At 31.7% G+C, this 576,716-nt stretch overlaps 6 protein-coding genes across 7 annotated transcripts; 4 read left to right on the forward strand and 2 right to left on the reverse strand.

Annotated features, from left to right (window-relative positions):
• The first annotated feature begins 52,209 nt into the window (after nt 1-52,209).
• On the forward strand, nt 52,210-470,099 carry LOC115877843 (octopamine receptor beta-2R). Of its 2 annotated transcripts, XM_030894166.1 has the most exons (10): nt 52,210-52,234; nt 140,403-140,499; nt 250,502-250,525; nt 336,824-336,880; nt 392,967-392,990; nt 462,554-462,737; nt 465,073-465,433; nt 467,257-467,544; nt 467,602-467,816; nt 469,256-470,099. In XM_030894166.1, exons 6-10 carry the CDS (start codon nt 462,716-462,718, stop codon nt 469,606-469,608), a joined length of 1,239 nt encoding a protein of 412 aa, XP_030750026.1. In that variant the 5' UTR covers nt 52,210-52,234; nt 140,403-140,499; nt 250,502-250,525; nt 336,824-336,880; nt 392,967-392,990; nt 462,554-462,715; the 3' UTR covers nt 469,609-470,099. The 2 variants fall into 2 exon arrangements, with proteins under 2 accessions (XP_030750026.1, XP_030750027.1); XM_030894167.1 differs by lacking the exons at nt 52,210-52,234; nt 140,403-140,499; nt 250,502-250,525; nt 336,824-336,880; nt 392,967-392,990 and adding an exon at nt 420,381-420,458.
• On the reverse strand, nt 108,359-109,507 carry LOC115877950. Its single transcript, XM_030894300.1, has one exon. It carries the CDS (start codon nt 109,505-109,507, stop codon nt 108,359-108,361), a length of 1,149 nt encoding a protein of 382 aa, XP_030750160.1.
• Nucleotides 281,165-282,388, forward strand: LOC115877951. The gene has a single exon (XM_030894302.1). It carries the CDS (start codon nt 281,165-281,167, stop codon nt 282,386-282,388), a length of 1,224 nt encoding a protein of 407 aa, XP_030750162.1.
• Nucleotides 383,399-383,725, reverse strand: LOC115877952. The gene has a single exon (XM_030894303.1). The coding sequence runs from the start codon at nt 383,723-383,725 to the stop codon at nt 383,399-383,401; it is 327 nt and encodes a 108-aa protein (XP_030750163.1).
• Nucleotides 470,100-540,387: 70,288 nt separating the features above from the next.
• Nucleotides 540,388-541,128, forward strand: LOC115877953. The gene has a single exon (XM_030894304.1). The coding sequence runs from the start codon at nt 540,388-540,390 to the stop codon at nt 541,126-541,128; it is 741 nt and encodes a 246-aa protein (XP_030750164.1).
• Nucleotides 541,129-570,314: 29,186 nt separating this feature from the next.
• On the forward strand, nt 570,315-571,196 carry LOC115877954 (zinc finger MYM-type protein 1-like). Its single transcript, XM_030894305.1, has one exon. It carries the CDS (start codon nt 570,315-570,317, stop codon nt 571,194-571,196), a length of 882 nt encoding a protein of 293 aa, XP_030750165.1.
• Nucleotides 571,197-576,716: the final 5,520 nt, after the last annotated feature.

The following is a 576,716-nucleotide window of genomic DNA, read 5'->3' on the forward strand; positions in this document are numbered from 1 at the left end:
CAGGTCCCACCTGCAGGATCTGAAGTCCCTGGATTTAAGAGGCTACTCAGCTATAGTTCGTATTTGGTACCAATATCTTTAGACTATGAGTTATACCATTCTTTTGTTTTGACTGTTCATTTGTGTGCTAAGATATACGTCCAGGCACGGTTGGAAAATATTAGAACACTCAACCAGACCCATTATTGTCACACTAAGTCATACTGAACCAAAACATCGGCACGAATGGACAGTAAACGGTTGTCTTTATATTTATTTTTAAACTAGATATTATTCACAACATAAATCGAATCCATTAAACACATACACATGTTATACAATGTCTTTGTCAGATTAAATAAATAAGGAAAAGCTTGAGCACATAATATTTCAACAGGAAAATAAAATAGATGCTTTAGTTAACACTAGTTTAATGAGGAAACATTTCCTTTACCTTTAATAACATTCTTTGCCACAATAACCGAAATAACATCAATGCGTCTCGAATGGTAGTCTAAAAGTTATTACCTAACACTTATCATCTCTGTTCGTTGCCTGATTTCCCTCTCCCTAGTTTACGAATAATATTTTAAAAATCAATAATTTTATTTATTAATAAGACACTCTTATTAATGAATACTTTAAATTTAAAGAAATATGTTTATTTTTGTATAGGCGGTTCCTCTCAACTTTATTAAAATAAACTGTGTGTTTATGTTCGTTCCTGTCTATTTGGTAATGCTACGCACAGTGTATTACTAGTAATAAATCTGCAAAGAAAAAAATACAGATCACTCACTTTCAGTTCTACAAATTTCGAAACAAGGTAATAACTACTACTACGTTGATTGTATTGTATGATCCAAGCATCCTTAACCTCGTGTTTGATGTGATGTCTTTGGGTATGTGAGACCACTTATAAATTTAACTTGATCGTATTTGATCTAACAACCTTATTGGAGACCTGCTAAATATTTGTCACATTTTGCCATTCCATTATGCAACTTCTTCCCCTAGAGAAACATATTTCTATGCTCATCTCTTATAAATTATACAAATAAATTTGGGTACATAAATATTAAAAAAAGATAAAAATAATTTATTTCAAATATTTGAAGCAAAGTGGGTGAACTAATAATAAATCTAATAAATAAGAAATGTATGTGGAATAATAAATTATGGATATGATCTGCGTCAAGTCTTCGTTCTTTATTTATTAAGTTGATAAAATATTAAAATATTTATCTAGTCGATACTATCGTATATAAATCGAAAAATTGATCTGTTTCCTTATCCATGTAATTATTTGTGCAAATCGAATGTAATGTTTTCGTAGTAAATTATTCTAATCGCCATTTGATATTGATATATGCCATAAAATATAAATAACTGGTATTATTAGAGAGGTTGTATTTCCAGACAAAGGCAGTATACTTTATGAAGACAGAAAAAATTGTATTAGAAAATTAATTTGTTTTTTAAATAACTTTTGAACTAACTAGCTAAATCAGGTCTGAATATAAAATTTTTGATCGTACTATATATGCATAACATATACAATCTTAGGGATTAAATCTGAAATTAATAGTAACACAAACTGGATATTGCAAAACTGGTCCATATTAATACAAATATACACTCAATGACCTGAGTGGCTATATCTTCCATGCCATGCTGCAAGATCATGCAAATATTATAATTAAACCGCAGACTAACTCTGGCAAGTCTTAGTATGAACGCCTACATTTGTGGCTATAGCTTTAACCTACTACAACTTTATCCGGCATCCGGCAACCTGTAGCTCAATTCATCCATCCGGCTGCATACGTAAATGAGAGAAAATCATTCTCTATATATGTGTAATAGCCGTGTTATAGTGGGGTTATTTTACAGAATCTTTGATTCACAGTAAGAGACTATAATATTATAACAAATAATTACAGTACGTCTGCTGGATCTGTGTCTATGAAAGGAATGCGGACAAAAAATATTTAAATAAACAGCAATATATTTTATACGTCGACTTGACGAGTACGTTACCGCAAATCGCTCCGCCCACTCATTTTATTGGCTACATGCAAATTTGTCGAATTTTTATTGATGGGACGCGTCGTCTAATTTTTTACGAAAAACATCGAGAGAATATCGTTTCCCCTCTCACGGATACCCCGTAGTTACAAAACGGACAGACGTAGTGTACATTAGTTACATAAATTTAGTTACATAAATGTTTTTAAATAAATGTTAGGGTTAGGTTAGGTTAGGTTAGCTACGGCCCGGCACACAGCGGCATCCAAGGCAACCAAAAAGCCGATGAGTTAGCTAGGCAAGGATCGTCGGCATCCTATCTTGGTCCAGAGCCAGTACTGGAAATACTCAAATGTATGGCCCATAGTGCACTAAAACTCTGGATCAGGAAAAAGCAGAATGTCCACTGGAGAAACAGACAGGGGAACAGGCACAGCAAGGGCTTTATCCAAGGACCTATAGCTCTAAAACCGCTAAAAAGAACTGCTAATGCTTAGCAGGACTAAAGTGCGGATTATAACAGGCCTCTTGACAGGATACATGGCTGTCAAGTGTTACCTGAACAAACTCAACCTGTGTCAAGGAAGTCTTTGCTGCAGACTCTGCGATAAAGATATGTTACTGCGAGGATCTGGATCGCAAGCGACACTTTTTATTTGGGAAAACTAGGCTAGGCTAGGAGGGACTATGGTCCCATCCTATCAAGGACCTGCATAAGTTAGTGCAGGGCACAGGGATAGGAGAAAAGGTGCAGATATAGAAAGGGGACAAACACAATAGACCTCACAGGTTGCAATGATTCCGGCAGAGGACGGCCCCTTGTTATTAAAAAAAAATGTTTGGTGGCGTCCATTGAGGAAATTAAGAGAGTGGGGGTAAAGTTGAATCTCACTAAATCCTACGTGGAGAGATGACTTACTGGAGAAACCTGAAGGTTTAGGTATAGGAACATGACATATCGCTGAAAAGCAATATAATTTGTGTTTCGATGTTTTAAATAATATACATAGGCTTGAATTTAAAATAAGAATGATTTTATAACAAACAAATAAATGTTTTTTTTTTGGTCTCCCTGTTTTATATCCAATCGGTTGATTTAGGCAGATCGAACATGTCGACTTTCCTTAACCGCAAAATCAAACACTAAATTACCACAGTACACCAAAACACTTTTACTTAAACTACATTTTACGTAAACTTATACTTTTGTTTTGATAAAATTTTATCATCTGTTGATGATTAGTAAACATGGTTAGCGAAACGTATAGAAAAAAGTAAAAGTGTTTTGATGTATTGTGGTAATTTAGTGTTTTATTTTGCTGTTGTAACACCAAAGGTTCCAACTCCTGTAATTTCCTTAAACTAGAAACTTTGCGACTAGAAATTTTATGCTTTATTGCAATTTTTATAATCACTGTAATTTTGACTTTAATATATTGATATGATTTCTATTATTATAGTTTATATATCAATAAATACATTAATGAGACTACAATTGGCAATAGTTTAATAATATTCTCTTTTATATATTTCAGGTGTCTACATTTTACAATAACAATGTGGGTTTATTTTAATTACAACAATCATTTGAGCTATATTTTAATCAATAATTAATTATGAAATTTAACGCCGTGTCTAAACTTAATTCAGCGTCTATTATTTGCAATTAAAAGTAAATATTGCATAAAATTCATAAATATCTTTTCATATATTTTGATAATTAAAACAAAATAAATTATCAGTTTTTGAAATAGAGAGCGGAAGAAACTAATACAATAAAAAATAACTATTAAAATATTTAGTGAATATAATAATATGAGAGATAAAGAATACCTGAAAACATTATAATAGATTTAAAGAAAAATTCTTTATTTGTAACTTTAAAATTGTAACGCATTAGTTATTCTTCTGTTTCGCTTATTCCTCCATCTTTGGTCCATATATTTATAGTTTGATCTTTACTTTGAAGTTTTCTTACCGACCAAGTGCTGTCTACATCTACTGTTATGACCTCGGTGTCATCGGAATTGTGAAGATAGTGCTGTATTCCAGTTTTGGGAGATCGCTAATGTACAGAACGTAAACCTGTCCGAGATGTAACTGGCGATACCGCCGTCGCTAGTCATATCAACCCACAGAACACACTAAAGAAGAACGCTAACTCCCATGCATTTTTTAGTTTCAAAACGGTTTCAAATTTGTAAAGAAATCTGTAATCTGTATATTGAAGTGGCGCCATCTAGCCACCCAGGAAAGTAACAAATGTGGCGGCAAATTTAAATAGATGCAATTTATTTTTAAGCAAGACGTATTTACTTGTTCGCCAGTTAGAGCCAATCAGATTTCTACAAAATAATGTGTAGTCATCTGATTGGTCCCAAGTTGGCAAACAAGTCAAATGGTAAAAAACAAGGATTTATATATAAAGGTTAAACCAGGTTAAACTATTGTAAAGTGTTAAATGGTTTGCTTATATCATTTTATGTGCATAAAAACCTACAATAAATAATTTATTTTAATTTACAGAAAATTATACCATGAAACATTTTACAAACAAATAAAACAAGAGATTAAAAAGTATAATATTTATTATAGTACCAGATTTAAGAACACATAACAAATATCGTTGGAATACAAGAGAAAGTGACGTCCATTAGAAACAATGTTTTATTTACATGTATTTTTTACATATGGACTTGAACAATTGTGTAATATCACATTGTGGAGTTTGTGTACAAAAATATGGAGTTGATCATTTTTTTTTGTAAAAATATATGGCGTTGTAAATATTACATTGTTAAAAAATAAAATTCATGAACATTTGGACTTGGTTAGGTTACCTCACTTTCTCGGATTATTAAATAAAATTGTTAGATAAATCAAAGACCTTTAACTTAAACCTTACCTTTAATAAAGATCTTAAAAATCAGTTCAAAAAAATTAAAAAATACAAAATCACGATTGTAAAATGAAGATTGCAAAAAACACAGCCAAACAACCAGAACATAGCGAAAAGCACATCTCCGTTCAATTGCAAAACACAACTGAAGAGGAAGGAGGAAGCCGGAAACGGAAAACAGATTTGACATACAGAACAATGACAGAACATAATTAATAGGCCTATTTAGGCAACTATAAAAACAATTTTGAAGGCAATTGTTAGGCAACTAGAAAAATTAAAATAAAAATACGCCATCTAGCGCCCCAGGAAATTACTACCCCAAAAACAGATCGTTCAAGGTCGTATATCTCAGTTGACTGGCCCTCTATCAACCTGTTCGTATTGTATTGTATTGACTAAAGGTGTACGTACACTGAATCGGTACCAGTCCGGCGAGAAACGGCGAAGGCGGTGACTCGACTATCGTTGATAGGTAGAGGTAGGAATCTGGCCTCTACAGGCCGAAATGTTTTAGTGGACGCCGGCGCCGTCTATATGTACGATGGTCGCAGTCGCTTTTGCTGGTCGGTCCGATCCGATGCAGTGCGCGCCCTCCTTAAGAGTGGATCCTATGGGACCCTCCACTGCGGCCGCGAGGGCCTATTGTGGCTCTGTTTCTACAAGCATGAACAAATTTCGAGTGGTTTTTATCCTAAATATTACTTGTATCGAATTAATTAAATTAAATTAGTTAATTAATAATTTTATTTTATTTTATTAAATTAATTATTAATTTAATTTAATTTAATAATTAGTTAATTAATAATTTTATTTTATTTTATTAAATTAATTTAATTTAATTTAATTAATTCGATACAAGTAATTGATTCGATACATTCTTTTTAATTGACACACATGTTTACGAACACTGAAAGGCAATGAAACAATAACCTTAAATTATAGTTTTGATCAATTGATCATAGATGGCGCAATATTAGTTTTCCATATTTAAGTTGGTAAAGAAATATTATTTTATTGAAAAAAGTATGGCTCTAGATCCTTTTTTAGTCCAAATCAAAAGGCGCAATTAAAATTTCCTGTGAATGATAGAAAAATTTGATTATAAACTATGTGCGTAACTTTGACCACGAATAACTTTTAAAGGAATGTTTTTATGGAAAAAACCTAAGAGACCTTTTAAAGTAGAGCGTAAAATTTTGTATTAGAATGTGTCTTTTGTCGAAGCTGTAGGTTCATTTGCTTTGGAGATAAAAAAATTAAATGCAAAAGGTCAGAAAATCCCATGTTATTTAAATGGGAAAAGTATCATGATTTCGGCACGGTTTAAATTAAAAATTTAGAGGTTGTTTACATTGGATAATTTTTTTTAGACCAAAAACTAAAACTTAAGAGGGCGGCACCAAAAAAATATCAACTTGGGAAATAACGGACACTCTACTAAACACTGGAGGTTAAAAATGTTAAAATTGGCACATGTCGTGTGCAAAATGACACATGTCGTGCGCTAAATCCTTAGCACACAACAGTTTGCAAAACGCCAATTTCAGATCGAGTTTTCCGTGTGTCAAACTGCATTTTCTAGGCTAGTCGTAGAAAAAATACTTAAAAAGTCATCAAAACCGTTCAACTAGAACACAATTTATAAAAATTTAAAATACATCAAAATTTTAAGGTGCCCTTTTTTCGTACCGGTGCCGGTGCCGATGCCGGTGAGTGTATTAAGTATTTCAGGTAAGGCGGTAAGTCACTTTTAACAAAGGTAAGTCACATTTAAAAAATAAAATAAAAATGTAAAAGAACCAACTAAAATAAAACACATTTTAGAGTAAAAATTTAAAATTCCATTTGAAATTCTCAAAAAAAGTTTGCATTTTATTAAATGCGTTTTCTTGTATAAAACGAATTTCAAGTAGACTCAAATTTCTTTTGAATGTAGAGAATGAGAATTCCGTATAAAACGATAACAAAAGTGAAAATTAGAAGAAATTGTTTGTCACGTCCGACAGTGGATTTTCTCGAGTGCATCGTTCGAAATAGGGCGCTCACCAGAGACTACTAGTCTCTAGAAACAGTTGATATAATCAGCTTTAACTGAGTATTGTGTATTTACATTCAGAATCAGTGTACGTATTTTGTAATTTTTAAAGATACAATTTTTAGTATTGAAAATACTTCTAGCCGCGTTTATATGGGAGTTCAATAACCTGCCTAATCAGCTTGTCAACACGTAAGTCGATAGTTGAATAGAGCAAGGACGTTCGAGGGCCGAAATTAGGTCTTATTAGTGTGTGTGGGCCAACTATTTTATGGATACGGATGTTTAGTCTGGGAAAGCCGATATTATTATAAAAAAGAAACGCATGGGTTGTTAGGTACAGTTGGGCTATTTTAATCTAACTCTTTCCGTATGAGAAGCAAAGGGTAAATTATACGTGAAAGAGCGGAATAACATAAATAATAAATTTAGATTAATGCAATATCTTGGCGCGTAGGATAATGCGCACAATCGATGCATTAAAGGGAATAATTAATTAAATCATTAAGTTCCAAAACATATAATAATTCGGGTCTCATCGGATCTGATACATTTTGATTTTTTTTTACAAGTTTTTATCGTTTGAATATTGTTGTAAATAATTATTATTTAATTAGTGCTAACTTATCAAAGTTCACAACACGGCGAAATTTCAACAAAATCGGCCAACGGATCTCTGAGATATTAATAAAAAAGGTCTATTAAAAAACACATTGATACCCCTGTATCTTTAAAATTATACATTTACGGACACATGTTTATATGAACTTTTTATCTTAAAAACACCCAAAAAATCACCTCCTGCAGTTTGGCAAGATACTTAATTAACACCCTGTATTTAAAAATGGCTAGATAGTGATTTAGTAAGCTATGTATATTTTAATAGGAAAAAAATACATTTCATAAAAAATAAACAAACCCATAATACAAATACTATACACCAATTAATTAATTTTAAATGTATCTAAATATAGGCACTTTAATAATTGAAAAATGAACAGGAGCACTTCTTAAAATCACTTCATAGAGTATACAAAATATGCTAAAAATAATAATTCCAATAAAAAAACACAAATGGCACATTAAAATCTGCATTATCTGAAATCAAACTATAGAACGACTAATAAAATAATAGAGACAAGACGCCGGCATCTATAACGCGATGAGCAGTTTTTAATAATTATTCCGAGTTATTATTACTATTACATACTTGTTTTACAATTTATTCTAATGATGGTTATGGCATTCCTTCAAATAAATTTTGATTTAAGTATTGTTAATATAGCCATATTAATGATTTTAGCCCCTATGATTTCTAAAATAAATAATCAAGCGTGTTTTTATCAGAATTATTAAATGATTAAGTCAGTGGCGTAACTTCAAATAATGAGCTAAAACTTCAAATGTGAGCCCCCCCGCAAGATTTTTTTGGGGCCCTTATATTAAAAAAACATAACATAGCTTTATGTACAGCTGGTACCAAAAAAAATGAATACGACTCGATTTTTTTAGAATATTTGAGCAGTGTATATAATTAGGTGTCAAGTATTTTGACATGTTAAGGTTATTGTGACATTGTATAAAACAACTTTGCTTTTGACAAAGTAGCAAATAAATTTTTCAGAACGTCAGCATGACATGAGTAGAGAAATGGGGGACTGGTAGATATCATAGAATATACTGCCCGAAATAATAAAAATATGTTTTAAATCGTACTCAATTTTATTGGCACTAGCTGTACGTATATCAAGTCATTTAAAATATAAAAACAAAAAAAAACTTATTCCACATAAGAAAAAAAAAATAATAAAGGAACATAAAAAATAAATCAACACAACATTTTTGGAAATTGTAGGGGACGCTGTTCACATATACATATATGTATTTAGTAAATAAAATTGGGGGCCCCTCTACGTAGTACATCTTATTTTACGTTTCGTACACACGAAAATCGGTACCCAAGACCAGTAATGTCGGCCCTAGTATTTGCGAATGGCGATTAGCGATACGTTAGACTGCCAGAATGCTGACGTCACGAATGTCAAATTGCTTTCCAAACAAGGTTTAGTTCTTTTATATTTCTATTGAGGTCTTCCAAATGACGTCACAAGTTAATATAAAATGTAAAAAACAGTTGATTGCCGACCATCGTCGACTTTTGTGTCTGGTATTTTCAATACGCCTATGATGGTTGCGCATGTTGCAAAATCTGTGAATTTTTTGAAATAATCTACTTGAACGTCGTTTGATAATATTTGTACATAGTATGTATAAAATAATTCTTGATATACCTAGGAATTTTAGGTAAAAATATTTGTTATATTGATGAGCGAGACCGATCTTAGTTTTGCGCTCCTGGTCTTGGGTTTGCACAAAAAGCACGCGACCAAGACCAAGACCAAGCATGCAAGACATTTGCGGTCTTGCATTTTTTACACGTTTATAAAGAAATTACTAATTTGTTCAAAATGATTGCTTTAATTTATTACAAATAGTGACTTCCCGACTGCAAGAACGCCTTTTGCTCATCACTACTGTGATGTATCAACAGAGAATTGCAAAATCTACCTAATTCACTTATTTAACCTCTATAGAAGGGCGTTCTAATAATAATTCATCATTATCATTATGAAATGATTGAAACTAAATTCCTGTAAAAACTGAGCATTTAAATAGGCACTCGCATGTCATTGTTATCGAGGATGACAAAATCAAACTTCCGCAAAACTTCAAAGAAATAGTTATTAATGATAGAAGTTCGATACCAACATAATAATGAAACGCGTGTAACGTTACACAAGGCTTAGTTACACAAGTTTCATTAAAAAGTTCGTATCGAACGTTTATCATTCAAAATTTAATCTACGATGCGACACGAGGGACGATCCAAAGAGATTTGATTTAATTTAAAATATCAGAGATATCCTCATAAAAATTAAAATTCAAAATTATCAGGTGCACATATTAGTCGACGCCGCGCCGTGGTAACCGTGCTTGTTGATTGTTTCCATTTTGACTTTGACAACTCAATTATTGATGTTCAATTTTGTGTTAAACGTTCAGTTTTAGCAAAAAGCAAAAAATAATATTAATATGGGTGATTCTGATTCTGAAAGTGTCCCTTCGGATATTCAAGGCATTGCGCAAAACGTTGTCGATCACCTACTTTCTGAAAAATAGACAAACGTACGAGCAAGCCTATGTAAAACTTGAAGATTGGTGTAAAGGGTTGCTTGTTTCTTATTTTAAAATTTGCGTGTTATTATGACATCCAAATGACAATGTTAAATGTGTCATAATGACATTGTCGTAGATTAATATATAAAATTCTCCTGTCACAGTTTTAGTGGCCATACTCCTCCGGAACGGCTTAACCGATTTTGATGAAATTTTAAATGTATAATATTCAGCAGGCCTGAGAATAGGTTGTTATCTAACAAACCACATTCCATTTTTTTTGGAATTTTTTATGATGTGGCATTAAAAAACGTACAATCATAAATTTTCATCCTTCTACAACCCCTATTTTTTAATAGCGATATTAACAATTCAATCATTTTAAATTCCGTAAATAAAAATGACTGTTGTCCCATAAACATATTTTTATGGCAAAACAACGTTGCCCGTGTCAGCTAGTAGACTATATACAGGGTCGCTGTTATGTATGGAAGCTTGGAAACGGCCGATTATTAGGTAAAATCCTTGTTTATATATTCTTAAAGTTGTTCAACCGACTAGACAAAATGTGCTGCCAACTGGAGGACAAATCGTGAACCTTTCGGGGCGGAGTCAAAAATATCGATTATTTTCGTTATTTTCCTCAGAGTAATGTAATAATATAGCCTCGGGTTTCTGCGAACTTTAATAATGATCAGCTGATTAAGAAATTTAAACGAAAATTTTATTTTATTGTAAATTGTGGATTATTTTTGCCTGTTATTTTAAGAATTCTAAACCGTATTAACAAAGAAATTATTATTTGGATATGTTGGTACATTATTTATAATTTATGATAATGCTAATTGCTGTTAATTAATATTTACAAAAAAAGTTACATACCTATTTTAATTTGATTTAATGCAGGTTTATAAACGAATCATTTCATTCTTAGATTATTTTATTCTAAATTGAGTGCTTTACGAATTTTACGATACTTTTTTTGAAAACATAAAACTTTTTACATTTTTGATGCCAACTAATTGGTATGGTATTATTGGTATGGGAATTAGCCAAGAAAGAAAAGAATTGGCTATAACTTGTAATTTTTCGAAAAAAAAAAACATATTATACCTATATCGCTGAAAAGCTTAAAGAATGGCGCTTTTTATGAAGTCATGGCCAACTAGGATTCCATTAAAAAAAAAAAACATAATGTTTGTGTCATATGTCAAAATGACAGGCTTTAGAAAAAAAAACAGAAAACACAAACTCATTAGGTATGTGATTATCTACAACTTTTATCTGAAAACTTTTTGTCTAAAATACCGTATGATCGAATAAAAACGGCGTCAGCGATGGCTATGAAATGACGATCGATGATATTTCCCATATAATTTTACATATGAAATGACAACGATCTTCATTTCCTAGCCATTGTTGACGTCGTTTTTAATCGATCATACGGTAGATTATAATGGAATTAGACAAGTTTTAAAATAGCCAAAATTTGTTTTTTCGAAATATCTAGTAAGCCTTGAACTTCTCCGAAAAATCCGAAAGGCGCATATTTATGACCCCACAAAACTGCAATTCTTTCCCCATTTACAGCGTTTTCAGATGGAGCGGAGCGTCCGCGACGGACCGTCCGCGACTTCGAGCAAGTACCATGAGTTTATATGAACGATTTCACATGGGTCGCGTATGCTCCGTCCGGATGAGCTATATTGAAAAAACATACGCGCGGACGATCCGCGCGTACGGTCCGCTCCATGTGAAAGCGCTGTTAACCGACTCTCTATCTCCAGTAGTTTCCGAGATACCCATAGAGAACATCGTAGGAAACTCATCCTGTATAGTATTTAGAAACTAACTATTATTTTTATTTGACTAGATTAATTTGATTAATAAGACTGGATTAATTTAATTTAAAATAAATTTGATCAGATTTTTTTTTCGTATATTCTACTACCAGAAAACCAAAATTATATGATAACGCACTTTTCAACGAAGTTGAAGGAATATATAGCGTATCTATCACAATACTTAATAAAATTACTACAATTAGAAGAAAAACAAAAAGAAAAAATACCCAAATACCTTCACCTACTACTCATCTACAAAATAAACGAATATAATCTCTTATAAAAACACTACACAACTACTTCTTGTATTTTACACTGAAAAAATTATAAACTGACTAATTAATCAAACAAAAAGAAAAAATAACCAAATTATCCCTTCACGTACTACTTAACTACAAAATAAATAAACTATAAAAACACTACTAAACTATTGCTGGTATTCTACACTAAACATTTTAATTAAACTTAATAAAATTAATCTAATTTTACACTACAACCCCTACAACTATAAAGAAATAAGAACATTTTTTAAAACTAGAAGAAACAGAACTTCGATACGTGCAACCAGTATAATAGATCAAGCGGACAAAGAATATAAAATACTTTAAAAATGTGCATTCAGAAAAAAAAATATCTCGAAAATTATCTAAACAAACATTTTTTTTCTTATCAGTGAAAAGCATCGGCCTCGTCGGCCTTGCGGAATTTGTCGGGTATTTACAATGGTCGAATTGTATAATTACCAGCTTTTATAGCATATCTAATAGACAAAAAGTATCTGGTCGATTAGTAACCAATTGGCACGGTCCGAAAATTATCGATTTTTATTTTCTCTGTTTTTATTGGTCGCTTCAAAATTCAGAGTAACAAAAAATATTTTTCTGTAGTAAAAGACTGTGAAATACGCCCCGCCATCTGGTGCTTTACATCCATAAACGTCTTAGGTTGAGCTACTTTAAAAATTCATATACAAGGGTAAAATATAGGAGGTACCCCAAAAAGTTAAATACCAAAGTTTTTTAAATATCTATTATCGATATTTCGCCACTGCACTGCAAGAAAATCTACAAAATAAAATAATTATTTTTAATGACACAGGGCACAGATTAAATTTTAATAACGCCAAAATTATAATGGAAGAAGCGATAGCCTCTGAAAGAAAATTAAAAGAGGCTTTTTTAATTCAATCTAATAAAAATAAATGTATTGCTCATGCATCTGTAGATGTTAGTAATGTATGGCAATCGCTTCTTTGATTTTAAAGAACAATAGATACAACAAGATAAATAAACATAACATATGTAAAATTTAAAAATAATCATACAGAAAGTTTGGGGCTTTTTGGTTGTACCTTATTAAGTAATTCTTATCAGGTAGTAATTGTTAATTTTGAAGTTTAAATATCAAGTTAAAAATGTCATTTTAACAGAACGTCAACGATTTCTTGTAGACGTATCTGTTTTAAAAAAGTAAAGTGTTCTCGAATAGTTGAATTTAAATATTTTAAATAGTTTTTTTCTTTATTCTTTGTATTTTTTTGCTTCCGACGACGGAAAGAGATAACTCTCCGAAACGGTAAGCATTTTTTTTCTTTGTTAGACAAATTTGTATTACTGTAAAAATAACTTCTGACAAGCAGCGTCCGTTTAGGTTTAACGCAGAAGTGTTTACAAAAAATTATTATTTTATTTTGTAGATTTTCTTGCAGTGTAGTGGCGAAATATCCATAAAGGATTTTTTTGGAAAGATGAATCCGCCACATAGATATAGACATTTTTTATCTATTAGCGAGTAATAAATTTAAATATATATAATTAAAACTACTGTATGACCAATCCTGTATACTTAAGTTTATTACTCGCTAATATATATTTAAAAATCCTATAACTTTTATATTTAACTTTTTTTTTATTAAATATTTTACCTAACAATTCACCATTTCCATACATAACAGCGATCCTGTATATATGTATTTTTAGTAAAACTATTGCGATAAATTTCACAAGTGTTTATTGACTAATAGTAATGTTAACTATACTTTTATAATTATTAACTAATTATATATTAACAATACAAAACTAGAATCATTTACAATTGACTCTAAATTTATTTGTCATTATATCGAAAATGTTTTATTCTCATATTTCCTGTTGATTACTAATACCGAAAGCGGAAATTACTTGTTTGATATATTTTGGGTGTAAACTGCAAAATACAAATCAGAACTGTATAAAGTACATATGAAATGTCAATAAAAACAGTCATTGCTTCTAATATTAAAATGTAATATCCCTACATTAATACTCATCATATTTATTAGTTATTTCGAATAACAGATTTTTCCATATAATTTCCAGATTGATAATAAACAAATAAAACACATGATAAATGAATACTATGAATGAAAAAAGACGAAATATATTTTTATAGTTAAAACAGTTGTTTTAAGTTTAAAATGATATATGCTAATTTTTATTAAATTTGTTTTTGTTTTCTCTATTTTTAATTTTTATTAAATATTTATATGACTTAAATTATTTTCGTTAGTTATTGTAGTGAGTACATCAACAAAATAAAATATTAATTCACGACAATACACCAAAAGACTTTATTTTTAAATATTGGACGCGCGTTTCGCTTTTTAATTATGTGTTGATTATGCTAACATAGTTAGCGAAAGGTGGATCCAGTGTATTTACTGAAATTAGTATTTTATTTTGCTGTTGTAACACCAAAATTTCCAACCCCCAACTGTAAAACGAGCACATATTTTTTATCTTTTTTTTTGAAATACCTACTTCTTAAATAAAGATATATTTGAAAATGTTCGCTATGTATTCTAATTTGAATTGTTACTTAATATTATAAACGATTAGAACTACTATTTCTATTTGATAGATAGAAACAATACGCTGAAAAAGGTTAAAAAATAAAAACTGAAACTTTCTATTTTCATATACTGAAATCTCGTAGTTTCAACCTCCTGTACCAGGAACAAAAACTATTTCTTATTTAGTTTTGATTATAAACAAGGGAAAGAACAGACATGCATCTGATTTTGCTGGCATAACATGTAAATTGAATGCCGCTCTGCGCAACATCTTGTCATAATTTTATTGTGTTATAGAATTGGAGTAATGTTGCAAGTTTATTCAAGTTTTCCTGCGTACTAGGAGGTATAATGTAATTTCAAGATCTTATATGTGGCAAGCAAAACGGGATTTTTGCAATCCCAATGCTGTCTTGTCTGTTCAACAACCTCTAGAGGTTTTGTACAGAAACTGGTATTTTACGTAAAAACTTAAAATTACATTACATTGCTGGTTATTTGTTGGTTTATTAATGGATTATAATGTTTATTATTTATTCAATATTGACTTTACAGAGTAAATTCTATTTAAATATCTTAATCCTAATCTCAGGTATACGAGAAATTGCCTGATCATCTTTTAACTTTTTAAAGCTGAAATTGAGTTAATTAATTAAATTTTAGTTAATGTCGGGTTAAGTGAAATAGGGATAATGAGACTTGGTTATTAAAATCTAGATACATTCGTTTTAATAAAATTTGTCTTATGTTATTACCGTATTAATATTTATTTCTGTAGGTCTAGCCTATGTAAGTATTATTATATAATTTATTTATTTTCAGGTCAGTTCATCTCTATCAACACATTTATAATAAGCGTAAGCATAATATTTTTTCGATTTGGATGCAGGACGCCTTGGGGGAAATGTGGAGAGACAGAATTATTTTTATTTCAGGTACCTATTTATTTATTCATTATTTTTATTTTTATTCAAACATCTTTATTTATCATTTGACCTGTCACATTATCAGTATTTGATAATCCACGTATATTCAAAAAATGTTTCTTTTTATATCAGTTATACTTAAAATTCTGAACCACATTGTGAAAGTTAATTGTATAGGCAGAACACAAATAAAAATATGAGAAAAATGTATAAAATGAAGAAAGTATTTTTCGAGGCTTAGATCTAAAATGAACTGCTTAGTCTGCAGAATAATCTCATTAAACGAACAAATTCTAAAGCTTCAATAAACAGATTTGTGAATTAGTTCAATAAGCTTATTTTCTTATTCATTTTTAGCTAAAATGTACTATGTAGTTACAAGTCAAGATATTTGTATATGTTATCACTTTTAAATTATTTTACTTTTTACGATTAAAAGAATACATACCTACATAATGTATATGTGATGTGTAAATTAAAAGTCCAAATTTTCTTTGTTAAACCGGAGTCGCTATGAAAATGTTACAGTAAAGAGATATTAGTTATATGTACAATTGAGTTATAACAGGGAAATTACACGAATCATATACCGGGTGTTTCTCAAAAGTGGCTCACTCCTATAACTATTTTTATTTTTCAGATAAAAGAACGAGATTTGGTACGTTATTGATTGACGTATTCAACTGTTTTCGGTCACTTCCTGTTTCACCGGAAATGACTAATATACCTTTAGGTTTTTAAATGACACCCTCCGGTATTTTTATTTTTTTTACTTTGTTCGATACAAAATTACACTCCGTATAGAACGACATATCATATATCAACTTTTGTCATTTTCGCACATCGTTTATATGGAATTGTAACTTAGGTTCATAACAACAATTTAATTCGAAATATCAAGTGTATGGTACAAAATTATTTGTAAAAACTGTTTTTTCCAAATAAACTTTTGAGCCACCCTAATATGAATCACCCGACTCTGTGTTAAAGAAAACATGAGATATGATAAATAAAACGATTTGGACAACTTTTAACTAGCCAGGCCAAACACAAAATACATTAGATGAAATAAAATAAATACAAATCTATTTTTCGAAGGCCCCTTGATTAAAAATTTTAATTAGTTTTAAACACAGTCATGGCACTCTGGTTGAAATTTAAAATACGATTTTTTAAAGCGAAAATACAAAATGTTGACATGTAATTTTTTATTGAATAAAGTAAAAAAAATACCAAAGGTGCCATTTAACAAAGTCTTCTCGGTATTTCGCCACTTGCAATATAGCATTGTTAATAATAATATAATAATTATATGTTAATAATAATAATAATTGCAATATCCCACCGTACAGAGCGGCCGCTTCAGAAAATACGTTGAGGTAATTTTTCGAGCCGAACGCTTTGGAGGAACACACACCGATTTGTAAGTACATACACGTCTTATAGTGGCGTACCTCGCCATTAAATTAGGCCGCCCTTTAGCGCTACCACTTTGTAGGAAACCAACGCTGAACTGGTAAGTACGTAGCATCGCGCTTTGATTGGTCGCTGTTGGCGTAATTAACTCCCAATAAATCAAGCATCAATAACTTAATACGTACTTCTCTTAATTATTAATTTATTAGATCGAATAAAATTAAACCACTTCTAACTAATCACCCTTATCAATATGTGACACGATTGCTATGAAACCTTTTCGAATTAATAAATTAGGTTAAAGTGTCTCCGATGTCACATGTAGGCGTAATAGAGTGTTTTGTTTACTCTATAATTGTATGTATAAAAGGAGTCATGGAAGTTTTCCACTTTTAGACACTGACACTAGTCACTGTGTTTAGGAAACAATACCGTGGAAATGTGAATAAAATCAAACTAAAATTCTACATTAATAAGCTGTAAGTACTTTTTCATAAAACAGAAAAACATAAATCAGCATATAAATAAGTGTACAAAAATGTATGTCAAAGGTTTTTAGTTACAATTTGTATAAGAGTGAAATTTTATAAAAAAAAATAATACAATCATAATAATTATATAATCTAATATTTATTATACAATCATATCCATATATTCATATATCGCCCTTCATTATATGTAATTTTCGTGACTTCTATTAAACGCGAGTAATAGTGTCTCTATCTTTAGAATGAAATATAAATTGAGGTCATGTCCGAAAATAAATCACCTGTTTATTAATTTATATTTACCTTTATATATTTAAAAATACTTTGTATTTTTATTACCATCTTACACAGTTATCCCATAATAAAATAGATTTTATTCAACTATTTATACAAAAGTTCAAATCTAAGCCGTAGGGGAACTGTAGTTTATCTTATAATAATTATATACTTTCGGTTATAAAGGGTGAATCTTAAATAAGTGCATATATTTTCACGGCTGGTAGATCTCGATAAAGTGTCAACGATATTGTTTATTAATTATTTTAAAGCAAAATATGGAAGTACTCTAAAAAGAATGTCTGCAAAATGTGATGCTAGTAACTGCTGTTCTTAAAAATGCATTATCCGAGTATTTAATACGATTTATACAGTTTTCTATACTGCATACATATAAGGTGTTCAAATAAATAAACTAAATAATGAATGTTTTGCATATGGCAACCAATAATGCACACACTATCATGACAAGGACTACAATGACGTCACAAAGCGAGGAGTTTTCGCATGCACATGGCAGAAACTTTCGGCTGAATGAGCAGTCCTATTAAGTTAACTATTCTTGATCTGAGCGTACATGAATGAGCTTTTCATGGATGAGCGTATATGGAGTAAGCAACATTTTTGAAAACAAATAATTCGTTTTTCTCACAACCAAAAAATGTTATAATAATCCCCAAATAGACACATCCCCATTATTTTTCCTAAAATTAAGAAATAATTTCAAATAAACAATATTCATAATCAAATACACAATAATGAAACCATGACAATACCAAAGTTTACAGAATTTAAATAATATTGCGTAAGTTTATTTATAACTAATTGTGTAATATCAATGATTATATATTTGATAATTTAAACGGTAATTCAAACATTATCTACCAAGAAAGTATCGTCAAAACATATAAATCATATTCACGTCCCATCCGATAGCATCATTTGAGGCCTAAACGAATATTAATAACTTCATTAATAAATTAACAATAACTCGCCTGTAATGAAACGTTTATTTAAATTGTAATAGAGAATTCGTATTGCATATGCAAATTACGGTTCGAGAATATTTGAGAGATAATTTAGATTTTATTTTTTCTGCTGGAATAAAAATCTGATTTAAATGAATATACCGTGCGATCGAAAAAAAGACGTCAAAGACAACTGAGGAATGACAATCGATGATCATGTTGTAACTTTTTTTTGTAAAACTTGTCAACATTAACACATAATTGTAGAAAGATTACAAAAGCCTAGAATCTAGAACGTTTCCAGACACACAAATCAAATGTCCAAAAAAGAAATTATGCAATTTGCACCATTTAAAAATAATTTTTAATTTTTTTAAATTACAACCTCCTTAAAGCCAAATGGCAGTAATGGCAGATGAGCAACAAATCGCAAACTGCGATTCAATCGCAACGATTTTAAAATTGTAATCGCAACCTGCGATTGGCTCTCATAGTAAACCGCGACTGAGATTTATTTATATACAGGGTGTCCCAGAAATAAGTGCAAGTATTTTAACTAGTAGTATAGTTCAACCCCAAAAACACGCCTATTAAGCTTTTTTCGCGAAAAAAAATTTGAAAGTTCGAAATTTTTTAAAACATTTTTTGAATTTTTTTTTTAGTTTTTAGTTATATATATTTGGGATTAATCTTATGAAAATACAGTTACTGTACTATACAGATTATACAACTAAATGTTGCCTTCCCAGTCTCAATCGCCAGCCCCATCTCTATCGTACACGAGATCTTCTTCGATATTCCGATCTCTTATCGCCTGTTGTATACCATCGTTCCAGGACCGACGCGGGCGTCCCCTTTTGTTTCTTCCAGTGGGTGACCATTTGAATACACGTTTTGGCCATCTTGTGTCCTCCATCCTCGTTAGATGAAATACAACCATCTCAAACCTCTTTTCTCTATTCGTTGAATTACTGTTTCTTGTGCTGATGTTCTGTTTCTAATTTCCTCGTTTCTCACTCTTTGTAATCTGGACACTCTAGCGCTTCTACGTAAGTAATCCATCTCTACAGCCGATACTCTCCGTTTATCTTCTTCTCTTAGGGCCCATATCTCACTCCAATACCATAAGACCGATTCTACCATTGTTTGGCCAATATGTTTTTTATTCTTTATATTAATATGTTTGTCCCACCAGATTGAGTTGAATGCCACTACCACTCTTCTCGCGTTCTGAATTCTCTGTCGTAACTCTGTCCCACCGATTCCATTTTTATCAACTATAGCTCCTACATATTAGTTTTTAGTTAAAAACCATAATTTTTTGATAATATGGCAACATAGATATTATATTAAATTTACAAGAAAGAAAATCCAGAAAAGATCCAGTGGTTCTCAAAATTTTATCAAAAAATTTTTTTTTTGGAAATTTTCAAAGTAAAATAACTCCGTTATTTTGGACTTATTTGAAAAACGATAAAGAGAAAATATGTTTCTTTTATCGAGATCTACCACCCCTTAAAATACTTGCACTTATTTCTGGGACACTCTGTATATTAGATTTGCGATTTTGTTGCGATTTACGATTTCTTCTATTTGCGCGCGTTTCAATTTAGGCAACCAATATTACTATACTTAGTTGCGATTTTTACCGTGATAAGCTTCTATCTGCGAGTTTGAATTTTTAGGAGTTGCGATTTGCGATTTTGTTGCGAATGTAATTTTGTGGTCTATTGAAGCATTTTATAGTAAATTGCGATTGAATGTTTTCTCATGGTTTTCTCTGATTTTATTTATTTATAGAGGTGTTATTTTCTAGGGCCAAGATCATAATATACCGGGTGTTTCTCAAGAGTGGTTTGCCCCCTATAACTTTTTTATATTTTCTGATAAAAAAAACGAGATTTGGTATGTTAGCATATGACATAAATTAGGATTGATTGAAACATTCAATTCATTTCGATCACTTCCTGTTTCACCGGAAATTACTACAACTTTTGATTTGCACATCAGTTTTGTTGATTCCACAACGTTTTGTGACACACTATTGTCTGGGTAATAATTATATACCTAATACAATGTTTAAATATTAAAATCGCAATCGTAGGTGAAAGTCGCAGTGATTTAAAATAGCAATCGCAGTTTCAATTGCAATTGGAGAATCACAGTTTTACTCATTTTTAGTAAGCACCATTAAAAAAATACAAAAAAATACGGACCACGCAATGACGTCTAGGGCTTGACCTCGCCAAAATTATTATCGGTCTTTGACGCCGTTTTTTTTTTGGTCGTATTGTATTTTGCTCAATGCTGTACTAATATTTTTTGTTTATTTCACTCAGCATTAAAACATTAATAAATGTTCTAACTGAAAGAAATAAAAGCAAGTTTCAGAAAGACCCAATAAATATGACCTAAAAATATTTTTTTTCTTTGGAAAAAAGCCATTCTATTTTTAAAGTGATAAAAGATTGATGGTAATTAAATATTAATTTAAAATTTAATATCAAATTAGTAAAGCGGAAGTAAATTAAGCTCCCGAGAGTATTCAAAGGATTGTTCCGGAATTAAATTTGGTGTTTTCCTACCACTAACTAGTTCAGCTACATGTACTGAGTTGAAAATGTATGAATTTGGAGAGCATCCGAACTTCCTTAACTAGATGACACAATTTTAGCGCGATATCCGTGTCTCTAATAAATTGAACGAATATGTTCTTCGTTAATTTCAGCCGTATTTAATAGGCGATGTTTTTAGAGACTATCCGGTTTATATTTTTGTTATTTTTCGATATTTAAATAATTGGAAAGACATGGACTTTTTTCATTATTACTGGAAACAAAACAAATTAATATTTATTTCAATAGGTATTTTATTTTGTATTGTAGCCATACATATCAATATGTCATGTAGAGGAAAATTGATTTTAAAAAATGGTTACCTACATTGTAGGTTTATTTTAAAATATCCAATCTAATTCATTTTATAGTTTTTGATAACATTTTGGCCTACCGCTAAGCAGTTAGTGATGTAAACTTACACCGTGACAACTGAGATATTCTACCTTAATATTAATAATGTGTTGATGGTCCCCTATTTTCTATACACTCGTTAAATCGTCGCAGCGTCAATTGGATAATGTCTTCTTAGGGTATGGTATCCCAAGCCAAATAAATGTTGTTGGGTGTATTCTCCAGTGTTTGTGCGGGGTGCAGTAGATTATGTAGCCTTCTTCCCATCATTACATTAAACAATTACATTATATTACATTGTTGTATATTGAACATTATATTATATTTGACATAGGTATTCTATTGGAGAAAGATCTGAGATCGAGAGGGCCACTAAAGAAATTGGTATACTGGAAGGTTAAAAAGTCTAAACTTACGTGGGCTACATATGGTCGTGAATTATCCTATTAAAAAACTGGATTAACAAGTGTTTGCAGAAAGACACATTGATGTATCGCTGGGCGGTCTGCCATTTTGGATAAATACTAAACGTGATCTGCTACCGTAAGTGAACAGGCCATTCAATTGAAAAGTGAACAATCCGTCTTTCACCACGTCTCCTCCTTACTCAGGAACGGCCATCATACATTCCAAGGCAAAATCTAAATTCATAGCTGAACACCATAGTTTCATTCCGTATTCCAATCCCGTCTTCACTGCTCACTTAAATCGTATTAACCGATTTTAAATCAGTTGGTACAATCCAAACAAGATCCAAATGCATTTCATCCAAGTACACTTTTACCGGTCAACTAGGCTTTAAGTGGTGTGAAAATATCCAGATTAGCATAAATGAAGAAGAAATAAAACACTTTGAAAAAACTTATGTAGAAAAGTTTTTCATATAACTTTGTTTCTTTTTCTATTTGCATTGTTAAAAATTGTCATCATCATAATTTTCAGCTTATGCAACCATTTCCAATCATACCTAACGTATCCTACAACTAAACAAACCCTCGCATATTTAGAGACTCTCTTTGTAGTTGGACCTATTGTTGTCTATTGTTGGCTATGCGCGCCCAAGTTATCTCTGCTAATTTCCTAGTAGCATGGTCCCATGTATTATCCCCACTCCTTTTCAACATCTACTCCGAGGCGGTATTCCGTGAGGCACTAGAGAGCATTGAGGATAGTATCAAAATCAATGGTACCCTGGTCAACAATATTCGCTTCGCAGATGATACGGTCGTACTGGCTGGCAACATTCTACACCTTCAGAACATGATGGACTGCATGCAGTACGGACTACACATCGATGTTAACAAAACTAAACTTCTTGTATTTTCCAAAACACCGGGAAAGACTTTCCTCAGAATTAACAACAAGGTGGTAGAACAAGTATCGTCTATAAAGTATCTAGGAGCCCTCGTTAACGACGCTTGCGACCTCAAAACTTAAATTTTAGCGAAGATCGAACAGGCCAGACGTACTTTTGCTTCCATGAAAACCCTCTTCCCCAGCCGAGATCTAAACCTCGAACTGCGCATACGTATGCTTCGTTGCTACATCTTTCCAGTATTTCTCTACGGCTCTAAGAGTTGGATAAGATATTGGAAAACCGCATTAACGCTTTTAAGATGTACTTGTATCGTCGTATGCTGCGTATATCCTGGTTGGATAGAGTAACAAATGAGGAGGTGCTCAGGCGGATGGGCAAAGATAAAGAGCTCCTATCAACAGTGAAGGAAAGGAAGATACAGTCAGATCATCAGTCGGTCAGATCATGAGGGGTGGTCGATACGAGGTGCTCAGACTGGTCATCGAAGGCAAAATTGAGGGCAGGAGATCAGTGGGAAGAAGGCAAAACTCGTGGCTTAAGGATCTGCGTCGTTGGTTCGGAAGAACATCGATTGAAATTTTCATAGATGCAGCGGTTTCACGTACCATCATAGCCAGTTGGATCGCCGACCTCCGAGAGATGGCGGCCTAAGAAGAAGAAGAAGAATGGGCCCATTCCAGGTTCGGTCTGCTTCTAGGTCTCTTAATTCCTCGTGGGTACTATGCTGTAATTTTTGTGCTCCATCTGTTCCGTCTTGCCATATTTCTTTTGTCGTATCCACTCTATTATTTTATTGTCTCTCTTTGTTATTCCCAGCATATTTCGCTCCATTGAAAATGTGTGCGACCTGCAGTTTCCGTATAATCTCCATTTTAAGTGTCCAGGTTTCGCATGCTTAGGAAACTGGAAAACATACTGGTCAAATGTTTTTTTCTTTAGATCAAGTGGCATTCTAGATTTGAATATGGTTCAGTTTCTTCCATAAGTACTCCAAACTAACTTAATTCTTCGGTTGACTTCTGGTAGCAGAGGGCCCGAACTGTGTATTAGTTGTCCCAAATATGTATATCCTTATACTATTTCCATTGTTGTGTTATTTATTAGTAAAATTGTACTATTTCTTATTTAAAAAATATCTTTGAAAATAAATATACTGTATATTTCTCATGCAATATTAGCCTAATTATGCATGCTTAATAAATCACTCGATCTGTGTGCAACATCTTATTTTTAGAAACCGTTAGTTTCATCCAGCAAATTATACATCTTGGCCAGAACGAGATAATTCCATAAGCTTGCAATTCATCACCTGACTAGCGTGTGTTTCATAAAGGTGTATTATTATCTACAGCTACCCCCATTCTTGTGTCAGACGTTACGCTTTGCAAGGATTTTAGAAACAAATCCCTTTAACAAGGTAGATAACACATACATACATACAGCAATACTCAATTACGACAATTACGACGCGGATTTTTCATCCAAAAATATTTTCGTCAAACGTATTACAGATATTACACATTTTAATATGGCAACCCTGTCGCTTTCAGTCCCACACCGTCTGCGATATGCCTTCGCTGGCCGATTTAGAGAAAATAAATGTTTTATGCGTTGGCCTCAGAACGATTAGTGTCTCCACCGTACAGCACTTGGGACGTAAGGGGAAATCAAATCAGCCTTGTCACGAGTCCGAACGGTTGCGTATCTTCCCAATTCTTTCAATAAACGGTAGTATACACCATAATAATCACCAAAGCCACCTCGTCATAATGAAATAGAAAATAAAAATAGGATAATTAAAAAAATTGCAAATTGTTGGTATCAAGTTCGTTACGCCCTTAAAAATTAATCAAGGCAGGTATTGACATGATACAAAAGACAGAATCCTCAGGAGACATGGTTCTGACCGAAAAATAATGTTTTAAGACAATTTGCTTACGAATTTATTGGGAATTATCGGGTGTTTTAAAGTTAGAATAAAAAGCAACCCTTCGATTAACCCTATACAGGGTGAGTCTTAAATAAGTGAAAATATTTTAGGGGTAGTATATTTCGACCTAAAAAAACATGACTATGAGGTTTTCTTCGCAAAAATAGTAGGTAGACACTCACACGGTAAACATCGCGGTCAGAGTGTTTACCGTCGTTAAAATTTTTAATAAAGCAAGTTTTTATACGAAACCAATACTAAGTCAAAATGAATAAACAATGCAAGATTTGCAAGGAAACCGTTAATCGAAAGAAACCCGGAATGCAGTGTAGTGGTTTTTGTGAGCGTTTTTTTCATGGCCAGTGTCTTGGAATTGCCGGTAAACAGCTCGATAGCCTACGTGTGGACGGAATTATGTGGAAGTGTTCAGACTGCAGAGATGGGGCGCGCTCTCGATATTCTCTCACTCCACCCGTCGATAGTTCTCCGCCCGTCGATAAACGTTCAACTGCAGACACCAGCACTAAGCGGAATTACCCTGAGCGCTCTATAAGCAACAACGATCTCATGGCGGCTATGGAAACCATCACTGCGGAGCTTCGTGCTATCCGGGAGCAGCAGGTTGTTTTGTCTAATTCGGTCACCTTCTGTTCTGATAAGGTGTCCGATTTCGAGGAAAAATTAATAAAAATTAACGAGTGGATGCGGGCTACCGACAAAATACTCAAAGAAAATGCAAAACTGAAGACGGATGTTGCTAATCTCGAACTAAAGCTGAGTGACTTGGAGCAATCTAGTCGTTTAAATAATATTGAAATACAGGGAATCCCCGAAAAACAAAACGAAAATCTTAAAACTGTAATCCATGAAATAGGAAACTACATTAACTACAGCATTGCATCTGAGAAAATTGAGTATGTGCACAGAGTCCAACTAAACAAAAATTCTAATAATAAAATTAAAAATATAATTGTTCGTTTCAATAACCGCAATGAAAAAGAAAATTTTCTTGCAGCAGCTAAACAAAAGCGAATGCGTAAGGAAAATGGCTCACCAAGAATGGAGATAAAGGGAATATCAGATAATTTTTACATAAACGAACACCTAACTTTAGAGAATAAAATTTTATTTAAACAAACTAGATCGGTTGCGAAGGAGAAACATTACAAATACACCTGGACGAAAAATGGAATGGTTTTTATTCGTAAAGACGATACCTCCCGCATAGTTCTTGTACGCAATACGAATATTTTGGAAAACCTGTAACTTTTAAGTTTCCTTAAACCTTTACCAATAAAACATTTAACTGCATCACCATGATAAATGAACTTCATGTTTATTATCAGAATACACAGGGTCTACGAACTAAAACAAACAGATTTTATAATAATTTGGTTTCAAATGATTATGATATCATATGTCTGACTGAAACATGGTTAAACAGTACTGTACTAACCAGTGAGCTGTTTAGCAGTAAATATAATGTATATCGGAGAGATCGGGAAACAGCGACTTCAACAAAAAAAGAAGGCGGAGGATCCCTTATTGCCGTGAAGAGTATTTACCAGTCAAGTAGATGTGTAGAGCTTGAGTCGGAGGCCGAGGATGTCTGGATCTGTGTGGGAACTGGAGACAGCCGCGTTTTTGTGTGTTGTGTCTATATACCACCAAATTGTGACTATTCTGTGAGTGCTTTTGTGAACAATCTATACTCGAATGAAATTGTTATTCAGGAGAATGTTGCTCTGTTGGTGGGGGATTTCAACCTGAATACCGTAAGTTGGCAAATTTCTAGCGAATTGTTTTTGGAACCGTTTCAAACTGGAAATAAATTTTCAGAAATTCTAGATGCTATTTCCTATTTCGGGTTGATGCAATTTAACAATGTATACAATAGTAATAACAAAATTCTTGATTTAATTTTAAGCAATAAAAATAACTCTATTTTAAATGTAAATCAATCATTGCATTACTTGGTTCAGGAGAATCATCACCACAGGGCATTGGATTTCTTGTGGAATATTTCGCTTACTAAATGCCTTTCACATTCTAATATGCAAATATACAATTTTAATAAAGCTAATTATGACAATGTTAATCACCAGTTGTCCCAAGTCAATTGGGAGGAGAGTCTTTTGAATAATGAAATGAATGCAATGGTGGAAATATTTTATAATATAATTAATACAACAATACAGCAGTTTGTCCCTGTTCGTAAAATAAAAGGTCGATTTCCGGTTTTCTTTGGGTTTGAGACCATAAAAATTATAAAACAGAAAAACAAATTTCATAAAAGATACAAAAGGTATAAAGATCAAAGTTCCTACATCAGATTTTGTGAACTGCGGACTCTTTCTAAGCGAATGATAAAAAGTGACTATTTAAATTTTATTAACAATACGGAAAGTGAGATTCTGCGCAATTCAAAACAGTTTTGGAAGTTTATTGCTAGTAAGAAGAGAGGTCATGATGCTATACCCCACTCAATAAAATATAATAATAAAACGGCAAACGGGGGTAAAGAAGTTTCTGACTTGTTTGCCGAATTTTTCAGTAGTGTTTATATAAAAGATCATAGCACACGTCACGGCCATTTCAGTGTTAACAAATGCACAAAAACTATTGAGCCTATTGTAAACAATACCATTCTCCAAATTATTAATGAACTAGATCTGAAAAAATGCCCTGGGCCGGACGGTATCCCTCCTGTCTTTATAAAAAAGTGTAGAGATTGTCTGGTTCAACCCTTAAATATAATTTATAATGCATCTTTATATCAAGGAATTTTTCCTAATAGATGGAAAGTGGCTGAGATAAGTCCAATATTTAAGGGTGGTCAAAACAATGATGTCAATAATTACAGACCAATAAGTAAGCTGTGCATATTTGGTAAAATTTTAGAAAAGGTTGTTTTTGATCGCGTATTATCCACTGTAAAGAGTTCCATAATGGAAGAGCAGCATGGCTTTTTTCCTAATCGTTCGCTGGAGACAAATCTGATGTGTTTTTCAAATTATGTATCAGGTCATATGGACGCCCGTTTTCAGGTCGACACTGTCTACACTGATTTCAGCAAGGCCTTTGACAAAATTAACCATAATAGGATGTTGGAGAGACTTGCTGAGGTGGGCGTGGACAGTGCGATTTTGGGTTGGTCGGAGTCATACATATCAGATAGAGAGAACGTGGTTTCTGTGTTGGGTTATAAGTCGCGCGCGTTTAAAGTAACTTCAGGTGTCCCTCAAGGCAGTCATCTGGGACCACTATTTTTCATTATATATATAAACAACATAAAATCTTGCTTTAAACATTGTAACGTACTACTTTATGCTGATGACTTGAAAATATATCGAGGAGTGAAATCTGCAGATGACTGCATAAAAATACAACAAGATATCGCCAGGCTTGAGAAATTCTGTATGGATAACCAGATGTTTCTAAATCCTTCTAAGTGTTTCCACATGTCATTTACAAAAAACTCAAATAAAATTAATCACACTTATAAAATAAACAATATAAATATAAAAAGTGTTACACATATGAAAGACCTGGGGGTGACATTTGATGAGAAATTATCGTTTAAAATCCACGTAGAACGAACAATAAATACCGCCAATAGAATGGTTGGTTTTGTAAACAGGTATTCAAGAGATTTCAGGGATCCTAGAACACTTATAGCTTTATATTATGCGTTTATTCATAGCAGAATATCATTCGCTTCAATTATCTGGAATCCTCAATATGCTATATATGTAAATAGAATAGAAAGTGTTCAAAATAAGTTCCTGAGGTTTCTGGCTTTCAAGATGCGTGCGGCTGAGACTGAGCAGAGAGACTACAACCAAATTCGCTCTAGATTTAAAATTATCCGTTTGGAGGATAGACGAACAGTATCGGATTTGTGTATGTTGTATAAAATATTGCATTCGACAATTGACTCTCCTTACTTACTGTCACAACTCAACTTAAGAATCCCTAGCCGAACCATTCGAAATACAAATTTATTTGATATCCCGTATCGCAGAACCAACACAGGGCAGCATTCTCCATTGATTAGAATGCAGAATTCATTTAATGAGTTAAGTTCTAGAGTAGACATAGACATTTTTTCGCTGTCTTTTTTGAAATTTAAAAAAATTATGAGGGCTTTCTTCCTCTAAAAATACATAAAATATATTACGTTTACATTTATAATATATTGCATTCAATTGCATTTTTTTTTGTCACAAATAATTTTTTGTTATGTTCCATTTTGTATATGTATATCTTTATGTTTTATTGTATATTACTTGCTGATTTAAGTATATTGTGGATGCTATTTTGGTACTACGTACTGTTTGTACCCCTAACACTCAATAAATAAATAAATAAATAAATAAATAAATAAAAAGAAATTGAAAATTTGGAGATTTTTTTTTAATTTTTGGTTAAAAACATACCAGTGGTTGTCAAAATTTAAGCAAAAAATCATTTTTTTGGGAAATTTTAAAGTAAAATAACTTGGGTTATTTTGGACTTATTTGAAAAATGGTAAAGAGAAAATATGTTTGTTTTATGGAGATCTCAGCCCTTAAAATATTGAATTTATTTAAGATAAAAACTCTGAAAAAAAACTAAAATTTATAAAAAAATAAATATTAAATAATAAAAAATATGAAATATAATATTTAATAAATATCTCATAATAAAATTTATAAAAAAACTGAGTTTATGAATTAAATTTAGTATATATATGACATATTTGACAGTTTGCTAAAATGTTCATGAAAATAGGCCTAAAAATATAACCCCCTTTAAATTTGATGAAAAAATTTCCATTACTTTTTTGCATCTGAGTTTAGATTTGTATATGAATGAAATATGATAAAAGTTTAAGATACAAAATATACAAACGAATAAATTTGAATATTTTTCCATTATTTTATAATTTTCAATTCCATTATTTTTATATTGTCTAATATTCTAATTTGGAATTAAAAAAAATTTGGAGATTTTTTTAAAATTTTTAGTTAAAAAACATACCAGTGATTTTCAAAATTTAAGCAAAACTCATTTTTTCAGAATTTTTCACAGTAAAATCGGTTATTTTGGACTTATTTGAAAAATGGTAAAGAAAATATGTTTGTTTATGGAGATCTATCAGACCTGAAAATATTGAATTTATTTAAAACACTCTGAAAAAAACTAAAATTTATAAAAAATAAAAATAAATATTAAATAATAAAAAATAAGAAATTATTTATTAAATATTTAATAAATATTTGATAATACAAAATTTATAAAAAATCAGTTTATAATTAAATTTGGTATATGTATTTATAAAAGATTGATGGTAATTAAATATTAATTTAAAATTTAATATCAAATTAGTAAAGCGGAAGTAAATTAAGCTCCCGAGAGTATTCAAAGGATTGTTCCGGAATTAAATTTGGTGTTTTCCTACCACTAACTAGTTCAGCTACATGTACTGAGTTGAAAATGTATGAATTTGGAGAGCATCCGAACTTCCTTAACTAGATGACACAATTTTAGCGCGATATCCGTGTCTCTAATAAATTGAACGAATATGTTCTTCGTTAATTTCAGCCGTATTTAATAGGCGATGTTTTTAGAGACTATCCGGTTTATATTTTTTGTTATTTTTCGATATTTAAATAATTGGAAAGACATGGACTTTTTCATTATTACTGGAAACAAAACAAATTAATATTTATTTCAATAGGTATTTTATTTTGTATTGTAGCCATACATATCAATATGTCATGTAGAGGAAAATTGATTTTAAAAAATGGTTACCTACATTGTAGGTTTATTTTAAAATATCCAATCTAATTCATTTTATAGTTTTTGATAACATTTTGGCCTACCACTAAGCAGTTAGTGATGTACACTTACACCGTGACAACTGAGATATTCTACCTTAATATTAATAATGATGGTCCCCTATTTTCTATACACTCGTCAAATCGTCGCAGCGTCAATTGGATAATGTCTTCTTAGGGTATGGTATCCCAAGCCAAATAAATGTTGTTGGGTGTATTCTCCAGTGTTTGTGCGGGGTGCAGTAGATTATGTAGCCTTCTTCCCATCATTACATTAAACAATTACATTATATTACATTGTTGTATATTGAACATTATATTATATTTGACATAGGTATTCTATTGGAGAAAGATCTGGAGATCGAGAGGGCCACTAAAGAAATTGGTATACTGGAAGGTTAAAAAAAGTCTAAACTTACGTGGGCTACATATGGTCGTGAATTATCCTATTAAAAAACTGGATTAACAAGTGTTTGCAGAAAGACACATTGATGTATCGCTGGGCGGTCTGCCATTTTGGATAAATACTAAACGTGATCTGCTACCGTAAGTGAACAGGCCATTCAATTGAAAAGTGAACAATCCGTCTTTCACCACGTCTCCTCCTTACTCAGGAACGGCCATCATACATTCCAAGGCAAAATCTAAATTCATAGCTGAACACCATAGTTTCATTCCGTATTCCAATCCCGTCTTCACTGCTCACTTAAATCGTATTAACCGATTTTAAATCAGTTGGTACAATCCAAACAAGATCCAAATGCATTTCATCCAAGTACACTTTTACCGGTCAACTAGGCTTTAAGTGGTGTGAAAATATCCAGATTAGCATAAATGAAGAAGAAATAAAATACTTTGAAAAAACTAATGTAGAAAAGTTTTTCATATAACTTTGTTTCTTTTCCTATTTGCATTGTTAAAAATTGTCATCATCATAATTTTCAGCTTATCCAACCATTTCCAATCATACCTAACGTATCCTACAACTAAACAAACCCTCACATTTAGAGACTCTCTTTCTAGTTGGACCTATTGTTGTCTATTGTTGGCTATGCGCGCCCAAGTTATCTCTGCTAATTTCCTAGTAGCATGGTCCCATGTATTATCCCCACTCCTTTTCAACATCTACTCCGAGGCGGTATTCCGTGATGCACTAGAGTGCGTTGAGGATGGTATCAAAATCAATGGTACCCTGGTCAACAATATTCGCTTCGCAGATGATACGGTTGTACTGGCTGCCGTTCTACACCTTCAGAACATTCTACACCTTCAGAACATGATGGACTGCATGCAGTACACATCAATGTTAACAAAACTAAACTTGTTGTATTTTCCAAAACACCGGGAAAGACTGTCCTCAGAATTAACAACAAGGTGGTAGAACAAGTATCGTCTATAAAGCATCTAGGAGCCCTCGTTAACGACGCTTGCGACCCCAAAACTGAAATTTTAGCGAAGATCGAACAGGCCAGACGTACTTTTGCTTCCATGAAAACCCTCTTCCCCAGCCGAGATCTAAGCCTCGAACTGCGCATACGTATGCTTCGTTGCTACATCTTTTCAGTATTTCTCTACGGCTCTGAGAGTTGGACACTCAATCAGATATTGGAAAACCGCATTAACGCTTTTGAGATGTACTTGTATCGTCGTATCCTGGATGGATAGAGTAACAAATGAGGAGGTGCTAAGGCGGATGGGCAAAGATAAAGAGCTCCTATCAATAGTGAAGGAAAGGAAGATACAGTCAGATCATCAGTCGGTCAGATCATGAGGGGTGATCGATACGAGGTGCTCAGACTGGTCATCGAAGGCAAAATTGAGGGCAGGAGATCAGTGGGAAGAAGGCAAAACTCCTGGCTTAAGGATCTGCGTCGTTGGTTCGGAAGAACATCGATTGAAATTTTCAGAGATGCAGCGGTTTCACGTACCATCATAGCCAGTTGGATCGCCGACCTAAGAAGAAGAATGGTCCCATTCCAGGTTCGGTCTGCTTCTAGGTCTCTTAATTCCTCGTGGGTACCATGCTGTAATTTTTGTGCTCAATCTGTTCCTTCTTGCCATATTTCTTTTGTCGTATCCACTCTATTATTTTATTGTCTCTCTTTGTTATTCCCAGCATATTTCGCTCCATTGAAAATGTGTGCGACCTGCAGTACAATCTCCATTTTAAGTGTCCAGGTTTCGCATGCTTAGGAAACTGGAAAACATACTGGTCAAATGTTTTTTTCTTTAGATCAAGTGGCATTCTAGATTTGAATATGGTTCAGTTTCTTCCATAAGTACTCCATACTAACTTAATTCTTCTGTTGACTTCTGGTAGCAGAGGTCCCGAGCTGTGTATTAGTTGTCCCAAATATGTATATTCTTATACTATTTCCATTGTTGTGTTATTTATTAGTAAAATTGTACTATTTCTTATTTAAAAAATATCTTTGAAAATAAATATACTGTATATTTCTCATGCAATATTAGCCTAATTATGCATGCTTAATAAATCACTCGATCTGTGTGCAACTTCTTATTTTTAGAAACCGTTATTTTCATCCAGCAAATGATACATCTTGGCCAGAACGAGATAATTCCATAAGCTTGCAATTCATCACCTGACTAGCGTGTGTTTCATAAAGGTGTATTATTGTCTACAGCTACCCCCATTCTTGTGTCAGACGTTACGCTTATGCAAGGGTTTTAGAAACAAATCCCTTTAACAAGGTAGATAACACATACATACATACAGCAATACTCAATTACGACAATAATATTATACGAACCTTAGACTAAAATTAGAAAATATATACCGGTATAAGAACGGCGTCAGAGTTGGCTTGAAAATGAAGATCGCTGTTATTTCATATTATGTAAAATATTATGGTAAATGTCTAATCGTCATTTCCAAGACAACTAAACGACTTTTTTCGATCATACGACATATTCAGTACCTATAAAAGAATTTTTATTTTTGTTGTGTGTTCTATGTTTAACACGAATAAATTTTCAATACATAAACGCGGATTTTTCATCCAAAAATATTTTCGTCAAACATATTACAGATATTACACATTTTAATATGGCAACCCTGTCGCTTTCAGTTCCATACCGTCTGCGATATGCCTTCGCTGGCCGATTTAGAGAAAATAAATGTTTTATGCGTTGGCCTCAGAACGATTAGTGTCTCCACCGTACAGCACTTGGGACGTAAGGGGAAATCAGATCATAATAATCACGAAAGCCACCTCGTCATAATGAATTGAATGAAAAATTGCAAATTGTTGGTGGCAAGTTCGTTACGCCCTGAAAAATTAATCAAGGCATGTATTGACATGATCCAAAAGACAGAATCCTCAGGAGACATGGTTCTGACCGAAAAACAATGTTTTAACACAATTTGCTTACGAAATTATTGTACAGGGTGTTTTAAAGTTAGGATAAAAAGCAACCCTTCGATTAACCCTATACAGGCTGAGTCTTAAATAAGTGAAAATATTTTAGGGGTAGTATATTTCGACCAGAAAAAACATGACTATGAGTTTTTTTTCGCAAAAAAAAATTGAAAATTTGGAGATTTTTTTTTAATTTTTGGTTAAAAACATACCAGTGGTTCTCAAAATTTAAGCAAAAAATCATTTTTTTGGGAATTTTTAAAGTAAAATAACTTGGGTTATTTTGGACTTATTTGAAAAATGGTAAAGAGAAAATATGTTTGTTTTATGGAGATCTCAGCCCTTAAAATATTGAATTTATTTAAGATAAAAACTCTGAAAAAAAACTAAAATTTATAAAAAATAAATATTAAATAATAAAAAATATGAAATATATTAAATATTTAATAAATATCTCATAATAAAATTTATAAAAAAACTGAGTTTATGAATTAAATTTAGTATATATATGACATATTTGACAGTTTGCTAAAATGTTCATGAAAATAGGCCTAAAAATATAACCCTTTAAATTTGATGAAAAAAATTTCCATTGCTTTTTTTGCATCTGAGTTTAGATTTGTATATGAATGAAATATGATAAAAGTTTAAGATACAAAATATACAAACGAATAAATTTGAATATTTTTCCATTATTTTATAATTTTCAATTCCATTATTTTATATTGTCTAATATTCTAATTTGGAATTAAAAAAAAATTTGGAGATTTTTTTAAAATTTTTAGTTAAAAAACATACCAGTGATTTTCAAAATTTAAGCAAAAACTCATTTTTTTCAGAATTTTCACAGTAAAATAACTCGGTTATTTTGGACTTATTTGAAAAATGGTAAAGAGAAAATATGTTTGTTTTATGGAGATCTATCAGACCTGAAAATATTGAATTTATTTAAAACGCACTCTGAAAAAAACTAAAATTTATAAAAAATAAAAATAAATATTAAATAATAAAAAATAAGAATTATTTATTAAATATTTAATAAATATTTGATAATAAAATTTATAAAAAAAAATCAGTTTATAATTAAATTTGGTATATGTATTTATATAGTTTGCTAAAAAGTTAATGAAAATAGGCCTGAAATATAAAAGAATATAACACTTTAAATTTCATTAAAATTTTTTCCATTGATTTTTCTTTGCATCTGAGTTTAGATTTATATATGAATGAAATATTATAAATACAAAATTAATAAATTTAAGATATAAAATTTACAAACGAATAAATTTCAATATTTTTCCATTATTTTATAATTTTCAATTCCATTATTTTATAATTATGTTATATCGTCTAATTAGCAGAGAATGTAAAATTTAATAATATCATTAGTGTTCAGGATTATAATACATATTATATAAGTTCTACGACTAAATTTCCAAATGTCGACATATTTTTGTTTAAATTGAAAATTAATTAATATAAGTTTTTATCGATGCATGATTGAATATGAAAAACCTCTGGAAATAAACTTTTTTTGTGTGCTTTTTAGTTCACGTAAAACAAGTAACTTTTTCAGCTAAATGCTTTATTAATTTTAAAGGTAATTCATATTTTAGCAGAAATTTAATTTTACCCAATACGTTTAATTTAATTATAATATTATTTCGACGACAATTTATGTTAAAGAGATAATCTAATTAAATCGAAAAGTACATTAAAACGAACATTTTATTTGCTTTTGTTACATGAGATAACAATAGCAAATTGTTTGCAACTGAAGAATGGAAATATTAGTGAAAAATTATTGGAGGATAATTTTGTAAATTTAAAAACGACGTAAAGTATTTTAAAAACATGAAGCACTCAACGGGAGTTCGATTTGGTTTGGTTTGGTTTTGTTTCGTTTAATTTTTAAAAATGTTAAAAATTACTCGTTTCACTATTTAATAATCGATTTTATTTGAAAATATTTAATCAGATTTTACGGATAGTACGTAAGATATATAAGAGTTTAGCGTAATAAATAATTACACAAGGATCTCATAAAATTCGCTCTCTAAAACAGCCTCTAGACTACCTGCCAAATAGACCGTAGTATGTCAAGATCGAATAGTGAAGAGGTTTATTTCGTATTTTCTCGCCTAAATTTGCCTCGACTCGGCTTATTTTCATTACGAGGAAACAGAAAATAACCCCTTCACTATTAGACACTACTGACATACTTCGACCTATTTCGCGAGTAGTGTAGAGGGGCTGTTTTAAACGTTAAAAACTGTTTTATAACAGTAGCACTTCCACATAAAATGCAAAGAGTGTAGTTAGAATACTATAGTTCCAAGAGTCTATACTATGCAAGTATTCCCAAGGTGGATGCAGGATTGCTATTGCCTTCTTTCAGGTGATACGACTGTCGTTATATTTACATAAATATATTTATAACAATATGATACAGTTTTCTTATTTTTCAATAAAAGGCAAAAGAAAAAGTCCTTAATTTTGAATTTTATAAATTCTAAGTTTTTTTTTTCACCGATATTAAAATAAAAATCATTATTATATTGTTAAAATTGAGGTGACTAAAAGAAAATACACTAAAATAAATCGATAGTACCCGCTACTGTCGACTGTACCCGCTAATTAATACAAATTGGCCACTACGCCAATTTTTTTTATACTGACAGTTGTATATGTACAGTCTTGCTATCACTAGTCTTCATTTTGTAGATCAGAAATGTAATTATAAAAAAAATATTGAACTTTCAAGGACTTTAAAATTGTATCTGAATCGTGTTATTAATTTTATTTTTTAGAAGATATTCCCCATCATGACGAAAAAAAAACGGCGACATAAAAGAAACGTCAATTGTGTCGAGATTTTCTTCTAATGATTTTTCAGTTGTAATTTGAGATTTCCCAATGAAAATTCGAGGGCTTGATTTAGGGAAATATCGAATAAAAACCAAATTCGAATCTCTAACTAAACTAATCACGAATCAAACCACAAAGGGCTGCGGCTAGTTAATTGAGGCATCGGTAATATCCTCAATCTGGTTTCCCTGGTTAAGATAATAATGAGGATAATGGCATTTTTACTTTTATTTTAGAATTCATTATTTCTGCTGCTCAAGCTGGCTTAATATTACGGATTTCCTTTATGAATAAAAAATATCGATTAGACTAATATTAATCTCCTATTGTAGATTAAAAATTTTAATTGTAACGGTCATTAGTTTTTCGCTAATTACAAAAAGTTGCCTATCATATACGCATTCATTATGCCATATTAGATTTTTTAAGAAAATATTTTCTCTAATTTTGTGTTTTTTAGTGTGTTGTTAACTAACCCATTATTAATTTTCAAAGTATCTATAATAAAATATTATATTAAAATTAAAGAGAAAAAAATATTCACTGTAATATTTAACGTGTTCCAATATTCTAGGTGCGTCTCAAAAGTGGCTCACCTTTACAACTTTTTTATTTTTTTCAGATAGAAAAACGATATTTGGTATGTTAATATATAACATAAATTAGTGTGTGTCACGTCCTATTTCACCGGAAATTACTACAACTTTTGACTCTTAAATGGCACCCTCGCTAAATTTCTACTTGATTCGATACAAAATGACACTCTGAATAGAATGTCATATCATATGTCAACTTTTGACATTTTCGCATATGGTTTATCTAAAATTATAACATGCGGTTCATAACGAAAATTTGACTCGAAATACCAAGTGTGTGGTATCGAATTATTCGTAAAAAATGCTTTTTTCAAATATGCTAATAAGCCACCCTCGTTCCATTTGAAAAAATTGAGATATGGTTAAAAATACGATTTGGGCATCTTTTAACCGGCCAGGACAAGACACTAAAAACATTAGATGATCAAATCTATTTTTTCAAAGCTCCTTGATTAACAATTAGTGTTTTTAACATAACCATGGCACTCTAAATTTAAAATACGATTTTTTATTAAGCGAGAATGTCAAAATGTTCACATATGATATGTCATTCTATTCAGAATGTCATTTTCTAGCGTATAAAGTAAAAAAATACCGAGAAAACCATTTCAATGCCATTTCAAAATCAAAAGTTGTAGTCATTTCCGGTGAAACAGGAAGTGAACAAAAACAATTGAATAAGTCAATCAATAATTTCCTAATTTAGGTCATATACTATCATACCAAATCTCGATTTTATCTCAAAAAATAAAAAAGTTATAGGGGTGAGCCACTTTTGAGACGCACCCGGTATTTTAAAGATATTATAAAAAGATCAGAATAAAAATTAAACCTACAATGAAGGAAGATTTCACCTTCATAGGAGGTGTAGATGAGCATTTTGTAGGTACTATCACTTCTGTACAACGAAGAAAATGCTGGTCTTTGGGACGAAAGTTGTACCTTAGGATATAAATGGCAATCAAGTACCGTACTAAATAAAGGTAGACATGTTTTTATTTATTATTGTTTATAGTTAAAATAAATATTTTCACCTCTTCAAATTATATTTATATCCATAAAATTTGTATTATCAAAAAGTGATAAAAACGGAGAACCTCCCCTAAAATGGTGCATGGTAGAAGAGAACAGGAGCTATTTTTGGATTTAGGACGTCATTTTACATAAGAATCAGAAGAAATGGTGCCAGGGCTTAAGCATTTGGAGTAAATGAGTAACACAATTAAATACGAACCACAAAAAAAAATTCACAAACACGATGGAGGAATTTTCAAACGAACTAACGAATCGCATCGACGCATCACATCGATGAACTACATCATACTCACTACCTACGCATAGACGAACCAAATCGGCGAATCGGCGCATAGTGAGTATGGGGCTTAGGCGATACGATAAATAAATAAATAACGCAATAGGTGATTCGAAAATATAACGCTCCTGTTGTTTTTTACATTCCAACCTAAATTGAATATTTTCATTTGTTGAGTTAAATACCAATAGGGCATCCTTGACACGGACCTCTGGCACCAGGCAAATCTAGTCGTCAACAAATTAATAAATGAATGCCAGTTCAAATTACACGCTATCTATATAAGCATTCACACACACACACATACATACTGTGCGATCAAAAAGTTTTATGATGAAGCAGGCTATAACTTTGACACCTTCAAATTACATAATATTAATATCCATAAGTATCATACAAAATGCGCGTGGTCGTAGAATTTTTTGACCAACTGATTAAAAATATAACAACTAAATTTGTTTAAAGATTTAACCAATTTGCATTTTATGACGAATTTAAGATTTAAAAAAAATTCCAAATAATTGACAGTATTTATGAACTAAATATATCGGATTGTAATTTATATAAAATTAATTATAATAGTTAAAAACACGTAAATACAGCAAGAAGCGTCAATTTTTAGTCCGGTGCTCGCAACAAATGTCTTTACACTTTTAAAGTACTTATCTAAAATACCTTCGTTCTGTTAAAAATCAAAAAAATCTTAGATATAATCTAAATTTAATGGCTTGAGAACGTGTCACACAGTTGCAGCTGACGACAATATATTCTGCTAAGATATATTTTGATCACAAAAAAGAACATAATTCTATAATCCGGTTATAATTATGTTTCTTCGCTTTATACAAATAACTTAATATTATATTTATTATGTCTTCATTGACATTTAGTTATTAATTCCTAAACGGATTTAGATAATGACAAAACGTAAACGACTTAATAAAACAATAAAAAAACAGTGTATGCACTATGTGCGCATATTGAAGTGAAACTTCTTACTAACAGCTATTAAATTGATGGATTTGAAGAATATATATTTTTTATGAATACTTTTTCTAAACTTCAAAAAATTGATTCGAGGCACCATCAAAGAAAGCAATATACGCATGGTCCCAGAGATGCTACAACTTAGTTATTTTGCCATAGAAGGGAAAAAGAGAGTAGCCCACGCGTAATTGCATTTTTCTCTGTTATAAAAATATGTTATCGATATATTAAAAGAAAACCCCTTACTAGTTCGGTTGTCACCGTCTATCGAATGACCCCTGGCCCGTGGCTAACGTCATGTAATGAATGGTCTAACCTCAAATCAAGAATCGTTTTTTTTTAATCCTGGATATTAAAGATTTATTGAAATCCTTGGAAACTGGGTATATTTTTTTGTTTTGTTGTGAATGCTTTGTCGATGAAGCTGTTTTGACTTTTTGTACAATAAAGCGTTTTTTTTTACCCATTACTATTCTTGATATAAAAAGTGCATGTTTGATTATTTACTTGGCCTAGTATATTAAAATATTGGTTAAAATATGGTTGTGGTTATTTGTATAGATATTTATAAAGCTTACTATCTGTTTTGCATTTTCAGTTTTTGATGAGACAATTGATTTTATTTGTGAAATGCCCACAAAAAACCTACCAATGATTCAACGATAGTGTCTATACTGCATAATGTTTAGATCATTTGAAGACTACATGGGATAAACCAGATGTAACATTTTCATAGAAATTAAGATAGCGACATTACTTAATAGGCAAATGTTAGCGTTATTCGAATCAATTTAGTGTTCTTACCTATTATCGTTCAAATCCATGTTAATAGTTAATAAAAATAAATATTTTGGATTTTTATCTTTTATTTTTAAATATATTTTTGGAACTGCTGATTTTAGTAATTATTAAATTAAACGAACTATAAAAAAATTCTCAACCATAACCTGTGCCATAACCCTATAAAATAATCAAAATAAGGCATATCTCCTGTTGCAATGTTCTTATTTAACGATTATCTCGTATAACCTTCGCGTTATGACAAGGTCATGTCCCGCAGCCGTCAATCAAGGCCGACTCGCGGCCTTCAGATTTTACTCCAATCGCGCGTAAAGAAGTTTCACTTCAAAAATCAGAAGAACAAGTAAGAAGCATTATGTTGTATCTAATTAAAAAAATGGATTAAATAATAAATAATTCAGATCTAATATAATATCGCGGATTAATGAATGGATATAATTTTTTGTGACAAAATATACCAAATATAGTCTTACAAAAATCCGTACAACGGTGCTTTTAAGTAAGGCGTTGTTAAGAGATGGATAACGACCAGTAAAAGCGTAAGAAATCACAAGTAGAATGAAATCACCCAAATAAATTATCCAAAAAAAAAAGAATTTAAAAATTTCTTTTACTTAAAATACCATACAATCGAAAAAAACCACGTCGAACACAGCTGGGAAATGACAATCAATGCAAAATTTGGCGAGGTCAAGCCCTAAACTTAATTTTGTTGGCGCGTACTCTTCCTTATTTTTTAATTACCAGTTGAACTTTATAGAAATATAAGAAAGTTGTAAGTCCTTATAAAAATATAAAAAAGTTGTAATTTATTTTTATATAGAGTAAAAATGATTTTTAAATTGTGCAGTTTAAAATTCGAGAAAAAATATGTTTTTGAAAATAAAAATGGAAAGTTTTATCCATTTTTAATATTCCCATAATTATGGTTAAATTTGGATAAGTTTTATATCAATTTTTAGGAAATAATTATTGTTTTACTTACCGAAATAGCTCTATGAGGACTCTAAATAGTCATCATTAAAAATATTCATACTTTACCCGCCATAATATCAAAATATAATGCAAGGAAAAATGTCAATGATATACATATAATGGGACATTTTTCTTTGACCTTTCTACCAAAGAGTATTCGGTCAAGCGGAATAAAGCTGTTCGGATGTTCTTCGCTTTCTTCATGAATAGAGTTGCCAAAGCAAACCAGCAACGGCGTTTTGAATTTTCATAACGATTTTCTAGTGGCTGTCCAGCGCAGAATACTAACAAAAGCATGAATAACGTGACGCTGCAACAACAGCAGCCTGTTGATGACAGGATTTCGAGCCCGCTGCATTATATCAACCTACGTCAAGAGCTGGCAATTACAAGTTTCTTCCCCTTTATCAAACAAGACACTTTGCTTAGAATATATAACTTAGTGGGCTTGTATTTGATATAATTTATTTAATAATTAAAATTATATGTTTACTAGTGTTTCTAAAACCAGTTATTTGCAGTTGTTACCCATTTTTTGTTGAATCATTAGTTATACTTTGAAAAGATACATCTAAGCAATATTTAGTATTAAACAAATAATAATAATTAAATTGATTCTTTTTAGAACTAAATTATATGTGATAGAATAAGTTACATTTAAGAAAAAAAGGTTATGCGTATCATTCTCCTGCAAATTATGATAAACATAAGCGAATAATAAAGATATTTCTTCATTTCTATACTTATGTTATTTATCGAGGTATTATCATGGTATATCGTGGTTATCATGGTATACATACAACAACAAAATAAGAGAAAACAACATATGAATACATAATAATATTATAATAATTTAATAATAATTTTATAATAATACCGTATGATCGAGAAAAAACGGCGTCAGCGTTGGCTATGAAATGAAGATCGCTGTCATTTTATATGTAAATTTATATGGGAACTGTCATCGATCGTCATTTCCCAGCCAACTGGACGCCGTTTTTTTTCGATCATACGGTACTTAATTTGATAATTATTTTATGTTAGGCGTTTTTTACAGTGCAATCACGTTTTTTGACGGTGGACAATATTTGATTTGAACCATAGAGAAATTAAAGTAAATATTATATAATAAATAATATTACAAAATTGTAACATTATTTATTTAATTTATATTTCTCTATGATTTGAACCGATTCAAAGCGAACAGCGGCAATATTTTAACGCACCGTCTTTAATGTTACTTTACAACAATATTTACCGTCACAGCGACCGTATACTGTTCGTTGACAAAAAGGGCCGCCAAATTACGGCTACTCTTTTACGGCACCGTTTTGTAGGAAACCAAGGCTTTCCAGTTACTACTGCTTGCGACCGACGAAAACTCGACCCTACGTTACAGCAGTCGCGCGACCACTGGCCTGGAGACTCGAGCGAGGTACGTCGCGGTATAGGTTGTTACCATTTACATCTCTTCGCAACAGATAAAGCGGTCGAGATCGGGCGACGCTATGTACCAGTTCCAGTTACTACTGTTTGTGACCGGCAAAATCGCGACCCCAGGAGCGCGACGGCTGGAACGAAACACGGCGCTATGCGGTACTGCGGTTCGAGCTAACTTCAAGAGCGATTATAAATAATTTATTTGTAAATTATAAATAATTTATAGTTTTATCGTTATTATGATCGTCGTTCTCCAGTAACAGGTTCACGATTCGTTGTGGTGCGCAACACGACGTTACAATAAAATACCGCTCCAAAATCGCGTTACTGAAATACCGATACATCACTAAATTAATAAATGTTTTATTTAGTTTTATCTATATGTTACGGTTAAGGTGCGATATTCGGTTAATAGCGACATTACCCGGTTAATCTCGAAAATAATACAAAACAAAACAACCAAAAATAAAACCAAACTCAAACATTAACCTGTTAATGTCGACATTAACCGTAACATATATAATTTATATGTTAGATTCTGGTTATGAAAAGGCTATAATAATACATTTTTTAGTTACCAATTCAGTCAAATAAATAATTTCAGTAATATAGCGAATAATGTGATTTCGTGAATTCCAACCTTGTTCTAAAGACGAGAATATATATAATAAAGATTATAATTTATTGTGAACTTAAGAAAAAAATCTCTGCTTTTATATTTTTTATATAATGATTTATGTACATATGTTATGTATATATTTATATGATTTATTATCATTGACATAATTGCACGCACAATTTATTTAATATGCAGTATACACTGAAAATTGTTACCCTGACTGCCAGAAAATTAAATAAAAATTAACAAAAGGCGATTAGAAAGTTCAGAGAAATTTATATTCAGAAATATTTTTTTAATGGACCCTGTATACCTATTTTTTTCAGTTTTTATCAGATTTCAAGTATATACAGGGGGTCTTACATAAGTGCAAATATGTTCGCGGCTAGTAGATCTCGATAAAAGAAACATATTATTTTCTCTTTACCGTTTTTGAATTAAGTTCAAAATAAGCAAATTATTCAAGTTTGAAAATTAAAAATAATATATTTATTTTTTAAAAAAAATGGAGACATCAGATTTTTTCTGTATTTGCATCCCTTTTAGAGCCATAGCCATGGTAATATCAGAGAGTATGAAATTATAACGTGGGAAAATTTGAGGTAAACAGGCCGTTCTAAAAGTTTTCTAAAATATACAGGGACATTTAAAAGAGAATAAACGATTTTCAACAATTTTTTTTGCGAAAAATCCTGGGGTCGAAATATGCCACCCCTAAAAATATTTGCACTTTTTTAACACTCACCCTGTATAGTTTGTCTATTTGTCTATATTTGCCTATTTCTAGTTTTGTCAGAGGTTTACTGTTTTGAGTAAAATCTCAAATGCATTGGATAACCTAAAGTTCATATCAGCTGATATGTTTAATAATAGGTGAAACGTTGACTATTTATCATATACATTAATATGTCATTTATGTATAGTTATTAGTCATATATGTATAATAGAGGGCGCCGATTAAAAAAATTCGAAAAGAAGGTAAAAAATATTTGATTTATTCAGTTTCCGTAGGGAAACAACTGAAAATATTTTGTAATATGGGGAAAAAAACTATAATTGTACATAATTTAAAGTTTTATTATTTCAGTTTACTAAACTGTAAAAGATAATGATGGAAAAAAAAAGAAAATTGTAGACGGTTGCACTATACCTTATAGTAATCTACAGTGATTAAAAAATCTGCAGTGGATAAAATTAATTTAAGTATTTTTTTGTAGAAATTTAAAAATGTAGTTTTATAACTTATATGTGGATAACGTAGTAGGTGACAACATTGCATTCTCTCGAAGCACTATAAGCAAATTTCCGGAAACCGAACAAGCTGCACTCAAAAGTATTTTATTATTTTCCGGAAAACATCAAGAAAAATATAATTTTTTCAACATCTTTATTCCTAAAAAAACCTCATGGACGTGTTTGTGGGGTCGAAGTATACTCCAAGTTAAAATACTTGCAGTTATTTCTGATACACCCTGTATTTCGGTATAATAATAACAGTTGCCATATATAGCGTTTGACGCCTTGGGAATAGCAAAGCAAAGCGTTCCATACTGGAGTCATTTGACATACAAGGAAGGTAATGTAGCTAGCACTATGCTTCAACCGCCTATATTATTACCTTAGGATTGTCCCCGAAGTACTCATTTAAGGCCTATTTTTATTTCATTAGAAAGGATCAAACCCATAACATATTGGTAGACAACAGCTGTACCTCTAGGTCACTAGGCACCACTGAAAAAAAAAATTATATAAAAATATATATGCTACGGCTAAAATGGATACTTTGCTAGTTTTAAAACTATCCATTTTAGCCGTAACATTATAAAATAAAAATAAAATATATATATTATAATGAATAATCGAAATTATAATTCGTTTAAAATGAATTTCAATTATTATTTATAATATGTCAAGATGTTTATTTATACCATAAATTAAGACTTTATCACACTTTGCTTCCATAATCTTTTACATGTTTTTTATAAAAAAATGTGTATTCCCTTGAGAAGCACAATTTAATTTTAACAACGTTCCTCTTTAAAATACGATTACTTCAACTTGGCAATTGTGAATTTCCGACCCTGCGATTCCAGAGATTTACAATGCGTTCCATTATTATAACTTTTAATCTCATAATATCTTCGTCTCATCTCTAGAGCGATATTTAAAAGAAACCATTTTGTTCGAGTGGAACAAAATAATTGCAATCGACATTTCTTCTAAAGCGGATTCTTGTCTTTGTTCGACTTGTCTTTGTTAGAAGAGCTAAAGCCTTGATAACTTTATCTATGCATTATCTATTTTTCTGGTCCAAAGAGAAAAATAGACAACAAAATAAATCCCTCTAAAGAGAAAAATAGAGATTTCTTTAATGTTTAAGATGTTTTAAATAAATAGCAATGATCTAGAAGACAATATAAAATCTGCTCGTTTGTCAGGTTTTTTTGGAATATTACAAAAGAAATTGATGCAATTATTTTTTTTAGTAAACAGAAGTTTTTGTAAATAAAGTTACCAAACCGCTGGAGCTAAATAATATTTTCAATAGTCTTCGTTACAGGTCATTTACCAAATACAGATTTTTAACACATCGTGTGCGTTTTAATAGTGGCTTAACATAACCTTTTTTATTTTTTCAGATAAAAAACGAAATTTGGTATGTTTTGTTTTTTGTTGTTTTCGATCACTTCCTGAGTCATCGGAAACGACTACAACTTTTGATTTTTAAATGGCATTCTCTGTATATTTCTACTTTATTGGATAGAAAATGACTCTCTGAATATCATATGTCAATTTCTGACCTTTCGCTTAAAAAATATTATTTAAATTTCAAGCTAGAGTGCCATAGCTGTATTAAAAACACTAATTTTTAGTCAAGAAGCCTTGGAAAAATAGATTTGATCGTCTAATGTTTTTCGTGTCTTACAATTTCAAATAAACCATGTGCGAAAATGTCAAATGTTGATGAGTTGATATTAATAGGTAAAAAGGCCAATGAAAATGGCTTTAAATTATTTTAAAAGTTAGCCGCTAGTGGCCGTGACAGCAACAAAAACTGAAAATATTGTTTTTCTCTTTAAATTTTTTCTCTTTAAAAAATGTTGAAAATATGGTATTTGTCAATTATGCACATTTTTACTCTAGATCATTATTAACAATTGTCAGAAATAAAGTGACAGGGAAGTTTAATCATTTTGAAATTCAAACGTTGATATTTGACGAACAAAAAAATTCTAACGTTTCGGAAAGTTTATCTCTTTACATCATCGGAAGCAAAAAAAAATACAAAGAATAAAGAAAAGACTATTTAAAATATTTAAATTCAACTATTCGAGAACACTTTAGTTTTTTAAAACAGATACGTCTACAAAAACCGTTGACGTTCTGTTAAAATGACATTACTATATCAAGTAAAACTTCAAAATTAACAATTACTACCTGATAACAATTACTTAATAAGGTAAAAACAAATATACCAATACATTTATTTTTATTAGATTGTATTAAAAAAACCTATTTTATTTTTCTTTTAGAGGCTATCGCTTCTTTCATTACAATTTTGGCGTTATTAAATGGCGTGCCCTGTGTCCCATGAATGCTGCCAAATCTTAGATTTGTGAAAATCCCCCTTCCTTAAATAATCTTTATGTTCTTTAATTCGAACATTTAAGGATCTAGATCTCTTTTTTTGCTTCCGACGACGGAAAGAGATAAACTTTCCGAAACGTTAAGCATTTTTTTGTTCGTTAGGCAAATTTGTATATAAGTTTGGATTAACGCAGAAGTGTTTACAAAAAATAACTATTTTATTTTGTAGATTTTCTTGCAGTGGCTAAATACCCATATAGGAATTTTTAGAGATATTGCAATATATTTTGTAGTTATGAAAGGCAAGGCATTTTTACTATTCAGTGCTTTACATTTTTTGTATTTTTTATCTTTTCTAGCTAAGTCCTGAGTCCATTTTCTTGACTAAATGTAATCCACAAATCTGTTAGTATCAATTTTCATGAGGCAAAAAACATATGCTGAGATTGGCATATCATAGACTCAAAAGGTGTCAGGACTGCCCGGGATATCTTTGTATAAAATTTTACAATGCCCTTCCTAAACGAATCAAATGTCTGAAGCAGAATATTTTTGGAAGATCAGTAAGGCAACTGCTGATAGATAAGTGTTTTTATTTATTTCATATTTTTTTAAATATAATTTGCGAAACATGTATTCCTGTAATATTCTAAAGTATTTGTTAGATCGTTAAGATATCTGATTTAAAAATTACCCACCCTGCAAGGTTGGATACGGCATTTCGTTTACATCTTCATCAAGGTCGAACTAAGCATTTGATATATTGAAGAAAAATGTGGGTCGATTTCCATAATTGGTGACGGGCTACAAGATGACGCCCTCGACGCACAGTGTTTCAGAATCCCAATTCAGGTGGAAAATAATGCTACATTTCAAGATACAAAAAGCATTTATATTTTTTTGTCAGAAAAGCCTTTTTGCATCAAATGTAATAATATTTGGCAGTAAACTAATAATAATATACACAAGGTGTCCCATTTTTCTTGTTTAATTTAGATCAAAAAAATATAAGTTCTGTTACTAAAAAATCATAAATGTAATACTTACTTATATAAGTAAATAGAAAAAATAATGTTATGGTTAGGTTAGGATTTGATTTTAAAAATTTAGATAAATGAAATCCACTTTTCTTCCATTTTCGGTAAAGAACTATACCAAAATTTCGAACACAGGCTTCAATTAATATTAATTCGCCATCCGTAAGGGATTCTTCGTGAACAAATTTAATGACTTCTTTGAATAAAATATTTGTGACTCTTTACTGGATGGTGTCATTGTTCTAATGCTTTTTAAAACATCAAAAAATTGATGTCTTGTAAACTAAGATTAAGAAATAATTTCAAGGTAAAAAATATGTAATGTCAAAACGCAAAATAATTTAACGTATCAAAGTAACCACTTTTCAAATCTTTTCAGTGTAAGATTTTAAAGACGAATGACCAATTTTACTAAAAATTGTTTATTTTTATATTGTACTGTATCTTTTCTTAACATATGAATAAATTATTTTGTTTGTGCGTAGTCAGAACATTTATTAAATTCCAGCTGCTTTAAGATTCTGAAACACTGTGCGACGTTTCGAACCGATGTCTCTAAATGGACGAAATCATCAGGATATTTTTTTAAGGCTGTACTTAAACTGCCGTTAAACGGTAGCTTACTAAAATGCCGTTAATAGGTATGACGTCGTTGATGTGACGCACTTGACGGCTTTATGAAATATAGGAATTTTATAAGGACTAACCAACGCTATCCATCCCACCAAATAACCAACTTAACCAACGCAACTAACCTCGACACTGATAAAATTTTTTTAAAAACAAATATAAATTAGTAAAAACCAACCAACCCCACCAAATAACCAAATAACCAATGAATTAACACCCTCCAAATAATCACGCTAACCAACCCGCCAAATAACAAAACCAATCCAACCAAAAAGAGTGAAACCAATGCAATAAGATCACGCTATAAGCAAAAAAAATATAAAAAAAGTCTTGGTCAGCGTGAGATTTGAACCCCGGACCATTCGCTCACGAACCGATAGCCTCAACCACGGAGCCACAGATGCTCTTGCAATATGCTTATGGCTAGGCATTACTTTACGCCGACATGAACGACGTCACAATATCTATTAACGGCATTTTAGTAGGCTACCGTTTAACGGCTGTTTAAGTACATCGTTTTTTTAATTACTGGTCGATTGGAACCAAACTCGGCACATGGATAGAGGTACCCGAATAGAGTCGGACAGACGGTCATTTTAATACACATTTTGTGAAAGTGAATCAAATTATTTATTACTTTTTCAACATTTCAAACTACATGTTTTTTCAAATCCTTCAATTTAATAGCTGTGAGTAAGTATTTTCACTTCAAATATGCGCACATAGTGCACACACAATTTGTTTTTGTTTTCTATTATATTTATAAAAATGTTGTGTTATAGGACATTATAAAATGAAATTATTTGATTCAATATTAGGAAAAAACTGCCTTTTACCAACTCTTTTTTCATTTTCGTCTATTTTCATTATTAAACCTTGCACATATGAAATCAATGTAATGGTAAAAACTTGGCAAAAATTGCTAAACTGCCAGCAAAAACTATTTCTTTTTTTTCCTTAAGTAATTTTTTGAACAAAGTAATTCTTCTCGCGGTTAGAAAACTTGGAAACCTTTAAAAAACTCCGTGACAACCCGATGGAAGTTTCCGGCAAATTTTGCAACAAAACGGCATTACCAGACAATCGTTTGTATTCCTTACTTCCCCGTTTCCTTTTTGGAAAGTTTAAAAAGTTTGCGCCAACACCGTTTTTCAAAACAAAAAGGTAATTAAACAGAAACTCCTTTTCTCTAAACTTTGCCATCGTCCCAGTACCCTTATAAGTACTTTATTAGTTGGAAATGTTTGGTGTTACTTTGAAATTATATAATTTGCCTCGTGTCCTCAACAAGTTATTGTAATGTTTTCGTGTACTTTTTTTTAAGTCTTTTTTTATGAAACAAAAAAATAATAGAGTTTCCGGAACCGGAAATTTCGGCATGATGCCTCTAAGAAAACGGGATTTCCCGGTTTTGTTGGTACTTTCTGTACCAGCAAATTTTTGACTAATGATTGTGCGGTTTGTCAATCAGCAAACAAGGGATGTTTTACAAAATTAAAACTGATAAAAAATTGAGTTTTAAATGAAAATAATATGAAATTAATACGTAAACAGTAATGAGAAAATTAACATGAACACAAATGAATATAATCGAAGAATAAAAAACGAAAAAAACATAGACATCTTAAGCCGGGACTCCATTAGGCCACACGCCACGCGCCTTTGGAAGAATGTACACATGAGATCTGGGACAGACGACACACATGTGATGGCGTGGGATTGCGTAGGATGGCGTGTGACACGTGTGACTGCGTAACGTGGGGTGGCGTGTTGTCTAGTGTGTACGCAATACATATAATTAAATGGAAAAACATACGCACAGATCTTCATGACGTGAGGTTGCGTGGCGTTGCGTGGCGTGGCGTGTTGCCTAATGGGGTTCCGGCATTAAAATTTTCATCAAACATCATAAACAAACGTAACTAAATTTGAAAAAAAATCCTGCATATACTTATAAAAAATGCAAATGCTTATAAAAACATAATATAAAAATATAACTAATACATTTAGCAACATTAAACTAATACATTTAGCAACTACTTTAGCAAATATAATAACATATTTAAACTCCAAAAATTGCTAATAAACATTATAGGAACTCGAAAAGAACTTCAGATGTAAGAAGAGTAAGGGATAGCAGCACTATTTATTTAAAAGAGTTTGATTTCGACCGCTAGAAAATATCAATGGACGACCCAACATATTTTTTTATATATTGTAACCGAGTCCCGACAGTACCGAAAGAACAGGGAATTCCCGGTACTTTTAGTATTGGGGTGTCCCTGTTCTGAACCCCATCTACGAGCATAGGATTATTTTATATTCCCGTTTAATCTTGTTCAGATATTTGTTAACGTTCATACATATGTATATATTTTTAGCAAGTAATGCAAGATTAACCGATATCCTATAACATAGAATAATTTAATTAAAATCTGAATAAAAGCTCTTTTTCGTGTTTTCAGTAAACTGAAATTTTTGCAGAAGTATTTAATTCCACAGTAGATAAAATAATAAAAATAAAATATTAGAATAAACAATATATTGGGATTATTCGATTATAAACAATAATACTCCTTTTTAATTAAATTAGACAAAACGGTCTGTGTAATATTTGAAAATATCAAAATCATTTTATGGAATTTTTTATAATATTTCAATTATTATCTTTTATATATTTACTAGTTGAAGCCTGGCGCATCCGCCACGATATCAGGAAAAAAATACTGCTTATTTTTTGTTTAATTAAATGAAAAACAAAAAATCCGGCGACGACAGTTTTTAGAAGAGCCAATTAGCTATCTTTTAGTAAAAAGAACAACTTTCTAGAGCAAGTCGTTGCTTCGGTAGAGACGACACAGATAAACATTAGCATTTTATAGGTATATGTAGATACTGATATATTAAATAACATATTTGTAAGCTATATTATATTATATTATATTATTACTATTATATTATTAAACAGAGTCAATTCTGAGCCGGAGCCCTGTTAAATGCTATATTCTAAAACATTTTTTCACATACCTTATGTTTTTTCTTTTGTTTTCAGGTAAGGCAGAAAGCAGACAAATTTATTAGCCCATGACATATGTATGTAAATAATATAAAATGGTAAGCATTGTAATTAATGTATTTTTGGACGCTGTTATTATAACAACTGTTATTATAACAACTAAATATTGAATAAATATGTTAAAAAAGATAGTTATTTCAAATGAGAACAAAAAAGCGCATATACAGGGTGTACGATTAGTGCGAGGAAGTCCATTAGTATCGTCGTTGTTGTCGAAGATATGAAAATAAGGAGCATATATATAAGATAAGGGGCATATCCTAAAAATATTTTATTGTATACAGGGTGCCACAAAAAAGTTTTGATAATGCGTCAGATATTTTATCTATTTCATTCTATATTTTTATATTTGTTTTTATTATTAAGGAGGTATATTTCGTTGTTCAAATATTTAATATGTGCACTGTATAAATATTGCTAATAATTAATATAATGATATAGATATTCTTTTAAAAATATTTTTTTTAAGAATAATAACATTTTTAATTTGGCTGTGTATTTACTGTAATAAACATACGAATTATCAATAATTAAATTTACACGAATAACATAGAGGAAAGTAGCTTAATATGAGACGGGATCCTAATTTGAGATATTTTTTTGGAGAAATATCCAATATTTTCCAATAAGCCTCATTTGATTGTAACTCATATTACACAAATATAAGTTACACAAGAATGAGCATAATATTTTAAAAATAGATTCATAAAATATTAAAAGATGTTTATTAACTCTCAAAACATGAACAAATTATTCAAAGCATTAATTCCTATTTTACTTGAATGAATATAATCAAGTGTAACAGGAAATATGAAAATCGTATATTTATTGAACATATTTCCTTGTTTATAGTAAGCTTTTTTAGAAGTTTTAATTCATTTTTCAAGGTTTTCAAGAAATATATTAGTAGAACTAAGATGGTCGAAAAATACCACATATTTTATTATCCCTAACAACTAAACTCACTTTAAGAAACTTCGAAAAATGAAAACTGTAATTGAAATTTATTGTTTGCTGGTTAGTTTTAGTAAGTCGAAACAGAAATAAAAGAGAAAACAGCTACAATTTTATTCAATTTTTAAACTTTCAGAATGTTTTAAGAAACTTTGCCGTCAAAAACGAATTAATTATTGATTTTCTAATTAATTAAGTATTAGATAGCGTAGAAAATCAAACAACGCTACATTAAGTCGCTTTATAAATTTTGTATTATGTGTGTGTATTATGAGCCCGATTGTAAGTGATTTTTTTGACGAGAGTTTTTTTATCATATGAAATATTCAGTACCTATAAAAGAATTTGTATTTTTGTTATTTATTCTATGTTTAACGCGAATAAATGATCAATACATAAACGCGGATTTTTCATCCAAAGATATGTTCGTCAAAAGGTATTACAAATATTACACATTTTAATATGGCAACACTCTCGCTTTCGGTTCCACACCGTCTTCTATATGCCTTCGCTGGCCAAACTAGAGAAAATGAGTGCGTAAGCCGCAGAACGAGTGGTGGCTCCACCGTACAACACTTCAAGGAAATCAAGTCAGCATTGTCACGAATTCGCCCATTATGTTGCGTATTTTCCCACTTCTTTCAATCAACGATTATGCTATTTAACTGAAAAAACATAAACAGGAGATAATAACAAAGTTTTTAAAAGTTCGTTTTTAAAAGAACAGTCCAAAACCAATGTGGAATAGATCGTTATGGCCATGTGCATTTTTTATGTACAAAGGGTAGATGTTTTCTTTTGATTTTAACTATTTTTAAAAGATATAATATTGTCAAAAAAACTGTATAAAACTGAAAAAATGCTTCTTAATACAGAACAAACAAGAACAAAACACCACATACCAAAAAAACATAAAAAAGGACTATTTATTACTTTCAAGCTTCAAGAAATTTCCCGCAATTATTATTATATTTATCAATATAACTTATGTACAAATACAACTTTGTAATATTCCACAGGAATAAATAAAACAACATAAATAAAACAAACTATTTAATTAATAAGAACACTTATCAAATTTTATGCCTTAAAGATTGATTAATTAACTTTAATCTTAATTTTTTTAAACCAGTACCTTTTGAAATTATTTTTCTGCAGTACTAAAATCTATTATTTACCGATCGTGTGATGTCGATATTTTACAGCTCTCCAGTAGTATATATTTTTAGTAGTATATATTTTAGTACGATCCTTGTAGCTCATACGAGATGCACTTATCTACGACGAGATGGTATACAAACTTTATCGATGGTAACTTTATTGGTGTATAAGACTTTCTGCCTGGGCAGCGAGTATTAACTATAAACTGTGCTTTGGGTCTACAGTTAATTTTCCCTCGATTTTTCCTCCACTTGACTTCAAAAGACTCAAAACCCACGTAATAACATGAATCAAAATGCATCATCTTCCAAAACGCAGGTATTTGACGTAAGTTGACACAATATTATAACCTATAATTTAGCAAGACTTTGAAAAGCCTCAAAAATCTAAAGGCGAGTTCATACGTATCGGCGCGGCGTCTGTCGTTTATCGTTCCGTCAAACCAATAAAATTGAAATATGATCTGTCATTTTTGAAATAAACCAATAAAACTGGTTAAAAATAACAAGAGACGAGGTATGACGGATTTATATTTTAACCCATCCATAGTTAACTTAAAAAATATTAATAGAAACAAAAGACAATCTGGAGTATCTACTGTATAAATTAATTTTAATGGTTAATAATTGAACTAGACCTGTTGGATAATAAATCCTTAATTTATTTATTTATTAATTTTGTATTCTCACATAATAGTTATACTACTATTCTTTGAAAGTGTCACAGCTAGAAAGATAAAACCGCCCTATTTTATTATCCCCTTTAAGATTAGTCTAAGCAGAAGATAAGCAACATTTGAGGTTTAGAGATTCCGAGCACACTTGGCTTTTTGAAAATTTTCAACCGGCATCAGATCGGTCTTTAAAATACCTTTCGCGAGTAAAAGCGCTAAAGTGTTTCAAAAGGGTAGGAAGCGAAGCAGCTGCCGGTTATAGTGCCTTTTATGGTTTTATGATAAAAAGATTTTGTAATTTACAAGTTAAATATTGCATTTGAAATAAACCGAATTGAGGGAATGAATATTTAATGAGATAAATATTGCGTTTCCTCAATAAATATATAAAATTATTTTATCTTATTCTATTTTAGGATATCTAATATAAAAATTTCAATAATTGGGATAATAGCATTTAACTATAATTTATTCGAAAATGATACAAGTGATATAAAGTTCATTATATCATTTCAACATCATTACTCTCCGTACTCTTCATTGAGTGAGAATATTGTATCTTAAACTTCTAATAGTTTTCCTCTCAGATTAAAGAAATTGATGGAGAATTTATTAAGGCTGTACTCTGCCGTTAAACGGTAGCTTACTAAAATGCCGTTAATAGGTATGACGTTGATGTGACGCACTTGACGGCTTTATGAAATATAGGAATTTTATAAGGACTAACCAACGCTATCCACCCCACCAAATAACCAACTTAACCAACGCAACTAACCTAGACACTGATAAAAAAATTTAAAAAACAAATATAAATTAGTAAAAACCAACCAACCCCACCAAATAACCAACTAACCAATGAATTAACACCCTCCAAATAACCACACTAACCAACCCGCCAAATAACTAAACCAATCCAACCAAAAAGAGTGAAACCAATGCAATAAGATCACGCTATAAGCAAAAAATATATAAAAAAGTCTTGGTCAGCGTGAGATTTGAACCTCGGACCATGCAATAAATGTGCTCTTGCAATATGCTTATGGCTAGGGATTACTTTCCGCCGACATGAACGACTTCACAATATCTATTAACGGCATTTTAGTAGGCTACCGTTTAACGGCTGTTTAAGTACATCGATTTATTAATGGGAAAATAAACAATATATTCAGTTACTGTAGAGACCAAACACACACTCAGCAACGTTTCATGGAGAAATTTTAAATGCTAAAGCTCTGATAATAACGAATCTTTTATAGTCAAGTGCAAAAAAGTAAAGTAAAATTATCGTCCCATTCTACGTTGTGCTCAGCTCAAAACTTTTTTCCATTATACCTTCAATTTTCTTAATTGACTTTCGGAGCTTAATTCGCCCAACTTTGAGACCTGATTTTAGCATAATTAAAACGAACGATGCCATACTCAATTATTGGAACGTAACAAAGTTTTTGACGAAGGAAAACTAGCATCTCAAAGATATTTACAAACGAAATGACTGCAATTTACACACAGAAAACTCCTGGATACGTTTCAAACTAAAACATCTGTATAAATAGTTTTTGTTTGAAGATTAAATTAATCTGAAATGTTCTAGATTGGAGATTTAAGATACTCTCGCAATAACCACCAAGGAAGGAAAATAAGTTTAGTTGTTTACTTACTATTATAATATTAACCAACGCATTTAAAATTTTACTTTATGAGGTAATAAATCTGGAAGCATCGGAGATATTTAGTAGCGATGGGAACTATCGAATGAATTACAACTATCGAATGGTTACTGAATGAATGATTTCAACTATCGAATGGTTTTATTCGAATAAAATCATTCATTCATTTGTATACTAAAGCATATGTGACAACCTCACCATGTGACTAAATAGTTATCGTTGAGCCACGACTAGCGAATGCTTTTGATAAATGAAATTTAGTATTCGTTTGATTTTTATGTGCGTCAGTGCATTATTAGTTCTTCCAAATTTTTATAACTTCGCCTTGTAAATACTGTGCTATTTTTGCGTTTATTAAAATATCTAAAATAGGTACTAAAATAGTTTTTTTTGAATTGACGATTGTGTGCGTGTGCAGGTGGTCAAAATTTTTCCGAAAATTTGTGTGATTTTCTCTAGCCCGATCTTTCAATTGTTTAATTTTATATGGTATATGGTCTATTTTTTTAATAGGAAATTTTGAGAAGTAGCAATTTTTAAGAAAGATCAGATGAACTTACAATTAATTTTTTAAAAATACATATTTGTATTTTAGATGTTTTAATAATATGAATTAGTTGAACTTAATAATCATATTTAAGTAATGTGGTTAAGTAAATGGAGGGGGGTATCGAACTCGAAGTTTGGGGTGAGAAAATTAAATTGAAAGTTTTACAGGTGCCAATTTAAAAAAAAAGTTAACGATGTTTCTATTTTGTTTATGCTAATTCTCTTACATGTAGTTTTTTGCGAAGAAATATTTCATTTATTTTTTAAAATAAATGCCAGTAAAAGTAAATATTATTTTTAAATAGTAATATAAAATAATATAAATAATTTTGATTACTAATTTTTTATTTATATTTTCCTTCCATTACACTACATGCTTAGAAAATTAATAAATGTTTATATTTCATGATTTTAAAATTTGTTGTTAATATAACAAATTAGTTCTGTATAATTATTATTATTTAATAAACCAACGTTGCCATTTAGAGACTATATTATTTTTAAATAGGATCTAATATAAATAATTTTGACATCAATTTGTTGTTTATATTTTGCTACTACTTAAAAAAAAATGTTTATATTAAATGATTTTAAATTTTGTTGTTAATAGGTATAACAAATTATTACTGTTATTATTATTTATTAAACCAGTCTTTGCTTAAAAACATTAAAAATCATTTTCCTACTTCCAAAATAAAAAGTATTATTACAGTGTAACAACAGAATATTAATAGAAAAAATGCAAAATATATAGACATACTATCCCTAACTAACTAATGCCAAAGAATAATATTCTTTGCTAATATCAACTAATACCAATATATGGCAACAGCGCCCTTCATAATGTATTTTCTGTGTAAATACTAGCACCTCAATAAAAAAAATAAAGTGTCCTTATCTTTATTTAACTCCGCAAAAAATCAAAGATGCCAGCTTCTTTCATAGCATTGCCACCAACCATTGCCACCGAATTACGTCGCCGCGGCGACAACTAAAATCCAGTTTATATTTTATTATAATGGATCCTGACGAATAAATGAATTTGATAAATGAATGAATTTTATAAATGAATGGTTTTTGCTGCCGAATTACTAGAATACAATATTTCAAGGCAGATGACGCATCTATTCGATAATTTTTATTCGAATAGTTTTCGACGAATGTTTTCTTACTAGCTATCTAATTATTCGAATGAATTGCAACCATCGAATGTTTCGATAGTATTCATTCGATAGTTCGCACTACTAATATTTAGTGAAAACTAAAGAAAACTGCGGAATATGTTAAATTACAATTGAAAAAACTTTTATGATTTCAGTCTAATAACTATTTAGTCAACCTGTTTAATTTATGTTAATGATGACAGGTATTGTTAATATCGATTCCAAATATCTTGAGAACCATTACTCGTAGCGAATTTTCCCAAGAGACCTTTTTAACGTAAAAAATGTCGCAAATGTACATTTTTTACTCAATAGTTTTATACACGTTGTAACGTGCCAAAATTTCACTAAACTATTTTATTTCTTTTCTTTAATAATTTAACGCTAATTGATATTATTATTAGTCTGAAATATCGATCAGTTCAATTCAGTAAACCGAGAATAAATAAATCGTACTTACATGTTAACAAAAATAATTATTCCATCCTTATTTTTAACTAAACATATTTCACGCTTAATAACATTTTTTTTTGCAGCACAAAACTAGTTTGATTTAATACAATTTAATATTTATTTTAGCCGAAATAGATAAAATAATTCTTTCCGCCGTTAATTCTGTTTATATACTAAATACGTAGGTTAGAAATTTTTGAATTGAACTGTCAAATATTTATTTATATTTTTATTAACATTAACTATTAGGCAACCCAAAATATACTTTAATAAATTGATTATATATTTTTGTATTTTATTTAATCAACAGTAATTATTGAGCCTATTGTCACTTAGTTAAACTCATTAAATTTATGTTGCTCTATTTTAATTTTTAGGTAGAATTTTCTAAGCATAATTGTCTTAAAAATATCGTATCGATCCGGCAAGTGAGTCATGCGCAATATCTCTAGATTGTTGTTATTTATTAATTTTTGAATGTTTTGATAAGCAAATTTCTATATAACTTTCATTAATCTCGTTAACTTTATTTATTCTATTAATTATATAAATTATTGATATTAACTTTATTTTCCTTTAATATATAACTTTTTCTTCATGTCTTTATTCAGCTCATGGTTGGCAATCCATATTTTATCAAGGGCTCGTGTTTTTATCTGGCTATTTCTTTGTTGCAAAAAAGGTTTTCGTTTTTCTTGGAACTACCTTGGTTTGGTCACTTTATGTTCAGCTAGTGTGAGGTACAGAGGCCTCTCGGTCATTTTTGTCAAGTTTTTGATTTTTACCCTTGTGGGGATTTTCGAGTGTGCCTCAAAAATTACTGCAGCATCCTATCTTACCTTTTGTTTTTTGGACGGTGCTACGGTTTACCGGTGACGGGATTTTCACCTCAAAAAGCTGACGTGGGTCAACCAAGCAGCCCGCCTTTTTTTTATTGAGCACCCCATTCCATCCAGGGGAAGAAATAATATTAATCACCTGAGGATTCGTAGAAAACCCTGAGTTAGCAGGTAAAGCCTATTTTTTTTTAAATTAATACATTTCTTTCCACTTTTTTTCTTCTTTAAAAAAAAACTATCTTTTTTTATGGTATCTCGTACTATGGAGAAACTATAATATTATTTCTCCGTAGGGTTTTTTTTTTGTCGGAGCCGAAGAGTTTTTTGTCTGGACCGAAGAAGTTTTTTGTCTGGGCCGAAGAAGTTTTTCTTCTGTGTTGAAGACTTCTCTCTGAGCCAGTTTTTTTGTTGGAGCAGTTTTTTTTTTGCTGTATCCATTTTACTTTTCTGGAGGAGTTGACAGTCGACGGTTGACAGTTGACAGCCGACGGTGTCTGCCCAAGATTGATTTGATCTAGAAGATTTTCAACTATTTGGTATCGTACAATTCAATTTTTATTTTTTCCCTATCTTACGATTTGAATTTCATTGGTGCGTACGAATACTGAACGTAGATAATTTGTTTAACATTATAATTTAATTAGAATAAATTTTCACATACTTAATTCTGTTGATAAAATAATATTTCATTTTTTTTTCTTTAATTTTTTTTTGTAAATTTAATACAGCTGACACAGTTTCTTTTTGTCTCTATTTAAAATTTAAATCTATTCATTTTTTTTTATCGATATCTAAATTTCTTGAACTGATGAATTCATAATTATTAGTTGATTATTTTGATTTATTTATTTAATAATTATATTATTAATTATTATTATTAGTGAATTGGTTTAGTATTATTTATTTGATTTATTAATTTGTTGATTAATTTGATATCTTAGCTGAATTTAGTTGCGCTGATATATACATATATATTTTATTTTGTAAATCTTACGTGATCACGAAAGGTACCTAGGTATTTACGTAATTTTGTTACTTGCGTATTGTGAGATATATTTTTCTTGGTGCACAATTTTTTTTATTGATTTATTTAATTTACTATTTGCTATTTGGTATTTTCTATTTACTGTTTCCTATATTTTCCTTTTATATTTCAATAGAGGGTACTGAAACTAATCAGTTTCATTATTATTTTTTTGTTCCTTTGGCCCTATGTCTACATAATTCTCTAAGATCTTGACTTTTTTTGTTTATTTATTTACTTTTTTTATTTATGTATTTGTGGAACTTGTAAGGCCCTAAATACACCTTGGGGGATTTCTGACTTTTTTTTCCGTCTAAAGTCAGTGGCGCTCTTAACCCGCCCCTACTCTCCGAATTTTCTGAGCTAGGGCATAAATTTGTTCGCGACTAGACCCCTGCAAATTCCATAAATATTTATTTTTCTTAATCGCTAACCTAATAATATTTTTTTTTCTTCTTCGTATTTTTTTTTACTTCTTTTCCAAATTTTTTTTTCTTTCTTTTTTTTTTAATTTAAAAGAGCCGAGCTAAGGCCAAAACGCGTGACAACGTACGGACTAAACGTCATTACTCTTCAAACCAGTTAAAAATATGTAAGTGGTGCCCTCTACAAGTAGGAGTTATAATTGTTATAATCAAAATCAAATTTCTCATGTCAAAAAACTCTCAGACACCAATTTTCATCCAAATATTTACATCACAGAAAATATCGAAATAAAAATGAAATTTCTACACCCTGTATCTCCGAAACTAAGCATTTTAGGACATAGGTACCTATTTTATATGAACTTTCTTACTTATTTTTATCTGCAGAATATGCCGCCAAAGTTTCCGGAATACGATTCGGACTATCCTGTATACATACACGGAATATACAGGGTGAGTCTTAAATAAGTCCAAATATTTTCAGGGCTGGTATATTTCGACCACAGGAACACGTCTATGAGGTTTTTTTGGAAAAAAAGATGTTGAAAATCGTGCATTTTGTTTTAAATTTCCCTGTATATTTTTCGAAAACTTTTTAGAACTGCCTGTTCACCGCAAATTTTCCCACGGTTTAATTTCTTAATCTGTGATATTACCATAGTTATGGCTTTACTCTATAGTTACGGCACTAAAAGGTATGCAATTACAGAAAAAATCCGGCGGCTCTCAATTTTTTTTTAATTTTCAAACTTTAATAACTCGATTATTTTGGACTTATCTGAAAAATGGTAAAGAGAAAATATGTTCCTTTTATCGAGATCTACCAGCCCTGAAAATATTTGCACTTATTTAAGACTCACCCTGTATGTGCGTCGGCGGACTCCAAGAGAATCTCCCTCTTGAAAACGGTAAAATATTAACGGCTACAGAAAAAAATATATTTTTTTTTCATTATTTATAATATATAAATCCTTAGGAGCCAAAATTTCAAGGGATAGCACTCTGGATAAACCCATTAGGACATAAACGCTCAGGGAAGAAAGTCAATCTCTATGTTAAACGGCGTCTGGTGGGATAGTAACATCTCTAAATCCAGCAAACTACAAATGTACAGCACAATAGTTAAAAGCATCGTTTGCTATGGCAGCGAGGATGGCAGCTAAAAGATAAAGCCGTGCGCACCCTGGAAGCGACAGAAATGGAGTTCTTGAGACGGGCAGCAGGTACATAAAGAAGAGAAAGATGTGCGAACAACATAATTCGAGAAATTATGGAAATTAATCGAACAATAGCTGACGAAATAACTAATATGAGGAGAGGCTTCCAAAAACCAGAGGAGAGGCTTCCAAAATACGTAGATCCTCAACTGGACACCAGCGGGACGACGAAAAAGGGTAGACCATGCAAAAGCTGGAGAGAAGAAATAAACAAGGAGCTAAAATAACGAGAGCTTGAAGACGACCTCTGGCTAGATAGCGACAATGGCGACTGAATGATAAGGGCTTGATATATACATAATTCAGAAAAATCCAGGCTTTTCTGTTTTTAAGCCTGTAATTGCCGTAATTTTGATATTTATTTGCATATATTCGCATGATATATCAAAATATTAATAAACAGAATTGTTTTAATTTTAATAAATAGATAATGTTTGTATATTAGCTATTATACGATCGAAAAAGAACGGCGTCAAAGACAGCTGAAAATTTCTGTTTTCTTCTTTAATTTCTAATGGCGGTTACGGCCAATTGGCTTTAAGAAGGTTGTAATTTATTTTTTCTATTGAGTAAAAATAATTTTTAACGGTGGAATTTAAAATTCGTGAAAAATTTGCCAAAATTATCATCGATTGTCATTTCCCAGCCGTCTTTGACGCCGTTTTTTTTTATCATAAGGACTTGTATTGGCATTTTTCATTTCCAGGTACTTGACTTTGTTTTGTTGTAAAATATTCCACCTTTACTAAATCGCATTCTACTAAACTAAAATTTATCTCAAGTCCTAAAGAATCCAATTAATCGCAAAATATGAAATAAAAAGTAAAGCACAGCCAGAAAAGAATTCCAATTACTTCGTATTTCTGATTGGTTTCGGTACTTGACCAAATTAAAACTCAATCTCAAGATAAATCCATTTCGAATTCGAAATATTTTTAAGCAGCTAAATTACGCCCGGGGCATTAGAATATTGTTTAATTCTTTTTCTAGCCGTTCAATTTCAAATTGGAAATTTTTAAGTCGGAGCTAAATCTTCTATACCTTAAAATCCGCTTATAGAAGAAAAATTACTAATTTAAATTTAATTAAAATTCTATTGATTTTAAAAATACCGTATGATCGAAAAAGAAATCTGGGGAATGACAATCGATAATAGTTTTGGCGAGATCAATCTGTAAACAAAAAAACTTCTACTTACTACTTTTAAAAGGGTAGAACGTTTCCAGACCCACAAATCTGGATATTTCCAAAAAAAAGATAGCAAGAAGAACGGACAACAGATGAACCACAAATATTATAGCATGGTACCCACGAGGAATTAAGAGACCTAGAAGAAGACCGAGCCTGAGATGGGACCATGCTATTAGGAAATTAGCAAGGATAACTTGGGCCCGCATAGCCAACAATAGACAACAATGGGCCCAACTACCAAAAAAAAAGTATGTGAGGGAGGCTACACCATAATTGGTTGAATAAGCTGAAAATGATGATGTTGATGATGATGATGATACAGAGAAGTTAATGGGTCAGTTAACAGGTCTACATGTATTCGAATTTCTGCATTAAGTTCATCAGAGCGCGAGCGTAAGAAACCGTTATTCGACCACCGACTGGTTTCGAGAATTTTCATCATCAGGCCAACTTTGTCGGATCCTTCGTTCTGCTCAAATACAGAAATCACACCAAAAACATTGCATCACTATTTACTACTTATATACTCTATTTTATATAGAACTCTCATTTTGTTTTCGGCTCCATATGCAGTGTATTTATTATTATTTTTATTCGGTAATTTTTATAATCTTTGAACTGACGAAAAGGTAGATGAACTGGCCAAACAAGGCTCAGTGCCATTCATAGGCCCAGAACCCTTCTGCGGCGCTGCAGAAGCAGTCACGAGAATGGTTATAAAACGATGGGTGGTATTGTAAGCTGAATATGGTTTCTAAGCTAATGGGATTAACTGACGCAGGCATACAGTAAAGATACAGGTAAATCCGAAGAAGAAACCACAGAACACATTATATATATAGGATAGGACTGGAGAATGTAACCTAAAGGTTGAGCGAAGACCACACACAATAGATCTGAAAAGTTTGCAGTTGATCAGGCCCATAGCAACCTCGAAGAATCTAATCTAACCCTTGTTAATAATTACTAATAATACTAATTTACTATTACTAGATGATACAAAATTAATTCAGCTGCATTGTGAATATTTTGCATAAATTAACGAAAATTTTAGTAAAACATCAAATATGCCATCAACTCGTAATTTTACTTTAAATATTAACTTATTCCACTGATAAAAATTTATGCTGGAAATTTTAAATCGTATCATTTTTATGTCGTCTTCTTATACATGTTTGCGTTCCACAATCTTAAATAGCATTTTCGGAGCCCATAGTGTCGTAAAAAATAATTTGGACCGTTCCGGACCGAGATTAAGGGATGGAAAAAGGTTCGGTAAGAATACAGTAGGGTGCTTTAGGCTGAAACTATAATATTTCGTAACTCGCATCACATTTTTCTTTGTTTTCCCATTCTAAATGGTTTCATCTTTTAGTCTGGAATATACTGAAGGATTCTCTTTAAGTAGCTACGATGAGTAAGGCGATGAGGTGTCCCAATGACGAAGTAAAACGGAAATTGACACAGACATTATTTTGAGGAATATTATACATGTATGTATTATTTAATATAATATTCTATATGGTGGTACCAATTTTTGATGCGCACTATTAGTATCTTTAAAACTATGAAATAGGAAATCGACTTATCGGAATGAAAGTTGCTTTATTATTTAACCTACTTCTACTACTACCACTACTACGGCTATTACTCGCTGACGAGTATTTGACACGCATCAGAGGGTTACGCACGGCGTTTCATTTCATGAGATTTTCTGTGACTGAAAAGCCTGATACGTGATATTTTCTCTCTTCCGCATTCCGGACATTCTAAAAATCTCATTACTTTGTTGCCTCTTTACTTTTTGGTTGTCGCTGTTAACTGAGTTTAAAATTTTTCTCCATTGCGTTCTGTTGTGCGCTGCTTTTTTCCACTAATTCTCTATGCTTATCCCTTTTAAGTTTTCGTGGAGAATATCTTTGTACCTTTTGAGTTGACCACCCGGTTTCCTCTAAACCGTTTCCAAGCTCACCGTAAAGAAGAAATTTTGGTAGGCTGTTTTCTGGCACCCTGCAAACATGATTAGGTACATGAATATATACGTGCTTTATTATTGAACCATGAATATATTTAGTTACTTTAAAAGATAAAATTGTACTGCAAACTATGGTATTGCAACAAAATTTCGTAGTTTAAAGTTCTGAAACTCGTCTAAAGCTGTTAAAATTCGGACGGAACTCAAGTTTAGAATTTTTTATGGTCTCTACATTTAATTGTTATTTCATTTTTGTTCTCGTAATAAATTGACAAATTAAAATAGAAAAATTTAATAAAATTTAGGGAATTATTGATCATGAAATGAAAAGGAAAATTAGTGTGTTCAAAAATTGCTATAAACTGATGTGAAGCAAATACGCTTAAAATAAAAAAAAAGGTCCTGATAAATCAGCTGAAGTGAGGAAAAGAATCCTGAAAGATGAAGATAAATCCTGAAGGAGCCTAGGGACGTTTTTTTTTAATAAAGAATTATAATAAATAAATACATTTTATGACACATTACATTATTTAAAATATAATGAATCTTTTGATTAAAGGTATTTAAAATATTATGCTGTTTATTCAACCGGAGTTATACATTTATCAATTGCGGAACTTGTTTATTTTTCCACATGAGTCAATACAATTATTATATTATATAATTATTCCATTATATAATCCGCTAGTCCCAATATCATAACTCAATATTTCCATTGGGTGGCCCAGCCCGACTTCTGTCGCCCAATGTATGGGGCACATGCTTATCGTACAATACTCAACTTGTAAAGTTACTAACTTTGAACAATATTTATTCAAGCGTATGGATGATTCAAGTGTACAACGTGACGTGTAGAAGTGTACAACGATATCGTTGCGCGGTATCGTTAAGATGTTTTTTAAGTAAAAAAAGAAATAAATATGTTATTGATATTAAGATCTTTCTTTAAAACGGGCCACAGATTATACGATTTATCGTACTACAAGTTGTACAACATCAAATCGTTTCGACCGTTGGATCAATGGTTGGATAGTTAGTGGCTTTGTAGTACTACTTTAGTATGACAAAGTCGTATCGTACGGAAGTATGGCATGCAGAAAATGGATGCACATGGAAAATATGCACATGCACATGGAAAATAAAACTACTACCTTTGCTACTACTTGTTGGTGATTAACATCAAATGGTAGTTTTAGTAAGTGAATAAACGCGGATCCGATCTATCGTTCCAGCGGTTGTATCAACTTGTCGTACGACATGTAGTACGACGAATCGTATTAATGTGTGGCCCGTTGTAGTTTAAGTTTGTGGACAACAGCGCGTCCGATATGTCGTTCAAACGGTCGAATCAAATTTGTGTTGTACAACCTGCAGTACGATAAATCGTATAATGTGTGGGCCGTTTAACCCCTACAGGATTATTCCTTCTTCCTGTAAATACAACTACTATGTTTCTCTTGAGAAATTAAGGAAAAAAGTAAAGTTCCAAGTATGTAGCGAATATTTTAAAAACTTTATTATTACATAAGTTTTTATCCTTTTTCGTACAGATATATAACAAAACCTAATAAATATCCATGTTTTGCATTAAGACGAAAAATGTTTGAAATAAAAAATATTGAAATATTTCAATGAAAGGATGTTCCTTTCCCTTACGATTCTAACAAAAAATGAAATAAAAAAGAAGTATATTTCCATGGAGAAATTAAGAAAAAATGTTTATTTCTCAGAATTTTATTTTTACATATATTGTATTATTACGAGCGATTTTTTTTAATAGATATACAAGGTGATTAGACGAAAATAACTTTTTATTTTTTTAAATTGATCATAAATTTTTCTTCGAAAAAATGATGATAAAACAGTTTCTGTTGAACTCTTGTCACAAAAACATTTCAAATTTATGATTTCAGACTAATAACTATTTAGTCAACATTTTTAATTTATACCAATGATGACCGGTATTGATAATTTCGATTCCAAATTTCCCGAGAACCATTACTCGTAGCGATTTTTACCAAGAGATGTTTTTTGCGAAGAAAACGTCGTAAATGTATGTTTTTTTTACTGGGTAGTTTAATACAGGTACGGACAAAAAGTTATTACTCTTCAAACAAGTTAAAAAATATGTAGGTGGCGCCCTCTACAAGTAAGAGTCATATTGACATCATAGTGAAGTTTTTTATGTCAAAAATCTCCCAGACACCAATTTTCATCCAAATATTAATGTTAGTTCAGAAATTATTTGGAAAAAATTATTTCTGAACTAAAAACCAATAAAAACAAACCAACTGAAACTTCTACACCCTGTATATCCGCAACTAAGCATTTTAGGACATAGATTTATACGAACTTTTTTACAGTTCGGACCACCCTGTATGTCGTCATCGTTGACGAAGATATGAAAAAAAGTATTATACAAATGTTGCATTGTTTATAAAGGGGCAAATTTTAAAAATATTTTCTTGTATATAGGGTGTCCCAAGAAAAAGTTATGATAAAGTTTTATTTTTTTTTAATTGCACTAACCATTTATTCATTATTTTTCATTTTTTAGCATAAAATTCTGCAATTAGTACGCCATTTTTATTTCCAGCACTGTTTCATATTTACTGAAACTTTGGTTCAAAACACTATATAGGTATAGGGGGGGGGGGGGAGCCAGTTTAAAAAAAATTGATCTTTATCATAACTTTTTCTTAGACGCCTTTTATAGAACAAAATATTTTTATGATATACACCATTATAAATCATGTAATAACGACGATATTGGACTTTCTCGCACTAATGCTTCTCGAGGTTAATGCTTTTTTTCTTACAACGCAATAAAATATGTTTGTATTAATATGTAATCAGGGGCTACTTGAAGAGAAAAGTTCAAGTTCATTTAGTTGAAAAACTATTCAAAACTTTCTGTTCAAAACTGCATAAAAACTACACGACTCATTAAAATGTATGACATTTCCTTGTAACCTCTTTTATACAGTAAAATTCTCAAAGCCTCTATAATATTAAAATACAACACAAGCAGCTTTATATTTTCATAACTAAATAATGTTTTACTTTATAAATTTTAGTTTCTTAGACTTGAATAAAATATTAAGTAAAAAAAAGGATATTTTAGACATACAAAAGGAGAAGAGAAAAAGTAGTAAGTAATCAGATGAATAATGGTTAAAAATGGTAGTTTACTATATGAAATATTCTCTTTTATCATCGCTTTTCTTAAGGAGAATATTTTTAATGCAGTCTAATTTGGGTGCCCATTATATTGGTAAATGCAAAATAAAAATAATAATTTATTACTAATTATGATTATGCACCAAATCACTTTCCTATGAAATGTTTGAACGAGTTTAGGTTTATTGTGGGGAATTAGTGTTTTTTTTTATTTTGCAGTTGTAACACTAAAGGTTCCAATCCCCAACTCTAATAATTGTTACATAAATACCATTTGTATTTTTTTATAATAGACTTGTAGAGATGTAAATCTAGTTTTAATCACGAATTCGACAAAAATACAACAATGGGCTGCTTACTCCATTATTCAAATTAGTAAGCGTATTTTACACACGGTTTATTTTAAAAGCTTAACTAAAAGTTTTAGGGTTCACTGATGAATGGAAATAAAACAAATCTAATTTGCTACAGCTGAGCGCTCCACTTATAATCTGCTGCTGTTTAATTTACGATGTATGTTTTTGGAATAAGTATATATAATTCACGAAGGCTTAGCAATATACATGAGAATCGTTTAAAAGTATTAAAGTAATTTCACTGGAAATAAATATCTCGGAGTTTTCCAAGGTTTTTTTGTAGTTCATTCATACAACTTCAAATAAAAATAAACAGAATGAGAAAACAAAATACAATATAAATGTCTGGGTACAATTAAGACCACTGTTTCAAAGAAATATCAGAAATCTCTTTGACAGTTTTTGAGATAAAACCACAACTTTTGTTGTCATAAATATGAGATTTATTTCGTAAGAAGATTAGATATCTTAGAGAAAAAAAAATTACCCTTCGAGATAAAAATGAAACTTTTATAGCATATTTATAAGATTCAGAGGCATTCGCAGTAAAATTAAAAATTAGTCTCGGATTTCCAGTAATTTGGTATGAATAACTAAATATAATATATACAAAAAATAATTGCGATATACAGAGTGCTACAAATTCGAGGTACGAGCATTGGTATCTCGGTAACCGTAATAGATAAGAACATGGTTAAATTGGGGCAAAGTTGCGCTATGGGATGTTCACCAAGATGCCATCAAAAAAGTTTCAAAAATTTCAAAGATTACTGAGTTTTTTGAAAAAAAAAACTGATTTTATTGAAAATCAATTTTTATTTTTACCTGTCGTTACTTTTTAGAAAATCAAAAAACTAATTGCACATTCTCATAGCCACTTTATTAGGGATATCTGATAGTATTTTTAGATTTTCAAATTATCTTATAATTTTTGAGATACAGAAGCGAACTTAATTTTTCTAAATACGGACCTGCATTTTTTATTTGAGATTTTGAAAGAACTCGGTTTCCTGAGTACAATGCTGTGCCACACTTAATTTTTTTTTGTTTAGACATTTGAACACAATTTATTTAAACTAATTGCAAGTCCGGCTCTGTTTTTTTGTAATATTTAATCGATTCATCGTTACAATATTGATAAGCTTTCAAACTTAACAATGACGTGGGGTAAAACATTGGATACGGAAAATCAAATGCAATAAAATAATATAAAATAATTAATATAAATCAGCGCATAAACAATCAAATAATTTTACCGGAAGATGAATTGGAAATGGTAGAGCAGTATAATGTCCAGCGAGGTTCCTGGACCTATCGCCAAGGGGCTACATTATTTGACGTCATTTGTAAAAGTGAAATCAATTCATCTCAACATTTACAATAAAGAGTACAAAATGGATTCGAAAGATAAATTTGTGCAATAGAGAGGGTGGTAACCCTTTCGAACATGTAGAACATGACAAACTAGTTTGTAGAAGTTGATTTATTTATAATAACTACGATTAATACTATGTATATTATTAGATCGCACACTGAGATTTCAAATTCACAATAAAAAAAGTTAAAAATAGTAGTATCTTAGTAGACTTATAGTAGAGTCTTTAAATTTCTGACGTGGATATTATTTATTTGAATTTTCCAATTGACTCGATTTTCCTTATTCAATGTTAATTAGCGCTGATCAATATTGCGATTAATATAATCAGATTAAATAATTTAAGAAACCAGAGTCGGACTCGAAATTATTTTAAATAATAATTAAATAGTTTTGTTGCTGTTAAGATACAAAAAAAGTACTAAGTGTGGCATATCATTGTATTCAGGAGACCGAGTTCTTTCCAAATCTCAAATAAAAAATGCAGGTCCGTATTTAAAAAAATTAAGTTAGCCTCTGTATCTCACAAATTATCAGCTAATTTGAAAATCTAAAAATACTATCAGATAGCCCTAATAAAGTAGCTATGAGAATGTGCAATTAGTTTTTTGATTTTCGCAAAAGTAACGACAGGAAAAAATAAAATTTATTTTCCAAAAAATCAGTTTTTTAAAAAAACTCAGCAATCCTTGAAACTTTTAAAACATTTTAGATGGCATCTTGGTGAACATCCCAATACAACAACTTTGTCCCAATTTAACCATGTTCGTATCTATTACGATTACCGAGATACCAATGCTCGTTCCTCGAATTTGTAGCACCCTGTACACGAAAAGGGTAATTGAATTTATTATGTTTTATACATTCTACCATTATGGACCAAATTTAAAAATAAAGAGATACTTTTATAACTAGAGTTATGGGAAATTGTACTATTATGTAATATAGTAATGAAAAGTAGGTGATGGGAATACCGGTTCCACATGAGTCGGGTTACAATAGCGACCGTTCGCGTTCCAGAGAAATACCGCGACAAAATACCGCGATTTTGTAACTGAGGTTCCGACCTCCAAAGGGTCGCAGTTCTCGCCTGTGCGGTATTTCTGGTCACTGTACCTACCTACTCCCATTCCTGTCATTATATCTGTGTCCATACAAATTCATAAACAATAACAATTCTTAAACAAATTTGTAAACAATAAACAACATGCAGGTAGCTAGAAGAATTTAGTTATTTTCAATTTTGAAAATAATACTATTAAATAAATAATATATAATAACATAATTTATTGGTATTCAATACTTTTTATTCGCCATCTTTTCTTTAGACTGAAGAATAGCTTTTTATAAGTTTTATATTTATAGTTAGCAATATTTAGATTTGCGTTTCTCGGATACACGTTATAACCGTTAGAATTTAAACTAAAATACATACTTTAATAATAATTCTTACAGTGCCATACTCTATACAGAGCGTCGGCTACCTCTCGCATGTACAGGGTGGGTCAAATTCGACGCTTTTAAATGGAAACACCCTTTTCTATAGGAGATAGACGAAAACTAATATCAGTGTCTGGAGCTCAATTTTCATCAAAAACACGATGGTGAAAACCGCACATCAATATCTATTACCGTTTCGGAGTTACGGGGTGTTTTTCAAAAATGTGCATTTTTAACAAATCGCTGTAACTTTTTTACTATGGAAAATTTTGTATTTCTATGAAAACATTTCCAAAGCACCTTTTTACGTAGAATTTAATGGTTTAAGTATATTTTTTTTAAATTAATAATTTAAGAGTTATCAACAGAAAAATTAATTTTTTATTTGGGACACCCTCTATATTTTTAATTAACTGAAAAGAATTTAAAATTGCCTTTCCAAAAATATAGCACACTTGATATTTTGTTATAATCCCCTTCGAAATACAGATTTTTTAAAAGTTCGCCACTTTTAACTAGTAGGCTTTGGACCCCTCATTGATGATATGCCCTTAATGGAACTCGAAAACATATTTTTCCAGCAAGACGACGCACCGCCTCTGAACGCTGAAGTTATCAGCAAATTTCTGCAGCCAATTTCAAGAATAATTGAATAGATGACCAAGAACCCAGCCGTTGGCCGTCGAGGCCGCCTGACTTAGTGCCCATGGATCTAATCCTATGGATATATTTGCGGAAGAATAAAAGTACCTTATTCTTCTGTATAATCTAGACAAGAATTAGAAATACTTAGCAGTTATGAGAGGGTACCTTTCACCCCTACTGAGTTAATGAATTCCGCAAGAAATGTTCAAAAACTGCCCCGTCTGTCCATAACAGAAGACGGTCGATATGTCGAACACCTGTAGCAAAATCTCATGTCCTGGTTTGCTATTTATTTTTATTGTTATGAGATATAATTTAAATGTGTTGATGTTGGTTAAATATATTTTAATTGTTATAAAATTCTGCATCTCTCATAGCAAATATTATTTTCGTTTTAATTGATGCTCACAGCTAGAATTTTTTTGCATTACAGCCGGTGCCGTTCAAAGCCTACTTATTTAAAGAGGGCAAATTTTTATATACTCTATATCTCGAAGAGGAATCGAGCAAAATATCAAGTGTGTTATATTTTTGGAAAGGCAATTTTAAATTATTTTCAATAAACTAAAAATATACAGGGTGTCCCATATAAAAAATCAATTTTTCTGTTGATACCTCTTAAATTATTAATTTTAAAAAAATTATACTAAAACAATTAAATTCTACGTAAAAAAGGTGCTTTGGAAATGTTTTCATAGAAATACAAAATTTTCCATAGCAAAAAAGTTACAGCGATTTGTTCAAAATTCACATTTTTGAAAAACACCCCGTAACTCCGAAACGGTAACAGATATCGATATGCGGTTTTCACCAACATATTTTTGACAAAAATTGAGCTACAGACACCGATATTAGTTTTTGTCTATCTCCTATAGAGAGAAAATGGTGTTTCCATTTAAAAGCGTCGAATTTGACCCACCCTGTACCTGTGATGTGTGTCATCAGTGTTTCACAAGTACAGGGGACTTACAGTTTATCGCCGAATCCGAACGGCACTATTTGAGAGGCTGTACAAGGCAAATATACCCAAGGTGGTTTGCCATTGCCTTCCTTGAGGAGGCGGCTCGCTGGTCGCTCTATTTAGATAAATTAATAAAGCGACTGTACTGGCTGAGGATCGAACCCAGTACCATTCTAACTCTGGCACCGCAGATTGACACACTACTGCTTGCGCCAGCCACACATTAATAATACGTAAAATAATTATATTTTTTATCTTAACTTCTACTTTAAAAATATTTTAGCTTAAACAATAAAAAGTAACATAATTTGAATCATTATTCGAAATACCTACACCATATGCTAATTTTTTTTTGTTTGCGTGTATGTTTTTATCTACGTGTATTCCTTATTGATCGAAAAGTTAAGTAAAGTAAGTAGTATGTTCATGTCAAATAATGGAAATAAAATCAGTCTTACTTTATTCCTCTTTGCTTGCTTATTTCTCTTTCTTTGCAGGCTATATAACTCTAACTGGGATTATATTATTTTTAATTAAAATTTGTACAGGTTTCCGGTCATATTTGTTTGTTTTTTCTTATTTTTTTGGTAATTTTTTTTCACGACCACTGGGGGTATAGGTCGTTACCAGTCACATCTGTTCTCGACCGATGAACGCGCGACACTAGGAGCGCGACAGCTGGAACGAAACACGTCGCGGTTGCGGTCGTGGTCGCGCGTCGCTGTGTAGCTACTGCAGTTTGAGCCAACTTTAAGGGCGATTATGAATAATTTATTTGCAAATTATAAATAATTTATAATTTCGTCGTTTTTCAGTAACAGGTTTCTTATTCGTTGTGGAGCGCGACACGAGGCGACGTTACAAAAAAATACCGCTCCAAAATCGCGTTACTCATATACTGACACATCACTAATAGAAAGTCCATTTGTAAAAATATCATCAGAAGTTTATTATTTTTTATCAATCCAATTTTTATATATAACATAGAGTTTAAGTTTAAAAATCCTATATAAATATTCTAACTTATAATTATAAGAACAAACGACTTACCTGTAGGAAGTTCGTTCTGAATTATATGAGTATCCTCGTCCAAATAGATATACACCTGTAGTATCATTATCATACTTTATCGAGCACATTTTATTCCCAATTACGTAAAGAATGCATTTTTTGTTAGCCATAGGCCTTAGTCATCCGTACCCGATCGTCAGCCTTCTCATAACATTATTTTGCTTTTAAATCAAAAAAGAATTTCTTGGGAGGGCTAGTATCGGTAGGGTCGGGACCTATCTATTTGGACGAGGATACTCATATAATTCAGAACGAACTTCCTACAGGTAAGTCGTTTGTTCTTATAATTATATTTCGTATCCTCGTCCAAATAGATATACACCCGTAGATGTTGAAAGAAAAGAAATTCTTTTGTGGCAGTTTATATTTTGCTATTTTTTCCAACAGGTGATGTAAAATATACATAATCGTATAACATAACTATAAACGTATACCTATTTAAATATAATATGTCAAACCCACAAAACAAAAATATATATATAATCTACTCCTACATACATATTATTATAATATATAACAAAATAGCAACAAAAAATTAATGTAATATAATATGCATCACATAATTATGATTCTAAATTAGTATAACACATAGTAGTAGTATAACACATACATATTATACTAATTATACTAAGGGTCGGCATTTTTGGTCTTGGGTGCCGGTTTTCATGTGTACGAAGAGTACGGTCAACACGCTTAGTAAAATAAGATGTACTGAATAAAGACAGAAGGCGAGTATTTTCCCAAGCACATGGAATCTAGCGTCAGATTAAGTAGTTATGTAATAAAATCGTATTTTTTCTTCGTATTTCGAATTTCTTCTTCTTCGTATTTTTGCTCACTCCGATTTAGTAGATTGCCATAGCGACTCACTCCTATACATGTAAACGCCGACCCAAAGGTTCGCTTGCCAGCGGGGTATTAGTATAACACAAAAACATTTAATGTTTTTGTGTATCGGTTTTTATTTTTTATAAAAGCGCCACACAGTTCCTTTTGCCTAATTTTTTGCTTTTTTTTAATTTGTATATTAATATTTAAAAAAAAAGTAAATACACTATTTGAATTTGAATTTGAATTTGAATATAAGTAATTGGAAAAATATAAAACATACTTATTAACATAAAGACAATAAAGAGCAACTTACTAGAGCAGTTTATAATGACTGCCTGTTTCTAAAGTTATTTTTTTTCCTTTATTCAGTGGACGATTATAAATTGTTTGAAATACTTTTGATTTTGAGGTCCACCCTATGGTATTCTTTATTTGATCAATATTAAATCCCTTTCTGTAGGCCGCTGAAGACGTCGCGTATGTAATACTATGAGTACTAAACAATTTTGTGTTGATCCAGTGACTTATAGACTGGGAACTTGCCACTTTGTGTTTTTTTTTTTTTTTTTTTTTTGAGTAAGAAAAAAGATAATTCTCTTCTCCTCTTAATGATTCAGTTCTTTCTAGGTAAGCTTCTAAAGTGCTGGCAAACATAAATCTTAATAGAAGAGTCGTCTACTTCAGCTATATTTTTTAGTGTCTGAACTCTCTGTCCAGTTGCAAGAATTAGGAGAGTAGCAAGCTATTTTCTGAGCAATTCTAACGAAAAATTTTCGAGTGGACACCATTTTTTTATAAATTCAAGGACAAGTCAAGGACAATCGACCATTTCCAGATTTTAGTAGTGATAAAATTAAGGTGCAAATATTTTACACCTCCCATTCTATTAGTATATGGTATTCTTGGTCTCAAAAACCTCTAGCGTTTAAATAATTACAATAGGTACCCTAACCCGATTTTGATGCATCAATAAGTAAGAGTATATTTAGGAGGCATGAAATTTTGACCTGCACATTCTGTGTTTCTGAGCCACCAGCCGTAAACTTCAGAAAAAAAAACTTGTTGGCACAAAGAACGCGATATAATTTTCATTATTTTCCTCAAGGGCTTTGTATTTAGCTCATTAAAATCTCTTAGTATCTATAAAACCAGCTGTATTTATCTGCGGGACAAAAAGAAATTAAAGTGCTTGTAAGTTGCGAACAAACCATCTTATAGTTAGTATGGATAAATACCATCTATATTTTCTGGAAAATTTCAGCACTAACTTTTTAATCTTACATATCTTTGTGTCTGTAGGATACATTTCCATTAATTTTGTATTTAGGATAAAATCTAAGTCTGAAATTTCATAAGTAGGCGTGAAAATACTTTTCTTTTTTTTTTTTTTTTTAATTTATTTATTTATTTATTATTATTATTTTTTTTTAATTTAATTTATATTTCCAGTACATTCCGCTAAATGTTTGTCTAATAAAAGAACATCGTCAAGATAGTTTATTCACAAACAAAAAATGTTTTCCCTTAAACAGTTGTTAATTACCGGTGTTCAGGGTGTTGAAAAACATATGCATAGTGCAAATTCCAAGAAAAAGAGCTTAATTTTTTTTTTACTATTATTATTATTATTATTTATAATTTAAAAGTATAATTTAAATTCCAGTTTTCTGCAATGAGAGTTTCTGGATAACTATATTGTTTAGGTTAGTCTAAAATTTTAGGTTTAGGTCTACTAGTTTAGGACCTAAAAGGTATCGTAATCGCAACCATATTTATTATAACCTTTTAAATAACTTTTTAAACAAGTTTGTTATGTGTTATTTTCAACCATTGGCTGTAAATAGTCAATTATACCAGCATATTTGTTTTGAGTTCTAACCTGAATTATTGTCTCCTCCAATATATTCTGGCTTCTTTGGAATTCTTATTCCCCCCTCGTTCTTTTTAAAATGACTCTTCTAAGAATTTTCCCCTTCTTATCTTCTCATTATTCTGTCTGTGGACTTTCACCTGGATCTCAAAGCACTCATTTTTAAGTGTTTTGATTTCTGAGATGAGCCTGCTAGTATTTTCAAGATTCTTGGCTTCTTTGCATTTTTCACTAAAACTTTACTAAAAAGCATATCATCGCTTATTTGGCCAATCGCCACGCTTTTAATTTTGCTATTCAAGTGTGAATTTAATAAAAGAAAACCTTACAATGGTTCGTACAGTAGGATGCTCCTAACATAACGATTTCTCTAAATCTATCAGATTTTAGGGGCACTGCAACCTTGGTTATTTTCTTTGGAAAGTTCCACGAACCTTGTAATTGTTTGATCTAGTGGTGACATTGTTTTTCCTAAAAACGTGCTTTAGGTCTATCAAAAAATATATTTCTTACTTTCTGTTGAAGAAAACATGATTTGGACCTCCGGATTTAACTTCGGTCCTTAAAATATACTGCAATTGCTGGGGATGGGAAAAATATTTTAGACTGTCTTTCGTTTCTGTTTCTAATTATAAGAAAGATAAACATCCACCTAATTTCAAGTGTGTCATGTATTTTAGGTCCTATACTTCTACACAGATCTTTCTCTCTCTCGAATTTGAATTAATTGATTTTTTTCTAGATTTGATTCCGGGGACGATTGGAATTAAATAAATATAAGTTTATTGTAAGCCATAATAATGTAAATACTATTTTTTAACCAATTTATGCTATATTGCAACCAAAAGAACTCTTAATTTGTAATGTAATTATATAACATGTAATTCTAAGACAAATCCTAATATAAACTCACTATCTGAATCTGTACCTTTAATAAAAGGCAAAAAAAAACATTTTTGGAAAGCGTTTAAAATATTTTATAAACTCAGCCTAAGCCTTGTATATAAGAATATATAAACAAGGGCCTAAAGTACATTTCTGTAACTTCAGCAGTTCTCCGTCCCCATAGCAAGATGTTTAGTTTAAGGCTTGGTTTAAGAATCGATAGCGGTCACCTAAGTACTCATTTTTGTAAACAAATAGCTTTGGGGTTTTTATTATTAAACAGATTCAGATTCGTTTTGACCTGTTTAAAAAAATAAAGTTTATTATTTTATCAAAAGTGAGCAAAAAACACTCTAGAAAAAGGTAAACAAACAACAATGTTGCGTCACCTTGCCCTGTAGAAAAGCACTCCGTTCGGCGTTTTGTGGCCGGGTATAACATAATATATAGTTACCTGTTTGAGTACAAGCTTATTTAATCAAAAGCTTATTTAATCAAAACTGCAAAGCAGATTTTTCAAATACAGTCACAGAATAAAGGATCTGATATCTAGATCATTTTAATAGTTTTCTGAGACATACTAGCGTGCATAAGTCAAGGACTATGCTGGGTTACAATGTGTAGGTATATGAGTATATGTTTACATCCACCAAGGTGGATTAACCCAAGATAGTAAATATTAGACAGAATAATAATACTTGTCTTACCATTTTCCAATTCCAGCCGGAAAATACAGATCATGTTAATGTAACCCACGTGTATATAATTATATCCACAGGGTGGATTAACCCAAGCTAGTAAATTGACTAAAGTAAATCTACTTCTACTCTTCTATCTCTAAAATAATTACTTACTTATTACGCCCCCTGTTGGCAAAAAATAGCTTTAACAGTTATAGCTATTACCTGCAATTTGAGACTTAACAGTTATGTCTCTTTTTATATTTGGCTTTAACATTTATAGCCAGTAACTACGAAAGTGTTTAGAATTCACTTTCGTTCTCATCACTAGTACTACTGTACACACTTATACGCCGTTTTCGATCCAAAAAATCCAATTTTCTCAAGAGATGTCTTCTTTCCTGTTCCAGCCTTTCACTTTCATCCCCACTAGCACTTAAGGTACGTTTCCTTTTACTATATTTCGGCATTTTTATTTTCACTTCTAACTATACTGTTTACTCGACAAAGCACAATAATGTTATGAGAAGGCTGACGATCGGGTACGGATGACTAAGGCCTATGGCTAACAAAAAATGCATTCTTTACGTAATTGGGAATAAAATGTGCTCGATAAAGTATGATAATGATACTACGGGTGTATATCTATTTGGACGAGGATACGAAATATAATTCATATTTTATAGGTTTGTTGCTAATAATCCAGTTTTATTTGAATATTGACTTATACTTATAAATATATTAAAAATTAATAAAATTTGTTATATTGGCACTAAATGATTTGTAAATATTTGGTAAAAATTAAATATTTACGAAAAGCTGGCCAACAAAAATTATTATTCAAGTGGTTTGTTTTAAGTGAATTATATTATATGTATTTGTTAAAATATGGTATTTACACGATGCCTATAAATTTTAAATAATATCGCATTTTAGTTTCCGTTTATACATATGAAAAAAGCTAAATATTCTATTCGAAAATCTGTACAATAAAACTTTTGTAGTATAAATTCGAGCATAAATTCGTTTTATAATAATTTCTTTGTAAGTATTGTTAATTTTAGAGATTATTAAATAATATTTTTGGTCAATATTACAAAAAACATTCTGACCAAAATAGTTAATTAATTGTACAACGAACGTGACCCATTATTTGGATTAAAGCTCCATATCAGATTTTCCGATTTAAAATTTCCGTTAAATTTTCTATTTTGGGTCATACCTGTCATTTATGGCAAATTATTTTTAATCATAATTTATAAATGGTAAATTATTGACACTTTTAAACTGGAAGTATTTCATATTTTCTGATTCTGTTTTTTTTTAAATTTTAATACATATATGATGATCATTTAATTCTTTTGAATGTCTTATTTTAAAACTGAATGTCAAAGTCAGTGTTCAGTGGAAAAGACTAATAGCGTTGATTGAAAGAATTGGAAAGATTCGTGACAAGGCTAATTTGATTTCCTCTTACGTCTCAAGTGCTGTACGGTAGAGACACCAATCGCTCTGCCGTCAATGCATAAAACACTTATTTTCTCTGATTCGGCCAGCGAAGGCACATCGAAGACGGTGTTGAAGTGAAAGCGACAGTGTTGCGATATTAAAATGTGTGATATCTGAAATACGTTTGACGAAAATATCTTTGGATAAAAAATCCGCGTTTATGTATTAAAAATTTATTCGTATTAAACATAGAATAAACAACAAAAATTAAAATTCTTTTGTAGGTAGTGAATATGTCGTATGATCGAAAAAAGTCGTTTAGTTGGCTTGAAAACGACAATTATTGATATTTACCGTTTTTTTTGTTTTATTTCTTTGTTTAATCGTATAATATTATATTAAATTGTTTAATGATAGAAAATCCGTATTATTAACGTACTGTCCCCAAAATCTCTAAATATACTGATTAATCAGTAGTTCTCGCAACACTGTCTACGGCAACCACATACTCTGTCGACTGACAGCAGAACTGCGCTGCAGTATTCTTTATACGCTGCGCTGTAAACGTCTATCAGTGCGCAGCGCTGCAGAGTTAAACTAAACATTGGAATTATCGGACAGACTAACGGTAACGCCAGCTGTAGCGGCGTAGATGTATCTCGGACAGGTTTTGTGCCACGGAATCGCCCATAAGGTTGCACATCTTTTTATTTCTTCAATCAACGCTAATAGAAACATTTATAAAATGTTAATTGTTATATTGTTGCTGCTGATAGTTGTTGTATTTTAAAAATTCCAATATTATGCGATCAATAACGTTATTGCCCTGATAATGACTGACAAAAAAAGAGAAACATTTTCGACTATGATCTTAATTCATGGCCATTTTTGTAAATGGCCATGATGATGATATAATCCGAGGAAATTGGGTACTTACGTTATTGGTCTGATATTATCGTAAATGCTCCATATACATCATTCTCCATAACATGTGTAGAATATTGTATTTTTGATACTTTAGTATGATTATAATTGACTGGTTTAAAGCAAATATCATGCTTCTGTTCTTAAGATTAGTTAATTCCTCGGTTAATTCTAAGACTAGAAGAAATGTGAAAAAAGTAATTTTATCTTAAGTAATACGTTGTAGAAAATTGAAAGAAACCAATCAACTCTCTAACAAATGGAGGGACGTAAGTGGTTTTCAAACTTCAAAAGAATACAATAATGACATCATTTAGAATTACGTACTTTTCTCAGACGAATAGTCAGTTTCATCCTATATAGAAGATGTTTTATATAAAGCATTCTTTGTAATGTATTTTGATTTTCATATCAAAATTCTATGTGGATAATATGATTATTTATTACATACGAAAGGAATTGTTACAAGCATATTTTTGTAGATCTATAAAGATTTTTTCGAGAGCATAAAGTAGAAAAAATTAGAACATTCAATTCTCTTTATAAGTCTAATGACATCTGCTTTTATCAAATCGTTTCTGATATTTTTAGGGCAGAGCAATATTTAAAATAAATGAGGTGGTTAGAAAAGAAACAGTTGTAATACATTAAGAACTTATTTGTATCCCTAATCTAAATAAAATATCGTAAGATTGAAAATATGGCATCCAGTTGGTTTGGAACTGATGATCGATGACATTTCCCGTATAATTTTAGATACAAAATGACAGCGACCTTCATTTTTAAACCATTTGTAATAATTTACTTTATATTTTTTTCAGCTATGCGCTTTTTGCAAATTTTAAATTTAAGCATTTTAATAATATATCAACTAAAAGTAATTGTTAAGATTGAGGTGTTTAGTGAAGTTTTAGTATTTTTTAATAGAAAATTAGCAGACAGTGAAGCAAAGTGACGGTTTCCTTGTCAATCTTGCGCTATGGATGACTGATTTTGCGGAATGATCTGAAATGATAGATTTTGTCCAATAGATTTTACAGTTATTGTCATTTGTTTTCGATATTTTTGTTTATATTTTGATTTATACAGGGTGGTCCGAAACTTCGGCAGCATATTCTGCAGATAAAAATGAGTAAAAAAAGTTCTTATAATATTTGCTTTGTTTCGGAGATCAGGGTGTAGAAATGTCATTTTTATTTCGGATTTTTCCAAATAATTTCTGAACTATAGTCGATATTTTGATAAAATTTGGTGTCTGGATTTTTTTTGACATGAGAAATTTGATTTCGATGTCAATATGACTCCTACTTGTAGGGGGCGCCACCTAAATATGTTTTAAATGTTTTGAAGAGTAATAACTTTTCGTCCGTACCTGTATAAAACTAGCGAGAAAAAATATACATTTCCATCATTCGTTACGTAAAAAATATCTCTTTGTAAAAATTGCTACGAGTAACCGTTCTTAAGATATTTAGAATTGAAACAGTCAATACATGTCATTATTGGCAAAATTGGCAAAAAATAAACATGTTGAGTATATAGTTATTTGACTGAATTGATAAATTTGGGAACTTGTTATTTTTTAAATTAATCTTAATTTTTTTTAAAATAAAACAGTTTCTGTTGAATTTTGACACAAAAATATTACAAATTTATTATTTCAGTAAGTACCTACTAACTATTTAGTTATAATGTTTAATGTATGTCAATGATGACAGGTATTGATAATTTCAATTCCAAATATCACGAGAACCATTACTCGTAGCGATTTTTACCAAGAGACCTTTCTTACTTAAAAAACGTCGAAATGTATATTTTTTAAATTAGGAGGTTATACAGGTACGGACGAAAAGTTATTACTCTTCAAACCAGTTAAAAAATATGTACGTGGTATAAGTTTGAGTCATATTGACATCAAAATCAAATTTATCATATCAAAAAACTTCCAGACACCAATTTTCATCCAAATATCGACGTTCATTGAGAAATTATTCGGACAAAATCGAAATAAAAATGAAAATTCTACACCCTGTAACTCCGAAGCTAGGCACTTTAGTGCATACATTTATACGAACTTTTTTAGTTATTTTTATCTGCAGAATATGCTGCCGAAGTTTCCGGAATGCAGTTCGGACACCGTATATATTTCAATATGTTTCTATATTTGAATAATATGTTACTCTCTTCCCACTATTTTCCTTTCAATTCCGATTCTATAATGACGTATGTTATTGATTTGCAGTGGACATCAATTATTATAAATAAGCTATAAGCATGTATGACGTGAAATGTCAATTGCGGAAAATGACGGAGTTCTAATTTATTTAAAAATGAATTTTTGATATAATTTCTTTTTCGTAGTTTTTTGCTAATTTTTAATATTTGTTAATCTGATATTAGAGCAGCAAACGAATCCAAGAAATTATGGATCACTAAAGTCTGTCCAGCCATTTTTGAGTTATTATAATGCTGTAACAAACCCGTCTTGTGTAGATTTAATGTGTATGGTAGGATTGGTAGGCTATTAGGATCGGCAAAAAATAAGTTTTTTTAATTTCACTCAAAATGAGTTATTTGGGTCATAAATGACCTAAATACAAAATATTTTCGTGGTGTCTGTCTGTCTGTCTATCTTTCTGTCTGCCGTCTGTAACACGATAACTCAAAAACCGCTGAACCGATTTTAACCAAATTTGGAACAAAAATACTGTGGCACTCGAGAATCTGGCTATTAGTTTTTGGTGGGGGTGGGGGGTTGGTAAGGGGGTATGGGAGGGGGTTAAAAATTTAAAAAAATTGTAACTCCAAAATTACAGTAGCTAGGGAAACGCGTTTTTTTTTAAATGAAAGGTATATATGTCTAGATTTGTTATGAAGTATTTTTAAATTGTTGAATGGCTATTTCTTTGTGTAAATCGACTAAATATTAAAACATACCTGAAAAACACCTACACACAATACCTCCAGAAATAAATTATTTGTCATTGTCAGTGGTTTGTCATTTAGATACTCTCTTTGTAGTTTGGCCCATTGTTGTCTATTGTTGGCTATGCGGGCCCAAGTTATCCCTGCTAATTTCCTAATATCATGGTACCATCTCAGGTTGGGTTCCAGGTCTCTTAATTCTTCGTGGGTACCATGCTGTAAAGTTTTGTGGTCCATCTGTTGTGAGTTCTTGCCAGGGATCTTGCCTACTGCCACTTGAGAGATTCTGTGACATCTATTACCTGGGTCTTTTATCGTGTCCACTCTATTTTTTAGGACTATGTCATCAGCGACTCAGGTTCGATCTTCTTCCAGGTCTCTTAATTCCTCGTGGGTACCATGCTGTAATTTTTGTGGTCCATCTGTTGTCTCTCCTTCTTGCCAAATGTCCTGCCCATTGACACTTGAGATAAATTGAATATTTACAATTAAATCTAAAATCTGCAATTTTATATTTCAACTTTATTTAGTGGTGTTTATCGAAAATTTACAAAATATTCCTGCTCAAAAATATACGTGCTTAACTAGTATTTGTTTTAATTTTATATGAAATATTAAATAGTTAAATTAATATAAATAGAAATGTAAATTGTACATTTTAATACGGATCTTTAAACAAATATAAATTAATGAATTGGAATTATAATATGTTTCGGAATTATATAGTGTTATTTTTAGTATATTTTTATTTATTAAAATGTAAATTAGTTACAAATAATTATACATAAATTTTCGGTAGATAATACTCCCTGATCATAATGTGATATGCTATAGCGACAAAATCAGCTGTTTGTACTACTTCTAAGTAAAATCTCTGAATATTTTTCTATAATAATAAAGCCTAAAAAGATAAATATAACTTTTAAATATGTTCTTTCTATTAAAAAATTATTCCATTACATATATTTTCAATAAAGTTTTTAACGTTGAATATTAAAAATTATGTTATAAATACATTGCGAAAAATGTTAATTTTATGTCTAAAAACTTGACTTGAAATTAGCCAAGGCATATATACCATTCCCGAAAATAATTCCATTATTGTCATTTATCCTCAGTATGTCTTTTCTACGTATTAAACTGCTTAGAGAGGGTGCCTTTTTTACACAACCTTTAATGAAAGGTCCGTAAGTAATTAAAGCTGAATAGGTAATAAAGTTTGTCAATTTAAATTCGGAGTGGAGACTGGAGACCCCAAAAATTTAATTAGGGATTTCGACAAACTTTTTTTTGAATTGGATTATACGAAAGCTGTCAATATTTCATTTCTTTATTTTCTATTTCATTATATTGGAAATATGAACTCTATAAAAAACTAACTAAACTCTAACCTGAAATATTCAACTATTCCTAAACTATGCTTAGATATCGTACTACGAATAAAAACAAAATGTGTTGATATTTTGGTAAAAGTTTAAAACTCCCAGTGGAATATGTATAGGGGATCCGCCATCTTGAATTTTGCCAATCCGACGTCAGATTTGCGATCAATTATCCATTTGTCGTGGAAAATTGTTGACATTTTTCTCGTGGCTAAAATGCCGGCAGACAACACGAAAGAGGCATGATTTTTTTTCCGGAGGCCATAATTTAAAAAAAAATTATGGCATACATGCATGCCGATTGGTGGAATGTCATATTTATTTATTTTAAAAGCCGTACACAAAAGGGCAGACAAAAAGATCGCGGCTAAAGCAGCGAAAGACAGTTATCGAAAGCGCGATATTACTCTCTATAGGGTGAAGAGTCTAAGTTAGAGCAATATCGCGCTTTTGATAACTGTCTGTCGCTTATTTAGCCACGGTCTTTTCGTCTTGTCTTTTGTATACCGCTTTTAAAATAAATAAATATGACATTCCATCAATCGGCATGCATGTATGCCTTAATTTGTTTTAAAAAATATGGCCTTTGGAAAAAATTTCATGCCTCTTTCGTGTTGTCTACCGACATTTTAGCCACGAGAAAAATGTCTGCCAACAATTTTTCACGTTTCTTAATAATAACTAAAAGCTATTTGGTAATTATAACTCGTGTACCTTATAATATTTTTCGTATCAAAATTTCACCCTTTTGATTGGCCGCTCCCGCTTTAAGCCCCGGGATCGCGCTGGCAGACATGACTATTTCATAATGGCTACACAAAAGGATAATTCAAAAAAAAAAATTAGCCATGTAACGATGATAAGGTTTTTTATGTAGCCAGCGTCTATAATATGACTTACTGACATCCAAAAAATGACGGGAAAAGTAATTTTCTTTTGAAATAAAATATCGCACTTCTGAAATATGTATTTTAGTCTATGCAAATTGAGATTAGATTTAGATGTTAAACAAAAAAAGCATTTTACCATATTGTACACATACATTTTTAAGTATGAACATATCAATCAACAAATAATTAACAAAGAATGAACATAGAAACTGGAAAATTGGAATTATTACCATTAAACTATAAATTTAGTCAAATTAGCCTCATCAGCAATTCCCAGAGATATTGTAAATGTTTCATTACGCTACTGCAGAATAATTAATTTAAACAAAGCAATTTACAGACATGCTGTAAAAACAATGCTACGTAATTAAAATTTTATTAAAAATGTCTAATTTTAGCCAGTTTTTTACGTAATATATTAACAATCCTTGAAAATATTATTTTTTCAAATAGTATTACATTTTTAATTGTACTTCTCGGTTGAATAACATTTTTACAATGAATTATCGCCATTCACAAATTGGATAAAATATGTACAAGCGTATATATTTTCAGCGAAACACAAATCTGTCGCAGTAGTATTGATTGCATTGAAAATTATTTTTACTTTGTTTTTGTTATTTCACCATAGCAGTAGAGTTTTTGATATAAAGTAAAAACATTTTTAGTAAATAAAACGAACGTGTCAGTTTAGAAATGGGCTTTTTCACTTTTAAAAACAGTTTTTGGAAGTTAAAAAAATTATGGAGCAGCAAACTTTCAAAAAAAAATAATTAATTTATTATTATATTTCATCGCCTAATCTTTTTATTGTCTTGTCCTGGCCGGTTAAAAGATGCCCAAATCGTGTTTTTAATCATATCTCAATTTTTTTTTCAAATGGAACGAGGGTGGCTCATTAGCATATTTGGAAAAAAGCATTTTTTTACGAATAATTTGATACTACACACTTGGTATTTCGACTCAAATTTTCGTTATGAACCACATGTTATAATTTCAAATTAACCATATGCTAAAATGTCAAAAGTTGACATATGATATGTCATTATATACAGAATGTCATTTTCTATCGAATAAAGTAAAAAAATACCCAGGTTGCTGTTTAAAATATCAAAAGTTGAAGGTATTTCCAATGAAACAGGAAGAGACCGAAAACAACTGAATACGTCAATCAATCCTAATTTATGTCATATACTAATATACCAAATCTCGTTTTTTTTAACTGAAAAAATAAAAAAAGTTATAGGGGTGAGCCAGTTTTGAGACGTATCCGGTATAGAATAGATAGTATTATAAGGAAAAAAAAAACGAAATGACAGAAAGACAGCATAATGGGCTAACATTCTGTATATGTTTCTTCTAAATTGGGTCACATTGTTGTAACTATAATACCCGTAAAACTGAATTGTCAGAAAGAACTTTCGTTAAATAAGTTCGAAACATTTATGTTGTTGTTTTAAATTCGCTTAGAGGTATGGAGAGCGAACGAAATTCAATTTTAACTTTTCCGATTAGATTTAGGTGTATCAAAGGGCAGACATTTATGCCGATTTTAGCCGTCTCGTAATCATTAGCCCTTCTCGATGCTGATTTTGTTTTGTTGTGTTTCGTTAAATTAAGACGGCATCAGAATTTGAAATAATAAAAAACAATTATGAATTTTATTCTGTTGACATAAACGTTCTTTTTCTAAAGATGTGGATTTTATGAGGACTGAAAATTAAATTTCTTAAAGCCGTCAGTTTATTTTATCGAGTTTTTGTGTTAATAATATTAAGTAATTTGCTTTATGTAGAGAATTTTTTAAGAAATTAAATACAGAGGCGTTTTTAAGTACAGATCGAACACAGTGGAAGGGGGGAATGTTGGAAGTTAGATTAACAGTTATTACAAAAAAGGGATTTACAGCGTTTTCAGATGGAGCAGAGCGTCCGCGCCTTCGAGCAAGTATCATGAGTTTATATGAACGATTTCACATGGGTCGCGTATGCTCCGTCCGGATGAGCTATATTGAAAAAACATCCGCGCGGACGCTCCGCGCGTCCTGTCCGCTCCATCTGGAAGCGCTGTTAGTATCATACGTATTTTAGAATAATAGTTATTTTTTATACAAGACGATAAAATGGCATTTTATCGTCGACCGAAAAGAATTAATTTCGGGAGACGATAATGCAATTTCTCATCGTGCATAAAACAATATTTTTTTTTCCATAGCGAGTTACCTACGTTTTAAAAAATATTCAGAAATTATTATTTCAAGGAATTTATTACGAGTAGAAAAAATATTGTGCTGGGTTGACGTTGTTTTCTATGTAATTTGACAAATAAATAAAGCTGTCTCTTTGGTTGTCAGTTTTCAGTCAATATTTTTTAATTCTCTTTCGTGTCGATTGCTGATTGAATTTGAGCCAGAAATGGCTTAAAACCGAATAAGTAAATTACCAACAGATATTCAGGGTGAGGCGACAAACGCCATATCCAAACTACTTCCATTTAAATCCCGAATAACTTATGAAAAGGAATACAAAAAATTTCAAAAATGGAAGCAATTAAAAAACGTGCGAGAAGAAATAAAGTTTTTAACCTATCCTCGCTGTTAAAGTATCATTTAATCTACCCTTGCGGTTAAAGTACTATTTTATCTACTATTTTTGATTGATATAAGGCAATTTTAACAGTTGCAATGGAAAAAAAATTTTTTTTACTTTGCTATGACTACAGTTGGGGATATAACCTTTGGTGTTAATATATTATATTAATATAATAGCAAAATAAAATACTAATTCACCACAATACACCAAAACATATTTTTTTTTGTTTGTGGGAAAGAAAATCTTGCATAAGACACCCAGCACTAATAACAGTAAACTATGATCGTTAGTGCCGGATTCTTACCGGCTAAAAAAAAACCACACTTCCTTAACACTGATCATGGTGGAAACCGCTTCCGTATTACTTCGCCATGATAGCTGTCTGTTTACTCTCTTCTTATATCATTTTTCTGTTTCTCCAATATTTGTTTTATTATCGCTGCAGTTAATTTCCACATTTCTTCTGTCCCAGTTAATTATTTTATCATATTTTACGCATTGAAAACTGAGCCGGTATGAGTTTTATAATCCAAACCACACCAAAACATATGACAATGTTATGCCGTGTCCAGAAAAAGCAGACAAAACAGCGACAAGACAGAAACATTCATGTTTTACGACAAAATTGCGACAAATCCAATATATTTCTGCGACATTTTTATCTCATTTTTGTTTTGTTTCAATATTATTCCTTTAGTAAAGCTTGATTTTCATGCATCCGTTGTTCGACGATACGTTGATACGATATTAATTTTATTGGTAGAATTTAAAGACTTTGGTTAGAAAATAACGCAGTTTTTAAATTTATTGCATTTTCATGCCTCCGTTTATCGGATATACGTTGGTGTTATTTTATATTTTCGTTTGCGTAACAATTTTGCTATTTTACTTATATTTTTATTATTGTTAGATTAAATTTGTCAAAAAAGTGTCAAAACGTCCGTTATCGTATGAACGGGTCCGTTGACGGGCTGAAGTAAAATATTTACGGATGAAAAGTGGCGCGAAAACGCTATGACCAATCAGAGCACCGTCGGACCAACGTACCAACGTATAACGGATGCATGAAAATCAAGCTTAATTCTTAACTTATCAATTAATTAACTTTTCAATGTCCCGTCTCGAGTCGGTAAAGATCAAAGTGTCTATGTTTTGTTCGTATATTTAAGTAAAGTTGTCGGCGCAGTGTGGATGGCGTGTTCTTCCAACAGTAGTAGGGGACCAGTGAAATCACACATGGTTAATAAAACTCATTCGCAACAACTAAACTTTTGACTTTGTTGTACTTTTGTCCTTGCAGGGTGGACAATAATTTGTCTCAAGTTTGTCTTGTCAGAATTCCACATTTTTTGTCGCAAGTTTGTCTTCTTTTTGTTTCAAATCGTATTTACTTTTTGTCTCCTTGGTGCGGACCCGGCATTATTTTAGTTAGTGTCATATGACATGGTTAGCGAAACGCGCGTCTAAAAATTAAGGTGTTTTGGAGTATTGTGGTGAATTAGTGATGCATTTTATTTTGTTGATAAGGTTTTTTTAATTGTAAATGAAATACATAAACTTCAATAATATGAAAAAAGATATATTTCAATTAAGTATTCTTTATTTTCCAAAATTAATAATAATTAATAGATGTTATAATCTTGGTTGCTGTAATAAAACCTTCCTAATTAGTTTTCTATTGTTGTGGAACAAGCTAAACTGTTTTTAAATCAAACTTATTCTGGTCATCGATGGGTTCAAAAGTTTTTTGTGTCATTTATTAAACAAAGCTTCTCCATTTCTCCTTATAGCATTAATATACAGTAAAAAATCAATTGTTAAAAATATATTTAAATTGCATCCTAGTATGTGATTTACTTTATCTTAGATTTTATTTGACAATAGTACTGATCAGACCTATATTCTTCGATAATTTTGGTTTCACGATATATTTTGAGCAAAAAATGCAAATTCCATATACTAGTCAGTCGACTTATAATGAATGAACGTAAATTCTAAAATATTGTAGGAATGTCTTTGTATATAAGGTCAAGCTACTGTTTGTCTGATTTTTTAAAGCTTTCTTTGACGAGCACTTTTAAAGAAAGAGCATTTTGTTTCTTTAGCACTTTTTAATTATATGTCAACTTTCTTCTCAATTGGCGTTTTAAAATATTTTGCAGTCTTCTTACTTAATAAAATTCTCATATATAAGCGATACCAAATAAACTTTTAGTTGGGCCATCGAGGGCGCGATTGTTAAATTCATTGCTGCCAACCACGGACATATTCGGCGCCGGGCTAACTAACTGGGATTTGAATTTTCTGCTGGCAATTCAAATGGTAGAACTGCTGTAAAAAGTGTCAAGTTGCCACATTTATTTATTTATCTCCTGACATTTTGATTCGTTTTGACACTTTATTTTTGTATTACGAGTTTTTGGTTTAAGTAAAGCTTGATTTTCATGCGTCCGTTATCCGTTGATACGATGGTCCGATATTAATTTTATTGGTTAAATTGAAAGACTTTGATTGGTTAGAAACGGTTAATCAATCGAAGTCTTTAAAATCAACCAATAAAATTAATATCGTACCATCGTATCGTCGGATAACGGATGCATGAAAATCAACCTTAAATCGTGTTGTGATATTTTAAGCTTAAATTTTATTATTAGCAGACCTTACAGTCGAAAATTGTTCTTTTTAGAACCGCTTATAGTGCGAGGTGTACAAGATGCCGAAGCAGCCTTAATAAAAAACTCATTGCAGCTTTATTAGAATATTTTGAACGGGAAAGCGGTAATAATGACCTTTTTTGTCCCTTAAGGGCCGTTAAGGAGGTGAGTTTTGTTGATGTAAATAATAACTGTTATATTTATAATTAATTCATTTTTGTTTTCTAAAACATTTCGATTAAAAAATAATATGTTAAAGTGGGCAACGCTGTGCCGGTCAAGCTTAAGCATGTGATTAAAAGTTTTTTTGGTATGCATCTATAGCTACACTATTATAAAAAATTGGCGCCGGGAGGCACGTATAGCCGCCCATACTAAAATATGTTAATAAAAAGTTGGTAGGCAGTTCTTTTAGTCTCAAAGTAAAGGAATTTTTCCAATTTTTTTATCTCAAAAACTCCGACTTTGACTGATTCTGATGTTATTACAAATTTTGCTGCAAATATTATTCCTAATCTTAAATTGAAAACCGTGTTTCGCTAGCTACTGTAATTTTGGAGTTACGATTTTTAAAAATTTTTAACTCCCTCTTTACAAAACCCCCACGCCCACTAAAAACTAATGGCCAGATTCTCGGGTGCCACAGTATTTTTGTGCCAAATTTGGTTAAAATTGGTTTAGCGTTTTTTGAGTTATCGTGTTACGATAGTTTTTTTTGCCGATCTTAATAGCCTACCATACCTGTTGGTATGGTCCGCTAAAAATAATTGTGATATCTCCAATAATAATATTTTTTTAATCCTAAAAAAATTCAAACTAATGAAAATGTAGTAAACTTTTATTTTATATATAGTAACAATAATGCAATAAAGCTTATGAAAAGAATGTTAAATTTCATATTCTAAATTTAATGTTATTTTAAAACACTATTTTATTCGCGCGAAAAGATCCTTGAAGCTATAAATTAGCGAATATTCTCAACGACAGTCGCTCGCGAATACACAGAGAAAAGCAAATTGCTTTCGCTCGGAGAGAGTTAATCAAATAGCGGTCGGCGTTGAAAAGAGAAGGAGGAGATGAAAATAAGTGAGTGAGGATTCTTCCCAAGATGAAATTCCGCAGTATTCCGCTATTGATAAAATTTGAACTGATTTGATATGGATTTTCGATTGAAATAAATAAAGGTATCATTCCTCTTATTAAGTTTTTTTTATATTCATAACTTAAAAGGAAATTAAAAATATTTATATATTTGCGACAAGGACTAATCTGGACAGATATTTTGTTTACAAGGATTGCGAACCGCCATATAATTACCTACAGACTTAGTGCAGGTTCATATTGGCACCGATTTGCCTGTCGGGAATAGAATGATGCCGTCTCATGCGTTGTGCAGTGTTGTGGTGTGAAGACATATTGAACGAGCAGTGCTTTGCTTTGTTTCAGTTGTTTGTAAGCCATTAAATAATTTTAAATGTTATAATTTTTTTCCGAGCAACTATAACGGTGCAAGCGCTACCGAAAGTTGATAGAGTTCGCGTTTCTGGGGAGAGCGTTAGCCTTGCACAAACGTGGAACGCAAAAGAGTGTCATTTATACCCAGCACAGCCATTTGAAAATTAATTATCGTTATGGACAATATAGCTACAGACATGTAGTACAGTTAAATAACATCAATATAATAAATTTGAACTAGTTTGAATGCAGATAAAATATATTTTAAACACACTATTTTGTATTAATTTTTTTATAATTTTGTTTTCATAATGAGTAATGAGTTCCATGAAGTTCCGCTTTTAATTTATCAAAATTAAAATTTCTAATGTATGTTGATTCAGGTATAAAAAAATCAGCTTTCCCAAATTTGCCTTTTTTTAAATAGTCCTTTATTTGCAGAGTCGCACTGATTTCTATACCAGTCCTGTAATATCAAGAAAGGATTTTTTAGCTTTAAGAAGACAGATATTCTAAATTATGAATTTCTAAGTTTATTACAAGCGTTTTTTCATATATTATTGACAGTAGAAAAAAAATCAAATGGCTGTGCTGTGTGTAAATGACACTCTTTTGCGCTCCGCGAAAGATGCGAACTAGGTACGTCAATTTTCGGTAACGCTTGCACTATTCTAGTTGAATGAAACATTTTATAATATTTAAAATTAGCCCTACAAATGTATCATGTATATAATATGTATATATAAATGGGTATGTAATAAGAAAAACAATGCGTGAATAAACATACGAAAAAAAAAATTAATTTAGATTTTTGTGTAATACGTGTGCTTGTGAAACACTGACGACACACATCACAGGTACATGCGAGAGGTACCTGACGCTCTGTATAGAGTATAGCACTGTAAGAAAAAGATTTTTGTCAAGCTAAACATAGCATTTTGCCGTGTGTGCGCCGCTCCAAATTCAAACAAGTCCAAAGCTTGAGCGGTGCCAATATGAACACGTACTTAGGAGTTCATGAGATACTTCCTCATTCGACCTTTATGTGGTACCAAATTTTTTACTCTGTGCTATAAACATCAACACGACGAAATTTTCAGACGTTCGCCTGTCCACCCACTTTGTCAGTAGAGGGAGAAGGGGGTTTCTACCTCCAAATCAGGGGGGTGGAGATGTAAGAAGTGACGTCAATAAAACATTAAAAAACAAATTAAAAAGCCGGTAATAAACAAGAAAAGAACTGTTAAAAACGATAAAAAGCTGTTTATTATGCTAAACAGCCGTTTAGCATTAAAGATGTATTTTAGCAGTTTTTGCTTGCTTATTAACGGTTCTTATTTGTCTTTTAATATTTTATCGCCGTCACTTTCTGCTTCCCCACTGAGGTAGATGCAGAAACCTCTTCTCCCTCTACTATCGTCTAACGTTATTTAATTATCGTCGATGATTTTTTCAGAACAGATATTTTGACAAGGCTGAGCTCTTCAGAAGATTTACTAAGAGGAAAATACACTCAGATGCAAAAAAAACGCAACGGAGGAATTTTTGGCCAAATTTGTGTGTTTTATTTTGTTATTTTTAGATTGCGAACCGCCATATAATTACCTACAGACTTAGTGCAGGTTCATATTGGCACCGATTTGCCTGTCGGGAATAGAATGATGCCGTCTCATGCGTTGTGCAGTGTTGTGGTGTGAAGACATATTGAACGAGCAGTGCTTTGCTTTGTTTCAGTTGTTTGTAAGCCATTACAAGACAATTACTTTGGTAAAGATGCATTTGTTCATAGACAATTTACGCCTAAAAAGGCTTATTCTTAGAAATACCAAAAAAACGAGACAAGATATTCATGAAATGAATAAAAGTATTTTTTTTCTATGGGGAATTTTAACAACTATACCTGAACTTGTAATCTTCATTATTTCTCATAGGAGATGTTATTATTCGCGGCAGGTATGACACGTCTACAACCATTAAAATAGAATAAAGGCTCAACAGTAGCAGCGACGCCGCACACGCGGCAAAAGGCAATGTTTAGCTTGACAAAAATCAAAATTACAAATATTTTTTTTCGTATGTTCATCCACTCACTGTTGTTCCTATTAAATCTGTGGACCTAATTTTAAATGTTATAATTTTTTTCCGAGCAACTATAACGGTGCAAGCGCTACCGAAAGTTGATAGAGTTCGCGTTTCTGGGGAGAGCGTTAGCCTTGCACAAACGTGGAACGCAAAAGAGTGTCATTTATACCCAGCACAGCCATTTGAAAATTAATTATCGTTATGGACAATATAGCTACAGACATGTAGTACAGTTAAATAACATCAATATAATAAATTTGAACTAGTTTGAATGCAGATAAAATATATTTTAAACACACTATTTTGTATTAATTTTTTATAATTTTGTTTTCATAATGAGTAATGAGTTCCATGAAGTTCCGCTTTTAATTTATCAAAATTAAAATTTCTAATGTATGTTGATTCAGGTATAAAAAATCAGCTTTCCCAAATTTGCCTTTTTTAAATAGTCCTTTATTTGCAGAGTCGCACTGATTTCTATACCAGTCCTGTAATATCAAGAAAGGATTTTTTAGCTTTAAGAAGACAGATATTCTAAATTATGAATTTCTAAGTTTATTACAAGCGTTTTTTTTCATATATTATTGACAGTAGAAAAAAATCAAATGGCTGTGCTGTGTGTAAATGACACTCTTTATAGCTCCGCGAAAGATGCGAACTAGGTACGTCAATTTTCGGTAACGCTTGCACTATTCTAGTTGAATGAAACATTTTATAATATTTAAAATTAGCCCTACAAATGTATCATGTATATAATATGTATATATAAATGGGTATGTAATAAGAAAACAATGCGTGAATAAACATACGAAAAAAAAATTAATTTAGATTTTTGTGTAATACGTGTGCTTGTGAAACACTGACGACACATCACAGGTACATGCGAGAGGTACCTGACGCTCTGTATAGAGTATAGCACTGTAAGAAAAAGATTTTTGTCAAGCTAAACATAGCATTTTGCCGTGTGTGCGCTGCTCCAAATTCAAACAAGTCCAAAGCTTGAGCGGTGCCAATATGAACACGTACTTAGGAGTTCATGAGATACTTCCTCATTCGACCTTTATGTGGTACCAAATTTTTACTCTGTGCTATAAACATCAACACGACGAAATTTTCAGACGTTCGCCTGTCCACCCACTTTGTCAGTAGAGGAGAAGGGTTTCTACCTCCAAATCAGGGGGTGGAGATGTAAGAAGTGACGTCAATAAAACATTAAAAAACAAATTAAAAGCCGGTAATAAACAAGAAAAGAACTGTTAAAAACGATAAAAAGTTGTTTATTATGCTAAACAGCCGTTTAGCATTAAAGATGTATTTTAGCAGTTTTTGCTTGCTTATTAACGGTTCTTATTTGTCTTTTAATATTTTATCGCCGTCACTTTCTGCTTCCCCACTGAGGTAGATGCAGAAACCTCTTCTCCCTCTACTATCGTCTAACGTTATTTAATTATCGTCGATGATTTTTTCAGAACAGATATTTTGACAAGGCTGAGCTCTTCAGAAGATTTACTAAGAGGAAAATACACTCAGATGCAAAAAAAACGCAACGGAGGAATTTTTGGCCAAATTTGTGTGTTTTATTTTGTTATTTTTAGATCTATTTTCATTAATTTTTAGCAAGCTGTTTTTTTATAAACTTTAGTATTTGACATATTATACGATACGAGGGGTTGTTTTTTGCCTTAATTTTAGAACACTCTGTGCAATAATTTCGTATGTAAATTTTCCTAAAATATAGTTTTGCGGTCAGAACCATGTTTCCTGAAGATTTTGTTTTTAGGATCAGGTTTTTAAGAGTGGAATGAACTTGCCACCAACAATTTTCAATTTTTTCAATTATGATTTTGATAAGTTATTTTTCAATATGACGAGGCGGCTTTCATGATTATTGTGCTGAACTATATACTACTATGAACTACCCATCATGTTCGATGTTTGGGAAATGCTTGGCAGGAGGGTTAGAGGTCGCGAAGCGGTACCAGTTTCATTAAATGAATTTCGCTTAGTCCTTAAAGTAGAATAGGAAAACATAACTTAATATGATATATGCAGCCTCAATGACAGTATGAACGGACGTATACAGGTTGTTATAGCAGCCATGGGAGGCAATACAAGATATTAGGGTATTTTTTAGAATTGTTTTTTCTGTTTGTATTCTTGAGTATTACAGATGTTTAAACCCGTTAGTTCTGTTATCGTTATTAATGTTTGTTAAAACCAGAACTGTATCGTTAATCTTTAACGTTTTTTTTTAAATTTAGTATAGAGTATTCAATGCAGCGCAATATGGCGTAACGACAATAGTCACCAAAACCATCTCGTCATATTAAAAAATTACATCAAAAAGTAATGATAATTGAGAAAGTGCAAATTGATCGTGATCAGTTCATTTCGCTCTTAAAAATTAACCAAAGCATGTATTAACATGAATTTAACAACAAATGTTCAGGAGTCATGGTTCTGACTGTAAAATTATATTTTAGAAAAATTTACATACGAAATTATTGCACAGGGTGTTTAAAAGTTAGGGTAAAAAGATTAATTATGATTCGATTAACCCTGTATAATATGCCAAATACTAAAGTTTATAAAAAACTGAGTTTATGAATTAAAGTTGATATAATTATATAGAGTTTGCTAAAAAATTCATGAGAATAGGGCTAAAAATAACAAAAATATAACACTTTAAATTTGACTAAAAATTCCATTGCGTTTTTTTTTCGCATCTGAGTGTATATGCTACTATGTAATGTGTAATGTCCGAAATGCGGTAAAACCTAGGATAAGCGCGCTAAACCTAGGATTTACCAGAAGCATTAACTAATTAGGTTAGCCTGGTTATTTGGAGGGTGTTAATGCATTGGTTAGCCTGGTTATTTGGAGGATGTTAATGCATTGGTTAGCCTGGTTATTTGGGGGGTATTAATGCATTGGTGAGGTGGTTATTTGGTTGGTTGGTTTTTACTACCACTTGCTTTTGGTAAATCTTAGGTTTTACCGCATTTCGGATATTAACAGTAACATATTTACTATTTTGTATTCAACGAATCAAATAGTTACACTATGATGGATATGTAATTTTATTTTGATATGTGGTTTCAAAATTTTATTTTAGGTTTAGATTGACTGATACTGAATATAAGAAGATAACGATACTGAATATAAGATATTTTATCTGGATAATAACAATAGTAAGCAAATCACGTCATATCACACAAGTTTTTTTTTTTAAATTTTCAGTAAAATTTAAATCGTAATGTTTCTATCAAATTAAAAATATATATTTAGGTAAAACTGTTCTTCCTTGAATTTCATGATCTAAAAAATAAAATGTTAATAAAATAATCTATAGAACATAGTTGCATTGAATATACAAACTGTCTAGAAATACGCTTATTTAAAATAACGCCTACGAAATCGAATTAAGTTTTATGTTCTAAATTTGTTATTTATTAAAATTCTATTTTGTTCCCGCGAAGAGATCCTTAAAGCTATAAATTATGGAATATACTGAACGATAACCGCTCGCGAATACACAGAGAAACGCAAATTGCTTTCGCTGCGAGAGAGTTAATCCAATAGCAGTGGCATTGGAAAAAGAAAAAGAGCAAACGAATAAGGAAGTGAAGTTTTCCCGTAAAATAGAAGATTCCTTATTACTTCGCAACTGTTTCAATCTAAATTTATTTGGTAAGAATGAATTTTATGCAATTAAATAAACGCATAATTCTTCTATTCACGCTTAATTTATTAATGAATAGAAAATATAAATAATAACCAGACAGAGATCATGTAAATACGACCCTATAAAATAGTTCTGGATTGCTTTCTTTTTTTAAAAATGTGTGCCTCTTTTTCTTTTGTTTTGAAGTATCTTAGGGATAAAAAAATAGCACAAAAGTTTCTTTAAATGACACTGGATTATTAAGTAATTAGACCGAGGGATTTTAAGAAATTTCTCTGCTTAGATAAAAAAAAATTGTACGAGTGTTAATTTTTATCACTAATTAATAACCACACAATATTTTTTCGAAAAATTATCCATTTCGGGCCAAAATAGAGGGGAGGCGGTAAAAAATATACTATCCTGGACACATCATCTACGTAGTCTGTATTTTAATGCATGGCGACAGAGTGCGATAATTCAATGACGCGTAACGCCTATATACGGGCTGGAGCAGGATTTGTGCTGACGCCATCATTTTGGGGACTACAGATGAGTCACCAGCTCGTCAACAGCAACAATTTTAGAGATTTTTAATAATTTGTTGTGTGTAGTGAACTTTGTATAAACTTTATTACAATGGTGATGTGTTCAGCTTTCAAGTGCAAAAGCCGCAACGATGAGAAAGAGCCAGAAGTTACGTCACAGCCTAAGTTACGTTTCATAATAAAAAAAATAAATTGTTCAAATATTAATTTTACTTACACGCTGAACACATATATATATACCTGGGCATAATAGGCTTTGGGCCTTAAGCAGAACATCCATAAGGCTCATGATTTTAGCATATGCACTCCCCCGAAAAATTATAACAGTGCTATAAAAATCGGAGATAAACTATTGGAATATGTAGCGGAATTTAATTACCTCGGCAGTTTAATTTCGGAAAAGGCCAATATCGACTCTGAAATTCAGCACAGAATTAGCAGCGCCAAAAGGGCATTCTGAGCACAAAAACGAAACTTGCAGTGCACCGAGCAATAGTAATCCCCACCATGTTATATGAAAGTGAAACATGGGTGCCGTACCGCCGCGCCGCACCAGAACACTAACGCATTAAACAAGTTGCAACAGGGACACCTTGGACAACTGTTAAGAGTCAAATGGTACCACCACGCCTCAAACGTATCAGTCCCTGAAAAAGCTAGCTGCGAGAGCGCTGAAGTCATGATTACTAAATCCATCTTAAGATGCAGGATGCAAGACATCCGCCTACCGAAATATCTTCTTTACGATGAACTTGTAGACGGTAAGAGGAAACCGGGTGGATAACTCAAAAGATACAAGGATATTTTCCATGAAACCTTAAAGGGAATAAGTATGTAGGATCAGTGGGAGGTAGGAGGTAGCGGCGCACAATAGAACGCAATGGAGAAGAATTATAAACTCAATTAAGAACGGCAACCAAAAAATAAAGAGGCAACAAAGTACCTAATGAGATTTTTGAATGTCCGGAGTGCGGAAGAGAGATAACATTACGTATCGGGCTTTTCAGTCAGAGAAAAGCCCATGAAAGAAAACGCCTTGCATCTTTTGATGCGTGTGAAATACTCGTCAGCGAGTAATGGCAGTAAGTAAGTAAGTTCGATATCAGTCGTACCAAACTCTATGTCAAGTCATCATGAGGTATTCTGGTGTTTCCCCATTTTCCACACAGAATCTGCATTCGCCGTTGTTGCTTAGCTTCAAAATTATGAATGAATACAAAATATCTAGAATTGTATTTATTTGGAATAGCACTTGTGAAAAGCATGTTAAATTGTTAAATTTCATACTTTTATTATTACTGAATTATTTTCTTTTCGCGAATATATCCTTTAAGCTATAAATTAGCGAATATCCTGAACGACAGCCTCTGGTGAATACACAGAGACATGCAAATTGCTTTCGCTCGGAGAGAGATAATCAGATAGCGGTCGGCGTCGGAAAGAGGAGAAGCGGAGAATAAGTAGTGATGGGTTGTTATTTAACTATCTGTTATTTTATAACAATTATTTAGAAATAACATAACGCAACCGTTACTGCTTTTAAAAAATAACAGATATAAAATAACGACACGCAGAGATCGAGTGTTCGTGAAACGAAGTCGGCGCTCTGCACCGCCACGAAATTCGATGCTGCCCCAAGCAATTCCAAAAAACAACTAGTATGGATGGAAAACCTATTATTTCGACAACCATCGATACAGGCGGCGAGATACAACGGACAACGGAGTGGGGTATGCGCTACGGCGCGGCGCGTCGTGTTGGACTGACAACAGCTTAAAAATAATAGGATATAAAAGAAGCAGCTTTTTTGAAACAGTTGCGGGCATAACGCCTGGCTGTCGAGATAACAGGAGTGGGAAAGGAGCGCTGCTGCATCGGTCGATTGTCGATGGAGGCTCGCAACGGGTTGGAGAATAACGCATCAGTTGTTTTAGCTATGTTGTTTTTTTACCTGTTACGAGCATAACAGAACGGCGTTCGAGATAATCGGAGGTTTGAAACAGGTTGGAGAATAACGCATCAGTTGTTTTAGATACATATTGTTTTTCAACCTGTTACGAGCATAACGGGCGGAGGTCGAGATATTATGGCGCTGTATGTTTCAATACTTTGTTATTAAGTTTCAATATTTAAGTATTTATTTATTCTGAAAAATTTTCAGAATAATATTTTAAGATTTTTTAAAAATGTATACAGGGTGTTTTGAAAAATCTGGTCATTGATTAATCACGATCCTGCTTAAAGCCCTTGACGTAAAAAGCTGATTTTTGGAAAACGGATTGACTTTAGGGTGTAGAGGTGCGATAAGAAGGGATTTTTCGAAACTCAAATTCTAAGGGGGTGAAACCACCCTCAAATATTAGAATATTTTTTATTTAAAAACTGGTGAGTTTTTCGAAAAAACTCTTAAACACGTATATTTTATTTTGTTGTTTTACATATTTTGAGATTTTTACAAAATATATACAGGGTGTTTCATAAAATATGACCACTGAGTAATCACTATTCTGCTTAAACTGCTTGACGTTTAAAGCTGATTTTTGGTAAACGGATTGACTGTGGGGTGTAGAGGTGCGATAAGGAGGGGTTTCTCGAATCTCAAATTCCAAGAGGGTGAAAACGCCCCTCAAATATTACAATATTTATTATTTAAAAAACGGTTAGTCTTTCGGGAAAACGATTGGACACGCATAATTTATTTTGTTTTTTTACATATTTTGAAATTTTTTAAAAAATAATACAGGGTGTTCCAAAAAGTTGAGTAATTGATTAACCACGATTCTGCTTAAACTGCTCGACGTTTAAAGCATATTTTTGGCAAATGTGAGAAAATTTTATCCAGTTTGTATGTTAATGGAAATTCTTGCTTTGCTTTATCATCACCATTACAAATTAATAATTCGATGCGAACGAAGTCGCGGGTACAACTTAACAAGTATAGCTAGAGACGTGAGAAATATAAAATAAGAGACGCCCCCCGATGCGCAGTGGACATCCCACAAATTTGCTTCAATCAGATTTTTCGTAGCGTAACTGCATCTCTCTTCCGCCGAATGCGTTCTCTCTCTATCGTGTGCGCGACCGGTGCTATCCCCAAGTCTCTTCCTATATTTGTCAAACTGTACATGCTAGTTTAAGTGTAAAATTAATTCGAACTCTAGTGTGTAGTTGGTTTACTTATGAAGAATATACTACACATTTTCTTATATTGCTATTTTTTGACCGCAAATGGTAAAATCATAACGAAGAGCTTCTCGCCCGTCGAGTGAGATGCACCCTGTACACTGCTACGCAATTCAGAATCTACGCGGATCGAGGGGTAGGGCGTAGGTAGATCGGAATTTATAGATATAGACGAGTGGCGGCATTTTGGCTTTTTTATATCGCAATTTGTAAACAGCGCTTATTTGTAAACAACCCCCGTTTTTAGAGAGGTATTTTAGATAACAATCGATATTTAGAAATGTTATGACACCCTGGAAATACTACCACCGAGCACGTCATTGTTGCAACTGCGTTATACGCCTGGCGGTGACCGCCTCATATTCTTTCAGATATTTAGCAATAAAATAAAGAAACCTGTTATTTTTAAGCTGTTATTTTAAGCTGTTTTTTATAAATAACTATAACAGTTTCAACTGTTATCTAAAAATAACAGTTTTGCCCATCACTAAGAATAAGTGAGTGATAAGATGAGATCCTGCAGTATTTCGCTGTATATAGGTAGATATAATATAGACTGATTGGATATGGAATTTCGATATATATTTATAGATAAGGATTCGATTTATATACTCACGTTTCAAATTTATGAAATTAAAAGTAATCTTAAAAATATAATGAAATTAGACAGATTCACTAGCGACGTGCATTTTAGAGTCATCAGTGGAATATATTTCAATAAAGGAACGTGTGCGCCACTTACGTCATTTTAATTGTATAGGCCGTCTAATGCCGATTCAAAGTTAGATCTTGATATTTTGTCTAGTGATTTCGATCTCCTTGATGAGATAAATGCAATTTTATTAATTGCAATTAATAAAATTAGAATAAAAGAGAAATAATAAACTGTTTACTTAATCAATTCTATTATTAAATTATATTTAAATTTATAACACTGCTCTTTAATGCTACCTACAGCAATTTCAAGAAAAAAATGGTTTTTAAGATAATTACAAAAGAAAGATTTTTTTAAGTTTTAACTTCCTGTAATTTTAAGAGTATGCATTTCCGCACCCATACTTATTTAACACTTTAGCCCCAGTTAATGACATTATTTTTTTTAAAGATTGCTATTGGTTTTAAATAAAGACATTAATAAAATTGTGTTTATATTATCATATTATCAAGGAGACTGAAGTCGAAAAAATATTAAAAGGAAACTTTTAATCAGCATTAAAAGGCATACACAACTGTGCTAACAAAAGAAAAAAAAATTATGTGGCACACATGAATCTGTCGACACTTTTTAGCATTCAAATATGTTGCACTTCTACAAAATTTCATTCAAATCTCTTAATGCACTTGGAAGTAAATTAAAAATTAAGACTTTAAACTTCTAGAGCAACTAAACAAAGCAGAATCGAACCTATGTCTATACGAAAAATAAATGATATTGTTACATGAAGAATCTCCTCACGAGAGATAGCGCATGTTTTTTGAGACACCCTTATATTATTTGCTAATATTCGTATGCGTAAGTTTGTTGCAAATACACCCAGAATCGCAAATTTATCTCGGTAGGAAATAGAGTATGTTATTAAAATAGCGGTTGGCTTAAAGAATAGAGAATAAGTGAGATTGTTTAGTATTTGTGTTATGGAAATAACCTGAACTGGTTTGATAGGAAATACCAATGAAATATTATTTTTTTATATATAAAATAAATTGGCAATGAAAATTAACTGTTTCTACTATTGTTTTAGCTTTTATAACTCAGCTCTAAAAGTTATGGTATTGTAGAATAAAATTACCATTGTATTAAAATGTCCGAATGTAACTACTTAGAGAAAACCTGTTTCATTAAAATCTTTGACGTTCTGATAATAATATTCTATAAAATCCAATGTTTGTGTATTTTTCTGTTTTATAATTTTATGTAATTTCAAACAGAACGTGCATTTGCGATTGGACAGCGAACATACTAACTTGGATAAAGAAAAGGAATAATAGAACAATTGACAGCCGGCTATTAATATATCTCTTAATACATATCTTGTAATTACATATCAATGAGTTTATTTAACAATGAAATTTGACAATAGTAATTTGTTACGTAATTTGAAGTCTTGATTATTGTTCCTTAATTAACATCACTCGAAACGCCCGTGATTGTTTTATAAATTTGTAAAGTAATGATATATTATTTGTATAGTCAATTTAAAAAATTAAAAATTCATGGTGATCCAAAACGTATATTATAATGTAGAATGAGTGGAAGGGGGTTCATCACTGCAACCTTTTATGTCCCCCTCTCTTGAGTTATAACTCACCATACGGTCTAGAACTCATCATACATGGGGATTTTCCTATTGTAGGGAGGGGGGCAGTGTATCTCCCATCTTCTTCTGACAACAGCTGTTCATCCTCTGAGGAGTGGACGCTACCTCTTGCGAGGATATACACCCTTCCATTGTTGGGATTTAGCCCTCCGTGCCTTTCACAGTCGAGGAGCTTGTCTCCGGCTGACGTACCCTTGAGGGTGAAGCTGGAGGATCAATATCCATTTTATTCACCTTTTTAGGCTTTTTAACTTGGTTTCTTCTTAGACCTGATACCGGTGTAAGTGCCGGATCTATAATAGACGATATATCTCTCTTTTCTTATTGCCTCCCTGGATTTTAGGTCAATTCCTATTGTGAGGACCTGACCATGGCCCTCCTCCCTCGAGTTGATGACTCACCAACTCGATGTCCATACATTGGAGTTTTATAACCGCAAGAGTTAGTCGGTTCACTTCTACGGAGCCCCGCATATAGAAGTAAGAGAGACGACTAAGTAAGGAAAATCCAAATAGGGGAGATTAAAGGTTGAGACTAGTAGAGCTAAGACTTCTATCCAGCCACGCATTCCCTTGACCTGGTCCCACCATCATAGGATTTAGGTTTTTGGTGAGGTCGTCTCCTGGTCCGGGCGGTTAAGCCAAGACCTCCCCACACCTTCTACCCGTGAGACATAACCACATATATTAGGTGGTGCCTGGTATGATGGAAAGGATAGTCTCATCCGGCATCGTTATATGTCTGGGTGTAATTCCCTAGCCACGACGCTACTGCCAGGGACAAAACAGTGAAATGCTCTTTAGACCTAGCCAAAGTGCCATATGGGATTCTCCCTAGCATCTGACTAGGAGCTTCCCTACTAACCACAAGAGCTTTAACAGCAAAAAGCTATACGGTCATTAGCAGACAACATTGAAATATAAAATTTAACATATGAATGAGTAGAATGAATGAGAGGGGGGTTAATCACTGCGACCTTAAACATATATTGTTCCCATATTTAACGTAACATTTGAAAGACCTTGCTGAAATAACTTGAGTATGCAGAAACCTATATTTACTAATATATAAGTACCTATTTCTAATTATTTTATCATCTAATGAAAGAGCATGTCCATTACACACAAGTACAACCCTAATATAATTTATTTCTCTTTTATTATATATCTTTGGAAAGCGGAATACTAGGTAATCTATGAACCACCAAATTGAAACTAGCGGTCTTGATGATAAGAGTTATTAGGAATATATTTGCGTGTAGTGGTCTTTTTTTAATTATCACTATATATAAAACTTGTGTACAGCGCTACTAATAAATTACAGCAACTATTAGGAAAAAAAGTTCATAGCTCCAGTGGAGACGATTTCGACATACTACGAAATCGTCCTATTATGTTGTTCATTCAACGACGTCTAGAAATTGACGTAAAGTAAAATTTACTCTTTAATTAAAATGACAGACAACAAATGCTTTGTTATATAGTGGAACAGACTATACATGTCAGAGGGAATGATTCCAAGGTTGTGTATACAAGAACGTATCATCAAAAACTGGGTTTAATGCTATAAAAAATGCATGAATGTTTACGTTACGCAGATGTAGTACTATACCATTAGCTTATTACGTGCATAGTAATTTATTCCATTTTAGGAGATGCAGTGTTTTTGAGTTAACAAACCGTTTGTTTTTGAGATTCGAGTGTTTGAAATTAGCGTAGTTTATTTGCGGAATTCGCTATCCGAATTTTTAAAAAGCATGTAATTGTGACCGCAAACCCTATTTGTATGGCGATTTAAAAAGGAATACTTGTAAATTATAACAAAAGCCAGGTTCATGAATAATATTGGGATTTCTGGAGCTATAAGCACAAGCATACTACTTGTCTTTCAGGTTAACTAAAAAGCAATTAAAACTAATTAAAATAAAATTATTGGGCCAAGAGGAAATTCTGACTAATCAATAATTAATCGATCAAAAGAACTTACCTGAAGTTCGATCGTAATTATATGAAGGTCCAGTCCGAAAATATTACATATCATTTTTAACAATGTAGTACATGCCATCTCATACTTTTGAGCACAAGGTTTAAAGAAGAATAAGAAGAAGAACACAATTTCTGCTCCTTCTTGCTTTGGTTGTGACACTCGCCGCTAACTTCATTGGTTTTAAAGATTTTAATAATTTTACTGCCAATTGGTTGAGGGAGGGTGGGATGTAATATTTTCGGACTGGACCTTCATATAATTACGATCGAACTTCAGGTAAGTTCTTTTGATCGATTAATTATATTTCAGGTCCAGTCCTCAATATTACATATCATTTTTAACAATGTAGATGTTTAAAGATTTATTAATTGGCCAGTAAAATTATTATTAACTCAAGTACGTTTTTGGGGAACTAAAAATCAAGCTGAAATGAACAGTATATTATTATGTTTATGTATACCTACATACATAATTAAAAGAAATATATAATATGTTAATACAGTACATATTCATAACCTAAAAAAAAACAAAGTAAAAAAAACAGCAAAATTCCAGCAAAATTTTTACGAACATAATAAATCGAACAAAATAAAAAAAGACAAAAAAGATATTATTCTGCATTAAAAACTGTTTGAAGGAAGCTTTCTGCCCCTGACAAAGGTCTGTTGTAGAATTTAGCAAAGACCTTCGACTTATCGCTCCAGCCCACGGATTTTCTAATAGTGTCAATCGTAAGTCCTTTTCTAAATGCTTCCGATGTGGAAGCATGTCGCGTCGAGTGCGCTTTAAACACTGATGAATCTATCCCAGCCAACTCCAGAGCTCCCTTTATCCAACGCTTAAAGTTTGTTTTGAAGCTTTTTTGTGAGGTTTTGCGTATGTAATGAATAAATTGTCACAATTATCCGGCCTGAGTGTCTTCGAAACTTTTAAATACGTTTTGAGGATTGTAGCTACGCAAAGGCCTGGCTTTTCGCGTAGAAAACATAGATTCAGACAGGTTTGCGGAGCGTTAGGCCTGGACGTTTTTAACAAATCTAGGGTATAAATTTTTGCCCCTGAATCGCAAAAATGAATGTTTGAGCATTTAATTACTGACAGGGTTTGAATTCTCTGTGCTGTGGCCAGAGCTAATAAAATTATTAACTTATATGTTAAGTTTTTCAAAGGGACTATATCATAATTTTCGAAGAAAGTTAAAACTTTTTCCGGATCCCATGTGCACGTATATCTAGGTTTCGGAGGTCGAAGCCTAAAAATTCCTTTCATAAATCTTTTTAGGTCAGGGTCTTTCCCTAAGTTTCGTGACGTAACAAGTGACAACGCAGCGCGGTGAGAGTTGAAGGACCCAAATATATTGCTAGTTGTATCGAGAACCTCCTGAAGGAAAGAAATCACGTCAGATGTTTCGCATGTGAACGGAGAGATATTCAGTCTACTGCAGTAGCTCCACTACGATTTTAGAGTTGAATTATATTGTTTAAGGGAAGAGTCACTTAAAGACTTTACCATTGTTCCAATTGCGCTTTCTGGGATTCCCTTTCTTCTGAATGCTTCCCAGAGAGCTTCGCAGCAACCAGGATAAGATCTTTGCACATTGGATGTCGCACTTTGCTATAAGGGGAAAAAAGAATGTCATTATTAGGTCCAAAAAATAACGGGTGGCCAACTGTTAATTTCACGAATAATGGGTACCATGGTTGGGTCTTCCAAAAAGGCACTACCATAATACCCGTTGCCTTATCGTTAATTATTTTTTGCAAGGTCCGAAGGATCAAAGCAAAAGGAGGGAATGCGTAAAAACTTAGGTTGCTCCATGACACTGTGAACGCATCAATGGCTTCCGATTCTGGGTCAATGTACCAAGAAAAATATCTTTTACATTTATTATTAGCAACTGATGCAAATAGATCGATATCCGGTTGACCAAGTTGCTGCGTAATATCATTGAAAATATTATTGTTTAGGGACCATTCCGTTTCCTTAGGTAAAGTTCGCGATGCTTGGTCAGCCTGCCAATTTTCCTTGGATTGAATGTATGATGCAAATATCCATATATTCTTATTTTCGCACCATTTCCATAAGCTTCTTGCCAGGTTATTAAGTTTGGGGAATTTAACACTTCCCATCTTGTTGACATATGAAAGAGCGGTGGTATTATCGGTACGTATAAGGATATTGCAGTCCTTGAGGTTGCCCGCAAAGCATTTTAATCCCAGAAAAATAGCTCTAAGTTCTAACAAGTTTATGTGATCTTCTGATTCAGTTAAAGACCACCACCCGCAAGCACTTTTACCCTGACAATATGCACCCCAGCCTGACAAACTTGCGTCCGTGCAAATTTCAATTAGGAAATTTTCTTTTCTTAGTACATTCATTTCCCGTGGAAGTTTTTCCAACCACCAGCGCAAATCGTGTTTAACTTCCATTGAAAGTTTCATTTTAGATTTGTAGTTGCCGTAGTTAGCCCTTAAGGCTAAATATTTGGCTCTTTCCAGTGTTTTAGTATATAATCGACCATATTTTATACCCGGACACGCCGCATTTAAGAGGCCTAGGAGTTGTGCAAAATGGATAATTTTACAACTTTTTCGGAGTAGAAATGATTTTATAGATTTTAAGAGTCTTTTCCGTTTCTCCTGTGGCAATTCCATTGTCATTCTACTCGAATTGAACAGAAAACCCAGAAATTTACATTGGATACTAGGAAAAAATACACTTTTCTCCTCATTTATTATAAATCCCAGAGAACTTAAGACGTTTACAACAAGATTAACATTTGTACAACATTCCTTGAAATGTGTGCCTAAGATCAAAAAATCATCCAAATAGTTAACGCATAATACTCCCTTGGAACGGAGGTATTCGATAACTGGCTTTAAAAGCTTAGTAAAAGTATAAGGCGCTGTTGCCAAGCCAAACGGTAAACAAGTAAACTCATATATTGACGTATTAAAAGAAAATCTTAAGTATTTTCTGTGTTTTTTTATTTACTGACACCAAATAATAAGCATCCTTGAGGTCAATTGTGGCTGTAAAATAGTTGGGTTGAATTAGCCGACATGCAGTTCTAGTATCCTCCATTTTAAAGTGAGGAGGGTTGAGAAAAGTATTTAACTGTTTTAAGTTTAGAATTAGTCGCTTTTTACCATTTGGCTTGTCTGCAAGAAAAATTGGTGATAAAAATTGATCTGGTAAGGAAAGACATTTTTGTACCACACCTTTTTTGATGAAACTAGCGATTTCCGTTTCTATTTGCTTATAATCAATGCTGGAGAACTTTTGTTTATGAGAACGATTAAGTTGGTAGGGTTTACTAACAAAAGGTAAAGTATACCCTTTTATCCACCCCAGGACAACCGGGTTGGTAGTGATTGATACCCATTTTTCGTGAAATTGTCTTAGGCGGCCCGCGCAATTTGGTACACTTACCATTAATTCCTTCGTTGATAACTGTTCCTCGATTTGGTTTGTTGACTGGTTCTCCGATATTCCGTCTGATGTCTGCTCCTTGGGGCTTGCCCTCTGCTCGTTCCCGTCTCCCCCAAGGGACGGGAAGGGCGATAGGAGTTTAAAGTGTTTCCAGCTGAAAAACGGTTTTGGAGAGGCCTACTCGGCCTACTACTTACAGCGCCCCCCCTCTGATTTCTTGAAAACGGGGTATTTTTTGTCATGATTGGTAATTTTAATTCTTTGCTCACCGACTCCATACTTTTAATACACTTAATTTTTTCTGATAGATCTGTTCCAAACAGATACTCGGAAGTGGTACATTTTTCGGCGATTTCCTTCATATTTTTTAGGTGTGGAACAACCAAGTTTTTTCTAGTAGTAGTTATCCTATGAAAAAGGTTTGTAAGAATACGAGCCGAGTCTAGCGCACTTGAAAGGAGGTCCTTTCTAAACTCGTGTGGAATCTGTTCCACATTAGTTAGCAAGCACGATATGTTTTTGCCTAGAGCACTTATTCCTCTTCCCAAATGGTTTTGTACCTCACGGTGAGAGGAGTCAGTCATTAAATAATTTTTAGATAAGGCCGAGGAGATCTCTGGATTAAGCTTTGGTGGCATAAGCTGTGTTAGATTCGCTGGGGTTTCATATTTATTAAGAAGAGTTACACACTCCTCTTTTTTTAGGCCATTTACTAAAATTGCCTGCCATCTAGAGATCAACGACTCGTGCAAAGAAAAAAACATTCGATTGTGCTTTGTTCGGGTCTTCTCCTATCAATTCCATGACGTCATCGGGAAGGCTAACGTCATTATGAACGACAAGTTCATCATCGTCATTATGAACGACAAGTTCATCATGATCTGGTTCGCCATCGTAGATGCTGATGCTACACACATCGTGATCATTTTCTGACACAACGTTACACACGCTATTGTCATTACGCGACTGATTTGCTACTACACGTGGCAACGCCGCATTTTCTGACGCATATGATTGAGAACGCTGCATGCGATACTCGCCTTTATCGTCATTTGACTCCGGCACCGGTGAATTACACATTCGGGGAACCTTGCGTTTTTCGTTATCTGTAATTGGCCGCTCTCGATTACGATGCATCGAACTATGATGGCGACTTCGACTACGAGAACGGGAATTATGCGCCTTTTGTCTTTGTAATTCTCGTTCCAACTTTTTTACACGTTTTACAAGGGACTCCCTTTCAGAGTCGCTTGAGGATTCATCCCTATTTCTCTTTTTAGACTTGTCCATTCTGTAAGAGAACTGCTAAAAAAAACGTTATTTATGGTATTCAAATGTAAGGTTAGACCACAAGTTTTTTTATTTTACTCCTAGTAAACTATACTGTCGTAGTTTTTGTACATATAGGGTTACAACGTAACAATTAGACAATGTATACTCACATCAGATACCTTTTCCTAATTATTTAGCGCTAAAAATTGATTAAATTAAACGAAACGGCAAAAATTTAACCTTGCACTCGCCGCACAAGAAAACACAATGAAGTTAGCGGCGAGTGTCACAACCAAAGCAAGAAGGAGCAGAGATTGTGTTCTTCTTCTTATTCTTCTTTAAACCTTGTGCTCAAAATTATGAGATGGCATGTACTACATTGTTAAAAATGATATGTAATATTGAGGACTGGACCTGAAATATAATAATTGTTAACTAGTCTTATACGTAGTTCATTACTAAGGACTTAAAAATAGTAAAAGATGATTTATAAATTATACCAATAAATATATAAGGTAACTTTTGTAACTTTGTAATAACAAAACAGTATAAGGTATAATAAGTTATTATACCGTGGTTTTGCTTTTTTAGAGTTCTTTAAGCCTCAATACTTGTTTGGTTGAAAACGATTGGTGGAATTTAGATTATTTTGAATAAAAATATTCTCTTGCAATTCTTCTCCAATGCAGTTTACTGTTCACAACTCTTACTTTCTGACCACTGAATATCGTGTTGATTGGCCAAATACCTAAGGTCTACGAGGATTTTACAGTCCACCCATTCATTGTTATGTCTGATTTTTAATGATCTGTGGTAAGTGTTAATTAAATAAAGGTCAATGGAACTTCAACGTATTTTTTTTTATTTTAAATGAGACACTGTCGCCACCTTTTAGCAAACATTCTAAATAAATATGATATCCCTTTATTTTTACGTTACCAAAGCACATACATCCTTTTTTTCTTTTATGTTTGTTTCTCCACACTAATATCCCAAGTGGCTGAACCGATTTGGCGAGACTTTTTATTGACATAACTTTTCAGAGCTACATCGGCAACATTCTTTTTAATTTTGGTATGTATTTTTCTAGTCCTCTGAGAGAACTACTGAACTTTAGATATATTTATAGATATTATTTATCGTATGAAATCAGAGAATAATTTCTGGTTTCAAATGAGTCTTTAAGAAATAAGTTCTCTTTAAACTCCGCTCTTTGCTTTTCTATGATAATTTTTGTAAGTGTAATGCAGAAATAAATATTATTTTTATTAAATATATTCATACTTCAAGATAATTTAATTTTAAATATCTATCATAAATTTTCAGTTAGCGTTAAAGTAGACAAAATGGAGTTGTTAAATACTTCTTATGGCAAAAAATAAGTCATTCTGCTTTTATTGTCGCTCGTTAAGATAAGTTTTACGACTGCTTCATTCCTTAATTTATATCTCATAGATCCGACAACAGGATGGCGTATTAAAATATCTTTTTGGACTTGGCTTGAGGTGTTTCCGACTCTAAATTAATTAATCACACGGTTAAATAGTTGTTTCCGTTATTAAATATAATATTATTGTTTTTCTAATACAAATAAGTAAATAAGTTCTAGTACAGTTAGGAGGAGGTAACAAAATTTTAGTTTTATTTTATACAAAATCACATGCTATATATCATTGTATCAAAACAAACTAGTGATTATACAGTATCCGAATGTTGAAAGTTCGATTCATATGAAATCTGAGCGTAAGTGACTCTCGTGATCTGAGTAATAAGTGACTCTGACCATGGATATCAGGACACATGAGTATCAAAAGCTCTAAAAATTTATTAATGCTTTTACACAAGGCAGCCAATTTCGCTTTCTATGAGCGATCGTTTACAATTGACATTGTAGAATGTAGAATGAGTAAGAGGGTGGGGGTTAACCACCGCGACCTTAAAGATCTATTGTGTCCTCCTTTCATGAATTATAGCTCATCATACAGTCTGTAACTTATACAGTCTATAACTTATCATAACTTCCTGTTGTATGGGAGACAGGGTATTTCCCATCCTCCTCTGACAACAGAGGTTCATCCTCCGAGGAGTGGGCATCTACCTCCTACGAAGGTACACACCCTTTCACGGTTGGAGTTTAACCCTCCGTGCCCTTCACAGTCGAGGAGCTTGTCTTCGGCTGAGGTACCTCCTCCGGACTCCGCTACTTGTATTCCAGTGAGGTGGAAGCTGGAGGATTTATCTCCATTTTTTCCACGACTTTAACTTGGTCTCTCCTTAGACTTGACACCGGTGTTGTCCCGAATCTGTAATAGCGGGTATATCCCTTTTTCTATTGCCTCTTTGGATTTAGGGTCAATTCCATCGCACGGGTTAGTCGGTCCACTTCTACAGAGCCCCGGATGTAGAAGGGAGTCGAGAATACAATGGATTGCTCCCTTGTGCCTCAAGGTTGAGACCAGTAGAGGCTAGTCTTCTAATTAGCCACACATATAGTCTGATATGGGCACATCATCATAGGATTTAGGTTTTTGGTGAGGTCTACTCTTTTAGTGAGGTCTTGTCTCCTCTTGGTCCGCGCGGTTAAGCCAAGATAGCCCCCAAATATTAAAGTGACATAATAAACTTGATCACTATCCGTAAAATCAATACGAGTTTGGGTTAAGACTGAACTTATAAAAATATGTCGTAGGTTATGCAGAACATAAAGCTACACTTACCTACAGTTTTTCTCTTTGTGCAGTCTCCTCCCAAGTAGAGACAGCGTGAGATGTGGGGCCTGTATCTCTACATCTTTCCAGCTCACCGTAGACTAAGACTAGAAACTGGGTCAGGAGGAAAAGGACATCCAGAACAAATACAGCCATATATAATACAGACTAATCCTTATCCTAAACACGCCTTTGAGGAACCGGTAGGCTTTAAATTTCTATAGGACCTACTATTGACCCCTTATGAAAACATCGGAGCTAGGAGTAGGACCTTACGAAACGTCATGAAAATTAGAACCTATGTCTCAAAATTTCTTATAAACTCACCTCGAAAGGTTTTGAGGGTCTCCATGGTAAATGCATCCGCCCTTTCTTATTAGACATGTTGGAGGATGAAGAGAAAAAACAGCGTGCCCAATATTTTAGGTTAAGTGCCTGATTTTATCCTAAAAGTGAGAATATTGAATCTACAAAAGACAATATAACATCTTTACCTCTTGGTTTAAACCCAAGGGATTATGCAAATTAACACACAAAATAAGATGAGATGGTCAAATTATAACCCAGACTTGTAATGGCAGGAATATTGAAAAACATAATGATCAAAGTAATGATCTTCAAAATGAGAATTGACAAGTACGATGCTGGAATCAATGTTGCCAACTAGAGAAAGTTAAAACTAGGCAAAGTAGTTTAAAACACTACCAGGGTTCTATCAGAAATGATCAATCGTTTGCAGTCATATACAATATACCTTAAATCATATTAAAAACATGTAACGAATTAAAAACTTTACACATTGTAGTCATTACAGATTACACTTCATCCAACTATCAGATCAGATGATACAGAGTTGTTTTTATTGGACATAGCTAATTTATTCTACATACTTTTGATAACCCTAAAAATGTTTATTCTTTCTTATCGCATCAACATTTTTGTCAGTCACTGTAAGAAAAACTAAGTACACTCACCGGCAAAGAAAACCGGCCACTAAAAACTAGTCCCAATTTCAGAGTTGGATTAGATTTTGATGATTTTTTTAAATTATAAATTAATTCCTTCTTAACGGATGCTACGTCAGAAATTTTTATTCCGAATTTATTTTGAGCGTATACAGAGCACAACAATAAGACGAAGTTTTTTTGCTCGAACCTGTAGGGTGCAGCAGCTGTAGTAGCTATTGTTAAATCAAATTACATTGTAGCCTCACCTTTTGTGAGCATTTTGTTGTTTTAATCACGAGATTATCTGTGTTTGTAATGGAGATACGCTGCTTTAAAACGAACGTCTCGGAAAAATGCTTTGCAGACAAAACCGCGACCAAACCAATTCACATGTAAACGCGCAAACTGAAGACGTGCTCGCCTATGTCTTGGAAGTAGCTGGGGTCATGTGGCAGGCCTCCTTGCAGACAAGCTGTTTTTTTTTAGTCTTCGTTGGATTGTTCTCTCACTGACTTGAGTTCTACGCACCGGCTTGTAGCAGATGTTGATTCTGAAACGCTGTAATTCTACGATTTCGCAAAGTATTCAGGACAATAAAGCGGTCGTCAATTGCCTTTGTCTTCCGTTTTCTTCCGGAACCCACTCCCCTGGTGAAATTTTCGTTTTACATATATCGATTCCAGACATCCTGATCTGTTGTTCGAGGTATACCCAGGGTGTCGGACACATAACGTTGACTTCGGCCAATTAAAGCCACAATACGAGCAACATCAGTCACAGATAATGGTATTTTTTAATTGCACTGTGGTTCAGATGCCGTCTGTATCGCGAATAAAGTCTTTAAATAATCAATTGGCTTACGTGATTACTTGTAGGACTTGTTTTAGATAAGTATATTGAAGATTCGTCATTTATATTCATATTTGTCAAATTGAAAAGGCGGGGGTGGAAATAACCCTTAAAAATTCAAGAAAATTTCCAAAGAATAAAAATTTACGAGAAATATTACTGACTTTATATTAATAATGCCAACTGAAAGGACTTTCTTTTAAAGTTTTGTTATACTACTGAAATCGCTTATAAGATTTGGTTTTTATAAAAAAATCTCAATCAAGATAGTAATAATATGTTTAAAAAAATCTGGATGGCGTTCCAGAATTTTCGAATTGTTTTGCTTGTCTTCCATACTGAGAACAGTGTCTTTGAGGCTGCGTGACAATATCTGCAGGTTTGTTAAATCAACTATGGTTATTTTTGTAAAATTTGCTTTTGGTGCACTGGCTAGCCTTCCACCGCTTTTCCAAGTTTTTCAAAATTTTTATTACCTCTTCCTAAGTTTTCGGTTGCTATTTATTTTAAGGCGTTTTTAAATATTATCGCAGCATGATTTTCTTCCCAGATGCTTGAATTTCAAACAGTGCTCATAAATTTCCATATTAGATATGGACTTATGTTCTAACACAACAAAAAAAATATTGCAGATACGCCAGGATATAATGAAACATATTTTATTTTAAAGCTGACATACTGGGGTATCTAACGAAAAAGGTACCATGAGGTGCCAAAGCGTGCCTTTTTTTCCGGCTCTTATATATAAAAATATTATAGGAAAATTGGGGCTTAATAAAAACGAATTACTACCTGAAGATTGAACTCACTTTCATCATCATCCATAATTACAAATATTTTACTTATAAATGATTTATCACAATATAACTTTTTGCACCGCTATCGAACGTTGAAACGGGTTTGAACAAATACAAAACTTTTGACCGATAAAAATCGCAGAATGCAAAGGACGAGTATGTTCCATTTCGTGGGTGCAAAAACTAGTCTTATCAGCGTTTTCTTTTTTGTTTTCGATGAGGGTATATCCAATAAGTATTTATCTTTTTAATAATAATAAATTTTGGACAAAAAACAAATTTTAACATAGCGACTTAATTCGCGCTACGAGGCTAATTTGAACCACAGTGTGTCGCCTTGATTATTTACACATAAAACTTTCTGCCTGTGAAGCATTTTTCCGAAACGTTCGTTTTAAAGCAGCGTATCTCCAATAAAGAGAGAGATAATGACGTGATTAAAAAAATCAAAATGCTCACAAAATAATAAATAATAAATATAAATAAATAAATCTTTATTGACTACGTATTTATACAATGTATAATTGTAGCAGGTCAGAGTAAATAACAAACAGATAAGAATTCATAAAAATACTAAAAGTTAGAAAAAAAAATATACGAAGGCAAAGTGTGTTACATTAAATACATACAAGACAAACAACAAGTTAAGAATTTTTTGTACAAATAAATCAAATTAAATCTAAGTTCCCATCTACCTGCTCTATAAACTCATCCACGCTATAAATTCCAGATTTCTCTAAAAATGTCTTAAGCTTATATTCAAATTTATTAAAACATAGAGTTTTTAATTCCATTGGAAGACGGTTGTATAAATCAATGCGTAGAGAGTTTCTAGCCGATTTATCCAGTCTATAGAAATTGGTTCGTATTAGATTGGCAGATCTTGTTCCATAATTATGACAGTCAAGAGTTAACTGTCAGATAAGATTTAGTTTTATGAACTTCCAAAAGTTGATTTTATATATACAGAGCAGGCAGTGTAAGTATATTCAGTCTAATAAAGTTTTGAGGCTACAATGTGATTTGATTTAGCAATAGCTACTACAGCTGCTGCACCCTACAGGGTGTTACAAAGTTCAGTCAAAAAACTTCGTCTTATTGTTGTGCCCTGTATATGCTGAAAATAAATTCCGAATAAAAATTTCTGACGTAGCATCCGTTAAGAAGGAATTAATTTACAATTTAAAAAAAATCATCAAAATCTAACGAGTGGTTCGCGAGAAATCCAATTTTGAAACTGGGACTAGTTTTTAGTGGCCGGTTTTTTTTGCCGGTGAGTTTATTTTTATCGCTCTAAAAAAATACCCTTTATATCATATAAGAAATCATTTTCATTTCTACACCTACATTCTAAGTAGTTAAATATCTCTTTTATATTTTTTATCCCTTAATTTATATCGGTATAGAGCCGGGTCGCGCGGTAGAAAAGAATAGGCGACGCTCGTCGCGAAATATATTTTTCCCGGATAAAATCCCGGGTCTTAGATTCCGGGACTTTTATGCCTGCCGAAGAGCCGAATTTCAGCTCCAAAACGAAATTAAATGGCGAACCGGAATGGAGGGATTTTCCTGGAGGAAACGAAGTTGCTGCAGCGAGTTACGACTTTGGTCCTTTCTGGCTATTACGATCGGATGGTTTCGGCATTTTTTTTCGGAGGCTATTTACAATAGAGCTTGAAAAGTGCTTTAAATTGATAGTTCTGTCGTTTAAGTTTAAGGGTTTTGCTTGTATTTGTACAATTTTCTGTGTATTGGAAGGATAAGCATATTTTTTCTTTCTATCTTAATTTGTTTATTTCATTCAACTCTTTCAGATTTCTGCTACCAAAGGCTTATGTTGTATAGATGTCCACTATATTGAAAGTTATTTAAGGTAACGTATCTCCTTTTTAATGTCAACTCTTATTGACGATATATCCGACCACATCTGGGCCCGAATTCTGGAACTTCGACATAAAAACATTACGCTTTCAAAGCGTTAAGCGAAAGTATTCGATTAGCGGGACGCCAATAAGCAGTCGATTTTAGTATTCTCGTTGCCATGCGAATTGTTTTCTTGATACGCCTTGAGCACATATTGGCAGCATCACAATTTCTAATGTAGTTAATAAGCTTCAGTCAGAACCTCCCAATTAGTGGAATAAATTAGTGGTTTCAATTAGCATTGAAGTTTGTTCATCCATTTTTAATGTAAGCATTCAGAACGTCATAATTAGTGGTCGAAATTTTCAATTAGTCGAAAAGTTAACAAACTTTTTACTTTTCCACTAATTATACTTCAGAATTTGCGAGGAATGTCATTTTGGCCATGTTTTGGCCTTTGATTATCATCCGTCAAGAAACATTTTGGTTAGAAATTAAAAGTTTATTGTTTAAGTTACATATTATGCTTTCTCTATGGATACAACAGACTGCCGCAAGCTGTTGCTAGGTTATTTTATTAATTTTAATTGTGTTTTTTTAGACATTGTGGGTGATCGTAAACTACAAAGTATAAAGTGTAATTGAAACCAGTAATTTATTCTACTAATTGGGAGGTTTTGAATGAAGCTATAGTCAAAAACAAGTCAAAAGTTGATGTAATAATGAAAAAATGCCAATGTTACGAGAATTTCATAACCTATTGTTGTGTTGTGTCAACCTATTTTTCTGTGGATAGATCATTATTCTTATTATATGAGGGAAATGTTATTGAAGACGCTTCCCAGCCTTTTCGATATTTTGGACAATATTTATAGCTGCAAAGTCGTAAATTATTAATTACTTATTGAGGAATTTATAGAAGAAGAAGTAGTTTTGACTAAAGAGCAAGAGAACGCACAAAATCACAATTTTTTCTATTTTTACTGACAGTTCGACAAGCAAAACGATCATTTAAGGTAGCCGTTCTCAAATCGCTTAGCGCAATGGGTAAATAAGCTAAGAGCGTCAGATGAGAATACCTAAATCGGTAGTTTACTGCGCGCTAAGCGACAATTAATATCATATACGCTGAGCGTCTAAAAGCGCTTAGCGTTTTCTGAGTTACAGAATTTAGGCCCTGGGCGTCAATGAGCGGTGCGTTTGAATAAATTGAATACTGTTAGTTTCAATGTCGTTTAGCAATGACAGTCGAGCGGGAACCTGTGCATCGACTGAGCTGGGACATTGCTTTTTTAGAGAGCTTGACATTGCTTTTCGCAAATGTGCACTAGTCGTTATCGACTAAATACTAAACCAATTTAACTATAACTAGTCCTTAAATACTAAATTTACATATTATGCGATACTGGATGTCGGACTATTGCCTTCGATATGTTCTCTGAATATGCCGAGATTCGAATTGGTAGGCATCTCTAGGTCTTGCCGATAAAATTGCTTCACACGGGTTTTTGTAAATGCAATTTTGCCCTTCTTTGACATTTGCAGGTTTTGATTTACTTAGACCACTTCTTAAGGTTGTGAAAGCGTAAAAACTGTTGTACTTTGGCGGACAAACGAAGCACTTTTCTAAAAATATTCTAAAAATACTTAGTAGCTCTATGTCCACGGAATATTGGGACACCCTGTATATTTCATAATTAGATATCTATTGTCTATTCCTTTCAAACATAAACGAAACAGTTTAAAGGTGTTTGATTCTACGGAAACTTTATACTTAGTTTGTTAAAACTAGAGGCCGGCAAAGATTGAACGAGTGGTTCATTTGAACGATTATTAAAAATGAATCGTGTGATTCGATTCACTGTTTAGAATACGGTTTGTGCAATCGAATCGTGGGCGGCATGGATCCACAAGATTTGACCGATGAGCCGTAAAAAAGAATCATGAGAATTGAATCGGATCACAATGTGATCGTTCGTTCAAAGAGTCGTGAGAATTGATTCATGCTTACAATACGGTTCATTCAATTGAATCATTGTCAGCACGGATCCATAAGATTTGAACGATGAGCCTTAAAAAAGAATCGTGAGAATTAAATCGTTATTCGTTTCTACGGCGCGGCGGTGATATAGGTATAGAGTCAGGCACCAATATTTAGACTTGAACAAAAGCCCTAAACAAACATCATGGGCATAAACTACAAACTATAAGAATATTATATACAAGAAAAAACTTATTTATACCGTGCTTAGTACGGCAGTATCTGTAAGGTATTTAATTCTACATTAATATTTTTGTTAAAATAATATTACCGACTATAAACCATTAAATGTCGGACTAAAAACGAAATCGTGTTTTTATGCAACTTCAAATAAACATTGTTGGCCTCTGCTAAATATGATAAAAAATGGCGTCAGCGATCATTATAAAATGAAAATGGGGCTGTCATTTCATATGTAAAATTATATGGGTAATATCATCGATGTTTATTTCCAAGCCGACTGGATGCCATTTTTTTTGGATCATGCGGTATTATAATACTATTTATTATATGATTATTAAATCGGAATTAAAATATGGATTTAAAAATATTAAATTAGTATTAAGAAGTCTTTAATACATAGTATATATGAATTGGATTGATAATTTAATTATTTGTAAAATAATCAATCCAATTATGCTAGTATCATAAAGTGTCGAAAAACAAATAGTAAATAGAACTGTATACTTCTTTTTCTGGTACTTTAAGTAATTGTCCGGCTACACTATCACCGGTAGTGCCAGTTACGATTCTTGCTTTTATGAAACATAAATTGTGCATGCATGTGGTTCATTCAAATGAACGAATCGTAGGAGTCGATTCAGTATGAGAAATTAAATCGTGTGATTCGATTCACTAAAAAGAATCGTAATGCCCATCACTAGTTAAAACTACGTAAAATTATAAATTCATGGTGTTGATCGTTGAACATAATTATTAAAATGCATTTTATTGTTAAAATGCATAAATTTTCACAGGCGAAAGAAATTTATATTCTATGTATTGTTTTAGTAGTATGTAAAACTTGAACGTGTGTGTGCTGTTGTTAGTTGTGTGTGTTAGTTTTCTATGATTATGCTTGGGGAGTATGAACAAAACACGTGTCACTTAATTTTTAATATACATGTATGAGATCGAGACTTTGAGTCTTTTTTCATTTAATACGTAAAGAAATATCCGTTAAAATTGTTTCGAAACAATCATCTTACTGTTTTTAGTTTAAAGAAACCCTGCGTATAATGTTAATATTTAACTTATTGCATTTTCACGTGGAATATTAAGCAATCTGAATTACGGCGCGTGGTTGTCATGTTCGACGGAACGAAATCCACATTTCGCATTATATGCAGTTCGCATTTGGTCGATTTAAAATGATAATTGCAATGTTGTTTCGCATCCAAGGCCGTCGGCGAAAAATCTGTTATTAAAGTAATGTGATCCTAGTCGCACCACGATTCTGTTTGTGTTTTATAGTCGGATGCACAGGAAATGACTAACCGATGCGATACGCTCATTAGGGAATGCCCGCTTGCCCGCATAGACCTACCTACCCGTATGCAGCAACACTTATTGAAGAGGTACAAATAAATCGAATTTTATTGGATGCTCGAAAATTAATTGCATTTGTACTGAGTACTGTTTGCGAAATAAAAAAAATAGATTTTTCCCAAGGATTAAAAGTTTGTAGAATCGAATTTTAGATATCAACTGACAATGTTTTTTTATCTGATACGGAATCTGTTCAAATTCCATCACACTAAATTGAATCCATTGCATATCTAAGCATTATAAAAATAATACATATGTGTATGGGCTAATGTATTAAAAACAAATTTTATGAATATAATTAAGTAATACCACAGTTTAAAGGTCTTTTTTATACAGTGAGAATTAGAGGTGGGCAAAGATTGAACGAGTATTAAAAATGAATCGTGAATTTCGATTCACCATTTAGAACACGGTTCGTTCAATTGAATCGTGGCCAGGACGGTGTTGTATTACTGTTTTGTTGTATTTGAATGAACGAGTTGTAAAAAAGAGCTGTAAGAATTATTGAATCGGATCACAAAGAGTCGTGAGAATTAATTCATTGCTTACGATACGGTTCGTTTATAGTTCGTTTTTAATTGAATCGTGCCAGCATGGATCCATAAACTGTGAATGATGAGCCGTTAAAAAGATTCGTAATGAATTGGATCATAATGCAACTCGGACGTTCAAAGAATCGTGAGAGTTAATTCATTGCATACAAACGTAAATTGGGCATGTGCAATTGTGTTTGTTCATATGAACGAATCGTAGGAGTCGATTCAATATGAGAAATTGAATCGTGTAATTCGATTCACAAAAGAATCGTAATGCCCACTAGTGAGAATACATTATGAATAAGTTATGAGCTTATAATAAGTTATGAGCTTGGGAAATTTTTTTAAACGGTACCAAACATCGAAAAAAATTAAAAATCGATTTTTGTGCAAAAAATGGAGGAGGTTGTGGAGGAATTTAAAAAAAAGTTTAATATTTTTACGGTTATTGTAACATGGTTAAAAATTAAAATTAAAAATAAAACCTCGGTTTTTTAGGTTCTTGCTGACGGATATAGCTCGGATATAGACGGATATTATTTTTTTTCCAAAAAGCTACCATCGTGCCCCAAAACATACCCGGTCGCTAGATCATTCGATTCACAAGACCCTGAGAATAACAATTTTTACTGATTTTTAGTATTTTTCGATTTATTCAAGCAGGGTTTTATAGATAAAAATCTGAAACTTTTTGTATCGAAGTATTTTGGGTACAAATATTTCCTGAAATTATGAGCCCGATTCCTTTCTGGGGCCGATTCGGTATTCTTATCGTCATTTCCCATTTTGAAAAGGTAGATACCAAAGGCTCCATGTCCAGTCATGGCTTCGGTTATAAATGAATGTATCTCTCCAAATTTTCTGTTATTCCATTTCTTTAGGTCTCCAATAGAAGTTTTAGCTTTTCCTCCGTAGTTATATATGCCACATCGTTTCCCATGCATGTCTTTGCCATCGTTCCTATAATCTTTTCCGGTTTGTATAGCCATTCTTTCTTCTATTCCAAATTGTATTTGAGGAATGCCGGCGATAGTTAAAACAGCTAAGGTTGGTACAGCTTGGTATGCTTTAGAAATGCGTATTGTCACAATATACCCGCTACCGGTTGAAGGTATGTAATTTAAATTTTCATTGGCTATATATTTTTTTCACTACTGGGGCTAGATAGATTCTTTCTATAGTGCATCTATATGAATTATTTCAAATCAATCACTATATAAGTTATTCCTTTTCAACAAGTGTGTAAATTAATGCAAACCTAAAACTACTATGTTGAAATAGTCGCCAAAATCGTTTATTGGTTATGATACGGGATTTAGTATGAGATATAATGCGAATAATATCTACAATAATTGTCGATGACATATAAATAATTAATATGGTTCGCGCATATACAAAAGATACCAAAAAAAGACGAGTTGGTTAAAAAGAATCAAAAAGGAAGTAGAAGAGAAAGAGCTAGCAACTAATCTTGGACGAAATAGAAAAAATTGGCGCCGGGAAGTACGTATAGATTTTTTTATCTCAAAAACTGCGACTTGGATTTTGATGTTATTACAAATTTTGTTGCAAATATTTATTCCTAATCTTAAATTGAAAACCGCGTTTCGCTAGCTACTGTAATTTTGGAATTTTTTTAACTTAATAACCCCCCACCCCCACCAAAAACTAATTGCCAGATTCTCTGGTGCCACAGTATTTTTGTGCCAAATTTGATTAAAATCGGTTTAGCGGTTTTTGAGTTATCGTGTTACAGACGGACAGACAGACAGACACCATGAAAATATTTTGCATTTAGGTCTTTTATGACCCAAATAACTCATTTTGAGTGAAATTAAAAAAACTTTTTTTTGCCGATCTTAAATAGCCTACCATACCTATTGGTATGGTCGGCTAAAAAGTGAGAGTTGAGAATTGAAAAATCATGTTGAAAGGACTATCCAAAGATATTTATCAATGAATTATAAAAATATAAAATATACTATATAAATTACTAGGTATAAAAAATTGTGACAAAAACTTTCCTTTTATTCAAAATTTAAGACAAAATGTTGCAAACGGCTACTCTTATATCGGAGGCGGTGGAAACAAGCTTTTGCTTCTGCACTTGACTAAAAATATGATACCCACCTATATCTTACACTGCATACCAAAGGGCGCCACTTATTTCAAAAAGATGCTGATACTTTACAAAGGATAGTACAAACTGAAATAAGAAAATTTGTACAAGTGTGTTAATTGAATGGAAACTAAAATTAGTATAGCTCTTAAATATTTTGAGAAACTGGATCAACCAATGAAACAATTCAAATACCCAAAAAATAAGATTTATTTCTTGTTAGAAATTATTCGGTACCTATTCGGCACAGCAGTAATATACATTAATATACAAGAACTATATTTTAGAAACTGTATCTTAAAACTTGTTTAAAATGAAATTATGTTATTTTAAATATTATTCAAACAATCATAATATAAAAGGATACTCTAGAGACGGTCTTGGTTATATTCGAATAATAAATATTTATATTTTAATTGAAGTATTTCGAAGATTCATGAACCTTTTTACTTATATATATAGTTGGGGAAAAAAGTTTAAAATCTGTACCCAAGATTGCCCTTACAGGTCAAAGATCGTAATGATATAAAGGTAAAAACATAAGTAGATGTTAAATCCGAATAATCAATCAATATAACATGGTTATTAAAATACAAAATTTAAGCACTGCTGAAGGCAAATACTTAAAGTGTTAAAAAAAATATAAAATATAACAGAACGTTAAATTTTATAAATTAAAGGTTAAAGTAATGCTGAAAGCAAGTACTTAACCGGTTAAATGTAAAATGTTAAGAATAGTTAATTTCTTAACACACAACACACTAATGATTATTTAAAATCAAATTAATAAAATTATAAAAAATATACTGGCCTTGTATACCAAATTATACTAAAAAGGGATCTTCTTAATAATACAAAAACATCACAGCATCCACCTTCTTCTCAGAGGGGTGCAGGGCTGAAATCTAACCGAACAGGCTGCTACTGATTAACTCGGTGATTGAAAATCTCGAAGAAAAACTTGTGGAAAAATTAGGCACAAACTTCTAGAAAAATATGCAGAACAACTTGCAGAAAAACGTCTAGAAAAATGACTAGAAATACTTGAAGAAAAATACGTGGAAAAATTCTGAGAAAACTGCTGAGAAAAATACGTAGAAAAACCTAACAAGAAATGCACGGTATTAGTTAACCTTACATTTTAAAAAACTCGAAAAATTTACGAAGGTATTAATTTACCACATTGTGAAGGCACACAATCAATAATTATTTAACATTTCTTCTCAAATAAGGGCTGGACACTTCTCATCAAAAAACTGGAATCTAAAAAAAAGGCATGTGAAGGTTTTTTCTAACGAATGGAATGTCAAAGAAAATCTTACCAAAACTATAGATCCATTAATACAATCAAAAACTATATGGGATCTCCATCCATCTATGGGACAACAAAATCACAATATTTTTCCCATATTGTGAAAAATACCAGCCAAATAAATTTTTTTCAAAAATGGCACGGTGACCTCGGTAACGGCCAAATCCGAGGTGACGATTTTGACGTTTCCCATCTTGTCGATACACCAGGGTACGATCCAATATTTTCGATAAAGAGCGTTCCGAAATTTAAGTGTTGTAGAAATGTAAAAAGAATATCGATAAAATAATAAAATACCGTCTATAGTAAAACAAAGTAGCATTTGGAAAATTAAAATGCTACAAAATGTCGCTTACTTTTAAACGTTCATATCTAAAAACTAATCGTATGACTTAAATTTCTAGACTGTAATGAGATTTAGACGAGCCTTATACAATGATGGATCACACAACTAAGAAGTGAGACGGGGTGAGTCTAATGTACCTAACTTTAGTCCTCCTTTAATTTGATTGTCACTTTGATAATAATTGTCAAACTATATGGGCTTGACAAAAATATTTATTGCAAAAAATACTTCAAACAGTGAATTAATTTTGAATTCTTAGACATTCTTGCACTCATTTACTTATCAAACAGAACACCGAGCTATCTAATATCTATCAATATAGTCTGTATGTCCTTAAATCGAAAACGTAGTATTCTAGCAAACAAGTTGGTCGATTAAAACTAATCGTCTCTTAACACTAGAATAACGAGCTACGTGCTTAATGTCTCTTACAGGTTTCGTAAACGCGATTGCTTTCATTGAGGCGCTAATTATAAAGATGCACTACGAGAGAGAGTATAAGACTGAAAATAGACATGCATCGACAGTTTCTTTTTCAATATTTTCTTTTTACAATAATAATTAGTGCTTTAAGCCCTTATGAGATACAAACCTCGGAATTCATTTACTGTCAACGAATTTTTATAAAACTTATTGCATTGTATTGTTAATAAGATATATTACAAAGTTTACCCATTTAAATTCGTTGCTTTCACTTTAGTATTTAAATAAACACACATATGCAAATGCATACATATAAGATGGTTCCATGTTCCGAAAAAGCTCTGTATCAGGATTCCTATTTGAGATTTTCACTCCAAACCTTTTACAAAATATTTGTCTAATAGTAGCTGACATTTCAAAAATCTTTTTTTTGATATACAGGGTGAGTCAAATATATGTTTACTCTCAAGTTTTAGTTTTTCAAATGAAATGCTATATATTTGTTTAGTTCAGTGAATTTGCTATAAAGTTCCGGTTCCAAAAATACCTTAATACTATAGAGTATACTGAGTGGATTTTTAATTATAACCACGTCCATGGGGACCTCAATCTAGACGTCCAGGAACCTTCGTATAAGAACTGAATACTAATCGAGACGATCGACTTTTCAAATTTATAATGAATTGCACCTAAGGAACGTACATGTTAACTAACGGACTATAAGAAGAAGACTATACTATATAAAAATCACTTTTAAAACGTCCTTCGACGTTGTCCGAGGCCTAGTTGCCATTGGTTTCGTTCATCCCAGTCTCCGTCACGCAGATCGTTTGAGCTCATCGCCTTCTTCACAGCCTCCATCCAGTTTGTCCTTGGTCTTTCCCGTTTCCTTCTCTTTTGTGGAAGCCAGTTTAGTACCTTCTGACTCTTCTGAGGCAGTCGCGTTTTGTCTATCCTTCTCACATGTCCATACCACTTCACTTGGGCACTCTCTATTTCCTCTACTATAGTTTTCTCAGAAAACTTTTCTGTCTATTCATTTTGTCCCTGATTGTCTCGTTTCGTACTCTATTCCGCCTTGATGTTCGTACTGATCTCCTTATCGAGTCCATTTCTACCGTCAGTAATTTTCTTTTGTTATTCTCCGTTAACCATGTTTCCGCTCCAAACAACAGATTGCTCTTGACTATCGCATCATAAATCCTTAGTTTTCTGTCTTTACCTATTTCGTTACTCCATAGTATATTATTCAAACATTTTATTGCATTTCTGGTCTTGACTATTCAAGAAGAAGACTAAATGAAGCAAATCTCAAATCTTATGTCAAGAAGGACTGCTTCGGGACCAGATCTTACTAGATCTGTTGACTAGGACCAAAAGCAAAGGCATAGTCTGAATGTAAAAATTACGAAAGAATGTTAGTGTCTTCTTCAAAAGAGAATATCTCCAATAAAAATAAAGCTAATGAGATGAACCAAAAAAAACAAAACAAACTATCGAGAAAGGATGTATCTAGATGATAAAATGATTTTTAAATTTCTCGCTGTTTCAACATATTTCAGAGGGTGTTTCAAATCTCTTGTTTTAAATGATATTTTTTTAGGTTACAGTGTTGATTAGCTATAAAAAATACATTTCTTATATTTATACGTTTTATAGGTGATTTTTTTTGTTAATAGACTTTCAAACAATAAAAAAATGTATTAGCTGTTTCGTATATTGGACAAAAAATATTATTCTATCTGAAATAATCTATAAAATGTTATTGCAAACAGGGTAATAAAATAAAATTGGAAAATATACCCTGATATCTTTATTTATGATAGCTTTATAACCTGTAAATAAAACTCGCTTAATTTATTGAGCTTTGTTTTATTCAATATCATTACATCGAGATCTTATATAAAGATAGCAGATATTAAACCAGATACAAACACACTTGGTGTTCACTGTCTTATGTGAAATAGTTATTTATCATCTCTCTTTTTTAATCAAAATTTTTTCTATTCAACCATTTCCAATTATGGTGTGGTTTAGATACTCTCTTTATAATTGGGTCGGTCCATTTTTGTCTGTTGTTGGCTGTGCGGGCTAAAGTTATCCCTATTAATTTCCTAATATCATGGTCCCAGCTCAGGTTTTGTCTTCTAGGTCTCTTAATTCCTCGTGGGGGCCATGTTATAATTTTTGTGGTTCATCTGTTTCCGTCCTTCTAGCCAAGTGTTCTGCCCATTGCTACTTGAGAGATTTGATTATTTTAATGATATCTACTACCGGGGACTTTTGTCGTATCCATATATCTATAAGACTATATGGTTAATAACCCATTTACACAATGAGTGGACAGTGAAGCCAAGCAAATGAAATGGGAATATCAATTTTGCATAAGTGTATCCTTTTGGTTCAACGCGATTTTTATGCCCATGCCCCAAATAAAACTATTTGGTTCGTCTACTTCATCGCTAAACGCTGTCACTGGCTGTCATCTACCCGCACACTATTTTAAACTCTAAATATTAATAATACGTAATATATTATTTTTTTATTGGTAATGGCATTATTTCAACCTGTTATTCAATTTCTGTGCCTGACTAGCCATTATAGATGTATGGTCGCATCCATTCTATTCTTTTACGATCTTTCTTGGCTATTCCCATCATATTTCGTTTCATTGAGCGTTGTGGGGCCTGTAGTTTCCTTATAATGTCCATTTTAAGTGTCCATTCTTTTTTAATGACAAATATGATTTTCCATAAAAAAATATAAATTGCTATCATATTTGATCTTTAATTATTTTGAACGTAGACAAGGAAAGAGAGGAGATGCGTAATTACCGTAGCAAGTTTGTGATCATTTGCCACCATGCAGATTACTGTGTAGTGTTGTATCTAAAGTTTTAAAGTTTATTTAAAATATGACTAACTTTTTGTGTAAAGAAAAACATTATGAAATTTTTAAATGACCGCCTGTCGCCTCTAAAACCATACATGTGTAAATTCACCTTAGTCATAAATCCTATATTTATTACAGGTTTTTGTCTCATAAATATTGGTATACTTATATGTATCTTACGTTGACGTCATTAAATTTAGAAAATGTAAATACAAGTTAGGTGTTCACTGTGTTATGTGAAGGGTCGGTCAATTTTTGTCTGTTGTTGGCTGTGCGGGCTAAAGTTATCCCTGTTAATTTCCTAATATCATGGTCCCATCTCAGGTTGTGTCTTCTAGGTCTCTTAATTCCTCGTGGGTGCCATGCTATGATTTTTGTGGTTCATCTGTTTCCGTCCTTCTAGCCAGGTGTCCTGCCCATTGCTACTTGAGGGATTTGATTATGTTGATGATATCTATTACCTGGGACTTTTGTCGTATCCATATATCTACAAGACTATATGGTTAATAACCCATTTACACAATGAGTGGACAGTGAAGCCAAGCAAATGAAATGGGAATATCAATCTTGCATAAGTGTATCCTTTTGGTTCAACGCGATTTTTATGCGCATGCCCCAAATAAAACTATTTGGTTCGTCTACTTCATCACTAAACGCAATCAGCCGTCATCTACCCGCACACTATTTTAAAATCTAAATATTAATAATACGTAATATATTATTTTTTTATTGGTAATGGCATTATTTCAAACTGTTATTCAATTTCTGTGCCTGGCTAGCCATTATAGATGTATGCTCGCATCCATTCTATTCTTTTACGATCTTTCTTGGCTATTCCCATCATATTTCGTTTCATTGAGCGTTGTGGGACCTGTAGTTTCCTTATAATGTCCATTTTAAGTGTCCATTCTTTTTTAATGACAAATATGATTTTCCATAAAAAAATATAAATTGCTATCATATTTGATCTTTAAATATTTTGATCGTAGACAAGGAAAGAGAGGAGATGCGTAATTACCGTAGCAAGTTTGTGATCATTTGCCACCATGCAGATTACTGTGTAGTGTTGTATCTAAAGTTTTAAAGTTTATTTAAAATATGACTAACTTTTTGTATAAAGAAAAACATTATGAAATTTTTAAATGACCGCCTGTCGCCTCTAAAACCATACATGTGTAAATTCACCTTAGTCATAAATCCTATATTTATTACAGGTTTTTGTCTCATAAATATTGGTATACTTATATGTATCTTACGTTGACGTCATTAAATTTAGAAAATGTAAATACAAGTTATAATTTCTAATCATCTGTTAAGTAACAAAGCATTATATACATAAAATTAATATACTTCAATGTATATGACATATCAGTCAATATACATGACATATCAGTCAATCAAAAGGTTGCTCATCCTTTTGATTGACTCATATTCATATTCAATATGCATTATGATTAGTCACTTGGCAAATTATTACTGTTTAAATAGTGGTATACCTGATACTCAACAGTCATAAAACGCACATGTTTAAGAATTTTAATGAGACACTTACCTGGTGGTAATAGTGGCTTTTATTGGTTTCGGTATTTCACAGTATTCTTAAATACATAATACTTTAAAGTTGACACTCGCATGTAAAAATTTAAACAGCTATACATCAATGAGTACAGAATAAATTAAATTTCAAATGATTGTATTTTTAATTATGACCATTTTCATATATGTTGGACAATGCATTAAATTTGTTGTTAAAATTGAATTAAGTAATGTTTTAAGAAATAATTTGCTTATGGATTCACATGACCCGGAATAGTGCGTCCGGCATCTGTATTTCTTTAAGTGCAAACTTAAAGCACGGCTTAAAGTATGTTCTAGGTCTATAGGGTGGCTCAAAAACTGTGAGTGGATCGGGATGATTTTTTTTTAAATGGAAAACCCTGTATATTGTTATATTTTGGCTTCCTTTTGGATCACTTTACATAATCCTAAGATATGAGTAAATATGTTTCGATATTTTCATAGATATTAATAAATAAATTAAAAAAATATATATTTTCAGCCTTTCTTAAAAAAATTATTAAAAATACAAGAACTGTCCTGAACTGAAATCAAAGCTGTATTAGGTATTTACTTGACATGGTCTGTACTTACTTTGTTATAAATATAGTAATCGTAAACCTCACAGGACGTTCAAAATTCTACGCCAAGCTTTCTAAAATATGAAATAATTTTTCTTGTTTTTTTTTAATGGAACACCGTGTATATTATTTTTTCAATTGATGGAGACTTGAAAAATTAACACTTTTTGTATTTAGAGTATTTCAAAATTTTAATGGTTTCGCAAATATTCGCGGTTTTATATTTTATATGGCATTTTCCACAGTAAATTTTAATCAAAGCCATCCACCCCATGATTTTTCTCTCGCATTTTACCGTTGAGAGAGCCATATGGAGTAATACTGCGTGTATCTGCGAAACCATTAAGTTTTGAAATATTCTATATACAAAAAATGGTCATTTTTTAATTCTCCACTTGACCATCTAATAAAATAATAATATACAGGGTGTTCCATTTAATAAAACAAAGAAAAAATATTTTACGTTCTAGAAAGTTTATCGTAGAATTTTGAACATCCTGTATGATTTAAGATTACGATGTTTAGAGCAAAGTAAGTATAGACCATCTACTAATAAATAAAGTAAATACTTAATATAGTTTTGATTTAAGGACAATGAATTTGTAATAATTTTTTTAATGAAGTTTGAAAAATATATATTTTTTATTTTTTTTATTAATATCTCTGAAACCATCGAAAAATATTTACTCATATCTTAGTATTATGTAAAGTGAATGAAGCCAAAAAGCAATAATATATAGGGTGATCCATTTAATAAAAATCACCTCGATCCACTCACTTTTTTGAGCCACTCTATAGGAGTTAAAATATTTTCTTGAAATACATCCTCGTACAAACTTTAGGTTTACACTTAAACAAAATTCCCAAGTTTTTTTATTCTAGTCGAGTTACAGCTGCCCGACGGACTATTGCTGGATCCTGTATGTAGAGAAATAAAAAGACTAAAGAAAATTGTATCCTGCTTTGTACAGTTTTTATAGAAAAATAAAATAAAATATATGAAAATTTGCTCATAGATATAACTTACCAGTCTATTACTAACCAGTTTATAACTAACTATATTACAGTGCATGCTAGGGAAAAAATGGTCATCTTGGTTTGGTTTGGTCTAAAGATTGGTTTGGGTAAAAGATTATGTCTCATTTACGTGGAAAAATAGTGAAAAAATAAAAGTGATTGGATATATTTTAAGTTTTTGTATAAGTAAGTAATGGTATCTAAAATGTTTATGGCATGCCCATGAATTACCGGCTAATAGAGAATATCTTCTCCCCCCTTACGGATGCCCCTAGCTACAGAACGAATAGACGTACTGTACATTCATTTTGTACTTCCGGCGGTTGTCGTCTGATAAGAGAGATATGTTTCCAAAATTAGGAGGCAAGTGGATTCGGAATTAAGGATCTCTTCATTGTAGAGGAATTTTACCATAGATTATACCGAATATGTAATAAACCCAGAATTAATTATTATTAGACTATTCTGTATATTGTTTAGATTTTCTCATTTTAAGGAGGAAAATAAAGGTTTTGTTTACTCCGTACCAGCTATTATCATACCTCAGGAAACTAAAGCCCTGAAAATGTCCCTATAACCGTATCGTTAGCTGCACTGCTTAGAACAAACATATTTTTCTGTGTTTCGTGTTTAGTTACGAAAATTCCGCAAACAGTTATTGTAGTGTAAAGCAGCTCTTTAATTAAGATCGTATAAGTTAAATTACTTTAGGTAAAACGTTTAATTAAAGTCTAAGATTCTTCCAATTTACTTTAAACAAAGAGAACTAAGGAGAATATATTTTAATGCCCAATAGATCTTAATGATGTTGATGTCACTTTGAGGTCAAAACAAATTTTGAAAACAGATGTTTCTTAGCATGGGATATTCAGATATTCATGTAAATATTTATAGTAACGTAGTTCAATAAGTAAGAAATAATTTTGGTAATACGATATCAGATTAATAAAGATATAGGAAAGATTTATGAACATAAAATGTTATTGAGGTAATGATTGATATGTTTATTTCTAGTACCATGATTGACTTGTTTTCGGTTTTAGTAGTTTATGGATGTTTTCGTAGTTTTAGATTTTTAGTCTTTAAAACGAAGAGTTTCCTTCAAATATAACTTAATTTGTCTCTTGCAATATTTTGAGTTAACTTATATATAAGATTATGAAAGCCTATATCAGAGATATAAATTTATGTTGTATGAGCAAGCTTTATCATAATCTTGCGAAACTGTGTTTCCTTTAAATAGCTTGAAAGAACTAAATTGTTTTCTAATACAATATGATCGAAAAAGACGGCGACACAAATGGTTATGAAATGAACATCGCTGTCATTTTATATATGAAATTATATGGGAAGTGTCATCGATTTTTTCGTTTATTAAATATCATACGGTATAATTAGTCAATTATTAAAGTACTCCAATTATATTAGAAATCCGATTAATTGTTTTCAGAATTTTTATGTTCAAGATATAATAAATATTTTTTTTTTCTTTTAATAAATGGATGAGGGAATGTGGAAGATAATATAGTTCACAATATCCCTCATCCTATAATATACCGGGTGTGTCTCAAAAGTGGCTCACCCCTATAACTTTTTTATTTTTTCAGATAAAAAATCGAGATTTGGTGTGTTCGTATATGACATAATAAATTAGGATTGATTGACGTATTCAGTTGTTTTCAGTCACTTCCTGTTTCACCGGAAATTACTAATTTTGATTTAATGAAACTTTTGATTTTTAAATGGCGTCCTTGGTATTTTGTTACTTTATTTGATAGAAAATGACACTCTGGATAAAATGACATATCATATGTCAACTTTTGACATTTTTGAATTTTGGTTATTTGAAATTGCAACATGCGGTTTATAACAACAATTTGACTCGAAATACCAAATGTGTGGTACCAACATACAAATCCGATTTTAATGTGACATACTCGATACAAAGCCGAGCGAATTTTCCACATACATTGCAGGTAGCAAATTAATACATCGACAGTACTTCAAAGTAAACTAAATCAAGTGATTACTCGTCGCTCGTGGCTTGCTATTTACCATTCATCACCGAAATAATATGTATTCTGCGCACGCATCTTACTGCTTGGCGTTACGAGTTGCTGGTACAAGCGACAAGCCACGGGCGAAAAACCGTATTTTTAATACGAGCGAAATTTCGCTCGAGCGATCGCTCCATTATTGAAACCGCTTGAAACTCGAGTACTCGATTATTGAAATTAATCCGTTTTTTTATCATTAATTAAAATGGGATAATCGGCCAGGACTAGAAACTAAAAATCGAGCTAAAAACATTAGACGATCTAACTTATTTTTCCAAGGCTCCTTGATTAAAAATTAGTGTTCTTAACACAGCCATGGCACTCTAGATTGAAATTTAAAATTTAATTTGGTTTTAAGCGAAAATGTCAACAGTTGATATATGATATGTCGTTCTATTCAGAGTGTCATTTTCTATCGAATAAAGAAAAAAATACCGAAGGTGCCATTTAAAAATCAAAAGTTGTAGTCATCTCCAGTGGAACAGGAAGTTGCCGAAAAGAATTGAATACGTCAATCAATCCTAATTTATGTCATATACTAACATACCAAATCACGTTTTTTATATGCAAAAATAAAAAAATCTTATAGGGTTTGAGATGCACCCGGTATACATAATTATCGAAATACCGAAGCTGTCAAACTTTCAAATTTTGATAGTACCTATATTTTTTTGGTGAACGAACAGAGATGATAGGTGTTAGCTTTAAGACTACCGTTCGAGAGGCATTGATGTTATTTTGGTTTGTAAATTTTAGTTTTCTCATTTTATTTTACTAGCGTTAACTAAAACATATAACTTATTTTCCTGTTGTAATATTCTGTACTAAAGCTTTTCCTTATTTATTTGATCTGGCAAAGGTATCATATAACAGGTGTACTATGTATTTGATTGGAAGGAATAATTTCAGTTTAAAATTAATCTAAATACAATCGTTTACTGTTCATTTGTGCCGATGTTTTTGGTTCAGTGCAGTGTAACAATAAGGGCCTTGTTGAATATACTAACATTTTTCGACCGTGACTGGCAATATCTTAGCTCATAAAAGAGCAACCAAAAACAATAAATAGTTATAATCGAAAGATATTTGCACCAAACCTTCAATTTTCGGGCGGCGACCTGCTACTAACGAAACTAACAAAAACTCTTCAATTTTGAATGTAATAAATGTGCTATATTTTGAATGTAATAAATGTACCATATTTTGATTGTATTAAACTTCAAACCTTGGTAGGAGGAAAGTTATTATTAATTCTCTTTTATTAGAGTTCAGACAAGCGTAGTTGGATTCTTTGGAGGAGTGATCTAGGTTTTCTCTGCCGTGCTTTTTTACTTGTGAATTCCAGGCAAAGCACGGCACTCATTTCATTTCATTAATAAAATAAGTAGGGCTATTTATAAATTTAGCGTTTAATTTACATAACCTCTTCTCAAATTTCCATAGTATTGTTTCTGTCGAGCGCATCCGAGGTAAGTCACAATAAAAATATATTTTTAACACAACGTAGGTTGCTTTATTTTATTTGAATTGTTTGGTATACAGTTGGCCATCATCTTACCTCTTCAACTTTGTTGAACAACCCTGGGATGTTATACTACACGTGATATTTTTGCCCATAACGCTATACAAAATAAATAAAGAAACTGAATCTGGCGTCCGAATAATCAAAAGCCATATTATATCGGGTATTATGTTGCACATGCTAAATACAATCAACCCCAAAAATAATTATTACGCTGTACAAAACAACATTAACATATTTATGTTTTATTTAATAAAGGAATTCCTATATTTAAGGGCATTTTCCACAATAATTCAATTTGACAATTCATATTGAATTTTCGGCGTTTACATACGCTTGTAAATATTTCAATTGTTCTGTAATTACTCGAAATATCGGTTCTTCTAATATCATTTTGGAACTACTGTATTAAATAATTAATTGATTATTCGGTTTGCTCGCAACCAACAATAAGCATTAGTGGTATTTATCAATCGCGCGTCAAATCCACCGCAAGCTCTGCAAATACAATATGTCAATATTAGTTTAGTTTGGTTTGACTACGGATTCGCCGAGGTTTATATTATATACAAATATAAAACTTTATTTCGTATGATAAAGCTTTTTTGAATTTCTACCAACTCTATTTATTTTGGACTTCTGTCTATTACTCGATTTGAATCCAATAAATGGCTTTTTGATTGATTTAGCCCGGCCATAGGACTCTCGATGATGTTGTAGATGTGCACGTCAACTTTGAATTGATTAATATTGCAGTTTTAATGCTACGTCATAACGAAATTTACATAAAGGTCACATTGGCAGATTTTGATTATGATATACCTACAATGTACATTTAGAGAATTTCGAATCAGATTATGTATTATTTTCAATAATTCAGAAACTGCCAGTACTTTTATTCTCAAAATGTATTTTTTGTTACTAACCTATATTTATTAGTATCTCTATCTTAAAAATATATCTATTATTTAATATCATGTGAAAAAGTTTATCTATTTTTTATAGGTATTAATTGATAATGATTAATGATAATAATATTTACAGTGCATCTCACTTCGAAGGTGTAATTTTTATCCATTCAAATTTTAGAAGCTTTTGCAGATTTGGGTGTTGATAATATAATTTAGTTATAAGTATTTCGAAGGTACGCGCAGATAAGAAGGAATATATTTCGGAGCATATATTCCTATAAAGGTAAACCGAAATTAAAAATTATTCGTTTATTGTTTTTTTATTAACACTTCTAAACGAGATGCATTTTTCTCCAATGGCACGGGCTTTTCATAAAGGCTGACACCAAGGATTGACATCATGGTACAAAGAAAACAAGGTATGATATTGCGCAGGTTCGTCACTACGTCACAGGTGATAAACGACAATATTGGTCATAACTTTTCAAAAGTCAAGATCGATGATTTGACATAACTTTTGGGGTTATGTCCTAATTCTTCCTTATTTTAGGTCAATTTTTATTAGTGGCAATTGAACAATATGGATAATTTTTGTATGGCTTATGACGTCACAGGTGCTATGCACAAACTGAACGAAATTGGAGCCGCTATCGATCATACCTTGTTTTCTTTGTATCATGGATTGACATCATATATAAACTGAACCAGATTCTACTATATGTATTGGTTATTGGAACATCTCTCCGGATTACACTTGGAGGTTGAAACCTATGGTGCTCCAACAGCAAAATAAAAACTAAATTCATTACAATACACCAAAGCACTTTACTTTTGCGTTTGTTAGAATCATCAGTAGATGATTAAAAATGATATTTAACATAGTGGAGTATACGGTTACGAGTTTGTTGAGGGCTTGCCGATTAATTTTTTCCTTCTGTTTTTATATATTCCTCTCACTATTTCAATTTTTATTTTGTTTTGACCTCGGTTAAGGGTATTGCGACGGGTTGTTGTTGGCTGCCTCCACAGCTGTGCTAGATGAAGCCTACAATCCTGGGCAACTTTAGTTCTAGGCTGCAAATTGGGGTCTTAGGCTCCCGTTTGCTCCTTTTGTTTTCATCATCTGTGTTTTTTTTCATCTGCTAGGTTCCAGATGGTACTTCGTGCGTCGTTTGCTTCCTGGTTTATATTTTTTGGGATCGTTGTCATCGCTTGCTGATTCCTTACCGTACTGATGATGCTGGAAGGCAGTTACACTAGTGTACACTGATGTAGGTGTGGTTGTTGTGTGTGAGTGTGAATCTCGTGCGTCGTTTCCTTCCAGGTTTATATTTTTTGGGATCGTTGTCATCGCTTCCTGATTCCTTACCGTACTGATGATGCTGGAAGGCAGTTATACTAGTGTACACTGATATAGGTGTGGTTGTTGTGTGTGAGTGTGAATGTCTACAACAGTGTACATTGGTGTATACGGTTACGAGTTTGTTGGGGGCTTGCCGATTAATTTTTTCCTTCCGTTTTTATAATTAAAATATATAGATGATACTAACATGGTTAGCAAAACGCGCGTCTAGTACAGAAATAAAATGCTTTGGTGTATTGTGATGAATTAGTGTCTTCTGTAGAGAAGAAGATCTATTTTTAGAGTGCACAAGGAGGCCGAATACTAAACATCCAAGGAAAAGCAGATGTAGGTATTTTTTTAGGAGCAGTTATACATCTACTCTAAATCAGTGATTTTCCCAAGTCAGAATATGAGACGATGGAAATAGAGTTTGTGGGAACACAATTGGCTGTTATTTATACCAGGTGATGCATCGTCGTTGGAGACATAGAAAATATCATACAAATTTTGAACTGTGCAATATTGGCTCCCCTAATAATTTTAGAGCTAAGTCGTACATAAGTTTTTGTAAAGGTCTGCTTATTCTAATACACATGCCAAATATGAACAATTCTGACCAAGCCGATTAAAGTAATTTAGAACTGCATCTATTTTAAATTAAAACTGAACAAGTAATGCAAAACCAGTCAAATGTCAACATACCTTAAGTTGTCAACCTATTATGTTATCATTATCAAATCTAATTTGTTAATTAAAACTGTGTGCTATCTATACTACTATGTTATATTACTTGCGCTTAGTTTCCCCGAAATGTATTGTTGTAATTTAAAACTTGGTTTACAAAAGATCATTTCACATTGACAAAATTATAGGATGGCAAGTTAAGGCACGTTTGCAACAGGGGAGCCATTATATGTACAGTTCAAAATTTGCAGGCGATTTTCTATGTTTCCAACGACGACGATGCACCACCCAATATACAGGGTGAGTCTTAAATAAGTGCAAATATTTTCAGGGCTGGTAGACTTTGATAAAAGAAACATATTTTCTCTTTACCGGTTTTCAAATAAATCCAAAATAACTGAGTTATTTTACTTTGAAAATTTCCAAAAGAAAGATTATTATTTTGAGAATTTAATTTTGAGAACCACTGGATCTTTTCCGAATTTTCTTTCTTGCAAATTTAATCGACTACCTATGTTGCCATATTATCAGGAAATTCTGTCTTTAACTAAAAACTAAAAAAAATCAAATTTTCAAAATTCTGTTTTTCGTGAAAAAAACCTCATAATTGTGTTTCTGTGGTCGAAATATACATCCCCTAAAAATATTTGACTTATTTAAGACTGATCCTGTATAATTAGTTTTAATGTATAACTATCTCACTTCTTTTAATATATCCATAAAAGTCCGTAAATTGGAAATTAAATGGTAAAAATTGGATATATTTTAATGTATTTTATTTTTGTTTCAGGATATTCAAAACTCTACACTTGGTATTGCATACAACTGTTCCTGTGCTAGTATTTCTATCAATGAAATTAAGCATATGATAAGGGCCTTTCAAAAACGTAAGTAAAAGGATATCGTTAGGTTGTCCATTTTTTTTGTAACGATAAAACGTCAGTAATCGCGATAATTTAAAAACTCAACTTTTAACACATAACACGCCATAACTTAAGAACCACTTTAGATATTGAAACTTTTTTTTATTTTGAAGATCGGATCTTTAACAATATGTTTAAATGAGAAAAATTCGATAAGGTTGTTTTTTTTTATTAAAACATTTTTAACAACCCATCCATTTACTTTTAGTACATAATTTTCAGCAATCATATGTAAGTTTTTTATTTATAAATATTTTCACATACTGTCTGCGAGGAAAATGTTAAGAAAGTTTTTGAAAAAACTACAATGAATTGTTTTTAATAGATTTTGATATATCGATTCATTTTGAATTCTAATAGCGCCACCACTGTCGAACAACTCAATTCCACTTATTATTACTAAAAATTTAAGTGTTTATAACTAGCACTTTAAAATTTTGAAACTCTGGGGAAAATTACAAAGTCTCGTTAGTAAATAAACAAATAAAGTATCGCGAGACGTAATTAAATCGTGAAGCTGAACGCATGATGTACACCTTTCTCTAGAACTTTATGTACTGACAGAGGTACTGATTGCGTCGACCGGTGGACTGCGACAAATCTGCTATATTCTCTTCCAGGTCTCTTAGCAATGTGCTCAGTTTATCGGTTTATTTCGTGCGTTTGGCAATATGTTTACTGTTCTCTCTTTGTTCAATACATTATAAACGCTTTGTACTCGTCTTAGATACGGAATTCTTGACCCAAGACTAATCTTTGCCAGCCCATATACTCTACTTAGATTAATAAAGCTATTAGTAAATAATTACGTTAAATAATTAAATAACTGTTTAAATCTGAATATTTAGTTTCTTTATACAATAGATTACATGGAAGGGGGGAAGTTAATCACCGCTACCTTATAGACCTATTGTGTTTCCCTTTCTTGAGTTATAATTCGTCATACAGTCTCAGGGCTTTGACAAAAGCCAGTATCTAAAACGGTTTTACGGAGGTTAGTTCTCCATATCCGATATCAGTCGTACGTTTATGGCACAAATGGTTGTCGTCTAGGCGCACTCAGTAATTAGGTGTTCTGGTGTTTCCCCATTTTCCTTACAGAATCTCACTTTAGATCTTGGCTTCAATCTACTGAGGTATTCATTGACAGCGTCTTGTTAAAATCCCCGTGACGATCATTATTTTCCTTAGACATTCTCTCAATAAAGTATTAGCTTTGCTTTTATTTTCTGCCCTATTCTAATAAGTTTTACATAAAATAAATAGAGATATAAAAGGAATCTACGCCAAATCAATATTTTGCATAAAACATATTTAGCTTTCAAAGCGGTGCATCAACCTCAAATCCTTCCTCGTCTTGCCATAATTTTCAGAATCGTTATAATTAAAAAAGTTGGGCTATTATCATTCTCTGGGGCCATAAAAATGTATTTCTCGTATATTTCCTTCAGTTAATTTAACTTAAAGTTGGCAATTTATAGGGACGGGTTATCTAAGGCAGTTCTTCTCGCTCTACACTACTTTCGGAGATTAATGCCAGCGAACTTTCAAATTTAATTAGCGCCTCGCGCGATGGTTTATCACTTTATTTATCATCGTTGGCCAATCTTGCTCGCTTCGCACCGATAAATCATATCAAAAAGTTACGATACGATACATCAAAGAAGGGAAAATCGATAAAAAGGATATATTTATGTTCGGTATCTGCTGAGACGAGCCGGAAGATTGTTTTTCAATAATCGGCAAATGTCTGCAGATATATTAATAATGTGCTACTACAGCTGCAAAAGGGGAGTATCACTTTATGAAATTATAAGCGTCACCTGAAGATTGACTTCGTTCATTTTTTGTCCTATATTTTTTATATGGGTTCCGGATGTTCCGGATGTCCAGTCAAGTGAATTGATCAAGTCACTTGATATCAATTGATTTGAAATCATATTCCGAGTTTACCCATATCATGTCAAAAAGTTTCTCTAGTTGATTCAAAATGGCGACTGTGAATAAGATCGTACTTCAAACTGCCAACATTTTGGCAATACTGGACGTAAAAAAGAAATGGGTCAGAACATGCATTAGTTACAGATCTATATATTTATGGTGCATCTAATAATTTAATACATGAGCTATAGTTAAGAGATCCTGTAGTCTAAGAGCTGGTTACATAAAAAAAAACTTATCATCGTTACATGGCTAATTATTTTTCTTGTGAAGTATCCTTTTGTGTAGCCATTATGAAATAGTCATGTCTGCCAGCGCGATCCCGGGGCTTAAAGTGGAGGCGGCCAATCGAAAGGGTGAAATTTTGACACTAAAAATATTATAAGGTACACGAGTTGTAATTGTGAAAATAGCTTTTATTTATTATTAAGGAACATGGCAAAATTGTTGGCAGACATTTTTTTCGTCGCTAAAATGCCTACAGATTACGCGAAAGAGGCATGAAATTTTGAAAAAAAGTTATGGAATACATGGAAGCCGATTGGTGGAATGTCATATTTATTTATTTTAAAAGCTGCATGCAAAAGGGGCAGACAAAAAGATAGGGCTAAATCAGCGGCAGACAGTTATCAAAAGCGCGATATTACTCTAGCGCTTTCAGGTAACACTTGCTGCGTCTTCCATTTAAGTATACCTAGATAAATCATGTATACGATTATATTATAAATATATTTTTTTTTATTATTTCAATAACAGATATACATTTACTATTCTGTCTCGATCTCGTAAACGAGTCTTCCTCTGTGATATATTTCGACCCCAGCAACACGTCTATGAGGTTTTTTCGCAAAAAAAGATGTTGAAAATCGTGCATTTTTTTTAATTTCTTTGTATATTTTAGAAAACTTTTTAGAACTGCCTGTTCACCGCAAATTTACCCACGGTAAAATTTCTTAATCTACCATGCTTACGGCGTTGCTCTATGGTTATGACACTAAAAGAATGATACACACTACACACAGAACCAATACAAATACAGAAAAAAAGCAGGTGGCTCACAAAATTATTTAAAAATAAATCAATTTTTATTTTTAATTTTCAAACTTGTATAACTCGGTTATTTTAGACTCACCCTGTAGAGCAATATCGCGCTTTTGATAACTGCCTACCGCTGATTTAGCCCTAGCTTTTTGTCTGTCCTTTTACATACGGCTTTTTAAATGAATAAATATGACATTCCACCAATCGGCATACATGTAGGCCATGATTTTTTTGTCGAACTTTCATGCCTCTTTCGCGTTGTCAGCCGGCATTTTAGCTACGAGAAAAATGTCTGCCAACAATTTTCCACGTTTCTTAATAATAAATAAAAGCTATTTGGCAATTATAACTCGTGTACCTCATAATATTTTTAGTGTCAAAATTTCACTCTTTCGATTGGCCGCCCCCGCTTTATGCCTCGAGTTCGCGCTGGCAGACATGACTATTTCATAATGGCTACCTAAAAGGATACCTCACAAGAAAAATTAGCCATGTAACGATGATAAAGTTTTTTATGTAGCCAGCTCTCCGTCTATTAGAGATTATAAAAAAATACTGTAAACGAATTTAATTTAAATTAATTTTTGTTAAAAAAAGTTGCACTCAGAATTAATGCGTAAGGCTATTTGTACCCGGCCTAATAAGAATCTCTTGGTGCGTGCGTACGAAAATCCTGTTGAACAAAAAGGATAGACTTATACAAGATTGCTATTCCCATTTCTTTTCTTTGGCTTAACATTCCATTGTGTAAATGCGCCACTAGCAATATATCTTATAATATATTTGGTCGTCACCAAGAATTAATCAAAAACCGAAACCAAACCAAAACAAAAAAAGTTTACATGTAAAACAAAACACATACATTTCTCTGTTTCACTCGCTCTCCGGCATTTAAGTGATTAACAATTTAAATATTTGCAATACATATTTGCGACATCCATTCGATTTCCAATTTTAATTTGCTACATTTCGATTAAGCAAACAATAAACAGAGAAAAATATTTAATTGAATATCGAATTTTATCAAAACAATTCATGTATAACAATAGGTTCGTGAATATCCTTTGTTTTTTATATAGAAAATATTGAAGATAATATATTAAGTAAAATAAGCAAAATTAATCCTTTAATTCAAAATATTCTCAAATTACAAACTTATTTAAAAGTAACTAATTTTTTATAGTTTGAACTATATTATCAGGTTCATCAAAGTCGTTAATATATCATCATCATCATTTTTAGCTTATTCAACCATTTCCATTTATGGAATTGTAGCCTCCCTCACATATTCTTTCTAGTTGGGCCCATTGTTGTCTATTTTTGGCTATGCAGGCCCAAATTATCCCTGCTAATTTCCTAATATCATGGTTCCATCTCAGGTTCGGTCTTCCTCTGTGTGTCTTAATTCCTCGTGGGTACCATGGTGTAATTATTGTGGTCCATTGTCTGTTCTTGTTGCCAGATGTCCTGCCCATTACCATTTGAGGGATTTGACTCTGTGGATAACATCTATTACCTGGGTCTTTTGTCGTATTCACTCTATTCTTTTACGATCTCTTTTGGTTATTCCCAGCATATTTACCTTGAATTGAGCGTTGTGTGACCTGCAGTTTTCTTGTGATGGCCGTTTTAGGTGTCCAGGTTCCACATGCATTGGTCATGATTGGCAGTACATCAATGTGTACTAACTGTAATAGATAATTAATATATAGAGCGGCATTCTAGGTTTGAATATGATTGATGAGTTAATATATAATATATTAACTAAATAATAATAAGAGAATATAATCAAAACTGTCTTAAGCCTTATTAAAATGATTTCAGAAGAAAATCAGTTTTAATAATCTGCTTATGATGTTAGCCTCGTGTATTGTGTAGCCTCGTGTATTAGTGTTAGTGTTTTTATTTTGTATTAGTGTGTGCCTCGTGTATTAGTGTTTTTATTTTGTTGTAACACCAAAGTTTCCAACCCTCAACCTGTAATCTTTAAATAAAGCTTTTAAATTCAATATTTTCAATATATACATGTATAATTATTTTTTTATGTATTTTTTTTGTATTATAATTTAATAGTAATATTTCCAACTTGTTTTTAAATATTTTGCACGTAGAAAATAATTCTAAGCTAAATCTAAAATCATCTTTTCAAGTATGAATATCACGTATAACATGCAGAGAATATTTTATACGTTGGACATTTTACAAGATGTCCCAGATACGGAATAGTAATGGAGGTATCCTATGTATATTTTTATATACCTATTTTACATAATATAGAACTTTTCCTTATGAGCAAATATTCCTCTTTGTCCAAAATACAGATAGTAGAAAATTAATTGAAATTCAACTTTTAAAGAATATTGCAAGGTTTTTCTGTTTCAAAATATATATAATATATATATATACAATAGGATCGAAAAAAACGGCGTCAGCGATGGCTATGAAAAGAAGATCGCTGTCATTTTGTATATAAAATTATACAGGGTTAGTCTTAAATAAGGGCAAATATTTTTAGGGGTAGTAGATATATTTTGACCCCAGAAACACGATTATGAGTTTTTTTATTGCGAAAATAAAATTTTGAAAATTTGGAATTCTAAAAACAATTTGGATTTTTTTAGTTCTTAGTTAAAAATGATATTTTCTTGATAATATGGTAACATAGGTAGCAGTTAAATAATTTACTTTTTTGACTAAAGCAGCCTTTTTTGAATGCAAATTTTCTAAATTATTTTCTTTAGTTTATTTTTTCACCACCACGACATGTGGTGGAGCCGCCGCGCCATTACTATTATCAAATAAAGATAAATATTTACAAATTTTCTTATTAATTTGCATTTACAAAGAGCATGCCTATGGAAGGCCGGACTTATGACAGACCTCCGAAATATATCACCTCCGGATATAGCCAGCCATATAAATAGGCTGGATATGTAGGGTGAAATCTAGATATATATCATCGAGCGACAATAGGCCTTGGCACCCCAGTGGAGGGTCAGATTACAATGTCTATGAAATGTCAAAGGTTTTACATGGGTACTATACTCATTTAAATATATTCAAAATTATATCTTGTTTAGTAAAGCTTTCACAAACTGGGTATACATTACTATGACTAATGCAGAATCTAAATTATTTTGTTTTAAATTATGTATATATTAATATTTACTATAATGAGAGTTGGTTTCATTTAGCACACAAATTAGTTACTCTATACTTAAAATATAGTATATTGCTAGTAGAGTATGTCCTACAAGGATACAGAGAAGATTTCCATAGACGACAACCCATTATTATGGATTGTCGTCTCCTGTCAAATTAATTTTGAGTTAAAATGACTTACTTTACTTTAGATATTCATAATTATTGGGTTCCGTACCTCAAAAAGAAAAAAACGGAACCCTTAGAGCGCTTTCACACACGCCGATAAAATCGGTGCCGGTGCTGGGGTTGAAATCTATTGCAATATAAATAAATTAGCTCCTTCACATATACTCCGATCCGGTAAAATAGTCGGGGACCAGCAAATACAATAGAATTAAATACAACTGTGGGAACGTGTGCAAAGCCGGCGCCGGCTTCGGCACCGATTTTGCCGCTGTGTGTGTGCAAGCGCTCTTAAGGTGCGTCCAGACCTAACGAGACGAGCGCGAGACATTCTAAATTGGCTAAGTGTGGACGGGTCTCGACGCGAGAGCCTCGTGAGACATCCCGGAGTCTCGTTGCTATCCGTCCTCTGTCGGTTTTGCAACGGCTGATTAAAGAAAGCTCGCGGCAGAGTCTGGACGTTTTTTTGGTTGGCTCGCTCGACTGCGAGATATTAGCCCTGATTTATGAATTTCGACTATTTAAATATTTAATTTTAAATAGTAATTTTTTTAAATGGTACATCGTATGTATTATAATTTTTTCTGATAGAATTTACAAATTTTGCGTCACTGATAATTTTTGCTGCACATAAATCTAAGATTTCTTTAAACAAACTGAATTATCACAAAATCTATTAATTTTTGAAATATAAATTATATGCAAAAAAATTACCGTATTGTACGTAGAATCTAATAATAAAATGAAAAATAGTGTATTACCATTAAAAAATACATGTTATATCTTATATATGTTATAAGCTTCTTAACCTTAACTAACTAGTTATAGCTTTTATATTTAACATTTTCTTCTAAAAAACGTTAAAAAACGTATTTTGTAAAAGACGTCGTGTCTCAAAACAAATGAAGGGTTAAAGAGGAAAACAGCCAAAAGGGAAAAAAGCGACGATGAATAAAATACGGCATACCAAATATCATGTTCAAGATACAAATATTTATTACTGTATGCGTTATTATTTGACCCTCGTTTGTTATATTCAATTACAATTTCATATGTGTTTTGAATTCCTTTCACTATGATCCAACTGGCTTCTCTCGTCCAGGCTTGCCTCAAAAAATGGATAGAAGATGTCTCGCTCTCGTCTAGTTCTCGTCTTGCTCTTGTCTCGCTCATGCCTCGCTCTCGTCTCGTCAGGTCTGGACGCACCTTTACAGGATTAATTTGTTGTCTATCCGTCTGTCTGTCTGTCTGTCAAGACTTTTGATCTCGGAAACGCGTCGAGATATTGAGTTGAAATTAAAACCATATACTCAGATGTACAGTCCCTTGAAGGTGTGAAAAAATCAAAGTTCTGAGTTAACATAAAGACACGGCCACGATACGGATATGCCACAAAAAAACTTATATTTCGACACTCTCAAGGGAATAAAAATTTATAGGGTATTTTCCGTTGACCTATAACTATGAAATTAGGCAAGTAATACCGTCCTGTACCACAACTATAGGGAAAAATCTGTAAACACTATACATTTGTAATTAAATCATATAAAATATAGTCTTTATTTAAAGTACGTAATTAATCATCGAAGTTAATCAACGGTATGCGCGGTCATAATTGTATGGGTGACCAAATCTTTTTGTAGATTTGTTAAACTTTTACTAATCTGTACAAAAGAGAAAAACCCAAAAGCCGTATATTTTTAATGAAATCACAAAAATACGGTCCTTATGCAAGGAAAGGCTGTCCAAATTCTCAATTGACTTCAAAATGTGCCGTGTCATGTGGGGTATTGTATCAAAGGACTTCATTGGCACAAGCTTAAACAGATTTTTAATTATTTTTCACTCGATTCCTAAACTATTTATACTATGTACCTAAAAATTTGTACGGAACCCTCGGTGGGCGAGCCCGACTCAAATTTATACTTATGTATATTATACTTATTTTTTTTATTTCATTTTTATTCCTTGCACTTTGAATGTATTTTTCTTTTTGCTTTAAAACCGTTTGAAACTCTTAAAAATCTTTAATTAATAAATTGGCTTAAAATAAATTAGTGTCGTATATCACTGCCTTAAGCGCTCGTCTATTCTCGCCTTTTAAGACAGACTATCTAGACTGAAATATTTTTACTATTCGGGCGCGTACACTTTAATTATAAAGTTAATCATGCGATAGAAACGATGGCAATAAATAATTAAAGCTGATATGTACAGAGTGGGCCAAATTGGACACCTTTAAAGGGAAACACTCTATTTTATAAGAGATAGACGAAAACTAATATTTCGAGCTCAATTTTTATCAAAAACATGATGGTAAAAACCACACATTGAATGGAGTTAAGGGGTGTTTTTCTAAAATGTGCATTTTTAACAAATCGCTTTAACTTTTTTGCTATGGAAAATTTTGTATTTTTATGTAAATATTTCCAAAGCACCTTTTTACGTAGAATTTAATGGTTTAAGTAATTTTTTTTTAAATTAATGATTTAAGACATTTATATGGGACATCATGAATATTTTTAATTCAGTGAAAAGAACTAAAAATTACCTTTCGCAAAATATATCTTGCTTGACATTTTGCTCTATTCCTCTTTGAGATATAGATTTTTTAAAAATTCACCTGATTTGAATATGTAGGCTTTGAACGGCGCCGACCGCAATACAAAAAACAAATGCTTAACGAAAATAATATTTACAATGAATGATGAAGAATTTTATAACAATTTAAACTATATTTAACACTAATAATAAATAGCAAACCAAGACATGAGATCTTAGGAGGAGGTGTTCGAAATGTCGACCGTTTTCTCTCATGCACCGTTTTCTCTCTTGCCTGCTTTTGAATATTTCTCGCAGAATTCATTAATTCAGTGGGGGTGAAAGATATCCTCACATAACCGCTAAGTGTTTCTAATTATTGTCTAGAGAATACGGGCAATTTTAATTTAAGATTCTTTGGTCTTCCTTAGAGATAAAAGCCTTTAGGCGCTAAGTCCGGCAGCCTCGACAACCAACGACTGGGACATTAGTTAGCTCAGTGCAATTGGCTGCAAGAAATTGCTGATAATTTCAGCATTGTGGGGTGATGCTTCATTTTGCTGGAAAACTATCTTTTGAAGTTATATTAGGCGCAGATTAACAATAACGGATCCAAAGCCTACTAGTTAAAAGTGGCGAACTTTTGAAAATGTTGTATTTCGAAGCCTGTTTTATACGTGATCTAACTTCTATGTCGGAGTCAAGGTCCGATGTTAGCCAGGATACCAGGTATTTAAACTTATTGGCCGTTTTTACGCATTGTCCGTAAACTCGTATGTCTGGTTGTGGAATATTTCTCCTACTAATAAAACATTATTTTGGTTTTTGTCGGGTTTATTTTAAGGCCCAATGTAACCGAATTATGTCGTCTAGAAGTTCTTGAAGAGCTTCAGGGTTGTTAGCGATAATCGAAGTATCCTCTGCATATCTAAGGTTATTAGTTCGACAAGTTATAGATATAGTTTAAAAGCAGCAATATTAATTAGTGAAAATTTAGTAAAACGTATTTTAATCATTTTTCACACCAAAACATAAATGCCGCTGCTTAATGTGGGTGAATACAAAACTTTATATCGCAATGTGGTATTATTATTATTAAAGTAGTATTGTTAACCTAAATTATGAATTAAGGGGAGGTAGCCCATTTAATCCACTTACTCTTTATAATATGACCATATATGCATTTATTTATTATCGCCTTAATATGTAGGTAATTAGTACAGGGTATATTTTATGCTAATAGTCACATTAAAGTCCACTCGTGTTCAATATTGGCGAAATAGGCCTGCTAATAGATCATTAAAATAATATTCCCGCTGCATAAATTATACAAATAAATATAAAACGCAAATGCCGCATATTTTAATTTGGTCAAACGGAAGTAAACAAAACTATTTTTAAGTACTTAAGCGAATGAATATTAAATTAGTATCTATTTTTAAACTATTTTATATTTAACAATGTCGAATATTTTCTCATATATGCGGAGATTGTTACATAATCATTATATCGATACAAATTATACTTATTTTAGCATTCAAATTTGAATTATATGATAATTACATGATGTAGCATATTTATTCCCAGAAATAAATTAGCTATATTATTCTTGGAACTCGTTTTCAGATATGCTTTCCGTTTTATTGAAAATAGAAATTTAGTATCATCATACCATATATTATGGAATACACACACACAATCTTACTCTCATTAGTATTAAATCAGGTGGCAGTATTTAATATAAATTAATTAATGGTAAATATAGTTAATTTAGAATTTATATAAAAGAAGAATTAAATGATATATATTATTCAGCAATATATGGATGGTATGGATGGATGGTAGCAAATATATATGGGTATACAGGGTGGCGCACCTCTTTCGTCTCAGTAGATTATACAAAAACGGAAAGATGTAGAAACAACATTTTTTATGGGGATATGTAGAGAGGCAATGTGCATAATTTAAAATTATTTTTAAATGTACAGGGTCTGTCAGAACTAAGATCCATACCAATGTTTTGATCCATCCATATATATTTGATTTTTGGATTCTTGGGCATAAAATAAGGCATTTATTATAAGGGTTTAATATGTTTAAATGCTTTAGTTTTTGAGATATTTAAATATGCATGCTATAATAAAAAAGTTTGTCAACACCCTGTACATCACTTTTCAAAGCTAATTCTTGTGACGACTTTGAAGCCAGAGAAATAAACTTTACTAAAAAAAATACTGCTTTCTTGTATGTAATGTATACAGGGGTATTAAAAATTGCTGGTCTATTTTAAATATTTATTTTACATAAAAATTTCGTTATTTCAACTACAACATTATGTATGTATTTTTTTGAACAAGTCGAAGCAGATTTAAATGCTCTCTCAAACTATATTAGGATTTTCTATACCTATCTGACTCATATTTTGCATAAAAAGCTATTTTTTAATAAAATGGCAATCAAGATGGCTGGTGTCGCCATGGCAATTTGCTAGTGACAGTTAGTAGCTATTTTCAAAATCGACATTAGTTTTTTTATAATGGTTTAATAAGTAAGTATTTATTATTTCGTCAAGAAAAATAAAGAAGTACCTAGTTATTTGATTTATATTATTCGATGACTTATAGATATATTGGATTTTCTATAAAAGACCTATAAGGTAAATTCATTTTCTTCACTTCCAACGACAGGTTTCTACCTAATAGGTTTTTCATATAGGTACTACATTTTTTAATAGAACGCTTAATTATTTTTTTATAAGTTTAAATTGGCTCTATTTCAATGACCATAACTGTATATAGGTAAGGTAGTAATAATAAGGTAATATATATATATAGGTAATTTACCATAAGGTAAATTCATTTTCTTCACTTTCAACGACAGGTTTCTACCTAATAGATTTTTCATATAGGTACCACATTTTTTAATAGAACGCTTAATTATTTTTTTATAAGTTTAAATTGGCTCTATTTCAATGACCATAACTGTATATAGGAACCCTCAGGCGAAAAGCTATACAAAAAAAATAGGTATTTAGAAAACAATTTCGTAAAAGTTATCTAATATATTGGCAAAATCCCACATTTAGAAAAAATTCTTTTGCTTTCTACAGTAAAAAAAAACGGTTTACAAATGACTAAAGGAAACTTTTCCAATAATATCTGAATATTTTTCTAGACAGTTTACGTGGGACTGGTTTAGCCGTACTCCATTAATTTGTTTGGCATAGCCTTTGAATACATGACTTTCATTATTTTATCTTTTATATCTTTCAAATATTTTTTTAAATAGATTTTTGTATATAATTTAACTTCTAAGAATATTTGTTGTATTGACTGAAACAAATATCTTTAAAAATCAATGGCTACGATTTATGTGAACATCCACTGGATTTAGAAATGAAGAAAATTAAGCTATGGTGTTTTTGGGGGCAGTTAAAATTTAAAAAGTCTTTTTTGGATTAATCTTAAAATATTATGGCAGTCACAGTATTATAATCTCATCACTATAGTTAATGCTTGATATCTATAATAGAAACGTTGTGTAAGAAATTAAGTGAAGAAAAAAGTTTGAAATTCTATGAATATCATTACTTAATCATTGTCTACTGCATTCAAAGAAAAATACCTAATACTTATTTTTACCTGATTAGCTGACAATGATATGGGACAGAATAGCACAATGGTAGAGTTTAAAAATATGTCTGATCGGTCATAAAATGTTAAAAAACCACAAAAAGCGCCAAATATATTAGCCATTTTAAAAAAGTGCGGAATATAAAAATTTAATATACAGGGTGAATTTCCTACGATGTTCTCTATGGGTATCTCGGAAACTACTGGAGATAGAGAGTCGGTTAAATGGGGAAAGAATTGCAGTTTTGTGGGGTCATACATATGCGCCTTTCAGATTTTTTATAAAGTTCATGGCTTACAAGATATTTCGAAAAAAACAAATTTTGGCTATTTTAAAAATTGTCCTAATTCTATTATAATCTATTTTAGACAAAAAGTTTTCAGATAAAAGTTGTAGATAATCATCCCTAATAATAATCCCCATAGCATCCCTAATGAGTTTGTGTTCTCCGATCTTTCCTAAAGCCTGTCATTTTTGGCATATGACACAAACATATGTTTTTTTTAAATGGAAACCATAGTTGGCCATGACTTTATAAAAAGCGCAATATTTTAAGCTTTTCAGCGACATAAGCTATAATATGAATTTTTCACAAAATTACTGAGTTATAACCAATTCTTAACTTGATTGAGTAATTTCACTTAGTTAGCATGGAAACAAGTTCAATCATTGTTGCTTTCAGAAATGTGAAACTGTCACATCCAAACTTTGTAAATTAAAGTACACAAAAATTGTAAATATGAATTTTTCAAATGAAGAAAAGCGTGTTGGATTATTGGTTCGCCTTTTCTTTGCCATACAGTTTCCATAAAGATACGATGACCGGTGAACGTTACTTACGTTTTTTAGAGAACGATTTTCAAGACAGGTTAGAAAAGTTAAATTTAGATACTCGCGCATTAATAGAGTGGTTCACCCCCCCCCCCCACACACACAAATGAAAGAAATGTTAAAAATTATGTATATCATAATTATGTAAACTCAGGGATAGAAAGAAGTGGACCAATTGTATGAGCCTTCCTCGATCACCTGACCTATCAATTTTATATTTTTTATGCGGTATGGTTAACAAAAGAATTTGTGAATTAAGAGAGGCACTCGAAGAGGCGGCACAGGAGAAATTTAATTAAGTCGACCGGTTGTTCTGTGAGAATAGCTAGAAATTCAGTTTTAAAAAGAAGAATTTATGTACTCAAAACAATGGCGGATTTTTTGAACATTTTCTAAAATAACTTAAAGTCTATGTAGTGATATTTTTTTTAAGTTTTAGTTTCTGTAGTGTAAATTGTAAAGAGCCGTTTAATAATATATATTTTGTCTTTTTATGAGTTATAAATCATAACAAAATAACAACACCATGGCAACTAAGTGAAATTAGTCAAGAAAGATAAGAATTGGCTATTGAACTCAGTCATTTTTTGAAAAAAAAACATATTATAGCTTATATTGCTGAAAAGCTTAATAAATGGCGCTTTTTATGAAGTCATGGCCAACTGAGGTTTCCGTTTAAAAAAACATATGTTTATGTCATATGTCAAAAATGACAGGCTTTAGAAAAAATCGGACAACACAAACTCATTAGGGATGCGATTATCTACAACTTTTATCTGAAAACTTTTTGTCTAAGATAGATTATAATGGAATTAGGCACAATTTTTACAATAACCAAAATTTGTTTTTTCCGAAATATCTAGTAAGCCATAAAGTTTTTTAATAATCTGAAAGGCGCATATTTATGACGCCACAAAACTGCAATTCTTTTCTATTTAACCGACTCTCTATCTCCAGTAGTTTCCAAGATACCCATAGAGAACATCGCAGGAAACTCTCCCTGTATAATTTTTTCTAAAATGTTCTGTTATTTATTAAAAAATTAGATAAAAACATTTACTAATCTGATCAAATTTAAACAGTTAATTACTATCACACACAGCGTTCTCTCCACTAATGAAGTGCAAAGATGCTACCGAACTGCAGCTGATAACTTATCCTCCTTTAGGCGTGATTAATGTGTACTTCCCTGTTACTTCTAAGTTCGGTTAAAGTTAATAAAGGTCGGAAAGTTTTTGACAAATTGCTTAGCGGCCCGAATTAGTAGGTTTTCGTGAGAATTTATTAGGAAAATTTTCCCAACTCAGTCATAGTGTATTGGATTTAACGGGGGAAAAGAGACGAACACGGTACTTACGATAAAGTTTATTTCCGCTCTATTTTACTGCTTCTTGCTCATTTAACAGGAAGATTGTTTATTTTATATTTATTCGATCTCAATAATTAGGTTTCAAATAAATAAATGTTATTACAGATGCGATGAGTTTTTTACGGCTATTAAGCTATTTTTTACACTTCGCACTTAAAAAGGTTCTAAAAAGAACAATGTTCGACTGTATAGTCGGCTAGTAATTTTTTTAAGCTTAAAGTATCACAACACAATTCATTAAAACCAAAAACTCGTAATACAAAACTAAAGTGACAAAATGAATGACAATGTCAGAAAATAAATAAATGTTGCAACTTTTTCAGCAGCAGAGCTACCTCCTGAATCCACAGCAGGTAATTTAAATTCCAGTTAGTCAACCCGGCGCCGGAGCCGAATATGTACATGGTTGCCAACAATGAATTTAAAAATCGCGCCCTCGATTGCATAACTAAAAGTTTTATTGGTATCGAATATATAGGCTAAGCTATGAGAGTACAATAATTTAATAAATACGGTATGTACGTATAGTATGTTTATATTTTTTAATTTGTTGAGACATATTAGAGGTGGACAAAGATTGAACGAATTGAACGTTCAAATGAAAGAGTCGTTCATTTCAACGAGTATTAAAAATGAATTGGGGGATTCGATTCACTGCTTAGAATACGGTTTGTTCAATTGAATCGTAGCCAGCACGGACCCATAAGAGTCGTGAGAATTGATTCATTGCTTGCAATACGGTTTGTTCAATTGAATCATGGCCGGCACGGATTCATAAGATTTGAACGATGAGCCGTAAAAAAGAATCGTGAGTATTGAATCGGATATCGTTCGTTCAAAGAGTCGTGAGAATTGATTCATTGCTTACAATACGGTTCGTTCATTCAATTGACTCGTGGCCAGCACGGATCCATCAGATTTGAACAATGAGCCGTAAAAAAGAATCATGAGAATTGAATCGGATCACAATGCGATCGTTCGTTTCTACGGCGCGGTAGTGATATAGGCATAGAGTGAGGCACCAATATTTAGACTTGAACGTTCAAATGAAAGAGTCGTTCATTTTTTTTTCCCTAAACAAACAATTTGGGCATAAAATGCAAACGATAAGAATGTTATTTACAAGAAAAAAAATATTTATACTGTTCTTAGGTATGGCAGTATCTGTAATGTATTTAATTTTTACGTTAATATTTTTGTTAATATAATATTACTGACTATAAACCAATAAATGTTGGTCTAAAAGACGAAATCGTGTTTTTATGCAACTCCAAATAAATATTGTTGTCCTCTGCTCAATATGATAAAAACGGCATCAGCGATGGTTATAAAATAAAAATCGCTGTCGTTTTATATGTAAAATTATATATGGGCAATGTTATCCATGTTCATTTCCAAGCTAACTGGATGCCATTTTTTTGGATCATGCGGTATTATATACTATTTATTATATGATTATTAAATCGGAATTAAAATATGGCTCTAAAAATATTAAATTGGTATTAAGAATTCTTTAATAAATAGGATATATGAATTGGATTGATAATTTAATATTATTTGTAAAATAATCAATCCAATTACGCTAGTGTCATAAAGTGTTGAAAAAAAAAACAAATGAAAGAACTGTATATTTCTTTTTCTGCTACCTTAAGTAATTTTCCGGCCAAATTATCGCCGGTAGTGCCAATTCTTGTTTTTATGAAACGTAAATTGTGCATGTGGTTCGTTCAAATGGACGAATCGTAGGAGTCGATACAATATGAGAAATAGAATCGTGTGATTCGATTCACTAAAAAGAATCGTAATGTCCATCACTAAGACGTATTACATTGATTGAAAATAATCATATGCTTTGAAAGATTTATATTTTTAGTTATTATTTTAGATACAATTTTATTACAAGTAAACATCCCGGAATAAAATAGGAAAATGTCACTTAATAATCTAAGCCACAACACATTATCCACGTCAATAAAATTAAACTAGTAAACATAATAAATCTTAACAGTGCCTTGACGGTGTTATACGGATAAACAGTTTATTTTTAAGTTCACTGATGTATTTCAACGAGACTGACATGGGAGTATATCCAAAATTTTAATTTGTCATACCTGTTTATAAATATGTTTAATAATATGTTTAATCTTTAATCAGTAGTATGCGGAAATGGAACATAACCGCTAACATGCGATCTGGCACATCGTTATGTTATTTTTTATGTTTAAGACCGTATGAACAAAAATACATTATTTTATCAGTAGCATTTATTCTTAAATTATTTAAAGGATAAGAAAAATACCAAAATACATTTAAATAAACCCTAATACAGGATCCAGAGGGTGCACCTGTAGCTCCTAGAATAAAAAACTTGAGAATTTTGTTTTAGTGCAAACCTAAAGTATATACGGGGATGTATTTCAGGAAAATATGTTAACTTCTCTAGGGTGGCTCAAAAAAGTGTGAGTTGATCAGGATGATTTTTTTTTAAATGGAACACCCTGTATATTATCGCATTTTTGATTTCCTTTCAGATCACTTTACATAATCCTAAGATATGAGTAAATTATATTTCGATGGGTTTCATATATGTATATTAATAAATAAATAAAATATATTAAATATTTTTCAGCCTTTCTTAAAATAATTATTACAAATACAAGAAATGTCCTGAAATCAAAACTATATAGGGAAATTAAAATAACATTCGTTGCACATCATACTACGACCACCAGCAAACTCCATAAGACGGCGCATGGTGTCATTGATGACGTGCAACGAAAGTTGTTCCAATTTCCTTAAATTAGGTTTTTACTTTAGATGATATATGTACTTACTTTGCTATAAATATGGTTATCGTAAATTATACAGGGCGTTAAAAATTCTACGCCAAACTTTTTAAAATATAAAATAGTTTTTCTTCGTTTTTTTTTAAATTAAACACCCTGTATATTATTTTCTTATTAGATGGAGAGTTAAAAAATGAACATTTTTTTTATGTAAAGTATTTTAAAATTTTTAATGGTTTCGCAGATACAAGCAGTATTATCTCATAAGGTGGCTCTTTCAACGGTAAAATACGAGAGAAAAATCATTGGGTGGCTTTGATATAAATTTAATGTGGAAAATGCCATATGAAATATAAAACCGCGAATCTCTGCGAAACCGTTAAAGTTTTGAAATACTTTAAATACAAAAAATGTTAATTTTTTTATTCTCCATCTATTGAAAAAATAATACAGGGTGTCCAATTTAAAAAAAAAACGAAGAAAAATTATTTTATGTTTTAGAAAGTTTGGGGTAGAATTTATATTAGGATTATGTAAAGTTGTCTGAAAGGAAGCACAAAATGGAATAATATACAGGGTGTGCCATTTAAAAAAAAATCATCCTTATCCACTCACACTTTCCAGGGCCACTCTATAGGAGTTAAAATATTTTCCTAAAACACAACCTAGTACATACTTTAGATCTGCAATTAAACAAAATTCCCAAGTTTTTAATTCTAGAAGCTACAGATGCCCGACGCAATATTGCCGGATCCTGTATATCATAATAAATATATTCTAGATAATTTTAACTTAAATTATGTACAATCAATGCATGATTATTTTTACTATTGTATACGTTCTGCCCCTCTGTACAAGACACACCTATAATAAGCCTTGGTGGATATTGATAGCCAATTGTGCGTATACTCAAATAATTTTCTAAACCGTTATAATCTGGTAGGTCATATTCATTAGTACCTCATATTCTTTTCAATTTTTGTAAGAAGAGTAGTAAGTAATAAGGTATTCTTAGCCAATATTCTTATTCAAGCATGAGGTTTTCCACTCATGCTTGGTTGCATATAACTAATTCAAATTTAAATACGGGTGAATGCTCAGCTCTAGTAGTTTTTCAATCTCATGACTTTTTTTTCCATCTCACGAGGTTTACCCCCGTGGGACAGTTTCCAGTGACGACACCTACAATTATGCGTACTAGGTCCTTTTTGTGCTCTAGTAGTTGTTTTGTCTCTTTGCTATCTACCACTGGCCATAGTCTTCGAGCTATAGCGCAGTCCTCACGGTGTTGCCATGTCTCTTGCTGCTTGGCTTTGATGGCAGTTCCTATAGCCTCCTTCAGTGTGTAAATCGTCACAAGTGGTGGGTCATCGGCCACGGCCTCTCCCCTGGCCCCGTTTTTGGCGAGTCTGTCTGCTTCCTGATCGCCCACCACATTGCTGTGGCCTAGCACCCAGCACAGAGTAGCCCTGCCCCGACGCAGCCAAGACAGTGCTTCTCGGCATTCCATCAGAGTTTTCGATTTCACTGATTGCATGGTGATGCTTCTTAAGCGGCCAAGCTGTCAGAGTATATCACTATATCCCCTATTGGTCTATCAGCAATGTTCTCTCGTATACAACTAGCCGCTTCCTTTATGGCGTAAACCTCTGCTTGTAGAAAACTACAGCCATCCGATAGCCTTAAACATCGTCGGATGTCTAGTTCCTCTGAGAAGATGCCTATATCTGTGCCCCCTGAATTGTAAACCAAACCAAATCGTTTAAGCATCTGTGTAGACTGCTATCTCTTGAGTGTTCATTACTCGGTTGCTTTCCCATTCTTCTCTTGTCGGGATGCATCCGTTGAGTTTTAGAAAAAGTAGTAGTCTAGTATATAATCTCAGTAGTTTTAGAATTTAGTTTAGTTTACATTTGATAACGGGCAATGATAAGTCTGATCGAAACGTTTTGTAAGAAAAATAAATAAAGACTAGCAGATTGAAACAAAAAATGTTCATTATTTTATTTAATTGTGTTAAATAACTCTAAATTATAGTGAGCGAGGTAGTGTAGACCGCACATAGCGGTTGAAGGTTAAATATAGGGTAATAAAATTATTGTATAAAGGTACTTCTTGATGGTGAACTTAAAAAATGTGTGTATATAACGAAAAAAAAATAACATATTTTATAGGGATTTTATAAAATTTTGTAACACATTTATTGTAAATTTCAAGTATCTTAACTAAATGCAGTTTCAATCTGCTTTATTTAAAATAGACCAACACTGTTTATAAAATGCGGTAGTAACTTTATTCGCCACTACTGTACCGGACAAGTTTAGGTAAACTTTGCATAAGCCGAAAAATCTAAAGCTTTGCTTGGTCTTTCTCAAAGTTTAGGGCAAAAACTTTTCTCTACTTATCCGAGAAACTTAAGAAATGTTTTTAGACTTCACCACCATATCGGCGTATGTATCGTCGGTCGACTTTTGTTGAAAAGTTGGAGAACTACCAAGAAGTCGCATATGAAAAGGTTTTGCTACTTATCTACTTCTACGTAAAACGAGAAAACACTTACTATGTGATATGCCAGTCAGAGAAATATCAAAGAATTTCGAGGTATGCAGAGATACTAAGAGTGAGTATTTTGAAAAAGAAAATAAATTTGTTTAAACTTTAGAAAGCTCTATGTGGAGATATCTTAGGTATTTATTACGTTTATGGATGGTTTGTTGTTTTTATAATCACATTAAATATGAATTTCTTTTAATGCCTTTCTTTTTAAATGGAACGAGAGTGGCTCATTGGCATATTTGGAAAAAGACATCTTTTTACGAATAATTTGATACCACACACTTGATATTTCGAGTCAAATTTTCGTTGTGAACCGCATGTTATAATTTCAAATAAACCATATGCGAAAATGTCAATGTTGACTTATGATATGTCATTCTATTCAGAGGGTCATTTTCTATCGAATAAGGTAAAAAAATACCGAGGGTGCCATTTAAAAATCAAAAGTTGTAGTCATTTCCGGTGAAACAGGAAGTAACCGAAAACAATTGAATACTTCAATCAATCTTAATTTATGTCATATACCAACATACCAAATATCGTTTTTTTAACTGAAGAAATAAAAAGGTTTGAGGGGTGATCCACTTTTGAGACGCACCCGGTATATGTAGATATCTAAGATTCGACCAAATTGAAACATGTACAAGAAAAAATTACGAGTATTTTGATATATAAATATTATAAGTATATAATCTTTTTGGTGTTAGGTGGTTTGATGGATAAAAATAAAAATATACAAAAGATATATGGAAATATTTTATTATTAGATGAACTTCCTTAAATGGCCAAAAATATAGATTAGTGAGAGGCTAAAATAATGAATGGAAAAACAAAAACTGCTTTAGATATGATTTTTTTAGATCACGTTTGAACAGTTTGTTCTTAATGTTTTGCTTTTACTTGTTCTTTATTTCTTGTAATTCGGTTGTGGTAAATCTAGAACAGCCTAGCTGGCTCTAAAGTCTATTGAATTAAATCAGCTCAATAACATTCCGTTAAATACATTAATGTACAAGGTAAGTAAACACGTAAACATATACAAGAGCTCTTTGTCAGGTAATATGAGCTATTATGCGCTAATATCTCGATTAACACTCTCGATCTATATTATACTTTTAATATATTCCTACATGATTTTTACACTTTAATAAAATACACCTAAACAGAGGATAAAATTTAACATAACAATTTTACTGAAATATCTGTTATGATATTTTTAATTAAAAAACTAAAGTGACTGTTTCTACACAAAATACTGTTTAATATTCACTCGGCTTTTTGTAACATTGCTTTATAAATATACACAATATTTCTATATGCTATATTAATTAAAGTTTGTATTTATATTTTTTCGATGCGTCAATTTTCAAAAATTGCATTTATAAATATTTTTATTCGCTATATAAAGGGCAAATTTAGATATAATGCATAAAAATAATTGTTTACTATTTCAGCAGATGCAGTATTTACACAAAACCTACTAGAACCGTTTAAGTTAAATTGTATTTTCTAGAATATTCTTAGAAATATTCTCTTGGAATATATAAAATATAGAACAGGGAGATAGTAAATGAAGCTAGGGCGCTATCCAAAGTCGTCAACAAATTTAATTTTACGTATGTGTTAGGACATTCGGAATAATAATTTTAAATAAATTTATTCAAAAGAAGACACGTCTATCATAGTTTAATAAGTTATGACAAATATGTAAATATAATTTCTGTTCTTTTAACTTATTGAAAGCATATTGTCTTTATTTTATTTTCAATAAAAATTTCAATAACAAAATGAGAATGAGTGATATTTAATCAAGGAGTCTTGGAAAATAGATTTGATCGTCTAATGTTTTTCGTGTCTTGTTCCGGTCGGTAAAAAATGCTCAACTCGTATGTTTAATCATAACTCAATATTTTCAAATGGAACGAGTGTAGCTCATTAGCATGTCATTCACAATGTCATTTTCTATCAAATGAAGTAAAAATTACCAAGTGTCATTTAAAACTCAAAAGTTGTAGTCATTTCCAGTGAAACAGGAAGTGAGAGAAAACAATTGAATACGACAATCAATCCTAATTTCTCTCATATACTAACAAACCAAATTTCGTTTTTTTCTATCTGAATAAATCAAAAAGTTATAGGGGTGAGCCAGTTTTGAGACGCATCCGGTATGTTTAAACATAAGCCGCCACGTTTTCTTATTTAACATAAAACCATAAAATTAGCACTCAATAAAAAACCTTAGTGATACATTTTATCATGTAGCTTTCAAATTTAGCGAAACGCGATCTGTCAAGTCAATGAAATTTTATTTTGTAAATAAGAAATCCTCTCTTTGTCATTGACAAAGGTTTAACTTCCATCGAGAAAATTGTATTTTTTAAATTTCAGGCAATTTTCTATTTTTATTTTATACTATTTCCTGTTCATTATCTGTATTATAAAATTGAATATTTTTTTTGGTGAGAATTTGACTTAAAGCGAAATTATATCTATCATAGAGGGAAGTTTCAAAAATACCATACGATCGAATATAAAAACGGCGTCAGCGATGTCTATGAAATGAAGATCGCTGTCATTTTATATGTAAAATTATATGGGGAATGTCATCGATCATACTGTAGTTAGTAGTTCAGTGTGTAACAGATCTAGGGGAAAACATGTAAAATAATCAAATACCTACCTACCTTTGCAGTAGTAGGTTATTATATTTTTATACAAGGTGTCCCAGAAATAAGTGCAAGTATTTTAACTGGTAGTATAGTTCAACCCCAGAAACACGCCTATGAGGTTTTTTTCACAAAAAAAATTGAAAATTCTGAAATTTTTGAAAACATTTTTTAGAAGTTTTTTAGTTTTTAGTCAAAAAACATAATTTCTTGATAATATGGCAACATAGGTAGTAGATTAAATTAAAAAAAAAAGAAAATCCAGAAAAGATCTAGTGGTTCACAAAATTTAAACAAAAAATCATTTTTTTTATTTTCCAAGTAAAATATCTCGCTTATTTTTGACTTATTTGAAAACCGGCAAAGAGAAAATAAGTTTCTTTTATCGAGATCTACCAGCCCTGAAAATTTGCACTTATTTAAGACTCACCCCATATATAAAAGTAATAATGTTTTTATTTTGTGATTATAATTTGTTAAAACTCATCAAGAATTAATTGATTGTCAAATTTACAATTTTTAGCCGACCATACCAATAGGTATAGTAGGCTATTAAGATCGGCAAAAAAAGTTTTTTTTTAATTTCACTCAAAATGAGTTATTTGGGTCGTAAATGACTTAAATATAAAATATTTTCATGGTGTCTGTCTCTCCGTCTGTAACACGATAACTCAAGAACCGCTAAACCGATTTTAACCAAATTTGGCACAAAAATACTGTGGCACCCGAGAATCTGCCCTTTAGTATCTGGTGGGGAGGGGAGGGTGAGGGGGTATGAGAGGGGGTTAAAAATTTAAAAAAATCGTAACTCCAAAATTACAGTAGCTAGCGAAACGCGGTTTTCAATTTAAGATTAGGAATAATATTTGCAGCAAAATTTGTAATAATATCAAAATCAGTCAAAGTCGCAGTTTGTGTCAGAGTTAAAAAAATTGGAAAAATTCCTTTACTTTGAAACTAAAAGAACTGCCTACCAACTTTTTATTAACATATTTTAGTATGGGCGGCTATGGGCAACGGCCCAGCTAGGTCGAAACACCGGTTCCCATTAGAACACCGAAGCTAAGCGACGTAAGGCGATGTTAGTTGATGGACGGATAACCGGTTCGAAACTTTGCATCGTGCTGTTGTCTAAGGGAAAAGTGTAAAATCTATTGATACACACTGCTCATTCACGCCGGTTCGAGGCCGGATGAGATCGGATATCTCGTGAGTAAGAGTTAATTTAGACACTTCCTAAGTCGGTAGGCCATTGACCATGATATGGCCGAGGACCGCGGTTCGGATTCCGCATAAACAAAGTAGGTCCCGTCCAGTTTAGCCATTGCAGCAGAAAGGAGACGTTAACTTCAACCTCACATGGGCGGCTATACGTGCCTCCCGGCGCCAATTTTTTTAGCTGTTCTAATAACTTGCCTATATTTTTGTTATTATATATTTACATCATCTTATTCAATTTTAATAAGAATGCTTTATTAATTTATGATATTATTAATATTTATTAAATGAACATGTTAAAAAATGGTACGTAATTGATGAACCTGAATTTGAATCAGCCATATCGAAACCGCTTTGCTATATTGTCAATTTTGATGTTATAATGTAATTCTTTAGTTTTCTTTATGCGATGTTTTTAGGGTATCTATGCTTCATGAAAAATTACACCTAGGAACAGATGGAATATAAAAATAATTCGATAGGCGAGAAGTAATGCAATTTATTTATTTATGACGGAGATTCCATTTCTTGTTAAGTTACATTCCCAACTTCCCAACGCAATCGAATGTTTTTCATCGACATTCCTGCTGGAATCGTCCCATTCTCCGCCCATTCCATCTATACCGTTTGGGCTTTTTACTATTTCCACAAAGAACCAAAGTCGTCAAAATCGAATAACCAATATTTGACTTGAGATTGTTTAGAGTAAGAAAAAGGTATGACTCTAAAAAATACATTTAGAAAAGTTCTTCATACATCACGTCGTGAGTTGTTGCATATCTTTTTAAAAAACTGGACAAGTGCGAGTCGGACTCGCCCTACATAAAGGGTTCCCTACAAATTTGTAGGTGCATATTATAAATAATTCAGGAATTGAGTCACGCATTTTTTCCGAGTTTTCCCCGAAATTCAGTTTTCAAAAAATAATTAATAGTCTGTTTAAGTTTGCACCAATGAAGCCTTTTCATACCATAACCCACATGACATATTTCAAATTTTTAAAAAAATCAAAATTAGTACCAGTTACTAATTAGTTAACTATAATTAACAGTTAGTAAAAGTTACTTCCATAAAGACCCTGTTTCTTGTGATTTAATTAAAAATATACAGCTGTACAAATTAGTAAAAGCTAAAAAACTGTGTGTGCACTATGAAGTGAAATTTCTTACTTGCCGTCTATCTGTCCGTCCGTCTGTCATTCAGGTACCCCTATCCATGTGTCAAATTTCGTTTCAATCGACCAATAATTAAGAAAAATCCTGATGATTTATCCATTTAGAAGCATCGGTTCGAAACGTCGAGGACGTTATCTTATAGTCCGTCCGCAATTATGCCGAAATCGACCCACATTTCTGTTCAATATATCAAATCCTTAGTTCCATCCTGATGTAGACAGGATGTAAACGAAACATCGGATCCAACTTTGCGGGATGGGATCGAGTGCAACTGTGTATCATCGCTCATATGTCGTACTCACCAAATTTGGTCGCGATCGGACGACATCAACTTTTGACGTTTCTTTAAAAACTAACCGTCAAAGTGACATGTGTCGTATACGTTCAAGTTGACCTTATCATCCTATCATCCTATCATCAATGAATCAAATCATTAAATCCTAACCTATCCTAAACCCTATCATCAATGAATCAAATCATTGGACAATTTTTTGATTTGATTCATTGATGATAGGGTTTCGTTGTGCACAAAACGTTGTCAACATATCATGAAAATATATATCATCTACATTCAGCCCCCTAGCTCACATAGGGCCCTAGTTACGACGCTTCAAAGACCCATCTCAACTTCCTCACTGATTTACCACTTTTAAATTTCAACCTAGAGTGCCATGGCTGTATTAAAAACAGTAAATTTTAATGGAGGAGCCTTGGAAAAATATATTTGATCGTCTAATGTTTTTCGTGTCTTGTCCTGGCCGGTTAAAAGGTGCCAAAATCGTATTTTAATCATATCTCAATTTTTTCAAATGGAACATGGGTGGCTCATTAGCATATTTGGATAAACCATTTTTAACATTGAAAATGTTTCTGTTATTCTATATAAGGGAGCCCAAATCGAATTAAAATGCTACATTTGCCACACCATGACGTCCTATATACAAGGGTATAGGAAATCTCGGAGCAGCGGCGGCAGTCGGCCAGCGCGCGCAAAAACCATTACATCGCTAATTGTTTATTGATATATCTTTATTAGTTTAAAAGCAAAAAATATGGGGTTTGCTTTGATACCTTGTCAAGACATAAGCGAAACTTTTAAATTGTTTCTTTTTTTCATTTAGGCCTTCGTTTTTCGTTAAATGAAAGTTATATTAAAAAAAATCTATTTTTAAACCAAATTTTCGCATGATTGAAATGATTATTTATGTTTAAAGTTTTTTTTGGTCATAAGCGCTAATGGAAATGTTTTTTTGTAAATAATTATAAAAAATTACTCCCTACGAAGACTTTATTGTGTACTGGATCAGAAGATAAGTATTTGTTTTCTCTATACAGTGGTATTAATATATCGATTTTTGATGATAGTGCCCTTTTACCCGGTCTAATTTTGTACTACTTTCGGAATAAGGGTCCCCATATTATGTACTGTACTTCCATCCCTGAAAAATTCAGCTTGTGACACCGAACTGAGAGGTAACGTCAAAATAAGCTTTAATTTACCTACATCATAGGTAGGTGTAGGTACTCTAGATATATTCTACCTAGACAGTAGCTGAACTAGCTGACAGTAGTAATTAATTTGTTATCCGATAAGTAGTTGTCATTATATAAGTTTAATCATCTTATACCTCCTATAACGGTAGGTTTTGGATTTTTCCTGATTGGTTTATTAAACAAAAATATACTGGGCATATAAATGTCTGTTACACGTTAATTCGTTAAAGAAATATGTTACACACATATTATTTTAATAATAATAGTATAATAGTAATGGCTATATTATGTTATAATACATACATATGTATTGAATGTACTTATTTTAACCAATGCATTGTTTTGTTTTTTTAATCTCACAAATAAGAAATGTTTTATAGCTTTTATTATAAAAAACAGTGATTATACAATTTATTTACATCCCTTACACTGTTTACTGTAAGGGGTGTAACCAGGAGTATATTTCGTAACCTCTTACGATATAAGAGGGCACAAAGTGTTTTATTACTTAATGCTTAAAATTTAATAATATATTTGTACATAAAATAAAATAGACTAGAAAGTCAATTAATTAATATTGACGTAATTACTAAATAACTACAAGATTTTTTTTCTAATTATTTTAGTGTATTTTTAGTCACCTAATTATAAAGGAGAGATATCCAACCATTGCATTACTTTACTCACAAATAAATGTTTTAAAATAAAAATAAAAATCTAATGTAATTTTTCATAGAAATGATCTGACATAAAAAGCAAATTTTATCAAAAAACTTTTTGATTATCTACAAGGAGTAAACCGCTGACAAATGTCTGTATACTAATACCAAAGTAATGCCAAAAATACAAATTAAATACCAAAATTTCTCATATAATGCTCCACTAATGCCAAGCTGATTCCAATATAATACCACTAATACCACGAATAATATGTAACATATTTGTTTCACGCATTAACAGTATTACTGGTAGGTACGTGCACAGATTTTTTCCTAGGTGACTTAAAAGTCGTTAAAAAGTCTAATTATATTTAAAGAAGATATAATTCCAACTAATTGCATTATAAGGCCAATAGTGCACAAGTAATACCATTAAAATTTTAGCGTTTTTAACTTGTGTAACATATTTCTTTAACGAATTAACCTGTAACAATAGTGGTAGGTACGCGCACAAATTTTTTCGCTAGGTAACTTATTAAGTCGTTAAACAGGCCTATAAAAGCTATAACAACATAGGTAACTAATATTTATAATTTAATTCGAGTTTTAATCTCAAATAATAATTTTTTTTACTGGTGTATTTCTGAAGTGTTCATTATTAAAAGTAGATATTCTTCAAGTTATGCGAAGTAATAAGTAATGTTTCCGGTGAGACCGCGTATATGTCACCGGATTCTGGTTAGTATAAAGACTTTTTCTATAGAAAGAGTTTTTTTCTATATTTTCCTTTCAAAATAAGACTAATTTCTTCTTATTCTTTTAAATATTACAGTGTTTCTTTTTCCTAAAATGTTATACTTAATTTTCGCTTCAAATTAAAAAATCACCAAATGGAGGAAAATATACTTTATTGAATAAAGTTTATACAAATCACTTTACCATAAAAAAAAAGTATAAACATGTCATGGCGGAAGATATTCAGGTGGCATTTCACACATTTATCTATTAAAATGGAGATTAAAATAATAAACTTGCGTAACATGTTATACACGAGATAGAAAGTTTCAGAATCGATTAATACGCAATACGCTACGCAGTCAACTTATTCCTATGCGCGGATGAGCTTCTTCAAGACTCTTCCGTCGGCCAGGGTCACGATGCCGCCGAAGAGGAATCGGCCTACGTTTGGCTAAAGAGGCTGGACACGGTGGAGTACGATATTGGCGAGTCTGAATATTTATAAAAATTTGCAAAGTAAAATATGTTGGAAAAATAATTAATCCATACATATATAAAAGCTCAAAGGGTTTTTTTGTTGCATACATCCCGCCGAAACCGCTTTACCAATCTTGATGATTCTTTTTTTAAATGAAAGGTATATATGTGTAGATTTGTTATGAAGTATTTTTATAGTGCTTAATGGCTATTTCTTTGTGTAAAACGACTAAATACTAAACATACCTGAAAAACACCTACACACAATACCTCCAGAAATAAATTATTTGTCATTGTCAGTGGTTTGTCAGTTAGATTATATATTACGTTTTTAGATATTTTAGAGTGAGTTCATGCCGCCAGCTTTAGATACATCTAATATTTATGTATACAAAGGTTCGTTTAAACGACATTAGTGAATTAACTGCACAAAGCGATTTTAGGAAATTCATCCTCTTAGAGAGTAAAATTATCTCGGAACAGTTTGTTGTATGAAAATTCCTTACTATTTGGTCTAGAAGAATGAAATCCTACAAAAAGAATTAGAAGAAATTTTTGAAATTCATCAACCAAATGGGTAAAGTTAGTAAAAATTTATATAAAACTTGGTGACCTCTGGATTATACACATAAAAATTGGCACAAAGGTAAAGCGAATTTATGAAATTTATACCCTTAGGGAGTAGAATAGGGAATGAAAGTTTGCTGTACGAAAATGCAATACTATAACATTATAAACGAGACAGTATAAAATTTTATACAAGGATTTATTTAGTGACATCATAACGAAATATATCTTCCTCAATTATCCTTCAAAGAATAAAAAATAACCTATAGAGTATTAGTGCTCTTAATAAATAAAAAAAAGATGAAAATTAAAAAACATCTATGCTCACTAGCTCTCTATAAAGAAGTAAAAAATCATTTAAATCAATGCATGAACGATTCGAGGTGTAAGGAGAACGTAGTCGCCAGAAAAAGCTAGTAATTTATTAAATTATTTTATTTAGATCATTAATTTTCATTGAAAAGGAATTTTTGTAATTCGCCACCATATTAGTTAAAAACTAAGAAACTCATATCAAATTTAAGTTTTGCGATTTTGACTTATACTTTTTACAAAATCTGAACACATTTTAAAAGAAAAAAAGTTTTTGATAATATTTGTGTAGATTGACTACAAGTTGTATAACATAAATTTCTACGACCGGTCTACCTAGTGGTCTGCAGCATCGCCTTGTGGTGCAAACGTGGGCCTGTTAATCTGTAACGTGACGCACAACAGCCAAGAAAAACAGAAGCGTGGAATTTAGTAATTTAAAAAAAAGTCTTTTAGATACAGTAGTAGGTATTAAAAAGTTTTGTGTTTAAATGGGGTTTGCCTTTAACAGTTAAAAAATTATATCGTTAAGTGTAACTTTCCGTAAGAATTCTTTATCTGTCATTGATCATGATCTGTCATCATGTTAACCTGATGTTTTGTATGTTATTTTGTTTTTTCGAGAGTTTTTTGCTTGCTTGTTTTTTACGGATAGGTGCGATTGCATAATTATTATTGGTAATGTTTTATTTAATTTTAACATTACTACTTTTTCAGTGAATCTTTAAATCTGTTGTTTTTTGTTAAGTTCGTTATTTAAACATATGTATGTAATACACTCATATTAACACTAATCATATTTTTACGTTTTTATTCATCATTTTCAATGCCCCCCCGGTTGCATCTTTGTAAAGGACTGTGAATTTTTTACGAATCATTTGTTACCACACACTTAGTATTTCGAGTCAATTTGTCATTATGAACCACATGTTACAATTTCAAATAAACCATATGCGAAAAAGTCAAAAGTTTATATATGATATGTAATTTTATTGAGAATGTTATTTAAAAATGAAAAGTTGTAGTCATTTCCGGTAGAACAGGAAGTGACCAATAACGACTGAATACGGCAATCTATCCTAATTTATGTCATATACTCACATACCAAATCTCGTTTTTTTTTCTCTAAAAAATAAAACAGTTATACTGGTGAGCCCCTTTTGAGACGTACTCGGTATTTTTTTGAAAAGGACATTTGCAATTTGATACCAGACAATAGTTATTTGTGTAACTAGTGCAAAAATGACATATTTGTTGCACGACAAATGAGTTTTCAATCATGCTAAGTGCAACAAATATGCTTTTTGCACATGTTACACACATCATTTTTTCTGCGATCGAATTGAAATTCATATTTAAATATTTATTAAAAAGTTTTTACAGTAATTCACAGACTAATATTACCACCAACAATGATACTTACTTTTTTAATAATTTTTTTCATTTTAATTTTAATGTTGCAGTTTGAAAAATTTACTAAGGTACCTAATTGATGGACAGACGTCATTTCCAGTAGTCTTTTGAATTTTATTGTCATTTCTGCTCGTGGAGGTCTCGGGTTCTTGTTCTTCACTTAAAACTCTTTCCGGCATGTTGCTGCAAGGTATATTATATTGTATTGCTGCTGTATTAGTACTTGGTTTATCCTGATTTGACATAATTTTACAAAACTTACAATTTTTTTCTCTTTAGTTAAAGTTGTCATTAAAAATATCAAGGTGTTACTTTTTGCACTAGTTTAAAAAATTTGACTTTAAATGCAGTAGATAATGTAAAAAGTAGCTACTTTTTGCACGATCGTAGAAAAAATAATTTTGTTCCTGCCGACAAAATTTTCATAACCAATATTTAGGTTTTGTTAAGTCGCTCTACTGTAGCATATATGTGCTATGTAGTTACTTGTCATTAGTCTGGAACTTTGTCGCCTCACTATGTTTATGACACTTTGGTTTGAATTAGATTTTTGAGGTGATTTTCGGCCTATTCCATTGCGAACTTTTTACCTCTTCTAATCTCTAGATGACATTCTCCAGGCCTATCATTTTCAATAATTCTAGCAACTTGGAAACTGAACCCTCCACATAGTTCGTTGTCAATGGCTTATCATAAGCCTAATACAAATAACCTCGCATTTGTCAGACTGTCGCACTGATGTGTTCCATCGTTTCTTTTTCAGTTTAACTAAATCTGCACATTGCTCCATCCGTTAATCCCATCAGTTTTAGATGAGATGCCTATGAAGCTTACAAAGCCCTGTTAGTATAGCCACTACAGGTTGGTCAGTCTTTCTGCCTTTGCTTGCCAGTGTTGCCGTAAATTTTAGCGAATGATCTATAAACTTTTTAGCCTGTCTACCTTACTGAATTTTCTTCTCTCTTTGTTGGCCACCTTCTGTTTTGTGGCCATTCTTGTAACTACTTTTGCAGCACCGCAGAATGTTTCTGGGCCTATGAATGGCATTGATGCGCCTTTTTGGCCATTGCATTAATTATTCCATTAATGCGTTTCCACCTTTAGCAAAAGTATGTTTTTGTGACTTTAATTCAAAGCAACGGCTAACGCCAAAGTAAAATTTCAAATAAAAAAAGTAACATGATGTAGATTTTTCCTGTGGTATCGCATGTGACGATATTCTGCAATTGACAGCTCTATCTTTTTTGCTAGTCTAAACTAAAAGTAGACTGCGCTAGGGCCGATTGCGTAATCAGCAAAACGTGAGTTACAAAAAGAACGGGACAGAGGGCGTAATCGAATTGGCGCGCGGTTTGTTAGATACGGTTCCCCTAACTTTCTCTTTGTCTCTATCGAAGCCGTTTCGTTTGATGCGTTTAGTTCTTTTGGTAAATGCGTAAAAAACAAATTTTCAAGCTATTTTGGTAGAGGGAAGCTTTTCAGTTTGAGTATTTTTTCAATTCGGATTGAAGGAGAAACATCAATGACTGGTAATTTTTTGCTCTTTGGATGTTTAAAGCCATGTCAAAAACAAGTCGATGATTTAGTATGTTTAGAGTAAAAGGAACGAGGGGTCTGTGACTACTGAAGTGGAATAAAATAGTCATTTATTCGATAAAATCAAATTTACGGTTTTGTAAACTTCGATATAAATTTAAACTGTTCTGGCGCAAAGTAATTGATAGAAAAATGTGTAATAAAAATGATTTAAGCATAGAACGAATTTACCGGAAATAGATAGTTATTGTAAGTATATCTATAACATACAAATTAAATAGATATAAAATAAAGAACAAATATTTGTATTCATAGATTTGCGAGATCTTTTTTTAATAAACACATGACTGAAAAGGTATAATCTTAGAAAAAGTTTGTAACTCAAATTACTTTATTATTTAATATAACAGTTTTTTCTCTGAGGTAATTTTGGAACAATTTAAGAAGTTTATATTAGCCTTATTTCTAGTGTTGTCGATTGCCAGATACTGTTTTATTTATAATAGGGCTAGGCCCCCAAAAAACTCAAAAGAATCGTCGTTTCGCAAAATTTATTTGCATTATTAGAACAGTTTAAATATAGACTTTCTTAATCAATAATATTAATGATTCTATAGGCTTGGTGCATATTCCGCCGGTGCTGCTACCATCGGATAATATCGTAAACAACTAATACACACAAATACACGGGTTTAAATAGCGCGAATACGAAAAATGTATTATTTAATTATTCTAAAAGTGTTAAGCTTCATTCAGAACCTCGAAATCAGTGGAATAAATTAGTAGTTTCAATTAGTCGTAGAAGTTTGTTCACCTAATTTTAGTGTAATCATTCAGAACGTCATAATTAGTGGTAGTAATTTTCAATTATTGGAAAAAGTTAACAAACTTTTGTTTTTTCCTCTAATTATACTTCAAAATTTGCGAAGAATGTCATTTTGGCCTTTGATTATCACCCATCAAGAAAAATTTTGGTTAGAAATCAAAAGTTTATTGTTTTAAAAGCTAAATATTATGCTTTCTTTATGGATACAACAGACTACCGCAAGCTGTTGCTAGGATATTTTATTAATTTTAATTGTGTTTTTTAGACATTGTGAATGATCATAAACTAAAAATAGAAAGTGTAATTGAAACCACTAATGTATTCCACTAATTGGGAGGTTCTGAATGAAGCTTTAAGAAGTATAATTTGTGAAAATTCTAAAAATAGAAATAAGAAACTAAATATTTTGATATCTTCAGAAGGTCTAACATGTATTATAATTTATTATTTCAGTTAAAAATATTTTTAGATGAGTTACTAATTACGGAACTACGGTAGCGAGCATAGTTTTAATCACAGCTTGTTAGCTCACTTGTTTGGTTAGGTTGCTTGAATCCATTTTTGCTTTTGATCAAATCGGTGTGAGAAACTATGAAGCTATAAAATGTTGTTTCGGGAGAGTTGAATATCCGGGAAAGTTGAGTTATTGAATGTTATTGCACTCAACAACGCCCTAATTACGCTCTCTTTTACGCGATAACATTTTTTTGACCAATTTTATTAACATATGAAATTGTCACAACACAACAAGACCAGAACAAGACACCTAGTTCGAATTCTTTTTCACATTAATTTTTTACTACCCGAAACAGCGTTACATCACACAAACCTCGTACCTGAGTGTTTTATAGTCTCAATAACTGCACTAGCAAAAAACTAAAATATTGAAATATTATGACAAAACCACGATTTCAATATTATTTTAATGCGATCATCATGACGGCTACGTGAAATAGGTTATGATGATTTCTGATTTTTCCCGTTGAAGCGCTGAGGTCGGAATTTGTTGAAATCAACTGAAATGTACCAAGCCTATTAAGAATTTTTAGAAGTCACCGGTGTACTAAAGATTAGTAGTAAACAAAGAAAATCAAAACACATTAATCAATAACATATCAATATGTAAAGCCGTTTTAAGCAAACGCGACAATTATCAACAATAATTATTGTTGTTTCACGCAACTTTAGAGATATTCTGACCGTATCCATAATGAGATAATTTTGTAACGTTATCGTATATTTTGGAACCGCAGTTTAAATTTACCGCCATTATGTATTACAATGCTGGGATATTTGCAGAGTAAAATAGATTAACATAACTTAATAGTAATGTCGATAAATATTTTACCAAGCGTTAGTGCTTTATTTTGTTATTCATTCTAACTGAATGACTATTATGCAAATAGTTTTTACAAAACAAATATTAATTAGTGTTGTCAAAGTTTAAATAAAAATATTCTCTAACATGCAAGGCACACAATTATTTTAAATAAAACACACACTCTAATTTGATATCTTACAACTTACTCATAAGTTACTTGTTAAATCAAGTCCTAGAGATCTTTGGATTTGGGAGGGTCTAGACACTAAAGGCCGAATTCCAATTGATACAAATTGTCAAACGTAAATATTCAAGACTTCTCCAATAATTTTCTTTTAATTTTCACAACTCTATACTCTATAGTATGTACGCAGATTCTCTCTTTTCTTTTTTGACACCAGTGACCTACGCGGTTCCCTTAAGGTGCATTTTCACATACAGTACTGTGCATCGACTGTATGCAGATATTATCAAGATTATTATGATTTTTTTTCATGAAAAAAACTCATAAACGTGTTCTTTCATAGACGGTCGAAAAATACACCCCCTGAAGTATTTGCAGTTATCTAAGACTCACTCTGTATAGTTTATGTAATAAAAATATTGTTTCAATATACACGGTTTCAATTTACGCGGTTTTGCCAAGGAACATAGTAATCACACGAATATCGAAATATCGGATACATGAGATTGTGACTCAAATTTAGTGCAGACATGGAGACCTTGTGACGACTTTTTCTGTCATCACTCAAACAGAAAGAAAAAGGTATCCGTTGCTCAGGGTTAGAGGAGAGCTGGGTTCGTAGGTAAGGCTTGTGACCTGTGGTGACTTAATAATGTTGTTAAATAATAAAATAAAAGTAATAATGTATAGGCTGCAAAGATTCTAAAATTGATGTTAAGTATTCAAATAGTAATGGTCAAAGACAGTAAAAAGGGCGCCACTTACTTTGGGTATGAAAAGGTAAAGTAAGAAACCAGTAAGAAAATTTGATCATGAAATAGCTAAAATAAAATAATCAACAGCAATAAGGGTCTATTATGTTCATCAAGAATAAAAATCCGATATAACTATCCTACGTTGAACATTTATTTAAAAACGAACACAATTATCAATCAGTTTAAACCCAGTTTCAATTATCCCAATGAAATCGTTAGTTACTTTAAGTAAACTCAAATTTAGTTAGAGTTCTCTCCAGTATACTATACTACGTAATATATAAACAGGTGAAATTTATGTAAGTACCAATACGATGATGTTTCAAAACAAGTCGTGTACAATAACCTTCAAAAATGAATCCGTGTTAGCGATTCTCACATAAAAGATCATACTGAAGTAAAACGTACCGTTAAGGACAAAGCATGACTTATAATGTTAACTAAAAGGTAAATTTTGACTATAATATATGGAATAAATGACAACAATTTACAGAGATATTCAAAATATTGTCTCAAAGTAAAAAAATTTAGGGAATACCTTGTGTGTTGAACTTAGAACTTATCTGTATTTTTTTTTTAATTTTGTGACGTAGTGAACAGGTAGGCAGGCAGTCTCCAGACTAACGGAAGTGGATGTAGACTCTTCGATAGTAGCAGGAGTCTTCGATATCAGTAGAATAAATGTAGAGTCATAAATACTGTCTCAAAAGTGGTTACTCATATGCCAATTACTTATACGTCAATTTCTTATACGCCAGTTACTGGTCTAAAAATCAGCTGTACACATTCCAAAAATATAGCCAAACTATATGCTGATCCAAACCAGTAATGCACAATCAAACATTATCAAAATAAATAAAAAACAGGAATAATGTGATCTTATTCCAGGAAAAGGCCAAAAAACACGAACTAGGCTCTGAACAGTATATTCTACAGGATTTCAAATCTCCACCTTTGGATACCCGTGCCTTTACTGTTAGGAAAAGTATTTCAGAAAGCCCTTTTCTCTGAGATTCGTCGGACGCTGAACCACGCGTCTTTTCTGATCTCCTTCTCTCGGAAAAAAGCCTCCTTCCTCCTTTTCGCAAAACGGAAGTCTTCGAATTGACAGGTCATATGACCAAAGGCAATTAAGTGAACTCTATCGTCTATACTGAATGAAATTTGTTTTTATGGAAAGGAACCGCTACCTGTACTGAATGAAGTTTAACATCTAGCGAATAGATGGCGCCAGCAATATTAAAATTTGGAATTTTATAAAAAGAAAAATAAAACGCTACACTGCCCCCCTCCAAAAAAAAGAAAGGCCCTCAAAGAGGACTTTCGCCCAAACACCACATAGGAAAACTAAACTAAGTTTGTACAGGGTTTTGGATTTTTCAAATGAAAATTTGGTGGATGATAACTTCGTGTATCACACGTCCATAAAGGAGTCACTATTGGTAAGTCGCAATCGGTATGTCAAATCAGTGAGATTACACAATCGGGAAAGTCAAATCACCATATAATCCAAATAAAAACATTCATATAAACTATATATGAAAACTAAAACTAAATCTAAACCTAAAAGTATGGGATAGGAAAAGAAAGAAAGAAAGAATCCCATGGAAGCGCAGATGTTCCTGAAGAAATCCTCAAGCTGATTGTCCGTACTCAACCCACCTAGTGTGAGGCAACGAAAGATTCACAAATCGCGTGTAATCAGTCATGCGACCCCTCACACCCAAGGAAGCGGAGAACAAAACAAACAACAAAAGAACCTCAACAAAAGCCATGCTACGGATCACTATAAGAGGTAAGTTTGGCGTGACCAAAACAAACTACCTTCGCCACAACCTGTGTGCTCACCGGTTAACCATTCAAGGTAACTCACCTGTATGAGAAAAAGAAAGGAAAATAACAATAGAAATCACAATAGATAAACATATAAAGGAAGAGAGAAAAGATTGTCACGAATGACCCAAAATATCCGTAACATAGGATTCCAGCCTATGAAACGCTATTGCAAATATGGAAAGAAAATCACAATCATACCCAATACACAGTAAACTTACGAAGTTATGAGGTCAGCTATGTCTCACCATTAGGTTGCAATCAGAATCATAACAACTTTTCGTTTTGTCACGAAGTCGTGTTCTCAAAATACAAGAATTGCTTAAATTTCAGATTCTTGTGAACTGAATGTCATAGAATGGAGCAAATGGCACAAAACCATATGAGTGATTAACAGAATTACCATCCCACAAAATATTTACTCAAAATTAGGTAATCTGTAGAATACTCGGAAAAAGAAAAATACTGCTATATGCTCGCATTTCTAAATAGAAATACTATATTATACTGAAAATATACGCAAAAAAACTAAATAACACAATAGTTATGCTGATTCGCGACAAATCCGTAAAAACGATAAGCGAATTGTTGTATAACTTTTTAATATAAACTAAAAAAACTAAAATATAATCTATGTATCCTTTAGACTAAACCCTAAAAAGGAATCGGACATAATAGATTATTTAAATTACTGTGACGTAGTAGAGACATTTCCTGTATCATCGTCGTCAATCATGTGACCTTGGTATGGTTTAAGATCTTTTATATGCCAGCGGCCTGCGTTATTACCATCCTCGTCTACTAAAACATAAACTAAATTCGAAATTTTCTTTCGTACTGAAGATAAAACAAAACGAGGGGCTAACTTGGCTGAAAAGTTAACACCAGCATTTGATAAGACCTTATTACGTCTCCAAACCAAATCACCAACCTGAAAAGATAGATCACGTCTACGCAAATTATAAGACTTTGAGTTTCTTTCGTAAGCAGCATGAAGTTTCTTACGGACTTCGCTAAAGACACTATAAAGATTTTTGAGTTCTGAAGCGTAAGAGTTGCGATCGCCAGGCATAATTTCAAAATCTTCAGAGAACTTAACTTGACCATAATAATTACCAGAGATGGGAATATGCCTACCGAAAACTAAAAACGAAGGAGAAAAACCTGTGACCTCATGTTTAGAAGTGTTTAAAGCAAACTGAATATTAGAGAGTTGAACATCCCAATCTGTATGTTGTTTAACATAAGTTCTAATAGCTGTTCCTATTGTTTTATTCATTCGCTCAACAAAGTTACATTGAGGAGAATACACAGCATTATACCAGATCTTCTGAACTTGATATTTCTTTGCTAAATCTCTGAACTCTTTAGCAACAAACTGAGGACCATTATCACAAATTATATATTGAGGTACTCCATAAGTAAGGAAAACTTCACTCTCAAGATACTTCACAACATACGGAGATTTTGATGAACGTAACGGACACAGAAGAACATACTTCGAAAACCAATCGCCAACAACTAAAAGCCACTTATGACCCTTTTTTGATCTAGGAAAAGGACCCATAAGATCTAAAGCGATTGTCTGAAAAGGCATATTAACTTGTTTTTCTCTTCCCATCCTACCTAACGGCATAGTATTTGAAGATTTCTGAGCTCCACAAACACGACAACTCCTAACAAATTTAAGAACATCGGCTCTCATCTTGGGCCAGTAAAATTGTTCTTGAAGTCTTGATAAAGTCTTATAGAAACCCAAATGCGAACAAGTTGGCGGATTATGACATGATTCGATAATATTACGACGTTGAGGACGTGGAACAACCTTCTTCCATTCTTGAAGATTTGATGAAAATGGTAGCTGTACCGGAATAAACTTAAAAAGAAAACCATCTTCAACTTTCCACTGTGGAAATGAACTAGGCGAAGCTAAAATCTTTCGCTTCATTGTCTCATACCATGCATCAGTATGATCTAAATCTATATTCAAAATAGAAATTTGTGGACATACAAAGGAATCATTATCTGAAATATCTGAAGGAGAATCATCGCCAGGTATTCTACTAAGAAAATCAGGAACTACGTTATGTGAACCTTTACGATGAACTAAATCAAAAGTAAACTGTCTAAGTCTGACAGCCCATCTAGCAAGACGACCAGTAGGATTCTGTAATTTATTAAGCCACAAAAGAGAGTAATGATCTGTACAAACGGTAAAACGTACGCCATCAATCCAAGGACGAAATTTTTCCAAACTAAAAATAACAGCTAAGCATTCTCGCTCAGTTACACTATAATTCCGCTCGGATCTAGTAAGAGATCTGCTAGCATAAGAAATTACACGGTCTTCGTCATTAATTTTTTGTAGAAGAACTCCACCAAGACCGGTGTTAGATGCATCTGTTTCTATAATAAAGGGTTTAGAAAAATCCGGCTGGGACAAAATTGGAGCAGAAACCAGAAGTTGTTTAATTTTCAAAAAAGAATCTTCAGCGGCAGGACTCCACTGAATTCCTTGACCTTTCTTTTTACCTTTTAACAAATCATTAATGGGTGAAACTAATGTCGAAAAATTTCTTATAAAACGACGGTACCAACTACACAAACCTATAAATCGTTTAATTTCAGTCGTCGTGGTAGGGCGAGGAAAGTTTAACATTGCTGAAATTTTTTCTGGATCAGTTCTTAATGAATTAGAGCCAACAATATATCCAAGAAATTTTAAAGATTTCTTGAAAAACTCACACTTCTTTATATTTATAGTTAAGTTAGCATCTTTTAACTTGTCTCTAACTTCAGAAAGCAATTTGGTATGTTCCTCAAAACTGGGTGAACATATGATTATATCATCCAAATAGCAAAAAATGTGTGGTTCATAACGTGGTCCAAAAATAGCATCAACAAGTCTTTGTTGTGTCTGAGCGGCATTGCACAAACCAAATGGCACCGTAGTGAATTGAAATTGACCTCTACCAACTATACTGAAAGCAGTTTTTGGTTTTGAATCCTCTGATAATGGAATTTGCCAGAAACTTTTACGCAAATCTATACTCGAAATATACGTAGCTCCACGAAGAGAGTTTAAAATTCTATCTATATTTGGCATAGGGTAGGAGTCATACTTTGTAACCTGATTTAAAGATCGACCATCGAAACAAAAACGAAATTCACCAGTTGGTTTTTTAACTAAAAGCACTGGGGAACACCACGGACTATTAGAAGGTTCCACAACACCAAGTTTAAGCATATCATTTAATTCCTCATTTAAGATTTTTGACATATAAGGTGACATTAAAAAAGGTTTTTGACGAAATGGTTTGGCATCACCAGTGTCAATTGACATAGTAATTTTATCGGTACGACCAAGACCATGATCACTGTTAATACTGTCAAAAGAGTTAATAAGAAGTTCAGCTGGTTTTCTCTGATTTGGTGTTAAATCATCAAGGGTACACAACATATTTACTGCATGAGTGTTATAGGGAAATGAAGAAAACTTTGGCTGAGATCTAGAGTTGACTTCCCACCAATTCTTCTTAAGATCTTCCATAAGATCAAACCGCAAGATAAAATCACAACCAAAAATAAAACTATGAGGCAATGAAGGTACTACAATAGCACTGATAACTTGACATGAACCATCAACGACTAAAGGTAGATCGACTACACCAACTATTTTCTTTTCAGTATTGTCTGCAGTACTAATTGACAAATGAGTTGGTTCCCTAATATTCAAATTTAGATTCTCAATAACAGGAATACCAGCAGCTCCAATAACTGTAGATGTACTTCCAAAATCTAAAAGACCACAAATTTCAACGCCAAGAATTTCTACTAAAATATAAGGTCTGTTATCAGATACCTTAGGACAAAAAAGAGGAGAAACTTTATGATTGGTAGTGGTGGATCTATAAAAATTTTTAACACATAATAACCACTTTTTCCAATCAGATTCTGAAAATAAATTTCTGGGTTTGAATTTTTTTTGAACTACATGACCAGAAACACGAGTTCGTCCGATTAGTTTTTTGAACATTTTGGACACGCCGGTGATTTAACCCCTAAATTACCACATTTAAAACAAAAAACCCTACGTTTCTGTCGACAATCATGAAACGTATGATTCGGACCAGAACAATTCCAACAAACTAAACGCGAAGCTGTTTCCTTACCTGAATTTTCTACAGATCGGGGCATACTCGAAGTATTTACCATATCAGGGTCAGAAGACGACGACGCTACAGCAGAACAAGGAGACCTAGCAGTAGTATTTTTATTTTTGTTCTGAGCATTTACATTCTTAGATTTTTTACTAAACTGTACGCGACGAGAATCAAACGAGCTAGAATCAGGAGTGGTATTTAATTCAGAAACATTTAAATTTCTAGAATGTTTTTCATTCTGATGTTTAGCATTTTCTAATTTTCTACACAAATTAGACAGTTCAGACACAGATAAAACATCAACTAAAGCTAACTGAGTAATGTATTCAGGAAGTAAATTTTGTCTAATGATTTTTATTTTAGTAACCTCACTAGGGCATTTACTTAATCTACTAAAAAGATTCTCTAAAGTTGCTATAAAAATTAAAATACTTTCATTTTTTCGCTGTTTATAAGATTTAATTTGTGACCAAATATTATCATCATTATCTGGTGGTAAAAAGTCTTTCTTTAATCTTTCTACAAGAGATTTCCAATCTGCGACATGTTGTTTAATACTTCTATACCAAATAAAAGCATTACCAGTAAAAAGTTCTACTGCAGAAGAAAATAAATCTTGTTCACTAACTTTACGTGATTCAGAAAGCTCAGTAACAGTTTCTAAAAATGAAAATAAATCTTGAGGATTACCATTAAATTTAATAGGCCAGTCTGACACTGGACAAGGTTTAGCAACATAAGTAACAATAGGAGGCGGTACATTAATAACTGGTCCTGAAGGAACAGAACTAACGTTTAAAGTTTCATTAATGTCTGAAGTTTTGACAAGCAGGTCAGCTTCAAGTTGATAACAACTAGTATAAACATCAGTTTGAATAGTTTCTGCATCAGCACGATTTTCATCTAAAATTATTCTCTTGATTCTACCAGCCAAATGCGCAAGACGAGATCTTATAACTTTGAACATTGAATCATTTACTCCACCCTCAAATTCAGAAATTGACAAGGAAATTGAATCTAAAGTTGCTTTAATTTCTGAAATTTCTTGATCAAAAGAAACAGGATAATCTTCCATATTAACTAAACAAAAAGGGTTATTTACTTCTCTACTTAAAAGACCTGACAAAATTTTACGTTTACTGTCAACATTTTTAGATGTTTTAATACCCCTAATAAGAAGTTCGTAATCTAATTCTACTTGTCGTAAATGATTAACTTTAAAAGATTCTTTCTCCATTGTAATTCAGCTATATGAAATACTAAAGACTAAATGATTCAGAAAAACTTACTAATTTTAACAAAAAGCTGTTATGATTCGGCGCAAACTATCAGAAAGAAAATATGTTCAATGTCAAAACCAAAAAAGATTCAAGTATTCGAAACAAATTCCAAAATTTTATGAAATACTAACAGTGCTACCCTGTATACTGAAATTATGTCCACTCTGTATATTCAAAATATAACCATACCTGTATATTTAAATCAAAATCGAAACGTCAATAAAAAATGTAGTCAGAAATACGTATTAAGTTATTTATCTGGGTTTTAAATAGATAAACAAACACCCTCAAGAATTTATAAAACAAAAAAATTGCTGTTGAACTGAAATTATTAGAATTTAATTACAGAAATAATGAAAATAAAATTTCAAAACTATAGTCTTTGCCTTATAGAAAATTTATCTGAGCCTAACAAAAATTATTTTACAAAGTCTACCAAATAAGTGAAGCAAATTAAATTAAATTGAGCCAATTAAACTAAGTCGAGCCAATTAAACCAAGTAAAGCCCCACGTGACAGGGCGTCATATTCTTTATTCTTCTATTTGTGTGACGACTTTTTCTGTCATCACTCAAACAGAAAGAAAAAGGTATCCGTTGCTCAGGGTTAGAGGAGAGCTGGGTTCGTAGGTAAGGCTTGTGACCTGTGGTGACTTAATAATGTTGTTAAATAATAAAATAAAAGTAATAATGTATAGGCTGCAAAGATTCTAAAATTGATGTTAAGTATTCAAATAGTAATGGTCAAAGACAGTAAAAAGGCGCCACTTACTTTGGGTATGAAAAGGTAAAGTAAGAAACCAGTAAGAAAATTTGATCATGAAATAGCTAAAATAAAATAATCAACAGCAATAAGGGTCTATTATGTTCATCAAGAATAAAAGTCCGATATAACTATCCTACGTTGAACATTTATTTAAAACGAACACAATTATCAATCAGTTTAAACCCAGTTTCAATTATCCCAATGAAATCGTTAGTTACTTTAAGTAAACTCAAATTTAGTTAGAGTTCTCTCCAGTATACTATACTACGTAATATATAAACAGGTGAAATTTATGTAAGTACCAATACGATGATGTTTCGAAACAAGTCGTGTACAATAACCTTCAAAAAATGAATCCGTGTTAGCGATTCTCACATAAAAGATCATACTGAAGTAAAACGTACCGTTAAGGACAAAGCATGACTTATAATGTTAACTAAAAGGTAAATTTTGACTATAATATATGGAATAAATGACAACAATTTACAGAGATATTCAAAATATTGTCTCAAAGTAAAAAAAATTTAGGGAATACCTTGTGTGTTGAACTTAGAACTTATCTGTATTTTTTTTTTTAATTTTGTGACGTAGTGAACAGGTAGGCAGGCAGTCTCCAGACTAACGGAAGTGGATGTAGACTCTTCGATAGTAGCAGGAGTCTTCGATATCAGTAGAATAAATGTAGAGTCATAAATACTGTCTCAAAAGTGGTTACTCATATGCCAATTACTTATACGTCAATTTCTTATACGCCAGTTACTGGTCTGAAAATCAGCTGTACACATTCCAAAATATAGCCAAACTATATGCTGATCCAAACCAGTAATGCACAATCAAACATTATCAAAATAAATAAAAAACGGGAATAATGTGATCTTATTCCAGGAAAAGGCCAAAAAAACACGAACTAGGCTCTGAACAGTATATTCTACAGGATTTCAAATCTCCACCTTTGGATACCCGTGCCTTTACTGTTAGGAAAAGTATTTCAGAAAGCCCTTTTTCTCTGAGATTCGTCGGACGCTGAACCACGCGTCTTTTTCTGATCTCCTTCTCTCGGAAAAAGCCTCCTTCCTCCTTTTCCCAAAACGGAAGTCTTCGAATTGACTGGTCATATGACCAAAGGCAATTAAGTGAACTCTATCGTCTATACTGAATGAAATTTGTTTTTATGGAAAGGAACCGCTACCTGTACTGAATGAAGTTTAACATCTAGCGAATAGATGGCGCCAGCAATATTAAAATTTGGAATTTCATAAAACGAAAAATAAAACGCTACAACCTTTTCTTTTCTAGGTTAAGATTTTATTTGTTATAAAAGCTAAGAGTTATCAAACTTTACGGCTTTTTTAGAAAGACTGGCGAGAGACTGTTTTTAGTCGTAAAAACATGACCTACACGATTATCAGCAGGCAAGGATAAACTTCTGTCTGTCCTTTATAGTTAAGTAATTTTGGAAATATATCTGCCTAAAATTATAACCTTTTTCATTTTACTTCCGAATTTCCGATTCTCAAACAGTCACGAAAAAAGCACCATGTATTTCTAACCACGAGTTTCTGTAAAATAAAGGAATACCAATTTATGTCATTCGTGGAGCAGAAATAATTAAAACTTTTGAGTAACTGATGACGATTAACCAGAATGGTTATTCTTAATCAAAATTGGTCACTATTTAATCAAACTCTTAGAATCTGATATCTGATAGCAATAGAAAGATAATAGTTCAAATTGAAATTCAGATTCAAAAAGCCGTTGATTTAATTTAATTTTTATTAAATTCAATATTAGTTAAGAACACATAAGCTCCGAAGTGTTTGTTTTGGTTTGGTACTAATAATAGTAGTAGTAGTACTAATAAATACTAACTAATCATATTTATGTACGATCTGTATTCGACTATACCAAAATTTAAAAATAAATTTACATTCTCCGAAATGATATTATATTAAAGAAAAGAGATGATCACAAAATTGAACATATAAATCAAAATGAAACTGATATGACAACTTTAAAAAGAGCAAAATAAAAACACTAAATCACCACAATACACCAAAACACTTTTACTTTTACACTGGACGCGCGTTTCGCTAACCATGTTAGCATCATCAGCAGATGATTATAAACTAACTTTTGAGTTAACACCAAAGGTTCCAACCCTCAACTGTAGAGTTGTTAACACCAAAGGGTAGAACTGTAGAGTTATTAACACCAAAGGTTCCAACCCTCAACTGTAATCTTTAAAAAGAGCATAAATAAATATATTTAATTTTTATATTTTCAAAATAAGATGACACCTACAACTTTTGATATTTAAATGGCACCCTGGGTATATTTTTACTTTATGTGATGACACACTGAAATAGAACGACATATCATAATATGTCAACTTTTGACATTTTTGCCTAAAAAATAGTATTTTAAACTTCAATCTAGAGTGCCATGGCTGTGTTAAAAACACTAATTTTTAATCAAGGAGTCTAGGAAGAATATATTTCATCATCAAATGTTTTTCGTGTCTTATCCTGACCGTTTAAAAGATGCCCAAACCGTTTTTTTAATCATATCTCATTTTTTTTCAAATGGAACCAGGATGACTTATTAGCATATTTGGAAAAAGTATTTTTAGACGAATAATTTAGTACCAAGTACTTAATATTTCGAGTCAAATTGTCATTATGAACCGCATGTTACAATTTCAAATAAAGCATATATGCAAAAATGTCAAGAGTTGACATATGATACGCTGTCATTCTATTCAGAGTGTCATTTTCTATCGAATAAACTTAACAAATACAGAGGGTTTGTTTAAAAATCAAAAGTTGTAGTCATTTCCGGTGAAACAGAAAGTGACCGAAAACAATTGAATACGTTAATCAATCCTAATTTATGTCATATTATATGTTTTTATTCCGTTATAATTAATGAACCTAATAAAAGTTGTGTTATATGGATTCTGTGTAGCGTAGTTTATGCTCGCTGCAGATCTCGTATAATAGATTGTGTGATTAATTATTCTTGCCTCCATTGGATGTATGTATTTCACAACAGAAAAAATATATAAACTGTCTAAGTTCAATAATAATGGTACTTTAAGTTGCTTTGTCTGTTATGTAGTTAGTAGTTATATAGGAATATGAGATAGTATTCACCAACCAAGCGCAACTTTCCAATCCTTCCATACCTAATACAAAAACTGAGTCCATAAATTTTTGATTCAGCGGATGGAAGATTGAAAGTAGATGCCGAAGCACGATTTCTATCGGCGGAAACGTCACAGAATAGGCAAATGGCGAGTAAGACAGGCGAAACGGCCGCAGTGCAGAGATTAAAAGTCGTAGGCAAAACCGTCCGAAAATCCATTCAATTTCAATATGGCCCCGACAGAAGCGAAAATCGTTTTATATGGAAATAGAGCTCTCGATTAACATTCTGATTTGTCTAAAGGATCTCGGTCGAGAATATTTCCTCGGCCTTTATTAAAACTTCTACGCGAACACTAGAGGCGTTATAAAGAAAGATAAACCGAAGTGGCAGATCTGAATTCCAAATGGAATAAGTACATCGAAAGAAGATTGCAGTTTTATACCGTTATTTTAACAATCTTATATGGCCGTCTGTGAAAGTTAAAGTAACAATGTTATTACACGACCACTTTTTATCTCTAAAAGGTCTGGCGTAGACTCTTCGTCTTCACATTTTTATTATAAAGTCGTACATTTCAAGCAACAATCAGGACTAAAATACATTTTAAAAAGGATTATTCAAATCGAGATAAAGGTTGATTCTCACTATACATTCCGTATCCACTTTCGTTTCTTACGTTTTTTTATTTCGTTATCTACTTTCCGTTTCCTTTCGGTTTATTTAAAATATTATATCATGTAAATGAATAGAACAATGCACACTATCCGTTACGTTTATGTACCATTTCCACGGTTACGTTTTCTAGTGTAAATGCAATGAAGTTATACGAAAGGTATATGGAACGGAAACGGAAGGTATGTAGAATGTTTAGGAGGGGAGTTAATCACCTCGATCTTACAGATCTATTGTGTGTTCCCCTTTCTTGAGTTTTTTAGAATTTAGAATGAGTGGGAGGGGGGTTAATCACTTCGACCTTACAGATCCATTGTGTCCCCCTTTCTTGAATCATAACCCATCATACAGTCCCAGGGCTTTGACAAAAGCCAGTATCTGGGACGGTTTTATAGAGGGTAGTTCTCCATCGCCAATATCAGTCGTACCAAAATTCATGGCACGAATGGTTTTCGTCTCGGCGCACTCAGTGATGAGGTGTACTGGTGTTTCACCATCTTCCCCACAGAATCTGCATTCGCCGTTTCTTCTTAGTTTCAATCTACTGAGGTGTTCATTGAGGAGACAGTGTCCTGTTAAAAACCCCGTGACAATCCGAAGATTGTTCTTACTCAGACCCAGGAAGATCTGTGATTTATCTTGATCATAAGCCCTCAGAAACGTCTTCGAGTGTCTTAGACCATTGCAAGATTTCCATTCCAGGTTGCGGATGGAATCTTCCAAGTTCTTGAGTTCCGCCTTGAGTTGGTTACCACTTGGAAAGCAGAACGGTTCTGGTCCAGTTAGTGGAGTGTTCGCTCCTTTCCTAGCTAGATTATTTGCTTTTTCATTGCCTTCTATCCCTTGGTGAGCAGGCACCCAGTGTAGGAGGACTTTGTTTTCTTTGCCTAATTTATTCAGCTTCTCTATGCATTCTTTGACCAATTTCAAATCGATTGATACTGAGTTGATCGCCTTTAACGCTGCTTGACTATCAGATAAGATGGCTATTTCTTGTTTCCGATAGTTCCTATCTAAGATAAGTTGTACGCATCTCTCGATAGCGTAGATTTCTGCCTGTAGGATACTAGGGTAAGTGCCCATTGGTTCGGAGTAATTAGCTCTCGGCGCAAACACTCCGATCCCTGTTCCCGTATTGGTTTTGGAAGCATCAGTATACCAAGTTATGGTATGGTCTTTTAACTGCTGGGCAAGCGTTTCGCTCTTCCAATCCTTCTTATTGCTCAATACTACATTGACATGTTTGTCAAAGTTGTACGTTCTTGGCATATCGTCCACTGGGAATTGCAGGAGTGGTATTTCCTTTTTGAGGGTGTTCCAAGCCCCTGATCTGACAATTCTCCCAGTACTAATTCCGTTAGTGACCATTCTAATCATTGTCGCATTGGCATATCTACCAATGACAATGTGCAGGGGTGTTAGATCTAGAATGACCTCCATTGCTGCTGTTGGACAGGTTCTCATGGCTCCTGTGATGCAAACACATGCTAGTCTCTGGACTTTGCATAGGTTTAGCCTTGCCGTCCGTTGCTCTAGTTTTGTGTAGCAGGCAACTGCTCCATAAGTAATCATGGGTCTTACTATCATGGTATACATCCAGCGCAAAATGTTAGTGGAGCAGCCCCAACTATTTCCGGCCAGTCTTCTGCATATCATGAGAGCCTTTATGGCTTTGCTGGTAGTGTTCTTAATATGCCTGTTCCACAGGAGTTTACTGTCCAGGGTTATTCCCAGGTATTTAACTTCCTGTGTTGGCAGTATTTCCTTTCCATCTAGTTGGATTCTTTTCAAGTTTTTCAGACTTCGCCTTCTGGTGAATGGCACTATCGCGGTTTTGTCTGAGTTGATACTCAGCCCGACAGTCCTACACCATCCCTCAGTGATACGGAGTCCTCTTTGGATAATATCACACAAGGTGCCTTCATGTTTCCCCCGAGCGATCATGACTATGTCATCTGCATACCCAATGCAGTGTATTCCCGCTAGAGTTAATTCATCTAGTAGTTCATCCACCACCAAGCTCCACAGCAAAGGGGAGGTTACTCCACCTTGTGGAGTTCCTTGCGTTGTTTTAACAGCTACAGTTTTGGTGCCCATCTGAGCCTCTGCTGTTCGTGTTGACAGCATTTCCCAAAACCAGCGAATAATAGTTCTGTTCACCCCTCTTGTTTCTAGAGATCGCCTGACCACCTTATGTAGTATATTGTCAAACGCCCCCGCAATATCCAAGAAGGCACAAATTGCTGTTTCTTTGCTATCCAGACTTTTCTTGAGTTATAACGAGTTATAACTCATCATACAGTCTTAAGGCTTTAACAATAGCCAGTATCTGAGACGGCTCCACGGAGGCCAGCTCTCCATCCTCGACATCAGCCATACCAAAAGTCATAGCATGAATGGTCGTCGCCTCAGCGCACTCAGTGATAAGGTCGTGTTCTAGTGTTTCCCCATTTTCCCCACAGAATTTGCATTCGCCGATGTTTCTCAGCTTCAGCATACTGAGGTGTTCGTTGAGAAGACAGTGTCCTGTTAGAAATCCCTTGACAATCCTAAGATTATTTTTACTTAAATCAAGGAAAACCTCTGATTTTTCTCGGTCGTAAGTTCTGAGGAACTTTTTCGAATGTCTTAGACCGTTGGAGGACACCCATTCCAAGTTACGGATGGAGTTTTCCAGATTCTTCAGTTTCGCTTTCATTCAGCTTTATCTGGTTGTCTGTATCTAAGGCTTGAGTAAAAAATTATTACCCTTTTTCTTTAGGAAATAAATCTAAATGCATGATAATATACAAGATGAGTCCTAAATAAGTGCAAATATTTTCAGGGCTAGTAGATCTCGATAAAAGAAACATATGTTCTCTTTAGCGTTTTTCAAATAAGTAAAAAGATGGTTTGAACGCTCGTCTGCGGAAATCTTCCGGACTGCAGTTTCCAGAGCCACAATTGCCATTTGGATCGCCAACCTTCGGCAGGAGAGAGCGTGATAAGAAGAAGAAAAAGAAAATCGAGATATTTTACTTTTTAATTATTATTTTTTTATTTATTTTTAATAAATTTTGTTTTAGTTTGTTTTTCTTTTATTTTATTGTTTTAATTAGTAAATGTTTTTATTTAATTAATTTATTTGAAATATGATTTAACCCTCTTATATACTATATCAATAATTCTCTGTAAATATATTTTAGCAGCATTTAAATGAACAATTTAAATATAAATTGTCTAAAAATTTAGATACTAATAAATAGGAAAAATTTATCTTGAAAAGAAAATTTTAATAAAATTATTAATTTATGCAAGATTTTAATATTTGTAGGAATAGTTTTAATATGTATATTTTATATTAAAATATTTATTTCAACCAAACCAAAATAACAGTGAAAATTTAAATTATCAAAAAGGTAGATATTTATTTTGATTATAAAATATCCTATTTACAGGTATTATAAAAAAATAATAAAATGGGATATTTTACTTATAAATCTAGTATCTAAATCAACTTATTGGAAGCAAAAAATATGAAAATAACAAACAGTGAAAATACAAAGGTATATTTATTAATCCCGCATTTTATCAATAATTTATTTGCAAACTGACTATAGCGTTATTTATTTTCGCATTGTTTTACATAACAAGAATTTAAATCGTTTTACAATATAAATTGGTTTATGGGCAGAACACACTTTAAACATGCTTACAGGGAAAAGGCACCGCAATAATTGTTGTTGTTTTATTTGATTTTTTATGATGGGTTACATAAACGAACTATTAAAAAACGAATGGGTTAAAAGTCAATGTCATTTCTAATAATAGTGAGGTGTAGCAATCGTCCCATTTTGTGAATGAACAGTGCATTTTATTCAAATTAAGTAACAAGGTAATAATAAGCGTTAATTAGTGATTCGATCATTCTATATTTATTACTTTTATTGTTATTTTATACCGGGTGACCCGATAGTAAAAATATTCAAAGAAAATAAAATTTATATGCATAGCAAACATACTTAAAATTGTTTAAATTAGTAGTAATAGTATGGTACAATATAAATTTCGTAATAAGTAAAAACGATTATGTGTACTTAGTTTCCAAATGAAGTTTTATTTTTATGATATTTAAGAATGTTACATCAGGTTTTCTTTACACGGATGTATATTCTTTACCCGCTAACGTGCAGTACCATTTTGTATAGGCTTGGTGCATTTCAGTTCCGACCGCAGCGCTTGATACGGAAGAAATTAGAAGTTTTTGCTCTGTATTTCACGCAGTTAAGATGTTGATCCCATTGAAATATTAAAATTATAGCTTTGTCATAATATTTAAGTGTTTACGTGTCTGTGTGATGTAACGCTGTTTCGGGTAGTAAAAATTAAGTGAAAAAGAACCCGAACTGGGCGTCGTCGCTTTGTGTTGTGATGACAATTTCAAATGTTAATAAAATTGCCGAAAAAATGTTAACGCATAGAGCATAATTAGAGCGTTGATGGGTGCAATAACATTCAGTAAATGTTAACACGTAAAAGAGGGCATAATTACGTGGTTGTTGGGTGCAATAACATTCAATAACTCAACGTTCCCGGATATTCAATTCTCCCGAAAGAACCTTTTATTGCTTCACAACATTTCACACTGATTTGTTCAAAAGCAAAAATGAATTCAAGCAGCTTGACGAAACAATTGAGTAAACAAAATGCCCATTACATCTAATCAAAAGATTAAATATGCATATACTATGTGCTATGAGAGGATAATTATAATTTGCAATACTAATTTTATACTTGTTTTAATCAACTAGTGCTTAAATTTTTATGAACATCTGAAATTATAATTATGCACCTTTAAAAAAATCGTTATAACAGAAATACCCCCATAACAGAATTATGTCTCCGCTAGGAAAATTGTTGCGTAAAACTATGTTAGCTACCGTAGTTGAACTCATCTAAAAGCTTTATTAGCTTGAATAATAAAGTATAATTCAAGTTATACCTCCTGAAGATATCAAAAATATTACTTTTTTATTTTTATTTTTAAAATTTTCACAAATTAAACGTTCTTAACACTTTTAGAATAATTATATTTATTTAAATCCGCGTATTTATACAGGGTGCCACAAATTGGTATTTTGAGCATAGGTATGTCGGAAACCTTGGCTAAATTGGCTAGAAACAAAAGACAATTACAATAATAATTGTTATAAATGCAAATTGAAATACTGTCATCATTTGATTTAATTATGTTACAAACAAAATCTAATAATTTTTAAATTCTCTATTTTTCTACCAAACTGCTAGGTTGACATAAAGCCAGGGCAATGTAATTATTTCTGGTTCACTCCAGCTTTTCCTATCATATTAGCTTGACGTTCGCGGACAAATAGCGATTCAACTCAATTACTAGCCCCCTTGTTAGCTCGATTTTAGTTACTTTATTATCATCAGTGGCCGTAAAACTTCCATCGATAATACATCGATGTAGTTTCGCAAGAACGGTTTTGAACAGGCGTGGTGTATTTGGCGAGCTACAATGTAAAATCGGGTTAAATGTTATACCCTATAGAATTGAGATATTGATTTACACTTACTGACACAAAGGATTTATATGTAATAATAGTACTTTATGTTTATTTTACCTTAATATTGCAATAATTTGCATGTTACATAAACAGGTAGATATCTACAAGCGATACCAATTAAACTTTTAGTTACGTAATCGAGGACGAGGCTTTTAAATTAATTATTGCCAACCATGGACATATTCGGCGCCGGACTGACTAACAACTGGAATTTAAATTTCCTGCTGGAGATTCAGGTGGTAACTCTGCTGAAAAAAATGTGAAGTTGCCACATTTATTTATTTATTTCCATGGTCTATTTATCTTGAATTATAGAGCTTGTGAAAATATTATACAGCCCTTCTATTCTATTTTTGAAGTGAAAAAAGTTTTTCACGCACGTTGGGAGTAAAAATTCAAGGTCGTGACACTCCGTTGCGACAGCTACGCCATTCGGGATAGATCTACCCCTTTGTAAAACAACCCCGCTATCTTTAGCTACGAGTATATTCCACGAGCTAGCGAGATGATAAGTGGTAACGGCAGTGTTGCCACAGCCACCCCATTCGAGGTAGATCTACCCCCCTTTATAAACAATTTAACCCCGCTATCTTGTGATAATCTACCCCGATGAAAAATAAGCTTGTGGCAACAATGGGTAACGATCTGTGCCATACGCGGCTAAGAAATTCACTATAATAAACTTGATACTGTACCAACTTTGATGTGTACCAATGGTCTGTTTGTGTGCTAGGAAGTAATTTTCATTCATAATTTCATCGATAGGTTTGTAGCTTCTGAATAACGGTCTAGGTAAAGCATCTATCTCATTTGCCAACTCAGAATTAGAGTTTAGAGTGAGTAACTCACTTTTTTATTGGCCGACACTGTCATATTTATTTCAAATCAATAATCAACGAGAATATTCGTATAATTTAGCAAAATTACTGAAAATCGCTATAAAAATGAATTGTTTGTAATTGAACCATAATTTCTGTATTATTAATCCCGTAAATGATGGAGATAAACAATTATTGTGATTGACTAAAATTGTATTTTAAGATGAAAGTTTTAACAGCATTCTGAGAATTCGAATAATGAAAAGACAAGTGACATCTGTCTAAAAAAGATAGCGATTTAGAGTGACAATTTTGATTATACAAATTAAATACATATTCTATGAGTTTACTGGTTGCCTAATGATTAACATTAATTTAAAAATAAATCCCTACATGAATAATGAACAAAACATATAAACAAAAACAGACCACACAAAATAAATTGTTGATTAGTAGTAGTTAGTAGTATTCAGAGATATAGATGTAGTAGTATTTTGGTTTAATGGCCACAGCTGCCATATCTATCCGACCGAGTGATAGAATTATTGTTTTTAGTAATAATAAATTAAGAAAAACATAAAATTCTAAAGCTAGAATAGTATACGGTTTTATATTAACTCTATTTTTTTTAAAGTTTGAGTTTTTAAAGTTTTTTTTTAAATATATTATATATATATATATATATATATATATATATATATATATATATATATCCTTCAAATCCTTCAATTTAATAGCTGTTAGTAAGAAGTTATTCACTTCAAATATGCGCACATAGTACACACACTGTTTTTTTTATTTATTTTTTGTTTGTCAGTCTGTTACTTCAGGTAGTAGATTTTGTAGTGGTGTATTTGTGATTTTCTGGACTTGGCCTATACATCTGACAGATGACCTGCCTCTCGGTCGTTTACATTCTACCTTTCCTTGTACTATTAGTTGGTCTAGCGTGTCAACAACTCGCCTTGTAATGTGTCCAAAGTATTTTTTGGTTTTGTCGGAGACATATTGATGATAAAATGACTTTGACTTTCAACTCTTTTAGTATAGATGCATTGGTTAATTTATTTTTCCATGAAATCCGTAACATATGTATGCAGCACCACATTTTAAATGCATCTATTCTTCTTATATCTGATGTTTTCAACCTCCAGGATTCCGCTTCATGTAGGAAGATTGAGAATATGAGGTATTTTACTACCAGACACACACACACACACACATGATCTTCGTGTTTCTCGTAATGGCCGATCTTTCCACATTTTTATGAGGTTACTACTATATTGATAAATGAAGTCTAAATATTATAAGAAAATGTATTTTCCAAGAAAATTGAAGAGATTAAGAGATTATTAAATAACCCTACGGAAATAAAGCGTTGAAATTGCTACTGCATTTTCACAAAATCGTAATATATTTCAAAAATGTTAAAATTAAAGTGCGGCAAACTTTAATCAAATTTTCATTTATTTCTTTTGTACAAAATGGAATAATATACAGGGTGTTCTAATTAAAAAATACAACTATAATACTTTTTATTTATTTGGGCCAGGCTGTATCTTGTAAAAATATGTTTAAATTGTAGATCTAATAGTCCTTCAATGAACCTAAAACTTTTGTAAAATTCTAATCATTTGGCTACAATACTCCGTGTCGAATGATGTGAATAACCCTGTATTATACTAAAAATCTCTTTCCGGAATAGTTCCGATTCTAACAGGTTAATATTTTACAACTTTACTACAAAATTAACACGTCAGCAAAATTAAGAGATTAATAAATCTGAAACTATACTCGAAAACGCGTTAGATATTAAGTTCTTCATTTCCGTTCATGTCTTTTTCCGGCATTTTAACTTTCCAGAAAGCTATAATAAAAAGTGTAATAAACCTTAGACATTTTTCTCTTATAAGAGAACTCGGACCTAAGAGATCGCTACAACTGTAAATAGTCTAGATAATAGTCTGCTGGTATTTGGAAACATTTTCTACCCGACTTAACCCTACAGAGTGGTCTGTGAAACACGTCGAGCTATATATATTTTTCTATATTTCGCAAACGCCTGCATTTTTTGTAATGAAGATGCATACCGTGCTGGCAACTGTTACCTTTAGGTCGGTATTTACATGTGTAGAAGTAAATCGCATAGGGATCTTATTAAGTCGGAGTGAGAGAAATGCGACAGTGTGCTGTTGCGGCGTTGCCGGTACGCCCTTCCCTATCAAGCAAAGTAAAATCACGATCACAAACCGCTTATTTTTAAAAGACCTTTTTTTCGAAAATATAACTAGATAAAATCATTAGACATGTTTCTGAGTATCGGAAATGGAATTATAAGGATATCGTTAGGGTGTAATTTTTTAGAGAGTACAAGAAAATGTCAGTAATCGCGATAATTTAAAAACTCAAACTTTTTAACACATAACACGCCATAATTCAAGAACCACTTTACATATTGAAACTCTTTTTTTATTTTTAAGATCGGATCTTTTAAAATATGTTTCCATAAGAAAAATTTTAGAAGGCTGTTTGTTCCATTGAAAAATTGTAAACAACCCATCCATTTACTTTTAGAGCATAGCAATTTTCAGCAATCAGCATATAATTTTTTTATTGATAAAGATTTTCACATACTATATACGAAGAAAATACAGCAGAAATATTAATCAAGCTTTTGAAAAAAACACAAGCAATTATTTCTAAGTAATCCAGAGTTCTAATATCGCGACCACTGTCGAAATTCCAAGAAAAATAGCTTAAAATTTATATTTTCCCGTGAATCTGAACCTTACATATATTATATTTTAAAGGTTTAATTTAAATTCCAGTTTGCTGCAATGAGAGTTTCTCAATAACTATATTGTTTCGGTTAGTCTAAAATTTTAGGTTTAGATCTACTATTTTAGGTTTAGATCTACTAGGACCTAAAATATATTTTAATCGCAACCTTATTTATTATAACCTTTTACATAACATAAAACAAGTTTGTTATGTGTTATTTCCAACCATTGGCTGTAAATAATCAATTATACCAGCATATTTGTTTTGAGTTCTAACCTGAATTATTGTCTCCTCCAATCCATCCTGCCTTCTTTCGAATTCTTGCTCCCCCCTCGTTCTTTTTAAAATGGTTCTTCTAGGAATTTGCCTCCTCTTATCTCTTCATTATTCTGTCTGTGGACCTTCACCTGGATCTCAAAGCACTAATTTTTAAGTGTTTTGGTTTCTGAAATGAGCCTGCTAGTATTTTTTTTCCTGGTATTGTCAAGATTCTTGACTTTGCATTTTTCACTAAAACTTTACTAAAAGGCATATTATCGCTTATTTGACCTATCGCATCGCCACGCTTTTAATTTTACTATTAAAGTGTGAATTTAATAAAAAACCTTACGATGCGATGGTTCGTACGGTAGGATGCTCCTAACATAACGGTTTCCCTAAATTTATCAGATTTTAAGGGTAACTACCTTGGCTATTTTCTTTGGAAAGTTCCACTAAACTTGTAATTGTTTGGTCTAGTGGTGACATTGTTTTTCCTAAAACCGTGCTGTAGGTCTATCAAAAAATATATATCTTACTTTCTGTCGAAGAAAACATGATTTGGACCTCCGGATTTAACCTCGGTCCTTATAATATACTGCAATTGCTGGGGATGGGAAAAATTATTTTAGACTGCCTTTTGTTTGCTATATGGCAACCAAAAGGCCTCTTAAATTGCAAACATGTGTAAGACAAATCCTAATATAACACTATCTGGATCTGTACCTTTAATCAAAGACAAAAAACCTTTTTTGGAGAGCGTTTAAAATATTTTTTAATAAAATATTTTATAACTCAGCCTAAGCCTTGTATATAAGAATATATAAACAAGGGCCTAAGGTACATTTGTGCAACTTCTGCAGTTCCCCGTCCCCATAGCAATATTCTAGTTTAAGAACCAATAGCGGTATTTACTTTGCACTTAGTAAACACAATAGTTTTTTAGCTTTTATTTTTAAACAGATTCAGATTCGTTTTGACCTGTCTAAAAAATATATAGTTCATTATTTCCAATTCAAAACGAACAATAAAATATTTATCAAAAATGAGCAAAAAGCACACTAGAAAAAGGTAAACAAATAACAATGTTGCGTCACCCTGATGCTGTAGAAAAACCATAGAGTTAAAAATTAAAAGAAAAACACTCCGTTCGGCGTTCTGTGCCCGGGTATAACATATATAAGTTACCTGTTTTAGCACAACCTTTTATTTAATAAAAACTGCAAAGCATATTTTTCAAAAACAGCCACAAAATATCGGATCCAAGATTCAGATCATTTTAATAGTTCTCAGAGACATACTAGCGTGCATAAGTCAAGAACTATGCTGGGTTACAATGTTTATATGAGCATATGTTTATATCCACAAGGTGGATTACCCAGCTAGTAAATATTAGGTAAAATCCTAATATTTGTCTCACCATTTTTCAAATCCAGCCGGAACATACAGATCATGTTAATAGTTTTCGGAGACATACTAGCGTGCATAAGTCAAGGACTATGCTGGGTTACAAATGAGTTTTTCTTTGCCTATTGATATTTATACGTGTATATAATTATATGTGGATTAATCCAAGCTAGTAAATATTAGACAGAATCATAATATTTGTCTCACTATTATTGATAACCATTCAAATCCATCTTAATTCATATTTCCGAACACATTTTTGCTTTCTTTTGGGTTGCCAAGGTGACTTTGGGCTTTGGCCTTTTACGTTAATTTTCTAGACACTTGAATATTTAGCAAGTGCAACTAAGATTTTGAACTTGAATATTTAGCAAGTAATCTTGTAGGACATTGACGCCCAATGGGTGTTGTCGGTACTTGGATATTTAGCAAGTACTTTATTAGCACCCTGTAGGTGTTACTGGCACTTGAATATTTAGCAAGTGCAACTAAGATTTTGAACTTGAATATTTAGCAAGTAATCTTGTAGGACATTGACGCCCAATGGGTGTTGCCGGTACTTGGATATTTAGCAAGTACTTTATTAGCACCCTGTAGGTGTTACTGGCACTTGATTATTTAGCAAGAGCCCACATTTTTTATGCCCAAAATAACGTTTAGGTTCCGTTAAATTTTAATATAGGTTTACTTTATCGAGCCGATAAGAAAAATTGCTTATATTCGAGTCGATAAAAAGTTGTTTATTTACCGAATTCGATAGTGCTATGAGTCATGAATGGTATGTTTTAAGGCAGGCAATTTACGGCCGCGTCGCCGAAGAAAATAATATAATTTTAGGCAATGCGGGGTCTAGACTAACAGCCTACACCCCCTAGACCATCTCATAGCTATTTCTACTACCCTTGTTTACTTGTATGAACTAAAAAAAACTAATTAGGGAATTAAAGGTTATTTACTTACTTGATTCATATGTATAGAGTTTCTTTTCAAGTTTTTTCATTTTCCGCCTTTTCTTGACCCTTTCCTCACAACCTATCTCGCTTTTCTGTACCCATTTCCGCGAATTTTGTATAAAATATTGTCTGCTAAATTTACACTGCTGCTCGTACCAGCGCAAGAAGTATAATGAGACATAAAAGTGGTGTGATATAAGAGGCGGTGAATCATTTTCTTTAAACATGCGCTCAAAACAGTGACAGAAGTATTACTACATGGTGATCTAGGAGGACGTGTCCAACTGAAGTATAATTCAATATATTTCGACCATTTAAAATAATACATTACTAAGTATAGTACAAAAATAAATTGTTAACATTTATTATTCGTATTTCTTTGTATTCTGATTTTTTTTTATTGCCTGTCTTGAGTATTAATTTTTGCAGAAATACGAAAGAGGAGTAAAAATGAATGAAAACGTATGGTAAGGTAATGATCACAAGTTCATAGCCATGTTCTCATTTTTCGCTCTGAATTTTGTTCATGCCCGACATAAATAACACGATATTCCTTTTCTCCGGCTCATTTACTTGTTAAGCTGTACGCCATTCGGTCATTGTCAAATCCTCTGCCTCTCTTTTTGTATCGGTTCCATTAGCATTCTGGCGATATTATCTAAATTCTAGTTTTTGAAGAAATGAAAAACTGGGAAAATTTTTAAAGAGAAACATGGAAACTGACGGTTAATCCGACATTCTCTTTAAGAGCGCAGAGCATTTTGAGATTTGCAATTTTCCCTTGTTTTCGTCTTTCTACTCGACTGAACTTTTCTATTTTTATTTATTAATAACTAGCAATCTCACTAATAACCGATATTATTACAGAGTAAAAATATAAATTAAATATTTTGTACTCTAGTTTATATTTTTATAATATTTAATTAACAAATATATAAATTCTAATAATTGTTTTATATTACAATCAGTGTAAACGATGGATATAATACCTTTACCCTTAAAATCTGTATTTGACAACTTTAATCCTTAAATAATGTCTATACTTTTGGTTAAAAAAGCAGTAATTAATTTGTTTATACAAGAAAAATATATTTAAAATTTTAGATGATATACATTGCCGGAAACGGCTTGCTGATGCCGATTTTTGTATGTACGCATATTACAGTCAATGTGGCATTTATTTTGACTATGAAATAAAGTGCCGGATTAAATGGTTATCGGTGATTGAAGAAATAAGAAGATGCGCAACCTTATGGGCGATTTCGTGGCACAAAACCTGTCCGAAATGTAGCTGGCGTTACCGTCAGCCTGTCCGAGATTTAGTTTAGCTCTGCGCCGCTGCGCGCTGATAGTCGTGTACAGCGCAGCATGTGAAGAATACTGTACCGTAGTTCTGCTTTCAGTCGAAAGAGTTGGCTGCCGTAGAGGCAGCCATTGTAGGTTTACGGATTTGGGTACAGTACGTCAATAATACGGATTTTCTATCACTAAAAATATAATATAAATACATGTTTAAACAATCATACTTGGCTTGGAAATGAAGATCGCTGTTACTTCATATGTAAAATATTATATCAATATTCGTTATTTCCAATTCAACGAAAGGATTTTTTTCGATCATACGACATATTCAGTATCTATAAAAGAATTTTTATTTTTGTTGTTTATTCTATATTTAACACGAATTTTCAATATACAAGGTTGTTCACCACATACGACACGGAGTATTGTAACTAAACGATTAGATTTTTACAAATTGTAAGTTTTGGGTTCGTTGAACGACTATTAGAGCTACAATTTAAAAATATTTTACAAGGTACAGAGTGTCCCAAATAAGTAAAAAATATTATAGTTGTATTTTTTTAAATGGAACACCCTGTATATTATTCTATTTTTGGATTCTACGTTTGAAATAAAGGTAAATTTGATTAAGGTTTATCACACTTAAACCTTACCGTTTATGAAATATTTTCAATTTTATGAAATTGCAGTAAAATTTTTAAGGCTTCATTTCTCCAAGGGTTTCAAAGCTTTTAATACTAAATATTTACTGAAGATTATTTATTGATCAGATATTGTGTTGCAATAATAAAACTTTTACTACCTTATACAGAGTGTCCAAAAATTCGTATTAAATAATTACTAGCTTTAAACGGCAATAACTTGTTTAATTTAAATGGAACACCCTATATATTTTAATTGAATCAGATGCACAATGAAATTGTCTATCAAATTGTATTATACCATTTTTTACCCATCTCTTCAAGTTTTCATAGAAAATGAATTTACTCATAATTTAGACCTCATTTATCACTATACCCATGGAATATTGACATTTTAGCTTATTTTTAAAGATGTAACAAATTTTCAAAGGGTTACTAAAATTGTCGATAAAGTGGCTTATTTAATTAAAAAATTAAAAATACCGTTTAAATATTTTTAACATTGAAAATGTTTCTGTTATCCTATATAAGGGAGCCCAAATCGAATTAAAATGCTACATTTGCCACACCATGATGTCATATATACAAGGGTATAGGAAATCTCGGCGCAACGGCGGCAGTCGGCCAGCGCGCGCAAAAACCATTTCATCGCTAATTGTTTATTGATATATCTTTATTAGTTTAAAAGCAAAAAATATGGGGTTTGCTTTGATACCTTGTCAAGACATAAGCGAAACTTCTAAATTGTTTCTTTTTTTCATTTAGGCCTTTGTTTTTCGTTAAATGAAAGTTATATTAAAAAAATCTATTTTTAAACCAAATTTTCGCATGATTGAAATGATTATTCATGTTTAAAGTTTTTTTTTGGTCATAAGCGCTAATGGAAATGTTTTTTTGTAAATGATTATAAAAAATTACTCCCTACGAAGACTTTATTGTGTCCTGGATCAAAAAATAAGTATTTGTTTTCTCTATACGGTGGTATTAATATATCGATTTTTGATGATAGTGCCCTTTTACCCGGTCTAATTTTGTACTACTTTCGGAATAAGGGTCCCAATAATATCATGTACTGTGTACTTCATCATCCCTGAAAAATTCAGCTTGTGACACCGAAGTGAGAGGTAACGTCAAAATAAGCTTTAATCTACCTACATCATAGGTAGGTGTAGGTACTCTAGGTATATTCTACCTAGACAGTAGCTGAACTAGCTACAGTAGTAATTAATTTGTTATCCGATAAGTAGTTGTCATTATATAAGTTTAATCATCTTATACCTCCTATAACGGTAGGTTTTGGATTTTTCCTGATTGGTTTGTTAAACAAAAATATACTGGGCATATAAATGTCTGTTACAGGTTAATTTGTTAAAGAAATATGTTACACACATATTTATTTTAATAATAATAGTACCGTATGATCGAATAAAAATGGCGTCCAGTTGGCTGGGAAATGACGATCGATGACATTTCCCATATAAATTTACATATAAAATGACAGCGATCTTCATTTTATAGCCATCGTTGACGCCGTTTTTTCTCGATCATACGGTATAATAGTAATGGCTATATTATGTTATAGCACATACATATGTATTGAATGTACTTATTTTAACCAATGCATTGTTTTGTTTTTTTAATCTCACAAATAAGAAATGTTTTATAGTTTTTATTATAAAAAACAGTGATTATACAATTTATTTCCACCCCTTACGCTGTTTTCTGTAAGGGGTGTAACCAGGAGTATATTTCGTAACCTTTTACGATATAAGAGGGCACAAAGTGTTTTATTACTTAATGCTTAAAATTTAATAATATATTTGTACATAAAATAAAATAGACTAGAAAGTCAATTAATTAATATTGACCTAATTACTAAATAAGTACAAGATTTTTTTTTCTAATTATTTTAGTGTATTTTTAGTCACCTAATTTTAAAGGAGAGATATCCAACCATTGCATTATTTTACTCACAAATAAATGTTTTATGGTTTTTATTATAAATAAATATAAATTTATTATACATCCCTTAACCCAAACACTCCAAGGAGGATATTTCGTGACCCCTTATTTAAAGTGGACAAACTTTATTAGTCAATGTTTTAATTACCCAGCGTCTTTAATAAAAATCTAATGTAATTTTTCATAGAAATGATCTGACATAAAAAGCAAATTTTATCAAAAAACTTTTTCATTATCTACAAAGAGTAAACCGCTGACAAATGTCTGTATACTAATGCCAAAGTAATGCCAAAAATACAAATTAAATACCAAAATTTCTCATATAATGCCCTATGTCTGTATACTAATGCAAAGCTGATTCCAATATAATACCACTAATACCACGAATAATATGTAACACATTTGTTTCACGAATTAACCTGTAACAATACTGGTAGGTACGTGCACAGATTTTTTCCTAGGTAACTTAAAAGTCGTTAAAAAGTCTAATTATATTTAAAGAAGATATAATTCCAATAAATTACATTATAAGGCCAATAATGCACAAGTAATACCATTAAAATTTTAGCGTTTTTAACTTGTGTAACATATTTCTTTAACGAATTAACCTGTAACAATAGTGGTGGTACGGGCACAGATTTTTCGCTAGGTAACTTATTAAGTCGTTAAACAGGCCTATAAAAGCTTTAAGAAGAAGCCGCCGAAGAGGAATCGGCCTACGTTTGGCTAAACAGGCTGGACACGGTGGAGTACGATATTGGCGAGTCTGAATATTTATAAAAATTTGCAAAGTAAAATATGTTGGAAAAATAATTAATCCATACATATATATAAAAGCTCAAAGGGTTTTTTTGTTGCATCCATCCCGCCGAAACCACTTTACCAATCTTGATGATTCTTTTTTTAAATGAAAGGTATATATGTGTAGATTTGTTATGAAGTATTTTTATATATTTCTTTGAGTAAAACGACTAAATACTAAAACATACCTGAAAAACATCTACACACAATACCTCAAGAAATAAATTATTTGTCATTGTCAGTGGTGTGTCAGTTAGATTATATATTACATTTTTAGATATTTTAGAGTGAGTTCATGCCGCCAGCCTTAGATACATAAATATTAAGCACAAAGGTTCGTTTAAACGACATTAGTGAATTAGCTACACAAAGCGATTTTAGGAAATTCATCCTCTTAGAGAGTAAAATTATCTCGAAAGAGTTTGTTGTATGATAATTCCTTACTATTTGGTCTAGAAGAATGAAATCCTACAAAAAGAATTAGAAGAAATTTTTGAAATTCATCAACCAAATGGGTAAAGTTAGTAAAAATTTATATAAAACTTGGTGACCTCTGGATTATACACATAAAAATTGGCACAAAGGTAAAGCGAATTTATGAAATTTATACCCTTAGGGAGTAGAATAGGGAATGAAAGTTTGCTGTACAACAATGCAATACTATAACATTATAAACCAGACAGTATAAAATTTTATACAAGGGTTTATTTAGTGACATCATAACGAAATATATCTTCCTCAATTATCCTTCAAAGAATAAAAAATAACCTATAAAGAGAGTATTAGTGCTCTTAATAAATAAAAAAAGATGGAAAATAAAAAACATCTATGCTCACTTTTACAAAATCTGAACACATTTTAAAAGAAAAAAAGTGTTTGATAATATTTGTGTAGAGTGATTACAAGTTGTATAACATAAATTTCTACGACCGGTCTACCAAGTGGTCTGCAGCATCGCCTTGTGGTGCAAACGTGGGCCTGTTAATCTGTGACGTGACGCACAACAGCCAAGAAAAACAGAAGCGTGGCTAAGAATTTAGTAATTTAAAAAAAGTCTTTTAGATACAATAGTAGGTATTAAAAAGTTTTGTGTTTAAATGGGGTTTGCCTTTAACAGTTAAAAATTATATCGTAAAGTGTAACTTTCCGTAAGAATTCTTTATCTGTCGTTGATCATGATCTGTCATCATGTTAACCTGATGTTTTTGTATGTTATTTGTTTTTTCGAGGTTTTTTTGCTTGCTTGTTTTACGGATAGGTGCGATCGCATAATTATTATTGATAATGTTTTATTTAATGTTAACATTACTACTTTTTCAGTGAATCTTTAAATCTGTTGTTTTTTGTTAAGTTCGTTATTTAAACATATGTATGTAATACACTCATATTAACACTAATCATATTTTTACGTTTTTATTCATCATTTTCAATGCGCCCCCGGTTGCATCTTTGTAAAGGACTGTGAATTTTTTGTTAAAGAGGACCACAATTAATATGATCCCAGTATTCAAACTACATTAATTGACTGTTTACGTTGATTAATAAAAATTGCTCCAAATACTAAAAAACTGAATTTTGTGTGTGTATTAGACAGTGTGGTAAAAAGTAACACCTTATAAATTTTATTTCATTTGTAACGTGCCAAAATTTCACTAAACTATTTTATTTCTTTTCTTTAATAATTTAACGCTAATTGATATTATTATTAGTCTGAAATATCGATCAGTTCAATTCAGTAAACCAAGAATAAATAAATCGTACTTACATGTTAACAAAAGTAATTATTCCATCCTTATTTTTAACTAAACATATTTCACACTTAATAACATTTTTTTTGCAGCACAAAACTAGTTTGATTTAATACAATTTAATATTTATTTTAGCCGAAATAGATAAAATAATTCTTTCCGCCGATTAATTCTGTTTATATACTAAATACGTAGGTTAGAAATTTTTGAATTGAACTGTCAAATATTTATTTATATTTTTATTAACGTTAACTATTAGGCAACCCAAAATATACTTTTAATAAATTGATTATATATTTTTTGTATTTTATTTAATCAACAGTAATTATTGAGCCTATTGTCACTTAGTTAAACTCATTAAATTTATGTTGCTCTATTTTAATTTTTAGGTAGAATTTTCTAAGCATAATTGTCTTAAAAATATCGTATCGATCCGGCAAGTGAGTCATGCGCAATATCTCTAGATTGTTGTTATTTATTAAATTTTGAATGTTTTGATAAGCAAATTTCTATATAACTTTCATTAATCTCGTTAACTTTATTTATTCTATTAATTATATAAATTATTGATATTAACTTTATTTTCCTTTAATATATAACTTTTTCTTCATGTCTTTATTCAGCTCATGGTTGGCAATCCATATTTTATCAAGGGGCTCGTGTTTTTATCTGGCTATTTCTTTGTTGCAAAAAGTTTTTCGTTTTCTTGGAACTACCTTGGTTTGGTCACTTATGTTCAGCTAGTGTGAGGGTACAGAGGCCTCTCGGTCATTTTGTCAAGTTTTTGATTTTTTACCCTTGTGGGGATTTTCGAGTGTGCCTCAAAAATACTGCAGCATCCTATCTTACCTTTTGTTTTTTGGACGGTGCTACGGTTTACCGGTGACGGGATTTTCACCTCAAAAAGCTGACGTGGGTCAACCAAGCAGCCCGCCTTTTTATTGAGCACCCCATTCCATCCAGGGAAGAAATAATATTAATCACCTGAGGATTCGTAGAAAACCCTGAGTTAGCAGGTAAAGCCTATTTTTTAAATTAATACATTTCTTTCCACTTTTTTCTTCTTTAAAAAAAACTATTTTTTTATGGTATCTCGTACTATGGAGAAACTATAATATTATTTCTCCGTAGGGTTTTTTTTTTGTCGGAGCCGAAGAGTTTTTTTTTGTCTGGACCGAAGAAGTTTTTGTCTGGGCCGAAGAAGTTTTTTCTTCTGTGTTGAAGACTTCTCTCTGAGCCAGTTTTTTTTTGTTGGAGCAGTTTTTTTCGCTGTGGCTTTTTCTGGAGGAGTTGACAGTCGACGGTTGACAGTTGACAGCCGACGGTGTCTGCCCAAAGATTGATTTGATTTAGAAGATTTTCAACTATTTGGTATCGTACAATTCAATTTTTTATTTTTTTTCCTATCTTACGATTTGAATTTCATTGGTGCGTACGAATACTGAACGTAGATAATTTTTTTAACATTATAATTTAATTAGAATAAATTTTCACATACTTAATTCTGTTGATAAAATAATATTTCATTTTTTTCCTTTAAATTTAATTTTTTTGTAAATTTAATACAGCTGACACAGTTTCTTTTTGTCTCTATTTAAAATTTAAAATCTATTCATTTTTTTTTTATCGATATCTAAATTTCTTGAACTGATGAATTCATAATTATTAGTTGATTATTTTATTTATTTAATAATTATATTATTTTACTTATTAATTATATTATTAGTGAATTGGTTTAGTATTATTTATTTGATTTATTAATTTGTTGATTAATTTGATATATTAGCTGAATTTAGTTGCGCTGATATATACATATATATTTTATTTTGTAAATCTTACGTGATCACGAAAGGTACCTAGGTATTTACGTAATTTTGCTACTTGCGTATTGTGAGATATATTTTCCCTTGGTGCACAATTTTTTTTATTGATTTATTTAATTTACTCATTTGCTATTTGGTATTTTCTATTTACTGTTTCCTATATTTTCCTTTTATATTTCAATAGAGGGTACTGAAACTAATCAGTTTGCATTATTTTTTTTATTTCCTTTGGCCCTATGTCTACATAATTCTCTAAGATCTTGACTTTTTTTGTTTATTTATTTACTTTTTTTTTTATTTATGTATTTGTGGAACTTGTAAGGCCCTAAATACACCTTGGGGGATTTCTGACTTTTTTCCGTCTAAAGTCAGTGGCGCTCTTAACCTGCCCCTACTCCGAATTTTCTGAGCTAGGGCATAAATTTGTTCAAGCGACTAGACCCCTGCAAATTCCATAAATATTTATTTTTTCTTAATCGCTAACTTAATAATATTTTTTTTCTTCTTCGTATTTTTTTACTTCTTTTCTAAATTTTTTTTCTTTTTTTTAATTTAAAAGAGCCGAGCTAAGGCCAAAACGCGTGACAAATTTTATGGCGCCCAACGTGGGGCAATTGATTTAAATAGGGCCATTGCATTAAAAAGGGCAATTCTATTAATATCTATTATTATTATATATCTATAGAGACTTAGGGCCAAATAATTTTATATTCATCTTGCTGGTTAATATTTATTCATTTATTTTTTTTTAATATTATCTTGACTCCTGATTATTATTGATACTGATTATTTTCATTGATTTATCTTTTGATTTACCTTGATTTACCTTTGATATTTTTACTTACCTTTTGATTGATATACGTTTTGGTATATAGTTGATTTGCCTTTTCTATTTATCTTTTTCATTTTCTATTTACCTTGTTTTTTTACCTGGCGGATTGCATTACTAACTTACCTGTGATTTTCTGATATCGATATTTTTAATTTGATATTTACTTACTTTTTCTTTGCTTTATTTTTGTTGACAAGTATTATTTTGCCATTTTACACCTTAAACACTTGGTTTACTTTTTGGACTGAACTTTATATAATTACTGATATAATAAATACTTCGTATTTTTACTTTATAATTAACATCATTATTATTTTTTTTAAATTTTACATTTAATAATTAAATTTGTACTTTATTGAAATTTCTTGGCATTATGGATTTCAAAATGAATATTTGTTATCTCAAAAAGGAAATGTTACTTCATGAGCTTAGGGTTCGTGGTGTGTCTGTTGATGATCAAAGTACTGTCGATAAATTGAGAACTACCTTGCGACCTTTATTAAAAATGGAAAAGGCCGGAGCTTTCAAATCTTCTCCCTATAACCTAGAGTTTGATGATGAAAAGATAATTATTCGTACGCTATTAGACGAGGTTAATGAGTCCATTAGTACAGTATCATCGGAAGAGAACGTCCAAAACAAATTTCTGTCCATTCAGTCTAGACTAGTCCATCTGCTTAACCGTGTAAATAGAATACCTGACCAAGTTTTGAACGTCAACCAGCAATCTGAGAAGACCGAACTTTTGATTGATGTTTTAGCAGCAATCGATACTTTAGAATCAACGTCTCGACAAGAACCTCAGTTGAGCAATCACTTTCGAGATCCTGATGATGATATACCATTACATTCCTCACATGTACATAATTCTACTAGTCAATCTGTTCCTTTTGTAAATAGCGTCTCCCCTTCGAAATATCTAAGCCTTGAGAAATGGAATTTAAAATTTACCGGCGACATTAAAAAACTATCAGTCCACAATTTCCTAGAAAGAGTGAATGAGTTGCGCTTGGCTCGTAATATAACTGAAAAACAATTATTTGATTCGGCCATCGATTTGTTCACCGGAAAAGCTTTAAATTGGTTTAGGGCAAATAATAATAGGTTTCAAGATTGGCAGGGTTTAAGCCACCTATTGCGCAGTCATTTTGAGCCACCTGACTATCGTGCTAGACTCTTTAAAGAAATTTTAGAAAGAACACAGGATACCTCCGAGACTATCATTGACTATCTTTCATGTATGCAGGCATTGTTTAGACGCTATGATGGTTTATCCCCAGATACTCAACTGGATATTTTGTGTAGGAATTTATCCCCATTTTATACCACGCAACTTCCTGTTGTAAATACAATTGAAGAGCTTGAGAGAGAATGTCTTAAGCTAGAGGTGAAGAAGTATCGTGCCGAAAGCTACGTACCTCCGTCTAGGAAGAAGCAACAATTTGTCGAACCGGACTTTGCTTTTGTAGGAGTGCAGAATTCACAGCCTTCTACTTCTTATAATTTTATTGATGAAGAAAACCAAGTCAGTGAAATCTCTCGAGGCCTACAGAATAATTCTCATAATTCGTCTAGGGAAATTACTTGTTGGAATTGCCAGAAGACAGGCCACATAAATCGTAATTGTCCTAATCCCAGAAAAATGCATTGCTATCGTTGTGGTACACCAGATGTGATAACTAGAACCTGTCCAAAGTGTTCCAGTTCGGGAAACGGCCCTCGGGGAAATCGTTAGGTCGTGCTATTTCCTCTCAATCCACACTATTAACGGCCCATGCAAATAACACCCAAGATTTTCAAAATAAAATTCTCCTTGACTATATTGTTTCCCATGCGCAAGGCGATCAACGTCCTTACCTTCAAATTAGTATTTTAGGCTATTCACTTTTGGGTTTACTTGATTCCGGTGCGAGTCGTACATTAGTTGGCTTGCCTGGTTACGAAATTCTGTTGAGTCTGGGACTGAAATTAATTAAGCAAGAAAGTTCATGTACAGTTGCGAATGGTGAAGTATGCACTAGTATAGGTTATATTCAAACACCAATAACATTAATGAATAAAACTAAAATTATTGATATTTTGATACTTCCTGGATTATCTCACAAAATTATTCTTGGCATAGACTTTTGGAAATCGATGGAAATTGTACCTGATCTCAGGCAAGACGTTTGGCATTTTTCTGAGAACACTGAACTTGCTCAGATTTGTGGAGTGCAGAGTAAAGACCTTTTAACGCCTGTAGAGAAAACAGCTTTGGATAAATTGGTGGAAGAGAAATTATCTCAGATGGGATCTACTCTTGGTTGTTGTAGAGTTGCTGAACATGAGATAGTTCTTGAACCAGGAACCAGGCCAATAAAACAGCGATATTATCCAGTGTCTCCATACAAACAAAAATTTATTGACGACGAGGTCGAAGAAATGCTTAAACTTGGAGTGATAGAGAGATCGAATAGTCCTTGGTCTAGTCCTGTCTGTCTTGCTCGGAAGAAAGATGGATCTTTCAGATTTTGCATCGATTTTCGCAAGCTGAATGAACGCACGAAGAAAGACGCCTGGCCCATTCCTTATATTTCCACAATTTTAGATCGGTTACGGAATGCCCAATTTATTAGCTCGGTTGATATTAAATCCGCTTTTTGGCAGGTACCGTTGAATGAGAGTTCTCGTGAGTACACTGCATTTACAGTGCCTGGGAGAGGCTTGTTCCAATTTCGCAGAATGCCGTTTGGTCTATCAAATGCGCCTGCTACTTGGCAGCGTATTGTTGATACAATTTTTGGTCCGGAACTTGAGCCAAATGTTATGGTCTACCTCGATGATATTGTTATTTTATCTTCATCTTTTTCCGAACACCTGAAACTTTTGGAAATTGTTTTTGACCGCCTTGCCAAAGCTGGTCTTGTCGTGTCTTTAGATAAGTGCAATTTTTGTAAACCAGAATTGCGTTATCTAGGTTATCTAGTAGATGCCCAAGGACTTCGTCCAGATCCAGAAAAAGTAGAGGCCATTGTCAATATTCCTCCACCCAAGAATATTAATGAAGTTCGTCGATTCGTGGGTACAGCATCGTGGTATAGGCGTTTCGTTCCAAATTTTTCCTCGCTTCTTGCACCTATCCTCAACCTCACGAAGAAGAATGTTAAATGGAATTGGACTGATGATTGTCAGAAATCATTCACACTACTCAAAGAATGTTTAGTTACTGCCCCTATTTTAACAGGACCCGATTTTGAGAAGCCCTTTTGTTTACAGACCGATGCGTCGTCATACGGACTTGGAGCTGTTCTTACCCAAGAATTTGAGGAGGGTGAAAAGGTCATATGTTATCTTTCCCGTTCACTTACCAAGCAGGAAATGAAATTATCTGTAACAGAAAAGGAATGTTTGGCTGTAATATGGTCAGTAGAAAAACTGAGACACTATTTGGATTGCGTACATTTTAAGGTAATCACAGACCATGCCTCTTTGTTGTGGCTGCATAATGTAAAGGACCCTCAAGGTAGATTAGCTCGCTGGCAGTTGCGTCTGCAACAATTTGATTTCGAACTTATCCATCGGAAGGGAAAATTCCATATTGTTCCTGATTTTCTTTCGAGATCCCCTGTTGTTCCTATCGATTCTGTCCAGATTTTAGATTTACCCCAATTTTCTAACACGACCGATAAATGGTATAAGAATATGTTACAAAATGTTCAAGAAAATCCTGTAAAATTTCCTTTATGGCGTGTGGAAAATAATATTTTATATAAGTTTGTAAAATCGCGTATACCAGAGTTATCTTCGTCAACGGAATGGAAGATGGTAGTTCCGAAAGATAAAAGAAAGGACATATTCCACAGGTGTCACGATATTCCTGCTGCAGGACATGTTGGTGTTTTCAAGACTCATGCTAAGATTGGTCAGCTTTACTATTGGCCAAAATTAAAATCAGATGTTATTCGTTACGTGAAATGTTGTGTAGAATGTGCTCAAAATAAGGTTGAACAAAAGCGTCCCGCAGGTCTAATGGGAGAGCGTCCAGAAATAACCGAACCGTTTCAAGCCATCAGCCTTGATTATATAGGACCCCTGCCTCGTTCCAAGAAGGGACATTGTTACATTTTAGTAATTTCGGATTATTTCAGTAAAGCCGTCTTCTTGTATCCTTGTAGATCGGCTAATTCTAAGAGTTTGGTAGAGCACGTCGAGAAATTTTTCTTACTTTTTGGCACACCTATGTTCCTGACGTGTGATAACGGCGTGCAAATGAAATCCAAAGATTTCCAGGATTTGTGTAAGAAATATAAGTCACGAATATTTTACACCGCAAGTTATAATCCCCGCGCTAATCCTGTTGAACGTCAAAATAGAGTAGTGAAAACGATGCTTCGAACATATGTTAAACAGGAAAATCACAGGACGTGGGATGAACATCTACAGGAAATTGGTTGTGCTATCCGAACTTCGCCAAGTGAGACTACAAAATACAGTCCATATTTCGTGTTATTTGGTAAGGAACATAAATTGTATGGCAATTTTAATAAAGTAGATAATAAGAATGTTGATATAGATTCGTATGTGAAGGTCCGCCAGGAAGGTTTTATTAAGTTATATAAACAAGTCCAACAAAGAATCGAATCCTCAAGATCTAACAATGCTCACAGGTATAATTTACGTCGCCGTCCAGCATTTTTCAACCCAGGTGACAAGGTTTGGCGCAGAAATAAAGTTCTTTCCGATGCTGCTTGCTATTATACTGCAAAATTAGCGCCACCGTACATAGGACCGTTCACCATCAAACGCAAATGCGGTTCTTGGTCGTATGAACTCCAAGACGACCTAGGTTGCTCAAAAGGAATCTGGCATGTACAAGATTTAAAACAGTACACCGACCCAGCACTTGCCAATGAAGTTTCAGATCCTGATGAGTAACTGTTTTATTCTATTTTTTTTTCTGAGGTAGCGAGTAGGTATACTCCCAGTGGTGGTCCGACCTACTTCAGGGATGCGCCCCTGCCCACGCGAGCCGTGATTTGCTCTCAATCCTATTTTCCTGAGGGGAATCATGTCCTAACCTTTAATCCTATCCAATGCCAAAATCCTTGTCCTACCTCCTGTTCCATTTAGAATTTAGAGTCCCTAGAATTAGTTATTATTAGATTAGTTTTTTTTAGTTACAGTACCTTTAACCCTTATCAGTTAGTACCTTTAAAGTCATATAGTTTGTAATTTTTATTTCTTTTCGTTCCTAGTTACTTATAATTATCAATTTCTTTCTCATTTATATCTTACTTCAGTTCACTTTTCTATTTGCTTTCAATAATTTTCTTCGCTTTCTCTTAGTATACATTTAGTAGTTCTTGTTTATCATCGTCGGAAAATTTTCTCCTTAAATTTCCCTCCTATTCCAAGGAGAGGGGGGGTTGTAACGTGCCAAAATTTCACTAAACTATTTTATTTCTTTTCTTTAATAATTTAACGCTAATTGATATTATTATTAGTCTGAAATATCGATCAGTTCAATTCAGTAAACCAAGAATAAATAAATCGTACTTACATGTTAACAAAAGTAATTATTCCATCCTTATTTTTAACTAAACATATTTCACACTTAATAACATTTTTTTGCAGCACAAAACTAGTTTGATTTAATACAATTTAATATTTATTTTAGCCGAAATAGATAAAATAATTCTTTCCGCCGTTAATTCTGTTTATATACTAAATACGTAGGTTAGAAATTTTTGAATTGAACTGTCAAATATTTATTTATATTTTTATTAACGTTAACTATTAGGCAACCCAAAATATACTTTAATAAATTGATTATATATTTTTGTATTTTATTTAATCAACAGTAATTATTGAGCCTATTGTCACTTAGTTAAACTCATTAAATTTATGTTGCTCTATTTTAATTTTTTAGGTAGAATTTCTAAGCATAATTGTCTTAAAAATATCGTATCGATCCGGCAAGTGAGTCATGCGCAATATCTCTAGATTGTTGTTATTTATTAAATTTTGAATGTTTTGATAAGCAAATTTCTATATAACTTTCATTAATCTCGTTAACTTTATTTATTCTATTAATTATATAAATTATTGATATTAACTTTATTTTCCTTTAATATATAACTTTTTCTTCATGTCTTTATTCAGCTCATGGTTGGCAATCCATATTTTATCAAGGGCTCGTGTTTTTATCTGGCTATTTCTTTGTTGCAAAAAAGGTTTTCGTTTTTCTTGGAACTACCTTGGTTTGGTCACTTTATGTTCAGCTAGTGTGAAGTACAGAGGCCTCTCGGTCATTTTTGTCAAGTTTTTGATTTTTACCCTTGTGGGGATTTTCGAGTGTGTCTCAAAAATTACTGCAGCATCCTATCTTACCTTTTGTTTTTTTGGACGGTGCTACGGTTTACCGGTGACGGGATTTTCACCTCAAAAAGCTGACGTGGGTCAACCAAAGCAGCCCGCCTTTTTTATTGAGCACCCCATTCCATCCAGGGGAAGAAATAATATTAATCACCTGAGGATTCGTAGAAAACCCTGAGTTAGCAGGTAAAGCCTATTTTTTAAATTAATACATTTCTTTCCACTTTTTTTCTTCTTTAAAAAAAAAACTATCTTTTTTTATGGTATCTCGTACTATGGAGAAACTATAATATTATTTCTCCGTAGGGTTTTTTTTTTTGTCGGAGCCGAAGAGTTTTTTTGTCTGGACCGAAGAAGTTTTTTTGTCTGGGCCGAAGAAGTTTTTCTTCTGTGTTGAAGACTTCTCTCTGAGCCAGTTTTTTTTGTTGGAGCAGTTTTTTCGCTGTGGCTTTTCTGGAGGAGTTGACAGTCGACGGTTGATAGTTGACAGCCGACGGTGTCTGCCCAAAGATGATTTGATTTAGAAGATTTTCAACTATTTGGTATCGTACAATTCAATTTTATTTTTTCCTATCTTACGATTTGAATTTCATTGGTGCGTACGAATACTGAACGTAGATAATTTTTTTTAACATTATAATTTAATTAGAATAAATTTTCACATACTTAATTCTGTTGATAAAATAATATTTCATTTTTTTTTTCCTTTAATTTTTTTTTTGTAAATTTAATACAGCTGACACAGTTTCTTTTTGTCTCTATTTAAAATTTAAATCTATTCATTTTTTTTTATCGATATCTAAATTTCTTGAACTGATGAATTCATAATTATTAGTTGATTATTTTATTTATTTAATAATTATATTATTTTACTTATTAATTATATTATTAGTGAATTGGTTTAGTATTATTTATTTGATTTATTAATTTGTTGATTAATTTGATATATTAGCTGAATTTAGTTGCGCTGATATATACATATATATTTTATTTTGTAAATCTTACGTGATCACGAAAGGTACCTAGGTATTTACGTAATTTTGCTACTTGCGTATTGTGAGATATATTTTCCTTGGTGCACAATTTTTTTTATTGATTTATTTAATTTACTATTTGCTATTTGGTATTTTCTATTTACTGTTTCCTATATTTTCCTTTTTTATATTTCAATAGAGGGTACTGAAACTAATCAGTTTGCATTATTTTTTTTATTTCCTTTGGCCCTATGTCTACATAATTCTCTAAGATCTTGACTTTTTTTTGTTTATTTATTTACTTTTTTTTATTTATGTATTTGTTGGAACTTGTAAGGCCCTAAATACACCTTTGGGGATTTCTGACTTTTTTTCCGTCTAAAGTCAGTGGCGCTCTTAACCCGCCCCTACTCTCCGAATTTTCTGAGCTAGGGGCATAAATTTGTTCAAGTGACTAGACCCCCCTGCAAATTCCATAAATATTTATTTTTTTCTTAATCGCTAACTTAATAATATTTTTTTTTCTTCTTCGTATTTTTTTACTTCTTTCTAAATTTTTTTTTCTTTTTTTTAATTTAAAAGAGCTGAGCTAAAGGCCAAACGTGACACATTTTTGGACGAATGCTTATTTATAAAACGCGTGACACATTTTTTGACGAATGCTTATTTATAAAAACAGAGACGTTCATTTTCATAACTTATTTTTATATTGATTTCTGGGCCAAATCCACATTTATTTAGAATACTTTATTAATTAAAACAATTTAAAAGTATGTAATTAACTAATTTTTGGTGTTTTTGGTCGGAAATAATGGTGGTATAATTAATTGGTACACTCTTTTACAAAGATTTAAATAGTTTTTTTTGTATGCCAATGAACTTGCAATATTTACCACCTGTACATTTTGTACATATATGGTGCTATAAAAAATCTGAAATGTCAATATTCCATGGGTATAGTGATAAATGAGGTCTAAATTATAAGAAAATTTTTAAGCATTTTCTATGAAAACTTGAAGAGATAGGTAAAAAATGGTATAATACAATTTGATAGACAATTAAATTGTGCATCTGTTTCAGGTAAAATATATAGGGTGTTCTATTTAAATTAACCAAGTTATTGCCATTTAAAGTTAGTAATTATTTAGTATACATTTTTGGACACTCTGTATAAGGCAGTAAAATTTTTATTATTGCAACACAATATCTAATGAATGAATAATTTTCAGTAAATATTTAGCATTAAAAACTTTGATACCCTTGGAGAAATGAAGCCTTAACATTTTTACTGGAATTTCATAAAATTGAAAATATTTCAAAAACGGTAAGGTTTAAGTGTGATAAACCTTAATAAAATTTACCTTTATTTCGATCGTAGAATCCCAAAATAGAATAATATACAGGGTGTTCCATTTAAAAAAATACTATAATATTTTTTACTTATTTGGGACACTCTGTATCTTGTAAAAATATTTTTAAATTGTAGCTCTAATAGTCCTTCAATGAACCCAAAACTTACAATTTGTAAACATCTAATCGTTTAGCTACAATACTCCGTGTCGTATTTGGTGAACAACCCTGTATAAGCGCGAATATATAAGCAAAGATATTTTGAAGTCTTAACCTAATATCAATTACCTAATACCAAAAATATGTAATGTGTCTGGTATCTATACATAAAATAATTTTTTTTTTTTTTTCTAAAATGAATATTGTAACACTGTAATAATATATATCATTTGATATAGTAGAGTATATATATTGATATGCATGTCTATAATACCACAAACACTATTTAAAATATAGGCCGGCTCTTAATAAAATATGCATGAGTCCAGGAGAGCAGACTATCTCTCCTGAAATAGTCCTTTGTTCTGTCTTGTCAGGTTTCGCGTCGAACCTATTGTTTTCGAATAATTCACTGCTCTATTTTGTAGACTAAACATCGAATTTACAATACCACCATCCCTGTTTACTACAAATTTACTGAATTCCATTGGTACTTTAATGCCATTTTGTTTTTTATTAAAACAGGATTATGTTAACGACATTTTAGTGTTCAGCATAAATAAGGGAATATTATAATCATTAATAATTACCATACGATATATCGAAAAAAAGAAACGGCTTCAAGGACGGCTGGAGTATGACAATCGATGATAATTTTGACAATCTCAAGCTCTAATGGAGAATATCTTAACCATCTAAGATTCGCGGATGACCTCAGTGTCCTGATTCCCTGAGTCTTAATTACCAAAAGTCCTGACGAAATACAAGCACAAATAAATACAGCCAGCAATAAGTGGGTTTCAAAATGGATTTAGCAAAAATTAAAGTAATGTACAACGAACTAGTGGACAGAAAAGGCATTCTAATAAATAACACAACACTGGAAACAGTAGAATTATATATATTTGGGACAACTAATACACGGCTCGGGATATCTACTACTGGAAATCAACAGAAGAGTCAAAAACGCCAAAGAGAACGCCAAAATTATTATTGATTGTCATTCCCCTGCCGTAGTTGACACCATTTTTTTTATGTATTGTACCATATTTCGTTCGGATTTCATTTAGTCCCTAACAAAATAGTGCGAATGTGCTGTCAAAACCTGGCGCGCAGAAATCGCACTCCCACCTCCTATTGGCTAAAGTGTCATAAATCTTTGCGACGATTTTTACATGGATGAGTTCGGCGATTTAGTTGTTCTGTACCTTTCACGATTTGTTCCAAGCAATTTTTGGTTTAATTTTTGAAATAACGGTGATTATAAATACTAAAAAATATATAATTAAAATAGAAAATAAATTTTCTATTTTATTTAATTACTTTTTTAGCATTTATGTAGTTCTTAATATTTATTAGATTATATAACATAGGAAAAAGTTGTTATAATATACAGACATAATGAACGTAATCTTTCTTTTCATAAAAGACGCCCACAGAATGCGCATTTTTCTAAATGTCCGTTCTGTTCGAACAAAAGAAATTGTCCTCAACTATCATAATTAAAAAATGTTGTATAACTCTGGAATAATATACATACCGGGTGCATCTCAAAAGTGGCTCATCCCCTATAACTTTTTTATTTTTTCAGATAATAAAACGAGATTTGATATGTTAGTATATGACATAAATTAGGATTGATTGACGTATTCAGTTGTTTTCTACATATTTCTACAAGTTTTGATTTTTAAATGGCACCCTCGGTATTTTTTTCCTTTGTTCGATAGAAAATGACACTCTGAATCGGACAACATATCATATGTCAACTTTTGACATATTCGCTCAAAATCAAATTGTATTTTAAATTTTAATCTAAAGTGACTGTGTTAAAAACACTAATTTTTAGTCAAGGAGCCTTGGAAAAATAGATTTGATCGTCTAATGTTTTTAGTATCTTGTCTTTGCTTGTTAAAAGATGCCCAAAACGTATTTTTAATCATATCTCAATTTTTTCAAATAGAACGAGGGTGGCCTATTAACATATTTGGAAAAAAAAATTTACGAATAATTTGATACCATACACTTGGTATTTTGAGTCAAATTGTCGTTATGAACCGCATGTTACATTTCCAAATAAAAATAAACCATATGCGAAAATGTCAAAAGTTGACATATGATATGTCATTCGATTCAGAGTGTCATTTTCTATCGAATAAAGTAAAAAAATACCGAGGGTGCCATTTAAGAATCAAAATTCGTAGTCATTTCCGGTGAAACAGGAAGTGACCAAAAACAATTGAATACGTCAATCAATCCCAATTTATGTCAGATACTAACATACCGAGTCTCATTTTTTATGTGAAAAAATAAAAATAGGGGTGAGCCACTTTTGAGACTCACCCGGTATAGTATAATGTACATTGTATAATATACAAAGTTTTCGTTCAAACCCCGATATGTTTTAAAACGGGTTTTATCATTATTAATGAATAGGAACAAAATTACACATTCTAAAACCTAAAAGATAGTCAAGGTACAGGAAAATTTGCGATAACTAGTAGTTTAATCATCTTCTGATGATGTTAACATGATTAACGAAATGCGCGTTCAGTGCAAAAGTAAAGTGTTTTGCTTAGTACTCTTTGGTGTTTGAATAAATTTTTTGTTTTGCTGCTAGTTTAAACCCACCAGCAATATCCATCACCAAAAGTTCCAACCCGTATCTGTAATCTACTTTTAAAAAATAGGCGCCCGGAGGCACGTATAGCCGTCTATACTAAAATATGTTAATAAAAAGTTGGTAGGCAGTTCTTTTAGTTTCAAAGTAAAGGAATTTTTCCAATTTTGATCCTCGGTTATTTCCCCTATCCGCCACCTGGGGTCGCGTCCGATGGGAGTTTGGAGTTCTCCACACGGATTTTCTCAAAAACGGACTACGGAAGTGTTTCCGTTTTCGTTCCGTGTGGAATATCTCAAAAACTGCGACTATGACTGATTTTGATGTTACTACAAAAATTTTGTTGCAAATATTATTCCTAATCTTAAATTGAAAACCGCGTTTCGCTAGCTACTGTAATTTTGGAGTTACGATTTTTTAAAATGTTTAACCCCCTTACCAAACCCCCACCCTACCAAAAACTAATGGCCAGATTCTCGGGTGCCACCGTATTTTTGTGCCAAATTTGGTTAAAATCGGTTTAGCGGTTTTTTAGTTATCGTGTTACAGACGGACAGACAGACAGGCAGGCACTATGAAAATATTTTGTATTTAGGTCATTTATGACCCAAATAACTCATTTTAAGTGAAATTAAAAAAACTTTTTTCTTGTCGATCTTAATAGCCTACCATACCTGTTGGTATGGTCGGCTAAAAAAGAGCTTGTTACAATTAATAATGTTAGTAGTTTTAATGGTTCAAATTTACCAAATTTTAAACAAACCACATTTTGTAACGTTTGAAAAAACTAATTGGAAATTGAAAATTAGGGAATGAAATTGTTTGTTATTAGACAGACAAGAAATTACTTTGTGGTGAAGGTATTACCTTTTTTTACTGATAATATGCATTCTTTTATTATAAATAATCTTGATTTTTTTTTACTTAGCTAAACTATTTTGCATAAAGCTAATAAAATACTAACCTTGTGTTATTATTATTTTTGCCTTCGTCATCAAACATGTAATAATAATTGATTATAGTTTTAATAATAAGTATTCTACTGCACTGTACTCAGCCAGGCTATTTCCGGATATATTTCCACGAAGAATAAATTTATTTGCATTTTCTGAACCGAACTTAATTTAACAAATATCAAATTGCACCAACCAACTGACCCTCTGCAAATACACTCTTGTTCTATTTTGTCATTGTTTGCGTCAATCGAGACCCTTGAGCTATTTACCGTGTAATCTCATCGAGTAGGCAGTAATGTAGAATGCACCTATTGATGGCCATTTGTATAAAGGCAAATCGCTTGTCAATGTTATATTTAACCATCTAAATAAAACATTTAATTAAGTTGAATTTTATAAAATTACAGTTTAAAGATCTATCGAAATTACCGAAAGGGCGAATATTTAATAAATTACAGTTAAAAATAAATTGAAAGTAGTGATAAAGTATACAAGTTTCGCTAGTTTAGGTAGGTTGGTTGGATACAGTGGCGAATAAGGTTAAATACACTGCTAGAAAAGATATATTATACAGGGTGAGTCTTAAATAAGTGCAAATATTTTCAAGGGTGGTATATTTCGACCCCAGGAACACGTCTATGATGTTTTTTCGCAAATACAGAAAAAATCCGGTGGCTCTCAAAATTTTTTCAAAAAAAAATCATCACTGAAAAATAGTAATGAGAAAATATGTTTCTTTTATCGAGATCTACCAGCCTTGAAAATATTGGCACTTATTTAAGACACACCTTGTATATCCCTAATTTCTATATATCTCCATATAGGAGGAATGATAAATAACAAGTGTATTATAGATTTTATTGAGTAATAATCTTTTCTATCATTATATTTGTGAAAATTGAAATATTCACAAACTACAACAAAGAGCATGAATACAGAGCGTTATCAAAAATGTTAGGTTCAGCTTACAAAACTACCTATTGTTTTATACTTGTCCCGTTCGTTGGTCTGAAACTGTTTGTTAGCCACTGTCACGCACCAAACGGCAATTTTCAATAGGTTAGTATATAGATTGACGCTACAATAGTCGATGTATCCCTCAGAGTATTAAAAGCATAAGGATTTAGTTCATTACTATGTAGACATTCATTTCGGTGGCCTTAATTTTCTACTACTAATAACTTTACTATGTTTTCCTTTAACATGTAAATACGAAAGCATTCTCTTAGCACCTCTTAAGCTGGATATTCATTGTATCAAATCACCTGCAACATATCCGTGAATATGTTAAGATATATCTTATACAAACAGCAAACTGATTCATGTTGACGCACGTAATTGTTATATTCCAAGTCATAATTTTACATAAACGGTTTTTGTTAGCCTTTTACAGCTTTAATTGCTATTTCTATTTTTTAGTTCTGTGGGTACTAGAATAGAGTCAACGATTTAAATATAATTTTCTTAATATAAAACCATAGCTTGGGATTTTTAATATCCTGACCATTTTAACAGAATTATGAAGGAGGGTACCAATAGCTGAATGTAAAATGAAAATAGACAATCTGTTAGCGCCTTTAAGGAGAAAATTGAAACTTTAAAATAAAGCTGCCGGTAGCTGTAATTGCTCGGATAAATTCAACGCTAAAATAAGATACACTGTGAAGGACAGGTGATGATGTGTGTTGGTATCGTAACTTCATTCACTGGGAAGACACTGGGAATGGACACGCGTCAATTTTGATGACCTCCATTCTTCGTATAGAATGTAGAATGTTTAGGAGGGGAATTAATCACCACGACCTTACAGATCTATTGTATGTTCCCCTTTCTTGAGTTATAACGAGTTATAACTCATCATACAGTCTCAGGGCTTTAACAAAAGCCAGTATCTGAGACGGCTCCACAGGGGCCAGCTCTCCATCCTCGATATCAGCCGTACCAAAGTTCATAACACGAACGGTCGTCGTCTCGGCGCACTCAGTGATAAGGTCTCCATTTTCCCCACAGAATCTGCATTCGCCGTTGTTTCTCAGCTTCAGCCTACTGATGAGGTGTTCGTTTAGGAGACAGTGTCCTTTTAGAAACCCCGTGACAATCCGAAGATTGTTTTTACTTAAATCAAGGAAAACCTTTGATTTTTCTCGGTCGTAAGTTCTGAGGAACTTTTTCGAGTGTCTTAGACCGTTAGAGGACACCCATTTCAAGTTACGGATGGAGTCTTCCAGATTTTTCAGTACCGATTTCAGTTGGTTCCCGTTTGGAAAACAGAACAATTCTGGTCCAGTTAGCGGAGTGTTCGCTCCTTTTCTAGCTAGATCATTTGCTTTTTCATTGCCTTCTATCCCTTGGTGAGCAGGCACCCAGAGTAGGAGGACTTTATTTTCTTTGCCTAATCTGTTGAGCTTCTCTAGGCATTCGTTGACCAACTTCGAATTGATGGTTACTGAGTTGATAGCGTTTAGTGCTGCTTTAGTACATAGTAATAATATTCTCCTCCCAAAGTTTGATGACTCACCGTTAGAAGTCTTTAAAATGCATAGAACTAATATAGACTAGCATTGCCCAATGTTCTGATTTGTGAGTTTGGCGTTTACGTACTCCTTTTGTACCATCCAAATGACATCCTAACTCGTCCAGATTGTTCTAAGATACTCTTATAGAAATATCGTTTTATATTTAGTTGCATTGTCCCTGAAACCATTCACTTGGCATGTACCTCTTGTTTCCTCTCATCTAACGTCTATTAATCTGCAACAATGAATTAAGCGGTTCGTCTCCATATCTACTTTGTAAATGGATAGTGAGGTGAGCGTCTTACAACACACAAACAGATGGTATGAAAACATTGTGATATTTGTTTATACATAGGATAAGTTTTTTTTACTTATAACGTATTAAAATAGTACAATTCATTTTTGCGTGTCACCTGCTACGCTATTTATCCGCGTGTCACCTGCTATACTCGTTTTTGTAAACATGCCAGCAGCAAGAATATCAGTGTCGATTGTTTTTTTAAAGAAAGATTCAAAGTAGCTCAACTTCCCTTTGCATTATCACTCTGAATCATGCCATAGTCCATTCACTACATTGGCTAAAACCAGTGTACGATTTTTAGACTATCCGAAATTAACAAACCGTGCACAACGAGATTGATTGTACCGTGGCAAAATCCAAATAAATCAATGACTGGAATGTGCAATTTTTCATCGATGTAGAGGAACATTAGCCCTACATGCTTCTGTTCGGCGTTAAATGATTGCAAAATCTCATCTGTTATCATTCATCGATATTTGGAATAACTACATAAATCTTCATAGATGTTATATTGATATTTGGCCATTGTCTGCAATGATAGATTTTTTCGATAGATTAATAAAATTTCAATAAGTTTTTTTATATTCGATTTGAACTTCTTTATCTTTGTATATTAGAAATAACTACTAGAAAATATTAATCATTAGAAAAATTACTCAAATTTTTCTAATTTTTGAAGATAAAATATTTTTCTGAAATACATCCTCGTACATACTTTAGGTTTACACTTGATATTGAACCCTGTATTTATCATAACATTATGATACACAACAACAATGTAAAAATCGCCTCTCTGTCATATTAAGCCAGTTAATTTCCTTAGTTTGTATGAAACGGATTTAAATTTTCTGATGCTGAGAATCAATCGGACACAAGATTTCTAAACACGTTGCAAACGCTTCTTTCCAATATGATCTATACAGAAACGATACACATCATCATCATCATCATTTTCAGCTTATTCAGCCATTCCCAATTATGGTGTAGCCGCCCTCACATACTATCTTTGTAGTTAGGTTCATTGTTGTCTATTGTTGGCTATGCGGGCAGAATTTATCCCTGCTAATTTCCGAATATCATGGTCCCATCTCAGGTTCGGTCTTCTTCTTCTACGTCTCTTAATTCCTCGTAGATACCATGCTGTAATTTTTGTGGTTCATTATTTGTCCGTTCTTCTTGCCAGGTGACCTCTCTATTGCCATTTGAGGGATTTGACTCTGTTGATAACATCTACTACCAGGTCTTTGATGAGACGATACACAACATCTTCATAAATTAAAATAATTATTTAAAAATTCAAACAATAAAAGATGATTTTAAAATGTTCTTAATAGTAAGTAGTAATTAATCTTACTACAGTATTGTTATAAATTTATTGTAATATATCAATATATATTTAAAATAAAGTGATTTTAATTACTTTGAATATTAATCTACTTCCATTTAAATTTGACCTAAATTTAGAGTAGAATTAATTTTACCCTGCAGATACAATTTTGTTAATTATTGATTTTCCCTAGTGTTCGGTTTATAATTTATGTTTTAAAACTTTTAATGGTCTCCTATATTTCCAGTATAATCACTATTTATTGGGAAGATAATTATTATCGGTCGTCCAATTTAGATCTGTGCGCGAAGTCATTTATTAAATTAATAATATTCAGTTATTATTTGACTCTTAAAATAACTCATAGTAACTTCACGTCAAGCTTCATAAAAGTCTGTTAATAAAGGATATTTTATTATCATGAATTTTATCTGTAACGCTGAATTTGCGTGAAATTCAAATTCTAAATATGGAACAGATTAAGTTATAATATTAACGCTACCCAATATATGTTATAGAGCTTGAAAAATTTGTTAAACTTAGGTGTAAGTGTAGAACGCCGCAGCCGTGCCCATTTTCGCAGAAATATTAAAATCTCTATTAAAAGCCCTCGTTAACAAATTTAAATAATAATGGCCACTGAGCAGTTTATCGCTTATAAAGCCAGCCGATAATTAACTGACTAGTTTAGTCTGAATTGTCTCAATTTAATTATCTTTGTTAGCAAATTAAAGCCTCCTAATTAGCAAAAACACTAGTGTATTTGAATGCCGAAATCGAAATTAAACACTCGATTATTTGTAAATAAATTGGATTTCCGATCTGATAAAATTAGGCCCTATTTTAAGTTATATCACGAAAGTTTTGACTTTTTGCTTGACGTTTTAGCAAAAAGAGATGAAACAGTACGAAATGATATAAACCACATATGCATACGTTGTCATGTAAAATAACATACTAGATTATAGTGCCAAATATAAAAACGTTGAATTAAAGGAACGAACTCAATATAACATTACTATGAATAAATACACTAATTAGTTAAATTTGTTTACGTTTCACTTCATTATTGGATTTGTTGTAGAAATACATTAGGGAAAGAATCCTTACAATTTTTATAAATATTGGTGATCTTTAGCACAAAGTTACTTTTGAAGAAGCTGTAATTATGCCAAAACTCATTTTATATATTTAATGTACTATTTGTAATTTAGATGACATATAATTAAAAGCTATTTAGCATTTAGGAGAGGATTTATACATTCAGATGGAAAAAAACGCAACGAAATATTTTTTCATCAAGTTTAGAGTGTTATATATTTTTTTACTTTTAGGCCTATTTTCATAATTTTTTAGCAAACGGTATAAAAATCGAGCAACTTTAACTCATAAACACAGTTTCTTATAAACTTTAATATTTGGCTTATTGTACAGGGTTAATTGAAGAGTTGTTTAATTACCTTTACTTTAAAACACCCTGTACAATAATTTTGTGAGTGACTAAAATATTAGTTTTCTGCCAAGCCATATTTCCATTTTGTTTATTGACTCATGTCAGTACCTGCCTAGGTTAATTTTTAAGAGCGAAATGAACTTCCCACCATCAGTTTGCAATTTTTTTAACTATCATTACTTTATGATGTTATTTTTTAATATCAGGAAGTAGCTTTGGTGACTATTGTCATACTGGCATTGGAATACACTGATTGGAACTCTATATTAAAATTTAAAAAACGTAAAAATGCAACGATACCAGGCTTGGTTTTAATAAATATTAGTAACACTAAATGAATTAAGGCTATTAAAAAAATAACAGCAATAACTAAGTGTACGAACAAACAAACAACCAAACGTCAAAAATACTCGAATACTGTGTATTGTCTCCCCCAGCTGCTATAACAGTCTGTAAATGTCGATTCATAATGTTAATAAGGCTGGAAATATATTGTGTTTAGTTTTCCCATTCTCCTTCAAGGACCAAGTGAATATTCATAATTTCGGCCATCTTCAAAAAGATCAGTGACTTTTGCACAATCTTCAATACTAAGAATCATATTCAATCGTACAAAACAATACTCACCAAAGCCACCTCGTCATTATGAAGAATAACATAAAAAAGTTATGATAATTGAAAAAATTGCACAATTTTTGTGGCAAGTTCATTTTGCTTTTAAAAATTAATCAAGGCATGTGCTGACATGAGTCAAAAAAAACAAAATATTCAGGAGACATGGTTCTGAGCGAAAAATAATGTTTTAGAAACATTTGGGCACGAAATTATTGCACAGGGTGTTTTAAAAATGGGGTAAAAAAAACTCTTTAATTTAACCCTGCATAATAAGTCAAATACTAAAGTTTATAATAAACTAAGTTTACGATTTAATTAATTATTAATTACTTATAAACAGTTTGCTAAAAAAATAAAGAAAATAGGGCTAAAAATAAAAAAAATATAACATTTTAAACTTGACCAGAAATTTTTCTGTTGCGTTTTTCTGGGTGTATATCCGGTCTGGCCTGTTTGAAGTGTTTTGACTTTGAGTTTACTTTAAGTTATTAACTTAGTGTCCCAAGTTATCCCGGTCAATTTCTTTTCTATTATTTTCAATAAAAGCTAACTTTAATATTCGCACCATTTCAGCTGACTACCACTTCTTCTATTCTTAGGAAAACTCCATACAAAATATATTTAGGCAGAGCTTTTCTGCCATTGGGTCAACAGTCAACCTAATAATTATAACACATTTCCGCAAATAATATCATATGGCAGATATATTTTTAGATATTATTTAATTTAAATAGTAATTAATACCACTGTTGCTTGGTACAATGTTTATAATGTTATAAAAGCTAATTTTAACTCTATTAACCGCATTATAGACTGTCCCATTACTTTGTTCCAAGGTTAATAATAGTATTTTCAATAGTATCCATGTAAACAACATACACTTGACTGAAAATATAGCAGAGAAAATTAAATAATTATAGCCTTTCTTACTAGCGCATCAACAATAACATCTGGAGGCATTTATTCGCCATATGGAAGTATTTTTTAATCAGATTGTGCGACTAGCAAGAGATTCAACTAGAACAATTATCTTATTATACATCAGTACTACGCAATTTTAACCAGGTGAAATAAATCGTGGAATTTATTAAAGGAACTACGATCTGATACGATTGAATAAAAATATCACAATAAGCATACATTTTATTTCAAGTTGCATTGTGTTTTTTACACACTTAAAGACATCAACGATAACGAAACAAACTTAGTATACGCTATAAATTAGGTCTATTCTAAGTTTTGTCTGTTTAAAAATCATATAATAGCAATCATAGAATATAGACGTTTAAGTGCTCAAGTGCTCTAGATTAGTACTCAAGCTTTATCGCCACTAAAATGTAAGCAGAGAATCCAGTATAAAGCATTTTTTTTGTTATAACGACAAATCCAGGAAGTGACGCCTAGCCAGCGCCGGTTTGTATGACCAGTGCGAGTAAAACATTAAAAGGCCTGCTAAAATCCATAAAAATCTGCTCGTATTAATTTCATTCCTTCACGCGTTTTTTCCTTTTTAGTTAAATTTTAGTTTTTAGTCTTTTTTCTAGCTTATATCTGTTTCTTTTTGTTTATTAACAGTTTTTAACGGTTTTTAATGCTTTGCTCGCAAGTGCTGACATAACTTCCTGCATAAAACCATCTTTTCCCTATACTAATTTATAGATTAATTAAATTTATGACCATTTCTAGCGTGTTCAGTTAATTAATTACTTTCGGCAGTGTATCAAAGCCGAATCACACTCATATTTATTCTTGTTGTTCGATGTGTTCGATATGATTTTTATATTGTAAAATTTATATCCATGATTATTTGTAGTTTGTAAGCTTCCTAGTAAACATCGATTTAAATTCCGAATAATACAATAATCATGAGGATTTCACTGCATGCAAGCACTATATTATTATTGTTTTTAAATCTCACCATCAATTAATTACTTTATTTTTATTATTAATCACACCAACAAATTATTTCAAATCGCGCTCCGTATAAATGCATCGTATAGTTACCCGTAAATAGCAGATGAATTGTGGACCATAAAAACGGTTACAGGGAATCCGAAATCGACTATAGGTGCACAAAACCCGATTGTATGATCCAGTTCAATTCCGAGAGTTACTAGATTACTACACTGATCGACAATACTATAGCTGTTATCGTAGCAGTCACCACTATACGAATCATTAATTACAAACAAAAGAAAAAGACACATTTTTGAAGTTATTAATGTTTGTATATTTTAGTTTATCTGTTTAACAGCAAATATCAAATAAAAAATATTTCTTCGCTTTGACGCGTATATAACCTTATAGTCAAGCAAATTTGCGAAGAAATATAATATTTCTTTGCAAATTATGGTGGTCTTCTAATTCCATCAGACATTTTAGGTTTTTGCATACTAGATTGTTATACCGTAACTTAGTTTAATGTTTTATTGGGCCTACTTTGCAATCATAGCTTAAATAAATTGTAGTCAATATTTGATCTCGCTGTATTTGAACATTATTTAAGATGAATATATGAGTGTCTCGTTAATTCTTCGTCCTACGTGGGTGACGAAAGCGCGCGAGACATATTATGAACAATGAATAATTTCTTATGAAACTTATGAATTACCTCTGTTACCTATGCTTATGAATGCGTCCTGCATCGTCGACGTAGGTCGAAACGTAAAAGTGTCACACATCTAGAACGAATCGAGGGTTTTCGTTAGCTATCGTTTTTTGATAATAATAGGTACATTTTTATAGTATACAACTAGCTGACCCGGCAAAAGTTTTTTTGCCAGCGCTATTAAAAATAGGGGTGGACCCCCCTTATCACTTCTTTCGGTATTACTTCAGCACCCTCAGCATTGTCCATTTGCCCTTTCAGTTACAGAATAACTCCTCTCTCCTGATTGTTGCAGATATTTTCTCTGCTCTTCTTTGACCCTTATAATTCTTGCAGCTATGTCACATACGGCGCTCCGGACTACTTCAGATTTAAGCATACGAGGGACAACGTTGTCCGTTGTCAGTCTCTCCCCCACCAAATGCTCGAGAGCCAATCGTTCGTCGCTCCACTACGGGCACCCAAAAAAAGTGTGCTCTGCATCATCCACGTGGTCACATCTTGGTGTGTTGGTTAATTTGAAACGATAGAAATGTGCCTCAAAGCACCCATGGCCCGATAGGATTTGTGTGAGGAAGTAATTTACCCCGCCATGTTCTTTTGTTCCAAGGTCTCACATCAGGTATCAAAAGCTTGGTCCATTGCCCCACATGCGTTTCCTGTTCCCAACTCTCCTGCCATAGATCTAAAGTAATTCTCCTTTCTTCCAACTTTCCCCTCTTGTCCTGTCTCCATCCTCTGCCTCCCTCACCTGCCTGTAATTCAACTAGAATGGTTCCTGAAATGATCATCACCCTTATCGCTTAGGGATATAAAAATAGACAACCTATTCTGAACCTACTGAATATACATATAAAATTTCATCAAAATCAGTCCAGCCGTTTCGGAGGAGGGTGGTAATTAAAACTGTGACTCGAGAATTTTAGATATTAGAAACATTAATCGCTATTAAAAAATAGGGATTGATGGCAAAAGAGTGAAAATTTAGGGTTTATGTATTTCTTAATGCCATATCATAAAAAAATATCAATAAAAAAAGTTTATCCAAAAATTTAAAAAAATGGGGTGGATCATCCTTACCACTCAGGGATATGAAAAATAGATAACCTATTCTCAGACCTACTGAATATATATATTATAAAATTTCATCAAAATCGGTTAACTCGTTTCGGAGGAGTATGGTAACTAAAACTGTGACACGAGAATTTTATATATTAGATGTAAAATTTTTATATTTTTATGAACATTTTCTTGGATGATGTTTTATCCAAATTTAATCAGTTGCAGAGATAACATATTTCCCAACTCGTTTGAGAGAAAGCTCTAATATTTAATATGGACTTGCATTGAATCAAGAAATCAATAAAATAAATTGTAAATGGGATTTAAGGCTTATCTCCCATTGTTCAGTTGCAAATACTGATAGATATACATGCATATGTGCATATGCATATAGGGATAACGATTGGAAAATAGTCGGGTTTTCTGGATCCGTTCCAACAAGTTTCCGCTACAACGGACCTTGACGTTCGTTCAAGATATTTTAGATAGGATTTATCAAATGCGAAACATTTTCTATAAAAGGATATGTTAAAGTAAATTATTATTGGAAATATATGATATTTTTTGAAGAGGAACATCTTTACGCGCAATGGGAGTAAAGATTCAAGGCTGTGACACACCATGGCCTTGACACAACATGACCTTGACCATGTCTTGATTCACGAGCTAGCGAAAAAATAGTGATAATGTGAAAATATTCAGGTAAAGAAATAGTGATAAGATATAAACGCCAAAAAAACATTCAAAAGAATGTGAAAATCTATTTCATTACCAAATAAGTAAAATAAAACCACATTAGATTCTAATACCGTACGATCGAAAAAAATGGCGTCAGCGATGGCTATGAAATTAAGATCGCCGTCATTTTGTATGCAAATTTATATGGAAAATGTCATCGATTATCATTTCCCAGCCAACTGGACGCCGTTTTTTTTTCAATTAAAGGGTAGTTTCCTAAAAAATTATTTTTTTAGCACAATATATTTTCTTTTTTAACTTTTGCTTTACATAATTTATCTGGACACGATTCGTTTTGAATTGTGAATTTTCATTTATTTTGTCGTTGTGACCGAAATTATAAATTAAGTATATTAAATCAAAATATTAAGTATAAGAATAATTGAATTTTGCTATAATTTTAAGGTTTAATTTACTAAGAACTGAATTAAATATATTTAACAATTTTTATCTCAGTTTTATAAAAAAAAATCTCAATTTACAGTGTCCATTATTTGCAGCACCCACATTGTTACTTGTTTAGCATAAGGTAGCTATAACATTTTTACTAAAAGTTATATACTAAACTAAGATTCTATTCTAAAATTAGATACTATTATTGTTAAATTATTACTAAAATAAATATTAATTGTAAATAAAATTGTTTAGCGATTTAGATCAACATGTGCACCGCGTGATAGTTTATATTATGAGTTAATTAGTAGATAAATTACTTTCTACTCCGCGGTAAGGAATAATCTAGATATTAATTATTTCTAGTTCAAGAATTCCTAATTAATGTACTTTACCTCACGTTGTAAATTACACTCGATCAATATAATTATTACTACAGTTTCTAAATTTAAGTTTCTAGTACATAAATATTACAAATCAATATAGTTGACATGAAACATTTATTTTAAAATTAAATCAAGTTTTCTATTGTTGTCTATAGTTATATTTTTGCAACATTAATATTTTATATACAGGGTGATTTTTAATCTATACGCATAAAGTTGGGAAATTATTGCTGATGACAAATAATGACTAATAATGAAAAAAAAGTTAGTATAATATTTTTATTTATGGAGATAACAAACTATTTGAAATAAAAACAAAAAACGTAAATTCCCTTAAATTGAATGTACATTACTGATAAAGTTGATAAATTTTTGTGAAAAAAAACTCAAATTATTTCAGAATCTAAAAATATTTTATTAACATTTTTTTTTCAATATTAGTCATTATTTGTCATCAGCAATAATTTCCCAAGTATATGCGTATAGGTTAAAAATCACCCTGTATAAATTAAGGTGGTCGAACAATAAAAACAATCAGTTAAGATAAATATCTTAAAACAAAATTGTTAATTTTGACAGGCGGTGTTATTAAAATCTTAATTTAAACTAAAGCCAGCCCGAGTTTAACTACAATTTATGTAATTAAACTTCGAGTTGGAGATAAATATAATTAAATAATAATTTCTAAAGATTATGGTAAATTAAATTTGGTCTCTAAATTTTAATTAGATTTTTTTAAAGATTATAGACTTATGGACTTTTAAAGATTATAGACTTATATTAACTTATTTTATTATCTTTATGGGTATTAAAATACTGAAGATATTAATGTTGCAATAATTATTCTTACAATTAGAATTAACGTTGAATAGAATATGTTTCAATATTACATTTTTTTACTACTTAGATGCGTTTCAATTGACCCCATTCACTGACGGTTCACTGACCCCTGATATAGGGACGGTTGAAACAATTTTTTTTTAAATATTGTATACTTCCCAAAGTAGCAACCCAGGAACTAAAATGGTGTAGCCCTTTCGAAGATCTGACATATCACTACAACAATAACTTGTTAGTGATAACTAAATACTTTAAAAGAGATATTAACAGTAAAGCTCTTGTCCTGCCGTAACGCCTGATAAATGAGAAGTTTACTCCCTAAAGGACTTAGACCTTTTGCAACGATGCACATTATCGCAAAGGCATCTTCGGGATTGTCCTGAAGGACGGCTGAAACAAGAGTTGGATTAAATTACTTCCGCATTCTATTCCATCCCACTTGCTGACTGAAGGTCGAATAGAGTTTTCAATTCTAAACTTTTTAAACGGGTGCTTCAAAGTTGCTTTAAGTTGAGCTACATGCAGCTTTGATGTTTGAGTTTGTTTATATAGAGAATTTCACAGAAACAAAATATTCTTTACTCTTCAAATTAACGAAGTTTGAAAGGAAACTCTGAAACCATTCCGAAAACTAAAAAAAGAAAATGCCGAGAGTGAGATTGAAATTTCAAATTTTCCATGCAACAGTAATGATTCATCTATTCACGATCCTACAAACTGACATACACTACTGACATTTAAATGGCCTAAAAACTGTAATTTTTCGAAAAATATTTTTTTACAAAAAATATTCTTAGATATTTTGCATTAACTTACATTAATTTTGATATTCTTTAATAATCAATAAATTAATGTAACTTCCCAAGTAGCAAAATTACGTTGTTCAACGTAATCACAACGTCGCCAGGAGCAACCCAACGTTGCCGGACAACGTCGAAGCGACGTCTAAGCGACCCATATTTGCACCAAAATGGTGGATGTTTTTAGGGTCGCTACAACGTCGCCGTCGACGTTGCTTGAGGCGACGTAGTACGTCGTGTGCTAAAAGTTGTTTTCCATGCCGATTCGCGATATTTGGAGGTTAGAGTTAAAAATATTCGTCGTCAAATATTACTATATTCAACCATGGAGAAACCAAAACAATGCAAATGTGATGGCTAAATTAGAAATGGAATATATTATGCTCCATTAAGAAATAACTAGGTAAATTTAACTTCGACAAATCTGCAAAGTTTTGAGATGTCGGCAATCAAAATTCATCAACGAAGATTAGTTTACTGTTGAAAGTGACCATGATACTTCGAAATATGGCAAAACCCCTTTTTTATTTCCTAGTTTTAATTTTAAAATTATAGTTTACTTGGTTAACCTAACTTTTTTTTTAATTTTGAGGCAAATATACGAAATCTATCAGGAACATTAGCTTACAACCTTAGCAGATACAGTTTTTTAACGAAATTCGCAGTATTTTGTGGTTTTTGATATTTTATTCGATTCGTCTAAAACGCACGAAAAGATAAATCGTATTAAAATGGCGGAGTTGCCTAAGGCAACCTTTAAAATACCAATATAGGTGCGGTAACCGACTTTTGGGTCACCTATGTCAACCTTTGGTTCAAAAATTGACACCTGCTTTGACGAAATAGGACCTCTGAACCGTACCGACATCTAGGAGGTAAATAAGAAAATTCCTTCTTACAGTGCTCTTTTTTACCTAGGAAAAATAAAATAAAAAAGAAAGCTGGGTCATCCTTTTGTGGTGGTGGTCACATACTCGTTAATAATATCGCTGACATTAGATCAGTTTTTCTATTTATTTATTGTTAAAAAAAGCCGTACAGGAAATATTGTTGATTTTACCACTCATTTGAAAATTAAAATCTAATATTCTCTTCAATTTACGCTGAAACTTGTAACGTTGTACTTCGCATGTACTTACACTCGTAATTAAAAAGTACGTTGCACAACGTTATACTACGTTTGTTGTTCTGTAGTACAATAAACATGCCTTCTGGCGACGTAATGACAACGGTATAAAACCCAACTTCTAACAACGTTGTGCCCTACGTTCACCAACGTTGTTAAGGGTCAAAATAAACAACTGTTTAAGTGCAACGTCGTAGCGACGTTTTGGCTACGTAATTTGAGGTTTGGGTATGCATAGGGTAGGGATAAGTACCAATTTCAACGTTACGCGTAGTCAAAACTAGTCGGAAGTCGGAATTTTGTTACTTGGGTTGTTATTATATTAATTCCTTGTAACTTCGTTGTGAATTAGAAATATTTTTTTTACTAGCCTAGAGGATATACCATGGCTGGCAATATTGCTAACTTATCAAACAATTGCGCAATTTGTTTGATAATGTATGGGCCGCTTTACTGACAGATTATCAAAATTCTAAGGTACTTCTAGAAGTTCCACAAACTTCGAATTTTGAATTTTATATTTCTTTAATCTTATAACGAATGAAATAATTGAAATATCCCAAAATATCCTTATGAAAGACTATTACTATTTTTCAAAAAGATAAAAAAGAGGAAATACATATATGAAAAATATTTCAAGTTAATGCTACATTATCTCTTGATGCACTAAAAGTTTTCACTCGAGAGGACTTAAGTCTTTTGTAAGGATCCGCATTATCGTAAACGTATCTACGACATTATCCTAAAGGACGACGAAAACAAAAGTTGGATTAAATTACTTCCGCATCGTGCGCCGTTCGACTGAAAATCGAACACAGTTTTCGATCCTAAACTTTTTTTAACCGACAGTTCAAAGCAGTTTTAAGTTGAGCTACGTCATCCTTTGATGTTTGGCTACGTTTTTTTAGAGAACTCGAGCTTTTGGCAGAAAGCAAATAGTCTTTGTACAACGAATTAACAAAGTTTGAAAAAGGAGATTGCAGCTATCCATCAAAATAGAAAAGTTACCCTTTTTATGGTACATTTTTTTAAGGGGAGAAATATATCAGTATAGCAGAGAGATTATGTCAAGGAATTTTTTTTATGTCTAAAATATAACGAAAATGTGGCATCAACAAATATAAAAATAGTCAGATAGAGACAAGACAAATATATTTCAAGAAGCCCCTTTTCATAACAGAACTTTTATTGTTTAGTTTATTTTGTTAATATTATTTAGTTAAGCATATTTATGTTTTGCTCTTGAATTTATTGTGTTTGTTATTTTACAATTGTTTTATTATAGACAGAGTGTCCCAGAAATAAGTGCAAGTATTTTAAAGGGTCGTAGATCTGGTCAAAAGAAACATATTTTCTCTTTACTATTTTTAAAATAAATTGAAAATAGCCGTGTTATTTAACTTTGAAAACTTTAAAAAATGATAGCAACATTTTGAGAACCGCCGGCAGATATCGCTAACTACATCCAATTACCTGGATCAAACCCGGATCTCAGGTAATTCAACATCCTGTGTTGTCATATGGACGAGAAAGTATATGCTTAAAAATAAGTCATAAAATCACACCACCTGAGGAGTTTGGCAGAGATGCATTACATTTTTATGATTGCATTAAAAAAATTACCCAATATTAAAAAAAGATACTTATGACAAATCGATATAAATGTGACAGTACTCTTTTTCGATATCTACACACTTAACTAAAATACACTTCACTGTGCTGCTTTACTTGTACATGCTATTATAATAACTGCTAAAATAACAGTCCCTAATTCTAACACATTATTTTCATATAGGGTTAATCACAACTTGAACCACTGATTTACAAAATAAACTGAAAATTGCGCATTACGTTGAATACCTTTCCAAATGAATAAATGTTGAGAATTATTGTCTCTTATCGCTACTTTACGAACTATTTTTAATCTAAGAAAATATATGTTGCACTCAACAATTTTAAATACATGTTTTGTTTTTTCGCTATTTTTTCGATGTATTTCGACAATGCGTCAGCCAAACCAAAAGTGCCGCGTGTCAACTGGTAACAGCTCCTTTGTTCTTCGAGGAGCCGCGCCGCGCCGCGCCGGCGCCGTCGCGTCGAGCTTGCGTCATGCGACGATATTAAGCGAGGTTGCCGTAGTTTCAACAATTTCAAAATTAAGACACTCGAAGCAAATACGAATCAAATTCGTATTAATTTTTAAAAATAAAACAGAGAAACATGAAAGGAAACAAACAAAACAAAAATGAATCGATTATTCGTTGGTTTCGATATATTGAATTCTGAATTACGATAAACATTTTAGAAATTTCTCTTTTGTAACCTGATTGTGAATAATATGATGAATCATTTTTATAATTTATTCCAAAATAAAGTTATTTTGCAGCATATCAAAGATTTTCGTAAAGGTCATAAACGTAATGTTTTAGTTAATTTTCGGTGGTTTTTGTTAAGTTTTCATTGAAGGGGTAAGTAGTAAAAATAATTAATGTGTTTTTTTATAATTATTAATAAAGAGCACTGATAAAAGATTAAGTTTAACATTCCTATTTTTTTGACAACACTATTATTTATTAGTAAATCACTGCTGACAAGACTCTTTTATTTAGACTATCATAGGACTTTTTTCAAGGGATGAATACGCCACAGAAGTATAGATATTTTTTTTGTTATACCTATTCATTTCAAACTATCGATGCAAATTGAATAAGTCATTAATTTATTGTTGTGTACTAGAAATAATTTATAGTAACAAACGATTTGTTAAACATATTTTTATAGGTCTTTTATGTAGGTACGACAATATATTTTTACAAGACCTTAAACTCCCATCTGATAATACGAATATAAACAAGCAGTACATTTCAAAACTATCTGTAAAGCCAAACTTTGTCGAAATCCTAAATTGAACACGTTCCCCAACACCGTTCATAATTTACAATTTAAATGACTGTCTGTCAGAGCCCAACGGTATATTCGAAATGAAAGTACTTCAATTAATTCATATTTGAGGAGGTTATACAGGGATTTTGTTTGAGCAAGAGATTAAGCTGACTTATTTCGACGTAGATATTAAATAGAGAGTTCTCCGGAGAAATTATTAATTCTACGAATTAATAAAGTTCTGTTTTTTGTTGCTTGCGGCTTACGTTAAATAATAATATCACAATTAGCGAACTTTTTTTTAATAATTTTTCGAAGAAAAAATAACAAAAAAAAATCTGTTAGCAATATTTGATAATCTACCAGTATTTTTGACTTAAGACTTAAAATTTAAGTAATTTTCAAACTGATTTGTGATTTAAATTTTTATTCTGGTATAGAAAAAGTCTTAAGTCATTAATCAAAGACTTAAGTGTTTTAAAATATTTAATCCTTTTTATAAAAGATAGAAATAAGTCAGAGTTGTCATAGCATTTTTTTTTGAACTGTCAAGCCCACTCCAGCCCTTAGCTTTAATTTTGCCATAGACATATTGTATAGTAATCAAAACATATCATCACTTTTTAAATAGATCTGTATTTGATGACATCTAAAAACTGTAATGTTGAGGTAATGACAGGGAAAAAATACTATAAAATCAATTGAATCTCATAAAAGTTGTTAAGTTCTTAATGCTAATATGTTTTATTTTTTTTTGTTTTTTTAATTTGTATCTATTTTGAAAATAAAGCTTCATTCAGAACTTCGCAATTAGTGGAATAAATTAGTGGTTTCAATTAGCGTAGATGTTTATTCCCTTAATTTCAATGTAAGCATTCAGAACATCAAAATTAGTGGTAGTAATTTTCAGTTATACTCTGTTTTTTTCTCAGGTAAGATTTCGACAAACGATGACTGAAAAAAAATAGATGACGTCCATACCAATCCATTTATTTAACTAAAAAAATTTCTAATATTTTTTTAAGTTAACTATGGATGGGTTTATATATAAATCCGACATGCGTCATCTCTTGTTGTTTTTAACCAGTTTTATTGGTTTATTTCAAAAATGACAGATCATATTTCAATATTATTGGTTTAACGGAACGATGAACGACAAACGGACGCCGATGCGTATGAACTCGAAACTCAACTTAAGATTTTTGAGAGTTGTCAAACTCTTGCCAAATTATAGGTTATAATTTTGTATCAAATTATGTCAAATAAAAATGATATATATTTTGCATTTTGCATTTTGGACTGTGTTATTACATGTGTTTTGTGTTTTTTTTTTAATTAAGTGAAGGAAAACACAAAGGGGAAATTAAGTGTTGACCCAGACAATAGTTTACAGTTAATATTCGGTGTTCGGTGTCTAGAGACAATTTGCCAGAGATTATGGCTAGAGAGTTGTATTAGTCACAAATAAAGTTTGTATACTATCTTTTATATGATACCAAAAACTGGAATATCTGTAAAATAGCAGCACACGATAGGAAAATAATAATCATATTGAATAATTATACTGATAAATGTAACAATAAATGCAGGAAGTTGCTTGAGCTTGAAACTTGGCTTGAAAGCAGGGAATCTTTTATATATTTTTATTTGGTATCTGGGGGGCAATTTTTGGCCAATCGTTTCCGTGCAAATTGTTCGCAACTTTTCGATCAACACTAAAATCCAATTTTTAAGTCTTCGCATTTTTGCGTATTAGCAAATTTCCCTGCGTTATCTTGTGAGCGGATCGACAGCATCGTAAGGATATGTTAAGTTTTGGTTATGATTTGTTTAAGTGCGCATATTAGATTTGATAATGTTTCCAAGTTTGTAGTTGGGTTTAGGTGTAACAATAATAGTAATGGATGACTTAATGAACGTTTTGGCCATTCGAAACCTAGATAATGCCGAACTGCTGGGAACTGGGGAATTTATTAAAATATTTCGGTTATCCAAAGACTTGTGCCGTTTTTTAATTCAGTTACTTGAGCGGTATATGCGACCACAAAGAAGAGAGACTGATTTCGATGTGCAAAGCCGGGTAACATTTTTCTCTATTATTGTATATCTATGAAGTAACATTAAATTTCAGATTTTAGCTGCTTTTTTTCATTATTAACCCACTTGACCAACAACACAACAAACCTCGATTATCGACACCAAGTAATGAAAAGTAAACAAACAGTAAAAATACAGTTAAACTGGAGAGAATTTAGTTTTTCACTGTGATTTGTCGACGTTGCCACAGCCGGCAACGTTGCCACAGTCCGACTCGTAATTTTGCGTACGCTCACGACGATCGCAAATTAAGATGCGAAGATGGCTGAAAAATTGAATTTTTAAAACGCATTCGTTTTCTAACACTTAAGCAAGTTGCGCGTTCGCATGTAAACGATCAATTACAAAAATTGCCTCCCCCCCTGGGGGGCAATTTTTGGCCATTCGTTTCCTTGCAAATTATTCGCAACTTTTCGATCAACACTAAAATCCAATTTTTTAGTGTTCGCATTTTTGCGTATTAGCAAATTTCCCTGCGTTGTCTTGCGAGTGGATCGACAGCATCGTAAGGATATGTTTTTTAAGTGCGCATATTAGATTTGATTAGTTCCAAGTTTGTAGTTGGGTTTAGGTGTAACAATAATAGTAATGGATGACTTAATGAACGTTTTGGCCATTCGAAACCTAGAAAATGCAGAACTGCAATACCGCCGTAATGTTTTGCGCAATCCGGGGAAATGCGTTCATAAAACTGAATGAAAGGCAGTTTATTAAAATATTTCGGTTATCCAAAGACTTGTGCCGTGTTTTTATTCAGTTACTTGAGTCATACATGCGACCACAAAGAAGAGAGACTGATTTGGATGTGCAAAGCCGGGTAACATTTTTCTCTATTATTGTATATCTATGAACTAACATTAAATTTCAGATTTTAGCTGTTCTGAAATTTTAGGGAAGTGGTTGTTACCAGCCGGATGTTGCTTTAAATAAATACATCGATATGTGCCAAGCCTCGGTTTCTCCTTCAATTGACGAATTTATCAACGCTCTAAACCATCCAGAGATATTTGATCAATGGGTTGAATTTCCAAATAATTTTGAAAAACTCAACAGAATTAGCGAACAGTATGGTTTGCATTACGGGTAGTTATTGCATAATTACGTATTATCATTGTAGATTTTTCCAGAGCCATAGGTTCCCGGGAGTGATAGGATGTGCTTTTTGTTTGTCTGTAACATTAGTTCCACGTTTTATTTTTTAATATTAACCCACTTGACTAACAACAAGCCTCGATTATCGACACCAAGTAATGAAAAAGTAAACAAACGGTAAAAAATACGGTTAAACTGGAGAGAATTTAGTTTTTCACTGTGATTTGTCGACGTTGCCACAATTCCGGCTCGTAATTTTGCGTACGCTCACGACGATCGCAAATTAATATGCGAAGATGGCTGAAAAATTGAATTTTTAAAACGCATTCGTTTTCTAACACTCGTAAAGTTGCGCGTTCGCATGTAAACGATCAATTCCAAAAATTGCCTCCCTGGTGTTTTTTAAAATACACCCTTGCTTGTTTTGTATTAACACATACTCGAATTGTTTTTACTTATATAAGTCGATTAGATTTTTTCAATTTTATACAGTTTTTTTCACAATATTTTGACGTAATCACTTTTCACTCAAATTTTAAATATATTAATTTTCTGTTATGAGTTCCAATTGTACCAACTTATTTCTTTGTAAAATAAAATAAACTACTTTGAAAATAAAATGACAGACACATCACTGTCCAGGATCTAGTCGTCGTTGGAGAGACTATAGTAGAAAAAGTTAACAAACTTTTAACTTTTCCACTAATTATATACTCTAAAATTTGCGAGGGATGTCATTTTGTCAATTGTGGTTAAATATCAAAAGTTGATTGTTTTATAAACTAAATATTATGCTCTCACTATGGATACAACTGACTATTGCAAGCTGTTGCTAGGATATTTTATTAATTTTAATTCTGTTTTTTAGACATCGTGAAAGATCATAAACTATAAAGTATAAAGGGTAATTGAAACCACTAATTTATTCCACTAATTGCGAGGTTCTGATTGAAGCTTAAACTTTTACCCTCAAATTTTCATTCGAAACTCTAAAAGTACTTGGAAGAAAATTATAATAAATCGAAAAAATGTTAAGATTTTAACACCCTGTAGCTACGAAACAAAGGAGAATCGGACCTATGTTGATATGAAAAATAAATGTTATTTTTACGTGAGAGAGATGGCACATTGAAACACCGTGTATATGATTTAACTAGGGTTGCCAACCGTCCTCTATTCCAGAGGATCTACTGTCTACCTCTTTTTGATCTACTGTCCTCTGAAAAGGTCCTCATTTTTACATACCAAACTCAGAATCGTGTATCGCCGCAATGCCGTAAAAAATTGTTAATCCGTGTCTTTCGCTACTCCCACTCGTTTGTACAGAAAATAAGTCGAATGCTATTTACAAGTTACATTAGCTATATTTGCAAGGCATTCAACTGTGATGAAGATTAGAGATTATTTTGTGTCTTCAATATAGGCCACACTCCACAAAGACTTAGTAGATGCACTCTTCACCTGTTTGGATAGTCCCCGTTTTAATTTATTTTTAAAAATGTCTGTGTTTATTACTTTCAAGTCCCCTAACATGCATTATGTGAGTCACATTCACCACCGATATTTTCTACATTTTTATTTACTTCAAAAAAACGTTACGAACATTTTCTTCTCAATTAAATTTCAGCGTTGAACTGATGCGGTCTGCACTAAGTTACTAAATTTTCACGCATCGTGTCACTTTGCGCTGAATTTTAGATAATGGAACAAACAGTATATTCTTTTTTAAAAAATTGCTTTTTTTGTAACAGAATATGCTTTTCACTCTGCTAGTTATTCATTATTCGCATAAAAGAACGGTCGCGTAAAGAATCGTATTTTGTCGGAGAAAGAAAGTTTTTGTTTTTATTTCGCGTAGATGGTACGTAATTAAGAGAGAATTTTAACAGAGTGGTCCGAACTGTATTCCGAAAATTTCGGCAGCATATTTTGCAGGTCAAACTAAATAAAAAAGTTCCTATAAACGTATGTCCTAAAATGCTTAGTTTCGGAGATACAGGGTGTAGAAGTTTCATTTTTATTTCGACTTTTTCCAAATAATTTATGAAGTAACGTCAATATTTGGATGAAAATTGGTGTGTGGGATTTTTTTGACATGATAAATTTGATTTTGATGTTGGAATGGCGAGCCTGCACCAATTTTGGTGAGGGAATCAGCACGTTCATTTCGCTCTAGGCCGACATGTCCCAGTATCTATATTAGCGACACTTTGTTCCTATCTCCTAATATATTGAGTAGTTTCTTACAATGAAGAATCGTCATAGGCGTGCTTTTCGTTGCCTCAAGTGCTTCCAGCGCGGCTTGACTATCTGAAAATATGCATATTGTTTTCCCGGTGTATTGCTGTTGTACCAGCAGTTGCACACAGGTTTCAATAGCATATAGCTCAGCTTGGAAAATTGTGGTGTGTTTTCCAAGACTGTGGTAGATCTCAGTCTTTGGACTCAGTCTTGGAGTAAATTCCTGTTCCAGATCTTTTTCGTTTTTGGATCCGTCCGTGTACCAACACATTTCCGCTATGATTTATTATTCAAGCTAATACAACTTTTTTAGATTAGTAATCCGGGGCGCATATAATGGGGTAGTTACCACTACCAGGAAAAAATATAATTAAGATAGAAGACTGCCAAAAATAGATTAATAATAGGTACCAATTAAAATAGAAAATCCAGATCAATTTAAGTTTTATTTTCACTGTCAGTTTATAATTTACATTCTCGTAAATTCATTTTAAACCGCGTGAATTAGTGTTTTATATTCCTATAGGGACATTTATTAGGACAAAACATTTATAAAAAAAATAAAACTAAAATAAAAAAATGTTTTATTTCTAATTTAAACTTCTAACAGTTAGTTCGTGTTTTAATAACGAGAATTAGAAAACACTTTTCGTTTAAAAAATGTCTCTCAAAAAAGTTTTGTGATTAAAGCTGCAGTTTTCTATTTTTATTTAACTCGAAGCGAAACTACAAACATTTCCCTCTGGCTTTAATTTCTGACTGTGAAATGTACTACGCTATGCACTACGTTATTAATTTTTTACGTTATCGTGTCACTTTACGTTTAATTTAAAATAATGCAAGATATACGCTTTTAAAATTCCACTTTTTACGTAGCACTCTGTCTGTTTTTATCCTCTTACTTATTCCAGTTGCATATAACACAAATTACGTGAAATAGAAAGCATATCAAGAGAAAGAATTTATTTCATTTTAGTATTGTATACAGTATGTCCCCGGATTGTCTTTACAAGAGGAAAACCTTTTTTATTAGTGACATTTTGAGAAAAATGCATTCTTCATTACAATTTTTTCTTGTTTTAAAATGGTTAATCCCGTTTATACTTTTCCAAATTTCTATACCATTTTAGAGAAAATTGAAGAAAACTAGAAAATATGTAGTTGATATTTTTAACTATATTTTCCATAGTCATTTAGTCAATCCATCGTCCGTCATTAGTCAGTCCATTATGTGAGACAAGCCTATATCCTTGTAGAATGTGAAAAAAACATTTGCCTCAATTTAGAACTAGTCTTGACCTTAATAGTCACTATTCTAAATTATTTGATTTGCGTCTAGCCCCAGTAAGGCAACTATTAAGCTTTGGTTAGCGTGGTTATTTGGAGGGTGTTAATCCATTGGTTAGTTGGTTATTTGGTGGGGTTGGTTGGTTTTTACTAATTTATATTTGTTTTTTAGATATTCATTGATTTTCTTTATTTGTTTGTAATAAATTATATAGTAAGTCACAGCTGTTCTGTATCCGCTTTTGTCAAAAACTCTAACGTGATTGGTCAAGCTTAATAGTTGCCTTGCTGGGGCTAGACACAAGTATTATTTGCCTTTTAATCTCGTCAACAAATATGTACGTCTATAAAAACCGTTGAGGTTCTGTTAAAAAACATAAAAAATACTTTTTCATTTTCATTTTCATGAATAAAAACTTTATACCGAGCTTTATACTTATAATATTTCACAGTATATCTTGATTTTAATAAGGATAATTAAAAAAAATATATGTTTTTTTAAATGTTTTGTTCTATTCTGATTATAGCCAGTATGTTTTTTTAAATGTTTTGTTCTATTCTGATTATAGCCAGTCTATTCTGATTGTAGCCATTAAAGCCAAACTCTATAACTATAATAGAGAAAACCGGCAAACAAAACGGCCAACTTTTTTCGCTAAATTTTCTATTTTTATTTCGGACAGAACCTGCAAAACATTTAAACTTTAATTTCTGCCTGCAAAAACTGCAGCGTATACAGATTATTATTTTTTTTATTGCTGTGTCACTTTACGTTGAGTTTTAAATAATACAACGGGATATATGCATTTTGAAGTTTTATTTTTGCATAGAAAAATTATTTTTACTCGGTTGTTTGTGTAATTCGTATAAAATAATAGGCACATAAAATAGACACTATTTAGAAAAACTAGTATACCGTGTGCGTCTGAAAAGTGGCTCACTCCTATAACTTTTTTATTTTTTAAGATAAAAAAACGAGTATAAAATCATACAGTATTGTATGATTTTATAATTTTCTGTATTTTACCTTAAATGTATATATCAATCACAGCTTATTCACTATCAGCTAGTCATATTCGATTCCAATCACTACCAATTAACATATTGACGTGGAAGAGTATTTTGCTGATGGTTGATCAATCTGACTTGACTGACAATTGATCTGACTGACAATTTGACTGTTGGGAAACATTTTATTCGATTTTAAATTGTATATATTTCCTTAAATTTTAATATAGGTACTCTTAACTGAAGTATTTTTATGATATTCGTATATGTTATTTTGTTTTGTTTTTGTTCTTTATTAATATTCTTTGTTTATTTTTTTTGCCTAGGTTTAGTATCAATCTTATTTGTTTTATTTTTATTTTTTTGCTCAGCTTTTTTAACAAGAGGAATCTTAGCAACAATAAAGCATTGATTGATATTAAAACCATAAAAGAGAATTAATGCATAAAGAAAATGTCGCAGTCATTTCCAAAATATAAGGAAAGTTATAATATTATTAATTTTCTAGATAGTATGCCCAGGGAATCATAAAAGCCAAGGACCAAACTATTTACATAATAAAGCTGTGATATATAACATGATATTATAAACCCCCTAGATGTTTAAACTACGTGATTTTCGTATTAGATATTTCTATTTCTGTTATTATTTGTTTCATAATTTCATACTAAGGGAGGAAATAATAAAACTATATTTATACCAAGTTTCTAGAAGATTGTTCTAAATTTAATATTCTATATATCCTATTATCCAAGTCATTAGTCAAAAATGGCTAATTAGTGACAAAAATCTTAAGAGTTTTGGATATGCTGTTAAACTGCTTCTTTGCAATTAATTATTGATATGTGTTAAAATTCCCGCAGATAGAAGGTATGCTCGAGGAGGGGAAGGAGATGTTTTCTTTTCACTCTTTTGCTTATATCCCGGAAACTGATAGACCGGGTGCGTCTCAAAAGTGGCTCACTCCTATAACTTTTTTTTATTTTTTTTTTCAGACATACATACGAGATTTGGTATGTTAGTATATGACATAAATTAGGATTGATTGACGTATTCAATTGTTTTTGGTCACTTCCTGTTCCACCAGAAATGACTTATGATTTTTAAATGGCACCGTCGGTATTTTTTTACTTTATTCGATAGAAAATGACATTCTGAATAGAATGACATATCATATGTCAACTTTTGACATTTTCGCTTAAAATAAAATTGAATTTGAAATTTCAATCTAGAGTGTCAAGGCTGTGTTAAAAACACTAGTTTTTAATCAAGGAGCCTTGGAAAATATATTTGATCGTCTAATGTTTTTAGTGTCTTTTCCTGGCCGGTTAAAAGATGCCCAAATCGTATTTTTAATCATATCTCAATTTTTTCAAATGGAACGATAGTGGCGCATTAGCATATTTGGAAAGAGCATTTTTTTACGAATAATTTGGTACCACACACTTGGTATTTCGAGTGAAATTGTCGTTATGAATCGTATGTTCAAATAAACCATATTCGAAAATGTCAAAAGTTGACATATGATATGTCATTCTATTCAGACTGTCATTTTATATCGAATAAAGAACAAAATACCAAAGGTGCCATTTAAAAATCAAAAGTTGTAGTCACTTCCGGTGAAACAGGAACTGACCGAAAACAATTGAATACGTCAATTAATCCTTAATGTATGTCATATATTAGTATAGCAAATCTCGATTTTTTATTTAAAAAAAACAGTTATGGGGTAAGCCACTTTTGAGACGCACCTGGTATAAAAGAAAATACTCCACTACTGCCGTAGAGTAGAAGACAAAAACTCCGAGTACAGGGAAAACCTACAGGATCCTTTAATACCGTATGATCGAAAAAAAAATGGTGACCAGTTGGCTTGGAAATGACGATCGATGACATTTCCAATATAATTTTACATATAAAATGACAGCGATCTTCATTTCATAGCCATCGCTGACGCCGTTTTTATTCGATCAAACGGTATTATTCATATTAATTACAGGATAATTTTATAAAATTCAAAATTCATATCAAATACATTTATTGCAATACAATTTAAATAATATGTCGAAAATTTTAATGAAGATAGAATTAGTTCAAAAAGAAAATGGTAATAATTTTTCAAAGAAAGATGAAGGTTAGATAACAAATAGTATTAGATAGTAAGCCGAGAGATTAAAAAGATAAACAACAACATTATTTACACAATTATCAACGACTCGAAAATTTAAATACAACTTTAGTATCTATAAATATGTAATTTTATAAAACATAGATTTTAATCCAATTAAAATGAGTGCTTTTTCTAATTAAGCTTCAAAGAGTGCGTGGGTTTTAATAACGAAAATTAGAAAACACTTTTCGTTTTTGAAAAAAAGCTTTTTGAAAAAGTTTCCTGATTAATATAGCAGTTTTTATCAACTTTATAAATAGAGACAGCCGACATCCAGTGCGGGCTTCACGTTATCGCTCGGTTTTCTATTTTTATTTAATTTTCGAAAAACCTGCAAACATTCCCGTTTAACTTTACTTTCTGACTGCAAAAAATGCTGCGTTGTGCAGTACGTTTTTTTTACATTACAGTTGTCACTTTAGGTTGAATTTTAAATAATGCATCTCGTCATTGCGTCATGTCCATAGATAAAAGAAAATAATCTTCTATTAAGAGTCATGTCATTGCGTAACCTTAGAGAACATTGAATCACCTCCTTATACAGGGTGTTTCAAAAAACATGTGCCATCTCTCGTGGGGAGATTCCTCACGTAAAAATAAGATTTATTTTTCATATCAACATATGTCCGATTCTGCTCTGTTTCGTAGCTACAGGGTTTTAAAATCTTAATATTTTTTCGATTTATCAGGGCCGTCTTGAGGGGTGGAGCAGAGGATCAGTTGCTCCAGGCGGCCAAATTTGAGAGCGGCCGTTTCGGTACAATTGTACTGAATTCGGTACATCTTGACCAAATTCGGTACGTCATGCGTCAGTACTACTATTTTGGGAAAATGGTCATTTTCGGTACGAAATTTCCAACAGTAACAGTATAAATGCAACTAGTAAACTGCTTCAGAGTGTGAAACTCGACATCATTGAGTCCACAAAAGCTCTAAAAGCTATCGACGACTATTTTGTCAAAATAAGGACTGCCGACCATTTTAGAGAAATATTAGTGGATGCTGCAGAGCTGGCAGAAGAGCTGGAAATTGAAGCAGTTTTTACTAATGACATTAGAGCTCGTCCCAGAAAATTAAACTAGACAGTTTTTGTATGAATCAGTGGATGAGTCAATTTTAGATCCACAGGAAAAGTTTAAAATCGAATTTTTCTTTGTTGTCCTGGATACAATCCATGAGGCTCTCCAGGAAAGGTTGTTAAAAGCTCACTCGGACTATTTTTCGTTTTTATACGACTTCACAGTTCTCGAGAATATCAACGAGAGGAAACAACAAAGCATTGTATGGATCTTCATCTCTATTTAGCGGACGGAGACAAATATGATATTAATGGCCTAGAGCTTCGGGACGAGATATTAGCTCTAATTGTTCTAATACCACCAGATAATGCCGAAAACTTCAGTTGTCCAAAACAAACACTAAAATATTTAAAAATTCACGATCTGATTGGAAACTTTCCAAATATTTACCAAACCAAACTTCAATCAAACCAAACCAAACCAAACTTCAGTTGTCCAAAACAAACACTAAAATATTTAAAAATTCACGATCTGATTGGAAACTTTCCAAATATTTACATCTTCATATATAATATATATATATATATATATATATATATATATATATATATGTATATGATTTACATCTTCATATGATTTGATATCGATGGAAAAAAGTCAGTGGTGCACACGTTTTTTTTGAAAAATATTCCAGTGATAACCCATATGCACGTCCCTGGTGATAAAGATATCGACACTTTTTAGCATTAAAATATGTAGCACTTATAGTAACTTTTACCCTTAAAATTTCATTCGACTAAAAACACTTGAAAGAAAATTATTATATGTCGAAGATTACTAAAATTTTAACACCCTGTAACTATGAAACAAAGCAGAATCGGACCTATGTTGATATGAAAAGTTAATTTTATTTTTATGTGAGGAATCTCCACACGAGAGATGGCACATGTTTTATGAAACATCCTGTATAAGCTGATCCACTTATCTTAAAATTATGGAAACACGATAATAAATCACAACCAACAGAATCGAAATATTTGCCAACGTAGTTAACTTACAAAATACTTTTTTTATCGATTTGTATTTTTTAGCAATCTCAGAGGAAGTTGATTACTATTTTATTTATTTTTAATGGAGTGTATATTTCAATAAATAACCACTAATGTAGTAATTCTAAAGTGTTTTTGGTGGGGTATGTTGGCGTTTGCTTGGTTTTGCATTGTTACCTGTTCAATTTCAATTTAAAAATAGATGCAGTTTTTCTTAAATTATATAAAATCGGCTTGTTCAAAATTGTTCAAACTTGGCATGTCTATTTAGCATACGCAGACTTTTAAAAAAACTGTCTACAGCTTCGCTGTAAAATCAATAGTGGAGCCAATATTTCGACAGTTCAAAAGTTACACCACCCGGTATACAAGATTAGTGCGCTATTGAATTTTTATATCACAAATTAATTTTAATTTTTGTTGCAGATGATGCCGATGACAACACCAAAGGTAAGAAAAAAACTATTTTCATTACTATTACAGTTATATTTGAGCCCCTTAGCTTCCAAGTGGTGTAAGTCTAAAATTTACGAAAACGAGTTAAAGTTATTATATCGTTCGTCAAGGATGACTCTATCCATTTGCCAGTTCATAATTTAAGCCACTATGAGCAGCACCAGGTTTGTCAACGAAACAAATTGGCTGCGCGGCTTGGGAACAGGTGTTGTAACTCCGTATAAGCACGCAGTAAACTAACATAACATCAAAAGCCAGTGCACGTAGTCACGGTCAATGTAATTTCGTCTGATTTCACACACCTTGTGAAGGCGGTGTTTAAAGTGCTTATCCTTAAAGATATTTTGTGCATAATATAAGAAATTAAAACCAATATTTTAATATTTATTTCACTTTGTTAATAAGATATTTCATATTTGATTTTTATACATTAATTTTATGATATCCTTTTGTGTAAACTGTGAAAATTCCTATTCAATTATTGCATTTATATAGAATTAAGTATGAATAATAAAACAAAGGCGTTATTTTCTCAAATTGTTAATTTTGGACTTATACCAACTTTGTAGCTAAGGGCTCAATTGATATAAAAAAATCTATATTCAGAGTATTTATTAGAAATAATAACGTTTTCTACTAAAAACATATCTATATAAACATGGATTCGAAAATCCTTATTTTACTAAAACAATATATTATACGATTGTGTACCTAATATATTTTACTATACACACTATTATACCGTATGATCGAAACAAAATGGCGTCCAGTTGGCTTGGAAATGACGATCCCATATAATTTTACATATGAAATGACAACGATCTTCATTTCATACCCATCGCTGACGCCGTTTTTATTCGATCATACGGTATTTATAAATACTACTTTGCTATATATTATATTACACATACTATGAAATCTATGTTGTATATGAAATGAACAAAATTCTTACAGCTTTAGAATATATTAATAAATAATATTTTCTTGCCTTTAGCTGTGTATTTTTTCTAATTTCGAAAAATCGAAAGTTGAGAAAAAAAAATAAAAAGCAAAAAGAAAATTGTTTTGCTTGTCGTAATTCACTCAGCTAAATGCAAGAAAATATTATTTATTAAAATCTATGTTGTTGGTATAAGTATAGTGTTGTAAACCCTAAAATTTGATATGCCCAATATCGTATAATCTACATATAACTTTGCCACTTTAAACATTTCTTTTAATAGATCCCTAGATTTATTTTCTTATTCACCAGGCCGAAAAATATATATTCAACCAAAACATAGCACTTGACAAAATTTTCTGATTTGGCGTGTATATTTTTAGACCGCTTTATTATGCATGCCAACAACTAAATTTGCCGATTAAATATTATGTGCCGTAAACGTATTTTAAAACTTCTATATAAAAGTGCAGTTAAACAGAATAATTACAATATTTTCAAATAACTGCAACTTAAATTATTATATGTTATTATTCGTTTTATATCTTAATATCCTTGAAAAAATAACTCTGAAACACTTTTAAAATTTTAAGATAATTTACGTTATTTTTTAGTCAAAATGTTTGAAAACGATTATTATCTGAAGAAGAATCTGACTATGTCTACACAAATGAATGCAATTCAGTAATGTTGGGCCCACATAGAAAGAGCAAAACAGTTTTAGTGAAAAATTTTTGACTAATTGTGGATTGATGCTGTAATGCAGATTAAATATGCTAACGCACAGTGATCACTCGCGAGCGTTAAGGTAGGTTTTGGCTCGTTTAGTCACAGTGAAGCTGATCGACTTCGACCTTCGCTTTATGATAAAATACCTTTTATCACGGCCCGTTCTGTATCTGCTGAGGTGCATATTTGATTGGAAATAAAACATTTTGCTTCTCTTCGGAACATAATGTTTTTATAAAAGACAAAAACATTTTTATAGTCTATCCAACGATAAGATTCTTTACAGTGATAGATGTCTCTGTCATTTTATTTTCCAAGTAGTTTATTTTATTTTGCAAAGAAATAAGTTGATACAACTGGAACGCATAGCAGGAAATTAATATACTTAAATTTTTACTGATAAGTGATTACTTCAAAATATTGTGAAAAAACTGTATAAAACTGAAAAAATATAATCGAGTTATTTTATTAAAAAAAAAACGGTATGTGTTTAATACAAAACAAACAAGAACAAATCACCACATACCAAAAAATATAAAAAGAACTATTTCTTACTTTCAAGCCTGAAGAAACTTCCCGCATTTATTATATGTATTTATCAATATAACTTATGTACAAATACAAATTTGTAATATTCCACAGGAATAAATAAAACAAACTATTTTATTAATAATTAACTTTAATCTTATTTTTTTATACCAGTACCTTTTGACGTTATTTTTCTGCGAGTACTGCAGTACTAAAATCCATTATTTAACTATTGTGTGATGTCGATATTTTGCAGCTACTCCAGTAGTATGTTTATTACGATCCTTGTAGCATATACGAGATGCACTTATCTACGACGAGATGGTATACAAACTTTATGGATGGTAACTTTATTGGTGTATAAGACTTTAGCGAGTATTAACTATAAACTGAGCTGCTCTGAGTCTACAGTTAATTTTCCCTCGATTTTTCCTCCACTTGACTTCAAAAGACACAAAACACAAGTACTCACACAAATCAAAATGCATCATCTTCCAAAACGCAGGGTATTTGACATAAGTTGACACAAAATTATAACCTATAATTTTGCAAGACTTTGACAAGCCTCAAAAATCTAAAGACGAGTTCATACGCATCGGCGTCGGTTTGTCATTCATCGTTCCGTCAGATCAATAAAATTGTAATATGATCTGTCATTTTTGAAATAAACCAATAAAACTGGTTAAAAACAACAAGATACGACGCATGACGGATTTATATTTAAACCCATCCATAGTTAACCAAAAAATATTAGAAACTTTTTTAATAAAATAAATAAATTGGTATGGGACGTCATCTGTTTTTCTTCTGTCATCGTCTGTCGAAATCTTACCTGAGAAAAAAAAACATAGTATATACCGACACAAAAACGTTTTTGACTAAAACAGTTTGCACTTTATGTGTGCGTGCAGCCCAAATCTATAGATAATATACATCGTATTATTTCAAAATTGTAAGAATGATTATTTATAAAAAACGCATAAAATAGTTTTAGTCTTCTCCTAAACTTCTTTTACGACAAAATACTCCATACCCTTTCCTTATCCGATATAATGCTTTTATAGAGCTGAGGTTTTAGTGAATATGTGCAGCGTCTATTATTCAAGATTACCACTATGGATAATCTTACGTCTTCCAAAGCTGGTGCTGTGTAGATCCACGTATTTACATCAGAAAGCGCTCGTAAGCCGAACATTTCTCTGTTGGCAGAATCTAATATAATAGTGGAACATTCTATTTGTCAAGCTGCGTCAGATGAAATTGAAAGTAAGATATATGTAATAATATATCCTTCTGACACATATTCTCTTATTTTCACTCAATTTCAAATTGAAATAAAACATACATTTTAACTGGAGGTAATGTTGTCTTTACATATATTATGGATAATTTTAATGTGGGTTAACATAAGATTAACATTGTATTAGTTAAAGTATGAGTAATGTATAGTAATAGTAGTATGAGTATTGTTATCGAGCGACAGCGGCCTACTAATATCTATATTCTGCTTACTATCTATTATCTGCGATTTGCTTACCGTGTGTAATAAGAATATATTATGTTTATTATATAGTTGTTTTTTTTTGTTGGATCTGGGTTACCTAGATTTTATCATAGCGCCCTCTACTAGTAGGAGTCATATTGACATCAAAATCAAATTTCTCATATCAAAAAACTCCCAGACACCAAATTCCATCCAAATATTGATGTTACTTCAGAAATTATTTGGAAAAAATCGAAACAAAAATGAAACTTCTACACCCTGTATCTCTGAAAGTAAGAATTTTAGGACATACATTTTTTACTTATTTTTATCTGCAGAATATGCTGTTGAAGTTTCCGGAATACAGTTCGGACCACCCTGTATATATAGATTTCAGTACAAACTGCCGATCGTTTTCTATATTTACATCAGAGGAGAGAAAATATACAAAATTGCTATTGGTATTTTTTAATTAGATTAAAATATAGCGACACTATCAAACAATACTAATCACAAATTCATACAAATTATTTATGGCTGACACATTTTCTCTAATTAAAAATATAATTCCAAAATTTAACACCAAGGAAACGTCATTAGTTTAACATTAACAAATTGTATTCTATGCACAAGAAAGATTAATTTATAATTCATTTATTACCATCAGAAACATCAACAGCCGAAATATGAGTATAACAACAAATTAACCAAATATAATCGCGTTGGTTATTTATAAAAAATGTCACAACTTCGTTTAAAACTAATAAGTCACAATTTAGACGATATCCCGTTAGAAAACACGAGACGGAATACTTACTTCAATGACATATTAATAAAAATGGTCTATTTATATTTACTTGCCGCCGCCGCCGGTGTGTATGTTGTTGGCTTCTATCGACACTGCTCCGACATTGAAAACAAAACAAAATATTAAGTCAGTTAAAATCGAATATTTTTATCTAATTGTACTAACATTACTATTCATATAAAAAGATTTAATCAGTTTTTATTTGAATAATAATTTATCTTTTAATTAAGCATTTTTTTTATCGTAAGAATAGCAAGATGCTTCCTATTAATAAACTTGATGAATGATTTTAAAAATCTGTTATCACAACATATTCTTGTTCTTTTTTTATAATTTTAAGTCTATAAAAATAATATAATATGCGTTTAAAAAGATCGTAGTACCTACTACATATACTATTACACAATGTATAATAATTTAATGTTTAAACAAAAAGTTATCGAATATATAAAATTATCGCGTCACAATTTTAGTGCTAAGAGTCGTCAATACAATGGTCACAATTTTTTTTTTGGCAATTTTTTTATTTTTTTTTATGATATGGCATTAAAAATACATACAATCCCAAATTTTCACCGTTTTACCGTCAACTCCTGTTTTTTAATAGCGATATTAATAATTCAATAATTTTCAACCTCGTGAATAAAAATGACTGTTGGGCGATTCCATGATTACTAACGGGACAAACTGAACGAAAAATAGAATGTTTTCGAAAAATATTTATATCTTATATCGTTCATATAACAATGACCTAGTAATATTTGTTAGCAATGATTTTAAGTAATAATTTGCCAAAAAAATATTACTTGAATATTAATTAGATTGGCGGAAATATTTAATTTTTGTTTATTAGTCGCCCACCTTTAACACCTTTAACTATGACATTTGTCACATTTTTTTCTGAAAAGTCAGTTTGCCCTGTCAAGTAAACGCGAGCACTTTTTGCCCAGAAAAATCATTTTAAAAATTAGGATGAGCGATTCCGAAAGTCTCCCTTCAGATGTAGAAGTTGCTGCAGTACGTGCCACGGAATCATTATTGCCGGAAAAGTTAATATATTTAGATATTCGTAGTTGTTTTTCATTATTATAAAAACTAGTTGTGTTATAGATTCATAACACCACTCGTTGTGTTATGAATCTCATAACGTAACTGAAATACTAAAAAAATAGTGATGTAAAAACGTTATAACTAAACGGTTGTAGATAAAAAATATTTATATGGCAAAACAACGTTTGCCGATCAGGTAGTATCTTTATAGATAACATATATGTTATTGATTACTGAAGAACTCTTTTATATTGTAACGTAAAAATAGAGTTACTTAAGATCATAGTAACTTTTTGTTCATCATCGTCTCTTACCATGTCGTAATACTAACCATGTAACAGTGTTTTTATTTTACGATCTTCATCTCATCTATATATCAACATAGCTTCGCGTTTAGTAACTTGTATGCCCTACATTCTGTACACCCGATCTGACATGATCGTATAATTAAATTGTTATTGTTATGGGAAAAGTTTTGTTTGTTCTTGTCGCTAATATAGTCGTGAGCTTCACGTGCGACAGACTTGACAACAATGATTTGAAACATGACTGGAATATTATTAAATATCTTGTATTGCCACTAGGAATTGCTGAAATATGATTCTTAATATCAGACAGACGTATATTCCCTCGTATGTTGGTGACAAGCTTTGGTGACTATTATCGTAATGTCATATCAACACTGAGTAGATCTCTATATTAAAATTTAAAAAACGTTAAAAAGTAACGATACAGACTTGGTTTTAATAGAACTAAGGTTATTAAAAAATAATAACTGTAATAACTAAGTGTACAAACAAACAAAAAACTTGTAAAAATACTCTAATACTTTGTATATTGCCTCCCACGACTGCAATAACTGTATGTAGACGTCGGTTCGTACTGTTAATGAGACTGCAAATGTGAGTGTGTTACGTTTTCGTATTCTTCTTCAAGGACCAAGCGAATATTCATAATTTCGGCTATCTTTAACAACATCAATGGCTTTTGCACAAACTTCGACACTAAGAATCATAATCAATCGTACACAACAATAATCACCAAAGCTACCTAATCATTATGAAGAAAACGATAATCAAAAAGTAACGATAATTGAAAAAAAAATTTAATGTTTGCAGCAAGTTCATTTAGCTCTTAAAAATTAACCAAGGCATGTCTTGACATGAATCAAAAAACTAAATATTCAGGAGACATGGTTCTGACTGCAAAATAATGTTTTAGGAAAATTTGCTCTCAAAATTATTGCACATGGTGTTTTAAATATAGGGTAAAAAACAACTCTTCGATTAATCCTGTATTATAAGTCAAATACTAAAGTTTATAATAAACTGAGTTTACGAATTAAAGTTGATATATTTATATACAGTTTGCTAACAAATACGGAAATTCGGCTAAAAATAAAAAAATATAACATTTTAAAATAGTTCACATATCATTTTTAATTATAAATTTTGGCTTAGAAATGACGATCAATGACATTCTCCATATAATTTTCCAAATAAAATGACAACGATTTTCATTTCATAAGCATCGCTGACGCTATATTTTTTCGATCATTATTGTATAAATTACTTTCATTCATTTCTAAATTATTGTAAATTATTTTTTGTTAGCTCTGTAACATTTACGTTCCACTGCTGCTACATGCCCAGCGTATCATTTTTAACTTACTACTTTTAACTGACCGCATGTGCCAGGATTCATTAGATACTATCTATAAATAGCGAGAGATACAGTTTTGTCACTGTGTGGCGGGCGCCTATTATCATGTATTAAAAAATATCTATGCAGCTCGGTAAATTTTGTTTGGTGAGAGCAGCGCCCACCTATTTGGGTTCTTTTTTATTTTTCGCTGTGGCGCGACTAGTTTTCTATTAGCCGCCGCTTATATATAATATATACGCCGCCGCCGTACTAATTTGCGTTGAGGGACATCTGTTTAACATTAATTGTTACAATTTATTTCAAAGTTTATAAAAATATATGAAATTATAGAATGAAAATTTGTTTTTAAATACAACTTTAAGATAAAAATAGATTTATAATAGCTATTTTTAAATCTACGAATTTTTATTTATTTTATATAAATAGAAATAGGTACAATACATCGAATTAAAAAGAAAACATATGAAAATAGAACAATGATAGATTTTTGTTAGTGTTACTTACTATTTATTCTGTTGTAGTAATTTTTTATAGTTTCAAACAAAATACCAGTAGTATGTTATTTAAGTTCTCTAATCATATTTAATAAAAATATATTTTTCAAGTCAGTAGTGACTTAAAACGAATGATAAATTAAGATCAGATATTTTTTTAGTCTATAACTGTGCATTTATAGGTATATTTATAATAGAAGTTAAAAAAATAAGTAACAAGGCTTCTGCTGCTCTGTGTATTATAGTTATTTATGGTACTAGTGTATTATCTTACATATAACGCAGGCTGGGAAATGTTTAGCCTAGGACTAATTGTCTCAAGTAACTTATATGTTATAACACCCGAGTGCCATACAAAATTTTATCCAACAGAACAGAACAAACCAATAGCAGAACGGTTTCATGTCCAATGTCTAAAAAATAATTGATTTAAAAGGATCTACCAGGTCTACTTTCATTGTTGCGAATTAATAAATTATCAGAGTGTGTTTATGTTACTATGCAATACAGATGTGCGTTTTTTTGTAAATAATAAATATCACTGACATTAAGACATCATGTAGACAAATCTTGATTTTTTAAAGATAAAATACCTAGTGAATTATCAACCAGCAAGTCAGATTTTAAAGAAAAATGATTCAGGAAGATCTTCCGCAAATGATTCAGAAATGATTCAGGAAGATCTTCTTAACCAGGCAGAGGCGGCTACAGCACAAATACTGCCAGAAAAGTCTCGTGGCGTATATGATAGGGAATTCATAACATACTAATTTGTTATAACTTCAAAAACTCACGCGTTTGTTATTATTTATTTTATATGCATGTATACATGTGAGTAATATCTGTATAAGTAGTGGCTGTTGGATAAAACTTTTTTTTTAATATTATACACGGTGCATCTTAAATAAGTGCAAGTATTGTCAGGGTTGTGACAATACTTTCTTTACAATTTTTTAAAAATAAATTTGTAATAGCTATTTTTAAATCTACGAATTTTTATTTATTTTATATAAATAGAAATGGGTACAATACATCGAATTAAAAAAAAACATATGAAAATAGAACAATGATAGATTTTTGTTAATGTTACTTACTATTTATTCTGTTGTAATTTTTTATAGTTTCAAACAAAATACCAGTAGTATGTTATTTAAGTTCTCTAATCATATTTAATAAAAATATATTTTTCAAGTCAGTAGTGACTTAAAATGAATGATAAATTAAGATCAGATATTTTTTTAGTCTATAACTGTGCTTTTATAGGTATATTTATAATAGAAGTTAAAAAAAATAAGTAACAAGGCTTCTGCTGCTCTGTGTATTATAGTTATTTATGGTACTAGTGTATTATCTTACATATAAGGCACGCTGGGAAATGTTTAGCCTAGGACTAATTGTCTCAAGTAACTTATATGTTATAATACCCGAGTGCCATAGAAAATTTTATCCAACAGAACAGAACAAACCAACAGCAGAACGGTTTCATGTCCAATGTCTAAAAAATAATTGATTTAAAAGGATCTACCAGGTCTACTTTCATTGCTGCAAATTAATAAATTATCAGAGTGTGTTTATGTTACTATGCAATACAGATGTGCGTTTTTTTTGTAAATAATAAATATCACTGACATTAAGACGTCATTTAGACAAATCAGCTGGTTGTGACGCGATTCCGGCGGAAATCTATAAGTGTGCAAGTAAAGAACTTATTGGTCATCTTAAGGCTCTCTTCGATGTCATATGAGAAAGCGGAGAGGTACCTCAGGACTTTTGCAACGCAAATATAGTGAATATATTTAAGAACAAAGGAAGTGCATCAGACTGCGGAAACTACCAGGGAATTTCACTCTTGGCTATCGGCGGAAAAATTCTTGCAAAAATTATGTCAAACCGCCTGCACCCACATATAGAAAAAATCCTCCCAGAATCGCAAACGGGTTTTCGCACTAACCGCGGCACCGTCGATTCCATATTTTCCATCCGCCAACTACAGGAAAAGTAAAAGAACAGCAGTCTAACTTTATGTTGCCTTCATCGACCTAACAAAGCCTTCGACTCTGTGAACAGAGATGCACTTTGGGCAATTATGAAAAAGTTCGAGTACCCAACAAATTTCTTACAGTATGTAAAAGCCTCCATAACAACAACCAGTCAAGAGTGTCACATCATGGATCACTAAGCGATCCCTTCCTGACAAATACAGGAGTTAGGCAGGGATGTGTCTTAGCGCCTCTCCTATTCAACATATTCATGGCAGCGCTCTCCATTATAGTGGACAGCAAACTGCAGGAGAGAGGATTGGGCATTAGAACAGATATGATGGCGGTCTGTTCAACATAAAAAGACTCAGGGCAAAAACACGTACAAAATTCATCACAGAACTTCAATACGCTGACGATTGCGCTCTAGTTGCAAAAACTGTACAGCAATTACAAGAAATGTTGAACACATATACCTGGGCATACGAGGCTTTGGGCCTTAAGCTAAACATCGACAAAACTAAAATCATGTGCACTCCCCCGGAAGATCACAACAATGCTATAAAAATCGGAGAAGAACTACTGGAATATGTAGCGGAATTCAATTATCTCGGCAGTTTGATTTCGGAAAAGGCCAATATCGACTCTGAAATTCAGCACAGGATTAGCAGCGCTTCAAGAGCATTCTGGAAATTAAAAGACAGGGTTTTTTACAACCATGACCTGAGCACAAAAACGAAACTTGCAGTGTACCGAGCAATAATAATCCCCACTATGTTATATGGGAGCGAAACCTGGGTGCCGTACCGCCGACACATGAACGCATTAAAAAAGCTGCAACAGAGACACCTTAGACAACTCTTAAGAATCAAATGGTTCCATCACGTCTCAAACGTATCGGTTCTTGAAAAAGCTAACTGCGAGAGTATTGAAGTCATGGTTACAAAATCCCGACTAAGATGGGCTGGTCACGTATGCAGAATGCAAGAAAACCGCATACCAAAATCACTGCTTTACGGTGAGCTTGTAGACGGTAAGAGGAGGCCAGGTGGACAACTCAAAAGGTACAAGGACATTTTCCACGAAAACTTAAAGGGGATTAATGTGCAGAATGAGTGGGAAGTAGCAGCTCACAATAGAACTCAATGGAGAAGAATTGTAAACTCAGTTAACAGCGAGAACCAAAAAGTTAAGAGGCAACAAAGCAACCGAGATTTTTGAATGTCCGGAGTGCGGTAGACAAATAACACCACGTATTGGGCTTTTCAGTCACAGAAAGGCTCATGAAAGAAAACGCCTTGCGTGACCATCTTCTGATGCGTGTCAAATACTCGTCAGCGAGTAATGGCAGTATGTATGTAGACAAATCTTGATTTTTTAAAGATAAAATACCTAGTGAATTATCAACCAGCAAGTCAGATTTTAAAGAAAAATGATTCAGGAAGATCTTCCGCAGATGATTCAAAAATGATTCAGGAAGATCTTCTTAACCAGGCAGAGGCGGCTACAGCACAAATACTGCCAGAAAAGTCTCGTGGCGTATAGGATAGGGAATTCATAACACACTAATTTGTTATAACTTCAAAAACTCACGCGTTTGTTATTATTTATTTTATATGCATGTATACATGTGAGTAATATCGGTATAAGTAGTGGCTGTCGGATAAAACTTTTTTTAATATTATAAACGGTGCATCTTAAATAAGTGCAAGTATTGTCAGGGTTGGTAGATCTCGATAAAAGAAACATATTTTCTCTTTAGCGTTTTTCAAATAAGTCCAAAATAACCGAGATATTTTACTTTGAAAATATAAAAAAAAAATGATTTTTCGCTTACATTTTGAGAACAGTTTTTTTGTTTTTTTTTTATTGTAAATTTAATCTACTACCTATATTGCCATATATGCTTTTTTGGCTAAAAATTAAAAAAAAACATAAAAGTTTTTTCAAAAATTCCGAATTTATTTTTTTTTTGCAGAAAAAAATAGTTTCGGGTAAAGACGTAATTTCGGGTAAAATATACCACATCTAAAATTATTTGCACTTATTTAAGACTCACCCTGATATCATTGTCTATGTTAGTTTTAATTTATTTCAGTACAAATTTCTATAAACCGTCTTTGGTAATATAGGTAATATAGATATTATTTTTTCATAGTTGAATGATGTATGAGACGCACTTCTTTAAATTGATAACGGACAACTTAACTTGATTGCCATTTTTTTATTCAAGGGTATGTGATACAGTTTGATGTTATTAGGACTTCTTATTTATAACCAATTATTACTTTCTGTCATTACAATTTATTTTATATTTTGTTCGGGTGGTTGCAAGATGATGAGGAAAAAGCAAAAATAAACTACATTTTCGTTCCGGTAAAAGCGATAACTCTGATGAACGCTGGTTGATGGCCCCTACCTGCTTTAACTGTGAACTAGACGATTTGACAACACACTTTATTTTTTATAAGCTCGAGACGGCGCTGGTTGCCGGTAAGCAGAAATCTACCTCCACTATGTTTGTACTCTAGACAGTGAGACATCCCTCGTAGAAACTCATTGGTGTATAAAGAAAACTTTGTAATAGAGTTGTTACATGATTAGAGAAAAATCACCATTTTATAGCATTAAATAGTTAACACTAGTGTATTAATTTTATTGACTGTTTTCAAACGACACAATTAAAAATATATTAAATATAATAATACTAAAATTTCAGAATTTTTAAACAATATATACCTACTAATATTAGCACTTATGAAATTTAATACTCTTTCAGTATATTTCTTGTAAACTTATATCGACGAAATTTCTTGCATTTTAATCTGATACAATGTATAAATTCTCAATTTGAACCAGTAAAATAAAGTGTGCGCATTAGGGCGTAACTAGAAATTACGAAACTTTATTAAAACACATAAATTATGAAATAGGGATTAGCATTAATTTATAGTGCCGAGGCTGATTTAAAATATACGGAGGCTATTTAAATGCCTAGATTTTACGATAATAAAGTCCGCGAACAAAGGACTTGTTCAATAACTTAGGAGGGACTTAATATTGTACATCGAACGATGTTGCACACAAAATTTTATAAACTTTATAAAGGACACATTGTTAATAATTAATAACAATTTTTTTTCTTTTTTTTAACCGAGGTTATTTAGCTTTTTCAAGTTAGTAAAATCCCTCATATTCTCAATCTTTCTGTAGGGATCGGAATCCTGGACAATGAAAACATCAGCTTTACGAAGAATAGATGCATTTGAAATGTGGTGCTGTCGACGTATGAATATTATTGATAGAGAAACGCACAAATGCATCTATACTAAAGGAGTTCAAGGTCAAACACAGATTATTAACAATATGTCGCCGACAAATACTGAAATACTTCGGCCATACTACAAGAGGCGAGGGAGACAACCTAGAAAACTTAATAGTACAGGGAAAGGTAGAAGGAAAACGACCGAGAGGGAGGTCACCTCTTAGATGGATAGACCAAGTTAAGAAAATAGTACCACTACAAACTCTACTAACTGAAGCAATGGAAGAAAATACATTTAATATTTATTAATGACTTTCAACTACCTAATACGTACCTAATCATATATTTTAATAAATAATAATAAGTACCGTATGATCGAAAAATAAACCGCGTCACCGATGGCTATGGAATGAAGATCGCTGTCATTTTACATGTAAAATAATTATATAGGGATATCATCGATGTTTATGTTTAAGCCAACTGGACGCCATTTTTTTATCATACAGTATTAAAAGATAAATTATATTTTAGTTAGATAGCCTTTCATTATTATTTTGATTTTACCCTAACCCAACAAAGGAAAGATATATGGGTTATGCAGAAAAATGATATTCAATTTTATTTTTGTTTTGCGTCATTCTCTTTTTTCCGACTTTAGAATAAATAAAATTGCTTACATGAAATCCTGATTTAAATTCTAAATACTTTTCTAGACATAAACAAAAAATGTTCGGCGGAAATATGCCATTTTCATAATATAGTGTTAACTCTAGAATAACTAAAATCACTTGCATGAAAACATGTTTCGGTTTTACATTCTAAGCTCTTTTTCTGTGTAGGTATGAACGTAACCTAGTAGCTACTGTAATTAATACCGTACGGAGAAAAAACGAAATTAAACAAAATTGAACCATGAAACCAAACCAAAGCAATCACAACACGATGTAAGCCAAAACGCGCTTGTTTACGAATTCGAATTGCCGAGTGCTTTTCAAATCTTGCTTTATTTTACAATATTTTATCAATAAATGAAAATAGCACATTTTTTTCAAAGTTGAAAAACTCAATAAGGATGAATTTCCGCAGAAAATTTTTTGTGACATAGTACTATTCGAAAAGGTTTCCAAATACAAAATAAACAAATATGTCTAACATTACTGATCTCAGGTAAACGAAAGTTGAGCCAATTTCTTTAAACTATTTTATCAGAAAAGACTGTGGGTAAGAAACCAGAAAAGAAATCAATATATCTTTCGTTCTAAGTCCAAGGCAGCAAGCGTCGCCAATAAAAAAAGTACAGGACCAGTAATGATGTCTAGAGCTTGACCTCGCCAAAATCATCATCGATTGTCATTCCGCAGCCGTCTTTGAAGCCGTTTTTCTTTTTGATAGTATGGTAATATATTTAAATTTATTCTCTTATTTGTCCCCTAAATATCCGTTTATGTTGTCTTTAACATTATGATTCAAAGTTTGTGTGTGTCATTTCGTAATCATAATTAAACCATCAATTTGAATTAGGGTTGATATTGAAATGATGTCTTACGATAGGAACGTCAATAACAAGGTCATAAATAACCTTTAATTATAAACACGTGTTTAGGAATTTAATGGGCGTGGCTTCCAAAGTTATTAAGTGCATTGAATTCCGCTGCAGATAGTGCCATAATTTAATCTGATTTAGAGGGAGCTGCAATTGATATTTTAGCTGCAAAGGGTTCTTTGTTCATGCTTCTGGAAATATATTATTGAATTTTTGAGATTATTTTTGAACAGATAAACTTAATATTAATGGGTGTGTAATAATGAAAATATATTTTATTTGTATGGCTCGGGTATTGGTGGCTGGTATTTAACGACTATTAAATAATAATTTTAATGTTTTAAAATTTCTCTTTTTACATTTTTGGATTTGTTGGCACAATCTGTCTTGCACAAGCTAATTTGCGTAAATTAATTGATAGTCTAAACCTCTTTTGAAGAACAATACATGCGATTATGATTGTTAACGTTGCAATCGTATATTTTTTCTCTAATGTAAATATTTGACTATAAGGTCCAACATTGGTTTAGTATTTTATTCTAATATCAGAATTTTAGTCAACTAAAACAAGAATCAGGAGAAAACAAATTTAAATTAAAATGTGCTTTCGTAGTCTGTTTAACTAATTTATTTTCGATAGCGTAAAATTTACTTTTTTTTCTATTCATAAACTACAAAAGTTGAACAACAACTGTGCTGCAACTTAGATTTAATTTATTTCTGATTCGAAAAGTAAATAACTTCCAGAAAATAAATATGTTAAATGATTTGCAATTTTTCTTAAGACGTTGTTATATAAAAAGCGATAGTTCCCGTCTTTTTTAAATAAACGGTCTTGTTCAGTTTCTTCGAACCATGTAAACGATTCCATTCCATTCAATCGTCGAATTCAATTTATTTAATTCAATCGAGTTAATCCAATTGAAGAACTCGTGTAGGGGTGGTTTGATACCAAGGAATTTCTACGACAACTTAACAATTTTTCTCTAGTTACTTGCAGTGGCGGCTCGTGACCCTTGTGACTGGGTAGGCGACAAAATTTTAGTTGCGTCTATTTGCCCACCCCCCTAGTTTACATAATACCCTAACTCAGTTTGTAAAAATATGTCATCTCTGGGTTAAAAACGTAGCTGAAGAATATTTAGGACAAAACTAAAGCAAAAATGACAGCATTCAATGTAATGACACAAGTATATGTTTTTTTTTATCTATTACTATGGAGTCATTATGCAGTACATCATATAATTTTATTTTATTTTTATTTATTTACGCAAACTCAAAAATTGGTAGTATTGAGAGAAAGAATAATTCTGTTTTATATATTAAATTGATGAGTCGGTCTCTTAATAAAGAAAAGTTATTTATTATTATATCAGTAAAATCATCAGATTGTTGAAGAGCTGTGAAAAGATCTTTTTAAATTGAATGCAAATGACGATAAACGCGCTTATTTTTCATGGAATCTCTACTATAAATTTGAATGCATTTCAAACATGAAAAATGTTTTTTCAACTCAAGTACTTGTAAATGGTGTAGTAACAAACAAAACAAACAATTTGAAAGCCTCTGGAAATATATTTCCAGGATTATTCTCCTTAAATTATTTTATAATCGAAATTATCATATCTATTATTAATACCTGCAATTTATTCATTAATTTACGTTGGTCACTAACATTTTTTGTTTGTTAAATCAGATGTTAAATGCGTTGGAAATTTTTTTATAGGTTTCTTTAAATTTTGGATCCGCAAGAGATAAATAAAAATAATTGAGACATACGAGTACCTATCTGCAAACCTTATTTCTAAATGTATAACAATGTTATCTAATATTTCATAAAAATAAAATTCGCAAAGATATTTCACTTAGCCGCTTTTATTAACATATCGAATTGAAATTACACACTGAAACTTTTCTGTAATATCTGTTGTATTGTCGCCGAATAAAATAACGCGCTCTTTTATTTCGGATTCTTTTATTTTTGTGGCGTGTTCTGAAATACAACCGGTTATATCATTTTGAATAATCTCAGACAAACCCGAAAAATGTTTCCAATTTGCTTTAAACGTTTTTTGAATTTTCATATAAAAGTTTTAAATGCTATGTATAATGAATCATATGAAATATCCCCTTAACGAAATGTGATATATCCCCTTATGAAATATCGGGAATATCCTCTTAACTTCTAAGCCTACCGAGCCTCCACGACTTCATGCGAAGACGACCGGAGATTTCGCCTAAGCCCCGCCTTAATACGATACAACTCCGACTTACGTCGCGTCGCTATCGCACGATGAGTTAGACAGAGACAGAAGACTGCCGTACGTCGTGCATCGACTCTGATAGTAGGCTATGCAGAAATCGCCGAACAAAGGCACTCCAACGGTGAAAATTATTTTGTTTTCTCGCAGCGGCACAGTCACCGTAAGCTAGCGATAGTGAATATTTTAATATACGAGACCACAAATATTAAAATAATATTGATTATTAAAACACACTTCCGTGTATTAACAGTATTTTTATGTATTGGCAACATTAATAGTAAATAATGTAATGTAATAAACCGCTTAAATTCTGCCAAAATTTTAGGGTAGGCGCCGCCTACCTTACCTACCCTGACGAGCCGCCACTGGTTAGTTGCCTTATGCTTTAAGTTGATCTTTTTTATTAAGAAACCCTATTCTATTTTAGCACAACATTAATTCAGATACTTTGTGTTCATTAATTAAACAATCAGTGCACGACCTTAGTCGATCGTAGGGAAAATTTCTTGTCAGTGATATATGCAGATCGAATCTTCATCTATTATTGAAAGATGACTAAATATGATGGAACTGCTTAATTCTATTTGGTTACGATCGATACGAAGTATCCCTGCGATCAACCACCTGGTGGCCAACTAAGAATGGATACCGGCTGTATCTCAGAAACTACTTATCGTATAACTTTTGGAAAAAAATTGTAATAAGTAAATCGACTAAGAGAAATCGCTGGAAATTATTGCCAAGTTCGAAAAATTTTCGCTAGGGGGCGTATCTGTGATTTTTTTACGAATTAATTTGTTATATGTAGTAGGTAAATGTCCGAAAATTGGACAATCAATCATTATATTTAAATATTTAGGAATTTTATGTCACCATATTGCTTTTAACAAAAACCGCCCTACTTTTATATGGCCGAAAACTAGGGTTGTGCTATCCAAGTTCGTCCTTGATTTCACTTGTTTTCGTGAATTATTATTAGTATTTATTATTATATTATTAGAGAGATATGGCACCGATATACGATATTAACGGAGGCGTTATTTTGGCAACTATGACAGTTAAAGTGTCATAATACGCCGTACGGTAATTTGACAGTTTCGGATCGTTATTTTATCAATTGAGATACAGTATTTTTTATAAAAATTGAGATAACTCTTTATTGAGTTAAATTGTACTCTTCTTTAGACACACTTTGTTTTAGACACTAATTAAAACTCCTGATATATTTAATAGCTATTTTTTAAAAAAAATAAAGAAAAATTATGAATATAGATGCTCTTTTGATTGACAAAATCAGAAAACTAGGTTAAGGCTAGATTTTTAAAAATGTTGGCATAATCCAGGGGCATAATCGTCAAAATTAATCAACGCTATTTTGTGTTGCCATAACTCGAAGTTCGACAAACGCAAATATCAAAATAACGTCAGCGCTAATAGCGGAATTGCGACAGTATTGGACTTTACCATATATCTCTATTAAGTTTATGTTTTTCGGTATTATTAAGCATTTCGTTGTTCCCTTTTCATAGAGCAACGAAGGTGCGAATCTTAACAATATGCACTACTGGTCCAAATCTACCTTTGATGCTAGGCATCAAAACCATTGGTCGGTAAATGTTTAGGCAAGAATATCCACAATTTCTAAGACAGGAATTTCCAATTTTATTAAAGGATCTATCATAATGAAATTGCATTTGTTGCCATTTCAGCATGATTCAATTGGTGCAGTTGTACAGCTTATTTTGCTACGAATGTGTGCAGCTTTAAGATACCACTTACTTTAGTAGATTGAAAGGCTGGAGCGGCATATTAACATGACCAGCTAGGTAACCGGATTTAATGCATGCCTGGGTTTTTTATTTATAGGGTCGAATCAAGAATCAACAGGAATAAATAATAATTAAATGGCATGAAAATAAAACTAGAAAATACTTGTTGATATTTTGACGTAAACATTTTAGTTTTTTAAACGAGCCTTAGTTTGTTTAAATTGGCTAACCCAAACTAGATTTATATTTTTAGACTTTCCCTACCACTTTATTTTATGAGACAGATCATTTTGATCATACGTTATCAAAAAAAATTGCCATCGATTACAATGGCAATATTTAAAATACCTCTTCACCTGCATATTTTTCGAGAAAAATCCTGTTTTCTGATTGGCCATCACAGATGCGTCCCCTAGCGGACATTTTCCGAACTTAAAAATAATTTCTAGCGATTTCTCTCAGCCGATATACTTATTACAATTTTTTACCAAAATTATACGATAAAGTTTCTAGCATTTTTTTTTTCGAGATACAGTCGGTATCCATTCTTAGTTGGCCACCTGGTACATCCAGATTTATTTATTTTCGAATTTTGTCAGTAAAATGTATTGATTATTATTAATTTTACCTTATTATGATTAAACCAGTATTGTTTGAAATTTTCCCTTGCTGTCTACATTCCAACAAGACTACATATAGTCAAGGACTTAAATGGTAAATAAAGATCTTGTAATAGACACAACTTCTTTTTATCAATGGAATTGAAAAGGTAATATCTTCTATTTATTAACACCATAGTTAAAATATACGGATCTGTAAGTGACAATAATTTAAATATAACTGTATAATATGTATGAATGTAACTGAGTAATTTAAATATTCCTGAAAAACAAAAACTTTCTTATTAAAAAAGATCTTTTTTTAAGATTTTTATTTTTGATCAAAACATTTTCCCTTTAATTAACTAAACGGTCTATCTTTTTTAGCCTAGATGTTCGAGAAAATTTCATATAAACAACGACGTTATAAAAAAGACAGATTGGCGAGGCGCCGTTATGGATAGCGTCTGGAAATTAAGTTTACCCAACGGCTTTTTATTTGTTTTCTTACGGATTTTTCCTAATTCTCCTAACACGCTTTTTCGTGTTCAGTAATAATTTGCTTTGGCGTAGCGATTTTTTACCGTATCGGTGGTTGTTTTTCTGATAAGGGTTGAAATTTATTTTGGGAATAAATAAATAAATAAAGAAAATAACGAAAAGTCCCATAATAAATTATGATCAGGTGTTTAGAACATATGGGTTATATGTCTTTGTTTATAGAAGCATGAAATAAGCTGGCTTAACTTTACTAAACTGATCAAACTAGTAATATGTGGGAAGTAACATCCCCCTTGCATTGAAACATAAACTTCAACAATTAATATTTAGATAACTGAGAATTAAGGTAACATTTGAATTACTTACTGAATAAGGTAATTAATGTAAGCCGCATGTTTTGATAATAGTTACAAGTAATAGTTTTGATGTTTCAAAAGGGTAAGATTAAGTAGAAACATAATGTTTTACACATATATTATACACAAAAAAATATTAAAAGTATTAAACCATGTAAAATGAAAGACCTTATCTATGGAAGAATCACTACTTAGACTTGTCTAAATTTACTTATAGACCTTTCATTATTATACATATACCATTAGAGTGCACCAAAAAAAAATATACATATATATTTTCTTTTTAATGGAAGTGAAAATATCGCTCACCACGATGAAAAAAATTCTGGTAAAGTTTGAGTTCTTAATATTAAGAAATTATTTTCTATTTTCCATTTAAATAACACGGGGAAACATTTTTTTGAATTTTATGGCGTTCTAACAAATCAGCGTATTGTAAAAATATATACATGTTCTTATAGGACATTGAACTCTCTTCAAAAAATAGGCCCTAATTCTGGAATTTTGACATAAAAACGCTACGCTTTCAAAGCGGTAAGCGAAAGTGTTCGATTAGCAGAACGCCAAGCAGATGATTTTGGTATTCTACTTGCCATGCGAATAGTTTTCTTGATACGCGTTTGACTACATATTGACACCATAATAATTTCTCAAGTAAGTAGGTATGGGGCCACCTTAGCCCAAGGTCAACCCCCATTTTCTCCCTAAATTTAGGGAAATTTTCCCGTCCATAGCGGCCCACCCTATGTAAATCTTATAACATGGGTTATATGTAATTTCCCTAAATCTTCTGATTTTTAGATTTGGCAACGTCGCATTTCATTATACATCCGGCAACGCTGTACGTAGACGCCGACCGCCATCTAGCGCCTAACTCCGGAACTACCAAGCGCCACCTATCGGGTAGCTCAAAGAAGGTAACTGTAATTTGGGCTCCATTGTTCTTCATCGGTTTAAAGCTGTCTCAAAGGTATAGACCGTAGGTACAATTAAATAACGACTATGTCAAATATCCTAGCTATTATTTAATTGTACTCCCACGCCTTATACCTATTAACCACAGGTGTAAGAATATACCAAAAATGTATTATTAACTAATTATGCATTAACAATGGTGTTTATTAAAAAAAAACATAAAACAAAACAGTAGTAATTAAACTATTTATGATACGATTTCCTATAAAAAATAGAGATTAAAGGAAAAAGTTTTCATTTAAATCAGGTAAACAACCGCTGGTCATCTGTCATCGACTTCGGCAAACATCGGTTATTTTCGTGTAACTTTAAAATATTTACACAACGGCCATATTGGGGTGTGGTCTTTCCTATACCATGTACCCTTATCCCAACAGAAAAATATCACTTAAAATGAAAAATACGCTATAATAATAATTTACTATGGAATAAAATTAATTTAAGCTTGAACCATTAAAACTTATAGATGGAATAAAAATAATAACTAAAATATGTTTTTCTATAAACACCCATATACCATCACGCTATAGGCCCATGTACAAATTTGCCGAAAAAATAGGTTTATTACCATAAAAACACACAGAGACCTTAAAAAATACGGACCTACCTGAGTTTACAGTTATTATCCACATACTCCGTTAAACAGGCACTTAACACACGAAAATCACTCTTCGATATCACACACTTTTAAGCCCTTTTCACTAAACACACTCAAAATACACAGAAAATTTCTTGATTCCAAAACCGTTAGAAGTTAGAAATGAACTAAAAAAAGCGACCAAATGTATACGACCGGCGATTAAATTGGTTTTCTATACACGGAAGTTACCGATAAGACCGCTAACACGCTTTACCACAAACAGAAATATGTATATTTATAGATACAGGGTGTTTAAAAATACATTAAAACGATTAAAATATAAGTGTTAAAAAGGCCGATTCTGCATCAGTGGAGCAGTGGAGCAGAGCGCACGGCGCATGCGCGAGGAGTGGGGGTACAGCGCAGGCGCGAGGAGGAGGAACACGGCGCAGGCGCGAGGAGGAGGGGAGCTGTCAAATGTCAAACGTCATATGTCAAACGTCAAACGTCAAACTTGTCATCTGTCAAACGTCAAACGTCATATGTCAAACGTCAAACTTGTCTTACGTCATCTGTCAAACGTCAAACGTCATATGTCAAACGTCAAACTTGTCTTACGTCATCTGTCAAACCTGTCTTACGTCATATGTCAAACCTGTCTTACGTCATCTGTCAAACCTGTCTTACGTCATATGTCAAACGTCAAACGTCAAATGTCATATGTCAAACCTGTTTTACGTCATCTATTAAACGTCAAACGTTAATCTATCTTACGTCATACCTATTATATACAGGGTGTTAATGAAAAACAAAATACAAATTTTTAATATTTATTTAAAGTATGCAATACATTTACTTTTTGATATTTTGGCGCATGTACTAAATACTATTATAGCAGATGATATAAACGTCATAATTATATACAAAAATAGAACTATATATGAAATCACTGTAGGTTCTTCCTTATCCTTTTTACACGTCTGATTTTTCATAGTTGAACTATCGTTAAAATTGATGGGTAGCATCTGCCAATCAGATTGATCTCCAACACTTCTATTTGAAAAGATTACCCTTATTTTATATTTTATGTTCGTCTTATTCCTAGTCTCTTCTTCCGATAATGGACGTTTGAAAACTTCCACCGATCCGTTATTGCTATATTCCAATCTCTGCCAAGCTTCTGGCCATTTACACTTCGTTGTAGTATCATTGTTTTTTAACATACGAAAGCTTCAATAACATCTTTCGGTTTATTTATATAGAATGTATTTTGCACTATAACGGCAAATATAATAAAAGCTGAACTTAACGCCGCCATGTCTGGATACTGAATGACTGTTTAGCTATGTTGACGGAGAGAATATAAACAATCTCGGCATCTTGCTTGAGAAGGGGGAGGACCGTCAATATGAGTCACTTGATCAGGTCTGTTGTAGTGAATAAAACATGGCAATTGCGTTTGCAAATAGAAATTATTTTTGTATTCGATAGGAAGTCGAGACCATATATTTAAAAGCGTATAGGGGCTAATATGCTCTGCTAGAAATTCTACAGACAGTGCTTTTAACTCCTCTGTAGTATATTTTGCCAAATCCAAATACATGTTTACTTTTCAAGTGGTTAAATAATACTAAAGAATAAAACGCTAAATTATTATTTTTATACATCTATTCACAAGAGTTACAAGGTACTATTTTTACAAGTAACTCTAACCTATAATTAACAATACACTTTTGATTTAAAAAATTATGCGTATATCGTAGGGCGAGTCATCCAAACAAATCATTTAGCATATACTATTTCTCTTCATAAAATTTTATAAGTTCTATTAATTGTTGTAAATTAGCCAAATGTTTCTCTAGTAAAAATTTTATATCTGCGGTAGACATCTTTCTCCTTTTACACATATTTACTCTTCAAGTGTTTAAATAATACTAAAGAATAAAGCGTTAAATTATTATTTTTATACATTTATTCACAAGAGGTAAATACACATATGAGTTGAAAATCATTTTCGAGTTTATTTGGATTAATTTCTAGAAATTCCAACATATAATATGATAATTCACAAACATTTAAATAACAATATTTTTTAATTTCTTCCAAACAATTTTCTTCAGAGACATTACAAGCTCTAATATAATGTAAAAGATTATCGTAAAAAGGTCTTAAGTCTAATTTTACAAGTAACTCTAACCTATAATTAACAATAAACTTTTGATTTAAAATTAAACGAATGTCTTCCATAGTGAAACAAAACGGTACATCCAAACACATCACTGTAATTATCCACTCTTCCAGGAATTTGCTTGCTTTAACGGTGAAATTTTCAGATAGGGCTTGAACAGTTTTCTCCATTTTCTCATTGTCAGGTACCAAAATAAATGATGATGTAATGTTCAAAAACTCGAACCAATCCGTATCGTCAAAAGAGATTATCATTAGTTCATTGGGTAGGTTGAATAATTTGTTCACAATTTTAACTGTAGGTATCAAACCTCTCGCGATACTTATTCCAGCAACAATATCAAAGTTCTTCGTGGGATAACACGTTTCAGCCAACAATCTGCGTTCTTTCTTGATTTCCATATTACTTCGTAAAACCATACTGTTTAGATAGTCGAAATAATCTGGTGAGGAACATGATGATGAATTTGAGGTTATGTCTAGCGCTTCCATCTCGACATACGCACAAACCGGTGTCTTGACGATTACTAATCGATCGTATACGTTTTATTTCCTTCCCCTACCACCACCATCAAACTAATTTATTTGTTTAAACTTGTTTATATTCAATTCTAAAAATAGAATCTTACGTAACGACCAGCCGCTATCTCTTTCCTGGAAAGCACCAGATTTCGTCACTAAGACTTGTTTAAACTCGTTGAATACTTCCTCCAGATTTGTATTTTCGTAAACAACATCATATCGGGAATTAAACGATTTAATATCTTCTTTCGTTTCAGACCCTAATATGTATGAACAAAATAATTCCATATTGAATTTGATGGAGGTATGAATCGATATATGTTCCTGAAGTAAACGTACAATAGTATCTTTAAGAGCATCTAAATATAGGATAATATTATTCGAATGTGATTCAGAGGTTATCCTATAAGATTTAATTCGATTTTTAAAAGCACACCTAACAAGCTGAATTCCAGGTTCTAATTCTACACAACACTGATTTTTATGTTGATGACTTAAACAGTGGAAATTACACTCCTTACACAATGAATGCATTTTGAATACTGAAGAGGTTTAGACAATATCTTTACTTTTATCAATCCAACTATTATGTGATTTGTCGAATCCTAACCACTTGACTAGAATTTTATTTCCTTTCTTTTTCAACACTTGCTCTACAAGATAGATTTCAGGTTGTTTAGTTTTCTGTAATTCTTCTTCGTAAAATCCACCGCTGATGGGATTACCTTGATAATCTTCTAAAAGGTACGTTACAGGGTTTGTAATTTTTACTTTAGATACTTTGAAAAGCTCAGTGGTCCAATTTGGCGTATATCCTTTTTCAAAAAGATGTTTCTGTTTTGAGATTCTAACGGTAACGCCAACTTTAAATTTTGATTTTCCCGCTACCTTAATATGACTATAAACGCCATCTAGTAGTTTCTTCTCACTATTACTATCCACATTCTTCGGTTTCATTCCAATGGTTCTGTGTTTCGTATCGTTATAGTCTTCTGTAACTTTATTTAGTAATTCCAGCCATTTATGGTTCCCATTCAACGTAAACGATCTAAATAATTTTTCCTTAATAGTGCGAATTACACGTTCAGCTATAGAGGCTTTCAAAGGGCTAAAAGTACTGTAGTGTTGGATCTTGTATTTTTTCATCAAATTTTGAAACTGACTGTTGTAATACTCTTTGCCATTATCCGACACCAACTTTTTAGGAATTCTGTTTGAAGATTTCAATATGATTTCCATGGCCTTAGTAATGTCTGGTGCAGATTTTGATTTTACAGGTTTTGTCCATAGATATTTGGAAAAACAATCAATCACAACCAAGATATATTTATAGCCCTTATTCTCTCGAGAATATTGATCTAATTGAGCAAGATCGGTGGCAAAAGTATCGTCTAAACCATACTGAATAAATCTTCGTCTTTTGAATTTAATACGAGCGGGTTTATGAAGTTCCCTAACGACTTGTTCTCTAGAACCCATCGCTTTGTCTAACGAAATAGTGCTGGTATATGTGTATTTATATTTTATTTTGGGTTAGAATTTTTTTACTTAATAATAAATCTTCAAGGACACCTTTTACATCACCCAAATCGTTTGATAAATCGTCTATTTTCTGGTTTGTTATTGTCTTAAACGAATCAAGCACTCTCTGATATTGTGCTGCTATATCCGTATCAATGTTCTGTATATCATGCTCAATGTTTGATAGTTTAGAATTGATACTATCCAGTTCTAGACGTTTAGCCTTATTGGATTTTTCAATCACCGTATCTGTATAATTCTTTATCGCACTTTCCAGCATATCAAGATCTATATGCAGTTTCTTGACTATCTCATCCTCTAAAGTTCCAAATTTCTTATCCATATCCATTAGACGTGTTGAAATTTTTGAAAACGTCTCCTGTAAGTCTATCTCTAACGCTTCTAATCTTTCGGCAAGAACACTGTTAAATGCGTTTATTGTTTCCATAGAACGAGCTTGAAATTTTATCTCTTCGCGGACTTTCCCTGCTAGCTCATCAGTATATCGTTTAGTCGATACATCGCTCTCTTCTGTAGGGTCTTCAACATTAGTTATTTTTCGATTTTCAAAATCATAATCTCCTTCAGGTGTGTGGGAAAATTCAGGTTGAGGGTGCACTAACCTTCGCTTGGAAGATAAAGACCATCCGAACTTGTTCATGGTTGAAATAATAATGCCTAAATATCTAGTATAACACTTTATTTATAGGTTCAACTACACCTAGTTCTAACAATTCTTCAAGAATACTCATTATTTCATTCGTATGGTTTCCGTTTCCTGCTGTTTGAGAGGCATCCAGTTTACTTAATCTATCCACCAACTCGTTGACGTCATCATAATAAATATATTCTTTAGGTTTTTCATTATACTCAAGTAGTGCGGATCCAGATTTAGTTTGCGATCTGGTTTTAGGGATTTTCTGTGCTATATTGCTGGCTGATGAATGCCTAAGTCTTGAACCTTCAAGCGAAGCCGAAGATGCAGCTGTAATCAATGGTTTAACGAAATCCCTATATTTCACAGATTTACTACCTCTCAATTGTCCCAATGGACTAAAATCTCTTTTGTGAACGTTGGTTTGCTTCAATATTTTCTGAAATTGAACTCTATCGTTTTCAGTAAAGTGCATAGGTTTCTTTAGAAATAACAATTCATATAAACCACGATTTCCTTTGTAAATAGAATCGCCTACTCGTATATCACCATTTTGAAGAAAATCCACTTTTTCCGTCCCCATTTTCCAAGTTTCAGTTGGTGCATTATGTTGTAAACCATACGTATGATCTATTTCATCGGAATCTATAAAGTACTTATCGATAAATTCATGTGCTATTTTTGGATACTGATCCAAGTAGCTCTTGTACACTTCAGTTTGTTCTAGAATTGATTTTTGAAGATCTTCGTTAGCATCTTTAAATGCTTGTAGTGATTGTACTTCCATAAAAACATTATCATCATCATCATTATCACTGTTTCCAGACTTCTCCGCAATCATTTCAGTCGGCTGGAATTCAACATACTTTTGAGAACTGCGTTCAGGTTTCGGCTGTTTCTTTATCGATGATGGTGGTGTTATCTTTTCCATCTTTACAATTTCCTCTTCCTTGTTCTTTATTGTTCTGTCTGCGAGTTTATTTAAGGGTATAGTTATAGGTCCCAATATTCTATTTAGAGTTTCATCTCCCTCATCACGTTCTAATTTCAAGGCTAGATGTTTTTTTCGTATATGTCTAGCAGCATTTATAATCTTTCTCTGAACTTCTCGCTCATCTTTTGTTAATATTTTAGGCATTTCGAACCAGATCTGTTTCAATCAGGGCCGTTCCAATCAGGTCCGTTCAATCAGGTCCGTTCAATCAGGTCTGTTACAATCGGGTCTGTTTCAATCAGGTCTGTTACAATCGGGTCTGTTTCAATCAGGTCTGTTTCAATCAGGTCTGTTCCAATCGGGTCTGTTTCAATCAGGTCTGTTTCAATCAGGTCTGTTACAATCGGGTCTGTTTCAATCAGGTCTGTTTCAATCAGGTCTGTTCCAATCGGGTCTGTTTCAATCAGGTCTGTTTCAATCAGGTCTGTTACAATCGGATCGTTTGATACTAGGTGTATCCTCGATCAAGGACTCTTACATACTAACCATTAAACTATGTTTATGGTATTATATAGGTATTAAATCTGCTTCGGTAACGACCTTTGTGAATATCACAGTCTTTAACAATAACAAGAAATCCATATTTGTCTTTCCAACATTCAGAACATATATCCTTAAACATGTTTATCGACATGTCTGTATTTACGTGATCATCATACACATGCCTAAGATTAGTATCATCTTGCTTGAAAAGTATCAACATATTAGCATTATCTCGAACCAATTGTTTAGGGATCTTTGAATAGGTCTGACAGAGGTAAAACGAGTCGATTGCATTGTGACGACCCATGCAAAAATAATTTCTAATTTTATCTTGTTTCTCACAAGCTACATCATCGAATATGAAGACAGAGTCGGGTTTGGCGTTTACGGGATCCAATACACTATCGTTATCGCTGTATCCGTAGTAATTAACACCTTTAATACGATCCAAAACCTGTTGCAAAAATGTGTATTTGTCTTGAAAGAGAGACTTTGAGTAAACATACACGTTCTCAAACCGAAGTCCGTTTGGATCTGTTAAAAGACTTAACATCACATTCGTTTTTCCTGAATTACTGGGGCCACAGATTATAGCCCTTATAGTATTTGGTAATAGATCGCTATGTCGATTTCTAGCATCACCCTGTGCGATATCGAAATTACAAACATCAATATCGATTTTCTGTTTAACTTTTCTCTCATTTTTTTTTTCACATATATACGATGTTTATTCGATCACGTCTTCAGTTGTAATGAGAACGTCAAAGGGTAAAGGTCTCTTAAATAGGGCTATCAATAAATTACCATTTGAACTTCATTTACCTGGTTACCAGTATTGTGGTCCGGGAACAAAGCTTGCTAAACGATTAGCTAGAGAGGAGATCCAGGCATAAACGAATTAGATCGAGCGTGTAAGGAGCACGATATCGCATACTCGAAAGAAAAGGATTTGAATCGACGACATCAAGCCGATAAAGTGTTGGAGGAAAAAGCGTGGGAAAGAGTTAAAGCTTTGGATTCTAATATCGGAGAAAAAAGTGCTGCGTGGCTTGTTACAAACGCAATGAAAACAAAACGAAAGCTTGGTATGGGTGTTAAACGAAAACCCTTCAAATCTTTTATTGTTAATAAAGTGAAGAGACATATTAAACATTATGGTAATGGCACCCTCAAGGATAATATTAAACTAGCACTGAGAGCAGCTCGCATGAGTGTTAAACAAGCTGGTGGTAGAAGAAAAGTTAAAGTACCTAGAGTTATCCCAGTACCTAAAGTCGGAGGAATTTTACCTCTTATTCCGCTCTTCGCAGGCCTAAGTGCTTTGGGAGCTCTTACCGGAGGCGCTGCTTCTGTCGCTAAAGCTGTTCAAGATAGCCGAGCGGCAAGAGATAAATTAAAGGAATCTCAACGACATAACGAAACCATGGAAGCCATTGCGTTGGGTAAAAGAGGAAGCGGATTATACCTTGCCAAACACAAGACAGGATATGGATTATTTCTTCAGAAGCAATTGCCAAAAAACTACCAATAAAGCTACCCAATCGACCTTTGTCTAACCTAGATATACAGAAATATGTAAAGAAATTAAAAATTGTCAACTTCAGAGGAGTATTCATGCGAAATGCTCTACCACAAACACCTAGAACGAACGAGTGCGGTGTTGTAAATTTGGACGAGATTGAAGGAGATGGAACTCATTGGGTAGCATATAGAAAAACAAGGGATAAAGTTGTGTATTTTGATAGTTTTGGAAATTTAAACCCACCAAAAGAAATTGTTCGATATTTCAAGAAATGTAAAATATATTATAATTACGACCAGTATCAAACATATAATACTTATAATTGTGGTCATCTTGCATTGTCCTTTCTCTATAATAATAAATAGTTATAAAAGAACATGTGTTTTAATTTCACGCTCAGTCATGTCTCAGACATTCACACTGAAAGGTCGTTCTAGCTGTTTAAGCGTGGATATTAATCCTCCAATAGAACTCGATTCTAGATACAGTTATTCTCTAGCTCTGATATCTCTCAGTACCTGGAATTCAATACCGAATATCGAACCAGGTCGAAATAAGTTTCATTATTCTGTAGACGGTATAAAGCAAATAATTGAAATTCCAACAGGATCTTACGAGATTACCGACATTGAAGAGTATTTGCAAAAGAGCTAAGTTCTAAGAGTAAAACCGTTATAAAGTTACACCTAATAATAATACACTAAAGTGTGAAATAAAGTGTATCTACGATATAGATTTTCAACCTGAAGATAGTATTGGAAAAATATTAGGATTTTCACCGCAAGTTTTAGCTGCCAACAAATTGCACAAATCAGATATACCTGTGGAAATTTTTCCTGTGGTAACAATACGTATTGAATGCAATATCATATCTGGATCGTATTACATTAATAATCCATCTCATACACTGTACGAGTTTAGTCCTAGCGTAGATCCTGGCTATAGTATAATTATCGAACCCAGGAATCTAATCTACCTTCCAGTAAATAGAAATTTTATTGATAACATTACATTGGATATATTAGATCAGGAATCAAGACCGGTCAACTTTAGAGGTGAAGATATTGTTATACGTTTGGAGCTTAAAAAGAATGGGTTTAACTTTTAAACCTTACTATTTAAATACCAGATCACAGAGCAATCAATCAGTTAGTACTTGTACGCCGAAGCAGACGCTCACGTCCAAGAGTATACTTCAGCTTCACCATATTATCAGCAAATATGGACTCCGTATCAGAAAAACTACAAATATTCCAACCGGTCAACGTAGATGAATCCATTGCTCGAGAAGAATGGCATACGTATCACCCGTTCACCAAATCATTTAAGAACAGCGATGAGATAGAAATTGTTATTAATCAACAGGATGTGTTTATGGATATTAGCCAGGCTGAATTATACATTGAAGCCAAATTTCTGGAAGAAGTATCGACAGTTGTGAAAACAGGAAAATGTTCCCTGACAAATAACGTTGGAGCATTTCTATTTGAATCGATAACGTATGAATTGAATGGAAAAGTAATCGATAAAGTACGAGATCCAGGGCTTATAAGTACCGTTAAAAGTCTTTTGTGTCTCAATCAAAATGAAAGTACTGCCCTTGATGTGGCGGGATGGAATTGGCCGAACGGTACTGTGAAATCATATGAGCCAGAAACGGATAATTTCAGTCTCCTAATACCATTGAATTTCCTATTGAACGTCTTCTCCGATTATACTAGCGCTATTATGGGAACGCAGAAATTAAAGCTTGTACGTGCCAAAAAAGATGATAATTGTTATGTTAATTCAGAGGGAAACAAGAAAGCAGACATCACCATTTTGAATATCGAGTTAAGAGTAAAACATATCTACCCGAACGATTCTGTGAAATTAAAATTGTTTGAAGCGATTTCCAAGGACAAACCGATATTTGTTGGATTTAGGAAATGGGAAATTCATGAACTACCTGCTCTACGACAAGCGAGAAAAGATGTATGGACGGTGAAGGCAGCATCTGAACGAGCGAGATATGTTGTTGTATTCTTCCAAGAAGATCGAAAAGATAACTATAAAGCTGATGGCATATATTTCGATAATTTGAAAATTACAGATGTCAAGCTTTATCTAAATTCCGAGGCCTACCCATATGAATCCCTAGATTTAAATTTCAAAACCAGACAGTTTACTAAAGCCTATTCCATGTATACGGATTTTCAAAAATCGTATTTGGGAAAGATCAATAGCGAACCTTTGCTAGATTTTACCGCTTTTGCCAGTCGAGCCCTATTTGTAATTGATTGTTCAAAACAAAACGAGGCTCTGAAAAGTAATGTGATAGATGTAAAGCTAGAATTTGAGAGTTCGGAAAATTTCCCCGAAAACACCCGAGCATTTTGTATCATCATATACGATCGAGTCATGGAATATTTACCTTTATCAGGACATGTTAGAACGCTAATTTAATCAGTTGCTGCAAGACATTGATACGATGAAGTTCGTTGTTATAGACGTACAAGGATTTCCCATCCCCGAATTTGAGGTTAAGGAATTATCCATATACGATGGAAAAGAAATGAAAACCTATACATTTAAACCGAAGATTTGTTACAACCATCTGCCGATACACCATAAGAAGACGATAAATTATATATTTCACAATGTTCATGGAATCCCTTATAATTCAGGGTATTTACCCTATAAAGCGATGTATAACATAATACAGGAGGAATTGGAAGGTGTCGATATGGTTTTCGTTAAAGGACATATTAAAAAGGAATTTCTGCTGTGCACATACAACGAAATGAATCTTGATCCACCCTGTATAGTGAACTTGGAATTTACTTCTGGATCTGTACCGAAATTAGAACAATCATACAGTAATAATTGTAATTATCATAGACTAGAAATATGTTCTTGTACTGTAAATAATGCTCATATATTATATGATTATATTATAAACATTTTAACTCAATAAATTTAAATCTATTAATATCTTGTTTTTTTTTTTACTTATGCTTTTGAAGAAGAAGTGAAAGTGCTGAGATAATTCAAGATAGGAATTAGTATTGATTGGGAAGATTATTGAATATTGTTTACCTATTTTTTATAATTTACTAGATGAGAGAAATGTGGAAAAATAAATACACAGTGAAATGAAAAATTGTTTTATTTAGAATAAATACTCTAAATATTTTTTTATAAAATCAGTCTTGTACAATATAAAAGATTGAAAAATGTTTTTCAGTACATGTGTAAAATAAATATATAATAAAAATGATTATTTATGTTAGGAAAAATTACTAAATTTGAATGCAGCTATTTAAATGGTTGTAGGATATAAAGAAAAAAAGGTTTGTTTAATAATTCTTTATTGATGAATATAACAAACGTATTAGTACAAACATTACAGTGTATCTTTATAACATAAGTGTTAATGTTTATCTGTGCCGTCTCTCTCTCTAGAGAACTGTTAAGACAGATAAAAGTATTTTGCTGTTGTGGCGGATGCGCCAGAAATTATCCTAATAACATTCGTGTTTATGTAACATTATTTTCTATACACTATGTATAAAAATATACGTGACAGTATAAAATGATAATGTTTATCTACAACGTCTAACTAAAGAACCTAAATCTAATATACGTATGAGTACAGTTTGTATAGTAAACATACAAATACGTTAAAAGTAACATTATTTTCTATACATCCTGTATAAAAAATATAACAAAAGTATATAATGTGTGTTAGTACAAATAAAATATAAAAACATAATTTTCTACATAGTCTGTATAAGATTTAAATCCTACATATTTAATGATAAAACAATTAGAACTTAACTGAAATCTAATATAGGTTTATATAAGTACAGACTGTATAGTAAACACACAAATACGTTAAAACGTGTGTAATACAAATATAAAATAGGTTCCCAATATAGATGGGTGTTAATAACAATTATTATAACTACAAAAACACTATATATACAAAACTAAACATATTATAACTAAAAGTATGAACTAAATACAGTTTTTCTCAATGTCTAACTTTTTTAAAACCAAACGGTAATGAACCACCTTCCTCGTCGAATTTCCGTTTTGTTGACAGCGGCCTGTAGAGCTTTGTCTGCTGTGTGGTTATAACCTTGTGATCCCCAGTTCTCCGTATCTGCCTGTATATTATGGGGATAGGTTCGGGCTCTTCTGCTAAAACCATGGATTTGATGGTTTCAAAATTGATGGTTTGAGAGGCGTTGTAGTTTAGGGAGAGACCTTTAACCTTACACGTTATGGAATACTCCCGGATTTAGGAGAATATACCTTATACGCGTAATTCTTAGGTCCTCCCGATACAAACTCATCAATGTAGCTGCCCTCACCATACCCCTCCAACTCATCGGTCATTTCACCGAGGAAATTTCCAAGTGGGATATCTTCTTCTTGTCCTGCCTTCGATAGGTAAATAACGCTATCTGTGTCTGTGTAAATAGCGTTATCCCCGACTTTTCAAGGTAACTGTATAATTTCAGCCGGGCCTGGGCTGTTGTGTAGGCTGCCAAACATACATTTACTGTTGGTAAAACATCGTACGCTTCATCCTTGAATACCCAGTTTACCAGCAGGGTATCGTCGTTCACAGGCACTATGGAGTTGACATCTGTTGCAGGGTTAGATAACATGGAAAACAAGACTTCTGGTCTGTTGACAATAGACGTCTTTCCCTGGTTTTCCCTCTGCCCTAACTTACCCCAAAACGATGTGATGACAGCTTTTCCAAGCTGCCTAAGACCAGGATTTACAGAAACCTTTTCCGGGTTTAGCGTAACGCCTTCCTTTTCCAGGTATTCACGTACGTATTGATCTTTGGATTCGGGTGTTGTACAGTATGATGGCCAGCCTGACGATTCCTGTTTGATTTTCAGAAACTTACTAATAATGTACCCGTTGAACAAACCCCCTTCTTTCGTCTCCGGATTATATTGGGTTACCTTATATTTCCATATTTCTTGAATGTCTAGTATTATATATCCTTTTTCCAACGCCTTCACCACTTCGTCAATAACCCACGTACCGCTAATTGTTCTTTCTTCATCACTATGTCTACATTCTTTAGCACCGACTTTTGCGCATGTGTAACGCAACACGAACGCAACACGAACGCAACGCTAACGCAACACGAACGCAACGCTAACGCAACACGAACGCAACGCCAACGCAACGCTAACGCAACTCTAACGCAACGCCAACGCAACGCTAACGCAACACTAACACAGACCCGATTGAAACAGACCTGATTGAAACAGACCCGATTGAAACAGACCTGATTGAAACAGACCTGATTGAACGGACCTCCCCCTTCTCAAGCAAGATGCCGAGATTGTTTATATTCTCTCCGTCAACATAGCTAAACAAACAGTCATTCAGTATCCAGACATGACGGCGTTAAGTTCAGCTTTTATTATATTTGCCGTTATAGTGCAAAATACATTCTATATAAATAAACCGAAAGATGTTATTGAAGCTTTCGTATGTTTAAAAAATAATGATTCTACAACGAAGTGTAAATGGCCAGAAGCTTGGCAGAGATTGGAATATAGCAATAACGGATCGGTGGAAGTTTTCAAACGTCCATTATCGGAAGAAGAGACTAGGAATAAGACGAACATAAAATATAAAATAAGGGTAATCTTTTCAAATAGAAGTGTTGGAGATCAATCTGATTGGCAGATGTTACCCATCAATTTTAACGATAGTTCAACTATGAAAAATCAGACGTGTAAAAAGGATAAGGAAGAACCTACAGTGATTTCATATATAGTTCTATTTTTGTATATAATTATGACGTTTATATCATCTGCTATAATAGTATTTAGTACCTGCGCCAAAATATCAAAAAGTAAATGTATTGCATACTTTAAATAAATATTAAAAATTTGTATTTTGTTTTTCATTAACACCCTGTATCTATAAATATACATATTTCTGTTTGTGGTAAAGCGTGTTAGCGGTCTTATCGGTAACTTCCGTGTATAGAAAACCAATTTAATCGCCGGTCGTATACATTTGGTCGCTTTTAGTTCATTTCTAACTTCTAACGGTTTTGGAATCAAGAAATTTTCTGTGTATTTTGAGTGTGTTTAGTGAAAAGGGCTTAAAAGTGTGTGATATCGAAGAGTGATTTTCGTGTGTTAAGTGCCTGTTTAACGGAGTATGTGGATAATAACTGTAAACTCAGGTAGGTCCGTATTTTAAAGGTCTCTGTGTGTTTTTATGGTAATAAACCTATTTTTTCGGCAAATTTGTACATGGGCCTATAGCGTGATGGTATATGGGTGTTTATAGAAAAACATATTTTAGTTATTATTTTTATTCCATCTATAAGTTTTAATGGTTCAAGCTTAAATTAATTTTATTCCATAGTAAATTATTATTATAGCGTATTTTTCATTTTAAGTGATATTTTTTCTGTTGGGATAAGGGTACATGGTATAGGAAAGACCACACCCCAATATGGCCGTTGTGTAAATATTTTAAAGTTACACGAAAATAACCGATGTTTGCCGAAGTCGATGACAGATGACCAGCGGTTGTTTACCTGATTTAAATGAAAACTTTTTTCCTTTAATCTCTATTTTTTATAGGAAATCGTATCATAAATAGTTTAATTACTACTGTTTTGTTTTATTTTTTTTAATAAACACCATTGTTAATGCATAATTAGTTAATAATACATTTTTGGTATATTCTTACACCTGTGGTTAATAGGTATAAGTGGGAGTACAATTAAATAATGACTAGGATATTTGACATAGTCGTTATTTAATTGTACCTACGGTCTATACCTTTGAGACAGCTTTAAACCGATGAAGAACAATGGAGCCCAAATTACAGTTACCTTCTTTGAGCTACCCGATAGGTGGCGCTTGGTAGTTCCGGAGTTAGGCGCTAGATGGCGGTCGGCGACTACGTACAGCGTTGCCGGATGTATAATGAAATGCGACGTTGCCAAATCTAAAAATCAGAAGATTTAGGGAAATTACATATAACCCATGTTATAAGATTTACATAGGGTGGGCCGCTATGGACGGGAAAATTTCCCTAAATTTAGGGAGAAAATGGGGGTTGACCTTGGGCTCAAGTGGCCCCATACCTACTCAAGTATCTAATAGTCAAATGTGGATAAAGCAATGAAAAATTTCAATGTTACGTGAATTTAGAACCTATTGTTGAGTTATGTCAATCTATTTTCTATGGATATGTTATGATTCTTATTATACGAGGGAAATGTTGAAGATGCTTCTCAACATTTTCGATATTTTGAACAATAATTATAGCTGCCAAGTCGTAAATTAACATCTTATTGAAAAATTTATAGTAGAAGAAGAAGTTTTCACTAAAGAGCAACAAAACGCACAAAATCACAATTTTACGATAAACAAAACGATTCTTAAGGTAGCCGTTTTCGAATCGCTTAGCGCAATGGATAAAGACGTTAAGTGTATCAAATGAGAATTCCTAAATCGGTAGTTAGTGCGCGATAAACGAAAATTAACATCTTATACGCTGAGCGTCTAAAAGCGCTTAGCGTTTTTTAAGTTACAGAATCACAACTTCAAATCGTATAACTTCCACAATTTTTTACATCTTATGACGAAACTAGACACTTATCACATAACTAGAAGGGATGGATGTTTTAAAATCCAAAGAAAATCCTATTGCATCCGAAGATATATTTAGGGAACCAGAATTTACCCGATTTTCTATTTATTTATTTTCTGATTCTATTTGAAAAGAAATGGCAATACAAGTTTCACATTCCCATTGCTACTTTTTTTTGCTCTTCAAATTGATGTTATTAGATTTTACGCCGTTTATTTTCCAAAATATCTACAACTTATGTGATAGGAAAATCATAATCTAAAAAATTATTGATGTCCGACCATCTCATTGAAGGATTTTTAAGCTATAAGGTATAAAGCTATAAGGATTAAATAAATCCAGCATTTGCTACATTTAGCTTCTCGAGTAAAGTGGAAATATCAAGTATAAAAGAAACAAGGTAAATCATAACATGTAAGCTGTTCTTTATTATTAACTAGCCATTACGCTCCATCTTCTTGGACGACAACCCTGACTTACTTGAATAGTTTATACTTTACCAGTAGCATGAAATTTTCTCGAAAATACTAAACCTGTCAATTAAGAATGAAAGATGAAACCAGCTTCTAAAATTTGTTCAGTTCTGATTTTTTTTCTATAGATATGTTCACTCATATTTATAGATAAAGAATATAAGAATAGCATTAATGGTAATGCCTATTAATGCTATAAGAATTTTTCTAATACAATTCTATATTACAGTTGAGGGTTGGAACCTTTGGTGTTACACAGCAAAATAATAATAAAAATAAAATTTTGTGGTGAATTAGTGTTTTATTTTGCTTAATACAATTCAGTCGAAAAAAAAGTCGGCTGGTGGATATAGTGGATATATAGGACTGCTATAAAATTTAGACAAAATTATATTATCAATAAAATCTATTGTCATTTTCAAGCTAAATTGTAACTTCATTTAGTTCATACAATGTGCGAATTTTAGAAGGAGAAATTGAGAATATCAAGAAGTTCTCATATACACGTTCCCCGATGTGTAGTTGAGTTCTTGAGAACGTATTATTCTTTTCTTTAAGCGATTCAAAGTTACTTCATTTTAATAATGTTGCTAACACCAGTGACAGTTAAGGACCAAAGCTGCCTCCAAAATATGTTCATATGTTTTGTAAATGGACTTAGTATTTTTCATGGTCAAATAAACGTATTGTAACCTTGAAAAATTAATGCATTCACATTTTAAATCTTAGTTAAGTTTATTTAATTTTATTCTCTGTATAGAACTACTGAACAAAACTTACTGAATAGAGTTGCAAATCAGTGCACACCTCTTCAGCTTCTGGATCGACTTAATTAGACTGTTTCTTCCGTCTTAACCCTTATAATAGATCAGGCTAAAAGCAGCACCTTGTAAGAGAACTAGACCGACCGTTTTCCGTAATGCTCGACCCTGATAGTTTATAATTTCCAGTCCATTGAACGATGTTTAGTTCCTTAATAATTGCTGCTTAAGAGTCTTTCGTGAAAATTAATGAAAAGCGGCACGAAAACTCGCTCCTAATCTGTTCTATTGGTTTGTAAATTGCCTCTGTTGTTATATGGAACAGTGATTCAAAACACTTTAACTCATTAAGATTTTTTTTTGAAAATCAAAAGTAATTGAAATCAAAAGTAATAAATTTATACAGAAGCTTAAAAATACACATTCTATTATAAATTGTATATATGTGTTTCTTTGGTTATTAAAACTTTCACTACTAATATAAAAAAATAGTTTAGACGAAAACACATAGACGAAAATTATACATATATACAGATGCAAAAAACGCAACGGAACATTTATTCGTCAAATTTAAAGTATTATATTTTTTTTTATTTTTAGTCCTATTTTCATGAATTTTTTATCAAAATGTAGGTATATAAATATAAATAAAAAAACATACATAGTTTCATTCTCCCTTTTTATATAAATATAACTACTCCAATTGTTAACGTCAGTTTTTTATAAACTTTATTATTTGGTTTTTATACAGGCTTAATGGAAGGGTTGTTTTTTACCTTAACTTTAAAACGCCCCGTGCAATCATTTCGTAAGAAAATTTTCCTCGCATTATTTTTCCGTCAGAAGAATGTCTTTTGAGCATTTTATTTTTTGGAACATGTCATACATACTTTGGTTAATTTTTAAGATCGAAATTAAGTTGACACCAATATTTTGCAATTTTTTCAATTATCATTACTTTTTTGTTATTTTTTAATATGACCAGATGATGATAACTTAGGTGACTGTTGTCATATTTACAGTTAAATTTTGTATACCTACGATTTAATTGGTTCTTAGTGTCGAAGATTGTGCAAAAACCATTGCTTTTGTTGAAAATATGCCATACCTCTACAATCAAAAGGGTAGCAGTTTTAGAAAAACTGACCGAAATAAGCGTAAAGCGGGTAGGGTAAGGAAGCGCAAAACTACCGCTCTAGATGATCGATTTATCAGAATCAATGCTTTGCAGGATGGTCATTTAACAACAGTGCAAATAAGAAGAGCTGTCAATATGGCAATACGACAATAGTTACCAAAGCTACCTCGTCATATTAAATACTATCAACAAAAAGTAATGATAATTGGAAAAATTGTAAATTATTGGTGGCAATTTCATTTCGCTCTTAAAAATTAACCAACGCATGTGTTGACATGAATCAATAAATAAAATGCTCAGGAGTCATGGTTTCGGCCGTAAAAACCTGTTTTAGGAAAATTTACTCAGGAAATTATGACACAGGATGTTTTAAAGTTAAAAATAACCCTTCGATTCTTCTTCCTTAACCCGGATTCATCCACTCCTGGATATAGGTCTCTCTTATCATTTCCCATGTCTTCCTTTTCTGTCGTATTTAGCCACCGTTTACCTACCACTGTTCTAATGTCGTCCACCAAACGTTTTTGTGGACGTTCCACACTTCTTTTAGTTTATTTTAGCCTTGACACTGTTATTTGCGTCCATCTGTCTTTATCCAGTCTAGTAACATGGCCAGCCCATTGCCATTTCATTTTAACCACTTCCTGAATTATATCGGTAACTCTTGTTGTCTGATGTTTTCATTACGATTTTTGTTGCCTCGTAGGCAGACCCCTAGAATACATCGTTTCATAGCTCTTTGACTAACCCTTCAATTAATCTTGAATAATAAACCAAATACGAAAGCTTATTATATTTATTTTACCTTGAGTCTAACGAATTAAAGTTGATATATGTATTTATATACAGTTTGTTAAAAAATTCATGAAAATATAGCTAAAAATCAAATAAATTTAACACTTTCAATTTGACGAAAAAAAACTGTTACGTTTTATTGCATCCGAGTGTATATAGAAAATAATTTCTTTTATTATAAACGATGTTTTTCAGTGTTTTTCTTAGTATCCTTAATCCGATCCTTATCTGTTATATCCAATCCTGTTTTAATTCTCAAACGAATGAGATCAACTTTTTTTAAATTACATTACGAATTTTTTGATATTATATCAATATACCTATGAAGTTCTCAAAATGGTTTTAACTGAAATGAATCTCGTTTAATAGTATACAGTCTTTTACTATCGTCTACAGATATTTGATAACTTTTGTAACAAAATTACCTTAAAATTTTTATGTCGTTTTTAATTACAAAGTGACGTTCACACATGGCAATATTATGATCACAGGTCCTAGTCAAAATAAATATCCAATTGAATTCGAGAGGGCCACAAACCTTAAAAGATTATGGTATAAAAGTAAATTAATTATAAGTGAATTAAAATTACTTGGAGCTATAAAACGCAAGGCTGAGACACTAGTCAAACAGCCCCAGGTTTAAAAAAGATATACTAATACCCTCAATGGAACAATATATATTACTTAAGATTATAATATATTCAGGTTAGGCAATTTCCTGAATTGCACTCTATATAAATTATATAAAATAAATAATCTGATAATGCCCAAACAAAGTAAATTATTTAGATATATACGCTCTTCAAAAATATACTCGTTCTCTGGGTAATCGTAATCTAAATAAATATTGGTTATATTTACATTTTTATGGAATATTCGGTCGTTCTGAAAATTGCGCCAACACATGTTCATTTATGCCGAGAAAAATGTTCACTTTGAAGTAGAACTCCCTTGACAAAACTGGGACCATCCAAATAATTTACAACCGATGCGTTTTTTATAAAACGTAATTAATGTAGCTCGGTTTCATAGGAACGTTAATTCAAGCAATTCCTTTTTTGTGTATTCTGTTTATTTCAATTTCTCGTTTCATTAATTCGTGAAGCGTAGATTTCATTCTTCATTATGCGATTTTGAATAGACATGCTTTGGTGTTTTGATACTATTTGAGCTAGGGATTTAAAGAGCGAGATTTAAAAGAATATTTAAATACAAAGTTACTTTAACGTATTTAGAATATCCAAATGAGAACCGAAAAGTAATGAATATTTTGTGTATTTTGTCATTAGTTTGATGTTGTATTACCTAAGTATGACTGTAAAGCATTATATAAATATACTGGGTGACGTTAGACGTTTATTGGGAACAGGTGATTTTTTTGAAAATTTGGATTTTTGCATAAAGGCACCTGCTCCATCTGTCTAAATTATTTTTACCATTACAGTGTCTCCGCTCCATACTAAAATTGATAGCATCTTTGTTATTTTAAATGGAACACCCGGTATATTATTATATTTTCTCAAAAAAAAACAACTTCCATATCTCAAAATTTTTCTATTATAATAACCTATACCAATCTCTAATAATTTTTGAGATAAACAATAAAACATAAGTAATGCCAAAAACATGATCTTGAATAAGCATTGGTTAAATCATAAATTCGGCATATTAAAAGCTAAAATTTGGTTTATAAGGAATGTAGACATATTCGATCTGTCTAAATCAACTGATTGGAAATCAAACAGGGAGGTGAGAAAAAATAATTATTTCCGATTGTTATAAAATCGTTCAAATTGTTGTTATTTTTAATTCAAGCCTATGTAGGTAGTAAATTATTTAAAAAATTGAAACCCAAATAAAATTGTTTTTCAACGATCATGTTCCTATACCTAAACCTTCTGGTTTCTTCAGTAAAGCCACTTAAAAGATTATAATAATTCTATTATATTTGTTTCGTTTAAAGAATATCATTACCATGACAAATATTCAAACTTTATAGGTAAGTATCACTTAGAGTGTACGTGCTGAATTTCTATAATTGTCATGGTAACGAGATTCTTGAAATGAAACTATAATAATACAATTATTAATTTTTCAATAGCTCTATTTAAGAAACCGGAAGGTTTAGGTATAGGAACATGACATATCGTTGAAAAGCAATTTTATTAGTCTATTGATTTTTTTAAATAATATACATAGGGTTGAATTTAAAATAACAAAGATTTGGGTAATTTGATAAGAAATGGAAATAAATAATATTTTTGCTCTCTCTGTGCAATATCCAACCGGTTTCTTTAGACAGATCGAATATATCGACTTTCGTTAACTTATAACCCAAATTTCAACTTTAAAAATGTTTAATTCATCACTTTACCAATGCTTATTCACGATCATATTTTTGTCAATTTTACACATGTTTTATTTTTTATCTCAAAAACTATATATATATAGAAAAATTATGATATATAAGTAGTTTCCAAAGATGTAATAATATACTGGGCATTCCGTTTAAAATAAGAAAGATGCTACCGCTTTTCGAAAGTAGTAGTTTTTAAAAAGTAAAAAAAAATACAAAAAAATACAAATTTCCAATTTTATTTTCGCGAAAAACCTCATAATCGTGTTTTTGGGGTCGAAATATACTACCCCTGAAAATATTTGCACTTATTTAAGACACCCTGTATAGAGTATTCGAGATAATTTCTCTCGATTTATTACATCTGTCATATAACCTAGTTAAAGATTTTTTTTCCTTTTTCATTGCCTAGGCTGCCAGGGCTATTCGGGCAAATTACCTTTCTAAATTTTTACTCATCACTTGAACTTAAACTCTAAATCGGACAAACACAGACTCACACACACATTTAACATCCATGCCCTGAGCTGGATTTGAACCAGCGACCTTACGTCTACTAGAGAGCAGAGTAATCATTTCGACCACAAGGCTTTCTAGTTAAAGATTAATATTGAATAGAAACAAGTAAAAAAGTCAATCTAGTGAGAATTGTTTCTTCTTTAAGACAGATTTGTGAGTAAAATATTTTGCTTTTATAATTACATATATTAATTATTGAGATTTTATATCAATGCGTAAAAGTGAATATTAGTTGAAGCTTAGTCAACCAGGTCTCACAATGCAAATTCACCTCAAATACCCATTTAGTTAGTCATTGCCAAGCAAACTCTCGTTATGCATGAAAAAAAACTTCTGGATAAAATTGATAATTAAATAAAAATATCACCTGGGGGTACTCCGCCCCATAGCCACTGACATTTTTATTAAACATGTCATTCCATATCTTCCATCTCACAACTTTTATTCAGAACTATTGATTAATTATCTTTAACAACTAACTAGTGCCACCTGAAATAGTTTAGGCTTCCCCGGATGCTTAACTGCCGCTAAACAGTTTTGTATCCCAATCGATAAGGCTAATTGGGATACGTCTCTGTGCCCCAACGCCCCATCGTGACAATCTGTAAGCCTATATGACCTCTAACAACTTACAAGTTGCAAGTCGAAGGCAAAGCTGCTATTTATTTCAAAGAGTACTGAAGTTTTTCCTGTTCCACGTGCAATAATCGATCGACGAACTCAAAAATCATATCTCATCACCATAGAACCAGCGAATATTAACTCTCTGACAAAACACTCCTTTTCAGACGCCTGTCTAACTGACTACCGGCTTCCTTAGATAACAAATTTTACCGGATCGTAGACATGCTTATCAAAGAATAATACTATTATCTCTAGTCATCTTTGAATAGGGTGCTTCTGCGTTGCATGCATATTTTTTATTATAATAGTTTTACAATAAAAGTACTACTATAACGAATTTATTCTCCAAGTTTTACAAATGTGGCATGTAAGAATAGGTCCGACAGGCATTCCTACCAGTTGTCGTTTACAAAGTCACTCTAGTGTTTGTTTTTCAATCGTAATACCTATATCTCCTTCGTATAAATTAGTAATATTAAAGCTTAAACTTAAACCTGATTTTTTAAATTTTTATCGAATTATCTTTATTTTCTATGCAGTTTCATATTTCTGCATCCTGCCTCGCTGGCAATTATTAAAGTGAGGTTTTGGTTTCCGTTTATATTTTGTTTTGAGTGCTTGTTCCCTTCACAGAACAGTAGAAATGTATTATTTCGATCGTCTAATAAACGATATTCTCTGCGTTTATGCATTTCCGTTGTACTAATTCATCAAGAATTCGCATTAAAATTGGATACACCACCGTTGTGGATGGAGATTAATATCAAATTTTCCCTGGTTTCGTGAAAATTAATTGTCAGGACGGTCATCCTTGCCATGCAGAGCATTTAAACAAAAAAAAACTTCATTTGGGGTTGTCGGTGTTTTTAATTTAACATTAAATTAGAAATACAGGGTGGGCCACTGAAAACTTACAATACCATACCATACCATACCGCCATTACTCGCTGACGAGTATTTGACACGCATCAGAAGATGGTCACGCAAGGCGTTTTCTTTCATGAGCTTTTCTGTGACTGAAAAGCCCAATACGTGATGTTATCTGTCTACCGCACTCCAGACATTCAAAAATCTCATTGCCTTGTTGCCTCTTTACTTTTTGGTTGTCGCTCTTAACTGACTTTACAATTCTTCTCCATTCCGTTCTATTGTGAGCTGCCTCTTCCCACTCATTCTGCTTGTTAATTCCCTTTAAGTTTTCGTGGAAAATATCCTTGAACCTTTTGAGTTGTCCACCCGGCCTTCTCTTACCGTCTACAAGCTCACCGTAAAGCAGAGATTTTGGTATGCGGTTTTCTTGCATTCTGCATACATGACCAGCCCATCTTAAGCGGGACTTTGTAATCATGACTTCAATACTCTCGCAGTTAGCCCTTTCAAGGACCGATACGTTTGAGACGTGATGGAACCATTTTATTCTTAAGAGTTGTCTAAGATGTCTCTGTTGCAACTTGTTTAATGCGTTCATGTGTCAGCGGTACGGCACCCAGGTTTCGCTTCCATATAACATGGTGGGAATTATTATCGCTCGGTACACCGCAAGTTTCGTTTTTGTGCTCAAGTCATGATTATAGAAAACCCAGTCTTTTAATTTCCAGAATGCTCTTGAGGCGCTGCTAATCCTGTGCTGAATTTCAGAGTCGATATTGGCCTTTTCCGAAATCAAACTGCCGATGCCGAGGTAATTGAATTCCGCTACATATTCCAACAGTTCATCTCCGATTTTTATAGCATTGTTGTGATCTTCCGGGGGAGTGCACATGATTTTAGTCTTATTGATGTTCAGCTTAAGTCCTAAGGCCTCGTATGCCCATGTATATGTGTTCAACATTTCTTGCAATTGCTGTAACTTATTTGCAACTAGAGCACAGTCATCAGCGTATTGAAGTTCTGTGATGAATTTTGTACGTGTTTTTGCCCTGAGTCTTTTTATATTGACCAGACCGCCGTCGTATCTGTATCTAATGCCCAAACCTCTCTCCTGCAGCTTGCTGTCCACTATAATGGAGAGCGCTGCCATGAATATATTGAATAGGAGAGGCGCTAAGACACATCCCTGCCTAACGCCTGTGTTTGTTAGGAAGGGATCGCTCAGTGATCCATGATATGACACTCTTGATTTGTTGTTGTTGTTATTGTCGGAAAACTCATCGGAAAACTTACAATGGCTATAATTTTTAAACCAAAAAAGATATAAAAAAAAAATACCGTTTCTATAATATCGAGGGGGAGTACATATCACGTATTTTTTGAACCGCCCCAACCTACCCCTTAGGCGGCACCCCTACTCACTTGAAAATCTTAAATGGCAACACCCCACTTGTGGCGCCTTTTTGGAAAGCCCATGAAAAATGCTAAACGATGATCATAAAGTTTTTAGGGTGAAATGAAAAACTTCCCCTTACACGAAAAATTAGATGAAAATTAATAAAAAAGTGATTTTTTCAGCATAAGTTACAAATTGGGACTCAGCTAAATGAGGCAAATGTGGTATCTTTCAAACCACCCCGACCCACCCCTAGGTGCCACCCCCTCACTTCTAACCCACTTGTAGACTTTTTCTTGTGGGGTTACACTAAATTCATAGTCTACAAGACAAAACCAGGTTCGTTGCAAGAATTGCGGCAGAGGATAACTGAAGCATGTGGAAATATTCCGAGAGAGACTTTCCAAAAAGTGAGAGAAGAATTTGAAAATCGTTTATATTTTTGTATGGAACAAAACGGCCGTCATTTTGAGCAATTATTGTTAAAATAAATTATCATTTCAAATTTCTTTCAAATTGTCACACCTACATTTCTTATCACTACTTACCAGTAATTAAGTGAAGTCTGTATGACCATCGTTTAGCAATTTCAATTAGCTTTCCAAAGAAGTGTCACAAGTGGGGTATTGCTATCTTGAGATTAGAAGTGAAGGTGTTGCCACCTAGGGGTGGGTCGGGGTGGTTTGAAAAATACCTCATTTGCCTCATTTAGCTGGGTCCCAATTTGTAAATTATGCTGAAAAATCACTTTTTTATTAAATTATAGGTGCCGCCTAAGGGGTAGGTCGGGGTGGTTCAAAAAATACGTCATATGTATTCCCCCTCGATATTATAGAAACGGTATTTTTTATTTTTTTGATATCTTTTTTGGTTTAAAAATTATAGCCATTGTAAGTTTTCAGTGGCCCACCCTGTATATAAAATGAATTAACTATTAATTATTGGTCGTTGATTTCATTACCTAAATTAGTGATTTTGAAAATTTTGACTCGATGCAAGATAATATTTACATATAGTGTTTATTGTTTTTGTAATGCCACTGTCATTAAAAAGTTATATTATTATTTATTGTTTATTGACGTTTACTCTAGTAGAGAGGGTTTTAAGGTCTGAAGTACTTAGAAGGTATTTCTGCTTTAAATTGACCATGGGAAAGATCAACTTTTGGACTTAAAACCATATCTACTAGAGTAATTTACAGCAGACAATAATAGACGAATTTACAGCAGACATGATTTTTCAAAGACAGTGATACACATTACATAAACCACAAACACTATTTTATGGGTCTGTTGACTAGCTCCAAAAGCAAAGACAGGGTTTTAATGTAAAAATTACGAAAAAAATGTTAGTGTCTTCTTCAAAAGCGAATATCTCAAAAAAATAAAGCTATTGATATGAACCAAAAAACAAACTATCGACAAAATATGCACATAGATGATAAAATCATTTTTAAATTCCTTGCTTTATTAACGTAGTCCACGGGGTTTCAAACTTTCACCAAAATTTTAACATTTTGTTTTCCTTCGTATAATTGACAGATGCCGACTTTCCTTTTTAATTTAGAATGAGATACTAAGAAGTCAAATAATTTAGCTACAAATTGCCTAAAAAATCATCAAAATCGGTCCAGTAGAACACTATACATGAAACTTTAAAAATACATTAAAATTTTAAAATGCCCGTTTTTCGTGCCGGTGAGTGTAGTTAATGTTATCTGTATGAATTAAAACTACAATATTTTATTTTTTAAATTGATCATCCTAAACAATTTTGTTTTATTTTTCGCTTTTTTACCTGGTAATTGTATGCCTTTCCTTGTTATGGATCCAGACACAATTATATTTAAATTATAATCTTTTCATCACCTCAAAACTTTCTTTAGTATCCATAATTTTAATTAAGTTTACTGAATTTGCAAATAGGGTTTTTTTGTTTTAATCTTCTAAGAATAAGCCCAACTTTTTAACAGTTATAATACTGATTTTTGCTTATTTTATCACTATACCTATAAAATTCTCAAAATAGATTTAGGTGATATGCACCCGCTTAAATGGTATACGATTTCTCACTAACGCATTACAGCAAAATTACTTTAAATTTTTTTTGTTCTTATTAATTACAAAGTAACAATCATACATTCAAATATTATGAACATAGATTCTATCGGAAATTAAAATATATAACCAGTTGAATTCTAGAAGAGGACAAACACGAAAGGAATATAGCTTGAGGGCAAAACCAGTTTTTCCGTTTTTTTAATTTTAGACAATTCAGTCTTCGAAATACTTACGCAGTTTCTGTACTGCACTTTTTGCTGCCCATCAGGTCACAAATTTGTTTAAATTTTTAACACAAAACTATTATTAAAGTTAGACTTCATTTTTTGAAATAACCACTAAAATTTATATGCCCTCTGAAAGCTTGTTCCAAACGGCCCAATTGTGTTATTCCGATCGAGCACTAAACGATATTTTCTAGGTTCATGATTTTCGTTGCACTAAATCATCCCGAATGTGCTTTAAAAGCGGGTGCACCACCGTTATGGGTGGGGATTAAAATTGAATTTGGCCTAGTTTCGTGGAAATTAATTGGCCTGACCGTCATCATCGCCATCACTAGCAACGTCATCTCAACGACAAAGTACGAGTATTGCACTTAGAATTGTTATTCCTAATAAAGTTTCAACTGTGGAGCTTTAGTGTTTTTATTTTGCTGTGGAGCTGTGACAGCAATTTGGTTAATATATATGGTTTCGCGTCAATGAAGTTATCGGTGGTTTTAATTTTACATAATCTTGTTCGGTTATTAAAAATTGAAAAACTATGAACTTGGAAAATAATATTATTATATTGTCAAATTATAATTAATTGTACAGGAGGGGGTAATGGACAAACTGACAGAAGAAAGCATCAAGATGAGTCTAGAAATTAACACCGTCAAGACAAAAACTATGATTTTCAACAGACATCTGCAAGACATTGAAAACACCGACTTAATGATAAACGGCGTCCAACTGGAAATCACGCAGAAATATATTTACTGGCGTAGGGAATTAAAACAGCCAGCTCGACCACTCTAAGGACATCTAAAGAGGTATTGAAATAGCCAGGGCTGGTTTCCTCAACATGCGGAAGTTTTTGTGTCATCCAAATAAATCAAAATCAATATTAAAATGTTATATATGGCCCCTGCTTCAATACGGATTCGAAACATGGAAGCTAAAACATAGACGCTAATATCACTTAATGCTTTTGAAATGTAGATGTACTGTCGGATGTTGAGGATAAGTTGGACAACCAGAACAACAAACTGAAGTTTTTGACAAACAAAATAAAAACGCGTGCATACCTAACAGGCACAATTAAAATCGGACACATAATTCGGCACTCAGAATATAAAGAAGTACTCTAATAGATAATAGTCTAAGAGCTAGCAACGTTTTTCAGATAGTATTTTAAGACGTCTGGCTCTTTGATATATCTTTTACTATGCTCTCTGGAACAGCATGCGGCCCGTCTGTTTGCCGATACCCGTTGCGTTCACTACTGCGCATCGAAAGAAGATCCTATATTTGTAATTAATTTAGTCCTATAAATTTTAGTATTGAATATAAATCGAACATGTATAGCGCAGTGCGTAGAGTTTCCGATCACAAACCGAAATAATTCTGGTAATTAAAAAAAAACAAATATTTAATACTTTACTATCAGAATATGAACGAAAATAAAATAAAAGTAGTCTTTGCCCTGACCCGGATTCGAACTCTGAATCATCGGTTCGTGGTCGGAAACTCTACGCATTGCGCTATGGAGACATGTTCGATTAATATTCAATACTCGAATTTAAAGGACTAATAAAAATATAGGATCTTCTTTCAATGCGCAGTAGAGAACGCAACGTTTACCGGCGCGACAGCCAGACGGACCACATGCTGTTCTAGAGAGCATAGTAAAAGATATATCAAAGAGCCAGACGTCTTAGAATACTTGTTTTCCCGACGTTGTTAGCTCTCGTACTATAATAGAAGGAAGGATCGATGGAAAACGCAGCATAGAGAGGAAAAAGAAATCATGGCTACGTAACATAAGACATTGGATCCACAACGACGGAAACACCTTTGTCCGTCAAGCACTGGACAGAGAGTCCTATGCCATATTGATCGCCAACCTCAACAGAGAAAGCACCTAGGAGAAGGAGGATATTGTTAAAAATTAATATCGGTACTAAGAAGTTTTTCCGAAACTGTGGATTTTTGGAAGGCTTCAGTTGTTCTAGGTTTTAAAAACGAAGAAAGTCGTAAGAAAATTTGTAATTATTTCTTAAGAAGTAGTAAAGAATTACCAAACAGACTTTGATATTTAGATTCGGATTCAGCGCCTCAATAAATATAAGTGTTTTTTTATGATTCTTAAAGCGCAGAATACGAAGCTTGTCTTATCTAATGCGAGTTTCTACACTTATCGTGCTGCAGTCGTTTAGTTGCTTGATTCCCTTATTGGCGGTTTTATTTATTTACTTTGGCAGTTATTGGCAATATAGCAGATATATAATATTAATGTTGCTATAATTAATAATTACTTAAATATGCATTAAAAATTGTACTAGAATTTTTGTGGGTGTTGCCGTAGATCTTCAAAGTATAAACTGTTCCCGCAATAGTCTTTTTCAAAGTCGTCTCTTTTCCTATTTTCGTAACCGCCAAAAAATCTGGCTACATGTGAAATGATCAACTGTGAATTCAAGAATAATAAACAAATATAGTCTTCTACTTTACTAATCGTTTTAATATAAATTCAGGGGAGGCTACTAGTATAAAAAATATAGTAATTGAAATTGAATACAAATATATCTTTATGAATGAACATAAAGAATCAATATTTTTATTGGTGTGAAAGGTCTCGAACTATAATAATTATGATGACTAATGTCAATATATTTTATTTCCATTAACCTTTAGTGTGCTAAGGTTTTCTACGTATCTAAATGTACACAATCTGTATGTATTGTTGACGTCTTTATAGCTGGTTTACTCTAGTTTTACTTTTATATAGCAGCCGTTTAAACAAGGGAATGTTTAGTTTACAAATAAAATGTATAACAATTTTATTAATAAAATAAAATAAATATATCTATTTCAATTACATATGTGCTTATACCGGGTGGTGCGTCGGTGCGGCTGTGGAAACATAAGTAATCCCATTTTAAACTATCCAAATATTGGCTTCCTTGTCGATTTTACACCGAAGTCGTTTTTCTTTAAGATTTGCTTATGCTGACTACACATGCCAAATTTGAACAATTTTGGACAAGCCGATTTTAACTAATTTAAGAAATACTGCATCTATTTTTAAATTAAAACTGAACAGGTAACAATACAAAACTAAATGCCACCATAATTTAAGTTGTCAACCTATAATTTTGTGAATGCCAAATTTTATTTTCTATAATATAGGCTTTTGCCTAATTCGAAAAAGTTTTAAGTTCCAATACGCATTTCGGGGACACCTACCGTAGGTACTATAATGTAGTAGTGTTACTATAATGTAGTAGTACGGACCAAGTTACATTTGACCATGATAACATCATAGGTTGGCAACTTAAGGTATGTTGACAATTGACTGGTTCTGTATTTTTACCTATTCAGTTTTAATTTAAAATGATACAGTTTTTCTCAAATTAGTTAAAATCGGCTTGTTGAGTATTCAGCATACGCAGCATCTTTAAAAAATCTATTTACGACTTTGCCGTAAAATCAATAGGGGAGCCAATATTTGGACAGTTCAAAATTTGCATGGATTTGGAAAGTTCAAAAATTGCTATATTTTCAACGCCGATGCATCAGCCGGTGTAGAGGTTCTATTAAAACAAATATTTTGATAATTAAATATTTGTTTTTGGAGTTAAAATTCATTGAATAATAATTCATTAATATCAAATATTAATAACATATTGTTAAGCAATTGTATATTGGTAAATAAATTAAAAGAATATATTTTCATTTTTATTTTATGGTATTACATCGAGTTAATATAAATGACCATATTTTGTAACGTTTGTAACAATGCACTATAATACATTCAGATGCAAAAAAAACGCAACGGAGAAAATTTTGGTCAAATTTAAAGTGTTATATTTTTGTTATTTTTAGTTCTATTTTCATGAATTGTTTATCAACCTATACATAATTATATCAACTGTAATTCGTAAACTAAGTTTTTTAATGGTTAATTTTTAAGAGCGAAATGAACTTAACAATTTACAGTTTTTTCAATTATCATTTTTTTTCTTTAAGTTATTTTTCAATATGACAAGCCGGCTTTGGTGATTATTGTGAACTATGTACTACTATGAACTGCCCTCATGTTCGACGTTTGGAATACGCTTGGCAGGAGGGTTAGAGGTCGCGAAGCGGTACCAACTTCATTAAATGAACTTCGCTTGGTTCTTAAAGAAGAATGGGAAAGCATAACGCAATATGATATATGCAGCCTCAATGACAGTATGAACGGACGTATACAGGAAGTTATAGCAGCCAAGGGAAGCAATGCAATGTATTAGGATATTTTTACAATTTCTTTTGTCTGTTTGTATACTTAAGTATTACAGATGCTTTCTTTTATATCGTTAGTTTTATCGTTATTAATGTTTATTAAAACCAGGACTGTATCGTTGGTCTTTAACGTTTTTTTTTATTTAGTATAAAGTATCCAATGCAGCGTAATATGACATTACGACAATAGTCACCAAAACCATCTCGTCATATTAAAAAATTACATCAAAAAGTAATGATACTTGAAAAAATTGCAAATTGATCGTGATCAGTTCATTTCGTTTTTAAAAATTAACCAAAGGATGTATTAACATGAATCAAAAAACAAAATGCTGAGGAATCATGGTTCTGACCGTAAAATTATATTTTAGGAAAATTTAGACACAAAATTATTGCACAAGGTGTTTTAAAGTTAAAAAAAACACCCCTCGAATAACCCTGTATAATATGCCAATTACTAAAGTTTATCAAAAACTTAGTTTATGAATTAAAGTTGATATAATTATACACAGTTTGCTAAAAAATTCATAAAAATAGGGCTAAAAATAACAAAAATAAAACACTTTAAATTTGACCAAAAATTTCTCCGTTGCGTTTTTTTTCATCTGAGTGTAGCTAAGTAAATATGTACGCCTAACATATAACGCCTTATACTATCCTAAATACTAAAACTATACTAAAAACTAAAATATTCTGTGAATAGATTATATCACAGGATAAACAACATATTATAACCCTATAATTAATATACGTAAATAAATCTTTCTCCTTATTATTGTTTTAGCAAGGTTTGGAAAAGGTTTTTTTTCTAAGAATTGTACTTCTCTTTTATTTTCTTTTAATTACGGTCTGAATTCCGAGAAGGAATAAACAGCTTCATTCTAGTTTTTAAATTAAACAGGAAGCTTCTGTTGCAACATATATGTCGCTCTTATGTCACTTTAACTCACTTTGTTGAGAATGTAAAATAAAAGGAAAACAGGAAAATAGCGTGTTGGATTAAGGCAAAGCGAATATCAAGTGCAACAATGTCACGCCACCGAGCAGCAGCAGTAACAACTATAGCTTTAACACGTGTTTACACGGACACTTGATAATTTTTGATATAGCAGAAACTGAAAATTAAAGTGAATTTTTGGTTAATTAATGTCCGTATGAAAATGTGTAATATTATAAATATTATAAAAATATATTTCTTAAATTAATATATCTTGCTTAATTATTCTGCAATAATAAACGGCAATTCTGTAATTTTTCTGGATATTCCCATTAAAACACTTAATATAAAAATTACTGTTTTTGCCAGCTATGTTCAGAATAAACATTAAAATATTAAATGAAATTTAAATCGCAAATCAAGGAATTATTATAAATACTACACCTAAAAAAAACAGGACACAATAGAGATTAAAACTGCAAAAGTTCTAGCAAACAACACCACATGACATAAATCTTAAAAATAAATATCTTAAAAAAAACATAAATCTTATGATTTTTGGTTTTATTGTTAATTTGAAGTTTTTAATTTTAATTTTGTTATATCATTTATCGAAATGTCAACGGGTTTTAGTAGACGTATCTGCCAAAAAACCTAAAGCGTTTTCTGAGTAGTCATATTTAGACTTTTTGTTTGGTTTTTAGGGTTCCGTACCCAAAGGGTAAAAACGGGAACTCTATTACTAAGACTTCACTGTTCGTCAAGGCGACTTTTTTCAATCGTTTTTTTTTTAATTTTTACATATTTTTACATATTTATTTTTACTTTTTTCATATTTATTATTCATTAATACAATTTTTAGTAATGATTTTTTTTTAAATTACTTATACGCGTATTCAAAATTTCAGCTAAATCGGGAAAAAAGTTTATAATAATATAGTGTAGTATAGATAATGAATGGTACGGAACACTTCGTGCGCGAGTCCGACTCGCACTTGACCAATTTTTTTGTTTAGTTTTTTTTCTTCTGACTATGGAAGGAAATATACCTCTTGACTTAACTTTGTTGAATATTTTAATTGTTACGATATCATATATCTCTACTACACCGACATTATTCGAAAGTACCTAATGGATGTCTCACTGTTGGAATTACCTGTACATTTTCTTGGCAGTCGCTGTCAGTCGTTAGCATATAATAAAACTATATGGCAGACATAGGCAGTCCTCTTCGCAGTCATTGGCAGTTTCTTGGCAGCAAAATGATATTTTAACAGAACATATACATTTTTTAACCAAGTGAGCCACCTCTCGATAGTAGCCATATGTACAGGGTCCGGCAATAGTGCGTCGGGCATCTGTAACTCCGAGAATAAGAAACTTAGGAATGTTGTTTAAGTGCAGACCTAAAGTATGTACTAGAATGTATTTCAGGAAAAATATTTTAACTTCTACAGGGTTGCTCAGAAAAGTGTGGGTGTATCGGGATGGGAACCCTAGATACAAATAAGTTGAATAACTCTTACAATTTACTGAGAATGAGTTTAGTATGTAAAATATGCATATTTAATGAAAGAAAATTGTACTATATTTAGATTAATGTAGGTGAGATGAATCAGATTTATCAATATTATATGAATCGAACTCGACACGAAAGAATATTTTAGCCATATTGATATTACTTTAACATATAAAGCAATTTCATACACTTCTATTCAGCATTTAATGTTAATTTATATGAATGTGGTTTTCGATGTATTTCAACAGATTTTCAAGTATGTATAAGTAAAGGAGTAATTACATCTTTAGCTGCATGCTTCCCTAAATTAGAGTAATATTTCTACAAAAATATATTCTTAAAACTATAAATGAAGAATTCAGTTTGAGCTGGCAGGAGATTTATTAGAATTTTGTGAAAGGAAAAACTAAATAAATAGGAATTTATGAATAGAGAGGAAATTTGTTTCCTTTTATACTGTAGTTTAATTCGTTTCTTAAATTGCATTTCGCAGAGAAGTTTAATTTGCAGCATTTTATAAAAAAGACGCGTCAGAATAATCGGATATTTAATATAATTTTTTTCTTTTAGCTATTAATTCTACAAGTTTAATTATAGCATAATGTAGAGCTATTTAGTATGGAATGTTAGATTTTAATTGTAAATTTTAGTAAAATTCATTGACTTATATTCGGAATTTAATTTCCATATTATAGTACTTTTTATTATAAATTCCTATGTATGAAAAATAGACTAAGAAAGATATGTGACTGGATATAAAGCCCGCATATACAAATTTTTCAATAACCTTATATTTGTACAGAGTGAGTCAACGAGAGTAAAGTCCATTATCTCATTTGTTGCGAGATTTACAAAAAAAAAATTAAATAGAGTAGTTTTAGAGAATTTTAAGGTGATAAGGACATACTGTATACAAAGTTAATTTAAAATTAATTTTTTATACAGTATGTCGAATTGTCTTCACAGGAGGAGAAATTTTTTTATTATTGACATTTTGACAAAAATGCATTCTTCATATTTTTGTTGCTTGTTCTAAAATGGTTTAATCGCTCTTGAGCTTTTCCAAATTCGCATACCGTTTTAGAGAAAATTAAAAAAAAAATAAAAATATGGTTGACCTAAAAATCAAAACGCGTTTCTATGGTAATATAATTTGGTTTTCATTCTTCAATAGATTGTTATTGATAGACTTTTTATTAACGTCAATTTTATGGCTGTCTTAAAATGTTATAGAGGAATAACATTAAAAATTATTTACTTCACTGCTACGGAAAAGGTGATAATAGTTATCGGAAAATGTGATACTTTCACAACAGGAGAAATATGATCTTAATCAAAATTAATAATAGCCATCTCGAATAATAACCATCCATTGAAATTATATTACCATAGAAACTCCTTTTGATTTTTAGGACAACCATATTTTCATTTTTTTTTAATTTTCTCTAAAGACTAGACTTGAAATTGAAACCATTGACATTTCACAATGGTAAATAGGGTTTTCCTCTACAAAGACAATTCGGGAACATACTGCATACAGGATGCTCGAAAAATTATGGCTGATATAACATTTTTTTAATGTAATAAACTATTTTTTATTTTGTTTTTGTATTCTGCGAAAAAAGTTGATGCCAAGCACATGTCACTCTTAACCCCATAGTACAGTTTGATACTCCTAACACAGCTTGGAACAAACTGAAAGAAAACATCTGCAAAGGTGCTAAAGAAGCTTTAGGAACACGTACTGTATCACACAATAGAAGACCGAACATTAAACCTTGGTTTACATTAGAAGTCAAGAACATTACAAGGGAAAAGAAGGAAAAACACTTACAATACAAGAAATCTCCAACACCGGAGAACCGAAATATCTATACCGAAATAAGGAACAGGACTAATAATAGAGTACGATAAATTAAAGAAGAATATTGGCAACGATTTAGTAGCGAAATGGAGGCGGATATGTACGGAGCACAAAAACGTATTTGGAAGATGTTGAGGGGTTTGAAACGAGAAACAAATGAAACAATACAACTAAGAACAATTGCAGAAGATACGTGGGAAAAATATTTTAGAGACTTATACGCAGAAACAGATGAACCAATGGAAGCACAAGAGACAAGCCAAAGAGATAATACAGAAGATCATGCGCAAATCACTTACAAGCAAGTAGAAGAGACAATAAGGAAACTTAAAAATAGAAAATCTCCTAATCAAGATAAAATACCAAACGAGCTAATAAAAAACGCAGGCACGGCTATCATAGAGGAATACACAAAACTGTTTAACATTATATTACAACATAAGAAAATACCAGAAGAATGGAAACAAAGTATAACAATACCCATTTTTAAAAAGGGAGATAAAACAGACCCAGCAAACTATAGAGGAATAACATTACTGAGCACCTCGCTAAAACTTCTGACTAAGATCATTGCGGACAAAATCTCCTCAATAGTGCCAATAAGCGAGGAACAACAAGGATTCCGAAGAAACCGATCAACTACCGATGCACTATTCATACTCAGGCAACTAGTTGAAAAATCCTTAGAATATAACTCTCCAGCCTATCTATGTTTTATAGATTTAACAAAGGCCTTTGATAGAGTCCAACTAAAAGACATCATCACCATCTTGGAAAGCAGTAATGTCTCGAAAGAACTCACAGAACTTATCAAGGACTTAAACACAAACACTACAACCCAAATAAGAACAAATTTTACCTTAACGCAGCATCTTCGAACTACAACTGGTATTAACTATTAATAAGCTAATTAACAGCCTCAGCCCTCTGTTATTCAACACAATCATGGATCAAGTAATAAAAACCGTCAAGAATACTGGATTAGTATATCGAATGGGAATGCATAAAGTAAACATATTATGCTATGCCGATGACGCAGTACTTATTGCAGAGTCAGAGGACGACCTCCAAAGAATGCTACAAGCTTTTAACAGACAGGCAGAAAAACTTAACATGCAAATTTCCACAAATAAGACCAAATGCATGACCATTACAAAGGAGCCTCTACGGTGCAAATTGGTAATAAAAAACAAAACTATTGATCAGATAATGTCATTCGAATACCTCGGATGCAAAATTACAAGCTCAGGATTCCTGGAAGAAGAAGTAAGGAAACAAGCCAATAAAGCTGCCGCAATATCAGGACATCTTAAATATCCCATATGGAAAAACAAACATTTGAGTACAGAATGTAAGTCAAGAATATACAAAACCTGCATACGACCAGTGATGACATATGGTGCGGAAACCAGAGCTGAAACATCAGTAACAAAGAGAATCCTACGAACTACTGAAATGAAGACCTTAAGAATGATAACTGGATACACATTGAGGGACAGACAGAGAAATGTAGACATAAGAGAAAAGTGCCAAACAAACGACGTTGTCAGATGGATAAGGCAGAGAAGAAGAGAATGGAACCAGCATGTCAATAGATGGGCCCCGACAGAATGGCCATAATAATTCGCAACAACGTACCCCATGGCAGAAGACCTACTGGACGACCACCTAAACGTTGGCAAGACAGTTGGCAGTCAACCTCGCAAGAGTTGCTTAGACGAGGAGGAAACCGGAACTAAACAGGCGATACGCCTTCTAAAAGAAGAAGAAGAAGAAGAAGAAGAAAAAAGTTTACTCTTTTGTGTATGTATAGTGCCATGTACCAAAAGCTATTAAAGTTGAAGGAATAAAATCTATCAGAAAAAATAATAATATACAGGATGTGTCATTTATCAATTGGAGATTTTTTAATTTTAAATAGTCGAAATTCATAAATTTATTTTGAACATACTATATCACATAGCCCAAATATATATTTTTATATAATTTTTCTCCATATCTATACATAATAATATAATTCTCATAGCAATTTTGAGAATTCCACCTTTAGAAAAAATAGCATTACTGAGATTTTTTTACGTCACTAAGAACTAAGAACTAACATTTGTAAAAATATTAGGAAAACTATCAGTTTTAGGTATACCGGGTACGTCTCAAAAGTGGCTCATCCCCATATCTATACATAATAATATAATTCTCATACCAATTTTGAGAATTCCACCTTTAGAAAAAATAGCATTACTGAGATTTTTTTACGTCACTAAGAACTAACATTATTTGTAAAAATATTAGGAAAACTATCAGTTTTAGGTATACCGGGTACGTCTCAAAAGTGGCTCATACCCATATGTTTTCTATTTTTTCAGATAAAAAAACGAGATTTGGTATGTTAGTATGACATAAATTAAAATTGATTGACGTATTCAATTATTTTTAGTCACTTCCAGTTTCACCGGAAAACTTTTGATTTTTAAATGGCACTCTCGGTTTTTTTACTTTATTTGATAGAAAATGAGACTCCGAATAGAATGACATATATCAACTTTTGACGTTTTCTCATATGGTTTATTTGAAATTGTAACATGCGGAAAGACAATAATTGTAACATTCATAAAGACAATTTGACTCGAAATACCACGTGTGTTTTACCAAATTATTCATAAAAAAATTCTTTTCCCCAATATGCTAATGAGCCAGCCTCGTTCCGTTTGAAAAAAATGAGATATGATTAAAAATACGATTTGGGTATCTTTTAACCGGCCAGGACAAGACACCAAAACATTAGATGATCAAATCTATTTTTCCAACGCTCGTTGAATAAAAATTGTTGTTTTTAACACAGCCATGGCGCTCTAGTTTGAAATTTAAAATACCTACGATTTTTTTTTAAACAAAAATGTCAAAAGTTGACATATGATATGTCATTCTATCATAATGCCATTTTCTATCGAATAAAGTAAAAATCTACCGAGGGTACCATTTAAAAATCAAGAGTTGTAGTCATTTCCGATGAAACAGGAAGTGACTAAAAACAATTGAATACGTCAATAAATCCTAATTTAATAATTATTATTAAATATTAATCTTAAATTAATACCAAATCTCGTTTTTTTATCTGAAAAAATAAAAAAAGTTATAGGGGTGAGCCACTTTTGAGACACAACCAGTATAAGATTATATTATACAAAAAAGATTTAAAATTTTGCGCAGCTTCTGAAAAAAAAGTTAAAAAAGATGTGCCACATTTTCACATGTTCCCATGTTTTATATATGGCACACTTTTTTGGAGCACCCTGTATATTTAAAATTAATGTTCAATTATGCATTTCTAAAAATTCCCTAATATTCGATTTAACATTTTTTCGTAATTCTTGAAGCAAATGAGATAATGGACTTTACTCTGTCGTTGACTCACTCTGTATAGTTTTCAACAAAGGTTTTGAAAGGTAATCCGTTAAAGGATTTTTTAAAAACCAATGTTTGGCCTCTGTGTAAGTGTTGAATTTCCTAATTAGGGTGTTAGCTACATGAATATATTTTCCTACATTATTCATGTCCCGTCTCATAGAGCATCTATTGAATATACAACGGTCGTTATGGCATCGATTTCAACTTCGTTGTGCTTTGTAAATTTCATAAAATTTGCGGCTTTAGCTGGTGCACTTTGCGTTTTGAATGACCTCGTTTCGTTCAGGTGCCCCTCGAACATGAAAATTTTACGGAAGATCCCGGATGAGATTAATTAGATTTAGTAAAATATTCTACATACATTGAAATACCAAAATCAGCCGAAACAAGGCTCCAATTTTGAATTTTAATTTGCGTTAAAAAATTTTAGGCACAAGAGTTTGAGAAAATACCATATGATCGAAAGAAACGGCATCCATTTGGCTGGGAAATTAAAATCGAATGACAGCGATTTTCATTTCATAGCCATCGCTGACGCTGTTTTTTTTTCGATCATATTGTATTATACTAGTAAAAAACATTGTTTCTGATAGCATTTCTCTGTTTCAAGAAAATATTTCAGTTTTACTGTTATATACTGGGTGTTTCAAAGTCGCAATAGGAGAATATATTTTAGACAAAAGAATACTAAATCTCACATACATATCAGGGGATTGGAGAGAGAACACTGATTTTCTTGACGTGTGTCTGTGTCCTTTATAGCATAATTTCTTGACTAACATAAATTCAAAATGGCTTGTTTTGAAAAACTAATCATACGTCGTACAATAGATCATTTTACTCTTCCTCAACCCGGATTCATCCACTCCTGGATATAGGTATCTCCTATCCTTTTCCATGTCTCCCTGTTTATTGGTGTATTTAACCACTCCCACTTCCCTAATGTCGTCCACCGAACCTTTCTGTGAACGTCCCACACTTCTTTTAGTTTGTCTAGGCCTTCACTCCATTATTCTATGCGTCCATCTGTTTTTATCCAGTCTAGCAAGATGGGCAACCCATTACCATTTCATTTTAGCCACTTCCTAAATTATATCGGTAACTCTTGTTTGCCTCCTGATGTTTTCATTTCGAATTTTGTCTGGCAGACAGATGCATACATTGTTCCATCATAGCTCTTTGAGTTGTTAAAAAACAACTGATTTTTCGCAAATAATTTTGTTAGACTGGTCGTTTCCAGTCCGTATGTTTGCACAGGCAAAATACAGGTGTTATAAATTTTTGGCTTCAGATTGGTACCAATCGTATTGTTTTTCAGAATATGTCCCAGCTTACCAAAGGGTATCCATGCTAATCGTATGCGCCTTGTAATTTCTGCGTGTTGGTTTTCTTTTCCAAATCTAATATTGTGGCCTAAATATATATGTATATATCCTCTTACACATTCCATCTTATAATTTTGTATATATATGTTCGTATCATCAGAACTCAGTATTTTTGTTTTATTAAAGTTTATGTTTCTATCCTATCTATGTCTGTCTCTATGTCCTATCTTTGCAGCTGATAGATGGAATTCATTTAACATTTCATCTAGTTCTGTGATATTTTTACCTATTAGAACTATATCATCTGCAAATCTGAGGTGCTTTAGTCTGAACCATCTACGCTAATGCTCTTGGTGTCCCATTTCAGCTTTTTGAATACCTCTTCTAGTGCTAGAGTAAACAGTTTAGGTGACATGGTGTGTCTCCTTGTTTCACACCTCTCTTCAATACTGTTCTGCTGGTCGTAGTTGTTGCATCTAATCTAATATGCATTGTTGCTTCCTGGTAAATATTTTCAATGATTTGAGTATATCTTGATTCAAGATATACTCAGATGATTTTGCTATTTCAACAATAAACCACACAAAGTATGTTCTTATTAAATAATGTCAGTCCTTCTCCTATTATCTGATATGTATAAGTCAATCATCTCGTACGTATATTATCTTTATGCAAGTAATTTTCTCCAAGTCTATATATTCCCAAATAATGTCTTTTCTAATAATTGATACCATTTATATTGGATGTACGCCGAAGTTAACATAGACACAAAGTCGGTAAATATCAAAATCTGAAACGTGATTAGTCAAACATGCCAGAAAATTAGCAAAGGACTGCAAAGAAAAAAAATGTGTCTAAGATACTTCATTAAGTTACCTTTCTAATTATAATTTAATGTATAGTATAATATCACAGAACAGGCCAGAATAATTTGATAATATATTTATTAACAGAAAAAACAGAATGGTATATATTTTTTCGTGAATCTTTTGACGCTCATTTCATGCCATGATTACTGCGTTTATCGACATTTTTTTTTGTTAAAGCCGCAATAAATAACCTTCCTGTCAGAATTTTATCAATTTCCAAGAATTTCCTTTCTTTCCGGAAAGTAATTTAGAGATAAGGGCCCAAATTGGGGAAATCCTTCGCAAATCATAGATAAAAAAGGGGAGAGGTGATGTAAAACAGTGGCGTAACTATAACAAGATAAAAAAGTAAATTGATCGATAATATAGGTACATTTAATTTAGTGTAGAAGTCCACACAGTTTAAATTATAACGTCCTAAATAATACATTTATCTTAGTATGTCAGGCTATTTTTTTCATAATATTACGCTTTAAAAGTTTCTTTTATCAATAAACCGTTTTTTTGCGACACCTATTACCACAAAGAAAACTTTTTTTAAACCACGAATCTCTTTATATTTTATTTATGCCCCTCGCTTTATTGGCGATCCGTGAAAAAAAAGAATTCGCATTGAAAGCGGAGGAAAAATACGAAAGAAACTTTTCTCTTATCCTCTGAAATTATATCTCGCTGTTTTCTCCATTGAACAAAGCAGTAAAAAGTTTTTATTGCATTATCGTCAGGCCTTTTTCTCCAACTTGCCAATATACATAATATAATGAGCCGCACCGATTACAGAATCTTAGAAGTTTGTTTATGAAAGACGAAACGTAAACTTCATTAGTACAATCGAAATTTTAGCTTTGAAAAATCTTATTTGCATAAGTTTAATGGTGTATGTGTATAGGCCGATCGGTTTATTACTTAATCATGTTATTGATATCGTAAACTTTTACATTAGAAGTTTATGTAAAATAATCTGAAATTTGATAATCAACTTGTTTGTTTAATAAACATAAACTTGTAATATTTTCAACACATAAACACTTGAGTGATAAAATATGAAATAGGTTTGTTTGTATAACAGTGACGTAGGCATACGTCGTAACAAAATCTCTGAAGAAACTCTTTGGGAAAGTTTCAATAAGTTAAAAAATAGTATTTGAAAATTTTAAATATATTTAAGAACCGCGCATTATCTGCATCTATTGGTCTTCTTTTGTAATTATTTTATTTTTCAGCCGCCATCATCAGTCTGAAAACTGCGTGTACAATTAGAAATGTAACATTTTTCTATTCATGTAGTCATGCTAACTTCATTTAATAGCAGTTTATAATAAAGTAATTAAAATCATCATCGCATTTCTCAAGTTCTGCCTGATAATATTTTTCGATTATGTATTAAATGTGTAAATATTTAAAACATATATACATATTGTCATAAATATAAAAGTGATTTTTTTCTGGAACTTATCCAACCAGATCTCATAACGCTAATTCATCTCAAATATCCATTTTATTTGTCATTGCCAAGCAGACTCCTGTTATAAATGAAAATAACAAAACAAACATTGACTGATCTGGATAAAATTGATAATTAAGTATTAAAACTTTCTCTAGGAGATGCGAGACCTTGTCGTTGGTGAGGAAGCTCCTAGTCAGGTGCTAGGGGGAATTCCCTCTCTGGCTGGGTCTAAGGAGCACCTCATTGTCCTGTCCCTGGCTGTAGTGTCGTGGCCAGAGAATTGTACCAAGACGTATAACGATGCCGGATGGAACTACCCTCTCCATCATACCAGCCACCCTCTACTGTTTGTGGCCATGTATCACCGGCAGCTTAGCCGCCCAGACCAAGAGGAGATAACATTATCAAAAACCTAAATTCTATGATAGAAGGACCAGGTCAAAGGGATTCGTGGCTAGATAGAAGACTAGCCTTTACTGATATTGAGACACCAGGGGACAACCCATTGTATTCTCGTCTCCCTTATTTCTATATGCGGGGCTCTGTTGAAGTGGACTGACTAACCCTTGTGGTGTAATTGACCTCAAATACAAGGAGGCAATAGAGTAAGTGAGATATATCCCCTATTACAGATTCGGGACAACACCGGTATCAAGCCTAAGGAGAGACTAAGTTAAAGAGGTGGCCGAAAATGGAGACAGATTCTCCAGCCTCCACCTCAGGAGTACCTCAGCCGGAGATAAGCTCCTCGATTGTGAGGGGCCCGGAGTGCTAAACCCCAACAATGAAAGGGTGTGTACTCCTCGGAGGACGAACTTATATTGTCAGGGGAGTATGAGAAATACCCTGTCTCCTCTAAAATAGGAAGATCCCCATGTATGATGAGTTACAGATTTTATGATGAGCTATAATTCAAGAAAGGGAAACACAATAGATCTTTAAGGTCGCGGTGATTAACCCCTCCTCTTACTCATTCTACATTCTTCTACAAGTACTAAAACTTCACCGGAGGTTCTTTCATCTCATTCAACGATTATTCGGATCTATTGATTAATCTTCAACAACTAGCTAGAAAGTTTTGCATAAAATTAAATATATCTTGATTTATCAGGTTCATTTTTTTTTTCATAATATCCTTTTTCGCTATAGAATGTTTTTTGTCAGTAAACTATTATTTTTTAACACCTATAAACACAATGAAAATTTTATTAAGCCGCGAATCTCTTTATGATTTATTCATACGTCTCGCTTTATTGACGACCCGAGAAATATATTGAAAGCTGATGAAAAATACAAAAGCAATTTTTCTCTCATCCAACGAAATCATATCTCGTTATTTTATCTAATAAAAATAGCAGTGAAGAGTTTTTATTGTATTATCGTCAGGCTTAAAAAAAGCCTGACGACAACATGCCAATATACATATTATAATGAACACCGATAACAGAAGTTTGCTTAGATTTGTGAAACGCGAAACATAAATTTAATCATTCATTAGTTCATTAGTTCAACCAAAGGATTGATAAGGAGATGTCATATACTTGTATGTGACAACGGTTTGTAAATCAATCCGAAACTGGGTAATAATGTTGCTTGTTTAGTAAGCAATAACTTATGATATTCTAAAATATATTAACGCTCTTTAGTAATGAAAAAAGATTGTTTGCAAAAAGTAGATATGCATCATAATAAAGTTTCTCAAGTAACATAATCGTACTACAAAATGTGTTTTATAAATGTTTCATATAGAGACGTCTGGTTCTCCTTTATTAATATCCGATTCTTTTTCTATATGTAATAAAATTGTAATTTGTAATCTTTTGGATGTATAGCATTAAAATATCAAGAATCCAATGCTCGAAATATTCAGTTTGATATTATACTTAATTGAATTCCAGTCTAAGTTCGATATAACTTTGTAAATTGCAAACATACTTGAAAATTTCAAATTGATCATGAACGTTGGAAGTTCTACTCCAATACTAACATTTTCCAAGTTATGATTGCCGCTATTGGGACTATAAACTTTCAGTTACATCTTTTTAGCTTCAATTATATGTTTTCGAGCCAAAGTTACGTGATTCTTATGAGTATATATATTTTATACATTATTAACTTTAAAACGAATGCACCGCCTAAAATATATAATTTTAGCTATAAAATTGCCACTACAGAAGTTTGGATTTTAATTAATAAGAGCAAAGGCAATCTGAGATTTTCATTTGAATTTTATCCAATTTAAAACTTTCTATAATGAAAAAATATTTCACTTTTAAATTATATCGTCTGGCTTTAAATTATATCGTCAGTTAAATGAAATAATTATTTTCTAATAAAGTTGTTGGAAAGTTTAGGACAAGTTGTTGAAATTGTTATAAATTGCTTTTATAAACATTTTCAAACTATTAGTTTCCTGTTTCTGAAAACGAATAAATTATTTTAGGGATTAACCGAGATTCTCATCGGCATATGTCTTAATAATTTTTAAAATTATTATTTATTTTTCATATCTTGTTTTTGATATTTATTAAGGTGGGTCCACATTTCTCGTGGTCCTACTCTCGTTCGTAAGAAGGTACGGAAAGAAGGTACTTCAAAAAAATCCTTCCTTCGTAAGAAGGTACTTCAAAAAAATGAAGGGGATGGTAAAAAAATAAATCAAAATACTGAAAATTCGATCACGTTTAACGACATTATTACAATTTTAAGGAAACTCCCACCTCCTCTGAAAAAACCTACCGCCTTACAGCAAAAGTTCATTTGTTTTCAGAATACTTATTATCTTTAATACCCTAGAAATAACAATTCAGAGACCAAAATAATCCTTTTCATCCCGTCAAACTATCGAAAAGAAGTAAAGAGAGGAAGGGGGTCTCCCCCAAAAACGGTGGAGTGATTTTTTTTTTGTTAAAGTGCAAACCTAAAGTGTGTAGGAGAATGTACTTCAGGAAAATATTTTAACTTCTATAGGGTGACTCAAAAAAGTGTAAGTGGATCGGGATGATTTTTTTTTAAATGGAAAACTGTATATTATTACATTTTTGGCTTCATGTCAGATTACTTTACCCCATATCGTATAATCCTAAGATACGAGTAAATATATATTACGATAGTTTCAGAGATAATAATAAATAAATAAAAATTATATATTTTTCAGATTTTCTTAAACAAAATATTAAAAATACAAGAATTATCCTGAAATCAAAACTATATTAGGTATTTACTTTATGGTCTGTAGTTACTTTGCTATAAATATGGTAATCGTAAATCATACAAGATGTTCAAAATTCTACGCAAAACTTTCTAAAATATAAAATAATTTTTCTTGTTTTTTTTTAATAACACCCTGTATATGATTTTTTCAATCGATGGAGAATTAAAAAATTGGCGCCGGGAGGCACGTATAGCCACCCAAACTAAAATATGTTAATATCTCGAAAACTGCGACTTTGACTGATTTTGATGTTATTACAAATTTTGTTGCAAATATTATTCCTAATCTTAATTTGAAAACCGCGTTTCGCTAGTTACTGTAATTTTGGAGTTACGATTTTTTAAAATTTTTAACCCCCTCCCATACCCCCTTACCAACCCCCTACCCCTACCAAAAACTAATGGCCAGATTCTCGGGTGCCACAGTATTTTTGTGCCAAATTTGGTTAAAATCGTATTCAGCGGTTTTTGAGTTATCGTGTTACAGATGGACAGACGAACAGACGGACAGACAGACAGACACCATGAAAATATTTTGTAGTTAGGTCATTTATGAGCCAAATAACTCATTTTGAGTGAAATTAAAAAAACTTTTTTTTTGCCGATCTTAATAGCCTACCATACCTATTGGTATGGTCGGCAAAAAATTATTTTTTTTTTATATTGACAGATCATATTTTAATTTTATTGGTTTGACAGAACGATGAACAACAAACGGACGCCGATACGTATGAACTCGTCTTTAGATTTTTGAGGCTTGTCAAAGTCTTGCCAAATTTTAGGTTATAATTTTGTGTCAACTTATATCAAATATCTGCGTTTTGGAAGATGATGCATTTTGATTCGTGTTATTACGTGTGTTTTGTGTCTTTTGAAGTCAAGTGGAGGAAAATCGAGGGAAAATTGTAACTGTAGACCCAGAGCACAGTTTATAGTTAATACTCGCTGCTCAGGCAGAAAGTCTTATACACCAATAAAGTTACCATCAATAAAATATGTATCCCATCTCGTCATAGATAAGTGCATCTCGTATATGGTACAAGGATCGTACTAAAGATATACTACTGGAGTAGCTGTAAAATATCGAAATTTAGATAACTAAAATCCATTTTTATAGGTAAGTAATGGATTTTAGTACTGCAGAAAAATAAAATCAAAAGGTACTGGTTTAAAAAAAATAAGATTAAAGTTAATTAATCAACCTTTATGGTATAAATAAAATTGGTAAGTGTTATTATTAATAAAATAGATAGGTTAAGCCGGCTACAGACGGCATGGCAAGCCATGGCCAGTGTCCGCTAGTTTCAACGTTGGCGCATCGTGTGTATGCAAAACATATGGCAAAGCAAAGGCAAGGTTGGCGCTGGCCAGGGTTCGCCTATGAAGCGGTATTTTCGACACACATCAAAGGGACTTGTTGAAACTCGCTAGTGGGCTTGATCGCCGTACACACGACATATGTTAGTTCAAGAGAGCTTGTGTTTAAATGACAATAAAATTCTAATTCGTTTGAATAGTTTATGTAATCACTTGCCTCGAAAAGACTGGCAAAGATAAAACATGTAGTGTGTACGGTCGTCGGTGCGCGAATATCAAGCAAAGGCCAACGCTTCTACAAACGTTTGCTGAAACGCTGGCCATCGCTTGCCATGCCGTCTGTAGCCGGCTTTGGTAATGTAATATTACAAATTTGTATTTGTACATATTAAGTTATATTGATAAATATTATAATAAATGCTGGAAGTTTCTTGAAGCTTGAAAGAAAGAAATAGTTTTTTTATATTTTTTTTGTATGTGGTGATTTGTTCTTGGTTGTTTTGTATTAACACATACCGTTTTTTTTAATAACATAACTCGATTACATTTTATCAGTTTTATACAGTTTTTTCTCACAATATTTTGAAACAATCACTTATCAGTCAAATTTTAAATATATTAATTTCATGCTATGCGTTCCAGTTGTACCAACCTATTTCTTTGTAAAATAAAATAAACTACTTTGAAATTAAAATGACAGACACATCTATCACTGTCAAGGATCTTGTCGTTGGACAGACTATACCAGACTATACTAATATTTTTCCGTATATTCCTAGTTCGCCGTTGAAAATTCGATTGGAAAATATGTATTCACGGCACCGAAACTTGGAATTTACCGTCGGCTGGTGCCAGTCAAACGAGGCATCTCGAGACGGGCACGTACGCCGGATAACGTATTCTTAGCCCGCAAATAAGCTAAAGAACCCCACAAAAAGCCACTCCGTCTAACAGCCGTACGTGCTTAACGTTTCCACCTATACCCAAATAGAAACTATGAATTTTCCAACTTGAACTAATAGATATTCGAATACGGGGAGAGAAAATTTTGCGAAATGGCTTAAACTTTTTTCAAATAAAATTTATTAGTTGTACATACTCGGTTCAAGGTGAGTTCCGGCTTAAACCAAGTTGAAAATTTTAATACTTTGTTTAAGTCACTTCTTATCGTTGAGATTAGTTCAAAAATTAGGTACCTGACAATTCAAATTGATTGAACTATATTCTGGGCACAAACTAGACTTTTAATCATCTTATAATCTCACACTACAAGAAAAACGTATCTAAATAAAATTGTCGAGATCTCCCAACGGTGAACTCGACAATTTTATTTCCGATTTGGATCAACATCCGAGTTCACATGAACTCGAGTTTAAGCCATGTTTGTAAAAACGGGTCTTAATAAAGATAAATGGCCAAACCACAACAATTTTAATTTTAAATATTATTTTATTTTGATTCTTTAGAAAACGAATATTGAATAATGTGTAAAATTAAGTATGTTTGCGCTTTACAAGTCGCGGTATGTCGAGCAGAGTTTGTAATTTAGGTAATTTACACCCCGAAAAATATAACACACATTCTGACAGGAGATTTAGTTAAAAAAACTTATTATAAATAGAAAAATAAATTGTATCCCCGCGTACGGCTACTTGTATTTTTCAGGCAGCTGGGTGGTAGACTTGTTTATATTTTACTATCGAAAGACTAATTAAATATACGAAACTAAAGGTATTGGGCGCCAGATAAGATACAGAGAAAAAACACAGTAGTAGTTGCCTTAAAATTAATGACTATATTCAATCAGGATGAATCCTAATGATGACAATTAGCAAGGTGAAATTTTGATAAGTTATAGTAACAATAATTGTCAGATAAAATTACGTTAAAACGATGATAACGTTAAGTGAAAAAGATTATTGAAAAATTTAATATAGTTAAATGTAATAAAACTATAATAAAAGATGGTAGTATTACTTTATTTAATTTTTCATTATTATACGATGTTAAAGTAAAACTGTCACGAGAAATAAAATCGAGAATTTATATCGGGGCGCACTGTAAATAATCAAAGAACGCACGGTATAAATTTTAAAGTAATACCATTACAGAAGGTAATGTGCATATTGAAATCTAAGATCTAGATTATGAAAAGGAGACCCCGAACCAATACAGCTATGCTAGCTATACTACACACTCAAGAAACCTCAACTCTTAGAAACCTCGGAGCTGGGAGTAGTAACATCATAAACATCATAAAACATCATAAAAACATAACATCATAAAAACGTAACATCATAAAAATTAGAACCTAACTTTAAAAACTTTCTATAAACTCACCTCGAAATATTTCGAGGGTCTCCATGGTAAATGCACCCGCCCTTTCTTCAATTAGATATGTTGGAGGATGAAGAGAAAAAAACAGCATGCCAGTAAGGAACCAAATATGGGTAATTCAGGTTGATTTCGACCAATTCAAAGCTCTACTCTAAAAATACGCAGTAAGAATAGTGAATCTACAAGAGACAGTCATATGTTTACTTGTTGCGTTGAAATTTCAGCTGTTTCAGATTCTCAAGAAAGAATTAAACAACTCGAAATTCTAAAAGCCACGAGTTGATGATAGCGTCGGATGGCGGCAATGAAAAGTGAGGTTACCGGGAGCGCGACCACAAAAGCAGTGAAACGATAGCAGTGTTGCCAACTAGACCAAACTAAACAAAGTACTTCGAAACTACCAGGGTTGGATCAGAAATGACCAACGCTTGCAATAATATAGAAAATACCTTAAATTATATAAAAAAATCTAATGGATTAAAAATGTTACGACATATCTCAAAATTGCATCTTACTACGAAATATGTGTCTTATCATTTGTATCATCAATTGGTATCATCAACCGGTAACTATATAGCTATTATCCACTCAAGCCGGCTGTGGCTCCAGCAGTAGTGTGGGGAGGTACTGGGTTCGATCCCCTGCCAGTACGGTAGCTTTATTAATTGAAATAGAAATATTTATAATATAATAATAATAATAGCTCCCGTATATAGCGTTTAACGCCTTGGGAGTAGCAAGGTACAGCTTGCCATATTAGACCCGTTCAGTATACAAGAAAGGTAATGTGGTTAGCATTACGCCTCAACCGCCTATTATTACCTCAGGATTGTGAATCCCGAGTACTAATTTAAGGCTAAGTCGACCTAGGTACCCAAACTATTTTATTAAAAATAGTCGACTGATGAAATGCCGGCTGTGGTATTTTCTACCTTTGAATTGGTACTACCCTCTACCTTTGAATTGGTAGACAAGACCTGTACCTCTACGCCACCGGGCACCTTATAGAAATATTTATTTATCTTAATAGAGGCGACCGGTGAGCCGCCACATCAAGGAAGACAATGGCAAACCACCTTGAATATATTTGCCTTGTACAACCTCCCAAATAGTGTCGTTTGGATTCGGAGATAAACTGTAGGTCCTGTGTACTTGTAAAACACTAATGACTTACATCACATGTACATGCGAGAGGTAGCCTACGCTCTTTATAGGAGTATGACACTGTAAAAATAACCACTAGTTTAAAATAAATGCATGCACATTTCGAGTGATTGATGCATTTCGTTTTTTTTTTCGTTTGTAATACGCTATTTTGTCGTGGTTATTTTTTTGGAAGGATATTTTGACGGGGTATCAACACATAATTGAAATTAAAAAAAAAACAATAGACTAATAGACAATGAATAAAAGAAAAAATATATGATTATGCCTGTGTAACAAAAGGAACACATTTAGGAATCTCAGACAAATAAATGTATCATATTCATAAATTTCTTTCATATCTCTTCTCTTGGAGTTTTCACTTCATTTTATGTTTTTATTTGTTCGTTTTTTATTTTCAACTATTTTCATTTCCTAACTTGCCACAAGTAAGAACATCACAAAAGCCACTCCGTCTAGCCGTCGTCGTACGTGCCTAAACTTTTCTATAATATCTATAATAGAAACGATGAACTTTCTAACTTCAACACATATATACACGAATACATAGGAGAGAACATCTCTTTGAATTAGTTTGAACTATTTTTTGGATATACGTATATTAATATACAGGGTTATTCAAGTTATTCGACGCGAAATGTGGTACTACTACATTCAGCTCTTCATTTTCGATATGGTAGTTGATTTTGTAAGTTCTAGAGCAGATTCAACCAATTATATATACAAAAAATAAAGAAATCTAATGTTACAAGAGTTATGTCACTTATCGTCAAATTGAGACAGCCAAATAAAGATGACAAAGTCATTTAAACGATTTTTTAAGGAAAATGTTTTAAAGCAAGTCATAAAAAGTTTTACCAATATTCCTAATATAATAGAATCTACATCGCTATCAGAACTTTTGTAATAATATATTTACTAAAAGCGTCCTCTTTTATAAATTATAATTATTAAACAAACCTCCATTAGCCTCGTTTTGAACCACTAGAACCATCATGCAAAGTCTAGACTGTCTGAGGTCTTTCTATCCTTATATCGCTTAGATTAGATTTTTCGGAGTAGTTATTGTCCTGGTCCACTGCGGCCTTTTCAGGTCTGTCGCACCATCAAATGTGTTCTTTCGTTTCTTCTTCAGATTGACAGAACCCGATCATGGCTTCGTCCGACAACACCATTAGTTTAAATCAATATTCAGCTTACAAAGTTCCCTATTAGTAGACCCTTTACAGCTTTAACTATTTTTCCTTATCAGGTCTGTCTTGTCACTTACCGATGAAATATATCTTATCATCAATTGTAAAGAATCGTATTAGGGTGATTAAGTTATTACAAGAAAAGATTTAAGGAAAATGTTTTTACGTATTATACAAACGTTGATTAATTCAATTTATATTGGCAGAAACAAAGTCCTCCCACTCTGGATGCCAGCTCACTAAGGGACAGAAGGTAATGTAATAGCCAGAAAAGGAGCGAACACTCCACTAATTAGACCAGAACCATTTTGCTTCCCATGTAGAAACCAGCTAAAAGCGGAACTCAAGAACTTGAAAGACCCCATCCTTAACCTAGAATGGGAATCCTGCAACGGTCTAGAACACTTAAAGAAGTTTCTCAGGACTTACGTTCAAGAAAAATCAAAGTTTTTCCTTGATTTATGTAAGAATAATCTTCGGGTTTTTTAACAGGACACTGTCTCCTCAATGAACACCTCAGTAGATTGAAGCTAAGAAAAAACGGCGAATGCAGATTTTGTGAGGAAACACCAGAACACCTCATCACTGAGGGCGCCGAGACGACAACCATTCGTGCCATAAACGACTAATATTGGAGATGGAGAACTACCCTTTGTAAAAACGACCAAGATACTGGCTCTTGACAAAGCCAGACTGTATGATGAGTTATAACAAAATAGATCTGTAATGTCGCGGTGATTAAGCCTCCTCCCACTCATTCTGCATTTTATTTCTTCATTCCAGTAATAAAAATAAATTTAATTATAATGTATAACATTATTTAATTTAATTTTATTATTGGAATGAGTAAACAAAAGATAATCTGCTTTCAATCCAATGGGGTTTTAAGACAGAACACAGAGTAAGTTATTAAGTTTTACCAAGTTCTTAACGTAATAGAGTCTATACCGCTATCAAAAGTTTCGTAATAATGTACCTTTACTAAAAGCATCTTCTTTTACAAGTTACAATTGGACATACACAAACCCGCTTAACTATATTATTGTGAAACATTTCTATCTTCCAACTGACGCTCCGTCACTCCGAGCTAATAAAATAAGCGGCGCGGCGGCTTAGAATGGAGACAGCGATGGAGAGACGTTGGAATAGAGAGGGCGCATCGACGTATAAATATATAATCCTCCCTTTTAACTTCGGTTAAAGTGGTAAAACGGGGATAATTTTATTAAGTATGCATATCGCACCCTCGGCACAGCTCGGGGCCGGAGCCTAAGAGGCGCCCAGTGAAGGCGCGACAGGGTCGTGGATTTGCATAATTCTTTAATAAAGGGAACCACCAAACAAACCCGACCTTCCACGAGGACAAATTCTAGGCCGCCGAGAGTCGAAAGCGTCCGCGAAAGTATTTCCAGAAGACGCAAAAAGCAGATTTATTGATTCAAGGGAAATATTTTAATTTGGCTAGTAAAAATTCTTGAATCAGACGCAGTACGCATAATTAAGTAGTTTATATTTTAACCGAAATTATTAAACCTAATGAAACATACAAGTATCTTGAAAAAATACTGGCTAAGGAGGATGACACGGTCCAAGTGCACTTGGGCCAAGTAGACTTGGATGCTGCCATATAACTCTACTTCTAATAATTCTGCGTGCGTCTCACTTGTACGCTGCTTGCGTCTTGTCACCAAGTACACTTGAATGCTGAATATAAGTGTATGTAGATGTGGATGCTGTGCGCGTCTCACTTGTACGCTGCTTATATCGTATCAACTGTTCTATCCAAGTCAAGTTGAAAGACTTCGTAACATCCACGTAAGTATGCTGGGTGCCAAATTACTGTTGTTACGAAGCCTTCCAACTCGACTTGGATAAAACAGTTGATACGATATAAGCAGCGTACAAGTGAGACGCGCACAGCATCCACATCTACGTACACTTATATTCAGCATTCAAGTGTACTTGGTGTAAGTACATTTTGAACGGAGTTAATCTGGCTTTGGTCTCCAGTGAACTAAGTATCAATCAATTCGAAGTTGATCAAAGGTATAGAGAAACAGAACAAATTAGGCAGAAACAAAGTCCTCCTACACGGGATGCCAGCTCACCAAGGGATAGAAGGTAACCTGAAATGGGAATCCTGCAACGGTCTAAGACAGCCGAAGAAGTTTCTGAGAACTTACGGCTAAGAAAAATCGAAGTTTTTTCTTTATTTAAGTAAGAACAATCTTTGGATTGTCACGGGGTTTCTAACAGAACACTGTCTCTACAATGAACACCTCAGTAGATTGAAGCCACGAAGAAACGGCGAATGCAGATTCTGTGGAAAATGGGGAAAAACCTGAACACCTAATCACTGATTCCGCAGAGACGACAACCAGTCGTGCCATAAACTTTGATACGACTGATATTGGAGATGGAGAACCGTATCTTCTGTAAAACCGTCCCAGATATTGGCTCTTGTCAAAGCCCTGGGACTGTATGATGAGTTATAACTCAAGAAAGGGGGAGGACACTTTTATCTCTATGGGGGACACAATAGATCTGTAAGGTCGCGGTGATTAACCCCCCTTCCACTCATTCTACATCTTACATTCTATATCTACTTTTCGAAAAATCTTGATCAGGGGATTTTTTCGAATTAATGGACAATAGTTTTAGTAGAGAGTATAGAATATTGGACCCTAATGATGATGTAAATTTCAATACAGACGTTATTCAATCAATGAAGGCAATCTTTGAATTTTAATAGTACAGAGTATCCCATTTTTTTTGCAAATGACGGTTATCTCGCCTGTTGGCAGAAGAATTATCAGTGGAAATAGTATTGATTGAAGATTCCTTGCGCCTTTAGCGAGCATGCCCTACTTTTTTTGTAAAATAAAAGATACCGGAAATAAAATTGCAATGACCTCTCATATCTCAGTTGTCTGGCAACTTATCGAAAAGTTATTAAAACTAGTGCTTATTCTTTTGAAAGTTAAATTGTTGATTTTGTTATTGAAAAGAAAAGCCAAATGAACCTAACAAAATGATCTTTAGACGTTTATTTTACATTATTCAGTTAATTAAACATACTTTGCTAGAGCTATATTTGGTTATAGTCTAGACAAAACCTATTTTACTCCGAGGGATTTAATTTTGTTTGTTAAGTACCTATTCTGTTCTCTTGGGTAATCGAGTGTCCATACTTAAGTTATTAAGCCAAGAGATGGTCACAATGCGAACGCCATTAAATCAGAGTGTTTTAATTGGAGTTCAATCAGTTCGAGTCTTTCTCATTTTGATTTCTATTATGTCTTTATAAAAAGAAATTAAATATTAAAAGAGCCCTTTTGAGCAAATTTAGAGGAAAATTTAAGGAAACAATTTTTCGATTTTATTGTTGAAGTAGATATCTAAAAAATAAAATAATTATAAAAATCATCATTATTATATCTAATTATATATATACGATTTTAAAATTGGATTAGTTAAAGAAATAAGGAGCAACAGAATATAAAAAGTAAGTAATAAAGGAGCGGCAATTTTTAAAGGAAATTTTAATTTAATTTGTAATTTTTTATCCGTGTTCTTCGAGGCATTGCAGATTAAAATTCTTTTTTTAATTAAGAAAAGCAATAATCTCTCTTGTTTCAATTTTTATAGCTTTTGATCAATTTCAGTTCTGTTAAAACTCGTAAATAAATCGGAAAATTTGAACTAGAAAACCCAAAAATAGATGTTTTATTAATTTGCTATATCCACTTTCTCGTAGTATTCAACAACACATGCTAGGTATTTTAGTTTATCTTGTCTGCACTCTAAGTTATGTAATACTCTCTATATGTTGATTAATATTTTCTATATAAATGTATTTTAGAACAATGCAAATTAATTTACATTGTTCGCCAGCAGAAAATTGAATATTTTTGTCGAAAAACAACTTGTTAACTTGTATACTGTTGCAAATTATCATTTGAAACTGGGTAAAGCCTTCCAGATTTACATTTAAATTTGCTAAAATGCAAGTTTGCAGCTTACGGATGGAGCCTTCCATTTCGGATTAATGCGTTCGTTCTTCTCGGATTATCTAGTCGGAACGGTTGTATAATGAAAAGACGTCTTTTTGCTTCATTTATTTACCTTTCAACTACGAGTGTAAAATTACAAATCACCATTAAATTATTCGGAGAAACAAGCAACTGATTTCGATAGGGCAATGTTAGTCTAGATGTTTTTTTATACCTAACTAGCGTGTACCAGCGAGTTCGTTCGTGTCGAATTAATCATTTGTAATTGTGATGATAAAGCAAAGCAAGAATTTCCATTAACATACAAACTGAGAGAAAAAACAATATGGCGATATTATTATATAACTTGGTAATATTTTAGGGATAGTTTCATCTCGTTAGAATTTGACTTTCGAAAAATCCGTTTGCCAAAAATAAGCTTTTTACGTCAAGCAGTTTAAGCAGAATCCTGGTTAAGAAATTACCCAACTTTTTGGAACGCCCTGTATGATTTTTTAAAAAATTTCAAAATATGTAAAAAACCAAATAAATTACGCTTGTCCAAGCGTTTTCCCGAAAGACTAACCGTTTTTTAAATAACAAATATTGTAATATTTGAGGGGCGTTTTCACCCTCTTGGAATTTGAGATACAAGAAACCCCTCCTTATCGAACCTCTACACCCCACAGTCAATCCGTTTGCCAAAAATCAGCTTTAAACGTCAAGCAGTTTAAGCAGAATCGTGATTACTCAATGGTCATATTTTATGAAACACCCTGTATAAATTTATAAAAAATCTTAAAATATGTAAAACAACAAAATAAAATATACGTGTTTAAGAGTTTTTCCGAAAAACTCACCGGTTTTTAAATAAAAAATATTTTAATATTTGAGGGTTAGTTCGCCCCCTTAGAATTCGAGTTTCGAAAAATCCCTTCTTATCGAACCTCTACACCCTAAAGTCAATCTGTTTTCCAAAAATCAGCTTTTTACGTCAAGCGCTTTAAGCAGGATCGTGATTAATCAATGACCAGATTTTTCGAAACACCCTGTATACATTTTTAAAAAATCTTAAAATATGTAAAAAACCAAAATAAAATATATGTGTTTAAGCGTTTTTTCGGAAACTTGACCGTTTTTTAAATAAAATATATTGTAATATTTGAGGGGTGGTTTCACCCTCTTGGAACTGGAATTTTGGAAAATCCCTTCTTATCGAACCTCTACACTCTAGAATCAACCTGTATGCCAAAATTGAGCTTCTTACGTTGAGTGGTTTGAGCAGGATCGTGATTAATCAGTATGTCAGTCACTTAAGGATTTTATATATTAGTATAGATTATTTCCCTCATCGTGAAATGGATCAATCAGCTAATCTAATTTTTCGTATAAATTTTGTTTAGATAAGTGATTAAATCCCAAAACCAACACCGAGATCACAACCGAGATTATTTTTTCGGCTTCCTTTTGGGTTTTTTTGTCGTTTATCACTAATTCTGAGAGATTTTGGCAACAGTTCATTTAAAAACATTGATTTACAAATCATATGTATGACTTAATAACGATTTTAATCGGTGAAAACCCCATTCGATATTATTTTGAACAAATAAGTGGAAAAAATACGTCAGAATTTGATATGTTGACATGCGAAACGGTCCTCGATGCATTGTTGGGATGCGTAACCAAGGTAGCAGAAGCACAAACATTACTTACGAGACGTCATTTTGAAAAAATGTTATCCGAAAATGTTAAATTTTATAGTTAGTAAAATTCTTATAGTCATTCGCTTCATTCTAAGTCATTCAGGAAATAATCTAGCCTAAATTTATAGGTCTTGTGATATAATATATGATAATATATCACTAGAAACAAATTATATTAAGTCCAAAATTGGCATATTTCAGATATATACGTCAAGTTATTTCACTTTTTATATTCTACCCGTTTTATATCTGTTCTTTCTCGTTTCACGCTTTCTGTACAAATAAAATAATCGGTTTAAAAGAAAATTAAGCCCGATGTCAGACCTGGGCTAAATCAGCTTATGTAAAACTTGGATAATAAGTTCGTCATAATAATGCTTTTATTTATTCACTATTCTAATAAACAATATACATTCCTTCGGAAACTCTCTATTTATTTATCTAGTAATGCTAAAACACTCAATGTGAATATACAAATTATAAACAAATGTCAATATTTACGATCCAGTAAAATTGTGATGTAAGAGGAGGCTTAGCTTGCCTGCGGCAGGTCAGTTGTTCATAGGCCGGCAGGCTGTTGTGTTGTGTTGTGTTTTGTCATGTCTGATATTTGGGGGTTGAGAGTCTTTTCACTATAAACGTTGCATGTACTGTAAGGCAACGGGTCGTTTGACCATGAGAAGAAAACCTCTTGTGACGTCTTGCCTTCGAGGTTGGTCTTGAGAGTTTGAGGTCTCCCTTGTCTTCTCGAATGACACGATGCGGCGTTGGGGTAGTGAGGTACCCCAATTAGTCTATTCGATTAGAATGCGAATCTGTTTAGCGGCAGATTTGCGTCCGGGGGAAGCCCCTATACTATTTCAGGTGACACTAGCTAGTTGTTGAAGATGATTTACCAATATATAACCGAATGATATTTGAATTTGATGGAAAATATGGAATAGGATATATTGAATAGAATATATCAGTGGCTAGGGGGCGGAGTACCCCCGGGTGAGTCTTACTATTTAACTAGTATCAATTTTATCCAGATCAGTAAATGTTTGTTTTGTTATTTTCATGTACAATGAGAGAGTGCTTGCCAATGACCAACTAAATGGATATTTGAGGTGAATTTGCATACGTCACGTAAACGCAGTTTGACTCAAACATCTTTGTTTAGTTTAGTTTCCCAGTGAGCAAAGTTTTGTCACATTTAGGGAACATTAGGGAACAGTTACGTATTTGCGTTTTATTGCTTCAGATCTTCATATCAGGCATATCTTCATATCAGGTACGAGAAGGGCCTGGTAACATAACAACGACGTCACCTAGAACACATTTCCTTAAAGGAATAAAATGCTCACTGGGAAGTTATGTCCACGGATCCACAGTGACGAAAATTGGGTTTGACAGTTTTACTATTTTAGGGTAGTCAATTTAAATATACATTCCTGTTTTATAATCCCTGTTAAACATTTTCTTATTGTACCAGTAATGTACTTTTATTTGGACTTAAAATGGTTTTGCTTTATTCATTTTGGCATAAATAAGAACTTAATATACAGGGTGTCCCAGGCTGAGCGTTCATTAGAAGTTTCTAGAGAACAACAACATCTAGATCGGAGATTTTTTGCACATCAGTGTTTTACAACGAAATCTATCGATTAAAAATATTTTCAATATGGCGGCACTTCCGGAAATATCGGAAGTTGACAGCAACTTTCTTATTTTAAACGGGTACCGCCATTTTCTATTACATACTTAAATTGTCTGTAACATTTTATGAATTTTGATATCAAACACTCTATACCTAACAGTAACGGTTTTTGAGAAAAAAAATATTTATAGTTTTTGGAGGAAAAAACTGCTTGTCAAAAAAATTTGCATAGCCTAAACGTCAAATTTAATGATTACCACAGCCGCTGGGACATAAAGAGAAGACATGTAGCTATCTATTTCAAAAATTAAATTGTTTCAATGTCATATAATATTGGCCGTAGCCTGCCATGGAATTGAGAAATTAAAAAACAATCATAAATTATTTTTTTCAAATGGAAACCCACTTTTTTTATCTCACTAGTGAAAAGGTTTTTCAGTTCATTGCTTTTTGATTATACATGTTCCTATACCTAAAATAAATCGTTTTAAAGTTATTTAAGATTTAGTTTTAAAGCGTATTTTTTCTTGATTTTATCTAGCTTCCTTTGACCTTAAGTGTCAAACCATCAGACAATTTATTTCCTTCTGTCAAAAAACTAATTATTAGTAATAATATATTATAAATACTGCTGCTAAAACTTTATAAAATGAATTTATAAAAATACATCTCGTGTTTTGGTGATATCTAATGGCAATATGACATGACCAGATATAGTTTTACCTCGCTTGACGTTTAAAGTCATAGACTACTCGTTAAAAACCAGAAAAATATACGCTTTAAAACTAAATCTTAAATAACTAAACAACGATTTATTTTAGGTATAGGAACAAGTATAATAAAAAAATAACTAAGTCTTTCAATCAATGAAAGAAAAAGTAATTTATGATTGTTTTTTAATCTCTCAATTCAATGACAGCTACGGCCGATATTAGATGACATTCAAACAATTTAATTTTTGAAGTAGATAGCCACGTGTCTTCTCTTTATGTCACAGTGGCTGTGGTAATCACTAAATTTGACGCTTAGGCTATACATTTTTTTTTTGAGAGACAGTTTTTTTTTCTCCAAAAATTTTTTTTTTCTCAAAAACGGTTAATGTTGGATATAGAGTGTTTGATATCAAAATTCATAAAATTTTACAGAGAATTTAAGTATGTAATAAAAAATTGGAGTACCCATTTAAAATTTAAGAGAGTTGCTGTCAACTTCCGGTATATCCGAAAGTGCCGCCATATTGAAAATATTTTTAATCGATAGATCTCGTTGTTTAATCGATAGATCTCGTCTCGCACTCGACTCCTCAGGTCTGGACGCACATTATGGTGGCTAGCACTATGCTTCAACCGCCTATTATTACCTCAGGATTGTGAATCCCAAGTACTCATTTAAGGCTGAGTCGACCTAGGTACCCAAACTATTTTTATTTTAGTAAAAATAGTCGGGGAAATGATGAAATGCCTGGTGTGGCAATCGAAATTTGTTTTTCTAATATTTAAATTATGTTAAAATTTTTGTATATATTATTTAATAAACTGTTTTACATTTCATTTAAGTTCAAAATAAATTGTTCGTATACCTAATATTACAATTATAAGTTTAAATATAACCGAGTAATTAGGAAATAACTTCAAAAAAGAACTGTAAATTCGTTTTTCTCAAAAATATGTTTTGTGGCTTAAAATAGCTTGCTTTTGGGGTACAGATGTATAAATAATTTCATTTGAATTTTTTTTTTCATTGCCGATATTCCGCGAGATTTTGCATCGCCTTATCTACTAATAGATAAGGCAAGTATTTTAAGTGGCAGAATATTTCGAGTCTGGGAACACATAAATGAGTTTTTTTGCCACAGAAATTGTTGAAAATTTTACACGCATCTAACAAGTAATTAAAAGGAACAAAAGAAACGAATTGCTAATATATACAAATGTACATTGCACACTAAATGCCCATTTACCTATATTTCATTCATTTAAATTCATTAAAATATTGGCATTGCTCCAATCTATTTTGTGTCTTCGCACCCAGATGTGTTGACAAATATAAGATTTACGAAAATTATTTTTTAAATTAAGCTTTGTACCTTTAAACTCAAAACTCAACACTTAATAAAAATATTTTTTACCGATGTAAATAGTGTCACATTTGCATGGTTATTATATACACATAAAATACATATTATAATTTTTATGTACTCTTATTTTAATTTTTTTTATATTTTTCATGTCAACTCTGTACAGAGTGAATTATAAATAAGGACAAATATTTTCAGAGCTGGTAGATCTCGATAAAAGAAACATATTTTCTCTATACCGTTTTTCAAATAAGTCTAAAATAAACGAGTTATTTTACTTTGAAAATTTGCAAAAAAATATTGTTTGCATAAATTTTGAGAACCACCGGATTTTTTCATGGTTTTCTTTCTTGTAAATTTAATCCTTGTAATACATCTACCATACTTTAGGTTTGCATTTATACAAAATTACTAAGGTGTTTGTTACAAGCGCTACAGATGCCCAACGCACTAATATTGCTGGACCTTGTATACCAATAACAAATGTTTGTCAAGTAAACGAGTTAGTCCAGTCAGTGAGGTGTTTTGCCATACAAAAGGTGGTGTAGTAGTAATTTTTTTATATGTTGTTAAGGTTTGAGTCTTGATAAAAAATCCAAGTTTTCGACCTTGAAGTGGGACCGCTCGAGCCGCCATCTTGGATAGAATGTACAGTGACGAAAAGTTGAACATATTTTCCAAAAAAATAGAAAAACTCCCCAATTTTGTAATTTTTCCGAAATTCTCGCTATTTTTTACATAGGTATAAACAGCCACGGCTGGTGAGGTAGTGCCACGGTGCCACGGAGCGAAAAAAATATGTTATAACCTTCATATGTCTCATTGAAATATAACGCACAACATAAAAAACTGAAGAATATGGTAGTGCCATGGCGATTTATTAGCGTTTTCTTTTCTTTGATTGTCCGGGTCGGTTATTAATAACGTTTTGAGTATTGTCTTCGGTGTCATCGTAATCGGTACTTATGGGAATATATTGCTCTTCCATTGTTAAGTCTTGGTCATCTTCGTCCTCAATGTCGCTGTGAACCTCCGGGACATTTTCGCATGACTGACCACTGCAGAAGCCACATACAACGGAACACTTCAACCCAGCTTTCCTGCAACCGCGTGCTGCGCCGCATCCTTTTCTACAAGTGCATGAAATTAATTTAAATAAGTTGTCGGGTTCTGCTTGTTTTGTCATGGTGAGTGGAACAAGCCCATTGCTGCCCAGTTTCCAGCCCCAGTCTTCAGGTTTTTTCTCGATTCTATACCATTTCTAGACTTGATGATATGTCCTGAAAGAATGATACCGCGCAGCATCCTTCGTTGGTGGCAATGAAGCAAGATTGGATTTACTTTTTGTGGTTGATCTAGGAAAACGTTGGTAGCGGATTTCTTCTAAGGTGTCTTCTTCCAAGTTGCCGCCATACAAATCAACGAGAAAGCGTGCTCCAGCATCTGCGATGTCCTCTGGTGTTGCATCCTGATGTAAAAAATGCCAATGGTGTCACTGAGTCCTGCTGTTTTCTGGAGAAGCGAACAAAACTTCATTTTTCCTTGGATTGACGATGTCGTGTCACAGCCACTAAAAGCATGGAGAAACAGAATGTTCTCAGCTACCTTTTTATGTTTTAAACTATTAGCTGAATATATTCTTTCAGCAATTTTGCCTTTTCCTGGTTTGCGGAGGTAGATGTTTCCTTGAGACGATGCTAATGCTGTCAGCAAAACGAGAAGGTCAACGTCTTCGCCAACTACGAAAACAGCATCAAATTTGGGGCACAAGGAAATCGCTATTCTGACATGCAACACATCAGCATCTTCTTCCGCCCGGTTGACAGTTATAGCAGCCTGCTCTATTTTTTTGCCGAGCATCGAAATTAAACGGCCTTATTGTTTTCGTTGGCTAAAAATAATTCCTGGGAAACTTAAACCGGCATTGTTTCATCGAAGAGAGCATCCGCAGACATATGCTTCTTCGATCGGCGAAGTCTTTCTGCGGCCTTGGTATTCCTTTTGGCTCCATCACTCGGACATCCATCAAAAACAACGACTGCATGTGAACCGTAGTGATTTCGTACAATTTCTTTTGCAAAATATTCTTCCCCTTTTTGCCTCCGCCCTAATTATTACTCCACCCAAATTGTTCCGCCCTTTTTACGATGTTCCGTTATACATACTTGATACATCGAAAAAATATCGATATCTAACTTTTTGATCGTAAGATTAACCGCTGCGGATATATTTTGAAAAATACTGTTTTTTGAATCTTTAATTCAAGATGGCGATGGCGGCTCGAGCGGTCGCACCCCAAGGTCGAAAACTTGGATTTTTAATCAAGACCTAAACCCTAACAACATATTAAAACATTACTACTACACCACCTTTTGTATGGCAGAGGCCTATAATGACCCCCACTGATTGGACTAAGTCTTCAAAGTCCGGCTTTATATGATAGACATATACATTGCTTAAATACTAGAAAAATAATATACGACAAATTACTGACATAGAATGTTTTAAAATAGTAAATTTCAATTATTTTTTTAATGATTTTATATTACTTTAAATTAGTTGTTGAAATAGTTTTCGAAAATAGAATTGTTTGTTCATTATGGAAATTAGTGTTGAAATATAATGTGCAATATTTACAAAATTTAAAAATATAGACTTTATTCAAAAAAGTTTTATGAATATTTCACCACTGTAAGAAAATCTACAAAAAATAGTTATTTTTTGTAAACACTGCTGCGTTAATCCAATGGAGACTCATTGTCAGCAGTGGTTTATTAATAAACAAATTTGCCTAACGGACAAAAAAAATGCTTTAAACGTTTGGGGAAGTATATCTCTTCCCGTCGTCGGAAACAAAATAAGCACAAAGAACAAAGAAAAACTATTTTAAATATCTAAATGCGAGAACACTTTAGTTTTTGAAACAGGTACGTCTATAAAACCCGTTGACGCTATACTTCCGTTTATTTTTGAGATATAATTCCCGAAACGTGTAAAGCATTTTTGGCCATTAGGCAAATTTGTTTATTAGTAAACCACTGCTGGCAATTAGTCTCCGTTGGATTAACGCAGCAGTCTTTACAAAAAATAGCTATTTTATTTTGTAGACTTTTTTTAAGAGATGAATCCGCCACAGAGGTATAGACATTTTTTAGGTATAGACTTATGTGCAAAAATATTTAAATAAAAATATATAAATAATTATTTTTGTGTATATGTACGTGGTGGGTTTATCCGTGGTGGTTTATTATGTACGTGGTGGGACCGTCCGCGACGGAGCGTCCGCGACTTCGAGCAAGTACCATGAGTTTATATGAACAATTTCACATGGGCGCGTATGCTCCGTCCGACGGAGTTCGTCCGACGGCTATCTTGAAAAAACACGATGGACGGTCCGTCGCGGACGCTCCGCTCCATCTGAAAGCGCTGTTAGGCGGGTTTATGTCTAGAAAAAAGGCGTGGATATTTCGTCGCTGAAAGAGAAATATAAAAAAGTCGTTTGTTTTTAAATGACTTTAGAGTAGAATTCACACGGAAACTAGCTCATTAGTGGCTTTCTACTCGTAATACAAATTTTCCTACAATAAGACGTTATCGCTTTAACGTTCGATACCGTTTGAGATACAAGATTTTTATAAATTATTTAGATTATTATATTATCATAATTACATGATTACCTCTTAGTTTTTAAATAGCAAATATATTATATTAAAGTCACTAATATCTAATTAAGTTAATGTTTCTTTTTTGCAGATGGTGAAACATATATTTACTAAATGTGAAATAGTAAAGGAAAGCACATTAAATTAGGTAAGTAATTCATACAAAGATGTTTAAAGTAAAACATAAAAAGTAAAGTTTTATTAGTACGTTTCCGTAGAGTTGCAAAATTAACTAAATTAACATCAATTTTTAGAAACTGAAAAACAACTTAAATGACGGTAGTAAAGGTATATAAATTGAAAATTGTGTCAGTAAACAATATGAATAGAATCACAATAGAAAAATATTTTTGTAATATAATAATTGTAAAATATATATCAAAACACAAACGGCATATAAACATTGTGAAGAACCAAACTTTACACAACATGCAGTTGTAAATTTATGAAAAGCCACTAAAAGTTTTCATTGTTTAACCCTGAAAAAAATTGTAAATTAATTCTCATAAAAGCAAACAAGGTATTTTCGACGCTATCTGACTGCAAAATATGAATAAAAACTTGCCGTTTACAAGCCAACATTTTTTGTGGTTTTACCTAAGAGAAACAAAATGAAAATAGTGTGCTTTTTAAATTATGTAGCTTAAAATGTACGTAACAGAATGGCAAACAAAGCCTTAAATATGATATTTTTTCTTTTTAGACAAATTGCGGGTTTTGTAGTTCAATAAATTAATTTTGTGATATTATTTTTCGTATTTTCAAGTACTATTTTTCTAATTGTTGAGCTTTTGTAACTTTTTAGATGAATATCAAATATAACTAATTAAAATATTATTAAACGAAAATTAAAACCCTTTCATTAAAACCGAATATTTTCCAGAGAATATCCTACCTACAGTTAACAAAATAAGATAATACAAGAAAATTAAAAATCGGTGGGACATACTGATATCATAATAATACTATTATCGAAAAGAAATTTTATTCAAAATTTGCATTCGGTTAAAAAGTGTACTAATACCTGAGGCTAAGAAGATACAGTGAATATTTTCACAAAGACATATTTTTACTTTATTTTGATTTTATTATCTCCATAGACATATACTTTGCATAATTATCGATTCATATTTTATATAATTTAATTATTAATATACTTATTTTTTATGTTTACATCAAAAGAATATATTATTAGTAGTGTATGTGTATAATTTTTTTGTTCACAGGTCACAAAAGTATTAAAGTACGAAAATATATTATTAACTAGCATAAAGTGTCAAATTCAACGAGCGTAACCATAGTTTCTTGATATATAAATACATACAAGGTATTACTTTTAAATCATTTATACTATTTGAAACGTTTAAAATTATTTAAAACCTTATTAGCGACGTTTGAAAAAAATATAGTTCTATTCGGAGTAAAATTGACTGTTTGTGTCTCGCCTATGTCGTCCGTAGAGACTAGCCACGAAGGGTATCATTTTTACTCCTACTAAAACAATAGAATATGAGACAAACTACACTGGGTGCGTCTCAAAGTAGCTCACGCCTATTATTCTTTTATTTTCTCAGATAAAAAAACGAGATTTGGTATTAATCGTATAATTTGGTATATGACATAAATTGAAGGGTCCAGGGGAATTTGATAAGCGCCAATTTCTTAATTTTAAGATTTTACAATATTATACTAGGTCTAACTGGTCCCTACAAAATGTATAAACTCGGCAGGGCAATAAGTTTTTAAATCCTATGATAAATGCCTAGTAAAAACTAGTAATAACTTTTGTTTATCAGATGGTACTCAGTTACAAAAACTTATTTAGTTGACAGTTGTTAAACAGTAATGGTTGACAGTGGGCAGTCAAGTCTATTTTTCCAAGGTTCCTGGCACTTTTCCAGCTATGCCACTCTAGATTTAAATTTATATACAATTTTTTTTAAAGAGAACATGTTAAAAGTTGATATGTCATTATATTCAGACTGTCATTTTCTATCGAAAATAAAAATATACCGAAAGTGTCATTTAAAAATAAAAAATTGTTGCCGTTTCCAGTGTAACACGAAATGACCAATAACAAATGAATACATCAGTCAATTCTAATTTATGTCATATACTAACATACCAAATCTCGTTTTTTTATCTAAAAAAAATAAAAAAGTTACAGGGGCGAGTCATTTTTGAGACGCACTCGGTATATGACATCGACGAAGACATCTTATTGCAAGTTAGAATTTCTCGAAATTGTTGCAGAGTAACTTTAAAGTTTGACGTTGAAGAAAAGAAGTATAACGACTTAGATGCTTAAAAGAACAATAGCAAACCTCGCCTCTTTATTGAAAAATGTGTGAAAAACAGAAGTTTGTAAAATATCATTTTGTATCATTATAACTTTAATAGTGTTCTTTTATGGTTTAATGGGTTCATTTATTTGGATAGATAAAATGGCAAACAGCGTATTTTAGTTAGTAAAAGCCATGGACATTTTAAGGCGGGTTTGTATTGTTATTAATTTTAAAACTTACTTGATTATTTTAGTGATAGACTCATTCAATTTTGACGTATTTATTCATAAGGCTCTTAGCAAGTTAGATATTTTCAAAGTTTTTTTTAATTTTTAACTCTCTAGTTAAACATTCATATTTATTCCTATACTTTATCAAATTAATTTTATCTAAATACTATCTATACTTTATCTACATAGTTTTTAATACAGTGATTTTTTAAATATTATTAAAAATATACATATGTATAACAAAAGTGTCTCTATTTTTCATCTATACTATACCCATTGGTGTCTATTGTTGGCTATGTGGGCTCAAGTCATCCCTGCACTGTTCGGTTTTTATATGATTCAAAATAAAAAATATATAAATTGTAAAATTAGTATTTTTTTAATGGCCATAATGCGTTCTTTCAAAATCATCGAACAACTAAATCATTTCCATAGATCCAGTGACGTACCGTGACTTTGAATTTTCAGACCAAAAACTGAAACAATAATTTGTCAAAAAAATCATATTACAGCTATATGTTTTATTTTGCACAAAAATGTTAACTAATAAGTTAGAATAATTATAATTCTTCCCAAACTAAGTGGTTTTATCGCTAAATTTAACTAAAGCTAAGTACAACAAAAATCTTAAATACGTGGACTATTATAACAACAAATACATCGTAAAAGACTATTTTGGCAGCATTCTGATCGAGAATTCAAGTTAAACTTTTTAAAAAATAATTTAAAGGAAAAATGTTAATTCAGTTAATATTAATTTTTGTATACTGCTCAGATTTATCTGGTCTTCTATCATATATTTTGGAAATTAGAGAATTATCTGAAGATTTTCATGTAAAAATTGGCATTGATAGTGGTGGTGGATCACTTAAAGTTTGTCTGAAAGTGCTCCCTGAAAATGATCCCGAATATTTCAAGAAATATAAAAGTGCTGGAATTAATAAACTATTCATAATTGGCTAAGGACCAAAGTTGTCTGAATCTTATGCTAACATTAAAAGCCTCTTTGAGACGTTAGATCTGCAGTCCATATGTGGAATTTGTTCCTATACTTTTGCCGCTGACTTTAAGCTTATTATGATTCTCCTTGGTCTTCAGTCAAATTCATCCACTCACACTGGCCCGTAGTATGATGTAAATGTAAAGGAAATGGAAATTAAAGGATCATTCAGAACTATAAATAGTATTACAGAAAATACAAATTTATGGCAACAATCTGGAGGAAATATAACAAAAGCCAAAGATTTTTTAGTAAGCGTTTTTGTTTGATTTTTTTTTGTATTTTTTAAACTGTTGTTCAATGAACCATATGAAAAAGGGCAATTATTTTTTAGAAAACTGTATAAACATACCTTTAATCATTGGCGACGAAGAAACACCTGTCTTAAAGTATATTCCCCCTACTGAGCTTCACCTTTTGTTAGGTGTGGTTCAAAAACTTTGGGGTCGCACCACTCTTGCACTTTGTGCCATTGTATTGCCTTGCACTTTGTGCCATTGTGGTTTTTTAATCGCGGTGCGATCCCTTTAGACACACATTTATTAATACTAATATTATTCTGTAAAACTTAATGGGGTCTAATGAAGAAATTTGTATTTGAATTTGAATTTGAAAAACTATTTGATTGTCTTGAATTGGAGAATACCAATGTTGCAACAGAATGGATAAAAAAAGCGGGATTGAAACTAGATCATTATGGAAAATGTAACGGAAATAACGCCAGACAACTTTTAAAGAAAGTGGATATTTTGAAGACGATATCGCCCGGTAAAGAATTCTATTCAAAGTTTTGACAAGCAAAAACCTAAACACCTTATTATTAGGAAATAAATATATTGCAGTGTTTTCTGCATTCAATCAAGTAGTTTCGAGTTGTTTGGTCAATCACTAAACAAACATTTTGAATATGACATCGAACAATTTAGATTGGAAATACTCAATTTAGGTATTAAGATAACTCCAAAGATTCATGCAATTCTGCATCATGTGCCAGAGTTTATAAAAGCAAATCATAGAGCTCTAGGATTTTACTCGGAACAAGTATCTGAGCAGGTTCATTTTTCCTTTAAATTATTTTCTAAAAAGTTTAACTTGAATCCTCGTTCAGAATGCTACCAAAATAGTCTTTTACGATGTATTTGTTGTTATAATAGTCCACGTATTTAAGATTTGTGTTGTACTTAGCTTTAGTTAAATTTAGCGATAAAACCACTTAGTTAGGAAAGAAATATAATTATTAGTAACATTTTTATGCAAAATAAGACATATAGCCGTAATATGATTTTTTTGACAAATTATTTGTCAGTTTTTGGTCTCAAAATTCAAAGTCACGGTACGTCACTGGATCTATGGAAATGATTTAATTGTTCGATGATTTTGAAAGAACGCATTATGGCCATTAAAAAATTACTAATTTTACAATTTATATATTTTTTTATTTTGAATCATATAAAAACCGAACAGTGCCTGCTAATTTACAAATATCATGGTTCCATCTCTTATTCGGTCTTCTTTTAGGTCTCTTAATTTCTCTTGGGTACCATGCTTTAATTTCTGTTGTCCGTTCTTCATACCAGGGATCCTGCCCATTGCCATTTGAGGGATTTGACTCTGTGGGTGACATCTATTACCTCGGTCTTTAGTCGTATCCACTCTATTCTTTTACGGTTTCTTTTGGTTATTCCCAGCTTATTTTGTTCCATTGAGCATTGTGCGACCTGCAGTTTCCTTATAATGTCCATTTTAAGTGTCCAAGTTTTGCATGCATAGTTGGTCGAATGTTTTCTTCTTTAGATAGAGTGGCATTCTAGATTTGAATATGATTGAGTTTCATCCATAAGAACTCCATGCTAACTTAATTCGTCTGTTGATTTCTGGTAGTAGAGATCCCGAGCTGTGTATTAGTTGTCCCTAATATATATACTATATAGTATATTCTTCTACTTACTATTCCCAATATTGTGTTATTTGTTTAGAATGTCTTTGCTTTCCACTAGTTCGTTGTGAATTACTTTAGTTTATGCTAAATTTATTTTGAGACCCATTCTATTGCTGGCTGTATTTAGTTTATTAATTTGTGCTTGTAGTTCTTCAGGACTATTGGCAATTAGGAGTTAAGAATATGTTTAATCTAATTTTTTCTTGGCTTTAGGTAGAACACGTTTTTTTTTATAAATTACATTTATTGACGTTTCAACCAGGTAGGGTCTTTATCAAAATGTATTACTTGAAAGTAAATTTCGGCGCATTGTTTCAGTTGTTAACGATATTTATACATTTAAGGTAATAATTATTCTAGGTTTAAATTTTCGCTATAAAAACTTACAACGCCCCATTTTTATTATATTTATAAAACATTATATCATATCGATTAAACATGCATTTTATTTGCATCATTTGAATTATAATTAGATATTCATTACATGATTATTAAAGAAATATAAACAAAAGGTAATCATAGAATTTACAATTATGCACACCGTATTAAAATATGATATAATTTAAAATATTTTATGATATGCGCTAGACTTATGTATATTTTCTAGTTATGTAGAATAAACAATTGAAAGTACTTTATATATTATATTATTAGTACGATGGTAACTTAGTTATTATATTAATTCATAGAAATAGTTAAATTATATTAAAATAATTTTTAAACCTAAAAAGATTATTCCTTATAAGAGTATTTTATAAAACTTAAATTGTTTATCTAACTCTAAATAAATCATACCAAACATCGATACATGTATCTACAAAGAATAAAGCGATATCTATCGATTAGTTAAGAATTCCTATTTCGTATGTTGGAGGTATTTTCTACAATTTACGACAAAACGCGTTCATCCTACAGCAAAAACAGCGCTACTGGTTTAAAGCCTTATTGTAAGAAAGCGGGAAATCAATTGCCATATTTTCTAGCATTGTGTTGTCGATACAATTGATCACGTTCGCGTTTCGCCATTTTCCATTCAATTGTGAAACGTCTCCAACCTTTTGTTCGGTCAAAATAGCAAATGATTTTAACTTTGCGACAAATGGATTTAACCGCAAAATTCATGTAATCCCTTAAATTTAATCTGTTAATAAACTGACCTCTTTTTAATCTATCTTAATAAAATAATTGTTATTTAAAATATTTGCAGAATTTAAATATCATAATAAAATACCATACGTTCGAAAAAAATGGGGAAGAGCTGACTTGGAAATGACGATAAGTGACAATTAAGGTATAACTTTACATATAAATTGATGCCTTTTTTTCAATTATACGATGTATTTACATTGTTATTTATTTATATTTATCGTCTTGCCATAGTAAGTTAAAAGTAGTTTATATTTATCGTACCCATAGTAAGTTATAAAGTTACAAAATTGTCGTTTCTTTCTACAAACATTCATATTAATTCATTTCTTTGATTTAATTAACATTATTTAACACAGTTTTTAACACATTATTTTATTTTTGTTATTAATTAACAGTAAACATATATTGAATAAAATAATCAAATTTTTCTTCGGGATTTTAAGGGTATATAATACGATTACAACAAAATATTTGTACAAACTATTCTTTAATTTTTTGTGTCTAGTATTATTAGAATTAAAATTAATTATTTTAACTTTAGGACATTATATCTAATTTCATATAATCAACTAAATTTAATATGGTCTATTATTTATCTTTTTATTAAAAAAGAGTTTTATTTAAAACCAAATTTATTTAAAAAAATGTGATTTAAAAGTATTAAAAAAACCATATGCACATCATTAGTGAATATGTCGCACTTATAGTAGCTTTTACCCTCAAAATTTGATTTAAATCTTAGCGATTCTTCTACCCTGTAACTACAATACAAAGCAGAATCGGACATATTTTAATATAGAAAATAAATTATATTTTTACGTGAGGAATCTCCCCACGAGAGATGGTACATGTTTTTTGAAACACTTTGTATATGTCTAGAAGTGAATCTTATAAGTTGAAGAGGGAAAAAATAAAATCACGCAACTATTTTACCGATAACGACTGCATTGTTCTCCTTTTTAAAAAAAGTCCGATTAAATTTATATCTCCGAAACTAAAGTTTCAAAAAAAGTCATACTATATCTACATATTCATTTACCCAGTAGTAGGTATAAAAACATTTTGTAAACTCTGTGTCAAATGGTTTCTGAATAAAAATTATTTTTTTAAAAGGTTCGATTAAATTTATATCTGCGAAACTAAAGTTTCAAAAAATGTCATACTCTATTGACAAATTCATTTACCCAGTAGTAGGTCTAAAAAACATTTTTGGCAAACTCTGTCTCAAATAGTTTCTTAATTACACTGTTCTCGGTCTACTACCGTTCTTGTAAAAAAAGTTAGGCGATGCTTCCCGTCAATAAAAATGGCAACTGAAATACATCCTAATACATAGGTACTTTAGGTTTGCACTTATACAATTTGTTTTTAATATAGGAGCTACAGATGCCCGACGCACTATTGCCGGACCCTGTACGTATAGTGCATTTCATCTAAATCAGCAGATAGTTTTAAATGAAATGAGAGCACTATATTACCGAAAACAATTTATGTAGATAGAGCAGTTGCATTTATGCAAGAATCCTAAGGGCCGATTCTACAAAGCAAGTATAAATTCGGAATAATTATTCTCCGATCATTTCGTCCTTATTGAACTGAAATTTTAATAGATATTCCAAGAATTGGTTATATCAGGTATATACTTGCTTTGTGGAACCGTCCCTAAATTAAAAAAGAAGTATGTATAAAATATAGGCTTCCATCCCTTTGAATCACCCTGTATATAATCTATAAAAGGTAAATTTACAATGTTTCCCGGGTTCTTATGTTATAGACATACCACAACAAACATGCCTAATGTTAGTTTTGCATATTTTTTGTTGTTCGTATGTTATTTAAATTACGCGTTATTAAAAAAGAATAATATAAATATATAATAAGTTGTAATACTGTATTTTCAATTAAGGTAGAATAGGAATATCGCCGTACGTTACCGCCAATTACTTAGAAATACACACACCACATGGTGCAGTGTTGATCTTAGAAGGATTAATACTGCTAATTGTTAACAGCCTCCAATTTGTGAATATGTTGATATGGAATCGAGTAATAAATAACTAGACTAAAACTAACTTACCAACGAACCTAAATCACAAGAAAATTAAAAATTTTAGATTAATATTGGATTATAATAATGATTATACATGCAATTGTCAAATCAATAGTCTTAATTAGTGATTGGTGATAGAAAATTAAATTTAATTCTATAGATATATTACACAAATAAATTTTCGGATAATTATTACAGATAAATATAGAATCATCAATATATCCATAGTGAATCATATTAGTGAAGATAGGGTAAAAGGGTAAATTTAAAACCAGGCATACTTTGTCCACATTAGGCCCCAAATTGCATACTCGTTTCCAAACGTGTTAAAATAAAAAATATCCCAAAAAATTTTTCATTTAAGATCTTAATGTTAATAACACATAATTTAACGAAAATGAAAAAAATAATGTTTAGTATAATTATTATTTCTTAAGAGCGAAATGAATTTGCCACCAACAATTTGCAATTTTTTCAACTATCATTACTCTGTGATGTTATTTTTTAATATTAAGAGGTATTTTTGGTGACTATTGTCGTAATGTCATATCGACACTAATTAGAACTCCATAATTAAACTTAAAAAATGTTAAAAAGAACGAAACAGGCTTGGTTTTAATAAATACTAGTAACAATAACAAAATTAAGGACATTGAAAAAAATTACTGTAATAATAATTAACTCTACAAAGAAACAGAAAACTTGTAAAAAAGACTCCGGCTGCTTGTACTACCTCCCCCTGTAGATTGTTGTGTATTTCTAAGTAAGTTCATACTGTTTAAGAAACTGCAAATATATTGTGTTAGGGTTTTTCATTCTTCTTCAAAGATCAATGAGTTTTGCACAATCTACGACACTAAGAACCATATTTAATCGTACACAACAATAATCACCACAGCCACCTCGTCATTATGAAGAATAACACCAAAAAGTTGTAATTGAACGATAATTTAAAAAATTGCAAAATGTTTGTGGCAAGTTCATTGTGCTCTTAAAAATTAACCAAGGCATGTGTTGGCATGAGTCAAACAACAAAATATTCAGGAGACATGGCTCTGATCGAAAAATAATCATTTAGGAAAAGTTACTCACGAAATTATTGCACAGGATGTTTTAAACTCAGGGTAAAAAACAACCCTTCAATTAACCCTGTATAATTAGCCAAATACTAAAGTTTAAAATTAATTGAGTTTACGAATTAAAGTGTTACAACCACTTGTTAAAAACTAATAATGTCTTTTCAACAAGTAATAAAAAGCAATTCTATTTTTTATGTCATTTATAATAGTCATTTTATGTCATATATAAACTTAACTTTTATTACTTAAATGTAAATTAAAAGAATTTGAAACGCTTACTGACTAAATAAAACCAAATTTGAGTTATTGTCACTATAGCATGAAGTAGCAAAACAATAAAATATTGGACAGTAAAGAACGGAAACAAATGGTCAGTTGATCTTTTACTGACTTTGATTACTGACTAAATAAAACCAAATTTGAGTTATTGTCACTATAGCATGAAGTAGCAAAACAATAAAATATTGGACAGTAAAGAACGGAAACAAATGGTCAGTTGATCATTTTATTTACTAAGAATCCACTTTGAACGGAAATCTGATGGATGACGACTTATATTCTTTAGACGGTAAACTCATAAAAATGATAAAGAGTATCTGCGAGACAAGACATTAATAACCACTGACACAATGAAAAATATTTTTACGGGATATTATTGTTAAAAGGCACTACAAAAAGTGACAGGTGTGTGTCGGTTTGCTTGCACAATAATGTCACACAATAATTCCGTATCACGAACTACTTTTAATAAATGATCTGAAACAAAACATTACACCTATGAAACTAGAATTTAGTTATATAATTTTTATTTAGTTTTTTTTTTCAATAGACGCCAATTTAGTTTTATATAAATAATACATTACCTATACCGGGTGCGCCTCAAAAGTGGCTCACCCTTATAACTTTTTTTATTTTTTCAGATAAAAAACGAGATTTGGTATCTTAGTATATGACATAAATTAGGATTGATTGACCTATTCAATTGTTTTTGGTCACTTCTTGTTTCACCGTTTTTTTGGTATTTTTTTTTTTACTTTATTTGATAGAAAATGACACTCTGAATAGGATGACATATCACAAGATTGGGGAATTTAACTTAAACCTTATTTTTGGATGAAGCTACCTTAAAAAAAGAAATCTCATATTGTAGTAGATAGTTATGACACTTTTAATGATGAACGCTTACTATTGAAAAAACGAATGTCAAATTTCCTTTTTTTCAAAAAAGAGAATTTTCTTTTTAAATATTTATTTTATTTTAGGTATAGGAAGTGCTTAATAAAACACAGAGAAACTCTGTTCGATTATGATACAAAATACAAGGTGTTCTATTTAAAATAGTGGATTTAAATTAAAATGTTTTATTTAAAATAGTGGACATTTAATTATGGCTCATAATATATGTTTTTAACAAGATTTTAAATAAAACAAGATTGCAATTTTTTTAAGATATTATTATTCAATTTTGCTGTAAAAAATAAAATTCTTCGAATTTAAAATGTTGAGAGGGCTTTATATAAGCAATAAATTTGTTTAAAACGGATATATTTCAAAAATCACTCGGTGATGAACTGGGTCAAAATGACATTATGGTATTTTTGGAATGAAAATTTAATGGCAAATCCAATGAGCTAAAAAAATCCATAATATATTCAGCTACTTCCAAAAATATACAACTTTAATTTGAAAATATTTTCGAACTCTATCTGTTGATACAAATATGTACAAAAATGTGCTTTACCATTACCTCCATATTATATAAAAAATTGAAATGAAAATCACAAAACAAAAACCTAAGTATGTCCCCGATTGTCTCTACAAGAGGAAAAACTTTTTTAGTATTGCTATTTTCAGAAAAAAAGTATTCTTCATAAAAATTTTTGCTTGTTCTAAAATCATTTATCCTGTTTATACTTTTCCAAATTTCCATACCGTTTTAGAAAAAATTAAGAAAAGCCTGAATACCTACATGGTTGAATTTTTTAGTCCTAAAAATCAAAACGCGTTTCTATGGTAATATAATTTTGTTAATTTAAGGATGAAAAACCTTAATCAAAATGAATAATAACCATTTATCAAAGAACGAAATCGAAATTATTTTACCATAGAAAAATCTTTTGATTTTTCGGACTAAAACATTCAACGATATTTTCATGTTTTTTTTTTAATTTTCTCTAAAACGATATGGAAATTTGGAAAACTATAAAGGAAATTAAGCGTTAGAGAACAAGCAAAAAATTATATGAATTTTTTTTTTCGCAAAATGTTAATAATAAAAAAGTGTTTCCTCTTGTAAAGACAATCCGGGGACATACTGAACTTTTTCGGAAGCTTGGGTCACCCCGTATGATAATTTTTGATATTTCATAATTTGCAAAATTAAATTATTATTGCTTATTGATAACTTACTTACTTACTTACTGCCATTACTCGCTGACGAGTATTTGACACGCAACAGAAGATGGTTACGCGAGGCGTTTTCTTTCATGAGCTTTTCTGTGACTGAAGAGCCCAATACGTGATGTTATCTCTCTTCCTCACTCTGAACATTCAAAAATTTCATTACTTTGTTGCCTCTTTACTTTTTGATTGTCGCTGTTAACTGAGTTTATTTTTAACTTTTAACTGAAGTAATTTTTGATATTCCATAATTTGCAAAATAAAATTAATATTGCTTATTGATTACAAGCATTATCAGTTAACAACCAAACCAAACCTATTTGGTGCACACTGTAGAAACAATTGTATTACAAAATTTAATAAATATTACTTCATTTCAAAAGTACCTACCCTGAAATAGTAAAAGCAAAAGAAATCGAAGAAGCCAATATTTCGTGTTTTATTACATTTCCTTTTAGCTGACTCGAAATTTCGGAAGCGTCCTTTTTCGGTCTTTCTAAAAAATATCTATATGAACTCTCCGCGAATTTATGAAAAACGTATATCAAGCTCTCCTATTCGCGTTACACGAATGCACGTGACGTTTCGCTAAGAGCAAATATTCCTATTTGCAAAACTAATAAACTCGACAAGGTATGATTTATACCTAGTTTTTACGATGATCTGAAGGAGGCGAACTGTATTTTTGGAAAATATCTGTCTAAGGGAATATAAAAAGTTTATATAGGATCTAACATATTAAAATTCTAGTCGAGCCAATATGTTGCAACCTGCTTTTGTGATGAAATACTATTTCTTAGAATTCCATAGAAGCAATAAGTTTTTTTTAAAGTTTCAGTTTTATGTCTGACTGAGCGAGTAATATATCTCTAAATATACTAATATACATTTACAACGGCGTCAGAGTAGCTTGTTGTTGTGGACTTTGAATTTAGTCTATTCTCTGCTAAGAAAGTGTAACAGTGTCATCTGAACCTTACGACCGAGAAAAATCAAAGATTTTCCTTGACTTAACTAAGAACAATCTTCGGATTGTCATGGGGTTTCTAACAGGACGCAGTCTCCAAAACGAACTCCTCAGTGGATTGAAGCTGAGAAACAACGGTGAATTCAGATTCTGTAGGGAAAATGGGCAACACCAGAACACCTTATCACTGAGTGCGCCAAGACGATAACCGTTTGTACCATAAACTTTGGTACGGCTGATGTCGAAGGTGGAGAGCTGGCCTTTGCGGAGCCGTCTCAGATGCTCGCTTTTGTAAAAGCCCTGAGAATGTATGATGAGTTATAACTCATTATAACTCGACAAGGTAGTTATGATGAGTTATAACTCGTTATAACTCAATAAAGGGGAACACACAATAGATATGTAAGGTCGCGGTGATTAACCCCCCTCCTAAACATTCCCCATTCTACATGCAATGTTATGTTATTTATCCTATACATTCTCTATTCTACATATTATGTCACAACTCGTGCTACTTTCACACGCGTATCTTGATTAGTGATGGGAAAAACCGATTAATTTCAATAATCGAGTACTCGAGTTTCAAGCGATTGTAATAACCGAGTGATCGCTCGAGCGAAATATCACTCGTATTTAAAAATACGGTTTTTCACCCGTCGCTTGATGTAAGTACTCGTTAACGCCAAGCGCCAAGCAGTAAGTTACGTGCGCAGGGCACATATTCTTTCGGTGATTAATGCAAGTGGCAAGCGGCAAGCGATTCCTTTGATCGCTTGATTTAGTTTATTTCAAAGCATTGTCGATGTAGGTCGTAAAATTTTGTCCCTCAGATACGCAACGGATAAATATATATACGGCGCCGGCGTTGTATAACTTTGCTACCTGCAATGTATGTAGAAAATTCGCTCGACTTTTTATCGAGTATGTCACATTAAAATCGGATTTCAATTTATTTCATTCTAGGATCGCTTGCTTTCGCTTGGTACTCGTCACTTGCATGGCTCGTTCATAGTCGACGGATGTCGGTTATTTCAATAATCGAGTATTCGAGCGAATTTTCGCTCGAGTTATTCCATCAGTAATCTTAATGATGCTGTTAACTCACTTGTATCGTAAATATCTATTACATTAATAAAAGTTGCGAATATTATTAAGTGAGAAATATTATTCATACATTTATGTATGTAAGAAAATCTAGGAACTAGTGTACTTTAGTGTAACTTTATGTATGCATATGTACTATATCCAGTATAACAGTAGTAGAGTATAACCAGTCTACTAGTCCAGTATAACAGTAGTACAGTATATATGTATACTGTACTATATCCAGTATAAAATCATTATATTCTTTATTAATTAATTTAAAGTAAATTATTTCGTATAATTGGTAATCAGGGCTAGTATATATATTACGTAATTTTTAGGGGTAGTTCATTTCGATCCCAGAAACACGTATATAATGCTTTTTTCGAGATCTTTCTTTAATTTGAAATTTTTCGAAATTTTTTTTGGATTTTTTTTAATTTTTAAAAAACATCATATCTTGACAGTATGGCAACATAGGTAATAGATTAAATTAAGAAGAAAGAAAACCCAGAAAAGATTCAGTAGTTCCTAAAATTTAAGCCACATTTTTTTTATTTTCAAAGTACTCAGTTATTTTGGACTTATTTGTCGGTAAAGAGAACATGTGTTTCTTTTATTGATATCTACCAGCCGTGAAAACATTTGACCTTATTCAAGACTCACCCTGTATAACTCAAAGAACGAAATAAATTCAAAGAATAAAACTTTTTTTTAAGACCATCACATTTTGTTTCGAAATTGCACTTCAAGCATATTATCAAGATTGCAACTACGGCAAACATGACAGGATAGGCTTACAAAACAAAATTCCTTTATCTCTTGAGATAAACCCTGCGGAAGTAATTTTCATTTAGGTCAGCTATGTGACCAACACACACGTAAATACCACAATATCGATCTTAGCAAGATCAAATATTAATTAGCATTAGAGCGGCGTTCGAAAATATTCTCCTATCATTTTAAACAACTTAGCCTTTGTTTAAATCTAATGATGGATAATGAGAAGAAAAGCTTATATAGCGAAATATTGGTATTATAACTAGTTCTATAACTATTCATAATATTATACTGTTTCATTAGGAGTAAAAATTGTACTTTTTTTGGCGAGGCTATATGTTTGACGACGTTACAGGTGAGCTACAAAAAGTACATTTTTACTCCGAACAGAACATACTATTTTTTGAAACGTCACAAATAATTTTTTAAACAACTTGAAACCATTCCAAACATCGAAAATAATATAGAAATTAATACCTTGACAGTTATTATATATCGAGAATCTACGGTTACGCCCGTTGGATTTGACACTTAATGTCAGTTTGTACTTTCGTTCGTAGGCGTAAAAGTGCTTTACTTTTTTTTATATTGGTAATTACGCCTCAAAATGAATATTTTTGTGACGTTTGAAAAAAAAAATATTTATATATATATATATATATATATATATATATATATATATATATATATATATATATATATATATATATATATATATATATATATATATATATATATATATATATATATATATATATATATATATATATATATATATATATATATATATATATATATATATATATAATATATATATATTTCAGCATGGTATCGTTTGTATTATTTATAACTAGCTGACAAGGTTAACTTCGTCACTCGATAACGGTAAAGCCAAATAAGAATTTATTTTGTCAAACTTGTTGAATGAATCACTGAAGGACCGAATGATCTGGAATGACTGACACCAATCTTTCAGGTTTCCTGAGATTCCAAAAAATATCTACCTTTATATGATTAATCGCAACTATCGCTTAAGTAATTAGCTGTTTAGGTGAATTTTAAAGTAACAGCTCCAATCGCTGGATTATTGACTTTCCAAATGGTTTAATTAATTACTCAATATTCAGTATGTGCTCTATATTATATATAAAAGGAAGCCCGATCTATAGTAAAATTAAATTCTTTACTAATATTCCCTTAATAACTCTGTCTTACTTGAAAGCCACCATGTGTTCTCTATGAAGCCATTAGTTGCAGCGTATCCACTCTTTGCTTTTGAGTGCTTTGTATTGCTTTGACCCTGGTTTATGTCTTGAGAGCGAGATCCTAAAAAAAAATATGTTACAAGTAAGTTGTTAAAAATACGTAGTTCTTTGAGAAGAACATAAATATGATTTAAAAAAAGCGAATGTAACAAACCAAAATTTCGAAGTTTATTCTAGGAGCTACACATGCCCGACGCACTATTGCCGGACCCTGTATAACAGCATGCGTTAAAGCAGTTGATCAGAAGCTAACGGTTAAATTGATGTATCTACAAAAGGCATTAAAGTGTTTCTGACTTTGTTTAATTTTAATATTTTTTTTTGTTTCTGAAGATGAGGGGATGGCACATTTCTTAAATTGGTGTACAAAAGATACTAAGAAACTCCATTGTGATTATTCTAAAGTCATTTGTTTATTCAAAAATATTTTTTGTTACATTTAGGCGTTGGAACCTTTGGTGCAATAACAGCAAAATAAAACTCTAATTCACCACAATACACCAAAACACTTTTACTTAACAATGGACGCGCGTTTCGCAACCATCACCATGTTAGCATCATCGACAGATAATTAAAACAGTTTTGGTGTATTGTGGTAAATTAGTGTGTTATTCTCTACATTTTATGTATAAAATTAGAAAGGTAGTTATTAGTAGAACCAATAAATTTAGTGTTATTTAAAATAAAATTAAAGAAATTTTTTAAATGAAATGCTGTAATAAAAAACCATGTATTAGAATATTTCTTATAGTTTAAAGTATGTATAAATTTTAGTTAAGTAGATGTTGTTAGTCATTTATATTTGCTGGTACACTTACCACAAACTACGTACACAATTATCACCAACTAGGTACCAATAAAACGGGATTAGATCTATTTATCTTCCAAAATCAACATATCCAGATCAATTTACAATTCCATCAACAACGTGACTAAATGAGTTGTGACAGTGGCGCGATATAACCTCTGGAAGATTAAATATCTAAATTCCCTAAGCAGACATTAATAGAGCATGGCGTAAAATACAAGTGACAAATAGAAATCTTACACTACAATATACAGGGTGGCCCATCGAAAACGTTCCGCAAGGCATAACGGCCAGGGTAATTTTTTTTTCAGAAAATTCAAAAACACGTCAATTTTGTTTGTGAGGGGGGCAACTTTTGCCCCAAAAATTATCGCAAAATCTTCAACCCTCTAAGCGGGGGTGTCATCCCCCAATTTTTTTCAAATGGGAAGGGGGGTCAAGTGGTACCGCAATGAAAAGAGCTTTCTATTCTCTATACTTTACCGCTTCGTTTTTGAAAATCGGTCGAGTCATTGAGATAATATGAAGGATTGAAATTTGAAAATTTTATTTAAACATTTATCAGAGTAACGATAAGGATAAATTCCTTCGACCAATTTGCAGTTTTTTCTTATTATTTCTAGATGTTTACGCATTTTTTCACTTGCCAGAAGGTTGAACGATCAGGTGCGGTAGTTGCTAGATAGCTGTTCTGTGACTTGTGCGTTGAAGCGGTTGAAGTTCTTTTCAATATCGTTAAACTTTTTAACAATTATGGTGTACTCACTTGCAGAAAGAGTGGAAATAATCGAACTTTATTTTAAAAATAGTGAATGTGGCAATCGGGCTGAGCAGATATTCAATGAACGCCATCCTGACAAACATCTTTATGGCAAAATTGTTCGCGAGTTAGTAGCAAAATTTCGCGAAACTGGTTCCGTTATGAATAAAAAGAGGCAGAGGGAAAATCCTGTAGTGAATGAAGCTATGGAGGTATTCGTATTGGGCGAAGTTGCCATGGATAGTACGCTGAGTACAAGAAAATTAGCCAACGAGACCGGCGTGAATCGTACAAGTGTACAAAGGATATTAAAAAAACACAAGTTCCACTCGTACAAAATTCAGTTGGTACAAGAACTCAACGAAGACGATTTTGATCGTCGTTTGCAATTTTGTGAAACTATGAGTGAACGAGTGGCGAATGATAATAATTTCCTATTTAATGTGTGTTTTTCGGATGAGTGTACTTTCTTTTTGAACGGTGTAGTTAATCGGCACAACTGTCGATACTGGGCTCAGGACAACCCCAGGGTTTTTCACGAGGTGCACACCCAAAACCCTCAGAAATTGAACGTGTGGGCTGGTATTTTTGGAAATTCTATTGTAGGTCCTTTTTTTCTTCCTGGAAATCTAACAGGTGAAATGTACTTGGATTTACTGGAAAATACCATCGACCCAGACCTAACTGACCTCATAGAGAACAATCTTGGATACGTTGAAGCGGAACTAATATTTCAACAAGACGGTACGCCTCCACATTACTCTCAAAATGTGCGTAATTATTTAAACAATAACTTTCCCGGTCGGTGGATAGGACGAAGGGGTGCAGTTGAGTGGCCTCCCCGGTCACCCGACTTGACTCCTTTAGACTTTTTCTATGGGGACACATAAAAAGTAAAGTGTATAGCACTCCACCCGCCTCATTAGAAGACCTGCGAAGACGAATTATTGATGTTTGTCGCGAAGTGACCCCGCAAGTTCTTGAGGATGTTCGAGAACGGTTTGAAAATAATTTGTATTACTGTATGGAGGTTGGCGGGCAACATTTTCAGCATTTGCTTCATTAATTAGGTAAGTTTTTTTAATTAATTCAATTTATGCAATTTTTTTTGCAAAAAATACTTTTCAAATTTCAATCCTTCATATTTTCAAAATGACTCGACCGATTTTTAAAAACGCAGCGGGGAAATATAGTGAATAGAAAGCCCTTTTCATTGCGGCGCCACTTGACCCCCCTTTGTTGGGAGATGACACCCTCGCTTAGAGGGTTGAAGATTTTGCAATCATTTTTAGCGCAAAAGTTGTCCCCATCACAAACAAAATTGACGTGTTTTTGGATTTTTTGAAAAAACAAATACCCTGGCCGTTATGCCTTGCGGAACGTTTTCGATGGGCCACCCTGTATATAAGAGTTCATATGGGTATTTTAATAAAGTCATTGGTGCTTTATTTAAATGTTATACAGTAATTATATAATAATACGTTGAATGTGGTAGAAAATGCTTCAGTATCGAAACTAAAAGAATTTATTCAACGAATTTATTCAAATTTATTCATATACAACAGTTCACACTTGACGGTCAGTGATACTTCTGACCGAAACGTTGTGTAAGCAAAATATACAGGGGAACTCTTTAATAAGCAAATATTTTTAGGGGTAGTTTATTTCGACCTCAGAAACACATCTATGAGGTTTTTTTCGCGAAAAAAAAATGAAAATTTGGAATTTTTTGAAAACATTTTTTTTAAATTTTTAGTTAAAAAACATAAGGCATTCATAATATGGCAACATATGTAGTAGATTAAATTTACAAGAAACAAAACTTAAGCGAAAAATCAATTTATTTTTTATTTTTCGAAATAAAATTTCTCGGTAATTTTGGACTGATTTGAAAAACGATAAAGAGAAAATATATTTCTTTTATCGAGATCTACCAGTCATGAAAATATTTGCACTTATTTATTTTCTAACTTTGGTATTGCTTGTAGATTTAAACAGAAGTTATTTTTATTGTTGGTTTTCCTTTGAAATCTAATTTTTATTGTTTTGTAAAGTATTTTTAAACCACACGTTGTGAAATTATTTGATTTATATCTGTCGTCAATTGTTATTTTAGTCTATTGCAATTTTCTCTTTGGCTACCCATGCGGTTTCTTTTATTAAACAGACATAAGCGCATTAGGATTTATCCATTCACCTATTCCAGATTCCATTCATTTATCGAAGAAACAGTTAAGGTAAATTGCCAGTATCTTATTTCCATCGAAGTAAATGATTTTCTTTATAAAATGTTACATGATTACTAAATAATTTTTAATTAACACAATTTATAATTTTATATACCTATTTTTATAAAAATTTTTATCTTTTTTGATATTTTATGTGTTGATATAGATTAACTCCAAATATTAGTTTTTTTTTATTAGTTTTAGTAGTATACATATTTTTTGTACTTCTATTTCTTATTATATATCCCAGTTTTTTACAAATTAATAAGTAATTGTTCTAATTATTTGTTTTAATATAATTATAACCAAATATAATTAAATGCATATCAACATGTTTATTTACATTTTGTTAATTTTGTAATCCCCCCCGGTTTACAAAAACATATTTAAATAACACAACGGATGAATAATATGATCCCCTGATATATTCGCACTCTAACAAATCTACATAATAACAATGAGTCTAACAAAACGAAATTAACACATACACCTCAGTTCATCTCTCATAAGCAATATCGCCGAAACAATTTACATTTCCATCAACAATGTGACTAACCGAGTTATTATCGTAGCTGTATTTTGATCTTTGTGAGATTAAACGTGTTAATTGCCCCAGCTGGATTCAACGTGGCAGGAGCCCAGCGGCGAATAGCTGTCCATACACCAGAAGGCCCGACCTGCGTATCCGGCCTTCGGACGAAATATTTGCATTTTTGGGCTAGACAAAGTATTTGGCTGTCAGAGACCAAGTCCGCGGACTTGGCCTGTAAGATTAGATTTGTCTGAAAAATCGAACGAAAGGTAACGGCGCTGTCAGATGGAGCGACCCGTCCGCGGCGGACCGTCCGCGATTTCAAGCAAGTACCATGAGTTTATATAACCAACTTCACATGGGTGGCGTACGCTGAGTTCGTCGACGGCTATCTTGAAAAAACACGCGAACGCTCCGCTCTATCTGAAAGCGCTGTCAGCCTTTCGGACGCTTTGTCTCTTTAAGCCCAAATACGGCATTTTTTATACAGGGTATTTCAAAAAACATGTGCTATCTCTCGTGGAGAGATTCCTCACGTAAAAATAAAATTTATTTTTCATATCAACATAGAAAAAATTCCTGTCCGATTCTGCTGAGTTTCGTAGCTACAGGGTGATAAAATCTTAATATTTTTTCGATTTATTATAATTTTCTTCCCAGTACTTTTAGCGTTTCGAATGAAATTTTGAGGATCAAAGTTACTATAAATGCGACATATTTTAATGCTAAAAAATTATCGACATATCCACCAGGGACGTGCATATGATTTATCACTGGAATATTTTTCTAAAAAAAGCACGTACGCCAGTGACTTTTTTCTGTCTTGTTAGCGAAATAGTGTAAGCAGTTTAATGCCGATTAAAAGTTGTCTCCTGATATTTTGTCGATTTCGGCCTCCTTGATGAGATAAACGCAATTTTATTAATTTGCCTTGTTCCAAGTCTAATAGTAACCTCTAAAAACATTTAATGTAATTAACTTGCGAAAGTTTTAGATAAGTACTCATTGATTCCTCATCAAAAAATATTAAAAAAAGTTCCTGTTAACATGGATATGAAGATGCATAGTTTTAGTGTTACAAAATATTATTTTTGAAAATATTTTCGTAATTATTTTAAATACCATTATTTTTTAATTTGAAATTGTTCTAGGTTGGACTAATAGTAATAATAACTAATAGTAAAAATATTTAATAATAAATTAGGTAAAATATATAAGTTAATAATTTTATTTTAATTTTACTGTGATTAATAAAGGCATAATTGCCTTTATCTCATCAACGAGGCCGAATTCAAAAAAATATCAAGAGATAACGTTTAATTGGCATTAAACGGCCTACACAATTTTGATATCAAAAGAAAAGAAGTCAGTGGCGCACATGTTTTTTTTTTGAAAAAATTCCTGTACTAACCCATATGCACGTCTCTGATGCATTTATCGACACCTTTTTAGCATTAAAATATGTAACACTTTTACCCTCAAAACTTCATTAGAATCATTAAAAATACTTGGAAGAAAGTTATAATAGATCGATAAGATTTTAAATCGGACCTGTGTTGATATGAAAAATAAGTCTTATTTTTACCTGAGGAATCTCCCCACTAGAGATGGCACATGTTTTTTGAAACACCCTGTATAAGAACTATTTATAGTTCTTAAATATCTTGATTTCAAAACGGAACAACAATTTCGGAGAAATATTTAACTATTTACGCGCCAGCACTAATTTATTAAGTCTACTTAGTAAATAATTAATATATTAACCTAACCACTACACACAACATAACCACAAAGCAACAAATGTGTTACAAGTTGTTTATTATATCAATCTCGGTAGTATGCGCCATAGCACAAGCTATAACGCGTTTTCGGTTATTGTGCATTCTTAAACTATACAGACGAACGCCGAATGTATTAAATATAAGTTATTAAAACTTTCAGGAATTTCAGAAAAAATCATCGCGAGCCTGGCCAAAATAGCTATAAAACGTCGAAAGATCTAACAGGCAGGTGAAGTTCGCAGGCCGTGTCGCAAGGCGGAATCTGCAGGCCGAGTTTTCTGGTGCATGGGGGCTAATAGTTTCCTGATCGCTAAGAAATTTCGCGGTTTAACGACGAACCATAAAATATATATAGTCGACATGAAAACAAATTGTGGATAAACTAGTATCATACATAAACTTACTTTATTTATTTTGTTTTATTTTTTATTGAAATCAAATTACTTTTTATTACCACCTATTTGAAGGTGTAAAGAAAATTTGAAAAATATCCTTGTTATTACAAATACAACAACAAATAAACAGCAAACAACAGTTACAACAGCTAAATAAAACACTTACTCACCACAATACACCAAAACACTTTACTTCTGCACTGGATGCGAGTTTCACTAACTATGTTAACATCATCAGAAGATGATTAAAACAGTTTTAATGTTATATTTCCAGGAAAGGTAATATGCAAAAATAACGTGAAATTATTTTACACATTCATCCCCGAAAATCAACATCTTCCAAAATAATTTACATTTCTGTCAACAATGCGATCGACTAAACGAGGCGTGACCGTAACACGATGTTGACCTTTGCAAGATTAAACATGTTGGTCACCCCATCTGCCATCAACGTAGGTCAACGCGAGCTCCACAGGCAAAAGTCTCTTGGTAGCTCATAAAATTCTCGCTTTAACGACTGGCGATAAAAATATATACTACATCAAATATAAGTTGTGGATAAACTGCTACTATATGCCGAGACAACGTGTATTTATGGTCGGGAAAAATATTACCAAACTAAATTTATTTTTAGTAAGGTGTAAATAAAAGACAGATAAGCAATTTTTTCAGGTTTTTCTTAGATTTTAATAGTAGATATAAAACAATTAAATTCCAGAATTAACGGTGTTTTGTTTTTAATTTTTTTTTAATAAGAGTCAAATAACTAGAGTTTTATAGTTTGAAAATTAATAAGATAAGAAGAATGACGGCAACTAACAGTTTTAGTAGTATACCTACGATTATTTATTTTAGTGTAATTCAGGAAAGAACTAAAACTAAATACACTCAGATGCAAAAAAAACGCAACGGAGAAATTTTTAGTCAAATTTAAAGTGTTATATTCTTGTTATTTTTAGCCCTATTTTCATGAATTTTTTAGCAAACTGTATATAATTATATCAACTTTAATTCGTAAACTAAGTTTATTATAAACTTTAGTATTTGGTATATTATACAGGTTTAATCGAGAGGTTGTTTTTTTACCCTACCTTTAAAACACCCTGTGCAATAATTTCGTCTGTAAATTTTCTTAAAATATAATTTTACGATCAGAGCCATGACTCCTGACCATTTTATATTTGCATAAGTATAACCTACAAAAAAATACGTTTTATTGCGTGTGTATTATGATTGTAAAAATGTACAATCAAAAAAAGTACAGGTAAGCGCACGTTAATTAAATTATGGTTGGTTTCTTATTAAATATTAAAAGTAAAGGAGCTTAAGCTTATTTAAAAAAGTGCCAAGATATTTGGCCGTCGGTATAAACAATTAATATAATGTTTAATTAAAACATGCGTATCACAATTTCTTGAATTATGAAGGGTAGCAGATTTTATTAGAGTTAACTTAAAGCATTAAATTGTTATCCGGGCATTTTCTCAAACCATTTACGAAAATCAAATTTTGTGCACTATATAAAACAGACACTTACGTTACTTACAGATGTCATAATAAATCTGGCAGATTCCAGTGTAGCAAAGCCACGATTACCAAAAAGCACATGGGGGTAGGGGACTAATTTTCTCATTTATTTAGTCATTTTAATCTTACTGTAGGCATAATACTGTTTAAATATTTAAACAGTTGCCTTTAAACGACAAAAGTGGTCTTGTATAATTTAAGTATATGGGTGATTCTTCTGAAACTAATACTTTTTGACATTTTTAATTTTTTGCAAAAAAATTTTGTAATGCTTTTACACAAAATTAATAGGAAAGGGCATTTTACTTTATGTATAAAACAGAATAAGAATGAAAATCAAATTTCAAATTTTTCATATCACACGTTAATTTCCTGGTATTACCATAAAATAAATTGTCCGATTAGCTTTTTTATATTGATAAAATAATTCTGTATGAATAGTATATTAAAATTTAAAATAAACTGAACGAACCATTAAAAAATTACATTTGAAATGGAATCGCCCATATAGTGTTAAAATGTGGGAAAATAAGTAAATTAAATTTATTAAACCTTAGTATTTCGGGTCAGTGGGTCTAAAACAATAGGAAACCCTAAACCAGCAATTTACGTAAAATGTTGATGTAATATCTAAATTTATGTAGGCTAAAGGGACAGTAACACAAATTTGTCCAGGTCTTATTCCAGATTAAGGGGGATATACTCGTATAGCAGTTCTAAAATTCTCCTGTTATATAGTTATATATCAGTGGTGGATAAAATATGTTTTAAATATTTTTATTCTAATTGTTTACCGGCATTAACTTGTAAATTATGAATATATGAATATTAATATAGAGAAAGCAGTTATCTTTTACTGCTTTAAATCAGCATTAAAATTTTACTTGTATCCAATATACTGTGTATTTAAACAACATATATAAATAAAGATAAGTTGTGTAGACTAATTAACGGCATATCAGGTCGTCATTTCATATATCTATAGTTTTTTTTCTAAAACAATGCCAAAACCTCTTTCTATTGGCTTGTGATATAAGAACAAACTCTACTTGCTTTGTTATAACAATAATTTATATATTAATATAATATTAGTTGACCTATATAAATATAAAATTAATAGTAGTTTCCTTATTAAATACGATTTATTATATATTATTTATATTTTCTAATTTGGTTGGCCCAACCGGACACGGTAGAGACGACGAAATTGGACATTGCATCCACATTACTCGTTTTCATAATTAATATATCTGTAATCATCAGTTGAATTTCGCTTTTCCTATAGGTACACATGGATATTATTTTATCAAAAAGAAATCTTGCCCGCGCATTGTTGTTACCTATTATTAATAAAGCGAGAAAAAAATAAATATTATAGTCCAAAACTGACAAAACCAAGCAAATTACTATAAATTTTAACCAGAAACCTTTTTTTCCGTTCCAAACGAGTTTAGAACACAAGCAAATAGAGTCGTTTTCAAGAAGGTTATTTCTACTATGTGAAGGGTCACCGTGGTCCCCATCAGCTTGCAGAGAAGCAAGTTGGAGATATTGTTTTAATTTTTGTCCGATTGTCTTTTACTGATCCAATACACTCTTCAGATATATGAAGATCTTTTATAAAATTATTTAGAAGATCTTCGATTTCTTATTCGTATTCGAAATGGCCAAGGTACTGTGATTTTCACTCCAAGAATATTAAATGTTCTTTTTTTAATTCAATGAGAAATGAGATGAATAATAAACGTTCTTTTTTTATGTACGGGAAAAGCAAAGTAGATTAATATAAAATTTATAATGCAAAAACTATGCAACGTTTTTAATTTGTTGCATGCTTTTTTATATATGATCGAGAGTATATTGTATATAGAAGATCTATATATTTTGTATTGCAAGCGATTGGTCTATCTTTTATCTATTTCTAATTTTTTATCTAAATTTGTCTTCAGCTAAAATTTTAACGCAATAGGTAAAGATGTTATATTGTTTTTTTGTAGATTGATTATTCTCAATGTATATTTTTAGGATGAAGAACTAAGATATTTGGTACGCTATTGAGGCACATTCCCTTGCTTTTTTTTCAACCCCCGTCAATGACTGATAGAGTAAAAGGCGGATGTATGTATCATGGAGACCCTCGAAATATTTCGGGGTGAGTTTATGGAAAATGGTCACAAATTGTAATTTTCATGAGGTTTCATAGGATCCTACTTCTAGGAGAGCAATAATACGTCCCATGCGGATTTAAGGCTTACTGGTTCGTCAGAGGCATATTTAGGATAAGGATACTCTGTAGTATATGGCGGTATTTGCTCGGAGTGCCATTTTCTTCCTGACAGTGTCAGTGTCTTGCCCTACGGTGAACTGGAAAGGTGTAGAGTTATTGGCCCCATCTCATGATGTCACTGTTTGGAACAAGATTGATTTAGATTCTCAAGCAAGAGAAATAATTAGAAATTCTAAAAGCCAAGAGCCGATGAGAGTGTCAGCTGGCGGTAATGCAAAGTGAAGTTACCGGGAGCGACAGAACTAGACTAAATTAGATCAAATAGACCAAACTAGACCAAATTAAACAAAGTAGTTCAAAACCGGGATGGATCAAAAATGACCCAATGCAATCATATACAAAATACCCTAGATCATATCCTTGGGTCCTTTCAATTCACCATTGAGTTAAACTAATATTTTAAATTCTCCAGTAAAATACGAAAAATGTACTACAATGTTGAGGTTTCTTAATATCACAGGAATTAGGTGTGGTGTTGTATGTGAAAAGATTCAAATTTTACTAAGATGTACTAATATGTAGCAATTAGAAAATGTGTCTTTACAAGGCTCCTACTAAAATAAAAGAGATTTAACATAAATTTTAACCAAGACCTCGGTCCCAAACGAGCTCATAACAGACTAATAGAGTCGTTTATAAGCAGGTTATTTCTACGATTTGTTTTAATTACTTCAGTCAGAGTGCGCCACTGAAGTCGGCCTCGCTTCGCATCAGCCTGCAAAGAAGCAAATTGGAGTCCTAAACAAACAGTTTTACGAGTCAGCGACGAGAGCTTCCACGACCGGAACACCTGACACCCAGCTATAATTTGAATGTTGGGCTGTTGTCGACGCGGTCTTTGCAAGCTTGTTTTTAAAATTACGACCGCTGATACAAGTCGACCGTAGTCAGTGGCAGAGACGTAAATGGATAACATATTTCTATGCTAAATTTTAAACAGCCATATTTTTTATGTTTCCATCATTATTGCCCTTAGCATTATCTGCGGTAAACAAAATAGTAATCAAATAAATCAAAGAAAGGAAAGTTTAAGTTCATAATGGGTTTACCATAATTAGAATAAAATTGAAGCGAAGAAAGCTTCAATAAGTAATGACTCACTTATTAAAATTGTTAACTAGTTAAAACAATATCAGAAATAAAGTCTGCATCACATGGTATTTTTGTTATTCATTACTTTAGGTGAAATTTGACTTCAGAGACTTCTATTTTTTGCTTTCAAATGGATTAAAATTTATGAAACTTGACATTATAAAAATAATAAAAAAAAGTGAAAAGTTATTTTTTTATTGAATTTTAAAACATCTAATTATTTTTTTTATTTTTTACAAACAGCAGCTGTTTCTCCTGATAGAAACAAAAATAACTCATGGTAGAACCCGTTTGCCAGTCAAATTTTTATCTAAATTAAATATTTTGATTAAATTAATAATTTTTAATGAAAAGTTATTTTTTTAATTAATGATTTTTTTTTGGTTAAAAATTCTTTAAAAATTCGATTTTGTGTTACAAGCTGTAAATTACTTTCTATAAATTTAAATATTCTTTATATGAGGGGGTCGGGGCAAAAAGGGACTTAAGCCACTTTTATATACTTAATTTTGGAAAAATAGCAAATAGTATAGCAACTGAAAATTTTTTGAAAACATGTGGCTTATGACCTTTTTGACTTAACTTTTTGAGTAGAAATTTCTGTAGGAACAATAACTTTATATATTGTTATTTTCGAAATCCCCATCTCCACTTTGAGTGCTTCTTGGTTTACACCTTCAGAAACGCTAACGGTCTGAGTATAAAATGCTTGATTTACGGTGGAATAAATTTCAGCAATTAGCAATGCTTAGATCTATATAAATGAAAAGATATTGTATGGCAATAAGGATCTAAGCCACAAACAACAAAAAACGGTATACTTCGTAAGAAATACCTTTTTTTAAATTAAGCTTCTTACTTACTAAAGACAAATAAAAACTAACCTTCAAATCAAAATTTGCTATGAATATTTTTATTCCATTTCTCTAAATTTAATCTATGACTTATACCAAAGAATCAAAATATTATTTTTTAACTAAGGATTTAAACAATTGATTTTTTTTGAAAAATACAAAGTTGTTACATCCCTAAAAATATTTGCTCTTATTTAAGACTCACCCTGCATATTTCAATACTTACTTCACTATAGATTTTTTTAAAACATCCCAAGATATAATTCTATTAAATCATACTCTGGTAATTTATAAGAAAACGCGTCTGAAGTATGCTCTACAATATACAATTTTAATATTATTATTTTTATAGTTAAAGACATTTTATACAATCGTACATAAAGGTATTTCATATAATCTTATATATGGTCTATAAAATAATATTTTCAGTATACACACAGACAGAGGGTTATAAGTGATTATATATTTTCCAGAAACTTTACTACCAGCTTGTTATCCCAAATAAATTCCGAACAGGAGCATATTAGTGTAAGGCACATGTGTAACATAAATATTTCCGGTAGCTTTCAGAAATTATGGCAACATGAGTAGCAACCGGAGACCATTAAACTTGCCATAAGCATAAAACAGAGTTTTAAAGTGAATTTTTACTTCTAGACATTAAGTGGCTATTAAAACTGCCTGAATCAGTTCTGCTCGCTAAAACTGTAGCTAATTTTGTTTTTTTTGTTTAATTTGTAACCTATTTATAATGAATACGGACTATCTGGAGGTTTTCAAAGTATTTAAGTTATAATATTATATATAGCATTTTATCATATTTTATTTTAAATTAAGAGTAGCAAATTATAGTTAACAATATGTGCACAATTTGTTTTATTCCTATCATTCATAGATGTATCCTACTATTTTTATAATCAATAAATGTCAATCATATACAGTAGTATTATAACAACCTCATTAAGTTTTTTATTAAGTTTATTTAAGTTGGTCATATCAGTGTAAATACAACTTGGATACGATTTAAAATTGAAATGGTAATTTATTTTATACCGTCTGGGATATTGTTTCTTTTATTAGCAATTACATGACGCATATTGCAGTATCAGTTCTGATAAGTGGTCCAAAATATCAATAAACGTTTCTATATGGTAATAATATTTCGATTTCATTCTTTGATAGATTGTTACTAATACAACAATAATTAACTTCAAATTTTTTGCTGTGATAATAAAGTATTAGAGAAACACAAAATTTGAAAACTTTTTTGAACTAAATTTAATGCTACGAAAAAAGATGCTAATAGTTATCGGAAAATGTGATACTTTAACAACAGCAAAAAATATGACTTCAATCAAAATTAATAATAGGTGAACATCCCAAAGCGCAACTTTGCCCCAATTTAACCATGTTCCTATCTATTACGATTACCGAGATACCAATACTCGTACTTCGAATTTGTAGCACCCTGTGTATAGATTACCATAGAAAAGTCTTTTGATTTTTAGAGCTTCAAAAATTGATTTTCACGACGGAAAAAGTTTAACCAGGTTTTCATTTTTTTTTAATTTTCTTTAAAACGATTTGAAAATTTGGAAAAATATAAACGAGATTAACCATTTTAGAACAAAGAACAAATTTTATGAACGAAGACATTTTTCATAAAATTTTAATAATAAAAGACTTTTTTCTCTTGTAAAGTCAATCTGGGGACATACTATATTTGAGCTTATCTATAACAATTTAATTGAATTCTTTAAGTTAAATAATTTATCTGACACGTTCTAAAAAGGTCTCCAAACAATTTATGACTTTTATTCGAACGAAAAGCAGTATAGTCCTCTAAAAATAAATCCGTCCCTCCATAAATATTTACCACGTTGTTCGAATTTCCATTGACAACAAGAGCATGTGACTTAAAAATTTAATTTCCGCTAAAAGGGGCGACGGTCGTACCCTTCTCACGGCACTCGAACTCCCAGTCATTCGCTGGCTATCAAAACTCCAAATCTGACGGGTCGTCGCTTACTCCTCGGTCCGTCAAATTGGTCTTATTAATAATGGGTAAGCGAACTGCGTAGTCAGTCAGTTTGTTAATTTCGGGACGCAGAATCAACAGGGAATTAAAATTTCAACGACATTTGCGGCAAAAACGGAACGACTATATTTATCGCTATTAATAACTTATTTTATTCGTCCGAGGGGGTTTATATATGGCATTGCTCCAAATGAATATTTCAGATTAGGGCAGAAGCTGAAGGGGAAATGTAATTCTCAACTTATTATTTAGGATATACCTATATCTGATTATAAAAGGGAAGTGACAGCTGATCCTAAGGGGACAGGGGCACGTGCCCACCCAATAAGCAAGATAAAAAAATAATTAAGGCACGAGGGTCATAAGGGTAACGAAAACGCAGATGAAATGGTCAAGCTAGGCTCATCAATGATATTAATAGGCCCAGAACCCTCCTGCGGCGTTGCAAAAGCAGTCACGAGAATGGCCACGGAACGACAAACAAATGACAAACGGTGGCCAACAAATCTTTAGAATGGTGGAAATACCCACCAGGGCAAAGACAGGCGAAAAAGTTTACTGTAGACATTCGCCAAAATTCACGGAAGATCAAATAAGCAAAGACAGAAACACAGTCAAAGCTGTAGTGGGTCTACTAACAGAGCATTGTAAGCTGAATAGGCATCTAAATAGGAGTGATGGACAAAGCCATGTGTAGGCTTTACCAATCTAAAGAAGAAATATCAAAACACATTTTATATCGATGCGACAGCCTGGCAAATGTGCGATTCTCGGTAATAGGCAATGATAGGCCATTACCGACAAACTACATGGAGGGTTCAGTCTCAAATTTGTTAGACTTTGTTAAAAAGATAGGATTGGAGAATGTAACCTAAGGATCAGAAGAGGACCACAATAGATCTAATATTGTCGCAGTGTATCAGGCCGCTAGTCACATCTATGAAACTAATCTTATAGCTTACTTCGGGTTTTTTCTAATTATCTATTCTGAAACGTTCTGGAACAGTGATACGCATGCACAGAAATATTAACACTGGACGCAAATATGTGAATAATAGCATCAAAAAGTCGCATTTAAGAAATAAGAGATTATCTGGTAAAATATAAAGACAAAGATACATGTGTATACATAAAAACACAAAGATACAATTAACAAAATGGAAATGTACAAAAACTTCCTTACATATACAAAACATAATCAATGCTGACATCTCCAACGACACCCCTTATAGTACATGGTAAAGTTGAGATCGGTGCATAATATAGAATGCAAGTTGATATATCGATATAATCGATAAGACGTTATCGTTATATGTCTAGATGTATGTCAACTATGGCAAACTACCATGAAAAAATAAATAAATAACTAACATTACAGAAACAGGTATAAAAAACAAAAAAAAACAGTAAACAGGCTCGAAAACATAAATTAGTATAGGAGCGACTTTTTTCTCTTTCGTGTAGAATGTAGATAAGTGGAAGGGGGGTTGGGTGGCTTATTGTATTGAGGAGGGCTAATCACCACGACCGTAATGAGCTCTTGTATCCCCGTTTCTTCAGTTATAACTCATCATACAGTCCCAGAGCCCAGCCTAAAGTCAGTATCTGAGACGGTTTTAAAGAGAGTAGTTCTCCATCTCTGATATCAGTCGTACCTAAGTTTATGCCATGATTGGATGCTGTCTCGGCGCACTCAGTGATGAGATATTCTGCTGTTTCCCCATTTTCCACACAGAATCTGCATTCGCCGTTTTTTCTTAGCTTCAATCTACTGAGGTGTTCATTAATGAGTGTCCTGTTAAAAACTCCGTGGCAATCCGAAGACTGTTCTTACTTAGATCAAGGAAAGTCCTTAATTGTTCTCGGTCGTAAGTCCTGAGAAACTTCTTCGAGTATCTTAGACCGTTGGAGAATTCCCATTCCAGGTTAGGGATGGAGTCTTGCAAGTTCTTGAGTTCCACTTGGGAAGCAGAACGGTTCTGATCCAGTTAGTGGAGTGTTTGCTCCTTATCTAACCAGATCATTAGCTTTCTCATTTCCTTCTATCCTTGATGAGCTAGACCACAAAGTAGGAGGACTTGTTTTCTTTGTCTAATTTGTCCATCTTTTCTAGGCATTCTTTGGCGAACTTCGAGTTGATTGATACTGAGTTGATCGTTTTTAACGCTGCCTGACTATCAGATAAGATGGCTGTTTCTTGTTAGCGATAGTTCCTATCTAAGAGAAGTTGATTCTCTTTCATACCAAGCATTGCAAAGTACATTGCACTGTGAAAATATACCTCATGTACCGGTGCATCTATATTACATAAAAAAATCATGAAAGAGCAAAAAAATAGATAAAAAAAAATAAAATATAAAAAAAAGTAAATAGATGGATTCTAAATGCCGGTATCCATTTGATGCAAATCTACGTATCACACCATTGTTGCGTATACGGTGATATCATAAATATGATTTTTTCTCCGATACAGCAAAGAAATTATATTATACACCATTGTATGTGGACCGTTTTTGACTGGTGTCGATAGGCGCAAGAATAAAATGGATTATCTTTTGACAACACTCAACAAAAAAAAATGCCCGGCTGGTTTTGGATCACTCCCAAACGCGCATTTGATACAGATACGAAGTTATTTGGTGTAGTGGAAAAATGTACGCTATATTACAACGTATCGTATCAGAGTTAAACGATAAGTTGATATACAGTACGTACATAAGCAACAAATGGATACTCGGCCTAACATTCTTTGGCAGTGATACTTTTATCACTGCCTTTAGATACCTTTATCACTGGGAAAAACATCAACTTAATATGACAATCCGAAGATTGTACGTTGTCAGTACGCTCTCATTTTACGCTAATATTTGTTTATGCATTTGACAAGACGAAAACATTGCGAGTTTCATCAACAAATATAGAATTCATAGAATGACGGGAAACTAAATTATGTAGAACAAAGCTTACCTGAAAATGTATTTATATTTATTCACGATTATACGGTACTTTTAATAGACTAGCATGTTAAATTGATTTCTAAATCCCCGCTCGCATCTAGTTTATTGCTCTTGCAACTATCTGCATTGCGTCAAACCCCATCCACCTGTCTGCTAAGGCCCCATTTGCATGGGGACCGCACGCGGGACCCATTCCGTACACCAATAATTCTGAGTTACCGTCCTCATGCTAATCGAATGTATTAATTACGAGTAAACTAATTTGCAAAACTTTCAGCCGTGTGCCGCCGGTGTATATTTGCTATCGAACGTTTGTTTTATCTACGAATGTTTTCCTGTTCTTAGGAGTGTTTCCCGTTGATATACGATGGGTATATATGAATAAAGGATATCGTATGAACAATCTAGGTTTATGTATAACGCTTTCCGCCCGTATTTTATGATTTATATTTTCTTATTAGGAAAATGGGGAGCTCGATAAACGTGTATTAGTTTCTATGAAATATTACAAATGAAAAAATTACAATGCAATATTTAGATGAACATGAATGGAAGACGGAAAACTGTCACATATTACGAAAACGTTTTTTATTCATCTATTGAATCTTTAATAAAAATATCGTTGTAGAAACAATAAAAATAAACACAAAATACTACAGTGTTGTTTGTTTAAGATTGCAACCGCAATCTGCGATTGGCTCTCATAGAAAACTGCCATTGCGATTTTTTCTATTTGCGAGTTTCAATTTAGGCAACCAATATATACTATTGTTGCGAATTGCAATTTTGTTGGGATTGTGATTTTGTAAACTAGGACCGTGATAACCTTCTATCTGCAAGTTTAAATTTAAGATGTACTTAAACAGCCGTTAAACGGTAGCCTACTAAAATGCCGTTAATAGATATTGTGACGTCGTTCATGTCAGCGGAAAGTAATGCCTAGCGATAAGCATTCTGCAAGAGCACCTGTGGCTCCGTGGCTGAGGCTATCGCTTCGTGAACGAATGGTCCGTGGTTCAAATCTCACGCCGACCAAGACTTTTTTTTTGCTTATAGCGTGATCTTATTACATTGGTTTCACTCTTTATGTTTGGATTGGTTTAGTTATATGGCTGGTTGGTTAGCGTGGTTATTTGGAGGGTGTTCATCCAAATCAATTCATTGGTTAGTTGGTTATTTGGGGTGGGGATGGTTGGTTTTTACTAATTTATATTTGTTTTTTATATTTTTTTATCAGTGTCGAGGTTAGTTGCGTTGGTTAAGTTGGTTATTTGGTGGAGTGGATAGCGTTAGTTAGTCCTTATAACATTCCTATATTTCATAAAGCCGTCAAGTGCATCATATCAACGACGTCATACCTATTAACGGCATTTTAGTAAGCTACCGTTTAATGGCAGTACAAGTACAGCCTTAAATTTATAGGAGTTTCGATTTGCGATTTTGTTGCGAATGTAATTTTGTCATCCATTGAAGCATTTTATAGTAAACTGCGTTGATATTTTTTTCAGTTTTGCTCATCTCCAGTTTTTGAAATAACGAATAATAAGGAATTCTTTATATATGATAAAAATAAATATTATTTGACGCATCAATGAATGGTTGTATTAGACAACTGCTGCCAAACAATTTTATCTTTTCGTTGCTATAAAATATACAATGCACACATAGTGAATATGTTTCTCATTCGAAATATTCACATTAATGTGTTGTTTGAATATTTTGCTATACTTTTTAAGAGCGGTAGCGATTCTGTTTAAAAATTTAAAAGCTTTAGCAATATAATTTATAAGATGGTCGTCTTCCTAAAAATGGGTTTCGGCTGTGTCTCGGAAGGTATAAGCTGTAGGGTCTGAGGAAAACAAATTTTTAGCAGAGGCCATAAGAAATAGCTGGAAATTCAAGTTCCTAGGTCGGCCGCTATATAGGGCGCAACTGCTATGGCAAATAATAAATGAAATTTTTACAAAATAGCCCAGCCACGAAATATTATAAATAAAGGAATCATAATTTTGAGCAAATTCATTATGCCTTATTTGCTAAAATAAAGGTAGGGGTGTCTATATCTGCTTTTATTAAAATAGTAATAACTCCGGACTGTGTAATAGCCAAAGAACTAGGTCTAATTTAAAAGAGCGTTCCTTAAAAATATACCCTGAATACTACTACTTATTAACACCATTCTAATAAGATAAAAACGATTATTTTATTTTAATATCGACAATATACCATAATGCTAGATGGAGTAATAACAAATATCTGCAACTAGTAATAACAAATAATTATGATACCAAGGACAGTGAACGAGAAACGACGCTATGAGGTCATAGTAGGCAAATGTGGTCATAGTAGGTTTGGAAAAAATAGTACTTTTGAAGTAATAATTTAAATGTAAAAGTATTAAAGAAACAAAATTCTGATTGTCTCAGCAGCATGTTGTGCCCTTTAATTGATTTTTAAAAATTCCTCTATCACTTTGAGAAACGGTTGATATTATTGCGGTATATTTTTATAGCCATGAAATAATTGATGCAGGCGTCTATGCAAGACGATAACCTGGTACTTAGTTAGGGGACAAACTACATACCTATTATGCCATAACAATTTTTCTGTGTGTCCCAGATAAAAGAAACATAATTTCTCTTTACCGTTTTTCAAATAGCGATTTTTATGAGCGATTTTACAGATTTATTGGAATATCAAAGGGCTATTTAATTCTTAATTCATATAAATTTCATATGTATTACTTTATAAGAGAAAGTAACAAGTATCATCATCAAGTTAATTAAATCATGTTAGCTTAACTTAATAATGATTAATACACACTTTTAAAAGATTGTGTTAAAATTATTTTTAAATCCTGCTCTAATGAAATTTATTGGTCTTGATTGTATCTGCATTGCGTGTTAAATTCCGTTTAAAAATAGAGGTAATCATTCATTCTAATCGCAATAATTAAATCAGGTTGGATTTTAGCGAAAGTAAATGTTAAAGTAGCGTTAGTTAATTGTCTTGATTGACATGCCATAAACATGATAATTTGTAATAGATTTGTAATAATGTAAGGATTAATGATTTGCCTTTTTATCGTGTGTAATGTTTAAGTTAATCTGCGTTTTTAAGTTCCTCCAATTTAGTTTCATTATTATTAAAAGAAACAGAAATAAGCTTCAAAAAAGTTTGTACTTGACGTGAAAGAAGATATAAGTTATAAATGTAGAGATACTGATGTAAATGAAGAAATAGCGTATAACTATTTAATGTATTATAGTTTTATGCATTATAAAAAAATCAGTTCATTTAATAGAAAAATATTCCAATAATACCTTGGCTAGGTGATATTCTAATCTCATGTTATATTTAAAGAAAATATAATCTATTTTCCCATTATAACTAATCAAAATATGAACGTATAATACTAAAATAGACCTACATTAATATGTAGGGGTATTTTGGATGAAAAAAACTTCAACAGAGAAATAATATACAGTTGTAAACCATGTCCGCTATATAATGAACATTTATTAAGTTTATGACTTGGCGCAGTCCACTCTGCAAGGTAATTAAGTTAAAATTAATTTATTCTAGGTATAGGTACAATCTGCAGATGTGTACGTTATTATGTGTCTCATCCTAATAAATAATGCACTGAATTAATAGACAATACCTTTGTAACTGTAGCATAAATTTCTTTTATACGAGATCAATTGACCAGCATGGGAAAGAATAGATGCATCTTAAGTAGATTAAGTAATAACTAAAAGTTATAAAAAATATTTCCGTCTGATATAGATGCGAAAAATGATAAAATAGGAGATCACGTACGGATGATCTTTTTGATGAGATTTTTAAGAAATTAAAAATTACAATTTTTTAATCATTTAAAAAATTGTAATTTTTAATTTCTTAAAAATCTCATCAAAAATAAGTATATAATAAAATAACTTTTACAATAACCATTAGGAACTTTCAATTAAGTCCAAAATAACCCAGTTATTTTACTTTAAAAGTAAGAAAATCCTTTAATTTTGAGAACCACTGGTTATTTTCTAGGTTTTCTTACTTGTGAATTTTTTTATCTATGTTATGTACTCTATCTGTGTTGCCATAATTTCACGATATTATGTTTTTAACTAAGAATTTAAAAAAAAGGTTGCGAAAAAACCTCATATACGTGTTTCTAGGATCGCAATATACCACAAATATTTGCAGTAATTTAAGACTCACCCTGTTTTTGATTATAATTATGTTTGTAGATAATTAAATAACATTTTCATTAATTGTTAATTGAACTGAATATTGAATTGTAGTCTGTAAATATAACATTAATGGGTAGATTACAAATAAACAAAGTTTTACAATTACTATAACATCTAAATGAATATAATAATATTTAAATAATGCAATAGCAAAAACGCAGTTACAAATCTAATTTAGTTATAGTATAGAGGGAATGAGTATTCTGTGAAACGCAGTTGTATTAAATTTACTAAGGAGAGTCTTAATTGTTTAGAATATTCCAACGAAGGTAATGAACAAAAAGGTCAGCGTTGGCAGTCTTAATCAAACCACTTTTCAGTATAAACATTAATTTATTCAAACAAGATTGCAACATAGAGATGAGTCGCTATTTAACTCTTTGTTTTGTACAACAGTTATTTAAAAACAAAACACATCGTAACCCCAGTTGTTATCGCTAAAAAATAACAGGTATAAAACAACGGTATGTAGAGAGCATGATGTGAAGTCGGCACACTGGCACTGCCACGCAAAGAAATATATGGCCCAAACCAGTTGCAAAAAATAACTGCTATAAATAAGCAGTGTAAGCTAAATCATCATCGCTCAATCAACAATTGCATTTTTGACGATGGTCCTAAGTAGTGATAGGATAACTTTATAACGATTATTGAAATAACCGACATCGCTCTTTCATGAACGAGCGATGCAAGTGACGAATTGCGAACGACGAACGTAAGCAATCCTAGAATGAAATAAATTGAAATCCAATTTTAATGTGATATAATCGATAAAAAGCCGAGCAAATTTGCTACATACATTGCAGATGCAAATTTATACGACGTTATCCGTTGCGTATCTGAGTGACAAAATTTTACGACCTACACGACAATGCTTTGAAATAAACTAAATCAAGCGATCAAGCGGATCGCTCGTCGCTTGCTACTTGACATTCATCACCGAAAGAATGTGTGCTCTGCGCACGCAACTTGCTGCTTGGCATTACGAGTACAACAAGCGACGGGCAAAAACCCGTATTTTTAAATACCAGCGATATTTCGATATTATTGAAATCGCTTGGAACTCGAGTACTCGGTTATTGAAATTAATCGGTTTTTCCCATCACTAATCATAAGTAATATTCGAGGGGTACCTGGAATTCAAACCGAATATTGCTAACTCATTATACCTCTTTACAAAATGAAGCTGATGAATGACAGACTATTTTACAGGGGATGTAAACAGCATGACGAGACGTATGTACTCTACAACTACCTCGTTCTATCGGCATTCAGGGAGTCTACTTTGTGTTAGGTTCTAAGGTACGTCGAACATAGATGGCCATAGTTTTTTTAAACGTTCATAAAATATAAAATATTTGCTCTAAACAATAGGAGAAAACGTAAACCAACTTATCCAATAGTCAAGTCTGAAGGATTAAAAGATGCTTAGAAATCACCTTAAAATGTTTGAACAAAAAAGGTCTTCTTTCTTGATAATCTCTCCCTTTATGTCAGAGAGAGATGACCACACAGAATGGGAGAGATGTTCATATAATATTTTAAACACAATAATAGTGGTTTATAGGAAATATAATATAGGTACTAAAAGATCTGGATATGTAGAAAGAAATAGTTGAAGCCAGTCATAACCTGTTTTTTGTTTTTCTGTTAAATTTATGGGGAAGTTTCAACTCTTTCGCGAATCTAAATGCCAACTCCAAACGGTCTATGCAGTGGGAAACGCGAACGCTAGAGATTTTTTTAGTGTATAATTACGTACAATTCTGTCTCTCTGTTTTCTTGTCCTAACGTGCAACCAGGTGGCATTAGTCCTTTATTGATATTTCTTCCATTAGTCCTATTTATTGATATTATGCCTCTGCAGTGTTTTCGTGACGTGGTAGTCAATAGATGCTTGTCGTATTAAAGATACATTTTTTGTCGCCTGTATGGCTGTAGTTATATCTTTTGTAGTTCATAAGCCTCTAGTACCGGAGAAGTACCAATAATAGCAGTTTGCTGTAGTTCCTTTGTATTTCCATTTGTATTTCCGAAAATAACAGGACCAGGGGCGCTATTCTGTACAATCGTCGGTATCGGTAAATTACCGACAGCTATCGGTACGTACGGCCAATGAGCGTCGTGTTGATTGTTGTCAGGGACGTAGCAACAGGGGGTGCAAGTGGTGCAGCGCACCAGGGCCCGGGGTCCGGTAGGGGCCCGATGCGGTTTGGAAACTGCTAAGAAAGACATTGCAGAAATGAGGAACAGTTTCGAGGAAGTTATAAGTGAAGCAGCTGATTTAGCTCGTGAATGAGGCATTGATACAAGTTTTAAAGAACACAGGACACACAACTTGAAAATCGATTTAAAGGGTTAAACAGCATAGTTGAAAGATTTAAAGTACTTTTTCCTTCGGTCCTGAGAGATCATTCTGATGCTGATTTGGTCCTCCTATCTGAAAACCTGATCAGCTTTTATTCCAATTATCTATCATATTCATTTTCGCAAGAAATTGTATGTTTCAGGCGAGTTTACAAAGATCAGATAAATGCAGACATTTCAGTTAATGACTTGGCGAAGTTAGTTATTTGCGATCAAATGATCTCCAGTCCATTCACAGAAATCTACTGTGCTTTTATCCATTTTCTAACAATTCCTGTATCCGTAGCGACTTACGAGAGATCATTTTCTGTCTTAAAATTAATTAAGAATTATTTATAAGAAATAAAATGTCGCAAAACAGACTCTCCAGCTTGGCAATTTTATCAATAGAAAACGAGACAGCCAGAAACTTGGATCTTAATACAATAATTTCATTGTTTGCCAATCAAAAGGCAAGAAAGGTAGTTTTTTTTCAGCAAAGAAATAACTATAAATTAGTTAATAAGTACCTAATAGTTTTGTAGTTTAATATTTTTGTTAATACATTCATTACTAGGAAAGAAAAGGGCCCGCTGGAGGCCTTGCACTAGGGCCCGGGTTCGACTTGCTACGTCCCTGATTGTTGTTGTCATACTTTTAGCTGTCGTCATTAATAGGACATATAGCAAATTTGTACCGACAATTATCGGTATCTCTACCGTGAGATTAACAAGGGCACGATAGAGATACCGATCCTCGTTCGGTAACTATGACAACAATAATTAACACATTTTTACTATATACAAATACGTATCAAGAGCTGTCGTAACTTACCGATACCGACGATTGTCGACACCGTATACAGAATAGCGCCCCTGGGGCGCTATTCTCAGCATAGTATTATTTTTTATTTTTATTATTGAAAGACAATAACTGATCAATAAATAGACTTCAGTAAATATTTAATATTAAAAACTTTGATACCCTTGGAGAAATGAAGCTTTAAAATTTTTACTGCAATTTCACAAAATTGAAAATATTTCAAAAACGGTAAGGTTTAAGTGTAATTAGCCTTAATCAAATTTATCTTTATTTTAATCGGAGAAACTAAAAATGTAACATACAGGGTATTCCATTTAAAAAAATACAACTTTGATTATACTTTATTTATTTGGACACTCGTCAGACTCCTTGACACTCTGTATCTTGTAAAAATATTTTTAAATTGTAGCTCTAATAGTCCTTCAACGAACCCAAAACTTACAATTTCTAAAAATCTAATCATTTAGCTACAATACACTGTGTCGTATGTGGTGAACAACTCTGTATGAATATGCGGATAAGAATATGCGGATAAAGTTGAAATACTAAAATTGACAATACTCTGTATACTATATTAGAAAATAATCTTCTATATAGATACAGTCTATTAAAGAATTAGGAAATTTTTATGTTTGAACGCATTAATCTTCCCAATCTACAATATTTCTCTATCGCTAAATATATTTCATCGGTATAAAGTCTGCAAATATTTAGAAAACAAATACTGAGGCACAATAAAATTGAGACGGCTATTTGTCGCTTGGGCAGTATTGAAAAGGGAAAAGAAAAACACGTTATCGATTGCCGAGGGACGATTAGCACGGGCACTTTGATAAGGGTTAGAGGCTAATAGATTTTCGGACGTTCAAAAAGGTCAGAAAAAATGAATAGAAAGGGGTTCAGGCCTAGAGCTCTAGATACCCAATATTAAGTACTTTATTCTTTGGTGGACACCTATCTGAAATGGAAAGGAAAAGTGGTCAATCGAAATCTGGATAAAGGAAAGAATAGGTAGAAGAGATGGAAAGATAAATTGGGGTATATAAATAGATGTAGTGAGATTAAATTGAAAGTTACGTTTTAATTTGCTATATGTCTAATCTACTATCTGCCTGTTCCAACCTATTGATGATTTAGTTGTCTGTCTGATGCATTATTGTGTTTTAGTCTTAAGTTAACATGTTATTTTATAATTGTAATAAAAAACAGTATGTAGATGAATATAGTATAATAGGTTAAAACCAAAATTTAATTATGTTTTTTAACTTGATGAAAATTAAGATTTTTTTGCCCTCAATGGAAGAATAAAAAACAAGTAGGGAACATGGAATATCTCCAAAATGCCCATTTACTCTAAAGAACACAACAAAATAACATAAGAATTACTGATTAGTAATTATGTGAATGTAAGCGGAGAAATGAAGTTGTTTTCGGTTTTGCAAGTTGTTATTAACAAATATTCGAAGAAGTTTCTGAGGGCTTATGATCAAGAAAAATCACAGATCTTCCTGGGTCTGTGTAAGAACAATCTTCGGATTGTCACGGGGTTTTTAACAGGACACTGTCTCCTCAATGAACACCTCAGTAGATTGAAACTAAGAAGAAACGGCGAATGCAGATTCTGTGGGGAAGATGGTGAAACACCAGTACACCTCATCACTGAGTGCGCCGAGACGACAACCATTCGTGCCATGAATTTTGGCACGACTGATATTGGAGATGGAGAACTACCCTCTATAAAACCGTCCCAGATACTGGCTTTTGTCAAAGCCCTGGGACTGTATGATGAGTTATGATTCAAGAAAGGGGGACACAATGGATCTGTAAGGTCGAAGTGATTAACCCCCCTCCCACTCATTCTAAATTCTAAAAAATTCTATTAACAAATATATGTGTGTAGTGAACTTTTTTTAACCACGCTGGCTGTTGGGTTGGAAGTTATATTTATTTGACCACCTGGAATATGCACTCAAAATTAAATTATTGACACTTAAAGTCATCAGCAATATAGAAAACTATGCAGAACAATGGATACGGTTTAAATTATGTCAAATTAAAATGCGTTTATTAACTAAGAATTAGCTTAAATTTTTAGTTAGTCTGAAAAGTCTACCACGCTTTTACTACGCTATTTGAGCATTTTTGTTTCTTCCCTTCCTACGTGAGACTCCCTCATTGATTGTGGAGAATCCAGACCCCGCATTTGGCGGGCATGGCTATTTCTTATGGAATACTAACGGACAAAAAAGTATTAAGGACCTTAACACACTTCTAGCCCTACAAAGATGCATGGAATCTGCTCTGAAGAATCTAACGGAATTGGGCATCAACCCAGACAAAACCGAACTCATTCTGTTTACAAGAAAATACAAAATACCCAAGTTCACGCTACCAAAGCTGGAAGGAAAGACTCTTGTACTTGAAATTGCTGAGGAAACAAAATATTTAGGAGTCATTCTGGACTCGAAGCTTTCCTAGAAAAGGAACACGGAGGAAAGGATGATAAAGGGAAGAATGCATTCTATGCATGTAAAAAAAAAGTTTGGAAGAAGATGGAGTTTGCAACCGTACATTATACACTGGATGTACACTGCTGTAGTTAGACTAATAATCACCTATGGAGCACTCGTATGGTAGGAAGTGGTACTTAAAGAGACTAATAGAAAAAGCTTCACAATGGCCAGATCCTTCACAACATTGCGCAAGCTGCGCTAGAAGTAATTCTCGATTTGGAATCATTCGTTAATCAATCGACTGGCTCGTGAAGGATCTGGCCACTAAGAGTGCCCTAAGATTAAAGAAATCCAATCTATGGAATCAGACCATCTACGGTCACTCGGGGATATTGCCAATGATAGAGAAAATCATGGCGAATACGAGTCCACATCGGCTTGACCAGAAAACGGACTCACCAAACAATATGCTCGCCAACATAATTTTGGGGAAAATAAAAGGATTCGAATCCCGACAAGAGAAGAATGGTAAAGCAACCGAGTGATGAACAAGCAAGGGATAGCAGTCTACGCAGATACTTCCGTAACTTCAGGAGGCACAGGTTAGGTTAGATAGGCATCTTCTTAGAGGAGAACAAGACATCCGACGATCTTTAAGGCTATGGGATGGCTAAATTGTTCTGCAAGCAGAGATTTGCGCTATAAAGGGCTGAAAAATCTCTGATGCACCAATAGAAGATATCGTGATATACTCTGCCAGCTTGGGCACTTTAAGAAACATCACCATTCAATTCAATTTACTGTAGAACATCAATGAGTCGCATTGCTACCTTCGTTACGAAATTAGATGATGCACGTCTCCCTCGGATTAACAAGGCATTCAATCAGGTGCTGCTCATTCTGGATTACACTCTCCCAACCGATCTCATTAGATTAGAATGACGACACCTTAAGAAGATGAATAGCTCTGTAATTTTTTTACGTATTTTTGGATAATAAATCTGTCTCAATACACTTTTGTACATGTAACTATTGAACGTAGTTTATTACTTTACCGTTTATTCCCATTTAATTTTATCCAATTTCCGCTTTAACAATGCCGAATTGCATGCTTAATATAACCAAGAAAATGAAGATATCGCCCTTGACTGATATAATTTAACTGAGCACCCGTGGCGGAACAATGAATCGCCGTGAAAATTATAATTCCCCGCGAGCTTCTCAGGCGTCGCATACTTCATTTGTGTAAATCCTTTCCGATAAGTGGATTAACTGTCAATAGAAGCAGTGCGCTGTACAGATAATGGCAATCGAATAGGTTAATCCCGTCAATTGCGCCATTGTCGGCTGCCATTATTGTTTTCCGGACTTCCGAGATACGGCGATGGCCCTTTTCAAAATATTAGGAAATAATAAATTTATTGTGCTCAAGTAAACTAAAGATTTCTCGACTTTATGTGCATGGAAAGTGATCCAAGTACACAAATAAAATTCAAGATAATATACATAAATTTCTTTAGACATAGATGTCAAGTGTTTTGTATCTTATTTTAGTTTAACTTAAAACTAGGTTTCAAAACGACGCAGTAAACATATTTCAATGTTTATAGTATTTTTTCCAGTGAAAATTTTATACGGAATTCATTGACCTAATAAAATATACAGTTTCTTTCTGTATAAAATTATAAAACATAGTATTACAATATGTATGAATTATAATTTATATTGACAAAAATATTCTTAAATGAAATGGCCGTGGTAAATAGTTTGCACAAAGAAAACCTCGACAATAAGGGTTTAATCCATACTAGTCAAGTATATAGCCACCGGTGTAGAACAGAAACTGCTGACATAGTTTATACAGTATCCTAACTTTTAAACATAATTGTTGGCACATTAGCCAAAATATGGCTTCTAAGTAACAACAAACTTTGTCACTGTCGAAGATGTCTATTAAACTTCTATGAAGTAGCCCTAACTGGATGAAACAAGAAACACGTAATATCTTAAGTCTCTTAGAAAAGTCGTCGATCTCAATAACCTAATTTTTAAAAATTACAAATAAGTAGAACCAACTAAGTATAAGTAATACCCTAAATAAATGTGAATAAGTTGACAATATTTTATTTTATTGAAAATTTAGTGCATTTTCATGTGTTATTGTAAATAAAAAAGCTAAGTTACCTAAAATCTTAGTTATTGAACAACAAAGTAACTAAATATTTTATTTATATTATATCGCGGGTGATCTGGCAAATGTTCCTATCTACTGAAACAATAACCTTACAGGAGGCAATAAAATGGTATTTTCAAAAACGGAACGACTTAGGAGGCTGGGCTATTGAAAATACATTATAATGTATGTTTTCTATTAAATACTATTTATTTGGAAGCAATTAAACTGAAAACTTGTTTATTAAATCAGATAGGATTTTTTGCTTTTGATAAAATGGCACATAGGATTATTTGTATTATTTTAGGATTATAAAGGATAGGACGTTTTGCTTGTGGTAAAAGTAAGATAGGATAATTTGCTTTCATAGTTTTATTATGAAGATAGGAGAAATTGCTTCTTAATATCACCTGATTATAGATAGGAGCTTTTGCTTTTTAATCAAAATAAGTAGATAGGAGTTTGTGTGACCAGAATAACAGCTGGTTTCAGATAGGAGGTTTTCTTTTCTTTAAATTGTGCCGTAAATTTTATATTTTCAGATATTACTTTTGTCAATACGTTCATGACACATAGAACGTTATGCTAAAATAATCTCAATTTTGAAAAAAATGGCAGATAGGAGCATTTACCAGATCACCCGCGATATATTATTATTTTACCTCAACATATGTAATTTCTTTAATAATTTTTTATAGAATAGTGTACAAGATAGAATATAATAGAGATAGAAATCAGTACAAAATTGTTTTAAGACTGAAATTGTAACAATATGTCTTTGAAAAAGGAGATGAGACTGATTGTTATTCTCTCCAATATATTCTTTATGTAATCTTTTCCCAAGCAGCAACAACATGAGATGGGGCCAAGATCTCTACACCTTTGCAGAGCGTTCATCGTAGGCCAAAACGTCGACACTAAAACTGGGGTCAGGAGGAAAAAGACAACCCAAACAAACATAGCCATATATGTATCCTTATCCTAAGATCTGAGGAAAACAGAACGCTGATTTCCTATGGGAAGTACCATTTCTAAAATAAAAAAATCTGTTTAAAAAAAGAACTTTAAACTCACCTCGAGATATTTCGAGGGTCTCCATGATAAATATATATACTCCAGGGTTGTCGCAACTAACGTCGCATCCCCACGCCTAACCGCCACCTGTTACGATCAAGAACATCTTCCTCTTCCAAGTTACGGTCCACCATTGCCCTTCTGATGGCCTCATTCCAGGATCTTCTAGGCCGTCCTCGTTTCCTTTTTCCAGGAGGTGACCAGCTGTAGATACGGTAGGGCCATCTTTGGTGTTCCATGCGTAGCAAGTGTCCAAACCACTTAAGGCCCCTCTGTTCGACTCTATCCACTATTGTCTGTGTGGCATCCATTTTGGCTCTGATTTCTACGTTCCTAACTCTGTCCAGTTTAGATACTCCCGCACTGCGTCTCAAATAGTCCATTTCGAGTGCATTCAAAGCTCGCTTTTGTTCAGCTTTTAAGGTCCAAACTTCACACCCATAAGTTACTACCGCCTCCACTAGGGCTCTTCCAATATGTACTTTTGTGTTTGGTCTTATGTTTTTGTCCCACCAGATGCCATTCAGTGCTCCTATAATCTTCCACCCCTGTTCTATTCTAGCAGATACTTCTGTTTTATCCAGTCCCTTTCTGGTTATACGTGCCCCCAAACATTTAAACCATTCAACCTGTCTGAGCTTTGCATTGTCAGTAATAAAAATGTCAAATTTATCATCTGAACTGGTCACTTCATTCCGTTTTATCAATGTTCACAGTAAGGCCCCATTCCGTGTATGCCGAATTTAACCTGCTCATCATGAATTCAAGGTCGTAAGCATCTTGAGCTATGACCATCTGATCATCGGGAAAATTCAATGTAACCAAACAGTCATCTCCTACAGGGACGCCCATTCCCCCACACCTCTTCTTCCAGTCCCTAAGAACCACTTCCAAATACAGATTAAATAAAAGAGGTGACAGAGGACATCCCTGTCGAAGGCCTTTAGTTGTAAAAATTACCTCAGACAGTTTGTTACCGCTCTTAACACGAGCTGTGTTATTGTTGTACAGCACCTTAATTAAATTTATGAGACATTCATCCACATCAAGTTCTTTCAGTATGTACCATAGTTTAACTCTGGGGATGGAGTCGTAAGCTTTTTGAAGGTCTACAAAAGCTAGATGTGTATCTTCTTCATGCGAATTCCGTTTTTCTATCAGTTGTTGGATAGTAAATAGATTATCTACACATGAAAATACATATATATATATATATATATATATATATATATATATATATATATATATATATATATATATATATATATATATATATATATATATATATATATATATATATATATATATATATATATATATACATATATACATATATACATAAATACATCCGCCTTTTCTTCTCCTAAACATCTCGAGGAAGAAAAAAAAAATAACGTGCCAACAAAGTACTAAATATGGATAATTCAGGTTGATTTGCGCCAATCCAAAACTCTACCCTAAAAATACGCAGTATGAATAGTGAATCTACAAAAGACAAAATCATATCTTTACCTGTTGCGTAATTTTAGCTGATTCAGATACTCAAGAAAGAATTAAACAATTCGAAAGTCTAAAAGCCCAGAGCTGATTATGTCGTCAGATGGCGGCAATGAAAAGTGAGGTTACCGAGAGAACATCGAAAGGCGACCACAGAAGCAGCGAGACGATAGCAGTATTGCCAACTAGACAAAACTAAACAAAGTAGCTTTAAACTACCAGGGGTAGATCAGAAATAGAGAACGCTTGCAATAATATATAAAATATCTAAAATCATATAAAAAAACAAGTAACGAATTAAAAACGTTACAAATTGTAGAAGATTTTTGCGAATTCACTTGCAATTTGCAAACCGTCATTTGGATGTGTTATTTTATTATAGTAAATTGTTTAAACAAATTTGGACTTTGTTTAACAATTGGAACTATTTTAAATAAAGAAGGTAAATCAAAGGGCATAAAACTGAAACCCTACAAGACAGGGCCAATGCTATTAATCTCAGTTAATTGGAGATGAATTATTGATTTCGATTAGTATTCGTATTTTAGGTCATACGAAATTTACCGAAGGATCTAGTATACATATCTGTATATGTATATTTCATTTACTTCTCTATAATTTATTTGTTCTCCTTTATAAAAGAATAGTGATGATTAATAAAGTACTACCTTAGTAGTAATAGGAATTTGTTAATTAAAGCTTAATTGGCTTAATTTAATATTTAAAACTACCGATTTTCAAAATAGACGAAACTTCTTATAAACCGATATTTACTATTTAGCAAAAAGAGCAAAGGTGAACATTAAAACATCGAAAATTATTTAGAAAATCCTAAGACGTCTGTATTTGTAGATACGCCTCTTCAAACAGTTGGCAAATAATCTGTCAGTTTCCTACGCTTAAAGTTTATTTTATATTATTTTGAAACGTTCATTGAGCCGAACGATATTTACTAGAAACTTTATAGTTACGATCTGCTTAATTTTAATCTACTTAAATTATTAACATAATATTTTACTTCTGAAATTGTAAACTTTCGCACGGAGAAAACGCGAGTATTAAATTTTCCCGACAGAAAAAACATTAATTTGTTCAATTAAAAGTATAATTATATCATATTAATTAGTATGTTTTACAAAAATATCAAAGTCCTTTACAATGAAGCAATTAAAGGGTAATAATAATGGGGGGAGGAAGTACTATCTTAGAAATCTACTATTGGTTCTAAATCTAAATAGACTAGCTAAAGTAATATTGGTATGTATAAATAGTGGACTACATAATGTGAATATTTTTTGTATGAATTCAGAATCATTGTACAGGGTCGCTGATATGTATGGGAACGGTCGATTATTAGGTAAAATATAGGAGGTACCGCAAAAAGTTTAATATAAAATTTATAGGATTCCTAAATATCAGGGAGTAATAAATTTTAGTATACAGGGTCGGTCATAAAGTCGTTGCACATCAAAATTTACTTTTTTTAAATGCAAACCCCTGTATATTATTGCATATTTCAATTCTTCCTTCAGTTTTAAGATAAAATCGAGATACATACAATATACCTCAAACAAACCGTTTCCGAGTTATTAACTTTTGAAAATAACACTTTTTAATTAATTTAGATGTATTTGGTTTTATTTAACGATGCCATTCTGCAGAAACTGTGATACTTAATAATATTTGACATTATTTGTTCAATTAGAATTTATAAATGTATAAAATGAGATTATATCAAGTCTGGAAATTACAAAATTTTCTTTATTACCGACCCTATATATTTAAATTTGCTACTAGCTACTAGACATTTAAAAACCCTATAACTTTTGTATTCAACTCTTTTTGCATTGTATATTTTACCCAATAATCGACCGTTCCCATAAATATCAGCGACCCTGTATATCATTAATCCTGATGATTCTGGTCTGGATATTGGAACATCAAACTAAACTACCTAATATTTAAGCCGTAAATTTTCTGCTATGACGAATGTTCTGCTACGAACTTTTTAGCATGTCTGCACGGTTAATTTCTTCACCATTCTAGAGATTTTTTAGCCAACCAGCGTTTTAATGCTGAAGTATAAGCAACAATGCTTAATAATAACCAAATAGTGCTGATTAACTTTACATTTTTCCCTATCCCACTCCATTTTTAAGTGGAATTGGAATTGCAATTTCATTGCAATCTGGCAATTTTCATTGGCATTGGTAAACACGCTTGGATAACAATCATAACTTATTTAAATATACAGTAGAATGCATACATTCAAAATTATTCTTCATTATTCACCAAATGAATATCTTACTTAAAATTTAATTCGATGTGACAGTTGTTAATAACAAAATATGTTACCATCACTGTGTGATTTATTTCGTTCATTTGGAATGATTTGGATATTATACTAGTTATTTATTCATATAAATGTAAACAAATATTTGTTCATGTTTTTGAATTTTGTCTAATGGATGCAACACTGTGCGGCGGCTCGACGTGACCGTGATGGACCGTTATAATGAGAACCGCGCCTAACCGATACGCTCCGGAAAACGTTTGGCGTGTTCGGTTTGGCTCGTGGACAGGTCAGAATTCTGCTCTGCGCATTCGGTTCGTTCTGTGCGTTCGGCCTAAAATGCTCAAATCTGGACGCACCCCGAGATGAATTGTTGATTTCGATTAGTATTCCTATTTTTGATCATACGAAGTTTACCGGAGGATAAAGTATACATATTCGTATATATTATAATTATAATTAAAATTAATTATGAGATCAATCGACTTACCTGTAAGGAAGAGTGATCCTAATTATACGAGCAGCCTCGTCGAAAGATTATAAACACCCTGTAGTTGCAGCGCGACTATCCTATCTACGACGTTCAAAGAAAAATAACAATTTTTTGCTTCCCTGACTCAGCGTACCGGGCCACGTCGAGCCTCGCTGCTGATAGTTTATTCATTGTAAGAAAGGTCTAGATTGCCAAGGGTAGGGATCAACTCAACATGTGATGTCAATAAGGGCTGGGAAGTTTATAATCTTTCGGCGAGGCTGCTCGTAATAATTAGGATCACTCTTCCTTACAGGTAAGTCGATTGATCTCATAATTATACTTCGCAGCCTCGTCTCAGATTATAAACACCCTGTAGATGTTTAAAGAATATGGCAATCTAGACTGAGAATCCCTATGTTGAGAATAAGATATATTTATTTTATTCGAAGGACAGTTTACATCCTTTGAATTTTCTAATAATATGATATCAAATAATCTACATAAATATTGATGATAGTATAATAAGAATATAACAGAACAATAATAATAATAAAGATATAACAAACAAACGTACTATATGACTAGATAGTAAACACATTTGTAATAATAACATAACAAATTAAGGTACAATCTATGTAGTAAAAAACACATATTTTCTATTTTTGGTATAATAGTAATTATTTAAATAATCCCTGAACTTTCTAACATACTGTTTGTAAGGTCGGAAATGTTTGGCAACATTGGTTTATTATAAAAGAAAACATTTTAGACCGTTCAGTCCTCCTGCTGCTTTTCTTATGGACTCAATATTCGCATTACCCTTAAAAAGATACAGATGTGGATGCATGTCTTCACCAATAGGCAGAGAAAATACTAGTGCCTATTCTACAGATACCTAAAATATTCTTAATCCAATAACCAATCGTCTGACTGGAGACAGCATTTTTTTTATTATTTTTTTTTTTTTTTTTTTTTTTTTTTTTTTTTTTATCTGGTCGTAACGATATAGTTACTTTTAAATATTCAATAATTACAGAAGCTAAACAGAGTTCGGGCTTTTCCTTAAACAAATGGTAACATTAAAACTGGTTGAGGTTTGTCTCCCCGATATTTTAATATTTTCTATTACAAAAACTTGTAAATTATCTTTAGTCTGATTAATATGTTTAATATAGATTTTTGTCAAGGTCTGTAACCTTTGCCCGGATATTAAGGCCAACAATACTACCACCTTAAAACATAATTGTTTAAGGGGTACCATTCCGCTATTTTTATTAATACCGAGTGTGGATCCCATGTAAAATTGTACCTATTTAGGTTTTGGGGATGGCCATTATACATTCCTTTTTTAAAAATATTTTTATGATATACTGATCTTCTTCCTTGAAGGCAAGGTATTAATATTAGATTAAAAAATTCCCGAAAAATCACTATGAAGACTATATGAAAAACAGTCAAATAGATTATTACCACAGTAACTCCATCATATTCTAAAGACACACTCGTACTGTCGATGGGTACTTTCATTTATTGAGACAAGAATGACTTTTATACCAACATCAGGAACGGATCTCTTGAGGAAAGATGTTCTGATAACCTCCCTGCAACCCAGATAAGCTGTTTGTACAGAAAGTGAGGTTTTCTGAAAGGAGACAACAATAAGTTTTTGTTGGACACAAAATAAAGACCTTTGAAACAAGAGATACCAGAATTGACTCTAGTGTCGTCTAGGAACTATTAGAATTCCACTTGCTTTATAATGCTAGTTGCGTCAAGAATTTTTTTTTTTTTTTTTTTTGTATATGACTTTGTAATGTAATAAGCATAAAAATAACGATCAAGTAAAAGCATAAAAATAACCATCTGCCAATGATACAAGAAAGGCATCAACTGCAATGGAATGGTCCGGTTTCCATGAGATATATAAATTACATTTTGTATTATTTTGTATTAAGTCTCGAAGTAAATAAATCTGTTTCTGGAGGCTTAAAAATATGACATACTTTAGCAAAACTATATATTTTTTTTTTTTTTCAAAGTTCATATTTAGTCTGAATTTAAAGACTTCTGGATTATGACTTAGATTGGACTTGTATTATGATTTTTGCTGATATAGGATGCGAAAACATATATTTCGAATCTCGCAATATTCCCAAATATCCTGTGCAATCTTGTTAAAATTTTTATACATATATGGGTTGTTAACTGGGGAACAGAATGGCAACACTGCATCTAATTCCAAATGAGTACTGAGCAAAGCTGCCGACTCGTCCCGTCGCGTCCGTCGTCTCTCGACGAGCGGCCCGAGGTTGACATATTTCAGCCATAAAGCTCTTGCCGCGAGTAATAAACAAATTAACAACCTGTATATACGCTCTTGACGTAGTGTTGTCTACCTTTAGCAATAACTTAAGCAAAGACTTAAGAGCGTTAAATACAGCCTTTAATTCCAAAATATTTTATGATAATTTTTGCATTAGTGTTCCAATATCCTCTCGTACGTGTAGAATTGCATACGGCTACCCACCCATCCTTCGATGAATCCGATAAAATTTCTAATTGATATTTTATTTCATTGATATTAATCAACTAAGCCACCACGAAATTTCCTTGTTAATAGATAAAGGAATTTCAATCTTTTATTATAATTATTTATAGCGCTAAATATTTTGCCCTTTCTAAGAGTTTTACGGGTGCCCAACCATATTGTGTTGCAGGACATGCTGCCACTAGGCACACCAATAATATAAGTTGTCATTTCACGAATATAACAGGACTTTCGATTAAGAATTTGATCAGAGATTATTACAATCTTTTTTTTTTCTCGAAATGTAACGACATTTTAATTGTAACAGTATTAAAATGAAAACCCAGACATTTAAATTCCTGTGTGGGAAATAATATATTTTCTCTTAATTTATAACGGAACGTAATGACGTCAGCAATTGTACAGCTTTATTAGCATTTTTAATGTCTTACTCATAACTTGATGATATTAATAGAATATCATCTAGGTAGCCCACACATACAATACCTAAATTTCTTAAGTACGTAAAGACTGGTCCTAATAGGTTGGTTAAGATATAATGTGCAATAGAGAGCCCAAATGGTAAGCGATTAAAGAACAGCTGCCCATTGTATTCAAATTTAAGATACTTTTTATATTAATCGTCAATCTTCACTGAATATTAAGCATTCTTTAAGTCAATTTTGCATAAAAATGTATTTTGATGAATAAAAACTTCAACACTTCTATAATCCTTTTTTTTTACATAAAGTGTGGCGGGTCTACCAAATAGGTGAACTTTTAAGATTTAATATAAACTGTAACGACCCATAGATTTTTAATTATAAAAAAAACTAAATAAATTAATCTGTCTCAAGGTAAGACTTAGATATAGCAACAATATCAAAAAGATCAGCAATAGTCTACTGAATTCTTGATGTGAAAATTGAGTAACGGGATTTCGACCCAAACCACCTTGTAAAAGTGTTTTACGGATAGGAAGTCTGTAACTTGAATCCATTCTAAAACTAGAGGATTTTTTGTAATATTTTGCCAATTACTATAAAAGTTACTTAGATAACCAATATTATTTAACTCGACTACTTCCTGAAATCCATTATTTTCCAACTCTTCCTCAGCTTCTGGTCCCCCTTGCTCCCCTCCGGCTTTTTAAATTCTTGAGCAGATATAATGTGACAGTTCATTCTCAATGGGTCTATACATAAAAACATTTTTAATATTTTATTCAAATAACCCTTTACTCATAGGACAATAACAATGTTGCCTGCCTATGAGCTGAGCTAAAAGAAACTGCATATTTTAATTTATTCTTTATTTCAAACTGCGATAAGCGTTTGTTTATTTTTGTGCCTGCCGTAAATATTTACGGCTCCTTTGGCCCTTATCTACGAGACACAAGCTTCAAATGTTTCAGCGTGATTCTAAGGCCATACTGAAAAATCCCATATTGGAATTCGGGAGGACAATAATCATATAATATTATAATAATTTAAACCACACAGGCGTGTGATTAAAATCTATAAGTATACTTATATAACAATTAATAAAAAGTAAATGGTTAAAGAATATAATATCCACAAATTACTTTTCTTAAATATTCGTTATCCATAGGAATAAACAAGACTGACTGCCAATTGATTACCTTGATTAACACAAAGAAATCGCATATTACAGATAAAACACTGCGATTCTTTTATTTTGTTCCTGCCGTAAAGATTTACGGTTCCTCTGACCTTTGCCTCTGCGAGATAAGCATGAAAACTTTTAGCGTTAATCTCATGGTCATACCGAAAAAGCCAAGATTGGTATTCGGAAGGAAATAATACTTACTATTATTGCACTACGATGTTTTATTCCGTTCCTGCCGTAAAGATTTACGGCTCCTCTGACCCTTGCCTCTGTGAGATAAGCATGAAATAGGTATTTCAGCGTTAATCTCAGGGTCATACCGAAAAAACCAAGATTGGTATTCGGGAGGAAATAATACTTATTATTATTGCACTACGATGTTTTTATTTTGTTCCTACTGTAAAGATTTACGGCCCCTCTGACCTTTGCTTCTTTCAGATAAGCATGAAATAGGTATTTCAGTGTTAATCTCAGGGTCATACCGAAAAAACCAAGATTGGTATTCGGGAGGAAATAATACTTATTATTATTGCACTACGATGTTTTTATTTTGTTCCTGCTGTTAAGATTTACGGCCCTCTGACCTTTGCCTACATATTATTATTGCATGTCACTTCTAATCATCATAAAATAAGGCAGGTACATCAATAAATTAATTGATTTTAAACACAGAGAGCATGCGTTTAAAATTTGTATTAAAAAGCTGATTTTCAAATCGCCTTTTCTAAAACAAAAGGAAGCATTAGTATAATATACTTACCATGTTGTACGCCTTAAGCTTTTATTAAGTTTTCCTTAAAAACTCATCACTTTTACGCTTAGGCATTTTGAACGCACTCTCCGATAGGATACGACACGATACAATGAATAAACTATCAGCAGCGAGGCTCGACGTGGCCCGGTACGCTGAGTCAGGGAAGCAAAAAATTGTTATTTTTCTTTGAACGTCGTAGATAGGATAGTCGCGCTGCAACTACAGGGTGTTTATAATCTGAGACGAGGCTGCGAAGTATAATGTATAATTAATGTAGGTTTCATTTACTCCCCTATAATTTATTTGTTCTCCTTTATAAAAGAATAGTGCTGAAGAAGTAATTATGAAATAAAACAAATATTTTACTTGTAATTTACCCTATATACCTAACAACTGCTGAAGTATTGATTTATTCATAATGTATTTTAATATATCTTATTTTGTTTCAGATTTTTGAAATTCAGTATTGTAAGGTAAGTTATTTTTCATAATTATTTTAAAATATCTTTTAGTTGATTGTGAAAGTGAAGGTTTTATTTATTTTGCAATAGTATGCCTAGAACAACTTTTAATATTAATATTTCAACACTTGCCGATTTTTTAATTTAGAGTTAAGTATTTTTTTTTAATAAACTTTAGAAAACCTTACATACATATTTGAAACAGTTGGACACGGAATGTGGAAAGCAAAATAAGTGGCTAACATTGAATTGAAAAATAATGACGATGGCATTCCTCATATAATTTTAAATACATGGTATACCCTCCGTGTCGATAAAAATAAATTGCAAAACCAATAAATGAAACTATAGAAATAAATGAAATTTTAGAAATTTCAATAGACGTTTTTAAAAAAGTATATTTTTTATGCATCTTTGAATTGATGTTTTTTTCGATCCGTGATGTTTTACGAAACTCAACCTCCGACTAAAATTGTTCAGTTATCTCTATGCCTTCCTATAAATTTTGTTCTAGATACCCATATCATATCCAATCTTAGGGTATACGAGGATACATTTTCGTATAACGGTTCTTTTTTCCCCTTAGAATCGCCAAAATTTTGAGCCTGAAAAATTTATCTTCCAGTTGGAGTCACGGAAATATGTACGTTTGTGGTGGCTACATCTTCTCTTTTATTTATTTTTTCCAACTCCCTCTTTTGATAAATTATTCTTTTATGCTTACTTTTCCAGCTGGATACAGGTTTTGTGTTTAGATATATTGTTCTCGCCAGGAATAGAATAGAACGAAAATAGAAACCCTATGGTGACATGGCAATAGTTGTGAAGGATTTTTTTGGTTTAAAATGCAAAACTTTAAAATCTGAAGTTATGAAAATAATAAAATTAATAGTTTTAATATTCATATTTAAAAATATGAATTTATTATTATTCCAATAATTGCATGGACATAAATTTTCATACTTCGTTCAATGTTTAAAAATAAAGACTGTGGACTGAATTATTCCATACGTCTAAAGCCTATTTATCCCTGCATATTTATGAAATTTGTACATAGACGTGAAATAAAATCCTGAACAACTCTCCTCATTGTTTTTGAAATTTTGTCTTTTAACCACCTCTATTTGACGAAATTTTCATAATCTTATGTCATGATAAAGTTTCACTCATTCGCAGTTAGTGGAATAAATTAGTTTCAATTATACTTTATACTTTTTATTACTCATGCGGGGAAAGTAGTATCTTTTCGCTTTCTTATGGAGTCGAAAAGACGCTAATTGCCCACTTCACAATTACCACACGAGTTTTGAGCAAATTTAATGTCGATTTGAGTGCGACAAGTAAACTTCTCGCAGCCAAATTTTCGTTGGCACACGCAAATTGACAAGCAAAAAGACAGTCTCGAAGTGTCAATATTAAAGAAGTGAGGTTGGCATTTAAATAATCAACAAGGTCTAAAAATTTTAATATCACGTTCTCAAATTATTCAAACTTAACAATTTATTTAAATGGCAGTAAAATAAATTGATTACCTTGTGTTTAATCGTTCACAATTTTTGTTAATTTGTTGTGTTTCATTGTTAAAAATAAATTTATTTAATATCTTTTATTTTTCAATGATGATAATCAAATGCCAAAATGACATTCCTCCCAAATTTTGAAGTATAATTAGTGGAAATGTTTAAAGTTTGTTAACCTTTTCTACTAATTGAAAGCGACTACCACTAATTTTGACGTTCTGAATGCTTATTGAAATTTGAGGATTAATCTTCTACACTAATTGAAACCACTAATTTATTCCACTAATTGCGAGGTTCTGAATAAAGCTTTAGGGTTGTCGGTAGATAAGTCAAAATTACTTTTCTGTTATTGAGTATGCTGAAGTAATTCCCCAATATATTTTTTATATACACTCTCATTGTTTTATTTCAACAATGACAAGTGATGTCTCACTATGATCTTATTGAAATGTCATCATAGGTGAAGTAAAGTTCATCCTATGATGAAGTTTCAATGGAGTGACGGAACGATGAACAATGCACGGACGCAGATGCGTATGAATTCGACTTAAAATTTTTGAAACTTGTCAAACTCTTGTCAAATTAAAGATTATTATTTGTGTCAAATTATGTCAAATAACCAGCCTTCTAGAAAATAATAAATATAATAAATGTTTGCTTTTGCATTTTGGTTTGTGTCATCACATGTGTTTCATGGTGTTTAAAGTTAAGTGGACGAAAATAGAGGGAAAAGTGCAGACCCAGAAAACTGTATTAGCCACCAATAAAGTTTGTATACCATCTCGTATATGGTACTAAAAATTGGCTGTAAAATAAAGACATCGCACAATAGGTAAATAATAATAACCTTTAGTACTATGAAAGATAATTTTAAAAGGTACTGGTTAAACAAATTAACCAACTTTTAAAGTACAAAATTAGTGGTAAGTTTTATAAAGTTACGCTTTGCATCAACTTATTTCTTTCATCTATCACTGTCAAGGATTATGTCGTTGGACAAACTATAAAGGTATTCTCACGTTTCGTATCCGCTACTTTCCGTTTTCTTTCCGTTTACGTAAAATATTAGGTCATGTAAACGAATAGAACAATGCGCATTATCCGTTCCGTTTCCGTACCGTTTCTATGATTACGTTTTATGGTGTAAATACAGTCAAATTATACGAAATAGATATTGGATGGAAAGGGAACGGCTTAGTAATAACATTTCAGTTGGTTTCAACAAATTCCGACCGCAGCGCTTCAGCGGAAAAAATCTGAAATTATTAATATATGTATAGTTCACGCCGCCGGCGCCGCGCCGTCATGTTGATCGCATTAAAATAATATTGAAATCGCGGTTTTGTCATATTATTTAAGTATTTTGTTTTTTTGCTAGTGCAGTTATTGAAACTATAAAACACTCAGGTACGAGGTTTGTGTGATGTAATGCTGTTTCGGGTAGTAAAAAATATGTGAAAAAGAATTCGAATTAGGCGTCGCGTCGTGTTGTGTTGTTACTATTTCCAATGTTAATAAAATTGTCGAAAAAATGTTAACACGTAAAGGAGAGCGTAATTAAGGCGTTGTTGGGTGCAATAACATTCAATAACTCAACTTTCCCGGATATTCAACTCTCCCGAAACAACATTTTATAGCTTCATAGTTTCTCACACCGATAATGTTGCATTAAATCTTTCGCCCATTTTCAAATGTTTATTGCAACCTTGTGTTTCACCATGATTTTTTATCAATAATTAATGTGTGGAATTCAAATGTACCTGTCTTCCTAAAAATATACGATAAAATTGCCATAAATACATCCACCGAACTATTGCAGATCGAACTCATTTCCTGTCAGTGTCATCGGGACTCATCCTGACGATCGGGGACAAAATATATCGCGATTCGATTAAGCCAAAAAGCGATCGTCCTATCCAGAAGCTTCCAACGGTCGAACATAAATCATCAAGTGTATTTTCTCTCGTTTCTTTTCCCGAAAATAAATCGCATGACATTATTTTTTATAGATTGGCCTTTGGGGACTTTTGTCGTGTTAAATTAAATCCTTTATTAACATTACGTTAGGTCGTTATATATTTTTTCCATGCTAAAATTATATAGCCAAAGTTTTTTTTATTAAAAAAATAATAATTTATGACTACTATTTATCATATTATATAAATGAGTGTTGTAAAAGAAACATTTTAATATTTTTTTTATTAAATATAATTAATATTAATACCGTGTGGTGCATCAGAACACGGGACATAAGAAATCCCATGTAAATTTTGAAAAAGTCAAATATTATCGCCCCAGATGGTTTTATGCAAAAATTATATTAGATTTCTTTGAATAGACGTTAAATTGTGCTTTTGTCTAATATTTCGTATTATTTGGAATAATCATCTAAAAGATATTTGCAAAAATCTTTATATTACGGCCCAGAGATCATTATCATTAAAATACCAGGAAAAATATGATTTGGTCATTGCCAAATTCGATGTCGCTTTTTTTGTTTACAAGAATTTATGTGGTTTGGAAAGAGTGGTTAATTCTTTTTTGAATTGGAATAACCATCTACAAAAGAATTAGTTGAACTGAGAATAATGTTACGGTGTATGAGCTGTTCATTACTCGATCACTCGCAAGCCTCGCTACCACTATACGACATACATTCTACAATAGTTTCAAATAAAAGAAATATTTGTAACTAATGTAACTTTATTAAACTATACTAATTAATAAAAAGTTTCCATAATCCCCCATTCACAGCCAAACAATACCTCAAATGATAGTAAAATTTTCGCCTCACAATACAAAGCTGTTAAGGGGAGAATATTTAGGATCCCACAGAGATGTGGTTTTTAGTTCATCTAAATTTCTGTATTTAATATGTCCATAAAGACGGTTTTTGAGTGTTCTCAATAGGAAGAAGTCGTCCGGCGAAAGATCATGTTGTCTTCTCTTACTGTATCTCCTATAGACGAGAGTCAATGTTTTTCTTTTCCTTCGACATGAAGAATATTCAAGTTATTGTCGTTTCCTTCCTGTTTATTTATTTTTATCTTCGCACTTCCATATGCCTAATACCATGCCTTTAGTTTCAAACCGCGCTGGTTTATTCTTTAAACTGTTAACTTATTCGGGTCTAGGCTTACCGAAGACTGACCTGCGAACATATAACACAGCGGGACTCTTTCTAGCAAAATGCCGTTTAACCGTCGTTACTTTTTCAGAAGTTGCTAAAATCATAATTATTTTATACAAAATTACTCTATCTGGTAAGTCGAGTTTTGGAAATATTTTTATTTATCACATAGTAATTAGTATTAGTATTAAGTTGTTTTATTAATGAAATTTTATATTTTTTAAAAAAATTATTTGGAAAATGTTGTGTAACGTGAAAATTTAAGGTAAAAGCTCTATCTAATGAACCATCATCTCTGTTTTTAAGTTCACTCTATTTTCTTGTTAATACTAGTGAATATTTATTTATGTATTATAAGAACGGTTATAATTCTCGCATCATGTAATAAGCTTGTGCATTCTAAATTTCAATTTCTTCGTAGTAAATTGGATGAAACTCCTCTTTAACTACACTATTATTTAGTTGAAAGTGGATATTATCTTCATACCTCGAATTTTATATTGTTCCAAGTTTTTTTCTTTTTAATGAACTTGAAAGATTCCTCGAAACCAGTTATTTGTTTCAGCGGAAAACTAACAAGAATGATTAAATTTAAAAATAAAATTTACTTTTGACTTTTGACTACAATAAATTTTATAAATAAATGCGTTTCTACTAATCATAATGGTATTATTTTCCGCACTCATCAATAAACTCCTTTATGAAGTCAGTTTATTAGCACTGTATTGCTTAAATTTTCTCTATTTCGCCATTGTATAGTTACAATAATAATATACACCCACCGGCAAGAAAATCAGATAAAATATTGATGTATTTTAAAGATTAATATATTTTGTTCTAGTGGGCCGATTTTGATACTTTTTAAGCAGTTTGTAGCTAAATTCTTTGACTTTTTAGTATTTTTTTCCAAAATTAAAAATGCAAGTTGCCATCTGCCAATTATGTAAGGAAAAACAAAATGCTGATATTTTGGTGAATGTTTGAAACACCCTGTTGAGTACCGTTAACACAGCAAGGAATTTCAAAATTATTTTATCATTTAAGTGTATCTTTTCTTGATAGTTTCTTTTTTGATTCATCTCAATAGCGTTATTTTTTGGAGATATTTGCTGTCGAAGGAGACACTAAATTTTTCTCAATTTTTTTACTTTAAAGTCATGACTTTGCTTTTGGTCTTTGCTAAGTCAACAGACCTATAAATTAGTAATTATGTTTCATTTAACGTCTTTGAAAAAGCATGTTGTTATTGTCTGTTGGTTTTGATTTGGTTTCAGCTCTCTTTGATTGACTCTAGCAGACATGCTAAGTCCAAAAATTGATTTCTACCGTGATCAATTAAAGCAGCAATAGCCGATATTTCAGAACTTAAAACTATCTCTAGTAGACTAAACATCAATAAACAATAATAATATGACTGTTCAGTGGCAGTCATACTACAAAAACAATATACACTATTTTATACATGTGTTGATGAAAACCCAAAATCAATGCTAAAATTGCTGTAAATCGTTACTGTCTTATTCAAAAACGAATATCTCCAATAAAAGTAAAGCTATTGAGATTTATCAAAAAATAAACCATTGGTAAAAGACGTACCTAGATGATAAAATTATTTTGAGATTCCTTGCATTGCTAACATATTCCACAGGGTGTTTGAAACTTTCACCAAAATATCAACATTTTGTTTTTCCTCGTATAATTGTCAGATAGGAACTTTCGTCTTTAATTTAGAAAGAGGTACTAAGAAGTCAAATAATTTAGCTACACATTGCTTAAAAATCATCAAAATCGGCTCACTAAAACAAGATATATTAAACTTTAAAATACATCAATATTTTGAGGTGCCCGTTTTTAGTTAGCCCGAGTGTAGGTAGTTGAAGGTGAATGAAAAATTAAACCAAAAGTTTTTTATTACAACATAAGTTTTCTAATGCCGAAAGTAGGAGAATTCTTTACATCCATCTTTCATTCAAACGGTAAATTAGCCAGGCGCAAGTTAATTTGATGAAATTGAAGTTAAAAAAGCGATCTCCTTATACATTAACTTAATTGAACTTAGCTATGCAATAATCCATTTCTCACGTTCTTCTATTCCGAAGAAATTTTTCCATTTTCCACACCTTCCTGAATCCGATCTATCTCTTTAAGTCCTCGCGAGGGAGCCTATATCATATTTTACCTATCTTTCCGCCTTCAAAAATCAAATGAAACCGCAAAAGAAAAATCGTTTTTCTTTTTCGTCTTTCGCTTTTCGTTCGTTCAGGCGGGATAAAACTTCTAAAAATTCGTGTGTTAAAGAATTGGATGACATTTGTGTTATTATAATATTCATAGTCACTGACAGTTTTATGCGATTGTGGATGATGTATATTACTTTTTGGCCATTCTAGTTTCGTTAGTTAGGATAACTTTATATCTCATAGAAGTATATTTTTCGTATTTAAAACTTTTCTTTATTACAGTATTATACAGGGTGTTTCAAAACAAATGCGCAAAACTTCAGGGGGTGACTCCTTGTTCAAAATAAAGGGTAGTTTGCTTCATAAACGTTGGGTCAAAAGTCAACCATTAGGGAGATATTGCGGTACAAAGATGGCGGAAAAATAATGTTTTTATTTTTTATCTTAAAAACGAAAAGAGATAGACTAATAAAATTTTATCGAAGCATTACTGTTATGAAAACACACTTTCTGGTAATTTTTTCACTTTTTTAAAATGAGTGGAAGGGGTTGAAATAAACTACCCCTATCATGCTTGTTAACGAAATTTAAAGAAAAATCTTATCAAACACATGCAAAAAAATTAATTTGGATAGCTTAGTTTATTTAGAAACTTTTTTATCTCTTGTATTTTTTTGATAAAACTCACCGATTTGAAATTAAAAAATAAAATGGTAAGCATTACATGTCAGGACAAAAAACATTTTCTGATAAAGAATCTAGTGGGCTGCTGTAATTTTTTTAGGAAAAAATCTAGTCGGCCGCTGTTACTTTTTAGGATGTTCCTAATATTATTTTATTTGGCATTACTCTACTGCAATACGTTATTATCTAGATTTTTTTTTCTTTGCTCAGAACAGGTTTAAAGCTGCCTTATCGGTCCATGGGGACAAGATAAGGTGCTATTGTTAATCACCTAGAAAGGAACGAACAATGTTAGCAGCATCAAGCAGCACAGATTTCTGCATTAGGCGGTAAGTATTTTCAGGTATTCCAATTACTTTTAATGGTTCTTTCAGGTTGACCGGGATAATTCCAATGGTCGAGACAATCAACGGGACTACCTGGACCGATTCCATTTGCCATATATTTTTTATTTCTATTCTCAAATCTTGATACTTTGTTATTTTTTCTGTAAACTTGCTTTGTATATTGTTGTTGTTAGGAATAGAAATATCAATTAGTAAAACTGGTTTTTTAATTTTATTTATAAGCGTGATGTCCGGTCTGTTACTTCTAACGGTTTTATTTGTTAAGATTGTTTTATCCCGGTATATTTTGAAACTATTATTTTCGACTACTGGTGGTGGATGATATTTGTAGTAGGGCTCTTGGATTTCTCGGTCAATGTTGAATTGTTTGAGGATCTCCAAGTAGATGATTGATGCGACTCTGTTGTGTCTTTCCAGATACTTTGTACTCGCAAGATTACTGCACCCTGATAAAATGTGTTCTATGTTTTCACTTCCAGAATCACATCTAGGGCACTTGTCTGATATATTCTCCTTTAGGATGAGTTTCCGGTAGTTGCGTGTTGGAATAACTTGGTCTTGCATAGCCACTATGAATCCCTCGGTTTCTGAGTAGAGATAACCCGATGTTAACCAGTGCAATGATTCCACCTTTTCAATGTGATGTTGATCTAGCTCATTTAGGTACCGTCCGTGTAACTCCTTGGCTCCCCAAGTAGCTATTTTATTAGTGATTGATGTAGGAGTTGGAAAAGCACCATATTGTTTCTACTGAGGTTCAAGGGGGTGTATTTGACATCAGCTGAAGACACCGTGACGTAAAGGTTGCTGTTCTTGGTATAAAAGTATTCTCTGAGGCTCTTTATTTGCTCCCGACAGACATTAACAACATCCAGTAAACCTCTACCTCCAAGATTTCGAGGGAGGGTCACCCGTTCCGTAGCGCTTCTTGGGTGGTGATTTTAAATTTGGTTAAGGTTGTTCGTACCAGGCGATTTAGGGATTCCAAGTCTGTATGGGTCCATTTGACTATTCCAAAAGAATATGTAAGAACCGGTAGGGCATAAGTGTTTATTGCTTTAAAGAGGTTCTTAGAATTCAAACCTGTCTTTAGAAGGGAGGTAAGTCGCAGTCGGAAGGCGGTCGATAGGCGGTTTTTAATAATTCCATGTTCTATTTTGTGTGTTTGTAGCATTCCAAGATATTTATACGGCTCAGTCGACATTGCGGAGATAATAGTTTTCTCATCTAGATTCAATTCTGGTGTTTCGCATAGTTTTCCTCTTATGATTGAAACAGTCTGACATTTGCTCGTACCAAAGGTCATTCCAATATCTGCGCTGATTTTATGAACGGTACGCAGAAGGTTTTCAAGTTGGTTTTTTGTTGCAGCATATATCTTCAAGTCATCCATGTATAGTAGGTGTGTAATGAGATGACGTCTGTTTCTCGTTCGTAGTGAGAATCCATAACCTGTTTCATTGATTATCCGCGATAGTGGATTTAAGGCTAGACAAAACCAAAGGGCGCTAAAAGAATCCCCTTGGAATATCCCTCTACGAATTGGAATTTTTGGCGATGTTATGTCAAAGGGAGCAGACCTGAGGTTGAGGGAGGTCGTCCATGAAGACATGGTCTCTTTAAAGAATCGGCAGATTTTGGAGTCAACATTGCAGATTTCTAGAACTTGCAACAGCCAGCTGTGTGGTATGGAGTCGAACGCTTTCTGATAGTCAATATAGCCCATGAAGAGATTTCTTTTGTTATGTCTGGCTTGCTACAAAACCACCGAGTCCATTACAAGCTGTTCCTTAGAGCCCATTGCCCTGCTTTTGCAACCTTTTTGCTCTTCATGTAGGATGTTATTGGTGACCAGGTAGGTATATATTTTACTGCTAATGCAGCTTGAAAATATCCTATAAATTGATGGAAGGCAGGTGATGGGTCGATATTGGGAAGGATTATCTGGGTTTTTTGTTTTTGGTAGAAGGTGAGTAATTCCCTCCGTTAGAAAGACGGGCATTTTATTGGGGTCAATCAAAGTTTCAGTAAATTCTCTCGCTAGGTGGTTGTAAGTAGCGGAAAATTTCTTGAGCCAAAAGTTGTGAATTCCGTCATGCCCTGGACTTCTCCAATTAGGTAATTTTTTTATTGCACTTTCAACGTCGCGCAAGGTAATTATTGTGTCTTCCATTCTTACGTTCTGATGTTTTTCACGCTCCTGGTTTATCCATGCGGCATTTATTTGATGCTCTCCTTGAGACGACCAGATGTTGTTCCAGTATTGATTTAGTTGGTTTGAGTCTATGGCATTTGGATGTTGGGGGTTTTCTTTATTTGCCTTATTTCCAAGGTTGCGGTAGAAGCACCTCTCGTTTTGGGTGAATTGGGCGTTGTGCATCCGTCGTAGGTGGCTTCGTTTGTACCGTTTGAGTTTGTCTGTATGTACTGCTAGCTGTTGTTTTAATGAATTTAGAGTATCGATAACAAAGTCTTTCTGGGTTTGGCCGCTTAGTTGACGGAATCTAGTCGTTATGTCTTCTGATATCTTCTTTAAAAGGGTTTACTATCGTTTCCTTTAGAAAGTTGTTGCATGCGACCTATGTCTCTACGTAATCTGCTGATTTTGTCAGACATTCTTTTTTCCCAGGGTGGTATAGGTTTCTTATTTTCCTTAGGACGTTGGGCTACATCTTGACCATTTTGTGTAAGACAAGTTAGGGCCGCACAGTATATATGTACATGTATTTCTTCTAAATTGAAACTGGTTTTCAGTTTATCACATAGGATAGCGTTAACTCTCTCGATGATTGTTGTTGTTTGTGCTGTGTATTTTATTTTCGGAAGTGATGGTCTGAGGTTGGGATTGGAGCCATAAAACTTAATTAGGTTTGATTCGTATAGATAATCCAATTGGGTTTGTTCGGTAGGTAGTGTAATCTCTGTCGGTAGTGCAGTCTCTGTCTCAGCTTCACGTATGCTTTCGCTCTGCGGTGGTTGTGGCGGTATGTCAATAGTTGTTTCTGGGTTGATTTCTAGTCTTATTTGTTCCTTGATTCTGGCCAGTGTCTCTTGAGAAAGAAGATTCCTACTTACTATGGTCCTGCGTTGATCTGCGATGCGTTGCTCACTTAAGTGTTTAAGGTTTGGGAAAACCTTTATAAATTGTGCATACAATTTGCCACGGTACATTGTAAAGTCCGTCTCCAGGTTAGTAACTTTATAGTACAGTCGCATGATTTCACTGTTTTCGGCGTTGGTCCATTTCTTGCGACGTACCGTTGGGTTCGTACCATCTTCGGTGGGAACAGGTGTGTCCGGTTCAGCACTTGAAGATGGAGGATGTCCTATTTCTTGCGTTGGGTGAGTGTAGATCTCGGGGCAGCATCACCCGCCATGCTGACACCCTCGACAGGCTGCGGATTTGGACGATTCCGAAGGGGACCAGCCCGCTGTCCCCCTCGCCCTGAGAATATCGTTTATTTCTTGTATTCACCATGTTTACCATAGGTTTGGTTGCATTTTATACCTAACTGCCAGGTTGGGGAAGGTTGACAGGATAAGGGTAAGTGGAATTTTAGGAGAGCGTGGAAAGATAGGAGGTTAGGATAGGTCAGCGGACAGCTGGCGATACTGGCAGTACCGTTTCCGCATACGATAGCGGTAGGTATACTGCTGGCTACGGTTATCTAGATGATTATTATTATCGTTATTATTAGCGATGGGAACTATCGAATGAATTAGACTATCGAATGGTTTTATTCGAATAAAATCATTCATTCATTTGTATACTAAAGCATATGTGACAACCTCGCCGTGCGACTAAATGGTAATCGTTGAGCCACGACTATCGAATGCTTTTGATAAATGAAATTTAGTATTCGTTTGATTTTTGTGTGCGTCAGTGCATTATTAGTTCTTCCAAATTTTTATAACTTCACCTTATAAATACTGTGCTATTTTTGCGTTTATTAAAATATTTAAAATACTAAAATAGTAGTTATTTTTTAATTGACGATTGTGTGCGTGTGCAGGTGTCAAAATTTTTCCGAAAATTTGTGTGATTTTCCGTAGCCCGATCTTTCAATTATTTTATTTTATATGGTCTATAGGTCTATTTTTTAATGGGAAATTTAAGAAGTAGCAATTTTTAAGAGAGATGAGATGGACTTAGAATTAATTTTAAAAATACATATTTGCATTTTAGATGTTTTAATAATACGAATTAGTTGAACTTAATAATCATATTTAAGTAATGTGGTTAAGTAAATGGTTCTCGAACTCAAACTATGGGGTGAGAAAATTAAATTGAAAGTTTTACACGTGCCAATTTAATAAAAAAAGTTAACAATGTTTATTTTTTGTTTATACTAATTCTCTTACATGTAGTTTTTTGCGAAGAAATATTTCATTTATTTTTAAAGTAAATGCCTGTAAAAGTAAATATTATTTTTAAATAGTAATATAAAGTACCTAATATAAATAATTTTGATTTCTAATTTTTTATTTATATTTTCTTTCCATTACACTGCATGCTTAGAAAATTAATAAATGTTTATATTTCATGATTTTAAAGTTTGTTGTTAATATAACAAATTAGTTCTGTAATTATTATTATTTAATAAACCAACGTTGCCACAAAAAATTTAAAGACTATATTATTTTTAAATAGGATTTAATATAAATAATTTTGACATCTAATTTGTTGTTTATATTTTGCTACTACGTAAAAAAATGTTTATATTAAATTATTTTAAATTTTGTTGTTATAGGTATAACAAATTATTACTGTTATTATTATTTTTATTAAACCAGTCTTTGCTTAAAAACATTAAAAATCATTTTCCTGCATCCAAAATATTTTATTATCTAACCTAACCTAACAACAGAATATTAATAAAAAAAAATGCAAAATATTTATACATACTAAAACTAACTAAAGCCAAACAATAATATTCTTTGCTAATATCAACTAATACCAATATATGGCAACAGCGCCCTTCATAATGTATTTTCTGTGTAAATACTAGCACCTCAATAAAAAAAATAATGTGTCCTTATCTTTATATGACTCCGCAAAAAATCAAAGATACCGGCTTCTTTAATAGATTTGCCACCGACCGCTGTCGGGTTTCTCGGAAAGAAACCTACGTCGCCGGGCGACAACTAAAATCCAGTTAATATTTTATTATAATCGATCCTGACGAATAAATGAATTTGATAAATGAATGAATTTTATAAATGAATGGTTTTTGCTGCCGAATTACTAGAATACAATATTTCAAGGCAGATGACGCATCTATTCGATAATTTTTACTCGAATAGTTTTCAACGAATGTTTTTATACTAGCTATCGAATTATTCGAATGAATTGCAACTATCGAATGTTTCGATAGTATTCATTCGATAATTCCCACTACTAGTTATTATCACTAGATTCTTAATCTAAAAATGTTTTTTGTCCTGACATGTAATGCTTTACATTTTATTTTTTAATTTCCAATCGGTGAGTTTATCAAAAAAACACAAGAGGTAAAAAAGTTTCTAAACAAACTAAACTATCCAAATTAAAGCATTTGCATGTGTTTGATAAGATTTTTCTTTAAATTTTGTTAACAAGAATGATAGGGGTTGTTTATTTCAACCCCTTCCACTCATTTTAAAAAAGTAAAAATATTACCTGAAAGTGTGTTTTCATAACAGTAATGCTTCCATAAAGTTTCATTAGTCTATCTCTTTTCGTTTTCAAGATAAAAAATAAAAACATTATTTTTCCGCCATCTTTGTACCGCGATATCTCCCTAATGGTTGACCTTTGACCCAACGTTTATAAAGGAAACTACCCTTCATTTTGAACAAGGAATTACCCCCTAAAGTTTTTCGCATTTGTTTTGAAACACCCTGTATATTTTAGTATCATTTTAAATTTCTTTCTGATGGTACTAGGAAGTTATTTTGGATCATACTAATGGAAACGTTGCATCAGACAATTAAAATGGTGCTTGATACTTTGAATAAATTGAAGGTAAAAAAGAAACTGTCTACATTAACTTAAAAAAAACTTTACTATGCAATATATCCATTTTACATTTTATATCCGTTTTCCCATTTCGTTTTTTTTTATTTTTCAGACCTGAATCCGATCTATCATCTAAGGATCTATCTTTTGAAATCGTCGCGAGGGAGCCTATAGTACAGAGAAGACCAGGCTACTAGTAACATAGCAAGTTGCCGGACGAATTTACGTTTACCCTTTTTGGCTAGTCGGCTGGTCAGGCAGTATGCAGTTGCAGTTGTGCTTGGACGGTTCGGTCGTGACAGACTAGGAATACGACGCGAGGAGTGCCGAGTATTTATTATTTTCATTTTAAGTGTTTACCTTCACTTAAGGTAACATTTAAAATGAAAATACTAATATTTGAGTGTATTTACAAGCCAAAACTAAAAATAAATAAATTCTCTAAACCCAGAAAAAACTAAAATATTACTCTAAATAAAAAAAGTTATAACAAGTGTTCAAAAAGACCATCTTCTTGTGCTAGACAGAAGCCTAGGCGGTCGTAAAATCCCCGTCCGACATTGGCTAACATATTAGGGCTAATAGTTTGGAAAGCCTCTCGTATTTTTACTTGAAGCTCATCCAGATTATTAGCCCTATTATGACCATACACTTTAGATTTTACATAACCCCACAAAAATAAATCATTGGGAGAAAGATCTGGTGATCTAGCGGGCCACAAAATAGTTCCATATCCACTAATTAAACGGTTGGGAAAAGTATTGTTCAAATATTCTTGAACAATACGGGCATTGTGGGCAGGACAACCACCTCAGCAATTTGATTACTTGAAAACGTGGGATTTTGATCCGCGGTAGCACAAATGAACACTTGCTTTAACTCCTGTTCTTCATTAATCAACACATCAGGCTTTTTGTGTTTTTGTGGGAACAAGCACCCACATGTGTTTCAAAATTATTAATAACTCTTGATACAGTAGGTAAAGATGGAATTGGCTTGTTTACAAAAGTCTGTGGAAAAATTGTTTGTATATCCCGATAAGACCTATTTTGGAAATAACATTTTACAATTTGAATTTTCTCACGAACTTCGTAAACATCCATTATTTTACTTAAAAAATAAATTTTACACGAGAACTGTCGCGAGAATCAAACAAATACATATGTTTTGGCTATTAAAACACGAATAAATACAAATTCTGAAACATTCTTATCACATATCTACCTATTTTTATTTTATCGTATTTTTTCGCCTGCTTTTTATCCGGCGGACGGGTATACGCTAATTCGTCCGGTTCTGCCTATGTTACTACTACGGTGGTCCGGTCTGTATAATATTTTACCTATCTTTGCATCTAGAAAAATCAAATAAAAAAGCAAAATAAAAATAGTTTTTCTTTTTAAATTTTTTGCTTTCCGTCAATGAGGCAAGAGACAAGTTGTAAAATGTGTGTTTCAAGAGTGAGAATTGGATGAAATTTGTGTTATTATAATATTCACAATAACTGACATTTTTATACGAGTGCGGATGGATGTATATATTAGCTCTTTTTTGACCGTTCTAGTTTCTTTACGTTATAATAACTTTATATTTCACAAAAGTATCACATAGTTTTACATAGTACCTTCTTCCGAAAGTACTAGGAATATGGTTTTGCAAAATAAAACACCACAATACACCAAAACACTTTTAGTTTTACACTGGACGGGCGCTTCGCTAACTATGTTAGCATCGTCAGCAGATGATCGAAACTAGTTTTAAATTTTAAAATTAGTTTTAATCATCTGCTGATGATACTAACATGGTTAGCGAAACGCGCGTCCAGTGTAAATGTAAAAGTGTTTTAGTGTATTGTGGTATACTTTAGTATATTATTATGCTGTTGTAACACTAAAGGTTCCAACCCCCGACTGTAACATATTTTAAATCAAACGTAATGAAAACGTTGTAGCAGAGAATTAACAAGATGTGTATTAATTTAATTAACTTATAATTCCAAACGAAGTCTGACTACATCTTAACGAAACCTTAGATGTGCGATATACACAAACGCAATATACGCAAAAACTATCCTTAGAAAATATACTCCTACCCGTATAAATGCATACTAAAACCCATCTGGACCTATAGTTTGCAGTTGTGGGACACAACATCCACATCAAACATAGACATTTTACAACGACTTCAATCCAAAACTCTTCGTATGATATCTGGAGACCCATTTTATATAACAGATAAACAACTTCACAATGACCTAAAAATCAAGAATGTTAGGGACGAAGTTAATAATTCATTGCTTACATATTGTAAGAAAATTAAATCCCAACCTAACCTACTGACAAGACAACTGATGAAAACCGAACCAAACCATACATTTAATTAAAAGTTTAAAAAGACGAACGCCCAAAATTTTTTGTAAAAAAGAAAGATAATTAATTGCATGGACATAGCAATCAATGAAATTACATGAAAGCCAGTTAAATGTCGACAAGAGAGCTCGCTAGAATTAGGAGTTAAAAAAAAGATGTGCAACATTCATTTCCCACATTTTTTCAATTATGAATAATTCTTCTATTTTCTACACCTCTGAATTCGAGATATCTAAATTAAATCTTCTCTATTATACAGTACTGTAGAATTTTAATATCATTTAAGATTTACTTCAAAGATCAAACGCAATGGAAATCTTTGCAGCAGAAAATTAACAGCGTTTTTATAACTTTTATTAAATTGAGGTTAAAAATAATTCTGCATATGTTAACTTAATTGAACTTACTATGCAATATCCATTCCTAATATTTCTCCATTATACAAATAATATTTCCATTTTTTACACCTCTTACAAATCTGAGAAATCTGTTTAAATCGTGGCTAAAAACCTCTTAAAAATAATTATTTTATAATTTTATTTTGATGTCAATATGACTCCTATTTGTAGATGGCACCACCTAGTGAAAAAATATACATTTCCCTGACTTTTTACGTAAAAAATGTCTCTTGGCTAAAAATATTATTTTATCTATCTTATCGTCCTCAAAAATCAAATGAAACCATAAAGGAAAATCACTTTTTCCTTTTTCCGTTTCGCTTTTTCTTCGTTGAGTTGGGATAACTTCTAAAAATTCGTGTGTTAAAAATTTGGATGAAATCTGCGTTATTACAATATTCGTAGACACTGACAGTTTTATGCGAATGGCGATGATATATATTTCTTTTAGGCGTTCTAGTTCCTTTACGTTATGATTAACCTATTTTTCACAAAAGTATATTTTTTGAAATCTTCTCTATTTACAGTAAGTAGCATTTTAGATTTCTTTCCAAATATACTAGGAAGGCATTTTGGAGAATGTATGGGAGAGAGGTTAATCAGCGCGACCTTACAAATCTATTGTGTCCTCTTTGAATTTACTCATCATACAGTCTCAGCGCTTTTGCAAAAGCCAGTGTCTGAGACGGTTTTACAGAGGTTCTTTCTCCGATATCAGTCGTACCAAAGTTCATGACACAAATGGTTGACGTCTAGGCGCACTTAGTGATGAGGTGTTTTAGTGTTTCCCCATTTTCCCCACAGAATCTACATTCGCCATTATTTCTTAGCTTCAACTTCTACTGAGGTGTTCGTTGGGGGGATAGTGTCTATTAAAAACCCCGTGACAATCCAAAGATTATTCTTACTTAAATCAAGGAAAATCTTTGATTTTTCACGGTCGTAAATTATGAGAGATTTCTTCGAGTGTCTTAAACCGATGGAGGGTTCCCATTCCAGGTTACGGATGGAGTCTTCCAGGTTCTTGAGTTCCCCTTTAAGTTGGTTTAGTCTATTTTGTAGAGTGTTCGAACTTTTTCTAGCTAGATCGTTTGCTTTTTCATTGCCTTCTACCCGTTGGTGGGCTGGTACCCAGAGTAGGAGGGCTTTATTATCTTTGCCTAATTTGTTCAACTTTTCTAATTCTTTAACCAACTTCGCATTGATGGTAACCGAGTTGATGCTTTTAACGCTTGACTCTCGGATGACATAGATATTTCTTGTTTCAGATAGCTCCTATCTAAGCTCCTATCTGCCTGAAGTGTACTGGGGTAGGTGCCCATTGGTTCGGAGTATTTCGTTTTCGGCCCAAGTACTCCTATCCCTGATCCTGCTTTGGTTTTGGAAGCATCAGTATACCACGTTATGGTATGATCTTTTACCTGCTGGACCATTGATGAAACTATCACAGCAGAACACTAACATGGTGTTTGTTAAATTGGTTAAATTGAAGTTTACGACGAAATCTGACTACATTAACTTAATTGAACTTAGCTGTGCAATATCCATTTCCCACATGTTTTTTCAATTAAATATGAATCATTTTTCTATTTTCCACACTTCCGAACCGATCTATCTCTTTAAATCGTCGTGCGAGGAGAGCCTTAATATTTTACCTATCTTTAACGTCTACAAAAATCAAATGGAACCGCAAAATGAAAATCGTTTTTCTTTTTTTCGCTTTTCGCTTTTCCTCACCGAGGCGAGAGAAAAGTTCTAAAAATATGTGTGTTAGAGAATTGGATGGAATTTGGTGTTATCATAATGTTCACAGTAACTGACAGTTTTATGCGAATGCGGGTGATGTATATTTCTTTTAGGCCCTTCCAGTTTCTTTCCGTTATTATAACTTTATATCTTATAAAAGTATATTTTTCATCTTCAAATCTTCTCTACTATACCGTATGATCGAATAAAAACGGCATCAGCGATGGCTATGAAATGAAGATCGCTGTCATTTTATATGTAAATTTATATGGGAAATGTCATCGATCGTCATTTCCCAGCTAACTGGACGCCGTTTTTTTTTCGATCATACGGTAGTATTATATATTTCTTAGTATTATGTATATATAATATATAAGAATATGTGTTCAATATTATTATTTTAAATTATTAAAGAAATGTTAATTCAATATGATATTGAAAAATGAAAAATTGGTCAAATATTTTAATAATTTCTTTCTTTAAAGTTTGGTTTGGTTAGGAGAAATGGGGAAAGAATTGCAGTTTTGTGGGGTCATAAATTGCGCCTTTCAGATTTTTGAAAAAGTTCATGGCTTACTAGATATTTCGAAAAAGACAAATTTTGGATATTTTAAAAATTATCCCTAATTTCATTATAATCTATTTTAAACAAAAAGTTTTCAGATAAAAGTTGTAGATAATCACATCCCTAATAAGTTTGTGTTCTCCGATTTTTTCTAAAGAAAAAAAATATTTACTACATTTATTTGAAAACTTTTTGTCTACAATAGATTATAATGGAATTAGGGACAATTTTTGAAATAATAGAAATTTGTTTTTTTCGAAATATCTAGTAAGCCATGAACTTTTTCAAAAATCTGAAAGGAGCATATTTATGACCCCACAAAACTGCAATTCTTCTCCCATTTAACCGACTCTCTATCTTCAGTAGTTTCCAAAATACCCATAGAGAACCTCGTAGAAAACTCAACCTATATAATGAATTATTTTAAGAAATCATAGTTTATTAGAAGTAAATTGCGCAAATCTCTATTATTCACACCATTATACGGGGTGAGTATTAAATAAGTGAAAATATTTTTAGCGGTAATATATTTCGACCCCAGAAAAACGATTATGATGTTTTTTTCGGGAACATTTTTTTTTGAATATTTGGAATTTTTTGAAAATGGGATTTTTTTTTAAATTTTAGTTAGAAACATAATTTCTTAATCAATTAATATAGATATGACATAGCTAATAAAACAGTATATTTTGTTGTAAATTTTCAAAGTAAAATAACTCGGTTATTTTGGACATATTTGAAAAACGGTGAAGAGAAAATATGTTTCTTTTATCGAGACCCCTTAAAATATTTGCACTTATTTAAGACTCACCCTGTACAGGGTGTCCCAGAAATAAGTGCAAGTATTTTAACTGGTAGTATAGTTCAACGCGAGAAACACGCCTATAAGGTTTTTATCGCGAAAAAAAAAATTTGAAAAATCAAAATTTTTTGGAATTTTTTTTAGCTTTTAGTTAAAAAACATAATTTCTTGATAATATGGCAACATAGGTATTAGATTAAATTTACAAGAAAGAAAATCCAGAAAAGATCCAGTGTTTCTGAAAAATTTAGCAAAAAATCATTTTTTTGGAAATTTTCAAAGTAAAATAACTCCGTTATTTTGGACTTATTTGAAAAACGATAAAGAGAATATAATATGTTTCTTTTATCGAGATCTACCACCCCTTAAAATACTTGCACTTATTTCTGGGACACCCTGTATAGTTAAAGAGGAGTATTAAATTCATTATCCTTGTTCAATATAATTTAAGATTTCTAATTCCGAAAGTAGAAAGATTTTTGACTGGAAAATTACTAAGGCGCCAGTTAACATGATTAATTACAGTTGAGGGTTGGAACCTTTGGTGTTACAATAGCAAAATAAAACACTAAATCACCACAATACACCAAAACACACTGAAAAAAATACACCAAAATACACTGGACGCGCGTTTCGTAAACACGTTAGCATCATCAGAAGATGATTATAAACTTTTATTAACTTAACAGTTTATAATCATCTGCTGATGATGTTGACGTGGTTAGCGAAACGCGCGTCCAGTGTAAAAGTAAAAGTGTTTTGGTATATTGTGGTGATTTAGTGTTTTATTTTGACACAACATGATTCAGTTAGAAAAAAGAAATCTCACTATATTAACTTAATGGAACTTAGCCGTAGAACTGAATGTGAAAATATTTTTATAGCCTACTTTTACTATTTTTTTGTTTTCCTTTTCTGTTAGAATAAAATAATTATTGTCTTTAAAATACAAATTGTAATGACTTTAAAACTAAATTGTATCATAAAATATAAAAATAATTCTGTGTTAAAAAAAAGTATCACTCTCTTTTATTTAAAATTAAAAATAGATCTACCTATTTTCCCTGCTATTTTATATGAAACAATAAATCAAATCTAGAAACGTTATTTTAGTGATTTTGCGCCATTATTCTGAAAATATCAGTCATATAATTGTCGGTTGTTGTACACGGAAGCCTATTGTACACCGTTGCTCACCCTAAATTGCGAAACCTAATCCTGCAGCTGGCGTTTCGATCGGCCTAACTACTATTTCTGCGCCATAAAAATACCCAAGCACGTAGTTGGGACTAAAAATAAATCATCGAAGAAAAAAATGGAATATATTGTTTAATTGGAAAACGATATTGCCACATAAATAATAAAATATATAGCCTATATTTTATTTATAACGATCCACTTTAAATTTACAAATACATTATACATTTTATTTTTATTCGAATAAAGCCGGTCCCAGACACAACGTGCATTTGGCGAATGTGCGAACATTCGAATTATGTACTGCGGCTTCGGCCACCTTCCCACACGCTACGTTATTTGTAAAAATGCGTCCAGTGACAAATATTTCCCGTAGTAGAGCAACGCGTAGGGGAGCGCGCCGCTAAAACACAAAAAACACGTAAACAAATAGCCATAGCGTCTGGGAGTAATTCCGAAGTTGACTACGCCGCTCTACGAGCTCTTCGATTCGTGCCAGTTTACCGGCAACCGCCGTGAAAATGACGAAGTACAAATCTTCGTTGAAGGTAACCTCCCACACGCTACGCGAATAAGCTCGAATACCGAATATTCGCCAAATGCATGTAGTATCTGGGACCGGCTTAAGAATTATAGTGCTTTTTACTATGTCATTAGTCAACGCAAATAACTAGATATGGACATTATAGTAAAGATGGAATAATAATATACAGGGTGGTCCAAACTGTATTCCGGAAACTTCGGCAGTATATTCTGCAGATATATTTTTTCATCCAGTAGTTTTATACAGGTACAGATGAAAAGTTATTACCCCCTACAAATAGAAGTCATATTGACATCAAAATCAAATTTCTCATGTCAAAAAGCTCCCAATTGTTATCGAAACACCAATTGTTATCGAAATATTAACGTTACTTCAGAAATTATTTCGAAAAAATTTAAATAGAAATGAAACTTCCACACCCTGTAACTTCAAAACTAAGCATTTTCAGACATACATTTATACGAATTTTTTTACTTATTTTTATCTGTAGAATATACTGCCGAAGTTTCCGGAGTACACTTCGGACTGGTTCTAAATTAGGTTTTGATTAAAAAGTAGGATGAGCGTAATAATAACTGTAGCCGGGTCCTGTAATATAAGAGCATGATGTCAGTAAACTTGCGTAACGTCACAACATAACACAACACGTAAGAACAATGTGTCCATGGCTTTAGCGTTTAGTAAATCTTGTCGGTAAGTAAATGCAAAAATGTTGTTCTATGTTATCTCATATAGAAGGTATCGAAAATTGCAAAATTCAAATTCAAATTAAAATCAAAATGCACCTAAAATATAGAAAGTAAGGGGCCTATGATAATTTTGCTTGCTGTAGGTACTTTTGGTTTAACAAGAACGTAGCTTATGTTTGCAAAAATCACAAAGTACGCGAATTATAAGGGGTGGTCCGAACTGTATTCCGGAAACTTCGGCAGGATATTCTGCAGATGGAAATAAGTAAAAAAGTTCGTTTAAATATATGTCCTAAAATGCTTACTAATACTTGCACCGTTTGTATAAACTTTGTTTAAAGGCTAAACAGTGATTAACTATACATATTTTATTATAGTTAATCACTGTTTAGTCTTTAAACAAAGTTTATACAAACGGTGCAAGTGGGCATTAGTTTCGGAGACAGGGTGTAGAAATTTGATTTTTATCGAACTTTTTTTTCACATGAGAAATTTTATTTTGATGTCTATTTGTATGTGGCGCCACCTACATGTGTTTTAACTGTTTCGAAGAGTAATAACTTTTCGTATATGTACCTGTATAAAACTACTGAGTGAAAAAATATACATTTCCGTGACTTTTTACGTAATAAATGTCTCTTGTTAAAAAAAATCGCTATGAGCAACCGTTCTCAAAATATTTATAATGGAAATAGTCAATACATGTTATTATTGAGAAAAATAGACACGTTGAGTAGATGTAGTTATTTGAAATAATAAATTTGATGAAGTTTTTATTGTTTTTTTAAATTAATCATAAATTTTTATTCGAAAAAATGATGATAAAACAGTTTCTATCGAACTTTAAGCACAAAAACATTTCAAATTTATGATTTCAGTCTAATATCATTAATTTAGTCAACATATTGAATTTATGTCAATGATGACAGGTATTGATAATTTCGATTTCTAATATCTCAAGAATCATTAGTCGTAACGAGTTTTACCAAGGGACTTTTTTTACGAAAAAAAAAACGTAAATGTATATTTTTTCTACTCAGTAGTTTTATACCGTTACGGAAGAAAAGTTATTACTCTTTAAACCATTTAAAAAATATGTAGTTGGCGCCCTCTATAACTAAATGACTCTTAGTTATAGAGGCATCAAAATCAAATTTCTCATATCAAAAAACTTCCAGACACCAATTTTCATCCAAATATTAAAGTTACTTCATAAATTATTTGGAAAAAATCGAAATAAAAATGAAATTTCTACACCCTGTACTTCCGAAACTAAGCATTTTAGAACATAGATTTATATATTTTTTTTTACTTATGTTTATGTGCAGAAATTTCCGTATAATACATTTCGGGCCATCCTGTATATAAAAATACCCTCGAGGAGAGATAAAAAAGCGTTAAAATCAAACTTCATTTAAAGTCCATTTCGTTTTAGTCTTTTTAACTGTCTCATTAAAAAATTGCTGAAATTACCGAGCCTAGCCCGGGCCAATAAATTTAGAGCCGGACGTGACGCAGGTGCGAAACGAGCCCCTTTCGGAAAAAAGAAAGAAAACAGGCAGAGAAATGTGAGCCCATTAGGACGTTCGCCGCCTGCCGATGTTAGTGAGATTTCTCCATTAGTGGGGAGGCTGTCAACGTATCGTCAAAAAAATGTCTCCCTTTATCCCGCTATGTTTTCTCTTCCTTCGACTTCATTGATAATTTTGGAATTGATGGCTGGATATTATTATATAGAGCACGTTCATGTGGAATGTACAGAATAATAATACATGAAGTCTGAAAAGCCGTATATACTCTGTTTTTCGACTCAGGTAAGGTTTCGACAGACGATGACAGAAAAAAAGGCAGATGACGTCCAGACCAATCCATTTATTTGATTAAAAAAAGTTTCTAATATTTTTTAAGTTAAATATAGATGGTTTTATACAGTATGTCTAATCTCGGATTGTCTTCACAAGAGGAAACACTTTTTTACTATTGACTTTTTGAGAAAAATGCATTCTTCATAATAATTTTTGCTTTGTTCTAAAACGGTTAATCTCGTTTATACTTTTCCAAATTTCCATACCATTATAGAGAAATTAAAAAAAACATGAAATATAGTTGAATTTTAGTCTAAGTTCTAAAAATCAAAAGGTGTTTCTATAGTAATATCATTCCGATTTCATCTTGGATAGATTGTTATTGATAGAATTTTAATTAACGTCATATTTTTTTCTGTTTTAAAATGTTAAAGAAGCACAAAAATTATTTAGTTCAATGCTACGGAAAGGCTGGCAAAAGTTATCGGAGAATGTGGTAGTTTAACACAAATATGACGTTAATCAAAATTAATAAGAAAAACCTTTGATTTTTAGAACTCAGCCATGTTTTCAGGTTTTTTTAAATTTTCTCGAAAACGGTATGGAGATTTAGAAAAGTATAAACAGGATTAACCATTTTAGGTGCTCGGTGGCGTAGAGGTACAGGCTCTCGTCTACCAATCTGAAGGTAGTGGGTTCGATTCCCACACCCGGCATTTCATCAGCCGACTATTTTTATTAAAATAAAAATAGTTTGGGTACCTAGGTCGACTCAGCCTTAAATGAGTACTTGGGATTCACAATCCTGAGGTAATAATAGGCGGTTGAAGCGTAGTGCTAGCCACATTACCTTCCTTGTATACCGAACGGCCCTAGTATGGCAAGCTGTACCTTGCTACTCCCAAGGCGTTAAACGCTATATACGAGAGCTATTATATTATTGGTTTGTTTCAAAAATGACAGATCATATTTGAAAATGGGCGCAGATACGTATGAACTAGACTTAAGATTTTTAAGACTTATCAAATTGTGTTAAACTCTTGCCAATTTATAGGTTATAATTAATTTTTGTCGAATTATGTCAAATAACCTGCGTTTTGGAAAATCATAAATATTTGCAAATTGCTTTTCCATTTTGATTCGTGTTATTACACGTGTTTTGTGCTTTTAAAGTTAAGCGGAGGAAAATTCGAGGGAAAATTAAGTGTAGACCCAGAGCACAGTTTATATTCAGTGCCCAGAGAATTATATTAGCGACCAATAAAATTTGTATACCATCTCGTATATGGTACTAAAAACTGGAATAGCTGTATAATAAAGACATCACATGATAGGTAAATAATAACAGATTTTAGTACTGTAGAAAGATAAGGCCAAAGGTACTGGTTTAAAAAATGATTAAAGTTATTTAACCAATTTTTAAGGTATAAAATTTAATGAGTGTAAATTATTGAAATTGTATTATTAATAAAATATTTTGTTTTATTGATTCCTGTGCAATACTAAAACTTTTTTATTTGTACGATATAAATGCAGGTTTCTTCCAGAAAGTTTGAAAGTAAGAAATAAGTTCTTTTTATAGATTATTTGTATGTGGTGTTTTGTTTAACATACACTCTTGTTGATTTTGTACTCACACACACCGTATATTTTTATTCTGAAATACGATAACTCGATTAGATTTTTTCTGTTTTATACAGATATTTTTCATAATATATTGAAGTAATCATTTGTCATTAAAATTTTAAAGAAATATATTAATTTCCCGCTTTGCGTTCCAATTGTACCAACTTATTTCTTTGTAAAATAAAATAAACTACTTTGAAATTAAAATGGCACATCAAAGATTATCACTGTCAAGGATTTTGTCTATGGACAGACAATTCACTAACGATGAAATCGCGAGTGAATTAATTTCGGGAGACGATAATGCAATTTTATCATCGTATATAAAACAATATTTTTTCCATAGCGAGTTACATTTTAAAAAATATTCAGAAATTATTATTTCAAAGAATTTATTACGAGTAGAAAAAAATATTGTGCTGGATTGGCGTGGGTTTCTATGTAATTTGACAAATAAATAAAACTGTCTCTTTAGTTCTCAGTTTTGAGTCAATATTTTTTAATTCTCTTTCGTGTCGATTGCTGATTTAATTGGAGCCCGAAATGGCTCAAAACGAAATAAGTAAATTACCAACAGATATTCATGCTGAGGCGACAAACACCATATCCAAACTATTTCTATTTAAATCCCGAATAACTTATGAAAAGGAATACAAACATTTTCAAAAATGGAAGCTGTTAAAAAACGCGCGAGAAGAAATAAAGTTTTTAACCTATCCTCGCTGTTAAAGTATCATTTAACCTACCCTTGCGGTTAAAGTACTATTTTATCTACTATTTTTGATAGATATAAGGCAATTTTAATAGTTGCTATGGAAAAAAATAGTTTTCTATCTCTCATAGCGAATTCCTATAAACCATTCAAAATGAACGATTTTTAAAGAGTGATTTAAAAAGTTACAAATATTTTTTTCTAAAATAAAATGGAGATCTCTTGTTGTACATTTTTAAAATTTATATAAAATTTATATAGGTATATAGAGCTTATAGGAAACAGTAAATTTTTCTTGAAATTACACACATAACTGAATTTCATCTTAATTTGTGCATTGTGTGTGTCACACATAAAATGTCAATATTAAAAGTGTCACTCCTTTTAATATGATGTCATGCTATAAAGAATAAAAAACACAGTCACATAGCAAAGAACTGAATAATAAAATTCACACATTCACATAAAATTCACACATTAACAAAAATCACTATATTCACTAGAAAAAAATTCGAATAAGATAATATAAATGCCAATAGAATTAAACTAAATCAAACTACATGTAAATCTGAATTTTTATACAATTTTCTTTTGTACTTCAAACGAATAAGAAACTCCCATCATTATGAACTAAGACACCCGGTATATTATCTAGCATTATACTTCACATTCACAACACTAATTCGATACTAAATAAACACACTGAAATAAAGGCACTGCACTGCATTCAATTTAAATAATGACAAGGTAACTGGCCACGTTATATTAACTGAATCGGTGGCATGATACATCAAACGCTGCAGCCTGACAAGAAATCAAGTCTGGTAACTTACTACACTCACCATACTACCGAAATAAAAACCAATTTGGCAACGATTGTACCACGCTTAATTTTTAACTGGACGTATCTAAATTTACTAAATTGTTTTCGCAAAAATGTTAAATTTATCGATGTCACAAAGCTTCTAAAGATATTTTCGTCGACCGACTTATTTTTGTCTTTTCCTGCCCCCTTCCTTCCATCGAACGTTGGAAAGTGTCGCTGACATTTTTTACTGTATCTCACCTTCGATTTCTATGTTTGCGATATGTTTATTTTATTTATTATTTTCGGGAAATTAGTGGGTGGAGTGGTGAACCGCGAAGTAGGGGTGCCAACTAAAGTTTGGTAAGTTAGTTGTTTGCTCTGTTGATTTCTTGAGGTAGTTAAGTTACACTGAAGCATTGGTGTTTTCTATATTTTTAAACGGGGAATGTGTAAAGCGTGTTTATTTTTTGTTTCCAACATAGCTGTTCATTTTGTCGAATTTTCATTTTCCAAAGATTTTTAGTGTATATTTAATATTAATTTTGTTTCCTTATGTTCAAAAATGTGTTGTAGATATTAAAAAACGGACAAGTGCTCACCAGTTCCGTATAAAGATTTATATTTTTATGATTTAATTACAAACGTACAGTTCTAAGACGGACTTATTTGCCAAATTTCATACATACATACATACTGCCATTACTCGCTGACGAGTATTCGACACGCATCAAAAGATGGTCACGCAAGGCGTTTTCTTTCATGAGCTTTTCTGTGACTGAAAAGCCCGATACGTGATGTTATTTATATAATGATTCTGCATGTTAATCCCCTTTAAGTTTTCGTGGAAAATGTCCTTGTACCTTTTGAGTTGTCCACCCGGCCTCCCCTTACCGTCTACAAACTCACCGTAAAGCAGAGATTTTGGTATGCGGTTTTCTTGCACTCTGCATAAGTGACCAGCCCATCTTAAGCGGGATTTTGTAACCAATACTCTCGCAGTTAGCTTTTTCAAGGACCGATACGTTTGAGACATGATGGAACCACCGGATTCTTAAGAGTTGTCTTGTGGGGATTATAATTGCTCGGTACACTGCAAGTTTTGTTTTTGTACTCAAGTCATGATTGTAGAAAACCCTGTCTTTTAATTTCCAGAATGCTCTTGAGGCGCTGCTAATCCTGTGCTGAATTTCAGAGTCGATATTGGCCTTTTCCGACATCAGACTGCCGAGGTAATTAAATTCCGCTACATATTCCAATAGTTCTTCTCCGATTTTTATATGGTTATGATCTTCTGAGGGAGTGCACATGATTTTGGTTTTGTCGATGTTTAGCTTAAGGCCCAAAGCCTCGTATGCCCAGGTATATGTGTTCAACATTTCTTGTAATTGGCATTGTTGTAACGTGTTTGCAACTAGAGCGCAGTTATCAGCGTATTGCAGTTCTGTGATGAATTTTGTACGTGTTTTGCCCTGAGCAAAATGTTGAACAGACCGCCGTCATATCTGTATCTAATGCCCAATCCTCTCTCCTACAGTTTGCTGTCCACTATAATGGAGAGCGCTGCCATGAATATGTTGAATAAGAGAGGAGGTAACACATCCCAGGCACTAAGACACATCCCTGCCCAAATTTCATAGTTCTAGGCCAACGGAAAATACCCTATAAATTTTCATATGTGCCTTGATAATGTCAAAATATACGTTTTATGCGGCATAAACGGCCGTATCTTTTTTTACGCCAAAGTTTTTTTTCCACAGCTTATTATACACCTGAGTATATAGTTTTAATCTCGAGATTTTAAATCGGTTTTAATAAAGAGTCTTGACAGACGGACAGACGACAAAGTAATCCCATAAAGATTCCGTTTTTTCCTTTTGAGTTACGGAATCCAAAAAATAAAGATATTAACAAAAACTTACCTATTACAAGTTTCCAAATTCTACAAATCGCACATGTGTAAGATAAAATATCGTTTTATTTAGTTTATAAAATAATATAATAAATATATAACTTAAAAATGTGAATATACACTCAGATGATTTTCACGACTCATGTCTTGGATAATTTTTTAGAGCAAAATGAACTTGCCACAAATATTTTGCATTTTTTTTAATTATCGTCACTTTTTGATGTTATTCTTCAAAATGACGAGGTGGCTTTGGTGATTATCATTTGATTGTAGTGATTGTGCGTGTATTGTATTATAAAAAAGTAGCTTGTCCTATATTTCTCTTTAAAAATGACACCGAATTAACGACTTATAATAGGGTTTTATCAAATAAAGATTAATCAATAATTATTGCATAAAGCTAATTTGCTTTTCGTTATTCGTTTTATGAAATTTAGAGATTTTATTTTTTTTATAAAATATCTGTTTGGTTCTTTTTAACCTGATATTTGTTGTGAGTGTTAATAAATCAAAAAGACAAACCTTTTAAATATTCATTGTTAAAATCTATAGGTATAGTGAATTTTTAGTGCACTATTTATTTATTCAGATGGAAATTGTAAAGTAAAAAAACATAAATGTATTTATTTAGTTTAAAATTAATATATTAAATAAGTAACATAAAAATTGTCGACATATTAATAAATCCCAGCATATTTTGTAAAAATAGGCCCAGTTTTATTTAAAAATAGAGATAATCGAATATAAATGCGTATGTTTAATATATTATACATTAACTCAATTAAGACTTTTAATTTTTAACTCTATGGTACGGACCAAATTAATTTGATTTGTTGGACAATATCAACTTGTTACGTTAAATTTATTCCAAAAATTATTTTTTTATTCATATTAGCATATCACTATTAATTGCCTGTGTTAAAAATAAATATTAAGTATAATTTTACTTGCTTTCACAGTAATTATTTACATAAAAGCTGTCTCTAAATACAAATATAAAAATATATTTTTATGTCTAAACTTCTGATTATAAATCGATCAATAAAACGTAATGTTACTAATCGATTCAGTTTTAAGTTTCGTAAACATAATATTTTTTATTTATATAATTTTAATTTATTATTATTGATTAACACTATTTAACGATTATTAAATAATGTTAATGCATTGCTGCAATTTATGTAAAAAATTGGCGCCGGTATAGCGGCCCATACTAAAATATGTTAAAAAAAAGTTGGTAGGCAGTTCTTTAGTTTTAAAGTAAAGGAATTTTCCAATTTTTTTATTATCTCTAAAACTGCTACTTTGACTAATTTTGATGTTATTACAAATTTTGTTGCAAATATTATTCCTAATCTTAAATTGAAAACCGCGTTTCACTAGTTATTGTAATTTTGGAGTTATGATTTTTTTAAACTTTTAACCCCCTCTCATACCCCCTTACCAACCCCCCACCCCCACCAAAAACTAATGGCCAGATTCTTCGTGCCACAGTATTTTTGTGCCAAATTTGGTTAAAATCAGTTTAGCGGTTTTTGAGTTATCGTGTTACAGACGGACAGACGGACAGACAGACACCATGAAAATATTTTGCATTTAGGTCATTTATGACCCAAATAAGGCATTTTGAACAAAAATGTGAAATTGAAAAAACTTTTTTTTGCCGATCTTAATAGCCTACCATACCTGTTGGTATGGTCGGCTAAAAATATGCAATAGCTTTATGATAGGTTTATGAATATTTTTGTTTACTTTTTGGATAGATGTGTAGCTTTTGCATAGCTTTTGGATAATTGTGTGATATTAGCATACCTGTAAGAGCGTCGAATTGTTTTTTTTAATTACTGAATTTTAATTAATTTTAACATAAATACTATTTTCTAGAAAATGATTACAGCATTTGATATTAATGATTACAGCATTTGATATCTAATAAAGGATATTGAAATGGCGTATCTGCCGAAATAACTTATCTTTTCACAATTTAAATAAATAATATACCGTGTGTTACATTGCCCACCTGGACATAGGAAATCCCATGTAAATTTTAAAAATGATGGATGAGTTTACGTCATTTTATTTTACAGAAAAAATTATTTGAAACTTTTTGAAGAACTTAAAATGAATCAACTTGTTCATTTTGAATGGTTTATATGAATTCGTTCTTGAGTTATGAGAGGTACAAAAATACTAAATTAGGCAAAAATAATGCGGTCCTGATCAAACAAACATAACAATCACATTAGTTACGTTACAATATGACAAATCTATTTTAATTTTCTTCAACGAAAACATACGAAAATCTTTTAAAAATCAAATATATTTTAAAGATAAGTAAAGGCACTGCTTCAAAAAAAAAATATTTATTACAAAACCAAACCAACACTAAATAATTCACAAGATTATAAAAATTCCCGTTAATAATTAAAAAATGGATAAAATTTGCCCTACGTTCTGCACCTCTGTCCAATAATTCTTGGTGTTCAGAAATATTTAAATGACTTAAAACTATGCTTCTACAAATTCGCCAAGCAGTAGTACGATGTTTTTTGACTATTTCTCCAAGTATTCTTGTACTTGATACTTGGTTTTCACCTGGTTACCTAGTCTAGCATATTTGGAAATTATGCAGATATAACACTAATAATTATAACACACACACAATTATTACACACTTAATAATAATAACACTATAAATACTTTACAGCCTGTAGATTTTTTCTGTCACAATACCACTAAACTATTATTTTTCTTTAGTCGTGTTATTCATATTTACAAATTATATTTAGCACGTATAAAGTCAAAATGACATGAATATGAAATTAAAAAATGATTTCTTTTAAAATTATTTTTGGCAACAATAAAGTCTAATTCGAGTGTTCTAGGACGGTATTATTTTTTTATTAATTTAGTATTTTTTATCTCTCATAACTCAAGAACGAATTCGTAATCATTAAAAAATTTGATTTATTTTAAGGAGTTCTTTAAAAAGTTTCAAATACATGTTTCTGTAAAATGAAATGGGGAAAACTTATTCACCATTTATAAGATTTTCATGGGATGAAAATATTTTTATTATATCAGCAACAATAATTAATTGCCTATTTATTTTTAAAATTATTGATAGCAAAATAAAACACTAATTCACCACAATACACCAAAAAAAAATACACCACTTTTTTTAAACACTGGACGCGCATTTCGCTAACCATCGTCAGCAGATGATTAAAACTGAATTTAGTTTGAATTATTTATTGATGATGCTAACATGGCAGTCAGTAATATAAAGCAAAACGGGCGTCCAATGTTTAAAAAAGTTTTTTGGTGTATTGTGGTGAATTCAGGCGTGAATTATTATTTTATTGCTGTTCTAGCGCGAAAGGTTCCAATCCTCAACTGTAATTTAAGATTATAGTTTTTATAGTATATACTATTTTTCTGTCTCTTCCATTCTTTGAATATTTCAGTCAGACTCTAAAATTCATTATTTCATTTTCATTGAGTGGTTAGTTCATTATTATCTAATGCATCTGAAATAAGGCATATGTTTCATTTATTTACCAGCTTAGTTGTTCCTTCTGTTGCATTTTCTATTTATAAACTATGTTTATGGGAATGGATTTTCCCAGAAATTAGAGACCAGCAAATTAGAGTGGCAATTAATAAATCAACACTAGGACTATAAATTTTTCATTGATGAAAACCCACATGCGTAGTATTTTTTAACCATAAAAAATATTCATTTTTGTAAAAGTATATAAAAATATAATTAAAAAAAATGTTTTATTAAGAGTTTGTTTAGTTCCAAATTTTATAACTAAAAGTGAATAGAAATATTAGTTAGAGTGGGATTCCCCTAAAATTAATAACATTTTTTCAAGATACCTACGGTATTGAATATAGTAAATCACAATTAATACACCCTCTACACTATGCAGAAAACAGTCCGAAGCAGATCAAGGTCTCCTCATTTAACTTTGTGTCGTATCGGCTTATCTCCGGTTGTCTCGGTTTGTTTCCGTGTGTATTGGCTTATTTTCATTTCTTAAAAACTTCTCGTGAAATTGCGGAGAAGAACGTGGGGGAATATTTTTTGGCGACTTTCGGTTGTCTCCTGTTGTCTCGTTCAATTTCGTTTTGTCTCGAGCTACTTCCACGACGTGTCGGTTTCTATACCCGAGACAAAGAACTTTTTTCATAAATCTCAGTTAAATAAGTAAATCTGGCCGTTCCTAAAATTTCTGTTGTTACGATGATATTTCTTTAATTACATTCCAAGGACCGATTCCAATTCCAATGACAATAAAAAAACAAACAACCAATCACGGTTTGTCGATTTTGATCAGTTTCGGAGTTTGCGACCGAGACAGGCCAAGATTATCCGCAACATAAGAAAAGCATTGAGTTTACTTCTAAAAGTAATTCGAGAAACGCCTTCGTGGAATGTTTCAAGAAATATTTCGCGAAACATTTCTGGCATAAAAATAGGTACAACACGTAGGTTAAATGCATAAAACATTACATTTTATCTTCAATAATTAAGTATTAACAGGTTAATCGTTAAAAGGCTTTGCTCGATGAGAAATAAATACTTCTCTATAAATGTTAGCTGGGTCGTAAAACTTTTTGACCATAGGAACAAACACACATAAAGTAATAAATAATTCGAATTCGAATATAGTTTTCTAGGTATTCACATTCTGATCAGTTTCCATTTTCAGTTATTCCACGATAATACCGTACCAACATAATATATAATACCTACACGCTTTATACATTTTCCCGAATTATTAACATATCGCAGTAAATTTAGGTCTAAATTTCCAGAATAGTTCCTAGAACGGCAAATTTATAGTCTAAAATATTTATCGTATTATTTTCTCTGTTGAATCCTGAGGCATGCATGCTTCATGTAGGATGCATAATTTCGAAATTTCCCGGGATCGCGTTGAAATATATTAAATAGCTGTTAAAGAGCGCGGCGCAGTAAACGAATGGGGGAAAACGGAAGCTTTCTAAATAATTTACTGATTCAACTAGTCCGATGCTGTTGGCGCTCTGATTACAGTTATGATAGAGCTTATTGTAAAAGGATCTCTAAATTTAGAGGCTCTCGAGGTCTTTGCGCTCTCCTCAAACATACGATTCTTTTATAAATAGTTAGTATAATTTTCTTATATTTCTGGCGATAATATTGGTTTTGTATACACGGTGATCCAAATTCGGGGTACGAGCATTGGTATCTCGGGAACGGTCATAAATACGAAGATGGTTGCAAGATGGTTAAATTGAGGCAAAGTTGCGCCTTGGGATATTCACCAAAAAGGCCATCTAAAAAGTTTTAAAAATTTCAAGGATTGCTGAGTTTGAGTGGAAAAACGGATTTTTTTAAAAATCAATTTTATTTTTTCCTGTCGTTACTTTTTAGAAAGTCAAAAAACTAATTGCACATTCTCATAGCCACTTTATTAGGGCTATTTGACAGTGTTTTAAGATTTTTAAATTAGCTGATAAATTGTGAGATACAGCGGCCAACTTGCATTGTGAGATACAGCGGCCAACGGACCTGCATTTTTTATTCCAGTTTTGAAAGAACTCGGTCTCCCGATTACAATGATATGCCAAACTTTATACTTTTTTTTTGTTTTGGATACCTTAACAACAAAGCTATTTAATTATTATTTAAAATAATTTCAAGTCCGACCCCAGTTTTTTAAAATATTTAATCTGATTATAGGTATTCATTGTAAGAATATTGACCAGCGCTAATTAACATTGAATAAGGAAAATCGAGTCAATTGAAAGATTCAAATAAAAATATCCAGGTCAGCAATTTAAAGAAATTCACAGTCCTTTACAAAGATGCAACCGGGGGGCATTGAAAATGATGAATAAAAACGTAAAAATATGATTAGTGTTAATAATTGTATTACATACATATGTTTAAATAACGAACTTAACAAAAAACAACAGATTTAAAAATTCACTGAAAAAGTAGTAATATTAACATTAAATAAAACATTATCAATAATCAATAATAATTATGCGATCGCACCTATCCGTAAAACAAACAAGCAAAAAAACAAAATAACATACAAAACATCAGTTTAACATGATGACAGATCATGATCGATGACAGATAAAGAATTCTTATACGGAAAGTTACACTTTACGATATAATTTTTTAACTATTAAAGGCAAACCCATTTAAACACAAAACTTTTTTACCTACTACTGTATCTAAAGACATTTTTTTTTTAAATTACTAAATTATTAGCCACGCTTCTGTTTTCTTGAATGTTGTGCGTCACGTCACAGATTAACAGGCCCACGTTTGCACCACAAGGCGATGCTGCAGACCACTAGGTAGACCGGTCGTAGAAATTTATGTTATACAACTTGTAGTCAATCTACACAAAAATTATCAAAAACTTTTTTAAAATGTGTTCAGATTTTGTTAAAAGTATAGGTCAAAAATCGCATAAAACTTAAATTTGATATGAGTTTCTTAGTTTTTATCTAATATAGTGGCGAATTGCAAAATGCCTTTTCAATGAAAAATTAATCAGTTAAATAAAATAAATTATTAATTATTTTTCCAACATATTTTACTTTGCAATTTTTTATAAATATTCAGACTCGCCAATATCGTAGTCCACCGTGTCCAGCCTGTTTAACCAAACGTAGGCCGATTCCTCTTCGGCGGCGCACGGTGTCGTGACCCTGGCCACTTGTGTCTAGCCCTAGCAGGCAACTATTAAGCCCGACCAAACACGTTAGAGTTGTTGACAAACACAAATGAATTAACACCCTTCAAATAACCACGCTAACCAACCTGATTGGTCAAGCTTAATAGTTGAGTGCTAGGGCTAGACACTTCTCCCTGGCCGATGGAAGAGTCTTGAAGACGCTCATCCGCGCATAGGAACAACTTGACTGCGTAGCGTATTGCGTATTAATCGATTCTGAAACTTTCTTTCTCATGTATAACATGTTACGCAAGTTTATTATTTTAATCTCGATTTTAATAGATAAATGTGTGAAATACCACCTGAATATCTTCCGCCATGACATGTTGTTACTTTTTTGTTATGGTAAAGTGATTTGTATAAACTTTATTCAATAACTTATATTTTTCTCCATTTGTAATTTTTTATTTTAAGTGAAAATTAAGTATAACATTTTAGGAAAAAGAAACACTGTAATATTTAAAAGAACAAGAAGAAATTAGTCTTATTTTGAAAGAAAAATATAGAAAAAACTCTTTCTATAGAAAAAAAGTCTTTATACTAACCAGAATCCGGTGACATAATACGCGGTCTCACCGGAAACATTACTAACTTGTTACTTCGTATAACTTGAAGAATATCTACATTTAATATTGAACACTTCAGAAATATTTCGTTCATATTATTGATGTCACTAAATAAACCCTTGTATAAAATTTTATACTTCTAGATGTTATATGCTGTCCTCCATTCGCGAATTTCAAGTTCCAGAGCTTTACGCCCTGGGCTACTCAGAACGGTTCTGAAAGGAGATGAGCGCGATAGCCTAGGATATGGGTGTCCATATGGCGCGGAACAGTTCTGAACTTTTGACTCAATCGAATGGAGTGAGAGTATCGCGTTCTTGAACAGTTCAGAGCTGCACAACTGCATGAATGGAGGACAGTAATAATAACGCATTTTCGTACAACAAACTTTCATTCCCTATTCTACTCCCTATGGGTATGAATTTCATAAATTAGCTATGTCCAAATAATTAACTCATGTCTTTTAAATAATCCTTTGTGCAAATTTTTATATGTATAATCCAGAGGTCACGAAGGTTTATATAAATTTTTACTAACTTTACCCATTTGGTTGATGAATTTCAATAATCTCTTCTAATTCTTTCTGTAGAATTTCATTCTTCTAGACCAAATAGTAAGGAATTTTCATACAACAAATTGTTCGACATAATTTTACACTCTAAGAGGATGAATTGCCTAAAACCGCTTTGCGTAGCTAATTCACTAATCACCAATGTCATTTAACCCTTAACTGGTCCGGTAATAGATATGTATCATAAACGGTCCGGCGTAGTCTGTGAGACTACGTCTTCTAAAAAGTTAAAAAACATACAAAAACTAAAAAATAACAAATTTTTATTTTATTACATATTATATTATGTATTATTAAACTAATCTAGACAAAAATGCGTTCATTTAATATAAACTTTCAGAAAATATAGTACAAAATAAAATAGCGTACATATAAATTTGAAAAAAAAACAATATAGGTTTTTACTAAACTCTAAAAATAAAACCAAATTACTAACAGTCATTACAATATAGAAATAAGTTTTTTAATACTATTATGTAAAAAAATAAGTTATAAAACTGGAATTAAAGGAAAAGTTTTTAGTTACAGCATGAGGCAAATTTCATTGTTTTCCTGAACATGTTTTACACAATGGATTCGTACATTCTAGGCATTAAAAATAATTAACTAGGACATAACACTGTCTTTGACTAGGATAAGAACTCTAGGATAAAAATATCTCCGTGGGCGTATTCTGGTTGTACAGGAATTGCAAGTATTCTACCAATTGTAAAGCATATTTCTCGTAGAATATTTGACATTGTCAAACGCATTTGTCTGGCAGATTGTCATATTGTCACTGTCACAGTCCTCATCATATGATTTTAATAGAGTTTCCTCATAACTAGAGTCTCCTAAAGGCACTCTTTTCGAAGACCCGGTCATATTTTACAAAAATTTGTCACACATAAAATGTTACACAAACGGTCCGGCGTCGTCTGTGAGACTACGGCTTTAGTAACTTCTTCCAGAACTTCTAAAAAACTAATCCAGTTTGGGCACAAATATGGCTATCAGTTGTTGACCTAGAGGGGCAATATTAGCTAGAACGCCAATCGTGTGGGCGGTCCCAGTAATTAATGAGACTGAGTTAATTATTTGGCGTAGTCTGTCAGACGACGCCGGACCAGTTAAGGGTTAAACGAACCTTTGTGCTAATATTTATGTATCTAAAGCTGGCGGTATTAACTGACCCCTAAAATATCTAAAAACTTGATATATAATCTAACTGACACACCACTGACAATGACAAATAAATAATTTATTTCTGGAGGTATTTTGTATAGGTGTTTTTCAGGTATATTTTAGTATTTAGTCGTTTTACACAAAGAAATAGCCATTAAACAATATAAAAATACTTCATAACAAATCTATACATACATACTTTTCATTTAAAAAAAGAATCAAGATTGGTGAAGCGGTTTCGGCGGGATGGATATAACAAAAAAATCCTTTGAGCTTTTATATGTATGGATATGGATTTAAAAATTTAAAAACCGTTTTTTCATCCCCCAGTATATGAATTTAGGACACACTTTGTATATCAAAAATAAAACTTTTAATTAGACCCGTCTGAAATAAATAATCTTAATAATTCTAGAAGTTATCGAAGTCAAAGTATTTCAAAGAAGTTCAATTTTGGCCCCAAACTGATTTTGAAATCTTGCTTTTTAAAATTCTTTTTCAAATTTTTCTAACCACTTCCATTCACTGAAACTAATTATGTATGTTTGGATAGAGGGTTTATGACGCTCTTCTGTGGCGGCTTTATATTTCTTAATAATTATATATAAGGTGTTTTAGAACTCGAACCAAAGTCGAAATTTTGCAAAATCTGAAAAAAGAAAATCTCTCGAAAATAATAAATAGTGAAATGACATTTACCCTCTATGGATAGAACCCTACCTTGTAGCGTTTTATTTTTCTTTTTATAAAATTCCAAATTTTAATATTGCTGGCGCCATCTATTCGCTAGATGTTAAACTTCATTCAGTACAGGTAGCGGTTCCTTTCCATAAAAACAAATTTTATTCAGTATAGACGATAGAGTTCACTTAATTGCCTTTGGTCATATGACCTGTGAATTCGAAGACTCCGGTTTTGCGAAAAGGAGGCTTTTTCCGAGAGATTGAGATCAGAAAAAGACGCGTGGTTCAGCGTCCGACGAATCTCAGAGAAAAAGGGCTTTCTGAAACACTTTTCCTAACAGTAAAGGCACGGGTATCCAAAGGTGGAGATTTGAAATCCTGTAGAATATACTGTTCAGAGCCTAGTTCGTGTTTTTTGGCCTTTTCCTGGAATAAGATCACATTATTCCCGTTTTTTATTTATTTTGATAATGTTTGATTGTGCATTACTGGTTTGGATCAGCATATAGTTTGGCTATATTTTGGAATGTGTACAGCTGATTTTCAGACCAGTAACTGGTGTATAAGAAATTGACGTATAAGTAATTGGCATATGAGTAACCACTTTTGAGACAGTATTTATGACTCTACATTTATTCTACTGATATCGAAGACTCCTGCTACTATCGAAGAGTCTACATCCACTTCCGTTAGTCTGGAGACTGCCTGCCTACCTGTTCACTACGTCACAAAATAAAAAAAAAATACAGATAAGTTCTAAGTTCAACACACAAGGTATTCCCTAAATTTTTTTTACTTTGAGATAATATTTTGAATATCTCTGTAAATTGATGTCATTTATTCCATATATTATAGTCAAAATTTACCTTTTAGTTAACATTATAAGTAATGCTTTGTCCTTAACGGTACGTTTTACTTCAGTATGATCTTTTATGTGAGAATCGCTAACACGGATTCATTTTTGAAGGTTATTGTACACGACTTGTTTCGAAACATCATCGTATTGGTACTTACATAAATTTCACCTGTTTATATATTACGTAGTATAGTATACTGGAGAGAACTCTAACTAAATTTGAGTTTACTTAAAGTAACTAACGATTTCATTGGGATAATTGAAACTGGGTTTAAACTGATTGATAATTGTGTTCGTTTTTAAATAAATGTTCAACGTAGGATAGTTATATCGGACTTTTATTCTTGATGAACATAAGACCCCTTATTGCTGTTGATTATTTTATTTTAGCTATTTCATGATCAAATTTTCTTACTGGTTTCTTACTTTTACCTTTTAATAACCAAAGTAAGTGGCGCCTTTTTACTGTCTTTGACCATTACTATTTGAATACTTAACATCAATTTTAGAATCTTTGCAGCCTATACATTATTACTTTTATTTTATTATTTAACAACATTATTAAGTCACCACAGGTCACAAGCCTTACCTACGAACCCAGCTCTCCTCTAACCCTGAGCAACGGATACCTTTTTCTTTCTGTTTGAGTGATGACAGAAAAAGTCGTCACACAAATAGAAGAATAAAGAATATGACGCCCTGTCACGTGGGGCTTTACTTGGTTTAATTGGCTCGACTTAGTTTAATTGGCTCAATTTAATTTAATTTGCTTCACTTATTTGGTAGACTTTGTAAAATAATTTTTGTTAGGCTCAGATAAATTTTCTATAAGGCAAAGACTATAGTTTTGAAATTTTATTTTCATTATTTCTGTAATTAAATTCTAATAATTTCAGTTCAACAGCAATTTTTTTGTTTTATAAATTCTTGAGGGTGTTTGTTTATCTATTTAAAACCCAGATAAATAACTTAATACGTATTTCTGACTACATTTTTTATTGACGTTTCGATTTTGATTTAAATATACAGGTATGGTTATATTTTGAATATACAGAGTGGACATAATTTCAGTATACAGGGTAGCACTGTTAGTATTTCATAAAATTTTGGAATTTGTTTCGAATACTTGAATCTTTTTTGGTTTTGACATTGAACATATTTTCTTTCTGATAGTTTGCGCCGAATCATAACAGCTTTTTGTTAAAATTAGTAAGTTTTTCTGAATCATTTAGTCTTTAGTATTTCATATAGCTGAATTACAATGGAGAAAGAATCTTTTAAAGTTAATCATTTACGACAAGTAGAATTAGATTACGAACTTCTTATTAGGGGTATTAAAACATCTAAAAATGTTGACAGTAAACGTAAAATTTTGTCAGGTCTTTTAAGTAGAGAAGTAAATAACCCTTTTTGTTTAGTTAATATGGAAGATTATCCTGTTTCTTTTGATCAAGAAATTTCAGAAATTAAAGCAACTTTAGATTCAATTTCCTTGTCAATTTCTGAATTTGAGGGTGGAGTAAATGATTCAATGTTCAAAGTTATAAGATCTCGTCTTGCGCATTTGGCTGGTAGAATCAAGAGAATAATTTTAGATGAAAATCGTGCTGATGCAGAAACTATTCAAACTGATGTTTATACTAGTTGTTATCAACTTGAAGCTGACCTGCTTGTCAAAACTTCAGACATTAATGAAACTTTAAACGTTAGTTCTGTTCCTTCAGGACCAGTTATTAATGTACCGCCTCCTATTGTTACTTATGTTGCTAAACCTTGTCCAGTGTCAGACTGGCCTATTAAATTTAATGGTAATCCTCAAGATTTATTTTCATTTTTAGAAACTGTTACTGAGCTTTCTGAATCACGTAAAGTTAGTGAACAAGATTTATTTTCTTCTGCAGTAGAACTTTTTACTGGTAATGCTTTTATTTGGTATAGAAGTATTAAACAACATGTCGCAGATTGGAAATCTCTTGTAGAAAGATTAAAGAAAGACTTTTTACCACCAGATAATGATGATAATATTTGGTCACAAATTAAATCTTATAAACAGCGAAAAAATGAAAGTATTTTAATTTTTATAGCAACTTTAGAGAATCTTTTTAGTAGATTAAGTAAATGCCCTAGTGAGGTTACTAAAATAAAAATCATTAGACAAAATTTACTTCCTGAATACATTACTCAGTTAGCTTTAGTTGATGTTTTATCTGTGTCTGAACTGTCTAATTTGTGTAGAAAATTAGAAAATGCTAAACATCAGAATGAAAAACATTCTAGAAATTTAAATGTTTCTGAATTAAATACCACTCCTGATTCTAGCTCGTTTGATTCTCGTCGCGTACAGTTTAGTAAAAAATCTAAGAATGTAAATGCTCAGAACAAAAATAAAAATACTACTGCTAGGTCTCCTTGTTCTGCTGTAGCGTCGTCGTCTTCTGACCCTGATATGGTAAATACTTCGAGTATGCCCCGATCTGTAGAAAATTCAGGTAAGGAAACAGCTTCGCGTTTAGTTTGTTGGAATTGTTCTGGTCCGAATCATACGTTTCATGATTGTCGACAGAAACGTAGGGTTTTTTGTTTTAAATGTGGTAATTTAGGGGTTAAATCACCGGCGTGTCCAAAATGTTCAAAAAACTAATCGGACGAACTCGTGTTTCTGGTCATGTAGTTCAAAAAAAATTCAAACCCAGAAATTTATTTTCAGAATCTGATTGGAAAAAGTGGTTATTATGTGTTAAAAATTTTTATAGATCCACCACTACCAATCATAAAGTTTCTCCTCTTTTTTGTCCTAAGGTATCTGATAACAGACCTTATATTTTAGTAGAAATTCTTGGCGTTGAAATTTGTGGTCTTTTAGATTTTGGAAGTACATCTACAGTTATTGGAGCTGCTGGTATTCCTGTTATTGAGAATCTAAATTTGAATATTAGGGAACCAACTCATTTGTCAATTAGTACTGCAGACAATACTGAAAAGAAAATAGTTGGTGTAGTCGATCTACCTTTAGTCGTTGATGGTTCATGTCAAGTTATCAGTGCTATTGTAGTACCTTCATTGCCTCATAGTTTTATTTTTGGTTGTGATTTTATCTTGCGGTTTGATCTTATGGAAGATCTTAAGAAGAATTGGTGGGAAGTCAACTCTAGATCTCAGCCAAAGTTTTCTTCATTTCCCTATAACACTCATGCAGTAAATATGTTGTGTACCCTTGATGATTTAACACCAAATCAGAGAAAACCAGCTGAACTTCTTATTAACTCTTTTGACAGTATTAACAGTGATCATGGTCTTGGTCGTACCGATAAAATTACTATGTCAATTGACACTGGTGATGCCAAACCATTTCGTCAAAAACCTTTTTTAATGTCACCTTATATGTCAAAAATCTTAAATGAGGAATTAAATGATATGCTTAAACTTGGTGTTGTGGAACCTTCTAATAGTCCGTGGTGTTCCCCAGTGCTTTTAGTTAAAAAACCAACTGGTGAATTTCGTTTTTGTTTCGATGGTCGATCTTTAAATCAGGTTACAAAGTATGACTCCTACCCTATGCCAAATATAGATAGAATTTTAAACTCTCTTCGTGGAGCTACGTATATTTCGAGTATAGATTTGCGTAAAAGTTTCTGGCAAATTCCATTATCAGAGGATTCAAAACCAAAAACTGCTTTCAGTATAGTTGGTAGAGGTCAATTTCAATTCACTACGGTGCCATTTGGTTTGTGCAATGCCGCTCAGACACAACAAAGACTTGTTGATGCTATTTTTGGACCACGTTATGAACCACACATTTTTTGCTATTTGGATGATATAATCATATGTTCACCCAGTTTTGAGGAACATACCAAATTGCTTTCTGAAGTTAGAGACAAGTTAAAAGATGCTAACTTAACTATAAATATAAAGAAGTGTGAGTTTTTCAAGAAATCTTTAAAATTTCTTGGATATATTGTTGGCTCTAATTCATTAAGAACTGATCCAGAAAAAATTTCAGCAATGTTAAACTTTCCTCGCCCTACCACGACGACTGAAATTAAACGATTTATAGGTTTGTGTAGTTGGTACCGTCGTTTTATAAGAAATTTTTCGACATTAGTTTCACCCATTAATGATTTGTTAAAAGGTAAAAAGAAAGGTCAAGGAATTCAGTGGAGTCCTGCCGCTGAAGATTCTTTTTTGAAAATTAAACAACTTCTGGTTTCTGCTCCAATTTTGTCCCAGCCGGATTTTTCTAAACCCTTTATTATAGAAACAGATGCATCTAACACCGGTCTTGGTGGAGTTCTTCTACAAAAAATTAATGACGAAGACCGTGTAATTTCTTATGCTAGCAGATCTCTTACTAGATCCGAGCGGAATTATAGTGTAACTGAGCGAGAATGCTTAGCTGTTATTTTTAGTTTGGAAAAATTTCGTCCTTGGATTGATGGCGTACGTTTTACCGTTTGTACAGATCATTACTCTCTTTTGTGGCTTAATAAATTACAGAATCCTACTGGTCGTCTTGCTAGATGGGCTGTCAGACTTAGACAGTTTACTTTTGATTTAGTTCATCGTAAAGGTTCACATAACGTAGTTCCTGATTTTCTTAGTAGAATACCTGGCGATGATTCTCCTTCAGATATTTCAGATAATGATTCCTTTGTATGTCCACAAATTTCTATTTTGAATATAGATTTAGATCATACTGATGCATGGTATGAGACAATGAAGCGAAAGATTTTAGCTTCGCCTAGTTCATTTCCACAGTGGAAAGTTGAAGATGGTTTTCTTTTTAAGTTTATTCCGGTACAGCTACCATTTTCATCAAATCTTCAAGAATGGAAGAAGGTTGTTCCACGTCCTCAACGTCGTAATATTATCGAATCATGTCATAATCCGCCAACTTGTTCGCATTTGGGTTTCTATAAGACTTTATCAAGACTTCAAGAACAATTTTACTGGCCCAAGATGAGAGCCGATGTTCTTAAATTTGTTAGGAGTTGTCGTGTTTGTGGAGCTCAGAAATCTTCAAATACTATGCCGTTAGGTAGGATGGGAAGAGAAAAACAAGTTAATATGCCTTTTCAGACAATCGCTTTAGATCTTATGGGTCCTTTTCCTAGATCAAAAAAGGGTCATAAGTGGCTTTTAGTTGTTGGCGATTGGTTTTCGAAGTATGTTCTTCTGTGTCCGTTACGTTCATCAAAATCTCCGTATGTTGTGAAGTATCTTGAGAGTGAAGTTTTCCTTACTTATGGAGTACCTCAATATATAATTTGTGATAATGGTCCTCAGTTTGTTGCTAAAGAGTTCAGAGATTTAGCAAAGAAATATCAAGTTCAGAAGATCTGGTATAATGCTGTGTATTCTCCTCAATGTAACTTTGTTGAGCGAATGAATAAAACAATAGGAACAGCTATTAGAACTTATGTTAAACAACATACAGATTGGGATGTTCAACTCTCTAATATTCAGTTTGCTTTAAACACTTCTAAACATGAGGTCACAGGTTTTTCTCCTTCGTTTTTAGTTTTCGGTAGGCATATTCCCATCTCTGGTAATTATTATGGTCAAGTTAAGTTCTCTGAAGATTTTGAAATTATGCCTGGCGATCGCAACTCTTACGCTTCAGAACTCAAAAATCTTTATAGTGTCTTTAGCGAAGTCCGTAAGAAACTTCATGCTGCTTACGAAAGAAACTCAAAGTCTTATAATTTGCGTAGACGTGATCTATCTTTTCAGGTTGGTGATTTGGTTTGGAGACGTAATAAGGTCTTATCAAATGCTGGTGTTAACTTTTCAGCCAAGTTAGCCCCTCGTTTTGTTTTATCTTCAGTACGAAAGAAAATTTCGAATTTAGTTTATGTTTTAGTAGACGAGGATGGTAATAACGCAGGCCGCTGGCATATAAAAGATCTTAAACCATACCAAGGTCACATGATTGACGACGATGATACAGGAAATGTCTCTACTACGTCACAGTAATTTAAATAATCTATTATGTCCGATTCCTTTTTAGGGTTTAGTCTAAAGGATACATAGATTATATTTTAGTTTTTTTAGTTTATATTAAAAAGTTATACAACAATTCGCTTATCGTTTTTACGGATTTGTCGCGAATCAGCATAACTATTGTGTTATTTAGTTTTTTTGCGTATATTTTCAGTATAATATAGTATTTCTATTTAGAAATGCGAGCATATAGCAGTATTTTTCTTTTTCCGAGTATTCTACAGATTACCTAATTTTGAGTAAATATTTTGTGGGATGGTAATTCTGTTAATCACTCATATGGTTTTGTGCCATTTGCTCCATTCTATGACATTCAGTTCACAAGAATCTGAAATTTAAGCAATTCTTGTATTTTGAGAACACGACTTCGTGACAAAACGAAAAGTTGTTATGATTCTGATTGCAACCTAATGGTGAGACATAGCTGACCTCATAACTTCGTAAGTTTACTGTGTATTGGGTATGATTGTGATTTTCTTTCCATATTTGCAATAGCGTTTCATAGGCTGGAATCCTATGTTACGGATATTTTGGGTCATTCGTGACAATCTTTTCTCTCTTCCTTTATATGTTTATCTATTGTGATTTCTATTGTTATTTTCCTTTCTTTTTCTCATACAGGTGAGTTACCTTGAATGGTTAACCGGTGAGCACACAGGTTGTGGCGAAGGTAGTTTGTTTTGGTCACGCCAAACTTACCTCTTATAGTGATCCGTAGCATGGCTTTTGTTGAGGTTCTTTTGTTGTTTGTTTTGTTCTCCGCTTCCTTGGGTGTGAGGGGTCGCATGACTGATTACACGCGATTTGTGAATCTTTCGTTGCCTCACACTAGGTGGGTTGAGTACGGACAATCAGCTTGAGGATTTCTTCAGGAACATCTGCGCTTCCATGGGATTCTTTCTTTCTTTCTTTTCCTATCCCATACTTTTAGGTTTAGATTTAGTTTTAGTTTTCATATATAGTTTATATGAATGTTTTTATTTGGATTATATGGTGATTTGACTTTCCCGATTGTGTAATCTCACTGATTTGACATACCGATTGCGACTTACCAATAGTGACTCCTTTATGGACGTGTGATACACGAAGTTATCATCCACCAAATTTTCATTTGAAAAATCCAAAACCCTGTACAAACTTAGTTTAGTTTTCCTATGTGGTGTTTGGGCGAAAGTCCTCTTTGAGGGCCTTTCTTTTTTTTGGAGGGGGGCAGTGTAGCGTTTTATTTTTCTTTTTATAAAATTCCAAATTTTAATATTGCTGGCGCCATCTATTCGCTAGATGTTAAACTTCATTCAGTACAGGTAGCGGTTCCTTTCCATAAAAACAAATTTCATTCAGTATAGACGATAGAGTTCACTTAATTGCCTTTGGTCATATGACCTGTCAATTCGAAGACTTCCGTTTTGCGAAAAGGAGGATTTTTCCGAGAGATGAGATCAGAAAAAGACGCGTGGTTCAGCGTCCGACGAATCTCAGAGAAAAAGGGCTTTCTGAAACACTTTTCCTAACAGTAAAGGCACGGGTATCCAAAGGTGGAGATTTGAAATCCTGTAGAATATACTGTTCAGAGCCTAGTTCGTGTTTTTTGGCCTTTTCCTGGAATAAGATCACATTATTCCCGTTTTTATTTATTTTGATAATGTTTGATTGTGCATTACTGGTTTGGATCAGCATATAGTTTGGCTATATTTTTGGAATGTGTACAGCTGATTTTCAGACCAGTAACTGGTGTATAAGAAATTGACGTATAAGTAATTGGCATATGAATAACCACTTTTGAGACAGTATTTATGACTCTACATTTATTCTACTGATATCGAAGACTCCTGCTACTATCGAAGAGTCTACATCCACTTCCGTTAGTCTGGAGACTGCCTGCCTACCTGTTCACTACGTCACAAAATAAAAAAAAAAAAAAAATACAGATAAGTTCTAAGTTCAACACACACAAGGTATTCCCTAAATTTTTTTACTTTGAGATAATATTTTGAATATCTCTGTAAATTGATGTCATTTATTCCATATATTATAGTCAAAATTTACCTTTTAGTTAACATTATAAGTAATGCTTTGTCCTTAACGGTACGTTTTACTTCAGTATGATCTTTTATGTGAGAATCGCTAACACGGATTCATTTTTGAAGGTTATTGTACACGACTTGTTTCGAAACATCATCGTATTGGTACTTACATAAATTTCACCTGTTTATATATTACGTAGTATAGTATACTGAGAGAACTCTAACTAAATTTGAGTTTACTTAAAGTAACTAACGATTTCATTGGGATAATTGAAACTGGGTTTAAACTGATTGATAATTGTGTTCGTTTTTAAATAAATGTTCAACGTAGGATAGTTATATCGGACTTTTATTCTTGATGAACATAATAGACCCTTATTGCTGTTGATTATTTTATTTTAGCTATTTCATGATCAAATTTTCTTACTGGTTTCTTACTTTACCTTTTCATAACCAAAGTAAGTGGCGCCCTTTTTACTGTCTTTGACCATTACTATTTGAATACTTAACATCAATTTTAGAATCTTTGCAGCCTATACATTATTACTTTTATTTTATTATTTAACAACATTATTAAGTCACCACAGGTCACAAGCCTTACCTACGAACCCAGCTCTCCTCTAACCCTGAGCAACGGATACCTTTTTCTTTCTGTTTGAGTGATGACAGAAAAAGTCGTCACAACCTATGGTCCCATATAAACTGTATTACTAAAATAAATAGCTTTGACATATAAAGTTTTTAATTTTCGCTTTTCTTGATATACTCCCCTGATTTTATTTTAATTTTCCAGAGCACTAAGACTCTCTTTATATGCTATTTTTTATTCCTAGAAGGATGATTTGAAAAATAAATATTTCGTTCATATTATTGATGTCACTAAATAAACCCTTTTATAATATGTTATACTTCTAGATGTTTTAGTAATGCATTTTCGTACAGCAAACTTTCATTCCCTATTCTACCCTATTCCCAATTCATACTCTTAGTATGAATTTCATAAATCTATGTTAAAATAATTAACTCATATTTTTAAATGATCCTTTGTGCAAATTTTTTATGTGTATAATCCAGATGTCACGAAGGTTTATATAATTTTTACTAACTTTACCCATTTGGTTGATGAATTTCAAAAATCTCTTCTTATTCTTCTTTCTGTAGAATTTCATTCTTCTAGACCAGATGGTAAATGATTTTCATACAACAAATCGTTCGACATAATTTTACACTCTAAGAGGATGAATTTTCTAAAATCGCTTTGCATAACTAATTCACTAACCACTAATGTCCTTTAAACGAACCTTTGTGCTAATATTGATGTATCTAAAGCTGGTGGTATGAACTGACCCCTAAAATATCTAAAAACTTGATATATAATCTAACTGACACACCACTGACAATTGATTTCTGGAGGTATTTTGTGTAGGTGTTTTTCAGGTATGTTTTAATATTTATTCGTTTTACATAAAGAAATACCGATTAAACGATATAATAATACTTCATAACAAATCTAGACATATATACCTTTCATCAACTTTTCAACTTTCATTTAAAAAAAGAATCATCAAGATTGGTGAGGCGGTTTCGGCGGGATGGATGTAACAAAAAAAACCGTTGATCTTTTATATATGCATCCCACTTCGGTGTCACAAGCTGAATTTTTCAGGGAAGGAAGTACAAGTACGTGATATGGGGACCCTTATTCCAAAAGTAGTACAAAATTTGACCGGGAAAAAGGGCACTATCATCAAAAATCGATATATTAATACCACCGTAGAGAAAACAAATACTTATTTTTTTGGTCCAGTACAAAATAAAGTCTTCGTAGGGAGTAATTTTTATAATTATTTACAAAAAAACATCTCCATTAGCGCTTATGACCGAAAAAACTTTAAACATGAATAACTCATTTCAATCATGCGAAAATTTGGTTTAAAAATAGATTTTTTTTTAATATAACTTTCATTTAACGAAAAACGAAGGCCTAAAAAAAAAAAGAAACAATTTAAAAGTTTTCGCTTATGTCTTGACAAGGTAACAAAGCAAACCCCATATTTTTTGCTTTTAAACTAATAAAGATATATCAATAAACAATTAGCGATGTAATGGTTTTTGCGCGCGCTGGCCGACTGCCGCCGCTGCGTCGAGATTTCCTATACCCTTGTATATATGACGTCATGGTGTGGCAAATGTAGCATTTTAATTCGATTTGGGCTCCCTTATATAGGATAACAGAAACATTTTCAATGTTAATATTATTTTTAATTGTTTTATTGTGAATTTGAAATTCTCTGTGTAACGATCTTATAATATACATCATATTAATCGTAGTTATCATAAATAAATTAACTTCTACAAACTAGGTTCTAATGCTCTACATGTTCAAAAGGGTTACCACCCTTCCTACTGCACAGATTTATTTTTCGTTCAATTTTAGTGCTCTTTCAACTTCTTCTTGATATTCTTCTTATACTTCATAATGTATTTTGTACACTTTATTGTAAATGTTGAGATGTATTGATTCCACTTTTACAAATGACGTCAAGTAATGCAGCCGCCACTTGACGACAGATCCAGGACCCTCGCTAGCCATTATACTGATCTACCATTTCCATTTCATCTTCCAGGGAAATGATTTGATTGTTTATATTATATTTTATTTATTTTATATTATTTATTATTATTATTAAATGTGGCATATCATCGTACTCAGGAAACCGAGTTCTTTTAAAACCTGAAATAAAAAAAATGCAGATCCGTGTTTAAAAAAAGATTAAGCTGGCCTCTGTATCTCACAAATTATCAGCTACTTTGAAAATTTAGATTTTCAAAGTAGTAAATACTATGAGATAGCCCTAATAAAGTAACTATGAGAACACTGAGTTATGAGAACAATGTACTAATGTTGTTCGGTAATAAGAAAATATTACAACGGTCAACAAAATAATAAATAATGTGACGTCAACCACGTACAGTAGTAAATCAACGCAGTATCTTGTAAACGATGATGCTATATGTATATGAACCAAACCAAATCAAACCAAATCCTCATAGTTTGACTGTAGTCTACTAGAACAAAAAAGTGCGGAGTTAAAAATTCAGCATTGCATGAAATAAATAAGATCCAATTTCTGGTTTTTATCATCAAAAATAATAGTTATTTTCTTAAGCTTAATTTCATAATTTTAACTTGTATTAAAAACAAGCCTTCAAAGAATGAATTTTAAACGAGGATGTGCGATTTTTTCCTATACCTTTCCGATATTTCTTACCATGTGGAGGGAACGGCATTCCTTATCTCTCTGGAAAATTCCTTTCCCCCTTTTATAAACCTTTTACTTTTCTCTGACCAACAAATCGATTGGCGGAATCTTTCTTTATTGCGATAACCGCATCTCTGACCTCTGAAGTTCCGAAGCCTAAATAACACCGATTGGCAACCATCAATTTATCCAGTTTAATCCTCGGTTTCATCAGATAATTGATATATTTCAAGGCCTTTACAATAGAGCTTGTAAGCATTGTGACAACCAATATCCTTTGATGCATATCACTTCATTAAATCCAAGTTCCGACAACACTTGCTCAAAAATGTTAAACACTTTATACAGCGTGGCCTGAACTGTATTCCGGAAACTTCGGCAGTCTATTATGCAGATAAAAATAAGTAAAAAAGTTCGTATAAATGTATGTCTTAAAATGCTTAGTTTCGGATATACAGGGTGTAGAAATTTCCTTTTTATTTCGATTTTTTCCTAATAATTTCTGAAGTAACGTCAATTTTTAGGCGAAAATTGGTATCTGGGAGTTTTTTGACATGAGAAATTTGATTTTGATGTTAATATAACTCCTACTTGTAGAGGGCGCCATCTACATATTTTTAACTGGTTTGAAGACAATTAACTTTTCGTAAGGTAAAGAAATATACATTTACGTTTTTTATATAAAAAAATCTCTTGGTAATCGCTACAAGTAACGGTTCTCGAGATATTTGGAATCGGAATTATCAATAGCTGTCATCATGGACATAAATTAAACATGCTGACTAAATAGTTATTAGACTGAAATCATAAATCTGAAATATTTTTGTGCCACAAGTTCAACAGAAACTGTTTTATCATCATTTTTTTGAAGACACTATATTATTAAAAAAAAAATTATATCTGACAATAGGTTTCATAAAAAGCTTTAAAAATATAATAAATTTAAAATTAATTAACATTCGGTTTTTTTTATTGGTGCCCTCTAACAGTCAAACGAGGCGCTTTTACATAAAGCTAAATTATGTGCAATTAACTTATTTTGATTATAAAAATACATAGTTGTTTTATGTCCACGGAATATTGGAACTCCTTGTATATATTGTAAGTCTACTTTGGTAAAATAAATTCTCCAAAATTTTTTTTCTCAACAACTATGCGATGTGACGATTTTTACAAGAATGTAGTAAATACTAAAGGGACCGTTTACGAAAAGAAAATCGTCGTCGGTAGAGTTGGAAAAGATTTATACTAAAATTTATGTAGGGGGAGGGGGTAGTTTTCACCCTTCCCGTTTTTTTTTATTTTTGGGAAAATCAAATGTTAAAGCACTAAGCAAAACATAGACTCCAAAAATTTAATTCAAATCGGAATAACGGTTCTTAAAATATCTAAAAAATGTGTTTTTTTTTAAAGTTTGATGCCCTCTAGTGGACAAACGAAGCTCCTTTTATAGAAGTAAATTATGTCCAATTTTGATTTTAAAATTACGCAGTAGTTCTACGTCCACGGAATATTGGGACTGTATAATGACCTGGCATCGAATAAGCTATCCAATAAGAAATAGTAAATGATGAACCATTTTTTTAATATCTAACATAATTCTTTAGTAGCTTTATACAATTACATAAATTATAATTTATTCTCATAGTAAAAGCAATTAAACAACTAAATATATGTAATTTGAGTAACTTAATAACTGAGTCTGGTGTTTAAAAGAAATATTAAATTCATAATAAATTACGGGAGAACATATAAAAGAAACTTATCTATTAGAAAGGATATTTTAGAACATTGTTTCGAAGGCGGAAAACACCTAGGTCGACAGAAAAAAAATTGGCAAACTTTCAATAAGGGCTCTTTCTCTTCAATTTCGCGATAATGGCACTCGAAGGAGCTTCCAAAGGGATCACAAGGCACGATCTAGATAAATAGGACATACGAGTAGGTCGGCGCGTGTGTTTGCACAGACGACTGCACTATCGCTGGCTTAAAGGATCAATGTAGCAGACTTTCAGAGATACTAGAGCTACTAGAAATTTAATTTGTTTGATTTAGGAATCTAAAATGCTGTTAGAATCCTAGAGATAACACTATTAAATCGCTTTTTACATCAAAAACTATTTGTTTAACTCACGCAATATGGATGGTTAAGGAACTTTAAAATATTAAATACTAGCGTAACGTCTTGATTAGGGAATATATGGAGAAATATAATAATATGAATATTAACTACAAATCCTTCCTTTTGTACCGTATGATCGAAAAAAAACGGCGTCCAGTTGGCTTGGAAATGACGATCGATGACATGTCCCATATAATTTTACATATAAAATGACAGCGATCTTCATTTCATAGCCATCGCTAACGCCGTTTTTATTCGATCATAAGGTATATGTTGGAGGCAGATGCCGAATTCGGCCTATGTCCGAAATAATTAGACATATGGCGATTATAATTAAATATACCTACCTATATCCACAAAGTTACGCGGAAGAGTTTTGATTGCATTGGTTTCGACTTCTATGCGGAGGGTGTTAATCTTTTGTTGTTATATTATACCAAAAAAAGATTAATCCGCTCCGCAAAGAAGTTATATAAAGGCTATTTATAACCACGAAGTTGCATCAGGCAAGTTTAGTATGGACAAATCGCAAGTTAGCAAAGAAATACCCAATTCTATATGACATGAAAAATCCCGAATATAAAAACACTAGAAAACGGGATAAAATATGGGATGAATTAGGTTCTTCCGGAATAATTTGTCATATTAACATAATCATTTTTCCGAATATTTTCTCTAATAAATTCTAAAATATATATAATACCGTTAGGTTAGATATATTTGCAATTACGGCATTAAACGTGCGAAATTCGCCATAAGTTCTTCGCTGAACATCAAAAATTATTATTTTTATATCATGTAACCATTTTCTTTTTTTTTTCTAAAAGCAGAATGTATTTTCATAAAATATTTCTCAAAAACACTTATATTTCAAACTTTTTCACTTCTCATCTTCAGCTACTGCAAGCAAAAGAAGAGCTTCTTCTTCATCAGATGAGGGGTACATTTGTATAATTTCTTCCTCTAATCACAAAGCAGAAAAAAAATCGTTTTTTTTGACGTGCACAAATATGCGTTTTCTACATCCCGCAATCTTATACTGGCGTCACCGCTCCCGCTGTACCGCTTTGGTCTGGGCAATCGTGCAACTCCGGCCTCGCGAAATATTTTGCGTCGCTCCCGCTCCCGCCCTATCGTGTTGGTCTGTGTGATCCTTAAATCCTATGATGGCGGGACTAGGTCAAAGAAATATGTGGCTAGATAGAAGACTAGCCTCTACTGGCTTCAACTTTGGGGCACCAGGGGGAAACCCGTTGTATTCTTGCCTCCTTTGCTTCTACATGCGGGGCTCTGTAGAAATGGACCAACTAACCCTTGCGGTGTAATTAATCCCAAATCTAAGGAGGCAATAGAGAAAGAGGGATATATCCTCTATTATAGATTCTGGACAACACCAGTATCGGCTCTAAGGAGAGACCAAGTTAAAGAGGAATCCAATTAATTTTTAGTTTCAAACAAAATAAATAAAAAAGTAAATATAATAGTAAAATAAAACTTATCAATAAGAAAACTATTTATTAAAAATCGTTATTGAAATCATTTAAATTTACAGCTACTGAAAGTTTAACTTTTAAACAACTTTTATTCTAAATGATAGAAAGCCTAGTAATCCCTAAAGTTACGTTTAAGTATCAGATGCTTCTCTTTAGATAGCTAAATCGATTCTAAATAGACACTTTGAGATCGAAGCCATTAGCCTTTGATAAATTTGAATTTGGTACTCGGCTCTATTAAAAGGTTTTAAATCGTTCTACTTTTCTATTACATAAAATAAAAGTTTAGATTTAAAACTCGATCTGAAGTTTTTGACAAATTCTCTTTTTTTTTCATAACCCTTTTCTTTGAAATTGAGTATTCATACTCTATTTTACTTATTTCATATATTTACATATATTGGCTATACCGGGTGTGTCTGAAAAGTGGCTCACCCCTATAACTTTTTAATTTTTTTAGATAAAAAACGAGATTTGATATGTTAGTCATTGGAGTAACTACAGGGGTGCCCGGAGGTGTCGGGCACACCCCAGAGAAATCTTGAGTTTTTACCGAACGATGACTCTTGGCTAAATATTAAATTTTATTTGCTTGTGATTTAGTAAAAACTATTTTTTCGATTTTTATTTAGTTAATATTATTTTTCTGTGTTCAAAAAATGTGCGTTAGTTTTATTTTTTTACAAAATTTGTAGGTATTTAAGTAATCCACGGGAACACGGGTTGATATAACCAAGTCCATCAAATTTATTGATAGAGAAATTCATGTAAACGCTTTATTCAAAAATTGTATTTATGTTTAATGATATTATTCTTCAATTTAAAAAAAAAATCCCTAGCCCCCCCCCCCAGGATGAATTGCTAGTTACGCTAATGAATGTTAGTATATAACATAAATTAGGATTGTGATTGACGTATTTATTTGTTTTTGATCACTTCCTGTTTCACCGGAAATGACTACAACTTTTTATTTTTAAATAGCACCCTCGTTATTTTTTTTTTACTTTATTCGATAGAAAATGACATTCTGAATAGGATGATATATCATATGTCAAATTTTGACATTCTTGTTTAATAAAAAATAGTATTTTAAAATTCAATCTAGAGTGCCATAGCTATGTTAAAAACACTAATTCTTAATCAAGGAGCCTTGGAAAAATAGATTTGATCATCTAATGTTTATAATGTCTTGTCCTGGTCATTTAGAAAATGGTCAAATCGTATTTTTAATCATATAGCAGTTTTTTCAAATGGAACGAGGGCGGCTCATTGGCATATTTGGAAAAAGCATTTTTTACGAATAATTTGGTACCACACACTTGGTATTTCGGGTCAAAAATTTTCGTTACGAACCGCAAGTTATAATTTCAAATAAACCGTATGCGAAAACGTCAAAAGTTGACATATGATATGTCATTCTGTTTAGAGTGTTATTTTTTATCGAATAAAGTAAAAAAACATCGAGGGTGTCATTTAAAAATCAAAAGTTGTAGTCATTCCCGGTGAAACAGGAAGTGATCAAAAACATTTGAATACGTCAATCAATCCTAATTTACGTCTTATACTAACACACCAAATCTCGTTTTTTTTAACTGAAAAAATAAAAAAATTATAGGGGTGAGCCACTTTTGAGGCGCACCCGGGATAGATACACATGTACTGGTTATAGGAAATAGAGTTTCGACATGAGAGCTATTTAATAATTTCTTTTTGATAATTTTAATAATTTAATAATTTCTTTCTTCTTTAAGTCATACAGTGTTTATAATTCATACACCATTACACTGATGACTTGGCGGTAAATATTTCTCGTTTTCGAAGTGTTTAAAATATGTTTAATGTAGACTTTTTGAACTTCGGCCAACTTTCATAAATCTCGTAATTTTGTTCGTTTGATATTGATAAAATTATTAATATATATGAAGAAGTTCAAATTCGCTTTTCAAATACTGTTTAAAAACGTGTTTTTCAATTTGATAAATGCATTGAAGTTTATTTATTTGTTTATTCTTTTCTACAAAATGTTTTTTTTTTATGTTTAAACAACTAAAATATGGGATTTGTAAATTAATGTAGACAATTTTTTATGATGATTTACGAAGATCACACGATAACAGTCCGTTGTTTATTTAAATCATCCATCAATCGGTAATTTTACTTTCGTTAACGTGAATTTTTTATATTTTTTGGGGGATTTCCTATTTCGATTTTATTGGTTCCTAAAACGTTTGTTTTCATCAAGGAACTGTTGGGAATCTCCAATGCAATTTACTCAAACCCCTTCTAGAGTTTTATAAACTCTTCAGACAGTGATAAATTTCGCAGATTTCTTTTCTATATTACTTTAGTTTTTCTTTGTTCAGGTTTATTGAATTTTTCTTGAATTCTGTCAAAATTTTAGCAAGAAGTCACATTAAATCACCCATAACGGTGATTTATATAAACTAATTTTATGTGATTATAACATAATATTTTGACGATATTAATATTAATAAATATAGGTAATTCATAATAATATTTAAAGTAATAACTTTGTGACAAGTTCGTTTCTGCACAATTCCAAAAGTCTCATTTCTTTACAATGTAACACTTTATAATCAGACCGTCAACGGTTAAATAAACATATTTTTATTAGTTTGGCAAATTTATGTAATAGATTCTAAATACGGTAGCTCTTTATCTCAAATATTATTTATTAATGGCATCTCGATTTTCTAATATTTTCAGTGTTTCTAGAGTTTTCCAAAAATTATTTATTATTTCGTGTGTGTAATGATTTTACAACTTACCTTAATTAAAATGTGTCTATACCTCTGTGGCGGATTCATCTCTTCAAAAAAGTTCTATGGGTATTTCGCCACTGTAGGAAAATAACAAGTCCGGTTATTTGAAACAAATGGCATAAAAATAGGATTTAAGAAGGATTAATATGAATCAAGTAGTGACAGACTGATCTGCTCCACACAAATATTGCAAATTCTATCCATATTTTCAAAAAATATCTTAAATTTTTAGAAATCCATGTTTCTTTGTAAAACAGTTCTATTTATTGCAAATATTTTGTTAAGGTTTTGTGTCTTATTCTTAAAATTTCAGTTTATATTAGAATTGCTGGCATAATTTATATAGCCTCCCAGAAATAATAAAATTGTATTCTCTACACTCGATTCTGTCTACTGCCATGATTTCCTTCCAGAAAATTGTACAATCTTGCTTTTGTTTTAATATTATTTGCGAGCGTTCGACATTCCACAAATTTAAAATTACGTAAATAATTTGTTCATTATTTCTTCTAAAATGCCCAACATTATTCCATATTAATTATATTTACTCTATTAAAAAAAATAAATATATTTAGTGGAGCCATTTTATGACTATAAATAGTATTAGTGGTAAGTAGTGTAAATAGTATATTAATAAGTAGTATAGAGTATAGTATGGATGTTTTCACAGAAGAAAAAAAACGTAATTATTCTAATTATGTTTATTTTTTCACACTTTAACCCCTTCGCCTTGTGTGCTGGCAAGACGTTTCAAAGTTGTATGTTATAAATTACAAAGTCATAAGTTTTGTTATTATAAATTAGGCCTTTGTGTCAACTGTGTCGTGCCGAAATTGAAAAATACATGGGCGAAACCTGATTTTGTTTTCCTAGATGCTCAGAATTTATTATAATAATTCCTTATTTTTATAACGATATGTTATACTTGTATTTTATTGCTAGTTTGCCAAATTTACCAGCTGAACTAACTTATATCTAAATAAACTTTTTGTTTACCCCTTATAAATCAAATCACAGTATTTTCGAGTCAAATAAAGTGATTTTGAATGTCGTAGATTCAATGATTCAGTACTAAAACTAAAAGACTTTCGGACTTCCATTGTCTTTATCCATATCATTATGAAGTGTGATAACGGTCAGTGATACTTCTGACCGAAACGTTGTGTAAGCAATATAAATAAAGACAATGGAAGTCCGAAACTATTTTAGTTTTAAATAAATTAATATTGTGCATTTTTAATTCATTGCTTTTTTCATATTTGATCTAAGGTATTTTGTATATGATTGCAAGCATTAGTCATTTCTGATTCACCCTTGGTAGTTTCGAATTACGTTGCCTAATGTAGTTGGTTGTTGTAGTTGGCAACTCTACTATTGTCTCGCTATTGTCTGTGGTCGCTGATTGTCTCTCCTAAGATTTTTGTTGAGATTCGTCGCCATTTCAAGTCTGGGTTATAGATTGGTTATCTTCCTGTAAAACCTGTTAAATCCATTGGAGTTCAATGAAAATGGTAAAGATGTTATTTTGTGTTTTGTTGATTCATTATATTCAATGTATATTTTTAGGATAAAGGCAGGCACTTAACCTAAAATATTTGGCACGCTGTTGGCATATTTTCTTGCGTTTTTTTTTCAATCCCAAAATGTCTGATAGAGGAAAGGGCGGATATATTTTTCATGAAGACCCTTGAAATATTTCGAGATGTATTTATAGAAAATTTTTAGAGATAGATGTTAAATTTTCATTATTTCATAGAATCCTACTCCTAGCTCCGATGTTTTCCTACGCATTTAACCCTACTGTGTTCCTCAGAGGCATGCTTAGGATAAGGATTAGTCTGTAGTATATGGCTGTATTTGTTCGGGGTGTCCTTTTCCTCCTGACCCTAGTTTCTGCGTCTTGGCCTACGGTGAACGCTGAAAAGGTGTACAGATCTTATCCCCAGCTCACGCTGTCACTACTTGGAACAAGATGGCATAGTTTTTTATATATAATAAGTCCTTAATAACTAAATTTGCTACACTATTTTTATCCTATATGTTATTGATAGTTATCTACATATTGATATTAACTAATAACTTACATAAACTTTCAAGTGTTTGTTACTTTTCTTTTGATCCTTAAGTTCCGAATAGATTTACTCCTTTTAATTTTTAAACCTCGATTTATTATAATTATTTGTATTAACATATTCTATATTAAATGATTGCTTATTTATTTTATGTGAATTACTAAATCAAACACTTTCTCTGTTTTACTATTACTAAAATAAATTTAGTTTTAAAGTTGAGTCACCGGAAAATATCGCTCGAATTCAATTTAAACTGAAGCAAGTAAACTTTTCGGTTTTGACCTTTATTTACGAACAACTCTTACTTTTCTTAAGCATAAAAATCTTTTATTCTTTTATTACAACTTCAACCAATAAACCCTGTATATAATTTGAGAGAAAATGTATGTAATTTTTGCAAGAGAATTTATATAAAGTTATTATTATAACTTTTTTAAACTTATGTTAACTCAATGCCTATAAATTTTTAAATTGAATTTCAAATAGCGCCCTATAAAAAAGGACATAATTCTGTAATTAGCAGATGTATTTTACGATCTACTCAAGCGAGCAGAAATGGTACTTATCAAAAGACAAGCGAGCTCAGGCGGGAGAACTAGACCGAAAACCTTAACCAAATTTGCAATTCAATAGTCGATCCAGCGACCATTAAACGCAATCACCGTTCAGAAGGGAGCGCATGCAACTTATTCCTAATTGATCCAAACTTGGAGATATTACTCGAACAAAGTTGATTTCTGGTGCCCCCCAATAAGGTGCAAATAATATATTTTCTTCACAGTTGAAAACGACGATTATGAAAATTTTAAACAGAGAACTATCACACATACTATTATTACTCTTTGATCTTGTACGCTTTGAGACAGTTCAATACATATTAAATTTTGCAATTGCAAAAGTTCTTCAAAATAACTCGGTTATGCTGGACTTATTTTCTTTTCTTTATTTTTTAGACTAATATTGTTATTTTATGAAGTTTAAATCTAAAATAATGGTATGACGACATTGTATTGTGTATTGACGGCGTAGTATTGTGTATTGTTAGAAATATTGGATTTGTTTATTAATAATCATTTTCGCATCAAGAGAGTCATGTATGGTGTTTTCAAAATATTTTTTTAGTTTTAATGCAACTGTTACGAGTGTCGAACTTTTTTATTCGAAGTTGCGAATATAATATAGCATACAACATTGATACTAGTGCGTAACTGTTGTTTTTCTATATATTGTTTATCTTCATAAGGTAAATAAATCATTATTATTACTTTATAAATATATACTTAGAGAACACAAAAATGTGTTACTTTAAAATACATTTTAAGATATAGTTTGAATTTAAACTAAACTGGAAAAATTCAATTTTAAAGAAACGTGTATCCTAATTTATTACTATTTTTCTGTTACTTAATACGATAAACTGTTACTCATTTTTAGTGTTTATTACCTAAAACAATAAATATAAATTTCCATAATTTTTCTGTGTATGATACAGACGTTTTATGTTTATCACATATATTTTTATTATTTTCAAACATTATTGTTTAAGGTTGATTTTCACTATACACTCTGTATCTGCTACATTTTGTTTGCCTTCCGTTTACGTAAAATATTATATCATGTAAATGTATAGAACAATGCATACTATCCGTTCCGCTTCCGAGCCGTTTCCATAATTACGTGTTATAGTGGCACAATAAGTAATTTTTACTCCATATACAACATGATATTTTTTTTCAAACGGCACAAATATTTTTTAAACAATTTCAAGCGTTCCAAATAATATAAAAACGTTTAAAAGTAATACCCTGTATGTAATTATATATTAAGTTGAGAACCATGGTTACGTTCGTTGAATTTGACACTTTATGTCAGTTTAATAATATATTTTCGTACTTTTGTGCTTAGACTAAAAGGGCTTCACATTTGATGCCTAGGCTTGGAAACTTCACTTTATTACACAATTATGCTTCACTTTTGATGCCTAGCGCTTTTATGCCTAGGCGTTAAAATGACTTTAATCAATAATTCAATTAATACTTCTGTGACGTCTCTCAGAGAAAAATATTTAAAAATATGTTATTCATCTGATTAGTTAACATATTATTGTTATATAATAAGTATATAAAACTGTTATTATGTCTTATTGACTAACTACTAAATATATTCTTTTAATGCCATTATTTTTTTCAACTTTGATAGTTTTTAAAATGTTTAACAAAGGCCCATTGAATTCAACTATAATGCTGTATTCCTCAGAGGCTAATATTTCAAAATATGAATGCTTTTGAATTTGGCATTCTATGGACAGATAATATGAGGTCAGTCAGCAAAAGCAATAAACATTTGTGTGGCCGCAAGCACTGTCCCAGATCTATATGCAAATGGGAGCTCATAAAATAACCCGACGTTTAAGGAATTTAATTTCTCAACTGATACGTACAGTCGTAAAGAAGATAAATTGGGCAAAACCGGAAAATTATCCATGTGGTTTTGTTCTTTCTTCTTTATTTTTAAGTCGTTATGTTTTTCTCGTCGAGGGAAACGAGGCTAATGACGTTTCGTTACCATGAATTTCCTGTTGTAATTGAATAACAATTTTCCTGGAAATATGGCACAAAATACTGATATAAAAAATGATTGAATAAAATTGATACACAAATAAAATTGTTCTAGTTAAGTGTTAATTAGATATATGAAAGAAATTAAATTAAATATATGAAAGAAAATAAGTATTTATACTATAAAAAATAAAGTATTACGGAGAATACTGTTGCAAGACAACAATCTTATCAGCATGCCCTTCAGCATGATTGAGTAGATTTTATAAATTTGGTTATTCTATTAAGAATTCCAGGAGGGGTATCTCACTGCTAGAATTAGATGTATATTTTCTTAGAAGTCGCTTGGCAGTAAAATTATATTTTGGCAGTACATGTACATTTTTACCCAAATAAGACACCCCTCGAAATTCCATTAAGTATGCTATGTTACTTTTCGAAGAAGAAAATATACCCGGCAAGTAAATAAGACAGTGCCATCCAAAGAAAGATTGTTGATTTTAATCATTGATGAAAAACACATTACAATAGCCAATAAACTTTAGAGACTTGGTGCATTTCAGTTGATTCCAAAAAATTCCGACCGCAGCGCTCTATACGGCAGAAATCAGAAATTTTCGCTATGTATTTCACGCCGGCGTGGCCGTCCCGGTTAGAGTTATGTTGATCGCATTAAAATAATATTGAAATCGTGGTTTTGTCATATTTCATTATACATTTATTTAAGTATTTTAGTTTTGAAAAAGAACTCGAACTGGGCGTCGCGTTGTGTTCTGACAATTTGAAATGTTAATAAAATTGCCACACAACAAAATAGATAATAGAAGAGGTCAGGGACGCCGACAAACATCATGGCTGAAAAATATTAGACAGTGGACAGGAATGACGACCGTGCATTTATTCCGGGCGGCTGTCAATGGGATTATCTGGACCAACATGATTGCCAACATCCATAGAGGATAGGCACTGAAAGAAAAAGAATAAAATTGCCGAAAAATGTTAACGCGTAAAGAAGGGCGTAATTACGTAGTTGTTGGGTGCAATAACATGTAATAACTTAACTTTCCTGGATATTTAACTCTCCCGAAACAACATTTTATAGCTTCACAGCTTCTCACACCGATTTGATCAAAAGCAAAAATGGATTCAAGCAGTTCGACGAAACAAATGTGTAAACAAAGTATCCATTACCTAATCAAAAAATTAAATAGACATATACTGTGAAAGGATAAAATATAATTTGCAATATTAATGGTATACGCCTTTTTTAATCGACTAGTGCTTAATTTTTTTATTTTATTATATTATATAGTTTTTTATAAATTATTTTTTATTTTTTTTTGGAAACCAAACCAAAACACTTTTTAACACTTTTTTTTAATTAATTATATAAACTTTTTTCCCATACTCGCTATTTAAACCCGTGTATTTGTATATACCGATTGTTTACGATATTCTCCGATGGTGGCAGCACAGGCGGAGAATGCGCCAAGCCTATAAATAAACTTAATATTTATTTAAAGGGCTCTTGGCTTTTGGTCAATATTAAACTTTTTTTGGGTTTAGGAAGTGTTTATTACATAACTAACGTTTCGGTTCAGTTTTAACCTTTTTCAATAGAAACTGAACCGAAACGTTAGTCATGTAATAAACACTTCCTAAACCCAGAAAAAGTTTAATATTGACCAAAAGCCAAGAACCCTTTAAATAAAAAATATATTAGTTTGGCCAAAGAAAAGTTAATTAAAAAAATAAACTTATTTTGAATAACAGTTTATATTATTTATTATTTTAATCCCCGTTAAACTGTTAATTTTATTAAATTTCCAAAAATATTAAAGAATAAGGCTAGGCATTGATATTTGAACTTTAAAAAAAATAAAACATAGTTTTAAACCTAGCACAAAGGAATTGTCGACTAAAGGAATGATGAACGCCTTGCTCACAAGACCATGAAATATCCATTTTCCACATCTCCGAATAATAACCGGAAGTTGAACTTAAATAACTACGCCAAGAAAATAAGAAAAGCTTTTCAGCAAAGAAACCCAAATGGAGGAATTATCAGAACAGTTTAAATTTTAAGCAAGAAAAATATAAAGTGAAATCTCGAAAATTGAACGAAATCGCTAGAATTGGTGAATTTTGAAATATAAACTTTCTGTAAGTTTAGAGGAAAATTTATTTATTGACTTTTATTCTAATTTAAAAGAAAATTTTGTATTAAACCAAACCAAACCAAACCAAACACATTTCCTAAATTTTATTCAAGCGATATCATTAAACTTACTATCAACTCATTTTTAACTTTTTAGGTATCAAAAAAAATCTTCTGTGAAGTTTTTCCCGATAAATATACAGGGTGAATCCTAAATAAATGCAAATATTTTCAGTGCTGGTAGATCTCGATAAAAGAAACATATTTTCTCTTTACCGTTTTCCAAATAAGTAACCAGAGTTGTTTTAATTTGAAAAAAAATATATTTTTTGCTTAAATTTTTAGAACCACTGGATCATTTGTGTTTTTTTTTCTTGTAAATTTGATCTACTACCTATGTTGCCGTATTATCAAGAAATTATGGGTTTTAACTAAAAACTAAGAAAAAATCAATTTTTTTTAAAAACTCCAAATTTTCAAAATTTTTGTTTCGCGAAAAAAATCGTGTTTCTGGTGTACACGAATACACTACCCCTAAAGTATTTGCACTTATTTAAGTCTCACCCTGTATAAACCAATAACATTTAAATAAAAAAAATAGATATTTTTTATAGTATATTGGTGGCTCTAATTCTATAAAGGCGAATTGTAACAAATCTAACAGAACTATTTGAGAAGAAATTAAAGTAAGGTTAATTCCGTATTCTAACAATATAAAAAAATAATAGAAAACTATGTCGGATGCCTTTAATTAAAAGTAAAGAATTCTTGCTTATATAATTATATTAATTCTTTTAATTAATAGCATGAAAGTTACAAAGCACAAAAGTTCCTTAATTCCGTATCGTATAAAATGTCTTTCGGCTCGTTCTTTTAACTTCAAAGTAACTTAAATATTTAAACATTCTCGTTATAAACTTTCTACATCTTTTCTTTATAGGAGTTTTTTTAAGGTTTATTAGAAGTTTGTGTAAGTTTCTGCAGTTTTAATAAAAACATAAAATTAATCTTCTAATAAAGATCGTTAGAAGATTTTATTTTAATAAACTTAAATTATTAGTATCATTATTATTAAAACTTTAAATATAGCATATAAAATACCTCTAAAAAACTTTAATCGTCAAATAATCTGTTATTACTGAAAGCATTGTATAATTTTAATTAATATTTGTGAACAATACATATTAGATTTATGACCGTAGTACCCAAAATAAAGTGAAAAAGAGGATTTGGGAATCATACTGAAGGTAAATTGGTCATTTTGAAACTAAAAATGACAAATAAAATATTTAATAAAAATATAACACAGTATATTACAAGGTCTCCCATTTTCATGTGTTTTATGGGGGTTCTAGTTAATGATTAAAGATGCACAGATGCTACATACATTTTTGTCCCAGCTTTCTTATAGTACCAGAGCTAGCAACGTCGGAAAAAAAAGTATTTTAAGACGTCTGGCTCTTTGATATATCTTTTACTATGCTCTCTAGAACAGCATGCGACCCGTCTGGCTGCCGCACAATAGTCATTTTTTGAAATCTAGGTGGATAAAAATCCGGGTTCCTTAGGTGTACTAATTTATATTTGTTTATGTATATTGTAAAGATAAGAACTCATACTAAGAAAATATGCACAAACAGAAATGCTATATTAGTTGATGTTTGATAAAAAAAATATTGTATTGAGCAGTTTAAAACAGGTATGGACTGCTTTGCAAATCCGCGCAGTAATAAAGTGAATTTTATTGACTTGTGTTCGCTAGTTCAAAAGATTTCAAAAATTTTAAAACATGGAAGGTGTAGATCAAGGTATGTACTACTAATTAAAAATATAACACATTCAAACTTGAAAGGTTTTAATAATATAGATAATTGTTTTGTGGCCCGTGTAAAAATATTTATTTTTATTCTTCTTTCAAATTCAAAAAGCTATATAAATCGATTCCCGCGGATTTCCGCTTTGATTCTGGTTTTATAAATATACTTAGGGTTTTATATTAATTGTGATATATTCTTGTTTTGCAAGTTTTATCAATATTTTTTTGTTCTCAGCGATGTTCGGTCACCCGTAGACCACTTTTTGAAGTTTGGTGCCAAGATCCCGAAAAAATCCAAAGGTATATGCAGTTTTTAATTGGCTACTTGAGGTTATTGGTGTAGATCATCTATCTGAGAAAGAGGAGTTATCGGTGTTAAATAAAATTCGAAAATTTTCTTATAAAATTAGTGAAAAATGGGAAAACTGTCATATTTGTTTTTGATCGAAAAAACCGTACATCTTTGCTTTTTCTAGAACAAAAATTATATTCATAATCTCCGACTAGTTTCTAACAAAAACGGCCTCTCGACAATTTTCTGTTAGACAAAAGGTATTTGCGTAAAAAATAAAATAACCCTATCTACATGTCCTATGCATCTTTAGGAATGTAGATAATTTTATTTTATTTTCTCACGTAAAAACCGTTTGTCGGACAGAAAAATGTCAAGAGGCCGTTTTTGTTAGAAACTGGTCAGAGATTATGAAAATAATTTGTGTTCTAAAAAAAGCACTGGCGTACCCTTTTTTCAATCATATACAAATATGATATTTTTACTTTCAACACCCTGTATCTAAGAAACGATGCATTTCCGGACCTATGTTCATGGGAACTTTTTTGCTTCATTTCATCTAAGGAACATGTCCCTGAATTTTGTGGTAATATTAAAAGTAAATAAAAATATCTCCTATATACAGGGTGTTGTATATTGGGGATATTTTTTTATTGTTTTCTGGTAATACTGTTTTTGTGCTTAATTGGCCACTATTTGAATTCACTAATACTTACTATTAATATGCAATAATAACTTTGTCGGAATTTAATAAGAACATTTATGTCCACCTAGAACAGATAAAATGACCACACACCACACTACACTGTGTGCCGGTAAACGTTGCGTTCCCTATTGCGCATTGAAAGAAGATCCTATATTTTTATTAGTCCTTTAAATTCTAGTATTGAATATAAATAGAACATAGCGCAGTGTATAGAGAATATACAGAACATAGCGCAGTGTATAGAGTTTCCGACCACGAACCGATGATTCAGATGAGTTCGAATCCGGGTCAGGGCAAAAACTTTTTTATTTTATTCTCGTTTATATTCAGATTGTAAAGTATTAAATACTTGTTTTTTTTTTGAATCACCAGAATTATTATTCGAACTCTGAATCATCGGTTCGTGGTCGGAAACTCTACGCACTGCGCTATGGAGACATGTTCGATTTATATTCAATACTAGAATTTATAGGACTAAATTAATAAAAAAATATAGGATCTTCTTCCGATGCGCAGTAGTGAAAGCAACGGGTATCGGCAGCCAGACGGGCCGCATGCTGTTCCAGAGAGCATAGTAAAAGATATATCAAAGAGCCAGACGTCTTAAAATACTTTCTCGAAAACCGTAGCTAGCTCTTAGACTATTAGTTTTTGAAATACATGACAAAATTGAAAATGTCGCATTTTTCTACCCCCTTTCGTATCTCGGTTTCTTATAACTTTTCGAAATGTTGAAAACTGAGTGAGATGAGTCCCATAGAGTTTAAATCGGATACCTTTTATATTATACCTTTTTCCATTTGCAATGTTATTAACTTTATAAAAATATAACATACTCTACACTTATTTTCATAAACAAGGTAGAAAATACATTATTCAACTTTTTAACATAGGCGGCCGGTTTAAAATAGGTGATCAAAAGAATTGAATAATTTATACGAATTCAAATTTTGGTTATTGTCTATTCCACGCTAGTTTTTTTTGTGTAGAATTATTGCACAAGTGCATTAAAAATTTCAATAATGCATGTTATCTAAAAGATGCAGAAGTTTATTTTCAGTGCAGTTTATTAAGATGAAAAGCAAAACAAGATGAAAAGCAAAATTATCTGGTAAAAATTAATTAAATTAATTGATAGTACCCTTTTAAACTAAGGTTAATTATATTAAAAAGTTAAAAATTTTATTTTTTATCTTGTTTATGATATAATATAATCTATACTTATTTTCATGAACAAGATAATAAATACATTTTTTAACTTTTTAACTTTCAAAATATAATATTATTATATTTTTAGAAAGCTCGTGACAAGACAAATAAAATAAAAATATATTATACAGGGTGTCCTGTATATTATATATTTAAGAAAACATAACTTTGAATCATATTTCGGAAGATAGATAGATAGTTATAAGATAACCGCGATACAAAGGGGGTTGAATAATACAACATTTTCAAATTAGCCCTGTACTGCAGAAACCAAGTTAAATCTTTAATTTCATAAAAAAATGCAAAGGCAATGATGTAAAAACCGCATCCTTGAATCTCTACTCATAAACGACAAACCCCATAAAACACACGAATATGGGACACCCTGTACTTTGTAGTACCCAATTTGATTTACATTCTTATTACCATCAGTGCTAGAGATTATTATAGGATTTTTTAAATAATTAATTTAAATAAATTTTGACTTTAGCTTTAGTTTTTGCTTTGAAATAGATTAATAATTGAATAAAGGAATAAACCACTAAAGAATCGGATTATTGAAAGAATTTTTAGAAACAAGTTTTAATAAACATTTTTGTACAGGGTGGTCAAAATTGATCTGTGTTAACAGACAAACCTCATTTCCTGTCTAAATAGAGCAAAACCGACATATACGTCGCAAGCTCAATTTCTGAGACATGTTTAATGGCATTTAAAAATTCCGATCATTTAAAAAATTGTGTAAAGTCTTCTGTGTAGTCTTTTTGTCAGAAATAAAAAAACTATTTTTTTAAATGGAAATCATAGTGGGCTATGAACTTAAGAAAATATTGGCGTTTAACCTTTTCCAACGATATAAAATTATGGATATTTGATTCTAAAAATGAGAGAAATATTAAGAGCATATATCGAAACCGGGCCTAGATTTTGTACTGACCTATTTGCCTAATTATTTTTTTACAATTTAATATTGTATATTATTAATTATCTGCATCATTATACAATTTTGAAAAGGTAAATTAACAATATTATTAGTATGACTTATATTTGGTTGAATTTATTGAAACAATAAATATTTTGTTAGATAACAATTAAATTTAAGTGTAAAAATTACTCAAATGGTACAAAATACGAATAACTACTCCATTTAATAACTTTTTATATTTTTGTCGAATACTAAAGAGAGAGACAATCTTCTAATCCTAAAGAGAAATACTTCTGACACTAAAAAATACTAAGACTTGTATCACTATAATTTAAAAAGTATTATTTTTTTTACTAATCTTTTTTCTTTAAAGGTCAGAAACAATAAGTTGTCTCGTAGGTTCAATTACCCCTTTGATATAACCTTCAAATTTTTGACACCCCATCGCGGTCATATTAAACGAAGGGAGAAAATTAATCAACCCGAGAAAATGAATCCTTTTCTATTAATTAAAACGTCTTTTATTTTTGTTTCAGATCGTGCGTCATCAACTAGTCAATCAAAAAGAGTAGGAAATAATCGCCAAGTTCGTTCAACCGAAATTTGTCTGTGGATGAAAATGGCTATTAACCAATCAACATTATTCAATCAAGAAATCAGCACTTCGATACCCTCCAGATAGATCGATTGTCGCTGTTATGGATAACGAAAATTTTAAAAGTAAGTTTTTAAATCTGTATTGTAGGTTAAATGCCGAATGTAGAAAAAATTATAATAATTATAATAGATTTATTTTTGTATTTATATCAATAATGATTAGTTTAAATAGGAATATAATGAACAACGAAATGACATCTTTTTATCGAGCTATTTAAAACAGTTTTCGTAAACTAAACTCTCTTTGTTTACTATGATTACTCAAATGAACGGTTACTAGAGCTAAGCAATAATCAAGGTGTGAATTAAGGACAAGGGTAACATTTGACAGATGATCAATCGTAATTTAATAGTGGAACAATTTTTAAGTACAAATTACATGATTGGTACAGCGTTTCACATCAGAGATATTAGTGCCATTCATGCTTGCTATTTAATATATCGTTTACTATGCTCTCTGGAACAGCATGCTGCCCGTCTGGCTGCCGGTAAAAGTTGCGTTCCCTACTGCGCATTGAAAGAAGATGCTATATTTTTATTAGTCCTTTAAATTCTAGTATTGAATATAAACTCAGTGAGTCTCCATAGCGCAGCGCGTAGAGGTTCCGCCTATCAAGCGAGGAGTTAGAGTTCGAGACCGGGTCGGGGTAAAAACTTTTTTATTTTATTTTCGTTTTTATTCTGATAGTAAAGTATTAAATAATTCTGGTGATTAAAAAAAACAAATATTTAATACTTTACTGTCAGAATATAAACGAAAATAAAATAAAAAAGTTTTTGCCCTGACCTGGTCTCGAATCCTCGGTTTGTAGTCGGAACTCTACGCGCTCCGCTATGGAGACTTGTTCAATTTATATTCAATACTAGAATTTAACGGACTAAATTAAAAAAATAGGATTTCTTCCGATACGCCGTAGTGAACGCAACGTGTATCGGTAGCCAGATGGACCGCATGCTGTTCCAGAGAGCATAGTAAAAGATATATCAAAGAGCCAGCTTTCTTAAAATACTTTCTCGAAAACGTTGCTAATTCTTAGACTATTATTAACGTCAGAAGTATTAAAAGGATAAGTTTATTATAGGGTTATTAAAACTCGTTTTTTTAAGACGTTACAAAGACGACGAAACACATTTTGAACACCATCTTTGAAACTTTATCCAAATATAATGCGCTGTCCAGCGAATGAATATATAACTATAACACTTGTCTGCAATTTAAATTTGAAAGTAAATCGTTTTTTAATGACTAAATGACTTTCGATATTGTCTCTCGATATCTTCCCTTCTTTCAGTTACTTTACCCACTATGTCATAATTATATATGTGGTGAGTCTTAAATAAGTGCAAATATTTTTAGGGGTAGTATATTTCGACGTCAAAAACACGTCTATGAGATTTTTTTCACGAAAGAAAATGTGAAAATTTGGGGTGTTTTTAAAAAAATTGTTTTTTTTATCTTTAAATTAAAAAACATAATATAATAAAATGCCAAAGAAGAGCGTCACATCTCAAAAATCACAATTTTCAGGCGAGCCAATTTAAAATACTATACTTACTCAAAATGATAATAGTCTAAGGGTTATTACTTGGCATTCGCCATGCCGACAAACTAAACTAAGAAGTACCTTTTGGTTATGCTTTGCTCCTAACATAAAATAAGATTTGAATGATTTTTAGTTGGTATACCAATAAATCTCAAAAATGCAAGTTTTTGAGATGTGACGCTCTTCTTCTGCATTGACAAATATGGCAAGATAGGTAGTAGATAAAATTTAAAATTACACTTGAGGGTTGGAACCTTTGGTGTTACACAGCAAAATAAAATTACACTAAATCACCACAATACACCAAAACACTTTTACTTTTACACTGGACGCGCGTTTCGCTAACCATGTTAGCATCATCAGCAGATTATAAACTGAAGTTTATAATCATCTGCTAGATGATTATAAACTTCAGTTTATAATCAGCTGATGATGCAGCAGAGATGCATCTGTTTATGATCATCTGCTAGATGATTATAAACTTCAGTTTATAATATGCTGATGATGCTAACATGGTTAGCGAAACGCGCGTCCAGTGTAAAAGTAAAAGTGTTTTGGTGTATTGTGGTGATTTAGTGTAATTTTATTTTGCTAAAATTTAAAAGAAAGAAAAAATGAGTTATTTGAAGAACGGTAAAAATAAACTATGCTTCTTTTTCGAGATCTACCATCCCTGAAAATATTTACACTTATTTAAGACTCTATAATATAATAAATTAATTTTTGTCAAGAAAACTTTTGCGTATTTCCTCACTAGAAGATAGTCTACATAATAAAAAAGTTATTTCCTGTAAACCAACGCAGACCAATTATTTTTATAAACCCATTTACTTTTGTAAAACATTTTTTTTCAGACATTTCGATGTTACAAAACACTACTTTCGACGACACAGCCGACGAACTATGGGACAACTTCACGCACTTCCTCAAAGCCACCATCATGGGCAGTATTATCGTCGCCTCTATCCTTGGAAATCTACTCGTCATCGTTTCCGTCATGCGACACCGGCGTCTTCGTGTCATCACCAATTACTATGTAGTGTCCTTAGCTCTGGCTGATATGCTGGTAGCTATGTTTGCCATGAGTTTCAACTTCAGCGTTGAAGTGTTCGGTCGCTGGTTATTCAGTTACACCCTGTGTGACGTTTGGAATAGTCTAGATGTGTACTTTTCGACTGTGTCCATATTGCATTTGTGCGACATCAGTATTGATCGGTAAGTTTTAAACAACCAGGATATAGTAATGGAATGAAATTTAGTTATTTAATATCCCGAAGTAATGCTTATGTAATTTATCAACTAAAACACAAGTTTACTTTAATACACTAAAACATGTTTTGTTAATCATATTAGTACCACCAGACGATTCAAACTAAACTTATATTCACAAATTGACAATTTCGATAGACACTCGATTCAACACTCAATTCAACACTCGATTCATGGGAGAAACAATTTTGTTAACGGTCTATGTATTTTTCCAGCAATCGCAGAATATTTTAATATTAATAATTAATATATTATAAAGAAATCAGAAAATAATGCATTTCAGCAACTTTTTACTAATTTTCTTTATTCTATTAAGTGTAGTTTGCCGTTTGTTGATATATCCAGTTCAAATATAATTTGCATAGTAAATATATCTTATGTCTAATATTTATGTAAATTTTGTAAAAGGTAATAAATCTTTGGTCACAATAGCATATCTTCGAGTTGACATATACCATTATCCGGAAAAAAACTTTGCATTTTCAATCAACCGACTAATTTATTTTATTTACGACACGCAAGACAGTTATAACAATGGCTGAAAGGAATTACCTACTCTCTAAATTGCGAATGAAATAAATGGATTTGTAGATGATATTTCATTCAATTTCAAGCCCACATTCAATTTTCTATTAAAATACTGCCATTATTCCAGTTATAATTTTGGTGGATATGATTCTCCTTTTTATTATTTTTAACAACACTTGTTTTTCAAAATTGCTTTACGGTATTTTATTATAATTTAATATTATAATAATTAAAAATTACTTAAATAATAAATATATATTGTCAAAATTTAATCGACATTATCATTTTAATTAAGTTTGCGTTTTCTTGTATTAATATTTTTTTATTATTTTCATTGTCCTGCTTTTACCATATTACGGAATCGATGCTTACATTGCTTCTTTGTCCATAATGATTTAGAGATGATTCCAATTTCTGTAGATTTATGTTGTTCTTGACAGTAATGACTTCTAAGGTAACATATTTTTGCAACTGCAATAAAATATTTTTGCTACCTAGTTACTTTTCTGCCACCGAGTAGCTGAATCTTTTACGATTATATATGTTATTTATTATCATTATATATTTAGAATTGAGGTAGTATTCACTCTCAAACATAAATATAATCTAATCCTCGGCATTTATGATAAAAAAGTAGTAGTTTCTTCTAGAAATACTCAATGTCCAAAAGCAGCAAATAGCAAAATTTTCTTTATAACGATTAAAAAGTTTAGGTTTATCTATTTATATTGTAGATAGTAAGTCAGGCTCACTGATTGAGCCACAAATGCTCTACAAGTATAGAACAAAAACTGTTTTAGTTTTCTCAATATATAGCCCTGTTCCCAGAAGAATCCCTCACTAGTCAGCGCGTTTCTTATTGGTTGAAATGTGTAGAAACCAGACTAACAATCAGGTTTCTAGGCATTTTAACCACTGAGAAACGTGCTGACTAATCAGGGATTCTTCTGGGAACAGACCTTATGTAGATTCTAACAAATGTCACTATAACGCACATCGCTTATAAAAAAACTGATAAAAATCCTCCTCTTCGAGAGATACATTTCTTTCTTAGTGCGTTTTTAATACCATTCTTTTTTTTTCCTTACTTCCTGTTATACTCGTATTATCTCATTTTCAGTAATTCATCAATTTGTAGATAGTTACGTAAATAACGCTTAAGTTATCTGTGTATACGACGTAATGTAACTAGAGTCTAGTTAATATATATCGTGTTCTTAATATTTCTGTTTCTATTTCAGATACTACGCTATCTGTAAACCCTTAAAATATTCCCTCCACATGACTAAGAAAGTGGTGGCATTAATGTTGGTAAATAGCTGGGTAAGTCCCGCATTTCTTAGTTTTCTTCCAATCTTTATGGGTTGGTACACAACAGAAGCTCATCAAGAATTCAGACGACAACATCCCGACGAATGTGTTTTTGTCGTCAACAAAGCCTATGCTGTAATTAGCAGTAGCATCAGTTTTTGGATACCAGGATCTATCATGATTTATATGTATCTTCAGATATTCAAAGAAGCAAACAGGTAATCTTAAATCACATTTGTTTAAATGAAATAGCGTGAATGATGAATTTTACTTAGACAAGAAAAGGAGATGTTTAACCGACATGGGGCCGCATTACTTTTACATGCAAACAACACAAATGGTGATATGCTTTCCAACTCGGGAGGATCATCAAAAACGTTAACTTTAAATGAAATTAATCAGGATCTCCATCATACACCGACGAGAGAACGCAGCATAAGTAGGATGAAGAGAGAACACAAAGCAGCTAGGACACTGGGCATTATCATGGGTAAATTTAATAATACTTGTTCTGCTATATTGTGAAACAAAAATTTTGTCATTTTTAAACGTGACTAACCTTGCATCTGAACCAAGTGCGAGAATAAATTATGTAAATGCTATGCTAAAGGATGTATTGTAAGAAGTTTAGAATGGATAATTTTTTGTCGGAAATGTGTGGGTATTTCGCCACTAAAAGAAACTTAAAAATGTAGGTTTGTAGTAAAAATGTACGTATTTTCGTATTTTCACTAAAATACCACTGAGTTAATATTAATCAACAAACAAAAACTGTTTTTGTTCTCGTTAGCATTGTGCTTTACTGACAAATATAACTCGCACAAAAAAATGTTTGAAACTAAAGGAATTTCGAACTTCCATTGTCAATAAATATCCCTTTAAACGTTAAGTATTAAGCGTTAAGTATCTCTGTTGGTTAAGCAATTTTTTTTGTGTTGTGAGCTCCTGAGTAGTATTGTACGCTTTATAAAAAGAAATAAATGGTTTTGTTTCAGTGACGAAATACTCAGTTTTTCTTGTGTTGAACCGGTCACAAACATACAGGTTGTTAATTTGTTTATTACTCGCGGCAAGAGCTTTAGGGTTGAAATATGGCAACCTCGGCCCGCTCGTCGATAGACGACGCGACGGGACGAGTCGGCAGAAAACCCTATAAGTGCATGCGTTCTCAATAGGCAGTGTTGGCATTCTGTTCCCCTATAAGTAACTGTCTAGTTAACAATCTGTATAGGCATTAACTGAAGGCTTATTAGTTACAAACCCTACATTTACTTATTCAATAAACAATCTGAGTCTTAAAAAAGTGCAAATATTTTCAGGGCTGGTAGATCCCGAGAAAAGAGTCATATTTCCTCTTTACCAGTCTTCAAATAAGTCCAAAATAATCGAGTTATTCAAGTTTGAAAAATAAAAAATAAATATTTATTTAAAAAAAAATTGAGAGAAACCGGATTTTTTTCTGTATTTACATCCCTTTTAGTGCCGCATATTATTATAAATCCGTTACTATGGTAATATCAGAAATTAAGAAACTATACCGTGGGAACATTTATGGTAGACAGGCAGTTCGAAAAAGTTTCAACGATATTTTCATGTTTTTTTTAATTTGCTCTACAACGCTATAGAGAATATTGGAAATGTATTAACGGGGATTAAAATTATGGATTAAATGGGGGGTCTCAAAATGTTAATAATATAAAAGTATTTCCTCTTGTAAAAAAAATCCGGAGACATACTATATAAAAAACTAACTAATTAATCAATCAGTTCATTCTTTCTCTCTTTTCTTCGCGGAGGAATTACAAGTTGACATTTATCACCGTTCGTACTCAGGGAACATTCCCCAATTCTCGAACATTTTACAACACTAATTTCAACCCACAATGCTACTAACTGCAGACTATATGATTAATTTGACATTTTTTTCAGGAATTTTCATTCTCTGCTGGCTACCTTTTTTCCTCTGGTACGACAGCGTCTCCCTCTGCACGACATGCGAATGCCCCCACTTGGTAGTCGCCATCCTCTTCTGGATCGGCTACTTCAACTCCACCCTGAACCCGCTCATCTACGCCTACTTCAACAAAGACTTCCGAGAAGCGTTCAAGAACACCCTGCAGTGCGCCTTCTGCTCGCTGTGTCAGCGTCCACCCTCCGACCTCAACTACGTGGACAACCGACGTCCGTCGATCAGGTACGAGGACAGGACGCGCAGTGTCTACTCCGAAACATACTTGAAACATGTGGACAGGAGGTGTTCGGACTTTGGGTCGACGCTCTGAGTGGATCTCACTAGTAGCCGATTGACAACGACGAGTTTCTGATTAGAGACGTTTGTGTAAGAGGTTAGTCTGGAAAAAGTAAGATTCTAAATGGTTTATTGTTATTTTTTTAATATAATGACTACTTAGCTGTTTTTTTTTTATTAAATTACAATGAGTCAAGACAGATTTCGATAGATAACATTCAAAAAATGAGGGAAAATAAAATTTGCCTGTGAAATAAAATGATAGAACGACTGTCGGGAACTATTAGAGATTATCTCGTTGGACAGACTATACTTTCTTTATTATGGAACTTAACAAATACATAAAACAGAAATATTATAGCAGTATTTAATTTCAGATACTTACGTGAGTAATTACTAAATATTTGAGAAAATATTCTTTACTGGTCGTCATTAAATTATTATTTTACATTTAATTTTTGAGCAATGGAATAGAAATAATTCACACTTTTTATACGAGTTTTTATTTTCACAATTTTATATTGCTTAATAGTCCAATTAAATATATATTTCATAAATATTAAATATATATTTAATATTTCATAAATTTGAAATTTAAATTAATATTTTGGATATTAATTAAACATTTGTTATTAAAATAAATTTGATGTATTAAAATTATAATAAATATAGTTGCTTTAGCTTTATAATGTTTTTAAATGGAAATGAGGTATTTTACAAGTTTTCCTTGTTTCCTTTACTGCTGTAGAAAAAGTCAAATAAAACTTTGTATTTGTACAATCCTTTAGGGTGACAGTAGTGATATAAGGTTCAATTTCTGAAATCCCTCTAGTAGCACTGAAGGACGAACAAAAACAAAACAACATAAAGGTTTTTTAAATTAAAAATGAAAATAAAATAAATAAAATTAATCAGCCTAAAAATTGATCTTTCCATTGTGGACAGTCCTAATTTTACTAACGACTTAGTTTTGAAAATAAATAAAGATATGTTTTGTTGGTTGTTTATTCGAAAAAGTTTAGTTATTCAAATACACTTTCATCGAAAATTACTTTTCCAAACTATGAGTTTTCAGATAGTTTACATAACAACTTTAAAATATATTTTCTATGGAACCGGAAGAATTTGTTAGCAGCTGCAAAGTACGTCGTTATATTTCACTCTACTAAACTTGGTATTGCTTTCAAACTACTTATTTATTCGTTGAGATGTTATTATTTTTCTAAGAAATGTTCGTATAAGTTGATTTTCAGTTGAAATAAATGAAAATATAAAAACAGCCAAAAAGAATCTTTACATTTCAAACTGACCTTTTGATCGGCTACTAGTCCTACTATTGCCAAAGTTAACAAATAATGGTGCTGTTACTGTAAGATTCAATCTTTTTAACTAGTATATACCCACTACTCTAAATCTCATGCCGTCAAAATATCACGGTGGTAACATGGATTTGAAGGTAAGGGTATATTTACATAAAGTCGTGTACAAAAGTGATAGTTAATCATAATTTTTAGTCAGTTTTTTAGATGAATAGTTTTTGATACTTCTGAGGCAAAGAAGTTTGTACATAGTTTGCCAAAAAAGCGTAATGCTATTTACTAATGATGTAATTGATATACATAGTTTTATATATGTGTTATTTGTTGACGTTTTCAATAATTTTGCATTAAATATTATTTTTTGTTTAGTTTTATTAATTCGTTGTATCCTAACAACTTATGTAGTAAGTTGTGATTTTCATTCAATATAAATTGTATATAGTCATATTTCCATTATTCGATACATATTGCTGCAATTTTTAAAATAGTTACTTAATTATTTAAAACCTAACATTTTAACTTAAGTTATAATTTATTTGGAATATGTTGGCCTAAAATAATACAACGTGCTATTTATTTATTATAACCAACGAGAATGTGTGGACTTTTTCTAATTTAAATAAACTATATAACTAAAGTAATAATACTTAAGAATAATAAAAGAAGAGGAGAAAAGAGAATTAACTGAATTATAATTTCTAACTCACGGTTTATATATTATTTAAAAATATTTAATTATACTTTGAGTTTTTTTATTTATTTAACATTAATTTTAACTAATTTTTGTAGTACTCTTTATTTAAGGATTTATTTTTAGCTCATTTTATAATCTACATTATTGAGGACACGTTACATACAAGTAAGTTAATAATTTTCATCAAAATCAGTTTACTTTTAACATGACAAATTCAATATACTATTCTTACACTAAGTGAATAATTATATCAACTATGAGTAAGAAATTTATACAAGATGTGTTACATTTTTTAGTTTTAAATTCATGACAAACATTTAATATTTAATAATTCATGATAAGCGACTTTTTTATTAATTCGAAATTGAAAAGACTGGATATACAAGTTTAGGTCGTTATAGTTAATTCGTCATCTTTAGTATTTGTTTTTTTAGTAGTACTAACTTACAGAAGATTTTTGACAAAAACTAGTTCTTTTCTGTTTGATGATAAGTTTTTGTTAATTTTATCTTAACACAAAACTAACAAATTGTAGCGAGATACAATCACTAATTAGATATGAAAATAAACGTAAAATTTGTATATTAGGTAAATTTAGTAAAAAAAATATTTTGACCAAAGTGTAGTTTAAAAACAATGAAGCAATAATGTATAATAATGTTCTTAATAAAACTATACCATGTAATATCAAGAGATATATTTGTAAAAGACTTTGTAAGTTATTTTTGAGAAGTTTAAATAGGTAGAAATTTTCATTTTATATTATTGTTGAACGGTAATAAAAAAACAGGACCATTCTTTCCAAATATTTTTTATTTGCTATTAAAAACTAACTCAAATAGTATGTAGTTTTTCAAACATATTCGAATTGTATACCAACTCTACCTAGCCTAACTTTTAATATTTTATAACTTAAAAGCCTTTTAGTAATATATTAATATGGTATTCTGTTAAGTAAGAGCCCGTTACATCGAATGTCCTTTCCTATTACATGTTCATTAAGTTCGAATCGTTATGTAATATAATTTCTTAAAAAGCATTCGTCTTCCTTAAGATTTAAAGCGGTGTTCATATAATATTAATGGTGGAAAATGTTTTCGACGATATAAAGTTTTCATTAAGTTAGATCAAAAAATATTTGTGTAGATTATCAAAAGAAAAACATTTTTATGAAACAGAGATGGGCAGTTGGCAAAAATTGGCCTTTTGTTCAATAATGCGCGAAAAAAATTGTTTAAAAAATCCGTGTTTAAAAATTAGAGTTAAAGTAGTAAAAATATTCAGAAAGTTTTTCACAAAATTATCAATAAATTTAAAATTTTATCATTTTGAGCCGGCTACTCACACGTCAATCTACAGGTGCCAATATGTAGGGTCCCTGTAGTTTGCCACGTATGTAGTTTTGACCCAATTTTTAACAGTCTTCCTAAACTAGCTAAATTGGAATTTCGACCGATTCCCTGTTATTATTTGCGTTAATAATAATATTGATAACCCAAACCAACTAATTTTTATACGTCTTGATAAAGCTATTATGCTATTTCACAAAAGATCACCAACATACTGCTAAATTGTGATACGTAGAGATTGCGTTAAAAATTGTCATGTGAGTAGACGGGTTTTTTTCTTGAGTTGTTTAAAATATTAAACAACAACAGATAATACAATTTTGTTAATACAAAGGAGGTAATTTGTTGGATATATTATTTAGAAATATTTTAATATAAATATTAATCTAATAGCTATTTTTTTTAATTTCTATATGCAATTTGAACAAGATAAAAGAAACGTTAAAACAAAGCGACTACTACTTGGAATTGTTTCATTTAAAACAAAAAATTATATTATCTTGGCAAGTTGTCACAAACATGATATTATAAATTTTAGTTATTTTTGAAATTTAGACGATAAATCGATATTCTAAGCAATTATTTTCTCCCATTCTTTTCAATATATACATTATCCATAGTTAAAGAGCTACTCTATAATTGGTCGCACAACATTTACCACATAATATGTTCATTTTTTATAATTATTTATACTGTCTTTTATAAATGGACAATTCCAGAATATTAAAAAATGTGTTTTACCAACTTTTTAGTGGCTCCTGTATTAAACTGATGAGTTGCTATTAACATAAGAAGCATAGGACCTGTGGTTTCTTACTCTTTATTAAAATGATCATAAAAACAACATCAAGTTACCTTTAAAATGTCAGTCGATAAAATTTTGTGTTAAAATTAATAATAACCCTCATCGATTAGCTTTTTTAAGATGTTTGTTTGGAACATTGTTTTATTTTTCAATCATACAGATTTATATGCAAATAAATAAACATGTGTATGAAAATATCTGCAGAATATTTAAACGAATTTATTATGTTAATATGTTATCTTTTTAAAATGTTTTTAATTTGTATTGAAACTAATAGAGACTTTTTAACTAATCGAATGTGCCATCTAATATTGATCATGCAGTATTCTAGCAATAGTGAGCACCGTATCTATTTATAATAATTAATTTACTCTAGTGGGGTAACGCATACGCGTAAGATATACTATTCACACCATAGAAATTGAATTTTCAGCATATGCCTTACTATATCTAGAAATTCATATATTCGTATCAAATCTTTTGTAAACACCGGTAATTTTATATTTTTGGACGACCGTTTGTATTCTGCTCATCTCTGCAAACTTTTTGTTAATAAAAAATGTCTTAAAAGTAAAATCTGTAACTACTGTTAAAATAAGTGTTTTAAATGTTCTATATAAGTCAATGTTTCATGTACAAAAATATCCGCAGACTATCAAACATTAATACTAATTAATTTAAATGTTGCGTAGAATTATATATTTACGTAACTTCGACATCTGGTTTTTACATTTTGTTTGGTAATAATGTATACACAAGAGTATACACAATAAAAAAATTTAAAAGCATATAGGCAAAGTATTAGTTAAAGTCACGCATTTGATTAAAGCTCATTTAATTTAAAATTGCAATTTAGTTAATGTATTTTATTAATAATGAAAATGTATTTTCGAAAGTTTTTTATACCAATTAGTAATTTCAAACAAATAATTTGAATATCAAATGCAAATACAATCATATGCCTATACTTGTATTAAGAAAAACATGCAAATAGAATTATTTTTATTTCTATACAAGGTGTCCCAGAAATAAGTGCAAGTATTTTAACTGGTAGTATCGTCCAACCACAGAAACATGCCTATGAGGTTTTTTTCGCGAAAAAAATTTTTGGATTTTTTTTTTAGTTTTTAGTTAAAAACACAATTTCTTGATAATATGACAACATAGGTAGTAGATTAAATTTACAAGAAAGAAAATCCAAAAAAAGATCCAGTAATTCTCAAAATTTGAGCAAAAAATCATTTTTTTGGAAATTTTCAAAGTAAAATAACTCCGGTATTTTGAACTTATTTGAAAAATGATAAAGAGAAAATATGTTTTTTTTTATCGAGATCTGCCACCCCTTAAAATACTTACACTTATTTCTCTGACACCCTGTATAGGGTGATTCAAACTCGATGTCCAGGACTAATACCAGGAATATGAAAAAAAAAATTAAAAAATAATAATAGTTGGCTGATGATATCGAAAAGGTCAAGGTATATTTTTATATTTGTCACATTTGAGAATTTTAAAAATGGCTAAAACAACGTTATGACTTTTTTTATCTTAATCAGAACATATTTTTAAAGAACTTTTATATAAAAAGTTTCTCTCTATCTCTACGGATTTGCCCTTTTCTCATTTAATCAGGAGGAACATATATTTCTCACTAAATTTTATGTTAAAATTTGTTCTCTATCTCTACGGATTTGGAAGGTCGAGCATCTATTCTACCTGACTTAAAATTATGGGAAGTTAAGATAGTCGAGTAAACAGAGACGTCGAAAAACAAAAATTTGAGTGTAAATCTTGAACATATAGAGAACATAAAACATGAACATTTAGAGGAAAACCTTAAAAAGATGCTCAAAAATACAATATAACGAACCTCCTTAATCTGGACACAAGATAATCCAAACATCCAGTAATCCGGGAATACAATTGTTTCAATGAATGTCGGATGCATCTCGATAATCCGCACTGGCTCTGGAATTTCCAGTTTGAACCTGTCAGATAGCTAGCGGCGGATAGCGCACGCCAGTCAGCGTTGCCTTTTAACAACTATGTCTAAAAGAAACCACGTGGCTTTAGGTTTGCAAAACAAGTTTGAAATAATAAATCGAATTTGAGCAGAACTGAAGTGTTGCTGCCAAATATAGTATCGGATTAGTTCTATAGATAAGTAGCTTAGGTTTGTCAAAACCGCAACGGTCTATCTATTTTAATTAATAAAGGAAATATACGGGTAAAACACCCTGTATATTTAGTGTATGTATGCGCTATTAGCCTACTGTTAGCATGCGGACATTTCTCTAATTCGGACACACCTCTAGTATTTAATTGTTTGAATTACAGAAGTTTTACTTTATGTTCTGGCCGGCTATGATAAAAATGGTATGGATGTAAAAAAATTAGATTTTTTTCATATAGAAGAAATATACCATGATCAATCTCTTTTGGATTTCAACAACCCACTTTTACATTTCTATTTTCTATGTGCCTGGTATTACCTTAGGGTGTCAAGTTTGTATAACCCATTACTACAAATTATTTTTTTTACTTCTGTCGGCTAGTAATGGATCAACAATAAAAAATATAGTTGCACCCCATATATAAAAAAATAAAATAATAACAGTTGAGGAAAGAAATGTGTAATATGTTACAAATATTTTTGTTTTAAATGTCACAAAAGTATTAATTTTTGCGACGTAATTGACAATATAAAAACGCCATTTTAACGCCTAGACATAAAAGTAAAGCAGACATAAAAGTAAGCAAAACAAATAAAATATCAGGAAAAACGTAATACAAAGAGAAAATAAAAATAAAGTAAAAATACTTTTAAAAATGCATATTGTTTTTACTAGTTTTAATTCTAATATTGAATTGAATAATTCAAATTTAATGCAAAACAGTTAAATACACCGGAGAGTTTTTGGAACTAATGAATGTTCAAAGCTGCACTAAAACCAACTTTTCTAAAACCATTTCGACGTAGTATTTTAGTTTTAATGGCCGCATAAAACTTTTCGATATTAATGAAATGTCATAGTTTTCGTTTAATTGTTTTTCTATTAAGATTTTCGACCGATATGTTTTTAAAAATACCTAGCCCCATAATTATAAATTAATTTATTAATAAAGTTTTAATTAGTACCTTGCCATATTGCTTTGAATTATGTGTATTATTTGTTATACAGGGTGGTCCGAACTGTATTCTGGAAACTTTGGCAGCATATTCTGCACATAAAAAAGTTCATATAAATATGTATGTATGTATGTATAATACTCGTAATTATTAATAAGTATGTGTGTATATTACTCGTAGCGATTTTTACCAAAAGACCTTTTTTACGTGAAAAATTTAGTAAATTTATATTTTTTATTCAGTACTTTTATACAGGAAGAAAAGATATTCTCTTCAAACCAGTTAAGAAATATGCAGGTGGCGCCCTCTACCAGTAGGAGTTATATGGACATCAAAACCAAATTTCTCATGTCAAAAAACTCCCAGATACCAATTTTCATCCAAATATTGAAGTTACTTCAGAAATTATTTGGAAAAAATCGAAATAAAAATGAAACTTCTACACCCTGTATCTCAGAAACTAAGCATTTTAGGACATACATTTATACGAACTTTTTTTACTTATTTTTATCTGCAGAATATGCTGCCGAAGTTTTCGGAATACAGTTCGGACCACCCTGTATAAAAACTATATTTTAAATATCAGGATGAAAGCAGCATGTAAATCCTTAACCCCTCATCCTGTTCTGTTTAATTATAGTGATTAGCCCACGTTTACTTAAAATATAGTATCTATATTTTCATTAATTATATTTGTTGGTTTTTATATATTTTTGTTATTCTATTAAATATTGTTATGAGTGGCGTTTTCTGTAAGTACATTTGCTTTTTCAATAAAACTATTGAAAAATTTATATTGTTATTTGTTTTCTTCTTCTATATACACAAGGATTTTATTTTTAATAGTTCCAGTTATTATTATAACATATCGACCAAAAATTAAAAAATGAATATCATATGTAAGTATGTAAGAAAAAACTATAATAAAATAATGGCAAAATGTTAGATATAAACAATTTTAAATTTGGTAGTCAATTTAATATACTTGAATTGAGGTTGTTTCAAATTCAGTTTGAACAATCATACTGGGAAACTTATACTTTCTAAATGTATAATTCATATTCATTATTCGTTCTATGTTGTAAAAAACGAATCCCAAAAAACATTTTGCCAAATATTTTATAAAAAATACATTTATATAATATGTACAGGGTATCCCAGAAATAAGTGCAAGTATTTTAAGGGGTGGTAGATCTCAATAAAAGAAACATATTTTCTCTTTATCGTTTTTCAAATAAGTCCAAAATAACGGAGTTATTTTACTCTCAAAATTTCCAAAAAAAAATATTTTTTGCTAAAATTTTGAGAACCACTGAATCTTTTCTGGATTTTCTTTCTTGTAAATTTAATCTACTACCTATGTTGCCATATTATCAAGAAATTATTTTTTTAACCGACCATACCAATAGGTATGGTACCACCTGAGATTGACCTGATAAGTGATAGCACCCGAGAATCTGGCCATTAGTTTTTGGTGGGGGGTGGGGGGTGGGGGGTTGACAAGGGGGTACTGGAGGGGGTTAAAGATTTAAAAAATCGTAACTCCAAAATTACAGTAGTTAGCGAAACGCGGTTTTCAAATTAAGATTATGAATAATATTTGCAACAAAATTTGTAATAACATCAAAATCAGTCAAAGTCTCAGTTTTCGAGATATTAACATATTTTACTATGGGCGGCTATACGTGCCTCCCGGCGCCAATTTTCTAAAAAAAAACTCCAAAAAATGTTCAAATATTGTTTTGCGAAAAAAACCTCATAGGTGTATTTCTGGGGTTGAACTATACTACCAGTTAAAATACTTTCACTTATTTCTGGGACACCTTGTATAAATGAATTATTTAATAGAACTAATGTATCTAAATTAGCAGATATAATAGGATTCCAAGGACCTTTCAGGTAAGTGTCAAATTAATAGTTTTTGTAGCTAATAAACTATAATATAGTAATCATTGTACAGGGTCGGTCAAAAAAGGAGATAGACGAAAACTAATATTGGTCTCTGGAGCTCAATTTTCATCAAAAATATGATGTTGAAAACCACACATCAATATCTGTTACCGTTTCGGAGTTACTGGATGTTTTTCAAAAATGTACATTTTTAACAAATCGCTGTAACTTTTTTGCTATGGAAAATTTTGTATTTCTATGAAAACATTTCCAAAGCATCTTTTTACGTAGAATTTAATGGTTTAAGTATAATTTTTTTTAAATTAATAATTTAAGAGTTATCAACAGAAAAATTGATTTTTTATTTGGGACACCCTCTATATTTTTAATTAACTGAAAAGAATTTAAAATTACTTTTCCAAAAATATAGCACACTTGATATTTTGTTATAATCCCCTTCGAAATACAGAATATTTAAAAGTTCGCCACTTTTAACTAGTAGGCTTTGGACCCCTTATTGATGATATGCCCTTAATGGAACTCGAAAACATTTTTCCAGCTAGACGACGCACCGCCTCAGAACGCTGAAGTTATCAGAAAATTTTTGCAGCCAATTTCGAGAATAATTGAATAGTTAACCAAGATCCCAGCCGTTGGCCGTTGAGGCCGCTGGACTTAGTGCCCATGGATTTCCAATCCTATGGATGTATTTGCGGAAGAACAAAGGTTCCTTATTCTTCCGTATAATCTAGACAAGAATTAGAAATACTTAGCAGTTATGAGAGGGTATCTTTCACCCCTACTGAGTTAATGAATTCCGCGAGAAATTATCAAAAACGGCCCCGTCTGTCCATAACAGAAGACGGTCGATATGTCGAACACCTGTAGCAAAATCTCTTGTCTGGGTTTGCTATTTATTTTTATTGTTATTAGATATAGTTTAAATGTGTTGATGTTGGTTAAATATATTTTAAATTGTTATAAAATTCTGCATCTCTCATAGCAAATATTATTTTCGTTTTAATTGATTCTCACAGCTAGAATTTTTTTGCATTACAGCCTGTGCCGTTCAAAGTCTACTTATTTAAAGCGGGCGAATTTTTATATACTCTATATCTCGAAGAGGAATCTATCAAAATATCAAGTGTGTTATATTTTTGGAAAGGTAATTTTAATTTTTTTTAATAAATTAAAAATATACAGGGTGCCTCATATAGGAAATCAAATTTTCTGTTGGTAATTCTTAAATTATTAATTTTAAAAAAATTATACTTAAACCATTAAATTCTACGTAAAAAGGTACCTTGGAAATGTTTTCATAAAAATACAAAATTTTCCATACCAAAAAAGTTACAGCGATTTGTTAAAAATGTATATTTTTGAAAAACACCCCGACATTCCGAAACGGTAACAGATATCGATATGCGGTTTTCACCATCATGTTTTTGACAAAAATTGAGCTCCAGACATCGATATTAGGTTTTGTCTATTTCCTATAGAAAAGGGTGTTTCCATTTAAAGGCGTCGAATTTGACTCACCTCGTACATATATAGTGTATATGTGTATTTAGTCTATAATTTTGCTCGACATAGAGGGTGGTCCGAACTGTATTGCGGAAACTTCGGCAGCGTATTCTGCAGATAAAATATATGCGTATAAATATATGTCTTAGCTTTGGAGATACAGGGTGTAGAAGTTTCATTTTTATTTCGATTTTTTCCAAATAATTTATGAAGTAACGTCAATATTTGGATGAAAATTGTTGTCTGGTAGTTTTTTGATATGGGAAATTTGATTTTGATGTCAATGTGACTCCTACAATTAGAGATACACCTACATATTTTTTAAATGGTTTGAAGAGTAATAACTTTTCGTCCGTACCTGTATAAAACTACTGAGTAAAAAAATATACATTTACGACGTTTTCTTACGTAAAAAAGGTCTCTTGGTAAAAATCGCTAAAAGAGAAGAAAAAAGAAGTAATGGTTCTCGAGATATTTGAAATCAAAATTATCAATATCTATAAGAGGCATTTTTTACGTAAAAATTAACGGAAATTTATATTTTTTCACTCAGCAGTTTTATACAGATACGGGCAAAAAGTTATTACTCTTCAAAACAGTATCAGTTAAAACACATGTAGGTAGCGCCCCCTACAAATAGGAGTCATATTGACATTAAAATCCCAAATTTCTCATGTAAAAAAACTCTCAGACACCAATTTTCATCCAATTACTTCATAAATTATTTGGAAAAAATCGAAATAAAAATGAAACTTCTACACCCTGAAACTACGCATTTTGGGACATACATTTATACGAATTTTTTACTTATTTTTATCTTCAGAATACGCTGCCGAAGTTTCCGGAATACAGTTCGGACCACCCTGTATTCAGAGTGAATTAAAACAGGACTTTGCATTTCTTTCACAAAAATTTGAAATTGACGACTGTTTTTTCATCTATACCGGGTGCGTCTCAAAGCTATTTTTTTTCTTTTGTTTCGTTTTTAACACAGCCATGGCACTCTAGATTGAAATTTTAAATATTATTTTTCTTTAAGCGAAAATGTCATGTTGACATGTGATATGTCATTCTATTCAGAGTGTCATTTTCCATGGAATATAGTAGAAATATACTGAGGGTGCCATTTAAAAATTAAACACTGTAGTCATTTCCGGTGAAACGTGGCGATAATGTCTAGGGCTTGACCTCGCCAAAATTATCATTGATTGCCATTCCACAGCCGTTTTTCTTCGATCATATAGTATATAAAAATAATCAAAGAATTTAGAATTTTCATTTAAAAACAAACGTCAATAAAATCAAATCTCAAATTTGAAACACTGATTTTTTTATATCAAATAGATTGCAATTTAAAATACTAATCGTTGTGTCTCGACATGTTTCAAAAATAAATATATCTTATCACTTTCTATACACCCTTTGTAGAAAGCTAAAATCCAAAACTAAAGCAAATAAAATATTCTGGATTTTTATTTTATTTTATATACACAATTTCTTCTTATTTTGTTAGATTTATGTCCAGTTAAATACAAAATATAGTTTTCACCCTTCAACAAGTATAAATCTTATCTAAGTCGTGATAATCTATATCAGAGAGAAATATTTTAGATAGATTATTTCTCTCCATAGATGGGAACCAGGCGCTGATTTATAGAGAAACTTCCAGAAACAAAAGCCATTGAAACCGGGATTGATGATACATGGTCGCCGATATCTCCAAAGGACAGACAACTCTCTTAGGAAATGCAGATGGAAAAACAGAAATAAAATATTTCTGGCAACTTTCCTTTGGCTCCGATTCCAACTTTTCGCCTACGAGCAGTGTTTTCCATTAGGAACGATCCAGTTAAAATGTAGCGGTCGGGTTAGAGCTGAAATTTTAAAGTCGATTGAGAATTTAACAGTCAAACCTGTTCGCGACAAAAGATTTATTTTCAGTTAACTTGCGAATACAGGTCTTGTGGTTAAGTCGGACTCTGACGAGTAGGGTACTTGACAAACATTTTTTATTGACATACAGGGTCCGGCGCTAATGCGTCGTAGCTCCTATATAATAAATAATTAAGAAATTGTATAGATGCCCGACGGACTATTACCGGACCCTGTATACCAATAGCAAATGTTTGCCAAGTATACGTGTCATCTAAGCGCATCATTAAAGGAAATATTTACACAACTCTCTCATTGTAATTATGTAATGTTAACAGCTCTAACTAATTTTATTTCTTCCGAGTGGTTGTACTTCCTAGGTGACTTGTGTGAGTATGCTTTTATTTTAAAGAACACAAGTTTAATTAAATTAAAATAAAAAATAATTCTTCTACATATATAAATTAAAATAAATATTAAATTCTAAAAATTAAACTAAAATAAATATTAATTTTCTACAATATATAAATTTGAAATATAAATTAAAATTCAACATATACTAATTAAAAAAATAAAAAATTAACTTGTTCCTAACTAATATAACTAAAAAATTTATCCTACAAAATTGAATATCAACATATACAGATTGAAATAATTAATTCTTAACTTACATTACTAATACAAAAAATAAAAAAAAAATATATCACTCAAAATACATTTAACTAATGCTTAAATAAATTTCTTTGAATTGTGCATTGAGGTATGATTTGATTATTGCCTTGTTCGTTTTTTCTTTCAATTTATCTAATTATAGCTGATTATACGGCTCCCCTCACCTTATGATTTTGGTCTAGTTGTTATAACTTTTTGACTTTGTAAAAAAAAATTGACTTTTTAATTTGTTGTGATTGTATTTTATAAATTTGACCTCTGTAATTGTTTTAGCTTTTGGGCCTGATGATGGGAATAGTTTAAATTCCCGAAACATGTCTCCCCCCTTGCTTTTTTGAAGCATTAAAATTTAAATTAAACAACTTAAAGATTGTGAGTTATTTGTCCTTTTACCCGCCTTCAAAGGTTTTGCTTTGATAATATGTACTCACACTGGGTTAGAGAGCGTTTAGTTTTAGTGTATTTTAACTGTTTTTAAGAGTAATAACTTTTCGTCCGTACCTGTATCTACTGAGTAAAGAAATACAAGGCATAACGGCCAGGCCAATTTTTTTTTTCAGAAAATCCAAAAACACGTCAATTTTGTTTGTGGGGGGGACAACTTTTGCCCCAAAAATGATTGCAAAATCTTCAACCCTCTAAGCGGGGGTGTCATCCCCCAACTTTTTTCAAATGGGAAGGGAGGTCAAGTGGCACCGCGATGAAAAGAGCTTTCTATTCTCTTTATTTCCCCGCTTCGTTTTTGAAAATCGGTTGAGTCATTGAGAAAATATGAAGGATTGAAATTTGAAAAGTTTATTAAAACATTTATCAGAGTAAATGATAAGGATAAATTCCTTCGACCTTTCCTCGAAAATTCGTCATTTTCTCAATGACTCAACCGATTTTCAAAAACGAAGCGGGGAAATATAGAGAATAGAAAACTCTTTTCATTGCGGCGCCACTTGACCCCCCTTCCCATTTGAAAAAAGTTGGGGGATGACACCCCCGTTTAGAGGGTTGAAGATTTTGCAATCATTTTTGGGGCAAAAGTTGTCCCCCTCACAAACAAAATTGACGTGTTTTTGGATTTTTTGGAAAAAAAATATCCTGGCCGTTATGCCTTGCGGAACGTTTTCGATGGGTACCCTGTATACATTTACGGCGTTTTTTACGTAAAAAAGCTCTCTTGGTTCTCGACACGAGCAACGTATTCAAGATATTTAGAATGGGAATAATCAATACATGTCATTATTGACAAAAAATAAACCCGTTGAGTAGATAGTTTTTTGACTGAAATAATAAATTTGGGAAATTTTTATTTCTTTAAATTAATCATAATGTTTTCTGCGAAAAAATGATGATAAAACTGATGATGTTTCTGTTGAATTTTTGGTATAAAAACATTTTAAATTTATTATTCTAGTCTAATAACTATTTAGTCAACACGTTTAATTATGTCAATGATGACAGGTATTGATAATTTCGATTCCAAATATCTCGAGAACAATTACTCGTATCGATTTTTATCAAGAGACCTTTTTTACGTAAAAAAACGTCGTAAATGTATATTTTTTTAAGCAGTAGTTTTATACAGATACAGACGAAAAGTTATTACTCTTGAAACCAGTTAAAAATATGTAGGTGTACCCTCTACAGGTAGGACATACTACATAGTGACATCAAAATCAAATTTGTCATGTCAAAAAACAATTTTCATCCATATATTGATGTTACTTCAGAAATTATTAGGAAAAAATGAAATTTCTACACCCTGTATCTACGAAACTAAGCATTTTAGGACATACTATAGGAACTTTTTTACTTATTTTTATCTGCAGAATATGCTGCCGAAGTTTCCGGAATACAGTTCGGACCAACCTGTATATGCAATGTGGAGTATAATATAATAATAATATATTAATGGAGAGCAAGCAAGAGCTCCGTATCAACTTCCTTATTGGAGAGTGGACCTATTTTTTATATAATATACCAAAATATTTTTTTTTTCTAGAACCACCTTTAAATTAATTTATAAAATTGAATTTAATATCTTTTTTTCTAAAATAAAATGCTAGGGTTTTTTATTTTAAACAATTTATTTAACTGCTTCCTTAACATAAGAATTGGTAAGTATTAAAACTAAAAGAGTTTAACGTTTTCGGTCAGAAGTATCACTGACCGTTATCAAGTGTGAATTAAACTAAATCCTAAAACTACTGAGCTTATATACTAGAGCCAAGCATTCACCCGTGAATTTGTTGGGTGCAGTCAAGCATGGGATTTTCCACTAAGAACACCTGCATTGGAGCGTTTTATGAGTGGTTGTCATATGTTGAAATTTCCATACTTGAATTGCTAAAGATTTTATTATTGTTAGAAATGAATACGGCCTCTTTAAATTTTCGCTTTTTTCAATGGGGTTCCTTGTGGACAACCCTGGCTTCCGACCATTTTATATTGTGGTGCTTGAACCACACATGATCTGCAATGCCCGACTTCATTGTTTCACTTCTTTGTGTATGTTTTTATGTTCATCGAGTCGTACATCTAGAGGATGTTTTGTCTCTCCAATATACGACTCACCGAAACTAGCAAGGTACCTGGTAGATGCACTCTTTCTCTTGGGTTGATGATTCAGGTTTTGTTTTTGTTGGGACACTTAAAAGCAGTTTTAATTTTATATTGCTTTTTCACATATGGAATCGTCAAGAGAGAGAAAGAGAATCCTCCTCAGGCTGGCGTACCAATGAGTCGGACCTGCAATTGGATATAATATTGTCTAGGGATTTTACAGAGTAACCATTCTAAAGCAAGTCAGTTTTAATATTATTTAGTTCAGAATTCAGAGATTCTTGGTCACTGCATATAGTGATTGCTCTATGATATAGTGCCGCAGATATTCTGCCTATTCCCCTACACATACGAAGAGTATCAACCATAGTCTACTGCGTATATATCTGTTCAACTTTTTGTTTTGGCTAACTCTTAGAAAAAAAGAGACCAAAGGAACCCAGAGAAAAGATAAGACTATAGTATATTATTTTATTAAAAGTAAAAACGATACTTTTTATGGCACGTATAGACGTTCGATAATTTAGGCGAGGTAAAAAAAATACCAGTTTAATATCAATATCATTATTAATCTAGTAAGAAACACTTATCTCATTTATTGAGTATTAAAAACACACTTCTATATAAAATGTGAATGAAGATCCAGCAAAAGCAAACAATTAAAAAACGCCCAGATATTTCAAGTCCTCTGCAAAATGTATTAACATTATGTGTACTCATCGAAAAATAATAAGCTTTTGCATTCTAAAAATGAAAAATTATGCCTTAAAGGAGATCAAGGATAGTAAGAACCGTAAAGTTAGCATTGGGCAGATTTATAAATCCCGCCAAATTTATTTCCGTACCGGAACAGATAATTTGTTTTTAACTAGAGCAGGATTTCAACAGAACGTTAATAATTCAAAGACTCAATTTCCTCTTATGACGTTATCGCTATAACGCAGCCGCATCTTGAATTGTCAATTTGGGAAAGAAATATATTTTTTAAAGTTCTTCAGTGGTATAGTAAAGAGGCACAGCACTAATTCCTTAAATATAAAAACAAATAAACAATTTAACAGTATTTTTGCTTTTATTCTAAATAGTAATGTTTATAAAGCATTAGACGCCTCCATATACCGGGTATTTTTCAAAAGTGGTTCACCCTTATAACTTGTTTATTTTTTAATATAATAAAACGGAATTTGGTATATTAGTATATCGAATAAATCGGAGTTAATTGACGTATTCAGTTACTTTGGGTCAATTCTTGTTTCACCGGAAATGACTTTTGTGTTTTAAATGATATCGTCAGTGTTTTTTTTACATTATGTGATAAAAAATTATACTATGACATATCATATGTCAACTCTTGCCATAGCTATGTTAAAACCATTAATTTTTAATCAAGGACATTTGAAAAAGTAGATTTAATCGTCTAATGTGTTTTGTGTCTTTTCTTAGCAGGTTAAAAGATACCCAAATCGTATTTTTAATTATAATTCAATTTTTTCAAATGAAACGAGGGTGGCGCATTAGCATATTTGAAAAAAGCTTTTTTTCACGCATAATTCAGTACCATACCGTGCTGGCAACTATTACTTTTGGGCCGGTATTTACATGTGTGGAAGTAAATCGCACAGGGATATTATTAAGTCGGAGTGAGGGAAATGCGACGGTGTGCTGCTGCGGCGTTGCCGGTACGCCTTAACCTATCGATAAAGCAAGATCACGATCGCAAACCTCTTATTTTAAAAAAAAATACTTCGAAAAGATAACTAGATAAAATCATTAGATATGTTTCTGAGCATCTGAAAAGGAATTATAAGGATATCGTTAGAGTATCCATTTTTTTATAACGAGAAAACGTCAGTAGTCGCGATAATTTAAAAACTCAACTTTTTAACCCATAACACGCCATAACTTAAGAACCACATCGGATCTTTTACAATATATTTAAATAAGAAAAATTCGATAAGGTTGTTTTTTTTTCATTCAAAAATATTAAACAACCCATACTTTTAGAGTAATATTAAACAACCCAGTAAGTTAGAGTAATATTAAACAACCCATACTACTGACAGAGGTACGAGGTACTGATTGAGTCGACCGGTTGACTGCGACAAATCTGCTAAAGAGCCTGAAAGAGCTATATCCCCTTCCACGTCTCTTAGCAATGCGCACAGTTTCTCGGTTTATTTCATACATTTCGAAACGTGCTTACTGTTCTCTCTTTGTTCAGTACATTATAAATGTATTGTACTCTTCTTACATACGGAAATCTCGACCCAAGACTAACCTTTGCCAGCCCTTACTTGGTGTTTCGAGTCACGACACAATTCGAGTCAATTTGTCGTTACATTTATGGCAATGGCAATCTAGATTGAAATTTAAAATGCTATTTTTCTAATTGAAAATGTTAAAAGTTGACATATGATTGTCAAAACTAACTGAATGCGTCACAAAATAATAAAAGAGTCATAGAGGTAGGTGACCCATTTCTGGCAAACACCCGGTAGATATCCAAAGAAGCAAGACATATCTGTTGAAACACAAAAATTAGAAAAATCTCTTTAAGAGGATAAATAGCTTTAAAAATATTAATAACTACACTTCAATTAGTAATATAAATAATTTACTTAAATTACTATTTAAATTGAATTAATATCATAGTTGTACACATAACATACGGAAAAAAATATTCAAAAATGTAAAATCAATTTTCAAGTTTCATATGACAATAAACCAGTTCCGACTTATTAAATGTTTCCTCTCTGTCTTGGCATACAAAAATCTAATATTTCATCTTCTAAAAGCCGAGTTTTCCAAGTCACTGTCTGACTATACATCCGCTACAAGTGCGCTTTCGAAAAGAAAAGAAATAAATATAAAAGGCGGAATTGGGTTATCATGATATCAAACAGGTCGTTTGATTACGTTGAAAAATGGACTGGAATTTGTCGCTGCACGACTCGAGATATACGAACACAGGCTTTGTTGTAGAAAAATGGTAATTTAATTTGTGTTCTTGAATACGGCAGAAAGCTGACGTGTAAGTTTCGAATCAATAATTCAAAAAAAATATGTATGTATACAAAATAACTTACTTCAAAACAATATTAAACTAATTATTGTAAGTAATAACATTTTTGTCTTTACAACGATTACGAAAATTCTTTCGGGTATTTTTCAGTTGATATCCAACATGAAAAAACAAAAGGAATCAACAAAAATAAATAAATAATCAGAACAACTTTAATTAAACAAAGATTATAAAGTAGGTATATAAAAAAAACGATTATCCGTCATCTTTTATTGACAAAACCATTAAACGAAATTCAAACCGCAAACTATAGAAACAAAACACAAAATACACAATTATATACAACTTACAATTCCATACGTACGAGGTGTTTCAGGAAAAGTATAGGTAAACACTATATTGATTTGACTATATACCAGGTGTTCCGCCAAAGTAGTTACCACTATAACTTTTTTATTTTATCAGATAAAAAAACGACATTTGGTATGTTAGTTTATATACCAAGTTAGTTAGTTTTATAACTTTTCTTGACCATGCAGTTTCGAGGATACGTTGACCGGTGAAAGTTACTTACGTTTTTTAGAGGACGGTTTTCAAAGACATGTTAGAAAAGTTAAGTTTAGATACCCGCGCATTAATAGAGTGGTTCCAACATGACTTTCATTATGACACACAAAATGAAAGAAATGTTAAAAATTATTTATATCATAATTATGTAGACTCAGGGATAGAAAGAGGTGGAGCAATTGCATGGGCCTCCTCTATATCCTAACCTATCCATTTTAGATTTTTTTTTATGCTGTATGGTTAACAATAAGGTTTACAAAAGAACTTATGAATTAAGAGAGCCACTCGAAGACGCGGTAGGGGAGAAATTTAATTAAGTCTACCGGTCGATCTGTGAGAATAGCTAGTAATTCAGTTTTATAAAAATGCATTTATGTACTCAAAACAATGGTGAATTTTTTGAACATTTTCTAAAATAAATTAAAGTGTATGCAGTGATATTATTTTTTTACGTTTTAGGTTGTGTAATGTAAATTATAAAGAACCGTTTAAAAATATATTCTGTCTTTTTATAAGTTATAGATCATAACAGAATAAGAATATCATGCCAACTAAGTGAAATTAGTCAAGTAAAATAAGAATTGGTTATAACTCAGTAATTTTTGAAAAAAAAAACATATTATAGCTTATATCGCTAAAAAGCTTAAAAAATGGCGTTTTTATGAAGTCATGACCAACTATGGTTTCCATTTAAAAAAACATATGTTTGTGTCATATGTCAAAAATGACTCGCATCAAATCGGAGAAGACAAACTCATTAGGGATTTGATTATCTACAACTTCTATCTGAAAACATTTTGTCTAAAATAGATTATAATGGAATTAGGGACAGTTTTTAAAATAGCCAACATTTGTTTTTTTCGAAATATCTAATAAGCCATGAAATTTTTCAAAAATCTGAAAGGCGCATATTTATGACCCCACAAAACTGCAGTCTTTCCCTATTTAACCGATTCTCTATTTCCAGTAGTTTCCGAGATGCCCATAGATCGTATTGCATCGTAGAAAACTCACCCTGTAGCGTATATTGTATATTATCTCCTAAGGGGTATTTTATAATGCAAGAAAATATACAGGGTGGTCCGAAGTGTATTCCGAAAACTTTGGCAGCATATTCTGCAGATAAAAATAAGTAAAAAAGTTCGTATAAATGTATATCCTAAAATGTTTAATCTCCGAGATACAGGGTGTAGAAGTTTCATTTTTATTTTGATTTTCTCCAATTAATTTCTGAAGTAACGTGAATATTTGGATAAAAATTGGTGTCTGGAAGTATTTTGACATGAAAAATTTGATTTTGAATATATATGACTCCTGCTTGTAGAGGGCGCCACCTACATAGTTTTTAACTGGGTTGAAGGGTAATAACTTTTCGTCCGTACCTGGATAAAAGTACCGACTAAAAAAATATAAATTTACCACGTTTTTACATAAAAAAAGTCTCTTGATAAATATCGCTACCGATTAATGATTCTCGAGATATTTAGAATCGTAATTATCAATACTTGTCATCGCACTGACATAAATTAAACATGTTGGCTAAATAGTTATTGGACTGATATCATAAATTTAAATTGTTTTTGGTCCAAAAGTTCAACAGAAACTTTCTCGTCATTTTTACGAAGAAAAATAAAAAGTTCCCAAATTAATAATTTCAGTCAAATAACTATCTACTCAACATGTATTATTTTTTGTCAACAATGACATGTATTGACTACTTCCATTCTAAATATCTTTAGAACGGTTGTTCGTAGCGATTTTTACCAAGAGACATTTTTTACGTAAAAAATCACGGGAATGTATATTTCTTTACTCAGTAGTTTTATACAGGTGCGCACGAAAAGTTATTACTTTTAAAAACAGTTAAAACCTTTGAATAAGAAGACTAAGGAAGGAACATATCAAAAATCTTAGGTACACCGCGATGGGCCTCAAATATGGCCGACTTAAATTCCGGTTTATCAGTGTCGTTCTAATTTTATTTAAAAAATTTAAAACTATGATGTAGGGTAGACGTGGGGTAGACTCAATAATTTGTTGTTTTATTTTACGTTGTGAATAAATGTTGGTAGTTATTAAAATTGTTATAAAAATATATAATTCTAATAAAAATAGATAAGTTATAATAAGTATTTATTAACACAAACGTCCGATACGCTACTGAAGCAGGTAAGTCAAATTAACGTATCTAAATTCTTTGACATCTAATCTTTGACAAGTAATAAATAAAAGCTAAAATGCAAGAAAAATATATAATTTAGTTAATTTAAGTGAATTCCATAAATGATCGGTTTATTACACGTATGTATATTATATAGTCACTTACTAGCGAAAAGTTGTTCCATTATTTCACTCAATTTTGGCGAGATCTACCGCACGCTACACAACCAACTATTTTAGAGTCTTTTTCGATAAATCGCTATAGTGTCACTGTTAATTTAAGTTCTGCCACAATTTCCATCTAGATTTACTACCTCTATACAACTATCAGTAGTAGAATAAATAATAAATAACATAAAATAAGCTCCATAAAGACTAACAAATCCACAAAATTTCAAATCAAATTCAAATGTGTCAAATGAATCGTCAAACAGAACTGTCAAGGATCCCCACCCTAGAGAGCTTTTATGGTGCCTTTTCCGCCCACCATGCATGAATACATGGATAGCATTATGCTCCTTCCTTAGTCTTCTTATTCAAAGGTTAAAACACACGTAAGTGGCGCCTCCTGCAATTAAGAGTCATAATGACATCAAACTCAAATTTCTCATGTCAAAAAACTCCCAGACACCAATTTTCATCCAAATATTGACGTTACTTCAGAAATTATTCGGAAAAAATCGAAATAAAAATTAAATTTCTACACCCTGTATCTCCAAAACTAAGCATTTTTGGACATACATTTATACGTACTTTTTACTTATTTTTATCTGCAGAATTGCTGAAACTGGATTTGAACAGTTTCTGCGAAATTTTCAACGAGCATAACGTTAGATTAGATACGCCCACAAACTAACTTAAACAGATGCGACACCTTATGGGAAATTTTGTGTTCAAAAAGACCTATGTTCGGAAGTGCGACGACAGAGCGGCGATACCGTCGATGAAGGCAAAATATTCGGCCAAACAAACAGCCGTGGTGACTTCAAATCGTTCCCGCACTCCCCCCTTCCCTAAGCTTCCATTTCTTTCGTTCTTTCTCGCATTTAACCTTGCCTTTGATACACCGCGCCGCCTCGTCTGGCCGTCGCAGCCGACGTACGATTATAAAGTCAAAGCGAGATTGCCAGCTTGATTCTTTTTTTATGTGAGAATTAAATATTATATGTACTTGTATTAGCGCTTTCTCCTGGATAATAATAAATAACTATAATTACATGATGTTAGGAAATATCCGCTAATATTTATTTGTAAAGTATGAGAAATTTACAAACTTTAATAATGGGTTAAGATCAATACATATGTATAAAGAAAATGACGATATCTTTAAAATTAAAAATGATATAAAATATCAGAAATATAAAATTCTTAAAGAATAGGATTTTTGTTGTCAGCTTGCCGTTTGTATTTAGCTGTACTTCCAGCTGTTAATTTCAAATATTAATCTAAAGTCTATCTTCTATTAGACAGCTTAAATTATCTTTAATTATTTTTATATCCTGCTTGTTAATAGTTTTATGCACTACTATCATTTTATTTGATATTTTAAATTGATTTAAAATTTAGCAGCTGATCTTTTATATAGCAAATAGGTACTTTTATGATACAGACACGGCATATTGTTTGCATGTGCCGTGATACCGATATAGTTTATACAAATTGGTAAGTAGAATTGGCAACAGTGTCCTAGAAAAAGAATATGGGAATCTAAGATGGGAATATTGAAGGTTTTCAGAGGATTTTTAAGTCAGTTTCTTCAGTTGTTTCACATGGATATTACATAAGTACATCATTATTATTAGCTGTTTCCGATTTTAATTTTCTGTTGGTTTTGTTGGTTTACATTTAGTTAGTTCACGGTGTTCTTAGTATTGTTTTAGTTAATTCAGCTATTCAGTTTAAGTTTCTTGTTTTGATTTTATTTAAAATGCTTTTAAAAAAATACAAGAAGATACATTTTTTAGATTTTCTAGGACTAAATTATATCAAAAACTGTGGGTGTTTTTTTCCGAAAATACCTAGATTTTTTAATACGAGAAAAGCGAATAGACATACAGTTCGATCAAATTAATCGACTTATTAACTACATAATCTTTGTAAAAATATTATACTTCTATGCCAGGTAGTAATAAATTTTCATGCCAACTTTCACCCCTATATCATCCCCGAGATGAAGAATTTTCAAAAATTTCCATTAACATACAAACTGAATAAAATTTTCTCACATTTATGTCCTGAGCCTGAGAAAAAACAATAAGGCGATATTATTATATAACTTGGTAATATTTGACGGGTAGTTTCATCTCGTTGGAATTTGACTTTCGAAAAATCTGTTTGTCAAAAATAATGTTTTTTACGTCATGCAGTTAAGCAGAATCGTAGTTAATCAATTACCCAACTTTTTGGAACACCCAGTATGATTTTTTAAAAAAAATCAAAATATGTAAAAAAACAAAATAAATTATGCGTGTCCAAGCGTTTTCCCGAAAGACTAACCGTTTTTTAAATAACAAATATTGTAATATTTGAGGGGCATTTTCACCCTCTTGGAATCGAGAAACCCCTCCTTATGGAATCTCTACACCCCACAGTCAATCCGTTTGCCAAAAATCAGCTTTAAACGTCAAGCAGTTTAAGCAGAATCGTGATTACTCAATGGTCATATTTTATGAAACACCCTGTATAAATTTTTAAAAAATCTTAAAATATGTAAAACAACAAAATAAAATATACGTTTATAAGAGCTTTTCCGAAAAACTCATCGGTTTTTAAATAAAAAATATTCTAATATTTGAGGGGTGGTTTCACCCCCTTAGAATTCGAGTTTCGAAAAATCCTTTCTTATCGAACCTCTACACCCTAAAGTCAATCCGTTTTCCAAAAATCAGCTTTTTACGTCAGGCGCTTTAAGCAGGATCGTGATTAATCAATGACCAGATTTTTCGAAACACCCTGTATACATTTTTAAAAAATCTTAAATTATGTAAAAAAACAAAATAAAATATACGTGTTTAAGCGTTTTTTAAGAAACTTGACAGTTTTTTAAATAAAAAATATTGTAATATTTGAGGGGTGGTTTCACCCTTTTGGAACTGGAATTTCGAAAAGTCCCTTCTTATCGAACCTCTACACCCTAGAATCAACCTGTATGCCAAAATTGAACTTCTTACGTTGAGTGGTTTGAGCAGGATCGTGATTAATCAGTGAGTCAGTCACTTAAGAATTTTATATATTAGTAGGTATAGATTGTGAATGTATCAAAAATTGAAAAAAAACCAATGAAATTAAAATCATCTCTATTTGATTCCGAACTACAAAATTCCCTCTCTATTTTCCACACAAAGGAGGCGTGGCTTCTTAGTAAACGAATGGAGGTTACTTTTCTGGTCCGCTGTAAAATTCGCCTATATGACAAATCTAACGGAAAAATTTGCCTGGCGCATTCGCCAAAATGTAATTTTCACATTTGCATTGTTTGTCGCATCTGTTTAGGTTAGTCTGTGATACGCCATTTTCTGTGTGCTCCACTAGTTACCGGCCGGCAGCGCGAACTGCAGATTCTGCCGACATAAATCAGCCGGAGCGAGCTTCCTGCAACATTTTACCGCCGCCGACGGCCGATTCCCCCGGGGCCCAGGACGCAATAGGTCAGGTACGGCCTTTGTGTAGCGCGGCTCTGCTATAACTTCGTTTCGTTTGCCCTGAAGCGACTTTGACTCCATTTTTTTAACGACGAATGCAAATAAGGCATGTTTTTCCGAGAACATTGAGACTCTCGTTACACCGTGCTTTATTTACATAATAAGACAATTATTTAATGCACATATAGGAAAGAAATGTTCAAAAAAGAATGTACAGGGTGTCCCATTTTAGTTGAAATCATACGGTATCTCCGTTATTCGTGAATATAGAAGGGTGCAGTTTGCACAAACCTGTCCCTCTTTTTTGTCAAACGGAAGATGCCGTAAACAAAATTTTCATACCACTCTTAGTTTCTAAACTACAGGGTCTTTTGGAAAATTTTGCAATTTTGGGACACACCCTGTATCTCTGTTAAAGGTATCGAGAAAGTGAAAAGTGCTTATTGTAGAACTTTTTACGTAGAATACAGTGGCGTAGTCTGTTATTCTACGAAAAGAATAGTTTTGAAGATATAAAATTCTACGAAAAGAATAGTTTTAAAGATATAAACCCAAGTTATGTTTTCTTAAATGAAACACCCTGCATATTTATAAATTATATGATCTGGCTTGCCATAAGCTTCTCAAAAATATATATCACTATGTTTATTTTTACTATTTACTGCAATATTTAGAAACCAAAAAAAGAATTATTAAAAATATATCTGTCCCTTGCTTTATTTTGGGAGCCGCTAATAAATTCTTTATATATTAGGGAAACTTAACTCTCTACCGCTATTTGTAAATCTTGGAAGCTATCGTACCGGAACTTTTAGATATTCCTTTATAGGCCAGTAAGCGAGGATAAAAATAGGGTGTAGTTTGGTTTTTTACTTCATTTTTGCTTTATATGAGTTTTGCGATAAAAAGCAAAGTTTTCGATTTATTTATAAAAAATGGCAGAAAAATATGCAGTTTTTAGATGAAAAATCAACATTTTCGATTCTAAATAACTCGGAAAATATTAATTTTCTAAAAAAATGTTATAAAAAATGTTATAGAACATTTTTTGCTTAAAATTCATCCTTTTCTTGATTTTTGCAATTAAAATGGGTGAATTATTTTTCACCCCCGAGAAAGGGTGGCACTCACTCCCAGGGTAAAAGCAAATATCGCTACTATGTAATTTTTGTTTCTTACATATATCTCTATTCACTATTAAACACTTAGATCCATTTTATCACATATTAAACCAATCAATACAGAACAACAAACAAAAAATGTAATATACCAAATACCCTGTGAATGCGATAAATTTTACATTGGTGAAACATCTAGACCCTTAAGTGTTAGAATTAAAGAACATAAAGATTATTTAAGAAAGGGAGATTTTCACAAATCTAAGATTTGTCAGTATTCTTAGGACACAGGGCACAGAATAAATTTTAATAACACCAAAATCATAATGAAAGAAGCCTCTAGATAGCCTCTAAAAGAAAAATAAAAGAGGCTTTTTTAATTCAATCTAATAAAAATAAATGTATTGCTCATGCATCTGTAGATGTTAGTAATGTATGGTAATCGCTTCTTTGATTTTAAAGAACAATAGATACAACAAGATAAATAAACATAACATACGTAAAATTTAAAAATAATTTACTTATTAAGTAATTGTTATCAGGTAGTAATTGTTAATTTTGAAGTTTAAATATCAAGTTAAAAAAAATGTCATTTTAACAGAACGTCAACGGTTTCTTGTAGACGTATCTGTTTTAAAAAAGTAAAGTGTTCTCGAATAGTTGAATTTAAATATTTTAAATAGTTTTTTTCATTATTCTTTGTATTTTTTTTGCTTCCGACGACGGAAAGAGATAACTTCCCGAAACGTTAAGCATTTTTTTTTGCTTTGTTAGGCAAATTTGTATTACCGTAAACATAACTTCTGACAAGCAGCGTCCGTTTAGGTTTAACGCAGAAGTGTTTACAAAAAATAATTATTTTATTTTGTAGATTTTCTTGCAGTACAGTGGCGAAATACACATACAGGATTTTTTTGGAAATATAGGAAGTTTAACTCAATTTAATAGGTTTCTACAGATATTTCGAAGCGGATAGCGTTAGATTAGATTTCCCAGTATGTCTACCAGCTACAGGCAATAGAAGCAGCAGATTCTGCCGATATAAATCAGACGGTGCGAGCTTTCTGCAACATTTTACTGCCGACGACGGCCGATTCCCCAAAGACCCAGAACGCGACAGGTCAGGAACGGTCTTTGTATGGCTCTGCTCTGCTGCACTTGCCTCTCGTTCGTTAGCCCTGAGGCGATCCCTACTATCCTTTTTATAACCGAATATACATCTAAGAGTTGGTATAATGACCTCCAGGATTCTATTTAGAGATATATGTTGCTTTTTCGATATTTCATTTCTAAGATTTTAGTATTCTATTTCTGCGCAATATTTTACTTTTCCTGTGCATGTGTATGGAAATCTAATGTTTTACATTATATTATAATATATAATGTGTAAAAATATATGTAATATATATTTTTTTCTCAGGTAAGATTTTGACAGACGATGACAGAAGAAAAGCAGATGACGTCCCATACCAATCTCTTTATTTTACTAAAAAAAGTTTCTAATATTTTTAAGTTAACTATGGATGGGTTTAAATATAAATCTGTCATGCGTCGTCTCTTGTTGTTTTTAACCAGTTTTATTGGTTTATTTCAACAATTAGAGATCATATTTAAACTTTATTGGTTTGACGGAACGATGAACGACAAACGGAAGCCGAAACGTATAAACTCGCCTTTAGAGGTTTGTCAAAGTCCATTATGTCAGAGCATATGTCAAGTACCCTGCGTTTTGGAATATGATGCATTTTGATTCGTGTTATTACGTGTGTTTTGTGTCTTTTGAAGTCAACTGGAGGAAAAGTCGAGGAAAAATTACCTGTAGACCCAGAGTAGAGTTTATAGTTAATAATCGCTGCCCAGGCAGAAAGTCTTGTACACCAATAAAGTAACCATCAATTAATAAAGTTTGTATACCATCTCGTCGTAGATAAGTGCATCTCGTATATGGTACAAGGATCGTACTAAACATGTATTAAAAACTGGAGTAGCTGTAAAATATCGACATCACACGATAGGTAAATAATGGATTTTAGTACTGCAGAAAAATTATATCAAAAGGTACATGTTTAAAAAAAATTAAAGTTAATTAATCAACCTTTAATGTATAAAATTTGGTAAGTGTTATTATTAATAAAATAGTTTGTTTTATTTATGTTGTTCTGTTTATTCCTGTGGAATAGTACAAATTTGTATTTGTACATAAGTTATATTGATAAATATAATAATAAATGCGGGAAGTTTCTTGAAGCTTGAAAGTAAGAAATAGTTCTTTTTTATATTTTTTGGTATGTGGTGTTTTATTCTTGTTTGTTTTGTATTAACATATACCGTTTTTTTTTAAATAAAATACCTCGATTACATTTTTTCATTTTTATAAAGTTTTTTCCATAATATTTTGAAGTACTTAATCACTTGTCAGTCAAATTTTAAATATATTAATTTCCTGTTATGAGTTCCAATTGTACCAACTTATTTCTTTGTAAAATAAAATAAACTACTTTAAAATTAAAATGACAAACACATCTATCACTGTCAAAGATCTTGTCGTTGGACAGACTATATATTTCAATATATTGTCAATGCCATTTTTGGTTAAAATACGGTTGTTATAATATATGAATGTGATTATGTATTCTCTTTTTTTATACAAAATTTAATTTTGATATAATTCACAATCAGTTTATACAAAATGTTACACCAGCATAAATTAAATAGATATAACAGTTTGTGTGCTACACTATTCACCCACAATGGGGACGGTAGATATCGTGGATATAAATCAGATGGCGAAAGTTTCCTGTAACATTTCACCGCCGATGGCCGATTCCCAGGAATCCTGAACGCGATAAGCCAAGAACGATTTTCGTTTGGCTCTGATCTTCTGCCACTTGCGTTCATTTGCCCTGTAACAATCATCTCTATGGTATTTTTATAAACTGATACATTTTATAAATCTAAATAACACTGACATTTCCAGAAGAATGAACAATATAGTTATATTAATATATTTTACTAAATTGCGAACTTCAAATTGTTAAGTGACCCTTTAAACTTCTAAAACTGGTTTTCGTTTGTATCCAGAGACGTTTGACACAAAAATAATTTTAATTTTTGGTTTCAGTGACAAAATACTGCTTTTTACAGAAATCAGCCAGATACAAGGGTATAAACGATATGTGTGGCAAAAATTCCGATAAAAAACGATATGTGATTCAATGTTCCAAAGGTATAAACGATAAGTGTGTCAATGTTCCAACAGACTTTGAAACAAAAAATGGGCACTGTAGATTGTGTGCAAGGTTCAAAGTCAATCACCGCAACCTTATAGATCTATTGTGTCTCCCTTTTTTGGGTTATAACTCATCACACAGTCTCAGCCCTGAAACTAAAGCAAACGTATTTCATGTCCAATCAAATTATGATGAACCTCTAAATTAAGAATAGGTTTATAAATATTAAATATAAATCTCTCTTTACAATTACTGTGATAACGCAGTGGCAGTTTTTTTGCTTATCAATCAAATTCCCGAAAATCTATTTCCTATTGCTAATGAAGAATTATAACCTAAAAAGCAATAAATATTTTCTAGATGTTTGTAAATCGGACTATGTGTACTATGTGTATGTACATGTGTTTTATACTTTTTGTCATATTGAATAGGTAATATTTAAATTGATAATTTAAACTTTTTTAATGTAAAACCTTATATTTATATTTTAAAAGTTAATATAGTTATATCTTGAAACATTAATTTTTAATGTTTTTTAGCATTTTAATGTTTTTTAACAGCATTTTAAAAATAAGTAAAAAACATTGTATACCTACCAAGATAATTTTTTTATTTTTATTTATAGACAACCTCATAATAAGCTTAACTAAAAAAACGTAATTTTTTCAAACGCTCATCATTTTTTGTATTTGCAAGAAAATACTAAATATTAAATTAACATGAGAAATGTAATTTTGAATATCAGAATAAAAAATAAGCCAGAAATCAGAAAAAAGTTATATTTTTTCTTTAATATCTGCATAAAATAAATGTTTATTTAACTAAAGCTTTGTTAAAACACTTGCGCTTTATTCCTTATAATCAAATTTATTTTGTTACTGGTTATCTCTACATTCGCCAAATACAAATTGGCCAACTACAAATAGAAATCAGCATTTCATTACTATCTGCAACCGAGCATATTATTAACGAATCAATAGAATACACACCGCATTTTGATTAAAAACATAACAGCGCTAAAGCAGCAGCAATTTAGAATTTCGCGTGTTTTGAACTGACCAAAACCGACCGACATGCTAAAAAAGGCTTTGCGTGAGACATTGACCTTGAAATTGGCCAGATACTGTTAGCCATAAATATATGTAAAAATGCACGCCACGACATTTAAGTGGCTGAAATTATTAGAAGTCTAATTTACATGTAAAATGTAAACGTAATTTAATAACCATTTTTACATGTCAAATTTTGAAAGTACTTGTTAAAATGTAATGTGTTAATATCACACTTACAGAAACGTAGATTAGTAAGTTTCACGACTCACCAATTAGACTAAAAATGAAATAAGTTGAAATACTATACCAAAAAAAATTGTGTGTGCACTATGTGCCCATATTAGAAGTAAGTACTTCTTACCAACAGCTATTAAATTGAATGATTTGAAGGATATATATTTTTTATGAATGTTTTTTATACACTTCAAAAAAATTAGAGTTAATATAAAACCATATACTATTCTAGCTTTATAAATTTATAATGTTTTTTTAATTTTTATTAAAAAAACGATAATTCTATGTTTTGGCCGGATAGTCTGGCAGCTGTGGCCATTAAACCAAAATACTACTGCATCTATATCTCTGATTACTATTAACTGCTTCTCTTCTTACAGTACCATACTCTATAGCGTCGGCTACCTCTCGCATGTACTTGTGATGTGTGTCATCAGTGTTTCACAAGTACACGAGACCTACAGTTTATTGCCGAATCCGAACGGCACTATTTGAGAGGCTGTACAAGGCAAATATACTCAAGGTGGTTTGTCATTGCCTTCCTTGAGGTCGCGGCTCGTTGGTCGCTCTATTTAGATAAATAAATATTTTTAATTGAATAAGTAAAGCGACCGTACTGGCTGGGGATCGAACCCAGTACCTTCCGCTCCGCAGATCGACACACTACCGCTACCGCTGGAGCTACGGCCGGCCACAACTAACGCCTAACGGGTCGGCATCGGCTGTTTACATTTTTCACTTGCCGTTCAATCTGGTTGAATCAACAACGGTTCGTTGAACGCTTCTTTCAACAAAAGTAGGAAGACCGTCAACTTGTTTCATCGTTCAATTTTAGTGTACACCTTGGATGAAACAGTGATGAAAGGCAATTTATACTTATCACCTTGGATGATTCGTCCAAGTTGTACATCCAAAGTGACAAATGTAAATGAGCCTTTAAGCAGACTTTACACTGTGTCACTTTGGATTTACAACCAAAATGAATCACTCAGATTGAATTCATCCAAATTGAACATCCTTGTTTACATATTTTCATCCAGTTCGCAGCAGTTCACTGTTTCATCTTCCGCAGGCTGCCACCTCTCCCAGTGTTTTCTATATCGAGGTTGGCCGCACGGGTCGGCGTCGCTGTTTACATTTTTCACTTGCCGTTCGATCTGGATGAATCAACGTTCGTTGAACGCTTCTTTCAACAAAAGTAGGAAGACCGTCAACTTGTTTCATCGTTCAATTTTAGTGTACACCTTGGATGAAACAGTGATGAAAGGCAATTTATACTTATCACTTTGGATGATTCGTCCAAGTTGTACATCAAAGTGACAAATGTAAATGAGCCTTTAAGCAGAGTTTACACTGTGTCACTTTGGATATACAACCAAAATGAATCACTCAGATTCCATTCATCCAAATTGAACATCCTTGTTTACATATTTTCATCCAGTTCGCAGCAGTTCACTGTTTCATCTTCCGCAGGCTGCCACCTCTCCCAGTGTTTTCTATATCGAGGTTGGCCGCACGGGTCGGCGTCGCTGTTTACATTTTTCACTTGCCGTTCGATCTGGATGAATCAACGTTCGTTGAACGCTTCTTTTAACAAAAGTAGGAAGACCGTCAACTTGTTTCATCGTTCAATTTTAGTGTACACCTTGGATGAAACAGTGATGAGCGGCAATTTATACTTATCACTTTGGATGATTCGTCCAAGTTGTACATCCAAAGTGACAAATGTAAATGAGCCTTTAAGCAGAGTTTACACTGTGTCACTTTGGATGTACAACCAAAATGAATCACTCAGATTGAATTCATCCAAATTGAACATCCTTGTTTACATATTTTTATCAAGTTCGCAGCAGTTCACTGTGTAACAGTCAAATTTCCTCGCAACGACCTCTGTGTGCTAGCTCATAAAATATCGCAAATAGCTATTATTTTTGCATCATGTTTACTATAATTTTATTGTTAAATATTATTTTATTTAAATTTTACCATTATGCAACCCGATATACACCGCGCTATAGAGCCACAGAATATTGTTACTGGATGCCGCCCAGCATTAGAATTTTTGTCGACCTCTTTTTATCTTTGGTCATCACTTGTCACTTGTCATTGTCAGATCAAATCAGATGTTTTTGGATTTATTTATCCTTTGTTTTGGTTATTGAAATTTTATAATTATCAGATAAAATTTCGTAGTTAAATTGGTTATTTTTGATGTGGATCGCAGTGTGCAATTCGTTCATTTAATTGTGGGAATTTGTGAGTTTAGTTCGTTCATTGACCGGATATCGAAGGTGGCTGTGAAAATAATCTTGAACATCATTTTTTATTTATACCTTTTTGTGAGTTGGACTAGTCAAGATATATAGTTCTCTATCTATATCCTGGAGGGAGATTTCCGGTTGAAATCTGATTTTGTGAAGGAAATCGAATCCTTGCATCACTTCTTGTGTATCCACCGACTGAAGAGTGTCGTCGTGAAGAACTGGCTGCCGTTTCGTGAAGCATTTCCTGTTGGTAGTTAACAGGTCTTCCTAGAGAAGGATTAAGGCTTCCGAAACACATTTGGTTAGAGACGTGGTTGGATTTTGTTGATTTGTATGGACCATCGACCAATTTCCGTAAGGAATAGCCAAATTTTCCGACCGATATTCCGATTCCACGTGCCCAAGAAGTCCCCGATAGTTCCAAGAGCAAGAAGACCAATCCAGACCGTATAGCACAGAACAGTCCAGAATTCCATCCGTTCCTGTTGCCCGTGTGTAGACATCATAAACCCTCGTTGAGGTAAAGTTCAGATTTAATTAGTCCTTCTTTATTACCTTCATTAACTCCTACACGTTGTGCTAGTTCTTGTTCTATAATTGAGGCTCTTTTCTAAGACAACCAATATTATTTAGGGTTTTTTATGTTCACCTTTTGAAGTCCTACACCTGGCCGGCATCCGTACGTCTGCTGACATCCGTGGGCTCCAGTGACAGTACACCGAGCTGCTGTGCACCGCCGTAGCCACCCTGTAGCTATACACCGTAGCTCAGTCGGAGGAACTTCCGAGTTGTTTCAAGATTGTACATCGATTAGAGTAAGACTGTTTAGATTTAAATTTGCTTTATGTAAACCACCCTGTTTGTATCTAGTATTAAGTTAGACAAGGTTGACGTCATAGGTTTAGTGCTTATTGATTTAAATTTCATTTAACTTTACATTTCATTTAACTTCAATTTCATTTCTTTAAATATAAACTTTTTGATATTGTAATAAATTGCTTAAATATTTTTAGTAGTATTATTTACAGTCTAGTCTCATAGTTAAGTTAGAGTCACTTAAGTTCAAGTAATTATAGTATATTTTAAGTTCATGGTAGTTACACTCAACAGTTCGAGGTTAGTGTTGAAGTCTACTTAATAGTAACATCTTTTATGCCGAGTTCATAGAGTATAATCTCGTGGCGCCCTTTTATTAATATCTTTGAACCCCGACCACCCGGCTGTTAAAATTAAAAAGCTAGTGGCCTCTATGCAACTCATCCTAATTAAGTAAACTTTGTGTTTTATTGAACTTCAAATAAGAAAGGGCGTGGCAACTGTTTCATCTTCCGCAGGCTGCCACCTGTCCCAGTGTTTTCTATATCGAGGTTGGCCGCACGGGTCGGCGTCGCTGGTTACATTTTTCACTTGCCGTTCGATCTGGATTCGTTGAACGCTTCTTTCAACAAAAGTAGGAAGACCGTGAACTTGTTTCATCGTTCAATTTTAGTGTACACTTTGAATGAAACAGTGATGAAAGGCAATTTTTACTTATCACTTTGGATGATTCATCCAAGTTGTACATCCAAAGTGACAAATGTATGACAAATGTAAATGAGCCTTTACTCACTTGTTTCGTCGAACAAGATGCTTGAATTTATTTTTGCTTTTGATCAAATCGGTGTGAAACTGTGATGCTATAAAATATTGTTTCAGGAGAGTTGAATATCCAGTAGGTAAGTTGAGTTACTAAAAATGTTATTGCATCCAACAACCACGTACTTAATTACGCCCTCCTTTACGCGTTAACATTTTTTCGGCAATTTTATTATCACCTGACATTGTCACAACACAACGCGATGCCCAGTTCGGGTTCTTTTTCACTTAATTTTTACTACCCGATACCGCGTTACATCACACAAACCTCCTACCTGAGTGTTTTATAGTTTCAACAAACTGCACTAGTAAAAACTAATGAATTTAAATACTCTGACAAAGCCACGATTTTAATATTATTTCAATGCGATCGACATAAAAGGTAACGGGACTGAGTGAAATATTTTAGCCAGACACTTATAATTTCTGCCGTATCGAGCGCTGCGGTCGGAATTTTTAAAATCAACTGCAATGCACTAAGCCTACAATGTAGAATCCAATAGAGTTTTAGAAATCTTAGCAGATAGTCAAATTTCGTTATGATTCCCCTTTAACTTAAGTTAAAAAATCCTGACAAAAATTAATTTTCACCTCTACAATAACTTTTGTAATATAATTGAGATATAATGGATTACTGAATACAATCAATAACACCTACTTAGAATCTAGCACTTATATTTCGCCAAAAAGTTTTCGCTGTCTATTAGAAAAATCGCAACTTTCGCAGTTTGCAAAGTATCGCAACTTGCAAATCGCAAAATCTCCGCGCATAAGCTCATAAGACACAAAAAAAACATGAGAATAGAACACCCTGCACTTCGATCCTGTTCACTGGTTATAACTATATTTCTGAACAAAATATGTGACAGAATCTGTAAAAATGAGCCATCATAATGGCTTTGTCATGTCCAAAATTAGATGAACTTAACAATAGAAAAAATTACAATTAATGATGTTTTAATATTATCTAGTCAAATCTCGCTTTAATATAATAATATAAATAAACATAAATTTAAGTCGAACAAGTACTAAAGGGCACAGAAACCCTCCCCACCCTATGGCTAATTATATCGCACCACTGCGGTTGGGTTTATTCCAATCCAGTTCCTAGTAATCTAAATAGTTAATTCGATTTCAAACAGTAGTAGCATGCAAATTACAAAGTTTGCATGGTACCACTATGATATAAGGTCTTATTACTTATTGAAATAAATCATTTAGTGTAATTTACTCTTCTGATAATTAAAAAAAATAAGATATAAGAACAAATAAATAGTAACTGATAAATGTATTAAAGAAATTAAATCAATTAAATATGGTATAACGGACTGAGCTTGCATAAGAAGTTTCTTCAGGAAGGGAATATTTATATTAGAATTTTTTTTGGAGATCATAATTTAACAATAAAAGCTCTCAAGTAAAATTATTTTTAATATAGGGTCATATTTAGAATTTCAGGTAGGTAGTTGACAGCAAATTTAATATTTTAAAAAGATGTCCTTCCCTATTTCTACATCTAATTATAGTCTCCTAGAAACTTGTGATACAAGCTCAACCATGGATACTCCATATGATATACTTCCTTTATACACAGGGTGGTCCGAACTGTATTCCGGAAACTTCGGCAGCATATTCTGTAGATAAAAATAAGTAAAAAAGTTCCTATAAATGTATGTCCTAAAACTCGTAGTTTCGGAGATACAAGGTGTAAAAGTTTCATTTTTATTTCGATTTTTTCCAAATAATTTATGAAGTATCAATATTTGGATGAAAATTGGTGTCTGGGAGTTTTTTGACATGAGAAATTTGATTTTGATATCGTTATGACTCCTACTAGTAGAGGGCGCCACCTACATATTTTTCAACTGGTTTGAAAAGTAATAACTTTTCGTCGGTACCTGTATAAAACTACTGAGTAAAAAATATACATTTAAGACCTCTTTTACGTAAAAAAGTTTTTGCGTAAAAGTTTTTACGTATAAAAGTTTTTACGTAAAAAAGGTCTCTTAGTAAAAATCGCTACGAGTAATGGTTCTCGAGATATTTGGAATCGAAATTATCAATACCTATCATCATGACATAAAGTAAACATGTCGGCTAAATAGTTATTCTACTGAAATCATAAATTAGAAATGCCAAAAGTTCAGCAAAAACTGTTTTATCATCATTTTTTCGAAGGAAAATTTATGATTAATTTAAAAAAATAAAAAGTTTCCAAATTTATTATTTCAGTCAAATAACTATTTACTCAATGTGTTATTTTTGTCAATAATGACATGTATTGACTATTTCCATTCTTAATATCGAGAGAATAGTTACTCGTAGTAAATTTATATTTTTTCACTCAGTGGTTTTATGCAGGTACGGACGACAAGTTATTATACTCTTCAAAACAGTTAAAGTACATGTAGGTGGCGCCCTCTACAAGTAGGAGTCATAATGATATCAAAATCAAATTTTTCATGTCAAAAAACTTCCATACACCAATTTTCATCGAAATATTGACGTTACTTCATACATTATTTGGAAAAAATCGAAAAAAAACTTCTACACCCTGTATCTCCGAAACTAAGCATTTCCGGACATACATTTATACGAACTTTTTTACTTATTTTTATCTGCAGAGTATGATGCCGAAGTTTCCGGAATACAGTTCGGACCACCCTGTATAGTGTGCATATCTGCCATATACAGTGTGCATATCTACCATATACAGTGTGTATCAGCCGTACGGAATAAATTTGATAATACATATAAGAAAAATGCTCGGACCGGTCGATTGGTACTTTAATTGTGATTTTTTTACAAAAACTCTTTATACAAAATTTTACTTTGTTATTTTCAATACATACGCTGTATATCATTCAATTTTTGGCTTTTTCATAGTTAGTTTTTTAGATCGTTTCACATTTAGTCAAAATCTAAAATGGAGCTATTTGTCAACTAAAGGTATAGTTTTTCCGAAGTCATTTGGAATAGGTTGGGACTCTTTATTTTGGCATTGTCTTTATCGGCGCCTTTGTCGACATCGTCTGAATAAATCAATTAAGGGTCCCAGCATTTCAAATGGACTTTGGAACTACTATACGTGGGTTATTCTCAAACTCATTTACAATTCCTATTTTTTATCACACCTTACTATATTGCCAATTACTTTTTTATGTACCTTACACAAATTTAATAATTTATAGGTAATTCAAATTATTATCCTTGGCAGACAATAAAAATAGTAAAAAAATAATTTACATTTATTTACAAATTATATTTTTGAAGAATTTTTGTTTTGATTTATCTCAAATCAAATATTTTCAACAATTTAGTTATTTACACTTGACTTGCTCAAAAGTTAAATTTATTTAACTATTAGAATTTAAATATTAATGCCATTTATAAAAATATATGTGAGTAATAAAATTGAGGATAAAACTCATGTTTTAAAATCAATAAAATTGATATAAAATACCTTATTATATTTTCAAATTCATTGTTTCACAAATTCAAATTCATTCAAAGTTAGCGTAGTAAGTCAAAAACTGTTAAATCAATTTTGTAATTAATACGTAATAAATTTATATAACTAACTGAACACTGGTATAACTAATTAGTTGGTACATTTGCCACAAAATGTTATTAGATTATTGCCTGAAGGTATTTTAATTTCACGTATTTTTGGCGAAACGAGCTGAAGCAAATACTAAAAATTCTAATAACGATATTCGATAGTTGGAAAATTATATATTTGCTGAACTCCAGTTTTAATTTTATATTTGAAGACTTGAAGTAATCAGTGTTCTAATAACTAACAATATATACAGGGTGTTTCAAAAAACATATGCTATCTTACGTGGCGAGATTCCGCTAGTAACAATAAGATTTATTTTTCATATTAATATGTGACCGACTCTGCTTTGTTTCGTAGCTACAGAGGGATAAAATCTTCATCTTTTTTCGATGGATTATACTTTTCTTCCAAGTACTTTTAGCGATTCGTATGAGAAATTTTGAGGGTAAAAGTTGCTATAAGTGCGACATATTTTAATGCTAAAAAAGTGTCAACTTCACCAGTAACGTGCATATGGGTGGTCACTGGACTATTTTTCTAAAAACATATTTGCGCCACTGACTTTTTTCCTCTTATTAGCAAGAGTGTAGGCCATTTTTTAATACCGATTAAAAATGGTATCTTGATATTTTGTCCATTTCGATCTCCTCGATGAGATAAACGCAATTTAATTAATTTGCCTTAATCCAATTCTAATAATATCGTTTAAAAAAATGAATGTCATTAACTTACCAAAATGTTAAATAAGTAATTAAATAATATTGATTCCTCATCGAAAATATGAAAAGTTCCTATAAACATGGATGCGGTAATGCATAGTTTCAAAGTTACAGGATGTTAAGACTTTTTTCTTACTTACCTCTTATATTTTATTAAGCTGTTAGCTTAAAATATTGTTCACATGCTTTTAGATATTCATAGTTTTCTCTGCTCTTGACGGTCCATAGATACATTTGAGATGTGGTGCTGGAGGAGAATGCTCCGTATCCCATGGACAGCTCGAAGAACGAACCAGTCAATTCCCAATGAACTCGGCATCACATATCGATTATCCACCATCTGCCGTAGACGCATCCTGCAATACTTCGGTCATATCACTCGCAGAGGTGAAGACCTTGAAAAAATCATAGTACAATCATACAAAGTAGAAGGCCGAAGACCCAGAGGACGATCACCATGAAGATGGCTTGACCAAATAGCAAATATTACAGGTCATCCATTTCAATCAAATCTCCGAGAGGCGGAAGATCGCCAACGATAGAAGATCAAAATCACAAGCTGCACAATGCCGTAATGTCACGATTCTTCAGACCTCAAGAAGCGACGACGAAGAAGTTTTCTCTGATTTTTGTAGAATATTTTTGTTTATTTACACTATTTGTAAATATTTTGTACAATATACATTGCATACTATAGTTTAAATCAAACAATTATTTAAACGACCGTTTCCATAATCTGCTGATCATAATAACAGTCCAAAAGTATGGTGTTTGGGTGTGTTGTGGTGAATTAGTGTTTTATTTTACTGAGATCTAAACTTCAATTGTGAGTCAAATGGAAGTCCTAAATATGAACATTCCCATTATATAAAAAATCTGATAAACATATAAACTAAAAAATAAATCTAGCTACTGACCTTCGCTGAACAATAATGGAAAGGCATACATTTTCACGAAAAGGGATTAATTCCTTTTTGGGTAGCCCCACTTAATTCCAGCAACTTTTTGTGAACTTTCTTTTTGTCTGAGATAGACCGACCGCCAAACTCGAGCCAATCTAAACTCGTCGGTCGAAAATCCCTAAATTTTCGTTTAATCCAGGGCAGCACGTTCCAATTAGAAATTCCAGCCCAAGTGCTTGGCATCGATCCAAATAATAGGCTGTTAAGGGACTTTCTTCACAAAAAAAAACTAATACCTTTTTCTAAATGTAGAGATAACGTATAAAGAATGTGTATAATATACAGGGGTTTTCACAAGATCCTTTCATTTAAATATTTTATAGCCTAAGTCGATTAAAAGGTCTACATGTGTTCGCGCCCTTAACTTGATATTTTTTTCAGAAAGTCGTAAAAACTGTTTAGAATAAGGGACCTTTTTCTTTGGAAAAAACTAAATATTTTTGTCTTAGACTTAAATCCCACCGCTGCCACCAAATTTATGTGATGAATTTTTCTCTCTAATGGTAGCATATCCTTGACTCTAATTATTATCAGAAATTATTTATTTAAATATTAATAAGCCGGGCCCTTGGATTTTGTGTGCAACGAATCTTCGGGACATATGGACAAAACGGTTTATTTCAAAAACACTTGCTCTTCTTTCTTCATTCAGTACATCTTATTGTACTCAGCGTATTGGCCGTACTCTTCGTACCTACACACGAACATCGGCATCCAAGCCAAAAATGCAGACCCGGTATACAAAGAATTAATTTAGAATTTCATTGACTAGATTTCTATCCTACGATATGAGGGTTTAATGGCGGAAAATTGCCCTAAACTGTTTATTTTGCAAAATAAATTCAAAGGATCCCAAGATCTAAAACTATGTCGTAAGGGCATTGTAGGAATTTCGCAACATAAAAGAAAGTGATAAGATAAAGTCTTAGGCGGTTAAAAGGAAACTTGCAGTCTAAATTCATACATTGAAGCTTATCTTCAAATACATCGCTGGTAGATATTAAACTTTTAGACACGCTTTATGTTAGACTAAGTATTTGGTAATAAAATGGATGGTATTTTTATTTATATTTCAAAGATACAAAGAAAATGCAAAAAAAATAAAAAGACTTTTTTTCATTTTTAGTCGTTTTTAAGTCTCTATTAAGTTTTTTAAATTCTCTATTAATGCAATTAATGTAAAACTTAAACATAATTCTAAGTTAATAATTGTATTCTAGTTGAAATTGATTTTTAATTTTAAGTTAAAAAACATACTCATAATATAGCAATATAGGTAGTAGATTAAATTTACAAGAAATAAAACCCAGAGAAGATACAGTGGTTCTCAAAATTTAACCAAAAAGTGTTTTTTCTTCTTAAATTTTCGAAGTAAAATAACTCGGTTATTTTGGAGTTAATTAAAAAACGATAGAGAGACAATATGTTTCTTTTATCGAGATCTAGCAGCCCTGAAAATATCTGCACTTATTTAAGACTCACCCTGTATAATTAAAATAAAACTATACATAATAATTATCTATTTTGATTTTCCATCAGGGCCTTCCTATTCACCACTGAAAAAGGACATTCTACAACTTCATTCTTGAGTAACATTCTCATATTTTTTCCCAAATAGCATTTATTTAGTTGCTTGCTATAATCCGAATTAGGTTAGGCTCTACAGCTCTCTGTTATCCTGTTGTTAAAACTTAACTGCAGGTTTCAACAAAAATCGTCTGATTTGGTTTCAATATATATATACTTAACTTTTTTAAACTTAATACTTTATTGTTATTTACCTGCCTATTTAAAAGCGTTCATCAACTTTATGTCAAAAAATGTTATGCGTCATCGAAATTCAGTGATTTTAAAAGAAATAAAAAAATTAAATATAGAAAACGAAAAGATATTTAGGAAACACATTAGTTTGCTATTATTAGTACTTAGTTGATATTACTAGTTTGAGTAGTATATGATTTGTTAAAAAGCACTTTTATTTCTCTTCGAAGTAATATTGTATCTCTCATGAACTTTACGCTATATTTTACAAAATCTCTGTTGAATAATACGCTACTAATTATAAACGAGATTCCCCAGACGTTGTAATATTGAAAATTAAAAACATTCCAGTTAGTTTCTTTGTTTACTTGTTGTGATACCTTAATGCGTCTGTTTAGTTCTTTGTATATCGTTGCTGCTGTTTGTAAGAGTTCGTTTACATTTACGCTTCAGATATTTCAGTCTGTGTTTAATATTGAAACAAAACCTCGCTTTAAAAAGTTAATTGCACTGTTTCTACAATTTCGAAATTTTTGTCAGCGTGAGAAGAGGGAATATATTTTCTTCGGCCACACACCCGCTTTACCCGACCCCCGAGAGCGACCCAAACAGTACAGCGTAATATACTCTTAACCCTTACACGGAGACCTTGTGGAAACGTTATAAAGATAAATTGAGCGTAAATTCTAATAAATAATAATTTATTTTTAGTTATTTAGTAGGGATAGGTCTTTTTGTTTTAATATAATAAATTTATTACCGACCGAATAGTATGCATACACCGATGTAAAATAAATTTAAAAATCATGATAAAGTGTAATAATATGGAAAATCTCTCTTAATATGGAAAAAATAATACAATATTCACTTATACATACAAGAAAAAAACTAGAAATCAAAAACAAATAATTTTAAATAATTTTATTCGCTTTGGATTAAATTAACTGAAAACAAAGAGAATGTTCATTCTAGAAGCAAAAACAATAATAAATAAAAATACTTATCTAGCTTATTTTAATAATAGTGTTTTTATACAAAAATATTTTTTTAAGTACTAATATATTTTTAGTAATTATTTAGTTAATTTAGGCAATGATTTAAAATAAAACATCTTCTGGTGATTTAATGACAGGTTTATTACCAAAATCCGTAAATCTACTAGGATTAATCCATAGTTCTGGCAACACTGTCCCCGGCAACCACCCACTCTGTCGACTGACAGCAAAACTACGGTACAATATTCTTTATCAGCAGGCCGTGGCGCAGAAGGCAGTGGCTGCTATTTTCCTCTTCTTGATGATTTCGAAGAGTTCACGTTGTTCCAGACCAGCTCTTCTGAGAATGTCTTCATTCCTAACACGGTCGCCCCAGGGCACTCTTAGCATTCGTCGTAGGGTCCACATTTCGAAGGCTTCAATTCGGTTTATTGTTGCTATACTTGTGTAAGAACCCGAAATTAAGTATACTGTTTTAGTATACTAAACTATGTATACTGTCGTTCTAACTAGAAATATTAAAAATAAAGACCTTCATTAAAAGAAACCAAATTATTTTTTAATCTAATAAGTAACTTATTAAAATAAAAAAATCTTTCATAAACTTTTGTCACATGTAAGTTCAATTTTTGTAATTATATGATGTAATTATATGTGATTATTTCCCTCATCGTGAAATGGACCAATCAGCTAATCTAATTTTTCGAATAAATTTTGTTTAGATAAGTGATTAAATCCCAAGACCAGTTTAACCGCGATTATTTTTTCGGCTTCCTTTTGGGTTTTCTTTTTGTCGTTTATCACTAATTCTGAGAGATTTTGGCAACAGTTTATTTAAAAACATTGATTTACAAACTCATATGTATGACTTAATAACGATTTTAATCGGTGAAAACCCCTTATTCGATATTATTTTGAACAAATAAGTGGAGAAAAATACGTCAGAATTTGATATGTTGACATGCGAAACGGTCTTCGATGCATTGTTGGGATGCGTAACCAAGGTAGCAGAAGCACAAACAATACTTACGTCGTTAAAGTTTTTTTACCGCTGTAGTGTGAAAATGAATTCACGGTTTAGTAATAATTTCCGGCGACAATAGATCCGTTTTCAGAAGAATCCCTGACTAGTCAGCGCGTTTCTTATTGGTTGAAATGTGTAGAAACCAGACTAACAATCAGGTTTCTACGCATTTTAACCAATGAGAGACGTGCTGACTAGTCAGGGATTCTTCTGAGAACAGACCTAATATCGATTTGGCAATTCAAAAAAGTGTACCAATTAATACTTTAAAAACGCATGCTTCAGTGTGGCTAAGTCATTCAGGAAATAATCTAGCCGTATATCACTCAACCTATAAATTTAATTGGTTAAACTACCCAAATAATTTTTTGCACGAATTTGCTTTTTAGAAAATAGTTTCATGCACAATAATTTTAGAATAAAAGCCTTATTTTTAATAAATAAATTTTATTAAATTATTGTGCATTCAACTATTTTCCAAGCAAAATATATTTGAATAGTTTAATCGATTAAATTTATAGGTCTCGTGATATATAATGATAAATTTTATTTTAAATTTTAATCATCTGCTGATGACGCTAACATAGTTAACGAAACGCGCGTCTAGTGCAAAAGTAAAAGTTTTTTTTTGGTGTATTGTGGTGATTTAGTGTTTTATTTTGCTGTTGTAACACCGAAGGTTCCAACCCCAACTGTAAACATCTATATTAGTTTTTATGTATCGATAAAAATATTAATATTACTTAATCTGATGCATTAACAGATGTTTCGCTGAATAATAATTTTTAGAAATAGTGTAAAGAATACCGACTTTGTATGAATTTTAACAAAAAACAAAAAATATATTATTGTGTTATTTTCTTAAAAAATCAAGCTAATCTACTTAAAGAGTAAGTAGATTAGCTAGATTGAAAAATTGCAAAAAAATTAATAAAACTTCAACGGTATAAAAGTTTTGCATTGATTTTTTAAAGTAAACTTAGTAAAATAGATTTAAAAATACAGGGTCACTCGATTATTAGGTAAAATATACAAGATACCGCCAAAAGTTTAATACAAAAGTTATAGGGGTTTTTAAATGTCTACTAGTTAGAGAATAGTTGCTTAGAATTGAAGGAAGAATTGTGAAATATGCAATAATATGCAGGGGTTCCATTTAAAAAAATTAAACTTTGACGTGCCACGACTTTATGACCGACCCTGTATACTTTAATTTATTACTCGCTAATAGACATCTAAAAACCCTATAACTTTTATATATAACTTTTTGCGGTACTTCGTAAACTTTACCTAACAAACGACCATTCCCATACATATCAGCGGCCCTGGTCAACAAAATTCTAACCGTAAAAATATAATATTTAGTCAAAAAACGTTAATTTTACCATTTATTTTAAATAAGCACGAACGTAATTTAACATTTACAGAAAATTAGAAGACACGAAAATTTGAGGGTAAAGACAGCGACCGACTACAAAGTTGGTGTTTCGTTTTTAATCAGAAAGCGTAAATTGGACAGTATGCTAAAATAGTCGTATGAACGGAATACCTACTCAAAGAGTAAGATGCTATAGAAAAGTATTTCCATTTCAAGCAATACGAATAGAACATTTAAATTAAATAGTGAGGAGTTATTAAAACCCTAGATCATATAAACTTACGTGGAGAAGTAAATAACAAGAAAAATTGTCGTAAACATATCAACGACCTATTATTGTCTTATTTCTTTGTTGCACGTTCCACACACTGGTCAATTTGAATTAAATCATAACATAAATAGAGTTACGCGTTTTGTTTTATGAAAAATTTAAAAAATCAACATAATTTACCTAAATATTATATAAACTGAAATAGTTTTAGTTTCATATTTAAGAGAAATTGTATTATACAGGGGTAACCAAGGGGGTGACCTAAGCTAATCAGAATACGTTTTATATGAACTAAATAGGCAACATTTTAATTACAGATTATTTCACTGAGGAAGAAACAGTGGCATATGCTAGAGTGGGCTATGGGGACACAATCCCCACTTTTTTAGATCTTTAAATTTTTATGATATTACTAAGTCTAGTTTTAACAGTTTACATTTAACACAAAATGGTAATACCGAAAAATAAATGTATAAAATGATGTTGCTAATATTTTGAATTTTAACAGTTTTACGTTTAACAGGAAAAAATATTACGCTTTTGTCTAAGAAAGAATTATTAATGTATGTAAATATCCCTTCTAATTTTTACATTCACCATACTCCACTATAAGTCCAAAACTAATAAAGCTAAAATGTTAAAGAGGTTTAGAAAAATGTTTATCTGATGATTAAAATTTACAACTATCTTTCTTGCACAATTTATTGGCTCTTTTGGCTTTTTTACAATATCACTACAATAAAAAAATCCCTAAAATAATTTAAATCCAGATATATCTAACAAATCTGGCATAACTTAGTCGAAACTAAAATTTTTAAATTACACTGTATAATTTTATTGCGGGCCAAAAAGAGTAAGGTGCTATAGAAAAGTATTTCCATTTCAAGCAATACGAATAGAACATTTAAATTAAATAGTGAGGAGTTATTAAACCTTTTTTGGTTGATACTATACAGGGTGTCACAGAAATAAGTGCAAATATTTTAACTGGTAGTATAGTTCAACCCCAGAAACACGCCTATAAGTTTTTTTCGCGAAAAAAAAAATTGAAAATTCGAAATTTTTTTTAGTTTTTAGTTAAAAAACATAATTTCTTTATAATATGGCAACATAGGTATTAGATTAAATTTACAAGAAAGAAAATCCAGAAAAGATCCAGTGGTTCGCAAAATTTTAGCAAAAAATCATTTTTTTTTTGGAAATTTCCAAAGTAATATAACTCCGTTATTTTGAACTTATTTGAAAAACGATAAACAGAAAATATGTTTCTTTTATCGATATCTACCACCCCTTAAAATATTTCCACTTACTTCTGACACACCCTGTAAAGAAAGGCATTGCATTATATAGAAAAAAATATGTGACATTGAAAATGGTGAGAGCACAAACAAAATGCTGTTTGTATTTTAATTTTTTAATAATTCACTTAAGAACATAATAAAATACACAAAACAATTATCGCGTATTTTCTAAAAAATATATTAATTTCCGACATAGTAAATCTGGGAATGTTCATTAATATTCTTTATTTTAAAATAATTAAATTTTCTAGGCGAGTTTTGAATTTTCAGATAAAGTCAAGTATCGCAACTGACATTGACAATCTAATTATTTTTTTTACATTGCGACAAAAAAGTCCAGCTTTTTGCATCTCAATTTAAATGGAATTTAAATTCAATGTAGAACCACACCGAATACATATTTCTGTGACTTTTTTAACTAAAACTCAATAGCTTCTATTTTAATTACTAAAAATGGTAATATAAATAAATTGTCTCCTTCATTGTAATATTAATCACTATTTTAATTGGAGTTGTTTATAGTCTTCTGACCGCAAATGTACTAAAGCGAGTATAAATATATAAATTTCCTTTTTAGTTATTTCCATCTAACATGACCTTTTTGTCTGACTCTCAGTTGTCATATCATTGTTGTCACTGCATACATTTTTTTCTTATAAAACTCAGCAATAAAATTAATTCTATTTGATAAAAACTTCCTAGCCATCCTTTACAAACTGTCTTACCATAAAACAAATCGGATTCAAAATATTTTTTATATAAATCAATCAGTTATGTATACAAAAAGTACCTACTTATATAGGGTGAGTCTTAAATAAGTGCAAATATTTTCAGGGCTGGTAGATCTCGATCAAAGAAACATATTTTTTCTTTGCCGTTTTTGTTATTTTTTGAAAATTAAAAAAATAGGATTTTTGTCTCAAATTTTAAGAATCACCGGTACTTTTCTAGGTTTTCTTTCTTATAAATTTCAGCTACTACCTATGTTGCCATATTATCAAGATATTACGATTTTTAACTAAAAATTAAAAAAAAATAGAAACATTTTTCAAAAGATTCTAAATTTTCAAAAAAAAATCGCGAAAAATACTACCCCTAAAAATATTTGAACTTATTTAAGATTCACCCTGTATATGTATCAAAATTAAACGTGATTAGTGAAAACCAGTGTGCCCCCCAAATCACTATAAAATTGCAGATATAATTATTATAAATTATTATAAAAGAGAGAGAGTTTGACATTGGATTTCATTCATCACATTTAATTTCGATCATGAGCCATCCCTTTTAGAAAATGAACAGACTATAACTGTATATGTAGGTATGTATCTTACTCTTTAAATACAATACGCTCGAAGTAAAACGGCATTAAAGATGGCTGGGGAATGACAATCTATGATAATTTTGGTTAGGTCAATCCCTAGACGTCATTTACTTAGCCCGTATTATTTTATATTTTTTATTGGCACTTACTACCAGTTGCTCTTAAGAGTCTATTTCACTAGACAGAAAAAGTAACAAAATAAGCGTTCGGCATTTAACGTTTTATGTAAAACTGGCTAGGTATTTTTACACAAATGAAGAAGGAAATTAAAAATAAAGAATTATACTATATTCGTATTGTAGAACATTTTTAGACAACTTCTTTTTTTTTAAGATTTTGATGGTCAAACGTCAACAAAATATTCCTTATGTTTGGATTAAATTTTCTCGAAAACGAAGACATAATTTAAAATTCCGTTAAAATACGGAAATAGATTGAAGTTTTGTGATTGCAGTGATATATAATTTATATGGTTTTGTGACAAATTGCTTGCTATTTTATGGCAAATGCTAAAGCTCTGCAAACTTTAATCAAGCCTTAATCAAAGCACGTGTGTTTGGAATTTTCAAATTCATATCTATCATATTTAGACTATAAAGCCCGACTATCAATCTTTGCCCTATAAGTCAATGGCCAGATATCGATAAGGTATGAAAAAACGTCGAAGCATTTTTTAAACTAAACGAAGCGTCGATGAAGCCGATGCCCTATTGCAGATGCTTCATTAGCCTTAATTCAATTTGAATAAAATCCAGGAAGCTTAATGGGCTGTAAAGTTCTGGAAAAATTGATGGCGGTTCGTTTAGTGGAGATCGTAAAATTTTTATTGTGTATTATTTAGAAATTGTAGCGGTTGCCTGTGGGAAAACTGCTGAAGTATAATTTAATCGCTGTAAAGTGGTAAATTTACTTTTAAACTAGAAATATTGGAGTTTTTACATTTAATTATACAAGAAGGCTTTTTAATATACTTTACTAGTACTTATTTTATTGATAAACTATTAAAACAATATATCGTCCGTTTCAAAAATACATTAAATTAAAAATGTCACTTATTTAAAAATGCTTATTAAAAATGATTCTCCTTTAAGTGTTTCTATGTTTATTTCTCAAGATATGCATAACTAAATTAATTTAAATTAAATATTTACACTTATTTACTTAATTTAATTTAAATTACAATAATATGTAATAAACAACTATTATATTTATACTATATCTGTTTTTTCATTTAGGTTTACACCTACATGTTATATAATAATTTAGTTTGTTAATAAAAGAACTTATCAAAAAAACATTTAGTAAAACATCAATAAGTAATTATAAAAAATTAACTATTAGCTATAAAAAATTCAACAAAAATTAATACAACAAGTAACTGAAATGAGAAAAAAAAAACATAATATATTAAACTATGATTCGCACATCTTATTATCTATAGAGGGTGCTACAAATTCAAAATACGAGCATTGGTATCTCGGAAACCGTAATAGATGCGAAGATAGTTAAATTTGAGCAAAGTTGCGCTTTTCGATGTTCACCAAAATGTCATCAAAAAAGTTTTAAAAATGTCAGGGATTGATGAGTTTTTAGGAAAAAAACGGATTTTTTTAAAATCAATTTTAATTTTTTCCTGTAGTTACTTTTTAGAAAATCAAGAATCAAGAATCTAATTACACATTCTCATAGCCACTTTATTAGGGCTATCTGATAGTATTTTTAGATTTTCAAATTAACTGATAATTTGTGAGATACAAAGGCCAACTTAATTTTTTTAAATACGGACCTGCATTTTTTATTTTATGTTTTGAAAGAACTCGGTCTACTCGGACTTTAATTAAAATTCTATCAATAACAATCTATCAAAGAATTAAATCGAAATTTAGTAGCATAAAAACGCGTTTGAATTTTTAGGAGTTTTTTAGGAGGAAAAAATTCACATTTCCATGTTTCTTTTAATTTTCTCTAAAACGGTATGGAAATTTGGAAAAGTGTAAACGGGATTAACCATTTTAGAACAAGCAAAAATATTTAAGAAGAACGGATTTACTCAAAATGTCAATAATAAAAAAGTTTTTCCTCTTGTAAAGACAATCCGGAGACATACTGTAGTAGTTAACATTTTGGTATTTTTGGAATGGAAATTTAATGGTAAATCCACAGAGCTAAAAATATATATAGTATTCCATTTAAAAATATACAACTTTAGTTTGAAAATATGTTTGAATCAGTCTGTAGAATTTAGAATTTAGAATGAGTGGGAGGGGGGTTAATCACTTCGACCTTACAGATCCATTGTGTCCCCCTTTCTTGAATCATAACTCATCATGCAGTCCCAGAACTTTGACAAAAGCCAGTATCTGGGACGGTTTTATAGAGGGTAGTTCTCCATCTCCAATATCAGTCGTACCAAAATTCATGGCACGAATGGTTGTCGTCTCGGCGCACCCAGTGATGAGGTGTACTGGTGTTTCCCCATCTTCCCCACAGAATCTGCATTCGCCGTTTCTTCTTAGTTTCAATCTACTGAGCTGTTCATTGAGGAGACAGTGTCCTGTTAAAAACGCCGTGACAATCCGAAGATTGTTCTTACTTAAACCCAGGAAGATCTGTGATTTTTCTTGATCATAAGCCCTCAGAAACTTATTCGAGTGTCTTAGACCGTTGCAAGATTTCCATTCCAGGTTGCGGATGGAATCTTCTAAGTTCTTGAGTTCTGCCTTGAGTTGGTTACCACTTGGAAAGCAGAACGGTTCTGGTCTAGTTAGTGGAATGTTCGCTCCTTTCCTAGCTAGATTATTTGCTTTTTCATTGCCTTCTATCCCTTGGTGAGCAGGCACCCAGAATAGGAGGACTTTGTTTTCTTTGCCTAATTTATTCAGCTTCTCTATGCATTCTTTGACCAATTTCGAATTGATTGATACTGAGTTGATCACTTTTAACGCTGCTTGACTATTAGACAAGATGGCTATTTCTTGTTTCCGATAGTTCCTATCTAAGATAAGTTGTACGCATCTCTCGATAGCGTAGATTTCTGCCTGTAGGATACTAGGGTAAGTGCCCATTGGTTCGGAGTAATTAGCTCTCGGCCCAAACACTCCGATCCCTGTTCCCGTATTGGTTTTGGAAGCATCAGTATACCAAGTTATGGTATGGTCTTTTAACTGCTGGGCAAGCGTTTCGCTCTTCCAATCAGTCTGTATATTTAAAATAATATTTTTAAAATATGCGTTACCATTACCACCATATTCTAAGAAACTGAATTAAAAATCACAGGCCAAAAACCTATTATAAGAACTTTTTGGAGGCTTGGGCCACCCTGTAGCATAGAAAAAATCACCCTAACTAAAATAGTAAACTCACCATTTTCAACACGCACCAGAAATAATGTTAGTTTTAGCTTCAAACTATAACAGGATCAAAACGTTGCAAAAATAATAATAAAACAATACAATTCCCAAAATAAAAAAAGCTTTCGCTCATATTAATAATATCTTAATCTAATTCTTTTTTTTAATATAATTTTTTGTTAAATAAAAAAAATAATTTTTCTTTTCTAAATATAAAACCTTTCTTAAAACTTAAAAAACTTAAACGTTAAAAACTGTTCTAAAACCCTGTCTTTTATTTATTACCAACAGAGCAAAGAAATACACAGGAAATTACTCACAAAGTTGCATCTGACAAATGTGTATTCGTATTTACATATATAAAAATTTATCAGAACGCCAAAGAGACCAAACACTAGATTCAATATAAAAGAAACGAAGTATTACATATGTATACGTTCTAGCAGGGTAGAGTTTGTTCTTGTTTATTTACTTTAACTTTTGCCTCTTTTATTCCGCATTTAATCATGGCAGTTCAAAGACAGACGGCATACGTCTAGATTTTTAGTTCTAAAATATTTTGCAACGAAGTAAGAAATAGTTTTATATACCGGATGCGTCTCAAAAGTTAGCTCACCCCCTATAACTTTTTTATTTTTTCAGATAAAAAAAGAGATTTGGTATGTTACTATATGACATAAATTAGGATCGATTTATGTATTCAATTATTTTTGGTCACTCCCTGTTTCACCGGAAATGACTACAACTTTTTATTTTTAAATAGCACCCTCGGTATTTTTTTTTTTACTTTATTCGATAGAAAATGACATTCTGAATAGAATAACATATAATATGTCAACTTTTGACATTCTCGCTTAATAAAAAATCGTATATTAAAATTTAATCTATAGTGCCATATCTATTTTAACAACACTAATTCTTAATCAGGGAGTTTTGGAAAAATAGATGCAGTTATAATAGCAAGTTATAATTTCAAATAAACCATATGCGAAAATGTCAAAAGTTGTCAAAAAAAAATGTCAAAACCATATAAAATGTCATTCTATTCAGAGTGTTATTTTCTATCGAATAAAGTAAAAAAATATCGAGGGTGTCATTTAAAAATCAAAAGTTATACTCATTTCCGGTTAAACCAGAAGAACATACCAAATCTCGTTTTATTATTTAAAAAAATAAAAAAGTTATATTGGCGAGCCACTTTTCAGACGCACCCTGTATTCAAATTAAACAATATTTACCATGTTTTGTATATGGCCTACTATTATTGTAGTTCAAAAATTATTATGTAAAATTAGTATTATCAAAAATGTTATAACAATAAGAGAATGCTTTTAAGACAAAATTAATATTTAATTCTCTCCAGAAGTAATACGGGAATCTCCAACTAATTTTTGAGGTTGTTTTTTATACATTCAAAAGCTGAACTATTTTTGTATGTTTTTTATCATTTTACTATAATTTTTAAAATATCTAAAAAGTAAGATGCCACACCTACACGATATTATTATTAGATTAGCTTTAACAACAAGGGGACATTGTAGAAAAGATGTACCCATTCAAGCTGAAGCAAACTGGTATACTGGTATTTTAAAGAAAAAATTCTACTACTAAACTATATTTTTATGTTTTTCTTAATTTTCTCTAAAACGGTATGAAAATTTCGAAAACTATAAACAGGATTAACCATTAGGCAAAAAAATTTTTTTTATTAAGAATGCATTTCTCTCAAAATGTCAATAATAAAAAAAATCCTCTTGTAAAGACAATCCGGGTACATACTGTATACATATATAGAGTGATGCTATTAATAATATTTATAAAAATATACCGGGTGCGTCTCAAAAGTTGCTCACCCCATTTATTTTTTCAGATAATAAAACGAGATTTGGTATGTTAGTATATGATATAAATTAGGATTGATTGGCGTATTCAATTGTTTTTGGTCACTTCCTGTTTCAACGGAAATGACTACAACTTTTGATTTTTAAATGACTCCCTCGGTATTTTTTTACTTTATTCGATAGAATATGACACTCTAAATAGAATGACATATCATATGCCAACTTTTGACATTTTCATATTTGGCATTGTAACATGTGGTTCATAACAACAATTTGACTCGAAATACCAAGTGTGTGGTACCAAATTATTTGTAAAAAAATGCTTTTTCCAAATATGCTAATGAACCACCCTTGTCCCATTTGAAAAAAAATAGACATGATTAAAAATACGATTTCAGCATCATTTAAGCGGCCAGGAAAAGACCCGAAAAACATTAGACGGTCAAATATATTTTTCCAAAGCTCCTTAATTAAAAATTAGTGTTTTTAACACAGCCATGGCACTCTAGATTGAAATTTCAAATACGGGTGACCCATTTCTGAGACGCATCCGGTATAGTACCAAAAAAAATTCGTTTATATTTAAATAAATGAAGCTATTGTAAATAATAACAATAATAATTGTATAATTATGATCATTGAGAAAGATTACTTTCCTAGCATTCTGAATGGATGTTTATCTAAATATTTTAGTATAAGAAACAGATACACAAAACTGTTCCATATTTAATAATAGTAGTCCGCGCCCTTAATAATAATCCAGTCCGCTTTTCGAGATATACCAGAAAAAGTATATTAAGAAAGCAAATAAAAATATATTAGAAGAAGTAGCATTTAAGTTTAGCGATAATACTCAAGTAATTAAAGATGTTAACCTAATTTTTATGAAAAAAAAGTTAAGGGAAAAAATAAGATATATCCTCAATTAAATTGTAATAAATGGAGAAACACCAACTCAATCAAAGTTAAGAGATAGATTGACCATTAGTCATGACCAAGTTAAGAAATATCCAAAACTTCAGTTTCGTGGTACGAGATAAAATATTAATAAACTTCAGAAACGTATTTTTTCAATGCACAAGCCATTTATCTTATTGAATAGAGAAACGCAGAATATTGAGAAAAATAAATGAGTTTATTCCCAACACTATAAATTAAATTGACTTTAATAAAAGTGAGTGGAATTCTTTAATCTGTTTAAGAGAGATATACACTATTGAATATGAAGATTTATTACTTTCATCTTTCATAAAAGACCTCTTAAAACTTTGTAAATGCTAGGAGGTTTTGTAATTATAATTTATAATTATAAAACTAAATAATGTATAAGTTATAATTATAAAACTCAAAACAATTTTATATACGTATATAGAAAATAGGGCCCAACTACAAAGAGAGCATCTAAGTATGTAAGGAAGGCTACAATTAGTAATTGGAAATGGTAGAATAAGTTGAAAATTATGATGATGATGATGATGATGATGATGATGATGATGATGATGATGATATAGAAAATAGACGATGGATAGAAAATATAAAGGGGGGTCCAACAATAGGGCCTCTGTTATAATTCGTGAACCGGTTATAATAAACCTTAAAGAAAAAATATTTATACAGGGTGTCAAATATACAGGGTTGTTACCCATATACGACACGGAGTATTGTAGCTAAACGATTAGATTTTTACAAATTGTAAGTTTTGGGTTCGTTGAGGGACTATTAGAGCTACAATTTAAAAATATTTTTACAAGATACAGAGTGTCTCAAATAAATAATAAATATCAAAGTTGTATTTTTTTAAATGGAACACCCTGTATATTATTGCATTTTTAGTTTCTACGATTAAAATAAAGGTAAATTTGATTAAGGTTTATTACACTTAAACCTTACCGTTTTTGAAATATTTTAAATTTTGTGAAATTGCAGTATAAATTTTAAGGCTTCATTTCTCCTAGGGTATCAAAGTTTTTAATACTAAATATTTACTGAAGTTTATTTTTTGATCAGTTATTGTGTTGCAATAATAAAAATTATACTACCTTATACAGAGTGTCTATTTATTTTAAATAGAGAAATTTATTTTAAATAATTACTAGCTTTAAACGGCAATAACTTGTTTAATTTAAATGGAACACCCTGTATATTTTATGAGAATCAGATGCACAATTTAATGGTCTATCAAATTGTGTTATAAACCTAACCTAAACTAACCAATTTTTACCTATCCCTTTAAGTTTTCGTAGAAAATGCATTTTCTTATAATTTAGATCTCATTTATCAATATACCCATGGAATATTGACATTTTAGATTGTTTTTAAAACAACAAATGTACAAAATGTACAGGCTAGTAATATTATCGTTTTTAGTAAAAGGATAATATTACTAGCCCATTTGTATGCAAAAAGTAAACTATTTAAATCTTTATAAAAGAATATACCATTAATTAAATATACGACCAGTATTTCCGCCCAAATACTAATTATTGATTACATACTTAATTGTGTTCGTTAATAAATTATTCTAAATAAATGTGGATTTGAATCAGAAATCAATGTAATAATAAGTTATGAAAATGAACGTCTCTGTTGTTATAAATAAGTATTTGTCAAAAAATAAAATATCATTTTTAAGGTGTTTTTTTACCACACTGTCTAATACACATACATAATTCAGTTTTTTAGTATTTGGAGCAATTATTATTAATCAACGCAAACAGTTAATTAATGTAGTTTGAATACTGGAATCATATTAATTAATCCTCTTTAACAAATATTTAAACAGTTTTTTTTTATTTTTTAATGAAATAAACGACCTATATCGACAGTATTAGTATCTGTCCTCTTTAAAAATTTGGTACATCTTTAAAAATAATCTAAAATGTCAGTATTCCATGGATATATTAATAAATGAGTTCTAAATTACAAGAAAATGCATTTTCTACGGAAACTTGAAGAGATAGGTAAAAAATGGTATAATACAATTTGATAGACAATTAAATTGTGCATCTGATTCTCATAAAATATACAGGGTATTCCATTTAAATTAAACAAGTTATTGCCGTTTAAAGCTAATAATTATTTAAAATAAATATTTAGACACTCTGTATAAGGTAGTCAAATTTTTATTATTGCAACACAATAACTGATCAATAAATAAACTTCAGTAAATATTTAGTATTAAAAACTTTGATACCCTCGGAGAAATGAAGCGTTAAAATTTATACTGCAATTTCACAAAATTGAAAATATTTCAAAAACGGTAAGGTTTAAGTGTAATACTTAGACCTTAATCAAATTTGCTTTTATTTTAATCGTAGAAACTAAAAATGTAATAATATACAGGGTGTTCCATTAAAAAAATACAACTTTGATATTTTTTATTTATATGGGACACTCTGTATCTTGTAAAAATATTTTTAAATTGTAGCTCTAATGGTCCTTCAACGAACCCAAAACTTATAATTTGTAAAAATCTAATCGTTTAGCTACAATATTCCGTGTCGTATGTGGTGAACAACCCTGTATAGTGTATCTAACTTTGGTGGTTGATGATTCTAAGGATAATAATAAAACAAAAAGTTCCTAAAACTAAACCAGACAAGTGAACTAGTTGTTCGAAGTTCGACACTTCAGAAACAGAAGCACTAGATCATTAATATCACCTTTTATCATAAGAGCACCTTTTATCTCAAATTTATTTGAGATATGTTGCAAATACACATAAGTGATGCATTCTTTCACCAATTGCTCACAGTTTTATATGAAGAAACCAGTTTATAAATATCTATTAAACCAGTATCTATTTTCCTAAAATTTAGATCATACCCGTATAATTCAAATATATTGTCAAGGATGGAATTATTCGATATATAAAATAACATATTTAATATTAATATATTTCGTAAATTAATAATTCGATTGAAAGGAAATATAAAATAATTAAAGTTCATTGGCATTTACGCAACAAAAGTAAAGTTTTAAAAATCAAAGTTATAAGCATAATTGGCAATTGCGAAAATATTTCCTTTCAATATTACGAATTTATAAAATCATCAAATCAGCACTAACGCGGTCATCGCACCGGTCATCGCACCGATAGACCAATAATGCTGATTCGATGATTCGACGTAACGAACCAATAAATACAAAAATGTCACCTGTTGGGGGGACAGTCGATAGTCGAGAATTGATGTTCGATAAGGTCGCGGTCGAGATTCGGGCATTGACGTTACACTACCCTGACACTACCCTCGAGCCAGTGATGTTCGTCCATAAATATAATATGTAAGTACATATATTTAGTTTTATAATTATTTCATTATTCGTACATTAATTAAATAAATTATTAAATTGAATCATCTGTTTTATTCCGCTATGCCCCTAGTCATAACCCACAAAATGGACCGTGACAATATTTTGTAATAAAATTACATTCCCTACCATTTTTTTTGTTTCGCTTCAGTTTCAAAAGAATAATATAGAAAGATCCACATTTAATTTTATGAGTTGCTAAAATTATAAAATCTCCTACCCTTCTCAAAGCTTTATATAAACGTCGTTAGTTTATGTCACACATTCTATTGATTTTTTGTGCGTGTTCTGCTGAAATAAAAGGTCATTCTTTAGATATTAAGAAAGATTTGTGGCCCTCAATTTATAAAAAAAATGACAATCTCACGCCCGTCGGCGTCGGTTTTTAAAAAATGTCTGTCTATCAGTCGTTAAACGTCCATGATAAATAAAGCTAAAGCTTTGAGGCTTTAGAAAGATTTATCGATTATGGGAATAACATAAATATGCCTTTTTGTATCTGAATATCATGATTTGAATATTAAATAGTGATGATCAAATACAAAACCAAGACCAAGACTTTTTTGAAGAGAAAGAAATCCCATGCAAATTTTGAACTGTCCAAATATTATTTCCCCTATTAATTTTTCACTAAGTCGTAAATAGGTTTTTTAAAGGCCTGCTTATGCTGAATACACGTGCCAAATTTGAACAATTTTAGATAAACCGATTTTAAGTAATTTACTGCATCTATTTTTAAATTAAAACTTAAACTGAACTGTTAACAATGCAAAACCAGTCAAATGTCAACATACCTTAAGTTGTCAAACTATTATTTTATCATAGTACAATGTAATTAAAAATAATTGTCTAATACAAAATTATTACGACATGGTACATCGCACATCATTCGTGATTATATGAAAATACTTACGTTCAGTTTTTAATGCACTTAGGCAAAGTAAGGTCCTCGGAAACGGCCAATCTATTATTGAACGGCTCATAAGTGTAATAGAGAATGTATGAATAAGGTACGTAATGATGATGGAAAGTTAATGCCAATCTTCTGGCGTTGATATGTCCACGTAACTATATATGTGATCTAGGAAAATTACTTATCGTAAAATTAAATAAATCTTCTAGACAATCAAAAGTTGTTTTGTCTTTTATAACGATATACCAGGTGCAACTCAAAAGTGGCTCACCCCTATAACTCTTTTATTTTTTAAATAAAAAATCAGATTTGGTATGTTAGTATATCACAAATTCTTCCAGTTTCTTCGGAAATTACCACAACTACACATATAATAGATTTTTAAATGGCACCCTCGGTATTTTTTTTTACTTTATTCGATAGAAAATGACACTCTGAAATAAATGACATGATAAGTCAATGTATCGGTACTACTGCTTGAGAGCACCAAATCCAAAATTGAGAGTAATATTCAAATTACTCTCAAATGTGTAATTATTTTCAAAGTGGATCCAGTACACGTCGCAAAAAAAACTACTAGGGTCAACAACAACACGTATATTGGCAAATGATAAAACTTTATAAACGGTAAATCAAACTGAAATTAAACAAAATCACTGCAGCTTCCCATTAACTTAAAGGTAAACTTGATATATAAAATACCTACAATAAATAGGTGAGAGAGAGAAATAGCATTGCCTAACTGAGGCGAGAGTAATATTGCGAGAATTAGCGAAAAATGTACAATTCAGAGACTAAATTAATAGGCGTGATGCTGCCTGAGAGGGTTCACGGGCGTCTCCTCGTGACAAAATAGAAAGTTAAGATCTGCCATTCGAACAAGACAAAAAAAACACATGGCCGTCAAGGGTGGTATTTTAAGTGTTTTGCAGGTCAACTTAGCGAAGCGGGTGAAAGCATCCCTTAGTGATCAACTTTCTATTTTGTATACATTAGGTAGTAGGATAATTTTAACATATTTACAAAACTAATACTAGGTGTTTATCAAAAATTCTAAAAAACAAATGCGTTTGAGTTGTATTCAAACAGTCAACTTTTTTCGCTTAAAAAAATAGTATTTTAAATTTAAATCTAGACTGCCATGGCTGCGTTAAAAACACTAATTTTTAATCAAGTAGTCTTGGAAAAATAGATTTGATCGTCTCACGTTTTTAGTTTCTTGTCCTGGCCCGTTAAAAAATGCCCAAATCGTATTTTTAATCATACCTCAAACTTTTCAAATGGGACCCGGGTGGCTCATATTTAGAAAAAGCATTTTTTGCGAATAATTTGGTACCACACACTTGGTATTTCGAATCAAATTGTCGTTATAAATCGCATATTACAATTTCAAATAAACCATATGCAAAAAAGTCAAGTAATTCTATGCAGAGTGTCATTTTCTACAGTATAAAGTAAAAAAATACCGAGAGTGCAATTTAAAAATCAAAAGTTGACATCATATTACAATTTCAAATAAACCATATGCAAAAAAGTCAAGTAATTCTATGCAGAGTGTCATTTTCTACAGTATAAAGTAAAAAAATACCGAGAGTGCAATTTAAAAATCAAAAGTTGTGGTCATTTCCGGTGAAACAGAAAGTGACCACAACAAGTTCCAAACACATCCATAAAAAACCATCCCAATCCATTTATACTTTTTTAAGCCACCCTGTAGAAGTTAAAATAGTTTCCTAAAATACATCCTACTACATGCTTTAGGCTTGCGTAAAATTCACAAGTTTTTTATTCTAGGAGCTACAGATTCCGGACGCACTAATGCCGTACCCTGTATATCTGATCTAGGAAAATTACTTATATTATTCATCGTAAAACTAAATAAATGTACCGGGTGGCTAACTTATGGACGCCGGCTGTATCTCAGAAACTACTTATCGTATAACATTGAGAAAAAAATTCTAATAGGTAAATCGACCAAGAGAAATCGCTGGAAATTATTTTCAAGTTGAAGAAACGTCCGCTAGGAGGTGTTTCTCTGGTAGCCAATCAGAAAACAGGGTTTTTCTTAAAAATATGCAGGTGAACAGGTATTTTACATATTACTATTGTAATCATCTAGAAATTGGTAATTTTTGACATATAGAGTATTTTGCTCTATCTCATAAAATAAAGTGGTGGGAGAAGGTTAAATTTGCTTTTATTAAAATAAGGATAACTCTGTGGTTTGGGTTACCCGATTTAAACAAACTAGCGCTCGTTTAAAAGAGCTTTTCTTCTTCAATGATCTCCAGTATAAATTTCATTTTCATTATTTTTTTCGTGGTAGCTAGAGGTGTTTGACATCATAACAGATATTGCGCTTTTGCATAAAAAAAATTAAATAGTAGGATATGTTTCTTTTTATACAGTTAAATAGAGAACAAAATTTCCAAAATATCAGCGTAAACCGCAACTTTCTAGCTTCTCTCTAACCGGAGATATTAAGAGAACAAATCAAATTATAATAGTACGCTTAAAAGTAAAGCTTAAAGGTCTTATTTCGATTTTTACAGATTTGCGATTTAAGGTGCTAACTATATATAAATTAATACCTATTAATTTTATTTTTTCTGCTTGAAGTGCACTTTTGTAGTAAAAATAACTCACAACGTATAATATTAAATAGCAGATCAAAGGTATCGCGAAATACGTATCTAATATAGAAACGAATGAAATTCACGCAGTTAAATATTTGTCAAGGCACTGGAATATTCGCCGAGCAAATATTGCAACTGGCGAGATTTACTGCATATCGGAAGGTGCATCTTTTTTGTGACGATCCCTAGGGACCTGGGAATAAATGGCACCAGAAATGCTTACGACGACAGAGATGTGGGAACATATTGCTGTAAGTGCGGACAGATGCGAGTAAATAATTTTCTTTTTCAGTTGATTTCAACACACTTACAAAATAGTGTTTATTGAAAACTCATATTGTTTTTGCTTACTGGCGTTTAATCTAGTAGAGATGGTTTTAAGTTCTGAAGTATGGGTTATTGCTGCTTTAATTGATCATGGTAGAGATCCTTTGGACTTAAAACCATCGCTGCTAGAGTAGCTGCCCAACAGACAATAATAATATGATTTTTCAAAGACAGTGACATTACATAAATCCAGGGTTGGCATGATTTAAAGCAAATGATTTAAATCATGATTTAAATCGTGATTTAAATCAAGTGATTTTTTTAATTTTAATCATGTGATTTAAATCAAAAAATTAATTTTATTGAAATTTTATAATAAATCAAAAAATAACTGTAAAAGTTATAAAAATCTCTACTAGAAAACTATAAAAAATATTTTTATAACAGATAATAAATCGAAAAATAATTGTAAATTTAATAAAACTATATAAAAATATCTATTTATCAATTTAAATGTTCAACCGATTTTTGAAGTAATTTTGTGTGAATCCATAAGACCGCTAAACGCAGGAATTTATTTTAAAATTTATTTATAAGTGACAAAAATTCGCTTTTCGAATACATATCATTCGCCGACTAGTGCAGAACTAGGTTCTTCTGATATAGAGACTATATCTTCATTCCCGAAAATCCATAATCGTGTCAGAAAATATGTTGTTTTATATTTTTTTTTTGAAACGTTGGTATGTTTCCAAATTCTTACCGACATTTTGATTTGCAGTAAGTGCTTTACACTTTGACATTAGATAATACTAATTTCATTCTCGACTTAAGACTATTTCCGAACAATAGTGTATTGTTTTATTAAGAGTAGAAATTATACTTTTTTTGACGATGCTGTACATTTGAAGGACCATCGTAAAGCTATTCCGACGTTACAATGAGGCACAATACTCCGAATAAAACACTATTTTTTTGAAACATTACAAATAATTTTTTAATCAATTTCAAACATTTGCAAATAATACAACCAGTAATCGAGAAACAATTTGTATACTCGTTGAATTTGACACCTAATATCAGTTTAATAATATATTTTTGTACTTTTGTGCTTAGGCGTAACAGTGCTTTACTTTTATGCCTATAGCCGTTAAAATGACAAAAATTAATACTTTTGAGACGTTTGAAAAAAATCCTTTTGATCTGAAGCGAGCGACTTTTTTGCGGAATATATTGGTGACCGATGTGAAAAAATGACACGCCCCGTAGAATTGTTAATATTATCGGTATCGCTCAGAGTTATTAACATTTAGCCATTTAGGATAGGACTTTAATTGGAAATAAGACCTAGTCATTTGGAAATCCGATTTAAATATTGTTTTGAATTAAAATCTAAAAAATCTGATTTAAATATAATCTTAAATTAATAAAAAAAATCATGATTTTTTCCAACCCTGCATAAATCATAAATACTATTTTATAGGTCTGTTGACTAGGACCAAAAGCAAAGATATAGTTTTAATGTAAAAAATACGAAAAAATGTCCATCTCCAAAAAATAAAGCTATTGAGAAAAACCAAAAATCAAACTATCGAAAAAGGATGTACCTAGATGATAAATAAATTTTAAATTCCTTGTTTTCTTAACATATTTCCACAGAGTGCTTCAAACTGTCACCAAAATATCAACACTTTGTTTTCCCTCTATTGACAGATGGCAACTTTCATTTTTAATTTAGAAAGAGACCCTAAAAATTCAATTAAATTAGCTACAAATTTCTTAAAAAATAATCAAAATGGGTCTACTAGAACACAATACATGAAACTTTAAAACACATGAAAATTTTAAAGTGCCCGTTTTTAAAAAAAAAATAAAGACAATGGAAGTCCGAAATTATTTTAGTTTTAATAGTGAATCACTGTCTACCACATTCAATGGTACTATTAACTTTTCACGACAAAATATTTAGGAATAATATTGAGAAAGTTAATTTTTCATCTTTTTTGGTTTGATGGAAAAGTTTAAAAAATGAGTAATAACCCCATGCATGTTTTTTAGTAATTGGTGTATCATATATTGACAAAATATGATGAATATATGGGTCTATAAGATTGACACACAAGAAATAAATATTAATACCTTCACTAACTTTATTTTCAGTTTTTTTAGATTCTGATACAATACAGAAATAATTATTATAGAGAATTTACGGTAGTCAATGTAAATATTTGACTTAAACTTCTAACGTCACTTCAGATATTTAAAATTGCATTTACCTGAGATTTATTTGTTGTCATGTAATAATTTCCAAGGCTCCATAATTAAAAATTAGTGTTTTTAACACAGCCGTGGCACTCAAAATGTAAATTTTAAATACGATTTGTTTTTAAGCAAAAATGTCAAAAGTTGACATATGATATCGCGGGTGATCTGGCAAATGTTCCTATTTACTGAAACAATAACCTTACATGAGGCAAAATAAACGGTATTTTCAAAAACGGAACGACTTAGAAGGCTGGGCTATTGAAATTACATTATAATGTATGTTTTCTATTAAATACTATTTATTTGGAAGCAATTAAACTGTCAACTTGTTTATTAAATCAGATAGGATTTTTTGCTTTTGATAAAATGGCACATAGTATTATTTGTATTTTAGGATTATAAAGGATAGGACGTTTTGCTTGTGGTAATATCACCTGATTATAGATAGGAGCTTTTGCTTTTTAATCAAAATAAGTAGATAGGAGTTTGTGTGATCAGAATAACAGCTGGTTTCAGATAGGAGGTTTTCTTTTTTGAAATTGTGCCGAAAATTTTTTATTTTCAGATATTACCTTTTGTCAATACGTGCTAAATGACTCATAGAACGTTATGCTAAAATAATCTGAATTTTTAAAAAAATGGCAGATAGGAGCATTTGCCAGATCACCCGCGATATGTCATTCTATTCAGAGTGTCATTTTCTATCGAATGAAGTAAGAATAAACCGAGGGTGCCTTTTTTGGTTTAATAGAAAACTTTCAAAAATGACTAATAACTCCGTGCATTGGGGTATCGAATATCTATGTTTTTTAGTAATTGGTCTATCATAGATTGACAAATTACGATGAATATAACTTTATTTTTAGTTTTTTTAAATTCTGATACAACACCGAGATATTTATAGAGAATTTAGGGTAGGCAATGTAAATATTTGACTTAAACTTCTAATGTTACTTCAAATATTTAAAATTGCATTTAGCTGAGATTTATTTGTTGTCATGTAACGATGAAGAGACATTACCAAGTAATATTTCACATCATTAGTTTATGTATAACGAATTTGGCTCGTTTTCTAAAGTATTGAAATGAAAAAATTGATTCACCAATATTTTAAATGGTTGAACATTTGTTCTTGGATTAATTAAGTATCAAAATTGCCGACGGTTTTATAAAGTCAAAAATGCGATTTCAATTGCTGAAATTTTATTTTAAACTAATATAAATGTTTGTGATCGTATTATAAGCATTTTACAGGTATAAAGTATCGTAAAATATCTATCAAATGCAGATACGAACCAGACTTACGTAGTTAAAGATATATTTGTGCACTAAAATATTCTTCCAGCAAACATCGCAACGGATGAGATTTAGTATATATCGAGTGCATCCACTTTATGACGACCTCTCAAAATGTCGGAAATATTGCTGTAAGCACCGACAGATATGAGTGGATCTCCGATCGTTATAAAGTTTAAATCACATTAAACTTTATATACTAACAAGAAGTATATATTATACAGGATATTTTTTATATTCTCGATAGAATAAAATCTAAAGAAATAATAGAATACATATTTTTGATACTGAGTATTCTGTATATAGGTTCAGGACTTATAGAGAAAGTCCTTATATATATAGGAAATCCTTAGATCATATACGATCTAAGAATGAAATGGAAATCCCATGTAAATTTAAAGGCTGTCTAATATTGGCTTCCCTAATAATATTAGAAGAAACATTCTATGTAACATTTTAAAGTAATGGATTAGATCAGGCTACCTACCAACTTTGAAACTCTTCCGCTAGGCCGTTTTTTAAAGTTATTTGCAAGATTATGTCCTTAAAAAAATAATTTGAACAACGATGAATATGATAACTGCGTCACCAATTTTTTACCATACCGAAATCTAGTACACCCTCTACACTATGCGCGAAACAGTCCGTAGTCAAGGTCGTGTTTCCAGGTCTGACTTTGTCTCGTCTCGGCTTGTCTCGGTTTGTCACCGCTTGTCTCTGCCTATTTTCATTTCTTAAAAACATCTCAAAACTACTAACAAAATTGCGGAGAAAGGCGAGAGGGATTATTTTGCAACTTTCGGTTGTCTCCTGTTGTCTCAGTCAATTTCGTTTTGTCTCAAGCTACTTCCACGACGTGTCGGATTCTATATGGGAGACAAAAAACTTCGAAATGTTTCACGAACCACATCCAGAAATATATCGCTAAACATTTCGGGCATAGTGTAGAGAATATTTAACATTTGTTTAAACAAATTGAATTATTACAAAATCTGTAAATTTTGGGTATATAACATTATATAAAAAAAATTATAGAATTTTACGCAGAATTTAATAATAAAATCAAAAATAAGGTTGTTCTATTTAAAAAAACATATGAAATGAACAAAATTTTTACAGCTTTAGTGTATATTAATAAATAATATAGAAAAGAAATTAAAGGAAAATAAAGTAGAAAAAAAATAAAAAAAGTAAAAAAAATTGTTTTATTTGTCGTAAAAGGGGGAACCAAGCTCAACTCCCGCAACGGGTTTCTGGGCCTACCCTTCATTAGGTGGGCTATTCATTGGCTGGTTCTCACCGAAACGGCAAACAAAACAATTTTCAATATCAATCCACGATGTCCTAAAGTATCGGTAAGATATTAGCGCATCTCCCATCAAAAGATGGTAAAGAGCGTTTCTCGGCCCGCTCAAATATATATGAAATGAACAAAATTCTTACAGATTTAGTGTATATTAATAAATAATATTTTCTTATCTTTAGCTTTGTATTTTTTTCTAATTTTGAAAATCGAAAGTAGAAAAAAAATAAATAAAAAGTAAAAAGAAATTTGACGGGAGATGCGCTAATATCTCACCGACACTTTACGACATTGTCGATTGACCAGCCCCTGGACCGCCCAGCTGATGAAGGGTAGGCCCAGAAACCCGTTATAGAAGTGGAGCTTGGTTCCTCCCTTTACGACAAACACAACAATTTTCTTTTTACTTTTTATTTTTTTTTTCAACATTCGATTTTCCAAATTAGAAAAAAAATACACAGCAAGGCGAGAAAATATTATTTATTAATTTAAAAAACATATATTATATATGCCGCACGTTTTTTTAGTACCCTGTATATTCCAAAAAAATTGAATTTTGTATCTTAACATTGCCTAAAACTTTTCTATTAAACATTTTTATTTTGTATTTTTTTATATATCATTAACTCACCCTGTACAAAATTAATCCCATTACGTTTATTAGTTACCAAAAATATCTTGAAGTTAAATAATTTTTATAAGCAAAAGTTAAAATTAAGATTATGCTAAATAAATCTCATTATAAATCAAAAATAATACACTATTTTTATACATTTCAAATTATAAATCTTTTAAAATTTTGATTTATATTTATCAGCTTTAAAAAGCTTTGAAATAAATTATACTCCTTTAATTTCACCAGTGTAAAAGTGTGTTTTTACAATTGTACCGCTGTCCGCAAACAAACTAACAAATAATTAATTAAAATATTTCCCCAGCCAAGATTGAAAGCCGTCTTTGTCTTCGACCGGTAGGAATTATTTATGAAGTTTTTTAGCGGTATCCCGTTCATTATTTAGTAGAGCGGGGCTTAGTGGAACCGCAATCGGCCTTTTTTATACTGTTTATGCTCAATTTTATTTCTCCCCATTCAGTTGTTTCGATTTGCTTAAATTAAATGGCTGAAAAAGATTTTACGAAAATAGTAATATTTTTTTTATTTTACTTAATTTACACCATTCTATAGCTAACGCCATTAAGTAAGAAAAAATGACTAAAAAGTTACAAACAAAAATAATAAACAACAAAATGGTTGCAACCGCAATTATATTGTTTTCTATACTGTAAATGTTATACTTGGGCACAACATTGTAGTGTAACAACCCAAATTCGTCAACAAAGTTGAAGATTGAAGAGGTAATATTTTGGCCAACTGTATAACAAACAATTTAAATGAAAAAAAAGAACATACGTTGTGTTAAATATTTTTTTTATTGTAATTTTTAAATTTGAGGAGAATAGGTTATGTAAATAAAACGCTAAATGCGTAAATAGCCCTACTTATTTTATTAAATGAAATGAATGGAGTGCCGTACTCTGCCTGAAATTCACGAGTAAAAGAGCACGGCAGAGAAAACCCCGATCACCCCTAACCTAACTATGCTATCCTGAACTTTAATAAAAGAGAAATAATAATAATAATATACTAAAAGGGTCAGCATTTCTGGTCTTGGGTGCCGGTTTTCATGTGTACGAAGAGTACGGTCAACACGCTTAGTAAAATAAGATGTACTGAATAAAGACAGAAGACGAGTATTTTCTCAAGCGCATGGAATCTAGCGTCAGGTTAAGTAGTTATGTAATAAATACGTCGTATTTTTGCTCACTCCGACTTACTAGATTGCCATAACGACTCACTCCTATACATGTAAACGCCGATCCAAAGGTTGGCTTGCCAGCGGGGTATAAACTGTCCTCATACCTAGGTTTATAGTTTAATACATTCAAAACATGCCACATTTATATTGTTCAAAACTGAAGAGAGTTAGTTTAACGGGTCCCCACCCGTAGGTACGAAGTCCCTAATTCTATAAAAATTAATCTAGGTAACATCTTTAGATCATAAGTTATTCTATTTATTGTTTCTGGTTGCTCTTTCGCGAGCTAAGATATTCGTCCATGCACGGCCGAAAAATGTTACTTGTATACACAACAAGGCCTTTATTCTCACAAACCACAAACATCGGCACGAAGGAACAGTAAACGATTTTATTTAGATTACTTTTAAACTGAAATTATTTACAGCATAAATAGATTCCATTAAATGCATACACATGTTATATATTTATTATCTTTGCCAGATCAAATGCATGAAGAAAAAATAAAAAGGGAAATAAGACTAAGCTGGACTTTATATTGAGAACTCAGTTGTGCTCATAAGTGGATCTTCTGATAGGTTGTGGGATAGATGATAGAGTAGAGAAAACGACACTCTTCATTAGCATATTAAATCAAGAGTTTTTCGACTTTAATTTTCGCGTTATATATTTTTTTCTTAGCAGTATACATAAAGATGATTTGTAACATTATTATCTAAGACACTCGAAAAAGTTCTTCAAAACTTACGACCGAGAAAAATCAAAGGTTTTCCTTGATTGAATTGAACTGAACAAAACTGACTGATTGATTATCACGGGGTTTCTAACATAATACTGTCTCCTCAACGAACACCTCAGTAGGCTGAAGCTGAGAAACAACGCAAATGCAGATTCTATGCGGAAAATGGGAAACACCAGAACACCTTATCACTGAGTGCGCCGAGACGATGACCATTCGTGCCATGAACTTTGGTACGGCTGATGTCGAGGATGGAGAGCTGGCCTCTGTAGAGCCGTCTCAGATACTGGCTTTTATTAAAGCCCTGAGACTGTATGATGAGTTATAACTCGTTATAACTCAAGAAAGGGGAACACACAATAGATCTGTAAGGTCGCGGTGAGTTAATTCCCCTCCTAAACATTCTACATTCTACAACATTATTTTCATTTTGTAAAACCTACTGGCTAATTTTTTCTACATTTTGAGAATTACTAAATTCGCGCTACGGCTCTAACTTTCAAAAAGGCACTGTATATTCAAATGAGCTCTGAATATGACATAAAGTGAAACGCAGAACAAAAAATAAACGTTTAATCTCCATTTTCCAAGGCGAATTTAGCGAAATTTCCCATCCCGACATGATGATTTACCGCCGTTGGATGGCAACGGGGGTCTAAAAGCGGCCGTTTTGCCGTTTTTGAATCTCCTCGGTGCCGTAAAACACGATTAGGAGGGCCAGGGCCAGCGCAGAGAAATGAACGCCGAACGTACACAAATCCGCATTTTCGCAAAATTTATGCGTTTCCGGTTTGATTTTTATCCCAGTTTAAGCCAACTGAGTTAGGTAACCCCGCTATTTATATTTGCCATATTTTCCTTACCTATATCCCTTCATGTGGTTATAGGTTTGATTAGATCATCATCATCATAATTTAGCTTATCCCATCCACTGCTGTACAAAAGCTTTCCTTAACTCCACTTGCTACTTGAATCCAATTTACAGCCACTCTTTTTATATCATCTTCCCATCAACTAGGGGGCCGTTTCCTGTTTCTATAGGCTTGGTGTCTTGGTTTCGATTCTACAAGTCTCTTTGTCCACCGTCCATCTAAATGTGGCGTCATCCAAGCCACATGACCTGAACAGTTCCATTTAATAGAATAGATATCACCGCATCCCTGACCCCTGTTCGATTTATTATCGTATGATTGGGTATTTTATCCCTAAGAGTAACTCCCAACTTGAAACTTTTCATTTTCCGTTGCATATCATGTATTCTGATTATGTTCTTATTTGTCAAAGTAAGTATCTCAGCTCCATACGTAAAGACAGGTAAGACACTATTTTTATACACAGGGTGAGTCTTAAATAAGTGGAGATATTTTCAGGGCTGGTAAATCTTGATAAAAACGATATATTTTCTCTTTATCGTTTTTTAAATAAGTCCAAAATACCCAAGACATTTTAGTTAAGTTAATGTTTGAGAACCACTGGATCTTTTCTTGGTTTTCTTTCTTATAAATTTAATCTACTACATATGTTGCCATACTACGAAGATATTATGTTTTTTAACTAAAAATTAAAAAAAATCCAAAAGTGTTTTCAAAAAATTCTTATCGCAAACAAAAAAAAACGTCGGTCGACTGTCGATACGTGTAGACGTGTATACAAAGTGCTCCTCACATTTATTAAAAAATCAGTGAAATAAGTGATCTAAAAACAAAATAACAGTAAAAAATTAAACCTGTGTAGTGTAACCTAGAGTAGTATAGTGGAATCCAAATAGGAAAACAATAAAGGTAAATGCATTTATTTAAATCGGCAAATTAACTCAATTTAGCAGCCTATCGTATACACACCGATAGCCGTACAACTTTTTTGCGTGTTTTATCGATCCTACATTCTTTACCTCTGTACACTGCCCAACATAAAATACCCTCTCCGCTCTCTACACTTTCCCATTTGTTTGTAAAAATATTAAAGTCCCTGCAACAGGCACTGCTAGGGTGAAGTGAGTGTCCCTGTCTTATTCCTTTTCTTCATATTTGTAATCCAAATTACCCAAATGAATCAAACAAAAAACACGCGCACAAGAAAGGAAAACACAGAAAAAGTACGTGATAAAGATAAAATGGAAGCCACTGAAACTATTTCAAATGCAATTATTTACCAAAAACTTAACGAAATGCAGAAAAGTCTAGAATTCCTCTCAGCAAAATTTGAAGAAATGCAAAACGAAAATAAAGAACTGAAAATGATACTGAAATCCCAAGATAAAGATAACAAAATGTTGAAAAAAAGACTAGAAGCCCTTGAAAAAATTGTCGAAAGTCAGGAGAGAGAAAAACTAGAAAACAATATAGTTATTAGTGGAGTGGATAAAATAGATCAAAGTGAAAATACAAAGGAACTTGTGATGAAAATATTACAACAAATGAGTTGTGACACAAATACCATTGCAAATATACAAAACTGCTACCGAAAAAATTCAAAGAACGAGAACAACCCAATCATAATCACACTAAGTAACAAACAATCAAAATTTAATATTTTGAAAGCACGAAAAGAAATTGGATCATTACAAACAAGAGAATGTCACATTAAAGGAAGGAACAACGATATATTCGTAAACGAACACCTAACAACTTTAACCGGGAAAATATTTTACGCTACCAGACACCTAAAGAAAGAGAAGAAAATCAGATATACATGGATTCGAGACGGTAACGTATATATCAGAAAAACAGAAACCAGCGACAAAATAAAAATCAAACAGTTGGCAAATATCGAAAAATTAGACCAATAAATATAAAATAATAAAAACAAAATATGACATAACAACGACCGCCATAGATGATTAACATCATAATGCAAAACGTAAGAAGCATTAGAAACAAGTTTGAAGAAATTGAAACCTTTCCCAAAATACAAAATTATCCGGAAATCATTGCACTTACAGAAACATGGTTATCACCAGAAGAAGAACATCTATATAACATTAATGGCTATAATGCAATATTTAGATCGCGTCAAACTAGAGGAGGTGGAATACAAATGTATCTTAAACATGGAATAGAATATAAAGAAAAAATAAACAGCATCACAAATAAAATAGAAATAATAACAGTCGAACTAGTACAAGAAAAAGTATCAATCACCCTTATATTATAAACCTCCTCATGTTGATTTTACGAAATTAGAATACACTTTGATTAATAATATTGTAAATAGGAAGACAGGTCATATCATCATGGGAGATTTTAATATAAATATAATGGGAAAAAACACTCTGATTGACAACTACTACAACATATATCGAGAACGAAACTACAAAATTCTGAATAAAAAGACAAAATGCGCATACACTCGTTACAATGAACATTCTAACAACTCGATACTTGATCATGTTATCACAAATATTAAAGATAAGTCCATTAAAATGAACATTATCTCCTCTAATATATCTGATCACAATTTAATCAAAGTAACATTAGAATCCAGTATAACCAAAGGATCTACTTATACACAATTTGAAATCAAAAAACGAAATACTCAAAAAATAAACAAAATGATCTCCGAACTAAAAACCGATGAAATTAAATCTTGTGAAGAACTGTCAAAAACTATAGAAAAAATTATAGACCGGAATATAAACATTATTAGAATAAAAAGAAAAGATAATTGTCCATGGATAAATCAAAATATTATAAAATAAATAAGAAAGAGAAATAATCTTTATAAGATACACCGAAAACACCCAAACAACGAACTTCTAAAAATAAGATATATTGAACAAAAACAATATACTTAGCCCTTATAAAAATAACGAAAAACCAATATTTCAGAAGAAAATTTAATGAAAATAAAAATGACAACAGAAAAACTTGGGAATTCATTAACAGACAAATACACCCCAATAAAAATGTCCATAATATTAAAAAAATTACCAAAAATGATGGAATAAATAGTACTGATCCAAAAATTATAGCAAATGAATTAAATAACTATTTTACTACAGTAGGGCAAATATTAGCTGAAGAACAAATATTAAAAAAACAAAGGAATACCTAAAACAACAACTACTAAGAAAACTTACAACAAATGCTACATTAACCAAATAAAAGAAGAAGAAATGGAACAAATTATTAATGAACTAAAACGAAACAAAGCACCAGGATTTGATAAAATAACAAATAATATACTCAAAGATAACAAGAAAACTTTAACACCAGTACTCCTAAAACTAACAAATGACGTATTAAATTCAGAAATATACCCACAATACCTAAAACAATCCACAATAATCCCTATATACAAAAAAGACAAAAAGAACGAAACGCAAAATTATAGACCAATTACTTTATTATCAGCACTGAACAAAATAATAGAAAAATGTTTACATAATGGAATGTCAGAACACGCAACACAAAATAAAATAATAAATGCAGCACAATATGCTTTCCAGAAAAATTCAGGCACGAGCTCAGCTGTATATGTCTTGATTGAAAACATAAAAAAATGCATAGAAAAGAAACATATGGTCGTTACAGTATTTTTTGATATGAAAAAAGCATTCGATACAGTCAGTAAAGAAAAACTCTTAGAGAAACTAATTTCGTATGGATTTGAAACTTACATTAACCTATTAAAAAGTTGTTTGAATAACAGACCCCAGAAAACAAAAATCGGAGACATAGAAAGCAAAAACAGCATAGCTCCATATGGTCTACCACAAGGTGGCAACTTACCACCACTACTATACATTCTATATACTAACGATTTATTTGAACAACATTTTTTTGGTAGAATGTATGCGTATGCTGACGATTTATGTATGGTGTATTCTGACAAAGACTATAACAATTTACAAGTAAACCTAAATAATGATCTTAAGAAATTTGAAATGTGGTGCTTCAACAATTCACTAACTATAAATTAATCCAAAACAGAATTTATAAGATTGAATATAAAAAAGGAAACAAAAGACTTAAATATAACTCTAAATGGACAAAAAATAAAAGAATATCTGAAGTCAATTACCTCGGCATTAAAATTCATAACAATTTAAAATGGGACACACATATAAATATATATTTTAAAAAAAGAAAACGCCAGAACAATTGCCACACTTCTAAAACTTAAAAACATAATATCACCAAATATGAAGAAACCAATATACCATGCATTATTTTCATCAAGGAATTATTATTATATCATAATAATTATTATTATTTCATCATAATTAATACGTGGAGTAATACTACAGAAAAAAACTTAAACATGCTAAAAAGACAACAAAATAAAATACTAAAAATAATATTTTTACCTAGATAAACTAACACCAACAGAAGAAGTATGCCAAAAAACAAAAGAACTAAATATAAGACAATTAATAAAATATCATAATATATTACTTCTACATAAAATCAAAAATAAATTAATAAAAACAAACATTTCTTTAAAAACTAACAAACAAATACACACTTACGAAACTAGAAGAAAATCAGACATCAGAATAGCCAAAAGAACACAAAAAAAACTCTCACAAAAACTAACAGAGACTACCACAATATATAATATGTTACCAAAAGAATTAACAAAATTAAATTATAAAAATTTTAAGAAAAAAATTAAAAACATGATCTTTAAGGAGAGCGTATAAACGTAGACGACAGACCAATTTATAGAAAAAAAGAACAATGCATTCGATACCACCTGCCCAGGGAGAGTCCTAAAAGACTTCAAACTGTTGCAGATGAAGAAGGACGCAACCAACAACTGCCACGAAGTTAAAGCTTAATAACATTATTGAATTGTATATTTTAAACAGTTGTATATATTTATAAGAACAAACGACTTACCTGTAGGAAGTTCGTTCTGAATTATATGAGTATCCTCGTCCAAATAGATATACACCCGTAGTATCATTATCATACTTCATCGAGTACATTTTATTCCCAATTACGTAAAGAATGCATTTTTTGTTAGCCATAGGCCTTAGTCATCCGTACCCGACCGTCAGCCTTCTCATAACATTATTTTGCTTTTAAATCAAAAAAGAATTTCTTGGGAGGGCTAGTATCGGTAGGGTCGGGACCTATCTATTTGGACGAGGATACTCATATAATTCAGAACGAACTTCCTACAGGTAAGTCGTTTGTTCTTATAATTATATTTCGTATCCTCGTCCAAATAGATATACACCCGTAGATGTTGAAAGAAAAGAAATTCTTTTGTGGCAGTTTATATTTTGCTATTTTTTCCAACAGGTGATGTAAAATATACATAATCGTATAACATAACTATAAACGTATATTTAAATATAATATGTCAAATCCACAAAACAAAGATATATATAATCTACTCCTACATACATGTTATAATATATAACAAAATAGCAACAAAAAATTAATGTAATATAATATGCATCACATAATTATGATTCTAAATTAGTATGACCTTTGGTATAACACATAGTAGTAGTATAACACATACATATTATACTAAGGGTCGGCATTTTTGGTCTTGGGTGCCGGTTTTCATGTGTACGAAGAGTACGGTCAACACGCTTACATACTTATATACTTACTTATAAGATGTACTGAATAAAGACAGAAGGCGAGTATTTTCCCAAGCGCATGGAATCTAGCGTCAGATTAAGTAGTTATGTAATAAATACTTCGTATTTTTGCTCACTCCGACTTAGTAGATTGCTATAACAACTCACTCCTATACATGTAAACGCCGACCTAAAGGTTCGCTTGCCAGCGGGGGTATTAGTATAACACAAAAACATTTAATGTTTTCGTGTATCGGTTTTTCTTATAATCGCGACACAGTCCCTTTTACCTAATTTTTTTAATTTGTATATTAATATTTAAAAAAAAAGGTAAATAAACTATTTGAATTTGAATTTGAATATGAATATAAGTAATTAGAAAAATATAAAACATACTTATTAACATTAACACAATAAAGAGCAACTTACTAGAGCAGTTTATAATGACTGCACTTACTTCCTGCCTGTTTCTATAAAGTTATTTTTTTTTCCTTTATTCAATGGACGATCATAAATTGTTTGAAATACTTTTGATTTTGAGGTCCACCCTATGGTATTCTTTATTTCATCAATATTAAATCCCTTTCTGTAGGCCGCTGAAGACGTCGCGTATGTAATACTATGAGTACTAAACAATTTTGTGTTGATTCCACTTTCGTTTAACACCTCCTTTATCCAGCGACTTATAGACTGGGAACTTGCCACTTTGTGTTTTTTTTTTTTGAGTAAGAAAATGATAATTCTCTTCTCCTCTTATTGATTCAGTTCTTTCTAGGTAAGCTTCTAAAGTGCTGGCAAACATAAATCTTAATAGAAGAGTCTACTTCAGCTATATTTTTTAGTGTCTGAACTCTCTATCCAGTTGCAAGAATTAGGAGAGCAGCAAGCTTTTTTGTGAGCAATTCTAATGAAAAATTTTCGAGTGGACACCATCTTTTTATAAATTCAAGGACAAGTCAAGGACAATCGACCATTTCCAGATTTTAGTAGTGATAAAATTAAGGTGCAAATATTTTACACCACCCATTCTATTAGTATATGATATTCTTGGCCTCAAAAACCTCTAGCGTTTAAATAATTGCAATAGGTACCCTAACCCGATTTTGATGCATCAATAACCTAATAAGTAAGAGTATATTTAGGAGGCATGAAATTTTGACCTGCACATTCTGTGTTTCTGAGCCACCAGCCGTAAACTTCAGAAAAAAAAAACTCGTTGGCACAAAGAACGCGTTATAATTTTCATTATTTTCCTCAAGGGTATTTAGCTCATTCAAATCTCTTATTATCTATAAAACCAGCTGTATTTATCTGCGGGACAAAAAGAAATTAAAGTTCTTGTAAGTGGCGATCAAACCATCTTATAGTTAGTATGGATACATACTATCTATATTTTCAGCACTAACTTTTTAATCTTACATTTCTTTGTGTCTGTAGGATACATTTTCATTAATTTTGTATTTAAGATAACATCTAAGTATGAAATTTCTTGAGTAGACGATGAAGATACTTTTTTCTATTTTTTTTTTAATTAATTTATTTATTTATTATTATTATTTTTATTTAATTTATATTTCCAGTACATTCCGCTAAATGCTTGTCTAAATAAAAGAACATCGTCAAGATAGTTTATTCACAAACAAAAAATGTTTTCCTTAAACAGTTGTTAATTACCGGTGTTCAGGGTGTTGAAAAACATATGCATAGTGCAAATTCCAAGAAAAAGAGCTTAAAATTATTTTTTTATTATTATTATTATTATTATTTATATTTTAAAAATATAATTTAAATTCCAGTTTTCTGCAATGAGAGTTTCTGGATAACTATATTGTTATGTACATTGGTTAGTCTAAAATTTTAGGTTTAGGTCTACTAGTTTAGGACCTAAAAAGTATCGTAATCGCAACCATATTTATTATAACCTTTTAAATAACTTAAAACAAGTTTGTTATGTGTTATTTTCAACCATTGGCTGTAAATAGTCAATTATACCACCATATTTGTTTTGAGTTCTAACCTGAATTATTGTCTCCTCCAATATATTCTGCCTTCTTTGGAATTCTTGTTCCCCCCTCGTTCTTTTTAAAATGACTCTTCTAGGAATTTTTTCCTTCTTATCTTCTCATTATTCTGTCTGTGGACCTTCACCTGGATCTCAAAGCACTCATTTTTAAGTGTTTTGATTTCTGAGATGAGCCTGCTAGTATTTTCAAGATTCTTGAATTTTTTTCTTTCTTTGCATTTTTCACTAAAACTTTATTAAAAAGCATATCATCGCTTATTTGGCCAATCGTCATGCTTTTAATTTTGCTATTCAAGTGTGAATTTAATAAAAAAAGAAAACCTTACAATGGTTCGTACAGTAGGATGCTCTCTTGAAGAAAACATGATTTGGACCTCCGGATTTAACCTCGGTCCTTAAAATATACTGCAATTGCTGGGGATGGGAAAATATTTTAGACTGTCTTTCGTTTCTGTTACTAATTATAAGAAAGATAAGCATCCACCTAAGTTCAAATGTGTCACATATTTTAGGTCCTACTCCTATACAGATCTTGCTCTCTCGAGAATTTGAATTAATTGATTTTTTTCTAGATTTGATTCCGAGGACGATTGGAATTAAATAAATATAAGTTTATTGTAAGCCATAATAATGTAAATACAATTTTTTAACCAATTTATGCTATATTGCTACCAAAATATCTCTTAATTTGTAATGTAATTAAATAACATGAAATTCTAAGACAAATCCTAATATAAACTCACTATCTGAATCTGTACCTTTAATAAAAGGCAAAAAAAACATTTTTGGAAAGCGTTTAAAATATTTTATAAACTCAGCCTAAGCCTTGTATATAAGAATATATAAACAAGGGCCTAAAGTACATTTGTGTAACTTCAGCAGTTCCCCGTCCCCATAGTAAGATGTTTAGTTTAAGCCTTGGTTTAAGAATCGATAGCAGTCACCTACTCATTTTTGTAAACAAATAGCTTTGGGGTTTTTATTATTAAACAGATTTAGATTCGTTTTGACCTGTCTAAAAAAATAAAGTTCATTATTTTATCAAAAGTGAGCAAAATACACTCTAGAAAAAGGTAAACAAACAACAATGTTGCGTCATGTCACCTTGCCCTGTAGAAAAGCACTCCGTTCGGCGTTTTGTGGCCGGGTATAACATAATATATAGTTACCTGTTTGAGTACAAGCTTTTATTTAATCAAAACTGCAAAGCAGGTTTTTCAAATACAGTCACAGAATAAAGGATCTGATATCTAGATCATTTTAATAGTTTTCTGAGACATACTAGCGTGCATAAGTCAAGCACTATGCTGAGTTACAATGTGTATATGAGCATATATTTACATCCACAAGGTGGATTAACCCAAGCTAGTAAATATTAGACAGAATCGTAATACTTGTCTCACCATTTTCCAATTCCAGCCGGAAAATACAGATCATGTTAATGTGACCCACGTGTATATAATTATATCCACAGGGTGGATTAACCCAAGCTAGTAAATTGACTAAAGTAAATCTACTTCTACCTCTTCTATCTCTAAAAAAATATAATTACTTACTTATTACGCCACCTGTTGGCAAAAAATAGCTTTAACAGTTATAGCTATTACATGGAATTTGAGACTTAACAGTTATGTCTCTTTTTATATTTGGCTTTAACATTTATAGCCAGTAGCTACGAAAGTATTTCGTTCTCATCACTAGTACTACTGTACACTCTTATACGCCGTTTTCGATCCAAAAAATCCAATTTTCTCAAGAGATATCTTCTTTCCCTTTCCAGCCTTTCACTTTCATCACCACTAGCACTTAAGGTACGTTTCCTTTTACTATATTTCGGCATTTTTATTTTCACTTCTAACTATACTGTTTACTCGACAAAGCACAATAATGGTATGAGAAGGCTGACGGTCGGGTACGGATGACTAAGGCCTATGGCTAACAAAAAATGCATTCTTTACGTAATTGGGAATAAAATGTGCTCGATAAAGTATGATAATGATACTACGGGTGTATATCTATTTGGACGAGGGTACGAAATATAATTAGATAATAAATATTATTTAATAATAAAAAAACACATAGACGTGTTTCTGGGGTCGAAATATACTACCCCAAGATTATTTATACTTATTTAAAACTCGCCCTGTATATTAAAAATAATTGGCTAATGAAACGCTAGCCATAGGATTCAAACCAATAATAATAGTGCCTTATTCTAAACATATCGTAAATAAACTATAAAAATTAAATAACTATAGTGTATTCTAATAAACAGGCAGGTTCTATTTTTTTGTCATTTTTTATATGTCGTTTTTCAAAAATTCCCTAGCTTGTTGGACAAACGAGACAAGTAGTATAGTTCAATTAATTTTCAGATTTATGTCATTTCTCTTAATTTTATGTTGTTTTAGTATTATAAATTAAATGGGTTACATTTTACTCTCTCAAGTATTTCATATAATCTCTGTTTTTTTTTTAATTTTAAGAATCTAATTTTGAGTTAAATTACTTGGTCTCAAACATTCATGGAAAGGGTATATCTACCTTTGGCATTTAAGCGCTCCTTCTTGTGCAAATGATAAATTAAAACAAAAAGAGCCTGAAGGACCCTTTTTAACGAAAGTTTGTTTTAAGAAAGGAGTTCCGGTGTACTTGCCTAAAATACGAAAAATCGTTACGTAAATGTCAAAGTAACACACAGGAATACCACAAGAATTTAAACATATATGATGGCTATATACAGGGTGAGTCTTAAATAAGTGCAAATACTTAGGGTGGTATATTTTCACCCCCAAAACACGTCTATGATTTTTTTCTTCGATAATTTTTTTTGAAAATTTGATATTTTGAAAAAAATAATTTGGAAATGTTTTTAATGTTTAAGATAAAAAACACAATATATCTTCATAATAAAGCAATATAGGCAGTAATAGTAGATTAAATGTACAAGAAAAAAACACAAATTCCAGTGGGTGGTTTTCTAAATTTAAGCAAAAAATATTTATTATTTTAAATTTTCAAAGTAAAATAACTTGCTCATAAGATTTATAGAGTTATTTTAAACGTAACAGGAAACGTTTGGAAAACACTAAAGAGAAAATATGGTTCTTTTAATCGAGATCTACTAGCTCTGAAAGTATTTGCACATATTTAAGACTCATTTTGTATAATAAAAACACATTCAAATCATAATTACGACTAACATGTTGTGAAAGTCAAAGTATACTTATTTAATTATATTAAAGAACGATATATAGGTATGTAATAAATTAAAACCCAGCTTCTTAACCAAAATATATTTTGTCAACTTTTTTTTTCCATACCAAAAAAAAAGATTTTTTAAACAAAAATGCATTCTAACGTTAGGTTAAAATCGTTCCAGAAAATGTGTTTTAAATGTGATTAGCTCGTTTATTTTTCGATGTAGGTCGATCCTTTAATATATTATATTTATAAATGTAAAATAATTTTATCCTAGAGCCAATCCAAGAGTTTTAAATGGTACCAACTATACAGGGTGAGTCTTAAATAAGTGCAAATATTTTTAAGGTTGGAATATTGCGACCCCAAAAACACGCCTATGATGTTTTTTTCGTGATTTTTTTTTCGAAAATCCAGAATATTTTGAGAAAAATTTTGGATTTTTTTTTAAAAATTTATTGTTTTTCCCTTTCATATCTATTTAAACCACTTTACTAATTCCTCCAATCACTTGTCTTGTGCCTAAGTAAATTAAAATTATGAATTGTAAAAAAGTGAACTAATATCATTAACTCATTAAATCTTTATTCATTAAAGTATAGCGGCTTTTGTAAGTTTTATCGTTAAGATATTAATAAAAAAGTGGAATTACCTTATTACATTAATTTTGTTTATAAATGTAGAACAAAAATTTTAATTATAAGTTTTCTCGTTAGTTTCCAGTCTTAAAACTGAAGAGAATATAGGCCAATCTTAATTATAACACCATAAATTATTCAAAAAAGTGTAAACAAAAATGCTGCCTCTAAGTTAAAGAATTAGTCATTATAAATTTTTCAGGTAACTAAAATTACGTTTATAATATTAAAGAACCAACGTTATACCGGGTACGTCTCAAAAGTGGCTAAACCACTTTTTAACTTTTTATTTTTTCAGAAAAAAAAACGAGATTTGGTGTTAGTATATGACATAAATTTTGATTGATTGACGTATTCAATTGTCTTCAGTCACTTCCTGTTTCACCGGAAATGACTACAACTTTTGATTTTTAAATGACAGCCTCATTATTACTTTATTTCATAGAAAGTGACACTCTGGAATAACATATCAAATGTCAACTTTTACCATTCTCGGTAAAAATATCGGATTTTAAATTTCTATCTATAGTGCCATGGCTGTGTTACAAACATTAATTTTTAATCAAGGAGCCTTGGAAAAATAGATTTGGTCGTCTAATGTTTTTCGTATCTTGTCCTAGCATTTTTAATCATATCTAATTTTTTCAAGTGGAACGAGGGTAGCTCATTAGCATATTTGAAAATTACAGTTGGGGGTTGGAACCTTTGGTGTTACACAGCAAAATAAAACACTAAATCACCACACTACACCAAAACACTTTTACTTTTACACTGGACGTGCGTTTCGCTAACCATGTTAGCATCATCAGCAGATGATTAAGACTAACTAAAAAGTACAATTTGAGCGTTTATATACTCGCTCAGTGGGTATCAAGTGGGCGTGGCCAGACCTAGCCAACCGAGTCAGAGCCCAACGAGCGTAACAGTTAGATTTCCGCTACTAGAGTAGTAGGAACAAAGAACTTGAAGGAATTGGACCGTTGTCTCTGTTCATACAATCTTTACATTTATTAATTTTGATGCTTTCATATGCATCTAATTGCCTGTTATTCGAGACTTCTTTTATTAATTTTAAATTATTAAGATCTATACAATGTTCTTTATCAACAATAGGTATGTTCAGCAACGCAAGATTTATCCGGTCTACCATATATTTGGAAAAAACATTTTTTATGAATAATTTGGCACCAGAAACTTGGTATTTCCAGTCAAATTGTCGTTACATTTATGGCCATGGCACTCTAAATTAAAATTTAAACTATTATTTGTTTTAATTGAAAATGTCAAAAGTATGCTATAATAAATGTCTAAGTATGCATATGCTATGTCATTCTATTCAGAATGTTATTTTCTATCAAACAAAGTAAAAAAATACCAAAGAGTGTCATTTAAAAATCAAAAGTTATAGTCATTTCCGATGAAGCAGGAAGTGAAAATAATTGAATAATTCAATCAATCCTAATTTATATCATATAAAAATAAAAAAAAAGTTATAGGGGTGAGCCACTTTTGAGACGCACCCGGTATATAAAAACCATTATAAAAATACGGTTGCATCATCTTTAATCGGAACAAAAAAAAATTATTATTGGGATTATTAAACAACACATTATTGTGATTCTAATGTTGAGTCGATATTAAAATTCTTAATATGATCCTAATAAGGTTTCTATATTCACTCCAAAACGGTAAATATAAACTCACTTTTTAATATTGTTACTTTGAAATTTAATAGTATTGAAAAAGTTATAAAAGTTTTATTTTTCATAATAATTTCCATTGCTTCAGGTCTCTTAATAAACCATCCCGAGTAGGAACTTCAATTTGCCTATTTACATAATATCGAACTTCTTAGTAACTAAGTTATCTTGGGTTGCATCGTAAAACCTTAAACGAACTTTTCAGTTTTCTTTATTAAAAAAAAACTTTTGTCTGGTTGGCCAAAGGGCTTTTTGAGATAAGAAGAAAAAGGAAAAGAAAACAAGAAAAGTTCTATAGAGATTGCTTTTATAAAGAGTACTTTATTGTATTTAAAAAGTTTCAAAACACAATATTTTTATTCCTTTTAACAGACCTAATTTTTTGATTGATATAATATGTATATTTTTATTTTGTTACATATTATAGGTTTTATACTTACATTTTGAATAATACCATAGTATTACCAAAAATGCCGTTCGCTGTAAAATGTCACAATAATTGATATAAACTCTAATTTCGAAAATAGAACATCCTTATAGATCATACCAAATAAACGTTTGCTGATCGTTATAGCTTTATCATAGCGTTATCATAGCTTGACCGCCATAGCGTTGTCAACTTTTAATCATTATCGTCTCTCGATGGTCGTTTAAAGCTGCAAATTATTTTAAATAAACTTTTAGACACTCTGTATGAGGTAGTATTATTTTTATTATGGCAACACAATAACTGATCAATAAATAAACTTCAGTAAATATTTAGTATTAAAAACTTTGATACCCTTGGAGCAATGAAGCCTTAAAATTTTTACTGCAATTTCACAAAATTGAAAATATTTCAAAAACGGTAAACCTCCCAATTAATGGAATAGATTAGTGGTTTCCATTACACTTTATACTTTTTAGTTTATGATCTGTCACAATGTCTAAAAACCACAATTAAAATTAATGAAATGTCCTAGCAACAGCTTGCGGTAGTTTGTTGTATCCACAGAGACAGCATAATATTTAGCATATAAAACAATAAACTTTTGATTTCTAACCAAAACTTTTCTTGGCGGGTGATAATCAAAGACCAAAATGACATTCCTCGCAAATTTTGAAGTATAATTAGTGGAAAAGTTAAAAGTTTGTTAACTTTTTCCAATAATTGAAAATTACTACCACTAATTATGACGTTCTGAATGCTTACATTAAAATTAGGTAAACAAGCTTCTACGGCTAATTGAAACTACTAATTTATTCCACTGATTTCGAGGTTCTGAATGAAGCTTAAGATTTAAGTATGAGAAACCTTAATCAAATTTACCTTTATTTTAATCGTAGAAACTAAAAATGAAATAATATACAGGGTGTTCCATTTTAAAAAAAATGGTATTCAACTTTGGTATTTTTTATTTATTTGAGGCACTCTGTATCTTGTAAAAATATTTTTAAATTGTTCTCTCTAATAGTACTTACAATTTGTAAAAATATAATCGTTTAGCTACAATACCCCGTCTCGTAGGTGGTAAACGACCCTGTATAATTAGTGTTAATTACTGACAAGTTTTATATCAATTTTTAGTAAATGACGTCGAGAGATTGACCTCGCCAGAAGTATCATCAACTGTCATTCTCCAGCCGTCATTGACGCCATTTTTTTCGATCATACAGTATTATTTGGTTCAGAATATTTCTTAGATGGCCAGAAAGAAAGTAATCTAACAACTAAAATTCACTAAAAAACACTTTTAGTTTACAATTATTCTAGTTAACAGTTTATATAGTGGAGTGCTTTAAGCCCTTATGGGATACAAACCTCGGAATTCATTTACTGTAAACGAATTTTTACAAAACTTTTTGCATTGTATTGTTAATAAGATATGTTGCAAAGTTTACCAATTTAAATTCGTTGCTTTCACTTTAGTATTTAAATAAACACACACATATACAAATGCATATAATATACAAGAGGCTCCGTGTTCTGAAAAAGCTCTGTATCAGGATTCCTATTTGAAATTTTCACTCCAAACCTTTTACAAAATATGTGTTTATATATCTGGTAGTTCACATTTCACAAATATTTTTAAAGATATACAAGGTGAGTCAAATATATTTTTACACTTAAGTTTTAGTTTTTCAAATTAAATGCTTTCTATCTGTGCAGTGAATTTGCTATAAAATTCCGGTTCCAAAAATACCTTAATACCATAGAGTATGCTGAGTGGTTTTTGAATGTAGTTTGTCAATGAGGACGTCAACCTAGACGTCCAAGAATCTTCGTATGAGAACTTCTAATAGAGACGATCGATTTATTGTAACTTTATCTCTAAGAAACCGCCGCGCGCCGTTTACCAGCTTTTCAAATTTATAATGAATTGCACCTAAGGAACTTACATATTAACTAACCGACTATAAGAAGAAAACTAAATGAAGCAAATCTTATGTTAAGAAGGGCTGCTTCGGAACCAGAACTTACTAGATCTGCTGACTAGGACTAAAAGCAAAGGCATGGTTTTAATGTAAAAATTACGAAAAAATGTTAGTGTCTTCTTCAAAGGCGAATATCTCCAACAAAAATAAAGCTAACGAGATGAACCGAAAAACAAACTATCGAGAAAGGATGTATCTAGACGATAAATTGATTTTTAAACTTCCTGCTGTTTTAACATATTCCACAGAGTGTTTCAAACTTTCACCAAAATATCAACATTTTATTTTTCCTCGTATAATTAACAGATGGGACGTTTCATTTTTAATTTAGAAAGATATACTAAAAAGTCAGATAATTTGGCTACATATCATATAAAAATATATGATATATATATATATATATATATATATATATATATATATATATATATATATATATATATATATATATATATATATATATATATATATATATATATATATATATATATATATATATATATATATATATATAAACAAAGGATGATATCGTGGAAACTATAAAAAACGAAGAAAGAATTTATTGGGCAAGTCCACAAAAGATTAGTCATGATACATGACTAAAGCATGACTACCCGTAGACACTCAGTGTTTCTGCCTTCCGGCTTCATCAATACGGGAGGAATCAGCAACGATGAACTAGCGATCCTGAAAAAAGAAAGAAAAGGAGAAGCAAACGAGGCACAAAGGCGCCATTTGCAGCTGGTCCGGCAGTAGCTTACAATTTGAAGCGTTACTACCGAAAAACCGCCGCGGAGGCGTTCCAACACACCTCGCCGCTATCACCCTGGCCCAGAGAAACAATAAACAAAGGATGATATCGTGGAAACTATAAAAAAACGAAGAAAGAATTTATTGGGCAAGTCCACAGAAAGATTAGTCATGATACATGACTAAAGCATGACTACCCGTAGACACTCAGTGTTTCTGCCTTCCGGCTTCATCAATACGGGAGGAATCAGCAACGATGAACTAGCGATCCTGAAAAAGAAAGAAAAGGAGAAGCAAACGAGGGCACAAAGGCGCCATTTGCAGCTGGTCCGGCAGTAGCTTACAATTTGAAGCGTTACTACCGAAAAACCGCCGCGGAGGCGTTCCAACACACCTCGCCGCTATCACCCTGGCCCAGAGAAAACAATAAACAAAGGATGATATCGTGGAAACTATAAAAAAACGAAGAAAGAATTTATTGGTAAGAGAGAATTTATTAGTATATATATATATATATATATATATATATATATATATATATATATATATATATATATATATATATATATATATATAAAAAATCATCAAAATCGGCCCACTAGAACAAAATATATTAAACTTTAAAATACCTCAATGTTTTAAGGAGCTCATTTTTCGTGCCGGTGAATGTATTTCAAAAACTATACATTTAAGTCATATACTTTTCTAATGAAACTCGCCTTTATTTTTTTACTATAATCCGAAAATCAATTAATAGATAGGGTGTTTCATTACAAAAAAACACAACTTTGATGTGTAACTTTTTTTTGGGACACCCTGTAGAACTCTATATAAGTTTAGAAAATGCTTTAAATTGACTTACATAAGCCCACAAAATTTCACTTCAACACAAACTTTCGTTTTCCTTGCAAAAACCGCGTCGTATATGATACGCCACCCTGTATAATTCGATTTCGATCAAAATTTCAATGATTAGAATATAAGCAGAATATGTATAGCTTATACATTAGATTCATTTACTTCAATAAATTTACTTAGGAAAAAAAAATCAAAAATCAAAAAATCAAGAAGAAAATAACTAAAAATTTACTAAAGTTACTAAAATACAAAATTAACAGGAAAAAATGGGCAAACACTTTAGTATTTTATCTATAAAACACAATACAGAAGATTTCACATTAATACATTCACAAAAACTGAATTCGGAGGAAAAAATCTCTGGTAACTCCACTAATAAAAGAGTCGTCAATTTAAATATTCATCTTTGGCGTTTATAAGCATTATAATTCTATAAAATAACTCAATACTCAAAATATTAACAGTGCAATTAAGTTATCACCAAGAATGTCCTGTAGATCGATGCAAATATCGTCGATTGTTAATGTTGAAGTTCTAAATCGAATAAACTGACAAACTCCGTTGATAAGCAATCAATGATTATGCGAGAGAGTGAGGTCGAACTGCTGCCCACATTACTTATTGTTTATTTAGTTGATTAGGCAGTTTGCCGCGCTGAGAACTTACTCTATAATTATAACGAACGTTCTTTGGATAAACCCGAATAATAGTATAGAGTGTATAATTAAGCACGTTAAGCTTTAATCTAAAAGTGCTTTGTTGCTAAATCGCTATAGTTTGTGTAAGATATTCCGTTTTGTTCTAAAATAGTACATCTATATTTTTAGTAACCCACTCAATAGTTACTTTTTTAAAACCTATATAATCTTGACAGGACATTATAATATTAATTAATTTCCCGAGTCTGTAGCAAAAACAGTAGGGAATCTTTTAATTAAGAAATTAGAGGAAACAATTAAAGCAGTTAAGGCAATTTACAAGTTTAATTAAAACTTCGAAAATTTATGTTTGGTACAAAATGTAAGCACTCGGTAATATATACTAAAATGTACAAAATTATTTTCAAAAGTTCCTATACACAACTATGATATATGTATACATTTATTTTATATCTTAGAAAGTCACTAACCAGGGGAGAATAAAAAGAATAAAAGAAAGAAAACCCAGAAAAGATACTGGTTGGTAATCCATGGTCCTCAAAGCAAAAAACATATTTTTTGGAAATTTTCGAAGTAAAATAACTCGGTTATTTTGCACTTCTTGAGTATTTTGAACTATTTGAAAATGGTAAAGAGAAAATATGATTCTTTTATCGAGATCTAGCAGCTCTGAAAATATTTTTACTTATTTAAGGCTCACCCTGTATAAAGTAGGATTTTTATACAAGTTGATAAGTAGTAATCAAAAATATGACATTTTTGCAAGTAACAATTTTGAATTTCACTTAGAAAAAATAATTTACCATAAACCAAACACATGAAACAATGAGTTGCTAAACAGTAAAATACTATTTTTAACGCTCGGTACATACATTTTGCTAACCATGTTAGTATTATTAGCAGATAAATAAAAACTACCCTGTATTTTGGCGTATACTATGGTTAATGTATTTTTAGCCGACAATACCAACAGGTATGGTAGGTACAAAAATACTGTGGCACCCAAGAATCTGGCCATTAGTTTTTGGTGGGGGTGGGGGGTTGGTAAGGGTGTATGGGAGGGGGTTAAAAATTTTAAAAAATTGTAACTCCAAAATTAGAGTAGCCAGCGAAACGCGGTTTTCAATTTAAAATTAGGAATAATATTTGCAACAAAATTTGTAATAACATCAAAATCAGTCAAAGTCGCAGTTTTTGAGATATAAAAAATATGAAATATTGTTTAAAAAATTATAACTCAGAAACAAAACAGCTATCGTGCCTCCCGGCGCCAATTTTTTTTATTATTTTGATGTATATCACTACTAGGTGTAAAAAATAGGGATATCTTACTGGCCCTCTACACTAAAAAAATTGAAAAAATAAATCTTTGGTTAATTCTTATTCTTTGAATTTTCTCCTTTTAGATAAAGATAATATGATTATTTAAACAATATTATTTGTAGTTTAGCACATTTGTGTTTCGGATTTTATAGTTAAATATCAATCTTTAGACAAATTTCTAACGCTAGTAGATTTTATCTAAAATCTCTATTTGCAAAGTAGTATATAATTTTATACATTATATTAAGTAATATAGTAATCCAATGAACGATTACACTTTATTGCCTTTAACAGCTATAAATATAAATATGTACAAATTGCTAAACAATTTACTTTTTAAAATTGAAAAGAAACTCTAAATAAAATTATTGAATCCTTTGTAACGCCACTGTCTCCATCTCTATACGTTTCTCTGTCTGGAAAACAATATTAAGATAAGGTTTTTGTCTGTCCATCTCATTTGGCAAGGCTGCTTTACGCTCCGGCAAACAATGGCTTTAATTTTCCTTACAAAGTGTTGAATCAAATCTTGTTGACAATGCACTGTTTTGTCTCCGCGTTTAAACGAGTTGAATGCATTGGAAGCTATTCAATAGACCAGGACAGCTCAGTGCATCGTCACGAGCTATGCTAAAAAAGATTAATCGTATTTTATGAAATTATGAGCTAATTGAAAGAATAAAGAAACACTAGATCGAAAAATTGAGATTTCTTACTGGCCTTCTACGCTTAAAAAATTAGAAAATTAGTTTTATTATTTTTCAATTTCCTCTTTTGATAAGGATATATCACTATTCAAGCGAATTTGCTGGTAGTTTAGCACATTAATTTGTATTTGGGACATTATATTTATTTTTGTAACGCTAATAGATTTTATCTAAAATTTCTATTTCTCAAGTGGTACATAGTTTTATACACATTGTTAAATAATAGTGTAGAAATCCACTTTTTATTGCATTTAACAGCTATAAACATAAATATTTACAAGTTACTAGTAATAATTTATTTTTTAAATTAAAAAATGCCCTAAATATATCCTTAAAACTTTTGTAACGCCACTGTCTCCTTTTCTACGGGTTTCTCTGTCTGGAAAACAATATTAAGACAATTTTTTTTAATTAATTAAGATTAGTTTTTGTCTGTCCATCTCATTTGGCAAGGCTGCTTTTTACGCTCCGGCGAACAATGGCTTTAATTTTCCTTACAAAGTGTTGAATCAAAACTTGTTGACAGTGCACTGTTTTGTCTCTGCGTTTTAACGAGTTGAATGCATCGGAGGCTATTGAATAGACAAGGACGGCGTGGCGCATCGCAACGAGCTAACGGAAAAAAGGTGAATCGTATTTCATGAAATTATGAGATAATAAGAAGAATAGATATTTAGCTTAGCACATTATATATAAAAAAATATTTATTTATTTTATATAGTTTTTCTCTTTATGGTTTTATATACAGATTATATTTCAAAAAATTTTAGTAACTAGCGGATCCGACTTTTTTCTAAATAGAAAAGTTTAAAAACTAAATATTTTACAGTTCTTGAAGCGTACATGGGGGTGTTTAAAATAAAACGGGAAATTGTGAAGTGAGGGTGAGTTTTTTTCAATCTAGTGGTTAGTGGTTCCGATATCTTTCGTTTGGATGACTGAATAATGCAATGACTAAAGAATATAAGGACATGTAACGCCCCTATACGGGCTGCAGCAGAATTTGTGACCTTTTTTTTGTTTTGGTGGCAAACAATGAGTCGTCATTTGGTCACCAGCGACAATTTTAGCGATTTTTAATAGTTTGTGTGTAGTAAACTTTGTATAAACTTTATTATAATAGTGATTAGTTGTTCAGCTTCCAAGTGTATAAGCAGCAGCGATAAGAAAGAGCCAGGAGTTACGTTTCATAGGTAAATAAATAGTCCACTCCAACCTTTTAGCGTTTTCTTATTGAATTCGATAATTATTCTTCAATTTCAATTAATATTTATATGTACTTGATATGTGCTATACGTCGATACTAGTTTTGTACCTTTTGTTAACATTTTAACACGTTTTTTTCGTAATTAATTAGGATGATACACCATAGGCGTAGTCAAAACGATTATCAAAAAATATAAATATTGCTTCAAACAGCTAGGTTAAGAAAAATAAGTGCCACGGCACTGTTTGATGGTATCGTCACAATTTGCTCTCGGGTGTTATTTGTCCTTGGATTCTTTAGTCATTGGAATAATATGTAATAATTGAGACAAATATATTTGACAGTTGTTGTAATTTGTATCTATATCTTTCTTTGCACACTGATTAAAGTATTTTCTATATATTTCAATATCTTTCTCGATTTCAATATGCTATTTTCCCACACTTTCCGTTCAATTTCTGTTATATAATGTTTAGTATGTCATTGGTTTGCAGTGGAGATCAATTATTACAAATATTCTATAAACATGCGTGACGTGGCCTGTCATTTGCAGAAAATAACGGAGTTCCAAACCTAATTTATTTAAAACTTATTTTTTTGTATATTTTTTCCTATTTTGGTAGTTATTCTGCTATTCATGGCGGAGACGAATCCAACAAATCATATAAAATTAAAGTCGGTCCAGCGGTTCTTGAATTATTAGAAATGGTGTAAATAACTCGACTTTGTTTTATATACAGAGTGGCGCACGTCACTCGCCTTGGTTGATTTTACGAATACGAAAGGATATAGACACAATTTTTTATGGATATACCGGGTGCGTCTCAAAAGTGGCTCACCCCTATAACTTTTTTATTTTTTGAGAAAAAACAACGATATTTGGTATGTTAGTATATGACATAGATTGGGATTGATTGACGTATATTATCGGTCACTTTCGGTTTCACCGGAAATAACTAAAACTTTTGATTTTTAAATGACACCCTCGGTATTTTTTTTTACTTTATTCGATAGAAAATGACACTCTGAATCGAATGACATATCATATGTCAACTTTTGACATTTTGGCATATGGTTTATTTGAAATTATAACATGCGGTTCATAACGACAATTTGACTCAAAATACCAAGTGTGTGGTATCAAATTATTCGTAAAAAATGCTTTTTCCAAATATGATAATGAGCCACCCTCGTTCCATTTGAAAAATTGAGATATGATTAAAAATACGATTTGGGCATTTTTTAACCGGCTAGAACAAGACACTAAAAACATTAAACGATCAAATCTATTTTTCCAAGACTACTTGATTAAAAATTAGGGTTTTTAACACAGCCATGGCACTCTAGATTGAAATTTAAAATAGAATTTGTTTTTGACTGACTATGTCAAAAATTGACATATGATATGTCATTGGATTCAAAGTGTTATTTTCTATCAAATAAAGTAAAAAAATACAGAGGGTGCCATTTAAAAATCAAAAGTTGTAGTCATTTCCGGTGAAACTGGAAATGACCGAAAACAATAATTGTTTCAATTATTGAATACGTCAATCAATCCCCCCAATTTATGTTATATACTAACATACCAAATCTCGTTGTTTTATCTGAAAAAATAAAAAAATTATAGGGATGAGCCACTTTTGAGACGCACCCGGTATGTGGTGAAGCGATGCGCATAATTTAAATTTATTTTAAAATATACAGGGTGTTTCAGAAGTAATATCCATACCACAGTTATATTTTTTATCGAACACCTTGTATTTTAATTCATTTTCGGATTCTTGGACCTAAAAAAAGGCATTTATTATAAAGGTAAAATATCAAAAAAGCAAAATAAAACACTAAATCACACACAATACACCAAAACACTTTTACTTTTACACTGGATGCGCGTTTCGCTAACCATGTTAGCATCAACGCGCGTCCAGTGTAACGCGCGTCCAAAGTAAAAGTGTTTTGGTGTATTGAGGTGATTTAGTGTTTTATATTGCTGTGTAACACCAAAGGTTCCAACCCTCAACTATAATAAGGTAAAATATGTCTAAAAACTTTGGTTTTTGAGATATTTAAAGATATTTAAATATGCATGTTGTAATAGCAAAAGGTTATCAACACCATGTACATTACTTTTCAGAATTAATTCTTGTGCTGAGATTAAAGGTAGAGAAATAAACTTCACTGAAAAAAAATGACTGCTTCCTTAAATGTATACAGGGGTAACAAAAATTGTTGATCTATTTTAAATATTTATTTTACATAAAATCTTCCCTTATTTCAAATGCAGCACCGTCTATTTTTTAAAATAAAGAGAGTCAGATTTAAATCCTGTTTCAAACTATATATTAAGATTGAAGATTAAGATTATTATTAAGATTTTGAATAAAAAGCGATTTTCCAAAAAAATGGCAGTCAAGATAGCTAGTGTAGTCTTGGCAATTTTGTAGTGACAGTTAGTTGCTATTTTCAAAATCGGCATTAGTTTCTGGACTTTATTTTAAATTTATAACAGTTTACTTTTATTTTGTTTACTTACAATAAGTTTATTATTTTATCAAAAATAAATGAAGCAATATCTGCTGGCGCGATGGAGGAAGGAATATATTAATATAACAAGGATATGTTACTAGTGATTTTATTTTGTGAGGAAAATTGCTTGCTGGCCTGAAAGGTTTATGTTCAAAGATATCCAAACAGGAATATTCCTGAAAAGCGCTCCTTTGAAAAACTGCTTGTCCTATTTCGCAGAGGTGATAGGTAAAACTGTTACAGAAAAACCTATTAGGCAGAAACGTATCGTCGGAAATGAAGAAAATGAATTTGACGTAATTGGCACTTCTATAGAAAATTCAGTATATACAAGTCATCGTAAAATAAATCAAAGAACTACTTATTCGTTTTTCACAAATGCTTGTTTGTTTGTTACTTCTTTATGACGTCTATTAAAATAAATCCATAGCTAAATACAATCTTTTAATCTTTAAATTGACTTTATATCGTAAAGTTTTTTTTCTGTCAAATATGAAATGTGAAATGACAAGCTACTTATTTGATTTTATAAATGTTACTAAAAGTTGTAGAATAAAATATAACATGATTGAAAGAGCTTAATAGTAAAACAAAGTTAAAACGTATTTTTCTTTTACAAAATCCAGCTCTGTTGTCTTGCAGACCAGCTTTAAAAAAATACCTACGGCAAACTAAAAAAAGCTTTCTCAGTTCTTTAAAAAGCCACGGCGGTCCAAAGGTTTGTAGTATGCTCGAAAAATTAGGTTAAGTAAACACTTTCAGTGTAACGAACGTATATTTTTTCAACTTTTCTTCCTGATAGATACAGGCTCATATTGGCTTTCACGTTTAAAATCTGGAAAATGCTAGAAAAAATGTTCAACGTGCTTTGTTGCAAATTGCTTGTTGATGAATATTTATGAATAATTTTGAGTTAAATTATACAGTATGCTCCCAGATTGTCTTTATAAGAGGAAACGCTTTATTATTATTGACATTTTGAGAAAAATGCAATTTTCAGAAAACTTTTGGCATGTTCTAAAATTGCTAATCTTTTTTAATTTTTTTAACGTCATATTTTTGCTGTTGTTAAAGTATCACATCCGATAACTATTATTACCCTTTTTGTAGTATCGAACTAAATATGTTTTGTGCTTCATTAACATTTTAAAACACAAAAAATAGGTATGTCGGTAATTAAGTAAAATGTTATCAATAAGAATCTATCAAAGAATGGAAACGAAATTATATTAACATAAAAACGAGTTTTGATTTTTAGAAAAATTCAACTAATTTGACTATTTACTAATAGTACGAGAGCTAGCAACATCGGGAAAACAAGTATTTTAAGAAAGCTGGCTCTTCAATATATCGTTTACTATGCTCTCTGGAACAGCATGCGGCCCGTCTGGCTGCCGCTAAACGTTGCGTTCCCTACTGCGCATTGAAAGAAGATTCTATATTTTTATTAGTCCTTTAAATTCTAGTATTCTATTCTATTAGTCCTTTAAATCCTTTATATTCTTAAAAGTATTAAATATTTGTTGTTTTTTTTTTAATCACCAGAATTATTTAATACTTTACTATCAGAATATAAACGAAAATAAAATAAAAAAGACTTTGCCCTGACCTGGATTCGAACTCTGAATCCTCGCTTGAAAGACGGAAACTCTACGCAATGCGCTATGGAGACATGTTCGATTTATCTTCAATACTAGAATTTATAGGACTAAATTAAAAAAGAAATATAGGATCTTTTTCCGATGCGCAGTAGTGAACGCAACGGGTATCGGCAGCCAGACGGCCCGCATTCTGTTCCAGAGAGCATAGTAAAAGATATATTAAAGCGGCCAGAGCTGCTAGCTCTTGGCCAGAGCTTGCTAGCTCTTAGACTATTAGCGATTAAAGGTTAATTTGATAATATGAAAGTATTTTTTTCTGGCTTATGTTAGATCAATCTTCATAAAAAAAACGTCACTGTGCTATTTTACTGTTTCCATCTGCGTTGTATACACACGCTCGTCTCCAATCATCCTAACGACTGCATCATCCTAATCAACAAAAAAATGGCAACTCGAACCGCGGTTCGGTTATAAAGCGTGTGCCGTTATCCGAATTATGGACGACGTTATGTTTTCCGGTCCTTTCCAGCTGGACGGACGGCGACGAGCTAATTAGATTTTTCTCGGTGAAAAATGACATTTTAGAACTGACGACCGGGCCGAGGACGAGATAAAAGCACTGGTAGAGATGTCTATTTGGTGAAAAAAATATCGATATAGGCTTGGCGCATTCTCCGCCGGTGCTACCACCATCTGAGAATACCGTAAAAACTGACTTAAACAAATACACGAGTTTAAATAGCGAAATACTTTCAGAAGTACTCAATGCTTTTCTTATGTTGCGAGGAACTTCGGCCGCAAACTCCGAAATAGACGGAGTCGCGTTTTTCCTTTTTATTCTTACACTTCCAATAAAAATAAAAACAAACAACCAATCACGGCGTGTCTCGATCAATTTCGGGAAAAAGTTTCGACAAAATTTTTACAACACGGGTTTATATTTATCGTACTACTTCGCAAAGCAATCAAGGCCAAACTTTGTGGTGGCTTCAGAAAAATAAGTAAACATAGAGTATACATTAATATCATTAGTTTGTAATGGAGTGTAATGTAATATCACTATATTAAACTGATATGAAAAATCAAAAACAGTGAACATTTAGAAAACGGTTACCGATGGTAGCTTAAAGATTGATTCTCACTATACCTTCCATATCAGTTCCCTTCCATTTCCCTTCCTTTCCATGTAAATGAATAGGACAATGCACACTATCCGTTCCATTTCCCTTCCGTTCCATATCCTTTCCTTGCATACATTTTTTTGGCGGACGAACTGAGGCGTATCGGAAACAGAGTTGTCCAGTTCTTACATTTGTACCAGCTCTGTTAAAACTTTGCTGATATTTATTTATTATTTCACCTCTTAATTAAATCTATTACATTTTTCAAAAGATACAAATTTTTGAAATAAAACTTTCGTAATGATATAAATTGTACAATAAAAAGTATGGAACTGAAACTGAACGTATAGCGTCAATACAATAAAAAAATACGGAACTGATATGGAATGGATATGGAATGGATATGGAATGGATATGGAATGGATATGGAATGGATATGGAATGGATATGGAATGGATATGGAATGGATATGGAATGGATATGGAATGGATATGGAATGGATATGGAATGGATATGGAATGGATATGGAATGGATATGGAATGGATATGGAATGGATATGGAATGGATATGGAATGGATATGGAATGGATATGGAATGGATATGGAATGGATATGGAATGGATATGGAATGGATATGGAATGGATATGGAATGGATATGGAATGGATATGGAATGGATATGGAATGGATATGGAATGGATATGGAATGGATATGGAATGGATATGGAATGGATATGGAATGGATATGGAATGGATATGGAATGGATATGGAATGGATATGGAATGGATATGGAATGGATATGGAATGGATATGGAATGGATATGGAATGGATATGGAATGGATATGGAATGGATATGGAATGGATATGGAATGGATATGGAATGGATATGGAATGGATATGGAATGGATATGGAATGGATATGGAATGGATATGGAATGGATATGGAATGGATATGGAATGGATATGGAATGGATATGGAATGGATATGGAATGGATATGGAATGGATATGGAATGGATATGGAATGGATATGGAATGGATATGGAATGGATATGGAATGGATATGGAATGGATATGGAATGGATATGGAATGGATATGGAATGGATATGGAATGGATATGGAATGGATATGGAATGGATATGGAATGGATATGGAATGGATATGGAATGGATATGAAATGGATATGGAATGGATATGGAATGGAAACGGCAGGTATAGTGAGAATCAACCTTAAATTGGCTATTCCTCTAATCATTGTAATATTATTAATTAGAATATAAACTTAAAATCGCAAAACTGCAGAGCAACAGTAACTAACTGTTCTGGTGGTCCGCCTTTTATAGGTTATAATTACCATTATTATTCCACGGTCTTAAACTTATTTATAAACCTACAGTACTACAGCAAAGTAGACCTGCTGTAGTAGCTGTAAAGGTATTGCAAGTATGATTATATTTCGTTGTTAATTTCAAGTAAATTTTTTACACACAAAATTATTATTTTTAACTTTTACTCTTTTGTAGCCACATTCATTGCCCTCTTTTATAGTCACACTCTACAGTTATAGGCTGATGCTTAAAAAAATAAATTTGCTACGTAATATATCAAATCTTAAATTGATATAGTTCGTAACAAATTTAAATCTCTAATTATTAAGTTTCTCTAATTAAAAGAAAGTGTCATAGGAGCAGAAAAGATATAGCTAGCAAATTATTCTGAAAATGTAGATTCAACAACACCAAATTATAACCACATTGCAATATAGACACAAATGTTTAATCAGTTGATAATGATCAAGAATACATCGATATTTTTAAAAATTATCGAAATTATGATAAATGTAGGTATCGATATTTAGGAACGTATCTAAGGCCTCATTTTTCCATCCTGCAGGGCCACTTTTGTACGACAACGGCTACATGAGCACCATAATTTGTTTGTTTTATGCCAACCGACCCTTTCCATTTAATATTCTACCTGATTTAATTTTTGTACCGATAAAAATTTACGTATTACGATTTATCTGGACTTAAAAGAGCAAAAAGAACGAAACATAAATACGATTAATCAGCAAAAAAATATATTTTTATTTTTATAAGAGTTGTCCGAGAAACAAGCGCACTAACCGTCACTGGGAACAATCACAGGGTGCGAAACAAACCAAACCAAACACCATTTAAAAATAAATTTTACTCAATATAAAAATAAATTAGAACCTTCTTAAGGCCAACTGGCTCTAAACGCCATTGAAAATTGAGAAGATTACAGGCCAAATAAATGAAGTCTGGAGCTTAACTTAACCTCGCCAAAATTATTATCAACTGTCAACCCAGCCGTTTTAACGCCGTTTTTTTTTCATCCTATAGTATTAAAATTTCTACTAATTATAGTATTATTTAAGTATCATCTACATGCCAAGTTTAGAATATATTTTTACATCGTGACTACTGAGGAAGAATTAAAAAAACAATTTCTCTCTCTCTGACAACAAATTTACATGCACTGAAATTATGATATGTGTTGCACAGCATGTCATTTTTGTATACTTATAATATTATATGTTACGGACAATAATGTGTACAATGTATTTACGATAATACTCGCTCAATAACGTAAGTACCCCCAATCATAGATAAAGGAAATAAATTTAGATTGGAATGCAATCTGGTAATCTATAGAGGTTGCTAAGATCTCTTGTCAAAGTGAGAATCTTCAAAAATTATAAAATCTTTCAAAATCTAAACCGCTCCCATTGAAAAAATTCCAAAAAGTGTTTAAAGCGTCCATTTTCAAAGTAATTATTGCTATCTTGTGAGTTTAATTTAAGTTTTATTTACTCAAACCCGTGATAATTGTGAAGTGGCATTAGTGGCATTAAAAACTTAAAAAGCTGTGCTGTGAACTGTGAACTGCAAAAACCATCATGGATCGCGGTATAACATCCAAGGATATAACGTCGGTTTCCATTTCATACATGTCCTTATATAAAATAAAGTTTCTTGTATGCAACACACTGTATTTGATTTGTAAAATTAAAAGAAAATAATAATAAATTTGTGTGAAAGAAAGAAATACAAGGTCAGTTAAATGGAGGCATAGTTGCGTAATTTGTTGCTGATCAAAGTACCATCTTAAAAGTTTAACATTTCGGAATACTTAACGAAAGATAAAAAAGAAAGAGATTTTTGGAAAAATACGAATATTCGTGATTTCAATTTTATTTTTTTATCACTCAGTTTGAATAGATATAACAAAATAAATGTCACCTTGTCATTGGTGTGTTTTGTTCTAGTTCTACTGTGTTCAGATTTTCAAACTGACGACGCGACGTTTGGTCTTTGAGCTCCCATCATCTACTTTCATTTTTTAAATACGACGCGGCCCCAGGATTTATATTTAATTTTTAAGAGCTTCCAGGACCCCAAAACCAATGATGAATCGCATTTTTTATCGTACTCGAACAATTCATATTAATAGCAATTTCCATCAGAGCTCATGTGTTAGAGAACGACAGAGAATAAGATTCTGGTGATCTGATCTTCCCAGAAAATCAATAATATGAATTTTCCAAATAAGTGGAATACATTATTGGTTTTGAGACCTTAGAAGTTTTTAAAATTCGTAATAAAAAAACGATGACCGTATTAAAAAACAGAAAATCTGATAACAGCCATCTTGTAGTCATAACCAAACCAAACCAAACCACAAACAAAAAAAATAAGTCATCAAAAAATGAAAATAAAATGATAAATACACACACCGGAAAAGTCTAGGGATATTACAATTTTATCCAGCAATTGTCACTTTTATTATTTGCATTTCTGATATAATTAAATTAAAATAAACAAATAGTTTACAGGACGTATTGGAAATAAAAATGCGAAATTTACCGATTTTTTCAAATTTACCTTGATTTTTATTGAACTCAAAAAAATACACACATTTTTTTTTATTCTAAACTGTGAATTAAAAAAAAAAGATAAAACCGTTTTTACTTAATAAAGGGTATGGCCTTCTCTACTGTTCATTACAGCCCTACATCGTCTCTCCATGCTCCTGCCACATGCATTAATGCCACGCTGCATTCACGGCACGAACCAAATCCCTACGAGTTTCACGAGGCATACCCATTCTCAAAATTCTTCTTTGGACAGCGTTCCATACGTGCTCGGGGGGGTTGAGGTCAGGAGATTGTGCCGGCCAGGGTAAGATGTTTAATTGATGAGCATTGATAAACTCACTTACCACTCTGGCCAGGGCCGGCTTAAGGGGGGCGCGAAGTGGGCGGCCGCCCGGGGCGGCGCCTGCTAGGGGCGGCACATCCAGGTGTGGCAAATCAATTACAACTCAAAAATTTCGTAAAAATTTTTATTAACATCGGCCAAAGATTTGAAAAGAAAATGACATCAATAACATAAATAGAACCGATACTAAACATTGTTTAAATAAGCTTATTATTATGCGAACTTTGTATGCATGATTGGGACAACCCGCAAAAGGCTCATGTGTGTTGTGTTGCATAGCCTCGGGCATAAGTGAACAAATTTGATTAAGAAAGACAATGCATTGCGCGAGAGAGAGAACAATAGAAGTTTCCTAGAAAGGAAGAGAAATAATAAAGGTCCAGAAGATCAACCTCTGTCAGCGCAACGTCGAGTACATCATCAGTAGTCGAAATTCTTAATTATGATGAAAATAAGACAATGATTAGACAGGTTTCCGCTAGTAGAGATCATACCGAGTGTAATGAAGAAACTAATAATTTAGTAATCGATCCTGATCCAGCCAAATGGCCAGAAATAATTATGGATAAAGATAGAGTCTTTTTAGTGAAGAGAGGGCCACCACCAGCACTAACCAATTTTAGATTTCCCCTTGATAAAAACGGGAGAAAATTTACCTCATTTAATTTTAACCGTGTCTTAAGCAACGGAGAATCCGTCAAAAGAAATTGGTTAATATACTCAACTTCTAAAAATGTTCTTTTCTGCTTTTGTTGTAAACTCTTTGCTCATTCAAATAAAACTAATCTATCTAATGAAGGATTCAACAACTGGAAACATACTGGAGTTACATTCAAAAAACATAAACTATCAATGGCCCACATGTTAGCCCAAAAATCCTGGTCAGAACTATCTATAAGGTTAAATCAGATGCAAGTTATTGACGCTTCGATCCAAAGATTAATTGATTCTGAAACTAAACACTGGAACAGCGTTTGCTTGGCCTTTAGAGGTTCCTCTGATAAACTTTACAAACACAATAATGGAAATTTCCTTAAATTAGTCCAGCTACTCGCAAAATTTGACCCAATAATGGAAGAACACGTGAATCGAGTTATGCGTGACGATACCAGAAAAGTACATTATTTGGGCAAAAATATACAGAATGAAATTATCACCTTACTATCAGAGGAAATAAAAAAACATATAATTACTCAGGTCAATGAAGCGAAATATTATAGCATCATATTGGACTGCACTCCAGACCTCAGCAAAATAGAGCAAATGACAATGGTAATAAGATTTGTTTCTGTCTCCAAAGTAGGAAACGAAGTCAATGTGAGATACGTGAGCACTTTTTAGGATTTGTTCCGATTGAAAAAGCAATCGGTCTTCAACTTTCTGAGATACTAATTAATTAACTAAGTGAAATGCAAATCCCAATAGAACACGAGGGGTCAGGGATACGATAATGGCTCCAATATAAGGGGTTTACGGGCAGGTGTGTAAAGCCGAATTCGTAACATAAATCCACGGGCATTTTTTGTTCCTTGCAGCAGTCACTCTTTAAATTTAGTCGTTAATGATATGGCATCGACCTCTTTGGAAGCCACAAATTTTTTTGGAATTATCCAAAAAAATTATGTTTTCTTTGCAGCATCCGCACAACAATGGGATACCCTAAAGAGACATATTTCTTCTCTTACTTTGAAGCCCCTAAGTACTACGAGATGGGAAAGCAGAGTAGATGCAGTTAAGACGTTTAGATATCAAATTGGCGAAATCTATGCTAATCTCTGCTAATAATCTCTGCTAAATATTTTTGAAAATCCTGAAATCGAAATTTCGGCAAGAAATGAAGCTTCAGATTTGCTGGAACAACTGAAGAATTTCAAATTTTTATGCTCTGTTATAATTTGGTACGACGTCTTAATATATAAATCAAAACAAATACATAAATCCAATAAGTAAATTATTACAGAGCAAGCAGTTGGACTTACAAAACACAATAAATATTTTGGATAAAACAAAGACATATATCAACAATCTTCGCTCTGACAATGCATTCAACCGTTTTTTGGTAGATGCTAAAGAATTAGCAACAGAGATTGATGTAGACGCCCACTTTCCAGAAACTAAAACTAGACCTCGTACACTTAAAGTAAAACGTCAGTTTGATTACGAAGCTTCCGATGAACCTATAGTTGACCCAAAAGAAAAATTTAAAATAGATTTTTTTTTCCAATATTAGACGCAGCTGCAAACTCTCTCGATCAGCGTTTCGAGCAAATAAAAGAGCACAGTAAATATTTCCACTTTTTATATGATATGCATTTGCTTCAAAATCTTCGTCAGCTGAGATATTGAGTTTTTGCAATGATTTAGGACATGTTCTAAAACATGAAGATGCTTTAGACGTGAACGCGACAGAACTGGCTGATGAACTCTCTGTGTTGTGTACGTTAGTGGAACCCAAACAAACTCCCATTGAAATCTTAAAATTGGCGATTCAACTAAATATTGCCCCTAATGTTGTAGCCTTCAGGATCTTATTAACATTGTCAATAACTGTTGCAAGTGGCGAGAGAAGTTTCTCCAAGTTGAAACTAATTAAAACGTACTTGAGATCAACTATGAGCCAAGAAAGGTTAAGTGGCTTAGCAATGATTGCTATTGAGCATGAACTTGGATCAAAATTAAAAATTGATCAGCTACTTACTGAATTTGCTGCGTCTAAAGCACGAAAACACTTTAATTAAGAATTTTCATCGTTGATTAATTTTTTAAGTTTACTTTTTAAGTTTATATTTGATTTTCTATTTTGTTACCCGATTTTGTATGTTGATATAAATAAAGTTTGTTTCTCGATCTCGACTTCAAATTTTCCCTAAGAGAATCAGGGCGCCTATCATGGGGCGGTAAAATTACTCATCGCCCAGGGCGGCAAAAGACCTAGAGCCGGCCCTGACTCTGGCTGTATGAGGCCGTGGGCTTCATTCTCATGCATGAGAATGAAGTTTCTCCCAAATTCATTGGCATATGGTAACACGACAGGCTCAAGAATTAAATCACGATATGTGATTCCTGTTAGAAACCTTTCAAGAAAAACGAGATCGGTTTTTCGGCCTAACTGGACTCCTCCCCAGACCATAACTGTTCCACCTTGATAAGGGTGCACCTCCTGAACATGATCTAACCGAATAAGATTTTCCGGTTCTCTCCATACCCTAAGCCTTCTCGAATCCGGATGAATTCCAAAGCGTGACTTATCCGTGAAAAGAACATTGGCCCATTGTTCATTCGACCACTGAACATGATCTTGAGCCCACAAATATCGTACCCCTCGATTTCCTCTCGTTAAGGGTTGAGCTCTCCAGGGGCGTCTGCTTCTTAAGTTGACCTCTCTTAATCTATTGCGAACAGTGTCAGGACTAACGGGTACATTATGTGTTTCCTGGAGAATTAAACTAAGCTCTGGTACTGTAAAGTCGGTCGGCGTCGAGCATTTAATTGTAAAAAATGATCTTGCTGAGGGGTAGTAATGCGATGTCGCCCTGTGTGCCTTTCAGCAACATCACCACTTTCACGGTAGCGTGCACTTAATCGCGATATTACACTTTGCGTTGTATTTAATGCTCTAGCTACGTCGATTTGGCGCATTCCAGCTTCGAGCATACCCATGGCCCTTGGCATTTCGTCTCTGTTAAGATGTCTACGCTCCATAATATCGTTTAACACTAAACAGAGTTATTTGAATGAATTCTGGCCAGTTATCATAAAAACATAGCCAGTACAGGTTAAATTTGAACAATTGATGCTAGGTGTTTTTTATACATTTGACAAAAAATGCACAAACATTTCTGCAAATATCCCAAATTTAGAAATAACTAGTATGACTACTTCGTTTCAATCGAAGTAGAAAGAATCGGCCTACAAATATGTGGTTCTTTATTCAAAACATTTATTTTTAACTTTAATAAAATTGTATCCCTAGATTTTTCCGGTGTGTGTATTTCCTTTTTTTCCAAAAATTAAATTTTAAAAGAATCTTAAAAACCATTAGATATTTTTTACCTTTTAAAGTGGTATTTTGAGCAACATTAAATTGCACAACTTTGTCTCCACTTGACCCACCTTATATCTCCAGTTATATCTCCGAAATTTCAATATAAGGCTCGAATTTGAGACATCCTGTATAATAAAATTGATAATAATCCTGAATAAAATTTCTTTCCGCAAGCAGTATTAATAATAATGATCTAGGAATAGATGCACATTTTTATATTGAATATAATCAATAAAAACAACCAACCGCTTAAAATACATCGAATCAATGTTGCCCCAAAAATGCCCCTTTAGCAAAATTAACTTAGTTTACCATTGTTACTCACGTGTTTCCAGGATTCACTACTTGATGTCGCACAATTAAACTTACACTAACCTAAAGAAAACAAAAGATCAAATCAAAATAATATTCCGTTTTTTAGTTAAACTATATTAAACTATATTATGTTATTAAACTATATTAAACTATATTATGTTATAGATAAATAAAACTCTCTATAATTAATTAATTTTACTGTTACCCAAAAGGGGGCAAAAAATATTGTTTTTTTTTTTCAAACGTCACAAAAGTTGGGCAAACTATAAAGAGGAAGAGGAACAGGAAAGAGGAGGTTTAATTGCGATCTTTATTCTCATTGGGCAAAAATATTTGAAATTAAAGTAGCGGTAATTTTAGTGCGATCGCAGCGCCCAGGCAAAGGAACAATAAAAGCTGCACTGAGAGTGGATAGCAAGGGTATGATCAAAGAATATACCGGTTGCGTCTCAAAAGTGACTCACCCCTATTATTTTTCAGATAAAAAAACAAGATTTGGTATGTTAGTTTACGAAAGACATTAGGATTAATTGACGTATTCAATTGTTTTTGGTCACTTCCTGTTTCACCGGAAATAACTACAACTTTTGATTTTTAAATGACACACTCGGTATTTTTTTTACTTTATTCGATAGAAAATGACACTCTGAATAGAATGACATCAGTGTCAACTTTTGACATTTTGACTTAAAAAAAATTGTATTTTAAATTTCAATCTAGAGTGCCATTTCTGTGTTAAAAACAATAATTTTTAATCATAGAGCCCTGGAAAAATAGATTTCATCGTCTAATATTTTTCGTGTCTTGTCCTGGGCAGTTAAAAGATGCCCAAATCGTATTTTTAATCATATCTCAAGTTTTTCAAACGGAACAAGGGTGGCTCATAAAAATATTTGGAAAAAACTTTTTTTTTGTATTTCCAGTCAAATTAACAGGAATAGAATGTTTGGCATAGAATTTCTAACACCTTGTATGGTTTAAGATTACGATATTTATAGGAAAGTAAGTAATACCTAATATAGTTTTGATTTCAGAACATTTCTTGGATTTTTAATATTTTTTATAAGTAAAGATGAAAAAAATATATTTTTTATCTATTTACTTTTTATCTTTGAAACTATCAAAACGTATTTAATAATATTTTAGGATTATGTAAAGTGATCAGAAAGGAAGCCAAATATGCAATAATATACAGGGTGTTCTTTATAAAAAAATCATCACAATCCACACACACTTTTTTGAGCCACCCTATAGAAGTTAAAATATTTTCTTGAAATACATTCTATTACATACTTTAGGTTTGCACTTGCAAACAAAATTCCTTTTTTTATTCTAAGAGCTACAGATGCCTGACGAACTATTGCCGGACCCTGTATATTTACTTACAAGGTATTATGGTGCGTTTAGACTTGAGCACGCCCGCACTGATCCTCTGCGAATGCTCAAGCTCAAGTGTAAACGGCTGTGCGCGCACGCTTACTCTGAATCTGTCTGTGCGCGAGCAGCCGCGAACGTGAGCCGTCTGGTGTTGGTTTTTGGTCCGTGCTCAAAGGGATTTTATGTGTGCGCCAACGCTCAACTTGCACCGGCAATTTGTTTTGTCTGCGTTCGTGCGTGCGTGTGTAAATTTTTTTCGTTTTCTTTATTAAAATTATGGAGTGGATCAATGATGAATCTTCGTTATTATTAATTGAAGAATATGAAAAGTTGCCTATATTATGGGATGTTAAACATTCTTTAGTATTATTAAAAAACCAAAAAAAAACGCATGGCAAGACCTTGTAAATAAAATTAACATTGAATATGTCGATATTAATGAAATTGCTATTCTAAAATTTGTATCTTTTGTTCGTAATTTTTGGTGTTATTAAATTTTGTAAATATTCAAAGTCGGGCCTGGTGATTCTTGTAAAGCTTTTGAACTGATCATAGCCCTCCTCAGACACTAAGTTGTTGCAGTAAATTATATCGATTTCTAAAAATTTGGGTTTGGCATCAGCGACGATGTTTTCGATTTTTCTCCTGTTTAATAATTAAGCTGTGCATAACAATGACTGCAGCCTCGACTATTTCTTGGTCGTCCATTATTTTCGCCAACACAACTCTGCTGTGCGCGCACAAATGGATCACTTTCACATCACTTTATTCGTCGAAAAATAAGTTTTTAATTTGAACGGAGCCGAGAGCGCGAACGAATGCCGTGCGCGCACGCTCAGTTCGTGCGTGCTCAAGTCTAAACGCACCATATACACCTCTACCACAGAATAACTACAGAACGATCAGTCAATGCAATAAAAAAGCGAACAAAATTTTTGCTGCCATCTATAGCGGGCCGAGTGCGGCTCAGGGCTTCAAGGTCAAAATAATTATTTATTAAATAAAAAAGTCGTGTCGGCGGCACGACTCGAACCGGTTACCTTCGTGTTGCTAGACGAGAGCAAGTTTCAAGTTTCAAAGCATTTATTGAGAATGTCTCCTTAAATACAATAAAAAGGTGCTAT

This window comes from Sitophilus oryzae, unplaced genomic scaffold (genome assembly GCF_002938485.1).
Source record: "Sitophilus oryzae breed Bouriz unplaced genomic scaffold, Soryzae_2.0 scaffold_1499_pilon_pilon, whole genome shotgun sequence".
NCBI classification, from domain to species: domain Eukaryota; kingdom Metazoa; phylum Arthropoda; class Insecta; order Coleoptera; family Curculionidae; genus Sitophilus; species Sitophilus oryzae.

Coding starts and splice junctions, on each gene's coding strand:
- LOC115877843 (XM_030894166.1), top strand. CDS start 462,716: ATGGATAACGAAAATTTTAAAA. Junction 462,738..465,072: donor GGATAACGAAAATTTTAAAA/GTAAGTTTTTAA, acceptor ATTTTTTTTCAG/ACATTTCGATGTTACAAAAC. Junction 465,434..467,256: donor TGCGACATCAGTATTGATCG/GTAAGTTTTAAA, acceptor TTTCTATTTCAG/ATACTACGCTATCTGTAAAC.
- LOC115877952 (XM_030894303.1), bottom strand. CDS start 383,725: ATGGACTATTTGAGACGCAGTGCGGGAGTATCTAAACTGGACAGAGTT.
- LOC115877954 (XM_030894305.1), top strand. CDS start 570,315: ATGATTAGACAGGTTTCCGCTAGTAGAGATCATACCGAGTGTAATGAA.
- LOC115877951 (XM_030894302.1), top strand. CDS start 281,165: ATGGACTCCGTATCAGAAAAACTACAAATATTCCAACCGGTCAACGTA.
- LOC115877950 (XM_030894300.1), bottom strand. CDS start 109,507: ATGGAATTGCCACAGGAGAAACGGAAAAGACTCTTAAAATCTATAAAA.
- LOC115877953 (XM_030894304.1), top strand. CDS start 540,388: ATGAATCAAACAAAAAACACGCGCACAAGAAAGGAAAACACAGAAAAA.